General features: G+C 44.3%; 5 protein-coding genes and 2 non-coding genes across 9 annotated transcripts; 5 read left to right on the top strand and 2 right to left on the bottom strand.

Moving 5' to 3' along the window:
• The first annotated feature begins 19690 nt into the window (after nucleotides 1-19690).
• Nucleotides 19691-19828, top strand: LOC119941043. Its single transcript, XR_005455081.1, has one exon. It is a non-coding gene; the product is annotated as a small nucleolar RNA SNORA7 (small nucleolar RNA).
• An 11580-nt stretch (nucleotides 19829-31408) lies between these two features.
• On the top strand, nucleotides 31409-41966 carry GTF3C6 (general transcription factor IIIC subunit 6). Its single transcript, XM_038761120.1, has 6 exons — nucleotides 31409-31495; nucleotides 36202-36282; nucleotides 38362-38425; nucleotides 38525-38569; nucleotides 38965-39078; nucleotides 41453-41966. Exons 1-6 carry the CDS (start codon nucleotides 31436-31438, stop codon nucleotides 41722-41724), a joined length of 636 nt encoding a protein of 211 aa, XP_038617048.1. The 5' UTR covers nucleotides 31409-31435; the 3' UTR covers nucleotides 41725-41966.
• Nucleotides 41967-48436: 6470 nt separating this feature from the next.
• RPF2 (ribosome production factor 2 homolog) lies at nucleotides 48437-90494 on the top strand. Of its 2 annotated transcripts, none has more exons than XM_038761414.1 (10): nucleotides 48437-48525; nucleotides 56717-56849; nucleotides 60027-60064; nucleotides 65476-65515; nucleotides 66204-66285; nucleotides 72686-72762; nucleotides 76654-76753; nucleotides 79052-79154; nucleotides 88538-88682; nucleotides 90074-90494. In XM_038761414.1, the coding sequence occupies exons 1-10, from the start codon at nucleotides 48503-48505 to the stop codon at nucleotides 90263-90265; spliced, it is 933 nt and encodes a 310-aa protein (XP_038617342.1). In that variant the 5' UTR covers nucleotides 48437-48502; the 3' UTR covers nucleotides 90266-90494. The 2 variants fall into 2 exon arrangements, with proteins under 2 accessions (XP_038617342.1, XP_038617343.1); XM_038761415.1 differs by lacking the exon at nucleotides 48437-48525 and adding an exon at nucleotides 51851-51937 and having other exon boundaries at nucleotides 90074-90289.
• A 53864-nt stretch (nucleotides 90495-144358) lies between these two features.
• SLC16A10 (solute carrier family 16 member 10) lies at nucleotides 144359-255009 on the top strand. The gene is made up of 6 exons (XM_038761255.1): nucleotides 144359-144506; nucleotides 211893-212037; nucleotides 215328-215793; nucleotides 249502-249645; nucleotides 253832-254060; nucleotides 254792-255009. Exons 1-6 carry the CDS (start codon nucleotides 144383-144385, stop codon nucleotides 255007-255009), a joined length of 1326 nt encoding a protein of 441 aa, XP_038617183.1. The 5' UTR covers nucleotides 144359-144382.
• LOC119941069 lies at nucleotides 193774-193911 on the bottom strand. The gene has a single exon (XR_005455105.1). It is a non-coding gene; the product is annotated as a small nucleolar RNA SNORA7 (small nucleolar RNA).
• A 31754-nt stretch (nucleotides 255010-286763) lies between the features above and the next one.
• Nucleotides 286764-307379, top strand: MFSD4B (major facilitator superfamily domain containing 4B). Of its 2 annotated transcripts, none has more exons than XM_038761431.1 (4): nucleotides 286764-286832; nucleotides 298470-298638; nucleotides 299523-299639; nucleotides 304590-307379. In XM_038761431.1, the coding sequence occupies exons 2-4, from the start codon at nucleotides 298473-298475 to the stop codon at nucleotides 305825-305827; spliced, it is 1521 nt and encodes a 506-aa protein (XP_038617359.1). In that variant the 5' UTR covers nucleotides 286764-286832; nucleotides 298470-298472; the 3' UTR covers nucleotides 305828-307379. The 2 variants fall into 2 exon arrangements, with proteins under 2 accessions (XP_038617359.1, XP_038617360.1); XM_038761432.1 differs by having other exon boundaries at nucleotides 286814-286889.
• A 6128-nt stretch (nucleotides 307380-313507) lies between these two features.
• On the bottom strand, nucleotides 313508-540283 carry REV3L (REV3 like, DNA directed polymerase zeta catalytic subunit). Its single transcript, XM_038761479.1, has 32 exons — nucleotides 540145-540283; nucleotides 450136-450325; nucleotides 443325-443399; nucleotides 441072-441232; nucleotides 434406-434502; nucleotides 423718-423812; nucleotides 421213-421317; nucleotides 419753-419837; nucleotides 419514-419662; nucleotides 418628-418756; nucleotides 414112-414349; nucleotides 409281-409432; nucleotides 403610-407828; nucleotides 390495-391444; nucleotides 389840-389922; nucleotides 388375-388500; nucleotides 382310-382502; nucleotides 381987-382098; nucleotides 370588-370703; nucleotides 367426-367544; nucleotides 355004-355122; nucleotides 352239-352380; nucleotides 347154-347398; nucleotides 346325-346433; nucleotides 342810-343016; nucleotides 334168-334277; nucleotides 326448-326562; nucleotides 324588-324725; nucleotides 321941-322131; nucleotides 321041-321287; nucleotides 320718-320927; nucleotides 313508-314620 (listed from the first exon to the last, which is right to left on the bottom strand). The coding sequence occupies exons 1-32, from the start codon at nucleotides 540281-540283 to the stop codon at nucleotides 314480-314482; spliced, it is 9507 nt and encodes a 3168-aa protein (XP_038617407.1). The 3' UTR covers nucleotides 313508-314479.
• Between the last annotated feature and the right edge of the window lie 746 nt (nucleotides 540284-541029).

The following is a 541029-nucleotide window of genomic DNA, read 5'->3' as shown; positions in this document are numbered from 1 at the left end:
CGAACTTTAAAGTAATGCCTGTGGGATACTAATTAATTCAAGCTACCTAGCTGCTATAACCCTGTTTTCCCATTCAAAGGCTCCAGTTTCTCCTCCAAAGGGTACCTGAAAACTTGGCTTCGGTCGACTTATTCAACAGTGCCACTCTCTCAACACCACTGTCATTCTGATATCTGGCACCTTTCACGTGCATTCTGTACTGGTGTGGTGGAAGTCTAGCCTAATTCCAGTAAATCCCGGTTACTGGGGATCTTTTTTCTTATTGCCTGATTTTAGGACACAATGGTACTGAGAGCTTACTGGGCCGAGCACTAATCTTCCCACTCTTTCATCCCCCGACTTTCCCATTGGCGAAGACACCACCATCCTCCCATCACTGTGGTGTTACCCTCCACCCCTCATTCAACCCCCACATTCAATCTGTCACCAACTCCTGTCAGTTTAACCCTTACGGCGCCACTAAAGTCCACCCTCCCCTCTCCATACGAACTGCTATCACATTAATCCAAGCACTTATCCCACCCTTGAGTACTGCATCAGCCTCCCGGCTGACCTCACTCTTCTGTCTCTTCCCCACTCAGTCCATACTTGGCTCTCCTGCTGCGGTTCAGTCTTTTTCCCCACTGCTCAAAAACCTGTGGTTGCCCACCCACCTCCGCATCAAACTCCATACTATCAGCTTTAAAGCACTCAGTCTCCTTGCCCCCCTCCTACCTTACTGCCTTGATGTCTTTACAACTCAGCCTGCAAACTTTGCTCCTCTAACGGCACTGTACCTCAATCTCGTCTAGCGTGCCAAAGACCTCTCTCGCACACATCCTTCGTATCTGGCAAACAATCACCTTCCCACCTTGAAAGTCTTATTTAAAAGCACGTCTCCAAGAGGTCTTCCCTAAGCCATCATTTCCTAGTCTCCCACTCCCTTCTGCATCACCCTTGCACTAGGATTTGCACCCTTTATTCACTCCTTCAGCCCCACAGCACTTAAGAATGTATTGAGAACACACTGAGAAGCAGTGTGGCTCAGTGGAAAGAGCATAGGCTTTGGATTCAGAGGTCATGGGTTCAAATCCTGACTGCCAATTAATAATAATAATGATAGCATTTGTTAAGCGCTTACTATGCGCAAAGCGCTGGGGGGGGTACAGGGTGATCAAGTTGTCCCACGTTGGGCTCACAGTCAATCCCCATTTTACAGATGAGGTAACAGGCTCAGAGAAGTTAAGGGACTTGCCCAAGGTCACACAGCAGACGTGGCAGAGTGGGGATTCGAACCCATGATCTCTGACTCCAAAGCCCGTGCTCTTTCCACTGAGTCACACAGCTGACAGCTGGCGGAGCTGGGATTTGAACCCATGACCACTGACTCCAAAGCCTGGGCTCTTTCCACTGAGCCACTTCCAATTGTCAGCTGTGTGACTTTGGGCAAGTCACTTAACTTCTCTGTGCCTCAGTTACTTCATCTGTAAAATGGGGATTAAGACTGAGCCCACTGTGGGACAACCTGATCACCCTGTAACCTCCCCATCGCTTAGAGCAGTGCTTTGCGCAGAGTAAGTGCTTAATAAACACCATCATCATCATCATCTATAACATGTTCATGCCTCTCTTTCCCCTCGACTTGGTGGTTGTGGTCGGGAAACGTGTCTGCCAACTCTGTTATGCTGTACTCTCCTAAGCGCTTAGTGCAGTGCAATGCTCACAGTAAGCATGAGAAGATAAGCACTACTAAGCACAAAACAGTAGATGGACATTTATTCATTCAGTCATTTACTGAGCACTTACTGTGTACAGAGCATTGTACTAAGTGCTTGGAAAGTACAGTTCGACAACAGAGAGACAACCCCTGTCCACACTGGGCTTACAGTCTTAATCCCTGCCTCAAAGCTTACAATCTACTGGGGAAGATGGATACAAATTACAGATTGAGGAAGCAAAGGAGTACAGGGATATGTATGTATGGCGGGGTGAGGGTAGGATGAATACTAAAGGGGCTAAAGGGGTACGAACTCCCAATCCCTTAAGTGTGAGGGATAAGTGAGTATAAGTGTGAGGCAAAACAGTTGGGGGAGAGAGAGTAAATGAGATAAATCAAGGAAGGATTCCTTGGGGAGATATTAATTTTAGGATTTAGTTCCAAGGAAATTCCTTGAGATTGTGAAGGGGTCTAGAACACTAATTTAGCCCCAATTGCTCCAAAATGGCCTCAGAGGTTCAAGAACAAACTCAATGATTCCTGAGACCAACTGGTCCGGTTGTCAACCACTAGGCTCAGCCTAGGCTCCTCACTAGCATCTAATACTCTGGCTGTTTTTCTGCTCCAATCTGTCTAGTGTGGGTGGCAACTATTTTTTTGTTTCCTGTTCTTGTCAACTTATGAAAAACCAGGAGAAAAGCTGGCTCTCCCTTTCCCCTGCCAACGCTTAAGATACTCAGTTTTCATACTCAACAATGCACTACTGTAGTGGGCGGGCAAAGAGAGCAAGAGATTCTCCAGGACACTCACACTGTGGATGCAGTCTAAGCATTAGCATCATTTTTGAACTGAGGGAGAACTCTGCCATACTAACAAATGCTTAAAGGAAAGCCAGTTACCTTTTTAAGCACTTAGAGGCATAAGGATGGCTCTTTTCAAATTCATTAACTGAAGTGGGAATGTGATGGTTTCCCTTGCTTTAACGTTCTGTTGGGAAAACATCCCTAAGGAGCAGAATTGACACCATATTTGATGGTTGACAGCTATAAATGGGGCACCCAAGAGTTCATGCTAAGATACCAGCTTTTTGGAGAAGTAATTTGAAATCACCGTAGGTTTTCTGGCATACACCTGAAAGGGTGAAGGAAGAATTCAATGACACCTTCACTGGATCAATGTCAAATCTACCAAGTCAGGGCTGAAACATATTTAGCCAACTTTCACTTTATATTCTGCTGCCTCCTTTCCTGCTCTTACCACTCTTCTGGTGGACAGGCTTGGAAATAGCCAAAGAGCAGTGGACCCTTGCTTCATGAAGCAACGTGAAAGACCAGTGTGTTGGTTGGATCTAAGGGTCTGGGGCTTAAGGTAATAATAATAATAATAGTGATGGTATTTGTTAAGCGCTTACTATGTGCAAAGCAATGTTCTACACACTGGGGAGGTTACAAGGTGATCAGGTTTTCCCACGGAGGGCTCACAGTCTTAATCTCCATTTTACAGATGAGGGAACTGAGGCCCAGAGAAGTTAAGTGACTTGCCCAAAGTCACACAGCTGACAGTTGGCGGAGCCAGGATTTGAACCCATGACCTCTGACTCCAAAGCCTGTGCTCTTTCCACTGAGCCACGCTACTAGGAACGAGCAAGAGACTTTCCCTGGCTGCCCTCATTTCCCCTATCTGCCCTCTCTCTCCTCTGGGTCATCTATGCACTTGGCTGGGTACGCCTTAACAATAATAATAATAATAATTGTAGTATTTGTTAAGCACTTACTATGTGCCAAGCAGTGTTCTAAACTCTGGGGTAAAAACAAGGTAATCAGGTTGTCCCACGTGAGACTCTCAGTCTTAATCCCCATTTTACAGATGAGGTAACAGGCACAGAGAGGCAGCTTGTCCAAGGTCACACAGCAGACAAGTGGCGGAGCAGGATTAGAACCCACATCCTCTGACTCCCAACCCCGTGCTCTTTCCACTAAGCCACGCTGCTTCCCACCTTGATAGCCACCTCAGCCCCACAGGATTTATGAATATATCCTTGATATCTGCCATCTCCCACAGCAATCCTTTCTACAAGCTCTATTCTATCGTACTCTCCCAAGAGATTAGTACAGTGCTCTGCACCCAGTAAGCATTCGTGAAATGTCATTGATCATTCATTCAATCGCATTTATTGAGCGCTTACTGTGTGCAGAGCGCAAAATCCTAATGGCCAAAATATTTCATTTAGCCAACGTGTGCCATAGTTGAAGGAACTCGGCAGGTGCCGGGCAGGTCCTGTGATTGCCAGTGTGACATTCCAGAGGCCAACGGAAGACTTCCCAAACAACATCATGGCATGCCAGGGTGATTTAGGAGTTCTCAACGATACTCTGGAACTTTGGGATTCTGTCAAACTGGTTCATTGTGTATGAGCAGATGTGCTCCTAAATGGAAATACTGACTTCTAATGAGATGGGTTCATGCTTTGAGAGAATTGCTTGATGGTTGTCGGCAAAAATAATCTTTACTCAAAGGTGGGAGCAATACAGGAAAAGGGCTGCACACAATCCCGTGGGCTCCACCGGCCATTCACTCGGAATTCTTAGGAGACTTTGGTTTCTTGCAAAAGTGATTTGACACCTTCAAGGTGAAATTGAAACACTGGGCGTGAGTTCCCTTCACCTCCCTGACTTCCTCCCACTAGTGACATTCAAACATTGATTTTCATGAATCCATGTCCAGTACAGGGTGTAAATTTGCTGGAATTCTCCTGTGCAATTTCCAGTTTCCTCCAGGACATCTCCACTTAGATATCCTGCCAACACCCTAGACTCCACTGTGCTAAGCGCTGGCACAGATGCAAACTAATCAGGTTGGACACAGTCTCTCACATGGGACTCACAATATTGATCCCCTGAAACAGATGAGGGAACTGAGGCACAGAGAAGTGAAGGGATTTGCCCATGGTCACACAGCAGACAAGTGGTGGAGTCAGAATTAGCACCCAGGCCCTCCTGACTTCTAGGCCTGTGCTCTATCAACTAATAATAATTGTGGCATTTGTTAAGCATTTACTATGTGCCCAGCACTGTACTAAGTGCTGGAGTGTATGCAAGCAAATCAGGTTGGCCAGATGATTGCATGATGGATCAACTGATTTTTCCTTGCAGTCATCCTTTTTCTTCTTAGTTGTGGTATTTATTGAGCACCTAAGTTCCAAGCTCAAAAGGGACTCAAAGTCTAAGAAACAACTTTGAGGAAATAGTCTTAGTGGAAAGAGCCCGGGCCTGGGATTCAGAGGTCGTGGGCTCCAATCCCAGGCCTTCCACTTGTTTGCCGTGCGACCCTGGCAAGTCACGTCACCTCTCTGGGCCTCAGTTCCCTCATCCGCAAAATGGGGGAACGTGGGACAACCTGACCACCCTGCATCCACCCCAGCGCCCAGAACAGCACCTGGAACATGGCAAGTGCTAAACAAATACCATCACTGATATTATTATCGGGCAAACCACTTCTCTGATGATGTGTTTCCCAACTTTTTGTATCGCATGGTGTAGTTTTTTAGACAGGGAGAGGTCAGCAGCAGGATTAGTTCTGTCACTAATTTCCCTCTCCCTATATACGGTACTTTCCCAGTACTTTCCTAACCAGAATCGACAGTATTTATGGGAACAGTCCGAACTTGGATGTTGAGATGAGAAAAGCATATAAAGAATTCTTTACGAAATGCAATATAAGGACAAAGCTGGGAAATAGAAGGCCCTCCCCACACACTTCCTCTAAGAACAAAGAATTCTCAGCTGTTGGAGCAGATAAGTTAATCAGCTGATTTCCAAGAGTCAGGTCCGTATCAAGTCAGTCCCAAAGACATCTTAAAACCTAAATGAGGCAGTTTACTTCATAAACTGAAACTGTACACCAGGCGAGGAACAAGAAGTCCGGTTCTGGGAGTGGAGCGAGTTCAGGCAGCAAATTCGATAGGTCTTTTCCATAGCTGGGGTCTCAGACTCAACGTTTTGTGACTTCTCTTTTCAAAGGCATTGAAGTGACCTTATGTCCTATATTCTAACTTTTGGGCTTTGCAGTCCAATCAGATAAGAAGCACAAACACACCAAGAAGTGGTTTAAAAGCCCAAGCGATGTTTTCGCTTCAAAGAATTGGAGAGGTGCTCACGAAGGGAAGAGAAGGGTGCATAGGCAGTGGAGGCTAAGAGAAGGCAAAACAGGAATTCCTAAACTTTGGATAGGAAACTGCTAATTTGAAAAAATAGATTTACGGTACCCGTCCCCTAACTGTATAAATGGATAGCTCTGTGAGACCCTTTTTTTGTCACGCTGTTATGTTTTGAGAAAGGATTGCATAAGACTGAATTATTTCAATGAAACATGGAAAATTAATATCACTTTCAGTTTCCAAGTATCTTTTAAATAATCTTAAAGTAAAAAAAATGCAACAAAAAGCAGTTTCCAAGGACACTGGTGATAAAGAAACTACAATAATTAGGTAAATTGCCCTGATCCATTTTCATTTCGACAGTGAGATATAGGGTTTAGAACACATTCAAACCAAACTAAAGTGCTCTGCACATAGTAAGCGCTCAATAAATACGATTGATGAATTGGCCCTTTCAAAATTATAATAATAATAATAATGGCATTTATTAAGCACTTACTATGTGCAAAGCACTGTTCTAATCACTGGGGAGGTTACAACACGATCAGGTTGTCCCATGGGGGGCTCACAGTCTTAATCCCCATTTTACAGATGAGGGAACTGAGGCCCAGAGAAGTTAAGTGACTTGCCCCAAGTCACACAGCTGACAATTGGCAGAGCCGGGATTTGAACCCACGACCTCTGACTCCAAAGCCCGGGCTCTCTTCCACCGAGCCACGCTGCTTCTCCATTAATAATAATGGCATTTATTAAATTAAAATTGATTAAATGGCATTTATTAAATTAAACATGTCTTTCTCACCTGGCAGGGAAAGTAGGTCTAAACTATTTTGACTTTGGGTGCTAAAATATCAACAGTTCAAAAGTCCTGTTCAAAAGTACTGTTCTCCCTCCTATTTAGACTGACCCTCCCACGGGACAAAGATTGGGTCCAGCCTGAAACCTGTATCTACCCCAGAGCTTAGAACAGTGTTTGACACACAGCAAAGTGCTTAACAAATTTAAGAATAATCAAAATACCTGTAGATTTTATGATTTTGGGGGGCAAAGAGTGTCTTGCTACTTTGTACTCTCCCAAGCACGGACTCTCTGTTCTATTCCACAACTACTTGTGAGCTCATTGTGGGCAGGGATTTTCTCTCTTTTTTGCTGTACGGTACTTTCCCAAGTGCACAGTAAAGTGCTCTGCACACATTAAGCACTCAATAAATACGACTGAATGAATGTTTTGCTGACACCAAGATCACTGAGTGCATCAGTGATCTTCTAGACTGCAAGCCCGGTGTGGGCAGGGGTTCTCTCTCCTCACTGCCGAATTGTACTTTCCAAGTGCTTAGTACAGTGCTCTGCACACAGTAAGCACTCAATAAATATGACTGAATGAATCAGTTCCATGAAACAATAATAATAATGGCATTTATTAAGCGCTTACTATGTGCAAAGCATCAAGTGCCTCCTGATAGCCTAAAGTATCTTAATTGTTTGATTATCAATCTATCAACTTCATTTTTGTTTTGTATCATTTCATTTTTTTAAAATAATCCGGGCAGAATGAACTGAGTCAGACGGTCTCGGGACAGACATTTCTCATAAAGGGAACTTGTGCTTTCACTCCCTCTCTAGGGAGATCATCCTCTGATCGTTTTAGAAACAGAAGATATATCCTCTTTAAGAAGCAAAGGGAGATAGAATTGGGACATTTATTCCTTTTCTTGCTTTTTAAATTGGTTTGGGTTAATAACAATTTACATAATCTAATGTTTCTATCCTATATTTAAAAACCTCAAGGGCAAGGCCTGGGTTTTGGACCTTATTTTAAGCTTTCATTGTACCGTAAACGTAACTGCTGTTGCTGATGATGAAGGAATGTATTCACAGAAGATACAGGTTGAGGGAATTCAATAATTTATTTCAACCTTCTTGTTGTTGTTTCCTGCCTGAAAATAGTGCCAATGATGTGCCACTTTGTTCTGGTGCAGAAGCATGTGATAAACAACAATGTCACGCTCCCTTCGTAATTTTGCAGACCTCAATCATGTCTCCTCTTAGCTTTGGTTTCCAGATTACTAAATCCTGATTTTGCAGTCTATTGTCATGCAGAGAAGTTGCTCTTTCCCCCAGATTTTTTTTAATCTTTTTTATCTTTTTATGGTATCTACTAAGCATTTACTATGTGCCAGGCCACTGTACTAAGAGGTGGGGTCATATAGGTTGGACACAGTCCATGTCCTTATTTGTTTTTTTAAACATCAATGGTATTTATTAGTAGAGAAGCAGTGTGGCTCGGTGGAAAGAGCCCGGGCTTTGGAGTCAGGGGTCATGGGTTCAAATCCTGGCTTCGCCAATCGTCAGCTGTGTGACTTTGGGCAAGTCACTTTACTTCTCTGTGCCTCAGTGACCTCGTCTGTAAAATTGAGGATGAAGACTGTGGGACAACCTGATCACCTTGTAACCTCCCCAGTGCTTAGAACAGTGCTTTGCACATAGTAAATGCTTAATAAATGCTATCATTATTATTATTATTATTACTTATTGTGTGCAGAGCATTGTACTAAGTGCTTGAGTGAGTACAGTACAACAAAGTTGCTAGACAAGTTCCCTGTCAAACAACAAGCCTTTTTTTTAATGGTATTTGTTAAGTGCTTACTATGTACAAGGTGCTGTACTGAGTGCTACAGACGATACAAGCTAATCAGGTTAGACACAGATCTTTTCCTACATGGGGCTCACAGTCTTAATCCCCATTTTACAGATACGGTAACTGAGGCCCAGAGAAGTGAAGTGACTTTTTTTAATGGTATTTCTTAAGCGCTTACACTGTGCCAGGCTCTGTCCTAACCGCTGGGGTAAAAACAAGCTAATCGGGTTGGACATAGTTCCTGTCCCACAGGGGGCTCACAGTCTTAACCCCCAAATTACAGATGAGGTAACTGAGGCACAGAGAAGTTAAGTGACTGGCCCAAGGTCACACAGCAGGCACGTGGCAGAGCGGAATTAGAACCCAGGTCCTTCTGATTCCTAGACCCGTGCTCTATCCGCTAGGCCATGCTGATCCCCAGGTCACACGGCAATCAATCAACTGAATTTCAATCAATCATATTTATTGAGTGCTTACTGTGAGCAGAGTACAGTGTACTTTTAGACTGTGAGCCCACTGTTGGGTAGGGACTGTCTTGTACTTCCCAAGCGCTTAGTACAGTGCTCTGCACATGGTAAGCGCTCAGTAAATACGATTGATGATGTACTAAGAGCTTGGGAGAGTGCAATCTAACAGACACCTTCCCTGTCCACAAGGAGTTTACAGCAGACACGTGGTGGAGTCAGGATTAGAACCCAGATCCTTCTAACTCCCAGGCCTGTGCTCTAGCTACTAGGCCACACCACCACCACCCCCACTTCACTGTGCTTCAATGTCCTCTCTGTACTTGCTCTCCCTTAGGCTGTGATGAGCTCCAGCTATTTGTATCAAATAGAATTATCTTTTGCCCACTCCAGTGTTTGTCACATAGTAGCTGCTTAATAAATACCATTATTATCTAGTAGTTTCAAGTAATTTTGTTTTAATTTCACAGGTTGTATCTCTGGAACCACCCTGACATCAGTGAATAATAATAATAATAATGATGATGGCATTTATTAAGCGCTTACTATGTGCACAGCACTGGGGAGGTTACGAGGTGATCAGGTTGTCCCATGGGGGGGCTCACAGTCTTCATCCCCATTTTACGGATGAGGGAACTGAGGCCCAGAGAAGTTAAGTGACTTTCCCAAAGTCACACAGCTGACAATTGGCGGAGCCGGGATTTGAACCCATGACCTCTGACTCCAAAGCCCGGGCTCTTTCCACTGAGCCACGCTGCTTCTCCAGCGTCCAAGCGTCCAGCGTTCTCGAATGTCCAAGATTCCCAATATTAGTCCTTCCACAGTCAACAGCCCTTCTATGAAGGATAACGATATAGTAGTTGACTGATGCCGTGGCTGCTGACTTCAAGAGGGAAGGGTTCATGTTTGAGTTGACAGTTTAAAGGATTCCCTTATTATTCCATCCACCTACAGGGACTAAGTGAAGATGCTGAACTTTATTTGGGAGAAACTAGGCTTAAAAGCAGATACTTCTGTTTATTCAAGTTCTAAGATACGATTAGCAGAATACAGATGATGACTGCATCTTCCCTATTCTGGTTCCCTCCCACTGTCTTCAAGTATGTTCATATATCTAATTCTGAACAAAGCAGTTTGAACCTGCTCCAGCCGTTGTCTCATTTCCCTTTTCCCTGTCTTGTGCAAGCTCCTCCTACATTCTGCTCTCTCCATTTCCCCTTGGTAAACTCCAACAACCACCTGCAAGAGCGGCCAGTAATCCAGTTTTGTGCTAGACAGTCTGGTTTTCAGCTATATGGCTACGTCTGGGATTTCTTGTCTTGTCTTCCTGCACACTGGCTCCTGCTGCCCACCGAGTTCCTTGAACAAAGGGGCCTGGGGGGAAAACCAAAGCTCTGGAGCAACTGGAGAGGTCAGAGGTGCCCCCAGAGAAACACTCTATGTTCGGGGGAATTTGGAGAACCTCTGCGGTACGGCACGTGTGATATAACTGGGTTACATTGCATGCCCAGAGAAATACATGCTGTCACAAATAATCTAAATAATGCCCAGTATTTTTTCATATTTTTGAGTGTCGTCAGTGACCCCACTTCCCCGCCCCTATGATCTTGATTTACCTGAGACTCTTATGTCCAAATTTGGACCCTTCTGTCCAAATCCCAAAATCCATCAACCACCTTCCAATCGTCAAAACTCTCAATTTCAAAGTCACGGTCCACGGTTCCCTTCTTGTCTTTTGTTGGTTCCTTTTCCGCTTTACCTTTATCTACTGGAGTCGGGGTCATATTAAACTATCAAGGCTTCAGCCTAGAGTCTTGGGTCTAGAGGAGACTCAGCTGACCCACCAAATCATGCCCCTTCCACTTATCAAAACAGCTGCTGCTTAGACCATTAGGAGGATTATGTTAGTGATCTTAACCAGTCAATCAATCAATCAATCGGATTTATTAAGCGCTTACTGTGTGCAGAGCACTGTACTAAGCACCTGGGAAGTACAAGTTGGCAACATATAGAGACAGTCCCTACCCAACAGCGGGCTCACAGTCTAGAAGGGGGAGACAGAGAACAAAACCAAACACACTAACAAATAAAATTAATAGAATAGGTATGTACAAGTAAGATAAATAGAGTAATAAATATGTGCAAACATATATACATATATACAGGTGCTGTGGGGAAGGGAAGGAGGTAAGATGGGGGGATGGAGAGGGGGACGAGGGGGAGAGGAAGGAAGGGGCTCAGTCTGGGAAGGCCTCCTGGAGGAGGTGAGCTCTCAGCAGGGCCTTGAAGGGAGGAAGAGAGCTAGCTTGGCGGATGGGCAGAGGGAGGGCATTCCAGGCCAGGGGGTTGACGTGGGCCCGGGGTCGATGGCGGGACAGGCGAGAACGAGGTACGGTATTTTTTCATATTTTTGAGTGCCGTCAGTGACCCCACTTCCCCGCCCCTAACTGATTTGCCTGAGACTCTTATGTCCAAATTTGGACCCTTTTGTCCAAATCCCAAAATCCATCAACCACCTTCCAATCATCAAAACTCTCAATTTCAAGGTCACGGTCCATGGTTCCCTTCTTGTCTTTTGTTGGTTCCTTTTCCTCTTTATCTACTGGAGTTGGGGTCATATTAAGCTATCAAGGCTTCAGCCTAGAGTCTTGGGTCTAGAGGAGACTCAGCTGACCCACAAACTCATGCACCTTCCACTCATCGAAACTCTCAATTTCAAGGTCACGGTCCACGGTTCCCTTCTTGTCTTTTGTTGGTTCCTTTTCCTCTTTACCTTTATCTACTGGAGTCGGGGTCATATTAAACTATCAAGGCTTCAGCCTAGAGTCTTGGGTCTAGAGGAGACTCAGCTGACCCACAAAATCATGCCCCTTCCACTTATCAAAACAGCTGCTGCTTAGACCATTAGGAGGATTATGTTAGTGATCTTAACCAGTCAATCAATCAATCGTATTTATTGAGCGCTTACTGTGTGCAGAGCACTGTACTAAGCACCTGGGAAGTACAAGTTGGCAACATATAGAGACAGTCCCTACCCAACAGCGGGCTCACAGTCTAGAAGGGGGAGACAGAGAACAAAACCAAACACACTAACAAAATAAAATAAATAGAATAGATATGTACAAGTAAGATAAATAAATACAGTAATAAATATGTACAAACATATATACAGGTGCTGTGGGGAAGGGAAGGAGGTAAGATGGGGGGATGGAGAGGGGGACGAGGGGGAGAGGAAGGAAGGGGCTCAGTCAACTTATCAATGGTATTCATTTCAAACCTACTATACGCAGAGCACTGTTTTAAGCACTTGGGAGAAGAGCGTGATACCACAGAATCAGCAGACACATTCCCTGCCCTTAAGGAGCTTACAGTCTAGAAACTGTTAAGTGCTCATTACATGTCAAGCACTGTTCTAAGCACAAGTTAATCGGGTCAGACACAGTCCCTCCCATCCCACGTGGGGCTCACAGCCCAAGTAGGAGGGAGAGCAGATATTGAATCCCCATTTTTACAGATGAGGTGACTGAAGCCCAGAGAAGTTAAGTGACCTGCCCGCCGTCTCACAGCAGGCACGTGGCAGAGCTGGGATTAGAATCCAAGTCCCCAGACTTCCAGGCATAGTTCTTTCCACTAGGCCATGCTGCTTCTCCTAAAATAGCTGCTGCAAGGCAGCCTTTGCCGGTGATTCTGGCTTTTGCGGAGACTGGAACAGCAGGAGAAAGTAGTCTGCATGTTCCCCTCAGGGACGCCTGGGATTGATTCCTTTAAAACTCATGCTGCCTCAAAGTCTTCTTTCTTCTCCTCAAGTAGCCCACCAGTGGGCTAGAGGGTGGTAGTAGTGATTAAAAGATGTGCTGATCGCCCCCCAACCCAAACTAACTGGGTTCTAATCCCGGCTCCGCCACTTGTCTGCTCTGTGACCTTGGGTAAGTCACTTTACCTCTCTGGGCCTCAGTTATCTCATCTGCCAAATGGGGATCAAGATTGTGAGCCCCACATGGGACAACCTGATGACCCTGTAACTACCCCAGTGCTTAGAACAGTGCTTGGCACATAGTAAGCACTTAAAAAAATACCATAATAATAATATCTTAGTGCTACAGGGAACAATCAGGTTGGAAGAGGTCATTAAGCAGATAGTGAAAAGAGGGGGGAAAGTGGATTTCCCCCTTCTAGATTGTGAGCCCTTTGTTGGGTAGGGACCGTCTCTAGATGTTGCCGACTTGTACTTACCAAGCACTTAGTACAGTGCTCTGCACACAGTAAGCGCTCAGTAAATAGGATTGAATGAATGAATGAATTTGGTGTTAAGGTGCTTTGGAGATTAGGAGACTCTCTGCCTCTGATTTGGTGGAGTCTAGGGGGGAAGGCCAATGATATCACCACTTAAATGTTCATAATCTCTTATTATCCCAGTCATTATCTAATCATTTCTAATTGTATCCATTTGATCAGCATCAGGAACAATACTTATTAGAAGCTTAGTTTGTGCAGAACCAATACGGAATTACAAAAGAAGGATGAGCTAGCTTTCCTACTCTTGGAAAACTCAGTAGTAGAAAGACATCCCCTCGCCCCCTCCTACCTCACCTCCCTTCTCTCCTTCTCCAGCCCAGCCCGCACCCTCCGCTCCTCCGCCGCTAATCTCCTCACCGTACCTCGTTCTCGCCTGTCCCGCCATCGACCCCCGGCCCACGTCATCCCCCGGGCCTGGAATGCCCCCAATCACTCTGCCCATCCGCCAAGCTAGCTCTCTTCCTCTCTTCAAGGCCCTACTGAGAGCTCACCTCCTCCAGGAGGCCTTCCCAGACTGAGCCCCCTTTTTCCTCTCCTCCTCCCCATCCCCCCTGCCCTACCTCCTTTCCCTCCCCACAGCACTTGTAAATAGAATAGTAAATATGTACAAGTAAAACAGAGTAATAAATCTGTACATATATATGTACAGATTTATTACTCTATTTGTTTTACTTGTACATATTTACTATTCTATTTATTTTGTTAATGGTGTGCATACAGCTTTAATTCTATTTGTTCTGCCAATTTTGACACCTGTCTACATGTTTTGTTTTGTTGTCTGTCTCCCCCTTCTAGACTGTGAGCCCGCTGTTGGGTAGGGACCGTCTCTATATGTTGCCGACTTATACTTCCCAAGCGCTTAGTACAGTGCTCTGCAAACAGTAAGTGCTCAATAAATACGATTGAATGAATGAATGAATGGCATGCAATTAGACAAAGAATCCAAGTTATGGAGGCATGAAATTTAGGAATGTGAATACCAGAAATATAGGAATATAAATACCAGAAATAGAGACATAATGGGTACTTCCCAAGTGCTTAGTACAGTGCTCTGCACACAGTAAGTGCTCAATAAGTACGATTGAATGACTGAATGAATGAATCATCATCATAATCATCAATCGTATTTATTGAGCACTTACTGTGTGCAGAGCACTGTACTAAGAGCTTGGGAAGTACAAATTGGCAACATATAGAGACAGTCCCTACCCAACAGTGGGCTCACAGTCTAAAAGGGGGAGACAAAACCAAACATACTACAAAATAAAATAGAATAGATATGTACAAGTAAAATAAATAAATAGAGTAATAAATATGTATAAAACAAGCCACATGCAATTAAACAAAGAATCCAAGTTATGGAGGCATGAAATTTAGGAATATGAATACCAGAAATATACAAATATAAATACTAGAAAGATAGGAATAGAGACATAATGGGTGTAAAGAGAACTAATAAGAGTTTAGGTAATTGGGGTCATAAACTTCCCTAGATAATGCAGACACCAGGCAACCAGCCAGGAAAGGCCTGTGGCTTCCAATCTTGGTCTAGGAGTGGGGGAGGAGGAGATAAGGAATGAAAACTACAGTGGTTCACCTTTAATGCTTGTTTCACCACACATTTTGTAGGGAATTAAGGAACTTTTTTCAACAATTCACATGTGGGTAGAATGAGATGATTGCTCTTACATGAAGAAGGGGCAAGAAACTTGCTCCTTAAGCCACCTCTCACCAGGAGGCATTGAGGAGCAGCCTGGTCTAGTGGGGAGTAAAATGTAAAATGGGGAGTCGATGCCTGTTCTCCCTCCTACTTAGCCTGAACCCCACTTGGGACAAGGGCTGTCTGCCCTGATTATCCTGGATTCATGCATTAATTCAATCGTATTTATTGAGCGCTTACTGTGTGCAGAGCACTGTACTAAGCACTTGGAAAGTATAATTTGGCAACAGAGCTTAGAACAGTGTGTGTGATGCACAGTAAGGGCTTACTATACATAATAATAAGAAGAAAAAGAAGTCGGTAGATTTTATGCTTTTTCGTTGTACTCTCCCAAGCCCTGAGTACAGTGCTTAGCACTCAGTAGGCACTCAATAAATGTCATGGATTGATTGATTGACAAAAGTTCACTGGAAAAGGAAGAGGAGGAAGGAGGGGTCCCACCAAAAACGGTGAAACTGTGCACAGCAAAATATCTCTGCAATGACCATGTGAGTAACCAGCTAAGCAACAAGTGTCACATATAATATTTCTATTTTTTAAATGAGGAAGATGAAGCGCAGATGTTAAGTGACTCATCCACATACACACTGGCAATCTAAGAGGTGGTGGACTCGCTCATTACACAGGGTAAACATACTGGTATTTTTTAAGTGCTTCCTGTGAACCCGGGTTCTAATCCCAGCGTGGGACCTTGGGCAAGTCATTTCACTTCTCCTTGCCTCAGTTCCCTCATCTGTAAAATGGAGATTAAGACTGGGAGGCCCATGTGAGACATGGACTGTGTCCAATCTGATTAGCTTGTTTCTACCCCAGCGCTTAGTACAGTGCCTGGCACAGAGTAAGCGCTTAAGAAATACCATTAAAAAGCACTGTCCTAAGTGCTGGGGCAGGTACAAGATAATCAGGTCAGACACATAGTAATGATGACATTTGTTAAACGCTTAGTATGTACAAAGCACTGTTCTAAGCACTGGGGGGGATACAAGGTGATCAGGTCATCCTTCGCGGGGCTGACAGTTTTAATCCCCATTTTACAGATGAGGTAACTGAGGCCCAGAGAAGTTTAGTGTCTTGCCCAAAGTCACACAGCTGACAAGTGGCGGAGCCAGGATTAGAACCCACGTCTTCTGGCTCCCAAGCCCGGGCTCTTCCCACTGAGCCGTGCCGTTTCTGTCCCACATGGGGCTCAGAGTAAGTGAGGATGTGATTAGCAGGTATTTAATCCCCATGTTACAGGAAGGAAACTAAGGCACAGGGAAGCTAAAGTGACTTGCCCAGGGTCACACAGCAGGCGATTGGGGGGGCCAGGATGAGAACAGGAAGTCAGAGTGTCCTAGGCCCCACTAAATCTCACAATTTATTGAGCGTACTCCCAGATTTCAGTGCCCAACTTTGCCATTCAAGGGGTGGCCTGCAAGATCTCCACAGGTCTGTTTTCAGCTAAGAGGCAGGGCACGGGTGGGAAGCTGGGCTAATTCTGGGTTAAAAGATCTTTACACAGAACTTGCTACAAAATGGGAAAAAGGGACTTTCTGTGGAGAGGTCCCCTCTAGGCCAAAATAGGCTCATTCTCCTAATTAATTCAACTGGACTGTGGCTATTAGAATCTAGTTCGCATACTATTCAACAAACAAGGCCTATTATTTTCCAGTACTTAGTGCAAGGTACCACTCTCCGATTCCATTTTTCGCTTGGACATTTTTCCCCGCAATTTTTGTTCTTAAGCAAGGCGCATGTGCCCCACTATCACCCTTTGTCAAATTAAATTAGTTTAATAAGGCTGTCAATGCATCTTGAGTGATTTTTAATCCCAGGATCGTACCAGTTTTGTATATATTCCATAAAGAAGTCATTCTTCAAGTTCATATTTACAGTACTTAGGGGGAGAATGGATGCCAAATGATAAATGATCTGTGTAGCCAAGTGCTCATCTACCTGTATGACTGAAGGGAGACAGCAAGTCAGATGAAGCTCTTCCGAAAATGGGGACATTTCTTGAAATTTCACCCCTTCCAAGTGTTCTTTGAGCATTCTTTTCGTGCATGTCTCCAAACCAGGCTGACCTTGTTGAGGTGTACAGGTTATTACAGACCTGTGGGACAGAAGAGCCACAAATAAGACATCTTCCAAATGGCACTTTTATTAAACAGAAAAGACATCGAATGCTATTTTTTTTGATCAATAGATGATGATGGACTCTACCACTGAGAATCAATCAGTGGCATTTATTGAGTGCTTGCTGTGTTCAGAGCATGGCATACGGGATAGAGCCCAGGCTTGGGAGTCAGAAGGTCATGGGTTCTAATCCTAACTCTGCCACTTGTCTGCAGTGTGACCTTGGGCTAGTCACTTCCCTTCTCTGGGTCTCAGTTCCCTCATGAGACTGTGAGCCCCACATGGGACGAGGACTGTGTCCAACCCAATTTGCTTGTGTCTACCCCAGTGCTTAGTACAGTGCCTGGCACACAGTATGCATTTAACAACTACCACAGTCATTGTTATTATTACTATTACTAAGCAAGCACTTGAGAAAATACAACAGAGTGGGTAGGCACAATCTGTGCCCACAAGGAGCTTACAGGGGAAGAGAGACATTACAATAAATTATAGATGGGGAAATGGCAGAGTACGAGGACGAGAACAAAAGACAAACGGAGGACTTGACTCAGAACTATAACTCATTATGCCACAGCACCTCTCACAGGGACTGTGTCCAACCCCATTTGTTTGAATCCATCCCAGCGCTTAATATAATGCCTGGCACAGATTAAGCACCTAAAAATACCATAATTATAATTATTATTGATCAAGACAAGTGTAAAGAAAGCAGCAAGCTGTGTGAGGGCGGGGAGGAGCACATTGTGAAGTGCACAAAAAATGTGGGTTTTTTTCCAGGCAGGACCCATTTATGGCTGAAGTGACTATAGAAAGATGTTGATGCCCCACAACCCACAGTGTGGTCTCCTCGGTACCCCCGTTAGCTGGGCTGCCCACGTTAGCCTGCTATTTTTCAGGATTCCTGCTGGGCCTAGCCACCTCATGGAAAACCCTGGGAGATGCTTCAGTCTGAAATTTTCACCACCAAGGATCGATTTAGCTTTGGCAGGCATTCCCTTACTTGCAATGCCAGCGTGTCCTGATTTCCAGAGCCCTGCTCTTTCCACTGGACTGGCAGTAGAAGCTGTCTTTATCAGGGTCACTTGCAAGGTTTTTTTTGTTGGCTCAGAAGTGTTTCCCAGGTAGTGACTGGCTGGGAGAACTGAGTCATAGGGGAAGCAGGGGGAGGGAGAAGGGGAAGGGCAAACAGCAAAAGCAGCAGATGCATTCTTGAATGAATGAATGAATTCAATCGTATTTATTGAGTGCTTACTGTGTGCAGTGCACTGTACTAAGCCTTTGTGAGAGTACAATATAATAACAAACAGAGTCATTCCCCACCCTCGAGCTTACAGTCCAGAGAGGGAGACAGATGCATCTGACGTACAAATCCATGCCCTCAATTTCACCCTTCCTGTCAAATTTAACTCCCATTGAGCCCCTGCTAGCACTCTTCATTCCACCCAAATTAACTTTTCCCCTAGGTCTCATTTAATCAATCAATCAATGGTATTGAGTACTTACTGTGTACTCTCCTTGGGAGAGTACGACATTACAGAATGAGTAGACACATTCCCCGTCCACAAGGACCTTACAGGCTACAGCAGGAGACATTAACATAAATTATGGATATGTGCATAAATGCTGAGGAACTGAAGATGGGGTGAATATCAAGTGCTCAAAGAGAACAAATCCAAGTGCATAGGTGAAGCAGGAGGAGAGGGAGTAAGGGAAAAGAGAGTTTAATAGGGAACATGAGATTTCAATAATCAATCAATCAATCGTATTTATTGAGCGCTTACTGTGTGCAGAGCACTGTACTAAGCGCTTGGGAAGTACAAGTCGGCAACACATAGAGACAGTCCCTACCCAACAGCGGGCTCACAGTCTAGAAGGGGGAGACAGAGAACAAAACCAAACATACTAACAAAATAAAATAAATAGAATAGATGGAGAGTGGTGGTCTGTACCATATGTAGGGTAGGAATGGGGATGAAGTTCCAAGCCTTAGGGTGAGATATCTTAGATGAGAATGAGGTACAGTGATTAGTTTGGGTTGTAGTAGGAAATCAGTGAGGGAAGGCAGGCGGGGGAGAGTTGATCGAGTGCTTCCGAGCTAATCTGACTAAATAGTTTCTGTTTAATGTGGCGGTGGATAAGCAACAACTGGAGGTTCTTGAAGACCGGGGAGAAGCAATATGGACTAGTGAAAAGAGCATGAGCCTGGGAGTTAGATGGCCTGGGTTCTAATCCTAGCTCTGCCTGTATGTGACCTTGGGCAAGTCAATTCTCAGCTCTGCAGTTTCCTCATCTGTAAATAATTCTGCTATAATTATATCTATTCTGATGGCATTGACACCTATCTACCTGTTTTGTTTTTTTGTCTGCCTCCCCCCTTCTAGACCGTGAGCCCGTTGTTGGGTAGGGACCGTCTCTATATGTTGCCGATTTGTACTTCCCAAGCGCTTAGTACAGTACTCCGCACAAAGTAAGCGCTCAATAAATACAATTGAATGAATTAACGAATGTAAACGGGCGATGAGAGGGATGTTCGCCCTCCTACTTGGACTGTGAGTCCCACGCAGAGCAGGGATCTGATTAATTTGGATCTGCCTCAATGCATCACTTCTCAGGGTCGCATCTGGAGAGTTTCCAGTACTCTACCAGTCTCAACTACTGGAGGGAGAGTCAAGCAGAGGCCTATCCATTCCATTCCTAGCTTGGGCAGCGGCTAGGGACTGGAAGACAATCTGCTACAAGTTGAAACTCACCTGTTCCTATGCAGCATGGGAGAGAGCTGAGGGCAGAGACTCGGGTTTACTGCACGGAAGGAGGCAATAGTAAACCGCGTCCACATTTTTACCAAGAAAACTCTATGAATACACTACCAGAACGATTGCAGTTGGAGGAGGGGCGTTCTGGGAGAGATGTATATGTTGCCAACTTGTACTTCCCAAGCGCTTAGTACAGTGCTCTGCACACAGTAAGCGCTCAATAAATACGATTGATGATGATGATGATGTATCCATGGCATCGCTGGACTCGACAGCGTAAGAAAACAACAACCACCTCAGTGCTTAGAATAGTGCTGACGCATAGTCGGTGTTCAACAAATACCACAATTATTCTCGATCATTATTTTTACGTGGATTTATTTTTTTTATTTTATTATTTTTTATTTCCCCCATCCCTTTCTTTTCCTTCCTTTGAAGTCCATATCGTCCCTCTATTACCCACTCCAGATTCTAGTAACTGTTATCTACTGTTCCCCAGGTCCCACCTCCAATTTCTTTAACCATTTTGCCCCTGCTCTGTCCCTCCTCCTTCCAACCCCCCCTTCAACTTTCCCATCCTTCCCAGCTGTATCTCTAGAGGAGATCTCCTGCCTCCTCTCAAAATCCACCCTCTCCACCTTCATATCTGACGCAATTTCTTCACATGTTATTAAGACTCTTGCCCCCTTCTTTCTTCTCTCAACAGCCACCGTCAACTGTTCACTCTCCAATGTCTTCTTTCCCATTGCTTTTAAACATGCCCATGTCTCCCCTCTCCTACAAAAACCCTCCCTTGACCCCATGTCTCCTTCTAGTTATCACATCTCCTTCCTACCATTCCTCTCCAAACTCTTCGAGGGAGTTGTCTCCATCTGCTGCCTCAAATTATTCTCCCCCAATTCTCTCCTTGACCCCTTCCAATCTGGCTTCCGTCCCCTTCACTCCACAGAAACCGCCCTCTCAAAAGTCACCAATGATCTCCTTCTTGCCAAACCCATCAGTCCCTACTCCATCCTAATCCTCCTCGACCTCTCAGCTGCCTTCGACACTGTGGACCACCCCCTTCTCCTGGAAGCGTTACCTAACCTTGTCTTCACTGACTCTGTCCTCTCCTGGTTCTCTTCTTATCTCTCTGGCCGTTCATTCTCCGTCTCCTTTGCGGGCTCCTCCTCTGCCTCCCACCCTGTAACTGTGGGGTTTCCTCAAGGTTCAGTTCTGAATCCCCTACTATTCTCCATCTACACCCACTTTCTTGGAGAACTCATTCACTCCCATGGCTTTAACTATGAGGATGATAACCAAATCTACATCAGCCCCGATCTCTGTCCCTCTCTGCAGACTCACATTTTCTCTTGCCTTCGAGACATCTCTACCTGGATGTCCTCCTGTCACCTAAAGCTTAACATGTCCAAAACAGAGCTCCTTACCTTCCTACCCACACCCTGTCCTCCCCCTGACTTTCCCGTCCCTGTAGACGGCACCACCATCCTTCCTGTCTTAAAAGCCCATAACCTTGGCGTTATCCTTGACTCCTCTCTCTCATTTAACCCACATCATTAAATCCTGTCAGTCCCACCTTCACAATATCATTAAAACCCACCCTTTCCTCTCTGTCCAAACTGCTACCATGTTAATAGAATCACTCATCCTATCCCACCTGGATTACTGCATCAGCCTCCTTGCTGACCTCCCAGCCTCCTGTCTCTCCCCATTCCAGTCCATTCGTCACTCTATTGCCCAGATCATTTTTCTACAAAAACCAAACTTCTCACCCTTGTCAAAACCTTCTAAATAAAGCCTCCTCCCCCTCCTCCCAGGAACATTTCCCAATTAAGCTCCTCTTTCCCAGGTTACATCAATCAATCAATCATAATTGAACATTTACTGTGTGAAGAGCACTGTACTAAGCACTTGGGAGACTACAATACAATAGAATTGATAGGTGCATTCCCTGTCCACAAAGAGTTTACAGACTAGAGGATATAACAGATGCCCTTGGAACTTAAGTTCGTTCATTTTCTTCATTTATGTTAATTCACACTTATACTTTGCTTTACCTTTCTGCTATTAATAATCAAGACCATTATTTCTTTCCCCTTTTCCATCTACTGGTAACTGTCAACATCCTCTTTTTAGGGCTCAGAGAGTAGGAACCATGTTTCTTTCTCAATCACATTCTCCTACGTGCTAAGTGCAGTACTCTGCACATTCGGCAGGCCTTTAATTAAAAGCTGCTGATTGATTGATAAATAGATCCAAACACTATCAACTACTCAGCAATTCACTAGGCTCCTAAAGCACCTCCCTGATGGAATTAGAGGTTGCTTTCTATCATCTACATTGAGTAAACCTGGACTGTGTAATAAAACTAGTTTCGTTCAACCTGTTCCACAATGCCATGCTGAGGATGCAAAAATGACTTAGAAACTGGTATAGAGGTTACACTTCCAATCCTCCAGGAAAGTCTTCCAACTCAAAAGGCCATAAACATCATCTGAAGTCCTTGAAACAAGTCATCCAAAAGTTGTGTATGCTGTCAACTACGCTTCAGAGGGCCACAAAAATTGACAAGCAGATGGATGATTATGCGGCCAACAAAACAGAGTGGACCTAAAGAAGCCCGAGATTGTACATTCTTCCAAAAATGTTAATCAGGAACATAGAACTGAATTATGCTACATACTTGAGTACACAAACCCTACCTTAGCACTTTACGGGCATATCTTTATACTCTATTTCTGCCTCCTAGCTGTAATTTATTTTAGTGTCTATTTCTCCTACTACAATGTAAGTCTCTCGAGGATAGGAATCAAGTTTACTGATACTACTGTAGGCGCCCAATTGCATCATAGAGTTTTCTGCATTCAATAGGTGCTCAGTAAATACAGTCGATTAATTAGTCCTCAGTTCACTGCACCAAGATAGATAAGTATGAAAAGTGTTTTGAAGTTATAGGAAGAGTAAAATAATCTTTAATTCATTTGTCACCTCCTAGTGGCAGAATAAAATACAAAGCCTTATTCCCATGGTTTCCATTTTTCAGAACAGGGATTTTTGTAATCAGCTGTCATTAATTTTCCCCATGCTAAACGAGCGACAATTTGCATATTTAAAAATATCTAACCCCTTCAGAAAAATCTTCTTGTCACAGGCAGCTCTGGCTGCTAATTATAAGGTTTTTTAATCATTAATATCTTCAGTCTGCTATTTGGCTTTCTACACGAATTTATGCAGAATAAATATTTATTTGGCTACATGTAGCTGTCTACAGTATTTGGAAATTCCGCTGTTGAGGCTAAGACTTAATGTGTTTTGAGTACTTTCTCAGTTGACAACACCAACATTTTCCTATCCCAGGAGTCCTTAACCTTGGTGTCAACCTCGACTCTATCATTCAATTCTCACATTCAGTCTACAGCCAAATTCTATTTTTTTTTCCTACATGAAAATCTTCTAGATCTGCTCCTTCCTTTCCACCCAAAGCGCTACCACCCCGGGACAGGCCCCGATCTTGAGTCAGTTAGACTACTGTCTTGGCCTCCGAGGGGATTACCGGCTTCCAATCTCTACCCCAAACTGCCATGCCGATCATCCTACTGAATCATCACTTCGCCTCCATCTCTTCTCTCCTCCACTCTCTACTGGCTCTTTGCTTGAACACTCCTCTCCGTCGGTGTCAAAGCTCTCTACCATCTGATCTCATTTTATCTATCTGCTCTCTTCATCTGTTAGTCTCCAACATGCTGTCTTCATTCCTCCCAGGCCAACTTGCTCTCAAATCTTCTGCTTTCAACCCTCTCTTGATTCCATTCCCCCAGGCTGGAACTCCCTCCCTATATCAGAAAGATCACAGCTTTTCCCACCACAACTCTCCCCAAATTCAATTCCCCACTAAAAATTTCACCTCTTCCAATGAGCTACCAGATTGACTTTCTCACAACCAAGCCCACAACTCTTAGCATTTATCGGTATATGTCCACTCAAATTGAAAATATGGTGTAGTAGGGAAACAGCGTGGTGTAGTGGAGAAGGCCCAGGCCTGGGACTCAGAAGGACCTGCGTTTTGACCCTGGCTCTGCCACTTGTCTGCTGTGTGACCTCGAAGAAGTCACTTCACTTCCCTTGGCCTCAGTTAAGTCATCTGTAAAATGAGGATTGAGACTGCGAGCCCCACTTGAGACAGGGACTGTGTCCCACCTGACTTGCATGTATCCAAACCAGCGTTTAGTACAGTGACTGGCATATAGTAAATGCTTAACAAATACCACATTAGACTATAAGTTGCTTTGGAGTAAGGAATGTGTTATTTCATTAGTCTGTACTTCTCACGCATCTAATACAGTGTACTACAGCCAAGGGGGCACTCAGTAAATACGATGACTACTTGCGAGCATATAGAATTATGATACATGATCTCTGCTCTCAAGCAGTTTATAATTTAGATGGGGAGAGACAGACACTTAAATTACAGATAGAAGGAAGCATTTCCTAAGATAATTATATGTTTTAAGGGGTTTGTAGGTACTAGAGTGATAGGAAGTGTTGGGGGAAATGAAGTGGGAATTTTGAGATTCTGTCTGGAGATGTGATTTCAGAAGAGCTTGGGAAGACGGGGCAACTTGTGGACTGCCCAATATATTTGGAAATGGAGTTCTAGAGCAGAGGAGATGTGAAAGTAACATGAGGCTATGTGAGAGGTAAAAATGAGGCAGAGCGAGTAGGTTAGCTTGCAAGGATGAAGAGTGTGAACAGGGGTATAGTGGGAGAAGTGACTGGAGAAGTAGAAGGGAGAGAGTTGGTTGAGTTTGTTAAAGCTGATAATCATGAGTTCTGCTTGATTGGAGAGGAATGAGCAACTATTACAAGTTTTTGAGGAGTTAGGAAGATGTGTGCAGAATGACTTTTTGGAAAAATGATCCAGGAAAAGGAGCAAAATATGGACCGGAGAAGGGAGAATTTAGAAATAGAGAAATCAGAGAGGAAACTGATGCAGTAGTTGATTACTATTATTGTTGTTATGGTAATTAGTAAGCACTGACTATGTGTCAAGTCCCCTCTCAGGATCGCACCTGGAGAGTTTCCAGTACTCTACCAATCTTGGCTATGGGAGGGAGAGTCATTCCTAGTTTGGACAGTGGCTAGCAAGTGAAAGGCTACCTGCTACAAGTCAAAACTTACCTGTGCTGAGCAGCAGCAGTGACATGGGAGAGAGTCAAGGGTGGAGATTCACGTTTACTGTGCGACAACAGTAAACCACTTCCATATTTTTCCCAAGAAAACTCTATGGATCCACTACCAGAACGATTGCAGATGGAAGTGGGGCGCTCTGGGAGAGATGTGTCCATGGAGGCGCTATGGGTCGGAAATGACTCAACGGCATAAGACAAGATGTAGACGAGACGAGATTGTCGACACAATGCAATCGGGTCAGAGCCAGTCCCTGACCCACATGGGGGCTCACAATCTAAGTAGAAGGGAGGATAGGCATTCAATCCCCATTTTACAGCTTAGAAAACTGAGGGACAAAAAATTAAGGTCACACAGCAGGCAAGTGTCAGAGCCAGCATTAGAACTCAGGTGCTCCAACTCCCAGGCCTGTGCTTTTCCCACTACATCACGCTGCTCCTGATGACAAGCTCTGAGACCATGGGGTGGCCTTTTGGGTGGAGAGGAAGGCACAGATCCTGGAATTATTGTGGAAGAACCACTAACAAAATTTGGCAATACAGGAAATCCAACGTTGAAAGAGAGGGAGGGGAATCCTTAAGTTACGGGTTTAACAGATGGGGAGAATGGTGATATTGTCCACTGTGATGGGAAAATTAGACGGAGGGGAGGATCTGGGCAGAGAAGATGAGTTCAGTTTTGAATATACTGCATTCGAAGAGGTGTCCTGAAGGCAGGCAGAGATGTGAGACTGCAGAGAAGACGTGAGGTCAGTGCTAGCAAGGAAGCTTTCTTTAATAATAATAATAATAATAATAATAATAATAATAATAATAATGGCATTTATTAAGCGCTTACTATGTGCAAAGCACTGTTCTAAGCACTGGGGAGGTAACAAGGTGATCAGGTTGTCCCATGGGGGGCTCACGGTCTTATTAATCCTCATTTTCCAGGTGAGGTAACTGAGGCACAGAGAAGTCAAGTGACTTGCCCAAAGTTGCACAGCTGACAAGTGGCGAGGCGGGGATTTGAACCCATGACCTCTGACTCCAAATCCCGGGCTCTTTCCATTGAGCCACGCTGCCGTGGAGCTGAGTCATCACCCTAGAAGTGTTTTTGAAGTGAGGGGGGAAAATGAGCTCCCCACGTGTTCTAGATTGAAAGCTCGTTGTGCACAGGGAATGTATCTATTTATTGTTGTATTGCACTTTCCCAAGCGCTTAAGGTAGTGCTCTGCACACAGTAAGCGCTTAATAAGTATGATTGAATGAATGAATGAATGAATTGACAAGAGAAGGGGATTGAGAACAGAGCCACCCACATGGAGGGAGAGGAAAGGAGAGGAAGGAGCCTGAAAAAACCAGGGTTAGATCGTATTTCCAGAAGAAGGGAATAGTTCACACTGTCCAAAGCAGCTGTGGGTTTAAAGAGGGGTTAGAGGAGCAGCATGGACTAGTGGAAAGACCCTGGGCCCAGCACTCAGGGGACCTGGGTTCTAATCCTGACTCTACCGACTGCTCTGTGCCTCAGTTCTCCTGCTCTCCCTTCTATTTAGACTGTTCTTGCGGGACAGGGACTGTGTCCAATCTAATTAACTCATATCTACCCCAGTGCTTAGAACACTATTTGACAAATAGTAAGTGTTTAACAAACCCCATAAACAAAAAGCGCGTGAAGAGTTAGGGCAAAAATAGGAGAAAGGTGGGGTGACAGTTGGATGGTGCAGTAGGGTCCAGAAACCTTTAGCAAGTGTTTTTAGAGAAGAGACGGAGTACGGAGCACAGGTGGAGAGGGGTGACTTGGAAAGCAATGTGGGCTAGTGGATAGAGCACGGGCCGGAGTCAGAAGGACCTGGGTTCTAACCCCAGTTCCACCAATTCTCTGGTGCATGACCTTGGGCAAGTCACTTCACTTCTCAGTTATCTCATCTAGAAAATGGGGATTAAGATTTTTGAGTCTCATTGTGGGACTCGGACTGTATCCAACCTGATTACCTTGTATTCATTCATTCAATCGCATTTATTGAGCGCTCACTGTGTGCAGAGCACTGTACTAAGCGCTTAGGAAGTACAGGTTGGCAACATAGAGAGACGGTCCCTACCCAACAACGGGCTCACAGCGTTTAGTACAGTGCATGGCACATAGTAAGCGCTAACAGAAACCATTAAAAAAATAGGAGAGTTCTCTTCAGTGCTTAGAACAGTGCTCGGCACTTAGAACAGTGTTTTGCACATAGTAAGCGCTTAACAAGTACCATCATTATTGACAGATTCCCAAGAAGGATGAGAGGAAGGATGTGGGGGTGGGAGATCACCCTTTCTAACTCCTTGCTTATCCAGAAGGGCACTGCATGCCTAAATAGGGCAGTTTTCATAACAAAGGTGTTGTAAAACGGCACAGCTGTCTCTACATCAACAAGAGGCTAAAATGTGGCTGCCTATATTACATCATTTGGAAATCACTATCAATCAATGGCACTGAGCACTTGCTGGGTGCAGAGCACAGTACTAAGCTCTTGGAAGAGTATAATAATAATAATAATAATAATGTTGGCATTTGTTAAGCGCTTACTATGTGCAAAGCACTGTTCTAAGCACTGGGGGAATACAAGGAGATGAGGTTGTCTCATGTGGGGCTCACAGTTTTAATCCCCATTTTACAGATGAATAATAATAATAATACAAATAGTAATAATAATTACTATTACTATACAATAATAATAAGAATACAATGCAAGCAGCACGGCTTTGTGGAAAGAGTGCAGGCCTGGGAACCAGAGGACTTGGGTTCTAATCCCACTCTGCCACTTGTCCATTGTGTGACCTTGGACAAGTTACCGAACTTCTCTGTGCTTCCGTTCCCTTACCTGTAAAAAAATGGGGATTAAGATTGTGGGACAGGGACTGTGTCCAACCTGATTAGCCTGCATCTACCCCAGGGCTTATTACAGTGCCTGGATCATAGTAAATGCTTAACAAATACCATAAAAACAACAACAATAACAGGAATCCTGGCTCCGCCACTTACCTGTTGTGCGCCCTTAGGCAAGTCATTTAACTTCCCTGGGCCTCAGTCTCCTCACCTGTTAGATGGGGATTCACTATTTGTTCTCTCTTTCACTTAGACTGTGACAATCCTCTGGGGCAGGAATCGGTTTTCATTCAACCTGATTACCTTGTATCCATCCCAGCGTTGAGAACAGTGCTTAACACACAGTAAGCACTCAACAAATACTAATAAAAAACTCAAAACAAGCCCCCCAGCAAAAAAAACCAAGAGTTGGGTGACACATCCCTGCCCACAAATCAAAGTTACAATCTAAGTATAATTCTTTTCACCTTCCTATGAACTTCTTGCTAGAGAATTATTTATTCATATATTCATACAATTCATAAATTACTTATGTATTCATATGAATGTCTGTCTCCCCCTCTAGACTGTAAGATCATTAACGGCAGGGAATATGTCTACTAATTCTGTGGCACTGTACTCTCCCAAGCGCTTAATACAGTGCTCTGCACATACTTACAGCTTGATAAATACTATATTATATATACTATACTATATAGTACGTATACTATAAAACCTAATAAATAACTGGTTGAAACGTGTATGTGCCAAATTCCAGAAACTATTTTTAGTGCACCAGTGAATGAAATATCTACTCTGTCTGGCTATGACGTTCTTTTCCGTTTTTAAAACCACTTGGGCCTCTTTCCCTCGTGCTTACCAAACCCCACTGTTTCTAGTAATAACTTATTAAATCCGATTCAGAAAATGACCATCCCAAGAAATATGCTTTTCCCCCCCAAATTCCTCCCCGCACCTCCCCAATCCCGTCTTTTTTCTGCATTGCAATCAGTCTGTCAGGGGTAGTTGTGGGGCGCTTAATGTGGGCAGAACACTGTGCTAAGCGATTGGGAAAACGTCTAGTAGAGCAGAGTTAGCGGACGGTTGCTCGGGGGCTCTAGCCGAGGGCGGAGGCCACAGAAGCAGCGTGGTTTAGTGGAAATAGCCCAGGCTTCGGAGTCAGAGGTCGTGGGTTCTAATCCTGACTCCGCCACTTTCATTCATTCATTCAATCGTATTTATTGAGCGTTTACTGTATGCACAGCACTGTACTAAGCGCTTGGGAAGTACAAGTCGGCAACATCTAGAGACGGTCCCTACCCAATAACGGGCTCACAGTCTAGAAGGGGGAGACAGACAACAAAACAAAACATGTGGACAGGTGTCAAGTCATCAGAATAAATAGAAGTAAAGCTAGATGCACATCATTAACAAAACAGATAGTAATATGAACAAATTACGGATATGTACATAAGTGCTGTGGGGCTGGGCTGGGGGTGAATAAACCTGTCAGCTGCGTGAATTCGGACAAGTCGCTTAACTTCTCTGAGCCTCAGTTCCCTCATCTGTAAAATGGGGATTAAGACTGAGCCCCTCGTGGGACAAGCTGATCACCTTGTAATCTCCCCAGTGCTTAGAACAGTACTTTGCACACAGTAAGTGCTTAATAAATGACATTATTATTATTATTATTATTATTATTATTATTATTCTCCAGGCCTCAGTTCCCTCATCTGTAGAATGGGGATGAAGACTGGGACCCCCACGGGGGACAACCTGATCACCTTGTATTTCCCCTAGCGCTTAGAATAGTGCTTGGCACATAGTAAGCGCTTAACAAATACCAACATTATTATTATATATATTAGAGAAGCACCGTGGCTCAGTGGAACGAGCACGGGCTTTGGAGTCAGAGATCACGGGTTCAAACCTCGGCTCGACCAATTATCAGCTGGGTGACTGGGCAAGTCACTTGACTTCTCTGGGCCTCAGTTCCCTCATCTGGAAGATGGGGATGAAGACTGGGAGCCCCCCGTGGGTCAACCCAATCACCTTGTAACCTCCCCAGCGCTTAGAACAGTGCATTGCACATAGTAAGCACTTAATAAATGCCATTATTATTATTATTCCAACATTATTATTACATATATTAGAGAACCAGCGTGGCTCAGTGGAAAGAGCCTGGGCTTTGGAGTCAGAGGTCATGGGTTCAAACCTCGGCTCCGCCAACTGTCAGCTGGGTGACTTTGGGCAAGTCACTTCACTTCTCTGGGCTTCAGTTCCCTCATCTGGAAAATGGGGATGAAGACGGGGAGCCCCCCGTGGGACAACCCGATCACCTTGTAACCTCCCCAGCGCTTAGAACAGTGCTTTGCACATGGTAAGTGCTTAATAAATGCCATTACTATTATTATTATTCCAACATTATTATTACATATATTAGAGAAGCAGCGTGGCTCAGTGGAAAGAGCCCGGGCGTTGGAGTCAGAGGTCATGGGTTCAAACCTCGGCTCCGCCAACTGTCAGCTGGGTGACTTTGGGCAAGTCACTTCTCTGGGCCTCAGTTCCCTCATCTGGAAAATGGGGATGAAGACGGGGAGCCCCCCGTGGGACAACCCGATCACCTTGTAACCTCCCCAGCGCTTAGAACAGTGCGTTGCACATGGTAAGCACTTAATAAATGCCATTATTATTATTATTATTCCAACATTATTATTACATATATTAAAGAAGCAGCGTGGCTCAGTGGAAGGAGCCCGGGCTTTGGAGTCAGAGGTCATGGGTTCAAACCTCGGCTCCGCCAACTGTCAGTTGGGTGACTTTGGGCAAGTCACTTGACTTCTCTGGGCCTCAGTTCCCTCATCTGGAAAATGGAGATGAAGACTGGGAGCCCCCCGTGGGACAACCTGATCACCTTGTAACCTCCCCAGCGCTTAGAACAGTGCTTGGCACATGGTAAGCACTTAATAAATGTCATTATTATTATTATACCAACATTATTATGATATATATTAGAGAAGCAGAGTGGTTCAGTGGAAAGAGCCCGGGCTTTGGAGTCAGAGATCATGAGTTCAAACGTCGGCTCCAGCAATTGTCAGCTGGGTGACTTTGGGCAAGTCACTTCACTTCTCTGGGCCTCAGTTACCTCACCTGGAAAATGGGGATGAAGACTGGGAGCCCCCCGTGGGACAACCTCATCACCTTGTAACCTCCCCAGCGCTTAGAACAGTGCTTTGCACATAGTAATAGGTTAGTAAATGCCATCATTATCATTATTATTATTATTATTATCATTATTATGCGGGCGCGGCTGAGGCGAGCGTCACCAGCAGGTGACCGGAGTCCGCGCGCCCCCCCCCGCGACGTCATGACGTCAGACGCCGCTCACGTGACCCGAAAAGGGGCACCGCCCTGCCCCTCCCCAGCGACGTAACGACGCTAGACGCCGCTCACGTGATCCGAAAAGGGGAGGGGTCGCGCGCCGCTCCCGTCCCTCTAGGCGACGCCGTGACGTCAGACGCCGCTCACGTGACCCGAAAAGGGGCGGGGCCGGCGCGTGTCGGGAGGCCGTGGGGGAAATGGCGGCCATGGCCGGGGTCGACGGCAACGACGACGACGATGAGGAGAAAGAGGAGGAGGTAAGTGGGAGGCTTGGGGGACGGCCGCGGCCTCCCCCGACCGTCTGCCCGACGTCTTGGGACCAGTTCACTGATTTATTTATTTATTTATTTATTTGTACATATCTATTCTATTTATTTTATTTTGTTAGTATGTTTGGTTTTGTTCTCTGTCTCCCCCCTTTAGACTGTGAGCCCACTGTTGGGCAGGGACTGTCTCCATATGTTGCCAATTTGTAGTTCCCAAGCGCTCAGTACAGTGCTCTGCGCATAGTAAGCGCTCAATAAATACGATTGATGATGATGATGATGATTAAATTGACCATAGCATTTGCTGAGCGCTTGCCGTGGGCAAAGCACCGTCCCAAGCGCGGGGATCATCATCATCATCATCATCATCAATCGTATTTATTGAGCGCTTACTGTGTGCAGAGCACTGTACTAAGCGCTTGGGAAGTACAAGTTGGCAACATATAGAGACAGTCCCTACCCAACAGTGGGCTCACAGTCTAAAAGGGGGAGACAGAGAACAAAACCAAACATACTAACAAAATAAAATAAATAGAATAGATATGTACAAGTAAAGTAAATAAATAAACAAATAGAGTAACAAATATGTACAAACATATATACATATATACAGGTGCTGTGGGGAAGGGAAGGAGATAAGATGGGGGGGTCACAGTGCTTAGTAGAGTGCCTTTCGTATAGTATGCACTTAAATACCACAATTATTATTATCTGGAGCATTATTCTTCTGCCAGATGGAGAAAAAGCCCTGAATCCCCAGAGAAGCAGCAAGGCCTAGCGGAAAGAGCACAGGCTTGGGAGTCAGAGGATCTGGGTTCTAATCCCAGCTCTGCCGCTTGTATGCTGTGTCTTTGGTCAAGTCACTTCTCTGTGCCCCCCTTTCCTCATCTGCAAAAAGGGGATTCAGTACCTCTTCTCCATCCTGTTTAGACTGTGAGTCCCATGTGGCTCACACTTTGAACAAAAGGGATGTTCTGATTATTTTGGGTACAAGGTACAAGGTGCTCAGCTTGGCCCCATTTTACAGATGAGGGAAAGTGACGTGACTTGCCCAGAGCCGCCCAGCTGACAAGGGGCCTGGGAAAGAACGGTACAACACTAAACAGGGACGATCCCGGCCCACGGTTGGTAGTTGGGGGAGACAGACAGCAGTACAAATAAATAAAATGACAGGTCTGTACATAAGTGCTGTGGGGTTGGGGGAAGGGGAGAGAAAAAGGAGCAAGTTGGGGTGACGCAAAAGGGAGTGGGAGGTGAGGGAAAGTGGGGCTGAGTCTGGGAAGGCTTCCTGGAGGAGATGGGCCTTCAAGGAAGGCTTGGAAGAGGAGAGTCATGGTGTGGGGGATTGGAGGAGGGAGGGCTTTAGCGGCCCCAGAGGGGCCAAGTCAATCAGTCAATCAATCGTATTTATTGAGCGCTTACTATGTGCAGAGCACTGTACTAAACGCTTGGGAAGTACAAATTGGCAACACATAGAGACAGTCCCTACCCAACAGTGGGCTCACAGTCTAAAAAAGTCTGAGGGCCGGGATGGAGAAGGAGACAAGGGAGCTGAGGTAGGAGGGGGCGAGGGGATGGACAGCTTTGAAGCCAATGGTGAAGAGTTTTTGTTTGATACAGAGGTGGACAGACCACCGCTGGAGGTTTTTGAGGAGGGGGGTGACGTTTCCTGAACGTTTTTGTAGAAAGGTGATGTAGACTGAAATGGGGAGGGTCAAGAGGTGGGGAGGTCAGCAGGGAGCCTGATGCAGTCATCCAGGCGGGATAGGATGAGTGATTGGACTGACGTGGTGGCGGTTTGGAGGGAGAGGAAAGGCAGATTTCAGCGATGTTGTCAAGGTGGGGCTGACAGGAATTGGTGACAGATTGAATGTCAATCAGTCAGTCGTAGTGATTGAGCGCTTACTGTGTGCGGAGCGCTGTACCAAGCGCTTGGGAAGTCCAAGTTGGCAACATATAGAGACGGTCCCTACCCAACAGTGGGCCCACAGTCTAGAAGGGGGAAACAGAGAACAAAACGTATTAACAAAATCAAATAAATAGAATAGATATGTACAAGTAAAATAGAGTAATAAATATGTACAAACATATATATGTGGGTTGAATGACAGAGAGGAGTCAAGGGTGACACCAAGGTTACGGGCTTGTGAGACGGGAAGGATGGCGGTGCCGTCTACAGTGACGGGAAAGGCCGGGAGAGGACGGGGTTTGGGTGGGAAGAGAAGGAGCTCGGTTTTGGACATGTTAAGTTGGAGGTGACGGGAGGACATCCAAGTAGAGATGTCTAGAAGGCAGGAAGAGATGCGAACCTGGAGAGAGGGAGAGAGATCAAGGGAGGAGATGTAGAATTGGGTATCATCGGCACAGAGATGGTAGTTGAAGCGAGGTCACACAGAAGACAAGTGGCTGAGCCGAGATTAGAACCCATGACTCTCCGACTCCCAGGCCCGCTCTCTATCCATGGAAAATGAGGTACCGAGGCCCGTGGCGGTTTCTCTCTCCCCTCCGCCCCGGCCCGCAGCACCCCTTTGGTTTCTGGTGCCCCCCATTTCCATCTCCCCTTATTCACTCCCTCCAGTGAGCGGGCAGGGCAGAGCTGGGGTTCAACTTCAGAGTGGCATTATTATGGTCATGGTGGTATCCTCCAGGCTGTAAACTCACTGTGGGCAGGGAACATGTTTACCCCTCTGTTGGACTGTACTCTGTCCATAGTAAGCACTCAATAAATACTATTGTCCTCACCATTGCCCTCTCTTCTGACCATGCCTACTACATCTCCAGAATTATGTGGCTGTCACATTAATCATAACTCTGTTGTATTGCACTCTCTGAAACATTTAGTGCAGTGTTCTGCGCACAGTAAGTGCCCAATAAATACCTCTGATTAATTGGAGTTTGCTTTTCCCTTTAATAATAATAATGATGATGGTATTTGTTAAGTGATTACTATGTGCCAAGCACTGTTCTAAGCGCTGGGGTAATAATAATAATGGCATTTGTTAAGCGCTTACTGTGTGCAAAGCACTGTTCTAAGTGCTGGGAGGATACAAGGTGATCAGGTTGTCCCACGGGGTAGATTCAAGGTAATCAGGGTGTCCCACGTGGGGCTCACAGTCTTAATCCCCATTTTACAGATGAGGTAACCGAGGCACAGAGAAGTTGGGACTCGCCCAAAGTCACACAGCTGATGTGGCGGAGCGGGATTCGAACCCACAGCCTCTGACTCCCAAGCCCGTGGTCTTTCCACTAAGCCACGCTGCTTCTCCAACTTTAGAGAGGTTATCTGAAGCATCTGCTATGGTCGTCCTCCAGGGCAGCAGGCAAGAATGACCATTGGGTAGATTTGTCAAGATGCCCGTAGTGAGATTCAGATAAAAACTGAGATTCAACCAGATAAAAACCTAGGTGGTTTACTTAAGAGTTCATCATCATCATCATCAATCATATTTATTGAGCGCTTACTATGTGCAGAGCACTGTACTAAGCGCTTGGGAAGTGCAAATTGGCAACACACAGAGACAGTCCCTACCCAACAGTGGGCTCACAGTCTAAAAGGGGGGAGACAGAGAACAAAACCAAACATACTAACAAAATAAAATAAATAGAATAGATATGTACAAGTAAAATAAATAAATAAATAAGTTCATAAATTATTACCAAGAGCAGTCATTCAGTTTTTTGAATTAAAGGATAATTGACAGTTGAATGAAAATTACTGTAAGGTCCCCTTGTTTGAGGTAGGATTTGATTTGTTAAAAATGGGCCTCTTTCTCACAATCCCTTCACAGCCATCAGATCGCTGCTCTCCCCATCTTCAAAACCTACTAAAATTATATTGCCAGGTCTTTCCTGATTAATCTCTCATCAATCAGTCAATCAATCGTATTTATTGAGCGCTTACTATGTGCAGAGCACTGTACTAAGCGCTTGGGAAGTACAAATTGGCAACACACAGAGACAGTCCCTACCCAACAGTGGGCTCACAGTCTAAAAGGGGGGAGACAGAGAACAAAACCAAACATACTAACAAAATAAAATAAATAGAATAGATATGTACAAGTAAAATAAATAAATAAATAAGTTCATAAATTATTACCAAGAGCAGTCATTCAGTTTTTTGAATTAAAGGATAATTGACAGTTGAATGAAAATTACTGTAAGGTCCCCTTGTTTGAGGTAGGATTTGATTTGTTAAAAATGGGCCTCTTTCTCACAATCCCTTCACAGCCATCAGATCGCTGCTCTCCCCATCTTCAAAACCTACTAAAATTATATTGCCAGATCTTTCCTGATTAATCTCTCATCAATCAATCAATCAGTCAATCGTATTTATTGAGCACTTACTGTGTGCAGAGCACTGTACTAAGCGCTTGGGATCTCTCCCCCATTTCCCTCTCTATTGCATCATCTGTACGCTTGAGTTCTTGCCCCCTTAAAGTACTTAGTTAGCCAATCCCCTCTCTCCTCAGTCTTCATGTACATGTCTGTAGTTGGTTGTTTCCCCTAAAGGTGATTTATTTTAGCATCTGTCTCCCGCATTATATTGCAGCTCCTTGAGGGCAGGGCTAAATGCCCGCCAACTCTATTGAACTCTGCACAAAGTAAGCACTCAGTAAATACTGTTGACTGATGGTAACAATCTTTGGCACCGAAGTTGTATAAAATGATGCTCTATTTTATACTTTTTCGTTGTTCAGGAGCAGTTGGTCATGGTGGAATTGTCAGGAATTATTGATTCAGATTTTCTAACAAAATGTGAAAAAAAATGCAAGATTTTGGTGAGTATCCTGACAAAGCCTTTATGCCGTATTCGTATAATGTATCATGCTTGCTAGTCTCCCTTACTGGTTTGTTCAGTTTGTGGTCCTGTATAATCCGTAATGGTTTTTGGGTTTTTGGCCATTTTCGCCCATAACTAGGTATTACTGAGCTTAGTGGGGCAGTGCATTATCCATCCTTAGCTGTACTGCTCTTTTCATCATCATCAATCGTATTTATTGAGCACTTACTGTATGCAGAGCACTGTACTAAGCGCTTGGGAAGTACAAGTTGGCAACATAATCTTTTGAATTCTGTAGGCTTTTAATTATTCTTCCGGTTTGGCAAGATTACTTTAAATTCAAGTGTCATTTGTGAAATTGGATGTGTGTTTAATAAATATGTAGAACTTATTTGTTCTTTTCATCATCAATAATATTCAGTACCACATTTCAAATGGAATTTAATATCACACAGGTACTAACAGATAAAAATTGTACTTGCTATAAATGCTGAATAGAAAGAGAAAGCGGAAAAACCAGGGTAGAGGCTTCCAAAGGGCAACTCCTTTGTCCAGTCCTGATCATCACAATCATAAGACAGCTAATAAAATTAGAGAGAATTCTGGGGCGAGCATTGAAAATGAAAAAGGGCTGAAGAAGTGAGACCTAAAAGGAGTAGTGGGGTAAATGGGATTATCCATAAAAAGAGGAGTGTGAGGGGAAAAATCTTAAATATAAAGGGACCACTTATTCCCTTGCGTTAACATTGGAAGTGGAAAAAAGGAATTAAACTGTAGCACAAGAAATTGAAATTAGATATGAGGAACTACCAATAGGGAAAACACTGGAATGAGTTAAGTGCACTTGAAGAATCTTCTAAACTGCAAGTCTTCAAAAAGCAGGGTCTTCAGTCTTTTATGGGCTCCTCCTCTGCCTGTTATCCCCCAACTGTATGTCCCTCTCAAGGTTCAGTTCTGGAGTTCCCTTCTATTCTCCATCTACACCCTCAGAGAACTCATTCACTCCCGTAGCTTCAACTACCATGATACCCAAATCTACATCTCCAGCCCCGATCCTCTACCTCTCTGCAGTATTCACATTCCTCATACCTTGAGGACATCTCTACTTGGGGATTCTCCCATCGCCTCAAACTTAACATGTCTAAAACAGAACTCCTTATCTTCCACCCAAACCCTGTCCTCCCCTTGACTTTCCCATCACTGTAGATGGCCCCACCGTCCTTCCTGTCTCACAAACCCGTAACCTTGGCTCTCTCTCTCTCTCATTCGACCCATATATTCAATCCATCACCAAATCCTGTCAGTCCCACCTTCACACCATCACTAAAATCCGCTCTTTCAATACAAACTGCTACCATGTTAATCCAACCCCTATCCTTTTCCACCTTGAAAAACAGAACTGAACCTGCAGTGCTAACCCATCCACCTTCGCATCAAACAGAAACTCCTCACCATTGGCTTTAAAGCACTCAGTCACCTTGCCCCCTTTTAACTCACCTCCCTACTCTCCTATTACAACCCAACCTGCCCATTTCACTCTTCACCTTCTCAAAGTACCTCGATCTCGCTGCCGGCCTCTCACCCATGTCCTTTCTCTGGCTTGGAATGCCCTGTAATTTATTTATATTAATGTCTGCCTCCCCCTCTAGACTGTAAGCTCATTGTGGGCTGGGAATGTATCTGGTATATTGTACTTGCCCAAGTGCTTAGTATTGTGTTCTGCACACGGTAAGCACTCAATACAACTGACTGGTAGGGTGGATTCTCAACTATCTCGGATGATTCAGCTAGCTAACTGGAGGCAGGAATCCCTCAGGATCCCTGTGATATTATGGGTAAATATCTTCTTTTCCTTCCTAATACTAGAGGTAAATTTACTTGGCTGTTTTCCTCATCTAATAATATTAAGATCACTACATACTATTGTGAACCTTAAGTGTGGAGTGGCCACTGTATTAAGTAAAAACTCTTAATTTTCATTCACTCTTTGAATAAGTCGCTATGCTCACTGATGCACTTGTCAGTTGGTCATGTTTCTTTATATCCATATATTCTAACCAGATATGATTCTTTATAGGGAATAGACACGGAAAGACCTATTTTACAGGTGGATAGATATGTCTTTGCTGGAGAATATGAAGGTAGGAGAGGATCACGAAGATGAAATGTCTTTGCATTTTTGACCTTCGAAGAAGAGCTTCTGTAATTTCTCAACAAGTTGTCCTCAACTCTCTCTGCAGACACGCTTGGAACCTGTGTTATGTTTGAAGAAAATGCAGAACAGGGTAAGTGGTAGAGAAGTGTTGGTCTGAACTCCATTTGATCGTTAAGTGCCTCCATTAGACTGTACTTGTTTTTTTGTCTGTCTCCTCCGTTCTAGACTGTGAGCCCATTGTTGGGTAGGGATTGGCTCCATCTGTTGCCAAATTGTACTTTCCAATCGCTGAGCACAGTGCTGTGCACACAGTAAGCGCTCAATAAATGGATGAAATCTCCACCGATGCAGGGACCCTGTCTTCCGCTTTTATTGTCTGCTTTCTAGCAGACAGTGGGCTTTCAGGAAATACTAATGACGATGATTATGAACAGGATTTAGAAAGGTTTAGATAAATCTCCCAACCTTCTACCAGGGCATTTGAACACTGTACTAATTATGGGGCTGTTTTTGTTTCGTCTTTAGTTGATTCAGAAGGCAACCGTAAAACACAACTGAAGTATAAATGTCATACGACGAAGAAGCTAAGCATGACGAGAACACTTCTGACCGATAAGAAGGAAGGAGAGGAAAGCATAGGTGAGTGTACTTGGCTTTCTAAAAATAGATGTTTTGACAGTCATCTCTCAGCTTTGGCTAGATCCAAGTTCAGATATTGAATCCATCAGCAACAAGATATCATCCTTACATTTAGCGGAAAAATACAAAGTGTTGGGATTTAATCTGTGCCTTAAAGGAATCTGTTGTCTCTCAATCAAAATTACCATATTAATATGTGTAATGGGTGTTGTGTTCTTTGGTACCAACTTTTCATTTTGATCACAAGAATGGCAAGGGGGTGGGGACAAACTTCAGAGAGCCGGCAGGCTAGATAACCACACATTTGGGTGTTTCCAGGCCTGATTGGCAACTCAGAAGTCTTAGAGGTCTGAGGTGAGCAGAACTGGGAGGCCTGCTTGGAAAAATGATAGGATGATGCCCGCTCTGCCCGCCTCCCGCTAGCCCAGGGCAGTGGGCGACTACAGCAGTTTACCTTTGGGGAGGATCAGACTTTGGGGTTGAAAGTTTTAACAGAAATATAGTAGGTAGGTGCTCGTCTCCTGTTGAGGCGAGAACCTTTGGTCCCCATTAAAGGAGACTTTGAAGAGAGGAAGATAATTCCACGAAACAAATTTCAGCCTTGTTTGTATCATATCTAGAAGCCTTGCCTTGTCTTTACCATGTCTTTCTCTTACCGTAATGCACCTTAGATTTTCCAAAAGGCATGTGTGCACACATGCTGTATGAGTCCTGACAACTGTCACTTTCCCCGCATCTCTCACTTTCCCCGCATCTCCTGAAGAGCCTTTTTGGGCCCCGTTTACTTCCTCTGTCTGCCTCTGGCTCCCTGCCAGACCATCTGTTCTTCCGCACACTGAAACCTTGCCAGACCATACACTGTCAACAACAAAAAAATCATACCTTGACATGCATTTTGTTATTGGCTCATGTCTTTTTCTACCATCCAACTTTTTGCATCTTTTTTTTATGGGCTAGTAATACCTAACTGTTTTTCTGAGTGTAAAGAGAATAAGAGAGAGTAGAGAAGCAGCGTGGCTTAGTGGAAAGAGCATGGGCTTGGGAATCAGAGGTCATGGGTTCTAATCCTGGCTCTGCCACTTATCAGCTGCGTGACTTTGGGCAAGTCACTTCACTTCTCTGTGCCTCAGTTCTCTTATCTGTAAAATGGGGATCAAGACTGCGTATCTACCATTTATCTACCCCAGTGCTTAGAACAGTGCTTGGCACTTAGCAGGTGCTTAACAAGTACCGTCATTAATTAATTAAGATAGCAACTTAGAAAATCCAGAATGACATCTCAGTTGCAGCAGATTTCACCTCCATTATCTAGTTTTAGCATGGCCTGGTAGATCATGGTCCTGAAAGTCAGAAGGACCCGAGTTCTAATCCCAGCTGAGCTCTGCCACTTGTCTGCTGTGTGACCTTGGGCAAGTCACTTCACTTCCTCTGTGCCTCAGTCACCTCATCTGTAAAATGAGAATTAAGATTGTGAGCCCCATGTGGGACAGGGACTATGCCCAACCTGATTATCTCGTATCTACTCTAGCAGTTACAGTAGGGCTTGACGCATATTAAGTGCTTAACAAATACCGTCATTATTATTGTTATTCATTTTTGAAAATATTTAAAAATCATTTGACCTTCTCAGTTGTGTATGTGCAAAAATGAGTTCAGCTGTGCTGTTTCTGTTGCTAATTGATGATCTTTAAAGTACAGGTTATTTGGATTTCTCACAGTCTTTTTGAGTTTATCCTGATGATTTTATGACAGTAAAAAGCAAAAATGACCAGGTTGCTTATTAGATAAGGTAGGATGTCTAATGGTGGTACTTGTTAAGCGCTTACCATGTGTCCGGACTGCCCTAAGTGCTGAGATGGATAAAAGCAAATCGGGTTGGACGCAGTTGTCCCACATGGGCCTCAGTCTTAATCCCCATTTTACGGATGAAGTAACTGAGGCACAGAGAAGTGAAGTGACTTGCCTGTGGTCATTCAGCAGACGTGGCAAAGCTGAGGCCTGTGCTCTATCCTCTAGGCCATGCACCTCCTGTCCCAGTGACGTTCTTACTGAGCATCCAACCAAGTTAGGGGTGGTTTTGGCTCGCTAAGATCGGGGTGAAGCACAGTGAGCATTCAGGTGAGGAAAGAGAAGCCCAAAGGCCTGATTGGCAAAATCCAAAGAATATCAGGCAGCCTTAGAGGTGGCAGTGAAAGTGGTGAAATCCCTGGAGGACTTTAAACCCAGAATAGTGTCAGCTCTTGAGGATGGCTTAAATGTTGGGCTCCCGCAAAACATTTTTATGAATGAGGTGGTTTCTAAGTCCCTTATTCTTAATAACTCATTCCTCTTTTTCCTCACACTCTTGATCTTTTTTTTGTGTCCTCTGGAACAGGAGGCGTGGAATGGTTACGGATCAAGGACAACGACTTCTCATATAGACCCAAAATGATCTGTAATTTTGTTCAGCAAACGGAAGATGATGAAGTAGCAGTTCAAGCCCTAGACAAACCACTAGAACTGGGGAAGGAGGAGGATGTCCCAGACAAGAACTCAGGCTTGAATTATGAACTGGGGAAACACGGTTCCGGCTCTCTTCTTGAGAGTCCTTCCTCCGAGACTTTAGTAGGAACTCAAGATCCGACTTCAGAAGTTGTTCCTATGTGACATCCCACCGATGGAATTCAGTAGGATTTGAGTATGTAGCTTTCATGTCATGTCATGTCAAGTGGCTTTGATAACTACATACAAATCTGAGTAGTGGAGAGATTGACTGATCGATCCAGGATTGAAGAGATCCTGGATCGATCAGTCAGTGGTATTGAGTGTTTACTCTGTGCAGAACATGTATTAAGTACACCTTATGTCTTCAGATGTTTACAGGAATAAATATTGGATGTCATAAAATATTACATTTTTCATTTGTGTATTTATAAGTAAATACAGCCCCATTGCGATAACCTCACACATTTTATTTAACTTGAGAAACATGATAAAATGTATTAGTGACATCACTAAAAGACTTCTTTCTAGTGATGCTTTCTAGCCTGCTTTCTAGTGATGGACATTGTCCGCTAAATGGCCAACATCTCTTCCTTGTGCCATTTTTTTTCCCCAGCAGATACAAAAGAAGGTGATGAAAAGCATAGCCTTTTTCTACCTCCTTTTGTATTCCCCTAAGTACCACCTCACCTTCTCTGGTCATTTAGAAATCAACTTGCTTGGCGAACGTAGTATATCTGTACATCTGTAAAATGGGGATTAAAACTGTGAGCCCCACGTAGGACAACCTGATTACCTTGCATCTACCCCAGCGCTTAGAACAGTGCTTGGCACATAGTAAGCACTTAACAAATACCATCGTTATATAAAAAAAAAAAGAAAAACCTCTCAGAAATATCCTTCTCTCCAAAGAGTTTTTAAATGAGCAATAAAAAGGTGGATTGGTGGCTAAAATCTTTAAAATCGGAAATACTTGTTATCGACTATGCTTTAGGGAAAGGAGGGTTTTATAGAACAGTGATTCGTGACCTTTTTCGGACTTAACATCTGAAATAGTTACTGACTATGCTGTAGTAAAAGGAGGGTTTTATAGAAAAGTGATTCTTGACCTTTTTCGGACTCAACATGTTTGATGACAAGTGATTTTACAGTCCTAGGAATTCATTAAGTGGGAAGGAATTTACATTCTTTTCTAAAAACTCATCTGTATTAGTGAATTTTTTTTTACTTTAATAGACACCAATAAAAGGTACCAGGTGAGAGTGTAGATGACTAAGAATAATAAGCCACCACCACTACAGCCAAAGTGACTCAAATGTACGTCTTGCTAGTGATAATTTATAATTTGTTTCGCTTCTCCAAACTTGAAACGAAAAGCCTGTGAAATATAGCCCATCTTTTGACTTGCTGAGGGGGAGATAGTAGTCTCCCCCATTAGGACATTTGATAGTCTAAAGCAATGTTCCCCTTGCCCTCCTCAGGCTCGGGTCCTGTGGCAGAGGTGAGCTCTGGGTTGCTTCTCTGGTTGGAGAAGCAGTGTGGCTTAGTGGAAAGAGCACGGGCTTGGGCGTCAGAGGTCTTGGGTTCTAATTCCAGCTCCGCCTCTTGTCACCTGTGTGACTTTGGGCAAGTCACTTAACTTCTCTGTGCCTCAGTTACCTCATCTGTAAAAGGGGGAGTAATATCGTGAGCCCCATGTGGGACAATCTGATAACCTTGTATCTACCCCAGCGCTTAGAACAGTGTTTGGCACATAGCACTTAATAAATACCATCATTATTATTATTGCTTATCCCACAGAGCCCTGAAATGTCACTGCCGTTCCCCCCCGCAACTCCTTCCCCCTCCCCGGCTCCAAACCACGGCCCGAGGTGAGCCCCACAGAGAACAGAGTGGGTTCCTGCCTGCTGAAGCTGCCCCTCAATCAATCTTTTAATCAATGGTATTTAGAATTTATTGAGCGCTTACTATGTGCAGAGCACTGTACTAAGCACTTGGGGGAGGACAATACAATGGAATTAGCAGACACGTGCCCTGCCCTTAATGAGCTTACGGTCTAGAGGGGGAGACAGACATTAATATGAACAAATAATTTATAACATATAACAAGATTTGTACATAGTGCTGTGGGGTTGCAGGTGGAGCGAATATCAAATATCCAAAGGTCACAGATCTAAGAGCAAAGATGACGCAGAAGGGAAAGGGAGCCAGGGTAAAGAGGGCTTAATTGGGAAAGGCCTCTTGGAGGAGATGTGACCTTAAAAAAGCTGTAAAGGTGGAGAGAGCAATGGTCTGGTGTATATGGAGGGGGAGGGAGTTCCAGATTATGGGGAGGATGTGGGAAATGAGTTGGCAGCAAGATAGACGAGATTGGGGCACAGTGAGTAAACTGGTGCTAGAGGAGCGGAGTGCGCGGGCCGAATTTGAGGTGGACTAGGGCAAGCTGATGAGTGCTTTAAAGCCAATGGTAAGGAGTTTCTGTTTGATGTGGAGGTGAATGGGTAGCAATTGGAGGTTCTTAAGGAGTGGGGAGACACAGACTGAACGTTTCTGTTGATAAATGATCTGTGCAGCAGAGGGAAGAATGGGCTGGAGTAGGGAGGGACAGAAAATGAGATCAGCGAGGAGGCAGATACAGTAGTCAAGGTAGGATAAGTGTTTTGATCAGTATCGTAGTAGTTTGGATGGAGAGGAAAGGGTGGATTTTAGCATGTTATGAAGGTAGAACCAACAAGACTTGGTGACAGATTGAATATGTGGGTGGGAGGAGAGAGACGAATCCAGGACGATGCCAAGGTTATAGGCTTGTGAGATAGAATAGTGGTGTTGTCTACGGTGATGGGAAAGTTGGGAAAGAGAACAGGGTTTGGGTGGGAAGATAAGGAATTCAGTTTTGGACATGTGTAAATTGAGATGCCGGCGGGACTTCCAAGTAGACAGGTTTTGAAGGCAGGAGGAAATGAAAGATTACAGGAAAGGCATCATCATCATCATCATCAATCGTATTTATTGAGCGCTTACTGCGTGCAGAGCACTGTACTAAGTGCTTGGGAAGTACAAATTGGCAACATATAGAGACAGTCCCTACCCAACAGTGGGCTCACAGTCTAAAAGGGGGAGACAAAACCAAACATACTAACAAAATAAAATAAATAGGATATGTACAAGTAAAATAAATAAATAAATAAATAGAGTAATAAATATGTACAAACATATATACATATATACAAGTGCTGTGGGGAAGGGAAGGAGGTAAGATGGGGGGGATGGAGAGGGGGACGAGGGAAGAGGAAGGAAGGGGCTCAGTCTGGGAAGGCCTCCTGGAGGAGGTGAGCTCTCAGTAGGGCCTTGAAGGGAGGAAGAGAGCTAGCTTGGCGGATGGGCAGAGGGGCATTCCAGGCCCGGGGGATGACGTGGGCCAGGGGTCGATGGCGGGACAGGGGAGAACGATGTACGGTGAGGAGATTAGCGGCAGAAGAGTGGAGGGTGCAGGCTGGGCTGGAGAAGGAGAGAAGGGAGGTGAAGTAGGAGGGGGCGAGGTGATGGACAGCCTTGAAGCCCAGGGTGAGGAGTTTCTGCCTGATGCGCAGATTGATTGGTAGCCACTGGAGATTTTTGAGGAGGGGAGTGACATGCCCAGAGCGTTTCTGGACAAAGACAATCCGGGCAGCAGCATGAAGTATGGATTGAAGTGGGGAGAGACACGAGGATGGGAGATCAGAGAGAAGGCTGGTGCAGGATTCCAGACAGGATAGGATGAGAGCTTGAACGAGCAGGGTAGCGGTTTGGATGGAGAGGAAAGGGCGGATCTTGGCAATGTTGCGGAGCTGAGACCGGCAGGTTTTGGTGACGGCTTGGATGTGAGGGGTGACGAGAGAGCGGAGCCGAGGATGATACCAAGGTTGCGGGCTTGTGAGACGGGAAGGATGGTAGTGCCGTCAACAGAGATGGGAAAGTCAGGGAGAGGGCAGAGTTTGGGAGGGAAGACAAGGAGTTCATCCCACCCCAGGGATGTCACGGTGTGGCTCGGTGGAAAGAACCCAGGCTTGGGAGTCAGAGGTCATGGGTTCAAATCCCGCCTCCGCCAATTGTCAGCTGACTTTGGTCAAGTCACTTAACTTCTCTGGGCCTCAGTTCCCTCATCTGTAAAATGGGGATTAAGACTGTGAGCCCCCTATGGGACAACCTGATCACTTTGTAACCTCCCCAATGCTTAGAACAGTACTTTGCAAACAGTAAGTGCTTAATAAATGCCATCATTATTATCATCATTATTATTACCCCAGCACTTAGAACAGTCATCATCACCCTATCCTGATCGAGACTGAAGTCTCCTGAAGGAGACTCCATCAGTCTCCTTTCTGACCTCCCAACCTCTTGTCTGTCCCCATTTCAGTCCATACTTCACTCTGCTGCCCGGATTATCTTTCTCGTTGCCGAGCTGTACTCTCCCAAGCGCTTGGTACAGTGCTGTGCACACAGTAAGTGCTCAATGAATTTGATTGAATGAATGAATGAATGCTTGGCCCATAGTAACCGCTTAAGAAATACCATTATTATTATTATTAACCCAGCTCCGCCACTGCTGAGCTGTGTGACTTTAGGCAAGTCACTTAACTTCTCTGGGCCTGTTACCTCATCATCTGTAAAATGGGAATTAAGACTGCAAGCCCCATGTGGGCCAACCCAATTACCTCGCATCTCCCCCAGCTCTTAGATCAGTGCTAGGCACAATAATCAATCAATCAATTGTATTTATTGAGCGCTGTGTGCAGAGCACTGTACTTAGTGCACGGGAAGTACAAGTTGGCAACGTATAGAGACAGTCCCTACCCAACAGTGGGCTCACAGTCTAAAAGGGGATTAGATAATAATAATAATAACAATAATAATGGCATTTGTTAAGCGCTTACTATGTGCAAAGCACTGTTCTAAGCGATGGGGGGATACAAGGTGATCAGGTTGTCCTGGGTGGGGCTCACAGTCATCAACCCCATTTTACAGATGAGGGGACTGAGGCTCCAAGAAGCTAAGTGACTTGCCCAAAATCACACAGCAGACATGTGGCGGAGTCGGTATTCGAACCCACGATCCCTGCCTCCAAAGCCTGGGCTCTTTCCACCAAGCCACGCCGCTTCTCTAAGTAAGAGAAGCAGCGTGGCTCAGAGAAGCAGCGTGGCTCAGTGGAAAGAGCCCGGGCTTTGGAGTCACAGGTCAGGGGTTCAAATCCCGGCTCCGCCAACTGTCAGCTGGGTGACTTTGGGCAAGTCACTTCTGTTGTCCACAGCGGACTTGACATGACCGACTCCATTTTGTACATGCTGACAGTAACTCTCCATTTCTGCAGGCTGAGAGAACAAGTCTGTAAAAGAAGCCTTCAAGGCCATCAACAAGTAACACCCATCCGAAGAGAATTTACATCCCTATTACCTTTCTATGAGAGGCCATAGGGCACAAGAATTTACATCCCTATTACCTATCTATGCAAGGCGTGGGAACGGAGAACAAAGATAATCTGTAACATCCTGCCGGTCCCAATTCCTGAAATTCCCAAATGCCCCATTCCCATGTTGCTGTAACTCAGTAAAAGACACAGTGAGCGTGGGGTCGGGGCTGCTTGTCACTCGTCCCTCTCCCGGGAGGTGAAAGGGCAGGGAGCCACTTTCCTTCTTTACTGCTCTATCTGAACTCATGTCTCCGAGTCATTTTTCCTATCTACATCACCACCCTGGGTTCAAGAACCCTGCGGCCGATTTACACCGAGTTAACCTATTTTGCACCCTACCTGTCGATGACACTTCACTTCTCTGGGCCTCAGTTCCCTCATCTGTAAAACGGGGATGAAGACTGTGAGCCCCCCGTGCAACAACCCGATCACCTTGTACCCTAGCCAGCGCTTAGAACAGTGCTTTGCACACAGTAAGTGCTTAACAAATGCCATTATTATTACGCCCTTAACAAACAGCATAATTATGATGATGCTATGGGGCCCGTCCTGTTGCCTGAGCTCTGGCCAAGCTAGCTCTCTTCCTCCCTTCAAGGCCCTACTGAGAGCTCACCTCCTCCCGGAGGCCTTCCCAGACTGAGCCCCTTCCTTCCTCTCCCCCTCGTCCCCCTCTCCATCCCCCCATCTTGCCTCCTTCCCTTCCCCACAGCACCTGTATATATGTATATATGTTTGTACATATTTATTACTCTATTTTATTTGTACATATCTATTCTATTTATTTTGTTAGTATGTTTGGTTTTGTTCTCCGTCTCCCCCTTTTAGACTGTGAGCCCACTGTTGGGTAGGGACCGTCTCTAGATGTTGCCAATTTGTACTTCCCAAGCGCTTAGTACAGTGCTCTGCACATAGTAAGCGCTCAATAAATACGATTGATGACGATGATGATGTACATATTTATTACTCTATTTATTTATTTATTTTACTTGTACATATCTATTCTATTTATTTTATTTTGTTGGTACGTTTGGTTTTGTTCTGTCTCCCCCTTTTAGACTGTGAGCCCGCTGTTGGGTAGGGACTGTCTCTAGATGTTGCCAACTTGTACTTCCCAAGCGCTTAGTACAGTGCTCTGCACACAGTAAGTGCTCAATAAATACGATTGATGATGATGATGATGGTGTCGTTTTGAAGTCGCAGGTCCCTTTGTGAGCAGTGTGAAAGCGTCTTCCCTGGGGCCGAAGCCCCGCTAGCCTCACTCAAAATGGCGGCGAGGACGACGACGAGCGAGGAGGCGGTTGCTCGCTGAGGGAAGGGGGGAGGGGAGGGAGGGGGCGGGGCCTCGCCCCCTCCCGACCATTTCCGGTTCCGGTCGCGCGGGGCTGAGGCGGTTTGGCGGCGGCGGCGGCGGCGACCCGCGCGCGTGCGCGCTCGGCCTGAGGAGACGCGGCGGCAGAAGAAGAAGAGGACGACGACGACGACGACGACGACATCATCATGTCGGAGCTGGATCGCGTGGTGTAAGTCCGGCCGCCGGGGACGCAGGGACGGCCCTTCCCCTTCTGACCCCGGTGCTCTGGGACAAAATAACGGAGAAATGAGGAAAAAATGAGGGCCTGCCCCCAACCCGGTTTGCTGCTACCCACCCCAACGCTTACAGTCATCATAAGGGAGAAAGGAGGAAAAAATGAGGGCCTGCCCCCACCACGGTTTGCTTCTACCCCCCCCCCCCCAACGCTTACAATCATCATAAGGGAGAAATGAGGAAAACATGAGGGCCTGACCCCAACCCGGTTTGCGTCTACCCACCCTAAGGCTTACCATCATCATAAGGGAGAAATGAGGAAAAAATGAGGGCCTGCCCCCAACCCGGTTTGCTGCTACCCGCCCCAACGCTTACAATCATCATAAGGGAGAAATGAGGAAAAAACAACCCGGTTTGCTTCTACCCCCCCCCCCCAACGCTTACAATCATCATAAGGGAGAAAGGAGGAAAAAATGAGGGCCTGCCGCCACCGCGGTTTGCTTCTACCCGCCCCAACGCTTACAATCATGAAAAGGGAGGAAATGAGGAAAAAATGAGGGCCTGCCCCCAACCCGGTTTGCTTCTACCCACCCCAACGCTTACAATCATCGTAAGGGAGAAATGAGGAAAAAATGAGGGCCTGACCCCAACCCGGTTTGCTTCTACCCACCCCCCAACGCTTGCAATAATAATAAGGGAGAAATGAGGAAAAAATGAGGGCCTGCCGCCACCACGGTTTGCTCCTACCCCCCCACCCCCACCGCTTACAATAATCATAAGGGAGAAATGAGGAAAAAATGAGGGCCTGTCGCCAACCCGGTTTGCTTCTACTGCCCCACCCCCTTCCCCAAGCGCTTACAATCATCATAAGGGAGAAATGAGGAAAACATGAGGGCCTGACCCCAACCCGGTTTGCTTCCACCCGCCCCCCTCCCCCCCCCCCCCCCCGCCCAAGCGCTTACAATCATCATAAGGGAGAAATGAGGAAAAAATGAAGGCCTGCCCCCAACCCGGTTTGCTTCTACCCCCCCCCCAACGCTTACAATCATCGTAAGGGAGAAATGAGGAAAAAATGAGGGCCTGCCCCCAACCCGGTTTGCTTCTACCCCCCCCCAACGCTTACAGTCATCATAAGGGAGAAATGAGGAAAAATTGAGGGCCTGCCTCCAACCCGGTTTGCTTCTACCCACCCCAACGCTTACAATAATAATAATGGCATTTGTTAAGCGTTTACTATGTACAAAGCACTGTTCTAGGCGCTGGGGAGGTTACAAGGTGATCAGGTTGTCGCACGTGGGGCTCCCAGTCTTCATCCCCATTTTCCAGATGAGGGAACTGAGGCCCAGAGAAGTGAAATGACTTGCCCAGAGTCACCCAGCTAATTGGCGGAGCCGGCATTTGAACCCATGATTATTTTACTTGTACATATTTATTCTCTTTATTTTATTTTGTTAGTCTGTTTTGTTCTCTCTGTCTCCCCCTTCTAGACTGTGAGCCCACTGTTGGGTAGGGACTCTCTCTACATGTTGCCAACTTGTACTTCCCAAGCGCTTAGTACAGTGCTCTGCACACAGTAAGCGCTCGATAAATACGATTGAATGAATGAATGACTCCAAAGCCCGGACTCTTTCCCACTGAGCCACGCTGAGCAGCGTGAGTCCATGGAGAGAGCCCCCGGCCTTTCGAGTCAGAGATCGTGAGTTCAAATCCCAGCTTCGCCAATTGTCAGCTGGGTGACTTTGGGCTAGTCACTTCACTTCTCTGGGCCTCATCTGTAAAAATGGGGATAAAGACTGTAAGCCCGTCGTGGGGCAACCTGATGGCCTTGTAACCTTCCCAGCGCTTAGAACAGTGCTTTGCACATGGTAAGTGTTTAATAAATGCCATTATTATTATTATTATTATTATTACTATTTAGGGAATGGGGGTGGGGGTGGGAGTGTGGGAAGGAGGCTTTCCATTCTGCCCCCCTGCCCTTCCACCCCCAGTTTCCTGGCAAGTCCCTGATTTCGGGAGTTGGACGATTATGATGATGATGATGATGATGGCATTTAAGTGCTAAGTGCCAAGCACTGTTCTAAGCGCTGGAGGGGGATACAAGGTAATGAGGTTGTCCCACAAGGGACTCACAGTCTTAATCCCCGTTTTACAGATGAGGGAACTGAGGTACAGAAAAGTGAAGTGACTTGCCCAAAGTCACACAGCTAACGGCGGAACCGGGATTAGAACCCACGACCTCTGAATCCCAAGCCTGGGCTCTTGCCACTGAGCCAATGCTGCTTCTCATGAGCAGCCAAGCACTGTTCTAAATTGCTTAGGTGCCTTAAGGCCAAAGGGTAATTCAGTCTAGCCAGGGAGACGGACACAAAAATAAATTTGTATATCTAAATTACATTAAATCAATCAATCAATCAATCGCATTTATTGAGCGCTTACTATGTACAGAGCACTGTACTAAGCGCTTGGGAAGTACAAATTGGCAACACATAGAGACAGTCCCTACCCAACAGTGGGCTCACAGTCTAAAAGGGGGAGACAGAGAACAGAACCAAACATACCAACAAAATAAAATAAATAGGATAGAAATGTACAAGTAAAATAAATAAATAAATAGAGTAATAAATATGTACAACCATATATACATATATACAGGTGCTGTGGGGAAGGGAAGGAGGTAAGACGGGGGGATGGAGAGGGGGATGAGGGGGAGAGGAAAGAAGGGGCTCAGTCTGGGAAGGCCTCCTGGAGGAGGTGAGCTCTCAGCAGGGCCTTGAAGGGAGGAAGAGATATACTTTAAATGTAAAGTATACATTTTCTTATGCTACTTAATAATAGCAGTAATGGTATTTGTTAAGTGCTTACTATGTGCCAGGCACTGTTCCAAGCGCTGGGGTAGATACAAAGTAATCAGGTTGTCCCACGTGGGGATCACAGTCCTAATCCCCGTTTTACAAATGAGGTAACCGAGGCCCAGTGAAGTGACTTGCCCAAATTCACACAGCTGAGGAGTGGCAGGATGAGATTTCCCGTCCCCAAATTCCTCTGAAACTTCGATCAGTTAAGTATAACCCGGCCCTCCATCTGCTCCGGGTGCCATTTGTCTGATTCCCCATGGAAGCGACCACCCCCCGTGTAAACGCGCAGTGTGGGGATAATAATAATAATAATAACTGTGGTATTCGCTAAGTGCTTACTGTGTGCCAGGCACTGTTCTAAGCGCTGAGGTGGATTCAAGCAAATCGGTTTGGACACAGTTCCTGTCCCTTGTGGGGCTCACAGTCTCAATCCCCATTTTACAGATGAGGTCACTGAGGCCCAGAGAAGTGAAGTGACTTGCCCAAATTCACACAGCTGAGGAGTGGCAGGATGAGATTTCCCGTCCCCAAATTCCTCTGAAACTTCGATCAGTTAAGTATAACCCGGCCCTCCATCTGCTCCGGGTGCCATTTGTCTGATTCCCCATGGAAGCGACCACCCCCCGTGTAAACGCGCAGTGTGGGGATAATAATAATAATAATAACTGTGGTATTCGCTAAGTGCTTACTGTGTGCCAGGCACTGTTCTAAGCGCTGAGGTGGATTCAAGCAAATCGGTTTGGACACACTTCCTGTCCCTTGTGGGGCTCACAGTCTCAATCCCCATTTTACAGATGAGGTCACTGAGGCCCAGAGAAGTGAAGTGACTTGCCCAAGGCCACACAGCAGACAAGTGGTGGAGTCGGGATTAGAACCCACAACCTTCCGACTCCCAGGATGCATCTTCTCAGACCTTTCCTCCTCCCCTGTCCCCCAGGGCAGCCCCTGCCGGGATGTGAAAAGCTTATTTAGCCCCTACCTACCGTCGAGGTGTACCCAGTCTTAGGGTGGTCCCCAAGGTTTGTTCAATGAGGGGAGGATATCAAGCTGTCCATAATGTTGGAAACTGGTGCTGAGAGTGAGATTACATCCCCGTTTGGGTTGTGTCATCTCCCCCTCTAAACTGCAAGCTCCTTGTGGGCCGGGAACTGTTTTATACCTCTTTTATACTGTAAGAATAATAACTATAATTATGGCATTTGTTAAGCACTTACTATGTGCCAGGCACTGTAGTAAGCGCTGGGGTGGATACAAGCAAATCCAGTTGGACACAGTCCTGGGGGCTCACAGTCTCAGTCCCCATTTTACAGATGAGGTCACTGAGGCCCAGAGAAGTGAAGTGACCTGCCTAGGGCCACACAGCAGACAAGTCGCGGAGCCAGGATTAGAACTCATGACCTTCTGAGTCTCAGCCCTGTGCTCTATCCACCGTGCCATGCTGCTTCCCAAGCGCTTAGCAAAGTGGACTGCATATAGTAAGCTCCCCCACCAGGTCCCATTGATTGGGTCATCGAGGACCAAAAGCTCTTACCTAGGAAATGGTTCCGGGCACCCTTTATCCCCATTGCTGTTCAGGACAGGCTTTCACTGCTCAGACTACTAGGATGCTGTCAAGTCAGTCAGTAGTATTTACTGAACGCTTATTTAGTGCAGACCACTTGGGAGAGTACAGTATAACATGTTCCCAGCCCACAAACAGTTAACAGTCAAGCTCTGCTTCAGCAAGAGATTAAGGTCGAGAGGCGAGGAGATGCATTTGTTTGTGCAGAAATGGTGCTTTGATGAGCTGCCCATGCATCAGTGCCCAGTGGCACCCGATGTTAGGTGGCTGGCATGGGTAGCAGAATCAGTGTGAGGCAAAGGAGTAGTGTCTGTGTGAAACTGTATCAAATGCAGGAACTTCTGTCCTTAATCCACTTCATAAACCCAGGTTGGATCTGGCACTTAAGATTAGGAGAAGGGTCTTTCTGCCTTCTGGTGACACGAACCAAAAATGAAAGCCAGCAGAAAAAATCAGCCAAGTTTATTACCGATGAACCCCTCATCTTGGAAAGCCTGCAGTGTGGTGTTAGTGGATAGAGCATGGGCCTGGGAATCAGAAGGTCATGGGTTCTAATTCCAGCTCTGCCACTTTTCTGCTGTGTGGCCTTGGGTAAGTCACTTCACTTTTCTGGGCCTCAGTTCCATCATCTGTAAAATGGGGAATTGAGGTTGTGAGCCCCATATGGGACAGGGACTGTGTCCGACCCAATTTGTTTATATTCATCCCAGTGCTTAGTACAGTGTGTGACACATAGCAGTTAATACCACAGTTATTCATTCATTCATTCAGTCGTATTTATTGAGTGCTTACTGTGTGCAGATCACTGTACTAAGCGCTTGGGAAGTACAAGTTAGCAACGTATAGAGACGGTCCCTACCCAACAGCGGGCTCACAGTCTAGAAGGGGGAGACAGACAACAAAACATGTACATATTAACAAAATATATTAACAAAATAAAATAAATAGAATAAATATGTACAAAAAAATAAATAGAGTAATAAATATGTACAAACATATATACATATATACAGGTGCTGTGGGGAGGGGAAGGAGGTAAGGCGGTGGGGTGGGGGAGAGAGGAAGGAGGGGGCTCAGTCTGGGAAGGCCTCCTGGAGGAGGTGAGCTCTCAGTAGGGCTTTGAAGGGAAAATGACAGTTATCATAGACAGAGATTCTCTTTCCTTTTGACTTTCTCCCCACAGTTTTCTTTCGTCGCTTACATACTAACAACCTGTCTGACATAAGCATAATCTGTCTGACATAAGGGATAATCATTAGTAGTAGTAGTAGTATGTGTGCATTGATTGGCACTATATACCAAATAACCATTTTTCCTGACACTGTATCATTTACTATTCAGGTAGATTCTCACAGTCAGAAGACTGTTCTCTAATTTCCTTACAGAGTTCTACCCACCATGTGCACTAAAAAATGAATTCTGTGAGAACTGAGAGCAGGGACCCACATAGTTGTCCTTCATACTTTAAAAGTGATTAGTGAATGAAATGTACGGCAGAAAGAGTTGGGATAGCCCTCCAAGAGTGTTTGTACCTGAACTGTTTTTGCAGTAGTAGTATAGTTTTGTGCTGGCCCCTTCTGACCAACAACACACACGGCCCTATTGTTAATTGGCAGTGAGGAGGGGGGGATAAGGATCTCTTTAGCAAGAAGTATCACTGTCTTGTTTATATGCCTTTGTAGAGTGAAATGCTTATGTCAGATTGTCAGGATGTAAGCATTGAGGAAAGAAAACTGTGGGGAGAAAGAGTCAAAAGGAAAGAGAATCTCTGCCCATGATAATTGTCATTTTCCATACCAGTAAATAGCTGTCTCACCTATCTTCTCCCCACCCTGCCAAACACCCCTTCTTGGGTCAAGCCAGGCAAAAAGAATGTCTTAGCTATTGGGCCCCCCAAAGTTTGTCTTGGTGTCAATTTGACGCCAAAGTTGTCAATCAAAGGTATTTCTTGAGCGCTTACTGTGTGCAGTTCACTTTACTAAATACTTGGAAAAGTACAATACAGTAGAGTAGGTAGTCATGATCCCTGCCCACAAGGAGCTTACAATCTATAGGAGACAGACATTAAATTACAGGTGTAAACGTAAGTGGTGTGGGGCTGGGTGTGAATATCAAGTGCTTCAAGGGTACAGGTTCAAGCTCACAGGCGATGGAGAAGGAAGAGGGATTAGGAGAAATGAGGGCTTAGTTGGGGAAGGCCAGTTGGAAGAGATGTGGTTTTAATAAGGCTTTAAAGTGGGGAGAGTGGTGGTCTGTCATATATGTTGGGGGGTTGGGGGTCTGGGTGGAGAGGAGGGTTCCAGGCCTCGAGGGAGGATGTGGGCAAGGGGTAGGCGGTGAAATAGATGAGCTAACACTAGGCTTTATGGCAGCGTCAAAGGGACAACCATGTCCATTTCAGCGGTGACAGCATTTCCCAGTCCTTGTCACTACTTTGAGTGTGGGTGTCAGGCCGGGGCTTATCATTTGGCCCTGTGACTGAAAAGCAATGCCGCCTGAATGTGATCTGGATAATAATAATTGTGGAATTTGTTAAATGCCTCCTATGTACCAAACACTGTACTAAGCACTGGAGTAGGTCTAAATTAATCATTGTGGACCCAGTCCCTATCCCCTGTGGAATTCATAGTCTGAAGTAGGAGGGAGAACAGGTTTTGAATTCCAGTTTTACAGATGAGCTACACTGCTTCTCGTGAATAGAACTCGTTGGAAGACGGGAAGAAATGATTATCACAGTGAGGCTGAGAATTAGCCGTAACTCTGTGCTGTACGATGTTGGAATGATTTTTCAAAGTTGCTTCAGTTAGTCACAAGATTCTGTAGCAGTCATTATTATCATTACACAGGGAAACAATTGCAGTTATTTAGAGTTCTTTCCCCAGTTTATTGGAACCAGCAAACTTCATACAGTTGCAGATTGGTCCAATTTGGCAAATTGAAGCAGCATAGCCTAGTGGTAGAGCCTGAACCTGGGAGTCAGAAGGAATTGGGTTCTAATCCCGATCCCCCCACTTATCTGCTGTGTGGTCTTGGGTAAGTCACTTCACTTCTCTGTGCCTCCGTTACCTCATCTGTAAAATGGGGATTATAAAACTGTGAGCCCCATGTGGAACATCCATGGTGTCTGACCCGATTATCTTGTATCTAACCCAGTGCTTAGTACAGTGCCTGGCTTGCAATTTAAAAAAAGTGGTTAACTGGACGCTTCCAGTGAACTAGTCAGGCAAAGCAAGCTGTTTTGAAATACACGTTTCCCACAACCTTGAATTCCACCTAATGCAACAGAAACCATGTTTTTTTTTGTGGTACGGGGATTTGCAGCAGCTTATGTACTGTGACTGCTGTGCCCTCTGGGTCCCTATATAAGGTGTCCTGCTTCTCCCCTTTCTTCCCTTGGTTAGGCTGTGGAAGCAGTTCTCAGAATCGGCCCGTTGAGCTGAAGGAAACTGAGGCAAGGCCGATACAAGCTCATCTCTAGACTGTAAGCTCATCATGGGCGGGGAACATGTCTGCTAATTCTGTTGCATTGTACTCTCAAGTGATTAGTACAGTGCTCTGAACATCGTAAGTGCTCAATAAATATGATTGATTAAGGTTTTTGGTTAGTGGCTTTTTTTTTTTGAAGAATCGAATGTCACCATGGACTCATTCAATAATTATTGATTACTGTGTTTTTTAAAAAGCATGGTTTGTTTTGGACCATTCATCAAGGAAATGATCATTTTTGTACGTCATGATTAATGCTTTGAAATTGTGCATTTATATTGCAGAAAGCCCAAAACAAAAAGGGCCAAAAGATTCCTTGAGGAGAGAGAGCCCAAACTCATTGAAAACACTAAAAATGCCATGCTCATCAAAGGAGGAAATGCGAACACAACAGTGACTCAAGCACTTCGAGATGTGGTAAGTACATTTGTGGATTTAAAAAAAAGCTTGTGTTATGGGAAGCATTTAAGTTCAGAGGGCTTTAAATTCACTTAGTTAATTCACTCACTAGTAATTTAGGGCCCTGTATTGCCAACAAAGCTGGAAATTAAGTGACCAAGAACTGTATGATACTGTCCAGGGTTAGGATTAGAATTTGAGCCCCTCTTCTCATTTTTGCCAGGGTACACATGGAAACATAATATATGTTCTCAATAGTAGTAGTAAGAGTATTTTGTTAAGCTCCCACTGTGTGCAGAGCACTGTACTAAGCCCTGGGACAGAGTATACAGGTGGGAATTGGACATGGACTCTGACCCGCAATCTGTAAAAACAGATGGGATATCGGTGACTGGAGACAGACAAATCGAGAGCAGTGAAAGACTGAAACAGTACAACAACAAAAGGGACAAAGACAAGTACACAATACACAAAATAAAAATAAATTCAACAGAGAGCTGTGAGTAGAGGAGCAGAATTTCTTCTCATGATGGAATCCACAGCAGCGTTTATGCAGCCACCAGCTTTCCTGTGGTGGTGTGAGGCCTCCCGCTGCAGGTGCTATACTGGGTGGTGGAAATCAGGAGAGATGGGGTCACCTTGATGGTGCAGCCGGGAAGTGATGCCTGCCCTGGGTGGCGGCATGGGAAGGAAGTTCGCTAGTTTGCTTGGCCTTGGGGAGGCAAGCCTGCTGCAAATGTTCGATGTTTTGTTGAACTCTGGAAGTGAAGAGGGGCCAAGAAGGCGAAGCTGTGCCTTTTCTGCCCCTGCTTTCTGTGCACAGAGCATGTCAGGACAGGCAGAGAGTTCCTGAGGGTGGGGGAAAGGGGATGAATGTGTGTGTGCATTTATATTTGTATACTGAGTGCTTACAATGTTCAGGGCACTGTATTAAATGCTGGGGAGAGTGTAGCCCAACAGTAAACAGATACATTCCCTGTCCAGAACGAGCTTACAGTCTAAAGGCAGACATTACTATAAATAAATTACAGCTATTCATATAAGTTCTGTGGGGCTGGGAGGGGTGATGAATAAAGGGAGCAAGTCAGGGTGATGCAGAAAGGGAATGGGAGAAGAGGAAAGGAGGGCTTAGTCAGGGAAGGCCTTCTTGGAGGAGATGTGCCTTCAGTAAGGCTTTGAGTGTTGTTGGGGATGAGGGCATCCAGGAAGGCGAGGTTGCATATACCAGATATTTCGCCTGACTGGAGGTGGAGTGATTTTTTTTTTTTATGGTATTTTAGAGAAATGAAAACCAGCCAAGCTTTTGAAGAATAATGTCTTTCCAGTTTTATAGTGTGCATCACAGGTTTATATCCTATTCATTCAGTCAGTCAGTCATATTTATTGAGCGCTTATTGTGTGCAGAGCACTGTACTAAGCTCTTGGGAAGTAGAAGTCGGCAACATATAGAGATGGTCCCTACCCAACAACGGGCTCACAGTCTAGAAGGGGGAGACAGTCAACAAAACAAAACATGTAGGCAGGTGTCAAAACCATCAGAATAAATAGAATTATGGCTATATGCACATCATTAATAAAATAAATAGAGTAGTAAATATGTACAAGTAAAATAGAGTAAAAAATACGTACAGATTTATACAAGTGCTGTGGGTGGAAGGAAGTAGGGCTGGGGGGGCAGTAGGGCTGGGGGGGCCAATGGGGAGGAGGAGAGGAAAAAGAGGGGCTCAGTCTGGGAAGGCCTCCTGGAGGAGGTGAGCTCTCAATAGGGCTTTGAAGAGAGGAAGCGAAGGCTGTGTTATTATTTGTTATGGTGTTTTCTGAAGAAATCCCCATCAGACCTAAATGGTGCTTTAGTAAGAAAGGGGCCAGGTCTGGGTAGGTGAAAAGGAGCCGTGTCTCTTGTAAGCAATTTCATTCATTCATTCATTCAATCGTATTTACTGAGCTCTTACTGTGTGCAGAGTACTGTATTAAGCGCTTAGCACTGTAAGGAAACACAATGGACCACTTGTGGTGCCAGTATCCATGACCATGACCTGCCTCTTCCTCTGGAAGCTGAACTGTGGGCACCAGGCATGGGAGTGGTAGTGAATGTCTAACCTCAGTTCAGTCCTTGTTCGTTGTCATTCCTTGCTGCTTGTGTCCTACTTGGACCAAATTTTGGGGCCAACCTGGTTTTGGGCAATATGGCGCGCACATCCAGTTTGTTTTAGTTTGTACAGATTCAGGCCTAAAGACTCGTTCTCATCTATCCCACTGCCAAACTTTTGTCCACATCTTCCCTCTTGCCAGGAACTCCCTCCCCCCTTCCAAGTCCTACAGACCACTACTCTCCCCACCTTTAAAGCCAACCTAAAATCACACCTCCAAGAGGTCTTCCCTGATTAAGCCGTCATCGCCCCTCCCCTCCTTCCCCTCTGTTGCTTATGGACTTGGTTACGTATCCCTTAAAAGCACTTGGATACTTACCCCAATCCCATAGCACTTATGCACGTATTCTTATTCTCGGCTAGTTCCCCTATTGGTAACATTAACATTTTTTTCACCCTGTAGACTGTAAACTACTTGTGGGCAAGGATTGTCTCTACCAACTATTGTGTTCTTTTCTAAGTTCTTAGTACAGTGCCCTGCCCATAGTACCGCTCAATAAGTACCCTTGATTGATTGACATTTGAGAACAGAGGTCCACCTAAGGAAAGCTGGAGAATGCGGAAGTATTTTTGCATGGCAGGGATTGAGGAATGGAGGAGGAGGAGGAGGAGAAAGATAAAGAGACGGAAAGAGGGAAGTAGAGGATGATGGAAGTGGTAAGAATAGGAGGTGTAAGATGGTTTTAACGAATGTGAGAAGCAGCATGGCTTAGCGGATAGAGCTGAGGTCATGGGTTCTAATCCCAGCTCCACCAAATGTCTGGCGTGTGGCCTTGGGCAAGTCACCTCACTTCTCTGTGCCTCAGTTCCCTTATCGGTAAAATGGGAATCGAGACTGTGAGCCCCATGTGGGACAGGGACTGTGTCCAACCCGATGGGCTTATGTCCTCCCCAGTGCTTAGTACAGTGCATAGCACATAGTAAGCGCTTAACGGATACCACAGTTAAGCACTTAGTAAGCGCTTAAATACTATTGAATGAATGAAAGTGCATTTTTTCAGAGCTTCATGTTTCTGTTTTAATGTGTCTTAATTCTTTCTTGCAGTATGCATTGAAAAAACCTTATGGTATTCTATTTAAAAAGTAAGTATTGGCTTAAAATGAAAAGTATGTGCGTTTAAAATTAATTTTTGCAAGGTATCAGATATGATAGCCACTAACTCAACTAGGAAGCTCCAAGCATGGGTTCCGATCCTGGCTCCACCACTTGTCTGCTGTGTGACCTTAGGCAAGTCGCTTCACTTCTCTGTGCCTTTACCTCATCTGTAAAATGGGGATTAATATTGGGAGCCCCATGTGGGACATGAACTGTATCTAACCTGATTAGCTTGTATCTACTCCAGTACTTAGTGCAGGGCCTGGTATATAGTAAGCGCTTAACAAGTATTATAAAAAAGAAAGCCCCAAACTCAACCCCATCCCTTAACACGTCCCCTCCAATTCATTCCACTCAGTCCTTTCTCTGCTTCGTTCTTGCTGTTCATAAAATTCACCCTTCAGATCTCCTCAGACTTTCTTCTCTCAGCTTTTACATTAGTTGCCGCTCCCCCCCAGTTCAATATTTCTTCCCATTACCCTGATGCTTAGCTTCTATTTTATTTCAGTGATTCTCAGCAGATACAGAGTAGCAAAGAAGCACAATATAAGGAACTGATTTCTGCCACTACAAATTCAGTCTCACTTGCTGTACCATGCCGTCTCCAGCTCAGGAGCACCAGAATACACCCCTCTTGGAGGGCACCCTTATCCATACCCTGCAAGCTACCATGCTAGAGTTCCCTGCACCCTCCAACCCTCTCCCTCTTGAACCCCAATGGCTTGCTTTGTCAACTTCTATTTTGTCAAAATAGGCACCACCAAGCATGAATTTCCCCAAGCCCCTCCACCTCCTCAGTGTGCTCCTACCTCACTCCAGTTTTTACTTCCTTCCTCGCTGTCTGAAGACATCTTTTTTTTTATGGTATTTCAGTTCTTACTATGTGTCAAGCACTGTTCTAAGTGCTGGGATAGGTACAAGTTAATTCATAATAATAATAATAACAATAATGGGATTTGTTAAGTGTTTACTATGCTCCAGGCACTGTCCTAAGCGCTGGGGTAGATAGAAACAAATCAGGTTTGACACTGTCCCTGGCCCCTGTGGGACTCAGTCACAATCCCCATTTTACAGATGAGGGAACCGAGGCCCAGAGAAGTGAAGTGACTTGCCCAAGGTCACACAGCAGACAGGTGGTGGAGCCGGGATTAGAACCCATGACCTTCTGACCCTCAGGCCCGGGCTGTATACACTACATCCCTGTACAGCATGGGGCTCAGGTTCTACAAAGGAGAGCAGATATTTAATCCCCATGTTACATTTAAGGAAACTGAGGCACAGAGAAGGTAAGTGACTTGCCCAAGCTCACACAGCAAGCAATTGAAAGAGCCAGGATTAAAATCCAGGTCTCTGACTCCGTGGCCTGTGGTCTTTCCACTAGTGAACACTACCTCTCATAGGCCACACTGCATCTTATGCGTGCACTCAAAATCTTCACACTCTACCTCTCACCTTTTGAAAACATTTCCTCTCATTCTCTCCCCCCGCTTGCTGCCATTTTCCACTGGCTCCTTGCCCTGAGACTTCAAACGTGCTCAAGTCTCCTAGTGTAAAAACATTTCTCTGGATCCCATGGTACCCTCCAACTATTTCCCCATCCCTTTGTTCCCGTTCCTTTCCAAACTCATTGAATGTTGTCTTTCACTTTCTCTCCACCAGTTCTCTTGCCCCAGTGCAGTCTTGGTTTAAACCACTTTCAATCCTCTGAGACTGCTCACCAAAGTCTACAGTGACCTCCTCATAGTCAAGTCTAGTGGGCTCTACTTCACCCTAATCCTTCTTGACCGATCAACTGTTTTCAACCACTCCCTTCTGGAAATGCTAGCCAACTTGGTTCCTCTGACTTGATTCTCCACTCACTTCTCTGGTTGTGCTTTCTCAGTCTTATTTTCTGGCTCTTCTGTCTTACTCCCTAACTGTGGAAATTTGTTAGGGTTCTGTTCTGGGTTCCCAACTCTTCTCCTTATGCTGTTTCTCAGGGAATTTATTCACTTGCATGGCTTCAGCGACCACTCTTGCAGATGATTCCCAAATGAATCCCCTCTTCTCCATGATCTTACATTTTCTTTGGTCTCTTTGTACCTCAGCCTCAGTATGACTAAAATCACGCTCCTCATCATTCCTTCTCAATCCACTCTTTACTTTCTGGCACCTTTGGGCATTTGGTATTTGCCCCACCCTCAGCCCCACAGCACTTACATACGTATCTGTAATGCCTATATTGCAAATTATTTATATTAATGTTTGCTTCTGCCCTAGACGGTAAACTCACTGTGGGCAGGGAATATATCGACTCTGTTGTATTGTACTCTCCCAAGTGCCTAATTCATTCATTCAGTCGCATTTGAGCACTTACTGTGGCAGAGCACTGTACTAAGCTTTTAGGAAAGTACAGTACAACAATAAACAGACACAATTCCTTACCTACAATGAGCTTACAGTCTCTAACAGGGAAGGCAGACATTAATATAAATAAATAAATTACAGATATGTACATAAGTGCTGTAGGGCTGGGAGAGGGTGGCTTAATACAGTACTCTGCACACAGTTAGTGCTCAATGAATACCACTGATTGATTGTCTCAGTTGGAATACCATCACCATCCTTCCTGCCCCAGAAGCCCACGACCTTGGTATCATCATTGACTTGTCTTTTAAGGCTCATGTTCAAACTGCCACCAAATTTTGCTGGCTTCCTCCACAAGATTTCCTGAATCCTCCCCTTCCTTTCCATCTAAATGACCTCCACCCTGTTTTAAGTTCACAACAGCTCTGGACTAGGGGACTGCATCAGTGGAAAAGCAGCGTGGCTAAGTGGAAAGAGTGCGGGCTTGGGAGTCAGAGGTTGTGGGTTCTATTCCTGGCTCAGCCATTTATCAGCTGTGTGACTTTGGGCAAGTCACTTAACTTCTCTGTGCCGCAATTCCCTCATCTGGAAAATGGGAATTATGACTGAGAGCCCCATGTGGGACAACCTGATTACCTTGTATCTCCCTCAGCGCTTAGAACAATGCTTGGCACATAATAAGAGCTTAACAAATGCCAAAGTTATTAATTACTATTATTATCAGCCTCAGTCGCTCACTGTGTGCAGGGCACTGTGGTAGGCACTTGGGAGACTACAGCACAAGCATATAACAGGCACATTCCCTGACCACAACAGACTCCTCACTATTCTTCCTGGTTGCCACCTTTCTAGTTTGGCACAAGTCACTCCACACCTCAGAAACCTCCAGTGACTACCCATTTCCCTCTACTTCAAGCAGAAACTCGTGACCATTGAGGTTAAGGCTTCCCACCAGCTATTTTCTTCCTATAATTGACCCTCTTCACCTGCTTCTCTCTGCCTTGCACTGTTTACTCCTTTCAAGTCAACCTTTCTTCTGTACTTCATTCTCAACTCTCTAACACCTTAGCCCTCCTCATGCCCTTCCCCTGCTGAACTTCCTTCCTCCTGAAATCCACCAGACCTCATTTTTTCTTCATCCTCAGAGCCTTCCTAAAATTTCCTCTCCTCCAGGAAGTTTTCCCCAATTAATTTCCATCCCATTCATTTGTTCCCATGGCTTCAACTACCATCTTTATGCAGATGATTCCCAAATCTACACCTCCAGCCCCGATCTCCTTCCCTGTAGTCTCGCTTTTTGTCCTGCTTTCAGGACATCTCTACTTGGATGTCCCACCATCACCTCAGACTTAACATGTCCAAGGCATGTCCTCCCTCTGACTCTACCATCACCACCATCCTCGCCGTCTCCCAAGTTCATAACCTTGGTGTTATCCTTGACTCATTTCTCTGTCATTCAACCAGCCTATTCAGTCTATCACCAAATCCTGCTGGTTCAGCCTTCACAGCATCACTAAATCCACCCTCCCTCTCCATTCAAACTGATACCCCTGAATTCAAGCACTTATCCTATTCTGCCTTGATTACTGCATCAGCCTCCTTATGACCTCCTGTCTCTCCCCACTCCAGTCCATATTTCACTCTGCTGCCTGGACCATTTCTCTGTAAAACCATTCAATCCATGTTGCCCACTCCTCAAGAACCTCCATTGGTTGCCCATCCACCTCTAGGTCAAACAGAAACTCCTTTCTATAAGGTTTAAAACACTCAATCACCATGCCCCTTCCTATCATACCTCCCTGCTGTCCTACTACAACCCAGTCCGCACACTTCGCTCCTCTGTTGACAACCTATTCACTGTACCTCGATCTCATCTATCTTTCCGCTGATGTCTCCCCCACCTTCTGCCTGTGGTCTCGAGTGCCCTTCGTCTTTATAGCCAACAGATGATCAATCAGTCGTAGTTACTGAGTGCACTGTACTAAGTGCTTGGTAGAGTACAGTATAACAGTACAAGACATGCTCACAATGAGTTTAGAGGGCGAGTTTATAGTCCAGAGGATCACTCTAGGCTGCAGAGGATCAACTCTCCTTGTCTTCAAAGCCTTTTTGAAAACACATCTCCAAAAGGCCTTCCCTCCAACTAAGCCCACTCCCTCTGCATCACCGTTGCACTTGAATTTGCACCCTTTATTCACCTCTCGCTCAGCTCCACTTCACTTACATACATATCCATAATGCAATTATATGTATTGATGTCTATATGCCCCTTAGACTGTAAGCTTGCTGTGGGCAGGGAAAGCGTGTAACAACTCTATGCTTAGTACAGTGCTTAGTAAATACAGCTGATTGACCCCAAAGTTATCTCAAATCCAACAGCCATCTTTCCCACCTTGATCAACATAAAATACTTGTTTACTCATCTTTCCCAATTCTACCAGCTATTCCTTCACTTACTCACACTCTTATAAATAATTTATGTCTGTTTGTGTTTCCCATTATTTTATAAATATTTTGAGGCCAGGCACAGGGTACTTAATTTCTGTTGTGCAGTGCTCAGGTACTCTTGATTGAAACCAGTGATTGGGTAAAAAATAATTTGGGGAGATTCATTTATTAGAAAAAATTAAATGTAGGTCATGTAATTTGTAATTAAAAACCTTTCAACAAAGATTAAAATGCATTGTGTTGGTTAAGATACATCTGAGGTGAGGGAATCCATAGTGGAAGCTAGTGAAATTTATTTTGTGTGTCACTAGCTGAAGTGGAGCACATTTGCCCAGTTTGGGGGGAAAGCAATTAAGCTGCCTTTCATCCTGTGATATATTTTAATTTCTTAGCTGTCATTCACCTAATCTCTTTTAATGCTAATCATTCATTCAGTTGTATATATTGAGCACTTACTGTATGCAGAGCACTGTACTAAGCACTTGGGAAAGTACAATACAGCAATAAAAAGACACGGTCCCTGCCCACAATGAGCTCATCATCTAGGGGCGGGAGTGAAGAGAAGCATATCCAAAAATAGTAAATTGTTTTTGTGTCTCCTTAGAAAAAATATTACCAGGCCATTTGAGGATCAAACATCACTGGTGAGTGTAAAATACACTTTCTACATTTATAGAACACAAAACCATTGAGTCTTTAATAATGCCATTGTAGGTCACTGCTTGGTTATAACTTCATTCATAGCTTGGTTCTTGCTATTTTTGTCTTGGGTGGGCTTCCTCTGCTAAAGTGATTACCTCATAAGTAACATACGGGTAACCCTTTCTTCTACTATGAGCACTGCTTCTCCCTTAGGGATTTTCAAGCCCACTGCCCCCACCAACTACTCCAGACCTCCTTTCTTAAACGCTCAGTGCCCTCCCAATCCCCCCTCTTGACCTGGCCAAATACTTTGACAAAACCAACACTTATCTGGCACAAGTTCCCCCAAATCTCCCCAGCTTCGCGTGATACTGGTGTAGCTACCCTACCCTTCACAGCAAGACCAAAAAGCATCTCCATACTCGCTGCAGTTCCCGGCTTCTGGGCTGCAGTGAGTCATGAGAGCCAAGCCTTCTGTGGGCATCACCCTGCTCTTATAATCTTTTCTAATAAATAATTCCTAATGATTTAATTGCCAATTTTCTTAGAGGGGTGTATGTATGTGACTGTATGTACATTCATTAAGAATAATTTTCTTAATTGGTTATGCGAAAATTGAAGTTGAGCTCGTTTTTTGAAAGTTTCTAATTCAGATCTCCGTCACTGAATCATCCTCCTTTGGTTTTGTAGGAATTTTTTTCAAAGAAGTCAGATTGCTCCTTATTCATGTTTGGTTCACATAATAAGAAGAGGCCAAACAATCTAATAATAGGTAAGGTGGTCCCTGGGGATGGCAGGGTGACTCAGCACACTGAAGAGAAGTCACGATCAGAGTTCTGTCACTTTGTATAATTTCCTTGTTTGGAAAATTGGCTTACACTGTGAACCACCCCCTTCTCCTCAACACGCTATCCAACCTTGGCTTTACAGACTCCGTTCTTTCCCGGTTCTCCTCTTATCTCTCCGGCCGTTCATTCTCAGTCTCCTTTGCAGGCTCCTCCTCCCCCTCCCATCCCCTTACTGTAGGGGGTCAGTTCTTGGTCCCCTTCTGTTCTCGATCTACACTCACTCCCTTGGTGACCTCATTCGCTCCCACGGCTTCAACTATCATCTCTACGCTGCTGACACCCAAATCTACATCTCCGCCCCTGCTCTCTCTCCCTCCCTCCAGGCTTGCGTCTCCTCCTGCGTTCAGGACATCTCCATCTGGATGTCTGCCTGCCATCTAAAACTCAATATGTCCAAGACTGAGCTCCTTATCTTCTCTCCCAAACCCTGTCCTCTCCCTGACTTTCCCGTCACTGTAGACGGCACTACCATCCTTCCCGTCTCACAAGCCCGCAACCTCGATGTCATCCTCGACTCCGCTCTCTCGTTCACCCCACACATCTGATCCATCACTAAAGCCTGCCGGTCTCACCTCCACAGTATCGCCAAGATCTGCCCTTTCCTCTCCATCCAAACTGCTACCTTGCTGGTTCAATCTCTCATCCTTTCCTGACTGGATTATTGCATCAGCCTCCTCTCCGATCTCCCTTCCTCCTGTCTCTCCCCACTTCAGTCTGTACTTCACTCTGGTGCCCGGATTATCTCTGTACAGAAACACTCTGGGCATGTTACTCCCCTCCTCAAAAATCTCTAGTGGTTGCATGTCAACCTACGAATCAAGCAAAAATTCCTCACTCTTGGCTTCAAGGCTCTCCATCACCTCGCCCCCTCCTACCTCACCTCCCTTCTCTCCCTCTACAGCCCAGCCCGCACCCTCCGCTCCTCTGCCGCTAACCTCCTCACTGTGCCTCGTTCTCGCCTGTCCCGCCGTCGACCCCCCAGCCCACGTCCTTCCCCGGTCCTGGAATGCCCTCCCTCCACACATCTGCCAAGCTAGCTCTCTTCCTCCCTTCAAAGCCCTACTGAGAGCTCACCTCCTCCAGGAGGCCTTCCCAGACTGAGCCCCCTTTTTCCTCTCCTCCCCGCCGCCCTCCCCACAGCACTTGTAGATATTTGTACAGAATTATTCTATTTTACTTGTACATATTTACTACTCTATTTTGTTAATGATGTGCATATATCTGTAATTCTGTTTATTCTGACAGTTTTGACACTTCTCTATATGTTTTGTTTTGTTGTCTGTCTCCCCCTTCTAGACTGTGAGCCCGTTGTTGGGTAGGGACCGTCTTTATATGTTGCCGACTTGTACTTCCCAAGTGTTCTGCACACAGTAAGCGCTCAATAAATACGACTGAATGAATGAATAAGGTTGGGAAGAGCTCGTGGGCAGGGAACATGTCTACCAACTCTGTGTTATTGTACTCTCCCGAGCGGTTAGTGCAGTGCTCTGCAAGCTATAAGCGCTCAGTAAACACCATTGATAGATTTCAGAATAAATCAGTTGGGTCCGGCAGTAGGCGTACCTAGCCCACTTGGTAACTGTGGTAGCCCATAACAAGGTCTGTGTTAATAATAATAATGATGGTATTTATTAAGCTCTTACTATGTGCAAAGCACTGTTCAAAGCGCTGGGGAGGTTACAAGGTGATCAGGTTGTCCCACGGGGGGCTCACAGTTTTAATCCCCAATTTACAGATGAGGTAACTGAGGCACAGAGAAGCTAAGTGACTTGCCCAGAGTCACACAGCTGACAATCGGCAGAGCCGGGGTTGGAACCCATGACCACTGACTCCAAAGCCCAGGCTGTTTCCACTGAGCCACGCTGCTTCTCTAAGGCTCCAGGCCATTTGATTTGGGGGATTCCACAAGACGTGTGAAGTTTTCACGTCACTAAGGCATGTGTTGCAGTGAACGACTTTATTGTGCCACAGCTCTCCCCCCCCCTTTTCACCCCAAAATCACAGCCCCTCGCCCGTCACCCCCCAACTTTCCTTCCCTGCAGTTGCTCCCGTTTGTCTCTGCTACACTCCTGCCAGGAAATGGAAGGGGCCATACAGGGACTGGGATGGACATCAGCCCCCCCAGCCATTCACTGGAAAGACCCCCAGATGGTGAGGAGAATTCTCCCTGAACCCCCTAACCCAATTTGCCACCCCCTTCCCCTTCTGCCTGCTAGGTTACTGCAGGTGTCTATCACAGCTGGGACTGGGCAGCTGCGATTGAATGGCTTTTGGGCCCTGGCAGTCCCAGCTGACGTGTTGTCGCCAACAAGGATCTAAGCCCTGCTCTGTATATTCATTCATTCATTCAGTCATATTTACTGAGTGCTTACTGTGTGCAGAACACTGTACTAAGCGCTTGGAAAGTACAGTTCAGCAACAGAGACAGACAATCCCTGCCCACAGCGGGCTCACAGTCTAGAAGGGGGAGACAGACATCAAAACAAGTGAACAGGCATCTTTAGTATCAATATAGAATTATAGATATACATCAGAACAAGTAAACAGGCATTAATATAAATAAATAGAATTATAGATATGTACATATATACACAAGCGCTGTGGGGCAGGGAGGAAGGGTAGAGCAAAGCCTGCTTCAGTCGATCAGTGAATCGGGGGAGAGTAAAGTAGCATAATTCCGACCCTCAAGGAATTTACAATCTAGCAGCGGGGACTAAAGTTAAATTATAGGTATGAGAGGCAATCATGTACAATCTTTGCTTAAGTGGTGCGGGGGTGGGATGAGATACAGGCTCAAGTGCACGGGTGATTCACTAGGGAGGGAAAAATAGGATGGAAAGATGAGAGGTTACTCAGGAAAGGTTTCATGAAAGAGATGGGAATTTAGGAGGGCTTTGGAGATGGGGAGAGAGCAGTGGTCTGTCAGATCTGAAGGGGAAGGAATTCCAGGCAAGAGTAAGATTGTGAGTAAGGGGTTGACATTGAGAAATGTAATAACAGTAGTGATATTTAAGTGCTTACTATGTGCCATGCACCCTAGTAATCACCGAGGAGACACAAACTAATGAGGTATGGCACAGTTTGTGTTCCTCATGGGACTCACAGTCTGAGTGAGCCCTTCTAGACTGTGAGCCCGTTGTTGGGTAGGGATTGTCTCTATTTGTTGCCGAATTGTACTTTCCAAGTGCTTAGTGCAGTTCTCTGCACCCAATAAGTGCTCAATAGATATGATTGAATGAATGAAAGTGGCGGGTGAACGAGTATTAAATCCCCATTTTACAGATGAGAAATGTGAAGCACAGAGAACCCAGGCTCTCTGATGCCCAGGCTCTTTCCACTAGGCCATGCAGTTCTGCATGGCAGGTAAGAACGAGGCACAGTTAATGCGTTAGTTTTAGGGGAGTGAAGTGTGCAAGTTGTTTTGTAGTGGGAGAAGAATGAAGGCAGGTAAAGGGAAGAGAGCTGAATGAGTGTCTTAAAGTGCCAGTGGTGAAAAATTTCACATCGATTTAAAAATGGATGGGCAACTAACTTTTGGAGGCTTTTGAGGAGCCACCCTAGTCCCTACCCCCTCCCAAACCCCTGTCCACGCTCATCCTTCCCAGCCATCTCAAGATGAGATGTCCTACTTGCTTTGATATTTATTAAGCACTTATTACATGCCACACACTCTACTAAGCCCTGTGGTAGATACAAGGTAATCCGGTTGGACACAGTTCATGTCCCGCATGGGGCACTCAGTCATAATCTCCATTTTACAGATGAGGTAACCGAGGCACAGAGAACTTAAGTGACTTGCTCAGGTTCACATAGCAGACGGGTGGTGGAGCCGGGATTAGAACCCAGGTCCTCCTGAATCCCAGGTCCGTGCTGTTTCCGCTAGGCCACATTGCTTGTCACGTTGCTTCTCCTTTCGAACTCTTCCTCCTCCAGCTCTGCTTCTGATCCAGTCCTTTCACAGCGTATTGAAACACCCTCCCTGGCTACTGTCTTCAAGTGCTTACTCTCCAGTGGCTCTTTTCCTCTCCATCTTCAAACATGCCACTTATCTCCTATCCTTAAAAAAAACCAACAACCTTTTTTGACCCTACTGCTTCATTCAACTCTCACTCCCTCTTCCCATTCTTGTCCGTATTACTTGAGTTGTTTACATCTGCCTCCATTTCCTCTCCTCCAATTCTCTCCTCAACCCTCTGCAGTAGTGCTTTTGCCCCCTCCATTCCACTGAAGCTGCTCTCCTAGTTCACCAGTGTCTTCCTTCTTGTTCTGGTAGCTAAGTGCTAAACATGTGTTAAGCAGTGTTCCAAATCCTGGGGTAGAAATAATAATGAGTCCCTGTCTCATTTGGGGCTCACAGGAGGAGGGAGAAGAGCTGCTGAATCCCCATTTTATAGTTGAGGAAACAGGTACAGAGAAGGTAGGTGACTTGCCCATGGTCACACAGCAAGCAGTCAACAGAGCAGGGAGTAGAACCTGGTAATCTGCGTGGCTCAGTGGAAAGAGCCCGGGCTTTGGAGTCAGAGGTCATGGGTTCAAATTCTGGCTTCGACACTTGTCAGCTGTGTGACTTTGGGCAAGTCACTTAACTTCTCTGTGCCTCAGTAACCTCATCTGTAAAATGGGGATGAAGACTGTGAGCCCCCCGTGGGACAACCTGATCACCTTGTAACCTCCCCAGCGCTTAGAATAGTGCTTTGCACATAGCACTTCATAAATGCCATCATCATCATTATTATTATCTGATTCCCAGACCCATGCTCTATGTACTAGGCTATACTGCTCCTTTGTGCCAAGTCTAACTGACTCTGTTCCATCCTGATCTTCTTTATCCTCTCAGCAGCCTTTGGCACTGTGGACCATTCCCTTCTCCTGGAAACCTTATCCAACCTTGGTTCTCGACACTGTACACTCCTGGTTCTTTTCCCTCTCTGGATATGGCTTCTCAGTCTCTTTCACTATGTCTTCTTCTGCTTCCCACCCACTAACTCTGGATCCCCTCGTAGTCGTAATGAACACCCTCCTTTGGGGAGCTCATCTGCACCCTCAGCTTCAACCACCATCTCTCTGCAGATGACTCCTAAGTGTGCCATTCTCCTCTGCGATTCTCTGCCTCCGGGACATCTCTCCACAGATGCTTCACCGGCACCTCAAGCTCAACATCCTCTCAGCTGAGCTCCTTATCTTCCTTCCCAAATCACCTTCTCCACCTTACTTTCCTATCACTTTAATCAGACCTCCTTTCTTTCTACCTCACAAGCCTGCAGCCTTTGCGTTACCCTTGACTTACCTCTCTTTCAAGCTGCCTATTCAGTCAGTCACCAAATCCTGTGAGTTGGGTCCGTACACTCCTGCCAGAATTCACCCCTTCATCTCCATCTAAACTGCCACTTTGCTGGCAGTACTTTTTATCCACTGTTGACAACTAGCTCAGCCTCCTCGCAGACCTCCCTGCCTCCAGCCTCTCCCGTTCATCTTCACTCTGCTGTTCATCTGCGCATGTCTCCCTATACCCCAAAATCCTCTGCAAGAGACCGTGCCCCACCATCGGCCTTGGGAGTGGTACGAGAGTGTGAGTGAGAGTGAGAAGTGGCAGCCAGAAGGGCAAGTCACTTGGCTTCTCTGTGCCCTACTTCCCTCATCTGTAAAATGATGATTAAGACTGTGAACCCCATGTGGGACATGGGCAGTATTCAACCTGATTAGCTTGTATCTACCCCAGCGCTTAGTATAGTACCTGGCACATAGTAAGCGGTTAACAAATACCACTAATACCATGGGTTTAGGAGTCAGAGGTCATAGGTTCAGATCCCGGCTCCACCACTTGTCAGCTGTGGGACTTTGGGCAAGTCGCTTGACTTCTTTGTCCCTCAGTTACCTCATCTGCAAAATGGGGATTTAGACTGTGAGCCCCACGTGGGACAACCTGATGACCTTGTATCACCTCAGTGCTTAGAACAGTGCTTGGCACATCGTTATTATCATTATTTTCAAGCTACTTGGCCTTCCCTAGTATGAATGCTTCCAGGACAGGTAACAAATATATAAATAACATGTAAATGCTCAGCACGAGAAAATCACAAGCTTGTCAATTAGATCATCCCACTCTTCCCAAACACCAGAAGTATTTGGCAGCAATAGTGTAAGTCACTGAGAATCACGCTACCTGCCCCTAATCATTTCAGGTCTGCAGGAAAGAGGACATATAAAAAGCTGAGTTGAAAGCTACCGGCCCCTAATCATTTCAGGTCTGCAGGAAAGAGGACATATATGAAGCTGTGTTGAAAACAACTGTTCAAGGAGAAATTTTGTGTGTCACTTTTGTAGGTCGTATGTATGATTACCATATCCTGGATATGATCGAGTTGGGCATTGAGAAGTTTATGTCCCTGAAGGATATTAAGGTAAGGTGCTTCTTCAGTAATATCTCCTCCTGACACTAAGCTCGTTGTGGGCAGGGAATTTCTGTTTATTGTATTGTACTCTCCCAAGTGCTTAGTACAACGTAGCGCTCAAATGCGATTGAATGAATGTCTCTTCAGCCTTGATTCTGTAATAATAATAATAATAATGGCATTTATTAAGCACTTATTATGTGAAAAGCACTGTTCGGCTTCAAGGCTGTCCATCACCTCGCCCCCTCCTACCTCACCTCCCTTCTCTCCTTCTCCAGCCCAGCCCGCACCCTCCGCTCCTCCGCCGCTAATCTCCTCACCGTACCTCGTTCTCGCCTGTCCCGCCATCGACTCCCGGCCCACGTCATCCCCCGGGCCTGGAATGCCCTCCCTCTGCCCATCCGCCAAGCTAGCTCTCTTCCTCCCTACAAGGCCCTACTGAGAGCTCACCTCCTCCAGGAGGCCTTCCCAGACTGAGCCCCTTCCCTCCTCTCCCCCTCGTCCCCCTCTCCATCCCCCCATCTTACCTCCTTCTCTTCCCCACAGCACCTGTATATATGTATATATGTTTGTACATATTTATCACTCTATTTATTTATTTATTTATTTATTTATTTATTTGTTTTACTTGTACATATCTATTCTATTTATTTTATTTTGTTAGTATGTTTGGTTTTGTTCTCTGTCTCCCCCTTTTAGACTGTGAGCCCACTGTTGGGTAGGGACTGTCTCTATGTGTTGCCAACTTGTACTTCCCAAGCGCTTAGTACAGTGCTCTGCACACAGTAAGCGCTCAATAAATACGATTGATGATGATGTTCTAAGCACTGGGGATGTTACAAGGTGATCAGGTTGTCCCACGTGGGGCTCACAGTTTTAATCCCCATTTTACAGATGAGGTAACTGAGGCCCAGAGAAGTGAAGTGACTTGCCCAAAGTCACACAGCTGATGTGGCGGAGGCGGGATTTGAACCCATGACCTCGGACTCCAAAGCCCGGGCTCTTTCCACTGAGGCACGCTGTACCTCTAGCGACCTCTGCTGGTCAGCACATGTCAGTCTTAGAAATTTAGAAACTACCATAATGTGTTTTGGCTAGAACCTTGTTTGGGAATTAGGGAATTTTCAATTGCTCCCATATATAGCACCATTACTTAGACTCCCCCCATCCCTCCTGCCCAGTTGGATTATGCAATTATTATTAATAATAATAATAATTGGCATTTGTTAAGCGCTTACTATGTGCAAAGCACTGTTCTAAGCACTGGGGAGGATACAGAGTGATCAGGTTGTCCCACGTGAGGGACAGTCTTAATCCCCATTTTACAGATGAGGCAACTGAGGCCCAGAGAAGTTAAGTGACTTGCCCAAGATCACACAGCAGATGTGGCGGAGTCAGGATTCGAACCCATGACCTCTGACTCCAAAGCCCGTGCTCTTTCCACTGAGCCACGCTGACCCTTTCAATTTAACCACCTATATTTATAGGGTTCTTGCATCCCCCCCCGACCCCCGCATCTCTTGTATTTTGTAGTTAGGTGAAGGCAGAATGAACGTTTAACCTGTGGATTTTTATCAGTCATTCATTCATTCATTCAATCGTATTGATTGAGCGCTTACTGTGTGCAGAGCACTGTACTAAGCGCTTGGGAAGTACAAGTTGGCAACATATAGGGACGGTCCCTACCCAACAGCGGGCTCACAGTCTGAGATGAGGGGGAAAATAAAATAGAGATAGAAAAATAAGTACCTGAAATGATTATTAAAATTATGAATATAAAGGTAGATAGAAATGAACAAAACATCATTTGTGCTGTTGCAATAAATATTCTTTATTGGTTCCATGTCAGTGCAGTTAACATTAAAAAAGTAACAATAGTTTCAGTGTTAGGTATACCAAGATCTGCTCAGGCTGTAGTTTTGTCTCATGTTGTACCTTCTGGCTTCAGATGTTTCTGTTTATTATTGTTAATCATATTTATTGAGCACCTACTGTGTGAAAAGCACTGTACTGAGCGCTTGGGAGAGTACAGTAGAACATCAAACACGTTCTCTGCCCACAACGAGCTCACAGTCTAGAAGGTATTTGTAAAACTTTTCTGAGCAATGTGTTTAAAGTTTCTTCGTGAACGCTATGTTCATTTTTCCTCCCATGAAGAACATTCTCATTTAAAAGGTATAATTTGCCTTTTTTGACAAACTTCCGCAGACTGAGAACCCACAACTTAACTGTGTAGCCTGTTCCACTATTTAATAGCTCTTACAATTAGATTTTTCCGACCTAAATGTATTTTACTGAAGTTTCAGTTCATTTTCATTTTATTCTCGGAATAAAAGCTGATGTCTTCCACGTATTTCTTCCTATAGTTGCAAATAGATTATTAGATCACCTCAGTCGTCTCTTTTCTGAACAGCCCCTATTTTCTTTCCGTCCAGGCTTCTTTTCCACCCCCTTAATCATCTTCATACTTCTTCTAAACCCTCTCCAAGTTCATTTCTTAAGCAGTCAAGACAAGAATAGGGCAAAATTCTATATTAAGAGTGTCTGACCTCCGCTTATTGGAGTGATTGCTTCGCAGTTTTTCCATGCAGCATGGAAAGAGCACGGGCTTGGGAATCAGAGGTCATGGGTTCTAATCCCGGTTCCGCCACTTGTCGGCTGTGTGACTTTGGGCAAGTCACTTAATTTCTCTGTGCCTCAGTTACCTCATCTGTAAAATGGGGATTAAGATTGTGAGCCCCATGTGGGACAACCTGATCACCTCGTATCCCCTCAGCGCTTAGAACAGTGCTTTGCACCTACTAAGCACTTAGCAAATACCATTATTATTATTATTATCTCATAAGAATTGCCCAGAGGTTTTTTTCCAATGTGAATGTCAACTGGGTTGACATCAGGTTGAAATTGACTAATAAAGGCAAAACTGTGGTGCATTGGCATAGTAATAATTGTGGTATTTGTTAAAAACTGTGTGAAGCACTGTATTGGGTAGATACAATACAGTCAGATCAGGCACAGTTCCTGCCCCACATGGGCCTCACCTTCTGAGGAGGAGGGAGAAGAGGTATTTAATCATTACTTCAAATATGAGGAAACCAAGGCTCTGAGAAGTTGTGACTTGCCCATGGTCACATAGCAGACAAGGGTGGAGTTGGGAATAGAACTCAGGTTCCCTGATTCCCAGACTCTTTGCAAATACTCTTAACAAATAACAATGCTCTTGGCAAATACTATCATCATTATTATTATTCCACTAGGCCACTTCTCATGTGTTCCATAACTACAGTGGAATAAATTATGTGTTCATTATGGTATGCTTTGCATTAAAATCAATATGTACAGTGTTGAAGCAACGTGGCCTAGAGAAATGAACACGGGCTTCGGGGGGGTCAGAAGACCTGGGTTCTAATCTCAGCTCTGCCGCTTGTCTGCCGGATGAGCTTAGGCAAGTGACTTAACTTCTCTGGGCCTCAGTTTCCTCGTTTGAAAAATGGGGATATAATACCTGTTCTCCTTCCTATCTGGGCTGTGAGTCCCATGTGAAACAAGGGACTGTGTCCAAGCTGAGTATCTGGAGTCTGTCTCAGTGCTTAGTACAGTGCTTAGCACGTAGTAAGTGCTTAACAATATTATTATTGTTATTATTAATAATACAAATACAAATGTGAACTAGTGAAATACACTAGTTCAGTCTTTATTTTTTTCCTTTGTTTGGATGAATTTGTACTACACATAGTAATGTATTACTAATAATAGTGTTAGCCCAAGCATTTGTATGTCAGAGGGAAAAACTCCCTTCATACTTGCATGTATTCAGGAATATGCAGTTTGAATGTCTGGTGTGTAAAGTTGTATGAAGTGATGTCATTGTTTATTAACAAAAAATTTTATGTCTAATAGAACAGTAAGTGTTCAGAAGGAACAAAGCCCATGTTAATATTTGCCGGCGATGCTTTTGACTCTAATGAAGAATATAAAAGATTGAAAAGTCTTTTTATTGGTAAGTATTTTGACTAGTTGCGAATCAACGATAGAATAGACGTTTCCAGAAACAATGTAAATTCATTGTTAATCCAAGTCTTTTGTTACTAATAAGTAGTAAAATCAATAAATTTGATCATTGATTTGCTTTTCATAATTAAGTATAAAATCCATTTCTCATAAAGGCCCCGATTTTGCCGAGGCTAAGAACGTGGCATGATTTTTCCTTTTGTATATTATTGTGACAGGTATGTACAATTGCATACACAAACCTGACAGATTCAACCCCGAATTCACGCTTTGAATTATCCACGAGTGATCACCTATGCTTTTAGATGCCTGACCATACATCTATTCAACTTAAAAATTGGATTCTTGACTATATAACATTAGTTTATTTCCTGACCTCTTGTTTTCGTTTTGAGTTGCAAGTGAAATACACTAGTTCGGTCTTAATTTTTTTCCTTTGTTTGAATGAACTTGTACTACACATAGTAAGCGCTTAACGAATACCATCATCATTATTATTGTTATTACTACAAGATGCTCTATGGGAATTGCACAAGTAATTGAAGTTTTAAAAAAGGTGTGTGAGTCTAAGAGTTTTTTTCCTCTACTAGTTTTCAAAGTTTTTTTGAAATGCCCCCATGAATCATAATCACCATTTCCTACAAAAATAGAGAATGCCGCCTCTGTGTTGTAGGACAGGTCTAGCGGGAGGCAGGGTTGGCGGAAAAGGAGGGAACTAAGAAATCACTCTTCCTTTCAGAAGGATCATCAGTTCAGAGAGCATCTCTCTGGGAGCGTTGCATAAATCTCGTCTATCAGTTTGAGGTCGTCTTGCTCTGCTGGGGCCACTGCAAACCGTTTCATATCTGAAGTTTATCTTTACATTCTGCCCTAGTAATGACCATAGGTTCACTTCCATTGGTTCTCATTTTATTCTCCAAAAGATTTGTGAAAAGCTCTGACTTCTTGTCTGATTCAAAGCCAGTGGTATGGAACATTTGTTCTGTAAATAGCTTGTTCCCCAGCTGGGTCGACATCATAGATGCTGCTCTGGAAAGAAGCAGAGATTTTGGGTTTGTTTTTTTCATGTCTTGTGCACCTCAGTACGCTGAATTTTGGGAAAAGGCGTGTGGCCGCTTTTTTGAAATTTCAAGGAACACTGGGCAAGTCCCAAAACCTTATTTTTAGGAGAAACTTGGTCACATCCTTCTCCATTTTTATGCTGTTGGCAGTTAGGACTTTATGTTTGGTGATATATATTTTGGTTAATTTGTCTGCTTGGTTGTTAAAAAAAATCTTATCTTGAAATTTGACAGGGAGACTGTCATATTCATTGCTAAGCAGTGGCAGAGCGGGAGGAAAAGATCAGAACTGTAAAGCAGCATGGTTTGGTGAACTAAACACATGTGCATATAGCTTTAATTCTATTTTTTTCTGACGATTTTGACACCTGTCTACATGTTTGGTTTTGTGGTCTGTCTCCCCCTTCTAGACTGTGAGCCCGTTGTGGGGTAGGGACCGTCTCTGTATGTTGCCGACTTGTACTTCCCAAGCGCATAGTACAGTGCTCTGCACACAGTAAGCGCTCAATAAATACAATTGAATGAATGAGTGAATAACATCTAGAGGATGAAGGACCTAAAGAAAATCCTTCACTACATCGCTCTGCCCCAGACAACACTCTTAGTTTGTTCCATGAAAATAGTCCTGAGTGTAGGAGTACTAAACAAAAGTCTCATTTCCTGTAGCAAATAATGTAAAATACATTCATGCAGCCCCAAGAGCACAATAAATTGACCCAAAATAGTTACATAGTCGAATAGGAACTTAAATCTGTACTAATGAAAGATTTTGAATTGGATTTTTTGGTGGCCATAGGTAAAGTCAGAACTTAATTTTCCAAATGTTGTCTCTCGTCCTCTTCAACAAAGTCGCATCTTGCATTAATAGGCAAAACATCAACCATTATCCATACCAATGAGATATCATAATCTAATGTTAAATTGAAATGGGCTATGATCACTATTCATGTCAGTCAAAATAGTTTCAAGGAGTGGAGGGAGTGCTTAGGCCAAGCTAAACTTCGCTATTATCTTGGAGAGAGTAAACACTGAAAATTATGCCGATATTAATATTCAGTACTGCTGTCCACTAAAGAGGGTTTAAGCGAGGGATGGTTACAGAGTTTTCAGCTCTGTAAATAAAGCAAAACTTAGTTATCCCCAAGATGCATGCCTTTCTATACGTGTTTGCTGCAGCTGAATATAAGAAATCTGTTGTAATCTTGACTACCACAATACGTTTATAGATTTCTTCAAAGGACCTACTGTACCAAATATTCGCTTGGCTGGCTTGGAGTACGTTCTACACTTCACCGCCCTGGGTGGAAAAATTTACCTGCGTTGCTATAAGTAAGTATGTTTCAGTTTGCTTTGTCTCCCCCTAAGATATCTGTGTTGATTTGTCAACTTATATTGTAATGATTAAGCCTAGAAATGTGATCAAGCCGAAATTAGCTTGGAACACGTACCGGACAACAGCTCCCTACGGCCTCCTACTCTTTTGTATCTTCCCTGTCCGCCTCCCCATTTCCCCTGTCCTAAAGTCATATGACTTTAAACTGTGAGCCCACTGTTGGGTAGGGACTGTCTCTATATGTTGCCAATTTGTACTTCCCAAGCGCTTAGTACAGGGCTCTGCACATGGTAAGCGCTCAATAAATACGATTGATGATTGATGATGATGATGAAACGATACTGAACTGACCAAAGGCAGAACCGTTCATTGCAGCCTGCTTTGTGACTATAGCATACTTTGGTGTTGATGGGCCTATTTAAATGCCAAACAGGGTGACCTGAGGTGAGAAGTTTATTCCGAGTCAGCTTGCTCTGCTTAACAGAGGCCCGAGTGGGGATGGCAAAGATGGGGGTGCCCTGCCCTACCCATTTCCCAGAGTCAGTGGGAGGATGATGGTCAGGCCCGGTCCAGTTTTTATTCACAGTTAGGATGGAAGATGTGACAAGAGAATTAGCTGCTGGCATCAAACACGCTTCTGATCCTCCAGGAGACACTTAACAAGAAGCAGCTTTGTGTAGTGGATAGAGCACCGGCCTGGGAATCAAAAGGATGTGAGTTCTAATCCCGCCTCTGCCACCTGTCTGCTGTGTGACCTTGGGCAAGTCACTTCACTTCTCTGGGCCTCAGTTACGTCATGTGCAAAACGGGGATTGAGACTGGGAGGCCCACATGGGACAGGGACTGTGTCCAACCTGCCTGTATCCATCCTAGTGCTTAGTACTGTGCCTGGCACGTAGTAAGTGCTTAACGTATGCCATTGTTATTATTATTATTATCAAATTCGGCTATGAGCAGCCTCAGAAATCCTAGACACAGTCACTCCAGAGTTGTCCTATTTAGTCACACACCCATGAGGTCATGCAGGTCATGCAGCGGTACTTTGAATTGATAATCTGAAGAAAACAAAAGTAGTGGTATCAGCCTGCTGCAAGAAAAGCTAGCAGAAAACCAGAGGTCGTCATTATTCTCGTCCTATCTCTGTGGACTCTCCTCAGTCCCTTTTGCGGGCTCCTCTCCTGCTTCCCACCCTTTAATGGTGAGAAGCAGCGTGGCCTAGAGGAAAGAGCATGGGCCAGCTCTGCCAGTGTGCTTGCTGTGTCACCTTGAGCATGTCACTTAACATCTCTGTGCCTGTTTCATCAACTGTGAAATGGGGGTTGAGTCCTAATCCCTCCTACTTAGACTGCGAGCCCCAAGTGGGATAAGGACTGTGTCCAACCAGATTAATTTGTAACTGTTTGGCACATAGTAAGCCCCTAACAAATATCCAGCGTGGCTCAGTGGAAAGAGCCTGGGCTTGGGAGCCAGAGGTCATAGGTTCTAATCCCAGCTCTGCCACATGTCTGCTGTGTGACCCTGGGCAAGTCACGTAACTTTTCTGAGCCTCAGTTCCCTCATCTGTAAAATGGGGATTAAGACTGTGAGCCCCCCGTGGGACAACCTGATCACCTTGTATCCCGCCCAGCGCTTAGAACAGTGCTTTGCATATAGTAAGCGCTTAATAGATGCCATCATTATTATTATTATTACCATATTAAAATGGCATGGCCTGGTGGATAGAGCAGAGACTTGGGAAGGACTTGAGTTCTAATCCCAGCTCTGCCACTTGTCTGCTGTGTGACCATGGGCAAGTCACTGAACTCATCTGTGAAGTGGGGATTAAGCCTGTGAGCCCCATGTAGGATATGGCCTGTGTCCAATCTGATTAGCTTGTACCGGTCCAGCACTTTGAACAGTGTCAGGCACACAGTAATGCTCAACACATGTACCATTAAAAAAGGCCGGGGGTCGGTGGGGGTGGCTCAGTTGTGGGTCCCCATCTGTTCTCCGTCTACACCCATGTGCGGTTCTTAGAGAACTCGTGCTCCCATGGCTTCAATGACCATTTCTATGTTGATGATTCCCAAATCACACCTCGGTAGCCCTGACCTTTCCCTTTTTCTGCAGTCTTGGATTTTCTCCTGTCTTCAGGGCATCTCCACTTGTATATCCTGCCGACACCTCAAATTTATCGTATCCAAAACAGGATTCCTCAGCTTCCCACTCAAATCCTGTCCTCCCCCATCTTTCCCATCACCATAGAAAACACCACTGTCCTCCCTGTCTCAGAAGCCCATAACCTTGGTATTGTCCTCAGCTCATCTCTCTCATTCCACCCATTCATTCAGTCTGTTACCAAAGCCTGTCAGTTCTACCTTTGCAACTCTAAAACCCATCCTTTCCTCTCCATCCAAACTGCTCCCACATTAATCCAGGCACTTTATATATCTTTCCCTGATTGTTGCCTCTGCCTCCTCACTGACCCCCCTGTCTCCTGTCTCTCCCTATTCCAATTCCGTACTCTGCTATCCATCTACTTTCTAAAAAGCTGTTCAGAAACTCTCCCCACTCCTTAAGAGACTTCACATCAAATAGGAGCTCCATAACAGAATTAAGACAATCAATCAACTCTCCCTGTCTTACCATACCGTACTGATTGCTTACAACCACATACTTGCCTTCTCTAACGCCAGCCTAGTCACCGCATCTTGATCTTGTCTATCTGGCTGCTGATCTCTTGCACGAATCCTCCCTCAGGCCTGGAACACCTGCCCCCTTCATATATGACAGACCACCACTCTCCCCACCTTCAAAGCCATACTAAAATCGTCTCCAACAGGCCCTCCCCCAACTAAGCCCTAATTTCCCGTACTCTTTCTTCCTTGTGTGTCACCTATGCACAAGACCTATCCATTCCCAGCGCTTAGAACAGTGCTTTGCACATAGTAAGCACTTAATAAATGACATCACTATTATTATTATTGTTACTACCTTTTAAGAACTTGAAATTTGCCCCACAGCCCTCTGTACGTAATTATTTTCATGTCTGTCTCTACCTCTAAACTGTAAGCTCCTTGGGGGAAGGAACATGTCTGCCAACTCTATTGTATTGAAACGCTCCCAAGTGCTTAGTGCAGTGGTTAATGGGTATGTAGCACTGAATACAATTGCAGAAAGTTGTTTTCTAGGCAGCCTACAGCCAATCGGTGCAAAAATTATCCAGGGAATAGGAAACAAAATCAAGGTCAGCATTTCTTTTGGGCGAGATTGTCAAATGGCAGGGCAGCAGCATGGCATCAGACTTTAGATTGAAGTGCGATCTACAGCTCTTGTAGCAGGAGCTTCAACAAGAGCAGTGTGAGAGGGGCAGAAAATAAAACAGCTCTGGAGAGGCTGTATACCCAAGCAGCGGCACAGCCAATCTTCAGATGAACGTGACCTTGGCCATGGCCATAAACTTGGCCTTGTTTGTTCCATATTGGGCTCCTCGGCCTCACACAGAAGTATATTTCACTGTCATTGATACAGATATGACGTGTGCCAGGGTTAACTGGTTTTAGCTTGAATTAGGTCACGACAGCGAGCCCGGCATGTGTCCAAAGCTGTAATTTTGCCGACAAGATTTTGAACCAGAAAAGAGAAGAGGAGAGGAACCTAATGACCAAATGGCCAGAGCCATTCTCAGACTCCATGCCCTAAATAAAATTATAGGGGTTTTTTGGTATTTTTTTTTGTTTGTTTCTTAATCCAGGAGGCCGTGGGACTGGATGAAGCAGGAAGGTGCTCCTGCTAAAGCCAATAGTTTCGTTTTGAAGTAGAGTGGAAAGCCAATAATTTGGGTTGAAGCTAGTTCACAGAATGTCAAATAATTTATTCAGTCATATTTGAACGCCTGACAGCAGAAAGGGCTAACATGGCCCACAGGCTGAATGTGGCCCACCTGTTAGCGAAGTCTGTCCTGCCTGAGATTTTTAGCCACCTTTTTTAGCCAATTAGCTAGTGCACATAATAGTAATAATAATAATCATGGTGTTCGTTGAACACTTACTACGTGCCAAGCACTATTCCAAGCACTGGGACAGATACAAGCAAATCGGGTTGGACACAGTCCCCATCCCACATGGGGCTCATCATCTCAATCCCCATTTTACAGATGCGGTAACTAAGGCACAGAGAAGTTAAGTGACTTACTTGCTCAGGGTCACAAAGCAGACGTGGTGGGGCTGGGATTAAAACCCAAGTCCTCTGGCTCCCAAGCCCATGCTCTTTCCACTAGACCACACTGCTTCCACGAATTACTAGGTTAGTAGGGCCTAGTTAGAATGAAGATGTGTCCCGGCTGAGTACATCCCAGTTTTTGAGAGTAGTTAAGGGTGTTCCATACCAGTTTTCTCATTATCAATTAAAATTGATCAGTGACCAGCACTAGCCAATGTAACTGCCTACTTAGGCACAAAATATGCCCTTAAAGATACCACAGTTATTACCTATTTGGATAAACTATGCTGAATTACTCCCTCTTGGCCACTAAACGGTAGCCTGGGGTCCCAGAAGAGTTCTTTTAACTCACATGGATGAGTTTTTATTCCCAGAGCGTAGTTTATTCACTTCAGATCAGACCCAATAAGAGACATAAAACAGTCTTATTAAAGATAGTTATGTAATCACTTATAATTGCAACTCTGTATTCCTCTGCTGCTTCGGCATGTTGATCTTCAACTCCAGAAGCACTGTAGACTAATGGAAATAGTATGAGTCAGGGAGTCAGAGGATCTGAGTTTTAATCCTGCTCCCCCCCCCCCACCAACTTGCCTGCTGTGTGACCTTGGGCCAGTTGGTTAATTTCTCTGTGCTTCAGTTTCCTCAATTGTAAAATGGGGATTCAGTATCTGATCTCCCTCCTACTTAGACCATGAGCCCTGTGGGGACAGAGACTGTGTCTGATCTGATTAACTTGGATCTGCCCCAGCAGTTGGAACAGTGCTTGACACATAGTGCTTAATAAAAACCACTATTATTGTCATTATGAGTAGGTGAAGATTTTAATCACATGCTGAATAAAGAGCAAGGGTTCCTAGTTACCTTCAGGAGCACCAAGATGCTCAGTAACTTTCAGAAAAGTGCTTTCCCTTAGGAAAAAAATGGGGCTTGGTAGTCCAGTGAAGAGAGGAATTGAACTTTAATCACCAATGAGCCCTAACTCATTGCAGAAAAGGGAATCAGTTGGACACAGTCCATGTCACACATGGGGCTCACATTCTTAACCCCCATTTTACAGATGAGATAACCAAGGCACAGAGAAGTCAAGTTCATTCATTCATTTGAATTTAGTGCTTACTGTGTGCAGAACACCATACTAAGAGCTTGGGAATGTATAATACAACAATAAACAGACACATTCCCTGCCTACAAGCTTACATTCTAGAGAGGGGGGCTTGCCCAGGATCACACAGCAGGCAAGCGGGATTGGAACCCAGATTCTTCTTTCCACTAGGCCATGCTGCTCCTCTAACTTGTGGTGATGATTACAATAATAATAATGATGGTATGTGTTAAGTGCTTACTATGTGCTAAGCTCTGGGGTGCCTACGAGCAAATTGGGTTATGGGGTGGAAAAAATGATCAACTGTAGGAACAAAAAGACAACCTTTTAGCGTTTGAAATCCAGTATAAAGCCCCCATGTTTATTAAAAATTCCAACCTTAGCGCTCAGTTCCATACTTGAGATTCTCTTGGCTTACCCAGAAGGTCTAAAACTGTTAAAGCCAATCAGTGGTTTTTAATTGAGCATGTACTGTGTGCAGAACACTGTACTAAGAATACTTGGTAGACACTTTCCCTGCCCACAAGGAGCTTACAGTTTTAGAGGGATTGAAATCAAGCCTCATGGTGAACAGAGATTGAATTTTAACTTATTACCGTGAAAAAGTGTAACAGCATGGTGATATTCATAAAGAGGTAACTCTAGAGCTTAATTTAGAGCAATTTTGAACCTCTCTTGATGGAAATTCACCCAGTTATGTCAGAACATGTGTTTTTAGTACCCATTTTGACTGAAATGTAGTTAGGGAATTATTCAGTTGTCTCTCGTAGTCAAAGAAGACACCACAGATGGTGAAATTCACCTGTGAGCGCATCTGTGACAAAAAGGACTGTCGTAGGGCCTGTGGTTGTGAGTGTCCCGTGTTGTGTTGTCATGTGTGATGTTTGCCGTGCCAGGAGCTGTTTTCACTTTGAGCTTCTTTCATTTCTTAGGAAGCTTTTGCTCAAAAAGGGTCATTCTTTTCTTGATGGCTGTAGGCTTTGCTGGTCTGTCCTTGGTTGTTAACTCCCAGTTTTCAGCTGGGATGCAGCATTGTCCGAAGCTGTGGTTTCCCAATTTCTAGTCTCCAGAGAGCAGTTTTTTAGGTATCCTGCTGGTGCTCACTCTTCTCATATATCCCCAGATGGCTGTATTAACACAAGCGTAGCTTTGAGGCTAGAAAACTGCCTTCATTCCAGAACTTCATTGCTTGGGATCTTGGCTGACCGTTTGCTACTGTGTGGCGTGGGTGGAACTGCTCAAGGAATTGGATGTGGCACCTGTGTAGATGCCAGGACTCCCGGCCGTCGAGAAGTTTGGACCAACTCCAGCTTTAATTTAGCCGGGAGCCTGTTACCACATTGCCTCCACACTTTAACAGCTGGCCAGTGGATGTTCTGTCTTTGATTCGGCTCTCTACTTCCTTGTCTATCGTTGCATTGTTAATCAGTTTGCAGGCTAGGTAAACACATTTTATGACAGCATTTGACTTTTTGTTACCGATATAAATATTTGGTCGTTTGTATTGCTTCCCTGGTGCCAGGGATTCTCCTTAGCAGGACGTAGTGGTTAGAGCCTGGTCCTGGGAGCCAGAAGGATATGGGTTCTAATCCTGCCCCTGCTGCTGGTCTGCTGTGTGACCGTGGGCAGTTCCCCTCATCTGTAAAATGGGGATTGAGACTGTGAGCCCCACATGGGACAGGGACTGTGTCCAACTTGATTTGCTTGTATCCACCCCAGCGCTTAGTACTGTGCCCGGCACATAATAAGCGCTAAACAAATCCCATCATTATTATTTATTCATTCCCTCATTCAGTTGTACTTATTGAGCGCTTACTGTGTGCAGAGCACTGTACTAAGCGCTTGGAAAGTACAATTCAGCAACAGTCAGAGACGTTCCCTACCCAACAGTCTAGAAGAGGGGAGACAGACAACAAGACAAAATGAGTAGAGAGGCATCAAAATAGATAAGTAGAATTATAGGTATATATACATCATTAATAAAATAAATAGAATAATAAATATGTACAAATATACACAAGTACTCTGGGGCAGGGAGGGAGTAGGGATGATGGGGAGGTGGGGAGGAGCAGAGGAAAGGGGGGCTCAGTCTGGGAAGGCCTCCTGGAGGAGGTGAGCTTTCAGTAGGGCTTAGAAAGGGGGAAGAGAGTTAGTTTGGCGGATGTGAGGAGGGAGGGCATTCCAGGCCAGAGGTAGGACGTGGGTCCAAGGGTCGACGGCTGGACAGGCGAGAACAAGGCCCAGTGAGGAGGTTAGCGGCAGAGGAGCGGAGGGTGCGGGCTGGGCCGTAGAAGGAGATAGGGGAGGTGAAGTAGGAGGGGGGGCGAGGTGATGGACAGCCTTGAAGCCGAGAGTGAGGAGTTTTTGCTTCATTCGAAGGTTGATAGGCAACAACTGGAGGGTGACAGGCCCAGGGCATTCCTGTAGAAAGATAATCCGGGCAGCAACGTGAGGTATAGACTGGACTTATCATCAGCCCTTTATCCCTTCGCTGATTTGGTGAAGCAGTTTATAATTTGATAGACTGTAAGTTCTTTGAGGGTGCGGGGATCATGTCTACTAAAGTGTCTCCGTACTCTCCCAAGTCCAGTGCTCTGCAAAAAGTGCTCAGTAAATACTATTGTTCGATTTGACGATCACTTGCAAGTCTTCTTGGGCGTGGGCCTCTAGGACAGACATCTGCATCCAGAAATTCTTGAAGGAGTGTCTTTAGTTGGGACTCTGGGTGGTGCTTAAGCTGCACCGAGTTGGAAGAGTTTCCCAGAGGGGCAGGAGCAAATTCTGCCACCTGCTTCTAGGGCTGCAACAGGTCTGAGCCAGCTACACATCTGTTGGGGAATCTGTTGTCGATCTTTGACAACCAGAGCTTGTTTGGATCCTGTGAGAATGCAGCCCCACAGTATAAGAGAATTGGGTGAACTCAGTTTTTGTGCAGCTTACTTTCTGTCACCCTGTTTTAGTAATTTTTCCTTTTTTTAAAAAAAGTTACCTCATTTTTTTCAGGCTCTCACACACTCAAATATATACATGCAGGTGTGCACCTCTGTTCCCACCTTCAAATCTGACTACTGTGGCCCCTGGCATGCCTTCCTCCTTAAAGGCAGAGCTATGCACTCCACAACCCCCAGTTTCTCTGGGTTTTGTGGAATATCACCTTCCCCTTCATTGCCCCGAGCTCAGCAACGAAAAGGGATTCAGTTCTTCCTGACTTCCCTGGGACTTGAGTGACCATGTCATCCCCCCTATTTGAGCAAGGTAGCAGGGTGCTCTGTGTGTGTGTGTGTGTGTGTGTGTGTGTGTGTGTGTGTGTGTGTGTGTGTGTGTGTGTGTGTGTGTCCTTCAGCTATATTAGCCAGTCCCCAACCAACCCTGCAAACACCACTAGCATTTTATTTATTTCACTAAATTAGCAAACTTATTGGCAGAGTTGAATTCAGGTTGTCACACTGTCAACCAACCAGTTGTATTTTTTTAACTGTGTACTGTATTAAGCGCTTGGAAGAGTACAGTACAGTAGAGTTGGTCGACATGACAAGGAGCTCAGTCCCACGGCACTTAGGAACATATATTAATGTCTGACACCCCCTCTAGACTTTAAGCTTGTTGTGGGCAGGGCACGTGTTAACAACGTCTGGTATATTGTACTCTCCCAAGCGCTCAATAAATATGCTTGATTGATTGGAGCTTACAGTCTCATGGAGGGGAATTTACAGCCTACTGAAGAGCTTTTTTGAATTTTTTTGTTGGTTATAGTCTTTTTAATTGTTTACAAAAGTTATCCTTTCCTGAAATGTAAGTGACAGTGCATTTCTTGCTGAGTGTTGTTCTTTTAGTTTTGGGAAAGACTACCGTTTTCTAGCTAAAGCCATAATTGTGGAGGAAGTGTAGAGAATCAAAAGCAATCTCTTTTATTTTATCGTCTGTCTCCCCCTTCTAGACTGTGAACCTGTTGTTGGGTAGGGACCGTCTCTATATGTTGCCGACTTGTACTTCCCAAACGCGTAGTACAGTGCTCTGCACACAGTAAGTGCTCAGTAAATACGAATGAATGAATTGCATTCTCTTTCTTTGAAGGTTGTTACTAAAGAAGTCAGGTTGTCGGACACCACGGATTGAACTGGAAGAAATGGGACCGTCATTGGATTTGGTCATGAGGAGAACTCATTTGGCATCCAATGACCTTTATAAGTTATCCATGAAAGTGCCCAAGGCCGCCAAGGTATCTCATCTATTTGCCTCTTTTGTTACCGAGTTTTTAAACAGAAATACAACCGAAGAGAGCACCGTAGTTCTGCCATCTCTTTACACTCATTTCTGATGAGTCCTAATCCTTGCCATCCAAAAACTTTTAATGAAGAGCAAGATAAATATCAAGATATTGAGGAGAAAAGAGAGAGTTGTGAAGCGTCTGCGAGGAGATGGGATGGTAATGGATCATTAATCGTATTTATTTACCATAAATGCGCTTGACTTCTGCTCCTCGAAGTCATGACACCTGCTGCCTCCTTACAGTCAGGGAGATGTCTGCATTACGTGGTTTTCTCCAAAGTCCTTGAATCTTAAGAGCTGGCAAGGACACGGAGATGTTCTGGTCCATTCTGTTGCCTCTAGGATTATCTTGTTCCAGCCTGATGATCTTTCATCTACCCCAGCCCTTAGTACAGTGCCTAGCACATAGTAAGTGCTTAATGAAACCGTAAAAACCAAAGCCTAGATCTTTTAGGCTAGATGGTCCTCTTGTCTTCTATTACAAGGCTCCAAAGATGGAGTCTTAAGAATATCATATAGTAGCCTGTTTGAGTCACATACTCAATACAGGTCCCGGTAATACCTTTCTTGTTATTTTCAATCTTTTAAAATCCATTTCCTCATGTTCTGCCCTCACTGGGCTTGGGGAATAGGTTAGCATCCTCTCCTGAGTCAGTCATTATAATTGCACTGAGCATGCCCTTCTTGGAAAGAAAAGCAGCATATTAACCCCCTACAAATGGTAGGATTGAGCAAGGGGAGGATTGCTTTATTAAACAAATTGGGGCTTAATTTCTACTGAAATGAATAGGACACAGAGGGATTACTCGTTGGCTATCAGACCACTTTTGTTTGATCACTCTATCAAAAAGATTATTCAAAGAGTAGTTTGAAAATAGGGCGAATTCCAAACACAATGAAACGCACCCTATTTTTCAAGCATTTCTTCAAAGAGAAATGACATAACTGGGGTTTGAGGGAGGTAGGCCTCTTGTAGCATGGTAGATAAGGTGGCTCAGGAGCTCATTCAGCAGATAAGAGGATTGCATTAGGGTTAATTTGGGAAACTAGTGCTCCCTGGACAGGCTGGGGAGTGAGGAGATGGCGAGAGAAGATAGTTGGGTGGTCCAGGTTTTCCCATCCCAAATCTCGGGTCTCCAGCCCCAAAAGTACACAGGCCTCCCCTGGGCTGGTTCCTACGCATGAATGGCAGAGACTGGCCAATTATCCCAGTCTTTTCCTTCCCGTGTCTAAATTGGGCTGACTTCAATCCCTAAGTATTGTGAAACTCTCGGCACTTACTGTTGGTAAATAATGCTCGCCGCCAGTAGAAACTGACATGTGCGGATCGCTTTTTTCTAGCCAAAGAAGAAGAAAAATGTTTCCCGTGATACCTTCGGCACAACCTACGGAAGGATTCACATGCAAAAACAGGATCTGAGCAAACTGCAAACCAGAAAAATGAAGGGGTTAAAGAAAAGGCCTGCAGCAAAGTTAGTTGAAGGAGACGAAGAGAGTAAACCAAAAAGGACAAAACAAATCAACGAAGCTTAAACTTCAGATGGTATTATGGAATACTGTATTTTACATCCTTGGTGGAGGATAGCTCTAAACTGGTCTAAACCAAACTTGTCGCCTGGTATATAATTTCATTCAATGGTGAATGTATAGGTGACATTATGATTGTTCACTCTCTTGTGTCTTGATATTTGATGAACTTAAAACTATGCTCCAGTTGCAGCTCTGCCCTTCAGGAGAATAAAGAATATGTACTTGTCTTTTTTTCAGGGTTCTTTACTCTCTTATCAAGATCGTGATAAAGAGAACACAAAACAAGCCTGGGATTACTGGATATTGTGAATGAGTGATAATATATTTCAGATGTAGTGTTTTTTTTCTTGCTGTTGGATACGTTTTGGGAGAATTGTTAACATTGCAGTTTGGGTAAATAGACGGAAACAATGTCTTATTCAAGAGTTAGCTATCCAGTTTACCTAGACCTTTTTTTCTTCTTGTACCATGCCTTTTGACCCATTTTATTATTTGTTAATCCTTTTGTCCTGGGAAAGCAAAGTTAGGGAAGAGAGGAAAAGCAAGTCATTTTTTAGCTACTTTTATGAAGCTCTATAGACTTTATGGGGAGGAGGTTGAAAAAACAGACTGAATGAAGTTTTGGGGTTGTTTGTGGATTTCATTTATCCAGGCTTTCCCTACCAACAACTGTTATTACAGACTATGAGAACTGGTTGTAGTTAATAGTCCGAACACTGTGGGAAGTTTTATGGTCATTACAGTTTCTGTTTGGGTCGTGGGCTGGTTCCCTAATTTAAAGTTGTATTTTGAAGACCAGCTGATTACCTTTTCTTCTGAACAATGAAGCTCCTATTTCCTTCTCCAATCTTCCCTTTTCTAAACCTCATTAGAAAGGATCGCAGTACTATTATAGCAGTCAAGTCATTTATCAAGTTTCCCAGTGGGTGCAATGCAAAGTAGAAGTAGCATGAGACATGTTTTGTGCCCATAAGGAGTTGACTGTGAAAACTTTGAAATAGATATAAATATGTATGTGCTAGAGCTGCCTGTTTGGTCAAGACGATTTAGGGTATTGTGGATTAGTTGGGCAAGGCTTGGTGAAGGAGGTGGGATTTTCAGGAGGGCATCGAACCCTGGAAGAGCTGTGGTCTGTTGGATTGGGGAAGGAAGGAATAGATTGTTAAAAGCAAGGTACAGTTAAAAAGTTTGGGAGGAACAAAGCGAAGAAGCTGGGAATAGTGGGTAAAGAAAGCCAGTTTTTAAGATGAGTTGGAGAACACTGAAGCCAATTGTGAAGTGTTTCTGCTTTATGTGGAGGAAATGGGAACCCAATGGAGATTTTTGAGGAGGTTGCCCATCCACTTCTGCGTCAAACAGGAACTCCTTACCTCTGACTTTAAAGCACTCAATCACCTTGCCCCCTCCTACCTCACCTCACCGCTTTCATACTACAACCCAACATTACTCACTTTACTCCTCTAACCCCAAACTACTCAGTACCTTGATCTTGTCTACGTTGCTGCCAACACCTTACCCACAACCTGCCTCTGAATTGGGACTCCCTCCCACTTCATTTCCCCTCCTTCAAAGTCTCTTTTCACCCCACCCTCAGGCCCACAGATTTATTTTAATGTCTGTCATCCCCCTCTAGACCATGAACTGTTTGTGAGCAGGGAACATCATCATCGTCATCATCAGTGGTATTCAATTCATTCAATCGTATATATTGAGCGCTTACTGTGCGCTTGGGAAGTACAAGTTGGCAATATATAGAGATGGTCCTTAACCAACAACGGAACGCTTACTGTTAGAACCCTATACTGAGAACTTGAAGTACAGTATTCATTCAGTCGTATTTATTGAGCACTTACTGTGTGCAGAGCACTGTACTAAGCGCTTGAGAAGTACAAGTTGGTAACACATAGAGACGGTCCCTACCCAATAGCGGGCTCACAGTCTAGAAGGGGGAGACAGACAACGAAACACATGTTAACAAAATAAATAGAATAGTAAATATGTTCAAGTAAAATAGAGTAATAAATCTGTATAAACATATATACAGGTGCTGTAGGGAGGGGAAGGGGGTAGGGCTGGGGGGAGGAGGAGAGGAAAAAGGGCTCAGTCTGGGAAGGCCTCCTGGAGGAGGTGAGCTCTCAGTAGGGCTTTGAAGGGAGAAAGAGCTGGTTTTGCGGATGTGCGGAGGGAGGGCATACCAGACCAGGGGGAGGACGTGGGCCGGGGGTCGACGGCGGGACAGGCGAGAACGAGGCACGGTGAGGAGATCAGCGGCAGAGGAGCGGAGGCTGTGGGCTGGGCTGCAGAAGGAGAGAAGGGAGATGAAGTAGGAGGGGGTGAGGTGACGGAGAGTCTTGAAGCCGAGAGTGAGGAGTTTTTGCTTGATTCGTAGGGTGACATGCAACCACTGGAGAGGAAGTGAAGGTAATTGTCTAAAGGCAACCCTTTCAGGAGATCTGGACAAGAACAGAACAAAATGAGGTGCTGTGGGATCTAAAATATGTGAGACTTGCACCTATGTGAAGACAAGGAACCTCGAAGAGTGAGAGAGAGAACACAGCAGTAGTGGAGGGTAGGTGAATGGAAGCAAGAATTTTTAAAATAGGATGTGTGGATCTATAATTCGGAATGAGAAACAGTGTGGCCCAGTGGAAAGAGGATGGGCCTGGGAGTTAGAGAACCTGGGTTCTAATCCTGGCTCCGCCACTAGTCTGCTGTGTGACTTTGGGCAAGTCATGTAACTTCTCTGTGCCTCAGTTTCCTCATTCGCGAGATGGGGATTTAGACTGTGAGCCCTTTGTGGGATGGAGACCGTGTCCAACCCAATTATCTTGTATCTGCCCCAGTGCTTAGTACCGTACCTGGCACATAATAATTGTATGTAAGTACTTAGCAAATACCATAAAAAACCCACTTTTAGTCCTTTTAAATGGATCAATCAATGGTATTTATTGAATGCTTACTGTGTGCAGAGCACTATAAGGACACTTGGGAGAATGGTTGGTAGACATATTTGTTCCCTGGCCTTACAATCTAGAGGATCTTTGTGGATTTAAATGTCAGTTTGTGCAGTACCATATTTACTTGCATAATCACCCCACTTTGCCTAATTTTTGTAACATCAAAACAGTAAGGGGCTATTGTGTGGGGAATTATGTTTAGCAATAAGAGAAGATGGAAGAATAAAGTAAGTCTGTATCCCCTTCTAGACGGTAAGCTTTTTCCGGGCAGGGAACGTGTTGTATCCTTCAAAGCATTTAGTGCAGTGCTCTGCGCACAGTAAGTGCTCACCAAATACCATGATAGATTAATGGAGTACAGTAAACATTGGATCCTTTCTCTTCCTACATTTCATGGCATAAGCCTCTCTCTCCAGCATTGACTGACCTTCCCCTTCTAACTACTCCAGATTGTGCATGTTTTAAAAAAGGAACTACTCTTTGGCCCTACGTACAGCTATGTAATTCATTTATATTAATGTCTGTCTCCCAAGCACTTAGTACAGTGCTCTCCACCCAGCAAGCGCTCAATAAATACAAATGACTGACTGACTGACTGACATTACTATGTTCTGACCCTTCTCTTCTTACCCTGGCATGCTCCACTATCATTGCTTGCAATTACCAGTAATGTGGTACAAAAAAACCCTTTATTTCCTCCTCCGAACTTGGGGGATGGAGTGAATTATGCAGCAGAGGCAATTATGTAAGTAAACATGGTGCAGTACACGTATATTTCTAAGGTTCTCCTTAAACACCCTAAAATCTCAGCAGCAGAAATATCATTTAGCCTGATAAGCTTGTAACGGCCAGGAGATGTGTCTGCTAATTCTGTTGTACTCTCCCAAACGCTTAGTACAGTGCTCTACTGTAAGTGTTCAATAAATACCATTGATTGATAGGTGTTTCTAAGATTCTCCTTACACACCCTAAAATCTCAGCAGCCGAACTATCCATCATCTAGACTTAATAATGCCATTATTATTATTATCTAGACTGCGAGCTCATTATGGCCAGGAGACGTGTCTGCTAATTCTGTTGTACTCTCCCAAGCGCTTAATACGGTGTGCTGCTCACAGTAAGCGCTCAATAAGTACCACATTAATCAAGCAAACCCTTATCTCTCCCCTCCACCATATGCCGCAAGAAGGCGATGCCAGTTTCAACTGACCATTTGTGCTTGCTTCATGTTTACCTACTAGGGTCACTTGGACTTCTCCATAGATGCGCAGACCTTGTTCAAATATTATCCTTCAGCCTGCACTGAACGTACATACTCCGCTGCATTTTGAATTTACTGAAAAAATATTCTACTCCATCCATTAGGGGTTTATTCCTTAACAGCTTTTTGAGGTGATTTGTATGCAAACATGTGGGTGGTCACATCAATACCAATTGGGTGGTTAAAAGGACCTTTTATTGCTGACATAGCCTGCTTCCCGGGACGTGCAGATGGGACATGAATTGGAGCAGCCTCTTGCTGGTTGTGCTGATTTCAGTCTATATTATGGAAAGGATGTTGGTGTTTTTAAGTCTCCTGCAAAGAAATGAGCCATCTGAGCCCCTCACCACACTTAAAACAAGATGCACGAGAAGCAGCATGGCCTAGTGGATACAGCCTGGGCGTAGGATTCAGAAGGACTGGGTTCTAATTCCAACGCTCTGCCGCTTGTCTGCTGTGTGACCTTGAGCAAGTCACTTAACTTCTCTGTGCCTCAGTGACCTCATCCGTAAAATGGCGATGAAGCCTGAGAGCCTCATGAGGGACGTGAACCGTGTCCAACCCGATAAGTTTTTCTCTATCTCTGCACTTGGTACAGTGCCTGGAACATAGTAAGTGCTTAACAATTACCATAAAAACAACCAAAAAACCCCAATTTTTCCATGCATTTTGGTTGAACGGAGTTCCAGACCGAAAAAGAGACCAAAGTTGTTTATAAATCCCTAACTAGATCCAGTCTTGGAGCTGAAAAGCCAACTTTTCTTGATCTTCTTTTTGACAAGACTCGTTATTTATGCAAGTTAGGCACTGATTCTGTGGGCTGACTCAACACCGTGAGAGCAACTTTGCCCTACCAGCTTTTTGGGCGAGACACCGCTGGACCACCACCACCCAACCCGCGTTGCTCTGTCCCTTTGAACTGGAAAGGGGATGAAGGGGCCTTCAAATGGTGGCTTCCACCCTTGCCCTCTGTCAGCAAGACACCAGAGGTGCAAAAACAGCAGGAGCTTCACCACTCTGGCCCCTCCTCACCCCCAACTTCTCTCTTTCCCTTCCACTCCCCCTCCATATTCCCTCCTCCTCACCTCCCCAACCTGTACTCCGGGTTAAATGGCACGATTAGCTTTGGGCACAAACCAGCTGCTTAGAGGTTTCATTCTGTTCAGATCTGAACAAAAACGTAGCCGACCCCTGTAATAAAAATGTAAATATTTGATTTTTTACAGTTGAGTCCTCGTGTTGCCACTGCCGCTCTCCTTAGGAGGAAAAAAAAAAAAGCACCGAAAGGTTTAAACTTGCGTGAGATTCAACTCATCCCTGGCTTTAAAGATGGGCGAGGACAGAGGTATGCTGGATGTGAAGGATGTGGATGTTATGTTGCCAACTTGTGCTTCCCAAGCGCTTAGTACAGTGCTCTGCACACAGTAAGCGCTCAATAAATACGATTGATTGATTGAAGGGGGAGGGCAGAGGGTGCAGATCGGCAGTAAAATGTGTGGGCTGGGTTGTAGTGGGAGAGGACTAAGGATAAGTAAGTGGGAGAGAGTTGCTTAGGTGTCTTAAAGCCAAAGGATAATTCAGTCTGGCTGGGGAGACAGCCCCAAAGATCAATTTGTATATATAAATAAATTACATTATATATAAAGTATAAATTTTCCTAGCTATGCTACTCAGTAATAATGGTATTTGTTAAGTGTTTACTATTTGTTAAGTGTTTACCAGAAGCAGCGTGGCTCAGTGGAAAGAGCCCGGGCTTTGGAGCCAGAGGTCATGGGTTCGAATCCCGGCTCCGCCACATGTCTGCTGTGTGACCTTGGGCAAGTTGCTTCACTTCTCTGAGCCTCAGTTACCTCATCTGTAAAATGGGGATTATGACTGTGAGCCCCACGTGGGACCACATGATCACCTTGTATTTCCCCCAGTGCTTAGAACAGTGCTTTGCACATAGTAAGCGCTTAACAAATGCCATCATTATTATTATTATTATGTGCCAAGCGCTGTTCTAAGAGCTGGGGTAGATACAGGTAGTCAGGTTATCCCACGTGGGGCTCACAGGCTTAATCCCCATTTTACAGATGAGGGAACTGAGGCCCAGAGAAGTGACTGACCCAAGGTCACACAGCAGACAAGGGGCGGAGCCGGGATTAGACCCCACGACCTCTGACTCTCAAGCCTGTGTTTTTCCCACTAAGCCACGCTGCTTCTCTGTATTTAGAGATATATAGATAGATAGAGACAGACATTCCCTAGGATAAGCCACTCCACAATAACCACAAACCTGGGATATAGTTGGTATTTTTTGATAACTGCGTGGCTCAGTGGAAAGAGCCCGGGCTTTGGAGTCAGAGGTCGTGGGTTCAAATCCCGGCTCCGCCAATTGTCAGCTGTGTGACTCTGGGCAAGTCACTTCACTTCTCTGGGCCTCAGTTCCCTCATCTGTAAAATGGGGATTAAGACTGTGTGCCCCCTGTGGGACAACCTGATCACCTTGTATCCCCCCCCAGTGCTTAGAACAGTGCTTTGCACATAGTAAGCGCTTAATAAGAGCCCGGGCTTTGGAGTCAGAGGCCATGGGTTCGAATCCCGGCTCCGCCACATGTCTGCTGTGTGACCTTGGGCAAGTCACTTAACTTCTCTGAGCCTCAGTTATCTCATCTGTAAAATTGGGATTAAGACTGTGAGCCCCACGTGGGTCAACTTGATCACCTTGTATCCCCCCAGCGCTTAGAACAGTGCTCTGCACATAGTAAGCACTTAACAAATGCTATTATTATTATTATTACTATTATGCTTTAGCCTGAGATACAACCACCCTAAGGTAGTCAGTCAGTCAATCAGTAAGTCAATAGTATTTATGGAGTGCTTATTGTGTGCAGAGCACTGTACTAAGCGTTTGCGAGTGTACAGTATAGCAGACAACTAAGTTAATGCTTAGGGGATGAACACAAAATTATAATGGATAATAACAATAATGGGCTTGTAAAGCATTTATTATGTGCCAAGCACTGTTCTAATGCAAGCTAATCAGGTTGAACACTTTCTGTCCCACATGGGGCTCCTTGTCTTCCCCTGCCTACCCAAAAGCCGGACCACTCTGAAGTTTGCACTGAATTCTACGGGTAAATCAATCCCTTCCTTCCTCCTTCCTCCTCCCTCCATGGACCTTCGTGGATTATCGATAAAGCATTCGATAAACAATCCATCAGTGGAATTCACTGGACCCTTAACGTGGGCAGAGCCCTGTAAGGACCTTGGAGGAAATTCGGCCCAAAGTTTGTGTCTGGTTTTCAAGGCATTGAAAAGGCTACTGAGCACTGAGTGAAGTATGGATTGGAGAGGGAAGAGATAGAATGCAGGGAGGTCAGTGAGGAAACTGAGGCAACAGTCAAGGAGGAAATGAGTGACAGCTATTAGCGTGCTAGCAGTCTGGATCATCATCATCATCATCATCAATCGTATTTATTGAGCGCTTACTATGTGCAGAGCACTGTACTAAGCGCTTGGGAAGTACAAATTGGCAACATCTAGAGACAGTCCCTACCCAGCAGTGGGCTCACAGTCTAAAAGGGGGAGACAGAGAACAAAACCAAACATACTAACAAAATAAAATAAATAGGATAGATGTGTACAAGTAAAATAAATAAATAAATAGAGTAATAAATAAGTACAAACATATATACATATATACAGGTGCTGTGGGGAAGGGAAGGAGGTAAGATGGGGGGGATGGAGAGGGGGACGAGGGGGAGAGGAAGGAAGGGGCTCAGTCTGGATGGTGAAGAAAGGGCAGATTCTAGAGATTTTGTGTTAAACTGACACGATTTGTGCAAGTTGAATGAAAGCAATGAGTTGAGGATAATACCAAGGTTATGGGCTTTTGAGACAGGAAGGACGGTGATGCTGGCTACTGTGATAGGAGGAGCGAGGCTACGGAAAACGGAGAGAGCTGACTGAGCGCCTGAATCCAATGGGGAGGAGTTTGATGGAGAGATAGATGGGCAACTACCAGCGGGGCTCAGTGGAAAGAGCATATGCTTGGGAGTCAGAGGTCGTGGGTTCTAATCCCGGCTCCGCCACTTGTCAGCTGTGTGACTTTGGGCAAGTCACTTCACTTCTCTGGGCCTCAGTTACCTCATCTGGAAAATGGGAATTAAGACTGTGAGCCCCACATGGGACAACCTGATCACCTTGTAACAATAATAATAATAATAATGGCATTTATTAAGCACTTACTATGTGCAAAGCACTGTTCTAAGTGCTGGGGAGGTTACAAGGTGATCAGGTGGTCCCACAGGGGGCTCACAGTCTTAAACCCCATTTTTCAGATGAGGTAACTGAGGCCTAGAGAACTTGTGACTTGCCCTAAGTCACACAGCTGACAATTGGTGGAGTCGGGATTTGAACCCATGACCTCTGACTCCAAAGCCCGTGCTCTTTCCACTGAGCCACACTGCTTCTCTGCTTCCCCTGTATCCTCCCCAGCACTTAGAACAGTGCTTTGCCCAAGCACTTAGTACAGTGCTCTGCACACAGTAAGCGCTCAATAAATACTAATGAATGAATGAATGACCAAACACCAAAACTATTATTATTATTATTATTACTTGATGAATAGGGAGACTTGTACAGAATGATTTTTCAGAAAAATGATCCAGACAGCAGAGTGAAGTATGGACTGGAGAGGGGAGAGGTTAGAGTGAGGAAGGCCATCAAAGAGGCTGATGCGGTAGTCCAAATGGGATTTGACAAGTGCCATATCCTACTGTTGGAGGGACCAAGCCACATAAACCGTCTGCTGTGTGACCTTGGGTAAGTCATTTCACTTCTCTGTGCCTCAGTTACCTCAAATAGGGATTAAGACTGTGAGCCCCTTGTGGATCACGGGCTATGTCCAACCTTATTAGCTATATCAATCAACCAACCATATTTATCGAGTGCTTACTGTGTGCAGAGTACTGTACGAAGCGCTTAGGAGAGTACAACAGAACAACATAACGGACACATTCCCTACTCACGACGACATCCAATGCACCGCAGAAAATAAATGTAAAACAATGTCTTAACACCAGCTTTATCTTCTACTATTTCTATTAAGTAAGGCCTAAGGGAAGGTGATCTACAACCCAACTAGTGCTCAGCGCTTAGAACAGTGCTTTGCACAGAGTAAGCGCTTAATAAATGCCATTAAAAAAAACGAGAAACGTGTACCTGGTTTTAAATTAAAAAAACCTCGAAAACAGGCTAGGTTTTGGTATTTCTCCCCAACATTCATAGCTTACCGCCTCAAGCAAAAAGTATTTGACGAATTCACTCGACGATCGCGCCAGGGCACTCCCTTTCAGCACACCCAGTAAATTTTATACATTCTGTTATGTATCTTAATGAAAATATGTTTACTTGCTCCCTAAGGTAATTACAGCGAAGTGGAATTCATAAATTAAAATGATAAATAAAATCCAGAGATACCACAGTCTGTTCCGTTCCTGTTTTCGGCTGGGCCACTCGAACATCCACAGGCTTTTAGGAGAGATGAACAGTGACACAGGAAATGGCCTTTGAAAAGGTACCACGCACTGATAGTCACAAAACATCTGCTACGATTCTTCAATTGTCAGCGGCTTCATGATCAGTATTCAAATATTTCCATTTCCTCGTCAATTACAGCAGACGCTGGGAAACTGGAACATCGGGCTCAAGTGCATCATACATGTAACTGTCCTAACATTAGCATTTTTACCCTAACGTAAACCCCGAGATAATGGTATTCTGCCGTCAACTTTCATCCCAGTGCTTAGTACAGTGCCTGGCATAGAATAATAATAATGATGGCATTTACATAGTAAGCAATTAAGAAATGCTATTTTTAAAAAAGCTGCAAACTAAGAAGGGACTATTACCAAGAGCTGCAAGTAATCAGAACGGTGAGCAGACGTTTCTTGAGGAGGGACGGAGGGTGGGAGGTAGGGAAGGAGGGGGTGGTGATCAAGACCCTGCCGTGGTGGGGCTGAGCTAGACACCACCCCCCTTCTCTGCTGGAGGGAGCACCGGCCCTGAAAAAAACAGAGGACCTTTTTAGACCGTGAGCCCACTGTTGGGTAGGGACTGTCTCTATATGTTGCCAATTTGTACTTCCCAAGCACTTAGTACAGTGCTCTGCACACAGTAAGCGCTCAATAAATACGATTAATGATGATGATGACTCCAAAGCCCGTGCTCTTTTCCACTGAGCCACACCACTTCTCTAACTCTATCTTATTTCTGCCCTCTCCATCCCCCTCATCTTACCTCCTTCCCTTCCCCGCAGCACCTGTATATATGTATGTACATATTTATTACTCTATTTATTTATTTATTTTACTTGTCCATATCTATTCTATTTATTTTATTTTGTTAGTATGTTTGGTTTTGTTCTCCGTCACCCCCTTTTAGACTGTGAGCCCTCTGTTGGGTAGGAACTGTCTCTATATGTTGCCAGTTTGTGCTTCCCAAGCGCTTAGTACAGTGCTCTGCACACAGTAAGCGCTCGATAAATACGACTGATGATGATGATGATGATCCCACTGCTCTGGTACAAACCATATGGTGTAGTGGATAGACTACGGGCCTGGAATTCAGAAGGTCATAGGTTCTAATCCCGGCTCCGCCACGGGTCTACTGTGTGACCTCGGGCCAGTTACTTCACTTTTCTGGGCCTCAGTTTCTTCATCTGTAAAATGGGGATTTAGACTGTGAGCGTCACATGGGACGGGGACTGCGTTCAACTCCATTTCTCTGTATCCACCCCAGTGTATAGGACAGTGCATGTTACGTAGTAAAAGTGCTTAACAAATACCATCGTTATTATTATTGTTGTTATTATATGGCAAACGAAGAACTGTCACTATGGTTTGTCAGCCGTACTTTGGCCATCTAATCCCTGAAGGTCTCTTCTCTCAGACAGTTTCAGACACTTGTATCTGAAACTAGTAAACCGGAGACGAGAGCAGTGGGGCTGTGGTTTGCATTTGGGATGCCAAAACACCTCTGATAATAAAAACGATCACTGTGGTGTTTGTTACGAGCATGTTATGTGCCAAGCACTATACTAAGCATCAGGGTGGACACAAAATAATCAGTTAGACACAAGTCCCTTTTCCACATGGGCTCACAGTCTAAGTAGGAAAGAGAACAGGTATTTAATCCTCATTTTACAGACGAGGAAACCGAGGCACGGGGCAGGCAAGTGACAGAGCCAGACCTAGAATCCCAGGTTCTCTGACTCTCAGGCTGGTGTTCTTTCCACCAGCCCAGTGCAGTTTTGGGGGGGAAATGCAATTATTTAAGAAAAAAGAGAAAGAAAAAAAGAAATACCGTGTTAGCATCTATAACATTTGATCTTCCGGCTAATGGAACAGATGGTTTACCTTACCACTGAAAAGTGTGGTAAGAATGGGGATTCAATTCCTGTTCTCCCTCCTACTTAGACTGTGAGCTCCATGTGGGACCAGCGCTTAGTACAGTGCTTGACACATAGTAAGTGCTGAACGAATACCACAGTATCACAACTATTATTAATAGATGTCTTGGGCAAAATGCTGTTAAACAGAGAACGCCATTTGGGGGTCCTCCAGATCATAGTTGGGAATCTAACAGGGATAGAGGAATAGCTTTATTCAGCAGTTTGTTTTTGTGGCAGAACAGAATGCCAAGAAACACCACTGTCAGAGTTAACCATAAACAAGATATTAAGAGATGGGTCTAGGTTCAGCAACGATTGGTAGGAAAATCCCATCCAATATTGATCTAGAAGAAGAAAAAGGAGCTCAGGTATTTTTGTGCCTCTTTCCCACGCTTCAGATGTCTGGGAAGCCTGGGATGAGTCAGTCAGCAGGGTCTATGCTGAAGACTGTAAGCTCGTTGTGGGCAGGGAATGTGCATGTTTATTGTATTGTACTCTCCCAAGCGCTTAGTACAGTGCTTTGCACACGGTGAGCGCCCAATATATAGGGTACAATAAATACTACTGAGTGCCACACTGAACCGGGTTGTGGGCACAGGACTGGATTCAGTTTCCAAGGGCAGGGGGCGAGGGTTGTGCAAGGCATGTCAAGTTGGAGAAGGGGGGGAATAAGTGAAAAAGGGAGATGAAGGGGTGAGGTTATTCAAGCCTCTTCTGCTGTTTGGCCACCGCTGATGCCAGTCAATCAGCTGTGCCCTAGGTGGAGAGTCCCAGAATGACCAGGTGCTCCTTGGCCATGGCCACTCAGCCAACGGCGGAAGAGGACGCAACCCCTATTTCCCCTGCCCGTCCTCCCCTCCGCCTCGACTACGCACTTAATTGTGTACTTTGAGGAAGCAGCATGGCCTAGTGGCTAGAGCACGGGCCTGGGACCTGGGTTCCTATCCTAGCTCCGCCACTTATCCGTTGCGTGAACTTGGGTAAGTCACAATTTCTCTGGGCCTCAGTTAGCTCATCTACCAAATGGGGATTAAGAGTGTGAGCCCAATGTGTGACAGGGACAAATACTGTGAACATCATGTGGGACGTGGACTGTGTCCAACCTGATTAACTTGCATCTAGACTGTCCTCTAGACTTTAAGCTTGTTATCAGCAGGGGATGGGACCACTAATTCTGTTACATCCTAAGTGCTTAGGACTGTGCTGTGCACATAGAAAGCGCTTAGTAAATACCATTGTTTGATTGTTGGTTGATAGATCTACCTCACCACTCAGTACGGTGCCTGGCACATAGTAAGCGCTTAACAAATACCATTAAAAAGGAAAAAAAATGAAGGGACTTGCCCAAGGTCACACAGCAGGCAGGTGGCAGAAGGCAGATTAGAACCCAGGCCTCCTGACCTCCAGTCGGGTGCTCGGTCATGCCGATTCTCAGAATGCTGCTTCGTTTAGAGCTGGGTTTAGAGTGGGTCAGTCACACTGCAAGCCAAAATGAACAGTTCAACCTTTTAGAAGATGTGAATGTTGCCAATTTGTACTTCCCAAGCGCTTAGTACGGTGCTCTGCACATAGTAAGCGCTCAATAAATACGATTGATGATGATGATGATGATGTGAATCCCAGACCTATCACAGTTTCTCACCTGGCTTCTTGGCTTCCACCGGCATCATTTCTATGGCATCACTGAGGCAAAACAGCAACAAAAAGAGAAGTAGGATGGCCTAGTGGCCAGCACAGGCCTGGGGGGTGGAAGGTCATGGGTTCTAATCCCGGCTCTGCCACTCATCTGCTATGTGAATTTGGGCAAGTCACTTAACTTCTCTGCACTTCAGTTCCCTCATCTTTTTAAAATGGGGATTAAGGCTGTGAGCCCCATGTGGGACAGGGACTGTGTCCAATCCAGTCATTTTGTCTCTATATGTTGCCAATTTGTACTTCTCAAGCGCTTAGTACAGTGCTCTGCACATAGTAAGCGCTCAATAAATACGATTGATGATGATTTTATATCTACCCCAGTGCTTAGAACAGTGCCTGGCACATAGTAAGTGCTTAACAAATACCATAATTATTATTATCATTATAAATGATGAACTCCTCAGAACCAAGTCAGCACTGAAGCAATGCTCACCTCAGCAAAGCTTTGCGGGGTAGGTCACGCGATCAGAATGGAGGTTTAAAACAAATGCTGCACGGTGATTTGAAAAGACAGAACTAGGAACAGTGGGGACGGAGGGTTGAAAAATGAGGCGAAATACAGTCTCAGACAATATGGCAAAGTTGGAGACAATTAAAGCCGGCGTATTAGTTGAGTGCATCGCACCTGGAGAGTTTCTGGTACTCTACCAGTCTCAGATACAGGACTCAAGCAGAGGCCTGTCCGTTCCTTTCCTAGCTTGGGCTAGCGAGTGGCAGGCATTCTGCCACAAGACAAAACTCGTCCGTGCTGGGCAGCAGCGGCACGGGAGACAATCGAGGGCCGATATTCGGGTTTATCGCTCGGAAGGCGGCGATGGTAAACCACTTCTGGATTTTGACCAAGAAAACTCTATGGACGCATTACCGGAACGACTGCAGACGGACAGCGGGGCGTTCCGGGAGAGATGTGTCCGTGGTGTCGCTATGGGTCGGAAGCGACTCGACGGCATAAGTCAAGACAAGAATCCAGAAGGAGCGGCCATTACTACGGCGTCATTAGAGAAAGGGTCGAAGCAAAGCCAGGCGCTACAAACAACAAGCAAGTCAGTTCTATAGGCATGGTCACAGGGTGGGTGTGTGAGTGTGTGTGGCAGAGGGAGCGGGTATTTGCACTTAGATGTCTTCGGTGACACTTTAACCATAGGTAAACTTCAGCTATAGTGATGTCACCTTCGACTACGTGTGGCTGGGATGTGCTGCAATCACGGCTGATCCAGCAGCCGGGGCAGGGAAGAGAGGGGAGCAATCAATCAATCAATCAATCAATTGTATTTATTGAGCGCTTACTGTGTGCAGAGCACTGTACTAAGCGCTTGGGAAGTACAAGTTGGCAACACATAGAGACAATCCCTACCCAACAGTGGGCTCACAGTCTACATGTGTTGAGCACTTACTGTGCTCCTGACACTTCAAAGTGCTGGACAGGTACAAGCTAATCAGATTGGACACAGTCCATATCCTACATGGGGCTCACAGTCTTAATCCCCACTTTACAGATGAGTTCAGTGACTTGCCCATGGTCACACAGCAGACAAGTGGCAGAGCTGGGATTAGAACTCAAATCCTTCTAACTCCCAAATCTATGCTGTATCCACTAGGCCATGCCACATTAATATGGCAATAATAATAATAATAATGAGGGCATCTGTTCAGCGCTTACTATGTGCAAAGCACTGTTCTAAGCGCTGGGCGGGATACAAGGTGATCAGGTTGTCCCACGGGAGGCTCACAGTCTTAATCCCCATTTTACAGATGAGGGAACTGAGGCTCAGAAAAGTTACGTGACTTGCCCAGGGTCACACAGCAGACGTGGCAGAGCTGGGATTAGAACCTATGACCTCTGGCTCCCAAGCCCGGGCTCTTTCCACTGAGCCACGCTGGATATTTGTTAGGGGCTTACTATGTGCCAAATAGTTACAAGTTAATCTGGTTGGACACAGTCCCTATCCCACTTGGGGCTCGCAGTCTAAGTAGGAGGGATTAGGACTCAACCCCCATTTCACAGTTGAGGAAACAGGCACAGAGATGTTCAGTGACATGCTCAAAGTGGCACAGTAAGCACACTGGCAGAGCTGGCCCATACTCTTTCCACTAGGCCACCCTGCTTCTGAGCACTTCTGAGAATTCAATCCATCAATCAGTGGCATTTATTGAGCGCTTACTATGTGCGGAGCACTGTACTAGATGCTTGGGAGAGTACAGCCCAACAGAATTGGTAGACACGTCCCCTGCCCTGGATCGTAAACTCGTCTCCAGGTTGTTAGCTCATTGTTGGCAGGGAAGGTATCTGTTTACTGCTAGCTTGTACTCTCCCAAGTTTTTAGAACGGTGTTTTGCACACAGTAAGCGCTCAACTACAGGGATCCAAAGGCCCAAGTCCAGAAGGTTCCTCAGGTCGAACAGTATGACATGCTTACATCAGGGTTAATGGGTCCAGGTCTGTAGTATGTGTCAGCATAAAGTCCCCTTCGACGGCGCAGAGCTTTTTTAGCAGATATTTGTTTGGCGTTTGAGGTTTGGTTCAAGATAGAAACCAATATTTATATGGAAAATTCCTCAAAGTGTACTTTCTCTCTGCAGACCAGATCTTCTCTCCTTCCCTTTAGCTTCCATCTCCCCCAAAGAACAAATATGTGTCATACATGACTTGATACCTGTCCACATGTTTTGTTTAGTTGTCTGTCTCCCCCTTCTAGACTGCAAGCCCGTTGTTAGGTAGGGACCGTCTCTATATGTTGCCAACTTGTACTTCCCAAGCACTTAGTACAGTTCTCTGCACACAGTAAGCGCTCAATAAATACGATTGAACGAGTGAATGAATGAATTGCATTATGGGCAGCTCCTCAACCTAGTAGGTGCAGTTAATTCCAGAGCAAGTTCTTAGAAGAGAAGGATACAGAGGTAGCCAGCATAAGAAATACCTCCAGGAAGATTGAAAAATGAATTAAAGCGTATTCTGGCACCATCTCCTTTAACAGTGAAGAAAAGTAACATGAAAAGATACTGCTTTGTGTTAGCAATCCATTTGAAATTGATGCTGAATGGTTTAAAAAACCTGTGAGACCTTTGCATAACAGAGGGTGATAAGGCATAAGCTTTTTGGAGAAGCAGCGTGGCTCAGTGGAAAGAGCCCGGGCTTTGGAGTCAGAGATCATAGGTTCGAATCCCAGCTCTGCCACGTGTCTGCTGTGTGACCTTGGGTAAGTCACTTAACTTCTCTGAGCCTCAGTTACCTCATCTGTAAAATGGGGATTAAGACTGTGAGCCCCACATGGGACAACTTCATTACCTCGTTTCCCCTCCCCAGCGCTTAGAATGGTGCTTTGCACATAGTAAGCGCTTAACAAGTGCCATCATTATTATTATTATTATAATTAGGGAAGCAGCGTGGCTCAGTGGGAAAAGCCTGGGCTTTGGAGGCAGAGGTCATGGGTTCAAATCTCACTCCGCCAATTGCCAGCTGTGTGACTTTGGGCAAGTCACTTAACTTCCCTGTGCCTCAGTTACCTCATCTGTAAAATGGGGATTAAGACTGTGAGCCCTCCCGTGGGACAACCTAATCACCTTGTAACCTCCCCAGCACTTAGAACAGTGCTTTGCACATAGTGAGTGCTTAGTAAATGCCATTATTATTATTATTATTATTATTATTATTATTATTATTTTGGGGTGGATTCATGCTGCTTAAGAAGATTTCCCTTAACATTCAGGTCCCTATAATTGTCACATCTGCAGAGCACCTGGGATACTAGGTGCTTGATGTGTCATCTCAGAGAATGACAGTTTTCGAGATATTAATTTGAAAATTTGAGAGCCCCAATGATGTTTTTATGTTCTCTATTATTTTCAAGGCTGATAGCTAGTTTGCAACTATTTTAGAAATTCCTGGTTGTCATCCATTTTTTGTCAACTAATGTCAACTAAATTCAAGTTGAACAGGACCTTCCATTTCTACTCTAGTTCTCAGATTTCCTGGCTCCTGGTTTTTTTTTTATTTTGAATAAAAAGCTTTAGAGTTAAAGGATAATCAGAAGATCTGTAAACCTCTGCTCCGGATACTAGCTCAGGTGGGGAACAGTGAGGAAGCAGTTTTAAGCTGTACTTTGATCGGACATCCAAACTTCTCAGGATTGAATCTGCCTTTGGATCCGTGACCTTTGGACATTTGATATTTGACCCCCTCCCAACCCTGCAATATCTAGGTACATAGCTTTAAATTTTATATTATAAATTATTTATTTATATTCATGTCTGTCTCCCCCTCTAGACTGTTATGGGAAGGGAACGTGCCTGCTGATTCTGTTTTATTGTACTCTCCCAAGCGCTTAATACAGTGTCTGCACATAGTAAGCACTCAATAAATACCACTGCTTGATTGATTGATCGGCTCATAGGGTAAATCATTCTCAGAAGCAGTGTGGCCTAGTGGAAAGAGCACGGATCCGGGAGTTAGAGGACCCGAGTTCTAACTCTGGCTCCACCACTTATCTGCTGCGTGAACTTGGGCAAGTCACTCGGCTTCTCTGGACCTCAGTTACCTCATCTGTAAAATGGGGATTAAAGCTGGGAGCCCCATGTGGGACACGGACTGTGTCCAACCTGATAAGCTTGTATCTACCCCAGTGCTTAGTACAGTGCCTGGCAGATAGTAATCACTTAACAAACACGATTTAAAAAGAAAGAATAAGGAGGCATAGGACCAACTCACTGCAGGAAAACTGGTCATGGTGCTCTGTGTAGTCTAAGTCAGTGTTTTCAAACAGGAGATCAGAACTCCCATGGACCTACTGTAGTTCACGCAGAGTCGACAGAGTCAAGAGATGCTATGATGAGGAAGAAAAGTTAGGGTGAAGGGATTGGAGAGTCATTCTACGGGAAAAGGGGAAAGGACTTGGGGAGGGTTATCGCGGGGCAGGGTAGGAGAGGCATTTGGAATAGTGGGAAAATATAACAGATACTGGAGGACTTGGGATCTGGAAAATGTTAGGTGACTATAAACTTTAAAAGGCATTTTGGGAAGATTAGTCAGGCGTCGAGTGAAGCCAGACTCCGGCAGGTCATTCTGAGGAAACAATCTCTGGAGTAAGGACCTGAGTAGAAATTTGGCCTTTTCTTTACCTAGGGAACCTGGGGTGACTTACAGGCCTGGGTTCAATAACACAAAATAATCTCATCTGATACCAGTTCCCTCTATGTTGAAAAGGTTCTACTGTTGAGCTTAGAATTCCTCAACAACAACTCTCTCCTCGACCCCCTCCAGTCTGGCTTCCGTCCCCTTCATTCCACAGAAACTGCCCTCTCAAAGGTCACCAGTGACCTCCTGCTTGCCAAATCCAACGGCTCATATTCTGTCCTAATCCTCCTCGACCTCTCAGCTGCCTTTGACACTGTGGACCACCCCCTTCTCCTCAACACGCTATCTGACCTTGGCTTCACAGACTCCGTCCTCTCCTGGTTCTCCTCTTATCTCTCCGGTCGTTCTTTCTCAGTCTCTTTTGCAGGCTCCTCCTCCCCCCCCATCCTCTTACTGTGGGGGTTCCCCAAGGTTCAGTGCTCGGTCCCCTTCTGTTCTCAATCTACACTCACTCCCTTGGTGACCTCATTCGCTCCCACGGCTTCAACTATCATCTCTACGCTGATGACACCCAGATCTACATCTCTGCCCCTGCTCTCTCCCCCTCCCTCCAGGCTCGCATCTCCTCCTGCCTTCAGGACATCTCCATCTGGATGTCCGCCCGCCACCTAAAGCTCAACATGTCGAAGACTGAGCTCCTTGTCTTCCCTCCCAAACCTTGTCCTCTCCCTGACTTTCCCATCTCTGTTGACGGCACTACCATCCTTCCCGTCTCACAAGCCCGCAACCTTGGTGTCATCCTCGACTCTGCTCTCTCATTCACCCCTCACATCCAAGCCGTCACCAAAACCTGCCGGTCTCAGCTCCGCAACATTGCCAAGATCCGCCCTTTCCTCTCCATCCAAACTGCTACCCTGCTCATTCAAGCTCTCATCCTATCCCGTCTGGACTACTGCACCAGCCTTCTCTCTGATCTCCCATCCTCGTGTCTCTCTCCACTTCAATCCATACTTCATGCTGCTGCCCGGATTATCTTTGTCCAGAAACGCTCTGGGCATATTACTCCCCTCCTCAAAAATCTCCAGTGGCTACCAATCAACCTGCGCATCAGGCAGAAACTCCTCACCCTGGGCTTCAAGGCTGTCCATCCCCTCGCCCCCTCCTACCTCACCTCCCTTCTCTCCTTCTACTGCCCAGCCCGCAACCTCTGCTCCTCCACCGCTAATCTCCTCACTGTACCTCGTTCTCACCTTTCCCGCTGTCGACCCCCGGCCCACGTCATCCCCCGGGCCTGGAATGCCCTCCCTCTGCCCCTCCGCCAAGCTAGCTCTCTTCCTCCCTTCAAGGCCCTGCTGAGAGCTCACCTCCTCCAGGAGGCCTTCCCAGACTGAGCCCCTTCCCTCCTCTCCCCCTCGTCCCCCTCTCCATCCCCCCATCTTACCTCCTTCCCTTCCCCACAGCACCTGTATATATGTATATATGGTTGTACATATTTATTACTCTATTTATTTATTTATTTATTTATTTTACTTGTACATTTCTATCCTATTTATTTTATTTTGTTGGTATGTTTGGTTCTGTTCTCTGTCTCCCCCTTTTAGACTGTGAGCCCACTGTTGGGTAGGGACTGTCTCTATGTGTTGTCAATTTGTACTTCCCAAGCGCTTAGTACAGTGCTCTGCACATAGTAAGCGCTCAATAAATACGATTGATTGATTGATTGATTGATTGTTGAGCTTGAATTGCTGTGGTACAGTGTAGAGTACTGAAAATTAGAATGCAATTTGATCCTGCTGTCTGAATGGATTGTATTGTGAATTGTGCAATTAAATGTAGCCCTCAAGTTTCAGTTTTGGGTCCCCTTCTATTCTCCATCTACACCTTCTCCCTTGGAGAACTCATTTACTCCCATGGCTTCAATATTTCTCTGTGGATGATTCCCAAATCTACATCTCCAGGCTCGATCTCTCTCCTTCTCCGCAGTTTTGTATTTCCTCCTGCCTTCAGGACATCTCTACTCAGATGGCCTGATGACACCTCAAACTTAACATGACCAAAGCACAACTCCTCATCTTTCGACCCAAACCTTGGCCTCCCCTTGACTTTCCCATCACTGTAATAATAATAATAATTATGGTATTTGTTAAGCACTTACCATGTGCCAAGCTCTGTTCTAAGCCCTGGGGTTGATATGAGTTAATCAGGTTGGACACGGTCCCCCGTCCTAGGAGGGAGTAGGATTTAATCCCCATTTTACGGAGGGGGTAACTGAGGCACAGAAAAAGTTAAGTGACTTGCTCAAAGTCACTTGGGGCCTAAACAGGATTAGAACCCTTGTCCTCTGGGTCCCGGGCCTAGGCTCTTTCCGCTAGGTCACACTCCTTCTCAGTAATACCACCATCCTCCCTATTTCACGAGATCATAATCTTGGCAGCACTTCCTTGACTCATCTCTCTCATTCAACCCACATGTTCAGTCTGTCACCAAATCCTGTCAATTCACCTTTCACATCATTGCTAAAATTTTCCCTTTCCTTTCCACCCATCCATTCAATCATATTTATTGAGCCCTTAACTGTGTGCCGAGCACTGTACTAAGCACTTGGGAGAATACAATACCCCAATAAACGGATACATTCCCTGCCCACAGGGGTTTACAGTCTATCCTGCCTTTGTTACTACATCAGCCTCCTGGCTGACCTCCCTGCCTCCTGTCTCTCCCCACTTCAATCTGCTGCCCAGATTATTTTTCTGCAGAACTGTTCAATTCATGTTTCCCCACTCCTCAGGAACCTCCAGTAGCTGCCAACCCACACCTGCGTCAAAGAGAAACTCCTTATCGTTGGCTTTGAAGGACTAAACTAAAACTAAATCACCTTGATTCCTATCTTAGCTCGCTGATTTCCTACGCTCCTCTAGCCAACATACTCACTGTCTCTCGGTCTCATTTATCTCATCACCAACCCCTCACCCACGCCCTGCCTCTGGCCTGGAACTCCATTCCGCTTCATATAAATAATGATGATGATGGCATTTATTAAGCACTCACTATGTGCAATGCACTATTCTGAGTTCTAGGCAGGTTACAAGGTGATCAGGCTGTCCCACGGGGGGCTCACATTCTTAATCCCCATTTTACAGATGAGGTAACTGAGGCCCAGAGAAGTTAAGTGACTTGCCCAGAGTCACACAGCTGTTTCCGACAGACAGTCATTCTCCCCACCTTCAAAGCCTCGTTAAAATCACATCTTGCACTTGGATTTTCACCCTTTAGTCAACCCAACCTCTTAGGTGCATATCTATAATTCATTTTTTCAATATTAATATGTCTCCCCCTATAAACTGTAAGCTTGTTTTTGGCAGGTAATGTGTCTGCCAACTCTGTTGTATTGTACTCTCCCAAGTGCCTAGTAATCACTCACTGAATATGATTGTTTGATAAACTAAATCAGTTTTGATCACCCGGGAACGGAAATAAACAACTTTCCTGGGGTGGCCAGAGGAATTTTATCTTTCTTCTGAATCTCAAAAGTGAACAATAATCAGACAAGTGCGTTCAAGAGAAGGGACTTAAAAGCCCCAGAAAACAATTTGATCCCCATCCAGAATACTAACGGAGCCATTATAAATGCCCAACTGTATGTTCTAGGAGTCAGAAAAGAGATTTCAATTTAGTGCCAGTAATTCTGTCCTCCCCGCCACCCCGCCCTGCACATCATTTAAGACTGCCTAGTTTCAAAATTATTTCCCATTATTAATTACTGTAGTTATTATATATCATTTTCAAGAGGCGTTATATGGCACTTCAGGACTAAAAGTACCTTTTGACAGCATTTTCACCATTTCATTAAAAGCAGGCTCCAAAGGAGAGAGCACTTTAGTCACCAAATGAGTCAGCAGCTATCTTTAGGCATCCCCATTAGCTCCTTATTAGCCACACCAGTCATTCCATCCATCAATTAATCTCATTTATTGAACACTTGCTGTGTGCAGAGCACCGTACTAAGTTCTTGGGTTACTACAATATAATAGAGTTGATAGACCATTTCCTGCTCACTAGGAGCCTACCGGCTAGAGGAGGAGACAGATGGTAATATAAATAAATTAATTTAAATTATGGATCTGTACATAAGTGCTATGGGGCTGAGGGAGGGGTGAATAAAGGGTGACTTGTCCAAAGTCACACAGCTGACAAATGGCAGAGCCGGGATTAGAACCCACATCCTCTGATTCCCAAGCCCGTGCTCTTTCCTCTAAGCCATGCTGCTTCTCAATAATTATAATGAATGGCGTTTGTTATGCGCTTACTATGTACCAAGCACTGTTCTAAACGCTGGGGTAGATACAAGGTAATCAGGTTGCCCCACAGGCTTCATCCCCATTTTACGGATGAGGTAACTGAGACCCAGAGAAGTTAAGAGACTTGCCAAAAGTCACACAGCTGAGAAGTGGCAGAGGCGAGATTAGAACCCACGACCTCTGACTCCCAAACCCGTGCTCTTTCCAAAGAGCCACGCTGCTGCTTAAGTAGGAGGGGGTAAAGTGAGGCAGTGCTGAACAGGAGTTTCTGTTCAGAGCCTCTGGGAAGGCCAGGGGTTGGCGGAGGGTGGAGAGGGGGTGTTAAATGCCGATCTCCCTCCTCCTTAGACTGTGAGCCCCATGTGGGACAAGGACTGTGTCCGACCTGATTATCTTGTATTTATCCCAGTTTAGCGCAGTGCTTGGCCCAAAGTAAATTCTCAACGAATACCACAGTTGGTTGTATTTTCATTTTGAGTGTGAAATGAGAGCAGGGCTTTGTAGGGACTAGGGAGGGAAAGATGAAAGGGTAGGGAAGGGAGTAAAAGAAGGAGGGGATGGAAGGGCGAGGAAGAGAAGGGAAGGAAAGAGAAAGAGGGGAAGAGGGAAGGAAAGAGAAAGAGGGGAAGAGGAAAGAAAAGACACACCTTCTCCACCGCCTGCCCCGTTGGTCCACACTGAGGCTGAACCCCAACCCCTCCCTTCCCTCCCCTCCATCCCCCCATCTCCCACCTCCACCCTGGAGCCATCTTCTTGCTTGCCTCCCCCGTAACACAACTTGGGCCACAGGGGAACACACAAGTCCCCATGGCACAATGACCACAATGCTGCCAGGATTCCCAAGCTGTGCCCTCCACGGGCACCCAGCTCCCATGTGGTTCTCTATTACACTCCTCCAGCACTTTTCCCTCTGGAGACTGTGGGCAGGAATGTGTCTGTTTATTGTACTGTACTCTCCCAAGTGCTTAGTACGGTGCTCTGCACACAGTAAGTGCTCGATAAATATGATTGAATGAATGGGATTGAACTTGGGGCAGCTCAGGGCTATAACCCTGACTTTCCCATCACTGTTGACGGCACCGCCATCCTTCCCGTCTCACAATCCCGTAACCTTGGCATTATCCCTGACTCCCCTCTCTCATTCAACCCACATATTCAATCCATCACCAAATCCCGTTGGTCCCACCTTGATAACATCCATAAAATCCACTCTCTCCTCTCTACCATGTTAAAACAATCACTCATCTTATCCTGCTTGGATTACTGCATTAGCCTCCTTGCTGACCTCCCAGCCTCCACTCTCTCCTCACTCCAGTCCATACTTCACTCAGCTCCCCAGATCATCTTTCTTCAAAAACGTTCAGGACACATCATCTCCCTCCTCAAAAATTCATTCATTCATTCAATCGTATTTATTGAGCGCTTACTGTATGCAGAGCACTGTACTAAGCTCTCACTCACAGTCTTAGTCTCCATTTCACAGATGAGGTAACTGAGGCACAGAGAAGTTAAGTGACTTGCCCAAAGTCACACAGCTGACAGGTGGCGGAGCTGGGATCGATTGGACACAGTACGTATATATCTGTAATTTTAGTTATCTGTATTTATGTCTGCCTCTCCCCCTCTAGACTGAGAGTCTGTTGTGGGCAGGGAATGTCACTGTTTATTGTTGTATTGTGCTTTCCCAAGCACTTAGTACAGTGCTCTGCACAGATTTAGCGCTTAATAAATATGATTGAATGAATGAATGAATAACCCCAAACCAGGACCAATATCTGCATACTATAATCGTAATAATAGGAAATGGTACTTGCTAAGAGCTTACTCCATGCCAAGCGCTGTTCTAAGCGCTAAGGTAGATACAAGTTAATCAGGTCGGCACAGTCCCTGTCCCACATGGGGCTCACATTCTTAATCCCCATTTTACAGATGAGGTAACTGAGGCTCAGAGAAGTGAAGTGACTTGCCCAAAGTCACCCAGCAGACATGTGGAGGAGGGGGGTTTAGAACCCAGAACCTTCTGACTCCCAAGTCTGTGCGCGATTTACCAAGTCACGCTGCTTCTGTATTTAAGGCCAGCAAAGGAAGATAAGATAGGGGACTGAAGAATCAATCCTGTGTCTAATCATGAGGTCTGTGTAGGATCCAGTTACCACGGGACAAATGGGAAATGAGCACAAGAGAAAACACTTGAGTGGAGGTTTTCTGGGTAATATTTAAAGACATTAATGCTCATCAAGTTGAGGATTTGATTAACAGTAGTCAGACAACCCTGGGGTTTGGCCATTGTCTTCAATCAACCAATCCAGAGTATTTATGGAGTATTTACACTAAGTGCTTGGGAGAGGTCTAGAGTTAGTAGACAGGATTGCTGCCTTCAAGAAGCTTAAAATGCAGCATGGGTATCAGACGCTAAAATATATCACAGGTCAGGGAAGCAACTAAGTGTAAAGCAAAGTATGAAATATTTATCAAGTGCTGTGGATGGGCCATGGGGTGAGTACCAGAATGCTTAGGGTAAAAGGACTCAAGTGAGAAGCAGCATGGCATAGTGGATCGAGCCTGCCTGCTGTGTGACCTAGGGCAAGGTACTTCACTTCTCTGTGCCTCAGTTCCCTCATAAGTAAGATGGAGACACCCAGTTTCCTCATCTGTAAAATGAGCCTGGTGTGGGCAGGGACTGTCTCTCTTTATTGCTCAATTGTACTTTCCAAGCGCTTAGTACAGTGTTCTGCACACAGTAAGCTCTCAATAAATACGATTGATTGAATGAATGAATGGACTGTGAGTCCCGTGTGGGACAGGGACAGTGTTCAATCTGATTAGCTTGTATCTATTCCAGCACTTAGTACAGTGCCTGGCTGATAGTAAGCACTTAACGAATACCATTACAAAAAAAAAAAAAAGTGATCTGGCAGAGAGAAAACAATGGGGAGAGGAGAGATTTTATGCCTGAAAACTTTGCTTGAGAAAAAGTCTGGGAGAGTTTAGTCGAAAACAGCCTCCACATTGGGTCAATGACCAAATTAAGCTGCTCTAGCTTCTTTTTTATCCCAGGCACAGCTTAAGAAAAATAATAGTAATAATAATTATGGTATTTGTTAAGCACTTACTATGTGCCCAGGCACTGTACTGAGCACTGGGGTGGGAGCCCGTTGTTGGGTAGGGATTGTCTTTTTTGCCGAATAGTACTTTCCAAGCGCTTAGTACAGTGTTCTGCACACAGTAAGCGCTCAATAAATACGACTGAATGAATGAATACAAACAAATTGGGCTGGACATAGTCCCAGTCCCAAGTGGGGCTCACAGACTCAATCCCCATTTTACTGATGAGGCCCAGAGAAATGACGTGATTTGCCCACGATCACACAGCCGACAAGTAGCGGAGTTGGGATTAAAACCCACGACCTTCCAACTCCAGGGTCCATGTTCTATCCACTGTGCCATGCTGCTTCTCATAAATGAAACATAAAAATTATAAATGAACCAAAATAATGCAACTTGAAGCTGACTTCTGGCCGGACTTCAGGGACAGCAGGTAGGCAGCCACTCCACATAGCACAGCCAACGGGAAACTCCAACTGTCTGACTTCTTTTGGTCTGCTTTCAGGGGAATTGGTTCCCTTCCAGGGGCAGGAGGCTCTCTCTCACTAGGAGCAGAGAGATCCACCCAGCATATTCCAAACAATTCCCTTAAGAGCTCTGATACTGACCCCAACCCCACTCTACTTTCATAAATATTCTTACAGTCTACTATTTCCCTTTCACTAATCTATTAGTCTGTCTCCCCGTGAAGATGGTAAGCGCCTTATAAGCAGAGACCGATTCTACCAACCCTGTTGGATGGGACTCCAGCCCAAAGGGCAGTTGAGTCCTCGTGTTTGGGACCAACCCAAAGGGCAGAATTTAGGGAAGGAACAAAAGCTTCCCAAGATTGGGATACCAAGTGGCAGGCTCAAAAAGAAGGATAGGCCTAGTCTGGGACAAACCCATTAGCACAGAAGAATCTATCTTAATGTGCACACAATGGAGTAAGGAATGTTGTTTAATCACTGGCCTTTTCAGCCACAGATGGGCATGATAGGATTTTATCTTCAATTGGGCCATCTTCAAAAATGAAGGACATGATATGATGATGGCATTTATTAAGTGCTTACTATGTGCCAAGCACTGGTCTGAGCACTGGACATATATCAGTCAATCAACAAGGGTTTTTTGAGCCCTTACTGCGAGCAGGGCTCTGTACCAAGCACTTGGGAGAGTACAGTGGAATTTATTAGGCATTTACTGTGTGTAGAGTACTATACTAAGCTCTTGGGAGAGTACAACGCAAGAAAATTAGTACACAAACTCTACCCAGAATAAGCTTACAATGCAGGGAGAAGATCCTGCTGCCCTCACCCCCACCCACCACCTCAGTGCTTAATACAGTGCCTGGTATATAGTAAGTGCTTAAAAATGCCACAGTAATTATTATATTAAAACAAATTACAGATAAGAAAAATGACAGGGTATACGTGTATTGCGTGGCCTAGTGGATAAAGTACAGACCTGAGAGTCAGAAGGACCTGGGTTCTAATCCTGTCTGCTGTGTGACCTTAGGCAAGGCACTTCACTTCTCCGCACCACAGTCACCTCATCTTTAAGATGGGGATTAAGACTGTGAGCCCCATATGGGACAGGGACTGTGTCCAACGTGATCAGCTTGTATCCACCCCAGCACTTAGCACAGTGCCTGGCACATAGTAAATGTTTAGAAAATAGCACAGATATTATTATCAGGTGCTGTGGGGCTGTAGTGGGGTGAGTATCAGTGCTTAATTGTTGCAGCTGTAGCGGTCGCTGTGATCACGGTTGTGACTGCAGACTCTGAACGGCAAAGAGCCTGAAATTGTCTCTGTTGCTGAATTGTACTTCCCAAGCGCTTAGTACAGTGCTCTGCACACAGTAAGCGCTCAATAAATATGATTGAATGAATGAATGAATGAAATTCTGCTCCTCTAGCCGCAGTATCTTATCAAGTTTTGTTTTCGTCTTTCCGTTGTCCTAGTTTTTTGTTTCCATCTCTCCTTATGTATCTCCTTATGCCCTTGGTAAGGGTAGTACCTTACCAAGTTTTGTTTTCATCGTTACGTTGTCTTAGTTTTTGTTTCCATCTCTTTTTATGCATCTGTCAACAGTCCCTACTTGCCCTTTTTATTTTTAGATGGAGCCCCTTCAGAGTCAGGGACCACGTCTAATTTCCACCTGTGAATTCTTTCCCAGTGCTTAGTACAGTGTTCTGCACTGCCCTCAGGGAGTTTACAATCCAGTGGATTGTATTTAGCTTGGGGTGAGCAGTGGAATCTCAGAGCTCCTGAAATGTCCTTTGCACTTTGTTTGTGGATTGCTGCTCTGTTTAGAGTCTCAGTACCTGCCTTTGGGAGGCAAAGGTGAGGTACATCCCTTCTCCAATGCTTCCCTGAAAACAAGTCTAGATCACAACCCCAGAACTGGCCAGGACCCAGAATCGAGTGTCTCGGTTTGATCTTCTATCCCTAAATGCACATCACTACGATATACTATTCAGGACACATTTTTATGATATTTATTAAGTGCTAACTTTACCCCAGGCACTATACTAAGCAGCTGGGGTAAATGTGAAATGATCACATTGGATATTGGCCCTGTCCCACATGTGGCTCACAAAGGCCTTCTCAAGGCAAATTGTCTAGCTCAGGCTGGATACTGGAAACTATTCCGATCATCCTCCTCCTCATCAATCAATCAACTGTATTTATTGAGTGCTTGCTGTGTGCAGAGCACTGTACCAAGCCCTTGGGAGAGTACAGTATAACAGAGTCGGTAGACAAGTTCCCTGACCACACGAGCTTAAAGTCTAGGGGGGAGACAGACATTAATATAAATAAATTAATTATGGATGTATACATAAGTGCTGCGGGGGCTGAGGATGGGGTTAAAAAAGGGTGCAACTCCAAGGGCAAGGGCGACCCAGAAGGGAGCGGGAGAAGAGGAAACGTGGGCTTAGTAGGGGAAGGTCTCTCGGAGGAAACATGTTTGTAACCATCCCAGCGCTTAGAACGTTGCTTTGCAGATAATAAGCGCTTAACAAATGCCATTATTATTATTATTATTATTAATAAGGCTTTGAAGGTGGGGAAAGTGATCATCTGTCAGATATGAAGAGAGAGGGAATGCCAGGCCAGAGGCAGGATGCGGGTGGGGGGTTAGCGGCGAGATAGATGAGATCAAAGTGCAAGTGGGCTGGCATTAATTTCCAGGGAATTGAGGGAAGATTGCGGGCTGGGTTGTAGAAAAAAATCAGAGAGGTAAGGTAGGAGGGGGCAAGGTGATTAAATGCTTTTAAGTCAAGGGTATGGAGTTTCTCCTTGATGCTGGAGGTTCGTGAGGAGTGGAGAAACTCTGAGTGAACGCTTTTGTAGACGAACGATCTGGGGAGCAGAATGAAATGTGGACTGAAGTGGGGAGCGAAAGGAAGGAGGGAGGCTGAGGAAGCAGTCAAGGCGGGATAGAGAGGTGCTTGGATCAACTTGCTAGCAGTTTGGATGGAGAAGAAAGGGTGGATTTTAGCGATATTGTGAAGGTTGAACTGCCAGGATTAGTAACAGATTGAATATGTGGGTTAAATGACAGAGACAGTCAAGGATAAAGCCAAGGTTATGGGCTTGTGCGATCCATCATAAGGGACGGAGCTCTTTGCTTTCCAGTTCAGTGGCCTTCCATTTGTTAACACGCAATGTGAAAATAAACCAAAAGAGTTTAGTCCCCAGGTTCACCCTTTTCATTTTTATGCCCCTCATGACCCAGTCATTAGAGTAAATACTTCTCTCTTATCCACAATATTCAGAGGGAGGGTTCTCCACTCAAATAAGTCTACACCCTTTTCTTTGTTCCTGCAGATAACAGATATGATAACCAACCCCTTCGGCTTTGGAAATTCTGGACCTTATTTCTGTCACATTTTATCCCCCTCCCAACCAGTCTCCTGAAATAAATGTTCTGTATAATTATTTTCAATAGAGCTAAAATTGTGTCTTTTTCTTGCAGATACTGGCCAATTCGATTTTCAGTAGCTCTAACCTCATCAAAAACATCTTAACATGCAGGAACAGAAATTTTGCATCTTAGAGAAGCTGCGTGTCTCAGTGGAAAGAGCCCGGGCTTTGGAGTCAGAGGTCATGGGTTCAAATCGCGGCTTCGCCACTTGTTAGCTGTGTGACTTTGGGCAAGTCACTTAACTTCTCTGTGCCTCAGTTACCTCATCTGTAAAATGGGGATCACGACTGTGAGCCCCACCTGGGACAACCTGATCACCTTGTACCTCCCCAGCGCTTAGAACAGTGCTCTGCACATAGTAAGTGCTTAATAAATGCCATTTTAAAAAAAAACATTAAAAAGACTTGTCAATAATCTGCGTAAATAAGGATCCTAGGCTTTATTTCAGAGCCATGATCACCATGGACATAAAATATGAAGGACTGCTTCTGGATATAAGAAAATGTAAAAATACTTTGTTTTTTTATATTAGAAAAAATTCTGAAATCTGTTGAAATCATGTTTAAAATGTTCAAACATTTTTCAAATGGGAATTTTTAACAGTATATTCAGAAAGCTTCACTATTTGCCCATGTTCCTCTATCGCAAAAGTGCTGATAAAGCTGCAGAGAAATGAGGAGAGAAACATCTGTCCCATCTATCATTTCAGCTTCAAACAGAATACACTCTGGAACCGGTGGTTTCTAAGAAACAGAAAGGGGTTCAAACCATAACAAATGGAATAAATTGAAATATTTCTCCGTCTACCACTTATAATAGGGGCAAAGTATTGCGATTACTTCAATTTTATGCGTTTGGATTTGAGAGCTCTGATCGACCAGGCGTGGCTTCTTGGTAATGTGCTTCTCGGTAATCCTTTCCTACTCTTGTAGAGAGAAGGGAGGAGAGCTTTATTTATTTACCCACTCTTTGCTAAGACTGCCAGCAAAAAGACATTAAACTGATGCTTCAGTTTTCACCCAAGGGTCTTAAAATGTTTCAGAAACATTATCATATCTAGAAACAAGTACTATTATTTCTAATTGCTCATATTATATGTTTCCATATAGTTCCGTTACAACCCATGATTGGGATATAAAACACTGGATGAATTTGGGAATGAACTTCCCACCACTTGAGTCTGCCTGAGTTCAACATGATATACGCTCCTCCTCTAGATTGTAAGCTCCCTGTAGGAAGGGAACATATCTAAATATCTACCAACTCTGTTGTGTTGTGCTCTCCTAAGCGCTTAGTACAGTGCTCTGCACCTAGTAGGCATTCGATAAATACCACTGATTGATTAATTGATTGATCCGCAAGTTGGCACCCAGTATATTTTGTATAGGAAGAAACTGTTGTGGCAGATGTGTGGTGCTTTTCAAGGTGAGATGGTGCTATAAACCCAGGCTTTGTCTCTGCTCCAGTTTAGTGAATAGTACTTTGTATTTCTTTCTTTTTTTTTCACTTTACAGTATTTAATTTAGGAAAATAATAATGAGTAACATCCCAGAGGCTTTCCTTGATTCATTTTTCTTCTCCTCAGGTCGAATCCTCTCAACTACCTGCACACTTATGCATTCACAAGCACCTACGCACTTCTGACCACGTCAATCAATCCATCAATCAACGGTGTTAATTGAGAGCTTATTAATACGCAGAGCCCTCTACTAGGCACTTGGGAAAGTACAATATAGCGGAGTTAGTAGCCACGTTCCCTTCTCACAAGGAGCCAAAAGTCTAGAGGGTACTTAAATGTCAATTTATGTACTCTACTATTTATCACTTCCTCATTCACATATCCATCCTTTCATTCTCTTTCTTCTCCTATTTGTAATTAATTCTGTGCCTGTCTCCCCATTAGACTGTAAGTTCCTGAGGGCTGGGAGAGAGCCATTAGTACGTGCTCTCGGCACACAGTAGGCATGCAATAAATGCGATGCCTACTTTTCTCCCCCTTTTAGACTGTGAGCCCACTGTTGGGTAGGGACTGTCTCTGTATGTTGCCAACTTGTACTTCCCAAGCGCTTAGTACAGTGCTCTGCACACAGTAAGTGCTCAATAAATATGACATTGATTGATTGATTGATTGATGGATTGACGGAGTCTTGAGTTGGAGGGTGGAGGGGGAAGATGGAGGGGGAAGACCTTGCTGCAAGGTCTTCAAGAGGAAGCAGCTTGGCCTAGGGGAAAGAGCATGGGTCTGGGAGTAAGAGGACCTGGGTTCTAATCCCAGCTCCGCCACTTGTCTGCTGTGTGACCTTGGGCAAGTCACTTCACTTCTCTGGGCCTCAGCTACCTCATCTGTCGAATGGGGATTCAATATCTGATCTCTCTCCTACTTGAACTCTAAACTCCCCATGTGGGGCAAGGGCTGTGTCCAATTGGATTGTCTTGTATCTACCCCATTACTTAATACAATGCTTGGCACATAGTAAGTACTTAACAAAAACCATTATTGTTACTATTAATAAAAATGGCATTTATTAAGTGCTTACTATGTGCAAAGCACTGTTCTAAGCACTGGGTTACAAGGTTATCAGGTTGCTTATTGAGTTTCCCACTTCCCGAAGCCTCCCAGCTCTTGGCTGAGACCTTAGCTCACTGGGCCCGACTCAGGAGTCTGTACTATTCATTCATTCAATCGTATTTATTGAGGGATTACTGTACTACTACTACTACTAATAATAATGGTATTTGTTAAGCGCTTACTATGTGCCAAGCACCGTTCTAAGTACTGGGATAGGTGCAAGGTTATCAAGTTGTCCCATGTGGGGCTCACAGTCTTAATCCTCATTTTACAGATGAGGGAACTGAGGCCCAGAGAATAATAATAATAATAATGGCATTTATTAAGTGCTTACTATGTGCAAAGCACTGTTCTAAGTGCTGGGGAGGTTACAAGGTGATCAGGTTGTCCCAGGGGGGACTCACAGTTTTAATCCCCATTTTTACAGATGAGGTAACTGAGGCACAGAGAAGTGAAGTGACTTGCCCACAGTCACTCAGCTGGGATTGGAACCCACGACCTCTGACTCCCAAGCCCGGGCTCTTTCCACTAAGCCACACGGCTTCTCTGAGCACTTACAGGGCTTCCCAGGTGTTTTCTGGGGGTTTGTGCTCAGTTTCAAGTTTTTCACAGGATCAATAACAGTCTGTCTTCTTGTAGAACAAGGGACAGATCATCCTTCAGGCATTCCCACATGCACACACTCCATTTGCTCAGCCACATCTCCTCCAAGAGGACTTTCCTGATTAAGGCCTCCTTTCCTCTTCCCCTACTCCCTTCTGTGTCACCCCGACTTCTTCCCTTTATTCATCCCTGCTTCCAACCCCGCAGCACTCATGTACATATCACCTGTCATTTATTTATCTCAATGTCTGTCTCCCTCTCTAGACTTGTAAGCTCTTTGTGGACAGGAAATGTGTCTGTTATATTGCTCTCCCAAGCACTCAGGACAGTGCTCTGCGCATAGTAAGCGCTCAATAAATAGCATTGATTGATTGATTCCATTCTTATGAGACTATCTGGCGTCAAAGAAGCAGAAGGTGTGGACTGTAGTAGATTAGTGAGGTGAGGTAGGACGGGGCAAACTGATTGAGTGCTTTAAAGCTGAAGAAACTAGGCACAGAGATGTTAAGTGACTTGCTCAAAGTCACACAGCAGGCAGGTGGAAGACCTGGGATTAGAACCCAGTTCTTCTGACTCCTAAACCCATGAGCCTAGGAGTCCATTTAGCATCCACTAAGCCACGATGCTCCTCTTTATTCATTCGTATTTATTTAATCCTGTGTGCAGAGCACTGTACTAAGAGTTTGGGAGGGTAAAATACCACAACAAACAGACACATTCCCTGCCAACGATGAGTTTACAGTCTAGAGGGAGCTTACAGTCTCCTCTCAAGTTATCTACCCTAGGGTCTCTCTTCAGAACCTCAATCACCTGACACAAACTGTAGATAAAGTTTCCTCCAAGATCCGTTCACTGGTGACTGCTTAATCTCGGCCCAGCTGTGGGGAGGATCTGGGGGACAGGACGCAAAAACACTATGTACCAGGAAACCATCCGGAGAGAGACACAAAAATTAAGGCTGATTTAATAAACATGAGTCAGGGATTTAAAAACAGCTTGGAAACAAAACCAGAAACGCGCCAGTAACACCTTGCAGCTCCTCAAGATCAGAAACCTGCAAAAACGGGTAATGGGATATACTGGCGGAGCAAAGAAACACGAATGACCAGTGTCGGGAGGCCAAAGCCGAAGAGATACACCAAAGTAAGGACTAATTTTCATTGCAAGAAGCTCCGTGATCCATGCACTTTACTACAGCACCATTGAAATCCCATACAGCTTAAACAAAAAGGGCAGTCTAAACAGATGGAAAGAACTTTATAATGAATTCCTAAATATGCCTTCCCTTCCACAGTCAATAAAAGAGGCCTTTCTTGACAAAAAAAAGTCAGCCAGAATGTGGAGATATAACCTTAGCCCACAGATTTAAAGAAGCAACATCCTTGACTAAAGGCAGTCTCTTATAATTCCTGCAGAAATCTACATGGGGTAAAGGGTGTCAACTGGGGGGCAGAAGACGGGGAATATAATCCTTGGACTCTTGCACAAGGTCTTTCTCAACATATGGATCACTAATGAAAAACACAAGATTTCAAAGATAGTAACTGTAATGTTTGTTATAGAAGTCACAGTGACGACCATTTTCAAGAAAAAAGGAGAAAACCGTGCTAACGAGGGCTGCCGTCTTTTCGTTTGGAGTGTGGGGGGCAAGCTTGGGGGTGGGGCCTTGAGGGGACGGGGCTTCGAGGGGGCAGGGGAGGAAGAAGTGGAGGGAAGAAAAGGTGGGAATCTAAGAGGGAGAAAGAGAAGGGAAGGAGAGAGAAATAGCAGAAGGAAGAGGAAGTAAAAGGGCTAAAGGAGGGGATCCTCCTTATCCACTCGCTCACCTCTGGCCTCACCAGCCTGGGGACAGGACCCGAATGGGTCTCTCACTCCGTCCCTCTGCTCACCCCCACCCAATCTCAGGACCACACCAGTTTTGTCGCCACGGCAACCAGTGCCTCAGACCTCCAACCTAAGTTCAGCCTGGGATTGCACCCTGGAGAACTCCAGGCCCTCACTCGGCTCCCATCCCCATCAGGCCCAATTCCCTCTCACACTTCCGAAACCCTAAACTGGGTCCAGCGTGCGTTCTCGCCATGGCGATCTCCACCTGTGCCCAGCACACACTCAAATCATGGAGAGTGACCCCAGCCTGTTCACGGCATGGAGACCCCAGCCCCTGCTTTCCCTGCAGCCCTGGAGAGCCCAGCCTTCTCCCACTGGCCACTCATCCAGCAGAAACCCATCCTATACCCGGTTTCCCCTTGGGCTGTGGAGATCTTTGGCCCCCATTTGTGCCCCCACCCAGTCCGCCTTGCACCCAGCCCACCTCATCTTCCACCAACACCACAGAAACCCCAGTCTTCATTCGTGCCTTGGGGATCCCATTCTTTATGGCCCGGGTGAAAAAGGCAAAGTCACCATCTTGGCTCTTTCATGAACTCTTTTTCAAATCCAAGGGTGGCAGCAGCCTAGTTATTGCTACCCTCCCCATCAAAAAAATACAGAGGAGAAGCCAGTTTTGTTGTTTCCAGAGTAACCAGCTCATCAAGCTCACAAAGCGGGCCCCAGAAGTAAACTACAGGGGAATCTCCCTGCTTTCCACGGTAAGCAAGATTCCTGTCCAAGTTATTCTGCAGAGACTACTGAAGAATGTAGCCAACTCTGCACTCTCTGAATAACACCGTGGCTTTAGACCAAAGCACGGCACGGAAGATACGATCTTGGCAGTGGGACTGATATGGAGAGAGTGTGGAGAGCAACAGCAAGACCTTTACACTCACTGCGTTTATTGATCTTACAAAAGCATCCGAAACGGTCCACAGATCAGGACTCCTGGAGATTGCTAAGTAAATCTGGAGGCACTGAGAAACTCTTCCAAGATTCTGGAGCTACTCCACGTTGGAACGGTTGATCAGGCTAGAGTTAAAGAAACCTAGGCTGACCCTTTCCCCTTCGCTATCTAAGTCTAGCAGGGCTGTGAAACAGGTCTGGCCTATTCTCAACTGTCAGGCTGGAGGAGGCCATGAGAGATCTGACAGGAGGGAGACAGCGTGTGCCTAGATCCACTCACCTAGCTCCACGGCAGGGAAACTGGACACAGATTGAGAGACGCTCCCTGAAAAGCAAAGGCTTCATGAAGCTGAAAAATAGACAAGTCCATTGTAGGAAAAACCCATCAGGGCATCAAGAAACTATCCAGGGGATTCAATACCTAGTCTCCTTCCTACTTATTCTGTGAGCCCCATGTGGAACCTCGTTATCCTTGTATCTATCCCAGTGCTTAGTACAGTGCCAAGCATATAATAAGCACTTAATAAATACCGTAATCATTATTATTATCGTCACTTGTCAGTACTAATAGGTAAACACAGGACATCAGGCTTACAGGGACCTAGATCGATCCTCCACAATTGGGAACTTCAAGGCTTGTGTGCATGTGTGTCTGATTCTTAAAGCTCTTTAAATTGCAGGGAGTGGGGCACCCCAAGAGAGGAGCCTGCGTGTTTCCCAAAGCCTCCTTTAAAATCCTTGTCGCCTCGGCCTCCTCTCCCTTCTTCTCAGTCAGCCCACCGGCTTTGAGGTGACCACCCAGCTCTTTCCCTGCAGCTCTTCACCTCAGTGTCTCCGTCATCAATCGTGTTTATTGAGCGCTTACTATGTGCAGAGCACTGTACTAAGCTCCAGGAGGGATCGGTTGGGAGACGGAGGCACGAGTGGGCCAGAGGTGGCCGGGATGTGCGCATGTGTTTCGGGTGTGCGCGTCTACTCAGGGGGTGGTGCCCCGCTGTGGGGTGTCACGATCACTGGGGGGGATGTCTCCCCGCAAGACCTCTCCCTCCTCATCACACTGTCCCACAGCTACCTTCGCTTTCAGAAGAACAAGTCACAGGGTGAAATTGTGGAGAGGGAAGGCGGGGAGAAAGAGGCGCATCAGGAAATGCCATTCAGTCATGGCGAGGGTCCTTCTAACTTAATGATAATAATAATAACGATAATAATTGTGGTATTTGTTAAGCGCTTACTATGCGCCAGGCACTGGACTAAGCGCTGTCATCGGTTCAAATCCCGGCTCTGCCACTTGTCAGCTGTGTGACTTTGGGCAAGTCACTTCACTTCTCTGAGCCTCAGTTACCGCCTCTGTAAAATGGGGATTAAGACCGTGAGCCCCACGTGGGACAACCTGCTCACCTTGTAAATTCCCCAGCGCTTAGAACAGTGCTTTGCACATAGTAAGCACTTAATAAATGTCATCATCATTATTATCATTAATACAAGCAAATCGAGTTGGACACAGTTCCTGTCCCACATCGGGCTCACAGTTTTAATCCCCATTTTACAGATGAGGCACAGAGAAGTAAAGTGGCTTGCCTAAGGTCACACAGCAGACAAGTGGCGGAGCTGGGATTAGAACCCAGGACCTTCTCACTCTCAGGCTCGTGTTCTATCCACTAGACCACACCGTTTCTCCTCTTCTTTTGATTCCTGTTCTCCCTTCCCACCCCTTCCACCGGAAAAAAAAGCCTCCTTCCCAGCCATCCCCTCTAGACTGTCATTTCATCGTGGGCAGGGAATGCATTTGTTACAGTGTTATATTGTACTCTCCCAAGCACTTAGTACAGCGCTCTGCATTCATTCATTCATTCAATCACATTTATTGAGCATTTACTGTGTGCAGAGCACTGTACTAAGCGCTGGGGAAGTACAAGTCGGCAACATATAGAGACGGTCCCTACCCAATAATGGGCTCACAGTCTAGAAGGGGGAGACAGACAACAAAACAAAACATATAGACATATAACATATAGTCTCTACATGTTACTGACTTGTACTTCCCAAGCGCTTAGCACACAGTAAACGCTCCATAAATATGATTGAATGAATGACCTCATTAGGGTAGTGTCATCTATGAATATAAAAGGCAGTTAAATAAATGGTATAGATGGTACCTAGTAAGTGCTTACTATAACAATAATAATGATGGTATTTGTTAAGTGTTTACTATGTGCCAAGCACTGTTCTAAGCACTGGGGTAGACACAAGGTCATCAGGTCATCCCACGTGGGGCTCACAGTCTTCATCTCCATTTTGCAGATGAGGTAACTGAGGCTCAGAGAAGTTAAGTGACTTGCCCAAGGTCACACAGCAGACAAATGGCGGAGCCGGGATTAGAACCTATGTCCTCTGACTCCCAAGCCTGTGCTCTTTCCCCTAAGCCTAAGAGTCTGGAAGCCAAGTCAAGCAGATCAGACAAGCCTCTGTCCCGTTTGGGGTTCCCAATCTAAGAGGAAAGGTGAACAGGTGTACAGTTGAGGAAATGGAGAGATTTTGACATTATACTATCCATGCATGATTGATTAGAAGGGCTAGAGATAAGAAAGGAAGCCCAAAAGCAAATGAAATAAAAATAAGTGGAAACAAGCTTTTCCTAAAATGTTTAAAGCTGGAATGACAAGGGTTTTAAAGCCAGATAACAGATCCTCTACTAGTGGACTGCTCTTATAATGAGACCCATAGGGAGGCTTATGAATCTTGTATATGATAGACAATATATGATTGATCAATGTATATGTATATCTGTATACAGATATGCATATGTATACGTATATATGTATATGTATATCAATGATATGACTGATCAATCAATCAATCAGTGGTATTTACTGAGCGCTTATTATGCACAGAACATAAGCTCTTGGTAATAATAATAATGATGATGGTGTTTGTTAAGCGCTTACTATGTGCAAAACACTGTACTAAGCGCTGGGGAGGTTACAAGGTGATCAGGTTGTCCCGGGGGCGGGGGGGGGGGGGGCTCACAGTTTTAATCCCCATTTTTACAGATCAGATAACTGAGGCACAGAGAAGTGAAGTGACTTGACCAAAGTCACACAGCTGACAGTTGGCAGAGCCAGGATTTGAACCCATGACCTCTGACTCCAAAGCCCGGGCTCTTTCCACTGAGTCACGCTGGTAGAGTACAATACAACAGAATTAGCATTCCGGAACAGTGTGAGAGATCCAGTTATGTTGATTTTTTTTTATGGTATTTCTTACGCTCCTACTATGTGCCCAGCACTGAACTAAGTACTGGGGTAGATAATAACAATAATTATGGTATTTGTTAAGCGCATACTATGTGCCAGGCACTGTACTACTAAGCATTGGAGTGGATAGAAGCAAATCGGGTTCATTCATTCAATCATATTTATTGAGCGCTTACTGTGTGCAGAGCACTGTACTAAGCACTTGGGAAGTACAATCAATCAATCATATTTATTGAGCGCTTACTGTGTGGAGAGCACTGTACAAGTTGGTTGGACAAAGTCCCTGTCACATGGGGTTCACAGTCTCGATCCCCATTTTACAGAAGAGGTAACTGAGGCACAGAGAAGTTCAGTGACTTGCCCAAGGTCACCCAGCAGACAAGTGGTGGAGATACAAGATAATCAGGTTGGAAGCAGTTCTTGTCCCACATGGGGCTCACAGTCTTAATCCCCATTTTACAAATGAGGTAACTGAGGCAACAAGAAGTGAAGTGTCTTGCCCAAGGTCACACAGCAGGTAAGTAGAGAAGCCGGGATTTAAACCCAGGTCCTCTGATTCCCAGGCCCATGTTGGATCCACTGCTTTCCATCTGGTTTGATCATTAGCGTTACCCAACCAAAGACTTTTACGCACCAAGCTGTTTACCATCAAAGCACTTCTGAAGAATCCATGTACCTAGAAGCTAACTCCAAGGGGGTGGAGTCCTTCAGATTTCTTTTTTTGGACGGGGTGGGCAATCATACCTGGACCGCTCTGCCTCTTGGAGCTTGGCAGGGGCTGGAGGCGGATCAGAGATACTGACTCCACCTTCTAGTATAATGAGGAGGCAGAGAGGGAGGAGGAGGAGGAGGCGGTGGAGAATGGGTCCACTGCTTTTCTCATCTTCAGGGGCTTCGGGTCTGGGGCCAAGAGAATTCTCTCACAGTGGCCTTGACGCCTTCTTGCCTGCCTTTCATTCATTCATTCATTCCTTCATTCATCCAATCGTATTTATTGAGCGCTTACTGTGTGCACAGCACTGTACTAAGAGCTTGGGAAGTACAAGTTGGCAACATATAGAGACAGTCCCTACCCAACAGCGGGCTCACAGTCTAGAAGGAGGAGACAGACAACAAAACTCAGCATATTAACAAAATAAAATTAATAGAATAAATATGTACAAATAAAACAGAGTAATAAATACGTACAAACATATATACATATATACAGGTGCTGTGGGGAGGGGAAGGAGGTAAGGCGGGGGGGGAGGGGGAGGAGGGGGAGAGGAAGGAGGGGGCTCAGTCTGGGAAGGCCTCCTGGAGGAGGTGAGCCCTCAGTATGGCTTTGAAGGGAGGAAGAGAGCTAGCTTGGCGGATGTGCAGAGGGAGGGCATTCCAGGCCAGGGAGATGACGTGGGCCAGGGGTCGACGGCGGGTCAGTCCCTGGAAGATTCTCTAGCGACACGACCACTCAGTTCAGTGCTCTGCTCACACTAAGTGCTCAATAAATACCATTGAATTCATTCAATCGTATTTATTGAGCGCTTACTGTGTGCAGAGCACTGATTGACTCTTTCTAAAAGCTTGCGAGGCTGCAGTTCCAAGCCAGTCAATCAATCGCTTATATTTTCTGAATACACAGTGTGTGCAGAGCACTGTACTAAGCACTTGGGAGAGTAGAATAGGGTTGCTAGATACTATCCCTGCTCTCTAGGAGTTTACAATCTAGTGGAGAAGAAGGTCATTAAAATAAATCACAGAAACAGAGGATAAGGATATGTTCATACGAGCTGAGAGGGTAAGGGGTGGGAGAGTATCAAAGTGCTTAGGGGTTATGAACCCAAGTGCACAGGCCACAAGGAAGGGAAGGAAAGTACGGTGAGGAGATGAAAAGATAGTCGGGAAAGGTTTCCTGGAGGAGGTAGGATTTTAGTGGGGTTTTCAAGGGTGAGTGGTGTCTATCTGGTATGAAATGACAGGGAGTTCAAGGAAGAAGGGAAGGCGTGTGGATGGTGAGAGATATGAGATGGAGACACAGTAAGTAGGTTGGTGTAGAGGAGGGAAGTGTGCGGGTTGGGTTGCACTGGAGATCAGCGTGAGAAGCAGCGTGGCTCAGTGGAAAGAGCATGGGCTTTGGAGTCAGAGGTCACGGGTTCAAATCCTGGCTCCGCCACATGTCTCCTGTGTGACCTTGGGCAAATCACTTAACTTCTCTGAGCCTCAGTTACCTCATCTGTAAAATGGGGATTAAGACTGTGAGCCCCACGTGGGACCACATGATCACCTTGTATTTCCCCCAGCGATTAGAACAGTGCTTTGCACATAGTAAGTGCTTAACAAATGCCCTCATTATTATTATTATCAGCGAGGTAAGGTAAGAGGGGCAGAGCCAACTGCCTTAAAGGCGATGGTAAGGCGTTTCAGTTTGATGTGGAGATGGAAGGGGAACCATTGGAGGTTTTTGAGGAGTGGGGAGGTGGGAGGAACAGAATAAGTTTTTGTGAGAAATGATCCGGGCACGGAGGCGGTAGCAGGCACTGGGAAGCGCCTGGAGCTGCAGAGCCCCAGGGCTTTAAACTGGCATCATAATAATAATTAGTAATAATTCTGGTATCTGTTAAGTGCTTACTGTGTGCCAGGCACAGTACTAAGCGCTGGGGTGGATCCAAGCAAGTCGGGATGGACACGGTCCCTGTCCCGAGTGGGGTTCACAATCTCAATCCCCATTTTACAGATGAGGAAACTGAGGCCCAAAGAAGCAAAGTGACTTGCCCAAGGTCATGCAGAAGACGAGTGGCAGAGCCGGGATTGGAACCCACAACCTTTGGACTCCCAGGCCTGTGCCATCCAGAGCTCTGGACCCCATCTTGTGTCCAGAGACTGGAGCCCCCCATTGCCCTCCCTGAGCTCCACAGGAAGATGGGTGAATCATCAGGCGTTCTGTGTGCTGGAAATATGTCTGTCGCTCCGCTTATGCTTTCCCGAAGCGCTCAGTCCAGTGAGTTGCAATCGATAAATGCGATCGCTACTCCTACTTATCTCAAACACCGGGTTCCGGCCAGCAGCATAACAAAGCCGCGTGGGAGCATAATCTCTTCTGTCATTGCACAGCAGCATGATAGGTGGGATGTCAGTCTATGACAGCCACCACCTTATGATCCGGTAGACGGGAGAATTAACGGGCAACGCTATCTCAGCCACTTACAAAGAAACGCGACATCTGAAGCTTCGGAAGCTTTGGTTCTGGCTGTCGTAAACCGCAGGCCAGATAGCAGAATGGATCTACCGCTTGTCTCATTTTCCTATTTGACTGCACAGATCTTGAGACTGTAGCCTATTACAGCAGCGGGCGGGAAGCAGTGTGGTCTAATGGAAAGAGCCTGGACCTGGGAGTGAGACTAGGTTTGTTGTGTGGACTTGGGTAAGTCACTTTTACTTCTCTGTACCACAGTTTCCCCAACTGTAAAATGGGGATTCGGTACCTGTTGTCCCCCGACTTGGACTGTGAGCCCCATAATAATAATGGCATTTACTAAGTGCTTACTATGTGCAAAGCACTGTTCTAAGCGCTGGGGAGTTTACAAAGTGATCAGGTTGTCCCACGGGGGGGCTCACAGTCTTAATCCCCATTTTACAGATAAGGTCACTGAGGCCCAGAGAAGTGAAGTGACATGCCCAAAGTCACACAGCTGACAAGTGGTGGAGCCGGGATTTGAACCGATGACCTCTGACTCCAAAGCCCGGGCTCTTTCCACTGAGCCATGCTGCTTCCTCATGTGGGACAAGGACTCTGACCGACCAGATGATCGTGTATCTAGAGAAGCAGCGTGGCTCAGTGGAAAGAGCCTGGGCTTGGGAGTCAGAGGTCGTGGGTTCTAATCCCAGCTCCGCCACATGTCTGCTGTGTGACCTTGGGCAAGTCGCTTAACTTCTCTGAGCCTCAGTTCCCTCATCTGTAAAATGGGGATTAAGACTGTGAGTCCCATGTGGGACAACCTGATCAGCTTGTATCCCCTCAGCGCTTAGAACAGTGCTGGACACATAGTAAGCACTTAACAAATGCCATTATTATTATTATTATTATTATTATTATTATTATTATTACCCCAGCACTTAGAACAGTGCTTAACACATAGTAAGTGCTTAATAAATACCATTATTATTCATCCATTCATTTGTGTTTATTGAGCACTTACTGTGTGTGAAGCTCTGTACTAAGTGCTTGGGAGAGTACAATATAACAACAAACAGACACATTCCCTGCTCACAGTGAGCTAACAGTCTAGAGGGGGAGACAGGCATTAATATAAATAAATGAATAGATAGATAAACAAGTAAATAAATTAAAGATATATACAGATATATACATATGTGCTATAGGGATGGGAGGGAGGATGAATGAAGGAGAAAGTAAGAGTGGTGAAGAAGGAAGTGGGAGAAGAGGAGAGGAGGGCTTAGTCAGGGCAGGCTTCTTGGAGGAGATGGGCCTTCGTTTTGTTTTCCGTCTCCCCCTTCTAGACTTTGAGCCCTTTGTTGGGTAGGGACTGTCTCTATATGTTGCCGATTCCTACTTCCCAAGCGCTTAGTACAGTGCTCTGCACACTTCAAAGTGGGGGAGAGCAATTATCCTTCTGATATGAGGACAGATATGAGGACAGAGTGAAAAAACAGGATAGAAAGAGCATCAATTCTTTTGAAACTTGATGTTGGTGAAGGTTTTTGCAAATATCATGGACTGCCTAAGAAGCAAACAAATGGGTTTGGGAGCAAATTAATCCAATGTGGTCTTTGGAAGGCCAAATGACTCTACTTAGACATATTTTGGACACATTATCAGGAGGACTACTTCTCTGGAGAAGACACTAATGCTAGGAAAAGTCCAGGGAAAATGTGGAAGAGGCCGACCAGCAGCTAGGTGGATAGAAACCATAACAACAATAACGGTTATGGATTATGGCAGAAGACAGGACGTTCTGGAGAAAATATATCCATAGGATCGCTGTGAATTGGAAACTACTCAAGGCATTCGATGATAATAATAATGATAATGATAATAATAATAACAATGGTATTTGCTAAGCACTTCCTAGTTGCCCAGCTCTATACTAAATGCTGGGGTGGATACAAGATAATCACATCAGCCACAGACCCTGACCCTCATGGATTTCCCAGTCTGAGCATGGTACATCAAACGATTTGGCCCAATTCGATCTGCGATGACCGAGGTGGAGAGCTGGCATAAAATGGCAAGATTTCATCATCATCATCATCAATCGTATTTATTGAGCGCTTACTATGTGCAGAGCACTGTACTAAGCGCTTGGGAAGTACAAATTGGCAACATATAGAGACAGTCCCTACCCAACAGTGGGCTCACAGTCTAAAAGGGGGAGACAGAGAACAAAACCAAACATACTAACAAAATAAAAATTTCCTTCCGAACACCAAAGGCCTGCAATGTTGCAGGATCCCGGCCACCGAAGCAATGACAAATTGAGCTCAGTTGAGAGGGTGCGATCTTCTCGTATGGATGAACCACAAAAGGATGCCCAAGACGGTCTTTTTTGAAGCATAGGAAGAGGTGCAAGGAAGTACTGAAAACCAATCTCAAAATGGGCTCCACTGACTTTAATGCTGAGGAATTTGTGGCCTGCTGTCGTGTATGCCAATTGACTAATCAATCCTTTGAGGACAAGGTCATTGCTGCAGCAAAGGACAAATGTGCTGGGCAAAAGGTGGCTTTACACACTTGGATGACAACGCTCACCTTCATGTGCACATTCTGCGGGCAGTAGCGAGCCTCGATCCTTGGCTTCTCTGCTCATTTTGTAAAAAAAACAATAGGAAACGCTAGAGCGAAGGCTCCTCCTTCATTTTCAACTGGAGACGCCACCATCTTTGTGGATTTTACAGCAGATTCAGGCTCAGGCAGCTATTGGCTTCCCAGAAAAGCTCATCAATCAATCAATCGTATTTATTAAGCGCTTACTGTGTGCAGAGCACTGTACTAAGCGCTTGGGAAGTATAAGTTGGCAACATCCGAAGGGTACTCTCTGTTGGATTGGTTGGTCACGCCGGAGCTGAAGCTGTTTTACTGTCACTTTTCCCCATCACCAGAAAGGTAAAGCAGAGCTAGCTCATCACGGGCAGGGAATGTGTCTGCCAACCCTGTTGTACTGCGTTCTCCCTAACACTTGGCACACTGCTCTGCACATTGTAAGCACTCAATAAATTGAATGCCCGATATAAAGTAGGAGATAAAGTTCTATTCAGAATATTCCACCGTGACTGAATTTAAGGATGTTAGCGGGGATCTGAAAGCTTGCGTTAGAATAAGCTGCTGGAGTTCCAGGAAAACCCTACTGAGTTATCGAATAGGCTGGGTGACTTTGGGCAAATCACTTAGCTTCTGTATGCCTCAGTTTCCTCATCTGTAAAATGGGGATTCAATACCTGCTCTCCCACCTACTGGGACTGTGAGCCTCTTGTGAGACAGGAACTGTGCCTGACCTGATTGTCTGAATGTACTCTAGCACTTAATATAATGCCTGGCACATAGTAAGTCCTTAACAAATACCGTAATTATCCCCAAATTACCGCTTAGAGGTCCCCTGCTAGAGCACACTTCTTTCAGTTCTCTTTAATCAGATCATTCGTAAATTTTAATGCTAATATTTCTTACAAGGAACTCTCACTTAATATTAATGCTTTGACCTCCAACCCCAGCCTGCTGAGTGGAAGAGTTGACAGAGTGGTGATCTTGGAAAGAACACGGGCTTCCGAGTCCGAGGTCATGGGTTCAAATCCCGGCTCCACCAATTGTCAGCTGTGTGACTTTGGGCAAGTCACTTAACTTCTCTGGGCCTCAGTGACCTCATCTGCAAAATGGGGCTGAAGACTGTGAGCCCCCCGTGGGACAACCTGATCACCTTGTAACCTCCCCAGCGCTTAGAACAGTGCTTTGCACATAGTAAGTGCTTAATAAATGCCATTATAATGTAATAGTAATAATCTAGGAGTTCCAGGCGAGAGGAAGAATGTGGGAAACGGGCTGTTGTCGGTGAGATAGTCATGATCAAGGTACAGGGAATAAATTGTCATTGGAGGAGCAAAGTGCGCAGAGTGGGTTGTAGTAAAAAATCAGCAAGGTAAGATAGGAGGGGGTGAGCTGATTGAGTGTTTTAAAGGTGATGGTAAAGCGTTTCTGTTCGATGAGGAGGTGGACGGACCACCACTGGAGGTTCTTAAGGAGTGGAGAGATGTGAGAAGCGGCGTGGTACAGTGGAAAGAACCCGGGCTTTGGAGTCAGAGGTCATGGGTTCAAATCCCGGCTCCGCCACTTGTCAGCTGTGTGACTTTGGGCAAGTCACTTAACTTCTCTGGGCCTCAGTGACCTCATCTGTAAAATGGGGATGAAGACTGTGAGCCCCCCCGTGGGACAACCTGACACCTTGTAACCTCCCCAGCGCTTAGAACAGTGCTTTGCACTTAATAAATGCCATTATTATTATTATGTGAGTTGAATTTTAGACAAATGATTTGGGCAGGAGAATGAAGTACGGACTAGAGTGTGGGGGCGGAAAGAAAAGCAGGGGAGGTCAGTGAGAAGGTTCATGCAGTAGTCAAGGCAGGATAAGTTTCGCATCCTAGAGAAGCGGCATGGCTCAGTGGAAGGAGCCCGGGCTTTGGAGTCAGTGGTCATGGGTTCTAATCCTGGCTCTGCCACTTGGCTGCGTGACTTTGGGCAAGTCACTTAACTTCTCTGTCCCTCAGTTCCCTCATCTGCAAAATGGGGATTAAGACTGTGAGCCCCACGTGGGACAACCTATTTTTTTATGGCATTTGTTAAGCGCTTACTATGTGCAGAGCACTGTTTAAGCGCTGGGGGGATACATGGTGATCAAATTGTCCCACGTGGGGTTCACAGTCTTCATCCCCATTTTACAGATGAGGTAACTGAGGCTCAGAGAAGTTAAGTGACTTGCCCAAGGCCACCCAGCAGGCATGTGGCAGAGCAGGATTCGAACCCATGACCTCTGACTCCAAATCCCGTGCTCTTTCCACTGAGCCACGCTGCTTCTCTATTCACCTTGTATCCCCTCAGCACTTAGAACAGTGCTTTGCACATAGCAAGTGCTTAACAAATACCATTATTATTATTATTATTATTAAGCACTTACTATGTGCCAGGTACTGCAGTACTAAGCGTTGGGGTGGATACAAGGGTTGGACACAGTCCTTTGTCCCATGTAGGGCTCACAGTCTCAATCCCCATTTTACAGATGAGGTAACTGAGGCACAGAGCAGTGAAGTGACTTGCCCAAGGTCACACAGCAGACAAGTGTCTGAGCCGGGATTGGAACCCATGACCTTCTGATTCCCAGGCCCATGCTCTATCCGCTACGCCATGCTGCTTCTGCCGCAGTAATAATGATGGCATTTATTAAGCGCTTATTATGTGCGAAGCACTGTTCTAAGCGCTGGGGAGGTTACAAGGTGATCAGGATGTCCCATGGGGGGTTCACGGTCAATCCCCATTTTCCAGATGAGGTAACCGAGGCCCAGAGAAGTGAAGTGACTTGCTCAAAGTCACCCAGCTGACAACTGGCGGAGCCGGGATTTGAACCCATGACCACTGACTCCAAAGCCCGGGCTCTTTCCGCTGAGCCACGCTGGACTTTGTGCCTGGCATCTCCTTCAGCTGCCCCACCCCAACGAAAGCCGGCTTCTGCACCATCACCGTTCTTCCGCTTCAAAATCTGCTCATCTCCAGGGCAACAGGGGCAGTTTGGGAGGGTGGAGGTGGTGGTGGTTCGGGATACGGCGGAAGAGGCTGCTAGAACTCAGGTTAGAATTTTTTTTGTACTTTATGGGTAGGAGGGGACTCCCAGTGAAGTTTCAGAGAAGCAGCACGGCTCAATGGAAAGACCCCAGGCTTGGGAGTCAGAGGTCGTGGGTTCTAATCCCGACTCCGCCACCTGTCAGCTGTGTGACTTTGGGCCGGTCACTGCACTTCTCTGGGCCTCAGTTACCTCATCTGGAAAACGGGGATTAAGACTGCGGGCCCCATGTGGGACAACTGATCTCCCCGGCGCTTAAAACAGTGCTTTGCACCTAGTAAGCACTTAACAAATACCATCATTATTTCAGGGCCCGTACCTGCGTCCAATTCAATAATAATGCATTTACCGTCAGGATCACTTTTTGTGGATTCCGTTCTTGAAAGCACAATAGAGGCTGTAGATGAAAATTCAACTTTTTTTCTTCAACCGTGGTCTGGTCTCTGAGGAAAACAAGGGGGCGGGTGGGTCTGTAGAGCTAAAAGAGACACCAGTCCTAGGCTAACCGGCACTCAGTACACTCCTGCACTATTGTATATTGCTTGCTACACAAGGCGCTTGTCAGAACTTAGCATAGAGCAGAAAGTACCCTGGAGCAACAGATACAGCCTTGCCAAAAAGATGAAGTTACAAATGATGGACACATCATATCAGGCTTCAGTAGGTGATGGCTGTTGATATTCCTCACTACAGCTTGGGAAATAATAATGATAAAATCAACATCTTAATGATGAACCCGTGACCTCTGACTCCAAAGCCCGTGCTCTTTCCACTGAGCCACGCGGAGAAGCAACGTGGCTCAGAGGTCATGGGTTCAAATCCAGGCTCTGCCAACTGTCAGCTGCGTGTCTTTGGGCAAGTCACTTAACTTCTCTGTGCCTCAGTTACCTCGTCTGTAAAATGGGGATTCAAACTGTGAGCCCCCCGTGGGACAACCTGATCACCTTGTAACCTCCCCAGCGTTTAGAACAGTGCTTTGCATGTAGTAAGCACTTAACAAATACCATCATCATTATCAGTAGTAGTAGTACGATAACCAAAGATGAAGCATTTTTAGACATTTTTCAGTAGGGGTGGTTTATCCTATGATTTTGCACTAAACAGGATACCTTTGCCCTAAGCACATCCTACTGAAACAAACTGCAAAATGCTTTACAGTCAGAATAAACCCCATAATACAGGGAAACAGATCATTTCCATAAACGTCTAGGGAGAGCAATAATATTCCTAAATGGGTATTTGGTCGTGGAATTACTTTTCACAAGGAAACTTGAGAGGCTGTCTAAATCTCCAGGCAGGACTATCTTACCTCCTTCCCTTCCCCACAGCACCTGTATATAGGTATATATGTTTGTACATATTTATTACTCTATTTATTTATTTATCTTACTTGTACATATCTATTCTGTTTATTTTATTTTGTTAGTATGTTTGGTTTTGTTCTCTGTCACCCCCTTCTAGACTGTGAGCCCGCTGTCGGGTAGGGACTGTCTCTATGTGTTGCCGACTTGTACTTCCCAAGCGCTTAGTACAGTGCTCTGCACACAGTAAGCGCTCAATAAATACGATTGATTGACTGATTGATTGACTACAGACCAATGGATCATAGCTAGGTCACAGCTGCAAACACCTGGGAAATAGATTGGAACTGACATTATGGGGGATGAAAAGTTTACAGGTAAATATTTTAAAAATTGTGGAAATAATCTAGAAAATGATTAGTCAGAGATACTGTTTTATTGTGATCAGACCTAGCACGAACGAAACGTGAGCCAGATTTTTTGTGGGTTAGGGAACTTTCTCTGAGATTCTTTGCATAGTTCTTCTTCTTTCACTGCCTTAAAGAGATAGGGATCTCAGTATAAACCAAAATCAATTTTGTTTCTTCTGGCTTTAAGCCTTTGTTGGAAATAAAACAGCTAGTGCTTCCTACTCATCTATTATTTTTATGTAATCATTCTTTGCTGTTTCATTTTATTTTGGCTGAAATCGTCTTTAGTATATTCTAGATATATACTTAATCAGAGGGATGTTTAAAATCCTTAATCTTACAAACCAAAGCACGTAAACCCATATACAACTGATAAAGTAACACTGTACACTTAAAAACACTGCTGCGCCGTGGGTTTGTGGTGGGTGAACCCGTCCGGATAGCCATCCTTGGCTCCGGTGAAGTCCAAGTTTCCACGTATGACAGGGTTGCACGTATGACATGTATGACAGGGCCGCTGCATATGTATATATGTTTGTACATATTTATCTTGTACATATTTATTCTATTTTGTTAATATGTTTTGTTTTGTTGTCTGTCTCCCCCTTCTAGACTGTGAGCCTGCTGTTGGGTAGGGACCATCTCTATATGTTGCCAACTTGTACTTCCCAAGCGCTTAGTACGGTGCTCCGCACGCAGTAAGCGCTCAATAAATACAACTGAATGAATGAATGAATAACACCCTAAATTTTGGATATTAATTAACATCATTTGGTGAATACCAACAACGTCTGCCACGCCACGGAATAGAGAAAGAAACACTCATGTTGTGATTTTCAATCGTAAACCCCTTATAGGGCCGGGACGGTTTCCGATCTCGTTTTGTATCGCTTTGCATGATGCTTAATACTCACCGTCGTCATTACGAAGACAGTAGACGGGGCTTTCGGTGCTAACGCTGCTGCCGATGGACCCCGTGGCAACTTGTGTCTGGTCCCTGCTCCGCAGCAGTGAAAAGCCGAGAGCGCCCAGTGGCAGGCTGGACCTCTACGTAGCTGACACTTTTGGGCTACACGCACGTGTCCTGACTCCGGGGTATGAGGGAGGGAGAGGGAGCGTGTGAGTGTGTGTGTGTGTGTGTGTGTGTGTGTGTCTGTAGAGGGTGACACCATGCCATTTGTTCCAGACATTTAACTCCCTCCTCAAACCCCCACCTCCCTGCCTCCCGCAATCCCTTGCCCCCAATGACCTGGCCACCTACTTTATTAAGAAAATTGACACTATCAGGTGTGATCTCCCTAAAATCTCCCCTGTGCCCCCCCCATCCTGCCCCTTCTTCAACTCTCCCACTTTTCCCGGTAGTATGTCTAGAGGAGATCTCCTGCCTTCTCTTAAAATCCACCGCGTCCACCTGCGTATCCAACCCCATTCCTTCACACTCTATCAAAACACTTGCCCCCTCCCTTCTTCCCTCCTTAACAGCCATCTTCAACTGTTTGTGCCCCAATGGCTTCTTCCCCACTGCTTTCAAACATGCTCATGTCTCCTCTATCCTAAAAAAAACCCCTCCCTTGATCTCACAGCTCCCTCCAGTTATTGCCCCATTCCCTTCCAACCATTCCTCTCCAAACTCCTTGAGGGAGTTGTCTACACCTGCTGTCTTAAATTCCTCTCCTCCAATTCTCTCCTTGACCCTCTACAATCTGGCTTCCATTCTTTCACTCCACAGAAACCGCCCTCTTGAAGGTCACCAGTGATCAGCTTCAAGTACCACCTCTATGCAGATTACCCAAATCTACACCTCTAGCCCTAATCTCTCCCCCTCTGCAGTCTCGTCTCCTCCTGCCTTAAAGACATCTCTCCTTGGATGTTCTCCCGTCACCTCAAACTTAACATGACCAAAATTGAACTTCTCTCATCTTCCCACACAAACCCCGTCCTCCTCCCGACTTTCCTATCACTGTAGACGGCACCGCCATCCTTCCCGTCTCACAAGCCCGTAACCTTGGTGTTACCCTTGACTCCTCTCTGTCATTCAACCCACATAGTCAATCTGACACCAAATCCTGTCGGCCCCACCTTCACAACATCGCTGAAATCTGCCTTTCCTCTCCCTCCAAACCGCTACCACGTCAGTCCAATCACTCATCCTATCCCGCCTGGATGACTGCATCAGGCTCCCTGCTGACCTCCCCACCTCTTGACCCTCCCCATTTCGGTCTACACTTCACTCCGCTGCCCCGACCGCCTTTCTACAAAAACGTTCAGGACACGTCACCCCCCTCCTCAAAGATCTCCAGCGGTGGTCTGTCCACCTCTGTATCAAACAAAAATTCTTCACCATTGGCTTCAAAGTTCTCCATCCCCTCGCCCCCTCCTAGCTCACCTCCCTTGTCTCCTTCTCCACCCCAGCCCTCACACTTGGCCCCTCTGGGGCTGCTCACCTTCTCCCCGGGCCTCCATCACACCTGTCTCACCTCCGACTCCTGGCCCCCGCCCCGCCTCTGGCCCCGAAAGCCCTCCCTCCCCAAATCCCACACACCATGACCCTCCTCTTCAAAACCTCACTGAAGGCCCACGTCCTCCAGGAGGCCTTCCCAGACTCAGCCCCACTTTTCCTCATCTCCCACTCCCTCCTGCGTCCCTCCCGGCCCTTATGCACAGATCTGTCACCTGATGATTTGTAGTCACGCCCGCCTCCCGCTCTGGACTGGGAGCTCGCCCTGGGCCGGGCCTAGGTCTGCTGATTGCCTTTGGATACTCTCCCCAGTGCTTAGTGCAGTGGCCCGCATGCTGGGAGTGCGCAAACAATATGATTGAGTGAGGGCATGGAGAGAGAGAGAGAGAGAGAGGGAGCGAGAGAGGGAGAGAGGGAGAGAGAGAGAGAGAGAGAGGGAGAGAGGGAGAGAGAGGAGAGAGAGAGAGAGGAGAGAGAGAGAGGAGAGAGAGGAGAGAGAGAGAGAGGAGAGAGAGAGAGAGGGAGAGAGAGAGGGAGAGAGAGGAGAGAGAGAGAGAGGAGAGAGAGGAGAGAGAGAGAGGAGAGAGAGGAGAGAGAGAGAGGAGAGAGAGAGAGGAGAGAGAGAGAGAGGAGAGAGAGAGAGAGGAGAGAGAGGAGAGAGAGAGAGAGGGAGAGGAGAGACAGGAGAGAGAGAGGAGAGAGAGGAGAGAGAGAGAGAGGAGAGAGAGAGAGAGAGAGAGGAGAGAGGAGAGAGAGGAGAGAGAGAGAGGAGAGAGAGAGAGGAGAGAGAGAACTGGAACATGCACTTCCCAAGTGCTTAGTACAGTGCTCTGCACACAGTAAGTGCTCAATAAATACGATTGAATGAATGAAAGAGAGAGAGAGAAAGAGAGAGAGAGGGAGTGTGTGTGTGTCTGTGTGTGTGTGAGAGAGAGAGAGCCCGTCGTCGGGTAGGGCCCGTCTCTGTCCGTTGCCGACTTGTCCTTCCCAAGCGCTTAGTCCAGTGCTCCGCGCACAGTGAGCGCTCAATAAATACGATTGAAGGAATGAATGAATGAAAGAGAGAGAGAGAGAGAGAGAGAAAGAGAGAGGGAGAGAGAGAGAGAGAAAGACAGAGGGAGTGTGTGTGTGTGTCTGTGTGTGTGTGTGTGAGAGAGAGCCCGTCGTCGGGTAGGGCCCGTCTCTATCCGTTGCCGACTTGTCCTTCCGAAGCGCTTAGTGCAGCGCTCCGCACACGGTGAGCGCTCAATAAATGCGATTGAGTGAATGTGTGTGAGTGTGTGCGAGCCCGCTGTCGGGTAGGGACCGTCTCTACCCGAAGCGCTTTGTCCAGTGCTCCGCGCTCAATCAATCCTGTTGACGGACTGACTGACTGACTGACTGACTGACTGACTGACTGACGACTGACTGACTGACTGACTGACTGACTGACTGACTGGATGAATGGGGAGGGGAGGGGCGGGGGGGGGCGGCTCCGGCTCCGGCCCGCCCCCTGGCGGTGGGCGGAGGGGGGTTGCCTTGCCCGTCCCGTCCCGTCCGGTCCCGGTCCCGTCCGTGCCCGTCAGTGTCCCCGCCCCCTGGCGGTGGGCGGAGGGAGTTGTCCCGTCCCGTCCCGTCCCGTCCCGTCCCGTCCGGTCCCGGTCGGTGCCCGTTAGTGTCCCCGCCCCCAGGCCCCGCCCCCCGCCCCCCGCCCCGCCCCTTTTAAGGATCCGGCGGCGGCGCGCCGCCCCAGCGCTGCTCTTACGGCTCGGACCCCCCTCAGACCCGTCGGGAGTCCGGCCGGCCGGGAGGGAGTCCCGTCCTCCCTCCCTCCCCGCCCTGCCCGCCCGCACACACACACACACACACACACACACACACACACACACACACACACCCGCACACACACACACACACACACGCACCCCTGTCATCTCGGGGCGCCCCGGGTGCGCGCCCGGGGCGGAGCGGGGGTGGCGGCGGCGGCTCCGGGCCGGCGGCATGGGGCCCCCCCGACGCCCCGCCGGACCCCCGGACCGGGGCCGGGACCGGGGCCCGGGAACAGCCGGAGCCGGAGCGGCCGGCGGACAACGGGCCGGCGGGCAACGGGCCGGCGGACAACGGGCCGGCGGCGGTCCCGGGGGTCCCGGGTCCCCCCCCGCCGCCCCCCCCGCCCTCTCCGCCCCCGGAGGGCGGCTGGGGCTGGCTGGTCATGCTGGCCGCCATGTGGTGCAACGGGACCGTGTTCGGCGTCCAGAACGCCAACGGGGTCCTCTACGTGGCCATGCTGGAAACCTTCCGCACCCCGGACCACAGCTCCCTCACCTTCAAGGCAGGTAAGTGGGCGCCCCGCTGCCCCCTCGGGACCCTCCTCTTCCTCCTCCCCCTCCTCCTCTCCCCGGGACGGGCCGCCGTCCAGCGCTTATCACAGTGCTTGGCGCCTAGGAAGCCCTTAACGGTATACCGGCGTCCTCACCATCATCACAGTTTCCGTTATTATCACTCTTCCGTGCCTTCTCTAGACTGTGAGCCCGCTGTTGGGTAGGGACCGTCTCTGTATGTTGCCAATTTGTACTTCCCAAGCGCTTAGTACAGCGCTCTGCACATAGTAAGCGCTCAATAAATACGATTGACGATGATGATGACCGTCTCTATATGTTGCCAACTTGGACTTCCCAAGCGCTTAGTACAGCGCTCTGCACATAGTAAGCGCTCAGTAAATACAATTCATGATGATGATGACCGTCTCTGTATGTTGCCAATTTGTACTTCCCAAGCGCTTAGTACAGTGCTCTGCACATAGTGAGCGCTCAGTAAATACGATTGATGATGATGATGACCGTCTCTATATGTTGCCGACTTGGACTTCCCAAGAGCCTAGTATAGCGCTCTGCACATAGTAAGCGCTCAATAAATACAATTGATGATGATGATGACCGTCTCTATATGTTGCCGACTTGGACTTCCCAAGCGCTTAGTACGGTGCTCTGCACATAGTAAGCGCTCAGTAAATACAATTCATGATGATGATGATGATGACCGTCTCTATATGTTGCCGACTTGGACTTCCCAAGAGCCTAGTACAGCACTCTGCGCATAGTAAGCGCTCAATAAATACAATTGATGATGATGATGACCGTCTCTATATGTTGCCGACTTGGACTTCCCAAGCGCTTAGTACAGCGCTCTGCACATAGTAAGCGCTCAATAAATACGATTGATGATGATGATGATGATTGTCTCTATATGTTGCCGACTTGGACTTCCCAAGCGCTTAGTACAGTGCTCTGCACACAGTAAGCACTCAGTAAATACGATTGAATGAATGAAAGAGAAGGAACAAAAAAAGGCGGCCCAAAAGTACCGCTCCTCTGTTGTGTGACCTTAGACGTGTCATTTTACCTCTCCGGACCACGGTGACCTCCTCTCCACGTGGGACACGGACTGTGTCCGACCCGATTTGCTTGGATCCACCTTAGTATTGCGCCTGGCATGTAGTAGGCACTTAGCAAATACCACCACCATCATCATCATCATTATTATTTATCATTATAGAGCAGGAGATCAGCGTCACTTAGCCGAAAGAGCCCAGGCTTGGGAGTCAGAGGTGGTAGATTCTAGACCCGGCTCCGCCACTTGTCAGCTGTGCGACTTTGGGCGAGTCACTTCGCTTCTCTGGGCCTCAGTCACCTCATCTGGAAAATGGGGATTGAGATGTGAGCCCCACGTGTTGACCTCGTATCTACCCCGGCGCTTAGAACAGCGCTTGGCACACAGTAAGCCCTTAACAAATACCACCGTCATTATTATTATCAGGAAGCCCGAGCCAAGGGACCCCGGACGAGTCGCCTGCCGGTTCTTGCCCCCGTTATGCCCCCCCATTGCATAATGGTGCCTGGTGCCCCCAGAAGGGTTAACGGTCCAAGGAAGACTTCACTATTTGTTGTCGTGGTTGTCGGTATTGCAACAGCGATGGTGTGCTTTCTGGGCCCAGGGTGGAGAGCTGAGTAACGGAGCGGGTGTCATTTCCAAGGTCGTGGTGAGTTAAAAGTGGACACTTGCCAGGGTCCAAGTCTTACGCTTTGGCAGCGGGTGCTAAATTTAGCAAGTTGCTCTGCTACTCACTCCCACTGATCGTAGCGGGGCAGGAGTCTTTGGGCGAGTGGAGGAAATCAGGTGCTCCGTCCTGCTGCGCTGTATTCTGGCGTGTACAGGGATGTCACTATCCACCGAGTCAAGAGGACTCTCGGGTGATTATCAGAAACTAATTCCAACCAGCAATTGTGCTGCCCGTCATGGTGGGAGAAGCTGGCTCCCAGGAGGACCAGGATGGGATTTGCCTCGGTGTCGACTCCCGGCTCAACCGGGAACCGACTCGGTCGATCCTATTTATTGAGCGCTAAGCGTGTGCAGAGCACTCTACTCAGCGCTTCGGAGCGTATGATGTAGCAGACGCATTCCCTCTCCCCCTTTTGGACTGTGAGCCCACTGTTGGGTAGGGACTGTCTCTATAGGTTGCCAATTTGTGCTTAGTACAGTGCTCTGCACATAGTAAGCGCTCAGTAAATACGATTGATGAGCTTACGGTGTAGAGGAGCCTCCGCCGGACCTGGGGCAACCCTTGGTCAGCTCTCCCCCAGCCCTTCTGATGCCCCTCTCCCTCTTTCGAGCTCCCTTTGGACTCGTTGAGCCATTCACGGATCGATGGAGAGGTCACAGAAGATGTTTGAGAACCGCTGATCTGGCGGCTTACCCAGCTGGCAGAGACATCAGAAGTCTGTGCCATGCTTCGTGAGGGGACAGAGTTGCTAAAAATCACTTGCCTCCATCTTCTCATTTATCAATTTAGTTAATATTAAGCACTGCTCCCTGCCTGGCGCTCTTCTAGGTGCTGTACAGGGACCGAGAGATATCTTGCCTAGCTAATAATGGTCCTAAATGCTCGGATAAAGAAGGTTAACTCAGACACAGGCCATTGCCCACATGAGGCTTGCGGTGGAAGAGATGGGGCGAGCCGATAACCCTGTTTTCCAAGTGGGGGAAACTGAGGTACAAAGTAGATCAATAATAATCATCATCAATCGTATTGATGAACACGCACTGTTCTAAGAGCTGGGGAGGCTACAAGGTGATCAGGTTTTCCCAACGGGGGCTCCCAGTCTTCATCCCCATTTTACAGATGAGGTAACTGAGGCACAGAGAAGTGGCTTGCCCAAAGTCACACAGCTGACAGTTGGCAGAGGCGGGATTTGAACCCATGACCTCTGACTCCAAAGCCCATGCTCTTTCCACCGAGCCACACCTTCCGGGCTCTCCCATTAGATAAGATCCTTGAGGACAGGGGCCATTTCTTTTTTCATCTAATGTGCTCTCCCAGTTGCATAATACAGTGCTCAGCGCAAATAGGAAGTTAATATGTTCTCTCGATCCCAGGGTGATTGCAAGCATGGGACACGTAGCAGGATGTAATCAATCAGTGGGATTTGAGCATTTACTGCGTGCAGAGTGCTGTACTAAGCGCTTGGGACAGTACAGTACAACGGAGCTGGTAGACATGATTCCCGCTCACAAAGCGGCTCTGCCACTTGTCAGCTGTGTGACTTTGGGCAAGTCACTTAACTTCTCTGGGCCTCAGTTACCTCACCTGTAAAATGGGGATGAAGACTGTGAGCCCCACGTGGGACAGCCTGACTACCTCGTATCTACCCCAGCGCTTAGAACAGTGCCTTGCACATAGTAAGTGCCTAATAAATGCCATTATTATTATTATTATTATTATTAAGAGGCGTGGCTCAGTGAGAAACAGCGTGGCTCAGTGGAAAGAGCCCGGGCTTTGGAGTCAGAGGTCACGGGTTCAAATCCCGGCTCTGCCAATTGTCAGCTGTGTGACTACGGGCAAGTCACTCAACTTCTCTGTGCCTCAGTTACCTCATCTGTAAAATGGAGATTAAGGCTGTGAGCCCCCCGTGGGACAACCTGATCACGTTGTAACCTCCCCAGTGCTTAGAACAGTGCTTTGCACATAGTAAGCGCTTAGTAAATGCCATTATTATTATTATTATTATATTATTAAAGCAGTTACCGTCTAAAGCTGGAGACGGACATTAAAATATGAATAAGGAAGTGGAGTATGAGGGTGTGTAAGTAAGTGCTGGGGGAGTGGGGTGAGTTTCTAAGTGTTTAAAGGGTACAGATCCCGATGCAGAGGGGAGGGCGAGTAGGATGGAGGTTAATCAAAGACGGCTTCTTGGAGGGGATGTGTTTTTCCAAAAGAGCAAGAGAGGTAGTCTGGAAATGAAAGGGGAAGGAATTCCAGCCAGAGGGAGGATTCATTCATTCAATCATATTGAGCGCTTACTGTGTGCAGAGCACTGTACTAAGCGCTTGGGAAGTACAAGTTGGCAACATATAGAGACGGTCCCTACCCAGCAACGGGCGCACAGTCTAAAAATGAGGGGTTGATGGTGAGATAGATGAGACTGAAGTACAGCGAGATGGTATTAGTGGGCTCGGTTGTGGTAGGAGATTAGTGTGGTCAGAGAAGAAAGGGAGAGCAGTTAGGAACAGTTGTTGGGTGAAAATGATTTTGCCTCAGTGGTAGCGTGGTGGCCTTTTTGGCCAGCGAGGGGCAGTGCCCATGTCCCATAAACGTGGGACATCAAGCGCTTAGTACAGTGCTCTGCACACAGTAAGCGCTCAATAAATACGATCAAATGAATAAACCCAGGCTGGCTGCAGCCGCATCTCAGTTTAATTTAGAAAATATTTTACCTTCACCCGGAGTCACTCACTGGTGTTTATTGAGCGCTGACTGCGCGCAGAGTACTGTACTAAGCACTTGGGAGAGTGGAATGCAATTATTCAATCATTTATTGAGCTCTTACTGTGTCCAGAGTACTGTACTGAATGCTTGGGAAAGTACAATGCAACAAAAAGCAGTGACATTCCCTGCCCACAGCCGGTTTAACGGTTTATATGGGGGGAGACAGACATCAAGATAAATAAAATTACAGATATGTACATAAGTGCTATGGGGCAGGGAAGGGGGGGAGAGCAAAGGGAGCAAGTCAGGGCGGCACAGAAGGGAGTTGGAGATGAGGAAAAGTGTGGTTTAGTCTGGGAAGGCCTCTTGGAGGAGATGGGCCTTCAATAAGGCTTTGAAGGAGAGAGTAATCCGTCCGCCGGATTTGAGGAGGGAGGCGTTTCACGCCAAAGGCAGGACGAAGGTGAGGGGTTGGCGGCGAGACAGTTGAGATGGAGGCACAGCGAGAAGGTTAGCACCAGAGGAGCGAAGTTTGTGGGCTGGGTTGTAGAAGGAGGGAAGCGAGGTGAGGTAGGAGGGGGCAAGGTGATGGAGGGCTTTAAAACCAGCGGTGAGGAGTTTTTATTCTGATGTGGAGGTGGATTCATTCATTCAATCGTATTTATTGAGCGCTTACTGTGTGCAGAGCACTGGACTAAGCGCTTGGGAAGTACAAGTTGGCAACACCTAGAGACGGTCCCTACCCAACAACGGGCTCACAGTCTAGAAGGGGGAGAAAGACAACAAAACAAAACACACGGACAGGTGTCAAATCAACAGAATAGATAGAAATCAAGCTAGATGCACATCATTAACAAAATAAATAGAATAGTAAATATGTACAAGTGAAAAAGAGAGTAATAAATCTGGACAAACATATATACAGGTGCTGTGGGGCGGGGAAGGAGGTAAGGCGGGGGAATGGGGAGGAGGAGAGGAAAAAGGGGGCTCAGTCTGGGAAGGCCTCTTGGAGGAGGTGAGCTCTCAGTAGGAGCTCACAAGTAGGAGCTCTTTACATCACAAGTGCTGGAACAGTGCTCTATAATAATAATAATAATAATAATAATAATAATGATAATGATGGCATTTGTTAAGCGCTCACTATGTGCAAAACACTGTTCCAAGTGCTGGGCACCCACTGGAGTTCTTTGGGGAGCGGGGTGACATGTCCTGAATGTTTCTGTAGAAAAATAATCCGGGTAGCGGAGTGAAATGTGGACAGGAGTGGGGTGTTGCGATGTTGTGAAGGTGGGACCGACAGGATTCGGTGATGGATTGAATGTGTGTTGTGAAACTGGAGAGAGATGAGGGCTGGAGATGTAGATTTGGGTGTCATTCATTCATCCAGTCGTATTTATTGAGCGCTTACTGTGTGCAGAGCACTGTACTAAGCGCTTGGGAAGTACAAGTCGGCAACACATAGAGACAGTCCCTACCCAACAGCAGGCTCACAGTCTAGAAGGGGGAAACAGATAACAAAACAAAACATATTAACAAAATAAAATAAATAGAATAAATATGTACAAGTAAAATAAAAAGAGTAGTAAATATGTACAAACATATATATATATATATATATGTGTGTATCAATCAATCGTATTGAGCGCTTACTGTGTGCACAGCACTGTTCTAAGCACTTGGGAAGTACAAGTTGGCAACATATAGAGACAGTCCCTACCCAACAGTGGGCTCACAGTCTTTATACATGTGTATGTGTGTGTGTGTGTGTATATATATGTGTGTATATGTACATATATATCATCTGCATCGAGGTGGCATTTGAAGCCATGGGAGCGAATAAGTTCTCCAAGGGAGTGGATGTAGAAGGGGAATAGAAGAAGGATGGAGAATTGTGTGGTAGACACAATCCCTGCCCACAAGACGCTTCCACCCATGTCCTGTAGAGAGAACCTTAACTCCCGTGACTCCCCCCCCAGGTTTGGCTCCCCTAAGGCGGAGGGACCACCTAGCCATGGATAGAGCACAGGCCTGGGAATCAGGAGGTCATGGGTTCTAATCCTGCCTCTGTCACTTGCATTCTGCGTAACCTTGGGCAAGTCAGTAACTTCTCTGTGCCCCAGTCCCTCATCTATAAAATGGGGATTCGATACCTGTTCTCCCTTCCAGTTAGACTGTGAGCTCCATGTGGGATAAGGACTTGTATCTACCCCCGGGCTTAGTACAGTGTCTTGCATATAGTAAGTGCTCAACCAGTGCCACTGTTATTAATAATAAATGTTCATTCTGTGATTGTCGTATTTATTGAGAGCTTACTGTGTGCAGAGCACTGAACTGAGCACTTGGAAAGTACAGCTCGGCAACAGAGACAACTCCTACCCAACAACAGGCTCACAGTCTAGAAGGGGGAGACAGACAACAAAATTAAAAAAAGCAAGTAGACAGGCATCAGTAGCAATGATGTGGAAAACGGGTAACTGTCACTTCAGACCGACTTCCTGTTCACTGTTAACTCTGGCACTCGGACCTTGTTGTAACTGTTTAAGACTCGCTGGTGCTAGAAATCCTACTGTTGGAGGGAATTTTTATAGTTGCAGTTAGTTTCCTGTGGAGCGGTGCTATAACTTACGGATCCATCCGTACACAGTTCACCCCTCTTCGAAGCCTTTTGAAAACCCACCTCCTCCAAGACACCTTCCCTGATCAGTACCGGCTCCCTGGTCGTGCCCAGTAAGTCCAAAATTGAACTCTTCATCATCCCCACCCTCGGAATTAGGGAATTCTCTCTTTTCCCTAACTCTCCTTTCACAGTTAACAACGTCATCATCATCATCCCCATCTCTCAAGCCCACAGCCATGGTATCATCCGTGACTTCGTCTTCGTTTCCCACTCCCGCAGTCAGTCTATTGTTAAATCCATTGTTTTTTTTGCCTCCGCAACATTTCTGCTTCTTCCCTGTCCTCCTAATAACTACTTGGCTGTTGAAGGCATGTAATATTCTGGCTTAAGTACTGCATTAGCCATCTTGCTGATTCATATTCATTCATTCAGTCTTATTTATTGAGCGCTTTCTGTGTGCAAAGCACTGTACTAAGCACTTGAGAGCGTACATTATAACATCAGACACATTCCCTGCTCACAACGAGCCTGTATTTATTAAGTGCTTTCTGTGCGCAGGGCACTGTACTGAGCGCTTGGGAAAGTGCAGTGCAATAAACAGTGACATTCCCTCAACACAGTGAGCTCAAAGTCCCAAGCGGGGGAGAAAGACATCAATTTCATTGCCTTCAGGTTCTCCTCTCTCGAATCAGTTCTTCATTCTCCTTCCTAGATCATTTTCCTAAAACTCTGTTCTATACACATCTCATTCATTCATTCAATCGTATTTATTGAGCGCTTACTGTGTGCAGAGCACTGTACTAAGCGCTTGGGAAGTACAAGTAGGCAACATATAGAGACGGTCACTACCCTACAACGGGCTCACAGATCAAGCAGAGCCTCCTCATTACCTTTTGAAGTGCTCAGTTCATCCTATTTATCCACTCTCTTTTCCCACTATACCCCAGCTCTCACTCTTTGTTCCTCTGGAGCTAATCTGCTCACTGGGTTTTGTTCTTATCTCTCCCAACACGGACCTCTTCCTCATACTCTTTTCCCCCCTCTTTCTCCTCCCTGCCCGCCCCCCCCCCCCCACCAACCTGGAATTTCTTTCCTTTTCATATTCAAGAAACCATAGGCCTCCTCATCTGCAAAGCCTATCAAGTGCTTAGTACAGTGCTTTGAACACAGTAAGCACTCAATAAATACGATTGAAATATGATTGAATGAATGAAATCAGGAGGCCTTCCCCGATAGATTTTTTTTTTAATCTCCCCACTTTATACCCCAACTGCCATTTTAACCACCTCTCCGCTCCGCTCACTAATAATAATAATAATAATAATAATAATAATAATGGTATTTGTAAAGCACTTACTATGTGCAAAGCACTGTTCTAAGCGCTGGGGGATACAAGGTCATCAGGTCATTGCTTATGTGCATACTTTACTATGACACCCTATTACCTAAGCACTAATTTGTGCTTAGGTAACCAGGTTAGGTACCTGTGCTTAGGTTTCTGTATCTTTGAAAGTTTTCCTCCTCTTTGTAATTTATTTAAATTCCCCCCACGCTGATTGTAACCTCCTTGAAGGCAGAGATCTTGGATATGAATTTCTATTGTACTGCCTTAAGCTCTTGGCAAAGTAGGTGCACAATATGCTCAAAAATGCTTTTGATTGATAATGATGATATTTTATTTGAGTTCTCGCAAGGTTTTTCTTTTTTAAGACCTCCCAATGCTTTGTCATCTTTGAATAATCGCAGTCTTCAGTTGCCAACATGTCAACATTTGAATGTGAATCGTAGAAAAATAAGACTTAGCTATGGTGGAAAGTCTTCCACTAAGGAGACCTTTTTGAATATTCCTATTTGGGAAGTTAGAGCTTTATGTAGAGAATTGCAATTTGAAGTTTATTTCCGGGAGACAGACGCGCGTTCATGCCTGAAGGTGAAACCTATTTATAGGGTGAATGTTATAGAACTCCAGATGCACTTGGAAAGTGCCCTACCTTTGGAAGAGTTCAGTCTTAGCTTCAATTTTATCAAGTTTAGTCACTGGATTATAAATTTCTTAGTAGTATGACTCATGATGAAGTGCTAAATACTTGAATATTTACAGTAGGTGCTTTAATGAAATACTGCTGAATGGGTGAATGACTTAAAATCATCAACACTCTTTTAGTAAGGCCACGTGGCCCTGGATGGTGAAAGGTGAAGGCCCCAGTTGTGGCAGTAAATCAGTAAAAATATGGCGGGGGCTTGAGGAGGAGACTGTTGATGGACAGTTGATGCTTTGTACATTCAGGGAGATTGCAGGAACAGGCTGATCTAGTCAGTTAATCAGAGGAGAACCTGAAGGCAATTAGGAATGAGGGGACCTTGAGAGCAGAATGTTTGAGAAGATGATGGCTGAATGGATGCGGTCCCCTGCTGTAAATGATGGATGGGCTGCAGGCCAGTCATGAAGATATAAAGACCGAGAACTTGTGTGAAGTGAGTTTGTGCAGTGCCTTCGCACTCTCCTCTCTATTGGGTGCGTTCTTGCTGCGGCAGTGGGGCCAACAAATAGGTAGGCTGGTAGAGATGCAGAACTTCGCAAAATGCGCGCAATTTTATGCACCAAAGTGACTTTGGTATTTGGCCGCTGCAGCTTCTGGGACCTAGAGACAGTTCCAAAAAAACTCTGCCGAGCATTGCGGGGAGCCAATACATCACCCAGCAAGAAACGCTGTTAAACTCACTCAAGGTGCAAAGTATTGGCACATTTGTCACACTCACTTGAAGTGGTTGATGATCATAAAAGACATTACTGATGGAGAAATTCAGTATTCAGTCAGTCGTATTTATTGAGAGTTTACTATGTGCAGAGTACAAGACAACAATTAACTGGCACATTCTGTGCCCACATCGAGCTCACAGTCTAGAGGGCAAGACGGACACCAGTAAAAATAAATAAATAGTGAGGTGGCCAGGGATTTTGTCTGCTGCTCTTCTCTCCCGAACACCGAGTACAGTGATCTGCAAACATTAAGCACACAAATAATAAGAGATGTGCCAGTCTTCTTGATTTGATTTTTCTACTTCCTCCTCTTATTGTATACATTGGTCAGTACTGCCTAGTGAACAGAATGTTGCCATTGTGCACTTTCGATTTTGGGTATGGCTTTCTGGAGCAAGTTGATGTATCCCTTCTGTTTATTTTTAGATTTAACGTCAGCCCACTTTAAATCACCCCTGGCTGATTCAGGGAAACAGTCTATAATCATTAGCTCAAGATTCAATATAGGTTTAGAATAATTGGCGGTATCTCTTGCAGGGTTCTTTGATCTACTGAATAATACTGGGAGAGTTGAAGCCAAGGCTGGAGGGGAGGGAAGGGCAGGTCCATCTGTAGATCAGATAGAGCATGTGTTCATTTATTGTCATATTGAGCGCTTGTTGTGAGCAGAGCACTGTACTAGGCGCTTGGGAGAGTACAGTACAACAATAACCAGACACATTCCCTGTTGATGCAAAGAGTTTGACTGGTTTCAGTTAGACTCCGAATGTCGTTGCGAGGACTGGGAATTCTGAGCCTTTCCTTGTGATGGTCCATTAAGTGATTGGAAGACCTACACTTTGCCTTAATCCTATCCTTTTTGGTCACTAGTTGCCCAAGTGTTTACTCTCCTGATCAGATTTGGTGATGCATGCCCCCATATAATGTGTAGATTAGTCCATAGGGCTATCTTGGGGGAAGCAGCATGGCCTAGGGGTTAGAAATTGGTTCTAATCCTGGCTCCCCACTGTCTGCTAGGTGATCTTTGTCGAGCCACGTAACTTCTCTGGGTCTCAGTTCCCTCATCTGTAAAATGGGGATGAAGGCTGTGAGCCCCACGTGCGACAGGGACTGTGTCTAACCCGATTTGCTTGTATCCACCTCAGTGCTTAGAACAGTGCCTGGCACATAGTAAGCATTTAACAAATTCCACAGGTTGTTATAATTATTTTTTTCCCAACCACTTGGAGGCATTTCTTACAGAAAAAAGAAACTGAGGTTATTTGGCTCATTTATGGAACACTTCCATTTCGGCATTGATAGCCGAGGTCTCTAACCTGTTAAACTTTAAAAATTTTTCTGCCTGATTATTCTGATTAGCTTGAATTTTGAATAGTGGTTTTAATTTCATCATGACTGCATATGGGATATTAAATGTCAATATCAATTAAATGCAAAATATTGGATAATGCATCTACCTCAGTGCATCTGCCTTTTGATACTGCAGCCTTTGGCTTCAGTAGGAGTAGCTTCTGGAAAATTTTTATGTGCCAGAGCAACAAGTAATATTCAAGGTATATTGCAGTTGTAAATATAGCAACATTCACTAGTCTTTGATACATTGGTTATAGGAATTGGAGTCTTGATGGATGAGTGATAAATGCCTAAGTAAGCTTTTTTCTATCAGCTGTTTTCTATGTAGGCTTTTGTATGTGGGTGTCTTGTCACTTTTTTTTTCCTGTAACATAAAGGTAAAGTATGTTTTGTAGATGTTGGAATTGGGGCACAGAGAAGTTAAGTGAGTTTCCCAAGGCCACACAGTGAGATACGTGATAGAGCTGGGATTAAACCCTGGTCCCCTGATTCTCAAGCCGTTGCTCTCTCCACTAGGCCACGTTGTTTCCACTAACTTAGACTTGGTCTACATGGGACAGGGACTTTGTCCAACCTGATTATCTTGTATCTGCCCCAGTGCTTAGAATAATAATAATAGTAATGGCATTTATTAAGAGCTTACTATGTGCAAAGCACTGTTCTAAGTGCTGGGGAGGTTACAAGATGATCAGGTTGTCCCACAGGGGGCTCACAGTATTAATCCCCATTTTACAGTTGAGGTAACTGAGGCACAGAGAAGTTAACTGACTTGCCCAAAGTCACACAGCTGACAATTGGCAGACCCGGGATTTGAACCCATGACCTCTGACTCCAAAGCCCGGGCTCTTTCCACTGAGCCACGCTGCTTCTCGTGGAAGAGTCCTGGATACATAGTTAATGCTTACCAAATACCATTTTTAAAAAATAAAGGGAATATTGAGGAATAAAAACCTGAATATGAGAGTTCCAAGAGAGTGAGGAGTTTGGGATAACACCAAAGTTGTGAGCATAGAGACAGGAAGATGGTGGTGGTGTCAACTGTGATGGAAATATTAGGTGGAGGAGGGAAAGAGGAGTTGGAGTTTTAGACAGACATTTTCAATTGAAAGTGCCCGAAGGACATCCATGTGGAGATGTCCTGGTGACAACAGGAAATGTGAGATTGTAGAGGTCACTTGATGTGAACTCTCTGTCTCCTTCATCCATATATCACTTTACCACCTTTGTAATTTATTAGGAGTGAGGCTCTCCAGACAACAGCAAGAATTTATACCAGTTTATTTTCATTCAGCTGCAGAAACAATTAGGTTTAACCATATTATAGTGTTAATTTATAACCTAAGGTGGCAATAGTTTTGTTCAGAGACCATTTGTTATCTTTTAAATATTAATTACAACTAGCATTGAATTTTGAATGGGGAAAAAAATAAATCATTTAAATGAAAAGGCACAATGCTGTCTGTCCTGCCCAGTTGAAAAAGAGGTAAGAGAAATGCTTAATCCAATTGATTAATTTTCTTACTCTAATCAGGATAACTAAGTACCAAGTGAGAATGTAGCTGGAGGAAAAAAAGTCAAGACATTCTAATCCATATTACTTCTAATAATAATTGCAGTATTAAGCACTTGCGATGCGCCAGCACTGTACTAAGTGCTGGGATGGATACAAGCAGATTGGGTAGGACACAGTCCAATAGTCCAACAGTTGAAGCCATGGGAGCAAACATTAAAGTAGTAAAATAAAGTTCTGTTCCTGGTTTTAGAGGAGGAAAATAAATACGTCTGTAGCCATAAATTAACCTGTGAGACGGCTTATTTTGTGTTTGTTTCTTCTTAGAATTAACTGCTCCACAAAAAAGTGTGCTGGAGCACTTGATGCTGTGATAGTTGCCTGATAAGGAAAGTGTTTGTTTATTCAAAATTACTTGGGTAGTTTATGCACAGACCAGCTTCCTACCCTTGTGTCAGAAGCCGCAATAGTCCTGGAATCTGAGAATCAATAGTTGGGAAACCTCATGGACTTGAGAAAGATTTCTGACCACCTCCGAGACGAAATGTTGATTAAAGAGGAATTGGCAAACTCGGTGTGACTCGTATTTATTGTAGTTCTGTTAATAAATTGTGTGGTGTCACTGAAAGGGGATTGTGAAACCACTTATTCTCAAGCAGAATGGGAAATCTGTCTGGGTTATGCAAACAATATTTGAAATAATAGCAATCAGTCATGAGAAAACTCTCTGAAACCACCTCAAAGTATCAAAATAGTTCTCAAACGTTTTTTATTACTCACCAGGTATGTCAAACAAATTTTCATCGAAAAATAATCATAAAGCATTCAATAACCAGAAAAGAGAGTGCTGAGATCACTTCCAAAACAGTATTTGTAGGTAATGTAAATAATCCATTTTATATCTGAACTCTAAATGTCTTCAAAGGACAGAGTTGAACACTTCAGAAATGCTGCTAAAACCTGGCTAAATCAAAGTTACTATAATAAAACAATCAGCCAGATGATTTGGCATAAACCAAAGAGCATTTAAAAAATGATTTAAAAAGAGATAAATAAGCTTTTCATGCTTCTAAACTAGGACAGAGCAGGAATTTCTTTTATCTTCTAGGGTAGAGCAAGAGAAGCTGTACATGCTTAAATTCGGAATTCTCACCTTACCACATTTAAAATCTCCTTAGTTGATATTCTCATCCCAATTGTCTTCTTCACGCTTATTGGAGAGGATATTTGTCTCTAATCTCTAATCTTTCTCTGACCTAGAGAATTTTCCTTCTCTTAAATAACTAGGAGTTTGGAGCACCATCAGAAGTGGTGGTCTGGTTTTTTTTATTTTATTTTATGGTATTTGTTAAGCGCTTACTATGTGCCAGAGAGCTAGGGTAGATACAAGCTAATCAGGTAGGACGAAGTCCATGTCCCACATGGGGCTCACAGTCTTACCCCATTTTACAGATGAGATAACTGAGGAACAGAGAAGTGAAGTGACTTGCCTAAGGTTCACACAGCAAAGTGGCAGAACCGGGTTTAGGACCCAGGTGTTTCTGATTCCCAGGCTTATGCTCAATCCACTAGACCACACTGCTTCTCATTAATCTCAACTGCAAGGCTAATGATAAATGAAGTCTACAACTTCAGTTACCTTTGTAACTTGATATACCCTATAACTGGAATTTGGGCTGTACAGTTAAGATACCTATGGCAGTAAGAGTTACTTTTTAAATGTGCCTTTTAAGTAGCCCCATTCGTTTCCTCACTCTCTCCCTTAGTGATGCTTTGGGAATTAAATGGTTTCTATCTTATATGCATGTGCAATTCCCTTTAGTGCACTAATTGGTTTTAATATCATCTTGATTGCAGATGGGATATTGAGTCTTTTCTAGATTTCCAGAGTGAATTAAGGTGGAATCTTTTTAAGTTTTTAAACTGGGTACCAGGTCTTCCTGTTGGCCAGTGACATAGTACATAAAAAATAATATTAATAATTACAATGGTATTAAGCATTTACTATGTGCTACACACTGTTCTAAGCACGGGGTAGATACAATTCATTCATTCATTCAATCGTACTTATTGAGCACTTACTGTGTGCAGAGCACTATACTAAGCGCTTGGGAAGTACAAGTTGGCAACATACAGAGACGGTACCTACCCAACAGCGGGCTCACAGTCTAGAAGGGGGAGACAGACAACAAAACAAAACATATTAACAAAATAAAATAAATAGAATAAATGTGTACGAATAAAATTAAGTAATAAATACATACAAACATATATACATATATACAGGTGCTGTGGAGAGGGGAAGGAGGTAAGGCGAGGGGGATGAGGAGGGGGAGAGCAAGGAGGGGAATCAGTCTGGGAAGGCCTCCTGGAGGAGGTGAGCTCTCAGTAGGGCAAGTAGATACAAGGCAGTCAGGTTGTACATGATCCCATTCTCACATGGGCTTACAGTTTTAATCCCCATTTTACAGATGAGGTAACTGAGGCACAGAGAAGTGAAGTGACTTGCCCTAGGTTACACAGCTGACGTGGCAGAGCCGGTATTAGAACCCACATCCTCTGACTCTAGGCCCATGCTCTTCCCACTAGACCACCCTGCTTCCTTAGAAACAGTGGCTAGGCAGTGGTGGAAGAGTTGCCTCTGTTTTTGCACTCCTGCCAGCCTAGTCCTACCCTGATGGAATGAAATTGAAGGTTGCCTGGCTTTTTTCTTTTTTTTTGACATTTTATGAAAGGATAGTGCTGTTTTAAGGCTGGCTACTTACATTTCCTGAAGCATTTTAAAGGAAGAATATTATATGATATTTTCTCTACAGAGTCAACAGCCAGTGGAGAAGAATATAAGGGTCTCATTATTCCATGCCCAAACATTCGAAGGGCGGGGGAGCACCACTTGGCTTTTCTGAGCAGTAAAGACACACATGTCCTTTCCCAAAGCCTGCCCGCTTGGATTGGGATCCTTCCCAAGTCTTTGGCCCCAGCGTCCTTTTGGTTCCAAGCCTGGGCAAGTGACCAGGGAAGTATTTTTTTTTTTTTTTTTTTTTTTGAGAAGAAAACAAACTACTGGAGAAAAGGTGCTCTGGAAAAAAGTATGTATATATAATGGAATTCTAAACAGCAAGTTGAAAACAGGGGTTTTGACTGTAAGAAATGTCTATTATGACTAAGGATGAGTCAAGGTTAACTGTTCCTGCAGGAGTTTGAATGTCATAGTTCACAGATACATGGCACATGCTGGCATCTGATTCGCTACTTGTCCCATTGCAGTCTTTGAAGAGACCGACTCCCCCTTGGCTGGAAGGCTATCCAAACAAAGCGTGGGTGATCAATGGACTGTTTGCAAAGGTCTTAGGGCACGCTGTGATGGAAATTCTAATTACACACGGCAGAGCCTCACCTTTTTGACGTGTGCCCATCTGATCTTAAAGGGGAGTACACCTTCATCCACTTAGGAAAGCTATAATATTACTTCATAGGAATTGTTAATTACTTAGAAGAGAAATGGATTCTTTAAAGGCATTAACATGATTCAGTTTAGAGACAATGCCTAGAATTTATCCATCTTAAAGATGCCTTTTAAAAATACATATATATTTGTTCTTTTGAATGCAAAGAAGACACACTGAAGGTATAATTCATATATAGGGACATGTGTGACTGGAAAAACTGGGGGACCCTAATCCCGATGATATTGTGGACAGAAGAAGACCATCCCTTGTGCTGCTCTGTTTGTTGTATTCCGTGTCCGGTGGGGTTTCTGCATCCTTGTCTTGTGATGCTTACAGAGCTTTTGCTCAAAGTCACTTCTTTCTCATCCGCAGGCCACTCCGTGCCAACTGACTCCCCGTTTTCAGCTTAGAGGTAACATTGTCTGGGGCTTTGACTTACCATCTCCTTAAAATACTTCCTTTGTTCTCATTTTCAGCGTCCTTGGCTGTGGGCAGAATTGCGGTGCTAGGAGACTGACTTCGTTCTAGAGCTTCTTTGTTTTTTGATCATGTCTTACCATTTGATGTTGAGTATAGCCTGTAAGCGGCGCTTACTGCACCACTTAAGGAGTTGGGTTTGAGATCTGTAGGTCTCACAGCAGTAAAGAGGGTTGGACAGCACAACGACTCTGGAGACCTTCAGTTTTGGTCTGGAGCCCAATTCCATACTATTACCCCCCCTTTTGGCATTCTCCCAAGAGATGCGTTGGCCTTCTTGATTCAGTACTCCACTTCCTTGTTTGTCCTTGCACTGCTGATCCTTATCCTGCCTAGGTAACATTATTCTGGGACAGTCTTCACTTTTGCCTGCCAATAAAAATTTTAGGCGGTGTATGACTTCCCTGACACAAACTACTATATTGCCTCAGTTTTCTTTGTACTCACTGTCAGTCTGTAAGCCCTGGCCAGTTCAGTGAAGCGCCTTACAATGATTTGCATGGCTCCTCGGGTGTGTAACCCTACGATGCAGTCCCTGGGTGTGTAACCCTAGGATGCAGTCCCTCGAGGGTGCCGCAGAGACCCACACCCAGGAAGACATGCAAATTATTGGGGGCAGGGCTTCGTGGGGCCTGGGGATGAAGAAGCGAAAAGGGGAGCATGGCTTTTTCACCCCACCCCTCTGGGCCTCACAGAGCAGCGGGATGGGACAGAAGCCATCCATAATAATAATAATAATAATAATAATGGCATTTATTAAGCACTTCCTATGTGCAAAGCACTGTTCTAAGCACTGGGGAAACCTCTGCTTCCATTACCGGCCTCCTTGATCACACAAGCCCCGTTGCCATAGCGTCTATGCCATAGCATAGAGGAGCAGCGTGGCTCAGTGGAAAGATCCCGGGCTTGGGAGTCAAGAGGTCATGGGTTCTAATCCCGGCTCCGCCACTTATCGGCTGTGTGACTTTGGGCAAGTCACTTGACTTCTCTGTGCCTCAGTTACCTCATTCCCTGTAAAATGGGAATTAAGACTGTGAGCCCCACATGGGACAACCTGATCACCTTGTATCCTCCCAGAGCTTAGAACATAGTAAGTGCACATAGTAAGTGCTTAACAAATACCATCATCATCATTATTATTATTGTCTGTGATGCTGCCATGGCTCCAGAGTTCCGACCCCCGCTCACACCCAGCTCCCACTCGTATCGTGGAGACCTGTGCTTTCACTGTTTCCAGCTCCAAATCATGCCACGGAGACTGCCCAGCCCCCATAACGTCTACAAACACTTCCCCCTCCTTCCCACTGACAGAAGCCTCCACCTTGCTTCCTCTGGTTCTTTTTCAAATCCCTGGGTGTACGGATATGTACACAAAGTAATGACGGTGGGTTGAATAAAGGGTGCAACTCCAAGCAAGGGCAACATGGAAGGGAGTGGGAGAAGAGGAAATGAGGACTTGGTTGGGGAAAGCTTCTTGGAGGAGATGTGATTTTAATAAGGCCTTGAATGCGGGGCGAGAGATTGCCTGATGGATATGAAGGGGAAGGGAATTCCAGGTCATAGGATGTGGGCGAGGGGTCAGAGATGAGATAGATGAGATGAAGGTACAATGAGTAGGTTGGCATTAGAGGAGGCAAGAGGGGGAAGGTGATTGAATGACTGCTTCGGAGCAATTGTAAAGAGTTACTGTTTGATGTTGAAGTGGATGGGCAATCACTGGAAGTTCTAGAGGAGTGGGGAAACGTGGGCTGAATGTTTTGTAGAAAAATGATCCAGTCAGCAGAGTGAAGTGAGGGGTGAAGTGGGGAGAGACAGGAGGTAGATTCACAGGGAATTACAGTTGGAATTGCTTTCTCTTTTTGTATGGGTTTTGGCTGTTCCCACTTGAGTTACTGATACAGACGTCCTGGTGGGATAAGCAAATATTCTTCCTTAGGCTCTAATGGTCAGACTAGGGAAAATTCCCAATGGCGGCATAGGACTTAGCGGAAATGACAGGAGGGGATAGGTCACAGCAGCAATATCAGCAGCTGCTAGTCATTATCAGTCAATTGTATTTTACTGCTTACTGTATTCAGAGCACTGGGCTAAGTGCTTGGGAGAGTACAGTATAGCTGATACCTTCCCTGCCTACAATAAGCTTCAGTCTAGAGGGGGAAATGGAAGTTAATATAAATAAATAAATTACAGCTATGTACATAAGTGCCATGGGATTGGGAAGGAGGATCAATAAAGGAGCAAGTCAGGTCGACTCAAGAGAGGGAAAGAGAAGGAAAAGAGGGTTTAGGGAAGGCCTCTTGGAAGAGATGTGCCTTCAATTAGGCTTTGAAGGGTTGGAGAGTAATATCTGTCGGATATGATGAGGGAGGGCGTTGCAGGACGTGGGCGAGAGGTTGGCAGCGAGATAGACAAGATTGAGTACACTGTACCGGGTTGTACATTGATCTTCTAGTGCCAACCTACTCAAAGTGTGTGGGTAGGGTTATAGTAGTGTAGCGAGGTGAGGCATGAGGGGGAAAGGCGATTGAGTGCTTTAAAGCCAATTGTCAAGAGCTTCTGAGTGATGCGGAGGTGGATGGGCAACCCCTGGAGGTTCTTGAGGAGTGGGGAAAACATGGCCTGAACGTTTTTGTATAAAAATGATACAGGCAGCAGAGTGAAATATGGACTCGTGTGGGGAGAGGCAGAAGGCAGGGAGGTCAGCAAGGAGGCTGATACAGTAATCAAGGCGGGATAGGATAAGTGCTTGGATTAATGCGGTAGCAGTTTGAATGAAAAGGAAAGGGCGAGGTTGTAAAAGTTGATCGGACAGGATTTAGTGATGGATTGAATATATGGGTTGAATGAGAGAGAAAAGAGTCAGGGATAATGCCGACATTGTGGGCTTGTGAGACAGGAAGGTCAGTGGTGCTGCTCTCTACAACGATGGGGAAAGTCATGGGAAGGGCAGGGTTTGGGTGGGAAGATAAGGAGTTCTGTTTTAGACATGTTAAGTTTGAGGTGACAGCAGGACTTCCAAGTAGAGATGTCTTGAAGGTAGGAGATGTGAGGCTGGAGATGTAGATTTGGGAATTGTCTGCATAGAGGTAGTAGTTGAAGCCATGTGAGCAAATGAGTTTTCCAAGTGAGTGGGGACGATGGAGACTAGAAGGGGACCCAGAACTGATAATAATAGTAATAATACTATTATTATTACTTCTAACATTGAATGTATAATGTGCAAAACATACTGAGCCAGAGTAAATATAGGAAAATCAGTTAATACACAGTCTCTGTCCCACAAGGGACTCACAATCCCTTGGAGAGCAAACATATAGAACAATGAGAATATAGTAATACAGGTAATACAAGTTAAAATTCAGTCATCCAAAAATCTTAACCCTTAAAACATGTCAAACAGTATCTTACTTCATGGGCCAGATATTCAGTCTCTGATTTATTGGAAGGGGAGGAAAGCCCCAATTTTCCTAACCAACGAAACCTCCCCACCACAGTTTTCCATCTCCATCCTAGAGAAGACCTGTCTATCAGTCCTGCCCTGGACAGTAGCAGCAGGAAGTCTGGAAAATCCGTGGTAGCAACTGTGGGGCTTACTTGCTGCTATTTCTTTCTCTGTTCACATATTCCCTGTTCTCTTAAATTCTTATGCTTCACATACTCAGACCCTATGCCTCATTTTGGATTCCAAAAATATAATCTGTTTATGCAACACTTACTATATCCTTCAAAAGGGGTCAGAGAAGAAAGCAGTAAATTAAGATCAAGGAATCATCATCTTACATCAATCAGTCAATAGTATTTATCCCAAGTGCTTAGTACAGTGCTGTGCACGCAGTAAGCGCTCAATAAATACGATTGAATGCATTAAGCACCTAGACTGAACCCTGGATGAAGAGCTAGGGAAAGTACAATACTGCAGAGTTGGTGGACATAATCCCTGCCCATAAGGAATAATCATTCAGTCTGCAGTGCTCTGCACACAGTAAGCACTCAATAAATACAATTGATTGATTGATTGGACATTAAAATAGATTATGGTTAAGGGAAATAGAGTATAAGAATATTTTCATAAGTACTGTGGGGCGGGGGTGAATATCCAAAGATACACACCTAAGTGCGTAGATATCACAGAGGGAAGGGTTTAGTCTGGGAAGGCTTTTTGGAGGAGGTGTGGTTTTAGAAAGCTTTTGAATGTGGGGGGAATGGAAGACTGTCAGCTGAGAAGAGGGAGGGATTTCCTGGCCCGAGGGAGGATGTGGGATTGATGAGACTCAGGAACAGAGAGTAGGGTGGTGTTTAGAGGAGCAGAGTGTGTGGGTTGGGTTGTAGAAGGAAATCAGCAAGGTAAGGTAGGAGAGAGAGAGCTGATGGCTGATGGAGTTTCTGTTTGATGCGGAGGTAGATGGTAACCACGGGAGGTAATTCCATGGAAATATTTATCCAGGTGGTAGCTTTGGTCTGAACCGTGGCCCAAGCTGAATCTGGGTGGGGTTCAGACAACCTGCTCCTGTTGAGTGCCACTATCTAGGATGAAGGGCCTGTCAGCTGGGGCATTGCTGCGAGCAGAAGCCCATTGCAAGGGCAAGGAGCTCATGGGGCCGGGGGGATCATCTGTCCCCAGAGGAATGGGCTGGATTTCCTTCTGCCCAAACTGGGGGTCGGGCTTTGTTAGGGTAGGGCAGGGGCCAAGACGAGAGCAGGTTGGTTACATCAGAGTAGGGGGTTTCAGCCTGTGCAGGCCTCCAGCAAGCCAGGTCAATCTCAGGTGGGCTTTGTTAGTCATATATGATTGACGTAAATACTGTATCGCTGCAGGGAGTGAAAAAAGCCATCTGTGGTCATGAGACAGCTGTTGCTATTTTCCCCTTGAGCTGCTTTATCGGCCAAGTTTTCAAAGTCAAACATTTACCTTAAAAATAATCGTTGGATCCATATTAGGAGCCTATCACACCAGAGTGTCCAGTTGATCTCTAGGAAGCTCAATAGCCTTGCAATTACTGTTTTACCCCTAGGTGATTTTTTGGAACACCACACGCACGAAATTTATAAGTGCTATACAACAGCAGCGTGACCTAGTGGAAAAGAGCATGGGAGTCAGAGGACTTGAGTACTAATCCTGGCTTTGAGAGTTGCTTGCTATGACCTTGGGCAAGTCATTTAACATCTCTGTGCCTCAGTTTCCTCAAATGTAAAATGGGGATTCAAAATGTGTTCTCCCTCTTAAACTGTGAGGTCCACATGGGACAGGGACTGTCTCTGATTTTAAGTTCATTCATTCAATTGTATTTGTATCTAGCTCAGCGCTTAGAACAGTGCCTGACACATAGAATTTAGGAAATACCGAAAATAATTAACTGGGGTTCTATTTTAAGTTTGGAGATTGAAAGTTCAATTAAAATCTTTGTCACGCATTGTTAAATTTTGACGTCCACGAAGCGATAGCATTTAAACACACACTGCTTTAGCAATGCAAGAATTGATCATCACTCTTTAATACATGTTTCCATTTGGTTAGAAAGCTGTTGGGAATTAGAGAACATTCTCCAGACAGGAGGCATCTGTCTGGACATAATGCAGTGCAGTCTCAAAAGAAATAACTTAGTATGTGTGCGTGATGTTGGACATGGAGGGTACTACAACATTTTTTTTCTTTTTTTTTAATGGCAGAGATCTTCAGAAACATATCCTCCACATCATAGGAGAACTGACCATTCTTGTTAAAGCAGTGTCTGGGGGGGAAAAAGGTTTCCCGAACGCAATCATTTGGAAATCTGAAAATCCAAGGGGATTGGTGAAAGAGGTGGGAGGATCAAAAACAGCAGCTCGATTGGCTTTTACTATTGCGTTGTCAGATAAAGAGAAGTTTTGGACTGCTGTCGCTTGAAGTAAATATTTGGCTGTTTAATTTGTTTGTGGTGGGACTATTAGCATCCTCAATAGCACAAGAGAAACTAAGATTTACTATTTCCTTATACGATGTTCTTAAAGCATTATAGGGCTTATTTCCCAAAGTGTGCTTTGATAATGGCAGGCATTAGAGCTACTATGCCCCCAATGTGTGGTTTATTAAAAGTTGGAGACTGAGACTGCATGCAGTGACCTTCACTTTGGGAAAAGCAGGGGATGAAGCTGTGAATTTCTTTCCCCGCACCTGTGGCTCTGAACTCTGATCAGGGTTGCAGAGGGTCGAAGTCAGAGGCCTTGATTCTGATGGTCCCTGAAGGCCCAGTGGTAACAAACTTCTGTTCTCAACGCTCAGTTCTTACAGTGTTGTTCTGTACAGTGCTCTGCATCATCATCATCATCATCAATCGTATTTATTGAGCGCTTACTATGTTCAGAGCACTGTACTAAGCACTTGGGAAGTACAAATTGGCAACATATAGAGACAGTCCCTACCCAACAGTGGGCTCACAGTCTAAAAGGGGGAGACAGAGAACGCACATCATAAATGCTCAGTAAATACCACCGATTGCTATTTTATTCCAGATTTTTGCTTCAGTTTTGCAAGCCAAATGAGTTTGACCTATCTTGGAAAGATCACGGGCCTGGGAATCAAACCTTCATTCTAATCCCGGCTCTGCCGCCTGTCTGCTGTGTAAACTTGGGCAAATCACTTAACTTCTCTGGGCCTCAGTTTTCTCATCTGTAAAATGGGGATTCAGTGCCTATCCACCCTCCGGAGAGTGAGCCAGTTTTGGGGGTTTGTTTGATCCTCTTTTCCCATGCTGAAAGTGGGGAAAGCCTTGTCCCCCAACCTTTCTCCACCTAGGCGAGGGGGTGTTGGGCCTAGGGGAAGGGTGGTGGTGGTGATGGCTGTGCTGGCGAGAGGTCAAATTGTGGGGCTATGTAGTGGCCACTGAAGAGACCCAGACGGGCACCCAGTCCAGGGCCACAGGTCTGAGTGAAATGGGAATCAGCTGCTGCTGCTGATGGTGACCAAAGAGGCAGCCGTTAGAAAGGGCTTTGAGGTAGGGATAGAGGCATGGCTGGGACCAGAGTGGCACGGAATGGAGGTTGGAGTCTGAGTGGGGGGCTTGAGAGGGGGCCAGCCCCCCTTCCTCTGCAACATGTACGCACACACACACACAGAGTCTCCGATCGCCATCCCCTACCTATTCAGGGCCTTGTATTTCTGCCAGAGCTCAGTTCAGGCTGCTTCCTGCCTTCTCCCATCACTGCTCTTTTCCTTCCCACTCCCAGCTCTCAATTCCTTCCCCTTCTCCAAGAGCACTCCCGTGTGCTATGTGTTGGGGGAAACAACAGATTTTTAGGCCTAAGCAAAAAATGACTGGACAAGTTGTGAAAAGACAGAAAGGTGGGCATTTGAGAAATAATAATAATAATAATGATGGCATTTGTTAAGCGCTTACTGTATGCAGAGCACTGAGAAAGGGAGTCCCACCTCAAAGCACATGCATCCATCTTCCTTCCCTGGTTCTTGGAAATATCAATTGCATTTATTGAGTGCTTATTGCATGAAGAGCACTGTAACCAAGTGTTACAGCATTGGTAGACATGTTCCCTGCCCACAAGGAGCTAGCTTTTTGCTGCTTTTTGTTTTGAAGCTAGGAGAAGGACTCTAACTCAGGGGATTGACAGCTAATTAAAGTGGTTGGTGGATCACCATTTCCTTATCCCAGTCAGTACCACCAGAACCATTTATAGAATGTGGGTAGGGACCATCTCTATATGTTGCTGATTTGTACTTCCCAAGCGCGTAATACAGTGCTCTGCACACAGCAAGCACTCAATAAATACAATTTGAATGCTTTGTGCAAAGCAAGCGCTCAATAAATGTGATTGTATTAAGTGTTTGGGAGAGTTCAGCAGTAGCAAGGCACACACTCCTTGCCCACAAGGAGTTCACGATATAATGGAAGAAATGGACAACTAAGCCCCCCTTTTCCTCTGCTCCACCTCCCCTTTGCCCCGACGCAGTAACTTTGCTCTACTCCTCTGCCCCACAGCGCCTGTGTACATATGTACATATTTATAATTCTATTTGTTTTTATTAATGATGTGTATATATCTGTAATTATATTTATAATGATGCCTGTTTACTTGTTTTGATGCCTTTCTCCTCCCTTCTTGACTGTGAGCCCATTGTGGGCAGGGATTGTCTCTATTTGTTGCTGAATTGTACTTCCCAAGCGCTTAGTACAGTGCTGTGCACACAGTAAATGCTCTGTAAATAGGATTGAATGAATGACAAGGATTGATTTCCAGAAAGTGAAAACTGGAGGAAGAGCAAGTCTGAAGCAGATCAATCAGTCGTGTTTATTGAGCACTTCGTGGCTCAGTGGAAAGAGCCCGGGCTTTGGAGTCAGAGGTCATGACTCCAGCTCTGCCGCATGTCTGCTGTGTGACCTTGGGCAAGTCACTTAACTTCTCTGAGCCTCAGTTACCTCATCTGTAAAATGGGGATTAAGACTGTGAGCCTCACATGGGACAACCTGATCACTTTGTATCCCAGCGCTTAGAACAGTGCTTTGCACATAGTAAGCGCTTAACAAATACCATTATTATTATTATTATTATTATTATGTGCAAAGCACTGCACTAGAGCTTGAGAGAGTACAATATAACAGAATTGGTAGGCATGTTCCCTCACCACAGTGGTTTTATGGCCTAGAGAGGGAGACAGACGTTTAATATAAATAAATAAATTACGGCTATGTACGTAACGGTTGGGAGGGTGGAATAAAGGGAGCAAATCGAAGTGCAAGGGTAATGCAGAAGGGAGTGGGAGAAGAGGAAATGAGGGCTTAGAGAAGGCCTCTTGGAGGAGCTGGGCCTTCAATAAGACTTTGAAGATGGGAAGAGTAATTGTCCGGCAGATAAGAAGGGAGGTGTTCCAGGCCAGATGCCAAGGGCGAGAGGTCAGTGGCAAGATAGAGAAGATCGAGGTACAATGAGTAGGTTGGCATTAGAGGAGCGAAATGTGCAGGTGGGGTTGTAGTAGGAGAGCCAGCATCAGGATAAGATGGCTGGACAAATATAATTGAGTGAATAGGTAAATATATAAATATCAGAGTTAAATAAAAACTTACATTTGTCCCGTAGGTGCTGAGAACAGGATGAAAAGCCTGCATGTACGATAAGGCTAGGAAGCGTACTGAGACTTGTTCAGATGGGCAACTATGGCATGCTTTTATCTTATCGAAAATGAACAATCGTCCTTTTGTCTTTGAGAAAACAAATGTTAGCTTTTGATTTGTGCATATGATTCATCAGCAAATTCTGACAAACCGCATGCAGAAGCAGCGTGGTTCAGTGGAAAAGAGCCCAGGCTTTGGAGTCAGAGGCCATGGGTTCAAATCCTGCCTCTGCCAATTAATTAGCTGTGTGACTTTGGGCAAGTCACTTAACTTCTCTGGGCCTCAGTTACCTCATCTGTAAAATGGGAATTAAGACTGTGAGCCTCCCGTGGCACAACCTGAGCACCTTGTAACCTCCCCAGCGCTTAGAGCAGTGCTTTGCACATAGTAAGTGCTTAATAAATGTCATCATTATTATTATTATGCAGAGCGAAACAGGCAAAGCCTGAATGCTAGGAAGTATGAACTAAGACACAGCATTAATGCTGACTAAAAAGTATGCCGATGACTGTGAAATAAAGGACCCCAGATAACTAGATGAGCTAAAGGAATAAATTCCAAGCAGAGAAGCAGTAAATACTGTGAGGTGGAGGTGAACGGAGAATAATGATGGTACTTATTGTGGTATTAAGTGTTTACTCTGCGCCAAACACTGTACTAAGTGCTGGGTTAGCTACAAGATAGGTCAGACACATTCCTAGTTCCACAGGGGCTCACAGTCGGAGGGAGAGCGAGTATTTAATCCTTATTTTACAGATGAGGAAACTGAGGCACATTGAAGTGACTTGATCAAAGCTACACAGCAGGTGAGTGGAAGAGCTGGGATTAGCACTCAGGTCTCCATGCTCTTTCCACTAGGCAATGTTAGTTCAATATGTAGGGAATTTAGCAGAGGAAATTTAATACCTCTATTTCAGTTACTTGAGCAAACTTTCTTAAAAGTGATTTGTACATCCTCAGTGCTTGTTTTAAACAGCTAAATAAGCAGCATGGTGTAGTGGAAAGAGCATCGGCCTGGGAGAAAGTCATGGATTCTAATCTGGCTCTGCCACATGTCTGCTGTTTGACCTTGGGCAAGTCACCTCACTTCTCTATGCCTGTTACCTCATCTGTAAAATGGGGATAGAAACTGTGAGCCCCACATGGGACAGGAACTATGTCCAACCCAATTTGCTTGTATCCACCCCAGCCCTTACAACATAGTAAGTGCTTAACAAATAGCGCTATTATTATTATTATTAAACCCCAAAGCCATTCTGTATCTTAACAGGTGAGGAATAAATTCCAACATGAAATCTGTACATTCAGTAAAGGTACACCTTCAATATAGGTTTGACCATGATATAAGATGAGCCATTCATTTTGGTTTTTGTAAAGCAATTGCATAATACTGCAAGTAGTAGTAACAGTGTGCAGATGAAACCTTAAGCCTTAGTTTTCCCTCTGAAACAAGCACTTTGAATAGGCAATAGACTCTAGTAGCTAATTACTTGAGCAATCACTTTTTTTTTCCTATCCTCCAATCTTCCATCTAACAAAGGCTTGTCTTTTGGAATGCATCTTTAGTATATAGGTAATCTTAGGTTATGATTATATTGCACAACTCCCCAATGGTTTATAAGTGACCTATTAACAATGTTGTGTAACTCAATCCAACTAGAGTATTTTGGTCTTTCTCTTGGTGTTTTAAGTTGGGAAGTGGGTGATCAAAGAACAGGAGAAGAGCTGTGGGCACTGGCAAAAAGAGGATCTGTATGCATAAGAAATGACCATGGGGAGAGGGGAAATGGGGAAAGAGTGAAAGGAAGGAAGAACAGAATGACAACAAATAATTTAAACCCATTTTGTGTTGGAGCTTTGTTCCTGAATGAAAGAGAGCTTGAAGCCCCTACCTCAACTCACAGGATCAGTTGGAGGCGAAGATGTGATCTTGGGCCCATAAGGCCTCAAGAGGCCTAGAGGGTGACATGATGTCTCCATGTAGGGTCTACCTGTCCCTCCTAGAGCAGGACTGCAACCTTGCAACCTTTCATTCATTCATTAAATTGTGTTTATTGAGCATTACTGTGTGCAGAGCACTATACTAAGCACTTGGGAGAGTACAACAAGAAACAGACACATTCCCTGCCTACAGTGAAGTTACAGTCTAGGGGGGAGACAAGACAGTAAAACAAATTTCAGACGTGTACGTAAGTGCTGAGGGGCTGGGAGTGAATAAAGGGAGCAAGTCAGGGTGATGCAGAAGGGAGTGGGAGAAGAGGAAAGGAGGGCTTAGTCGGAGAAGGCCTCTTGGAGGAGATGTGCCCTTGATATGGCTTTGAAGAGGGGGAGAGTAATTAACTGTCAGATTTGAGGAGGGAGGGCATTCCTGGTCAGAGGCAGGATGAGGGAGAGGAGTCGGTGGCAAGATAGATGAGATCGAAGTACAATGAGAAGGATAGCATTAGAGGAGGGAAGTAGGCGGGCTGGGTCCTAGTAGGAGGATAGCGAGGTGAGGTAGGAGGGGGCAAGGTGATGGAGTGCTTTGAAGCCAATGGTGAGGAGTTTTTGTTTGGGCAACCACTGGAGTTTCTTGAGGAGTGGGGAAACATGTCCTGAATGTTTTTGTAAAAAAGTGATCTGAGAGCAGAGTGGAGTATGGACTGGAGAGGCTGGCGAGATAAGAGCCTGGGAGATCAGCAAGGAGGCTGATACACTAATCAGAGCAGGAGAGGATAAGTCAGTGTATTATGGTAACAGTTCAGATGGAGAGGTAAGTGTGGATTTTAGCAATGTTGTGAAATTGGAATTGACAAGATTTAGTGATGGATTGACTATGTGGGTTGAATGTGAGAGAGGAGTTATAGGCATCTGAGACAGGAGAGGAAGCTCCTTCTGGGCAGGGAATGTGCCTGGGGCTTGCATTGGACTTCCCCAGTGCTTAGTACAGTGCACAGCGCCCAATGGGTGCCCAACTAGTCCCTGGTGACTGCCCTATTCAATGACGTCATATCTTTTTCCCATCTCAGAGCAGCCATAAATGGGGTGGCTTGGGCGCCTGTTCTCCCAATTGGGAGGTGACTGGTTTGGGGAGGGGAAGCAATGCCAAGGGGGCAAGTTGAGTGGAAAGAGCACGGGCTTGGGAGTCAGAGGTCGTGGGTTCTAATCCCAGCTTTGCCACTGATCAGCTGTGTGACTTCGGGCAAGTCACTTGAATTCTCTGTGCCTGTTACCCCATCTGTAAAATGGGGATTAAGACTGCGAGCCCCATGTGGGACAACCTGATGACCTTGTATCATCCCCTGCCAGTCTCACCTCCACAACATTGCCAAGATCCATTTCCTCTCCATCCAAACCGCTACCTTGCTGGTTCAATCTCTCAGCCTAAACCAACTGGACTACTGCATCAGCCTCCTCTCTGATCTCCCATCCTCCTGTCTCTCCCCACTTCAGTCTATGTTTCACTCTGCTGCCCGGTGTATCTTTGTGCAGAAACGCTCTGGGCATGTCACTCCCCTCCTCAAAAATCTCCAGTGGCTGCCTGTCAACCTATGAATCAAGCAAAATCGGCTTCAAGGCTGTCCATCACCTCGCCCCCTCCTACCTCACCTCCCTTCTCTCCTTCTCCAGCCCAGCCCACACCCTCCGCTCCTCTGCCGCTAACCTCCTCACCTCCTTCTCGCCTGTCCCGCCGTCGACCCCTGGCCTGGAATGTCCTCCCTCCACACATCCGCCAAGCTAGCTCTCTTCCTCCCTTCAAAGCCCTACTGAGAACTCACCTCCTCCAGGAAGCCTTCCCAGATTGAGCCCCCTTTTTCCTCTCCTCCTTCCCATCCCCCCCACCCTACCTCCTTCCCCTCCCCACAGCACTTGTATATATTTGCACAGATCTATTACTCTATTTTACTCGTACATATTTACTGTTCTATTTTATTAATGATGGGCATATAGCTTTAATTCTTTTAGTTCTGATGATTTTGACACCTGTCTACATGTTTTGTTTTGTTGTCTGTCTCCCTCTTCTAGACTGTGAGCCGGTTGTTGGGTAAGGACCGTCTCTATATGTTGCCGACTTGTACTTCCCAAGCGCTTAGTACCGTGCTGTGCACACAGTAAGCGTTCAATAAATGCGATTGAACGAATGAGTCCGCAGCACTTAGAACAGTGCTCAGCACATAGCACTTAATAAATGTCATCATTATTATTATTATTATGGTGGTGCCGTCTACAGTGATGGGAAAGTCATGGGGAGGGCAGGGTTTGGGTGGGCTCCCAGCTCTTTGTTTTCTGGCTTCCATTTTAACTCCCCTTTTCCAGTTTGGTGTGATTTCTTAGCAGAAGAGGATGATTTTTCCACATCTGTCTTGGAATATTAAGAGTGGCCCAGAAATCTACATAAAATTATTTGGTTTTCACTGTTTTCATTATTCAGGAGAAAACTGATGATTGAAGTTCACTGGAGCTGAGGATAGATCAGATATTTGAAAGTTTGCATAATTAATAAAAAAAAATTGGTTTGGACCTTTTGAGGATCCAAGTTCCTTTCTCCCCCCCGCCTCCTTTATCTGAGCTACTGTTGGTTTGAAGAATAGATGTTTAAGCTGCATGTTGAAAATTATCTTCTGGGCTGCAACCTATTAAAACAATTTTCAAGATATAAGAATTCCTTTTAAGCATCTTAAAGTCTTAACCCAGATTATGTTCCATAAATTGATTTAAATTTCAAGCGGTATTAAGGAGGCTGTGGATTTTAGAGATTTAAGATTTTAGCAGTGGCAGTTCCCATGGGTCGTTTTTCCAAAATGTCATTCTGTGCTCTATACTTTCAACGGTTGCCCATTTCTTTCCACATAATAATAATGATGATGATGGTATTTGGGTGCTTACTGTGTCCCAGGCACTGTACTTAGTTCTGAGGTGAAAATTCACTGTCTCAATCCCCATTTTACAGATGGGGTAACTGAGGGACAGAGAGGTGAAATGACTTGCCCAAGGTCACACAGCAGACAAATAAGAGAGCCAGAATTAGAACTCATGACCTTCTGACTCCCAGGCGTATGCACTATCCATTACACCATGTTGCTTTCACACCAGCTCATTGTGGGCAAGGATTGTCTCTCTTCATTGCCTTATTGTATTTTCTAAGTGCTTAGTACAGTGCTCTGCACAGTAAGCTCTCAATAAATACAATTGAATGAATGATTGAATAAAGCAGAAAGTCCTTAACAGTGGTTTCAAGACCCTCCACAAGCTTTCTCTGTTTTGTACATCAACTTGTCACCTGCTACTCACCACCTTACATTCTTCATTTCCCCACGCTCATCTTCGTACGGCTCCTTGCTCTCAACCCTCCTGTCTCTGGCCCCTCGTTCGTGCTATTACCCCTCATTGGGACTCCCTCCCCCATTCCAATCCATCAGGCCACAGCTCTTTCCATCTTTGAAGTTCAACTAAACTTCTGCTTTCTGAGAGAAGTTTTTCTTCCCATTGAGTCCCACAACCCTAATCCAGCTCCTATGGCCATCAATCAGCCAATGGTATTTATTGAGCACATGCTGTGTGCAGAACACTGTACTAAGCACTTGGGGAAGTATAATACAGTAGAATCTGTAGAGAACTATCCCTGCACACAAGGAGCTTGCAGTCTAGATGGAGAGACAGACATTAAAATAAATTAGATAGGGGAAATAGCAGAATATAAGAAGGTGCACATAAGTGCTGCAGGCTCTGAGTGGGATGAATACTAAATGCTTAAAGGGTATAGATCCAAGCACCTAGGTGAGGAGGAAGAGAGAGTGAATAGGGGAAGTGTTAGGCTTCTTGAAAGAGAGGATTTTTAGGATAGCTTTGAAGGTGGAGAGTGGGGTGGTCTGTCTGCAAAGTGAGAAGACGTTCCAGGTCAGAGTGAGGATTTGGGCAGGGGGTCGGTGTTGAGGTATAAAATCGAGGTTCAGTGAGTACGTTGGCGTTAGAAGAGAGAATTGTGTGGGTTGAGTTGTAGGAGGAGATCAGAGAGGTAAGGTAGACCTGGGGGAGGTGACTGAGTAAAAATGATGGTAAGGAGTTTCTGTTTAGTGTGGCGGTGGATGGAAAACCACTGGAGGTGTTTGAGGAGTGGGGAGACGTGGACTGAACTTTCTTTTTCAGAAAAATGATCTGGGCAGGAGAGTGAAGTGTCAACTACAGAGGGGAGAGATGGGGGGAGGGAGGGGGCTGATGCAGTAATCAAGGTGGGAAATAAAGTGCTCGGATCAGCCGGGTAGCAGGTTGGATGGAAAGGCATATTCTAGGATGTTGTGAAGGTTGAATTGACAGGATTTGGTGACAGACTGAATGTGCAGATTGAGAGGAATGAGCACACACTTATTTATTTATATACATCCTCAGCACGTACATATTCAGTAATATATTTGTGTTTGTTTTTTCAAATGTCTTACCTTGACATCCTTGCACTACTACCTGTTTTAACCTTTTTAATTCCTGCATTTGTAAATAATGTGTCTGTCACCCTTGTTAGATCAGTCAATCAATGGTATTGATTGCACACTTACTATGTGCAGAGCACTGTACTAAGCACTGGTGGGAGATACAGTACAGCTGAGTTGATAGATGTGATCTCTGCATGGATTGGGGCAGAGATTAAGTCTTATGCTTCTGGTGTTCTCTCCCCACCACTTACCATAGTATTTTACACATAGTAGGTGCTCCATAAATACCATTGATTTATTCCTCCCCCCTCCACCCCACCCCGCCCACCCACAACTCTTGTGAGGTGCTGTGATGGCTTGTATTCGGCCTGAAAATGTCTTTAATGTTGGTCTGGTGTCTTCTGTAAGTTGTTATTTTTTTAATATAAAACCGTAAGGCTGTAGAAAATAAGGTACTTACACATGCACTGTTGATTTTTTGTAAATTTCCAAATATTCAGTAGTTAACGGACTGATTTGGATATCTCCATCCTTGTTGCCAGGGCAGGGCTGGGTTTTTACTTATTCGCTCATTCATTCAATTGTATTTATTGAGTGCTTACTTTGTGCAGAGCACTGTACTAAGCACTTGCAAAGTACAATTTGGCAACAGAGACAATTCCTACCCAACAACAGGCTCACAGTCTAGAAGGGAGGAGACAGACAACAAAACAAAACAAGTGGACAGGCATCAATAGCATCCAGGTAAATAGATAGAATTATGGATATATGCACATCATTAATAAAATAGAATAATAAATATGTACATATATACACAAGTGCTGTGGGGTGGGGAGGGGGTAGAGCAGAGGGAGGGAGTTGGCTATGGGGAGAGGAAGAGGAGCAGAAGAAAAGGAGGACTCAGTCTGAGAAGGCTTCCTGGAGGAAGTGAGCTTTCAGTAGGGCTGTGAAGGGGGGACGTGTGCTAGTTTGGCAGATGTGAGAAAGGAGGGCATTCCACGCCAGAGGTAGGACGTGCTCCAGGGATTGACAGTGGGACAGGTGAGAATATGAAATGCAATTTTCATATTATAGGAGAACTTGGTGTGTACATTTCTTTATTTATGAAAATCAATCGCTAGCTAGGACCTGCTTTGCGTATTTGCCTTCTGACTAGGTTCATTTTTGTTTTGTCCAACTCTGTTTCCAGCTCAGTTGTGTAGCTCACTCTAACTCATGCCTCAAGTCAAAAAGGAAATGGGGATTGTTTCGAACTTTAGGACGATCTTATGATGATGGGATGTCCATTGGTCAGCAATGGATGAACTGGGACTAACAGGCTGAGAACTCACGTGAAGGAATAAGGGGGGGGCATTTACACAGGGCCGATGGGGCTCAGCAATCCCTGCCGGGTCATGTTCTTGCTGGGTTATGGGTGCAGTGAGGCAGGCAAGGTTTCAGCCCATTGTGAACTGCACATGGGAATTGTACAGGTGGTTCCCATCGGGAGCCAAAGTCACTGCAGCAAAATGCCATAATTCTGTTGTTCCCTGTAAAACCAAGCCGTCACCAAAACCTGCCGGTCTCAGCTCCGCAACATTGCCAAGATCCGCCCTTTCCTCTCCATCCAAACTGCTACCCTGCTCATTCAAGCTCTCATCCTATCCCGTCTGGACTACTGCACTAGCCTTCTCTCTGATCTCCCATCCTCGTGTCTCTCTCCACTTCAATCCATACTTCATGCTGCTGCCCGGATTATCTTTGTCCAGAAACGCTCTGGACATATTACTCCCCTCCTCAAAAACCTCCAATGGCTACCGATCAATCTGCGCATCAGGCAGAAACTCCTCACCCTGGGCTTCAAGGCTGTCCATCACCTCGCCCCCTCCTACCTCACCTCCCTTCTCTCCTTCTACTGCCCAGCCCGCACCCTCCGCTCCTCCACCACTAATCTCCTCACTGTACCTCGCTGTCGCCTGTCCCGCCATCGACCCCCGACCCACGTCATCCCCCGGGCCTGGAATGCCCTCCCTCTGCCCATCCGCCAAGCTAGCTCTCTTCCTCCCTTCAAGGCCCTGCTGAGAGCTCACCTCCTCCAGGAGGCCTTCCCAGACTGAGCCCCTTCTTTCCTCTCCCCCTCGTCCCCCTCTCCATCCCCCCGTCTTACCTCCTTCCCTTCCCCACAGCACCTGTATATATGTATATATGGTTGTACATATTTCTTACTCTATTTATTTATTTATTTATTTATTTTGCTTGTACATTTCTATCCTACTTATTTTATTTTGTTGGTATGTTTGGTTCTGTTCTCTGTCTCCCCCTTTTAGACTGTGAGCCCACTGTTGGGTAGGGACTGTCTCTATGTGATGCCAATTTGTACTTCCCAAGCGCTTAGTACAGTGCTCTGCACATAGTAAGCGCTCAATAAATACGATTGATTGATTGATTGATAAAAACACATTCAGTAGTGTAGCAGCAGCATGGCCTGACAGAGCACAGGCCTAGGAGTCAGAAGGACGTGGGTTCTAATCCTGGCTCTGCCACCTGTCTGCTGTGTGATCTTGGGCAAGTCATTTAACTTCTCTGTATCTGTTACCTCGTTTGTAAAATGGGAATTAAGACCGTGAGCCCCTGTGGGACAGGGACTGTGTCCAACCCAATTTGCTTTTATCCACCCCAGTGCTCAGTACAGTACTTGGCATATAGCAAGTGCTTAACAAATACTATAACAATAATGATAATAATAATAATATCTTGGTGTTTTCCTGTGGCAGGGGCTGCGGGAGAAGCTCCAGTTGTCTGGGAGACATGTGACCTGGTGCTGCAGCCAGCCCCAGGACCAGCCTCGCTAGCCTTTCCAACCTTTACTATCTAATAATAATAATAATGGCATTTATTAAGCACTTACTATGTGCAAAACACTGTTCTAAGCGCTGGGGAGGTTACAAGGTGATCAGATTGTCCCACGGAGGGCTCACAGTCTTAATCCTCATTTTACAGATGAGGTAACTGAGGCCCAGAGAAGTTGAGACTTGCCCAAAGTCACACAGCTGACAGTTGGCAGAGTCAGGATTTGAAACCATGACCTCTGACTCCAAAGCCCATGTTCTTTCCACTGAGCCATGCTGCTTCTCCTATCTGTGTTAGTCCATTTATTTACAGGTCTCCTATTGAGCCTGTCAACATGTGAGATGCTTATTCTGTACAAACTAATGTTATACAGTAACTTTTTTTTTCTTTAATGGTATTAAGCACTTACTGTGTACCAGATGCTGTTCTAAGTGCTGGGGTAGATACAAGGTAATTGGGTTGGACACAGTCCCAGTCCCACATGGGGCTCACAGTCTTAATCCCCATTTTACAGATGAGATAACTGAGTCCCAGAGAAGTGAAGTGACTTGCCCAAGGTCACACAGCAGACAACTGGCAGAGGCTGGATTCAAACTCTGGTCCTTTTGACTCCCAGGACAGAGCTCTAGCCACTAGGCAAAGCTGGTTCTCTAACTTGAAATTCTTTCAGCGGATGGTTTACTACTTCCCCCAAATTCAGGCTTTTGATAAAAATTTTTGCTTCTCCTATAAATCAATCAATGGTATAAAGACCAGAAAGAATGGGTAAAGGAAAAGGCAGTATCAGAGATAAGTCACCGGATAGGAAGAAATGGAAAGATTGGATCGAGGCACCCTACCACTCGGAAAGGCATAAAGGGAAATGAGAAACAGATTGAACAATTCTTAAGTGGAGCTCAGCTGAAGGGGTAAAAGTTTGGATGTGTCTGACATTTTCCTTTCGGCAGTAGAGTAGAATTAGCATTTTAAATAACTTAGCAGCCTTTCATCTAGCGTTTCAGTTAAAGATTAAATCCATCTTGAAGATTTTTAACCTTTGACTTTAGTTTCATATATGAGAACTCTGTAGGGAAAGAGGAATAAAGTTTTCACAGGATTTGTTGCCAAGTCATTTTTACCAAAAAGGTAACTTCAGTTTACCCCAAACTCCTCAGAACTTGGTTTAGCACTCTTACTTGAAAAAAACCTAATATTGATGGAATTATCTGGCCTCGGTTCAGGACAACGTAGACCATAAAACTTGTTCTTTTTATCGGATCAAATAAGATATTTTTTCTTTGAAAGAATGACTGTGGGTTTGCGAGTTGACATAGTAGTATTAATTTAGAAGGGAAAATAAACCACAGTATTTCATTTCCATGTTTAAACTCAGCAAGCGCATCCTTTAAACTTGACCATTCATTCATACCAAAAACCAGACCATATGTAAATATTAGATGTTCTTTCTATTTGAAACTCGTCTGAGGAATGGAGAAAATTTTCATTTTTTTTTAACCTAAACTTTGTCAAATATTTTTGGGTATTTATAATATCCCCTTTTGTCTGCAATATAAACTGTACTACTGAACAGCTTGACTCAGTGGAAAGAGCGCGGGCTTTGGAGTCAGAGGTCATGGGTTCAAATCCCAGCTCTGCCAATTGTCAGCTGTGTGACTTTGGGCAAGTCACTTCACTTCTCTGTGCCTGTTACCTCATCTGTAAAATGGGGATGAAGACTGTGAGACCCACGTGGGACAACCTGATCACCTTGTAACCTCCCCAGCGCTTAGAACAGTGCTTTGCACATAGTAAGCGCTTAATAAATGCCATTATAAAAAAAACTTTAAATAGCCATATATCTTAGCTATTCAAAATAGTGCAGTCATTTTAAAATACGAACTTTGCAGTTTTTCATCTTGTTTCTCATTTTATCTCGTGAGTTGACAGCAAAGTGATAATAAAAAAAATGGCTGAAAAATATTTTGTAATAACTATGGAAAAGTACCTTAACTAGAAGTTGTATTTATTTTGGGGGTGGCAGGGGAGGAGTTAGATTTAATGCTTTTTCTTTTCCTTTGCCAAGAAATAAATTCAGAGTCCACTCAGATTCTATTATCAGTCAAGGTCGAGTATGGACTCTTCAACTCGTTCTTCTCATTCCGTCCCCCTCCCCTCCCCTCACAAAAAAAAAGTAAATGGAAAAAAATTATATAAATAAAAACACCTATGAAAAACATGGACGATTTTGCGTAAAATGGACATTCTTGGTTTTAGTACAAACTAAATGATGATTATGGTATTTAAGTGCCTACTATGTACCATGCAGTGTTCTAAGCACTGTAGTAGATACAAGATAATCAGGTTGCCCCATGTGGAGCACCCAATCTTAATCCTCATTTTACAGATGAGCTAACTGAGGCACAGAGAAGTTAAGTGGCTTGCCCAAGGTCACACAGCGGACAAGTGGCGGAGCCAGCATTAGAACCTACGTCCTCTGACTCGCAAGCCCATGCTTTTTCCACTAAGCTGTCCTGCTGTATTTATTTAGGCTCAGATTTGAAATGAAATGGAAGACAAGAGAAGTATCTTTTAGGATGATCTTGACTAAAATGCGTAATTTCATTTCAAAAGCAGTTGGTGGAAATATATATTTTTTGGAAGCCTTGTAGGAAAAACAGATGTTTATAAAGAATTTCTTATCAACTGTTTGTTCTTCCTTCTGGTACATTTTCTACCTTTAATAACTGGCAAAGGCAATACTCAGGTTGTCCCAATCACTAAAGGTACATTTCTTTGGATAACTAGTAATCCTTTGACATCTTCAGTTTTTTAAGGAAAGCCATAATTTATTCTATTGAGTTGCAGTAAAGTTGGAACAGAGAAAGCAAATTATGGCTGAGGAGATAATTCGTTACAGACCTTTTTACATCTGTTTTCTCCCTAAAGATTTTAGACTTTATTGTTTTCATTTGCCTCTCTCTCTGTCACCAAATAAGTAATGTATCTGCAGATTTCACGTAGCATTCAAATCCAAAGGGCTCTATTTTTCACCTTTGGGGTCATATACATAGTTGTTCTTTGAAGAGTATATCTGTAATAATGAATTCATCAGTGAGTGTTTGGGTAGCTGAAAAGCCATTCCAGGACCCACTGTACCACACTGTGTGTTTTTTTTTCCTTGTTTGTTGTTGTTTTTGTTTTTAATGGTATTCCAGCGCCTACTACGTGCTACTATTCTAAATGCTGGGGTAGATACAGGGTAATCAGGTTGGATACAGTATGTGCCCCATGTGGGGCTCACAGTCCTAATCCCCATTTTGCAGATGAGGTAACTGAGACACAGAGAAGTGAAATGTCTTGCCCAAGGTCACACGGCAAAGAAGTGGAGGAGATGGGATTAGAACTCATGCCCTTCTGATTCCTTGGCCCATCCTCTATCCACTAGGCCACACTGCTTCCCTACTAGGCCACGTTGACACAAAAAAACTATCCCTCATGTAGTGTTAGGTTTAATGTTGGCAGCATGTGGCACTGTGTTTTCTCTCTTGTTCATTATGAAAACTTTTTCCTTGATAAGGGGCAATTCTGTAATGATAGCAATGCGACATGCTGATCTGTCCTTGGAAGTTGACTCCTCGTCTTCACTTGGGTGGCAGCATTATCTGAGGTTTGGTTTATTGTGTCCTTACAATGTTTCCAGTGTCCTTCTAGCATCCAGTTTCCCAATTTTAGCTCTCCCTTCAGCAATTGTCTGGGTACCTTGCTGTCGTTCATTTTCCTCACATGTTCCACTTAGCAGAGCTGTGTTCAGGTGCTAGGAAGCTGACTACATTCCTGAACTTTTTCTGTGATCTTGGCTTGCCATTTGATATTGAGTTGGGCTCATAAACGATGCTAAAGAACTGCCCAACTTGTATTGCAGTGTTCTGCACAGTCAGTACCTCTACTTGATTGTTCAGAAAGCCAGATGTGACACCTGTGTGGGATCTACAGAAGTGCTCTGGGCATGTCACTGCCCTTCTCAAAAATTTCTAGTGGTTGCCTGTCAACCTTCGCATGAAGCAAAAACTCCTCACTCGTGGCTTCAAAGCTCTCCACCACCTTGCCCCCTCTTACCTCACCTCCCTTATCTCCTTCTCCAGCCCAGCCCGCACACTCCACTCCTCTGCCGCTAACCTCCTCACTGTGCCTCGCCTGTCTCGCCATCGACCTCCGGTCTGGAATGCCCTGCCTCCACACATCTGCCAAACTAGCTCTCTTTCTCCCTTCAAAGCCCTACTAAGAGCTCACCTCCTCCAGGAGGCCTTCCCAGACTGAGCCCCCCCTTTTCCTGTGCTCCCCCCCATTGCCCCCACTCCCTCCTTCTGCCCTATCTCCTTCCCCTCCCCACAGCACTTGTGTATATTTGCACATATTTATTACTCTATTTTATTAACGATGTGTCAATATCTATAATTCTATTTATCTATTTTGATGGTATTGACACTTGTCTACTTGTTTTGTTGCCTGTCTTTCCCTTCTAGACTGTGAGCCTGTTGTTGGGCAGGGACTGTATCTGTTGCCGAATTGTAATAATAATAATGATGGCATTTATTAAGCGCTTACTATGTGCTAAGCGCTGGGGAGGTTACAGGAAGATCAGGTTGTCCCACGGGGGGTTCACAGTCTTAATCCCCATTTTACAGATGAGGGAACTGAGGCACAGAGAAGTTAAGTGACTTGACCAAAGTCACCCAGCTGACAATTGGCGGAGCCAACCCATGACCCCTGACTCCAAAGCCCGTGCTCTTTCCACTGAGCCAAGCTGCTTCTCTACTTGTTGCTTGCACTTCCCAAGCACTTAGTACAGTGCTCTGCACACAGTAAGTGCTCAATAAATATGATTGAATGAATGAATGAATGATGCCACACTGCTGCCACTCTCCCAAAGGATGTGCTGGCCTACTTGGTTTTGGTTTTTCTACTTCCTTATTTACCATTTCATCATTGGTCAGTGGGCTGTCTAACATAACAGAATCCTTTGACAGTTTGTAGTGGGCCAGTGGAAGGACATTATAATCAAAGAAAGAGAATAGATATTGTTATCAAAAGTAGGGTGCAAAATAGGTTAACCGGTGTAAATCGGCCGCAGGGTTCGAGAACCCAAGGTGGTGACGCAGATAGGAAAAATGACTCGGAGACATGAGTTCAGATAGCGCAGTAAGGGAGGAACATTGACTACTTACCCGTTCACCTCCCGAGAGAGGTATGAGTGACAAGCAGCCCCGAGTTTCATTCCCACTGTCCGTTTTATTGAGTTACAGCAACGTGGGAGCGAGCAATGGGAACCAATGAAGACTGACAGGATGGTTGTGAATTCTCATTGGTCTTTGTTATTATGGCCTTGTACAGACAAGAGTTACTTGTTATAGGCCTTACAACCTTGCCATACAGACAGGAGTTACTTGTTATCGGCCCTATGACCTTGTGTAGATGGGTATTACTTGTTTACGGGCCTTGAAGACATTCTGTTGTTGAGCCTTGCATAAAATACAAAAAGGAGTTGTTCTCTCGGCCTGCACAAAATGGAGTCAGTCATGCCAGGTCCGCTGGCGGACAACAATATAAAGAAGAGGTTGCTTACCTAGCTTTCTGCCCTCTTGAGGGGCCTTGGTAAGAGAATAGGAAGGGAGAGGATGAGCATTAGGAGCCTAGAGTTTCTAGGTAACTGTCATAGCCCCTGAAGAAAAAGACTGCTTTAGTCACAGGTTTCCTATAGACTAACAAGACTCTGGGCTAAGGAGGCAAAACCTACAGCCATCACCCTGAACGGCTGTAGCAGTTCCTCAAGCCTGCTGTTGTTCGTACTGTAATAATAACAACTGTGGTATTTGTTAAGCGCTTACTTACTATGTGCCAGGCACTGAACTAAGCGCTGGGGTGGATACAAGCAAATCGGGTTGGACACGGTCCCTGTTCCACATGGGGCTCACAGACTCAGTCCCCATTTTACAGACGAGGTAACAGAGGCCCAGAGAACTGAAGTGACTTGCCCAAGGTCAAACAGCAGACAAGTGACTGAGTTGGCATTGGAACCCATGATCTTCTGACCCCTAGGCCCCTGCTCTAAGGATTACTCTTGATTTCTTGTCTCCACACATCATGGTTTAAAAAGAGCGCATCAGTATCTCAGCTGCAGAGGTTGTTCTACCTAATTTTGGATTCTTACAAGTTTAGGAAGAGTAAAACTTAGATGGAAAACTGTAACCAATAAAAAGAGTTGGACTGGTGAATTTGGAAGGAGGCATTCATATGAGTATGGATTGTTCAAAGTAACGGAAAGAATGGTTAGTTTGATGTCAGGAATCTGATCCAAAAAGATTAAATTCTTCATGGCCCCCACCCACTAGGGAAAGGGGTATACTTTTTAAGAGAAGGGAAATGGCTAGGTTTGTGAAAAAGAACAGTTTATATTGCTCATCTAAATTTCTTTTAGAACTAACATTGCTGGAAGACAGAATCTCTGTTCCTTGTTCAGAAAAGGGGATCGTGGTGGTGGGACTTGGTTTCCTTGAAAAACGAAGAACTAAAATAAATTCACTGGACTAGTTGATACAATTACATTATCTGTTGTGCAGGGTGGGGTTGGTGAGTTTCGGCTCCAATACTAAGTAGATATTTAGGTTAGATTTACTTTTACTTTATACTTAAAAGCTAGATTACTTAACTCCATTATCTGATCCTTGGCTGTTATCTCAGTGTTTCATATCAAGAGATGGTCACATTTCAATTGAAACACATTTCATGGTTTCTTTTGATATTAGTTTTTGTGATTTCTCTTTGAAATAACTTCCATGGCTGAGCAATCAGTGGTATTTGAGCGTTTACTGCGTACAGAGCACTGTACTAAGCACAGAGTTGGTAGACACATTCCTTGCCCACAAGGAGCTTACAGTCAAACTTCAGTGGGTACTCCTCCATCCTGAGAAGCAGCATGGCCTAGTGGATAGGGTATTTGTGGTATTTAAGCGCTTACTATGTGCAAGGCACTTTACTAAGCAGTGGGGTGGATACAAGCAAATTGGGTTGGAGATGATGTAAACGGTATTGATCCAGGAAATGGTAAGTGGGTGGTCTTTAATGAGTTACCAGGGGGGAAAATGAGGTGGGATATAGCGCTTACAGGTCTACACGTTTGAGTGGATGCCAAGAAGGGCAATCATCCCATAATCCTTCCAAGTATTCTTTTGCTTGATAGACTTTAGGCTGACCCTGCTATGGTGTTTGTTCTGTGGACGGAGCTGAGTTGCTTGAATGTCAGTAATGGAGCTGGCCTTGGAGGAAACTGCTTGCACTTAGAGAAGGTGAGATCATATCTAGAAATGGGGAAGGCCAAGGTAAAAATGGAAAAGTACACTCATTTTTACTTGATATGGAATTGGCAAGGTCGTTGGGCTCAGTGACAGAAGGGCAGGAAAAGGCTTACTATGTGCCAGGCACTCTTTTAGATCATAAATTCATCTGAAAATAGTGCATTATCTGTACTGACTCCTATATAAATGGAAGTACAGCAAATGTTTGATTCCTCTTTGGGGGAAAGTTATTGTTAAGCGAGCCCATTCCTCTTTCAAACACAAATATCCGATATTTAAGCCTTAAGAACCAAACTGTATGTTAGACCTACATGGTAAGCTCCTTGGAGCAGAGATTGTATCTACCTAGTGTGTTATATTGTATTGTACTCTTCCTAGGGTGTAGTACAGTGTTCTGTGCCCAGCAAATAACTTTGATCATAAAATTTTGTAAATTCATGGCAAAGTAAATTTAAGGTGAGTTGCTGCTTTTACAAACCAGTATGTGACTGTATACCCACCACTGTCAAGAAAACTAATTAAAATTGATTAACTTACCCATTAAAAGCAAGATTCAGGTCTAATATTTGCTTGGGCAGGCTGTTATTATAGTTTTCTCATACAGGCCACCCTTAAACTCTTTAAAATTCATTCATTCCTTCAATCTTATTTATTGAGCACTTACTGTGTGCAGAGCACTGTACTAACAGCTTGAGAAGTGCAAATCGGCAACATATAGAGGCGGTCCCTACCCAACAATGGGCTCACAGACTAGAAGGGGGAGACGGACAATAAAACAAAACAAGTAGACAGGTGTCAATACCATCAGAATAAATAAGGTTGTAGCTATATATACATCATTAATAAAATATAGTAAATATGTACAAATATATACAGGTGCTGAGGGGAGGGGAAGGGGTAGGGCAGAGGGAGGGAGGGGAGGAGGAGAGGAAAAGGGGGAGTTCAGTCTGGGAAGGCCTCCTGGAAGAGGTGAGCTCTCGGAAGGGCTTTGAAGGGAGGAAGAGAGCTAGTTTGGCCGATGTGTAGAGGGAGGGCATTCCAGGCCAGAGGAAGGATGTGGGCCGGGGATCGACGGAGGGACAGGCGAGAACGAGGCACGGTGAGGAGGTTAGCGGCAGAGAAGCGGAGGGTGCGGGCTGGGCTCCCTGCAAGAGCACTGGCCTGCCGAGCCAGGGGACCTGGGTTCTCTTCCCTGCTCCGATGCTTGTCCCTCTGTGTGACCTCGAGCTCGTCTCTTTCAGATTTATATCCTTTTTGGGACTACCAACAATTCGTGGATGAATAAGATACTCAGTATTTTTTAATAGTATTTGGAATGTTTTAGACTTTTTCTTCCATAATTTTGACATTTTTCTTACTACAGTTATTCCAATTAATTTATTGAGGGCCTACTGAGTGCAGAGCACTGCACTACCTCTCGTGTAGGTAAAAGATATGTCCCATTCACCCAAGCAGTTTATGTTCTAAATGGGGGAGACTGGCAAGCACATATAATTTGTGGCTAAGAAAGAGAGAGCTTCAACTGGTAATAACAGAGGGGAAAAGATCAATAAACAGTGTGACCTAGTGGAACAGATATGGGCCTGGAAGTGAGAGGACCTGGGTTCTAATTCCGGCCTGGCCACTTTTGCCTGCTGTGTGACCTGGGGCAAGTCTCGTAACTTCTCTAGGCCTCAGTTTCCTCATCTGTACAATATGGAATTAACACCTATTCTCCCTCTCTTAGACTGTGAGCCCCAGGTGGGACAGGGACTGTGTCTGACCGGATTAGCTTAATACAGTTCTTGACACATAGTAAGCCTAGTTTAACAGATTCCATAATAATTATAAAATAATGGCATATATGAAGGTGTACATAATTGTTCCAGGTAGTTGTGACACACAAATGCTGAGATGGCTAGAATAATAATAATAATGATGGTATTTGTCAAGTGCCTATTGTGTGCCAAGCACTGTTCTAAGCACTGGGGTAGATCAAAGATAAGCCAGTTGTCCCATGTGTGGCTCACAGTCTTAATCCCCATTTTACACATGAGGTAACTGAGGCACAGAGAAGTAAAGTGGCTTGCCTAAGGTCACACAGCACACAAGTGGCAGAGGGGAGATTAGAACCCACATCCTCTGACTCCCATGCTCTTTCCACTAAGCCACGCTGCTTCTCTGTAGGGAGAAGTACATAACTTGGAGAGAAGAAAATTAAGCCAGGAATACCTCTGGGAGGAAGTGAAATTTCAGGAGGGCTTTGGTCTGATGGAATTGAAGAGGTGACAGGAACTTTGTCAGAGAGAAGGGTGAGAGCAAGCCTGAGGTGGGAGATGGATCAATGAGAAGATTACCTTGGGAAGAGTGAAGAACATGAGCTGGGGAGTCAAGGGTGAAGAGGGCAAATATTTTAGGGGAGAGCTGGAGAAGACCCTTGAAACTGATGGTAATAACAAAGAAGTAGCAGAATTTAGTCACAGACTGATTGTAAGGGTTAAAAGGAGTCAAGTCATACTACAGTTGTGAGCCCTAGAGACGGGGTGACGGCAAGGTTGTGAAAGACTTCGTTTCTTGTTCTGGAGAAAGGCCTTGTTGTGAGTCAATACTAGGTTTTGTAATTTTACTTTTTCTAAATTCACGTTTAGTTAAATGGCAATATACAGGCTTCTTAAAAGCATATCCTTTACAAAAAGACTGGAAAACAGTGCTTTCAACAATGGAGGCCTATCAGGGGAGAACTCAGATCAGGGTGTGGCGGTCTACACCCCCCCCCCCCCCCCCGCCCCCCGCAGTTGACAAAGGCCCAAATTTATACATCTTTACATATCAACCACTCCCTGTTTTCTTCTAAACACTGACTTCTTCCCTCTCAAGTCCCCAATCACAATTCAGCCATCTCCTCAGGGTATCACCGGATTATGTAGTTATTGCTGTCTTTTTAGCTCACCTACAAGGCTTAAATTTCACTGACCCCACCATGACCCTTCAATCCTCCCCCATCTCCAGTCAGCCCATCCCAGTCTCAAAAACCAAGTGTGGCCTATGGAACCCCTGCTCCAACATGGGGAAGCTTCTCTTCATCCTTGACCTGTTCCTGACCCAATCACTGTCCTCCTCACCCTCACTGAAACCTGGCTCTCTGCTGCTCTCTCCAGAGGGGACCTCATTTTCTCCCATTCCCCCAGACTCTCTAGGAAAGGAGCGGGTGTTTGGCTTCTTTATAGCGCGCTCTGACTTCCTCCCTCTGCTCTCCCCCACCAACCCCACAGCACTTATGTACATATCTGCAATTAATTTATTTGTATTGATGTCTGCCTCCCGCACTCTAGACTCTAAGCTCGTTGTGGGTAGGGAATGTGTCTGTTTATTTTTTCTACTCTCCCAAGTGCTTAGTACAGTGCTCTGCCCACAAAAGTGCTCAATAAATATGATTGATGAATGAATGAACAGTAGGAGAAGAATGAGTGTAGACAACTTGCTCAAAGAGTTTAGAGAGGTCTAGTGAGTGGAAGATCCAGGTGAAAGAGGTTGGGAGATTACCTCTTGAGATACTGCTGGGAAAGACGGGAGAGTCAAAATTGTTCCAAGAGAATGGGGAGGACTGGAGACCTGAAGAGAAGGCTTTAGTGGGGCTTCAGTTTTGTTAATGAAATAGTTGGGAAGGTCGTTTGGGACAAGAAATCAGCAGAGGTGGGAGATACATGGCGTAAGGAAGGAGTTAAAAATTCTAAAGCAGTTGACCCAGGCAGTGGGCATGGAGAAGGTTGGGTGGAGAAGTACTGTTGCTGGGCAGAGTTATAGCAAGTGAGGATGTTTCAGCAGGACAAGTGGAGCCTGATGTCTGCATTTCTGCCCACAGTTCTCCACAGCACGACAAGCACATGAGCAGAGGGGGCATACCGGGAGGTGATCCAGGGCTGGACTTGGGTGGGCCAAGATCCGTGGTGGGGAGGAGGCTGCGGTGGAGGATGTGAATTTGTGCATCAAGAGCAGGTAGGTTGGGTATGGAAACCAAATGTGCTTAGAGCAGTGCTTTGCACATCGTAAGTGCCTAATAAATGCCATTAAAAATGTGGTATGATGACTTGAGATAATTGGAGGGGGTAGAGCTCTGGTGGGAGGGTGGGGCAGATTTGCGTGGGGGAGAAGGTGTATGGGAGAGAAGGCAGGTGAGAAGGTTGTAGTTAGAAAATGGGATTTCAGAGTTGGTGAGGTTTAGAGATTGCACAGTGACATAGTAATAAAATAATAACAATTAAGGTACTTGCTAAGCTCTTACTATGTGTGAAGCACTGTTCTAAGCACTGGGGTAGATATAAGTTAATCAGCTTGGACACAGTCCCTGTCCCATATGGGGCTCACTGTTAATCCCCATTTTACAGATGAGGTAACTGAGGCCCAGAGAAGTTAAGTGATTTGCCCAAGGTCACACAGCAGGCGTGTGGGAGAGCTGGGATTAGAACCCAAGTCCTTCTGACTCTCGGGCCCATGCTGAGCGGGTGTGTGTCCAAGACTGGAAGCTCATTGTGGACAGGGAATGTGTCTGTTAATTGTTTTCTTGGACTCTCCCAAGCACTTAGTAGGGTGCTCTGCACACAGTAAGCGCTCAATAAATACAAGTGTGTGAGTAGGTGGACTGGGGAGAAGCAGGATATAATAAAAGACATAATTCTACACACTTTTATATTTGCAACTAATTTATAGCCAGGGTTGAATTACCTGCTATGGCATCACAGCAGAACATTGGGACAGGATTAAGCGCTTGGCTAGTCAGATCATTACCACAGGACTTTAGTACCTGTTGTTACACTCTAACATTTCCCCTATCCCTAATTTCTTTTAATGGCTCTCTCCCTCTGTAGTAATCTTCTTGTGGGCAGGGATCATGTCTCCCAACTCCGTCCTTTCCCAAATCCTTGGTACAGTGCCCTGCACGCAGGAAGCGCACAAATACCATCGATTGATTTTTGTGGCAGATGGACCAACATGGAAAAATGCAGTCAAGATAGACGTGGCAGTTTTTTCAGCTGAAGTTCTGAGAGAATCGGGAGATGAAAAGGAAAAAATAGTATCAGGCAGGCAAAGCAACAGCAAGTGTGATAGCGCAACAGACGCGATCTTTGTGTATGTAGGGTGCGCTTGGGACTGTGTGTTCCAAATTGGCCTTTTCAGCGGCATACAAAGTCTCTTTCTGCCGCCTTGTCTCTTATTTCTTACAAAGTTTTTTGCTTGAAAAGAACCACTTCTTTCTTGAGTCTAAACTGCTGCTCCATCCAAAGATATTGACACCCAGTTTTCAGCTGGGATGCAGCACTGTAAGAGGCTTTATTTTACCATCTCCTTAGAGGTGGTATTAATATGTATTGAGCCCCATTTGGTGCAGACCATTGTACTGGGTCCTTGGAATGTGGAGAATTAAGAAGTAACAAGTTCCTTGCCCACAAGGAGCTTGCGCCCTAATGGAGGAGAAAAACGTAAAAATATTTACAGGAGAAGTTTGCTTGCTTGTTTGTTTTTTTTTGTTTGTTTTTTTTTTAATTCTTGGCTACTCTATCAGCCTCCTCTCTGACCTCCGTTCCCCCTCTCTCTCCCGTATCCAATCGATTCCTCTCTGTTGCCCAGCTCATTTTTCTGAAAAAAATGAAGCAAAAGAAAACAAACAAAAAAAGTTCCCAAAGAGAAGCAGTGTGGCCTAGTGGGTAGAGTACAGGCCTAGGAGTCAAAAGGACCTGAGTTCTAATCCTGACTCTACCATTTGTCTGCTGTGTGATCTTGGGCAAGTTACTTCACTTCTCTGTGCCTCATTTACTTCATCTGTAAAATGGGGATTAAGACTGTGAGCCCCACATGGGACAGGGACTGTGTCCAACCTGATTTGCTGGTATTCACCCCTATGCTTAGTACAGTGCCTAGCACACAGTAAGTGCTTAATAAATACCATCATTATTATTATTATTATTATTATTATTATTATTATGAAAAAGCTCCAATGGTTGCCCACCCATCTCCACATCTTTGAATAAGGTCATAAATGCTAGAGTTGGCTGATGGGTTTGTATTTATAGGCCGAGGGTGTTGGAAAGTTAATTGGGGAAGACTTGTTGGAGTTGGGATTCCAGGAGGGATTTGAGAGTGGGGATTGTTGCGGTTTGTTGGAGTTAGGACGGGAGAAACAGGGTGGCCTCGTGGATAGAGCGCAGGCCTCAGAGGCAGAGGACCTGCATGTTTAATCCTGGCTCTGCCTCTTGCCTGCTGTGTGACCTGGGGTAAGTCAGTTCACTTCTCTGTATTTCAGTTTCTCCACCTGTAAAATAGGGTTTCAGTTCCTGTTCTCTCTCCTACTTTGACTGTGAGCCTCCAAATGGGACTGTCTGACCTAATTACCTTGTATATCTAGTAGTGTGCTTAGCTTACTGTTATTGTTATTATTAACATAGAGAGGGAGTTCCAAGCTGGGGGATGGAGGGAGAGATCAATCGATCAATGCTATTTATTAAGCACTTGCTCTGTGCGGAGCACCGTACCAAGTGTTTAGGAAGTACATTACAACAGAGTTGGCAGATGTTCCCTGCTCACAAGGAGCTTATAGTCTAGAGGACTAGAGCATGAGGGAAGAAGGGGGATGGATGAGGGTAGAGTTGAGCTTGAAGAACAATTCTCTCTCCACCTTCAAGGCCCCTCCTAAAATCGCATCTCCTCCCTCATTTTCCTTCCCCGCCCTCCTCTCTGCATCACCTGCGCTCTCAGATCTGTTTCCCTTAAGCCGTTGGATGTTCACCCCTACGCCACGTACTTGGGTTCCTACTCTTATTCTTTCCCATTTCTCCTGTCTGTAATTTATTTTAATGTCTGTCTCCCCCTCTAGTCTCTAAGTTCTGCAATCGTTCTGGTATTGTTTCCATAGAGTTTTCTTGGTAAAAATACGGAAGGTGTTTGTTTACCATTGCCGCCTTCTGCACAGTCAACTTGAGTCTCCGCCCTTGACTCTTCCATGCCTCTGCTACCCAGCACAGGTGAGTTTTGACTTGTAGCAGATTGCCTTCTACCCGCTAGCCCCTGGACAAGTTAGGAATGGAATGGGTATGCCTCTGCTTGACTCTCCCTCCCGTAGCCGAGACTGGTAGAGTACTGGAAACTCTCCAGGTGCCATCCTGAGAGGGGGAGCCATTTGTAGCCCTCCTCAATCTCTGGTGAGGTGCAGTGGTGAAGGAGACACACACCTCTTTTGCACCTTTCACTTCCTCTTCCATTCACTTCCTCTTCCCCTGCCCCTTCAAAGCTCCATCCCAAAGTTTACCCCCTACATACACTCAAAACGAAGAATTTGCTCCTCAGGCTCAGACTCTGTCAGAGTATCTGGTGTTGGGTCTTTTTTGAGGCTCTGAATATTGAGTAGTGTTCAGGTCTCTGCCCCTGGATCTCTTCTGCAACTCTTCCCCTCCCCCATGTCTCTACTGACATGGCAGGGACCCTGTTGGGCAAGGTTGGGCAAGGAAATGGGGCCCGACAAGTACCCGAGTGGGGGAGGTTACAGCAGAACCATGCAGAAATCAAGACCCGTGGGGAAAAAAGCTGCTTTTGGGTGGATACTGAAAGTTGCAGCCCTGAAGGCAATAAGAGCTGTGCTCCCACCCTTCACTCTTCCCCTAGAAACCACCTGGTGAGAACGAAATCTTTAACTAGTCCCATGGCTAGGGCTCGGTACGGGAAAGTCAGGGCATAGAAACCCTCATTTTGGATGTGCTAGAGACCTGATTTTGACCTTCAGGAAATTTGCTTACTGAATTGAAGTTCCTCAAGCTTACCTATGGAAAATGGGGAGGATAGCAGCCACTAATGATCGCTGGAATGGGTCTTGGCATCTGGACTAAAATCTCCTTTGCAAATAATAAATTTTTGGATTGCCACAAGACTCGCAATAAAATGTGTGTTTATCCATCAGTGGTATTTAGCGAGTGCCTTCTGTGTGCAAGTGTGCCGCTGTACCAAGTGTTTGGAAAAATACAATCTCTGCCTTCCAGGAGCTTTGAATCCAATAGGTAACAGCGTTAGTGTATTTTAGAATACTTTTATTTTACAATAAGTTAAAATTGGACATTTCACTGGGCTCTTAAATTTCTTTCCTTTCTCATATTCAGTTTCACAGTCAGCTCAAGGTGGGAAACGTCTGTTTTTCGAAACCCAAAACCAGGTGCGGGTTATGAACTGTAATAAATCATGATGCAATATTGGGTTTTAGTGCTGTGTACTGGGTGGGCAATTGGCTCTTCACCCTAGGTTCTTTAAAAGTCTTTCAAGATACTCAAGACTTCTTTTTCATTTTGCCACCAGCACAAAGAGAAATACCATTAGACTCTTTCCCAAGCGCTTAGCACAGTGCTGTGCAAACAGCACCCAAGTATGATTGATTGACTCTCAGGAGGATTATGGTAGACTAGAAGTTCCTTATGAGCAGGAATTATGCATTTGACCTCTATTATACTCACTCAAGTGCATAGTACAGTGCTCTGCATGCACCCACTACTATTGATTTCTTTTTTGAGGTTCACTGAAATAAGGAGGGGATTAGTGTGACACCTTGTGATAGGTGGCAGGGAAGAGAGTGTGTGTGTGTGTGTGTGTGTGTGTGTGTGTGTGTGTGTGTTTGTAAAGCAGTTGTCCCAAGACTGTTTCTTGTAAGCATCCCTGCATTAGAAATCTTAGTCTACTCACAACTCAAAGTGAGTAGATTTCCACTGAGTGGCAGTTAAGTCCATGCTCCTATTTTTGCCTCAGAATTTTACATTCTCTTAAATGCCACAACTATTCAGTGTGACAATATTTTACGATTCTGTGAACTGAAACTAGATAAAAGCTGAAAAGGATAGAGCTGGGAGTACTCTTTGGGCGGTTGTTATTTCTGGCCCCTGCCTCTAGGCAGGTGAATCACTAAATCTCCCATGTCAGATGATTGGCTAGCCTTTTTGTAAACACTTCCAAGGTGGAGACTGTGTTGGAAATGGTAGCTCTGAAAGAAGTTCAAGCAAACTCTTTTTCATTTTAGTTCTGCTTTAATTTCAGCCCTTTTCCTCTGAATCGATCCTCCATGGACAATGCTGTATTTGACTCCTCAAAGCCCATTGTATAAAAACAGTCATAGCCTACTCTCAGGTTTAAAAATCCTTTTATATCCCTCCCTAACTGTGGGGAGCCCTCAAAACTTTATTCTGGGCCCCCCTTTGACACACTCCTTGTGAGTTCATGTGCTCCCATGTCAATTCCCTGTTCTTGGTAAGCAGCGCAGCGTAGTGGGTAGAGAAACTGAGTTGGAATCCAGGATCTGCCATGTCTGCAGTGTGAACTTGGGCAAGTCACTTTACTTCCCTGGGCCTTGGTTCCCTCCTCTAGAAAATGGGGATGAAGCTTGTGGGACAGGGATTGGGTCCAAACCTGATGACCTTGTATCTCCCCGAGTGCTTAGAACAGTGCTTGACACATAGTAAGCGCTTAACAAGGACTATTGTTATAACCTCTATGTAGATGACTCCCAAATCTACCTCACTGTTCTCAATCCCTCTCCTTCTCTGTAGGCCCACATGTCTTTCTGCCTCTAGAACATGTCTACATGAATGTCCCGAAGATCCACAGCTGAATGCTTCATCTTCCCTCCCAAATCTTCACCTCCACCGAACTTTCCCATCACAGTTGACAACACGGCCATCCTCCCTGTTGCTGAATCCCAGAACCTTGGCATTATTCCTGACTCTTCCCTCATCTTTCTATTCCCCTATTCAGTCTGTCACTAAAACCCGTCTCTTTCCTGCACAACACTTTCAGAATCTGTCCCTTTCTCTCTGCTGGCGCTTGTCATATCCTGGGTTCAGCTCATTCTCACTGATCTTCCTGTCTCCTGCTGCCCAAATTATTTTCCTTTAAAGTCATTCCTCTCGCTTCGGCCCATTCCTCAAAAACCTCCAATTCCACTCCACATGGAGCACCGTCAGCTGTCACTCCCTCCTACTTAGTCATTCTCCTACTAGAATTCAATTTGCACTCTTTTCTCTAAAGGTAACCCACTCACTATGTTTCATTTCCTCTCTCCACTCCCGATCTCTATAGTTCTCCCCACTCCCTGCCTGGAACGCCTTCCCACTTTGTGTTTAACTGATCTTCAAAGCCATCATATTGTACTCCGCTAAGTGCTTGGTATAGTGCTCTCTGCACCCAGTAAATTCTTTTTTCCAAGGTATGTAAGCGCTTATTACGTGCCAGGCACTGTACAGAGCCCTGGGGTAGATACAAGCTACTCAGGTTAGACACAGTCCCTGTCCCACATTTTATTTATTTTTATTTATAATGGTAGAGCACTGTTCTACGCGCTGGGGAGGTTACAAGGTGATCATGTTGTCCCACGGGGGGCTCACAGTCTTAATCCCCAGTTTCCAGATGAGGGAACTGAGGCACAGAGAGGTCAAGTGACTTGCCCAAAGTCACACAGCTGACAATTGGCAGAGTCAGGATTTGAACCTATGACCTCTGACTCCAAAGCCCATGCTCTTTCCTCTGAGCCACGCTGCTTCTCGCTTCTTCTTCTAGTTGTAAACTTACAAACAAAAAGTCAACCATACATTACAATCCCATAGTCCCAATCACTCCTGAAAAAATGTCGATTTAATTCTTGAACGATAAACATGACGCTATTAGGCTAAAACCGCCCGAGAACATGAAGAGTGTTTTTACAGCAACAAAGAGCAGTGCTGATTTTCTGAATCTAGAACACTCTTTCGTGTTCATGGACGTCCATTTGGAAATGACTTCCATTTCAGAGATGCCAAATGGAAAACGTGTCCTGACTTCAAATGGAGAAATGGTAGATCCCAACTAGATCGGAATTAAGTGCGAAGCCATCAGTCACAAAAATCACATGGACGCTGTTCACGGTAACTGTGTTTACCCATGTTTCTAGTCAATAGACGCTCTCTTCTAGAACAGATGATAGCGGTGAATCATTCCAGTGACGGATGGATCTGATGCTCCCTCGGGACGCTGCATCCCCCTGCATCACACTGCACGGCCCGTTCTCCGGAAGGCTCTCCCCTCTGCTCCGATTTCCTGCACTGCACAGCCTGTTCTCCTCCGAGAGCTCCCGCAGGCACTGCACTGTTCTCCTGAGGGAGACCCAGCATGCTGTAGCCCCTGCACTGCACTGTTTTCTGAAGCAGCTACTCTGTGCCCTGTTCTCCTCAAAGCACTACACGGGAGATGATGTATGTACTGAGGCCTGTTCTCCTGGAGGTAGTGCACGAGAGAGATGAGCTGAGGACAATACCGAGGTTATGGGCTTCTGAGACAGGGAGGACAGCGGTGTTGTCTATGGTGATGGGAAAGATGGGGGAGGACAGGATTTGAGTGGGAAGATGAGGAATTCTGTTTTGGACATGATAAGTTTGAGGTGTCAGCAGGATATACAAGTGGAGATGTCCTTAAGGCAGGAGAAAATCCAAGACTGCAGAAGAAGGGAAAGCCCATATGGGGCTCACAGTCTTTCAGTGTACAGATAAGGTAACTGAAGTACAGAGAAGTGAAGTGATTTGCCCAAGTTCACACAGCAGACAAGTGACAGAGCCAGACCCATGCTCTATCCACTAGGCCATGCTGTTTCTCTTAAATAACAACGAATACCAGTGATTAATTGTAAAATTACATTCCCTCCAGGCAGCCTTCCACTTTCTACTTCTCCTCAGCTTATATTCACATCCCCTACTGTCCCTTCGGCAATTCTGTGTCTTGGGTCCTGAGTGTTGTCAATGTCCTGGAGCTCATATCTTATGTGTCGTGTTACTTCAACACTAATTCATAAATACGATTGAATGAATGAATGTTCCCTTTTCCTTCTTCCTCCTATCTGTCACTTATTTTAGTTGGTTTTGCCCGCTTGGTTGTAAGCTCTCTGAGGATGCTACTAATTACACAGTATTCTCTTAAGTGCTTAGGAAGTGTTCTGCACACACTAAGTGCTCAATAAACACTAGTGATGGCTTGATTTGGAGGCTGGCTTAAATTTTAAAATTTTAGACTTCAGCTCTTCCATTCCTCATGGGGTAACGCAGAGTACACACCACAGTGATATGTGACTCTGATTTCCTCTAAAGCAAAATATCATTTAATTTACCATCGGGCAACCTGCACACCCACAGTGAATATTCATTTTCATTTTGAGCTCAGAAACGGATTTGGAGATGGGGATTTGAGGGCGAGGAAAGAGACAAGGAGAAGAAAATGAAGGGAAAAGGAGCAGAGGGGAAGTTAGAAGGCAAGAAAGAGGCTGCAGCATTGGCTGCAATAGGAAACGTGAGGATGTCTTCCTTCCTTTTTTCTTTTTTATTTAAGCACTCACTATGTTTAAGGCACTGTACTAAGTGCTTGAGTGGGTACAAGCTGATCAGGTTGCACACAATCACAATCCATTTTCCACAGTCTTAATCCTGGTGCATAAGAAGTGCTTAACAAATATAATTTTTACAAATCTCCATTTTACAAATGAGGGAACTGAGGCAACGACAAGTAAAGTGACTTGCCCAAGGTCTCCAGCAAACAAGTTGCGGAGCCGGCATTAGAACCCAGGTCTTCGGAGTCTCAGGCCCCTGGTCTTTCCAGTAGGCCCCGCTGTTTCTCTTCCTGCTTTGCCATTCTCCTCACTGTCACTGCTGCCATTTCCTCTTGCCCTCACTGGGCTCCAGGGTCAGGCCAGAGGCTTCTCTCGCCCCTGGGCCTAGAGCCTGGTAAAACTGAGTCTCTGGCCTGTCTCAGCCTTGGGCAGCCTGGGGAACTCCTCCTGGGTGAGACAAGGGGGATCATGTCACCTGAGCTGCCTTGGCTACTAGAATCCGCATCCTGGCCCAGAGCCGCTAACAGCTGCTGCCTTGTGACAGCAGTGAAACCAGACTCGCTGTTGGCAGTGAGTGGATAGCAGGGCCCGTGGCTCCGGGCCAGGAAGCCAAGCATAGGCTGTAGTTTCCCAGGAATCACACTGTTCCCGAGCCTGGCTTGGGGCTCTGTTGCAACACCCTGGATGGACCCCGGGGAAGGTGGGCAACCTCGCAGGGCTGAGGTGCCAAAGGCAACAAAGGCCTCTGGCCTGGGAAAGGTGAAAGAAAACGGCAACCAGCCTTCTGATAGGGAACAGAAGGTAAAGTTACAACTTTGACATCCACCTCCTGTCCATCTGACTCCAAGGGAGAGGGGTTCTGTTCTGGAAGTCCAGCCCTGCCCCTCCTGCTGCCCTCTGAAACAGCTGGGTGAATTCCCATCTCCCCTATCCTTTCCTCCAAGCCTGACTGTTTTTTTTTTTTAACCCCGCAGATGTTCAGTTTACTAAGGGCCACAAAATGGTAAGCTCCTTGAAGACCGTGGTCATGTCTTTCTATTTCTAGTGGTTTTCTCAAAGCTCAGTGCTCTTCCCTGATGGAGTACTCACCCTGGATCTCCTAGGTCGGAAGTTCCTTTAGGTTACAAATGGCGGCTGTGAGCTCTGGAGCTCTGTGCTCTGCACAGTGGAAGTGCTCAGTAAATACCAGCAATTGATTTGATTGGGTTGGGTTGGTTACCTGTCCTAAACGAAAAGCCACTAACATTACTCCATTGGGATAAATGGGGGAGTGGATATGTGTGTGTGTGTGTGTGTGTGTGTGTGTGTGTTTATACACACAGAATACAGAAAGGGAAGAGTTGCTTTTGTGTTTCTAGGGAACACTCTGACTCGCTGAAATCCCAGTTTATTGCGGGTGGAGAAGAATAAGGGAAGCAATTCTCTCTGTAAATTAAGGTGCCAGTTGGCACTATTTGCTGTCCGTTACAGAATATGTAGGGTAAGATAAGGTATTTTGCAAGTTCACGGTCAGTTAACTCTTTGCTCCGATTCTCCCCCCCCCCTTTTTTTTTTTTGGCCTACTTGTATCCCTCTTCAGCTCTGTCCTTTACTCATCTAAATCTGCTCTTCTGTGAAGAATCCGCCCCAGGCCCCCCTTGGAATGTGCAACAGAGAAGGTAACATTTAGTGAGATCACGTAGGGCCTGGAGCTGACCACTGTCCACCAAACCCGTTCCCCAGAGTCCCGTTTTTAACTTCCCACCGCTTCTGTCCCTGAAACTCCCTTTCCTTGGATTTCCACTCCCAGGGCTACCTGTCCTCTGGGTATGGTTGGAAGTTGAAAAATCCATAGGGCCATTTCATGGGGTACAACATCACGTACGAAAAGTTCTGTGCTTGTTCGCCATAGGTTGCATTAGACACATAATTTTAATTTTGTTTATAGAAAGTGGGAGTGGAGCTGATGCATTTGACTTCCTTCCAATAAAACAACTGTTGTTATTGAGCCGTCTCACCTGGTTGCTTAGATCTGTGACTTGTAATTAAGGGAACATGGTCCGGAGAATGGCCCGGGCAGTGTTTACCACCTACTTGGCCTCTGAAGGGAGAAGCAGTAAAATATTTCTGGGATTAAGGGAAAGATATGCAGCGTTAAGAGAGTTTAATAATTAATAATAACAATTATGGTATTTCTGTAGTGCTTACCATGTGCCAGGGATTGTACTAAGCCCTGGGGGAGGAACACAAGCAAATCAGGTTGGACAGAGTCCCTGTCGCACGTGGGGCTCACAGTCTTAATCCCCATTTTACAGAGGCAGTAACTGAGGCATAGAGAAGTGAAATGACTTGCCCAAGGTCACACAGCAGATTAGTGGCCGAACCAGGATTAGAACCCCTGACCTTCCGACTCCAAGGCCCATGCTTTTGACACTAGGATATGCTTTCCTATTTCATCCTAACTCTTCCCTTCCCATTAATTCAAAGCAAAACACAACCGCCCAACCTGTTCTGGAATTTTTTCAAATTTATGATATGGCTCAGCTCCCGTAAACACTGTGATTTCAGGGGTGGAGACAGCATTCTCACTACTTGCCCCAACCCTTCGAGCTTGTTAAATGCAGTCTTGTACGTTCAAAACTTTCAGTTCTTAGTTCCTTATCTCTCTGATTCCTACACTTCTGCAGTACTTCGTTTCCTGGCAAAATTATCTGTGGTTAGAATTTACTGAAATATCTAAGTATTCCTTGAGTTTATTCCTTTAGTACCTAGCACAAAATGTGTATGCATTCCTTATCTGTATGACTGGCTGACAGTTGTGTGTAACGAGGCAATTCATTCATCATGATGGAAACCGGCCCCAAGTTGGGAAACTTTCTATGTAAATTGATCATTTTCTCAGAACAGAAGAACTTGTTTGTGTCTGGTGGATTTAAGGAGTGGGGTGCTCTTTCTGTTTGCATTCCAAGTTGATGATGGCATTTGTTAAGCACTTACTATGTGCCAAGCATTATTCTAAGCGCTGGGGGTGATACAAGGTAATCAGGTTGTCCCACATGGGGCTCACGGTCTTCATCCCCATTTTCCAGATGAGGTCACTGAGGCCCAGAGAAGTTAAGTGACTCGACCAAGGTCACACCATCATCAATCGTATTTATTGAGCGCTTACTATGTGCAGATCACTGTACTAAGCGCTTGGGAAGTACAAATTGGCAACATATAGAGACAGTCCCTACCCAACAGTGGGCTCACAGTCTAAAAGGGCTCACACTTGGTTCATCTCTTTCCGTAGGAAAGGTTCCTGGGGAAGCACATTTACAAGCAGTGCAAGAGAATGGTTACTATCACTTTAAAAAAAAATGTAATAATAATTAAGGAAGGTATTTGTTACGCACTTGCTATGTGCCGAGCACTGTTCTAAGGTCTGGGTAGATACAACGTAATCAGGTTGTCCCACGGGGGCTCTCAGTTTTAATCCCCATTTTGCAGATAAAGTAACTGAGGCACAGAGAAGTTAAGCGGCTTGCCCAAGGTCACATAGCGGACAAGTGGCAGAGCTGGGATTAGAACCCACGTCTTCTGACCCCCATGCCCATGCGCTTTCCACTAAGCCACGCTGCTTCTGCTACTTTATCCTGGTGTGTTATTATTTGAAAGAATAAGGAGTGTAAAAATAAATGTATACAAAATCCCGGGTTGGTCTGTGTGGGAGTGATAGTTGACGTTAGCCTGCAAAATTGTACTTTGAAGCTGTGGCTAGAAGGTAACACTTTGGAGGATCTGTCCCTCTCAGAGTGATGCCTGTTTACTTGTTTTGATGTCTGTCTCCCCGCTTCTAGACTGTGAGCCTGTTGTGGGCAGGAATTGTCTATGTGTTGCTGAATTGTACTTTCCAAGCGCTTAGTACAGTGCTCTATACACAGTAAGCACTCAATAAATATAATTGGATGAATGAATTAGGATGATGATAATAATAATGATGGCATTTATTAAGCACTTACTCTGTGCAAAGCACTGTTCTAAGCGCTGGGGAGGTTACAAGGTGATCAGGTTCTCCCACGGGGAGCTCACAGTCTTAATCCCCATTTTACAGATGAGGTAACTGAGGCCCAGAGAAATTAAGTGACTTGCCCAAAGTCACACGGCTGACAATTGGCGGAGCCGGGATTTGAACCCATGACCTCTGACTCCAAAGCCCGTGCTCTCTCCACTGAACCACGCTGATGATGGATTTGGCACAGATTTGGCAAGGAGAAGTTCATTGGTGATTTTGGAGAGGATGGTTTTCAGTGGAGCGGAGGGGATGGATGGCAAACTGCAGGGGTGGAAGAGAGAAAGTGGAGCCAGCAGGTGAAAACAGCCTTATTCCAGGGTTTAGAATGGAAAGCGGGTGACATCTGACGAGTACAGTGGAGTCAAGGATAACTTCTTTTGCACAGAAGAAATGTGGGTGTGCTAGAAAACTGAGGGAAAGGAGCCATTGGAGAGTGAATGGTTGAAGATAGCAGCCAGAGTGGAAAGAAGATTGGTCATGAGTGTTTTAATGAGGTGTGAAGGGATCGGTCAGAAGCACAAGTCAAGAGGGTAGATTTTGAAAGGAGACAGGAGCTCTCTTGAAAGAAGACTTTGAAGGATGAGAGTGGATGATTATCTGAGTAGGTGAAGAGGGGAGTTAATGTCTGTTGGTTTTGATTGTCAGGCTCAGGGGAAAGAGCCTGGGCTTTGGAGTCAGAGGTCAGGGGTTGAAATCCCGGCTCCGCCACTTGTCAGCTGAGTGACTTTGGGCAAGTCACTTCACTTGTTTGGGCCTCAGTTACCTCATCTGTAAAATGGGGATTAAGACTGTGAGCCCCCCGCGGGACAACCTGATCACCTTGTAACCCCCCCAGTGCTTAGAACAATGCTTTGCACATAGCGCTTTATAAATGCCATCATTATTATTATTTATTATTATAAGGTCATTGGAAGCAAGAGATCAGGGAGATGGGGCATTAGGAATATAAGTAAGGAGTTCAAATTCAGGAATAGTTGTTGTGGGCAGTAGGCATTGGAGTCAATGAGGGCGGAGGAGAAGAATTAGCATCGCTGGGCAGAGACGTAGCCGGGGAGGATGAGCTTGAGGTGGATGGGCTGCGTTGATTTCCGCCAATAGCACGTTGCGATTTGAGTATGTGAGTGAAGGAAGCACACTCTGATGGTGCTTCAGGGCTCGGTGCAGATGGTGCCAGACCGGCGGAGGGTCAGGTTAACAAAGGAGTTGAGTGTAGTGGTGACGGCAGAATTCGAGGGCATGGATTTGTGCGTCGAGAGAGGAGGTTGGGTAGGGAGACCAAATGGGGCATTGTGGCCTGAGAGAAGTGGAGGAGGTCAAGATAATAATAATAATGGTATTTGTTAGGTGCCTACTATGTGCGAAGCACTGTTCAAAGTGCTGGGGAGACTACAAGGTGATCAGATTGTCCCGCTGGGGGCTCACAGTTTTAATCCCCATTTTACAGACGAGGTCACTGAAGCACAGAGAAATTGTGACTTGCCCAAAGTCACACAGCTGACAGTTGGCGGAGCCGGGATTTGAACCCCTGACCTCTGACTCCAAAGCCCGAGCTCTTTCCACTGAGCCACGCTGCTTCTCCAATCAGAGCTTTCTATGGGTTGAGGGGTGAGGGGATGGGGGAAGAAGGTTTGTGGGGAGGAGATGGTGAAGAAGTTCTGCTCTGAGGGTGACTTTAGAGCTGATGAGGCTAGAGACTGTACAGTAATCAGAGGGGATGTGAACAAGTGTGTGTCAAGGGTGAATGGGTGAAGTGGAGGGGAAAGGTTGATTTGCACTGTTGGCCAAGAGTAAGCCGGTGGGTGGGAGATGATCAGTAATGTCCACACGAATATTAAAGTCCCTGAAAATCAGCAGGGGGTAGAGAGAGAAGGAAATTGCTTTATTAGTCATAGGATTCTGTACTTCCTGTGATATTCATTCTTGTCCTAATCTTTTTGTATTTTTTATTACTGCTCCTCTTTCCTTTGTGTCTATTGGCATTCATCCCCAGCTGATTTTTAGATCCCGAGCCCCATGAAGAGCCAAGAACCATGTCTAATTTTATCCTCCTAGAATTTAATACAATATTTTGCACCCAACAGCTGATTAATAAATACTATTTTTAGTGCCTTAGACTGGTGCAAGAAAGGGCCCATATTGGGAAAGCTTCCTTTCATGTTGGGTTCAAATCAGGAAAAAATAGTTCCTTTGTCTAGCAATTGACAAGGTGGAACTTATAAACTCAGCAATTTAGCCAACGCAAAACAAGTTTTTTTTATTAAAGTTACATAGTCGGAGCCGTGCATGATATCTGAAAAAAGAAAAGCAATTAACGTAGTTGTTAAAGCAATATCCTCCCACTTTGCAACTGAAGCCCTGTTCAGCTTTGGCTATAAGCCTAATTGAGATCTCCCTACACTCCTTTGGGCTTATTAGTAATTTGAATAAAAGCAAAGATCCAGAGAACATAATCATATGAGTAAATCCTTCCCTTTGAATCCATAAGTTTACTTTGTCCCTCCGTTTTTGCATCTTTCAGATAAAAAAAAATCTTCTAGACTTGAAAATCCTTGGAAATCTGAATTTTATTAAAAAGAAATAACTCGGTCTGCTTACTGGAGAGGAATTCATATAGGATGTCCTCACTTGCTGGCCAGAGGATTTAAATCATTTCATGCTAAAACTTATCAGTGAGTTCTTAAGCCCTAAGATTTGATTTAACACTGCAAGTTCTGGCACGTCAGAGCCACTGTTCACCTCAGCTGCGTGACACCCTTTGTGGGGTAACTCATCAGTATGGGAAATGAATAATATACGGCTCCCCAAAGCAAATATTTGTCTTAGAAGGTAATGTACATTTCTCATTCTGCAGTAGGATAATCTTGGTAAATACACATTGGTCTCATTTTGTGTCTAAGTAGAAATGCTGTGTTTTGAAAACACTGAACTCTAGAGCGTTTCAATATGTGGAAGTAACGCAACCCCCAAGCTTGATCTCATCTTTCTCACTGTGGACCCCTTGCTTATTCTTTCATTCATTCAATCGTATTTATTGAGCGCTTACTGTGTGCAGAGCACTGCACTAAACGCTTGGGAGGTACAAGTCGGCAACATATAGAGACGATCCCTACCCAACTACGGGCTCACAGTCTAGGAGGGGGAGACAGACAACAGAACAAATCATGTAGACAGGTGTCAAAATCGTCAGAAAAAATAGAATTAAAGCTATATGCACATCATTAACAAAACAGTAAATATGTACAAGTAAAATAGAGTAATAAATCTGTACAAATATATACACAGGTGCTGTGGGGAGGGGAAGGAGGTAGGGCAGGGGGGATAGGGAGGAGGAGAGGAAAAAGGGGGCTCTTTCTGGGAGGACCTCCTGGAGGAGGTGAGCTCTCAGTAGGGCTTTGAAGGGAGGAAGAGAGCTAGCTTGCTTACACCCTCCCGACCACATCTGACAGATCACTACTCTTCCCCATCTTCAAAACCTGAATAAAATCACATCTAGCCCAAGAGATCTTCCCTGGATAACTCTTCATTTCTCCTCCCAATTTGCCCTCCCTTCTGCCTCCATCTGAATACTTGGGTTTGCATCTCTTAAGCACACTGATACTCGTCCCACCCACAGCATCTAGATATTCATGATCTTATAAGTGGCAACTTCTGCATCCTCTATCTGTAACTTATTTAACACCAGCCTCCCCACTAGATTTGTAAGCTCCTTGAGGGCAGGGATCATGCCTACCAATTCTACTGCATTGTACTCTAAGTACCTATTAGAGTGTCTTGCACTCAATAAATGGTGATTGATTGGAAATGCATATTCTGATTCTGTAGAGTTCGTTCTCCATATTTGGGCCCGGGAGTCAGAAGGACCTGGGTTCGAATCCTGGCTCTGCCACTTGTCTGTTGTGTGACCGTGGGCAAGTCACTTCACTTTTTTGTGCCTCAGTTACCTGATCTGTAAAATGGGGAGTAAGACTGTGAGCCCCATGTAGGACAGGGACTGTGTCCAACTAATTAGCTTGTATCTACCCCAGAGCTTAGAACAGTGCTTGAAACATAGTAAGTGCTTAACAAATACTACAATAACAACGATGTTATTCGTTAAATGCTTACTATGTGCCAAGCACTATTCTAAGCGCTGGGGTAGTTACGAGGCAATCAGGTTGTCCCTCGTGGGGCTCACAGTCTTCATCACTATTTTACAGATGAGTTAACAGGCACAGAGAAATTAAGTGACTTGCCCAAGGTCACGCAGCTGACAAGTGGCAGAGCTGGGATTAGACCCCACAACCTCTGACTCTGATAAGTACAAGAAAATTGAGATAATGTACCAGGCCTGCAGCCTGGAAGCCATATACACAGCTAAAAATTCATAGTGACAATACAAAGATTAAAGCATAGACAGCATTCTGCTAGGTAGATAGCACACTGACCAACGACATAATGATGACAAGGAAACAGGAGAGAGAATCAAGAAGGCCAGCGTATGTACTAGGAGTATTTTAAAAAGTTTTGCTGCAGCATGGTGCAAAGCGCCAGACCGAACTAAAGTAGGTCTATTGCGTGTAGTGTTGCCCGACCTTCTCTACAGCTGGACCAAGACCAGCCACGGATGCCACATCTGGCTCCAGCATTGTATGTGGGCCATCCTGTAACCTCCCCAGCGCTTAGAACAGTGCTTGGCACATTGTAAGCACTTAATAAATGCTATTATTATTATTATGCTCAATATCAAATGGCAAGCGAAGATCACAGACAGGGAGGTTCTGGAACGGTCAGCCTCCTGACTCAAAGTATTGAATCAATCAATCAGTGGTATTTATTGAGCGCTTACTCTGAGCAGAGCACTGTACTAAGTGCTTGCAAGTTAAGTAACTTGCCTATGTGCCTCAGGTCACATAGCAGACAAGTGGTGGAGCCAGGATTGACCAGGAGCATCCCAGACTATGGCAACTTTCCTCATTCGTGTAGTTCAATCAAATCTGGGCTGGGTGACTTCTGGCTAGTCCTACAGCATTCAGGCTAACTGCATTGGGGTGTATTTGCCACATAACTAATCATCAGTTGTTTGTTACGTTGTATTCCTGGAACAATCAGGAACGACCTTTGGGGAAGATACCTCAGTTACCTCATCTGTAAATTGGGGATTGAGACTGTGAGCCCTTGTGGGACAGGAACCCGTCCAACCTGATAAACTTGTATCTGCTCTAGCGCTCAGTACTGTTCCTTTCTTCTTTCTTTGATGGCATTTATTAAGCGCTCACTATGTGCAAAGCACTGTTCTAAGTTCCTGGCACGTAGTAAGTGCTTAACAAGGACCACGGTTGTTATATTCACAGACCACTTGCCTTGCTTCTGAGACACAAGTATTTAAACACTTATTGTGTATCAAGCACTGTTGTAAGCACTTTGCGGTAGATAAGAAGCAGCGTGGTTCAGTGGAAAGAGCACAGGCTTTGGAGTCAGAGGTCATGGGTTCAAATCCTGGCTCTGCCAATTGTCAGCTGTGTGACTTTGGGCAAGTCACTTCACTTCTCTGTGCCTCAGTTCCCTCATCTGTAAAATGGGGATTAAGACTGGGAGCCCCTCGGGGGACAACCTGATCACCTTGTAACCTCCCCAGCACTTAGAACAGTCCTTTGCACATAGTAAGCGCTTAATAAATGCCATTATTATTATTATTATTATTATAAGACTCAAGATGAATTGGGCTCATTTCTGACACACATACCAGGTACCCTGTCTGTTGAATTGCAAATGAGGCCATCAGTTTTGGGGGTCATGAAGCTCTGGGGTAGATCCAAGCTAATCAGTTGGACACAGTCCCTGTCCCACATGGGGCTCACAGTCTTAATCCCCATTTTCCAGATGAGGTAACTGAGGCACAGATAAATTAAGTGGCTTGCCCGAGGTCACATGGCAGACAAGTGGTGGAGCCGGGATTAGAACCCACATCCTCTGACTCCCAAGCCTGGGCTCTTTCCGCTAAGCTGCTAAACCACACTGCTTCAGATAGATGAGCTCTGACTTGTTTGCTAAATTTGCTGAAGAACTAACTTGCTTGTTCTGAGTAGGAACTGAAAATGAAGACATGGTTCAACAAATATTAAGGCAGATAAGAACATATTTTTCTCTCAAGGATTGAAGACTGGTATGCAAGTAACTTTTAAATATGTCAAAGCTAGGTATTTTGTCACAAAGGAGTCATTCCATTGCTAATTTAGTTTTTAGGCATGTCTGCTCTGTCCATGTGATCATTATCTTCACTTGGGGCAGTAATTTGTGGTTGGAATGGAATTAAGTTTGTTCCTGAGCTTTAGCTAATGACATAGCTAAGTTCACTCATTGCCAGTAATTACCACTGAATATAGAGCACAATTGTGCATTTTTTTTTCATTTTTTACATTAATGGAAAGCTTTTGAATGTGCAGTATGCCAAAATTTGCTTGAATGACAATTTACCTTGATTTATTTTGGGGCTGGGTTCTAGATGCTTCACAATATTTATTCTCTCACTTAAAGAAAAATGCTAAGGTATTCAGGTTCACTACTAATCATTCTCTAGCTTGCCTATTTGAATCCTGGACTGTTTGATTTAAGAATGAAATTAGATAAATTTGGTGGAATGATTTAATGACTGTTATCCAATGACTGTTATCTATTACTCTATTTATTTATTACTCTATTTATTTATTTTACTTGTACATATCTATTCTATTTATTTTATTTTGTTAGTATGTTTGGTTTTGTTCTCTGTCTTCCCCTTTTAGACTGTGAGCCCACTGTTGGGTAGGGACTCTCTCTATATGTTGCCAATTTGTACTTCCCAAGCACTTAGTACAGTGCTCTGCACATAGTAAGCGCTCAATAAATACGATTGATGATGATGATGATCCAAGTCATTGCCCCTCTCCCCACAGCACTTGTGTTAATATCTGTAATTTATGTTAATATCGTCTACCCCTCTAGACTTTAAACTCATGGTGGGGAGGGAACATGTCTACCAGTTCTGTTATACTACACAGAAAACACTAAATAAATACTGATTTTTTTTTTTTAATGTTGAGGTAAGGCTTCTTTCCTTTTCAAAAAAATCTTTCCATTAAATTACCCTTTCATAGATTGCAACTCAATAAAGAGGCCTCAGCCTTTCTAATAATAATAATAATTGTGGTATTTAAGTGCTTACTATGCCAGGCTCTGTCCTAAGCACTTGGGTGGATACAAGCAAATTGGGTTGGACAGAGTCCCAGTCCCACATGGGGATAACAGTCTTAATCCCCATTTTACCAGTGAGGTAACCTAGGCCCAGAGAAGTGATTTGCCCAAGGTCGCTTAGCGACATGTAGGAGAGCCAGTATTCCTTCTGACTCTCAGGTCTGTGGTCTATCCACTACACTCTGCGTCTAACATCTTTTCCTTCTGTCCTTCCCATTTCCTCTGCGTTCTTTTCTCTGCTCCTCTTTATAGGTGGGTGAATATAGATTCAGATTCACTCATTCATTCATTTGTATTTATTGAGCACTTACTGTGCAGAGCACTGTACTAACCGCTTGGGAGTGTTCAATATAACAATTATCAGACACATTCCCTGCCCACAGTGAACTTACATCTGCATTCCTCACCTTAAGTCATTAAATCAGGGTCATATTCACCTACAGCAATTCCTCTACCACCCTCCCCTGCCCCCTTTCCTCCTCCTGATAGGGAGATGCTATGATATGGTCTCCTCTAAGAAGGGTTAAACTATTGTTGGAAATGCTTTAGAATAATTGTTAGACATTTTAATGCTATTTTGCTAAGTGTGTTAAGCCAGATGTGTTGTAAAGAAGGTACTGTTTTCACTTGCCTAATTTCCCTACTCAGGGGCATAATTTTCATGCCATTAAAACTGGGTGGGTATCTTATAGGGTTTTAGAAGAATTAAGTTTATCAATACAGGGAGGAGGAGAAGGAAAGAGAAGGATAAAAACCATAGTAATATTTATTAAACACTTACTGCGTGCAGGGCTCTGTACTAAATGCTGGGAAAGAATATACCAGTGGGAATTAGACATGGACCCTGTCCCTCATAGGGGCTAGAAAAGGGAGAGGGAAGATCAAGGTAAGAAGGCACCTGAGTCTACATATCTTACCTAATAATAATAATGATAATAATAATTGTAGTATTTGTTAAGTGCTTACTATGTGCCAGGCACTGCACTAAGTGCTTGGGTGGATGCAAGCAATTCGGATTGGACACAGTCACTGTCACTGTGAGTCATTTTAGAGATGAGGTTACCTCTAATGCACTCTCCCAAGTACTGTTTAAAAAGCCAATTAACTAATTAATAGCTCTAGACTGAAAGCACCTTGTTGGGTGGAAGCCTGTCTACCAACTCTGTACTCTCCCAAGTGTTTAGTACAGTGCTTTGCACACAGTAAGCACTAATCAATACGACTGATTTGTTGAATTAACTCTCCCTGCCATTTCCTCCTGTTCCCCCAGAGCATATGCTTTTTATTGTGAGTTTGTCTCTAGTTTTCCCCTGGCTTGCACTGCTAAGACCGCTTACACTTGTGTGGTTCAAAAGATAAGCTTTTGTTTCCTCAAAAATTGGTGTGAGCCCATTAAGTAGAGTAGGATAGGGTATGCAAAGTGGTCAGTTTATCAGTAAAAAGAATCACAATGACAGTTTTACAAAGTATTTTCTCAGGCCTTAGCTGAAATGAATATTCTTGGAGGTAATCTACCGTTTTCTTTCCCTACAGCCTGGGTGGGCTCCCTATCCATGGGAATGATTTTCTTCTGCTGTCCTATAGTCAGTATATTCACGGACTTATTTGGGTGTCGCACAACGGCTATTGTGGGGGCCGCAGTGGGCTTCATTGGACTCTTCTGTAGTTCTTTTGTGAGGTAAGACTCTGAGGTAAGGTTGATAAGAACTTTTCGCTATCCCATGGTAAATGATACCCATCAGTTGCAAAATGTCAGTTGCTTTTAATCATACCTGTAAATCAATTTACTTGAATAATAATAATGATCGTGGTATTTGTTAAGCACTTACTATGGGCCAAGCACTTTACTAAGCCCTGAAGCCCTGGAGTGGATACAAGCAAATTGGGTTGGATATAGTCCCTGTTCTGCATGGGGTTCAAAGTCTTAATCCCCATTTTACAGATGAGGTCATTGAGGCACAGAGAAGTGAAGTGACTTTCCCAAGGCCACACAGTAGATAAGTGACGGAGTCAGGATTAGAACCTCTGACCTTCTGATTCCCGGGCCTGTGCTCTATCCACTATGCCATGCTGCTTCTTAGGTTAGAGCTATAGTTAGAAATTAAGCCATAGTAGTTCATTCATTCAATTGTATTTATTGAGCGCTTACTGTGTGCAGAGCACTGTACTAAGCGCTTGGGAAGTACAAGTCAGCAACATATAGAGACGGTCCCTACCCAACAGTGGGCTCACAGTCTAGAAGGGGGAGACAGACAACAAAACAAAACATGTAGGCAGGTGTCAAAACCGTCAGAATAAATAGAATTATAGGTATATGCACATCATTAACAAAATAAATAGAATAGTAAATATGTACAGGTAAAATAGAGTAATAACTCTGTACAAATATATACAAGTGCTGTGGGGAGGGGAAGGAGATAGGGCGGGGGGATGGGGAGGAGGAGAGTAAAAAGGGGGCTCAGTCTGGGAAGGCCTCCTGGAGGAGTGAGCTCTCAGTAGGGTTTTGAAGGGAGGAAGAGAGTAGTTGCGTTAAAGCCAACTTTTAAAGTACTGAAAATAATGTAAGGCAGTGGATTTTCTCCTTATGTTTATACATAGGCACCTACCAAATTTAGCAGAGATGGGTTAGCTTGGTAGTTACGGTATTTTATTGAGCGCTTAGATGCCAAGCACTGTGTAAGCACCAAGGTGTAGATGCAAAATAATCAGATGATATGGTATTGCCCTTGCACTTGGATTTGCACCCTTTATTTGCACCCCTCCCTCAGCCCCACAGCACTTATGTACATATCCGTAACATTTATTTATATTAATGTCTCTCTCCCCCTCTAGACTGTAAGCTCATTGTGAGCAGGGATCATGTCTACCTACTCTGTTATTAGTGTACTCTCCCAAGGGCTTAATACAGTGCTTTGCACATAGGAAGTGCTCAGTAAATATGATTAACTGATTTGATCCGGCCTCTGACCTGTATGGGGTTCATAGTTAAAGAGATAGAAGATATCCTTATTTTACAGATCAGGAAAAAAATTCCGGGGAGGATAAGAGACTTGTCCGAGGGCGCAGAGCTGACAAGGGATCCAAGTCCTCTGACTCTCCTGGAGAGGCATTTTAGCTTAGTGGAAACAGTATGACATTGGGAAAGAGGAGAAAGGGGGCAAAAAGTGGTATTTCCATTTCCCATCATCCCTTCCCATGTGCTCTATCTGTAAAAAAAATTTTGATGCCTGCCTCTCCCAGTAATTATGTATGTCTCTCTCCCTGTCTAAATTGTTATCTGAGGGCAGGGAGATGAACCAGGGTACCTTACTTATTTTGTTTTCTGCCAAGCGCTTAGCACAGTGTTTCATTCTCAGTAGATGCTCAAGAAATACCACTGACTGAAAAGCTAAATCCAGAGAACTCAAGTAATAACACTTTTTTGTTTACTTCTGATTTTCTTTATTCACGGTATGACATTGAACTTTTACTGTTGTCAGAAAGTTTTCTCTGAACTTTTCATAGGCAGTGCTTTTCACTCACATTAAATCTGTTGTTTGATTTGGCTCAGATTTAATTAATCTATTTTGGGATCCTTGCAAAGTCCTGACTTTTAACTAATTTTTTCACTTTCTAATTTAGTGCTAGGTATTATGGTACCATTTCTAGCCACATTCCCTTTTACAAGTGAAAACTTAAATTTTTGTTTAGCTTTTTATTCTCCCCAATTTTAATATACATTTAATTTTCCCCAGAACAAGTCTACTCTTTTTAACTCCCTCTGTCATTCTTGACTCCATTAGCTGTTTCAAAAATGCTAAAAATTAGAGGGATGCTGGTAGGAACTAATTTAAGTTTATTTGGCAGAATATATATTACTTTAATTGTTTCTCTACTCTATAAAGACTTCTGCCCAGGGATTGAGCAGAAAATTTATCATTCTGCACATCAGAATATTATTTCCTGTTCTCTTCAGCAACAAACAGCAGCAACCAAAAAGTAGGGCCAAGGTTGATATGCAAAGCTTAGGATTGCAAAAATAAGTACAGATGCCCTAGATCTCTAGTGCTAATATGTTTGATGTTTTTATTTACCAGTCGTGGGTTTCTTCCCATCTGACTACTTTAATCAGGTGGATATTTATGAGCAGATGGATTGTTCTTATTAGTTAAAATCTAATTTTTTTACACATAATTAAAAAAAAATCACATCTATATCTGCAGCATCTCCCTTGCTTCCCCTTCAAGTTTTAAAATTGCTCAAATCCCATGGATCTCTAGTGCAAAAAATCCTAGTGTGAGTGATATGTAGAATAAGAAGAATCCATCACTTCACTGGATTTAAAAAAAAACCTGTAGCTGTGGAAAAATTTTACAGTTACTCAAAGTGAATAATCCATGTTAGGGAAATCTTTTGAATGGAAAATGTTCTTTTTTAAAAAAAATATATATGTAAGTGTTTACTCTGTGTCAGTGTTCTAAGCACTGGGGTAGATATGAGTTCATTACAAGTTAATTTACAGTTGAGGAAACTGAGGCCCAGAGAAGTTAAGTTACTTGTCCAAGGTCACATAGCAAGCAAACTGGCAGAGATTAGATGGGAATTAGAACCCAGGTCCTTATGACTCCCAGGCTTGTGTTCTCGCCACTAGGCCACTATCAATCAATAGTATTTGTTAAGCACTTATTTATGCAGCGCACTAATAAGTTTTTGCAAGAGTACAATAGAATGAATATACATGTGCTTCCCTCAAGGATTAGTAAAATTTTACCTTGTTGAATCAGCATCCAGAACCTGTGAGGAAAAAATACTGTTGCTACTACTGTTTTGTCCAACTGTAGTTCTAAGTACTTATGCAAAAGTGTTGTCAGAGGAAACTGAGAAACTGCAGCAAGTGTTTTCAGAGAAGCCTGTAGTTTTAATTGCTTTAAATATCATACATGAACCATGCCATGCTCAATAGAAACTGCTTTCTTTTTCTCCTTACAGCTCTGTCGAACCCATGTATTTCACCTATGGAATTATCTTTGCCTGTGGCTGTTCATTTGCGTACCAGCCCTCTTTGGTCATTTTGGGACACTATTTCAAGAAGCGCCTTGGATTGGTGAACGGTATTGTCACTGCAGGCAGCAGCGTCTTCACTATCTTGCTTCCTTTCCTTTTAAAAATACTGATTGCTAAATTGAAGCTGTATAATACCTTTCGAGTCCTGAGTGTCTTCATGTTCATTCTCATCCTGGCTGGCTTTACCTACAGACCCCTTGTTTCCGATGCCAAAGACAAAGTCAAGAACAGTGGGAAGAAGGGGTCAAGATTCTCCTTTTTTTCCAGGAAGCAATCCACTCCTTCAAAACAGGTTTTCAATTTCTCCATCTTCAAGGTTCCAGCATATGTCATTTGGGCTTTGGGAATCCCAGTTGCACTTTTTGGATACTTTGTGCCTTATGTTCATTTGGTAAGTACAGTTTTTGCTCATTTTGCGGTGGTGAGATTAATACTTGAAAACCTCTTTGGAGTCAAAACTGATATATCAAGTGTGAATTTGTTCTGGAACATTTTCTTGGTTGTATTCCAGGACTTCTTGTATGTAATTAGAAATAGAGTTCAAGGCCAAGCCATCAGTCAAGTCCATTAAACAGTTCTACAGTGGGTTTTAGCTGTTATTTAAATAAAGAGTTCAAGGGAATGGCAGCTTGCAAGCTTGGAGTAAGCACTAATGATAGAAAGAAGCCTTCTGATAGTCCTCAGTTGATTTTTTTTTTTTTTTGTGTGTGTGTGTGTGAGACTTTGTTATTTTTACCATGAATAATAAAATATAAAATGACCTAAATGAAACACTTAATTGGCATGGGTTTAGAATGGAAGCTCAATGTTGTACTCACCCATTCCAGTGCTGTGTGCATTGGCATAAACCGTCTTCTTCGTAAATGGTGACCTCCTGTAACCAAGTATGTTCACGTTGCTGGATTCTCTGACAACATTCCAGCTCCAAAGCCTAGTGAAAACACATGTTAAAGGGAAAATATTTTATACTCCTTTTCAGAATTTATCCCTCTCTTCAGTTGGACACAGAACATGTGGAGGGAGGGAGAAAGCGGGGAGAAAGAGGGAGATTGTCATCTGTAAGGCTATTGTTCTTTGGAGAAAGGAATTTCTAGGGCAGGGATCTTGAGTAAAGCAGGATTTACTTGAATTGTTTTTATGTTTTAAATTGTAGGTATCAACAAAGGTAGAATGATGGTGATTATAGTAAATGTGGTATTCGCCAAGGACTGTGCTAAGCACTGTGTCAGCACAGGATAATCTGATTGGACCCAGTCCTTGCCCAACATGGGACTCACAGTCTAAGAGGGGGGGGGAGAACAGATAGTGAAAGCTTGTTGTGGGCAGGGAATGTGCTTATTGTTTTATTGTACTCTCTCATGCCATTAGTACCATACATTAAATGCTCAATAAATACAACTGAATGAATGAATGAACCCCCCAATTTACAGGTGAGGAAATGGAGGCACAGAGAAGTTGTGACTTGCCCATGGTCACACAGCAGGCAAGTGGCAGAGCAGGGATTAGAACTCAGGTCTCCTGACTATCGCCTATCTTCCATACTGAGCCCCCGTTTTCCTCTCCTCCTCCCCATCCCCCCCACCCTACCTCCTTCCCCTCCCCACAGCACTTGTATATATATTTGTACAGATTTATTACTCTATTTTACTTGTACATACTATTCTATTTATTTTGTTAATGATGTGCATGTAGCTTTAATTCTATTTGTTCTGATGATTTTGACACCTGTCTATTTGTTTTGTTGTCTGTTTCCCCCTTCTAGACTGTGAGCCCATTGTTGGGTAGGGACCGTCTCTATATGTTGCCGACTTGTACTTCCCAAGCGCTTAGTACACTGCTTTGCACACAGTAAGTGCTCAATAAATACAGATTGAATGATTGAATTAATCTTGTGCGTTATCCACTAGACCAGGCTACTTCTATAATCGAAGGTTACCTTGACCCATACCTGGGTTGTAACATTCCTGGCTGCTCCAAAATAAGTCCAGATGGTTTTTGCTGGATTGTACTCTCCCAAGCGCTTAGTACAGTGCTCTGCACAGGAAACGTTCAATAGATACAACTGAATGAACTGAAAAAAAAATACGATTGAATTTTGGGGGCTGCTGCCAGTTTCTGGCTCAATGGGTGGAATTTTAGCTCCCTGTGGGCAGGTATCATGCCTACCAACTCTTGTATTGTCTTCTCCCAAGCGCTTAGTACAGTGCCCTGCACACAGTAAGTGCTCAATGAATACCACCGATCGATTCTGCTTCTCAAACCTCCACCTCCAGTTGATGAACCAGAATTTCAATGTTAACGCAGACTTGTCTACTGCAAACAGGAAGTAGCTCTAAAAGTTCTCAGGCCTCATGGTTGGTACTTTGAGTCTGTGCCTTGGGCGTGTTGAAGCTCCCAGAGTATGTAATTTGTATTTGCAGCTAGAAGTCCAATTAGCACCTAGGCCCTGAAGGCCCCCACTTCTTTGCCACTGAATTAAATGGAGAAAGGGAATCGATGAATGCAAAATGGCATTCCCCATCGTGGGGTCCTTGAAGTAACTAGACTGTGAGCCCGTTGTTGGGTAGGGACCGTCTCTATATGTTGCTAACTTGTACTTCCAAAGCGCTTATGAATGAATGAATGAATGAATCAACGTTCTTTGCCTTAGTTATTGGGAAATACTGTTAATCTAAAATGAGCTTCAAGTAAGTACGTTCTGAATTAAGGGGGTTTTCTGAAGAACCAGGATTCCAATTAAATTTACTTCCAGAGCAGTTAAGTAGACCTCTTTCAAGGGACTGAGAATCAGAATATATAGGAATTGGGTTAAAGGGGCCTCTGGCCTATCTGTCCCGTCCAGTTTGGTTCTGCCTTTTGGCCACAGTTGTCCCCGATTGCTTCAGCCTTGGCCATAGCAGCCTCCAGTCACACCAGGTAATTCTTGCACCTAATCAGCCTCCCCCTGCAGCAATAGTAGCCCTCAGTCGCTCAAGTCACCGCTGCTGCTGTCCCTGTCCCTGGGGAAAGCGGATGACAAGAAGCAGGTGGATGGATCATTCTTGCCCTGGGCACTTCCCTCTCCCCGCGATCATGGCCAGCTTGGCATTGCCCTCCATCTCCTTCTCTTAGCCCTTTAGGCCCTTCCTAGCGTCAGCCCCGGGAATGTAGACCAGGAAAATTTGGGACATGATGGGAACAACATCTATTGCTGCGTTCATGGCAGTGCTCCCTTTCTCTTCCCCCTTCCTCGCTGGGTCAGGGATGGAGAGAAGGAAGGGGTGGCAAAGATGAAATTAAAAAACAAAACAAAAACCCCACTGGAGCTTGGGGTGTGGAGAGGCAGGGAAGAAGGCCAATTTAGGGTACAGGAGACTCCTCTAGAAACAGGAGTGGAAATTAACTGAAGGGAGGCGGTCAGCAATAGTAGTCATAGTACTACTACTTGATAATAGGATAATTTATTGGTTGCCCACTTGGTGCAGCGCATTGTACTCGGTGCTTGGAATAAAGAAGTAACACATTTCCTGCCCACGAGGATCTTACATTATATTTTTAGGTTAGTCTCCCCTGTTAACAATCAGAGGTCAAAATAAATAATTGAATAAACATATATAATTGAATTCTGGGGTTGGGTATAAATGAATAAATGATTTCAGGACAGCAGGTGAGTCTCTGGGAAAATGAACCCCATGAAATAACCATTCATGAGCCAGGTTTTTGAGGAACACATCACGGCTATATTGTTTGCATGTCTGTTCTGTAGTATATTTTTCTATTATCCATACTAGACTATCAACCGATAGAACCTGAACCCATTCCTATACTTTCCAAATTAATAATTGATCAACGTAAACTAAATCTACTTTAAGGGTCTACCCTATGGAAACGGATCCTAGCACATTTTGGTTGCTCAGCAAATACTTGTAAAAAACTTAGCAGAAATTAGTACATTGCCACATACTTGGTACAGTGCTCAGCACACGGTAAGCGCTCAAACACCAGTTGAAATTGTTTAGGTACTTTAAAAAAGAGGAGCAAGAAGCAAAACCTGGAACTTCTCATAGCCTAAAAAATGTGTCAAGTTGAAAGGAGGCCTGGCATTAAGAGTCTTCTCACCTCGCACGACCCCGTTCACATAACGGTGTTAGTATTTCCTAATTTAGCTGCCTCCAATGCTTCCCAGATGTCAATGCCTTAACTCTCTTGCTTCCTTGGATAAAGTTGGAACCTCCAAGATAACATTAGGTGGCCGTGATCCGAATGCAGTGCTCTTGTTTGTGCAGAGAAGCAGCATGGCCTAGTGGACAGACCATGGGTGTAGGAGTCTAAAGGACCCGGGTTTTTATCCCAGGTCTATTACTTGTCTGCTGAGTGACCTTGGGCAAGTCACTTCACTTTTCTGTGCCTCAGTTTCCTCATCTAGAAAATGGGGATTAATACCGTGAACCCCATGTAGGACATGGACTGAGTCCAGACTGACTAACCGATAAGCGCCCCAGCGCTTAGTACAGTGCCTGGCACATAGTAATGCTTAACAAATGCCTTAAAAAATAGAGTATCATTGTGCCTGAAGACAAGCTTTGGTTTTAACAGTGTATGAATGTAAGGGGGTCACGTCATGCCTTCACTAATGAAATTCTCTATTTTTAGATCCTTTAAATGGCTGCATTGTCTATTTTGTTGATCTGTCAGCTTTTGGGTATTAAAAATGGCTCCCAAATGGAATTTGATAGGCAAAGGCTACAGGGACTGTATTTTATATAATGCATTACACCCAGTGACATTTAATAAATATGATTGTGACTACTACTATTCCAAGGACTAAGGGTTTTTGTTGTTGGTCATTTTCCTTTATGTTCCCCATGCGTTTGATTCTTATTTTCTAAAAGTGCTCCTATCATCAGTGCCTTGTCTATAAATGTCTGTTCCTCTCCACTGAGATTGTTTATCCCTCTTGAGACAGGGACTAACTGAATTCATTTGTTTTTGTATTTTCTTCAATGCTTAGAACAGAGCTCAGTACAAAACAAGTGCTCAAAAAATATCATTACTACTATTGCCGCTTTCTTCTCCAAAACAAAATGGAAAAAGGCGTCTCTGAATTACGACAACATCCTCCGGTTATTGCCTCACTTTCCTGCTCTCCTTCCTGTGAAACTCCTTGAATGCTATCTGAACATTTTCTCCACCAACGTTTTGGTTTTTGTCTTCTTGACTGACACCAAATTCACCTATTTCTTCAAAAACTTGCTCAGAGCCAAGCTAAACAGTTGCTACCCTTTCCCTTGATGCCTGAGACTCCGGATATGCTCTCCAACCTTGTTTTTCACGTTGTCTCAGTGATTGCTCTTTGTGGTGGATGCAGAAGTCTGCCTCATCTGGACTGTAAACTTGCTATGGGCAGGGAACGTGTTCACTAATTCTGTTGTATTGTACTCTTCCAAGTGCTCTGCACATATTAAGTGATCAGTAAATACCACCGATAGGAGCCCAGAGATGTTAACTCTTCATGTTGATGGCTCACCCACAGCTCTTCCTGTCTGTCAGGGCCTTGCCCTTGACCAGGAGGCCAAGCGATGGGAGTTTCAGAAAGCCAGGGGTCAGGATGTAGCTCCGAGGAATGACGGCATCTGGACCCTGCTCAGGACAACTTGTCCTGGGATGTCATGCTGGAAAATCCTGGGGACCTCGCCTCACTGGGATTGCCAGTTCCCAAACCAGATGTGGGCTGGCAGTCAGAGGAAGGGAAAGATGCCAGGGGACTCAAGCTGCAGTGGGACCTGATCTCACAGCTGCGAGATCTGACTGGGAACCTCCGTGCCAGCGCTTAGAACAGTGCTTTACACATAGTAAGCGCTTTATAAATGCCATTATTATTATTATTATCCTCCCCGGACCAATCCAGAGCCTCTGCTCCCATCACGTCCTGCACCTGGGGGCTGTGCGTTCTTCATTTGTGGTAGCATTCAGCTCCTACAAATTCTAAAGCCCTGGGAAGATTTTGGTTGTCACGGGACTCTGGGAAGCCCTGAGTGGTGGTGGTGTATGTCCCCTACCAATTTTCACTGTTAATCAGTGGTATTTTTTTAGCTTTTTTTGCACTGTGCTAAGTACTTGGGAAAGTACAACAGCTCATTTATCCCCATGTGCCTGTCACCACCTCCAGCTCGACCACCTTATTCTTAGGTTGTAAGCCTCTTGTGGGCAGAGATCATTTCTACCAACTCTACTTGTACCGTACCCCCCCACGCACTTAAGTCAATGCTCTGCGCATAGTAAGTGCTAAATGAATATGATCGATTGGCAGGGACTCGGAGTTAGAAGGTCCTGGGTTCTAATCCCTGCTCTGCCACTTGTATGCAGTGTGACCTTGGGCAAGTCACTTCACTTCTCTGTCCCTCAGTTACCTCATCTGTAAAATGGGGATTAACAAGACTGTGAGCCCCAGGTGCGACACAGACTGCATCCAGTCTGATGAACTTGTATTCACCCCAGTACTTAGTACAGTGCCTGGCACATAATAAGTGCTTAACCTATACCTTTTTAAAAAAACAATAAGGCAGCAGGGCCTAGTGGGAAAAGCATGGGTTTGATAGCCAGAGGACCTGGATTCTAGTCCAGGCTCCATTGCTTGCCTGCTATGTGATCTAGGGCCAATTGCTTAACTTCTCTGTGCCTGTTTTCCCAACTTAGGAAAAAAAATTGAGGATTTAATCAAAAGCTGTTTTCCTTCTTGTTTAAACTGAGAGCTCCGTGTGGGAAAGGAGCAGTGTCTTACCTATATAATTTGTTTCTACCTCAGCACTTAGAACAGGGCTTGACACATAGTAAGCTCTTAACCAATACCATTGTTATTACTGTCTAATTCTCTCCCTAGCATTTTTTCCCCAGGATTTAGTACAAATGCTTTGCCCACAATAGGTGATTAACAAATACTAGTGCTACTACTCATTTATTGGTTCTTCCTCAACTCAAACCCTTTGGCTGTTTTCTGGGTTGCTAACTCTTTTCCCTTTAAATTCACATTTGGAGAGCTCATCCTTCATATTGTTTCCGCTACCACCTCTAATGGAGATTTGGATTAAAAAAATTAATCCGATCATGTTGTTTGTGATCATCAATTCAAATAATATACAGTGGGATGATGAAATCAGTAAATTGGATGAGGCTTAAACAATGAAGAAAACAGTTGAAACTGAAAGACTTGACATCCTTTGGGAAGGAGCTTAATAGAATGCCAACAAAACGTCTACAGAAATGGAAAAAGTGAGACGGGATCCTCAAAAGGCAAGATTTCTCTCATTTAATTAGAGATGGGATATTGCGAAGCAGCATGGTGCAGTGGGTAGAGCATGGGCTTGGGAGACAGAAGGTCATGGGTTCTAATTCTGGCTCTGCACTTGCCTGCTATGTGACCTTGGGAAAGGCACTTAACTTCTCTATGCCTCAGTTACCTCATCTGTAAAATGGGGATTACGATTGAGCCCCACATGGGACAACTTGATTACCTTGTATCTATCCCAGCACTAAGAACAGTGCTTGGTGCATAGTAAGTGCTTAACCAGTACTATTATTATTATTATTATTATTGTTATTATATTCTTATCTTTGTCAGGACTGAGTGAGGAGGAGCTGAAGAATTAAATAAAAAAAAGTTAACACTGTACTATCAGAATTTTTTCCCCACAGCCAAGCTAGGAAATAGAGGGAGGGAAAAGCAAGGCAAAAAACCCTTAATTGGCATAATTATGGGCCTGGGTGTCTGGGGACCTGGGTTCTAATCCTGACCCTGCCACTTCTCTGCTGTGTGGTTTTGGGTTAATCACTTAACTGCTCTCTGCCTCATTTCCTTCATCTGCAAAATGGGGATTCAATACCTATGCTCCCTTTCACTTGGATTGTGAGCCTCACATGGAAACTGATTATCTTGCAGCTATCCTAGCGTTTAGAACAGTGCTTGACACACACAAACGCTTAACAAATACCATAAAAACTCCCATCAGGTCTTTGTTTTGCTGGCATGGCATGAACATGCCTCTTCTCTAACCTTTCTGATCGCTCCTTCTCAGTTTCGTGTAATGGATCCCCCAACTGTGTGTGCCCTACAGGGAACGATTCTGGATCATTCAATCATTTGATGGTAGTTATCGAGTGTTTACTGTCCCCTACTCTTCCTTTTCTACACTCACTCTCCCAGAAAGCTGATCCGCTCCCATGACTTCAGCTGTCACCCTTATTCGGATCACTCCCAAATCTTCAATTCCAGCCTTAATGTTCGGCCTCCTAAACTGGCAACTCTTGCCTCTTGGCCGTCTCTCCCTTTGGCTGTCCTGCTGGTACCTCAAATTTAACTCAGCTAAAACAGAATAACATCATCCCTCCTAAATCCACTTTTCCTCCTAGCTTGCCTGTGTGGGTTAATAGCACCACATTCCTCCTTGTCCCGGAAGCTGTCGCATTCAATCTTCTGCCAATTCCTGTTGGTCCTTCGTACGTGTTTTCCAGATCTGACAGTTATCACCGTGGGCTGAGTTTTTTCTTGTAATCACGACTAGACTATTGCATCAGTCTCCTGGTTGGTCTCCTTGCCTCGAGCCTTTCCCCATTTCACTGCCACATGAGTCATCTTCTCGGCCCACATCTCTTCCCTTCTCAGAAACCACTGGTGGTTGACCATACGTGCAGCTACTACTACTGCTCCTAGACAGTTACATTGAATGGAAACTGATTAACTGCACAGACAGTTACCGATCTTGACAGGAAGGATTGGAGCCATTTCCGACCCTTTGAGAAAACACGTGGCCTCAGATTACAACTGAAATGAAATTATCTGGGTCATTGAATAGGTCAGAAATTACTGAAAAAAAATCAGTTCCCTGATGATTGAGGTGCAACACATCTCAGACCCTTAAAATCCAAGATTTCCAAATCCATCCAATGAAGGTGAATGAACCAGCCTAGTTGAACTTCCAACCTTTTGTGAAGAAACAGGGTTCTGGGATCAGGGTCCTTTCTTCCCAATATCTATTCCCTGATCAACCTGCACAATGGATCTCTAATCCATTGTCTCCACTTATTTATTCAAATAGATGTATTTAGCCATTGCCCACTTTATATTTGTCTGTCTGGGCTTTTAGATTGTAAGCGTCTTGAAGGCAGCAACCATGATGAATTAGTCTTTTAAATGAACTGTAGAACTATCTTGAAAGCATCTTGTGAAGCTCAGCAATGATGACATCTATGAAAATAAGTAATTGAATTAGAGTCAGCCTGAAGGTTACTGTTAACACTATAACCTAGGTTGGATGAAACTTGAAGCTCTCAGAGCAGGGACTTTTAACTGTTTTTTTTTTCTAGAAACTTCTGCTGTCCTGGGCTTCATTTAATGATGATGGTAATAATTATAATAATAATAATCATGGTATTTGTTAAACACTTACTATGTTCCAGGCACTGTACTAAGCGCCGAAGTAGATACAAGGTAATCGGGTTGGACACAGTTCCTGTCCCACACTGGGCTCACAGTCTTAATCCCCATTTTACAGATGAGGCAGCTGAGGCACAGAGAAGTTAAATGACTTGTCCAAGAGTAGATACAAGGTAATGAGGGTGTCCTATGTGGGGCTCATAGTCTTAATCTCCATTTTACAGATGAGGTAACTGAGGCACAGAGAAGTTGTGACTTGCCCCAAATCACATAGCTGAAAAGTGGCGGAACCAGGATTAGAACCCACAACCTCTGACCCCCAAGCCCCGGCTCTTTCCACTAAGCCACACTGCTTTTTCCTTTACACTCCAAGTCACAGTCTTTGTTTCCAAGCTCTGTGAGCCAGTTTGGCTAAGCTAGTGGGTTCCCACAAGGCCAAGGTGAAGAGTGCTAGCCCAAGGGAAAATTTCTGGCCTGCTGAAGAGGAGGGTAATGATAATAGTAATTGTGGCATTTTAAAAATGCTTACTATGTTCTAAGCACTGGGGTAGATACAAGATAATAAGGTCAGACATACCTTATTTTTGCCTCAGTATAGATTGCTCTCTGAGGCAATCCCTCCCATCTCAATAATCTAAGATCGGGGAATTCTTCTGTAACGTGGGGGTGGAGTTCTTGAAGACTCTTCAGTTATGGGAAAAAATCTCATTATAGCAACCATTGATTCAGTAGGGTTTAATGGGTTAGGGGCTGATTGGTTTGAGAATACTGTTTTGTCTGCCACTAACAGACTGCATTATATACTTTATGTATAATAGTGTTTCATCATATTAAATGCTGTGCAGTTATAAAACTGTTAAGAAACCCAGAGTACTGTACGGTACGATGCAGAAAGGCTGAGACCCAACGCTAGCAATACTTTGGCCAACACAAGGAGCACCCACCCAACTGGACTATTCTGAATCTTGCCAACTTCAAGGTGGTACTATATCATAACAGGATTGCATTGGGGGAAGAATGTACCTTAATTCTTCCATTGTGCTTTATCCAAATTCTTTAATGAAAACACATGTTATAGCAGAACTGGTCTATTCGGCCTGTTAGAGTACCTTTTGCAAATAAGTACCATTTTATTTAGGCTATATTTTTCTTTCCATCAGCCAGACCCTCTTGCTCCTACCTCAAATATTTTGTGGTAGATTCTGGATTTGAGGAAAATATTTTCAAAGTTAGCTTCAAGGAAAGGCCAATGGGTTTGTTTTTTCCCTTTGGATGAGAAGCAGCGTGGCTTAATGGATAGAGCACAGGCCTGAGTGTCAGGATCCGGGTTCGAGTCCCAGCTTTGCCACTTGTCTACTGTATGACTCTGGGCAAGTCACATAACTTCTCTGTGTCTCAGTTACCTGTAAAATGGGGATTAAGACTGTGAACACCATGTGTGACATGGAGTATATGCCCAACTTGATTAGCTTGTATCTACTCCAGTGCTTAGTACAGTTCCAGATACATAGTAAGTGCTTAGCAAATACCATTAAAAAATAAACCTGGCAGGCGGAGTTTTCAAGAAACAGTTGGGAAAAGTGAACAGTGGAGTGATGGAGTCTATATATTCAGTGTTGTGTGAGTAGAGGAAAATTTGATTCTCAAACAAGAGCTGTTACTGTAAGATCAGATCATACTTTCCAAAGTGTTGACTGTGAGCCAAATTTTATAAACTGGATTTGTGGGCTAATTAATTAAAAGTTGTGGGGCATTGCAGCATATATTGATTCACTCTTCAATCTAGCATGTAGTAGATATTTTGAAGCTAGTAAAATGGCATCAGATCTGTCATCATGTATCTTTTTGAACACAATGTGTTATTTATTGAGCACCTATCGAGTGGAGTGGATGATTCTAAATGTTTGGGAGAAACAGCAGAAGCCCAAGACACATTCCTTGCCCACAAGGACTTTACACTCTTCAGCCGAGGGTCTAGGTGTGGCTACGGCAAATACATATATTGTAAGGGTAGGCATCAAGCAAAGTGGAGGATTTTGGGGAAGTTGTTTACGGCTCAGGAGGCTAATATGAATCAGTACAAACCAAAACTAAAGGCCTCAGCCTGACTTTTCTCCAAAACAGGAGGAGGAAAGACCCCAAGGCCTGTCCAGATCTCCCCAGTAAAGTGCTGACATCCCCTGAGATCAGCGGGGTGAATATACTTCGGGTTTCCAAAGATGGAGGGAAGGGAGGCCCATAGATAGACTGATGGATCCTAGAGACCAGACCAATTTGGGGACTTGCCGTCCCAGGGATTGGTCACTGAGAATGACTGACTGTCTGGTCTGTACCAAAGAGGTAAAGCATTTGGGATCACCTTAATGGGTGCGGTGGAGAGGAGTACGTCTCTCCTTCATTCTTAAATAGCAGTGGATGCAAGAGCTGAGGATGGACATAAATACCTAAGTCCAATAGGGGGAATAAAGAGTTGATAAGAATCAGGACACGAGTCTATAGAGTATTTTATTTAGAGAAATTAGTTTGGACCAAGCCAACTAATTATCCAGCATAGTATTTGGCCTATTTCTATATTGCCAAATTATCCAGTTATTTTGGGACACCAAAATGTGGCATTACCCAAATAGCTAAGTCTGACTGAAATATCACACATAGCCATATTATTCAGTCCAAAGTGTGTTTCTAGGTTCCAGTTCTCTGAATTATGTGCATTGGTAGATACATATGCTGTTTGCTATTTTATTGACTTTCCATATGAAAACTGAGGGTTCTAGACTGGTGCTGGCAACAGGAGTGATTGCTGGGAGTATCACCAGACATTTTGTAACCTATATCCTGTTTTATTGCACATGTATACTTTCTGTGTAAAGCAAGCTCACTGTAGCTGTGTACCACAGAGGATAAAGTATACCTGCTGGTGTAGCTATCCCTATCACTGGCAATCTTTCAGTGAGTCTTTCATCCAGGCACTTGAGCAGATAGCTGGGAAAAGAAAGCAGGTACCTCCCTCCTTCTGGCCCTCCACCACCACTGCTAAAGCACATGGGGCCAGGACCCCAGCCCTAAAGCCCCCTGAAATAAGGACCAGAAGCGGGACAGAGAACGCCCAAAGAAATCGTGACAGGCCCACTTGGAGAGAAGAAAAAGCAGTAGGAGAAACTGAAGGGCGAGTTTGAGATCAGAAAAGGAGCGGAAACAGTGGATGACAGGAGGAAAATTGTGTGACTGGCAAAATAAAAAACCAAGAAGGGAAAATGTGCAAAGGCAGAACACGGGTATGAGAGGGACAGGGAATAGAAGAAATAAATCAGAGGCATGAGTCAAAGGAAAGAGGAAGAAATTGACTTTCTGGCAGAGTGAATAGGAGTGGCTGGTAGCTAATTGAAATGGAAGAACAGAAATAAGGGAAAGTACAACGTCTATGAGACAACTGAGTATTTTTAGATTAGGGTTTTATAAATCTGAAAAACAGCAGATTTAAGTACCAGTTTTAAATGTAGAAGGGAAAGCTATTAGCTAAGAACAGGAACTGCAAGTATTTGCTTGACTATCTTGGCTAGCTAGAAATATTTTAAGTACATAAAATATTTTGGACACTATATGAAATTGGGAAAAAACCAGTTCCTGCCTAGCAGTGATTTGCATTTTAAAGCGACAAAAGTAGTAGTAGTGGAAATATTTATTGAGCGCCTGTTGGGTGCCATGAATTGTACTAAGCACTTGGAAAGTGTAAACGTGGCAAATTCCCTCAGGAGTCATGGAAGAAATACATAGAAAAGTATGAACAAACAGAGTAGTCCATATATAATGTTTATATAATATATAATGTTTATATAATATAATATAGTTTATATAATTATAAATGAATTCAATTATAGTACAGTTGAATATATATATACATATATGTGCTGACGATGCATATAAATAAGTTATTTAGGGCTGCTGATGAATTTAAACAATTTAAACCTGGATGGAGCAATTTGATTCAGCCACCAGAAATGCAGTAGAGATTTTTTTTTTTTTTTTTACTCCCGAATTGGAAGATCATATGTCTGAGAAGCAGGGTACAAGCAGTATGAACTTGTCAAATAATGGATGCAGTATCAGTATGATGGAAACTTTTTATATTTCCTTGGTTTGGAAACCGATCTTTAGTTGCCCATGGATATTTTCCATGCATCTACGAGTGTGACCATGTCATAGAGTGAATGCCTTTTTCAGATCAGATTCCCAGGGGGAAAATGATGAGGCCATTAAAAATGAGCCAATGCTTTGCTCACGTGGCTTAAATCCAATAAGGAAAACAAGAGAGGCAAACATGAAGTCAGCCAGAATAAACACAATAATTACAAGAATGCTTTGAGGGTGAAAAGTGGATCAGCAGAATCTCCTGTCAGTGATCCGGAGACAACGTAGGAGCCCTGAGCCCTGAAAATGGGAGAGGAAGACCCAGATTAGTGGTAACAGATGTTAGGTGTGTTGCTCAAGTGCAGTGTGAAAGTGGCAGCAGCCTTATGACTGCAAAGAGCTCTCATTTCACCACGCCTGCCCTGAATATTCCTGGAATTGTGCAATTCTCAAGACACCTGGGACATAGATTCTTTGTGCTTCATTGGCTTGGCATAGAAACCAAGATTCTCTGGACGGGGCATGATGTCCCTGGAATCCCGCCATTCCCCTGTTCCTCCTATGTATGCTTTACACCCTGCTGAAATCCTAGCTCCTTTAAGAAACCTTCCCTGACAAACCTCTCACTTGCCCACCTTATTTGCTGTCCTTTTTGAGTCACCACCTCTGCACTTGCATCTATACCATCCCTACCCCCATAGCACTTATGTACATCTCCTATATGTTTTCCCTATATGTAATTTATTTTAATGTCTGTCTCCTCCCCTCAGACTGGAACCTTCTTGAGGGCAAGGATCAAGTCTACCAACTCTGTTGTACCGTACTCCTCCAAATGCATAGAACAATGCTCTCCATGTTGTAAGCGCTCATTAAATAACCTCAGAGTTTCTGTTTGAGGCAGAGTAGGATGGGGAACCACTGGATGTTTTTGAGGAGTGGGGAGATGTGCACAGAACTTTTTTTAGAAAAACTATCTGGGCAGTGAAGCGCAGTGTAAGGAGAAGCAGCATGGCCTTGTGGAAAGCGCACAAGCCTGGCAGTAAGAGAGTGTTACGTCCCAATAGAGTCAATGAGGGACGGGCTGGTTTGTGACTCAGCTTTGTAGATGGAATAAACCATGATATTCCGTATCACGGTAAAACATTAACTGGCGTACAGAAAAACATTAATAGTAAAGGATCCTGCTTCTGTAGTTGCCTTTCCTCTTATTCCTGCTCCCCGACCCCTAACTTCAAGCATCAGGGCTGTTTCAGGCCAACCAACCGATGGCATTTTTTGAGAACTTACTCTCTGCACTGCATGATACAATGGAGTTCATAGAAATGATGCCTGACCCCTCCTGCTCTTTTCCCAACTTTTGTCCATCCCACAGCGCTACATACGTATCCATCTCTAACTTTAATGTCTCTCTCCCCCTCTAGCCTGTAAGTTCCTCGTGGGAAGGAATCATTTCTATGAACTCCATAGTGAACAGAATAAGTTCTCTAAAAATGCCATCAGTTGGTTGCTTGTCTTAGACTGCAGATGCCTAGTTTAGTGCCCCTCCCATCCCCAAATCTTTGCTTAAGTGTAGAGAAGAGGTGATGGAACAAGGCTGTAAGCAGGAGAAGAAAAAGAGATGAGATCTGGTGGAGTAGTATCTTCTAAAAATAGGATATTCTAGTTAATCAAGTCACAACAAAAATGGTATTTTGTTTTAGCTTTCTTTTGAAGGAAGTCCTCCCAAGTCCTTGCACTTCCCCTCTCCAGAATGGGACCTTAAGAAGCCTAGCAACAATAGCCAATTACTGTGGTGTTTGTCTAGGAGATGCCAGCATTCACTAAGCTGCTGTCTCTAAACTATATTCACTGGCTTTCTTATGGTCAAAAAATTACTATCACTGGCTTTCTTATGATCAAAAAATTACTAACGTAGGGGATATTCTCTTTTCAGCTTTGTGAGTTCAATTTTAGATTTCCAGTTTTTTTGGCTAAATAGTTTTTGAGAAGAAATGCTTTTATAATTTGAACACCTTTTTATTTAGGTTACTTAAGGAAGGAGAATCATCTGACTAGTGGAATGGCTTAGTGGAAAGAGCACAGACCTAGGGGTCAGAGGACCTGGGTTCTAATTCTTTCTCTGCCGACTGCTTGCAAGACTTCGGGAAAGTCACATAACTTCTGTCTGTCTCAGTTACCTCATCTGTAAAATGGGAATTAAACCTCCATTCAATTTAGATTGTGAGCCCCATGTGGGACAAGGACTGTATCCAACCTGATAAACGTGTATCTACCTCAGCACTTAGAACAGTGCTTGTCACATAGTACTAAACCGATACCATAAGAAAGAAAAGAAGTTGGGTTGTAATACTGGCCCGGCCACTTGTCTGCTGTGTGATCTTGGACAAGTCACTTAACTTCTCTGTGCCTTGGGTACCTCACATGTAAAATGTGGGACATGGCCTATGTCCAACCTGATTAGCTTGTATCTGCTTAGTACAGTTCCTGGCACATAATAAGTGCTGAACAAATACCATAAAAGGGCGAGGAGGTTTGGTGGGGGGGTGTCAGTTGAACAACAGGTGAATGCATTTAACACTAATAATATTTCTAGTACAGTGCATCAAAAATCCACAGCCACTAAGAAACAAGATTTTTCTTGAAATCATGCAGATTAGTGATGACTGAAATGTTGCTGGCATAAGAAGGAAGGTTGGTAGAAACAAATTAATCTTGGGGTGGCTGCAACTTCCAACTTCCAGGAAATCCTAACTGAACAATCTTCAGGGGTCATGAAACAGAGCAGGTGAAAAATATAGTCACCACTAATTAGAGGGTAATTATCCTCAAAAAGTAATTTGGCATCCATGTGTTCTGAACCACATCAAAGGAAGGCCTGGCAATTCAGTCTTTTGCCAGGAGCAAGAATGGAAACCATGTCCATTCTTAAAGATCCAAAAGACTATTTTCTGGGCTTGTTTCCAGCACTGGATTAACTCACTGAATGGAGTCTGAATTCCAGTCCAAATGTAGAACATAGTACTTTATCTGATTTTTTTTGTTTGTTTTCTCCCCCAGGACTTAGCTGAAGTCTGTGGTCCTTTCACTGCCCCTGGCAATTAAAGCTCACCTAGGTTTTGGTTGCCTGACTCCTAGAGTGTTAACTACCTTAGTATCGTTTTTCCTTTAGTGATGGGAACTTTTCTATTTCTAAACTCAGTCAATTCATTCAATCGTATTGAGTGCTTAACTGTGTGCAGAGCACTGTACTAAGCACCTGGGAGAGTATAACAGAGTTGGTAGGTGTGTTCCCTGCCCACATTGTTTTCATGAATACCAGGAACCTGGCAAATCTATGTCTGTCCTAACTCCCCAGTGAGGAGTGGCAGGGGGATTAAAAGACGAGCTGGATCTGAACAGAGAGAAGCTGTACTTCCACCTCACCCCAACTCGTAAGTGCTTAACAAATACCATAAAAAAAGGAAAACAAGAAAAATGAAAAAAAAGACATTCCTTCTCTGTGTTAAGTGCTGGGGTAGATATAATCAGGTTGGACACAGTCCTTGTCTTAATCCCCATTTTACAGATGAGGTAACTGAGGCCCAGAGAAGTGAAGTGACTTGCCCAACAGACAAGTGGCGGAGCTGGGATTAGAACCCAGATCCTCTGACTCCCAAGTCCATTTTCTTTTCAGTAGGCCATGCTGCTTCTTCAGCTTAGTGGAAAGAGCACGGGCTCGGGAGTCAGATCTCGTGGGTTCTAATCCTGGCTCTGCCACTTGTCAGATGAGTGACTATGGGCAAGTCACTTAACTTAACTTAACTTGATTCAGTCACCTCATCTGTAAAATGGGGATTAAGACTGAGCCCCAAGAGGGACAACCTGATTACCTTGTACCTTCCCCAGTGCTTAGAACAGTGCTTGGCCCATAGTAAGCGCTTAACAAATACCATCATCATCATCACTTACTAAATGCCATGCACTGTTCTAAGTACCAGAGTAGATAGAAGATTGAACACAGTCTAAGTGGGAAGGAAAATAAGGTAGTTGCTCTTTCTTTTTTTTAATGGCATTTATTAAGCACTTACTATGTGCAAAGCACTGTTCTAAGCGCCGGGGAGGTTACAAGGTGATCAGATTGTCCCACGGGGGGCTCACAGTCTTCATCCCCATTTTCCAGATGAGGTAACTGAGGCCCAGAGAAGTTCAGTGACTTGCCCAAAGTCACACAGCTGACAATTGGCAGAGCCGCGATTTGAACCCATGACCTCTTTCCACTGAGCCACGCTGCTTTTGTATGTATTATTTTTATCCCATCGTTTCCTCCTACCTGTCACACATTTTAGTGTCTGTGTCCCCTGTTAGAGAGCAGAGAACTTAAGAGCAGGGGGAGATGAGTAGAACTGAGCTTCTAGGGTCATCTGTCTGTCACTTTACTCATTTTACTTCATCTATACTTTATACTCTGCTTCGTATACTTCTTGATTTTTCACTTGGAATGCAGGAAGCAGCATGGTCTGGATAAACAGGCTTGGCTGTCAGAAGACCTGGGTACAAATTCTGGCTCTGTGACTTGTCTGCTGTGTGACCCTGGGCAAGTCACTTCACTTCTCTGGGCCTCATCTGTACAATAGGGATTAATAAAATGGTGAGTCCCATGTGGGACAGGGACTTTGTCCCAACCTGATTACCTTGTATTTACCCCAGAACGTAGAACAGTGCCTGGCAAATAGTAAGTGCTTCATGAATTCCATTAAAAAAAAAAGTTTTTGTATATCACTAAGTATGGAATGAATATCTCGCATATGGACAGGCTCAGTGGAGTCCTGTAAATATACAGATTCTTCAAAAATGAGCAGTAAATATCTGTTCTTCCTCCTCCTTACCCTGTGGGATCAGAGACTAGGTCTGCCCAGCTTAGAGAATGGTGACTGGAACATTGTAAGTGCATACAAATACTATTAATAGTATTTTATCAAATTGTAAAATTGCAGAAACGGAATGGCATTCCTTCTATCCATCACATCACAACCAGCTTCTCTTCAATGGTGTGTTTGCTCAGCCAACACTTTGATATGTCATTTTTGGCAAAACTGTGGAGCCAGAAAGTATTATTTTCTTCCTTGTTCAACAGTAATGTTCTAATTGCACTTACACTGACCTATGCTGCATTTCTCCTCCTGTTACTGAATGTAACGGGAAACAGAGGAGCAGGATGGCCTAGTGGAAAGAGCATGGGCTTTTGAGTCAAAGGACATGGGTTCTAATCCCGACTCTGCCACTCGTCTGCTGTGTGACCTTAGGCAAGTCAACTTAAATTCTCTGTGTTTTAGTTACTTCATCTGTAAAATGGGGATTAAAGTGTGAGCCCCAGGTGGGACAACCTGATTACCCCGTGTCTATCCCAGAGCTTAGAACAGTGCTTGGCACATAGTAAGCGCTTAACAAATACCATTATTTTTATTATTATTATTATTATGTACGACTTTGACCATTTAAATGAATGGATTCTTCATATATTGTCTAATTAGTCTTTGAGAGATTTGTTCCAAGCCCAATTCTTTCTGCAGTTCTTGAATTTTACTTTATAATTTTGAAACATTGATTGCAAATAGCAAGCCCTTAACAAAGAGGTAATAATAATAATAATAATAATAATAATAATGACATTTATTAAGCGCTTACTATGTGCAAAGCACTGTTCTAAGCGCTGGGGAGGTTACAAGGTGATCAGGTTGACCCACGCGGGGCTCACATTCTTAATCCCCATTTTACAGATGAGGTAACTGAGGCACAAAGAAGTTAAGTGACTTGTCCAAAGTCACACAGCTGGCAATTGGCGGAGCCGGGATTTGAACCCATGATCTCTGACTCCAAAGCCCGGGCTCTTTCCACTGAGCCGTGCTGCTTCTCATCACAGGTACATTAACTCTTTGTGAGACAGCCCAATAGGTGAACTCCAAAAGTAGAGAAGTGGGGAAAATGGCCCAGAACATTTTGGAAACAGGAATCTCCTCACTGTTCAACCCCCTTTCCAGAGGGAAAATTATTTTGAAGAGGCTGCCAGCCATTCACCTGGTGACATCTTCTGCAGCACAGCAATTTACCAGAGAGGAATTAAGAGCAAGGAGGAAAAGCTAGGAATGTGGGGTGGGGGAACGGGGACAGATCCAGAGTAAGGAAAGAGTTAGTTCCTGCCAGGTATCCCGAGGGAAGGCCATATTGGTCAGCAGATTGAGCTACCCAGGAAGGAGAGCATATCCACAGAAGAGCTACTGAGGGAACCAGAGCAGTGCTTGCAGGGGGGTGATAACCCCTGGATTTGGCTGAATATTAAGTGATAGTAAAGTCCCCTGTCAGATCAAGGACACAACTCAGTTCTGTGTCAGGACGCCCATCGGAAGGCGTTGATTTTCGTGCTAGTGGTTTGCACGACAACCCCTGCGCTCTGTGGTCCTTGCTGCTTGTGGTTTTCTTCCCCCACCGGGCTGGCTTGTAATAAATGAGTAGGCGGGCGAGAGCGCAGCACACTAGCTGGGGGCGTTTTAGGATTTCTGCTGGGTCTGTCCATATTGGGGAGCATCTCCTCTTCCCTCAGAGGACCAGCATGGAATTGTGGATAGAACACAGGCCTGGAAGTCAGAAGGTCATGGGTTCTAATCCTGCCTCCCCCACTTGTCTGATGCGTAACCTTGGGCAAGTCACTTCACTCCTCCGGGCCTCACTTACCTCATCTGTAAAATGAGGATTAAGACTGTGAGCCCCATGTGGGACAGGGACTGTGCCAACCTGATCGCCTTATATCTACCCCGGCATTTAGAAGAGTGCCTGGCACATAGTAAGTGCTTAACAAATACTATCATCATCATCATTATTATTATTAAAAGGCTTCACCACTGTCAGAGAGCTTGGACTCTGACTCCTGCAGAGGTGCTCTTTCCAGGGGACCAACAGCATTGCATCCCTGGAAACACAGCAGGGTAGGGATGAATAACAGTTTCTCCTTAAAGCACTCAGTCAGCTCTCCCCCTCCTACCTTAACTCGCTAGTCGTCTACTACCAGCATGGCTATGTGGAAAGAGCCTGGGCTTGGGAGTCAGAGGTAATGGGTTCTAATCCAGGCTCCCCCCATATGTCTGCTGTGTGACCTTGGACAAGTCACTTAACTTCTCTGAGCCTTGGTTACCTCATCTGTAAAATGGGGATTAAGACTGTGAGCCCCACGTGGGACAATGTGATCACCTTGTATCCCCCCCACTGCTTTGTACACAGTAAGCACTTAACAAATGCCATCACTATTATTATTACCACGCAACCCACACACTTTTCTCCTCTAATGCCTGTGCCTCAATCTCATCTTTCTTGTCAATGACTCCGTGCCCATGTCCTCATTCTGGCCTGGAACTCTCCCTTCCCCACTCCCCCTTGTATATATGACAGGCTATTATTCTCTCCATCTTCAGAGCCCTCCTAAAAACACATTTCCAAGATATCCTCCCTGACTCAATCCTCATTTTCCCTTATTCACCCTCCTTTCTGCATCACATGTACATCTGCTTCTGTACCCCAAAGCACTTATATACCTGTCCTTATACTCTGCCATTTCCCCTATCTATAATTTATTTTAATGCCTGTTTCCCCAACTAGCAGCTAGATGGATAAAGACCATAACAACGATATAGGAAGAACCATTAGAAAGGTTGCGGATCATAGCAGAGGACAGGACGTTCTGGAGAAAGTATATCCATGGAGTCGCTATGAATCGCAAATGACTCGACGGGACTTAATATAATAATTCCCCGACTAGATTGTGACCTTCTTGTGGGCTGGGATTGTGTCTACCAACTCTATTGTATTGAACTTTTCCAAGCACTTAGTACAGTGCTGTGTACACAGTAAGTTCTCAATAGGTACCATTGATTGTATAGCTATTCCCAAATTTAGTTTAAGAATCCGTTTGAACCAATGTAAATTGGTAACTTTTATGCTGATTGCTAAATGCCGCTGAGATTCTATATTGACACTTTGCAGTACATAAGGGCTATTGATGAAGCCAGTATTGGTTATCTGCTCCAATCACTGGTATTTATTGAGTGCTTTACTGTGTGCAGATCACGGTACTAAGCATTTGGGAGAGTATAATATAACAGAGTTGGTAGACACAGTCCCTCCCCTCAAGGAGTTTACAGCCTGGCATATTGGATAGAGTATGGGCCTGAGAGTCAGAAGGTCATGGGTTCTAATCCCGGCTCCGCAACGTCTGCTCTGTGGCCTTGGGCAAGTCACTTAACTTCTCTGGGCCTCAGTTACCTCACCTGTAAATTGGGGATGAAGACTGTGAACCCCATGCAGTACAGGGACTACGTCTAATCCGATTTGCATGTATCCACCCCAGTGCTTAATATAGCACCTGGAAAATAGTAAGCACTTAACAAATACCATAATTATTATTACTGTAGAGAGCTTACAGTCCAATGAGAATGGCTAAGCAATCAGTTTATATGAAACTTTCATAGGTGGAGAGGTGATCATATTCATAATGATGGTATTAAGTGATGATTTATGCCAACCATCACACTAAACCTTGGGGTAGCTATAAAATGATCAGATTGGAATCAGACCTCATCCCACCCAGGTGAATAGCTATCTTATCCCTATTTTAGAGATGAGGAAAGTGAGAGGCAGAGAAGTCAAGTGACTTGCCCAAGGTCACACAGCAAGTAGCAGAGCTGGCACTTGGAAGGCAGATCTCTCTCTCTCTCTCTCTCTCTGTCACTCTCTTAAGGTATTTAAGCACATGGGGCTCACAGTCTTAATCCACATTTTACAGATGAAGTAATTGAGGCACAGAGAACTGAAGTGACTTGGCCAAGGTCACACAGCAGACGAGTGGCAAGAGCGGGGATTAGAACGCAGGTCCTTCTGATTCCCAGGCTGTTTCGAGGCCATGCCGCTTCTCCTGACTTCCAACCCCATGATCTTTCTACTAGGCTGCAGAGTCCCCATCACTCTCACAAGGAGAGCGGGTCCCTTGAACTAGTTCCAAATTCTTCTTTCGCCTTTCAAGGATTCCAAATCTGAACCAAGAGATGGGGGCAGTAAAAACTGGGGCAAGAGTCCCTACCCCAGCTGTAAATTGCCATTTAGCACTGGAACTCTGGTGTTCCAGTTCCTGGGCACCCGACTTCAAAAACAGGATGAGAAATGTCTCAGGATGCCATCAATTCTGAGTCCTTTTTGCCAGTTGAATGGTGATTGCAGCACAACTGTAAAAAGTTGAGCCAACGTGTCTCTCTGTAAGGTCTACCCAGCATGGACAGTTGAATGTGATTTCTGTTATGCAATTACAGCTCGTTTTCTGAACGTCTAAATTTATATCTCAGTTCAATTCCTGATTTGTCAAGGACATTGAAAACACTGTTGGATTCATCTGCTTCTGTGGAATATGTTCTTGTGATTGAATGTAACTTGAAATAAGATTTGATATTCTTGGCTTCTATCTGTTAGCTGGTGGAGGGGGTGAGTGAGGTTAATGGTTGAGGAGTATGGATTTTTCTCTGTTAGTATGCAGTTTGAGGTTTTTCTTGATGTGGTTTAGTTCAGTTCTGTGTTTCTTGTGAGCGGAGCATTGTTGAAAATACAGCCCTTCTCCAAAATTACCATCCGTCATCAACAGTCATACTTGGTTTTTTCCCAAATTCCTAATGGGGAGAGATTTCAAGGGAGGAAGACACCTCTCCCTTTCTCCCCACGCCCTTCTCCCCTCCAAAAAGTCAGAGGAGAAGCAGCATGGCCTAGTGGAAAGAGCACAGGCCTGGGTGTCAGAGCCCCTGGATTCAAATTCTGGCTCTGCCACTTACCTGCTGTGGGACCTTGGGCAAGTCACTTAATTTCTCAGAGCCTCAGTTTCATCTACAATATGGGGATTAAATACCTGTTCTACTAGTTAAACACATGCCCCATGTGGGCCTGATTATCTTGCATTCATTCATTCAATCGTATTTGAGGGCTTTCTGTGTGCAGAGCATTGTACTAAGCGCTTGGAAAGTACAATTCGGCAACAGATAGAGACAATCCCAACCCAACAACGGGCTCACAGTCTAGAAGCGGGGAGACAGACAACAAAACAAAACAAATAGACAGGCATCAATAGCATCAAAATAAATTAATAGAATTACAGATATATACCCATCATTAATAAAATCAATATGTACATTTATACACAAGTGCTGTGGGGCGGGGAGGGGGGTAGAGCAGAGAGAGGGAGTCGGTGCCATGGGGAGGGGAGGAGGAGCAGAGAAAAAGGGGGGCTCAGTTTGGAAGAGGAGGTGAGTATCTACCCCAGTGCTTAGTACAGTGTACACAGTAAGCGTTAGACAAATATCACTCATCTTACTAGTAATAATAATTGTGGTATTTGTTAAGCACTTATTATGTTTCAGGCACTGTACTAAGTGCTGGGGTGGACACAAGTAGATTGGGTTGGGCACAGTCCCTGTCCCACATGGGGCTCACAGTCTCAATCGCCATTTTCCAGATGAGGTAACTGAGGCCCAGAGAAGTGAAGCGACTTGCCCAAGGTCACACAGCAGACAACTGGCAGAGCCTGGATTCGAACTCTGGCCCTTTTGGCTCCCAGGTCCGTGGTCTATCCACGACGCTAGTAGTAGCAGTAGTCATATTAGGGGCCCAAGTCACCAGACAAGCCGTTATCGTGGAGGTCTAGGGCTGGGAGCCGAAAGGGCCCAGCGGCCTGGAAGCTATGCCAGCTTGGGACTCCTGAGTGCCCTGGTCTGGCCTATGCCCTCTGCAACTGCAGTGTCAGAGCTGGCCAGGGGTTGCCCTCCACCAGAGCCAGCCCTGTCCCCCAGGAGAGGCCCGAGAGGTGCCCCATTCATCCAAAGTCTTTTAGACTGTGAGCCCACTGTTGGGTAGGGACTGTCTCTATGTGATGCCAATTTGTACTTCCCAAGCGCTTAGTACAGTGCTCTGCACATAGTAAGCGCTCAATAAATACGATTGATTGATTGATTGATTGGCTAGACCGAAGGTGCCGGCCCATCCTGGGTTAGCCTTTCTCAGAGGCTGCAATCAATCAATCAATCAATCATATTTATTGAGCGCTTACTGTGTGCAGAGCACTGTACTAAGCACTTGCGCAGTACAAGTTGGCAACATATAGAGACAGTCCCTACCCAACAGTGGGCTCACAGTCTAAAAGGGGGAGACAGAGAACAAAACCAAACATACTAACAAAATAAAATAAATAGAATAGATATGTACAAGTAAAGTAAATAAATAAACAAATAGAGTAATAAATATGTACATATATACATATATACAGGTGCTGTGGGGAAGGGAAGGAGGTAAGATGGGGGGATGGAGAGGGGGACGAGGGGGAGAGGAAGGAAGGGGCTCAGTCTGGGAAGGCCTCCTGGAGGAGGTGAGCTCTCAGTAGGGCCTTGAAGGGAGGAAGAGAGCTATAATAATATAATTATATATAATAATAATAAGATAATAATAATGATGGCATTTATTAAGCGCTTACTGTGTGCCAAGCACTGTTCTAAGCGCTGGGAAGGTTACAAGGTGATCAGGTTGTCCCACGGGGGGCTCACAGTCTTCATCCCCATTTTACAGATGAGACAACTGAGGCCCAGAGAAGTGAAGTGACTTGGCCAAAGTCACACAGCTGACATGTGGCAGAGCCGGGACTTGAACCCATGACCTCTGACTCTGGCAGAAGATCTGCCAGAAGCAGCAGAGGAACCAGACCACTGGTTCCCTTTTCCCACCGCTCCTCTCGTTTGGCTCTTCTTCTGGCCCCCCAATGCCCTTTTCTCTTCCTCTTTTACCTCTTCCTCTTTGCCCATTTCCCCTTCTCCCCTAAAGTCCCTCACTTCTCAATTTTCTCCCCACCCAGCTGAAGTCACCAGGATTCTGGGTGCCTGGCTTTGGGTCGCCCTTGGCTGGATGTGATTTGCTGTAATTTTAGTGGAGTAAAAGTCATTTTAGCGTTCTACACGAGCGCCTCAGCTACTACTTTCCTGTGTTATCAGGCCCTCTCCTGCTCTCTCCACTGATGGGATCAATCAATCATTTATTGAGTGGTGTGCAGAGCACTGTACTAAGCGCTTGGGAGAGTACAGTATAACTGAGGTAGTAGACATGTTTCCGGCCCACAACAAGACAAATCTATCTGGCTAGATACCCAGAAGGTATCCTGTGGCCACCACTCCCCTTGTCAGTGGTCCCCAGTGTGGCAGGAGTTTGCGAGGAGGGTGGGGGGAAGTAGCAACAGCATCCCTTCCAAACTTGGAGAACCGGGATTGGGGTGGTGGTGGCAATAGCTGTTGTGGCTGTTTGACTTTGAACCGCCCTGCTTGGGGAATGAGGAATATGAAAATGCTCCTCTAGCCACAGATCCTGTGGTATTTATTTTTGCTTTTGCCTTATTATGTTGTTTTTCTGTCTTCATCATTCCTCGATAATAATAATAATAATAATAATAATAATAATAATAATGGTATTTGTTAAGTGCTTACTATGTGCCAAACACTGTTCTAAGTGCTGGGGGGGATACAAGGTAATCAAGGTTGTCCCATGGAGGGCTCACAGTCTTCATCCCCGTTTTACAGATGAGGGAACTGAGGCACAGAGAAGTTAAGTGACTTGGCCAAAGTCACACAGCTGACAAGTGGTGGAGCCTGGATTCGAACCCATGATCTCTGACTCCCAAGCCAGGGCTCTTTCCACTGAGCCACGCTGCTTTGATATGTCCATCACCACCTTCCCCTCCCAAATTCGAGAATTGTGAATCCCTATAAAGCCAGGGACTGGGTCTAATACTTACCGAGATAGTTTTCCTGGTGCTTAGTACAATGTGCTGCACAAGTACATGCTTAATAAATACTGCTACTACAACTGTAAGTAGACAATAAACAATAGTATTTACTTTTAATGATTGTATTTCATTCATTCAATCAACTGAGCTCCCCTTTTTCCTCTGCTCTACCCCTTTCCCCTCCCCAAAGCACTTGTGTATATTTGTACATATTCATTACTCTAGTTTATTAATGATGTGTATATAGCTATAATTCTATATATTCTCATGGTATTGACACCTGTCAAATTGTTTAGTTTTATTGTCTGTCTCCCTCTTCTAGACTGTGAGCCCGTTGTTGGGTAGGAACCGTCTCTATATGTTGCCAACTTGTACTTCCCAAGCGCTTAGTACAGTGCTCTGCACACAGTAAGTGCTCAATAAATATGATTGAATGAATGAATGACTAAATATGATTGAATGAATGAATGAATATTGAGCGCTTACTGTATGCAGAGCACTGTAGTAAGCGCTTGGGAAGTACAATTCAGCGCTTGGAAAGTACAGTTCAGAATAATGGTATTTGTTAAGCACTTACCATGTGCCGAGCACTGTTCTATGCACTGGGGTAGATAGAAGGTAATGAGGTTGTCCCACGGGGGGCTCACAGTTTTAATCTCCATTTTACAGATGAGGTGTGAAGCACTTACTATGTTCCAGGTAATTACAAGTTTGTCAAGTTGGACACAGTTCTTGTCCCACGTGGGACTCACAGTCTTAATCCCCATTTTACAGATGAGGTAACCGAGGCCCAGAGGAGTTAAGTGACTTGCTCAAGGTCACCCAGCAGAAAAGTGGCAGAGCTGGGATTATATTTATTTAGCATTGACTCTTTGCAGAACACTGCTAAGTACTTAGGAGAGTATAGGAAATGTAGGAGATATAATTTAATTGTTTTGTGGTGAAACAAGCTCTTTGGATCCTCAGCTGCCAATGATGTTTTCTTAACCGTCTTAGTTTCTGTAAAACGTACATTAATGAGTTCATCTGGTGACAGTCTTCGTATTGTGGCTTGCTGAATACAGTTAGATTGTTTTTCTGATTTTATTTATCAGGGCTTTCCGTATAAGGGGTTGCTGAGATCAGAGCAGGAGTTTGCTCTTGTTTGCCCATTCATATGTCTCAGTTTCCTTAGCTGTAAAATTGGGGTTCAGTACCTGTTTTCCTTCCTATTTAGACTGTGAGCCCCATGTGGGACAGGACTTGTCTGCCCTGATTAGCTTGGTCTGCCCCAGCACTTAAAAACAGTGCTCGACTCATATCATAGTAAGTGCTTAACAAATACTATTATTATTGTTATTATTATTAACAATGGTAATAATTTAAAAATCACTGCTGGGTTTGAAATATTTATCATAATTTAATAGTCGTCCTAAAATTTTCAGTGCCATCAAGTTGACCCCTTAGAGTGTGACAGGGACTGTGTCTGATTTGATTATCCTGTATCTACTCCAGTGGTTAACACAGTGCTTGGCACATGGTAAGCGTTTATTATTATTATTATTTATTATTATTATTCAGCCTTTCTTTCATGTTGGAGCCTACCTGAGTTCTTATTGTCCCCCTGCCTTCAGGATACCAGCTCAGCTCCTCCGAGACCTTTCTTTACGTGCTTTTATCACACATCTTCCTCTACTTACACTTCCTGGTTACCCCATTAATAATTGTGGTGCTATGGTGTCGGTTAGCCATTAATTTGTAATTGGTCCATTGTCGGGTATCTATGTCCAGCCCCTATAAGTGATCCAAAATGGTACCTCTCTCAAAATATGCTAGTCAGTATAAGACCGCAGAGGCTCCAAGAGAGCCGCCTTCTGATTTATGAGACTGGCAGAGCATTGGCATTATTATATGGTTACGGAGGCCACAAATGATTTCTGGTTAGAAGACTTGTGCATGCACTGAGAACCTATTCACTCGTCGGTCCCTGGCCCCAGCAGGAGAAATGACTGGCAGGTCTGTGCCATGCAAACCACCATCCTTAAAATCAATTCCTTCTCAACAGCATTCTCTGTCCTGAAGTCATTTATGGGACCTGGGCTCATTTTGGTTCGATGGAAGACTCCATCATCCACATCACCTGTCCTTCCTCTTGCCCTTCCTCCAAAAATAACTTTTGCCTCTCCATATTTGATTCACTAACACATAGCTGTGTGACATGTTTCAGTCGACTTTACTCACTTGTATTTGTACACCCGTTTAATCATTTCAAAGAAGCAGGTGAACATTTAATCTGTTCCCTTCATCATCATCATCATCAATCGTATTTATTGAGCGCTTACTATGTGCAGAGCACTGTACTAAGCGCTTGGGAAGTACAAATTGGCAACATATAGAGACAGTCCCTACCCAACAGTGGGCTCACAGTCTAAAAGGGGGAGACAGAGAACAAACCCAAATGGCAGCAAACCTTGTGACTCCCAGGCCCCTACCCTGTCCCCATGCAGCAGACAAATGGCAGCAAACCTTGTGACTCCCAGGCCCCTATCCTGTCATCATCAATCGTATTTGAGCGCTTACTATGTGCAGAGCACTGTACTAAGCGCTGGGCAAGTACAAATTTGCAACATATAGAGACAGGCCCTACCCAACAGTGGGCTCACAGTCTAAAAGGGGGAGACAGAGAACAAAACCAAATGGCAGCAAACCTTGTGACTCCCAGGCCCCTACCCTGTCCCCATGCAGCAGACAAATGGCAGCAAACCTTGCGACTCGCAGGCCCCTACCCTGTCATCATCAATCGTATTTATTGAGTGCTTACTATGTGCAGAGCACTGTACTAAGCGCTTGGGAAGTACAAATTGGCAACATATAGAGACAGTCCCTACCCAACAGTGGGCTCACAGTCTAAAAGGGGGAGACAGAGAACAAAACCAAATGGCAGCAAGCCTTGTGACTCCCAGGCCCCTACCCTGTCCCCATGCAGCAGACAAATGGCAGCAAACCTTGTGACTCCCAGGCCCCTACCCTGTCATCATCAATCGTATTTATTGAGCGCTTACTATGTGCAGAGCACTGTACTAAGTGCTTGGGAAGTACAAATTGGCAACATATAGAGACAGTCCCTACCCAACAGTGGGCTCACAGTCTAAAAGGGGGAGACAGAGAACAAAACCAAATGGCAGCAAACCTTGTGACTCCCAGGCCCCTACCCTGTCCCCATGCAGCAGACAAATGGCAGCAAACCTTGTGACTCCCAGGCCCCTACCCTGTCATCATCAGTCGTATTTGAGCACTTACTATGTGCAGAGCACTGTACTAAGCGCTTGGGAAGTACAAATTGGCAACATATAGAGACAGTCCCTACCCAACAGTGGGCTCACAGTCTAAAAGGGGGAGACAGAGAACAAAACCAAATGGCACCAAACCTTGTGACTCCCAGGCCCCTACCCTGTCATCATCAATCGTATTTACTGAGCGCTTACTATGTGCAGAACACTGTACTAAGCGCTTGGGAAGTACAAATTGGCCACATATAGAGACAGTCCCTACCCAACAGTGGGCTCACAGTCTAAAAGGGGGAGACAGAGAACAAACCCAAATGGCAGCAAACCTTGTGACTCCCAGGCCCCTACCCTGTCCCCATGCAGCAGACAAATGGCAGCAAACCTTGCGACTCGCAGGCCCCTACCCTGTCATCATGAATCGTATTTGAGCGCTTACTATGTGCAGAGCACTGTACTAAGCGCTTGGGAAGTACAAATTGGCAACATATAGAGACAGTCCCTACCCAACAGTGGGCTCACAGTCTAAAAGGGGGAGACAGAGAACAAACCCAAATGGCAGCAAACCTTGTGACTCCCAGGCCCCTACCCTGTCCCCATGCAGCAGACAAATGGCAGCAAACCTTGTGACTCCCAGGCCCCTACCCTGTCATCATGAATCGTATTTGAGCGCTTACTATGTGCAGAGCACTGTACTAAGCGCTTGGGAAGTACAAATTGGCAACATATAGAGACAGTCCCTACCCAACAGTGGGCTCACAGTCTAAAAGGGGGAGACAGAGAACAAAACCAAATGGCAGCAAGCCTTGTGACTCCCAGGCCCCTACCCTGTCCCCATGCAGCAGACAAATGGCAGCAAACCTTGTGACTCCCAGGCCCCTACCCTGTCATCATCAATCGTATTTGAGCGCTTACTATGTGCAGAGCACTGTACTAAGCGCTTGGGAAGTACAAATTGGCAACATATAGAGACAGTCCCTACCCGACAGTGGGCTCACAGTCTAAAAGGGGGAGACAGAGAACAAAACCAAATGGCAGCAAGCCTTGTGACTCCCAGGCCCCTACCCTGTCCCCATGCAGCAGACAAATGGCAGCAAACCTTGATGACTCCCAGGCCCCTACCCTGTCATCATCAATCGTATTTATTGAGCGCTTACTATGTGCAGAGCACTGTACTAAGCGCTTGGGAAGTACAAATTGGCAACATATAGAGACAGTCCCTACCTGACAGTGGGCTCACAGTCTAAAAGGGGGAGACAGAGAACAAAACCAAATGGCAGCAAGCCTTGTGACTCCCAGGCCCCTACCCTGTCCCCATGCAGCAGACAAATGGCAGCAAACCTTGTGACTCCCAGGCCCCTATCCTGTCATCATCAATCGTATTTATTGAGCGCTTACTATGTGCAGAGCACTGTACTAAGCGCTTGGGAAGTACAAATTGGCAACATATAGAGACAGTCCCTACCCAACAGTGGGCTCACAGTCTAAAAGGGGGAGACAGAGAACAAAACCAAATGGCAGCAAACCTTGTGACTCCCAGGCCCCTACCCTGCCCCCTTGCAGCAGACAAATGGCAGCAAACCTTGTGACTCCCAGGCCCCTACCCTGTCATCATCAATCGTATTTACTGAGCACTTACTATGTGCAGAGCACTGTACTAAGCGCTTGGGAAGTACAAATTGGCCACATATAGAGACAGTCCCTACCCAACAGTGGGCTCACAGTCTAAAAGGGGGAGACAGAGAACAAAACCAAATGGCAGCAAGCCTTGTGACTCCCAGACCCCTACCCTGTCCCCATGCAGCAGACAAACGGCAGCAGACGTTGTGACTCCCAGGCCCCTACCCTGTCATCATCAATCGTATTTATTGAGTGCTTACTATGTGCAGAGAACTGTACTAAGCGATTGGGAAGTACAAATTGGCAACATATAGAGACAGTCCCTACCCAACAGTGGGCTCACAGTCTAAAAGGGGGAGACAGAGAACAAAACCAAATGGCAGCAATTTGTGACTCCCAGACCCCTACCCTGTCCCCATGCAGCAGACAAACGGCAGCAAACCTTGTGACTCCCAGGCCCCTACCCTGTCATCATCAATCGTATTTATTGAGCACTTACTATGTGCAGAGCACTGTACTAAGCGCTTGGGAAGTACAAATTGGCAGCATATAGAGACAGTTCCCTTGAAAGCAGAAGGAATAAAAATGGGTTCTCTTGAATTGCAAGTTGGAATGGATGGCAGTGGAGTAAAAGTCACGCTTGCCAAGCATGGTTCTGAGTATCTGCCCCATATTTTCTATACAAGTACCACATTAGCAAGCAGAAGTGTGTGGCTTTGAGTAACCATGGTCCCTGAATGGAGATATCTTTCCCTGATACTTACACAAGATAACATTGTATTTCTGGAGACTTTGCCTCATTAGGAATCTTAATTGTAACTGGTTAAAACTCACTACTAGCATACATTTATTGGTAGCAGTCGCAATTAATTTCCTTTGAAATCCTAATTACTTGCTGATATAGTGAAAAAGTTCAAAGATGGATCCCAGATCTGGATCCCATTGAGAAAGACTTAGAATGTATTTTGTTTTTTTCTTTTGTGGTGGGGGGTGTGTGGGGGGCGTGGAACAAGGAGGTGTGCTTATTTTCGACAACTTCTTGAAGTTTACCCCAGTGTAAGGCTGGCAGGCAATCTCTAGTCAGATTTATTCCAAAAGCTTTGGGTCATTTTAACTGAAGTTTTGCCAACTTTGGATACCTTTGGATGCCCCCTCTTGTTACCAAGGGATTTCATATTTACTATGGTATTGGTTGAGAAAATGGGATAATATAAAATGATGCAGTTGAACAAAGAGGCCAGATTTTAATATTTATATTCAATAATATCGATACACCCCCCCCCCCAAGTACTTAAGTACACAGCCTTGTACAGAGTTCCATCCCTATCTGTAATGTACTTTCTTGTCTCCTCCATTAGATTGTAAGCTCCTTGTTGGCAGGGATTGTAGCTACCAACTTTATTGTACTCTCCTAACTGCTTAGAACACTGTTCTGCACGCTGTAAGTGTTCAGCAAATACCATTAACTGATTGATTAATGCTATATGTATCACTCTCAATAGTGCTGGGGATTCATTCATTCAATCATATTTATTGAGCGCTTACTGTGTGCAGAGCACTGTACTAAGCGCTTGGAAAGTACAAGTTGGCAACATATAGACGGTCCCTACCCAACAGTGGGCTCACAGTCTAGAAGGGGGAGATAGACAACAAAACAAAACGTATTAACAAAATAAAATAAGTAGAATAAATATGTACAAGTAAAATAAATGCATAGAGTAATAAATATGTACAAACATATATACATATATACAGGTGTTGTGGGGAAGGGAAGGAGGTAAGGCGGGGGGATGGAGAAGGGGATACCATGGACTTTCAGTGTTGGTCTTCAAAACTAAAGTGAAAACCCACATTTCTCTGTGAATGGTCAGGAAGTTAGAAAAACCTTACAGTTTTAACATTTGGCTTTGCAAAAACCTTTCACTTGGAATTGGTGAAAGTGATAAACATAAAAGCAAATCCTCCAAACCGAATACCGGATTATGTAGAATTCCACATTCAACTGGGCAAAATAGTTCATGGCAGGACCCACTTGTTGCCCAACTGCACAAATGTTATCCATCTGAGCCCTGCATGTTCTGAAAATTTCTGGTCTGCCCTACAAGGGAGCACAGGTTAAGATATGGCCTGGCCTCACTTTCTGATGAGGGGAAGAGGGGTAATGGTGCAATTGAATGTGGGAGGAAAAATGCCATCTGGGAATGGTAGGGCACCCTCTCTCCCAACAGAATTAAAGCCTGAGGGTGCTGAAGAGGTGCCCAGAGGATCATTCAAACCCCGATCATGCCTGTCTTTGCACCAGACCCATCCTGCCCGCCCTCCTGCCTCTCTCCGTCTGAGATTCAGGACCCACTGACATTAGTCCAGTCCATGCAAGATTCTGTTGCATGGACCAAGGACAAAGAACCACTTGCTTGGTGGGGTAGCTAGCATTTTGGGGTTTCACCCCCATTACACATTCAAAATAATTACCGAGCTTTATCCTGTGATAGTTGGGGAGGGGACAAAGGGATAGACGAAGTAGAAAATTGAGAGTACTTTGAGCCAAATACTTCATCTCTCTATGAAGTTCAAGTTGACAGTCTTACAAGAGTACTCATAATACCCAGAGAGCTCTATTTAGAGGGAATTTTGGGGATGGAATTACAAAAAGAGCTCTCAAGTAAGTCTATAGGTAACCTCACATTGTGGCATCCAAATGGAAATACATACCTTTAAAAAAAAAAAAAAAGAGACTCAAGAAAATAACCATTGGGTTTTGACCTGGGTGAAGGTGCATATATGAAGTCCAAACACAGTTATAGAGCATCCATTCATGTACTAACGTGAATTCTTTTTCTATTTGGATTTTGACAGATGAATTACGTAAAAGAGAAGTTTGTGGCAGAAACCAATAAAGAGGTGCTTCTCATGTGCATTGGCATCACTTCAGGAGTTGGAAGATTAATCTTTGGTAGAATCGTAGATTATGTTCCTGGTGTCAAGAAAGTTTATTTACAGGTAATGTTTTAGGGGGGAGCGGGGAGGGAACCAAGGGAAAATGGTCACAGTGGCTTTTCCCTCCTAGGTTTCTGTTCTTCCAACCACATAACCTCATCAACCACTATTTATTGGCGCCCTGGATATTTTTCTTCATATAAATCAGTTGGGAAAATGGAAAGTATTTCCCAGAAACAAAGCTGCCCCAATAATATATCAGCTCCTCCAGCACAAAATCAGTTTTGGGTCAAAACCATAAGAAATTGAAAGAGCCCCCACCTATTTTTAAGGGAAATCAGAAAATCCAGAGGTTTGTTTTGTTTTGTTTTTAAAGGTGGGGGGGGGTACTTCCTTCTCTAGAAACTCCCCCCATTGCTGCCTAGAGGCCCTGGTCAGTTTGCAATACCTTGCAAAACTCATGGCTGTCTTGAATCGAGACTGCGTGGCAAGCTCTCCTCAGTGTGGGACTGATGTTCACCTTAAAAGGGACTCACTCCAGCTGAATTCCGGATCAACATTTTTGAGATCTACCTCAAAGGAGAGCCTGGTGTTTGGGGTTTTTTCAAATGTTGACATATGAATCCTTGTGTAATGTTTTGCTGGCATTCACCACTGCCGAAGTGAAGGAACTAAAGTGTTGGAAGCATGTTTAATCCTCAAGTAACAAGGCAGACCTCTCATGGACATTTGGGAACACTGTGTCTTTTAATTACTCCATCCCTTCACCTTCCATTCATTCCCTCTCCCCCCTCCCTTTCTACTCCTTCTCTAAGCCCTTCCACATTTTAATAATGCACTTCTCAATGACGTCTTTTTGTTACATTCTGCCTGAACTGAACCTTGCATCCTTTTAGTACCTTCATAATTACTTTCAGGCCTGGGGCTTTTCAAGTTTATAGGTCCTTCTTCCCTGATCCCTTCTTCCTGGGTATTCTTCGAAAATACTCCTTCCGAAGAGATCGAAGCACTTCTGAATGCTTGAAATGTGTACTTGATATTGCAGTATTTGACAAAAGGCCACCTTTGTAAGCCACACCCAATCAGGTCTTTTGTTGGTTTTACCTTTTGTGTTTCTAGGTACCATTTCTCTTCCCCTCCCAGAAAAACGTCAAATTCCTTTTAGAAATTTACCATTCTGTGTACAGTCCTCAGGGGTTCTGGTTGTGTTAAACTCAGTTCCACCACTTACTGTGCACTAGATTCCCTAGTTGCTCTTGGGGGTAAAGTTGATTATTTTAAGCCCTCAATTTTTTAAAAAAACATAGGCCCTGCACTCAGTAAAAACATTTTTTTTCCCCTTAGAGCTTTGAAAATTGTGGGGAGTATATGAGCAAAGTGATTGGAGACTGTTTAACAAAATTATTCAGCTTTTCAATTGTTTTCCATTTTTCATCTGACATCGCTCTAATGTAATGATCTTCAAGACATTCATTATCTAATTTTATAAATGTGGACATCAGTGTGGAGAAGAAGACTGGACTAGGGGATAGAGCTGAGGAATGGGAGTCAAGCAACCTGGATTCTAATCCCAGATCCACCATTTGCTTGCTGTGTGGCCTTGGGCAAGGCATTTAGCTTCACTGGGCTTCAGTTTCCTCATCTGTAAAATGGACCTTAAATACCTGTTCTCCCTCCCCCTTAGACTGTGAGTCCCAAGAGGGATGGACAGTGTCCAATCAGATTATCCTGTATCTATGCCAGCACTTAGCGTAGTGCTTGGCACATATTATTCTTGTTGTTGCTCTCAGTTTCTGAGCCTGTGCATGCACAGGAAACACTAATGAAAATAATCATACATCACAGTCAAATTTAAATTTAGATTTAAAAAAAAAAAAGCCCTTACAGACTATAAGCTCACTGTGGGAAGGGAATGTGTCTACCAACTCTGTACTGTACTCTTTCAAGCCCTTAGTTCAGTGCTCTGCATGCAGTAAGTGCTTGGTAAATGTCATTGATGATGATGATTAGGAAGTGATTAATGAATTTCCTAGGCCAGGGAGAATATAATTAGGACCCCAAAGTAGCTGGAAACATTCAAAATGATTTCCTCCTTTTTCCTTTCCATCCTTTTTTAAATTAGTAGATTATGAAGGGACGTTTCTCATCAGGTGCCGTATGTCTATATTTTGCTTCATCCAGTTTAATGATGCATCGTGATCTCAGGATTACCAGTTGAACTGAGACCCTTTTCCTTCCCCCCGTCCCCACCCCAATTCTCATTTGGGTTTTGCCACTGACTCACTCATGAGATACTGAAAATATGGCTAAGGGGTAATAAACATATATGTTTACTTTGAAGAGGAGCTATGTGGGATAATTGGCAGTCTTCCTGAATTGGCATTATGCATTTTTTTCAGTCATTCACGTCATGGTTGTTCTGGACTGCTCATAGCAGAGTTAGTCCCAGAATCCAGTTCTTTTGGCTCACAGCTTAATTCTCTTCATAACAGGCCTTGGGGCTTTGGCCCACCTACCCTCTCAGTGGCTCAGTTTCCCCACCAGTGCAGTGTGGATAATAATTGCCATGACTCTGGGTTATTATGAGAGTAAAAATAATATAACATGGAAGTGGTTTGAGTTCTGATGCCAAAGGGAGCACTAGAAATACAAAGGATTCCCTCTTTGGTAGCTAATATGGCTTCTCAGCATGGCAGAATTCTCCCTTCCATGAGTTTTTTTTTCCCTCCATCCAGAAATTCCTCTATTAATGCCTTCCCAGAGGCTCACTAGTGCAGTCCTTTAGTGGATATAAAAATATTGGAGCTGTTTTCGATAAAAAAATGTATCCAGGCAACTTTGGAATTTAACTGGAGGCCATTCCTCCAGTGTATTTCCTTCTCCAGGATAAGTCTTTGCTCTTAGCAACATAAGACAGCTGCAAATGATTTTCTCCCCAAACTATAGTCAGGCCCCTGGGCAAGTCTCAGGCTGAGGTCTCTCCAAAAGAATGCTTCATTTTCTCTGATGAAAATTAGAAAGGCAGTAATAATAAATAACTGGCAGAATGAACAGAAATAACTCAAGGTTTTTTTTAGACTGTAATATTTCTGTCATTCCAACTGGAGCACTTTCTTTCAAAACCACTAATGGTTTTGAGAGGAAAAAAAATATACTCTCATCTATTTCCAAACCATTATACATTCCTCAAATCTTATCTCCTTGACCCTGTGCATACATTGTTTTTTAAGTGATGGATTCTTTTTTCTTTTGTATAGCCTTTCTTCCAAAGTTTGCAAAGCAGCACATAATTTAGGTCACGGTCTAAGTGGCGGTGGGAGAATAATTGTTTTTAAAAATGAAGGAAATGGTCAACAAAATGTAAGGGGAATCTCCTGAGGTCCCATGATTGGTCTCAGCAGGGTTGAAAATAGGCAAGTGTTTTCATTTTTACCATCATGCTGTATGTTCCAGTGTGACTCAGAAGTCTGACAGTGCTCTGCTCACAGTAAGCGTTTAATAAATACAGTTGAATGAATAAATGAATAACAGAAGCAGCTTGGCTCAGGGGAAAGAGCCCGGGCTTTGGAGTCAGAGGTCATGGGTTTGAATCCCAGCTCTGCCAATTGTCAGCTGTGTGACTTTGGGCAAGTCACTTCACTTCTCTGGGCCTCAGTTCCCTCATCTGTGAAATGGGGATGAGGACTGTGAGCCCCACGTGATCACCTTGTAACCTCCCCAGCACTTAGAACAGTGCTCTGCACATAGTAAGCGCTTAATAAATGCTATTATTATTATATGAAGTCCAGGAGAAACAAACTTGAAAAAACATCACGAAACAGATTTGCCTCTGTGTACCAATAGAGTAGAACTGTCAGCAGACAGGACATTTATTTATTTGGATTTACTTGATCAGATTTAAGACACTGGGTTGTGTGTGAGGGGTAGAGGACGGCATGCAGAGTGGTCTAGTGACAGTAAGTACCCTCAGTATCCTCAGCCACAATGGAGATTACTTAGAACTGTGCCATTGGGTCTCAGGTATGAAGAGTGGTTATGTAATCTTTAAACTAGTAAAAATAAGGAAAGCTCAAAAAGAAAAGAATAATGGTGGATAAGGAGGTAATCTGTGATGTTGTAAAATTGGGTACTGTATTGAGTCCCAGTATTGAGACTCCCTAAAAACTGAGCTAACTGAAATTGCCCTCTGGGCATTTTAAATATTGTGCTCATTGAAAGTGCTACCGAAATTCCTGTTTCTTATTCCCAGGTGATCTCGTTCTTCTTCATCGGTCTGATGTCCATGATGATCCCACTCTGCCAAGCATTTGAGGCTCTCATCGGTGTCTGCCTTTTCATGGGTCTCTTTGACGGCTGCTTCATTTCAATCATGGCTCCCATTGCCTTTGAGTTAGTTGGTGCGCAGGACGTCTCCCAGGCCATAGGATTTCTGCTGGGATTTATGTCCATACCCATGACCGTGGGGCCTCCAGTTGCAGGTAACAAGATGAATTCAGGAGTCTCTACACATCCAGGGTGCTTTTCCCCTCAATTCTTTTTTCCTTTAAAATGGATTATTCTTACAGTACTCCTGTAAATCAGAATTTTGCTTGCCTAAAAATAGAGCTTAGATTGTCTTGTTCCTGGCTGTTGTCTTGGGTAAATATATACAGGACTAAAAATCGGGAGTGCAGAAATTATTGAATGGCGTTCATTTTGCCTAATCAGCCAATAAGTTTCATTTCCGTGTTAAAAGATTTCAGAAAATATTTTCTTTCCCATCTAGCAAGCCTCTAAAAGAGAAACTAATGCACTGAACGCTGTGTCTTTTGCAAAGGATTCTGGATTGGAAAATTTGGCTTCACATACTATTAACAGGTTTCCAGAGATACTTTTAGACAGAAGTCCCCATTTGTGCATGCACATTAGTGATTCCCTTGTTTAGAGCCTTCAGCTAAGTTTTCAAAAACCAAAGGAACAGACCTTTGATGGGGGAAAGAAAAATGTAGGATCTACCTCAAAGTGTACTTTATAGTTCCATTTTTCATGCTTCTAGCTAAGCAAGACACCAGTTAGATCTGAGCGCCTGCCTTGACAGGCTGTGTTAGGGGGAAACAGTGCTCACCAGGAAGGGCTTAAGGCTCTCACTTTACCAGTGAGGTTTGGGCCATCTTATAAAAACTGCTTTTGTAACCTCCTGGTGATCGCCCCACTCTGCTCCTCACCTTAGGGTTTCTGCGCGAAAGAACAGGCTCCTATGATGTCGCATTCTACCTCGCTGGAGTTCCTCCCCTCATTGGAGGAATTGTGCTCTTCTTTGTTCCGTGGATCCATGAAAAGAAGAAAGCCTCCAATGCGAAGAAAACGGAGAAGATGCTGGACCACCAGAGTACTTTGCTTCCCAGCTTCTCAGAAGTCATCAAGAGAGAGTCTGACTCGGTTATTTAATACTTCATACCTCTCTGTAAGACTGGACTTGTCTTCAAGAATTAGAGCAGGCTCCCTTTCTCGTGAATTGGAAATTTCATATGATTTGTTTTTATAGCATGGTAGAAATGGCACTAGAATTGGAAAGACAAAACCACTATTACTACTACTAGAGAACTGAATTTTGCATTTACATGAAATCGAGAGAAGTGACTTTGGTGCCTTGAAACTTGGCTGAAAATCGGATTCACTTGTTGGGGAACTTGTTAATGGGGAAACAGTTGGACACAGTAAAGGTACAACTTTCAGTGTGAATTACTTCGCTCTCTGAGTTTGTTAAATCCCGAAAGCTATATATCTTGTGTAAAGTTTGTAAAATACCTCACGTTATACTGGAAAGATTTACTGCAGTCTGACTAAGGACTGGAAATTCTTGTTCTGGAACCTTATGGTACCCTCAGATCTGGTGTCTGTTTTTAACTTCTTATGCTATTTAAAATAATTTCTAAAAAAATTACATTTCTAAGCATTGATCCTAAGCTGTTCCTTCAAGTTTGGATCCACTGCTGAAGTAGCTTCATTGCGGTTTATTAAACTTATAGAATGAATTCTCATAAACGAACCTGTTGTGCAATCCTGTTCTTGAACCAAAAGAGAGGCTTTTCCTAGGATAACTCTCAAAATAAACACGCATTAAACATGAATTTAGAGGTCCATACTCACAGAGCAAAGCAGTTCAAATTTCAGAAAACCATTTCTCGTGGGCTTGCAGTGGGTTTTAACACGAAGCGGGCCATTAATACATAGGGTCGAGACACCCGACATTATTATCGTGCTTTTTGAATTGTAACACTAAGGTACGGTGGAGTGTGTGAAAACTATTTTTTGGCAATTTTCAAATTGAGTTAATTTGCTTTTAGGATTTTTAGATCCTAAAAACGAGAGGGTTTATTTTTCTCTCTTTTTTTTTTAAGTTTGTGGCATATGTGCTGAATTGCAGGGATATGCTCATAGGCCAATCTCTATTCATGCTGAATAGAGAATCTGGTCATATCAGAACTAGTTGCTTGAAATGATTTTCTTAAATGAACTCGATTGGTCTTAAATGGCTCAAACATTTTCAAAACAATTTTACTTTTTCACAGTTACCTATCAATAATCATCCATCATTTCCCCTCATCACTGACATTTCTACTTCTCATTTCTGCCTGGAGATATTGAACTCCATAGCTCACTGAGTCCAGAATTCATCTACTGAACAGCTTAAAAATGAGGGTCTAGCTCAACCATGATTTATTCCCAGTAAGAAAGCCTGTTTCCTGCTGATATATATATTTTTTTTACTTGGGGGGGGGATTGGTTCGTTTTTCTTATCAACCAAATATCTATCTATATATGTTAAATCTGAATGATACGCAAATGAGTAAATAATATTTGGACATGGAGTTAGATTCCTTCTTTAGTTAGGTTGTAGCTGCACATCTGGAAAGGATGTCTTTTTTCCCCCCTTCTCCTGCATTTCTGACAAGCACACACACCAAAAACATCTGCCAATGTGTTTTCTCTCTCACACACACACATCACACATACATACACACACACACACATAAACATATATACACACACGTTCCTCTCTTCCAAGATTAAGCTGTTTTTGGAGGAAGAAGGAATAAACTGAATTTCAAGAAACTAGTGAAACAATCCCAGGTATCAAATTAAGATTATGCATGTTCGTCATAAAACACTAATTTTAATTCTGTGTTACAGGTACTCATTTCTCTCTTCTGCATAACTGTGTGTGTTTTGGAGAAGAGAGAAGATAAGAGATTGGAGCCTGACAAACCCATTTTACAGTGTTTTTTTCCAGGAGGCTGCTATTAATTTGAAGTAATTGAAAGTTGGTATCATGAACTAAAATGCGAAACATTTGCTAGCCTTCTCAAGCAAAATGCATTTAGTAGAGTGCTGATGTTTGGAAAGAGCCACAAACAATAAATCTGAAATTTATAGATGAAGAAAGTTAAAAATCTAACCACTCTATAGAAGTTTAAAAGGCTGTCGGAGAAAATACTGTTCGATATCCGCATTAGAACAAAATAAGGCAGAGTGAAGCATCTATCCCAAGTGGGGCCGAGGTGGATTGGAAGTTGTCTGAGCCTCGCTTCCGAGGAACAGTGGCATGTATTTACCAGTCTCTCCTGGGCTTTCCTTTAACACATGGGGCCACTCTGTATTTTTGAAGCTCAGACTCACTTCTGTCTTTCAAATCTATTGTATTTCAATCATTCAATGGTATTGACTGAGCACTGTAGTAAGTGCTTGGGAGACTAAAGTACAACAGAGATGGTAGACACCATCCCCACCCTCAAGGAACTTAGTCTTTGTACTTTTCCAAATGCTTAGTCTACAGTAAATGCTCAATAAATATCATTGATTTCTGTTTATAGCCCCTGAAGTCTGAAACAAGGAGCTGTGGTGCCGACTGTGGGAGGGCATTAGTGTAATACAACCCAAATGGTTCTGGCTTTGTGCCAGTCCAATTTGGTTTATTTAAAGGCTCAGCCAGTGTGATTCATGCTAATTACCTTTTGTGTAGTCCAAAGGAACTATTAGACTATCACTTCCCAAGCACAGTATCACTGGTCTGATTAGGTTATGCTTGCAAGGCACAGACTTTGTACAAGCTGTAGATATCTTGACTACAGTTTTAGTTCTAGCTCTTCTGTCCTGGTGCAAGTAAAAGCAAAAACAAAACCGCACTTTCGAAAGTCATTGTAAGATCACCTGGGAATCATTTTTTCAGGCTCCTAAAGATGAACACAGGAGGGAAAGAACAAATGAAGCAGGTTTGCTAAGGTGTCCATTTACTGATGCCAGTGTTCATGGCATGTACACATTTTTAGGCGAATATATGAAATATTTCAGCCTGTTACATCTGATTTTATTCACTGATGAACTTGTAATCATTTCACTAGATTATACAGTTTGGAGAATGGCTTAGCTAATTGTCATAGTCTTCTGTCATATGTCTGCTGTGTGACCTTGGGCTAGTCATGTCACTTCTCTGGGCCTAGTTTTCTCATCTGTAAAATGGGAATTAAGACTGTGAGCCCCACGTGGGACAACCTGATTATCTTGTATCTACCCCAGCACTTAGAACAGTACTTGGCACATAGTGCATGCTTAAAAAGTGCCATAATAATAATAATTATCAGTATATAATTATTATTATTTCAGTCTGAGAGAAACTTTAGGCAACAGGATCTTTTTCAGAATAAAATGCGCATTATGTAATTTAACTGGGAAGCGAGTACTATAGAATTATAGTCCGCATACTTTATGCTGGTTATCTTGGCATTCTAAAATGGGCATTTAATGAAAAAGTTTTTGATCTAAATATGGCTAGGTTGGTTATCTAAATATATATTTGAATATGTAAGCAATGACCATTTTAAAAGTCACCTGTGTATAATTGTAGGGTTTCTTTAGGAAATAACTGCCCTTTTCTGCTTTGGTTTCTGCCTCTCTTCCTATGCTGCCTATATCAATGCTCCTGCCACATCCACAGTTGAACTCTTTTTCCCAGGAATCAGTTCACTGCCTTTTTACACTCTCCTGGGGGCTCCAGGTTCTTGACCCAGTCTTCTGATCTTCCCAGCTCCCTCCTCTTCTTTATTTTTAATTTTTTAACGGTATTCGTTAAGCGCCTACTATAACAATAATAATAATGGTATTTAAGTGCTTACTATGTGCCAAGTACTGTTCTAAGTGCTGGGGTAGATACAAGATAATCAGGTTGTCTCACGTGGGGCTCACAGTCTTAATCCCCATTTTACAGATGAGGTAACCGAGGCACAGAGAAGTTAATAATAATGATGGTATTTGTTAAGCGTTTACTATTTGCCAAGCACTGTTCTAAGCGCTGGAAATGACTTGCCCAAGGTCACACAGCAGACATGTGGCAGAGCCACATCTTTCCCTCTCCTTAGCCCCTGCTCCTGATTCGGCTTCTGCCTCTCCCTTGGCACTGACCCACAGATGACTCAAACAGAAACAACTTCTAATGTACCTAGAGAAATATTTACACATAGACACAGAAATACACAAGTAGGTATAGAATGGTAGTATTGGAAGACAAGTTCTTGATATCATACAAATATTTTACAATAGATCTCACATTTTAGATTTAATTTTTCAGATTTAGTTTGCTGTATCTTAAGTACCCGTTTTAAGAGCCCAACAGCTAATATAACTCCATTGGTAGTTCTCATTCTCAAAACGGTTTCAAAAATAATTAGTAATAATAACTAATAATAACTAATAATAATAATAATATAATAATAGCTAATAATAATTACTTTCAAAAATTTAAATCATTTGAAGATACAAGATAACCAGGTTGTCCCACGTGGGGCTCACAGTCTTAATCCCCATTTTACAGATGAGGTAACCGAGGCACAGAGAAGTTAACGTTTCAATATTTCTGGGGTGAATGGTGATGTAACCATATGGATCTTCTTTTTTTTTTTAAAAAAAAAGGTACCTTTTGCTTGCATATGGAGTTGGTATGAAAAAACCCCATAACTTTTCTATGTACATGCAAATTCCCTAACTCCATGTGGGCTTTTTTTAATTTGGAAGAGGCAATACGGTCTAACTAAAGCTATTGCGTTTTCACCACATGATCTGGGTAGTTGGCCGCTGGGGAGTTGGGGAATGTTCTCCCAACAACATACCTGTGTAGATACGTTGTGCAGTGTTATGGGCATTTTGTCGGTAAGAGTGTCTTTGCAATCTAAATCGTCCATAACATGAGGTTAATTATTAATGTAACTGAAAGCTTAATTGCATCAGTCCTTATTCTTGAATTTCTGCAATTTTCCTATTCTAGGATTGGTTCCATAATCTAAGAATTGAAAAACCTAACTAAAACTTTTGGCCATGATCGCTGTTTGCTAGTAGTTCTGCTTAAAGAAGAGATTTGAGGGTTGTCAAAGGCCGAGATGAAAATAAACATGTAAAATGTGTACCATGGCCCAAGAACACCTGTGAGATTAGAAGCAAATGTTTTGTGTTAGCTAGTTTGCTAACTCTGCAGTTACTTTGCATTCTTCTGACAGTGATCTAAGTGATCTAAATCATTCCTCTGTATTGTACTTATTTGTGAACGCTATTATTTTGGGGTGTTTTGCAATAATATATTCACGGCTATTCAAACCCTACGTCTTTGGTATAATAATCTGCCAAAACTATGAGATGAAGAGAAAAGCAATGCAAATTCACTTTCCAACTTGATTGTCAACCAAATCTTAAGGTGGTTATCAAAAATTAGAACTTTGCAATTTACTGAGCATTGTTTTTTGTCAGTAAGAAATTATCACTGTTGAGTATAGAACAGTGTTAAATTGTATATGTTCATTTTCAGCTCAATGAATTTTAACCAAAAGTATTTAAAAATCTTATCTGCCACCCTTTAGGGTGCCATCCTTCTTTCAGCAAGAGTGATCTATATAGTACCATTCCTTAAAAGATTTTTACAAAACAAACTAGGCTACTACCTCACTTCTGAAAATTGCAAGAAATAATAATAAGCCATTGGGAAGAAGATATAGCCATTTTTTTCAACTTTCCCATTGACAATCAGAATAGACTACCTCAACTTTCAGCGTAGTGCTGAAAGTACTGTTGACTCCTGTTGAGGCTTCAAAAGTGTGTGTGTGGGCTCAGTTTCTATGGGTCAGAGTAATTCCCTCAGAATTGCCCTGAAAATGGCAATTCACTGTTCTTATTGCACATACTCGTTTTGAGATAGGGATTGAGGCAGTGGGGAAAAATCAGGCCCTTTGGAAGATTGTTTCTCAGGTCCCTAGGATGCCATGGAGGGAACTCCATGCAAGGTTCTACCAGCCGTAGCTCGACTGGGACTTCTACAGCCAAACGGAAAATCTGACCCGATCTGAGCCGAGGCCCAGGAATGCTTGAAACAGGGAGATGGGGACAGGCCTACATTTTTCTGCAGCTGGAATAAGGCCTGCAGGCCAATGCTACATCACAGGGCACTCTCGCTAAATGCCCAATGTAGGGGCAGGGATTTAGGTACAGGGGAGAATGGACCCTTTGGAATTAATGAGATTGAAACTGCCTGGTGGACACATCTTGGGAATGTCTCTTGCATCCTTCTCTCCAAATATTTTAATTGTAAGCACTTGATTACTAAATGAAATTAATCCTGTAAATAGAATGTGACCTAATTCTCTATCAAATTTCTTCCAGTTAAAAATGATCAGTTACTGGTGCATCTAATTCATTGTGTGTGTGTCTGTGTGCGCGTTGGATAGGTATAAAAGAAGCAAGCCTTATGTTATCTCTTTGAATTAACCTGAGGCAGCTAAACTGCAAAAGAGTTATAACATTTAATATTCTTTATGGTGTCCAGTAATTCGACTCTTTGCGATTCAAATAACGAAATCAATGGGCGGCAATTAACTGGGTAATACAGTGGTAGTCTGTCAGCTAACCTCAAATTTTACTCATTAAAAAGCATAGTCTTCCTAAATGGATCAATAACGCTCATTTAGAAGTGAAATAGGCTATTTAAAAAACATTTCTCTAAAAGTAGAATTTTTGAATTCTCATTTTTTTTATTTGGTGATTTAAGTGGGATTCCAAGATTCAGCCTGAGATTGAGGGATTTGTGAGTACAGTACCTTATTTTGGTGTGAATAACTAGATTTTTGTGTGTGAGTGTGTTACAGCAATCCCCATGGTTCTATGAAACAACTACCATTTTGCATATAATCTTAGCCACTTCTCTGCCTTGAAAAGTAAGTTGTCTAACAAGGAGCTCTCAAGAGTACTGTTAATGTCTTAGAGATGATTGTATGGATGAATGAATGAGAGAATTAATCAAGTAGTCCGTTTTGCTCGGTGTGACACTCTCCATTGTCATATTCTCAATAACTGGAAAGCCTTTTGGATTGTAATGGAGGACAAAGTCAGAAGCAATGGTTTATTGAGGTGTCTTCCCTCACCTTGCTCCTTAGTTTATCTCCTTCAAGTAGAACCAGGGAAGACCAATTGCTGACACTCAATAAGTGGGGAAAATGTGTTGACTGTTTAAAAGTTGTAGTAAGGCTTCATCAGTGAACTGTACTAATGATTTACTCTTCCCTCTATTCTAGTGGGAATGCCACCTGAAAGCCATTTTTATTAGCATTGGATGTTAGATTGTTTGTGAGAAGAACTGATAAAAAAAATTAAACTGAAATAGATGTACTAGCAATAATCGTTATTCTTGTCAAAAATTCTACAACAAATGCTGTTGAGTAATAGTACTCAATATTTTCATCTATGTGAGCAACCTTCCTTTTCTTATGGTATGTGTGTTTAACATGCTAGTAATGGATTAAAAATGACTCTTCAAGATGAAATCTGGGATGGCATATTTCAAGGAAAAAATGTTTATGCTCAATTTTTTGACTGACAGCTTGCTCTGCGGAAGAAAAATAGCTGCAGGACAACCATGTGCAATTTGCTTCACCAAAGAAAGAAAGAGTAGGTCAAGTTTGGCATGAACCTGAGAGTTATTTACTTGCTGTTTATCATTACACTTTATGAAATGTGAATCCAATTATATTTTCTAACTTGTTAGTTTTCATTTGTAAACATTACCAATTTTCAGACATCTGAGAGAGGCTCCATATGTTAAATGTTCTCTGTTCATAAATATTGTAAATGTTGGTTTTTTTTTTTCATTTTTCAGATTAAGGCTTTGACATTATGGCTTCTTCCCTCACTGCCCCCCTGCCAAATTACTAAATTAAAGCTTTTTTGTTTTTAGTGGGGTGGGGGGTATCTAAGCAGTGATAATATTTAATGGTATTTATTAAGCATTGTGCTAAGTGCTGGGGTAGAAACAATGAAATGGAGTACATTTCCTGGCCCATAGATATCAATCAATGGAATTTATTGAGTGCTTTCTGTGTAAAGAGCACTGAACTAATGGGCTGTCAGTCCAAGAGGGAAGAAGAGTAGGTATTTATCCCCATTTGGGGTGAAGACTTCTTCCAATTAGGCCAATTTATTGGTTGTCAAGAAAGGACAAAGCTAGCTAACAAACGGCATTGGATGTCTCAACAGAAGAACAGAAAATCGAATAGCTGATTTTTTAACGTGTTTTCCAGCAATCCCCCTTGTTCTATGAAACAACTATCATTGTGTATTATGATCTTGATACAATTCTGTCAATTCTTTGCCCTAATTTTTTTAGAAATGTTTGATGTCACCCTCTTGAAATCTCATGCTCTAAGCTTTTATTAGTAGAGATTGAATTTTTAAGCATTCCTCTGAGAGCAGAGCTGGGGTTGGGGAGGAGGGTGAGCCAGATGACCCCCGAGATCCATCGGTTCTAGGGGTGAACCCCCCTGCCACGGAACCAACACATTGCAGATTTATTCTTGGGTTAGATGGTGGGAGTGGGTTATACTCCCTAAACTGTCCCATTCCAGTTGACCTTGAAGGTGGCTTGCCCAGGACTATCAGATTTTTAGAATCCTCCAAGATTGAAGGCTCAGAAGGAAGACTAGCCATCCATTAGTCTGACCCTTAAAATATAAAATCCAGATTTGAGGGTTCCCAAAAGTGTATTTAATGATTAGTGGTCAAGCTTCAAAGCCAGTAAGAATGTAATGTTGTCATGATTATTGTTACTTCCAACTTCCTGGAGCTCGGGAGTGAACTGTAGCGATCTCGGGGTGCTATTCACATAAAATCTCCCTATGTACCAATTGCCTTTTTAAATAGGAAGATTATGGATTCCGAATGTGCACTCTACCGAAGTTTTTAGAAATAGGTATGTTTTTCTCACTGATATAGATCAATTCTGTTGCTAATAGGAGTTAGAGGTCAGGTGACAAATATGCTGGTTATACAGAACCCTGACCGTTGATTGATATTCAGTGTTGAAGATTAGATTACAAATTATTAATCAGTAAAATTAAAAATTCTTACATCTTCAGAGTACTTACCAGAGTACTTACATCTTCAGCGTATCTTACCAATTCTGAAAAGTGTCATATAATCCAGTGGCTATAGCTAGACCGAAAGCTTCAGTGTTATTAAAAAGGAGACAGCTTTTGTTTTGTTTTTTTTTTTGAAACTTTATTTTAAGCACCTCCTGATATACGGGGTCTTAATGTGAGTTATCTTATATTTTATTTTATCTGGTAATTTTTTAGTTCTGTATATCAATAAGTTTGGAAACATTTTAAGTGCATGCTGAATACTGCAGGGCAAGTATGCTTCTCTCATTGCCTACAAAAGATACCATTTTTTGAATAGTATAGATGGGGTGCTGAATGATAATACTGGATTTGATCCTCCAGTCCTCAGTATTTTAGTGTGTGCACCTTTTTATATTTGTAATGTATTTTATTATATTTTTCAAGATGTGATTTGCAATTAATTTTTGTAATTTGTGATTGTCGAAAAATGGAAGACTTTTTAATGAAATAAGCTTTTTAATCATTTTGGGATAACCTACTTCAACAGTAGAAAATGTGAAACACTTTTCTGTCGATGCAATAAATTTTTTAAAGCAAATTTGCCAATTATCTGTGACTGCATGTGTTAGTTTCCTGAAAAGGGGGTGGGGGTATAAAAGAAGAAATGCTTTCTTTACTTTCTTTGAAGGAAACATCAACTGTCAAGGTTTAGAGCTGCACATAAATCTCCGCTGGTATTTCAGTGTTCTAAAGAAGAAAAAAGTTTCCCCGGCAATTTCAAGTTGAATTATCCTCACTCCCTAATCTACTTGTTTCTCCCTGCGTCACCCTCGCCCCCTGAAATTCAGTACACAAAATTTGGTCTTTTTTTCGGCAGGGATGAAATGGGGAGAGGATTCTCCAGTATCCCAAGGCACTTGGCATGTGTCCCGACCCCATCCTCCAGATCCCCTCCTCCGGAACAGTAGACCGAGACCTGACCTAAGCCATCTAGAATGAAGGATTGCCTATTCTTTGATCTGTGTGGCTAAACATGGGCATAATCAACCTTGAATTCAGCTGTTGATTTGTTACTTTATTATGCCCCCAATAACAAGTTAAGAAAGGATGTGGAGAGGTAGATTTTCAGCATTATACAAAATTTCAGTTGCAATGTGAAGATGGCAGGGTCAGCCAGTTTTCACTTCTTGACGCTACACTCATTTCTGCCCACAGGCAACAATGTTGTCTGTTCCACCGCAGAGATCAAAATATGGGATATGTGAAGGTGCCCTGGGATCTGATGAAGGGTTAATTGACCTAGACCAAAAATAGGTATCAATCAATTGTGGTATTCCAGTGCTTACTGTGGTGTTTTTTTTGTTTGTATATTTTGGGGTTTTAGGGTATTTGTTTATCGGTTACTATGTGCCAGGCACTGTATTAAAATGCTGGGGTAGATCCAAGCTAAGCAGGTTGGACACAGTTCATGTCCCACATGGGGCTAACAGTCTTAATTCCCATTTTACTGATGAGGTAACTGAGGTACAGAGAAGTTAGGTGACTTGCCCAAGGTCACATAGCAGACAAGTGGCAGAGCTACAGCACTGTACTAAGCACTTGTGAGAGAACAGTGGATTTGTTTTCCTTCTTACAATGAGAGTACTATGTGTACTTCTAGACTGTGAGCCCACTGTTGGGTAGGGACCGTTTCTATATGTTGCCAACTTGTACTTCCCAAGTGCTTAGTACAGTGCTCTGCACACAGTAAGCGCTCAATAAATACGACTGAATGAATGAATGTGGGACAGGGACTTTATCCAACTTGATCGTTTTGTATCTTACAATAATCTAATCCCTGTCCTCAAGGAGTTTATAATTTGGCAATGCAGAGTGGCCATAGAAGATAATCATCATGTTTAGAGGGTGGTCAACTTGTTAAGAATATCATCAGTGGTATTTATTGAGCACTTACTATGTGCAGAGCACTCTACTAAGCACTCGGGAGAGTATAATACAACAGAGTTGGTAGAGACGTTCTCTGCCTACAGTGACCTTACAGTCTAGAGGGGGAGACAGAAATTAATATAATTTATACTATATGATTTATACATATGTACACAAGTGCTGTGGGGCCAAGTTCATAGATCCAAGTGCATAGATGATGAAGAAAGAGAGCCTAATCAGGGAAGTTGACGAGGAGATGTGAACTCAATAAGGCTTTGAAGGTGGGGAGAGGGGTGGTTTGGCATAAATGGAGAAGAAGGAAGTTCCAGGCTAGAGGAAGGATGTGGGAAAGGAGTCATTGGTGAGGTAGACGAGATTGGGGAACATCATCATCTAAGAATAAAAGTGGGAAGGGGACTGATGACATATATAAGGAGAGCTGAAACCCTAAAAAAAAGGACAAGGACAAATAGACAAAGTAAAACCAAAGAAGGAATGGGGCTACCGTGGCTAGACGAGTAGGGGTCTGGGCTCCATTTCCTTGAAGTATAGAGCCCAACCGCCACAACCAGAGCCAGAGATGTTATGGTGGCCTCCTGCTGCCACTGCTTCTGACCTTCCTGCCTCGGTGTTGCAAGGCAAGGTGGAATTGAAACCCCCGGTCCAGGGAGTCATCAGAGAAGCAGCGTGGCTTAGTGGAAAGAGCACAGGCTTGGGAGTTGAAGGACGTGGGTTCTAATCCCGGCACTGACACTTGTCTGCTGTGTGATCTTGGGCAAGCCACTTCTCTGTGCCTTAGTTACCTCATCTGTAAAATGGGGATTAAGACTGAGCCCCCCCCATGGGACAAGCTGATTACCTTGTATCCACCCCAGCGCTTAGAACAGTGCTTGGCACATAGGAAGCGCTTAATACCATAACTATTATCAGTGAGGTAGCACAGCTTCTGGAGCCCGCAACGGTGCTGCTGCTGTTAATGTGTTTTTTCCCAATACAAATTTTTCTACAAATGATTACTTGCTAACAAGAAAAGCATTTTGGTATAGAGTAAAGATGATCATATAATTCTAAAAGAAAGCTGGGTTAGTGAAATCCATCACTTTCTATTTTGACCTGTTAGTCGAGCACTTGGAGAGTCCGATACAATAGGGAAGACAGATGTGATCCTTGCCTTCAGGTGCTTTCAGTGTAGTTGGGGAGACTGACATTAAAATATACTCCAGCTAGGGGAAGCGGCAGAGTACACTGAGCTGTACATAAGAGCTTACGGGATAGAAGAACCACGCGCATAAGTGACAGATGCCGAAAGGAGGGCAAATAGGGTGAGGAAATGAGGTTCATCAGGGAAACCTCAAGTCAACCAGGCCCTTTAAGAAGGAGTGAATGCCAGTCCAAGCTCCAAGTATTTAAATCTCGAAGGCCATGCTCCTTGAAGTCAGGGCCTGCCTATCTTATTTCTGTTTTGTGTTTCATTTAAAGTAAGCACTGCTGCTGATGATAAAGTCTCTACAGCAAGAGAGTTTTGAGTCTGGGACTTTGGATTCCATTTTAGTTTTTCCTCCACTCCCCTAACTCACTGGGCAACTGCAAGGACAAAACAAGAGCCCAGCAGAGCTGGGACTTGTCATGGCGACTCTCCAAATGGACCTGCCCGGCACCTGAAGCTGGGGTTAGGTAATAATAAACAATAATGACAATGTTGGTATTTGTTAAGCGCTTACTATGTGCCAAGCACTGTTCTAAGCACTGGGGTAGACAGAAAAGGTAATCAGGTTGTTCCACGTGCCCAGCTGGGCATCTGGCATTGCCGCCTGTCACTCCCCTGCTGGAGTGTGGGAAACAGATTGTGTAAGAGCAACCTCTTAGATGTCAGGTCATTATTTTCATTTTCTTTTTAAAGCAACTGCCCAGGGCTGAATTAATGTGCTCTAGGGTAGGTTGAATCTAGGACTTTTTTTTCCAGGACCAGCGCCATAGGGAATCCTGTTCTTAGTTGGAGAATGTCAGGCTGAGTTATTTTTCAAAATGGCCAATCGAACCTCTTGTTGGAGGGAGGGCAAAGGAAATGCAGGAAAAAGGAGTTTGAAGTTCAGGACTGGTTTAATATTGTTTCTTTGGAGGAGTTTGTCTCTAATTCCTGGCTGGAGACAATCTAGCAGAAGCTTTGAAGATTCCAAATGAATAGACTGGCTTCACCTTTGTGCTTCTCCCTTCTCTGCTCGATTTTTTTTTTATGGTATTTGTTAAGAGTTTGTCAAGAGTTTACTATATGCCAAGCACCGTACGATCAGGTTGGACACAATCCACAAAGGGCTCACAGTCTTAATCCCCATTTTAAAGACGAAGGAACTGAGGCTCAGAGAGGTTAAGTGACTTACCCAAGGTCACACAGCAGATAAGTGGCAGAGCCGGGATTAGAACCCAGGATTAGGCCCTTCTGATTCCCAAATCCATGCTCTATCGGCTAGGCCACGCTGCTTCTCTATTGGCTGAGTCCTGTTGGAGGCTAACACAATCCTGCCCTGGGAACACATGGTAAGTTTACTCTTTTCTCTTCCTGTTAAGGTACTGGGGAAAAACTAAGCCAAGGAAATAAAGGATCTGGATTTCCAGTTTGTAAGCTGAAATTTTTAGATTTCCCTCTGCATCTCAATCCTTCTCTAAGTAAATTATTGTTCTCAAGTATTGTTTTTGCAAATTTCCTCTCAGCATGCTCACCAGAGGTTTTATGGCCGCTCAGAAGGTGGGCCCACAATTAAAAGCAGAATCCTGGTTGGCTACTTTAGCTCTTCTGGACAGTTTTGCGGGGGTGGAGGGATGTTAAACTTGTCTGAGATATTTTTACCAGCTTCTCTGAATTTGACAGAGAATGGCAGAGATGCTCATTTTACGAGAAAGTGGCCACTGCAAGATCAAACCAGCCCCCGGAGCCAATGGCTCGGGAGCTCAGCGGTGGAGGACTACGGTTTCAGGAGCAGAGCTATAGCAAAGGTAAGTAAATAATAATAATAATAATAATAATAATAATGGCATTTGTTAAGCGCTTATTATGTGCAAAGCACTGTTCTAAGCGCTGGGGAGGATACAAGGTGATCAGGTTGTCCCAATTGGGGCTCACAGTCGTAATCCCCATTTTACATATGAGGTAGCTGAGGCCCAGAGAAGTGAAGTGACTTGCCCAAAGTCACACAGCTGACAATTGGCGGAGCTGGGATTTGAACCCATGACCTCTGACTCCAAAGCCCGGGCTCTTTCCAATGAGCCAGGCTACTCTCCCTTTATCAGCTGAACCAATGGCCCCAGCATTGGCCAACTTTCCCAGGACCTGGTGCAGGCTCGAGATGACCCCCGATAATATAACAACAATAACTGTGGTATTTGTTACAGTGCCAAGCCCTGGGGTAGATATAGGATAATGCAGTTGGACACAGTCCCTTTCCCACATGGGGCTCACAATCCTCACCCTCTTAAAACAGGATTTTGGAGCGTTACCCAAGAATGCCAAATAAGCCTCTGTGGCAATCATCAATGTTCTTTATAATGTACTTTGCATTGTGTGGTTGCGTGACTAGTCCAAGTTGTACAGGTGCATACCCTAAGGTTTTCAGGGGGCTGCATTCATTGACCCCACTGTTGGGTAGGGACTGTCTCTATATGTTGCCAATTTGTACTTCCCAAGCACTTAGTACAGTGCTCTGCACACAGTAAGCGCTCAATAAATACGATTGATGATGATGATGATTCATTCGGTCATATTTATTGAACGCTTATTGTGTGCATAGCACTGTACTAAGCACTTGGGAGAGTACAATACAACAATAAACAGACACATTCCCTGCATCTTTCTGCGTCCTGTTTAGTACTGCAAGCTTGAGGAGACCATGGCTTGTCCCTCTCTCTCTGACAATCTCTGGTCCCAACGGGACCAGACCTTCTGAGCGGCCATAAAACCTCTGGTGAGCATGCTGAGAGGAAATTTGCAAAAACAATACCTGAGAACAATAATTTACTTAGAGAAGGATTGAGATGCAGAGGGAAACGGGACTGAACGCAGAAGCCAAGGAGCAAATGAACTATGAAAATGCAGCTAGTCTCAGTACCACACAAAATGTTCCTCAGGATCTCTCTAAAGTACACTAAAAGAACAACTTTCGCCTGAGGTGAAATAAAAAAGAATTAGGGATTGGAAATGGGGGAAATATTCTTTTAGTAAGTAACCAGCCAGTGGTGGGATTTTTTTACTAATACAAGGATGAAAATTATTATTTATTGCTGAATTCCTTCAGGAAAACTGAAATAGGGATCATCAGTTAGAAATCCAATGTGACAAGGTCGGAACAAGACAACATTGTTTTTTAAGCAATCTAGAAGACTAAGAAATTAATCCTAGTTACTAGCTGATTCAGCTGCATAATATGTTACACTGCAGTCCTTTTATCTGGGTTCCACTTAATCAAACATAATCCAAATCAATTTGTAGAACATTTTTTACTACATCAAAAGGAAAATTACAGAGCAAGGCCTGGTAGAGAAATATTTTAAATTAATCCCCAAGGCAACAAATTTATTTCTTACAAACCTTCCATGTCAGAGTGGTAAAATTGCTTTTACTATCAAATTCTGAGGAAAAAGGGGGGATGCTCATCCATTTTCATAATGCATTTTTAGGACTTTCTTTGGGTGGATTGTGAATTCAAGTAATCATTTGCCTTGTACATTGAAATAAAATCTTCTTCAGCAGGGGCTACGTTTCCTCCAAATAGATCATTTTAGGATTTTATCAGCTCCCCATATTAAGAAACTAGTAATCATGGCATTGAATTAGATGCAGATTTAAGAGTGTCACTTCAGGCTCAGTGTACACTATCAATACACTATCAGTGTACACTGTACAGGTTTTCACTTTGTGGTTCACCGCCGGCCTCGGAGGAACATTGGGGTGATGGTGAGGAAGGAGGCTCAAGGAGGCTCCTTGTTGGACAATCCTTGACCTTACTTTGAAAATGTGTGGCTAGAGTGAAGTGCTGTAAAAAAATGCCTTGAAGTGGATGTCTTGTAAACCAGTTATTCTTGGGACAACCTGATCACCTTGTATACCCCTCAGCACTTAGAACAGTGCTTTGCACGTAGTAAGTGCTTAACAAATGCCATTAAAAAAACCAACAAAATAAAACAAAAAAACCAGAACCTTTAAAATCGTTTGCAAATGCCTTCAGAAAATGTTGGTGGATTCTAGAGTCAATTTATCGTGAAATCGAAAGCTACCTGGATAAAACCTGATCTGAACGGAAGTAGGCCAGGGTCACCTTAGGTGGGACGGGGTTGCCCACGGATGGGGAAGGGAAAGTGGGGGGAGGGAGAGAATAAAGGGAAGAGAAGAGGAAAGGGAAGAAAGCAAAAGGATAGAAGGGGAAGAGAGAGAAAGGAGAGCCTCCTCGCCGACTCCCTGCATCCTGTCTCTCCCCGTTCGGTCCATACTCCATTCTGCTGCCCCGATCATTGTTCTAAAAAAAAGTTCAGTCCATGTCTCCCCAGTGGTTGCCCGTCCATCTCCACATCAAACAGTAACTCCTTACCACTGGTTTTAAAGCACTCAATCAGCTCTCCCCTCCCACTCTACCTTACCTCACTCATCTCCTACTACAACCCGACACACTCGGCTCCTCTAACACCAATCGATTCATGGTGCCTCAAGTTCATCAGTCTCGCCACCAACCCCTGGCCCACGATCTCCAATAGACCACTTTCCCTACCTTCAAAGCCCTCCTAAAATCACATGTCCTCCAAGAGACCTTCCCCGATTAAACCCTCATTTCCACTTCTGGGTCTTTCCCTTCTGCATCACCTATGCGCTTGGATCTGTACCCCTGAAGCACTTTGATATCCACCCCACCCTCAGCCCCACAGCACTTATGTATATATCCTTACTCTCTGCCACTTCCCTTATCTGTAATTTGTTTCAATATCTATCTCCCCTTTAGACTGTGTAAAACTCTTTGTGGGCAGGGATTGTTTATCAATTCTATTGCACTCTACTTTCCCAAGCACAGTTATCAGCCAGTCAATTATTCACTGGTATTTATTGAGTAATGATAGCATTTAATGATAACATTTATTAAGTGCTTACTATGTGCAAAGCACTGTTTTAAGCACCGGGGAGGTTACAAGGTGATCAGGTTGCCCCACGGGGGGCTCACAGTCTTAATCCCCATTTTACAGATGAGGTAACTGAGGCACAGAGAAGTTAAGTGACTTGCCCAGAGTCACACAGCTGGCAATTGGCGGAGATGGGATTTGAACCCATAACCTCTGACTCCAAAGCCCGGCTCTTTCCACTGAGCCATGCTGCTTCTCTGAGTACCTACTATGGGCAGAGCACTGCACTAAGCACTGGGGAGAATACAATACAATAGAGTTGGTGGACACGATCCCTGCCCACAAAGAGCTTACAGTTTAGAAAGGGAGACAGACATTGAAATATATCACAGATAGAAGAAATGGCAGGATGAAAGAAGAGGCAAAAAAGTGCGTGGGGGTGGGTTGAATATCAAGTGCTTATAGGGTACAGATCCAAGTGCACAGACAACACAGAAGGGAGAGGGAATTCGGGGAAATGAGGGTGTGGCGGGAATAGGCCTCTTGGAGAAGGTATGATTTTAGGATGGCTTTGAAAAGAGGGAGAATGATAGCCTGTTGGATATGAAGTGGGAGGGAGTTCCAGGCCAGAGAGGGGACATAGACAAAGGCGAGATGGATGAGATTGAGGTAGAGTGAGTAGATGGGCATTAGAGGAGTGACGTTTGTGGGTTGGATTGCAGTAGGAGATCAGCAAGGTAAGGTAGATTGGGAGGGGAGGGGAGAGTCGACTGAGCGCCTTAAAGTCAATGGTAAGGAGTTTCTGTTGGCTGCTTAGGTGGATGGGTAGTGCTTTGCACAAAGAGCTCAATAAATTTTATTGATAGAGGAAACAAAGAGGGAAAGAGGAGAAAGAGAAAAAGGTGAAAATGGAGAGAAGGGGATAGGGCACGCGGATGCTGATGGTCTCCCACTATCGCCCCGTCTTACCCAAGCAATAGTGATGATGGTCTCCTGGCCCCTCACTAAAGTTAACATATGATGATACTGATGGTATTTATTAAGAAATCTCTCTGTGCCAAGCACTGTGCTAAGTGCTGGCATAGCTACAAGATAATCAGGCCTGACACAGTCCTTGTCCCAGTTGGGGTTCACTAAGCGGGAGAAAGAGTTGTATCTTAACCCCATTTTACAGATGGAGAAACTAAGGCCCAGAGAGTTTGAGTGGCCCAGGGTGTCACAGCAGGTCCCTGTGTGGGCTGAGACAAGAACTTGGATCTTCTGATTCTCTTCCCTGGACTCTTTCCACTACACGACTCAACCAGAAACTTCAATTTATGAATAATGGTCTCAGGGCTGGCCCACACAGTAATGGAGATGATTCAGCAGCTGCAGCTACTGTTTCTGCTGAAGAAGAGGATACTCTTTCCTCCTGCTATGCCACTATCATCACCATTGTGGCTGAGGAATTCCTGCTGACTTGTACTTCCCAAGTGCTTAGTACAGTGCTCTGCACACAGTAAGCGCTCAATAAATACGATTGAATGAATGAACCAGGACTCTCTCATCTATCAGGGGATGTCCAGTCATGTATCACCTGAACCACCACCAAATGAAGGCAGTGTCAGCTACAACACCATTTTTTTCCATTTGTTAAGCGTTTACTATCTGTCCAGCACTGTTCTAAGTGTTGGAATAGGTAGAAGTTAATTATGTTGGACAAAGTCCCAGCCCGGCATGGGGCTCGCAATCTAAATAGGAGGGAGAACAGCTATCCTCGTTTTACAGTTGAGGTAACTGAGGCGCAGAGAAATTAAGTGATTTACCCAAGGTCACCCAGCAAGATGGGCAGAGCCAGGATTAGAACCCAGGTCCTTCTTACTCCCAGGCTCATGCTCTCCCCAGGAGTCAATCAATCAATCGTATTTATTGAGCGCTTACTGTGTGCAGAGCACTGTACTAAGCGTTCGGGAAGTACAAGTCAGCAGGGATTCCTCACTGCTTCCTCTCAACGGTTTGGCTCTTGTCATTCTCAGTATCCCAGTTAGGGAATCTTTTTCCCGAAGGACCCTCCCAATTAGCTTACTAATGCCTGAGCTGGCATTCAGTTCCTATTTTCCTCACTCGGGGTAGGTCCCTTCTCTTGAGCCCCTGGTACAGTGCATTTCACCCAGAAAGTGATTAAGAAATATTTTCCCTACTTGGGTAGTCCATCTTTTCTGTTGTTATTTGGAGAGAGGTCAGCAGTGAAGAAGAGGGAAGTAGAAGCCGGGAAAAACAGTGTGGGTGAAAAGAAAACAAAAGATATGGAGGAAGTAAGAAAAGTTAGGAAGCAGAGGAAAGGGGAAATAGAGCAAGGGCATTAGAAAATGGGTGAGGAAGATATAGGCTTGATTAAACAGGGGACAGTGTGTAAAAAGAAAATATCGAGAGAGTCAAAAAGGATAAATTCATGGATAGTTCCGCAGTGGGTTTTTAGAGGGAAAAGTTAGGTTGTTGGAAAGCTCATCCAAAATCCTGCAATTGGCAGTCAAGGACGCCCACTGTACTTCCACAACCCTTGCTGCCAGGGTCGGCTGGGTGGATCTCTGATCTGACCCAATGTCTCATTTTTCATGTTATTATGTAGGAAAATAACAATATTTGTTAAGCGCTTAGTATGTGCCAAGCATGGTACTAAGCGCTGAGATAGATATACGAATAATCAGGTTGGACACAGTCCCTATTCCACATGGGGCTCACAGTCTAAGTGGGAGGGAGAACTGGTACTGAATCCCCCTTTTTTTTTTTTTTACAGATGAGGAAACTGAGGTACCAACAAATGAAGTGACACAAGGTCCTACAGCAGGCAAGTGGCAGAGTGGGAAGTAGAGCCCAGATCCTCTGAGTCCCAGGCCTGTGCTCTCTCTGCAAAGTGTTCCCCGGAACCCCCCCCACCCCCCAGCCTCAAACAAGGAGACATCGATACTAGGGAATTCTTAATAGAAGGGAAAAGAAACCAGGATAGAGAAGGACTATGTCCATATAACCTGTGTGAGGAATGGGCAGGTCTGCTGATGAAATTATAAAACAGGAGCTCTGGCTTCCGGTGAGAAGGGAGGGAAAAGGCTGGCCAGCCCAATTCAGGCCAGGGGCAGAGCGCTGGAAACTGGAGGTAAAGTGAGCAGTATGTGGTTTGCAAATCTGGTCTGTTTACTTCCCCAGGAAGCAGATAGCTGCAGAACACTGTGGGTTAGAAGCCTTCCCTTGTTTTTTGATTGTTTAACAAGTGGGAAGTGTGGGTTACCTGGAGTGTTTAGTATTGCAGTGCTGACAAAGGTCTCATGGCAGCTGCTGCTTCATAAAAGTTGGCTTAGTTGAGTGGTGTTGTGTGTGTTTGTCCATGAAGTGCCCTGGTAAAAGAAATATGTTCCAGAATTACCCTATTGCTTTACTGCAAAAGCTTCAGCTGCTGTGCTATTAGGTTTGATTGCTTTTCTTTTTTTCCCTATGCAGCCCAACTCAACCTAGCTATAAATAATGAACCACAGCAGAAACACGATTTCATCTGGTAAGTTTAATTTAAGAACAGGAATACTTTTGGTTCTTTTCTAATAGAGCTAACAGCGACCAACTGGGGATCCATCCGGACCACGCAACCCAGCATGCGGGCTAAGAAGTAATAAAAATTGATACGGGTCCCAAATGGGTGAGGGCTGGTCAAGGACACCCACATCACCCTGTAACAATCAATAGTATTTACTGGCCGCTTATACTGTACTAAATGCTTGGGAGAGCAGGACAGAGATGGAAGACCTAATCCCTGCCTTCAAGGAACTTATTATCTAGTGGGCGAGACCTACACTAGAATAAATTACAAGTAGGGGAAAGCAATAGAGTTTAAAGATATGCATGTAAGTGATACCAGGGGGAGTATCAGGGAATGAGTGCTTCAGTTGTGTGGAAGTATCCAAGTGGCAGTAGTGGGTGGGGAAATGAGACCTAATAATCAGGGAAGAATTTTGGAAGAGATGCAATTTTCCAAGGACTTTGAAAATAAGGAGGAGTGGTAACCTACCAGATGCGAAAAAGGAAATGGTTGGCGGTGAGAGAGACAAGAAAGAGGCACAGCAAGTAGATGGGCTTGACAGGAACGAAGCGTGTGAACTGGATTGTAGTGGGGAATTAGCTGATTGAAACAACAAAGCCTAATCATCAGGAGTTTCAGCTTAATATAGAGAGGAATGGGTAATCATTGGAGGGTTTGAGGAGGTGTTAAGGTGCTATTCCCTCTAGACTGTAAGTTCACTGTGGGCAGGGAATGTGTCTGTTATAGTGTAGTGTTGCACTGTCCCAAATGCATAATACAGTCCTCTGCACACAGTAAGTGCTCAATAAATATAATGATTATGGTTAATATAATAGTAATAATGGTATTTGCTAAATGCTTACTTACTAAACACTGGACTAGATTTCAATATAATCAGGAGAAACACAGTCCCTGTCCCATATGGGGCTACAGTCTAAATGGGATGAGTGGAGAGATACGTATAAAATGATGCATTGCTCTGCCTAAAGTTAACAATACTATGATTGACTGAAGATTTATTCATCTCCCCCTCCCAGCCCCACAGCACTTACATATGTATCTGTAATTTATTTATTTATATTAATGTCTGCCTACTCCTCTAGACCTTAAGCTCACTGTGGGCAGGGAATGTGTCAAATCATTGTTATATTGTACTCTTCTAAGCGCTTACTAGTGCTCTGAATACAATAAGCACTCAATAAATACAGCTGAATGAGTCTGTTTATCATTGTATTGTAGTCTCCCAAGCACTTAGTACAGTGCTCTGCACACAGTAAGTGCTCAATAACTATGACTGATTGAATGTTTTAGAAAAATGAGCCGGACAGCAGATGCAGTAGTTAAAACTAGGATATGACAAGCGCTTCTACCAGTGTGGTGGCAGTTCGGATAGGAAAAGGGGGCAAATTCTGGAGATGTTAAAAAAAACTGATGGTATTGGTTGAGAGATTGGAGTCAAGGAGAATGTCAAGGTTGAGGGCTTGAGAGATACGGAGGATTGTACTTTCCAAGCGCTTAGTACAGTGCTTGGCACACAGTAAGCGCTCAACAAATATGACTAACTGAATGACTGACTGACTGAATGAATGGTATTGTCAAAAGGAATGGCTACAGGCTAAGAACAGGAAGAGACCACAGTCTCCGCAAGCACTATAGCTTCCTCCTGCTTCTGGTGGCCAGGCCATTCTCCGAGGTCAGTGACTTCTCTGGGATTTGGGCAGGGAGGGAGTAAGGAAGCCAAATTCAGCAATGGCCAAAAAAGAAAGCAGGTGTAAGGCCTGGGCATGTGCACTGCATTTTGAAACACTCATTTGGCTGTCAATTGCTGGGCTGGACTGAACAGGGCTCTTTAACTTCAGCTCTGTGTAGATGCTTTTTCCTATAGAGTTTACTCTCTGCACAAGAGTACAGTCCATAAAAGACAAACACATAGAAAAATCACCTTCTTGAAGCTGAGTATGATCGCATTTTCATTCAAGGATGGTATGCCAATCGTGTTCCTTGTAAATGTTTTATGTAGCAGTTTGCCCTTCTCCATCCCCCTTCCCTTCAACTTCCCCACAGTAATTCCCTCCCTAGCCAAGAAACCCAGAATGACTCTGGGCTAAGATTGTCCATGTTTCCAGAAGCTCCCAATGGGCAAGGGGCAGGGCTTCCCTGGGGACAGGACCGGTGATCCAAAATAGAGGGAGATAAAGCCAGGAAAAGGAGACTGAATAGAGACAGAGAAAAGCACTGCCTGCGATACAAAACAAGGGGTAGTGTGACCTGTCATCTGCTTTTCATCTGATCTATTAAGGACAGATATGGCAGCAGGCGCCTTCCAGACTGTGTTTTTTTCAATTTTATTGCCCCGCCTTGGCTCCTTCTGCTGAGCTCCGTGACTTGGAAGCAGCTCTCATTTGTGAAAGCTAATCTTCAATAGATTAGCAGTTTTTAGCTGGCTCTTGCAGGGGAGGAGGCGAGCATTGGCCAAGTTATATTTATTCTAATGACTACTAGTAGTAATAGCTTGGGAAACACTCAGATGCCCCAAATGACTAGGCCCAAATATTTTTGGATTGTGATTATTCTGGCTACCTGCATGGCAGAGGGGACACCTGGCTCTCATTTCTGATCCAGCATGTAGACCTTCCACACTTCCTGCAGCCCTGGATCCCACTGAGACTGTCTCCACTGAGACCTCGGAGTCCTGGGGAGCAGTAAGCACTCAAATAGCTTTAAAAAAAAAAGTGGGTATCTGAAATGTCAGCTATCTGATATTCAGATGTGCACAAATGTACCGTAATAATATTTATTTAGCCCCTACTTATACCTTGTTAAGTTCTGAGATGTATTACAAGAGACACACAAAACTTTGGCCACTGAAATCAGTGAGCTGGTCCTTCTCACTCACTACACCTCAGTTCACACTCTTGGCTCTTCGTGAAACAACCTCTTAATTGCACGCTGTACTCCCTCACTTACGCTATGCCCTTGGCCTTGAACTCGTTTCCCCACAAATCCACCAGACCTCAGCACTCACCCCCTCGAGAGCCCTCCTAAATTCTCACCTTCCCCAACAAGCCTTCCACACCCAACTGCCACTTCTTGCCCTTAGGCATTCATCCCCTTGCTCAGCACCGGGATATATCCGTATTTTGTATTTGTTCTGATTTCACTGTTGCCAGATATTTTGATATCTGTCTTCCTCATTGGAATGAAGTTCCTTAGAGGCAGGGAACATGACTCATTCTTCCCAATAACAATAATATAAGGCATTGCATTCGGTAGATAGTCAATAAATTTCATTTCAATCAATTGTATTTATTGGCCACTTAATGTGTGAGGAGCACTGAACTGAGCACTTGGGAGAGCAGGGTGTTTCAGAGTTAGTAAACCCAATCCTGGCCCATAATTTTCATTGATACTACTAAAAGACAAGGGCCCGCTAGACTGTGAGCTCCTTGCGGGCAGGGAATGGGTCTACCAACTCTGAATTACATTCTCCCAAGTCATTAGTTCAGTGCTCTGCACTTAGTAAGCACTCAATAAATCACTGATAATTGCCTGACCCTAATTTGTGCATCACTGTTTTCCTGGCCACGTATGTGGAAGATCAGAGTGCCACAAAACGAGTTACTATGATTTGCACTCACATACTGTCATTGGGCAGAACTGGCCGCCGGATAACCCGTGAGCTCAAAGATTGGGGGGTTTGAAGTGGATTCACAGACTCGAGGGAAGCAGGTTAGTAAGATACAATAGTACCTTACGTACTACATACAAGTACTTACAGGTACAATAGTACAAGGAATTGGGAGATGTAATCTACGGAAGGCAAAGCTGTTGGTAGACTTGATTAGCAATAAGTACACAGGTCAGGATGGTACCCCATGTTGGTAAAAACTGGGAAGGTGACCCCTTTTGAAGTCACTGCAACACGGGCTTACCTTCAAATAACCCCAAAAGGGCTACCTCTCAAACTCCAAAACCTGGGCTACCTTTCAAAATCACCCGGGGTTACCCTCAAACCACCCCCAAAACAGACTACCTTTCAAAATCATCCACGGGGTTCAAGTTCCTAGAATACTCCCTCCTCCTAGCTCCAGTGAGGAGGTCCATTCGATCTCTTGGTGCCACACAAGGTCTGACAGAGTGGGTGTCCCCGACTCTGTGTAGAGGTGACTTGCCACGTCGGTGTGATAAGAGTTCCAACCTACCTACCTAGAGTTCGTGGAGACCCCTCCCCAGGTATACCTTGCTACTTCCTACTTGCTACTTTCCTTCCATTGGCTCTATTTGGGGTGAAAAAGACCCATTGCAATTTTCTCACTGGGGAAAGGGTGGGTGATGGTCTGGAAATGGGAAAATTGAATGTGGGGGGCTGGTGAAGAGAGTTGCTTGGGCATAGTGAGGGGCATAAACTGAGTGGGTAGGAGGAAAGGGCAGCTAGGCATGCCATAAGAAGTCAGTGGGAAGACGCCCTAGGGGTCAGGAGCTCACGTGGATGTGGGGAGCAATTGGGAGCTTTAGAAGAGGAAGTGATGTGATCCAATCATTATTCTAGAAAAATGGTTCATGCTGCTCTGTGGGGATGGACTGGAAGTGGAGACGCCATGAAGAAGCTTGTTGCAGTAACTGAGGGAGGAATGAAGGCTTGCAAATGTATTTATTTACATATCTGTACATATGTGCTTAAGTACATATCTATGAGTGATTTATTTATATTGACACCTGTCTTCCCTTCTAGACTGTAAGCTTGTTGTGGGCAGCTCTACTAACTCTTTTGAACTGTAATCTCCCAAGTGCTTAGTACAGTGCTCTGCATACAGTAAGTTTTCAGTGAATACCATTGATGATGACAACGATGATGGTAAAGTGTAGTGGTTATGACAACAGCACACAGTATCATCTAATTCAAGTAGGGTTTGACTAAATTCATGGATGAGTATTCCACAATGGCTACCTGAAGAAAGTTAAAAATGTCAGCTGGAACATCTCTCAGGACGAACATCAAAGGAGGACAATCTCGCCCAGGTCCTCCAACATTCCTGTTGCCACTGTCGGAGACAGAATATTAGACAGAATGGACCATTGATGAACCCAGTAATGGCATTTCTTATACTCTTCTGCTCTTCTCTGCACGATATGGCAGAGGGAAAATGAGCAATATTTAGTAACAGATGGGTGGTAAGGAAGGAATGAGAAAGGAGTAAAGAGAAAGATGAGTCTAGCTTAAGCTAGAGAAGAGAGTGATATTGTTGATAGTGAAAGAATAGGAAGAGGGCCGGGATTAGGAAAAAAGATGAGCAGTTCAGAGTTGGGTACGTTAAAGTGAGATGGCAGTGGGATGTGTAAATTGAGGTGGCCTGGAAATAGAAGAAAATGCAAGACAGCAGAGTGGATCAGTGGTCAGGACTGAAAAAAATTAATTTCAAAATCATCCTCCTAGAAACAGCAGTTGAAGCCATGCCTGGCTGAGTTCCTTTAGAGAGCAAATATCTAGGAATAAAAGGGACAGACACAATTAACTGGCAATGAGAAGGAATGGAATCAGCACCAAAGAGGTAGGAGGATAGTACTGTGTTTTTGAAACCAGGGCCAGAAAGAGATTTAAATTATTATTTTTGTATTCGTTAAATGCTTACTAGGTGCCAAGCACTGTTCTTACCACTGGGATAGATATGAGGTAATCAAGTCGGACAAGATCCCTGTTGCGGGTGGGGCTCATAATGATTGACAGTATTGAAGGTAAGGAAAGAGAGAAAAGAAGAGGTCTCTGGAGACCTCAGTTACAGTAGTCACACAGAGTGAAGAAGGAAAATTGCAGGCTGGAGAATTCAAGGAGAGAGTTGTCAGGGGAAGTCAAGGTAACAGAAAAAGGTAAGTTTGAGGCATTCATAATTAGAAATTTGTTTTTTGGCAACACCCCTAGACCTGTTGGATTCCAAGCTTTGTCTCTGATTTTGTTTCAGCGTGCCTAATGTTTTCATCTTTCCATGTGTTTGTTGCCAAACACCTCTCCTGCTTATTATTACATTGTGAGCCCCAGAGGGTGAGGGAATTCTCTCCCATGTACTTTTCTTAATGCTTGGTTTAGTGCTTTGCACGCAGGCACTTAACAAATACTATTTCCTCAACTTAATCATTACACTCTGCAACCCAGTGGGAGGTTGATATTACTACTGTTACAATTGTGGAATCATTCCAAATTGTGTTAAATGATGGGATTGAGCACTTACTGTGTGAAGATCACTGTACTAAGTGCTTGAAAGAGCATAACGCAATAGAACAGTGCTTGGCAAACAGTAAGCATTTAACACATACCATAACTATCATCAACAGAGTTGGCAGACATATTCCTTGCCCACAGCCAGCCTCCAACTAGAGGAAAATGACTTGTAGTTGACCATGAATATAGCAGCTCAGAAGTGAATGTATTATTGAGTCTAGATGAGAAAATGCTACCCTTTCCACCTGAACTTTCTAGTAGAAATGTCCATTTACTACACCTCTATATAGGACAAACCTGATGTCTATTGCCAACAGCAAGCTCGTGGTCGTAGCGGGGGTATAAGCCTACCTTTCTGTTCAAAGGAAGGATGAAAAGGGGCAAAGAGAGGGCAGGAAGGACAACTACATTAGCTTCCTCACTGACCTCCCAGCCTCTGCTCACTCTGCTGCCTGGATCACTTTTCTAAAAACCGTTCGGTCTCTACATCAAATAGAAACTCCTTACTATTGGCTTTAAAGCAGCTTGCCCCTATCTCATCTTGCTGATTTCCTACTATAAGCTGACACGCTGGCTTTGCTCCTCTAATGCCAATCTGATGACTGTATCTCAATTTTGTCTATCACACAACTGATCCCTTGTCCATGTCATGCCTCTGGCCAGGATTCCCTTTCCTTTTATTTAGAACAGACTTCAGTCACTCAATTGTATTTACTGAGCACTCACTGTATGCAGAGCACTGTAGTAAATGCTCTGGAGAGTACACTGTAACAATAAACAGACACATTCCCTGCCCACAATGAGCCTGCAGTCTAAAGGAGACCATCACTTTCCCTACCTTCAAAGCCTTAACAATAATAATAATTATTATGGCATTTGTTTAGTGCTTACTATGTGCCAAGTACTGTAACAATAATAATGACATTTATTTAGCTCTTACTATGTGCAAAGCACTGTTCTAAGCGCTGTGGAGGTTACAAGGTGATCAGGTTGTCACACGGGGGGCTCACAGTCTTAATCTCCATTTTACAGATGAGGTAACTGAGGCCCAGAGATGTTAAGTGACTTGCCCAAAGTCACACAGCTGACAATTTCTAGACTGTGAGCCTGCTGTTGGGTAGGGTCCATCTCCATATGTTGCCAACTTGTACTTCCCAAGCGCTTAGTACAGTGCTCTGCACACAGTAAGCGCTCAATAAATACGATTGAATGAATTGGCGGAACCGGGATTCAAACCCATGACCTCTGACTCCAAAGCCCGGGCTCTTTCCACTGAGCCACGCTGCTTCTCTAAGTGCTGAGACAGATACAAGATAATCAGGTCCCGTATGGGGCTCACAGTCTAAGTAGGAGGGAGAACATTTTGCAGATGCAGGAACTGAGGCATTGAGTAGTTAAGTGACCTGTACTAGACCTCACAGCAGGCTAAGTGGTGGAGTCAGGATTAGAACCCATGTCCTCTGATTCCCACTAGACCACACTGCTGCTTATTAAAATCACATCTCCTCCAAGACGCCCTCCTTGGCTAAGCCCCCATTTCCTCAATTCCCACTCCCTTCTGTGTCACCCTTGCACTTTGATTAGTAGCCTTTAAGCACTTGATATCACCCCACCCTCAGCCCCACAGCACTTTATGTATGTATCTGAAATGCAACTATTTATAATCAATGGTTTTAGAGAGCGCTTACTATGTACAGAGCACTGTACTAAGTGCTTGGGAGAGTACGGTACAACAGAGTTGGCAGACACGTTTCCTGCCCAGAACAAGTACATTAATGTCTGTCTCCCCTTCTATGCTATAAGTTCCTTGTGGGCAGGGATCAAGTTATGACTGAATTCACCCAAGTGCTGAATACTCTGCAAATAATAAGAGCTCAATAAATATGATTGATGGATCTTCCCTAATTAAGGAATTCATTAATAATAATAATAATTTTGGTATTTGTTAAGCGCTTACTATGTGCCAAACACTGTTCTAAGCGCTGGGTAGATACAACGTAATGAGGTTGTCCCACACGGGGCTCCCAGTCTTAATCCCCATTTTCCAGATGAGGTAACTGAGGCACAGAGAATTTAAGTGACTTGCCCAAAGTCACACAGCTGACAGTGGTGGAGCCGGAATTGAACCCACGACCTCTGACTCCCAAGCCCGGGCTCTTTCCACTGAACCACGCTGATCACTTACTGTGTGTGAAGCACTGTACTAAGCACTGGGTAGATAGAAGATAATCGGATTTGATCCAGTCGGTGTCCCACGTGGGGCTCACAGTTTCAGCAGGAGGGAGAACAGGTATTGAATTCTCATTTTGCAGAGAAGTTGTGACTTGCCCAAAGTCACATAGCGTGCAAGTGGCAGAGCTAGGATTAGAACCCAGGTCCTCTTTTCCCTGGGCCATGCAGATCCGTGCTTAATACAGTGTGTGGTACATAGTAAGTGCTTAATTATTATTACAGTACAATAAACTTAGTAAACACGATCCTTGCCCTGAAAGAGCTTTCAAAGTAGAAGGGGATGCAAAGTTAAATTATTCAGGGCTATATATCTATATCTATCTCTCTATATAAATATATATACTATTCATTCATTCAATCATTTATTGAGTGCTTAGTGTGTGCAGAGCACTGTACTAAGCGTTTGGGAGAGTACAGAACAATAAACAGACACATTCCCTGCCAACAATAAGCTTACAGTCGAGAGTAGGGGGAGACACATTAATATAAATAATAAATTAGAGATACGTAGATAAGTGCTGTGGGGCTGGGGGGGGGATGAACATACATACTGAGGGGTCGAGGGTGAGGTCAATCAATAATTGGCATTTATCCAGTGTTTAGAACAGTGCTTTGCACAAAGAAAGCACTTAACAAATACCATTATAATAATTGAGCGCTATGTGCAGGACACTGTACTAAACACTTGGGAGAGGACAATACAACAGAATTAGCAGACACATTCCCTGACCATATGGAGTTTACAATCTACAGGGGATATCAAAGGCAGCCTTGGAGGGATGGGAAAGAGGGTAAGTACGGGTTTAGGGAAGGCTTCTTGAGGAGATGTGATTTTAGTACGACTTTGATGATGGGGAGAGTGATATGAAGGACTTCCAGAGAGAGAGGGCAAGGGTTCGGCAGGAGGAAAAACCATTCCTACTGACTCGGTCAAGTCATTCAGTCCGTTTCTTCAGCTGTAAAGTGAGGATACTACCTATCCCAATTTAAGGTGGGATCTGAGTGGCCTAGTGGAAAGAACCTGAGTCTGGGAGTCGGAGGTCATGGGTTCTAATCCCTGCTCCGCCACTTGTTTGCTGCGTGACCTTGGGCAAGCCCTTTACCTTTTCTGTGCCTCAGTTCCCTCATCCGTCAAATGGAGATGAGGCCCGTGAGCCCCACGTGGGACAAAGTGATCACCCCAGCGCTTAGAACAGTGCTTGGTACATAGTAAGCGCTTAACAAATACCGTCAATCTTATTATCTTTTAGATAATTACTATTATTATTAATAATAAAATTATTGTTTTATTAAAGATATTATCTTTTATTTACCTTTTAGACTGTGAGCCCACGGTTGGGTAGGGACTGTCTCTATGTGTTGCCAACTTGTACTTCCCAAGCGCTTAGTACAGTGCTCTGCACACAGTAAGTGCTCAATAAATACGATTGATTGATTATCATTTCAGTAAGCACTTAACAAATACCATTATTATTATTATTGTTTGATGACTATTGTTCGTCCCCCTCTCCATCCCCCCCATCTTACCTCCTTCCCTTCCCCACAGCACCTGTATATATGTATATATGTTTGTACATACTTATTACTCTATTTATTTTACTTGTACCTATCTATTCTATTTATTTTATTTTGTTAGTATGTTTGGTTTTGTTCTCTGTCTCCCCCTTTTAGACTGTGAGCCCGCTGTTGGGTAGGGCCCGTCTCTCTATGTTGCCAACTTGTGCTTCCCAAGCGCTTAGTCCAGTGCTCTGCACACAGTAAGCGCTCAATAAATACGATTGATTGATTGATTGATTTTAGACTGTGAGCCCACTGTTGGGTAGGGCCCGTCTATGTTGCCAACTTGTGCTTCCCAAGTGCTTGGTACAGTGCTCTGCACACAGTAAGCGCTCAATAAATACGATTGATTGATTGATTTTAGAGTGTGAGCCCACTGTTGGGTAGGGACTGTCTCTATATGTTGCCAACTTGGACTTCCCAAGCGCTTAGTCCAGTGCTCTGCACACAGTAAGCGCTCAATAAATACGATTGATTGATTTTAGACTGTGATTGATTGATTTTAGACTGTGAGCCCACTGTTGGGTCGGGACCGTCTCTACATGTTGCCAACCTGTACTTCCCAAGCGCTTAGTCCAGTGCTCTGCACACAGTAAGCGCTCAATAAATACGACTGATTGGTTGAATGTGAAAATGCCTTGTACTCAGAGAAAGAGGCCTACACGAATTCATCATCATCATCATCATCATCATCAATCGTATTTATTGAGCTTCCTTGAAATTCAAGGTATTACTTTTGTTTCTTAGACTTGCCCACGGGCCGTGCTCATTTCCCCAAATCCCTGGGAGCCTGGAAAGGGATCGACATCCCCGACTGCCTCCTTCCGCCATCTTGCCCCTGCCCGAGGCTTCCTCGGCCGTCACTTCCGGTTTGGCGGCGCGCTTTCCGGCCCGGTTGCCCGGGCGACCGGCGTGGACTTCCGGTTTCCCGGCGCGCGAGGGGGAGGTCGCCGCCCCGTCTTCCGGCTCGGTTTCCCGGGCAACCGCTCGGTTTCCGGGCGCGCAGGCGCGGTGAGGCGGGCGCGCCGGCAGGTGGGCCCGTTAGGGGCTGAGGGGACGAAGCCGCGTCGTCGAGCTGGAGGCGGAGGATGGCGGGGGCCGGGCCCCCTCAGGGCCCGGGGAGGACGACGAAGAGGAGGAGGAGGAGGAGGAGGAGGAGGAGAAGGAAGAGGAGGAGCCGGAGGCGATCGGCGTTGGGCGGAGAGTCCGTCCCGGGGATCGGCTGAGGTGGTTCAGCACCCTGGTGCTCAGCGCCGCCTTCCTGGGCCTGGTGAGAGCCGCGGGGCACCCTCCCCCTCATGGCATTTAAGCACTTACTAAGCGCCAGGTACTCTACTAAGCACCGGCATAGATACAAGCGAATCAGGTTGGACGCAGCCCGCGGCCCTACAATCATCGTGAGGAAAAAATGAGGGCCTGCCCCCAACCCGGTTTGCTCCTACCCACCCCCAATGCTTACAATCATCATAAGGGAGAAATGAGGAAAAAATGAGGGCCTGCCCACAACCCGGTTTGCTTCTACCCACCCCAACGCTTACAATCGTAATAAGGGAGAAATGAGGAAAAAATGAGGGCCTGCCTCCAATCCGGTTTGCTTCTGCCCACCCCAACGCTTATAATCATCATGAGGGAGAAATGAGGAAAAAATGAGGGCCTGCCCCCAACCCGGTTTGCTTCTACCCACCCCAACGCTTACAGTCATCATAAGGGAGAAATGAGGAAAAAATGAGGGCCTGCCCACAACCCGGTTTGCTTCTACCCACCCCAACGCTTACAGTCATCTTAAGGGAGGAATGAGGAAAAAATGAGGGCCTGCCCCCAACCCGGTTTGCTTATACCCCCCCCAACGCTTACAGTCATCATAAGGGAGAAGTGAGGAAAACATGAGGGCCTGCCCACAACCCGGTTTGCTTCTACCCACCCCGACGCTTACAATCATCATAAGGAAGAAATGAGGAAAACATGAGGGCCTGACCCCAACCCGGTTTGCTTCTACCCACCCCAACGCTTACAGCCATCGTAATGGAGAAATGAGGAAAAAATGAGGGCCTGACCCCAACCCGGTTTGCTTCTACCCCCGCCCCCCACAACGCTTACAATCATAAAAAGGGAGATATGAGGAGAAAATGAGGGCCTTCCCCCAACCCGGTTTGCTTCTACCCACCCCAACGCTTACAATAGTAATAAGGGAGAAATGAGGAAAAAACGAGGGCCTGCCCCCAACCTGGTTTGCTTCTACCCACCCCCCCAACGCTTACAACAATAATAATAATAATAATAATAATGGCATTTATTAAGCTCTTACTATATGCAAAGCACTGTTCTAGGCGCTGGGGAGGTTACAAGGTGATCAGGTCGTCCCACGTGGGGCTCCCAGTCTTCATCCCCATTTTACAGATGAGGGAACTGAGGCCCAGAGAAGTGAAATGACTTGCCCAGAGTCACCCGGCTAATTGGCGGAGCTGGCATTTGAACCCATGATTATTTTATTTGTACATATTTACTCTATTTTATTTTGTTAATATGTTTTGTTTTGTTCTCTCTGTCTCCGCTGTCTAGACTGAGCCCACTGGTGAGTAGGGACTGTCTCTATATGTTGCCAACTTGTACTTCCCAAGCGCTTAGTACAGGTCTCTGCACACAGTAAGCGCTCAATAAATACGATTGAATGAATGAATGGGGCTCACAGTCTTAATCCTCATTCCACGGGGAAGCAGCGTGGCTCAGTGGAAGGAGCCCGGGCTTTGGAGTCAGAGGGTGTGGGTTCAAATCCCGGCCCCGCCGCTTGTCGGCTGTGTGACTTTGGGCAAGTCACTTCACTTCTCTGGGCCTCAGTTCCCTCATCTGTAAACTGGGGATGAAGACTGTGAGCCCCACGTGGGACAACCTGATTGCCTTGTATCTGCCCCAGTCCTTAGAACAGTGCTTGGCACATAGTAAGCGCTTAACAAATACCAACATTATTATTATTAGTACAGTGCTCTGCACACAGTAAGCGCTCAATAAATACAATTGAATGAATGAATGAATAATGTCGGTCTGTGTTAAGCGCTTCCTATGTGCTAAGCGCCGGGGGAGAGACGGGGTCATCAGGCTGCCCCCCTTGGGGCTCACAGACTTAATCCCCATTTGACAGATGAGGGTACTGAGGCCCAGAGAAGTGAAGTGGCTTGCCCAAGGTCACCCAGCTGATAAGGGGAGGAGTCAGGATTCGAACCCATGACCTCCCACTCCCCAGCCCGGGCTCTTTCCCCTGAGCCCCGCTGCTTCCTGCCTCTTGAGTTCAGGGCCTTGTCAAGCGCCTACTATGCGCCAGCCAGTCCACCAGCGGAGCTCAGGGGAAAGAGGTCGTGGGTTTGAATCCCGGCTCCGCCACTTGTCTGCTGTGGAACTTAGGGCATGCCACTTCACATCTCTGGGCCTCAGTTCCCTCATCTGTCAAGTGGGGATGAAGACTGTGAGCCCCTCGTGGGACAACCTGATCACCTTGTATCTACCCCAGCGCTTAGGACAGTGCTTGGCACATAGGAAATGCTTAACAAATACCATCATTATTATTATTACCTAATCAGGTTGGACCCATGGGGGGAATCCCAGGCTTCACCTCCATTCTGCAGCCGGAATTGGGGATAATTTGGGGTCCAGTGCTGGTGGTGAGGGCCCATCCTTGCCGCCTGGGCGGGAGAATAATAATAATAATAGTTATGGCATTGGTTAAGCGCTTACTGTGTGCCAAGCAGTGTCCTAAGTGCTGTTCTAAGCGCTGGGGTAGATACAAGGTAATCAGGTTGGCCCACGTGGGGCTCACAGTCTCAATCCCCATTTTACAGAGGAGGGAACTGAGGCCCAGAGAGACAAAGTGACTTGCCCAAGGTGACACAGCAGATGAGTGGTGGAGCCAGGACTAGAAGCCCTGACCTCTCGCCCCCGAGGTCAGGCAGCCTTAGAGGAAGAAAAATGGAGGGATTCCCCTCGCCTCCTCCATCCCCAGGGCCAAAGCCCTGTTGGTTCCCTCATCCCCAAATAACCCCCTCGTCATACTGAATCCGGTTAACAGCCGCTCTTTATTACTCTGCCATCCATATATACTCTTAGAGGCACTTGATAATAACAATAATAGTAATAATCATGGGGTTTTTTAAGATCTTACCATATGCCAGGCACTATACCAAGCACTGGGGTGGAGGCAAGCAAACTGGGTTGGACGCAGTCCCTGCCCCACCTGGGGCTCACAGTTTCGCTCCCCATTTTACAGGTGAGGGAATTTAGGCACAGAGAAGTGAAGTGACTTATCCAAGGTCACACAGCAGACAAGTCACGGGGCAGGGTTTAGGATTCATGACCTTCTGGCCCCCAGGCCTGGGCTCTAGCCTTCAGCTTGACAGCACTTAATTTGTGTATATTATGCGTTGTACGCTCCCGTGTGTTTAGTACAGTGCTCTGCCCGTAAGGGAAGGTGGTATTGTATGCCAGAGTTCATTCATTCAGTTATATGTATTGAGCGCTTATTGTGCAGAGCACTGTACCAACCACTTGGGAGAATACCATACAGCAATAAGCACACATTTCCTGCCCTCAGTGACCTTACAGTCTAGTCACTCATGCTGCCCTGCCTCGAAGTTTCTCCTTCTTTCCTAAAGCCAGGGGGTGATGGCCAACATCCCTTCCCCCTAGCGCGAGAGTAGGAGGGTGACCTTGAAGGAGAGCTTTGGGGGGAGACCGAGCCAGAGGATCCAGCAGAGCCTGCAGGGTGGTCAGTGGGACAGTGGACAGGGACGGTCACCTGGGCTCTTGGCAACCGTTTTTATATGTTGCCAGCTTGTACTTCCCAAGTGCTTAGTACAGTGCTCTGCACACAGTAAGCGCTCAATAAATACGATTGAAAGTAAAAGAAAAAAAAGCCTGGCGGTTTTAGCAGTGTCACCTAGGAGCAACGTGTCCTGGTTGTCCAGAAGAACACTTGTGTCTTCTGGGATTATGCATTTCATCAGTGCACAGGGACAGCTGTGTAAACCCAAGCGGGCTTCTCATTTTACATTCCCTTCTGGAGCTTTCATGTGACCAAATGACAAACAGGGGATGAGGCAAATACTGTTTTCACAGTGGTTAAACTCGTCTTGGGCCAGGTAGGTGGGCCTCAGTTGCATTGGTTCTTTCCTGAAACTGGCCCATTGAGGACGCCTGGCTATTTCCCTGTATGCTTTTCCTGAGAAGACCAGAGTTGTCAGTTGGTTTTATCGAGCAACTACTGAACTCTGTACTCGACACTTGGAAGATTAGCCCTGAAACAAAAGACCAGTCTCTGCCTCTCTCCCCCATTTGATTTAAATTATTTACAGTTGGCATAGGAGGAGGACAAGGATGTACCAGATAATAGGGCAGAAATGCCCAGGTGGGATAACTGAATAGACAATTGAACATAAATTGTAGTAGTGTAAATATTTGAGTTTGGTACACAGAACTAAATGTTTGGGAAAGTACAATAAAACACAAGGCAAGTTTTCTGGCTTCAAGAATCTTACACTCTGTTGGGAAGACATATAGTAAGAAGCAGCATGGCTCAATGGAAAGAGCATAGGCTTGGGAGTCAGAGGTCATGGGTTCTAATCCCAGTTACGCCACTTATCGGCTGTGTGACTTTGGGCAAGTCACTTCACTTCTCTGGGCCTCAGTTACCTCATCTGTAAAATGGGGATTAAGATTGTGAGCCCCACATGGGACAACCTGATCACCTTGTATCCCCCCAGCGCTTAGAACAGTGCTTTGCACATAGTAAGCACTTAACAAATAGCATCATTATTATTATTATTATTATTAACCCTATTTTACAGATGAGGGAACTGAAGCACAGAGAAATGGAGTGACTTGCCCAAGGTCATGCAGACAAGTGGTGGAGCTGGGATTAGTGCATTGCCTGGCACAAAGTAAGCGCTTAACAAATACCACCATTATTATTATTAGAACCCAGGTCCTTCCGACTCCCAGGCCTGTGCTCTATTCACTAGGCCACCCTGCTTTTACATATGTAAAAGTTTGTATAAGCAGTCAGATGGGAGATAGTGGAGAGGACACAGCAGGGAGCCTTAAGGCCAGTGGTAATCGGTCAGTCAGTGGTATTTGAACACTTGTGTGCAGAGCACTGTAATAAGCATTTGGGAGAATACAGTTAAACAGAGTTGGTGACTCATTCCCTGCCCACAAGTCTAGAGGTGAAGGCAAGTATTAATATAAACGAATGATTTATAGGTATGAACATGAGTGTTGGGGGCTGAAGGTGAGATGAATATGAAGAGCTTAAAGGGCGATTTAAGAGCATAGGCGATGACGCAGAAGGGGGAGTGAAGAGGAGAAACGAGGGCTTAATCAGGGAGGGCCCCTTGGGGGAGATGTGGTTTTAATAAAACTTTGAAGGCAAGGGGAGTGGTGGTCTGTTGTATGTGGAAGGTAAGACCAGAAGGAGGACATGTGTAAGGGATGGGCGGCAAGGTAGACGGGATCAAGGTTGGTATTAGAAGAGTGAAGTATTCTGGCTGAGCTGTTATAGGAAATCAGTGCAGGGAGGTAGGAGGGGGCAAGGCGACCGAGTGCTTTCAGTCAGTCAGTTGTATTTATTGAGCGCTTACCAGATGCAGAGCACTCTACTAAGTTCTCGGGAGAGTACAATACAACAGAATTAGGAGACACGTTCCCCTAACGAGCTTACAGTCTAAAGGGGGGAGAAGCCCACAAAGTGGGACAACCTGATTAGCTTGTATCTACTCCTGCGCTTAGAACAGTGCTTGGCACACAGTAAGTGCTTAACAAATACCATTATTATTATTATTATTATTATTATTATTATTGTTAAGGTGGCAGGACAACCACGAAATTCTTGAGCTGGGAGATGTGGATTGAATCATTTTATAAAAAAATGATCTGAGCAGCAGTGTGGAGTACGGACTGTGGAGTGGGGAGAGAGAGAAGGCAGGGTAGCCAGCGAGAGATTCATGCAGTAGTCAAGGAGCGATGTAATATGTCCTCAGTTCAATGTGGTAGCAGTTTGGATGGAAGGGCAGAGTTTGAGATGTTTTGAAGGTAGAACCGAAAGGATTTGGAGACACTGAATATGTGGATGAATGAGAGAGAGATAATTCGAGGATAATGCCAAGGTTACGGGCTTGTGAGATAGGATAGTGATGTTTTCTACAGTGTTGGGAAAGCTGGGTATTTTGGGTGGGAAGATGAAGAATTCTGTTTTGGTTATGTTAAATTTGAGGTTTTGACAGGACATCAAGGTGGAGATGTCCTGTGGGAGCGAATGAGTTCTCCAAAGGAGTGGGTGTAGACAAAGAATAGAAGGGGATCCAGACCTGAATATTGAGGGATTCCCACAGATAGGCAGTGTGGCTCTGTGGAAAGAGCCTGGGCTTTGGAGTCAGAGGTCATGGGTTTGAATTCTGGCTCCGCCAATTGTCGGCTACGTGACTTTGGGCAAGTCACTTAACTTCTCTGTGCCTCAGTTACCTCATCTGTAAAATGGGGATTAAGACTGTGAGCCGCCCGTGGGACAACCTGATCACCTTGTAACCTCCCCAGCACTTAGAACAGTGCTTTGTACATAGTAAGCGCTTAACAAATGCCATTATTATTATGGAGGGTGGGAGGCAAAGGAGAAGCCTGCAATAGAAACTGAGGAGTGGCCAGAGAGATAGGAGGAGAACTAGGGGAGGGCAGAATCAATGAAACCAAGATAAGATAATGTTTCAAGGAGAAAGGAGTGTCCACAGTGCCAAAGGCTGCTGAAAGATGAAGGAGGATTAAGTTGGAGTAGAGGCCTTTGGATTTGACAAGAAGATCCCCGGTAACCTTATAGATGGCAGTTTCTGTGGAGTGAAAGGGGTGGAAACCAGATTGGAGGAAGTTGAGGAGAGAAGGTGTAGGAACAGAGTGTAGGGATCGCACTCAAGGAGTTTGGCAAGGAATGGTAGAAGGGAGATGGGGTGATAACTGAAGGGAGCCGTGGGGGTCAAGGAAGCGTTTTTTTTAGGGCCTGTTGGAAAGCCGTCAGGAAGAAGCCATTGGCAAGTGAACCATTGAAGATGGCAGTCAGGAAGGGGCAAAGAGAGGGGGCAAGTGGTTTCATAAGGTGTGAAGGGATGGGGTTGGGGGTGCAGATGGCGGGGGCAGATTTTGAGAGGAGGTGGGAAATCTCCTGTTATCCTGCTGGGAAAGATGGGAGAGTCGAAGATGGGGCAGGAGGAGAGAGGAGAGGAGCAAGGGAGATTTTAGGGAGGTCCCTCCTGATGGTTTCAATTTTATTCATTCATTCTATCGTATTTATTGAGCGCTTACTGTGTGCGGAGCACTGTACTAAGCGCTTGGGAACTACAAGTTGGCAACATATATAGACGGTCCCTACCCAACAACGGGCTCACAGTCTAGAAGGGGGAGACAGACAACAAAACAAAACATGTGGACAGGTGTCAAGTCATCAGAATAAATAGAAGTAAAGCTAGATGCACATCATTAACAAAATAAATAGAACAGTAAATATGTACTAGTAAAATAGAGTAATAAATCTATACAAACATATATACAGGTTGCTGTGGGGAAGGGAAGGAGGAGAGAAAAAAGGGGGCTCAGTCTGGGAAGGCCTCCATCAATTTTATCAATAAGGTATGTGGCCAGGTCATTAGGGGCAAGAAATGGAGGGGGCTGGGGCACCGGGGGGGGGGGGGGGGGGGGGGGTTGAGGAAGGAGCTAACAGGAGCTAACAACTGGCAAGGACAGTGAGTGTTGGGAGTCAAGAAGGATGAAGAAATAATGTTGCTGGGTGGAGGAGAGAGCAGAGTGAAAGTAAGTGAAAGTGTATTTGAGATGGATGAGGGTCAGCCTGATGTCCGGCTTTCCTCCAGCATCTTGTATGCTATAGTACTCTACACGCAGTAAATGCTTAATAAATACTGTGACTGCTACTACTACTGCAGGTTGAAGTGGGGGGAGGTTGTAGTTTAGGAGGGCACTGACCAGGCTGAAGAAATCATGTGATTGGGTTATGACAGGTGTATGAGCCGGGGTGGAAGTGGAGGATCTGAGAAAGCTGGTCAAAAAAGCTCAAACTTCCCCCAGAAACAGACTGTATTGTTTAAATCGGGACCAGCTACTATCATCAATCAGTGGTATTTGTTGAGTATCTGCTGTGTATAGAGTATTGTATTAAGCACTTGGAAGAGCACAGTAGAATATTTTATTTCTAAAATGAAATCTGCACGGCTTAGTGGATAGAGCACTGGTTTGGGAATCAGGAGGACATGGGTTCTAAACCTAGATCCGCCACTTGTCTGCTGTGTGACCTTGAGCAAGTCACTTAGCTTCTCTGTGCTTCAGTTATCTCATCTTTAAAATGGGGTTTAAGACTAGTATTAGAGGAGGCATCTGCCTCCTCACTGACCTCCCTGCCTCCCATCTCTCCCCTCTCCAGTTCACACTTCACTCTGCTTACATGGATCATTTCACTAAAACAAACAAAAAACATTCAGGCCACATCTCCCCACTCCTCAAGAACCACCTGGTTGCCCACCCATCTCTGCGGCAAGCAGAAACTCCTTACCGTCGGCTTTAAAGCACTCAGTCAGTTCGCCCCATCTTACCTCACCTCGCTCATCTCCTCCTGTGCCCAGATCACCCACTCCGCTCCTCCATCGCCAGCTTGTTCACTGTTACACCAGTCTCATTTATCCTTGCCACTTACCTTTTCCCATGTCCTCCCTCTGGCCTAGAACTCCCCCCTCCCCATTTATGCCAGACCACCACTATCCCCACGTTCAAAGCCTTAGAATAATAATAATTATGGTATTTGTTAAGTTTACTATGTGCCAGGTGCTGTACTAAGCACTGGGGTGGGTACAAACAAATCATGTTGGACACAGTCCCCGTCTCGCGTGGGGCTCACAGTCTCAATCCCCAATTTGCAGATGAGGCAACTGAGGCCCAGAGAAGTGAAGCGACTTGCCCAAGGTCACACAGGCAAGTGGCAGAGTCAGGATTAGAACCCATGACCTTCGGACTCCCAGGTCTGTGCTCTATCCTCTGTGCCATGCTGCTGCTTATTAGAAACCCATCCTCTTTTTCCCCCAGCTCCTTCTCTCTTCTGTATCATTTGTGCCCTTGGATCTGTACCTTTTGGGTATTTGGTATTCTCACTACCCTCAGCCCCACTGCATTTATGTACATATCTATAAATAATTTATATTGATGTCTTTTCTCCCCCCTCTAGACTATAAACTCGTGGGCAGGGAATTCATTCAATCATATTGAGCAGTTTCTGTGTGCAGAGCACTGTACTAAGTACCTGGGAAGGTGCAGTACAACAATAAACAGTGACATTACCTGCCCACAACAAGCTTACAGTTTAGACATTGGGAGACAGACATCAATACAAGTAAATAAAATTACAGATATGTACAGAAGTGCTGTGGGGCTGTGAGGGGAGAAGAGCAAAGAGAGCGAATCAGGGTGACAGAGAAGAGAGTGGGAGATGATGAAAAGTGGGACTTTGGAAATAGACGTGCCTTCAATGAGGCCTTGAAGGGAAGAATGAGTGTACCAACTCCATATACTCTCACAAGTGCTTAATGCAGTGCTCTGCATGTGGTAAGCATTCAGTAAATACCATTGATCGATTGACCGACCACAGGTCTTCCCATATTCAGGGATATTTATATTCAAGGTTTAAGCATGTCCGTCCTCAGTACTTGTTTATATACGCTTATTCAGTTATTTTTATTGATTACTGGAGTTAGAAATAATCATTTATTGAGTGCATATTGTGTGCAGAGAACTGAACTAAAGTCTTGGGAGAGTACAGTATAGCAGAATTGGTAGACACATTCCCTGCCCACAGGAGTTTACAACTTAGAGGGTGAGACAGACATTAATATAAATTATTGACAAGTACAGAAGTACTGTGGGGCTGGAGGTGGGGTGAATTAAAGGTACAAAGCCAAGTGAAAGGGCAATGCAGAAGGGAGAGAAAGTAGGGGAAATATTTTATCTCTGTCTCCGTTAACGATGTAAGCTCCTTTGGGGCAGGGAATATGTCACTTTGTTTTGAATTTTCCCAAGTGTTTATTATAAATGTTTATCACTGCATCCAGAGGGCACTCAATAAATACTATTACTACTACTAGTATTGATGAGATAGAACTTTGGAAATACAAAAGCGCTCTACAGATACAAGGTATTATAGTTATTTGAACACTTATAGCTCCGTAGGTGCTCAATACATAGTATCAATCCATGACCATATAACCTTGAGGAAGCTTGTGGCTGCAGGTCTACTATGGACCCTGAATTACAAGGAGCAGGAAATTCTCCTCTAATCACAGCTCCTTTTTGACTTATTTTTATTTTGTGTGTTGTATATTTGTCCTTGCCCCATGCTGTTTTAATGTTTTATTTCATTGCTGCCAATATGGCTATACTGAAAGTCCCTTATAGGAAGGGAACATGTTTACCAAATCTGTTATTGTACCCTCCCACGTGCTTAGTACAATGCTCTGCACACAGTAAGTGCTCAATAAGTGCCATGGATTGATAGATTGTCTCAGGTGCCCTCCCCAATGTCTATTCATAAATTGTGAGTCTCTCGAGGGGTTTAATTCCCACTTGAACTCTTTCTCAGAGCTTAGTACAGTGCTCTACATATAGGAAGTGCTTAACACTTATAGCACATACTAACAGCAGTAATACTAAAAATGATCAAAAATGAGCACTTCTTGAGTGCAGAGCACTAAACTAAGTGCCTGGGAGAATGCAGTACAGTAGATTGGGTAGATCTGATTCCCACCCTCAAGGAGCTTACAGTCAGGATGGAGAGTCAGACATTCAACAAATTACTGTTAGGGAAAAGGTGACAGGATAAAGTTATGTTCATAAGTGTTGTGGAGCTGGAGGTGGGGTGAATATCAAGTGCTTAAAGGGTTTAGATCCAAGTACAGGCTGGGCTGTAGTAGCAGATTAGTGAGGAAAGGTAGGAATGGGTGAGCTGATTGAGTGCTTTAAAGCCAATGGTTAGGAATTTCTGATTGATATGGAAGTGAATGGGGGCTCATGAGAAGTGTGGAGCTGTGGACTGAACTTTTAAGAAAAATGATCAGGCAAGCAGAGTGAAGTGTGCACTGGAGTGAGGAGAAACAGGAGGCAGGGAGATCAGAGAGGAAGCTGATGCAGTAGTCATGATGGGATATGAGTGCTTGGATCAGCATGGTAGCAATTTGGATGAGGAGGAGAGGGTGGATTTTAGAGATGTAAAGGTAGAACAGACAAGATTTGCTGACCTTGTATGAGTGGGTTGAATGAGAGATGGGTTGAGGATAATGCCAAGGTTGCAGACTTGTGAGACAGGAAGAATGGTGGTGCTGTCTACAGTTATGGGAAAGTCAACAGGAGGACAGGATTGGGGTAGGAAGATGAGTTATGCTATAGACATGTTAAGCTTGAGGCGCTGGCGGTACATCCAAGTAGAGATATCCCGAATCAGTGAATCAGTCAGTGGTATTTATTGAGCGCTGACTATGTGCAAAATACTGTACTAAGTACTTGGGAGAGTAGAGTACAATGGAATTAGTAGACATTACAGATGGGGAGAGGTCTGGGCTGGAGAGGTAGATTTGGGAACCATCTACGTAAAGATGACATTTGAAATCATTGGAGTGAATGAGTTCTCCAAAGGAATGGGTGTAGATAGAGAATAGAAGAGGACCCAGAACTGAGTCTTGAGGGATTCCCGCAGTTAATGGGTGGGAGGAAGAGGAGGAACCCACAAAAGATACTGAGTGGCCAGAGGTAGAAGAAGAACCAGGAGAAGAGTGTTGGTGAAGCCAGGTTTAGATAATGTAGTGAACTTTTTTTTTTTTTAATACCCTAGGGCATGAGTATTGCGATTCTCGGACCCACGTTTCAAGATTTGGCTTCAAATGTGAACAGCAACATTAGTAGTATTTCTTTTATTTTTGTGGGCCGCTCATTTGGATATCTGGGTGGTTCTGTGATTGGTGGAATTCTCTTTGACTGCATGAATCATTTTCTTCTTTTGGGTAAGTATAAACAACCACCTTTAAAAAAACTTGTACTGTTTTTCATGTTACCACATTTGCCATGTGTGTAATAAAACCTGAAAGGTGATGTATTGAAATGTTTTAATTTAGTAGAGAAATGAGATTTCTCTCCTCTATTCTCCCTTCCTTCAAGCCAGTTTGATATTGGGGAGTCTGCATCTGTAAGGTTGCCAATTTAGAGACCTGAGTATTCGATAGATTTCTGTTTTTTGGATCTCCACCACACAGATGCTGGGAGGGTGGGTTCATTAGTATTGGGAGAGGGGATTGGGCCAGGCGTAATAAGTAAGGTTTGCCCAGTAACCAGTTTGAGACCTTATAGACTAGAGGTCAGGGAACAGAATTAGGGAGAATTGAACTTAGTTGAGGTCAGTTTCCCTCCACTTATCTCTCGGGGACTTTAGGCAGTCAGCTGAGTGACTTTTGGAGATGTATGGCGCATCCTTTTAGCTGTCTTTTTTCAAAAGGGAAATTTCCAAAGGGCGACTTAATATGCGAAAGCAGTGAACCCTTTGTTATTTGCACCAAACCAGTTGAAAACTAGAAACCAGCAACTCTGAGGTTGAATTTCTCAGGTATGCTGTCTAACGAAGCTATGACTGATTGTAGTTTTGTGTCAGTCTTATTTATTGAGCGCTTACCATGTGCAGAGCACTGTACTAAGTGCTTGGGAGAGCACAGTGTAACAATATAACAGACACATTATTCCCTGCCCACAACGAGCTTGTAATCTAGACGTGTATTTGGTGACTTGCGTTTCGTGTCGACCATGAAGATTGCTAAGTGTGCTATTTTAAAGAAACAGGCCTGTTAACTTTTGCATGACTGAAAGACAGCTACCTAATTTTTATCTTTCCCCTCAGGAATTTCGATGTTGGCCACAGCCATTGGTCTCTTTCTTGTCCCTTTTTGCAAGAGAGCAGTCTTACTCGCCATTATGATGTCAGTCTTTGGTGTTTCTATGGGAGTTCTCGACACAGGTTAGTGAATATTCCATCAACATTTCTAGGTAACGGGTGGGGAGGTGGTTTCCATCAGAGTATTTCAAATTGGGTACTAGTTTCTTCCTCCAAATGAAGGTGCTGCCGTACCAAACAGTGGTTTAGGCATCCAGCAAAATCTGATTGGCCTGGTTACCTTAATATTTGCTCACCCAAAACAGAAGAAAGGCAAATGTTGAGTGTGCACTGTTCTGAACACTTGGAAGAGTACAGTAAAGTAGACATAGACCCTTCCCTCAAGGAGCTTAGACTCTAGGAGGGAAGACATTGTAACTATTTAGTTTTCAGTGGACTGCTCTGCGTCTTAAGTGTGGCATCTGGCAAATCAGTCAGGAACTCTTTGGGCAGGAGGAGTGTATGCAGTGGAAGAAAAGACAAATAAAGGAGAACGGAGCTTCCCTTTAGGCCTCCTCCTTCTCCTCCTCCTCCTCTACCCTTGGCTCTGGAGAATGAGTCTCCTCCCACCCCTGTCCTCGGGCTCCTTCCTTGGGCCACTGTGGAAGTGGAGTGGCTTGGGAAGGGGTGGACTCTGGGCTCACATCTGCCATGTGCCATGTCGAAGCAAGCACTTGGGTTAGGCCCTAGGCTGATGGTGGTCCAGGGGTGCTGCAGCTGGCCCTGCATAAGTTCAGTATATTTACTGAACATTTACTATATGCAGAGCGCTGTACCGAGTGTTCGGGAGAATACAGCAGAGTTGGTAGACATGTTCCCTGCCCACAAGGAGCTTATGGTCTACAGGGGAGGCAGAAATTAAAATAAATTATAGATACAGTGGGGCTGAGGGCAGGGTGAATATCAAGTGCTTAAAGGGTACAGATCTCATCGCTTTCGCTGCCAACATTTGTCCACAAGAAACTTATAATCTAAAGGGGGAGGCAGACGTTAAAATACATTATGGATATGTTCATCATCATAATAATAATGATGGTATTTGTTAAGTGCTTACTATGTGCCAAGCATGATTCTAAGCGCTCTAGGGCTGAGGGTGGGGTGAATAAAGGGTAAAAATCCAAGTGCAAGGGCAACACAAAGGGAGAGAGAGTTGAGGAAATGAGGGCTTAGTTGGAAGAGGCCTCTTGGAAGATATGTGATTTTAATCGGGCTTTGAAGATGGGAAGAATCTTCCCATTCCCAGATTCATTCATTCATTCATTCAATCGTATTTATTGAGCGCTTACTGTGTGCAGAGCACTGGACTAAGTGCTTGGGAAGTACAAGTTGGCAACATATAGAGATGGTCCCTACCCAACAATGGGCTTACAGTCTAGAAGAGGGAGACAAAGTCAGATATGAAGAGGGTGGGCATTTTGGGGCAGGCAGAACATGGGCAAGGGGGCCGTGGCGAGACGGACGAGATCAAGGTACAGTGAATAGGTTGTTGGCGTTAGAGGAGGAATTGAGCGTGCTGGGATGTAGTAGGAAAGCAGCATGCAGCAGCTCCTTCTATTCTCTGTGTACACCCACACCCTTGGAAAACTCATTCTGTCCCATGGCTTCAACTAATATCTTTTTGTGGAAGTTTCCCAAATCTACCTCTCTATCCCTGACCACTCTACTTTGCAGTCTTGCATTTCCTCTGGGCATCTGAGAAGCAGCGTGGCTTAGTGGAAAGAACACGGGCTTGGGAGTCAGAGGTCATGGGTTCTAATCCCAGCTCCACCACTTATCAGCTCTGTGACTTTGGGCAAGTCACTTCACTTCTTTGTGCCTCAGTTACCTCATCTGCCCGACGTGGGACAACCTGATAACCTTGTATTTACCCCAGTGCTTAGAACAGTAATTGGCACGTAGTAAGCGCTTAACAAATACCATTATTATCATTACCTCTACTTGGATGCCTTGTCGACACCTCAAACTTAACATATCCAAAATGGAACTCCTCTTCTTCCCACTCAAATCTTCTTGTCACCGTCTTTCTTGTCACTGTAGAAAACACCTCCATCCCCATGTCTCATCAGCCTGTATCCTGTGCATTGTTCTTGACTCGTCTCTCTCACTCAACCCACGTGTTCAATCTGTCACCAAAGCATTCACTTCATCGCTAAAATCCCCCTTCCTCTCCATCCAACTGCTTACTGATTTCCTAGTATTATCCAATCCACAGACATAGCTCCTCTAACACCAGCCTACTCACTGCAGCTGAAGCTCATGTATCCCTTGCCTACAACCCACCTCTGGCCTAGAATGCCTTCTCCCTACATATAATAATAATAATGCCAAGCACTGTTCTAAATGCTGGGGCGGGGGATACAAGGTAATCAGGTTGTCCCACGTGGGGCTCACAGCCTTAATCCCCATTTTACAGATGAGGTCACTGAGGCCCAGAGAAGTTAAGTGACTTGCCCAGAGTCTCATAACTGCCAGTGCCAAGCACTGTTCTAAATGCTGGGGCGGGGGATACAAGGTAATCAGGTTGTCCCACGTGGGGCTCACAGCCTTAATCCCCATTTTACAGATGAGGTCACTGAGGCCCAGAGAAGTTAAGTGACTTGCCCAGAGTCTCATAACTGACAAGTGGCAGAGCCAGGATTAGAACCTATGACATCTGACTCCCAAGCTCGTGCTCTTTCCATTGGGCCAGGCTGCTTCTCTATATGACAGACCATCAGTCTCCCCACCTTCAAACCCTTATTAAAACCACATCACCTCCAAGACATCTTCCCCAACTAAGTCTTCTTTTCCCCTACTCCTTTTCCCTGCTGGGTCGCCTGTCCCACATGGGGCCCACAGTCTAAGGGGAAGGAAGAACAGGTATCTAATCCCTGTTTTACACCCTCTAGACTGTAAGGTCCTCATGAGCAGGGAACACGTTTACCAGCTCTGTTGTACTCTCCCAAACACTTAGTACAGTGCTTTGCATACAGAAAGTGCTCAGTCAGTACATTAATTGATTGATGAGGAAACTGGGGTGTAGAAAGCGCCCAAGATCACAGAGCAGTAATATGGTGGAGCTGGGATTCGAATCCAGGTCTCTTGATTCCCAATCCTGTGTTCTTTGCACTGGTCCGCACTGCTTCAACAGTTCAAAACTTTTTGTCTTCACTATTGGGGAAAACTCATTCTGAATTGCTGCTCCATGGTGGAATTTACCAGTTTAACAGTAAGAGGTTGTGTTCATCGATGGGTTCATGTAACTGGCTGAACTGAGCAGGGAACCTAATTGGAACAGCTGTTTTGACTGTAACTTCTGGGCTGCCATGATCCATGCTTTTTGGTTTTGAGGGGTGAGTTACGGCGCAGAATTCCCAGCTGGACTGTTGCATCAGCCCCCCAGCTTCCAGCCTCTTCCTTCCTCCTATAAGCTAGACTGCCTCCTCCAGCTCGGCACAGGTCTCCCCTCCCCTAAGCCCTCCACTGGCTACCTATATCCCTTCACATCAAGTAAAAACTCTGTACACTCAGCCTCATTCCTTTTTTTACTGGTATTTGTTAATCCCTCACCGTGGGCCAGCTGTTGTGCTAAGCACTGGGGTAGATACAAGATAACCAGATTGGACTCAGTCCCTGTCCTACAACATAGGGCTCAGAGTCTTAATCCCCATTTTACAGATGAGTTAACTGAGGCCCAGAGTTCAGTGGCTTGCCCCAGGTCACACAGTAGGGATTAGAACCCTGCTCTCCTGACTCCTAGGCCTGTGCTGTTTTCATTAGGCCTCGCTGTTTCTCACCAACATGGCTTTTTACCAATTTAGCCCAACTTTACCCACCACACTCCAGCTGGGGCTCTTCATTCCTCCCAGCCCAACTAAGCGACCCTTACTGACACAGTTCCCCCAGCTTGGAACTCCCCTCGTTTCTAACTCCAACAGACCGCAGCTCTTCCCATATTTCCCAAAATCCCGCCTCCTCCCAGAGGCCTTCCCTGATTAGCCCCCATCTTCTCAAATTGTATCAGCTCACCAACTGTCTCAGCATTTATTTGTACCCATCTTCAGTACCCTCAGTTGCCCACTCAGTTATTTGCTTTGATTATTCTACTTGTAAATATCTTTATATCCGTCTCGGCCATTAAAGTATCAGCAGCACTTATAATGGTGTGAAGCAGCTTGCCTTAGTGGAAAGAGCTTGGGCCTGGGTGGCAGAGGCCTTGAGTTCGAATTTGGGCTGGGCCACTTGTCTGCTGTGAGACGACGGGCAAGTCACTTAGCTCCTCTACGCTTCAGTTTCCTCAAGTGTAAAATGGGGATTCAATCAATCAATCAAACAATCGTATTTATTGAGCGCTTACTGTGTGCAGAGCACTGTACTAAGCGCTTGGGAAGTACAAGCTGGATTCTTTCTCCTACTTTGATGGTGAGCCCTGTTGTGGGACAGGGACTGTGTCTGACCTGAATATCTACCCCAGCTCGTAGTACAGTGCAAATAAATAATTTGTATTTATTACTCTATTTTATGTGTACATATCTATTCTATTTATTTTATTTTGTTACTGTGTTTTGTTCTCTGTCTCCCCCTTCTAGACTGTGAGCCCACTATTGGGTAGGGACCGTCTCTATATGTTGCCAACTTGTACTTCCCAAGCGCTTAGTACAGTGCTCTGCACACAGTAAGCGCTCAATAAATACAATTGATTGATTGGCCCAAAGTGCTTAACGGATACCATTATTATTAACAATAAACTCCTTTTGGGGAAGGGTGGTGCGTCACTTCTCTGCTTCTCACCTCCGAGGCGCTCAGTTCAGTGGATTGCAACCAGTGGCTGTTCAGATACTATTATTATTTTGAGTTTTGCAATCATAATATTTGGCCAAGGATATTTAATATTTGATGATAACCTAGTCAGCAAAAAACAATTGTTTGAATGTCACCATATTGACCACTATGAAACCCAATCCTCGGTGGAGAGTTTTTAAGGCTAATTTAGTGGCTAGTTGGGCTCACGTTGGAATTTGAGTTGGAAATGGATTCTGCCGTTTCTTATTGCAGGTGGTAATGTCCTCATCCTAGACACTTGGGAGCAGCGGGCAGCACCTCACCTGCAGGCCTTGCACTTCAGCTTTGCCCTGGGGGCCTTTGTGGCTCCGATCCTGGCCAAATTGGCACTGGGTGGCATCGCCCCGGCTGGGAGTCCGACGGGGACTGACCAGGCGAACCTTTCTGCCCCCGACCCTCTGGCTGCAGCCGATCTGGAAGCCGTGTTCGGACTCCCCGCCGATATGAATCTGCTTTGGGCCTACACTGTTATAGGAATGTACATTTTTGTGGTTTTTGTCTGTATTTTGGTTTTATTTCTCAAAAGGAGTCCAGGTCAGGAGAGAACAAAAGCATCTGCTCAGAAGTCCCAAACTGCCAAATATCACAAGACCCTCCTGGGCCTCATTTTCTTCTTCTTCTTCTTCTACGTCGGCGCCGAGGTGACATACGGCTCTTACGTCTTTTCTTTTGCGACGCAACACGTCCACATGAAAGAGAGCGAAGCAGCGGGGGTGAACTCGGTATTCTGGGGGGCGTTTGCAGCGTGCAGGGGCATGGCCATCTGCTTCGCTACGTGTCTCTACCCCGGGACCATGATTGTGATGAGCAACATTGGCAGCTTGCTTTCTTCTCTGCTCCTGGTCCTTTTCCATAAAAGTCCAGTTTGCCTCTGGTCAGCCACGGCTGTGTATGGGGCCTCAATGGCCACCACGTTTCCCAGCGGCATATCCTGGATTGAACAGTACACGACCATTAAGGGCAAGTCTGCTTCTTTGTTCGTGGTCGGCGCCGCCTTGGGAGAGATGGTTATTCCTGCCGTGGTTGGCACTCTTCAGGGAGAATATTCCCATCTCCCTGTGGTCCTCTATACCTCTCTGGGGTCAGCACTAGTCACTGCTCTGTTGTTCCCTGTGATGTACAAATTTGCAACCTCACCTCTTGAGAGAACACTGAGGAAAAACAGAAAGAGCGAAGATCAGAAAGCGCTGCTGCCTGGCTTTGGGCTTAATGATGATGAAGAGGAGGATGGGGAGGCAGAGAGTTGGAATGATGCTGCCTTTGAAGTGATTGAGATGAGTGAGGGGCTGCAGAGCTCTCTGCTGGAGCCGTCTCGAGCAATCCCTGGGGGAGATCCGGCTCCGGTTTCTAATAAGCATTGTTCATTCGATGTATTCGTTGATTCCTCCCCACGTATTCTGGGCAACTCCCCAAAGAAGCAAGTCATTACTGACCGGGAAAAGAATGATTAGCATCCAGATGATTAATTTTCCTTATCAACCCGTTCCCTAAAGAGGCAGAAAGTCGGCAGGTTTTCAAACACGACTCAAAACCCAGTACTGCTTATTGTGTACTCAACAAGTACTAAAAAGTTCTGGACTGGGGTTTTCAGTTGTGACTATGGAATTGATCAGGTCAGTTGTTGTTGCTTGAAGGTGAGGAAGAAAAGTTGAGGTTTTTGAGAACCCCGAATGTCTCAGAAGTAGAGGTAATCAAAAGGAGGGTGTTTGAGGGGTAGAGCAAATAACATTCATGAAACCCAGGCTTCCATAGTTCATCAGTGGTATTAATTACTGAGTGCTTGCTGTGTGCAGGGCACTACTGTACTAAGCGCTTAATTCATCGGGGGAGTTGGTCAGAGGGTGCCTTCACAGAGGACAGATAATGTGTTAGGGGTTTCTGCTAGTAATAATATTTCTGTTCGTGTTGATCCACTCAGCATCTTTCTTGGTGCCTCTCTCACTAGGAAACTATTCGAAGCAGAATCGGTTATAATAACGGGGTCTGAAGGAAGTCTTTTTGCCCCTGTCTTTACAGTTTTAGGGGAGACTGCTGAAAAGTGAGAAACAAGATAAACATCTCTAGTTAATGGAGGTACTGTTGACTCAATTTCATGGCTTGTCAGCTTCCTTGCTTTAGTGGTTGAGTCCCATTTTAAAGGGCAGGCCTTTGTTTAGCAAGCCACTGAGCTGCAGTAAGATGATACTATAAATACTGATATCTATATTTCTATGAATACCCTAGGTTGGTAATTTATTTTTTTATTAAGGTAGCGACTATTTTAAAAGGGGGAAAACTTGAAAACAAACTGTGATTGAAAATAGTTTAGAGATTATTATACTGGGTGGCACCTTCAAGAGCCATTACCAGTACAGTGCTCTGCACACAGTAAACACAATGACTAACTCTATTACAACTACTGAGAGGGACAGGTGGGTAAGGTGAGCAGAAGAATTCAAAGGAAAGAAGGCCTTACCTCTTCTCTTTTCCCTGCTGAAATCCCACTACTTCCTTAAGCAAATCTTGGTACTTACCTTGTGGGCACCAGTTTAACTTCCCCTTCTCCCCTTCCTGTATCCAGGCCCCATCTCAGATGACCTAGGATCGAGGCAGAAGCAGCTGAACCAACAACTGGGGGAAATGAATGTGCAAGTAGAGATGAAGCAGGAACTTCCAAGTTGCAGCTCTCTCTCTGTCTCTCCCTCCACCCCTTTCCCCCCAACAAAAATATTACAAGTAACGAGACTACAAACGAGATGGTGCAGCGATTTAAAAATTTGTACTCTTGTGGAAGGAGTTCAGGGCTCTCCAAACTAAGGTGGAGAGCAACTGCCTCCCAAAACGCACTCTGTAATTACCAAATGTGGTTGAAATCAGGTGACTCTCAAACTCATACAGCAGTCAGATCAGCAGAGGCAGAGGATTGGCAACATATGGCAGGAATTAGCTATATGGAAGAGCAGCCTTTCCTGGTGGAAAGAGGTTGGGCCTGGGAGTCGGAGGACTTGGATTCTAATCCAGACTCCTCCACTGTCTGCTGGGTGACCTTGGGTAAGTCACTTCACTTCTGTGCCTCAGCTCCCTTATCTGTAAAATGGGGTCTGACTGTTGAGCCCAGTGTGGGGCAAGGATTGTGCTTGTATCTACCCCAGCACTTAGTACAATGCCTGGCAGATAGTAAATGCTTAACAAATACCATTTAAAAAAATGTGTCCTTGAGGAATTCAGTGCTAGGGGGAAAATCACATACTTGTAATGGAAACTATTTGGTTAAGGGGTAGATGACTCAGAGCCTTTTTGACAGAGGCTCTGATGGAGCCTTTTTGATTCAAGCTCCTATATCATCATTCCCACTGCCAGCAGAGCTCTGGCCACTTACTACTATTTCACTGCCCTCAGTGCAGTAAAGTTGCCAAACTACAAAAGGGTTCAGGATATGCAGGGTAGAAGCTGGAAGGCGTAACAGCATCAAGCCCCAACTATCTCCACATATACGTGCACGATCATTCTTCTCGCACCAGTGTTCTCCCCAGAACAGACTTGTGTTGTGGGAAGAACCTTTCCTCATTTTCCCATCGGGTTATATCCAAATTGTGTAATGATAACACATGCTACAGCAGAAATGGCAGAATCTTGAATGTGTATCTTAAAGAACTCATCTCATTTTCTTTTACAGTATCAACACTGTCAATGGTATTTTTTGAGCGCTTACCGTGAGCAGAGCACTGTACTAAGAGACCGGGAAAGGACAAAACCACAGTTGGTAGACACATTCCCTGCCCACCATGAGTATACCGGGTAGGTTCCCTCACCTGAATAATGGGACTGAGTCTTAAAGAAGTTTGGCTTTAAGTTAGTGGTGGAGTAGTACTCTTAGGAGTAGGGACCCTGTACAGTATAGATTTCCTGCGTTCCTGCTCTCTCATACCTCATTGGATTGTGCCAAGCTCTGTATCCACAATGTGCCCAGATAACTGCATTACCCTCTCATCTCCCCCTACCCATTCTTGATTTATGCCCAGCAGTTTGAACCCCTTTTCTCAGGTGTTTTGAGCAGGAGGGGAAAGGAGAGGAGGAAAGGGAAAGATTGGAGGTCCGGTGGGGGAAGATGGTACTTACTGTCTGATGCTACAACATTTTTTTCTTCCTTTTTTCTACCACTGCTGCTGCCTCAGCTGCAGTGAACAGCCAAAGGACAGTGGCTGCGGGGCCAGCGGCCCCCCTGGGCCCAGCTGAGATGCAGCTGCCCCTCATCGAGAGGCACTGGAGAAGGGGAAATTCATCCACAATCTGGTGAATGTGATCCGAATTCCCTGCCAAGCTAGGTCATTTTTGATGCAGTCTTTCTGGAGACCTGAATTATTTTGCTCCGGTTACTGGCACAAAAATCAAACCAGTCAGTCAGTCATATTTATTGAGCAGTTTTATATGCAGAGCACTGTACGAAGAGCTTGGGAGAGTACACTGCAGCAGAATTGTCAGACATGTTCCCTGCCCATAATGAGAGTAATGGGCAAATACACTCTGCCTTGTTCTGGGCAGACAGGCCAAACGTTTCCCTAGAATTCACATTCAAGAAGTAGAGCAAGTGTTTGTCTGGCCTTCTGGAAGGAGGCTTCATATGCTCTGATGGAAAAGACTTCTGAGAAAATGTTTTTTTCAGGCTTTTTCTAGCACTTGTCCTGCTACTGATGAGAATTAGTGAGCAGATGAAGTCTCCGAATGGCTTACTACAGTACCATTATTTATGGTGTAAGCGCTCAATAAATTTGAGTGAGTGAGTGTGGTAGGCCCTGAGTGGAACAGTGGGGCATGGTTATGTCTGGGTGAAGGTCACTTCTATGTCCCTGGCAGCAAATCATCCATTAAGGTCTCTCCCCTGTTTCTTTTTTTGTATTCTCACTGTTGAGTGCTGGTTGTAGGCAAGTCTCTGGAGGTGGCTTGTACATAAAAGGAATTCAAGATGCAAAAATGGGAAAATTCAGTGTTTCTTCATTTTTCTAATGCAGGGAAAGTGCTAGAATGATTCAAAAGAGAAGTACCCTTTTCTTTTAAAAATGTTTCTTAGGCAGTTATCAAAATCTCATTTACTGCTTTCAATCAGGATATTGAAATAGAGTAAAACATTAAATATTTCATTTTTAAGAACATGTAAAAATGTTCAGGTGTTTGGCAGCTAAGCTGAGCCAGTTTCAGTGTAACATTTTTAGACAAGCAGGTGGAAACTGAGGGTCCTGCGTGTGGTCCATTAAAATGAGTTTATTTTGGGAAGTATGTAGTCACTACCCTTAGGGCTGTGTTGCTTAAATCCCTCCAGGAAGGAGGCTGGTTAAATACATTTGTCTGCTGGTCTGCCTAATCTGTGCTAATGCTTCTTGTGTGGAGAGTTGTAAGTGTAGTGTAGGACTCTGACAAGGGAATTCTTGGAAAGCACACTTTTAGCTAATGCTTTTTAGACTGTGAGCCCACTGTTGGGTAGGGACTGTCTCTATATGTTACCAACTTGTACTTCCCAAGCGCTTAGTACAGTGCTCTGCACACAGTAAGTGCTCAATAAATACGATTGCTTGATTGATTGCCTAGGACAATGAACAAGATTAGTTATTTCCTTGCAGTAATTTATTTGTCCAAATAAATTTGGGTATAGGGGAAAAAAATATGTGGTGACCAGGCATTGTGAAATATGTTTTTTGTTTTTTTTAAAGTTGTTATATGTGAATACATTCGCACAATGAGTGATTTGGCACTTTCCCTTTTTAAGGGCATTTATGAGCTTGCTTTAACACATCATCTCAGGACATTTTGTGCAAATTTGCACCTGTAAGAACTATGTATTTTTCCTGTGTCACCAGCAAGACTGGAAAAGAGCCGAACGGGAATAAGAGAAAGTCCTGGAATGGGTGTGGAGGGGCTACTGTGCCATGAGATCATGGACTGTGGCTAACATCGCCTTCAGCAGTGGGCCTCTCCCTTCTCCCCCCAGGGAGCCCGCTGCTGCTCACATCCAGGGTTGGGAGGGATGGGGCTAGTTAGAAGGCTTTTGGACTTCCAGCACGGGTCAGGAACACTAACGGCCGACTGTTGTATTCTTGTGGACACCTTTACAAAGTTCAAGTCTGTTCCAGGAAATTTCCCAATCCTGGTGGGGCAGAGACTCCCAGCTATTTCAGCAGGAACACATCCCCCAGCTGAGAGTGGAAGGCAGTGTGAATACTGGATTTGATGCGACGAGCTTTCTCTTATGGACAATTTTAGAAATTTAGTTGTTCCATACAATCAAAGCGGTCTAATTTGAATCATCTGAAGACTTCTCGAGTCTACCAGTGCTTGATATGTAGTAAGTGCTTAACGATTATCATAACAGATGCATAATATTTTTAGTTCTTTAATCGATTAATCAAATTCCTGAATCCAATTCAAGATTTAATCTTAATGTGGTATAGACCTTTTTTTAAAAGTAAGAAACACTGAAGATGACATTTGAAGATGAAAATCCAAATGTCTGTGTGTCTTATTTCATGGCATCGGGATTATTTGAACACTTCAAGAAATAAAGGTCACAGCAAGATACCAACTGTTTACTGTGTAACCTTGGGCAAGTCATTTCTCTGTGCCTCAGTTATCATCTATAGAATGAAGATTGACAGTCCCAGATGGGACATGGAGTGTGTCCAGCCTGATTAGCTTGTATAATAATAATAATAATGATGGCACTTAAGCGCTTACTAAGTGCAAAGCACTGTTTTAAGCGCTGGGGAGGGTACAGGGTGATCAGGTTGTCCCATGGGGGGCTCACAGTCAATCCCCATTTTACAGATGAGGTAATTGAGGCACAGAGAAACAAAACGTTTCTCTCTCTTCCCCCCCTCTCCCTTGTGATAGCCCAAGCTTTTTTGTTTTTTAATCTGAATAATCTGAGATCCCAGTGATTCCTTTTGGTCAGTTTTCTGGATCTGTTAACAAAAAATATCCCTTCATTATTCTTACATTTGAGATCTCATCATGACAAATTCTATTTTTCAGACTTGAAATTATTAATTGTTTATTCCTCAGAGACTCTAATTATTGCCTTCACTGATTCAGTACAGATAAGGTACGAGTAAGTAAAATAAATAAATTGCGCCTAACCATCACTGTTTGAAACACCAGTAGATTTTAAGTCCTTGAGGGATGGCTCCTTAATACTATTATGGAAGATGCTTGGAATATGGAAACAGGAGAACTGAAAGGATAACTGGGGACTTGAAATTTAGTCTCTTACAGAGATATGCTTTCTCTCCTGTTATTGACTTAAAGATCATTAAACTTTTAGGTCATGTGAAACAACTTTCCTCTGCTTCAAATGATATAAAATACTAGTTCTTATTATTTAAAAGCGTGAACATTCTACCCTCATATATGGGATATAATTAGAATTCCTCTCGTGGATCAGAATTAGCAAAATGACTAAACTGCAGAAGTCGCAAAAAAGTATTTTCATTTAAACCGTATTAGAGATAAAGTCCTTAGGAATGCATTCATTCTTATCAAACTTATATTCATTCCTATAAAGAAAAATCTGGCATTTATTGAGCACATACTGTGGGCAGAACTCTAAGCACTTCAAAAAAGTACAATACAACTTTGCACATAGTAAGCGCTTAACAAATGCCATTATTATTAGTATTATTATACAATAGTCGGTAAAAGTAATCCTTGCCCACAAGGAGCTTTCAGTCTTCAAGAAAAACAAAAAAACTGTCCAAACAAGGTGCCATTTTGTTTGACAGTTGCACTTAACCTCTACATAACTAGCAGTGTACCTAAGAAACAACTGTTTGGTGCCTTTTGTACTGTTTTATTTATATGTGATCATGTTCCTGCTTTTAATTGCACATACTATTTGTGTGGCTCACCCACATAGTCCACTGTATATAAATGCTCTTTTATTTTGCACAGAGGTGTTGATGTCAATACAGAAATAATGTTTTGTTTTGGGAGGGCGGAAATGGCCTAATGGGTTTACTCTGTTTAAATTGAAGATTGCTCTATGTTTACAAAGATGAACTTTTATTAAATAACTTGGATTAAATCGAATGATAGTTTTCCTTATGTACCCTTTGAGTGTCTATAGCTTTTCAAAAGGAAAGCAGCATGGCTCAGTGGATAGAGCAGAGGCTTCAGGATCAAAAGGATCTGGGTTAGAATCTCAGCTCCACCACTTGTTTACTGTGTGATCTTGGGTAAGTCATTTCTCTGTGCCTCAGTTATCATCTATAGAATGAAGATTGACAGTCCCAGATGGGACATGGAGTGTGTCCAGCCTGATTAGCTTGTATAATAATAATAATAATAATAATAATGGCATTTATTAAGCGCTTACTAAGTGCAAAGCACTGTTTTAAGCGCTGGGGAGGTTACAAGGTGATCAGGTTCTCCCATGGGGGGCTCACAGTCAATCTCCATTTTACAGATGAGGTAACTGAGGCACAGAGAAGTTGTGACTTGCCCAAAGTTACACAGCTGAAAATCAGCAGAGCCAACATTTGAACCCATGACCTCCGACTCCAAAGCCCGTGCTCTTTCCACCGAGCCACACTGCTTCTCTAAGTCTCTCTGAAGTCCCTTGCAGGTAAGAAACGGTTATTACTTTAATAAACTAGTGTCCAGTCGTCTGACCCTCAGGGATTTGTAAACATTCACGTTGGAAGAGTCATTGCACCACCTTGACAGTATAACCAGCTTTCCCTTTCTGTTCCTGGGAAGTGGTAGACAAGAAGATCTTCCTTTTCTGGTCCTCCAAGTCCCTGAAATCATTAACAGTCTAAAGAATTGACTTTGTATTGGCAAGGGGTTTAGCATTCCTCGCACCAACATCAACATTGCTGGTTCAAAACATAGCCTAGTAGCCTAATAAGAACTTTGCTGTTACTGACAAAATACGCAATGGATGACTTTTTCCAGGGAGCAGTTTTTGCTGCCTCTTTCTTCAACCGCACCTGGAAATGTGAGCAAAGTCAAGACAATACTGACCAATGTGAAGTGTAAGTCGGATACCCAACTATTCTTCCTTCACATGACCCCCCTGCCAGGATCAGAGTCTCCTCGCTTGCTTTCAGAATGCCGAGAAATGGGATTCGTTTCAAGTTAAAATGATGCAAGCCGGGACAATGTTTCCTATTTTATTCAATTTTAATATGGTTTCCATTATCAATTTTTAAAACAAAATGATTTCCAGTTTAGAAAACAATGCACTGACCACATAATTCCTTTTTTCATTTTATACAGTTATACAAATATTCTAAATACACGTTTTGTGTTCAGGATGATGGCAAATAAACTGTACAGTAAGGAAAGAAAATATTTTAAGCATATTTAGAAGCAATAGAAGTGTCTATACAAAACAAGCAAAAATGGAATAAAATTTATCGTATTTAAAGTATTGCAACAGGCCCACAGGTTTGTAACAAAAATGTCTTTGCACAGTTCCTCACAATGCCCCATTAATAGCTAAAGCAAGACAGCGGTTTTTCGAAAATAACGTTTTGAAATGCAACACGTGATACTACTGTTTACACAGTCTGATCAAAATAACCAAACTACTTTGAGTCAAGCAAAACCTAGAAGAAATATACCAAACAACTTTAAAATTATCTGTATAAAATTCATTGCACATTATTTTACTCAGTTGTTTGAAAAGTAAAAAAGTGTATTTACAAAATATTTCGCAGTCAAAATTATAAAGTGAATGGATAATATATCTCTAAGTAACACATGTTTTGATACTGACAGTCCAAGGAAAACACACTAATGGTATTTCTTTAAGAGGTTTTTCAGTGCTTCTTCCATAGGGAACTAAACAAGGACATACTCAAATGGATTTACAAGATGGTACACGGATCAGAGCTAATTCAACATCTGCATTATAAAACAGGATGTTAAAAAGGTGAATGAGGAATTTATACATCTTCAGCGAACCAGTCGTAGTTCAAGTGTCTCTTTAATTTAGCATGAATGTTCTAGTATTCTTCAGACAACAGAGATCCATGAATCCATGAAAATCGAAAAAGCACCATGCACAACAGTTTCAGTGTGTGGTAAACACAAAAAAGAAATAGCACCTGGAATCCTGGAACGTCGATCGCTTAAAACTGGTCTAGGAGCTGACGGAGATAGGGTGCCTTGGATAACTCTCGACTTACTCTAGACAGTTTGAAAAGTACCGGGCAGTTCAGAGACACACACTGGATATGCCGATCAAAACAGCCGGTACAGTTCTTGCATATCTGAAAGAACACAGGAGAACATTCTAGTGCCTTTAATTAACCACACCTTTAGGAACACCAAACCTCTGCTATTCCTTTCCTTTCACATTTTGAGGGTGACTGCCTACTATTAAGGAATTGCTTCTTAACCAAGGTCTATCTCTGAAATCCATTTTCAACTCAACTCACGTGTGTTTCTGAGTAGATCGAGGGGACATTACCCTTGTTCAAGTGTGGTTGGGCATTCCACCCTCTGTTAATTCAGCGATGCTGAATGGTGGCATAAGGAGGTTAAAGAGAAGAAGGAAATGGGGAGAGAAGGGGCTGAACTGAAACGGCAGACGATAAAGCAAGGGTCTCACGCACTGACCTAAATTTCCCTGTCATTTCCAGGTTGCCAAGGATCCACTCACCCAGGCTTCTGACACACACACAGAGTGGGTATTCGTCAAAGAAAACCCAAAACCTGCATGCCTGGATTTCTGTCAAGCCTGTTTACCCTGTTCTTTATCCCTGGAGGAGATTCTACATCTGAACGCAGTAATTTGTCCCGAGTCTCAGAGCCCACACGGGAATTTTTTTTCCTATGGTCTCCCCTGCCATGCAGACGCATAACCTCCTTTTCCTTCTGTCCTATCCCTGTAGCCCTGCCGAATAGCTGTCCCCAAACTGCACCCGAAATACCTTTGTACTTTGAAGGCTAATTAAGATACCTTTCTCCCCTCCGTCTCTTTTGGGTGGCAACAGACCTGCTTTTCAATCATTCCATTGTTTATGTTCCTACCTTCTACAGTCCCCAGTTTCCCAGGTTTTGAAGAGCTGAAAACCACGCACAATAATGAAAGTGTCTTCCGTGAAAGCAAGAGTCCACACAAATCGACAATTCAGTTAAAATGGATACACTGGGTATCCATATGATACAGTAATATAATTCATTCAATTGTATTTATTGAGCACTGACTGTGTGCAGAGCACTGCACTAAGCGCTTGGGAGGTACAAGTTGGCAACATATAGAGACGGTCCCTACCCAACAGTAGGCTCTCTTCTAGGCTCTCAGTCTAGAAGAACAGGTGTGATCTGGCCAGGGCCACTTTATGCTCTGCAAAATGAGTTCCATCCCTCTATTTATTTCCTCCAGCCCTCTCTGGAATTCCCAAGACAGTTTCTCCCTTTGTTCCTGTCAACATCTGCTCCCTCCACCAGAGTGGGAGGAAGGGGCCGAAAGGGCAGCCCAAGGCCTTCTGAAACTGTCGCCCTGCCTAGGGGGTAAAGAGCGAGCAACTCTAATTCCTAGGGTATTTAATCTTGTCTTGGTAGTTTTATGCAATTGGTTAAGCGCTTACTATGTGCCAGGCACTGTATTAAGCACCAGAGTAGATACAAGCTAATCAGGTTGGACTCTGTCCCTGTCCCACACCGGGCTCACAATCTTAATCCCTATTTTAGAGATGAAGTAACTGAGGTACTGAGAAGTGAAGTGGCTTGCACAAGGTCACACAGCAGACAAGACTGTAAGCTCGCTGTGGGCAGGGAATGTATCTGTTTATTATAATAATAATGATGGCATTTATTAAGTGCTTACTATCTGCAAAGCACTGTTCTAAGCGCTGGGGAGGTTACAGATTGCCCACGGGGGGCTCACAGTCTTCATCCCCATTTTCCAGATGAGGTAACTGAGGCACAGAGAAGTTAAGTGACTTGCCTAAAGTCACACAGCTGACAGCGGAGCCAGGATTTGAACCCATGACCTCTGACTCCAAAACCACTTTTAACCTCTTTCCACTGAGCCACGCTGCTTCTCTATCGTACCCTCCCAAGTGCTTAGTATAGTGCTCTGCACACAGTAAGGGCTCAATAAATACCACTGAATGAATGAATGGGTGGAGGCAGGATTCGAACCCAGGTCCTTCTGACTCCCAGGCCTGTGATCTATCTATCCACTAGGCCACACTTCATGTTGTTTCACCTCTCCTTACAGGCCTGTGGCCAACCTCCGCCCCTCACCCCCTTCTTATTCTGAGCTTGTGAGCACCTAGAGGTCAGAAACTGAGGCCAACATTCAACTGGGTACCTCTTCCCAGTACTTAGTACGGTGCTCTGCATACAGTAGGTGCTCAATAAATACTACGACTACTATTAAATCCAATTGACATCCTATTTGCCTAGTTGCTCCTCCGAAGGGACACAGTTGCTGCAATTTAAACAGACCTAAGACAAAAACTTACATTCCTAAAGCTGCACCATGGAGCTTCTGGCATGCAACGATGAACTGACACGTTGTCTAGCAGTGCTATTTCCTTTCCATAACATCTGGGGGCTTGCTTAGAAAGAACTACCATTTTTCTTTTCCTCTGTTCTTTGGGTATTCTATGGTGCTTATTATTCTGCACACAGAATACTCTGAAAGCCAACAGTAAGTCCTCAGTAAAATAGATTCTCATCCCACAGTGCAATGGAGTCAGGAACTTGAAGTGACCCCGGGGTATCACTGAACTCATATCTTGCCACCGGGGCTGTGGGAGGCATGTGGAAGCAATCAATTATACTTATTAAGTGCTTACTGTGTGCAGAGCACTATACTGAGTGCTTGGGACAGTACCATACAAACACAAGCAGTAAGTACCCCTCCTTATAGAGCAACAGTATTTCGGAGTGTCCTTGTAGAGAGCCCTGAACAGCAGAAGTAGATGGTTGACTTTAAGGCATTCGCTGTCTAAAAGTCGGATTTAACATGGGGATTTAGCCCAAAGACTGATGTTGATGGCTAAAGAGGAGGGATTCAAATTCCCAGATATTCTAGTGTCCACTAGCTGCTTCATCAAGTCTCTAATCAAAACTTTTAGCTCAAGAGTGGCCAAATATCGGTCGTTGATAGAGCGAGCTAGAGTCCTCTGCTTTCATTCCTGTCCCAATTCCTCCAGTACATCGTATAATACAGCCACTATCGCCACTTCCTTTCCTTCTTGACTTTCTATACTCCAGATTATGTCCCCTTCATGAGACCACACTCTCCAAGTTCGCCAACAACCTCTTCCTGGCCAAATCTAACAGGCTGTAACTCAACCCTACTTGTCGTAAACATCTTGGCTGCCTCTGACGTTCTGGATCATTCCTGTCTCCTGGAAAACTCCTGGAAAAACGATCTAATCCTGGTTTTACTGATATAGTCTTTGCTGTTCTCTTACCTTCCTGGATACTTCCCTGTTTCTTTCACTGGCTTTTCCACGCTGGCATTATCCTGGACTTCTCCCTCTCACTTTCAGAGTCTATCACTAAGTTTTCTTGATTCTTCTTTTTTTATTAATTATATTTGTTAAGCACTTACAATGTGTCCAGCATTGTGCCAAACACTGGGGTAGATACAAAGATAATCAGGCAGGACACAGTCCCTGCCCCACCTGCAGCTCATAGTCTAAGGGGGAGGGAGGACGATTTAATCCCCATTTTTCAGATAACTGAGGCACAGAGATGTGCAGAGACTTGCCCAAGGTCACACAGGAGGCTGACGGCAGAGATGGGATTAGAACCCAGGTCCTCCAATTCCCAGGCCCGGGATCTTTCCATTAGGTCACTCTGCTTTTCTCCACAATATTTCCTTAATTTCCCCTTGCATCACCACCATTTTGGTTCACGTCCTTGTCATATCCCAGTTTGACTACTGTAGCATGCCTTCTCGCCTCTAGTCTTTCCCTCTCCAGGTTACATTCCACTCTCCTGCCCGGATCATTTTTCTTGGATGTTTTGCACAAATATTCCCCATTCCTCTCCGCCCCAAGCAGAAACTCCTGATCGCTGGCTTGAAGCACTTCATCAGCTCTCTCTCTTTTACCCACTCTCTTCTCAATCAATTATATTTACTGAGCACTTACTGGGTGCAAAGTACTGTACTATCATCAATCGTATTTATTGAGCACTTACTGTGTGCAGAGCACTGTACTAAGCGCTTAACAAAACAAGTGTTTGTTACTGTACTAAGTGCTGTACTACACCCATTACACCCCAGCTCACACTCTTTGTTTCCCCGAAAGGCAACCTATTCACTGTTCTTAGTTCTCCTCTTTCTGGATTTACTCATGATTTATTCCTGTTTTCCTTTCCCTTTCAAACCTGCTTTCAAACCAAAAGCATCATGGCCTAGTGGAACGAACACGGGCCTGGGAATCAGAAGGACCGGGGTTCGCATCCCAGCTCTGCCGTTTCTCTGCCAGGTGACCTCGGGCAAGTCACTTCTCTGTGCCTCAGTTACCTCGCCGGTAAAATGGGGATTAAGATTGTGAGCTCCATGTAGGACATGGACTGGGTATCTACCCCCGTGCTTAGTATAGTGCCTGGCACATAGTAAGCACTTGGCAAATGCCATTTCTCTTAAAAGGCCCATTTGAAATTGTACCTCCTCCAGGAGGCCTTCCCTGGTCAATTTTTCTTCTCCTGCGGTCACAGTGCTCCAACTACCAACACAACAATTGTGTGACAATGTGGATTTAAGCACTCACAGCAACCTACTGACTTTTCCTCTCTTCCTCCTCATCCCCCCACCTCTGCCCTTCCCTCTTCCCCTCCCCACAGCACTTGTGTATATTTGTACAGATTTATTACTCTATTTTACTTGTACATATTTACTACTCTATTTATTTTGTTAATGATGTGCATATAGCTGTAATTCTATTTATTCTGACGGTTTTGACACCTGTCTACATGTTTTGTTTTGCTGTCTGTCTCCCCCTTCTAGACTGTAAGCCCGTTGTTGGGTAGGTACCATCTCTATATGTTGCTGACGTGTACTTCCCAAGCACTTAGTACAGTGCTCTGCACACAGTAAGTGCTCAATAAATACGATTGAATGAATGAATCTGAACATAGCAACACATACACCCTATTAGTTACGTTCTTACTCTTCTACATACTGTAGTTACCCACATAATTGCCTCCACCACATCATCCCCCATCCTCTTGGACTGATTTTTGAGGAAGAAATAAAAGGTCATATTTTTAAGCAGGGGATATTAGGGCAGATGGATGCAGGCTTGTGGAGACTGTGAACTCTAGGAAAGGAAGGGTTCAGAGAGTCCGACTGCTAAGCATGTTGTATCTACTCCAGTGCTTAGTATAGTGCCTGGCACATAGCAAGTGCTTAATGAATGTCACTATTATTAGAGACATTATTATTATATTATTATAATAGAGATATTATTATTATTAGAGCAGCACTGTGGTCTAGTGGAAATAATAATAATAATAATAATAATAATAATGATGGCATTTATTAAGCGCTTACTATGTGCAAAGCACTGTTCTAAGCAATGGGGAGGTTACAAGGTGATCAGGTTGTCCCATGGGGGGCTCACAGTCTTAATCCCCATTTTACAGATGAGGTAACTGAGGCACAGAGAAGTGCAGTGACTTCCCCAAAGTCACACAGCTGACAATTGACGGAGGCGGGATTTGAACCCATGACCTCTGACTCCAAAGCCCGTGCTCTTTCCACTGAGCCACGCTGCTTCTCAGTTACTTCAGAGAGACTCAGTCTCAAGTGCCCTCTTACCTTTCTCTTCCTTCTCCCTTTCTTTAATTTCTGCTCCTCTTTTTCCTCCTGCTCTCCTTATTGCTAGACTCAATTCCAGCAAAAATTATGCAAAAAAGTGGGGCAATTATATGAGTACCGTGATGCATTCCAATAAAGGATCACCATTCATAAATAGCTGTCCCTTTTCAAACCAATTTCATGAGGTAGCAGCATGGCCTAGTGGAAAGAGCACCGGCCTAGAGTCAGAGAACCTGGGTTCTAATCCCGGGCTCCACCAGGTGCCTGCTGTGTGACCTTGGGCAAGACTTAACCTCTCTGTGCCTCAATTTCCTCATCTGTAAAATGGAAATTCAATCCCGGTTCTCCCTCCTACTTAAGACTGTGAGCCCTGTGTGGGCCAGGGACTGTGTCCAACATGATTATCCTGCAGCTACCCCAGCACTTTGGGCAGTTCTTGACACATACTAAGCGCTAAATAAATACCACAATAATTATTACTCTGATTATTATCTCTCGTCTGCTGCCTTGGAGTTTATGCAGCCGCCCCGGAAGAATCCAATTCAGGGTTTGGGCTTCGTTATTTGAATTCTTACCTTCACCAGTTGTTCCTGTTTGCGTTCCCACTCTCGGATCTCCTGGTTGAGGACTACCGCCACGTGCTGCGGCTGGCTCCGGCATTTACTACAGATCCCGTGCTGGGTCAGTTCATCACACACAGGACAGTGTAAGGTAGTGAAATATTGAGAGATAGTCCCTTTCCGGCCCTCGTGATCATTGTGAGCGGATGTGCTGGCTTTTTGGATCTGAAACAAGGAAAAGTCCAGAGTAAGGGGGCATCTCAGGCAGTGGTCAGTTTTACGGGAGCTTTTACGGGAACTGCATCTAACTCAGCCCGAAGTCCACGTGATATGCTTACCCTTGGTAATTCATGATACCAGTTGAAGACATCAATGCCAATAAGGGAGAAGATTCTTGCTAAAGGTGGAAGGATCTGCTTGGTAATGTAGTACGTCGCATTCAGTCTCAGACTGGGATCTTGTAGAACCTCAACTGGCCGCCTTACCAGCTGGATAAGAGGCACTCCCGCCAGGCCATACACAATCACGTATGGCACTCTCTCCCCGACACGGGGTTCAGAGCGCCGGTCGTAGGCAAGCATCTTCCTGTGGGGAAACAAATACGCAGCACCTTCCGTGAAGAGCGCCTTGGAATGAATCTCTAAGGAAAGAAATTAGGACTTAAGCCGCGGGCAGCCCAACTTAAACACAAAAGTTCAGGGGTCAAGGTGACGCTGGGAGCTCAACTATATACAGAGGTGGAGAGGAGGTGAGGGGGGAAGCCAAAGGGAAGTGAGGAGGAAGGAAATGAGGGGAAGGGGAGAGAAGAAGGGGGTGAGGGAGGAGGAGAAAACCAGAGCGTTTTACTTGCCTTAGAAGTTTGCCAACATTTGTCCCGATACGAGGCAGATAATTGAAGCAAACCATAGCCCTATTTGCCCATGGGAACCAGGGACAAGGAAGCAGAGGGAGATAATAAAAGTTCTTCCCACAGCTCACAGGAAGTAGACAAAGTGAAAGCTCCTTTGCCATGGCGTCCCCGCCCACCCACCCAGGGGACAGTGACACCCTGGTACCCGAAGACTTCCCCTACTTGCCCTGCACCCACCAAGCCCTCGATACGGTTCCACCGTGCGTTTCAGCTTTTCAACCGTGCCGCTTTGCTAGCTGCCAACTGGCAAGACATTGGGGTGCCAGATAACCTCCTGGGGCGACAGCTCAATGGCTCGGATGCTAAAAGGAGTCGCGCCTCTCGTTACCTTGTGAGCTCAAGGGCTGGCACGCAGGCTCCCGGTTTGTAGCTGGAACTCCCTCTGTACTCTTTCGCGAAGATGACATCTTGGAGGCTCGCTTTTCCCTCAAGTAACTTCATGCACTGTCGTTGGACGTATTGTTTAATTTGACTTATATCTCTCGTCTCAAACAGCAGCTTGATAGACCGCTCAAGTATCTTTAGGAAAAGAGTTAGGGCAAAAAAAAAATAATCTCGTTTGAATTAGGGCTAGGATGCAGAATATTCCACACATTTCTAATATGTTCCAAATGGAACTGTATAAATGGGCCAGTAAATCTCCAAACTACAGGAAAAATTACAGTTACCCAGAAAGTACGTGAACGAGGCTAGTTCCGACGTAGCTGAGAGTCTGGATAACCAAATTTTTTTTTTTACTTTCCTCCTGACTCCCTATTAATGGACTGTATCCTGAGGGCCATGACCAAACTGCCACTATGGGGACTTTGGGAATCAATCGATCGACGGGATTTACTGAATGCTTACCACGTGCACAGCACTTTACTAAGTGCTTGGGAGAGTTCAATACAGTGCTCCGAACTCCCGAGTTATTCTAGTTATTCTCCCTGGGGCCGGGAGAGTGACCCCGAAGTATCTGCAGCCTGGTTACTGAAGCCCATTATGCCACGGTAAGCACTGAGACCCAAATCACTCCAACCCAGAGTCTGGTTGGGAACACGCTTGCTGCTTTTTCACTTTAATCTATCGTTTCTACAATTCGTGTACAACAGTCATGGCAACATAAATTCCACTCAGGTACGCTCCAACACATCCTTTCAGTATGCATTTTGGCTAGACCTTAGCTACAGAATCAGGGACTGTGTGTCGGACAACGCGAGCCTGTTTGGGTACCACGGGCCACGAAGACTGGAAAAATGGCTTGTGCTTATACACCTTGCAGGGGAACTGAAGAGGACTACAGCTTGAACACTCCAATTTGGGATTTTGAAGGAAATGCAACTGCCGCACTATAGGAGAACTGGGTGCATTTCCACGCTTGAACCTTCCCATATAGTCAACTTTTTTTTTTAAAAAAAAGAAAATAATACCACTAACAGAAAGTTCCTGGTCTTTCCCTCTTTTGTAGTTTTTCTGTTTAAGGCTATGGGCTAAACAGGAAGCTGACTCTGAATAATTGCTCGATTGATGAGACGCTTTTACGGTTGTCTAAAGTACCAAAATGTGGCCTAGTGGAAAGAGCTTGGGCCAAGGGAGTCAGAGGGCTTGCCCCCTGGAGCCCACCAGCTTGTGGGGGTGGAGAAGGGGAGGCTAGGTGTCCGCCCACCCCCACCCTGCTCTGTCCTAACTGAGAGAAGGGGCCCATCAATCTATCGATCATATTTTTTGAGTGCTTACAGTTTGCAGAACACTGTACTGAACGCTTGGGATAGTACAACATCATCATCATCATAATAATGGTATTTGTTTAGCACTATGTGCCAGACACTGTACTAAGCATTGGGGTGAATACAAGCACATCGGGTTGGACACAATCCCTGTCCCATGTGGAGCCCACAGTCTCACTCCCCATTTTACAGATGAGGTAACTGAGGCCCAGAGAACAATAATAATAATAATGATAATGGCATTTATTAAGCGATTACTATGTGCAAAGCACTGCTCTAAGCACTGGGGAGGTTACAAAGTGACCAGGTTGTTCCACGGGGGACTCACAATCTTAATCCCCATTTTACAGATGAGGTAACTGAGGCCCAGAGAAGTGAAGTGACTTGCCCAAGGTCACACAGCAGATAAGTGGCAGAGCTGGGATTAGAACCCATCATCATCATCATCATCATCAATCGTATTTATTGAGCGCTTACTGTGGGCAGAGCACTGTACTAAGTGCTTGGGAAGTACAAGTTGGTAACATATAGAGACAGTCCCTACCCAGCAGTGGGCTCACAGTCTAAAAGGGGGGAGACAGAGAACAAAACCAAACATACTAACAAAATAAAATAAATAGAATAGATATGTACAAGCAAAATAAATAAATAAAGTAATAAATAAACCCATGACCTTCTGACGCCCAGGCACGTGCTCTATCCACTGTGCCATGCTGCTTCAACAGATAATAATAATAATAATACTGGCATTTGGTAAGTGCTTATTATGTGCAAAGCACTGTTCTAAGCGCTGGGGGGGATACAAGGTGATCAGGTTGTCCCACGGGGGGCTCACAGTCTTAATCCCCATTTTACAGATGAGGTAACTGAGGCTCAGAGAAGTTAAGTGACTTGCACAAGGTCATGGCAGAGCCAGAATTAGAACCCATGACCTCTGACTCCCAAGCCCGGGCTCTTTCCACTGAGCCACGGAATAGATACAGTCCCTGCCCACAATGAGCTTACAGTCTAGAGGGGAAGACATACTTTAATCCAAAACAAATGTGATTATTTATTGTGGAGCAAGGAGTCCGAGTCTCTTTCCTAACCCCGAACTCCCCTCCCCACTGCAGACTGTAAGCTCTTTATGGGCAGGGATCATATCTCCCTATTCTACTGTAGTACACTCTCCTAAGCACTTAGTTCAGTGATCTGCCTGTGGCGAGTGCCCAAACAATAATAATAATAATAATAATAATAATAATAAATGACCGAAAAGTTCATTTTTACCTTGGAAACAGCAGGGCAGGAATCTCTTCGAACGGTCTCTATTCCTTTTGCATCAAATACTGGGTCCTTTTGATCCAGCGTTTCATACATATAACCTACATACCTCTTCTTGGTTTGCAAGACGCATGGCAAATATACCTGGAGTTAGAGAAAAAAAGAGACCGCCTTAAACTCTTCTTATACGAAGAAAAATATCATATATTCTTTCCAGAGACCATTATAATGGTGAATTTATTCCTTCAGTCACATGTCAATGCCAAACAGGTAAAAAAATGAGAACAAATTAAACCAACAAATTAAACAGTTTAATTGAACTGTTTAATTTGTTTAATTAAACAGATTGAAAAATTACAGCTTGGTAACTCACAGTAGGGTATCGGCATCCTAGCATATTAACCATACAAGGCCACTCCTGTTCTGACACTTTGTGGAGAACTGAGGTTAATATAATAACATGGCTGAAACAATAATAATACTAATCCCTTTTAGACTGTGAGCCCACTGTTGGGTAGGGACTGTCTCTATGTGTTGCCAATTTGTACTTCCCAAGCGCTTAGTACAGTGCTCTGCACATAGTAAACGCTCAATAAATATGATTGATTGATTGATTAATACAGTCTTCTAGACTGTGAGCCCACTGTTGGGTAGGGAATGTCTCTATATGTTCCCAACTTGTACTTCCCAAGCGCTTAGTACAGTGCTCTGCACACAGTAAGCGCTCAATAAATACGATTGATTGATTAATAATAATTGTGATATCTGTTATGCTCTTACCGTGTGCCAAGCACAGTTCTAAGTCCTGGGGTACACACAAGGTAATCAGGTTGTCCCATGGGGGGCTCACAGTCTTAATCCCCATTTTACAGATGAGGTAAATGAAGAACGGAGAGGTTAAGTGACTTGCCCGAGGTCACAGAGCAGATGTGTGTCAGAACAGGGTGCTATTTCCAATAGGCTATGCTACTTCTAACTTGAATCCAAAAGACCAGAATAAAGTCAGATTATATTTCACGAAGAGGCGCATATGCGGTGAGGGGCCTCAACCGGACCTGTTCCCCCAGGACTGGAGGCCTGCAGCTGGGGAAAGAAGCTGCTCAAACTCCATGTCTTTGGAGTTTTCCATCAATGCCTGCTCCAGTCTGGAAAAGCTGAGGTACAGAAGCAACCCGAGGCCGTCTCAACCTGTAGCGTTTTGGGAAGGCCCCGGCTCAGCCGCCGGGACCCTGAAATTCTGCTCCTCTAGCCACGATACCTGATTGATCTCACTGTGTTTTTACCATCATCCTTGTCTTTTATGTGGCTTCTGAGTTTCAGCTGTATCATCTTCCCTTAGGTATCTGTTACCAACGTCAGCTCCCCAGCTTAGGATATGGAACTGTATACTAAGAGCTTGGGAGGGACTCAGTAGAATTAGTAGACAAGATCCCCGCCCTCATGGAGCTTACGGTCCAGTGGGGCATGCAATCACTAAAAAAGAAAGTAGGGGATCGGAGAAAGTAATAGAGAAGGGACACAATAATAATGATAATAATTTCGACTGTGAGCCCACTGTTGGGTAGGGACTGTCTCTATATGTTGCCAATTTGTACTTCCCAAGCGCTTAGTACAGTGCTCTGCACACAGTAAGCGCTCAATAAATACGATTGATGATGATAATAATTATAATAATAATAATATTAGAGATAGGGGCATAAGTGCTACATGGATGAGTACACAAGTCCCTAGGTTTTGCACAGTTTTAATGTGTAAACTTACTGATTCTGAAAAACACACCAACGAACAAAGAAATCTCTAGGATCCTGGAAGATACCTAAACGGAGTGTATTTTCTAGGAGTCAGCAGAATGGATTTTCCCCTTACCTTTTCAAACTTCAACTTCACTGGTTTAGGGTTGGTGGCAGTCACAGCTTCGGCAATTTCTTGACCAATCTTAAAAGATTGCTCCTTAGTAGCTCCTTTCAGCAGTACAAACATACTAAAGAGATTAACAATAGAACAAAGCAGTGAGGTGACAGCTACTGAAAAGGCTTCTGGGGAAGCAACTGCTGTACTTTGCCAACTAGGGAAACCATCCTACCCTCCCTTATTTATGTCTTCCCCACCTCAGTTTTCATATCTCACTTTTTCTGAAGACATTTTATGTTTCTACTTGCAGACCAGTTCCAGAACACCATATCAGGAGGCTTACTTGGTAACTGAAGACTTGGGGCGTTAAATGATCAGAAAAGAATTAGGTAGGCATGCTATAGGAAAGAGATAGAGAAAGGTGTGGGGACCAAATACAGAGGTTGCCAATAAGGATTATTAAAAGAAAAACAGAATGGTTATAGAAACCATGGTTTTGCCATCTCTCTCTCATGTCCATTTGTTGTGATCAGTCTACCTATGGTATCTTGACTGTCTATATACATTATTTGACTGTGAATACTGAGCCAGATTCTCACTTTCCAAGGCTCCTGAGAGCAGAGCAATGCATCTTTGGAAGACACAAAGAGAAAAGCGCCCTTTTGAAGACCAGATGAGAGCACATTACTGGAGAAACAAATCAAGCAAGTGTGCTGCTGATCTAGGATATCCTTTCCCACTCCTCATATTCTTTAACTGCTGGCCTAGGAAATAAACATCCCAATGCTGGGTTCTTCGGTACTAAAGATATAGCAACACCCTTCATGACTTAACAGCCCTTCTCAGGAATGTCCTTCTATAGGGAATGTAGCTATTGTATTGTACTCTCCCAATGCTTAGTTCAGTCCTCTGCACACTGTAAGTGCTCCATAAATACGACTAACTGACAAAGGGCCAGAAAAGGCAGGGGGCTTTGGAGAGGTGAGGTTCACTGCCCTCAGCTTCCCAGATAACATGGGGATGAAGGAGCATTCTTCTCTTTTCCATGACACTCCTTTACAATATACAACTGGCCCTCCACATCCTATCCCTTTGGTCTCCAAAACTTTGTTTAGACTGGTTGGGGGTCCCGCAGGGACCGCTGCTGCTCCTAGCCTGGAACGCCCTCCCTCCTCATATCAGCCAGACAATTGCTCTCCTCCTTCAAAACTTTATTGAAGGCACATCTCCTCCTCTTGGATTTCCCTGACTAAGCCCTGCCCTCCTCTCCTCCCACTCCCTTCTGTGCCGCTCTCACTTGCTTCTTCAATCATCCTCACTCCCGTCCATACAGCACATTCATTCAATTGTATTTATTGAGTGCTTACTGTGTGCAGAGCACTGTACTAAGCACATATGTATATATCATCATCAATCACATTTATTGAGCGCTTACTGTGTGCAGAGCACTGTACTAAGCGCTTGGGAAGTACAAATTGGCAACATATAGAGACAGTCCCTACCCAACAGTGGGCTCACAGTCTAAAAGGGGGAGACAAAACCAAACATATTAACAAAATAAAATAAATAGAATAGATATGTACAAGCAAAATAAATAAATAAATAGAGTAATAAATATGTACAAACATATATGCATATATACAGGTGCTGTGGGGAAGGGAAGGAGGTAAGATGGGGGATGGAGAGGGGGACGAGGGGGAGATGAAAATAATAATAATAATAATAATGATGGTATTTAAGCGCTTCCTATGTGCAAAGCACTGTTCTAAGTGTTTGGGAGATACAAGGTAATCAGGTTGTCCCACATGGGGCTCACAGTCTTAATCCCCATTTTGCAGATGAGGGACTGAGGCTCAGAGAAGTTAAGTGGCTTGCCCAAGGTCACACAGCTGACAAGTGGCGGAGCTGGGATTTGAACCCATAACCTCTGACTCCCAAACCCGTGCTCCTTCCCCTGAGCCAGGCTGCTTCTGTAGCCAGGCTGCTTCTGTAGGTAGGCATCTGTTTAAATCTGTAATTTATTTATGTATCTATTTCTATTAATATCTGTCCCACCCTCTAGACTATGAGCTCGTTGTGGGCAGGAATGTGTCTGTTGTTGTACTGTATTCTCCCAAGCGCTTAATGCAGTGCTTTATACATGGTAGGCACTCAATAACACGATTGAATGAATGAAAAGGCAAATATAGGCAAAGACTGCACTGGGGAAGACACCAACTACTAGTAGAACTCAACACAGTGTCGCACTCAACAGTGCCGTAACACCCAGATGGGATGGGATAGGTTGGGATGGGAAGGACTGGAAGCAGTGTGGCCTGATAGAAAGAGCACAGGCCTGGGGGTTAGGCGGATCCGGGTTCTAGTCCCGGGCCTGCCATTTGCCTGCTAATTGGGCAAATTAGGCAAATCGCTTCACTTGTTTTCAACTCCACCATAGCACCGCTCTTCCCATTTTCAAAAACCTTCCAAGTGCCTCTGTGTACCACTGGGATTTGTAATCTGCGCTTAGTACAGCGCTTAATAAGTGCTCAAAACGCTTAGTACAGTGCTCAATAAGTGCTCAAAAAGTATGATTGATTGAATGGATGAATGAATAATTCCCAAATCCACAGATTCCTGTGGATGCTTGGCTGAGAAATGGTACAGTGGTTGGGTGTATTGGATGGGCCCAGGCCTCACCCTGGTCCTTCAGAAGGTCACTCCACAATGACTATTCCCAGGCCAATGTGAACTTCTGTGAGTGGGCTGTGGTTTATGATCACAGGGAAAGGGAGTGGGGAGGATATAGGAGGAAGGAGGAGTAAAAAATGCCCAGCTAGACGATCAATTCCCGCCTAAGAGCTACCTGGGTGAGAAGCGTAAGGGTGTTGCATTTTGCTCCCTTAAAAACTATTCAACCGTCTTTGCAAGTTTTCTTTTCCGCAACCTACAGAAGCTATCCAATTTGCTGTAGAATGAAACCAACAGGAACTCACAAGCACTTTATATTTAAAACTGACAAGTGGGAGAGCAAGCATGAATTAACTGGTGGTGGTGGTGGAGGTGGAAGGGATTTTAGCAATAAAAGCTAAATATCTTCAGCCTAATCATAAGAGGACAGATATCAGGGCCCAGGTCTGCCCTTTTTTCAAGGTTAATGTCGTTAAGCTGAATGTAAGGAGGCCAAAGACCAAGAGAAGATTAAACGCCTGTTCAAAGGCTTGCTGATAGCTCCCTTTACTGACTAGCAATGCTATCTCCCAGGGTTCAGTTTCATTGTAGCAATAAAGTCCCTGATGCATCACCACACTTGGGCTCTAAGCCCTCTAAGCCATAAAATAAGTCCTCCTGGAACAAACTCCAAGAGACTGCCATCATCTCTAGCTCGATGAAAGACAAACCAAGCAAATGAGTTCTTCTTCCACATTATTTGCCTAATGCATTCCTGCCTCTCCGTCCAGGCCCCGATATCCCAGCTCAACTTCGGTGAAGAGGCTGATATAGGCTATCTCCAACTCCTGCTTCATTCCGCTGCCCAGATTATTTTTCTGAAACACCATACTGCTATTCCCTAACCTCCTGCCCACCCCCACTGCCTATTTCTCTAACCGACAAGCAGAAACTCCTAACCACTGACTTTAAAAGCACACAATCAGCTCTCTTCTTCATCCACTCTCTTCCGTTGTTACACCCCAGCTCGTGATCAGCTTGCCTCATTCTCCTGTCACTAGTCTTGCTCAAGTCCTCCCCACTGTCTGGAATTCCCTTCCCCTATAAATCCTCCAAACCACAGCTCTCATCATCTCCAAAGCCATTCTAAGATCTTACCTCTGGGAGGTCTTCCCAAAACTGCCGCTTCAGCCTCTGCAACTCCTAAGCATTTACATTACCATAAACCCCCAGCTCTTCTTTTATACTCTATTACTCCTCCAATCTGTAGTTTATTTAAATGCTCACCTCCCCTGCTACACTGTAAGCTCTTAGAAGACAGTGATCGTGTCTTCAAACCATTTCGTATTCCTCCCACAGCTCAGAACAGTGCTCTGCACCCCTTAATCAATTTATTTATTTATTCATTTATTGAGCACTTACTCTATGCCAAGCACTGTTCTATGAGTACAATAGAGTTGGTAGCATGATCTTTGCCCACAGGGAGCTTATAGACCAGAGCAGGGAGACACACATTAAAATGAATCACTGATGGATTTATACACGTGCTGTGGGCCTGGGGTGAACAATAATTGCTTAAAGGGTACAAATCCAAGTGCAGTGGTGACACCTAAAAGAGAGGGAGTAGCAAAATGAGGGCTTAGTTGGGGAAGGCCTTCTGGAGATGTGATTTTTATGAGGCTCTGAAGGGAGGGAGAGCGGTGGTCTGTCGTAAATGAAGCGGGAGGGAGTTCTAAGACAGAAAGTGGACGTGGGCAAATCAATCAATCAATCAATCGTATTTATTCAGCGCTTACTGTGTGCAGAGCACTGTACTAAGCGCTTGGGAAGTGCAAGTTGGCAACATATAGAGACGGTCCCTACCCAACAGTGGGCTCACAGCCTAAAAAGGGGCAAAGGGGTCAGCGCTGAGGTAAAGTGAGTAGGTTGGAGCTAGAGGAGTGGAATGTGTGGGCTGGGTTGTATAGTAGAAAATCAGTGAGATAAGGGAGGAGAGGATGAGCTTCAAAGCCAACGGTACGGAGTTCCTGTTTGATGTGGTGGTGGATGAACAACCACTGGAGGTTCTTGAACAGAGGGGAGATGTGGAGTGAATGCTTTTTTAGAAAAATGATCTGGGCAGCAGAAGTAAGACCTGGAGTCGGGACAGACAGGAGGCCAGGAGCTCAGCGAGGAGGCTGATGCAGTAGTCGAGATGCATGGCTTAATGGATAGAGCAGGACAGGGCCTAAGAGTCAAAGGACCTGGGTTCTAATCAGATTCCGCCACTTGTCTGCTGTGTGAACTTGGACAAGTGAGTTCACTTCTCTGTGCCTTAGTTACCCCATCTGTAAAATGGGGATTAAGACTATGAGCCCACTGTGGGACATGAACTGCGCCTGAAGAACGGGGACTGGCACACAGTGAGCGCTTAACAGATATTATTAACAAAAAAGGCGAGAGATATAAAATAGAAGTGCTTGGATCAGCGTGGTAGCATTTTGGATAGAGAGGAAAGGGTGGATTTTAGAGATGTTGCGAAAGTAGAACAAAAAAGATTTGGTGACATTCAATCTGTGGGTTGAATGAGAGAGATGAGTCAAGGACAGCTAAGGAGCCAGGCTTCTGAAACAAGGAGGACAGTGGTGTTGTCTACAGTGATGGGAAAGACAAGGGGAGGACAGAGGTTTGCCAGGGAAGATGAGGAGTTCTGTTTTGGACATAGTAAGTTGGAGGTGTTGGTGGGACAGCCAAGTAGAGGTGCCCTGAAGCAGGAAGAAATGCATGATTGCAGAGAAAGTGGGAGATCAGGGCTGGAGATGTAGATTTGGGAATCATCCACACAGAGATGGAAGTTGAAGCCGTGGGAGTGAATGAGTTCTCCAAAGCACTGGGTGGAGTGGACAATAGAAAGGGACTCAGAATTGAGCCCTGAGGGACTCCCACAGTTAAGGGATGGGAGGCAAACGAGGAGCCTTTGAAAGAGACTCAGAGATACAGGAAAACCAGGAGAAGGCAGTGCCATTCACTCATTCAATCGTATTTACTGAGCGCTTACTGTGCGCAGAGCACTGTACTAAGCACTTGGGAAGTACAAGTTGGCAACATATAGAGACGGTCCCTACCCAACAGTGGGCTTGCCAGGGTCACATATGAGAAGCAGCGTGGCTCAGTGGAAAGAGCACAGGCTTGGGAGTCAGCGGACGTGGATTCTAATCCCAGCTCTGCCACTTCTCTGCTGTGTGACCCTGGGAAAGCCACTTACCTTCTCTGTGCCTCAGTTACCTTATCTGTAAAATGGGGATTGAGACTGTGAGCCTCACGTGGGACGACCTGGTTACCTTGTATCTATCCAAGTGCTTAGAACAATGCTTGGCTCATAGTAAGCACTTAAATACCATAATTATTAATTATTATTATTATTATATTGTTTCCAGGGGTAGGGAATGGTCCACAGTGTCCTGTCAATCAATAAATCAATCATATTCAGTGAGGATTTTACTGTGTGCAGAGTACTGTACTAAATGCTTGGGACGGTACAATATTACAGAGGTGGGAGACATGCCCCCTGCCCACAATGGGTTTACAGTCTAAAGGGGGACGCAGACAGTAATATAAATACATTACGGATATGTACGTAAGTGCTATGGGGCTGAGGAGGGGCGAATAAAGGGTATAAATGAAAGTGAAAGGGTCTCACAGAAGGGAATGGAAGAAGAGGAAATGAGGGCTTAGTCAGGGAAGGCCTCCTGGAAGCGATGTGCTTTTAATAACGCTTTGAAGACGGGGAATAAAAACTGCAAGCATTTTCTTCCATGTGAGACCATATCATTTGGAGATAAGAATTAATTTGTTGCAGTCAGATTTGTGTGTAGGAGATATGTGTGTACTCTTACAGGCTGAGAAGAGGAAGAGGAGAGTTATATTAAGTGGAAATTTAGCAATCTATAAAATTCAGTTGCAAGATGAAGAGAGCCATCTCAGTGCAATGAAGCAAGCAGAAACCATGATGTACACGGTCAAGAAGGGAATTATCCTCTGGAGACATTTTTTAATGGCTGGTACTTCCATTGATAGTTCGATCCATCAATAGTATTTTAGGGGCACCTACTGCATGCGGAGCACTGTTCTAAATGCTTGGGAGAGTACAGTGGAATTAATCATTGTGATATTTGGCAAGCGATTACTGTCTGCCAAGCACTGTTCCAAGGGCTGAGGTAGCTGCCAGGTAATCAGGTTGGGCACAGTTCCTGTCCCACACAGAACTCACAATCTAAGTAAGAGGGAGAACAGGCACTGAAATCCCATTTTGCAGAAGAGGAAACTGAGGCACAGAGAAGTGAAATGACTTGCCCAAAGTCACATAGCAGGAATGGTGTGAAGCCAGAATTTGAATCCAGGTCATCTGAGTTGCAGGCCTGTGCTCCTTTCACTAGGCCACACTACTTCTCTAATTAATCAAAATGATCCATACCCTCAGGGAGCTTCTAATCTGTCCTGATTTTATTAGCTAAGTTCCCTTCCACCTTTTATCCCTCTTTTCTCATGGGGAAAACCAGATGTGGTAAACTAATATAGGGATGCTGAGGGAGAGGCTACAAATGCCACATGGACGTTTTGGACCCATTTTCTCTTCTCTTTACGTGCTAATGACCAGAGTTTTTCAGTTACAGGAACAAAATGGGATATATTCTTGGCACTAGAAGAACCAGGTATCCACCCACTTAAGAAGTGAGGTGACTGAATTTCTAGAAGACTAAAGATATTCTTAAAGCAGCCTTCATGTTGTAATTTAAGCACATTTACTTATCAATGTTATTAATTATCAAATACTTTGAAATACAAGACCTCGCTATTCTAAATAAATTTCCTAAGGGAGACGACCCAAGTCAATCTCCCACCTTGCTGTACATTCAGGCCTCCACTGATTATTCCCTCTACTGGAATTGGTTCTGGAAATATTACTCTCCTAGAAAGGACTTGTATAAGTCATTTAATCCATTCTTTCACTTTTAGGGAAGTTAGCACCTAAACTATTCCAGATTCCAGGCAGTTGACTGCTGTAAAACAGATTTAACCCAAGATTAGAGAAGCAGAAATCCATTACCTGTCCGTGTCACCGTACACAACACGAGCTCCCCATTTCTTTGTATCATTCACCAGTTTTATGGCTCGTTCCAAGGTCTCTCTAGCTTTGTGCACAATGCTGTCGCCAACCTGCAATCACAACAAAATTGGAAACCTATCTTAAGTCACGGCATTCGGAATATAATTTTCCAAGTCAAAATTTCACTGAACCTAATGAAACAAAGAAAACGAACAAGAAGAAAAGTGAGAAAATAGAAAAGATCACGAACAAACACAAATTATTTGGGAATCATTTGGAGAAATGCAGCAAACTGTTAACGGGGGCCAAGGAATCTGGCTTTGTAAGAGAAGAAAACAAAATGCAACACTTGTGTTTAAGTCTGTGCCTGACATTTGAGATCTCCAAGAACAGTGAAGACATCCCTCTGTCACACTGTTTTTTCTTTGATAATATCTTCTTTATCGATTAAGATACTAGAGCTTCATTCAGAGAATGTTAAGAACAGGTCCTCACAACCTCCATTAAAAGACTGAAAGCTACTTGAGGGCAAGACAGTGCATTGCTTCATTCATTCATTCAATCATATTTATTGAGCGCTGTGTGCAGAGCACTGTACTAAGTGCTTGAAAAGTATAATTCAGCAACAGAGACAATCCCTGCCAAACAACGGGTTCACAGTGTAGAAGGGCTTCTCTACATTGCACCTTCCAAAGCGCTTAGCCCCTAGTGAGTGCTCAAGAGATAGCTTTGTATAACAGAACCAGTACAAATGATCAGTTTTCAAGGACTGTAATGTGGACAAGACTTCAAACATAAGATACTCTAGTTCACTGATTTCCATGAGCATCACCCTAAACACCTGGCATCTTTTTGAAATAAAAAAGTTTGGATAGCTCTATTTTTTACAGCTGATTTCATTCATTCATTCATTCGTATTTATTGAGCGCTTACTGTGTGCAGAGCACTGTACTAAGCGCTTGGGAAGTACAAGTCGGCAACATATAGAGATGGTCCCTACCCAACAACGGGCTCACAGTCTAGAAGGGGGAGACGGACAACAAAACAAAACATATAGACAGGTGTCAAAACCGTCAGAATAAATAGAAGTATAGCTACACGCACATCATTAACGAAATAAATAAGTCTAATCAGTATAGAATGAAAGTTGCATTCCCTTCCCACAAGGAATTTCTAGTCTAGGCAGAATTACAGATAAGTGCTTAGCAAACAATATGCTCTTGAGCAATTAACGTCCCTTTCCCTTTCCACATGTTGCCAACTTGTACTTCCCAAGCGTTTAGTACAGTGCTCTGCACACAGTAAGCGCTCAATAAATACGATTGATTGATTGCTGCACTGGTGCCTTCTCTCCCTCTTCTTCTCTCCCCTCGCCCCACCTCAGCACTGCTGCCATTTAACTTGTCCAAGGTCACAGAGTAGACAAGTGGCGGAGCCGGGATTCGAACCCACATCCTCTTACTCCCAAAACCCGTGCTCTTTCCACTAAGCCATGTTGCTTCTCTAATAAACCCACCTTCTCCTTCATCTGTATTGGGCCCTTAGAGAAATGGCAGCAAGGGGAATTGAGATTAGATCTGATAATAATAATAATAATGGCATTTACTAAGCGCTTACTATGTGCAAAGCACTGTTCTAAGTGCTGGGGAGGTTACAAGGTGATCAGGTTTGTCCCACGGGGGGCTCACAGTCTTAATCCCCATTTTACAGATGAGGGAACTGAGGCCCAGAGAAGTGAAGTGACTTGCCCAAAGTCACCCAGCTGACAAGTGGCAGAGCTGGGATTTGAACCCCTGACCTCTGACTCCAAAGCCCAGGCTCTTTCCACTGAGCCACGCTGCTTCCCCAATCTACTACATTGTCAGAGAACAGATGTCGGCTGATTACCAGAAACTCCTCTGCACACTTCTAACTAGTGCTGAGGGATTAACCGGTGAAGGCCTCTTGGAGGAGAGAGTTTCTGGTTGTAGCAAATTATTCCAAAAGGCTTGTCTTTGTTTAGGATAATCTCTCCATTGCAGAGTCTTCCTGATGTCTTTGTTGAAAATAAAACACACCATTTAGGTTTGTTGATTCCAAGTTGTCCTGTATGCTGCTTCAATTTCCCAGTATTCCTCTCCTATGCAACGCTCCAGTATGTCCTTAAAAGTGTTTCCTTGGATGCCTGTACTTAGTTACCTTTCAAGGTGTGCATTTTGCAATAGCTCGCCGGCTAACTGTCACGATGCTTGAAAACTGGTTGAAGGTTGCATAACAGAATGCAACTGTTGGAGCGTCAACTTCACGATTTTTATGGCTCATAGATGAAACTGATGGAACCGTTCTAACCGGATAGCTGTGTCAGGCCTACCTCTCCCATCCAGAAAGCAGATTAAGCCCATAGCAATCTTCGGTTTGATTTGGAGTTTTCCGCCAAGCTGGCGCAACCCCGTGCTAGCCTCCCAAAGGACTCATGACCCTCTTGATTTGGCACTGAACCGTGTGCTGCCTTGGAAGCAGAAGTCAAGAGAAACTTTCACCTCTTTTGTGCTGATTAAAAGTTTGGGTTGTGTGAGGGACGAGGGTGGCCATGGAGCTACTAGAGATGGCTATGGAGGCCTTCCCAGACTGAGCCCCTTCCTTCCTCTCCCCCTCGTCCCCCTCTCCATCCCCCGCATCTTACCTCCTTCCCTTCCCCACAGCACCTGTATATATGGTTGTACATATTTATTACTCTGTTTATTTATTTATTTTACTTGTACATATCTATCCTATTTATTTTATTTTGTTAGTATGTTTGGTTTTGTTCTCTGTCTCCCCCTTTTAGACTGTGAGCCCACTGTTGGGTAGGGACTGTCTCTATATGTTGCCAACTTGGACTTCCCAAGCACTTAGTACAGTGCTCTGCACATAGTAAGCGCTCAATAAATACGATTGATGATGATGATGATGATTAGGCCATCAAAATACCTTATTAGCGGTCGCTACGCCTCACAAAATTCAAAAGAACCTGGAAACCTTTTTCTGATCCTGAAAGACTTTTATATTGGAGAAGCAGCATGGCTCAGTGGAAGGAGCCCAGGCTTTGGAGTCAGAGGTCATGGGTTCAAATCCTGGCTCCACCACTGGTCAGCTGTGTGACTGTGGGCAAGTCACTTCACTTCTCTGTGCCTCAGTTACCTCATCTGTAAAATGGGGATTAAGACTGTGAGCCCCACGTGGGACAACCTGATCACCTTGCATCCCCCAGCGCTTAGAACACTGCTTTGCACATAGTAAGCACTTAATAAATGCTATTATTATTATTAATCAGCCAACAGTATTTTTTGAGGGCCTAAGCACAGCACTGATGAAAGGCTTAGCAGGGAACAAAACTAGTAAAAAACAAAACAAAACCCCGACCCCTGCCCTGGAGAAGCTTATGCTCTAATGGGGGGAAACAGGGATCATATGCAGATAGTGGGAGTAGAAGGGAAAAACAGATGGAGAAATACACAGATGATCGCTCTCTCTCGTAGAGACATCAATATAAATGCTAGTAATAATAATAATTATGGTAATTGTTCAGCGCTCACTATGTGCCGAGCACTGTTCTAAGCCAGATACAAGGTAATCAGGTTGCCCCACGTGGGGCTCACAGTCTTAATCCTCATTTCACAGATGAGGTAACTGAGGCACAGAGAAGTTAAGTGGATTGCCCAAGGTCACAGACACGTGGCAGAGCCGGGATTAGAATCTACATCCTCTGACTCCCAAGCCTGTGCTCTTCCCACTGAGCCAAGATGGTTGTTGAGGTCACCAGACTGGGGTGGTAAAACTGAATGGGGGAATTTCTCCTAGAGATGGTGAGTTTTCAGGGGGGCTGGGAGATTCAAAGGAGAAGGGAGCTCCAGACCAGGGGAGGAGCCCAGCAAGGGATTTTGGGGGTCTGGGGGTGGGGGGAGTTGAGAAAGAGTAAGAAAGGTAGCTTGCGGGGAGTGAGGAGCGGGAGCTGGTGAGTACCGGGTAAAGCGACCAGGGAGGGAACAAGCTGGAGGCAAGCAAGAGAAGGAGCCTGGTCTAGTGGATAGAGCACGGGCATGGAAGTCATAAGGATCTCAAAAATCTCCAGTGGCTACCAATCAATCTGCGCATCAGGCAGAAACTCCTCACCCTGGGCTTCAAGGCTGTCCATCCCCTCGCCCCCTCCTACCTCACCTCCCTTCTCTCCTTCTCCAGCCCAGCCCGCACCCTCCGCTCCTCCGCTGCTTATCTCCTCACTGTACCTCGTTCTCGCCTGTCCCGCCATCGACCCCCGGCCCACGTCATCCCCCGGGCCTGGAATGCCCTCCCTCTGCCCATCCGCCAAGCTAGCTCTCTTCCTCCCTTCAAGGCCCTGCTGAGAGCTCACCTCCTCCAGGAGGCCTTCCCAGACTGAGCCCCTTCCTTCCTCTCCCCCTCATCCCCCTCTCCATCCCCCCATCTTACCTCCTTCCCTTCCCCACAGCACCTGTATATATGTACATATGTTTGTACATATTTATTACTCTATTTATTTTACTTGTACATATCTATTCTATTTATTTTATTTTGTTAGTATGCTTGGTTTTGTCTCCCCCTTTTAGACTGTGAGCCCACTGTTGGGTAGGGACTGTCTCTATATGTTGCCAATTTGTACTTCCCAAGCGCTTAGTACAGTGCTCTGCACACAGTAAGCGCTCAATAAATACGATTGATGATGATGATGATCTGAGTTCTAATTCTGGCTCTGCCACTTGTCTGCTGTGTGACCTTGAGCAAGTCACATAAGTTCTCTATGCCTCAGTTCCCATATCTGTAAAATGGGGATTAAGACTGTGAGCCCTAGGTGGCCTTCCCCATAAAACTAATCATCTAAATCTGGTGCTCATCATTAGTGTACTTTCCAACAGGATAGCTTTACAGTATTGAATTCTATGAAATAAAAAATTTGAGTCTCTGAAGTTTTAGATGTCACCAATCCTTACAAATTCTTTAAAAGGAACATTAACCTTAACAAGCTACACATTACCTTGTATAATAATAATAATTACGGTACTTGTTAAGCCCTTACTATGTGCCAAGCACTGTTCTGAGCACTGGGGGAAATACAAGGTAGTCAGGTGGACACAGTCCTTGCCCCACATAGGGCTCACAGTCTTAGTCTCCATTTTACATATAAGGTAACTGAGGCTCAGAGAAGTTCAGTGACTGGGCCAAGGTCACACAGCAGACGTATCGCGGAGCCGAGATTAGAACCCATGACCTCCTGACTTCTAGGCCTGTGCACTATCCACTAAGCCATGCTGTTTCTGCTTCTTGTACCTACCCCAGCGCTTAGTACAGAAGTAGAGAAGCAGCGTGGCTCAGTGGAAAGAGCCTGGGCTTTGGAGTCAGAGGTCCTGGGTTCAAATCTCGGCTCCGCCACTTGTCAGCTGGGTGACTTTGGGCAAGTCATTTCACTTCTCTGGGCCTCAGTTCCCTCATCTGTAAAATGGGGATTAAGACTGTGAGCCCCATGTGGGACGACCTGATCACCTTGTACCCTCCCCAGCGCTTAGAACAGTGCTTTGCACATAGTAAGCGCTTAATAAATGCCATCATTATCATTATTATTATTACAGCACCTGGCACATAGTAAGCACTTAACAAATACCATACAGAAGCCTTTCATGAGGGAAACAGATGAATTAGTTTCTCTGTGCCTTAGTTTCCTCATCTGTAAAATAGCGATAAAATCATTCTTTTCCCTCAGACTGCGAGTCCTGTGTGGGACTGGGACTGTGTTTGACCTGATCTTCCTGCTATCTCTCCCCGTGCTTAGCACAGCGTTTGGCATTTGAGTAAGTGCTTAATACTACTGTTATTAGTGTGAGCTCCAGTGATGCCCTGCCTTCTCTACCGTTGAGTATGCAAGGCAGCCTTTCGGTAGTATCTAGTACGGACTCTTTAAGATGCCCCAACAACGGCTACCTTGGTAGGCTCAAAAGGCATGAGATTAGCTCCTGAAGCACTTGACTATTTGTGTAGCATTTCTGGGGCCCAAAGCTGCAGCCCCCTGACACCCTGTATAATAAGACTGCATAAGAGTCACTTAAAGTACTACTATAAATACGCAGGAGGTCTTGTACTCGATTACTAAAATTCATATTTGTCTACTGCCCGATTTCCAACTCAGCTTCTTTCACGCCTTACACCCGTGGCCCACACTAATTTACCAAATTTACCATGATCACTGACGCTTTCAGCTCTCTGTTCAAGATTCCAAAAGTCTTTCAACATTAATGCAGACAGTGGGACTTAAGAGGGGCAGGGTGATATCCCAAGCGCTTAGTACAGTGCTCTGCAAACAGTAAGCGCTCAATACGATTGATGATATATACAAAGTCCTTTCCTATCTCCATCCTCAGTTCACTAAAACATCTCCATGTACATTCAAAGCAGCCCATTCTTCTCCTTTTTCAGAGGGCAGTAATGGATTCACTGAATTCAAGACGATTACAATCGACCCCTTGGAAGAATGAACCTTAAGTACAGTATTTTAGACCTTTCCCACTGCATTTTGTGACTATCAAAGAAAATTATATATTTATATTTTTATGTTTTAAAAATCAATATATTTGCTCTCAGAACTTAAATTATAGTTTAAGGCCGCTAATATTTCCAAATTCTTGAAAAGACTGTGCAAAAACCACAACCAACAAAATTCCTGAAAGTAAAGAGCACAATCTATAGTTCAGATCACTCTAAATTCTGATGAGGAATTTTTCATAAGAACCTTTTAGTTGGCATTTACGTGGTCATTTTACCTAGTATCTGGTAAGGTTAATGTTAAGGTTAGTGTTCCTTTTAAAGAATTTGTAAGGATTGGTGACATCTAGAACTTCAGAGACTCAAATTTTTTATTTCATAGAATTAAATACTGTAAAGTCATTCTTTTGGAAAGTACACTAATGATGAGCACCAGATTTAGATGATTAGTTTTATGGGGAAGGTCAGTGACAGATTCTAAATTTTAGGTAGTGCAAAGGAGAGTCAGAACTCAGCCAACACTTAAGTAGTGCAGGTGATAGTGGTTTGACTTAATTACAGTGATTATGACTGGGCTGAACTCCAAAAGCAGATAGTTGGGAAAACATGTTAATGAACAAACATTGTAATGAGGTTTCCCAGTTATGTAAATTAAGGTGAATACAGAGTCTGTTTTACATAAACTAATTAAAGTTGAAAGGTGGATAAATAATGTTAGATATAAATATTCAGTGTAAATGAAGTAATCCCATTCAGTTTCAGCAGAATGATTTTTACGAAAGGATTAAAATGTAAATAAGTGAATGAAACTAGTTACATTTTTCCAAGTCACCACTACGTCATACCCTGAGTTACAAAATCATATATAAATCTCACATCAAATTTATTAGAAAATGGGAATTAAAATGGCAACTTTTAAAAAGTATTAGAAATGACTGGTTATATATTACTGAGAAGGCTATTTATGTTTCCAATAACTGCTTCCATTTCCTTAATTCTTTTCTCAATTTCAGAGAACTCTGAACCAAACTTGCATTTAAATATGATTTTTTTTTCAATTTGCAAGGTCAGTTTCTCAAAACCTGCAAAGATGGGAATTCGAATAGCCAGTCAAATGGCTGTGCGTGTAGTCAACTGAATTTCAGAGCTGAAGATGCAGGCACACTTTGATTTTCATTATTTAATAAACTGTCCACACTGTGCCCCATTCATGCAATATCTGGAACACCCTGAAATGCAAAGAATGGCCTCATAGGATTGTCCTGTGAAAGATTCAGGAGTGAATAATAATTGTGGACTAGGTTAAGCGCTTACTCTGTACCAAGCACTGTACTAAGCACTGGGGAAGACACAATACCTGTAGATTGGACAGAGTCCCTTTCCCACATGGGGCTCTCCGTCTAGGAATTGCATTGAGATTAGGTGGTGGGTGATATTCTCCAGGTTCTCCATTAATTGCCTTGTTTCCCAGGATGGGGACCCTTTCCAAGATACTAAAGAGCTCATCTATACTGGAAGAAGAGGGAAATCCTGAAACACAAAGCTTCGGGAACTCCTGTTTTCATGGATCCTTTCAACAGGGAAAGGGTTATTAGGTTAAAATAGGTGCTGCCCCAAAAGAGCCATGTGAACTCACCTCCTCCAAGAGGCCTTCCCAGACTGAGCCCCCTTTTTTCCTCTCCTCCTCTCCACCCCTCACCGCTGCCCTACCTCCTTCCCCTCCCCACAGCACTTGTATATATATTTGTACAAATGTATTACTCTATTTTACTTGTACATATTTACTATTCTATTTATTTTATTAATGATGCGCATATAGCTATAATTCTATTTATTCTGATGGTCTTGACACCTGTCTACATGTTCTGTTTTGTTGTCTGTCTCCTCCTTCTAGACTGTGAGCCCGTTGTTGGGTAGGGACCGTCTCTATATGTTGCCGACTTGTACTTCCCAAGCGCTTAGTACAGTGCTCTGCACACAGTAAGCATTCAATCAATATGATGGAATGAATGAATGAATGAATTCAGCAGGGGACTAATGTGGACTTCCAGTAGACAGGCAAAAATAGGCGCTTTGGGGATGAAAGTAGGTTTTGAGGCTCTGCTGAAGAATTCCTGCGCATTTTCGCCACTCACCTCAATGCAGGGCATCCTCCCAGAAAAGTTAGCAGACGTATAGCCATAGGTGACGTTAGCTATAAGCTTGAGTCCCATCTGACGTGCTTCGAGCATCCGTGACAGAGCTCTGTCGTGCTTGTAAGCCTTCATCGACTGCTTTACCATGATCCTTGTCTTTAAAATTTCTTCTAGCATTTTTGGCAGCACACCTTTTCTGACGGAAGGCTTCAATTAAAAAGAAAAAGACAAGGTTAAAATTTCACATACACTAAGGATTTTAAAATGAAAGGGAAACAAAAAACATGAAAAGCAATCGACACAAGTTGAAATATGCTAAAGGCAGCCTTCAGTTTTAATGGAAAAAAACCCTGACAAAAATTATTTTAAAGAGGCCATTTTTTACCAAAAGGAAGGGCTTACCAAAACTGAATGCAAACTACTACAAAAGGGCAGTTGGTATATAACAAGGGGGAAGATTTCATCTGAGAACTTTGTGTGAAACCCAACTCTTTCATTCAATCGTATTTATTGAGCGTTTACTGTGTGCAGTAAGCATGAAGCTTACTTCATGAAGCAAACTGCAATCTATAACTCTCCAAGATGTTCCTTCCTAATCAATCAGTAGCATGCTTGGCACATAGTAAGTGCTTAACAAATACCATTATTATTATTATTTACTAAATGTCTCCTATGGGCACAGAATATTACTAAATGCTAGGTAAAGAACAACAGAAGTAAAAGACAGATTCCCTGTTCCCAAGAAGGCAATGGAGACAGCTACAAAATTAGCCCTGGGAGGCAACTGAATGGAAAGATGGGTCAGTAAATAACTGCTTCACTTGTAGAGGAAGTGAACGGATTCATTCATTCAATCGTATTTATTGAGCGCTTACTGTGTGCAGAGCACTGTACTAGGCGCTTGGGAAGTACAAGTTGGCAACATATAGAGACAGTCCCTGCCCAACAGTGGGCTCACAGTCTAGAAGGGGGAGACAGAGAACAAAACAAAACATATTAACAAAATAAAATACATAGAATAAATACGTACAAATAAAATAAGTAGAGTAATAAATCCATACAAACATATATACAGGTGCTGTGGGGAGGGGAAGGAGGTAAGGAGGGGGGATGGAGAGGGGCAGGAGGGGGAGAGGAAGGAGGGGACATGTCACTTCTAACATGTCATGTTAGAATCAATCAATCAATCAATCGTATTTATTGATAAAATAAACATGTACAAATAAAATAAATAAATAAATAGATGTGCTACAAATGGTGGTGAGTTTGTAAGTGTGAGCTGCTATTTGGGAGAGAATACCTCCTGGAGGAGATGGATTTCAGGAGGGCTCTGAGGGAGGGGAGAGCTGTGCTGTAGCATATTTGGAGGGGGGAGGATAGGGAGACCACGAGGAAGGGGATGGAAGTGGGAGACAGTGAAAAGTTTTGCTTGGGTGAAGCACTGAAAATGGGCTAGAAGGTAAGTACGAATGAGAGAGAGAGTAGAGAGCCTTCAAGCCAATGGTTAGGAGACTGTTTCAGGGACAGAAAACTGAGTTGTCATTGGATAACTGTCTCTTTGCTCATCCCAGTAATAATAATAATAACAATTACGGTACTTGTTAAGTGCTTACTATGTGCCGCACGCCGCTCTAAGTGCTACGGTAGATACGAGGTAACACGTTGGACACATTCCCTGTCCCATATGGGGCTCACACTCTTATCCCCCTTTTTCAGATGAGGTAACTGAGGTACAGAGAAGCAGAGTGACTTGCCGAAGGTAACATTAGCAGACACGTGGTGGAGCCGGGATTAGAACCCAGGTCCTTCTGACTCCCAGGCTCGAGCTCTTATCTACTAGGCCACGCTACCCTGGCAACACTGAAGAACGATGGGGCTCCACCATCATCACAGACAAGGATGGCACCCTACAGAGGATGCAACAACCAAACAACCATCACTTAACCACAGTGCTTCCTGAAAATGAGGCCCTACAAAGCATCGGGAATCTGGCACACTGAGAAGACATCAATCCCACAGTCTGAAATGGAAAATGGGAAAGCACTTGGATTCATACATTCAATCGTATTTATTGAGCACTTACTGTGTGCAGAGCACTGTACTAAGCGCGTGGGAAGTACAGGTTGGCAACATATAGAGATGGTCCCTACCCAACAACGGGCTCACAGTCTAGAAGGGGGAGACAGACAACAAAACAAAACATGTGGACCTAATAATATACCTATCTACAAGCGCAAAGGTGGGCTCTGCTTATTATTAGTATTAGCGTGGCTCAGTGGAAAGAGCACGAGCTTTGGAGTCAGAGGTCATGTGTTCAAATCCTGACTCCGCCAATTGTCAGCTGTGTGACTTTGGGCAAGTCACTTAACTTCTCTATGCCTCAGTTCCCTCATCTGTAAAATGGGGATTAAGACTGTGAGCCCCAAATGGGACAACCTGATCACCTTGTAACCTCCCCAGCGCTTAGAACAGTGCTTTGCACATAGTAAGCGCTTAACAAATACCATTATTATTATTATTATTAGAATAATAGAGTAATCATTATTAGGCTAATAATAACAAGGGTATTTGTTAAGCATTTACTATATGCCAAGCACTGTACTAAATGCTGGGGTAGGCACAAGATAATCAGGTCTCAAATAATAATAATAATAATAATAATAATAATGGTATTTGTTAAGCGCTTACTATGTGCAAAGCACTGTTCTAAGCGCTGGGGAAATACAAGGTAATCAGGTTGCCCCATGTGGAGATCACAGTCTTAATCCCCGTTTGACAGATGAGGTAACTGAGGCACAGAGAAGTTAAGTGACTTCCCCCAAGTCACACAGCTAAGTGGCATCATCTCAGGAATTTCTCCACCTTGCAACAGTTGCCGTAAATAATCATGACGGCATTGTTAAGCGCTTACTATGTGCAGAACACTGTTTTACGGAGCGCTGTAAATATGAGCTTTCTCCTCCTACCACACAAAGTTGACCGCCCTTCGAGGTTATAGAGCGGCAGAAATGTGACATTGAACAACATAAGCTCGTTACTATTTCCAGTTCATTTGATTTCATTTTGAATTAGCATCTTATGCACAGTATTCCAAAAGCTCCTGCCTCCTCTTACGTGACATTCCAAGAGGAGTTGGATCCACGCATCCATAATGAAATTGACTGAACGTAATCATTGCTCACTCAGAGGAGGTTTATGAAGGCAAGTCTGTGAGATTCCAGAAGAGGGCAATATCACTATAAAGATGTCAAAAATTTCTTAAAAATTCAGTTAGAACCTGCTCTTCAAGCAGTATTTTTAAATACTTTAATTGTACTTAAAAAAAAAAAAAAGAACTGCCTCTTTAGGTAACTGTTCCAGTTGCTAGCAAGGTTATTTCTACCTTTGATTTTTTTTCTAGCTCATTCTTAAAGACAATGGGCAGGGAAAGGACGGTACTTACCGCATGTAAGGAAAATCTACATTATTTGCTCCAATAGTTTTACACTGGAAGAGACCACTTATTTACACATTACCTTAACAAAAGCGACTCCATTGGGTGAAACGGTGATATCGTGTCGAATTTGGTAAAGTAAATCTGGAGGCACCCTCAGTGATGTACAGCCAAATTTAAATTCATCAAATCTAGTAGAAACAAGATAAATATTGGAATTAACAGTTCTGAAGATCAGTTTTTCCAGACCCTTCCATTCCAACAACTCCAAAATGCTCTTTTGTGCATAAACCCACTTAATGTGGGAATTGCATCTTCGGAAAAAGTAGTGTCATATGAAATTACATCTTCAGAATTTCTCAGTCAATGGCAAATAGGCTATTAGGTTTCTCAAGTTAGGATATAATATGACCCCGTGCTTAAAGGTGAACACTCTGGGGAATGAGCATCTTTGGACAACAGACTCGAGCCAATAAGGAAGTCTGAAAAGCACTGTGGCAATCTGTCCAACCGCAACTGATCATTTATCAGTTCTTACTGTGTTGAATTACCCCCCAAAAGGAAGGAAATAACAGCAAATTCACCAATCATTAACTGGCTAAAGAAACAGCTACGGTTGGTCCCATGGAGAGATTTCAAGTTCGTTTTTCAACTTGCCTTTATAATTGCCCTGTGTTCACAGTCACTGCGTGCTACAAAATTCCATTTAAGTGGGCTAAAATGAATCGACACGTCTCATCTGACTTTACTCACAGGATGCTCTGATCACAATCAAATTTAAGGTAGGGCTGAGTGCACCCTAACTTTTTAATAAGATTATGGGTAATACAATATTCAGAAGCCTACCACAGTCTTAACCAATTGCAGGAATACAACAAAACAACTTGGCATAAGCAAGAGAAATGGCTTACTTTCCCAGATTCTCCACATGACCGAGGCAGGTGGAAAAGCAGTAGTTGTATGCTATGACAATGGAGGGATACAGGGACTGGAAATCCAATACCAGAACAGAGTTGCTGTAAAACCGGGATTCGGGCTCCATTATTAGAGGAACACACTGTGGGGCTCTCATCCGAGATCTCTGCTGAACACTTGGAGTCACGGCGATATAATTCATGGGCTTGGCAACGCGCAGCATCATGGATTCCACACGATACTACGGAGGGGGATAAAAACACCTTTAAGTTTAACTGTCATCTTTAGAACATAACCATACAATGCCACTGCTATGCTGAATCAAAGATCGCTGGTAACAACAAAAGGCTTAATGTTGACGGGGCGCACCGTGGAACTGCCTTAACCCGTCCCTTGAAGAACCTTTGCCTTCTCTTTGCACCATTTTGTGATGAATTCATCCAAACCCCTATTTAACATGCGGATATTTCCCAAATACATAGCTTCCAATGGCCACAGATTTCATGCTTACTTCCCGCTGAATGATGAAGGGTTACCTTCGGTTTGTTCGGAATCTACCATTTTCAAGCTTCAGTGGAGGCACCCTTTTCCGATATTGTAGAATTTAGTGAATAACGGTTATACGTTCTCCTGTCCACTTAATTCTTTTTATTAAAGATTTTACTTATGACTCCCTCAGTCCTCATATCCCCACACTAAACAGCCCTGGTCTTTTCTGTCTGTTTTCTTAATGGAGCTTCCCTCCATTTCCCTGATCATCCTGGCTCTTTTTTCTCTTGATCCTCTCCGGCTCTATTATATATTGATCCAAAGATGTGGCAAAGATGTATGCATTATTTTAAACAATGACAAAACCAGGCCTTCTGTTGGTTCTTTACCCTCCTCCTGAAGATGTCAAACATTTGCCAAGCATTAGAAGCAGCCTGGCCTAGTGGAAAGGGCACAGGCCTGGGACTCAGAAGGACCTGTCTTCTGTGTGACCTTAGGAAAGTCACTTAACTTCTCTATGCAATGACCTCATCTGTAAAATGGGGATTAAGACTGGTGAGTCCTCTGTGGGGCAGTGACTGTGTCCAACCTGATTAACTTGTATCTACCCCAGTGCTTAGAACAGGGGCTGGCACATAGTAAGCGCTTAAATACCACAGTTATTTATATCATTATTATTATTTGGCTGGTCCTTTTGGCTGCTGCGGCTCAATGGACAGATGATTTCTAAGAACAGTCAACCAAGATGTTGCTATTTCTTTCCTGAGTTGTGACGGGTCAATGCCCATTATCTCATAGTTGATATTTAGATTATTTTTTTCCAAGGTGAACTACTTTGCACTTGTTTATTCCAGCCCTTTCCTTGGCCCATTTACTCAGCTTTAAGAACTCTTTCTGTGGTTTATGCCTGAGATTCGATGTGGCATTTCAATACCGCGAAGAGCTATGCTCTCTGCAAATGTAGAGGTTTTCCTGTGCCTGCTCTTTTAGATCACTTATTAGTATGTAAACAAAACAAACTTCTAGCACTGAGACCCCCCCACCTGCAAGAACCCTACAGACAACGAAGTCTATTATATCACCATAGTGTACTCTCCCAAGCACTTAGTACAGTACTCTGCACACAGTAAGTGCTCAATAATAGTAATAATAATAATTATGGAATTTGTTAAGCACTTACTACGTGCCAGGCATTGTACTAAGCACTGGGGTAGATACAAGCAAATCGGGTTGGACATAGTCCCTGTCCCACGTGGGGCTCCAAGTCTCAAACCCCATTTTATAGATGAGGAAACTGAGGGACAGAGAAGTGAAGTGACTTAGCCAAGGTCACACAGCAGACAAGTGGCAGGGCTGGGATTAGAACCCAGGTCCTTCTGATTCCAAGGCCTGTGCTCTATCCACTAGGCCATGCTGCTTCTCAATAAACACCACCGACCCTTGTGAATCCCCAGGGTTCCCCCTTTGTTATCAATCATATTTATTGAGTGCTTACTGTGTGCAGAGCACTGTACTAAGCGCTTGGGAAGTACAGGTTGGCAACACATAGAGACAGTCCCTACCCAACAGTGGGCTCACAGTCTAAAACAATCCTGAACAATGGTTGTTTACCCCTCACCTTTCATTCACTTTCTGTCATCACAGAATCGTCCTTTCATACCTTTTACTCAAGTGTTTCTACAATCATGTGGCATGGAATTCTATCAAAGGCTTTGGAAAATCTGAATATATCGTATCCATCAGTCTCCCTCTCTCTGCTTGTTTACTGACACTATCAAAGATTTGTAACAGAGTAGCAAGGATATCCTTTTGCAGAAGCAATGTAATTTTTCCTCAGTACTCAGTGATCCTAGGTTAAATTATGGATCAATCAATCAATCAATCGTATTTATTGAGCGCTTACTGTGTGCAGAGCACTGTACTAAGCGCTAATTTATCAGGTAGAGAAGACTCACTGGTCTGTAATTCCCAGGACCGTCTCTGGAATATGTTTCATAAACAAGAATTACACTGGAGAGTATTTCTGCTACACATCTGAAACAACAGGCTTACGCTATTGTAACGATAGGTTACATGCTCCTTCCACAAGTTCTGCCACTTGCTTTTTGAGTTCTTTTGGAAATCTTGGATGGGTGCCGTTCAATCCCAGTGGCTGGTTTAGGTTTGGATTCAGTGCATCAGTTTGGTCCAAAATATCCCGTATGGTCACCACAATTTAACCATTACTTCCGCAAAAATTGATCTGGATGTGGCAACCTATCTAACCCCTTCTTCAGTGGAAGTAAATAATTAACTGAGCCCCTTGGATACTTTTCATTACTGAGTGTACGTTTTGTCCCAAAGCTATCAAACGGCCCAACCAATTCCCACTCTTGATATGTTGGAAGAATCTTTTGTAATTAGCTAAGCAAAGGACATCTAACACATTGTTATGTTGTTTTCAGTTGGGTGAAATTTCACTGTTGATGACCTCTAGAGAAGCAGCATGGCTTAGCGGAAAGAGTAAGGGCTTGGGAGTCAGAGGACATGGGTTCTAATCCTAGCTTTGTCACTTATCTGCTGTGTGACCTTGGGCAAGCCACTTAACTTCTCTGGGCTTCAGTTACATCATCTGTAAAATGGGGATGGAGACTGTGAGCCCCACATGGGACAACATGATTACCTTGTATCTACCCCAGAGCTCAGAACAGTGCCTGACACATAAGTAAATGCTTAACAAATACCATCATCATTATTATTTTATTCTTCTTGTAATACACAATGCAACTGGGCTGCTTTGCTCTCAAATCTAGATTGAGTAGCTTTCTAATATACTGTATGTCCCTTCCTCCATTTCCATTTTAGACATATATTACCAATTCAACTGGAATAGGCCCTGAAGGAGCAAACTGAAAAAACACTTTTCCAGAAAATGCTAATTTATGAAATGGAAAATAAGTATGCAAATTAATTCCAGGAATATTAGCAGTGACATTCTCAATGGCTAGGCTATGAATGTCGGTTTCTGGTTAACTTGAAAATTGCTGTGCAAAACTGATTAGATACACAAAAGAGAACACTGGAGATTCCACTTCTAATGGAAAATCATGCAGGCATCTTCAACAGATTTAACATTTATGTTAATAAGCTAATAAGCCATGCTCATAAAATATTCACACACATGCTTCAATATCCTCCCCATTTTCTCCTGAGGGACTTGAGGTAACTGCAAATGAGCTCAAATTCAGTCAATCGTTGCTATTTATTGAGCGCTTACTATGTCAGAGCACTGTACTAAGCACTCGGGAGAATTAGCAGCCATGTTCCCTACCCATAATGAGCTTAGAGTCTAGAGGGAGGGACAGACATTGATATGAATAAATAATTTATAATAAATCATTTAAAGATATATACATAAGGGCTGGGGGGTTTGGGGTGGGTGAATATCTGTCAAATTGCAACAACTATTTACAATCACTTATAATACGCTGGGCCGTAAACTCCTGAGAGCAGGAATCATGTCTACTTACTGCACCGCACTCTCCCAGGTGCTTAGAATGCTTAGAGAAGCAGCGTGGCTCAGTGGAAAGAGCCCGGGGTTTGGAGTCAGAGGTCATGGGTTCAAATCCCAGCTCCGCCACTTGTCAGCTGTGTGACTTCGGGCAAGACACTTAACTCCTCTGAGCCTCAGTGACCTCATCTGTAAAATGGGGATTAAGACTGTGAGCCCCCCGTGGGACAACCTGATCACCTTGTAACCTCCCCAGCGCTTAGAACAGTGCTTTGCATGTAGTAAGTGCTTAACAAACGCCATCATTATTATTATTATTAAGTGGTGGAGCTGGAATTAGAACCCAGATCGCAGACCCATGCTCTTTTCACTAGGCCGTGCTGCTTCACTAGGCCACGATGCTGCTTTTCCTGACACTGCTCTTCGCTGAACTATGATAACTTTGGATCTAATGAAAATTTCCCTGGCTATTAGCGCACACTCTAATCATGAGATGACATTAGTCAAATGCCACCAAAGACCCAAAAGGAAACAAGGGAGATGCCCTTGATATCCTACAGCATATATGACAGGGAGAACAGAGTGTAACCTTTGCTCCTGCGCTTCAGGATCCCCAAAGCCCGTTGAGCTGGGGGAAAGTGAACCCATGACTGCATTTGGAGGGTTGGCGGTCTATTCCTAGACCTCTAGGAGATCTGCTGGGGAAGCAGAGGGTGATTGTATCACGGTTTTCCTGATCCAGAGGCAAAACAATGCTGTTTGGAAGACCACAATATGAAAAATCACCACAAAGAGCGATGAGGACAAATCATTTATAGAAGCCCTGCAAAGAGTCAGTGCGGGAGCCAACCGGTGTACATTTTAGACTATAAAGAAAGGGTCTAGTATTTTTTTTTGAAATTTTTACATGGAAGATCCAAGGAACGGAAAATGATCAGGGTACTAGATTTTTCAAAACTAGGGAATCAAAAATCAGATGCAAATTCGCAGTATGCCAAATATTTAAAATATAAAATTAATTTTGATCTTTAGTAGAGCACACTCAATATTTCAATGAGTTATTTACGACCTAAAAAGTTTGAAGAAAATTAGGTAATCTTACCTGTGAACCCCTTGTCAGTACATGTAGGAATTGGATCCCAAAAAGCCTTGCCATTTCACTGGTTTTCCCAATTATATCCAGCTGTTCTAACATTTGCAGATTCCCACGGACACGGCTAATATAATGATCCACCATTTTCCATCTGTAAAAGAAAACAATCTAGCTTACAAACAGCAGGAATCGAGGAAGAGTTTGGTTATTTTTCTTAAAGCTCTGTTTTCATTTTTGAGACAAGGTATATTTTTTAGAACAAGACACCGACCAGAAAAGCTGGTAGCTGATATTCCATTAAACAGGATTCTCGTTTCTCTCATAGCTACTCACAGGTATGGCCTAGTGGATACAGTATGAGCAGTACATAGTAAACGCTGAATAAATTCCATATATACTATTTTTTAAAACGTTCCTTGCCCTTAACTAGGTAACAAGAAGCCTACAAATTAAGGCCTGAATTTGAAAAATCCAACAACTAAATGACTTGGGGGCTAGAAGTGAATTAAATGGTCATGTTAAGCTTCAATTTACTCGTTAATAAGATGTTTTCATCATATATTCTTAAGGACAGAGAGAGATATTGGGGATTTTTAAAATGTTTGCATTTTAAAGAAATAAGACCTAATGCTTTCTTCAGAATGGGTTGGAAATGTGTTTTTCAATTCTCTTTTAATTTTGTTTTCTGTCCTGAAGACAGAAGAGAGGAAAAAAAGGAATGGAAAAGACCCTGCTGCAGGTAAGAAAACAAATGACTGGAAAAATTATCTAAATGAAAGTACAATCACTGAAGGGGAAAAAAAGAGGATACATGGAATACATTGACATCACTTCTCTATCAAATTTCTGTTTCTATGTCCTATGCATAGAAAGCAGCGTGGCTCAGTGGAAAAGAGCACGGGCTTTGGAGTCAGAGGTCATGGGTTCGAATCCCGGCTCTGCCACGTCTGCTGTGTGAACTTGGGCAAGTCACTTAACTTCTCTGAGCCTCAGTTACCTCATCTGTAAAATGGGGATTAAGACTGTGGGCCCCACGTGGGACAACCTGATCACTTTGTACCCCCCCCAGCGCTTAGAACAGTGCTTTGCAATAGTAAGTACTTAACAAATGCCAACATTATTATTATGCCTCTATCTTCCTGTCTTTCTTCTTCCACTCCAATTTAAGGCCAGCCAGATATGGACAATGGCATTATGAAGGCCACCTAGATTTGTTTCAGCTGAAAACAAATATCGACAAACTGATCTTAAATGGGACCTGACTTCTCAAGTTGTCAAAAAGCAATTGCTTTCTGACACTCCCTTTCCTCTCCAGGAAACTGCTACCACATTAACCTAAGCCTTTATCCTCTCTGCCATGACTACTACTGCATCAGCCTCTTCATTGTCTTCCCGGCCTCCGGTCTCTTCCCACTCCAATATATACTTCATTCTGCTGCACGGGTCATTTCTCTATAGGAACACTCAGTCCTATCCAGCTCATCCACTGCCGTATTAAACAGAAACTCCTTACTGTCAGCTTTAAAGCACTCAATCTCCTTGCCCCCCTTACCTCACTGCTCTTTCACTACAACCCAGTCCGGACACTGCGCTCCTCTAATGCCAACCTACTTACTGTACCTCCATCTCATCTATCTGGGCGCTGCCTCTTGCCCACGTCCTGCCTTAGGCCCGGAATGCCCTCTCTCTTCATATACGACAGACAATTGCTCTCCCCACTTTCAAAGCTTTTTTTTTTTTACTTCATACCTCCACAGGAATGTATTTCAATGTCAGCATAAAGAAGTTCTTCCTAAAACCTAATTGAAATCCTTCCTGCTGCATGATAAACCCATTCCCTTTTATCCTACCCTTAATGAAAACTGCTCCCTAATGTACTTTGGGGCATTTTGTCAGCATTAAAAGACTTTCTTTTTGGGAAAAGAGCTGAGAGTTCACCTCCTCCAGGATGCCTTCCCAGACTGAGCCCCTTCCTTCCTCTCCCCCTCGTCCCCCACTCCATCCCCCCCATCTTACCTCCTTCCCTTCCCCACAGCACCTGTATATATGTATATATGTTTGTACATATTTTTTACTCTATTTATTTATTTATTTTATTTGTACATATCTATTCTATTTATTTTATTTTGTTAGTATGTTTGGTTTTGTTCTCTGTCTCCCCCTTTTAGACTGTGGGCCCACTGTTGGGTAGGGACTGTCTCTATATGTTCCCAATTTGTACTTCCCAAGCGCTTAGTACAGTGCTCTGCACATAGTAAGCGCTCAATAAATACGATTGATGATGATGATGATTTTTTTCCATTTGTATAGAAGTTTATACTTAACTTCTATTTAATAAATTCTCCTACATATAAAGACACACCAGTAACCCCACTTGTCGAATGTCACATTTTCCATATTAATAAAATTCACATAGAATTCCTATTTTAATCATTTCCTCAAGCTTGGGATTTCTCAACATTAAAACGCCCATAATGACTTTATGCAAGGACTCAGTATTTTCCTGTTATTTTACTTCACTTCCTGGTTTTGCCTTGGAGAGGATGTGCTATTTCCTGCTCATATCAAATTCTCATTAAAACTGCATCTCTTCCACCCTCACACCCAGGGGGCTCATTAAATACAATTCTAACAAGTTTCATTCATCTCAATATTCTATTCCACCATTTTGACATTTTGTACTCTCTGAGGCTGCTTTCACAGCAAACATTAACATTTCAAAATCTGTACATTTAAACTATAAAATGTAATTCCCTTCACTGAAAAGAAGTTACCTGTAAAGATCGGTCTTGTTATCAAACCAATCAGATAAGATTCGAAAGGTGAAGAGGGGAAAACGCTGATGAAGAACATGGAAGCCCACATTTTCAAAGGTATAATTAGTGAGAGCCACCTAGAAAAAGACAAGGAACTGTTACAATACCTTAGTACATGTACCTGATTTCATTCCAAAAGTTCCAGACCTTCAGATTAACAAATTATAAAATTTTATATACCACTGAAATGAAATCAATCAAAATCTGGCAAACACCAGAACGCTGCTAAACAAAGTAGTTAACATATTCTTATCTGCCTTAAAGTTTGTCCTTTGAAGGCACATTTATGCTATGGATTTTTGAGGTGGGCTAGTTGAAGTACACCTCATTTGCGAATCAAGGGTAGATCTTCTGGTTTTCCGTGAAGAATAATGGCTGTCCAAACCCACAAATACCTCCTCCCTTCTTTGAAAAACGTAAATGTTATCTCAAAATCACCATGCAACATAAAATTGGACGAAGCCCTGTTAAACCCCTTTGGGAATGACCCACACTCTGAGGAGCAGCACTAGTCCAAATAAAAACCCCAGAGAAATTTCGTTTTTCAGGAACACCTTGGGCTCTCAAAATATTTACAACCCTGTACAGTCTGACTTGAATATTTCCATATAAAACGGTATTTTTGAAAAATGGTGATGGTATTTTTCACTATATACTTTTTAGGTTTATTAAGGAGGGTCTCTTGAACTTTCCGTGATTTCTGTAGCCTGTTGTTAAAAGTGTTTTCAGTGGTTTCAAAAGTGTAGTGCCATGTTATATTGTAAACTCTCACGGGTTCAGTACAGTGCTTTGCACACGCTAAGCACTCAAATACGAATGAACGAGCCCTACACTTGTTTTTAATTTCATGGTTAGACCAATTGCTGAAGGGCCCAGGGTGGATTAGTGGGGAACGGGATTGCCAAAATCCATGTTTCTATGGGATTTTGAACACCTCAGTCTAATCCTGCTTCAGCCTCGACTGTGCTGGAGTTCTGGGAAGTTGAACAGTTACACATAATCAATATACTTAATAATTGAGCAGTGTGGCTCAGTGGAAAGAGCACGGGCTTGGGAGTCAGATGAAGACTGTGAGCCCTTTGCTGGGTAGGGACCGTCTCTATATGTTGGCAACTTGTACTTCCCAAGCGCTTAGTACAGTGCTCTGCACACAGTAAGCACTCAATAAATACAATTGAATGAATGAATGAATGTGGTTTCTAATCTTGGTTCACCACTTATCAGCTGTGTGACTTTGGGCAAGTCTCTTAACTTCTCTGTGCCTCAATTACCTCATCTGTAAAATGGGGATTAAGACTGTGAGCCCCATGTGGGACAACCTGATTACCCCCGAGCTTAGAACAGTACTTGGCACATAGTAAGCACTTAACAAATACCATCATTATTATTAATATTATTACTACTAAATGGTATGTTAGATTCCATAATAGGGCCCCAGGCAAAGAAACTTTGGGGCAGGGATCATATCTACCAACTCTATCGTATTGTACTTTCCCAAGCGCTTAATACAGTACTATGCACATAGTTAGCACTCAATAAATACCACTGATCTCATTTTCCATACTATATACTCACATAGATACTCATCACAGAACTATCAGCTTGTGAATCCAGGCTGTGAAAAGGGGGAATGCTTAAGATTCCTCAGCTGAGGGAACTCTGAACAGTTTCTTTGTAGGTTGGTAGGGATATATACTCTCTTATCAAAAACCCTAATCTCTTTCTTTATCTCTTCCTTATTCATTCATTCATTCAATCATATTTACTGAGCGCTTACTGTGTGCAGAGCACTGTACTTAGCACTTGGGAAGTACAAGTTGGCAACATATAGAGATGGTCCCTACCCAACAACGGGCTCACAGTCTATGAGGGGGAGACAGACAACAAAACAAAACAAAACATGTGGTCAGGTGTCAAGTCATCAGAATAAACAGAAGTAAAGCTAGATGCACATCACTGACAAAATAAATAGTAAATATGTACAAGTAAAATAGAGTAATAAATCTGTACAAACATACATACAGGTGCTGTGGGGAGGGGAAGGAGGTAGGGCGGCAGGGGAGGGGGAGAGAAAAGAGGGGGCTCAGTCAGGGAAGGCCTCCTGGAGGAGGTGAGCTCTCAGTAGGGCTTTGAAGGGAGGAAGAAAGCTAGCTTGGCGGATGTGCGTAGGGAGGGCATTCCAGGACAAGGGGAGGACGTGGGCCGGGGGTCGACAGCGGGACGGGCAAGATTGAGGCCCAGTGAGGAGGTTAGTGACAGAGAAGCGGAGGGTGCGGGCTGGGCTGCAGAAGGAAAGGAGGGAGGTGAGGTAGGAGGGGGTGAGGTGATGGAGAGCCTTGAAGCCGTGGGTGAGGAGTTTCTGCCTGATGTGTAGGTTGACTGGTAGCCACTGGAGATTTTTGAGGAGGGGAGTAACATGCCCAGACCGTTTCTGCACAAAGATGATCCGGGAAGCAGAGTGAAGTATAGACTGAAGTGGGGAGAGACAGGAGGATGGGAGATCAGAGAGGAGGCTGATGCAGTAATCCAGTCGGGATAGGATGAGAGATTGAACCAGCAAGGTAGTGGTTTGGATGGAGAGGAAAGGGCAGATCTTGGCGAGGTTGCGGAGGTGAGACCGGCAGGTTTTGGTGACAGATTGGATGTGAGGGGTGAACGAGAGAGCAGAGTCGAGGATGACACCGAGGTTGCGGGCTTGTGAGACAGGAAGGATGGTAGTGCCGTCTACAGTGATGGGAAAGTCAGGGAGAGGGCAGGGTTGGGGAGGGAGGATAAGGAGTTCAGTCTTGGACATACTGAGTTTTAGATGGCAGGCAGACATCCAGATGGAGATGTCCTGAAGGCAGGAGGAGACCCGAGCCTGAAGGGACATTATATTCATTCACTCAATAGTCTTTACTGTAAACTGCAGCCTGTAAGCTCCTTGCGGACAGGGTTTGGGTCTACCAACTCTACCGCACTGTACTCTCCCAAGCACTAAGCACTCAACAAATACCACTGGTTGACTGATTTACAGTGGGTCTACCTACTGCGTGCAGAGCACAGGAGAAAGGCACAAGGATAATCACTCAGACACTGTGCTTGGCTCTGCGAGGGGGTTGTGACCCAAGAATAAGGGGAAAGGTGGGGAGGATGGGAAATGGGCAAACTACGAAAAAAGGAACAGCAAAAAGAACGTACGAAAACAAGGACAACAGTGAAAACAGTAAGAGCTACAGCACACTGCAGAACACCTTCAGGCTCCTCAATGCTCTAGCAGGTGATCCAGATATACAACGGCCACGATTTTCTGAATGTTCCAAACTTGTGGAAGGGATGCCTGCTGCTCCTCATTTCGCCTTCTCCATTTTAGCAGTATATGGCAGGATCACTCGATTCCCCAATGGTATTAAGCACTTACTGTACTAAGTGCTTGGGAACAATGGAATAACTAGACATGCTCTCTGTCCTTAAGGAAGCTTACCAAATAGCAGCGAAGACAGACATAAAAATAAATTATTTATTTTCAATCTAAGGATATGGACATGACTACTTTCCTGGTTCTCCTCCCATCCCTCTGGCCACTCAGTCTCTTTCTTCATGGGCTCCTCCTCTGCCTCCTGCCCTCTAACTGTGGGAGTCCCTCAAGGCTGAGTTCTGGATCCCTTCCTATTCTCCACCTACACCCACTCCTTTAGAAAATCCATTCACTCCTATGGCTTCAACCACCATCTCTATATGGACGATTCCCAAATCTACATCTCCAGCTCCGATCTATCTCCTTCTCTGCAGTGTCACATTTCCTCCTGCCGTCACAGAACAATCCTGCCCCCATCACCTCAAACTTAACATGTCCAAAACAGAACTCCTTATCTTCCCACCCAAACCCTGTCCTACCCATGACTTTCCCATTACTGTAGGGAGCACCACTATCCTTCCTGTTTCACAAGCCCATAATTTTGGCATTTTCTTATCCTTAACTCATCTCTCTCATTCAACCCCCACATTCAATCCGTCACCAATTCCTGTCAGTTTAACCTTCACAACATTACTGAAATTTGGCCTTTCCTCTCCATCTAAACTGCTGCCACATTAATACAAGCATTTATCCTAGCCCACCTAGATTACTGCATCAGCCTCCTTGCTGATTTCCCTGCCTTCTCTCTCTCCCTATTCCAATCCATACCTCACTCTGCTGCCTGGATCGTTTTTTTGCAAAACCATTAGGTCCATGCTTTCCCATTCCTCAAGAACTTCCAGTGGCATCAAACAGAAACTCCTCATCAGCTGCTTCAACATACTCAATCACCTCGCCCCCCTCCTACCTTACCTCCCTGATTTCCTACTACAACCCAGCCCGCACAATTCCCTCCTCTTGCCGCCGTCCTCTCGCCCAGGTCCTGCCTCTGGCCTGGAACACCCTCCCACCTTCAAAGCACAGCTCCTCCTAGAAGCCTTCCGTGAAAATCCCCATTTCCCCTTTTCATCATCCTAGCACTGGGATTTGCCCTCTATTCACCCTACCCTAAGCCCCACAGCACTATGTACAGATCCATAGTTTACTTATTTATTTATATTGATGTAGTTTTGGGCAAGGAACATGTCTATCAACGCTGCTACATTGTACTTTCCCAAGCACTCAGTACAGTGCTATGCACACAATAAGCACTCAATTACAGCCATGGATTAATTGGTACTGCAGGGGTTAAGTGAAGGTGGCACAGAGTCTCCCTTGCCTTCCCACAAACTGAAGTTGAAGAACTGTGTTGTTTTTCAGAGGAACCTCCATCTGAAGGCCCTTTCACAAGGAGGAAAGATATGTGGATAATGTCTATGCGGATGTTGTTAAATATCAGAACAACCCATCTTAAATTAAATACCAGTACCAGACTAGGGTCAATTTGTGGAAAATCTGGGATTTTCAAAAATTCTGTTGCAGATTTGTCTACCCACTGTCTGCTAAGGGAGACTTAAGATTCAGCCTCAGATAATTCTGAATATGTAGTGTATATTTTTATTGCTCTTTTCTATAACGAGGGGAGATGACAGCACTACTTTGGGGAAAAAGTTGAGGCAATTAGTTTATTTCCCCAAATGCCCACTGAGCCCTTGAGATTCCAGTTGGCAGTAAAACCTCCCAAAGGCTTCCAGTGCCTTTGGGTGAACCACCTCTATCCGGTCCCAAGACAGTGGCAGCTAATTATCTGAACATCATCAGGGTATGTTCTAGAGTTCCTTTGGGACTGAAAAGCAAAGGTGAAGCAATCCAAGGCTCCTCCTTTTCTTTAGGATGGTTCTGATCGGAGGAAGGTTACCCCTTATAGGTATTTCTGGTCTAGCACCGACTGCTGATTTTGGATCGTAGCCCCCTCCCCTTTCCAGTAGTGTTCTGATTAGTTCCACGAAATCTTTCGGTGGAGAATAGTTTTAACACTGACTCTTCTCTGCAGTGGTTGTGAGATGCCACCTAAATAAACCCTGGAGTCAAATCCAGGGCAAATGCCTTTTAAAATGACGGGGAAAATCACAGATATGCCGACTAAGCCCTCCCGCCTGTTGTGCTTGGATTTGCTCCAAATTCACTCCATCCCAGCCCGCAAGACTCATGTTCCTATCCCTAATTTATTTATTCATATTAATGCCTAGCTCCCCCCTTCTAGACTATGAGCCATTGTTGGTAGGGATTGTCTCTTTTTGTTGCTGAACTGTACTTTCCAAGCACTTAGTACAGCACTCCATACACAGTAAGCGCTCAATACGACTGAATGAATGAATGCACAGTAAGCACTCAATCAATAAGATTGATTCATTGATTCTCAAGCTTCTTACAAGTCATTCCCGCTCCCCCGCCACCCCCAACAGATTAGGCTAATGCAGAACACCCACTTCACTCAATTTCACCCACTTCAACCTACACACTGTGTTTCCCTCTGGTCTCTCTTGTCATAGATCCTTTCCTCCCGCCCTCCTTCTTGCCAGGAACTCTCCCATCCTTCACTTCTGACAGAACTCTGTTTTTCCCCACCTTCAAAGCCCTACTAAAGTGACATCTCCTCCTGGAAGCCTTTCCGGACTAATCTTCTCATTTCCGCATGCTACTTTCCCTCACCACCCATGCATTTGAGTTCATCCCCAATAAAATCTTAGATCCTCATCCCAACCCCACCTCCTGGACACATCCGTTCATATCTACATACTAAGTTACACGAGAAACAGCATGCTTGGGGGGGAAGAGCATGGGATAGGGAGTCAGAGGTTGTGGGTTTTAATCCCGGTTCCGCTGTGTGACTTTGGGCAAATCACCTCACTTCTCTGTGTCTCAGTTACCTCATCTGTAAAATGGGGATTAAGACTGGGAGCTCCATGTGGGACAACCTGATTACCTTGTATCTACCCCAGCACTTAGAACCATGTATGGCACATAGTAAGCACTCAACAAATACATTATTATTATTATTACTCCACCAACCTGTTATTTATTTTAATGTCTGCCTTTCCCATTAGACTGTAAGCTGCTTGAGGACAGGATCAAGACTACTTATCTACTGGACTCTCCCAAGTACTTATTATGGAATTCTGCACACAATAAGAGCTCAACAGATACCACTGAGAGAAGTAGGAGCTCAATGAACACAAAGACTACTAACACTATTACTAACAGTGTTCCAATAAATTAATAAAAATAATAATTAAAAAAAAATTAGTGGGAATTAAAGGGATCAGAAGTGAATTTTTTGATGGTATTTGTTAAGCGCTCACAATGTACCAGGCACTGTAGTAAACACCGGGACAGATACAAGTTGATCAGGTTGGGCACAGTCCCTATCCCACGTGTGACTCACCGTCTCATTCCCCAGTGTAGAGTTGAGGTAAATGACTTGTTCAAGGTCATGCAGCAGATAAGTGGGAGAGCCGGGATTAGAACCCAGTTCCTTCTGACGCCCAGGACTGTGGCCTGTCCAATAAACACTGCCTTCCTGCTTTTCAAATAACTAAAATCCACCCTTTCCTCTCCAACCAGACTGCTACCATGCAAATCCAAGCATCTTGATTTATTTCATCAGCTTCCTTGCTGACCTCCCTGCCTCCTATCTCTCCCCACCAGTCCATACATCACTCTGCTGCCTGGATCCCTGTTCTATAAAACGGTTCAGTCCACGCCTCCCCACTCTTCAAGAACCTCCAGTGGTTGCCCACCCACCTCCACATCAAACAGAAACTTCTTACCATAGCATTCAAACAAACACGGTCAAACACTTTGCCCCTTCCTTCCTTAGAAGCAGCGTGGCTCAGTGGCAAGAGACCGGGTTTGGGAGTCAGAGGTCATGGGTTCTAATCCCGCCTCTGCCACATGTCTGCTGTGTGACTGCGGGCAAGTCACTTAACCTCTCTGAGCCTCAGTTTCCTCACCTGTAAAATGGGGATGAAGACTGTGAGCCCCCCATGGGACAACCTCATCATCTTGTAACCTCCCCAGCGCTTAGAACAGTGCTTTGCACATAGTAAGCGCTTAATAAATGCCATCATCATTATTATTATTATTATTACAAGCCAGCCCTCATGCTTCACTCCTCTAACACCAACCTACTCACTGTACCTCAATCTCATGAGAAGCGGCGCAGCTTAGTGGAACGAGCACGGGCTTGGGAGTCAGATTTTGTGTGATTTTGGGCAAGTCACTTAACTTCTCTGTGCCTCAGTTACCTCATCTGTAAAATGGGGATTAAGACTATGAGCCCCACGTGGGACAACCTGATTAACAGTGCTTGGCACACAGTAAGCGTTTAACAAATACCATCATTATCATTATTATTATTATCTTGCCACCGATCCCTCACACATGTCCTGCCTCTGGCCTGGAAGGCCCTCCCTCTTCATATCTGACAGAAAAACACTCTCCCCAACTTATTAAAAGCACATGTAGTCCAAGAGGCCTTTCCCGCCTAGTCCCTTATTTCCTCTTCTCCTACTCCTTTCTGCATCCTCCCTCAGCTCTGCAGCACTTATGTCCACATCCGTGATCCAATGTATTTATTCATATCAATATTTATCTCACCCTCTAAACTGTCAGCTTGCTGTGGACAGGGAACATGTCTACCTTCTCTATTAAACTGCTCTCTCCCACGTACAATTAGTATAGTGCTCGGTAAACAGTAAGTACTCAATAAATGTGATTAATTGATGGGCCAGGCACTGTACTAAGATCTGGGGTAGATACAAGATAAGCAGGATGGACACAGCCCATGTTCCACAGTGGGCTGGCTCACAGTCTTAATCCTCTTTTCATAGATGAGATAACTGCGGCACAGAGAAGTTAAGTGACTTGCCCAAAGTCACACATCAGATGAGTGTCAGAGGTGGGATTAGAACCCAGGCCCGTGCTCTTTCCCCTGTTTCCAGGCTGCTTCCCCAGCAATAAAGATGAAGGAATGAAATGGAATAAGAGCCAGAAATATGTTAAGTTTTCAACTGCAGCAATCAATCAGTAATATGTTGAAGAGCCTTAGGTGAAATAGAGAATTAATATCTATTCTTAATAGGTTTAAATGTAAACTGATGACACAGAGTAAGTCCGATTTGAAAAATCCCTCACTATTTTTTCAGGAGAGTCCATTCAGGAAGATGTTCATCCTGAAGTGCTTTTCTTTTGAAAAGTTAAATTTTACAAATAAAAACATTATTAGTATCTCCATCAGGTGTTTGCTGAGTGTATACTACGAGCACAACATTATGAAGATTAATTATTCTGACACCAATATCAGTTATGTCGGACCCATTGAAGGCTCTACTGATCAATCTAATGTCAACTGTATTCAAAATTGCTCTGCTGGCCCATGTTACTGAGATGAAAAATGCCACAAAGTCTAGAATGAAGAAATACATACAGCTGGGATTAGCATGTTCTGTAATATTTTAGCTCCCAAAAGGCGATGCAGGAAAACACTGATGTACACCCAAGTTGTGTTTTTGTAGACCTGATGAATAACTGCAGGACCAGAGATTTGGTCCAGACCCAGGGCTTGCTCTGAAAATCCTTTGGGGTGCCAAATCATGCCAGTTTTGGATCAGGCCAGGGAGGGTAAGCCTGTTCTGGAATCTTCTGTTCTGAGAAAGCTTGAATGACCTCAACCATACAGCATCCCTAACTTATTTAAAGAGGCTAGAAATCTTTGGGGGCTCTGGAACAGACCTGTCCTCTTCAAGACAAAGACTCCATAAATGACCCAATGAACTGAAAGAAAAAGATGCAGGCCGTCTGATTAGGTCAAATACAGTCCCTTTCCTGCCAACGAGAATTAAAAAGTGAACACAGTGCTGAAGAATCAGCAAGCACCCCTATACAGGAGGTAAGAAAAATGTGAGGTCTTCAGTGTCTAACTGCAAGATTAAAATACGTCCCATTCAGATACAACGCTAGAGTTCTCTTACACAGACGATGGTAAAATTGTCAAGACCTTTAGATGCTTGAAAGCAGCACAAATCAATCCACTAATCAATTAATGGTGTTTATTAAGCACTTGCTGTGTGCAGAGCACTGTACTGACAGCTTTGGAGAGTACAATACAAATTGGTTGAAATGTTTCCTGCATACCAGCACCTGTATATATGTTTGCACATATTTATTACTCTATTTATTTATTTTAATTGTACATATCCATTCTATTTATTTTATTTTGTTAGTATGTTTGATTTTGTTCTCTGTCTCCCCCTTTTAGACTGTGAGTCCACTGTTGGGTAGGGACTGTCTCTATATGTTGCCAACTTGTACTTCCCAAGCGCTTAGTACAGTGCTCTGCACACAGTAAGCGCTCAATAAATATGATTGATTGATTGATACCAGGGGCTTACAGTCTATCAATTAATCAATCATATTTATTGAGCACTCACTGTGTGCGGAGCACTATACTAAGTAATAATAATAATTATGGGATTTGTTAAGCACTTACTATGTGCCAGGCACTGTCCTGAGTGCTGGGGTAGATACAAGATAATTGGGTTGGACACAGTCCCTGTCCCACATGGGGCTCACAGTTTTAATCCCTATTTTACAGATGAGGAAACTGAGCCACAGAGAAGTTAAGTGACTTGCCCAAGATCACACAGCAGACAAGTGACGGAGCCGGAATTAGAACCCATGACTTTCTGACTCCCAGGACCGTGCTCTATCTACTAGGCCATGCTGCTCCTCATGCTTGGAAGAGTACAACACAACAGTGTAACAGACACTTTCTCTGCCTACAGTGAGCTTATGGTCTAGAGGAGACAGCCATTAATATAAAAAAATAAATTACAGATGTATACCCCTGTTGGTGGCAGGGGTGGTGAATAAAGGGATCAAGTCAAGGAGAAGCAGAAGGGGGTGGGAAAAGAGGAAATGAGAGCTTAGTGAGGGAAGGCCTCGGAGAAGACGTGCCTTCAATAAGGCTTTGAGAGTGGGGAGGGTAATTGTCTGTTGGATATGAAAAGGGAGGGCATTCCAGGCCAGAGGCAGGATATGGGCAGGAGGTCGATGGCGAGATAGACGGGATTGAAGAACAGTGAGTAGGAGGGCATTAGAGAAGAGTTTGAGGGTTGGGTTGTAGCAGGAGAGTAGGAGGAGGCAAGGTGATTGAGCGCTTTAAAGTTGTTGGGAGGGAGTTTCTTTCTGATGCATAGGTGGATGGGCAACCACTGGAGGTTCTTGAGGAGTGGGAAAACAAAGCCTGAACATTTTTGGAGAAAAATGGTCCAGGTAGCAGAGTGAAGTATGGAGTGGGGAGAGACAAGAGGCTGGGAGGTAAGCAGGAGGCCGATACAGTAATCAAGGCAGGAAAGGATAAGTGATTGGATTAACATTGGCAGCAGTATGGATGGAGAGGAAAGGGCAGATTTTAGTGATATTGTGGAGGTTGAACTGACTAATGATGGATTTAGTGATGGATTAATGTTTGGGTTGAAAGAGGGAGAGGAGTCAACAACGACATGGTTACAGGCTTGTGTGACAGGTGGTGTTGTATACAGTGATGGGAAAGTCACGGGGGAGGGCAGGGTTTGGGTTGGAAGATAAGGAGTTCTGTTTTGGACATGTTAAGTCTGAGGTGATGGCAGGACATCCAAGTAGAGATGTCTTGAAAGCAGGAGGAAATGTGAGACTCAGAGAGGGAGACAGATCAGGGCTGGAGATGTTGATTTGGGAATCATCTTCTTAGAGGTGATAGCTGAAGCCATGGGAGTGAATGAGTTTTCCAAGGGTGTGGAGGTAGATGGAGAATATAAGGGGGACTCAGAACTGAAACTTGAGGGCCACCCACAGTTAGGGGGTGAGAGGCAGAGGAGGAGCCCGAAAAAGAGACTGAGAATGAGCATCCAGAGAGACTAGGAGGAGAACCTGGAGAAAACAGTGTCAGTGAAGCTGAGGTTGGATAATGTTTCTAAGAGAAGGGGGTGGTCAGCAGAGTCAAGACTCTTACAGTCTATAAACGAAGTCAACCAAATCAGGGAGTTTGTTTACATATTAAAATAACAGCTTTAGGGTGGTCCAGAAGACATCCATCTTAGTTTTCCAGTCCAAGGAGAAGTTCCCCTAAATCACCCAGAGGGTTTAGATTTATACTCTATTCTATGCTAGCTTTAAAAATCTTCAGGAAACAGATCCCAGTTTCTTTCTATAGCTTGCTTAAGTTTCTTCTGTTTCAAGATTGGCTTCAATATGTTCAGCCAAAAGATGTAGAATTGTATTAGGGGAAAGGTATGTGATTTATGATGGAAAGAAAAATATTCCCGGGCTAAGTTAAGCAAAACCGTTGCACTGACTTTTCTAGGAATTCTAGGAGTGTTTTAGGGCCGAAATTTATTATGACAAAAATCATCATCATCCTCATCAATCGTATTTATTGAGCGCTTACTGTGTGCAGAGCACTGTACTAAGTGCTTGGGAAGTACAAGTTGGTAACATATAGAGACAGTCCCTACCCAGCAGTGGGCTCACAGTCTAAAAGGGGGAGCAAAACCACACATACCAGCAAGATAAAATAAATAGAATAGATACGTACAAGTAAAATAAATAAATAGAGTAATAAATATGTACAAACATATATACATATATACAGGTGCTGTGGGGAAGGGAAGGAGGTAAGATGGAGGGGATGGAGAGGGGGACGAGGGGGAGAGGAAGGAAGGGGCTCAGTCTGGGAAGGCCTCCTGGAGGAGGTGAGCTCTCAGTAGGGCCAGTAGGAAAATCAGTAGGAAAACAGACAGCTGATCATTCTGCATCACAGAAAAGTAATATTCCTTAAACATTTTAAAAGGATAATACAGATTTACCTGTTACGATGGAAAAAATGAATCAAATTTTGCTTTAAAAAGAATGACTCATCCAACCTCACTCACTTTCAGGTACAGTTTTAAACAAGGTACCTTACCTCATTTCTCATAATTCTCCAAAGATTTAGGGTAATGCGGCCAACGATATTTATTTCACTCATTGTGTCTGATCCATATTCATCTCTTTCAGCAGCAAATCTGTTCTCCTTTTTATCATCTACAGAAATGCAAACAGAATGCATTAGAATGTGGACAGGCTTATAAAAATCATTCACCTTGGGGCTCCCCCAAAGAGATCCATTCCCATCAAGAGTGGGTACTGTGGCCTAGGCGTCCAAGACGCTCCAATCTCTTTGTGGGTGTGCTCAGACCTGGGAATCAGAAGGATCTGGGTTCTAACCCCAGCTCCGCCATTTGTCTGCTGTGTGACCCTAGGCCAGTCACTTAACCTCTCGGGGCCTCCGTTACTTCATCTATAAAATGGGGATTAAGATTGTGAGCTCCAAGTGGGAAACTGCCTAAGTGCAACCTGAGTAACTTGTATCTATCCCAGTGCTTAGTACAATGCCTGGCACACAGTAAATGCTTAACAAATACCATTACAACCAACAAATAAAAAAAAAACCCAACAATAGTGGCCCTACGGTGGATTCCTGCTCAAGGGAATCAGGTGACTGATCCATGGCCTACTTTGATCCCAGAGTCCAGCATGCCCTTGGCTCTGATTAATACCACCGGAAATCATCATCATCATCATCAATCGTATTTATTGAGTGCTTACTATGTGCAGAGCACTGTACTAAGCGCTTGGGAAGTACAAATTGGCAACATATAGAGACAGTCCCTACCCAACAGTGGGCTCACAGTCTAAAATCCTTGCAAGGACCCTGGGTCTTAAAGGAACTTGGGATTCTTGAGACCTGGATGCCCTGCACAGACCTGGCGTGGACGAAGCCCAGTTGCAAGAACTTACTACATTTGGCTCAGGGTCCCTTTCGAGGTTGGTGGGGTGGGTCAAGTGTTAGGGGGCCCATATGTATAATGCTTCAGAGCTATAACTCATTTCCCGTTTTTGCTTTGATTGGTACTGAGGTAATCAGGCATCACTCCCAGGGTGTCTCAAAACCCCCAAATTCTCAGGCAACTGGTGGCATCTTCACGGTACACCCCTATCACCCTACAACCTCTACACCCCCACAAGCCAAAATTCATGGTGTAGGCTATGGAACACACTGCATAAGCACTGCATAACTGTGGCTCTTATAGCACGGGGCAATAGCGACTACTGTGATAACCTACTGCTTTGATCAAGATGATAGAGGAATTCAAAAGTAAAAATTTAGCACTTTTGCCAGGAGTCATTTTTTTTCTTTTTTCATGATAAGTAACTGTTTTATTTATTTTTATCATTATCATTATTATTAAGTTTAAGCACTTGCAAAACACTGTACTAAGCACTAGGGCAGATACAAGATAATCAGGTCGACCACAGTCTCTGTCCCACACGGGGCTCACGGCTAAGGAACAGAGAGAAAAGGTACTAAATCCCCGTTTTACAGGTGAGTAAACTGAGGCACAGAGAAGTTAAGTGACTTGTCCAAGGTCGTATAGCAGGCAATTGGCATAGTCAGAATTAGAACCCAGGTCCTCGGACTTCCACGCCTTTGCTTTTTCCACCAGGCAGTGTACCTATAGTGATCCCTGAAAGCAGCAATAAAGTGATAAACTCAAATCCCATTTCTTCTTTACATGACCACTTTTAAGGTTAAGGTTACCAAGAAAAAAACATTCTCTGTGAAATCTAGGTGATGTAAAAACAAACAAAGCATAGTCTATTGATGTCTTCCTTCCAGAGTTTGAAAAGTACCTATGTTTGATTTTTCTAGCTTCAAACTCCTTTTTTAACAGACAACACAGCTCCCATATTTTATTCTATTACCTCCCAGCTATCAGCCTTATCAAATAGCATAATTTTCTAAGTCTCTAGTTTTTATCATCTCGAATTATGGAGTGGTCTTCTACTATTATTATTATTACTTTTCTAAGGAGTTTCTTCTTTTGTCCAGGCTGCCTTGAGCAATGCCTTTTTAACAATTTAGGTACGCACTGGATTAAGGTGTCATCACAGTGACAACAGTAGCAGAAGGCTATGTCACAGGAAAGGTACTTTTTGCTGGATTCTTAATAATAATAATAATAATAATAATAATAATAATAATAATAATGGCATTTATTAAGTGCTTACTATGTGCAAAGCAGTATTCTAAGTGCTGGGGAGCTTACAAGGTGATCAGTTTGTCCCACAGGGGGTTCACAGTCTAAATTCCCACTTTATTGATGAGGTAACTGAGGCACAGAGAAGTTAAATAACTTGCCCAAAGTCACACAGCTAACAACTGGCGTAGGCAGGATTTGAACCCATGACCTCCGACTCCAAAGCCCGTGCTCTTTCCACTGAGCCACGCTAGTTCTCATGATGCAAGATGATGCATCTTTATGATGAAAGAATTCTGGGAAGCCTAGCAAAGAGTGGAGCAGCAGCCGATGGAATAAGTAAAAAGAGAAACTGTTCCTACCGATGCTACTACCACAAACACTAACACCCCTGAATCTGAGCCTCTCACAGGACAAAGCAAGAAAAGGGCCACAAAACCCAAGGAGAAGTTGTTGGCAGTAATTTATAATTGTAATCGTATTATTACTATTGTTATTACACTTTTTAAGGGCTTACTGTGTGCCACACACTGTACTAAGTGCTGGGGTAGATATGTGACAATCAGTCCTTGTCCCACCTGGGGCTCCCAGACTAAGTAGGAGGGAGTAGAATTTAATTCCCATTTTACAGAGGAGGAAACTAAGTTAAGTGACTTGTCCAAGGTCACCGAGCAAGCAAGTGGCAGAGCTTGGGGGTGGTGGGGGGAGAGAGAGAGACAGAATGTGTATGTAAGACTGGGGTACTTCAGGTGAAACCTTGAGAATGCTGGGGTATAATGCCTAAGAAAGGTTGAAAACCTTAATCCTTTACTTTAGGTGATGAACTTTCTAATCTGTAGACACAAACTGATTCCCCAAGAAACTTCACTGGTGTCTTATTTGAGAGAGTGATAAAATTAATGCCAAACATCACAAAATCAAACCAAAACACAGTGCGCCTTGCGCAAAACTGAATGAGCCTCAAACACAATAGTTATTTGGTTAGCCGTGTTTACCTTTTCACTTGTTCTATATTTAAAATATAATACACTCACAGTGATACATACCGGGCACACGAGAGATCATCTGACACAAATCAACGCTTAATGCTGCAGCTCTCTGTAAGAGGTAGCCCCAGGAATGCATTTGAATCTCATAACCCAATAAAATATCTGGATCATACCTAAAGAAGAAGCAAAAGGATTAAATAAGCACCATCATTTAAACAAGTTTAGAACACAACCAATCTATCAGTTGCATTTATTGAGTGCTTACTGTGTGCAGAGCACTGAAATAAGCACTTGGGAGAGTACAGTATAGCAGAGTTGGTAGACATGTCCCTTGCCCACAGTGAGCTAACAGTCTAGAGGGGGACAAAGACATTTATTCAAATAAATTAATTACAGATAGGTACATAGGTGCTGTGGGGCTGATGGAGGGCTGAATAAAGGGCGCAAATCCAAGTTCACAGGTGATGAGAAGGGGAAATGAGGGCTTAGTTGGGGAAGGCCTCTTGGATGAGATGTGACTTTAATAAGGCTTTGAAGGCGTGGAGAGGAATTGTCTGTCATTCCAGGCCAGAGGCAGAAGGTGGGCGAGGGACTGGTGGCAAGATAGAAGAGGCTGAGGTACAATGAGTAGGCTGGCATTAAAGGACAAAGCGGGCGGGCTGGATTGTAGTAGGAAATCAGAGAGGTAAACTTGGAGGGGGCAAGCTGATTGAGTGCTTTAAAGCCAACCGTAAGGACTTTTGGTTTGATGTGAGGTGGATGGGCAACCACTGAACGTTCTTGAGGAGCACGGAAACATGGACTGAACGTTTTGTAGAAAAATGATCCGGGCAGCAGAGTGAAGTATGGACTGAACTGGGCAAGAGATAGGAGGAGGGGAGGTCGGCAAGGAGGCTGATGCAATTGTTCATGTAGGATAGGATATAAGCTTGGATTAATGTGGTAGTAGTTTGGATAGAGAGGAAAGGGCAGATTTTAGCAATGTTGTGAAGATTATATGGACAGGGTTTGGTGACAGACCAATATCTGGGTTGAACAAGAGGGATGAGTTGAGGATAATGCCAAGGTTACATGCTTGTGAGACAGAGAGGATGGTGGTGCTGCCTACAGTGATGGGAAAGTTGGGGGAGGGCAGGGTTTGGGTGGTAAGATAAAGAGTGCTATTTTGGACATGTTAAGCTTGAGGTGTCAGGGGGACATACAAGCAGAATTGTCCTGAGGGCAGGAGGAAATGTGACACTGCAGAGAGAGACATTATGGTTAGAGATGTAGATTTGGGAAATATTTTTTTGCCTAATACAAAAACCAGAAAAATGTTTCGTCTAATTACAAAAAGGCTCAAACCTAAAAGCTGTAGGGGGAGTAATTGAATTTATATATTTATATTACTTTAAACAAGATTTTCTGGATGACACTGACTGACAGAAATGGTGGAATTCTGTAGCCTACTTGTAATATTTGATTAAATTTGGATATGTTATTAATTATTTGAGGACTAAGAGGCTAAGGTAACATCCTTATGAACTTCAATGGCTCTGAACACTGACCTTTCCACATAATCTCACCTTTTTTTCCTCAAAAACACATTAGTTGGGTAGAGATTCCTTTTGAAGGAAAAGTAAAAATAAATGACATGTGCCTATTGATAAGGATTGGTTTTTAGCAATGTTCTTTTTAGTTCAAGATCTATCAAGGTTAAAGAACAAAGGACACCTTGAACAAACTGTACACGAAGTGCTGAGGCAGAGAGCACAAGGAAAGAAGGAGTGATGGGTTTTTGACGGCAAAACAAGATATGGAAGCAAGCCTAGGATGGGAAACTGAAGAAGTATTTGTGGAGGGGGCTGGGATATGATAAAATAGAAGCACAGCACTAGCACATGTGGATAAGGGATAGTTATGAGTTCTAGTGCCACCTCAGTAGAGAAATTAGGACAAAAGTTGCCCATAGTTCTCCCTGCAAGAGGTGACCCAGAGTGGACAAAGAACATGGCCTAACATTTGAACTATAAAAGAGATGCCCGGAGGAAGGAAGGAAAAGAAAGAGCTGGGACACTGGCCAATGGACCTCCTTGAAGAGATGAGGCAGGGCCAAGATGGGCACAGCATGGGAAGAAGGGGACTGAAATGTTGGCACGGACTGTCTGTATCACATGCCCTTCGGGACAGCCACCTGAGTAATAAGGCTTTGCTGCTGAGGGTTGTGTGCTTGGCTGTGGGCCGACAATAGCTCCAGACATGAGAGATGACCCAGCCTTGAGATTCAGGGACAAATTCATTTTCTTTGCCTTGGGGTTTCCTTGGGTAAGTCAGTCGCAGAGTGGTTTTTGGGCTACTCAGGATGATAAGAAATGACACTACAGGGTGAGGCCAGTGGTCCCTTCAGTCTGGGCTACAGAATGCATGAAGGAACCAATTGAAGTTTACCCTTTGGGACATTCTGAGGTTCGAGTTGTATCATTTAATACCTCTTACTTCCCTGCTAATCCCCTAATTTTCTCTCTAATAGCCACGATGGTGAAGTTGTCAATAGACCGTTTGGCACAGGCTAAAACATGATCATCATAAAGAATTTTACACTGTAGACCTGAAAACACAACAAAGGACAGTCTTTCCCAAGTAAGATTCAGGAGCCTTAAGCCAACTGCCTCACTGTGCCTTGCTCTCACTTCACCCCTCACCCTCATATCAAATGCTCTCCCCATCTTCAAAGCCCTTCTAAAATCATATCAATCATAAGTACTGAGTGCTTACTAATTGCAGAGTACTATACTAAATGATTGGGAGAGTAATAATAATAATAATGATAATTGTGGCATTTGATAAGCGCTTATTATGTGCCAAGTACTGTTCTAAACACTGGAGCAGATACCAGGTGATTCGGTTGGACACAGTCCCTGTCCCATAAAGGGCTCACAGCCTCAATCCCCATTTTACAGGAGAAGGAACAGAGGCTCAGAGAAGTGACTTGTCCAATGTCACACAGCAGACAAGCAGCACAGCAGGGATTAGAACCCAAGACCTCCTGACTCGCAGGCCTGTGATCTAAAAAAGAATTAGCTGAGATGTTCCCTGCACATAATGAGCTTACAGTCTAGAGGGGGAGTCAGACTTTAATAGGAATAAATAATTTATAATACATAACAAAGATATGTACATAAGTGCTGTGGGATTGGGGGTAAGGCGAATATCAAATAGATAATGAAAAATTTCTGATAATGAAAAATGAAGCACACTAAACAGTGAACTGAGAATCCAAAGACCTTGAGATGTGCTGAGGTCAGGTACCAGCAACCTTTCTGGAAATCAAATTAGAAATCAAATTAGAGAAGCAGCGTGGCTCAGTGGAAAGAGCACGGGTTTGGGAGCCAGAGGTCATGGGTTCTAATCCTGGCTCCACCACTTGTCAGCTGTGTGACTTTGGGTAAGTCACTTAACTTCTCTGGGCCTCAGTTACCTCATCTGTTAAATGGGGATTAAGACTGTGATCCCCAGGTGGAACAACCTGATCATCTTGTATCCTCCCCAGCGCTTAGAACAGTGCTTTGCACATAATAAGCACTTAACAAATGCCATTATTATTATTATTATTATGATCAAATAAGGGAGGCCCCCTGTAGGAGATGTGATTTCTGAAAGACTGTGAAAATTGGAAGAGCTGGTGGTCTGATGGATATTTATGGGGAGGGAGTTCCAGGCAGGAGGGAAGTAGCAAGAAAGACAAGAACAAGGCATTGTTGACTGAGAGGAGTGAAGTATGTTTGGATGCAGTGGGAGAGGAGTGAAGTTAAATAGTGGAGAGAGAGAGCTGAAAAGAATGCCTAAAAGTCAATGATCAAAAGTCTCTGCTTGATGGTGAGAGGAATGGGCAAGGGTTGGAGGCTTTTGAGCCCACTGTTGGGTAGGGACCGTCTCTATATGCTGCCAACTTGGACTTCCCAAGCGCTTAGTACAGTGCTCTGCACACGGTAAGCGCTCAATAAATACGACTGATTGACTGATTGATTTTGAGGTGTGCAAAATGTATTTTGAAGAAATGATCTGGAAAGCAGAGTGAAGTAAGAAAGGAGAGAGTAGAGCTGAGGAAACCAGAGGTGAAGTGGTTGCAGTGGTCAAGCCAGGGAATGACAAATGCTTGGATGCGCATGATGATCATATGAATTGAGAGGAAAGAGTGGATCCAGAAAATACTGTGGAGGAAAAACCAACAGGATTTAGTAACAGAATGAATGTGAGCTGAAAGATAGAGGGAAGTCAAGGATAATGCCAAAGTTGTGGGCAGAGAGAGAATGGTGTTGGAGTTAACAGTGATGGGAAAGTTAGGTGGAGGAGTAGATTTGGGAAGGAAGATGAGCTCTTCAGTTTCCGACATATTGATCTTGAGGTGCCGGCAGGACATTCACGTAGAGGTGTCCTGGAGGCAGAAGGAGATGCAACTTGCAGAGAAGGAGACAAGTCAGGCAGAGTGAAGTAGATCTGTTAGATACCTGCACAGAGGTGCTAGTTGAAGCCATAAGCTCCCCTAGGAAATGGGAATACACTAAGAATAGAGTGCTTTAACAGTGCTTAATTCAGTGCTCTGCACACAGTAAGTTCTTAATACCATTACTACTACCCACAGTTAGGGATTGGGAGGGAGAGGAAGAGCCAGTGAATGGGACAAAGAAAGAGAGTTCAGAGAAGTAAAAGGGGAACCAGGAGAGGATTGTATCAGAGAAACCGAGATTAGATAGTGATTCCAGGAAGAGGGGATGGGCCACAGGTCAGAGGATTAGGGCAGAATCCTTTAGATTTGAAGAGGAAGAGGCCATGGATGACTTTAGAGAGAATGGTTTCAGTAGTGTGGAGAGGGCAGAACCTGGATTATAGAGGGTAAAGGAGGCAGTTGAGGAAGGGAAGGTTGCTGGCACACACCAACTATTTGAAGGGTTAAAAAAGTGATAAAAATAAAGCAGTTTCACGGTCCAAAACCATGTAACTCTAAACCAAAAATAAAAGATTCTGCATTAGATTTTTGTATTTGTACATATGTAAGCACACTCAGCTCAGCCATAATACATTTTTGCTATATTTTTTGGCCAGGATACTGTTACGGAACATTCACCTGACAACACAAACCTGTTTGGATACAGTGTACTGCAGTGACAGGAGAAACAGTTTCTGAAGCTGTGCGTGGGTGAATGTGCGCATTCCTGTGGTATGGTGCAGTGTGTACAAGTGTGTACAACAGTTTTATGGGATGCTGCAAAAATTCATTCTTGAAAGTGTTACATTTCATATCCTACTCATCAAAAAAAAGCAACTTTAGGTAATACACTAGGATCGGTTACTGTCAAATCTAAAAATGCTAAAGATTAAAGGTTATCTTGTTATGTCATGGAAAATTGAAATGGCCTATTCAAAACGGTCACTGTACTAATTCTGCTACTTCTAACTGCTTATGATAAGGATGGTATTTGTTAAGCGCTTGCTATGTGCAAAGCACTGTTCTAAGCGCTGGAGGGGATACAAGGTGATCAAGTTGTCCCACGTGGGGCTCACAGTCTTCACCCCCATTTTACAGATGAGGGAACTGAGGTTCTGAGAAGTGAAGTGACTTGCCCAAGGTCACACAGCAGACATGTGGCGGAGTTGGGATTCAAACCCATAACCTCTGACTCCAAAGCCCGGGCTCTTGCCACTGAGCCATGCTGCTTGGATAAGGCTTTCCTGCTTCTGGCCTGACATGCCTTCACTCCTCAATTCCAACAGACAATTACTCTCCTCCCATCAAAGCCTTATTGAAGACACATCTCCTCCAGGAGGCCTTCCCTGACTAAGCCTCCAACCCCCCTTTCCTCTTCTCCTACTCCCTTCTGCTCACCCTGACTCGCTCCCTTTATTCTTCCCCCTCCAGCCCCACAGCACTTATTCATTCATTCATTCAATCGCATTTAATGAGCACTTACTGTATGCAAATCACTGTACTAAGCACTTGGGAAGTACAAATCAGCAACATATAGAGATGGTCCCTACCCAACAATGGGCTCACAGTTAAGAAGGGGGAGACAGACAACAAAACAAAACATGTAGACAGGTGTCAAAATCATCATAACAAATAGAATTAAAGATATATGCACATCATTAACAAAATAAATAGAATAGTAAATATGTACAAGTAAAATAAAGTAATAAAGAGTAATAAATCTATACAAATACTGTACAAGTGCTGTGGGGAGGGGAAGGAGGTAGGGCGGAGAGGATGGGGAGGAGGAGAGGAAAAGGAGGGCTCTGTTTGGGAAGGCCTCCTGGAGGAGGTGAGCTCTCAGTAGGGCTTTGAAGGGAGGAAGAGAGCTAGCTGGGCAGATGTGTGGTGGGAGGGCATTCCAGGCCAGGGGGAGGACATGGGCCAGGGGTCGACGGCGGGACAGGCGAGGACGAGTTACAGAGAGGAGGTTAGCAGCAGAGGAGCAGACGGTGCAGGCTGGGCTGTAGAAGGAGAGAAGAGAGGTGAGGTAGGAGGGTGTGAGGTGATGGACAGCCTTGAAGCCAAGAGTGAGGAGTTTTTCCTTGATTCGTAGGTTGACGGGCAGCCACTGGAGATTTCTGAGGAGGGGAGTAACATGCCCAGAGTGTTTCTGCACAAAGATGATCCGGGAAGCAGAGTGAAGTTTAGACTGAAGAGGGGAGAGACAGGAGGATGGGAGATCAGAGAGGAGGCTGATGCAGTAATCCAGTCAGAATAGGATGAGGGATTGAACCAGCAAGGTAACAGTTTAGATGGAAAGGAAAGGGCAGATCTTGGCGATGTTGCGGAGGTGAGACCGGCAGGCTTTGGTGACGGATTGGATGTGAGGGGCGAACGAGAGAGCGGAGTCGAGGATGACACCAAGGTTGTGGGCTTGTGAGACAGGAAGAATGGTAGTGCCGTCTACAGTGATGGGAAAGTCAGGGAGAGGGCAGGGTTTGGGAGGGAAGATAAGGAGTTCGTTCTTGGACATACTGAGTTTTAGATGGCGGGAAGACATCCAGGTGGAAATGTTCTGAAGGCAGGAGGTGACGTGAGCCTGAAGGGAGGGAGACAGAGCAGGAGCAGAGATGTAGATTTGAGTGTCATCAGCGTAGAGATGATAGTTGAAGCCGTGGGAGCAAATGAGTGCACCACGGGAGTGAGTGTAGATAGAGAACAGAAGCGGACCAAGAACTGACCCTTGAGGAACCCCTACAGTAAGGGGATGGGAGGGGGAGGAGCAGCCTGCAAAGGAGACTGAGAATGAACAGCCGGGGAGATCAGAGGAGAACCAGGAGAGGACGGAGTCTGTGAAGCCAAAGTTGGATAGCATGTTGAGGAGAAGAGGGTGGTCCACAGTGTCGAAGGCAGCTGAGAGGACGAGGAGGATTAGGATAGAGTAGGAGCTGTTGGATTTGGCAAGAAGGAGGTCATTGGTGACCTTTGAGAGGGCAGTTTCGGTGAAGTGTAGGGGATGGAAGCCAGATGTACATATCTGGAATTTATTTATATTAATATCTGTCTCCACCTACACTAGACTGTAAGTTCATGGTAGGCAGGGAATGTGTCTGTTTATTGCTGTATCATACTTTCCCAAGTACTTGGTACAGTGCTCTGCACATGGTAAGTGCTCAATACGATCCAATGAATGAATAGATAAAAGATAATCAGGTTGGACACAGCCTTATTATAATGTTGAAGAGAGGAAGGGTGGTGTTTTAGCCAGAGTAAACAGTTCAGCATTATTTCTAAGTGAGACCACTGTAAGAGATACTGGGGTTAAAATTCAATTCCATTATTGTGAAAGAGCACTAAAAGAAGAACATATGAAGGTAGGGGTGGTTGTATAATTGTTTATTTAGCCACTGGCATATGCATTTATGATTTAACTTTAAAAATGGCTACTACTGATTTCATCCATTTAGTTTTATAAATTATTAGACACTGAATGATGAATGTCTGAATTCATTTGCCTTGATGAATCCTCAATCTGATAATGAAATACTCCATTTGGGCCAATGGAGCCTAGATAAATATGATTACTACGATCATCAACCAAGAGGGTAAAAATCAGGGGATTAAAAAAATCCTCTGGGGTCTAAAAATTTATCTTACTGGGTAGGTGAAACTGCAATTCTTAAGTTGAATTATGACTGCACAGAAAATAGAGAGAGCCTTATGCTCCTCGCTCAAATTGCTACTAATCACCCAAATCTGAAAAATCATATTGGGATAGGGAGAGTTAGGCCAGGAATGGACTGCTGGAGCAGGGTTAAAGGAACTAGTTCATTTCATTTGGATTAAAAGGCAAAGAGATGCCCTCACCCACATTGGGCCTGCTCATGGATCTTCAGAACTGGTCCTGTCTGTCTGTCTGTCTCTCTCTACATTAGCTCCAGAAGTCTCAGCAAATTTGACTGGAGGCAAGGAAGAGGATAATACTAGGGTCATGATGATCTGGTTTCAGAGGCCCTGAGCTACAATTAACCCCAGGGGGGCTGGAAACAGACTGCTCAGCTCCAGATGTCAGGTAGCAGGAGGAGCTAACAATAAACTACATTTGTAGGCAGGCCCCTAGTTGATCTTTCAAGTTTTTGATACCGGGGAAATTTAGTGAGATGCTATCTTCCAATTCTCTCAGGAAAAACTTCCTGCTGCTGAAATATTTTATGGCTGAATTGCAGACTGAGGTTCTCGTCATGACCTCAAAGAACCCAGCTGAAACTGGCTTCACAATTACTGCTGTTTTCCCTCCCTATGTTTTGTGTGTGTGTGTGTGTGTGTGTGTGTGTGTGTGTCTGTGTGTGTGTTGGGGGAGGGGGGGATGGGAGAGAAGGAGAGAAAGCAAGAAGGTATGGATGGGTAGGGGGAAGAGAAAGGTAGTATGCTTGGAGGAAGTTGCTTTTGCAGACCAAATGAGAGAGAATTGAAATTCTGATATTTTAAATTTTTCTATCATCATTTTTAACTAATATATGGTGTGAGTTTTGACAGTAAGCACTCGAAGTGACTTTCCTTTGCACAGTTTTTCCTCTGCCACATTTTCTTTATCACCAGGATAATTACTGCCTGGAAAACATATGGAAAAATGATTGCACCTGCAAAAAAATGACATAATTCTTAATGCTGGCAGCTCACTGCTGGGTGAATGCCCAAACTGGCAATGAACCACACCAAGCCTAGCAAAATGATTGGAAAAATTCTGGCACCTACAGCAGTACTGATTTAAGTTCTTCGATGCGTCTCTCACTAATGTTGTTGGGTGAAACAAAAGTGTGAACACTGTCAGCATTTTCCCGCTATTGAAAATCGCTGTAAAAAATGAAACATACTAGTACCAAACCAATCCACAGTACTCTAGAGAGCAGAAGCAGGCTCCTCTTTCTTTACAGCAACAGTGGGTAGTGTAATATTATTTCTGATGCAGTGTAATCATTCCCTGAAAAGTCAGGTTAGAAGAGGCTAGTCTTTTCTTGATTTGCTGCTGCCTTCCTCAATCACCCAGTTACGAGTTCCGCATGCATGGCCTCATCTTAGTTTTTAGAGGGAAGAGTTACTTTACAAAGAGAAACATAATTGCTTAGGACAACAAAATGCTATTGCTTGAGTAGCTTCAGATCCTGAGGGACATTTTCCAGTGGTCTATGGTACCTGGAAACCTAAACCTAGAGATAAATGAAAAGTGAATTCCTAGAGGTCAGAAGCTTTGACAGGCTATGCCCCAGAAGAATTACTGAAGTGGGGAAGGGAAAATTTTCTTTTTAATGTTCCTGTACTCTGCAGCAACACATTTTCAAAAATATTTTAAACAAACATTGATGGAACCATGAGATATGATCAAATCATTAAACCAAGTTTTTAAGAAATCATTTGTGATATACTAGGGTTAATACTACCCAGTTCTAATACTGCCTGTTGATTTTTTTTTTTGAAAAAAGGAAGGGCCAGTCAGAGCAAAAATGAGAGTATCATTCCAAGGAGACAATTTTAAAAACCTCTCTTACTGAAGAAACAAATGTTACTATAATAAAATCACCTACAGAAACAACTATTACTTTAACAGTGATTTGTTCAATCACCAAATGTTCCCTCAGACATGTGTTCAAGTAATCATAAAATCCTAATATTCATTTATAGCATCAACCCCTAACCCTAGCCCAAATCCTAATGCTAGCTGAAATCATAACAATTAAGTGTGGTATTTGTTAAATGCTTACTCTGTGTCAAGCACTGTATTAAGTGCTGGGATAGGTACAAGATAATCGGGTTGACACAGTCCCTATCGCACATGGGGCTCTGCATCTTTATCCCCACTTTACAGCTCCGGTGACTGAGGCACAGGAAAGTTAAGTGACTTGTCTGAGGTCACATAGAAGACAAGTGACAGAGCTGGGATTAGAACCCAGGTCCTCTGATTCCCAGGCCCTCGATTTTTCCACTATAATACTAATAATATTGATGGTACTTGTTAAGTTCTTACTATGTGCCAAGCACTGTTCTAAGCACTAGGGTAGATACAAAGCAATCAGGTTGTCCCACACAGGGCTCACCATCTTAATCCCCATTTTACAGATGAGGTAACAGGCACAGAGAAGATAAGTGCCTTGCCCAAAGTTATGCAGCTGACAAGTGGCGGAACCAGGATTAGAACCCACAACCTCTGATTCCCAAGCCCTTCATCTTTCCACTAGTCCATGCTGCTTTAACATTAACTCTAATTCTTGTTCTAACCTAAAACAATTTTGGGGGATTAATTCATCCTAGTGGTTGGACTGGATTTTTGACACTGGCAAAGAAACATCGCTGACAATCCATAACCATTAATTGTTTGATTTCAACAATTTACAGTTGGTTAGGCAGGTTGAAAACAGTCCAATTTAGGAGTTTCACTGTTCACAATCCTGACATCTAGCCTCTCAAACACACAATAACTACTTTTGCTCTTTGAATAAATCTAACATTAGCAATTTGCATTTAGTTAATCAGAAGTCAAAGGTTTGTCCATCTGTCATTAGCTTTTTCAGCTGACTTGCTTATTATTGTGTTTGCTTCCTCACCATGAACCTAGTTCACTGGTATGCTCCCTGAGTATTCAATAGCTATTTGCTGCTGGTTGACTCCTGTTGGCCTCTGCATGGCCTCTTTCCAGGAAGTTCAGGGAGCTCAAGGAAACCTCCCCATCTTTTTGGTTCTCATACTTGAGAAGGGTAGTTGAGGTTTTTATGGAAGGATCACACCACAAGAATTTGAGAAGAGAGGCAACAGAAACTGACTCAGATTTTCTGTATGGCAAAACAAGTGGAAAGCAGAACAGCATTTATATTCCAAGGCAAATGTAATGCTGATTACTGAAAAGTGCTTTGGAAAATGAACAAAACACAAGCAAAGGACATTTGGGGGACTGGTGTAGAGGAAGGAAGAACAAGCCAAACAAGCAAAGGAAAGACCGGAATATGGAGAACAATACCTTTTAATTATATTGACTACTTCTTGGAAAAGTGCTCTCTCATCAGCAGCATAGGTTACCTCTAAGCCTGTAATTCCAGACCTTGTAAGCAATGGACTCTGGTTTCTTTTATCTACGAAACAAACACAATAATTATGATACATAATTCTCAGTGCTTTTTAAGTGTCTTCCTATCAAAGGAGCTAAGTTCTTTAACATTCCTTTCCTAATTTCCTAATTTTGCTAAAAAGCAAGACAGCATATATATATTGAGAACTGGCCCTTAAAGAACTATCATTTAAGTGGGTAGCAAAAGGATCATCTACAAGTAATATTAAAAATACCTTGGTTGGAGATTGTCCTGTCTTTATCAATTACTATCACCCCTGTGAGCTCGTTTTTTTCTGTATCTGGTAGGGCTGTGTCTGATGAGACGCAATAGAACAATGCACATATAGGATCAAATTCAGGATCAGGTTCCAAGTCTCGCCTCGTCCGAGCATGCAACTCCACACTGATGAGAGTAAGGTTTTGGACCTATATCACAAGAGAAAAATACAGATATTTCTGAGATCCTTGAGGTTTTAATTCAGAGAAAGTTTCACCCAAAATTAACGGAATCAGTTTTGCAAATTCTAAAAACATGATGCACACCAAAACTCATGGAAAATGAAACTGCAATATGCATAAACATCACTCGATTAATGGTACTTACTGAGTACTCATTATGTAGAAAGCACTGTAATAAGGGCTTGGGAAAGTACACTGCGGTAGAGTTGGCAGACATGATCCCTGCTCACAAGGACCTTACAGCCTACAGGATAGATTACAGATATGGGGAAGAGTAGAGTTTAAGAATATTCACATAAGTACTATGGGGTTGGGCTAAATATTAAAGTCCTTAAAGGGTACACACCCAAGTGCATACTCAACGCAGATGGGAAGGTAGAACAAGAAAAAAATGGGCTGAATCTGGGAAGGCCTCTTGGAGATGATTTTAGGAAAATGTTACGAATGGGGAGAATAGGGGACTGTTATATATAAAGTGGAAGGGAATTCCAGGCCTGAGGGAGCCTGTGGGCAAAGTGCCAGTGGCACGATAGATGAACGTGAGGTAGAGGTAGTAGCTTGGTATTTGAGGAGTCGAATGTGTGTGTCTGTTGGGTGGTAGTTGACCAACTTTGCAGGTTATCATAAGGAGAGCTGGTTGACTGTCTTAAAGCCAATGTCAAGGAGTTTCGGTTGACGTGGAGGTGGACGGACAACCACTGGAGGGTTGTGAATGGTTTTTCAGGAAAATGATCTGGGCAGTTGAGAGAAGTATGCACTAGAGAGGGGAGAGACTGGCTGCAGAATGGTTGATGAGGGTGCTGATGCAGTCAGTAGTCAAGGCAGGAAATAAAAAGTGCTTGGATCAACATGTTGGCAGTTTGGATGGAGAGGAAAATGCAGATTCTAGAGATACTGTGAAGGTAGAACTCACAAGATTTCTTGACAGACTGAATGTGCAGGGTGAATGAGAGAGATGAGTTGAGGATTTTTAAACGTTTGATTTCAAAATTCCATAAGTTAAAGATAGCATATGCATTTTTTACTTCAGGATTGCTATAGAAAGCAAGTGTGAAAAAGTCTGGAAAAAACAAATTTTTTTTTGCAACATCAGGAAGCTCTAAGTGGATTTCTGAATGAAAAATCTTCAATGAAACCTATGTACCCAAGAATATAGGCTCATTTAAATGGACTAAACCTGTGAAAAGGAAATGCTTATTTCAAGAAGTTGGGTGCTGGCCCAGAAGTTACACCAGCACCAGCTTGCTGAGGTGGATAATACTTTCAAGTAATTTAACATGAAACAGGGGAGTGGGGGGACAAGGTTTGGGGGCAGAGGGAGAAGGGGAGACAGAGACAGAGACAGACACTTTTAGGACCAAACACTTTCTGATTTACCATTTTCACAGAAAATCCCTATATCTGATATAATTTATGCTCCCTTCAGCAGTAGTCAACAACTATCTTATCCCAGTTTTAAACTAGTGAAAATCAGAGGGAAAGTTTTCTTTAGTTCAGGGTGTCTGTATAGGGAACTCTCTACCACTAGAGATCTTGCCAAACTCAATGAATAAATGTTCAGAAAGAAGCACTTAGTACAGTGCCTGGCACATAATAAGTACTTGAAAGAGTGCTGGACTTGTTCTTTATATTTGCCTTTCTCAGTAAAGCATATGGATTTCCACACTGTCAAATCATACAGTTGCCTGTAGTATTATATATCTGTTATGCTACATTAGGAATCAGAATACCAAAAGCCGGGCACAAAGGGAAGAAATAAATTCATTATGTTTGGTGATTGATTCCTCCATTATTGAACAATGCTTTGTGCACTTGCCCAACATTTTTCATATTAACCTGCATGATTGTCCCAAATTTTACAATAATTTTTCCAACATTAAATCTGAGGTGAGGTTATTATGTGGCTTGGTATATAAGAATTGAGTCTAGCCATAAGGGGAGCAGGAGAAAAGAAGAAAAAAGGAAGAAAGGAGGGGAGAAGTACTTCAATTTCTCTCTCCTTAGTGCCACATACAATATTCACTCCCTTCTCTACTTCCTTCTCCAGAGAACATCGGTTTCAAATTAGGAACTTCCATCCCCTGGCACAAGCCTGCCTCTGCTGTGTCACTGCACCAGGACCTCTCTTCTTTCTATTCCACGGCATGCTTTCTCAAAACAGAAATTCCCCCATACCCTGGAGTGAGAAGTTATAGTCATAACATTTATTAAACACTTAGGGTACACAGACTACTACTAAGCACTGGGAGAGAAATCACAGGTGTCATTACATTCTGCCATTTCTCTTCTTTCTCCCCCAGTGGGTATCGCGCTACCACAGCTCACAAAAAAATAATATTTTATTTCCTCCTCAAAAGTTGAGATGGGGTAATTAAAAGGTGGGAGAAATTATGCGAGTAAATATGGCATATTTTCCTGACTTTTAATATTCCTACAAGAATAGAGAAGTTAGAGAGATAAAAATGTACAACTGACAAAATGAAGTGAAAATGCAACTTCAGATTTAGACATGTTTTTGTAGCAAATCAGAATGTCTGTTCAATTATTTTTAGGGAAAATGTTCTTCAAAACTGTAGCAATCAACTCCCCCATCTCTCCCTGCCTTTACAAAATTGGTCTCTCTCTTTCTCTACATGCTTTTTATAGCACCTTAAATCTATAGCACTGAGACTAATATGAATGCTACAAAATATCAAAGGCCCAAAATCTCAACAGCATCCAACATCTGTGGATATAGCACCGTAATAAGTGCTTGGGAGAGTTAGAAGAAATAATAATCACTACCCTCAAGGAAAAGCCAAGTGGAGAGATGCATACATAATTTACAGCTAGATAAGAAAAAACGGAATAAGCAGTTAAAAGTGGACAAACAGTACAGTATGTGTCTATATTTATTGAGTGCTTATTATTATTAAGTGCTGTCGAGTCATTTCCAATTCATAGTGACTCCATTGATATACTTGCTCCAAAATGTCCCGTCCTCTGCCATAATCTGCAACCTTTCTAATGGTTCTTCTGTTATCGTGTTATGGTCTCTACCCATCTGGTTGCTGGTCTGTCTCTTACATATTTTCCCTGGACCCTTTCTAGAATTAGTGTCTTCTCCAGAGAATTAGTCCTCCTGATTATGCGTCCGAAATATGCTAATCTAAGTTGAGTTATTAGGCCTTCCAAAGACCACTTTGTTTTAATTTGTTCCAAAATCCATTTGTTTGTTTTTTGGACAGTCCATGGTATTCGCAGAAGCTACTGGGTGCTAACTTTGTGCAAAATTCTGTAGACACGATTCCTGCTCTCCTAAGTTTAAAGGAGAGAGGCATTAACATAAATTACAGGTAAGGAAAACAACCAAGAACAAGGATACTACTACTACTAATAATGGTATTTGCTAGGCTCTTACTATGTGCCAGGTACTGTACTAAGCGCTGGGGTGGATACAAACAAATCAGGTTGGACACAGTCTCCGTCCCATGTGGGGCTTACAATCTCAATCCCCATTTTACAGATGAGGTTACTGAGGCCCAGAGAAGTGAAGTGACTTACCCAAGGTCACACAGACCAGTGGTGGAGCGGGATTAGAACCAATGACCTTCTGACTCCCAGGCTGTGCTTTATCCACTAAGCCATGCTGCTGTGCTGTGCAGTAGGAGGGATTACCTAAGTGCTTGGGTATAGGTTTAAGTGCATGGGAGAGGCAGCAGGGAGGGAAAATAGGGAAAGGGGATGAGAGCTTGGTGCAGGAAGGCTTTCTGGAAGAGATATGATTTCAGTAGGGGTTTGACGATAGGGAGAATGTCGGATACGTTCCCGGAGGAAGAGTTCCAGGCAGAAGGTAGCACTTGAGCAAGGGGTGAGGTGAAAGCAAGGGACAGTGGGTTGGTTCATATTAGAGGAATGGTAGTGAGAGAGGAGCCAGGATATGACTGAGTGTCTCCAATCCAATGGTGAGGATTTCTGCTTGATATGGAGATGAAGGGCAAACATTGGCAGTGTTTGAGTGGTGAGACGTGTGATTTTTTTTTTTAGAAAAATGATCTGGGCAACAGTATGAAGTAGGGACCGAGAGGGGATGGAAGCAGAGAGGTAAGCGAGAAAGAGGCTGCTGCGGTAGTCAAGACGGGAACCAGGGAGGTAGCAGTTTGAATGGAGAAGAAGGCGCAAATTCTGGTAGCGCTATAGAGATAGACATGATAAGACTCAGGGACTGACTGAATGTGCAGGTTGGAGAAGAGAGTAGATCAGGGATAATGCCTAGTTTGCGGGCTTGGGAAACAGGAAGGATGGTGGTGTTATCTACAGGGATGGGAAAATTGGGGGAGGAGATAACTTGGTAGGGAAGATGAGAAGTTCAGTTTTGGATCTGTTGAGTTTGAGACTCCGTACCTGAGTGATTAGAGAACCAACTAGCTCCACCCAGCAGCTTCTGGTGACAAGGTCAAAGCACCTCGCGCTATGCAAACAGCAGGACAGTATGCCCCAGAGAATTTCATGGGACTATGCTCTCTGGTCTTACCCCCAAGCACCTCCATTCATGTCTAAGGTGGCGGCTGATGGCCCTCAGAAACACCAGGCAAGATGGAGCACCATGACATCACGTGCACTTCTCCGGGCCCAGATAACCTAAGTGCCACTGCAGAGGTGTACAGAGATTACATCTGATTTTAGGGTCTTCCACAAAAGGGAACCCAGAGGCACTGCTTTCCCTTCTCGGGTCTGTGGGAGCTCAGATGTTGCACCTCAGCTTTGGAACTTGGCAACAGGGACAGCAGTGGAAGGAAGTTGGGTTGTAAATGACTAGCAACTCAACTGCTTGTCTGTAGGGTGAGAAAACTTTTACAGAAGTAAGCTTCCTTTCTCCAAATGATGAGGCAATTAGAATTTCTAAAAGTTGCAAAAGATTTTATTGCCTTAGTTACACTTATTTTGCTTCTGTAACACCTCAAGCTTTTTTATTTTTTGGCAGACTTCCCTCTGCAGGAGCTCTTCTGCCTTTTTTTTAGCCTAAAAATGAACTCCTAATTAATGATGGCATTTACTAAGCGCATACTATGTGCAAAGCACTGTTCTAAGCACTGGGGGGACACAAGGTGATCAGGTTGTCCCACGTGGGGCTCACAGTCTTAATCCCCATTTTACAGATAAGGTAACTGAGGCCCAGAGAAGTTAAGTGACTTGCCCAAAGTCACACAGCTGACAAGTGGCGGAGCCGGGATTTGAACCCATGACCTCTGACTCCAAAGCCCGTGCTCTTTCCACTGAGCCACGCTGCTTCTGCTGCTCCTAATTCAGTTTCAAACTTGAATTTGCTTTCAATTCAGCTCCAAAGGTTCTCGTTCTTTTTTTCTTCTGCATATATTGTAAACCAAGGCAAAGTAAAGGCAAACGGAAAGCTTAATTCTCTTCTTGGCATCTCTGGGAGTGGGCTTCCTATAAATTCCCTGGGTGTGTAAGAGACAAATGCCTTCCTCCCCTTCTTCCCTCTATTCTCCATCCATCATTTACAACATGCTGGAGGAGGTGAGTTGACAGAGATTTTTATGCTCTTTCAGAAATAGTGCAAAAAACTCTCCTGGGAACCAAGCTGTAAGGGCTATGTGAGTGTCAGGATGATTGCTGAACACGGCTACCTGTGTCCCTTCCATGTCTGCCATTGTTCTGCCATGGTTATACATGGGGAGAGCTGACTGTTTCCAGGTTATGACAACCAACCCTCCTAGTCTCCCTTCTAAAGGGGAAGGAAGGGGTGAGACATTCATTTACATACAGTGAAAAGAGAGAGACAAGAATAAAAACTGAAAAACAGATAATGAATACATCCTTTACTATTGTAGTGAATTACCTCGTGTAAGGTCTTTGCGTCCTGTAGGTTTTGCATGCTGACTTTAAAACCATAAGTGTTGTTTAAAGAAGGTCCTTCAATCTGAGAAGTTTCTTTCTTTGGAACACGTAGAGCAGCAAATTGATTCTATTGAAAAAAAAATGCATACAGCCAAAAAAAGAGAAAATGTTTTGGTACATTATCTTTTTTCCATAATCAATATCTTAAAAAGGTTAATAATAAAAAATGATCAGATACTATGACTAAAATATCCTCCTAAAGTTATTTCTCAGGAAGAAAATGGGTGATGTCTTTTTATATTGGCATTACCAGATTCAATATTGAACAATGCAGAAGGTGTCTGATATAATCTATAAGCAAAAGATGTTCTAACTACCACCCATAATTACTGAAATGATACATTCTTAACTGCAAAGTGGAATCTATAGTTCATGGATAGTCATCTTGACGTTTGTGGAACCACATGAAAATAAAGGACTCATTCAACCTGCAACCATTTTTGTCAAAAGCGGGAAATTATGGATGGGATCTTGCTCTACAGCAATGTGTTCCTTAAAAGAAAAATCAGCAGATACATTTCATGGGATTCTTGGAATCCTGAAAACAATAGGATTCTGGGGTTTCTTTACAAATGACTATGTAGTAATTATTCATAACACCCTGGAACTTGGTTTTAGTATGTATAATATACATTTAATTCTGAAAATTATCTTTACTAGTATAAATATGTCATTGATTTGCCTGTTCAAAGGATCAGAAGCACTTTCAAAACCCAAACACTTCAAATGTATACTGAACAATATGTGGCATTTATGAAGAGTGGGCAATTGACAAATCCTTCCTAGACACTGGTTCTTTTCCAGACAATATAATTCATTCTTTTGTCACATAGCTAACCACAGCTAACTCTACGATTCTAAAATAACAATCGAAATAGCAAAATGTGCTTAGCATTTCTGTAAACACATATGAATTTTACAGAAACAGCAACAACTTGTTGCTTTATTTTGATATGAAATACAGTCAACTGAAAAAACTGGAAATATATATTTTAAGAAATCAATTAACAAAACTGAGTTAAAGGATATATTTTGGGGAGATCAAAAAGCACTTACTTGAGCTCAGCTGTCATGGATTATTCTGATTTTGCCAGAAACCAGTTAATGTATTTGTATCCTCATAATCCACATTTGGCTATCATATTCACTTTCTCTGTAACATTTGTATTTACATATAAGAATCTTTTAGATCCCAACAACAAAAGAAAAACTATGAAAATAATAGGCAATTTCTTGCTGTCTCAAAAAAGGGTATGTAAATGAAATGACACAAAATGTAAATAGAAAAGAAAAATTTCTATTTGAGACTTCGGGCTATTTTGTTACACAGACTACCTAACTGGAGTCTAAAATAGTAATAAGAATGGAGCTGCCACGGCTCTTGGAAAATATTTTGGTATAGTTACCTTCATTTGTGTTGTTAAGAGTACTCTTCGCAGAGTGTCAGCATTACTTCCTCTCCTATGACTCAATTTCTGGGATTTTGGTTCTGTAGAAAGAAATGTAATACTCAGTGCATACACCAAAATTAGCTCTCCTGTACTTTTTAATAAAAACACCTAGGACTATGGGTTGCCCAATAGAGAATTATCTATTCTAAATATTGTCCTGGGCCAAGAATTCAAAGCCAGCTCACATATAAAGGCCTGAATTTTGTTAATTTTCAGGATGGTGCTGAATAATAGTAAAAGGTGCCATTACCATGAACCTTTGAAAAACTTTAAATCAAAACCAAAAAAAAGCTAGACACAAATGGTGTTCTGAATAGACAGCAGTGACTCAAAGACAGGTGTTCTTAAATAGCCCCCCAATTTGTTCTCAAATGAGTGAGGGTGTTCAAGTTTAAAATTAAACGTAAAACGTGTTCATTTAGATTGTTATTAGAACCTTAACTCAAAATTAAATGAATATGCCTTCATTTAAGTCAGCCAAACATGGGAAGAATATTTTTGTTGGTGCTGTCTAGAAAGGTTTCCAACATGACCAATTCTTCTAGCATTTGAAAAAAGTTAACATAGTGCCTTTCTTTAGCTTTAGTCAGCAGCTATTCAATGGATTTACCTGTTGTTAAAGGACTAAAGCCAGCTGCATCAGGAAGTGTTTCCTGGCGTCTTCTTCGAATGATCGGGGTACTGTGAAGGCAAAGAGGGTCATAATTTCCAGTCGCTGCTCTGACTTGAAAGGGAGATGTTTCTGGAGTTTCTGATTTGTTCCCTGGTGGGGTCTCTGATTTGTTCCTTGGTGGGGTCTCCTGAACGCCACCATTAGCAGATTTCGGTAAGTTCTCCGCAACTGGTGAACCAAACTCTTCAATAGGCGGTGATGCTCGGTTACGGGTTCTCCCAGGTGGATCATTTGCTTTCAGTGGCTTGGAATCTGGAGAAACTGCTCGTTGCCAAGGAGGAAGCACTGGAGAATCAGGAGAGCTGTAACTAATGTAATAGTCATCTTCTTCATCATCATTTTCAGCTTCTCTTACTGAAGCACAAAGTGGCACTGTCTGATTTTCAATTGCAGTTTTATTGCTCTCCGGTGCCTTCACGGTTGAGACTTGTACTGCGATCCTCGAATTGCCAACATCGTCCTTGGTTGGTGTTACAATAAGGGTTTCGTGTGAAATAATATCATTTCCTAGAGGCACTACAGGTCTGTCACCTTGGTGGTTGGGAAAGCTAGTCTTTATTTCAATTGGCTCATGTTTAGGCAGTTTCTTACAAAGTTCATATTCTTCTTTGGCTTGAAGCCATGTCTGAACCAGTTGTCTCCCTGGGGCACATTTACAAGGCATGATCACTATTTTTTTATCATCACGAGTTTTACGGCTATGATTGGAAACTTTATCGAGAATCGGTTGGCCGTTACGAAGTGGGGATCCCGGCCTCGGATTCTGAGTCATGGCCGAGAAGGCTGTCTTCCACAGGCATAGTCCTTCTAGGGAGAAGTCTCCTTCAAATTCGGCCAGATCATTTGGAAGTCGGGTTTCTACCGTGAGAAGCCGTCCTCCAATCTCTCTGAAAAGAAAGTATTTCAGCATCACTATTGTGCCTTGAAAAGAAGTTATTGAGATTTTCAGCAACCTGTACCCTCTTCCAGTCAATGGGTATTGTGGGAAATCTGAAAATCTAGCAACAAAGAACTCCCTAGAAGTTGACTGGATATCCTTCTTTTCAGCTATCTGCTTGAAGTGGATGATCTCTTACCCCCTACTGCCTCCAGAACATCTGGATGACCAACTAACCTCATTGTGTGAAAAACTGAAGCCATCTCTTCCCCTAATCTTTAGCTTCTTAACTGTCTCTAATTCCTGAATATTTTCCCTCAGAAGCTCTCAATTTTGGTTCAACCTTCCCCTCTGCCATTTATCTCCCACCCACCATCCACCTCTGAATCCTCTACGATATTTTAAAGATGTGTTCTTTCCTCTCCACCTTCATTGCTACCACCATAATCTAGTCAAGAGTCTCCTTATTTACTTACTCCTCACTGGTCTCTCTCTCTCACCCCGCCCCCCACCACCCCTTTTCTTTCCCCCAAAATAATTCCTACATGTGGCTGCAAGGAGCATCTTACTCTACAGAACAGAACACTCTCACTTAAAACCTTTCAATGACTTTGCATAGGTAGGCACTTTACAGAAGCCGATGATGCAAGTCAACAACAGTTTCAGGGGAGGCTATTTTAGTGTCTTATCTCTTTTTCCTTAGGGGAGTGGGGCCAAGCCACAGACTCAACCATAAATTCCAATACAATTATCATATATAACAGTTAACTACAGCAGGGTTCATGGCACTATCGTCACCTTATTTTGTGTAATACTTTAATTTTCCACAGCACTTTCACATCAGTTATTTCACTGTATTCTCACAACGTCTCACAGCGTGAGTTAGGAAAGGGAATCTTCATTTTACAGGTAAGGAAACTGCAGCACAGAGATATTAAGTGACTTGCCCAAAGTCATACCCAAGTCTTCTGAGTCCAGGCCCACACTCTTTCCCAATAAACCATGCTGCTTCCAACATGATAAGATGTCCAAACCACTGTGGCTGCTTTTCCAAGTTAGTACAGACCTGAATGGGAGTTTATCTTGGCTTAGAGAAGCAGCAGGACCCAGTGGACAGAGCATGCGTCTGAGAGTCAAAGAACCTGGGTTCTACTCCCAGCTCCACCACCTGTCTGCTGTGAGACCTTGGACAAGTCCTTAGCTTTTCTGTGCCTGTTATCTCATCTACAGAATGGGGGTTAAGACTGTGACAGGGACAGAGACTGTATCCAACCAGATTATCTTGTTTCTACCCCAGTGCTTACTACAATGCCTAACACATAGTAAGTGCTCAACAGATACCATAAAAAAAAAAGAAGAGGGAATCTCTAGATGTGTGGAAAACCCTGGCCTCCAAGGAAGGGAGATTTCAGTCATTTCCTACTTCCTCAATCCCAGGAGCTTTATTCTGGAGTCATAGTGGAACAATCCAGGACATCTCAACTCACACTTCTGATGACAAAGATTTAATGGGCTCTTCTACATTAGAGCAAGGGCTCCTGGTCATTGTAGCAGTATGTTCAGCTTGAGTTTCCACAACAGCAAGAAGTCCCTGTTTCACCCAATACCATGGAAAACTCCTTGTTCTCTTTTTAATACAGATACAGAGTAGCTGCACTCTATTTTTCTTCATACAGTCTTCCATACGACTCAAACCTATTTGGTTGATCCACAAGTTTCCACATCATCATCATCATCAATCGTATTTATTGAGCGCTTACTGTGTGCAGAGCACTGTACTAAGCACTTGGGAAGTACAAGTTGGCAAAATATAGAGACAGTCCCTACCCAACAGTGGGCTCACAGTCTAAAAGGGGGAGACAGAGAACAAAACCAAACATACAAGTGAAGTAACCCAACACCTAAAACCTTTCCTCAAAGGTGCCATTTTTCAACTTAGGGACTCTCCTCTTAGAATCACTCAATCAATAAGTGGAACTTAGTGAATCCTTACTGTGCACAGAGTACTGTACTAAGCACTTGGGAGAGTTGGTAGACATTTCCCCTGCCCACAACAGGCTTACAGTCTACAGGGAATGCCTAATTGGTTCCATGAAGATGCTACACCGAAAAATGTAAAATGGGAGTTTAGGTTCCCATAACAAATGATGCAAAGCACACTAACGTGCTCCCGAGATCCCCAACTCTCCTATACTGAAGGTCATCTAAATGGGGCTACTCTTTATCTGAAAAAGGGAAGGCAGAAGCCCCAGAAGTTGAAGATGTTACAGTGGTGAATCTGTAGCAGACACAGATCTTGGTATAACTTAGAAACAGAAATAATTGAAGTTTCATTTACTTTTTGGCCTTATTAATAGGCAATAAGCCTTGACAATTGCAGCTTACGCTCTAGTCCACAGATTGGAGAATAGAAGTGTTACGTGAAGAATGGAAGACAACTTCTAAAGTAAGCAGTGGTGACTGGATGACTTGGTACATTATCTTAGCAGTACAACTTGTAGGAATAGGTTATTTTTTACACAGTCCTCCTGGTTAGTAGGACAAAAATCACCAGTTACCTATTTTTCAAACATTATATCCATCCTCGTTAGCTTTCCCAGGATCAGGTACAAGACTTTGTGAAAACCTTTTGAGAAGCCAAGTGTTCTGAAAATAGTAAAGGAGGAGGGTTTCAGCTTAAAATAGCTAGCTGTATTGCTTCCCACCAACAATGACAAATGACCCATCCGGCTGAGAGCCCATCCGACCACTCCCCGTTTGAGCTGAGCTCAAGCGTACAACAATGAATGGATTTCGGAGAAAGCTCTGCCTGCAGTAATGCTGGATTTTCAAGGCAATGAAGCGGTCACTGAGCAAATAACCAAATAAGTTACTGAACTGGAGAAGCAATTTAATTTAGAAATGAATAATGCAGCTGATAGGTTAACTGCAGCTCAGTCAGAGGAATTATTTTTTAATGGCATTTGTTAAGTGCTTAGCATGTCAGACACTGGAATAGATACAAGATATGCGGGTTGGACGCAGTCTCTGTCCCAAATAGGGCTCACAGTCTTAATCTCCAATTTACAGATGAGGTAACTGAGGCACAAAGAAATGTTGTCCAACAAGGTCCTAATCATGCTTCAACAATCTAATTCATTGCAAGACTGTGAACTCCATGAAGGATAGGGACTCTGTACATCCTGATTATCTTCCACCTGCCCCAACACTAAGTACAGTGCTCAGCACACAGTAAGCACTTTACAAGCATCATACATTATTATTATTATTATTATCATCATTGTTGCAAGATGATGAAACAGATGAGGGAGTTACGGTTTCTCTTCAACCAGCTAAAACCTTTGGATTAAAAAATGTCTTAGTGGGTGGCTTTATAAATATAACTAAAGACGACCCTGAAGGACAGAGAAGTTGAAAAGGAGCGCAGAGGTGCTCAGAAGAAGGGAGCCTGCTACGAGGTGCTAAAAGGAAAAGAAGGCCTCCGTTCAATCAATGTTGCATACTCTTCACAAAAGTTGAAGTCAACAGAATAAGCTCATACTTCTGCTGTTTCCTTCGAACAGTCAGAATCATAGCACTTCTCTTTGTTTAAAAATGGTGTTTTGAATTTCATTCGTTGAATTCATTCAATCGTGTTTATTGAGCACTTACTGTGTGCAGAGCACTGTACTAAGCGCTTGGGAAGTACAAGCTGGCAACATATATGAATTTCTTTCATAAAGAACAGTTAGTGTGGTTTACCAATCAATCAATAGTATTACTGAGCACTTACTGCATGCAGAATACTCTACTAAGTGCTTGGGAGAGTGTAACACAATACAATTGGAAGACACGATCCCTGCCCATAAGGAGCTTACAGTCTAGATGGGAAGACAGACATTGAAATAAATTACAAATCGAGGAAATTGCAGAGTATATGTATACAAAAGTGCTGTGGAGCTGCGGGGGGCGGGGGGAAGAGGGTGTAATATTGTAATATATAGTATTCCATCAGTACTCCCAGTGGATTGACTAGAGAAACTCTCCTGAGGATGTGTGAAACTGAGAATGTAGGCTCATTATGGATAGGGAATGTGTCTGCTAATTTTGCTGCATTTTTCTCTCCCAAGCGTATAGTACAGTGCTCTGCACATAGCAAGGGCTCAACAAATACCATTGTTTGATTCATTGATACCAGATGCACCCAAAGGCCTGGTGCTAAAAGCCCTAGGAAACGTATTATACACTCATGGTCATCAAGGCTTCCCAGGAGGGGAAGGGGGAAGTGAGGGAACTGGACAATCAATCACTGAAAAGGAGTGGTTGTGGCTGCTGGAAATCCAAGAGCCGGCAGAAAGTATGGGCAAGGAGTTGGGCTGGGGCCAATGGCCTTGGATGTGATTATGGGTACAGCTAATTGAGGACAAGCAAAATTGCGAACAAAAAACCCCCACGGAAGCCGAGAGACTACTGTAATTATATAGCACTGCTTTGGGAATAAAATGAAAGCACAAGCAGGAATCATGAAAAAGAGCTGGCACACATGGGCAGGAAAGACCCCCGTGGCTGTCAAGGAAAAGCATCACAGCTAAGCCACGTTACTCTATTGCAGCTACCTGGGCCGTAAATGGGACCTGCATGTAAAAAGTCTTCATGTGCACTTGAAAATGAGTTGTATCCTGCCTTTTTGCTTGCTGCTCTCCATGCCCCAGCAAGAACATGACTGGCAGGGGGGAGAGGAGAGGGAGAGAGGGAGAGAGGGCGAGAGGGCGAGAGGGCGAGAGGGAGAGAGGGAGAGAGGGAGAGAGAGAGAAAGAGAAATTGGACAGTTTTCTCCTAGTGACTAGCATGGAACGCGGGTAGGTAAAACCTTGGTGAATCTACGCTCATTATTACTGCTAATGTATTTCAGAGTCCTGCTGAGAAAAAACACACAAAGAAAATCCCCAATAAAACATCATAGGCATCAATACATTGCTGACAATAGGGTTTGGAGACTTCCATGGCTCCACTACATCCCTTTCATTCCTCTAGACTGTAAGCTCGTTACGGGCAGGGGGCATGTCTGCTAATTCTGCTGTACTGTACTCTCCCAAGTGCTTAGTACAGTGCTCCAGACATAGTAAGTACTCAAAGAATACCACTGACTGATTGATTGATTCCTATTTGGGTTTGTCCATCATGATCACTAATAACCATATTTTTTGACCACACACTCTACAGCACTCGTGGTCATGTCCAGAACAGAACTCCTCATCTTCCCACCCAAACTCTGTTCTCCCCTCTTTCCCATTACTGTAGACAACACTGCTAATCTCTCTGTTTCACAAGACCATAACACTAGCATGATTCTTGACTCATTTCTCATTCAACCCTCTTAATCTATCATCAAATCATCTTGGTTCTAGCTTCACAACCCCCTTCAGGATCCCACCTGGAGAGTTCCCCGTACTCGACCAGTCTCAACTAAGGGAGGGAGAGTCAAGCAGAGGCATATCCATTACATTCCTAGCATGGGCAGTGGCTAGCAAGTGGACGGCAATCTGCTACAAGTCAAACTCACCTGTGCTGGGCAGCAGCGGCATGGGAGAGATTTGAGGGTGGAGGCTCAAGTTTACTGCGCGGAAGGAGGCAATGGTAAACCACTTCCGTGTTTTTACCAAGAAAACTCTATGGATATACCTACAAGAACGATTGCAGATGGAGGTGGGGCGTTCTGGGAGAGATGCGTCCATGGAGTCGCTATGGGTAAGAGACGACTTGACGCATTAAGACAAGACCTTCACAACATCACTAATATCTGCCCTTTCCTCCCCAAACTACTATGCTGATAATAATAATAATGATAATGATGGCATTTATTAAGCGCTTACTATGTGCAAAGCACTGTTCTAAGCGCTGGGGAGGTTACAACGTGATCATGTTGTCCCACGGGGGGCTCCCAGTCTTAATCCCCATTTTACAGATGAGGTAACTGAGGCACAGAGAAGTTAGGTGACTTGCCCAAAGTCACACAGCTGACAATCGGAGGAGCCGGGATTTGAACCCCTGACCTCTGACTCCAAAGCCTGTGCTCTTTCCACTGAGCCATGGACTTATCTTAATCACTGCATTAGCTTCCTTGCTGACCTCCATTACTCCTGCCTCTCCCTACTCCATGCCTTACTTCACTCTGCTGCCTGAATTTAAACCTTCTAAAAAAAAAAGGTTCAGTCTAAGTTTCCCCACTCAAGAACCTCCAGTGGTTGTCCATTCACCTCCGCACCAAACAGAAACTCTTCACCATTGACTTTAAAGCACTCAATCAATCAATTGTATTTATTGAGCGCTTACTGTGTGCAGAGCACTGTACTAAGCGCTTATCACCTTGACGCTTCCTGACTTACTTCTCTGATCTCCTACTACGACCCAGCCCACACTAATGCCAACCTACTTATGGTGCCTCGATTCCATCTATCTCTCCACCAACCCCTTTCCTGTTTCCTCATCATCATCATCATCGATCGTATTTATTGAGCGCTTACTGTGTGCAGAGCACTGTACTAAGCGCTTGGGAAGTACAAGTTGGCAACATATAGAGACAGTCCCTACACAACAGTGGGCTCACAGTCTAAAAGGGGGAGACAGAAAACAAAACCAAACATACTAACAAAATAAAATAAATAGAATAGATATGTACAAGTAGAATAAATAAATAGAGTAACAAATATGTACAAACATATATACATATATACATATGAATAGGGCAGCGGGTGTAGACAACTAGGAGTTTGGAAAGGAAGGGTAGGAGGGACATAGGGCGATAATTAGACAGGGAGGTGGGGTCAAGAGAGGGTTTTTTCCCTCTGGGCTGCAACTCTGTCCCCTTCCTATCTGATAGATGACCACTCTCCCCACCTTCAATGCCTTATTAAAATTATATCTTCTCCTAGAGGCTTTCCCTGTCTCAGCCCTCATTTCCCCTACTCCCTCTTCCATCTGCGCTGTTTTTGAACTTGGATCCGTAACCATAAAGCATTTGCTAGTCATTTCACATTCAGTCCCTCATCACTTAAGTTTACAACCATAATTTTATTTAATGTTCATCTTCCCCTCTAGACTGTAAGCTTCTTTTAGGCAGGGAATGTGTCTACCAACTCGGTTGTATTACACTCTCCCAAGAGCTTAGAACAGCACTCTGAACACAGTAAACACTCAGTAAATACCACTGATTGACTAATTGCAATGTTCTGTCTTTCCCGCTAAATCTAGGGCTTGAACAATGGCAATTCTTTCTATGACTTTAGGTGGCTGAATAGTATATGCTGAAAGAAGTGTTTGTTACCAGTAGGTTTGCACTGCAATATAAATGAAAAAACTACATGAGTGGCTAGGTTCACAGTGCTACACGTTAATGCAATTTTTAAGGGGCAGTCTACAGAGAGGCATCGTGAACACTGCGGGATTTCAGGAAATTTTATCAGGGGCCTCTTCTTTCAAGACTCTGTGACCTGATGTCACTGCTGTCCGTCTCCATGGAAACCAAAGCAAAACTCCCTGGGTGGCAGAAAACCGTTAGATCCTGTATATGTGTATATATGTTTGTACATATTTATTACTCTATTTATTTATTTACTTTACTTGTACATATCTATTCTATTTATTTTATTTTGTTAATATGTTTGGTTTTGTTCTCTGTCTTCCCCTTCTAGACTGTGAGCCCACTGTTGGGTAGGGACTGTCTCTATATGTTGCCAACTTGTACTTCCCAAGCGCTTAGTACAGTGCTCTGCACACAGTAAGCACTCGATAAATATAATTGATTGATTGATTGATTGATTGAGATTAGGCCTTAGAATCTATAGGGAATAGAGAGATGACTCCTGCTTCTTTCCTGAACCTCACTAGGGAAAAATGAAGAAAAGGAATACCTTGGTAGAAGGCAACTCTTAAAACTGTTTCTACTAGCTTCAGAGTATCATTATCAACAGCGCCTAATATCGGGAACATTTATTTAAGGAGAATTCCTTCTCGAAGAAACAGAGTACCTTTCTCCCATTTTGGTGGGGACCTGCCAGGAGGTAGGAGAGGAGAGTCACTAAGAAGTGGAAATGGATAATGTTCCCACAGAGGGGAAGATTAGGGTCTCCCACCAGTCTGTATTGTGAATGGACTACGGATGTAACCCTTAATGAAACTGGGTTCTGTTTCTCGAGAATGTGGTTGAGTTATGAGTGGTAGTACCGCAGAGAGTGTTTTCCATGGACTGGAGTGTGGCAGAAAAGCTGCAGGGAACAAGGGAAAACCTGCTGAGCAACTATGCTCCATCAGAGCAGAGTTTATGTGTCCTGAGAATTCAGAAAACACTGAGGGACGTATCCGTATGTCTTGAGGGTTGTCATAACCTGGGGTGCACCTATAATCATACTGAAGGAGGGGCAAATTTGAGATGCAGAACAGGCTATACAGACTCTGCGACCACTCTCTCCAGAAAATAAAGGGACCATGGTTACTTCCCCTGACATCCAGCATGGAAGAAGCATGAAATCTACTCAATCAGTGGTATTTACTGAATCCTTACTATGTGCAGAATACCTGTACTACTTGCATAGAAGAGTTACATTGCACTGGAAGACACAATAATAATGATAATTACGGTATTTGTTAAGAGCTTACTATGTGTCAGGCACTGAACTGAGTGCTGGGGTGGATACAGGCAAGTCGGGTTGGGCTTAGTCCCGGTCCAATGTGGAACTCACAGCCTCAACTCCCATTGAAGCAGCGTGGCTCAGTGGAAAGAGCACGGGTTTGGGAGTCAGAGGTCATGGGTTTGAATCTCGGCTCAGCCACTTGTCAGCTGTGTGACCTTGGGCAGGCCACTTAACTTCCTGTGCCTCAGTTACCTCATCTGTAAAATGGGGATTAAGACTGTGAGCCCCCCGAGGGATAACCTGATCACCTTGTATCCCCCCCCAGCAGTTAGAACAGTGCTTTGCACATAGTAAGCACTTAACAAATACCATCATTATTATTATATTATTTGACAGATGAGGTAACTGAGGCATAGAGAAGTAAAGTGACTTGCTCAAGGTCATACAGCAGACAAGTGGTGGAGCAGGGATTAGAACCCATGACCTTCAGACTCCAAGGACCAAGCTCTATCCACTACGCCATGCTGCTTCTCAATCCCTGCCCCAAAGGAGTTTGTCATCTAGTAGGGGAGACAGAAGCAGCGTGGCTCAGTGGAAAGAGCCCAGGTTTTGGAGTCAGAGGTCATGGGTTCGAATCCTGGCTCTGCCACCTGTCTGCTGTGTGACCTTGGGCAAGTCACTTAACTTCTCTGAGCCTCAGTTACCTCATCTGTAAAATGGGGATTATGACTGTGAGCCTCACGTGGGGCAACCTGATCACCTTGTATCCCCCCGGCGCTTAGAACAGTGCTTTGCACATAGTGAGCGCTTAACAAATGCCATCTTTATTATTACTATTATATTAAAATAAATGACAGACAAGAGAAGAGGCAGAGAATACGGATATTTACATAAATGCTAAGGGAGTGGGGATACAGTGAGAACCCAAGTGTTCAGGGATTACAGAATTCAGACCCAAGGGCACAGGTAATGCAGAAGGGAGGGAGAGGTTCATCAGTGACATTTTCCCAGAAGAGATATGAGATATGATTTGGGGAGAAGCCACCTTTGTCCCCAAGATTAAATCATGGTGAAGGTATAATGAATTCACTCAAATCTCACAATTCTAACAATTTTATATAGGTAGCGGTGAAGGGAGGAAGAGAGAGAAAAGAATTTACAGGACGTGACAGGATAATAAGCAATGGCAAAATAAGTAATGCTGAGAGGTGACGAATGACCCACCATAATAATAATAATGACATTTGTTAAGCACTTACTATGTGCAAAGCACTGTTGTAAGCACTGGGGGGGAAACAAGGTGATCAGGTTGTCCCTCGTGGGGCTCACAGTCTTTATCCCTATTTTAAAGATGAGGTAACTGAGGCTCAGAGAAGTGAAGTGACTTGCCCAGGGTCACACAGCCGACGTGTGGCGGAGCCGGGATTAGAACCCATTACCACTGACTCCCAAGCCCGGGCTCTTTTCCACTGAGCCACGCTGCTTCTCATCTAAGTTCGAAGTTGGCAAAACAGGAAAGGACTGGGGAAAAACTGAGGTTGAGGATGACAATAAGGTCACTTTAAACAGCAAAGTAAATCAGAGTTCCTGCACTGACGGAGACAGAGCGAGAGGGGAGATACAGACGGAAAGAGGAAAGGGAAGAAAGGAAGGGAGGAAGGAAGGAAAGGGCAGGGAAAGGAATTTCTAAACAAGCAATAGTGTTTCTTGAGTGCCTACTATGTGCTGAGCACTGAACTAAGGGCCTGGGAGAGTTCAGTACAATTTAGTTGGCAGACACAAGGAGTTTAGAGTCTAAAGAGAGAGACAAGCATAGACACAGGAAGGAAAAAAGGCAGAGCATAAGTACGTGCACATATGTGCTGCGGGACTGAGGGTGGGGTGAAGATCAAATACTTAAAGCATGCAGATACGAGTTCATGATTCTCCATTACTGATTACTGGGGCCTGATTACTTTCTACCCATCCCAGTGTTTGGCCTTCTTGAAATCAATCAATCGTATTTATTGAGCGCTTACTGTGTGCAGAGCACTGTACTAAGCGCTTGGGAAGTACAAGTCGGCAACACATAGGGACAGTCCCTACCCAACAGCGGGCTCACAGTCTAGAAGAAGTGCCTCTAGAGGCCCCGTGCAATCCCATGTCTATCTCGGAGCTCCAGTTTTGTGTTTGTATAAGGAAGCGAAGGAGTGAGTCCTTTTTCCTCCGCTCCTTCTCCCCTTCTGCCCCCCCATTCCCTCCCTCTGCCCTTCCTCTCCCCACAGCACTTGTGTATATTTGTACATATTTATTACTCTATTTTAGCAATGATGTGTATATATCTACAATTCTATTAACCTATTTTGATGGTATTGACACCTGTCTACTTGTTTTGTTTAGTTGTCTGTCTTCCCCTTCCAGACTGTGAGCCCGTTGTTGTGACCGCCTCTATCTGTTGCCAAAGTGCACTTTCCAAGCACTTAGTACAGCGCTCTGCACACGGTAAGCACTCAATAAATATGAATGAATGAGTCCTGTGGAATCATGTAATCCAGCTCCACCTCCATTGGACATGGCAATATTAGGCTGGTGAGAGGATGACAGACTTGTATGACAATCTGTTAATAATGATGGCATTTATTAAGCGCTTACTGAGTGCAAAGCACTGTTCTAAGCTCTGGGGAGGTTACAAGGTGATCAGGTTGTCCCATGGGGGGCTCACAGTCTTCATCCCTATTTTACAGATGAGGTAACTGAGGCGCAGAGAAGTTAAGTGACTTGCCCAAAGTCACACAGCTGACAATTGGCGGAGTCGGGAGTTAATGAGAGGCAGTGTGGCTTAGTTGAAAGAGCACAGGCTTGGGAGTCAGAGGTCATGGGTTCTAATCCCGGCTCCGCCACATGTCTGCTGTGTGTCCTTGGGCAATTCACTTAACTTCTCTGAGCCTCAGTTACCTCATCTGTAAAAAGGGGATTAAGACTGTGAGCCCCACGTGGGACAACCTGATCACCTTGTATCCCCCTCAGCGCTTAGACCAGTGCTTCGCACATAGTAAGCACTTAACAAATGCCAATTTTATTATTATGAATAACCTAACTGTGAAGGGAGAAGCTGAGTGCCGTAATGCAGAATTAACTCTTTCAATTTCAGGTAGGGACATACCCTGAGATCAACGGCGGAACCACCTAGACCCAAAGAGACAGGGTTTGGGGCAGCCTGGTCCAAAGGTGAGGAGAGGGCAGGAAGAGTGAGAATTAGTTCTATAAAGGGGACCGGCCATTTACAAACAGGTATCAGTACTAGAAGCGTTCACTCTAATGTGCTCAATGAGCTTTCACCATACAGAGCTCTGGATCGACAACTGTCAACTTGCCCGCCGTGAACACCAATGGACACTGAACCACCAACAGCCTCTTTCTCCTTAATTTTTGCCCAAGCTCATAACAGCAACAAGCCATGAACAACTTTTCCCAGTGACAGATACCAGAGACACATTACCTGATAACCTAAAATTAAGAGGAATAAACCCCGAGTTGCAAAACGGGATGAGAAAAATGGAGTGAGTCATAAAAAATATTCAGATTACCTGGGTTTTTCTGGGGCATCCGCGGGATTACTGCAAAAAGGTTCTTGATATATGGTTTCCGCAAGATCATGGTCCAGCAGAGTTGCCACGATTTCTTCCCGACTTGGGGGCGACATGAGTGGCTTCAGAATATGAGCGGTCCGAGGTATGAGACTGCCATTTTTGGATTGTGACGGGGAGCTGGTGGATCTCGGTGAGCTGTCTGGAGTCGGTGTTAACACGTCATTGTTCCTTGACACATACAAATCTAAATCTTCAGAGGCTACATCTACAAGCTCGCCATCTGGAGAAGACAGTATTGCAGTGAAGGAGGTATTGATTGAGTCAAGCGACTGTCCGGTTTGAAAAGACACTTCTTTCCTCGTGTGGCTTTGAATCCAATCTGAATTGCTTGCCTGTGGAAGGCTAAAGAACGCCTCTTTGCTGGTGACACTCCTATTCAGCCGGGACTTTTCATTCAGACAATCCTCTGGCTGCTGAACACAGAAAGAATCCATTAATGAGTTAGGCCGGGACGCTAGGGGATGAAGGCTATTTTTCCACTGGCTGTGGAGATGAGTCTCATTGTTCTCCATGGGTGACTTGTCAAAAAGTTCAGGACTTAACGCACCAGACCTAATCCATGAGGTTGGGTCGGCTGGGCAATGCTTGTCTTCATCACCCTTTTGGCCATCGTGACCTAGAAATTCACCGCTTTCTGTGGTTTGCCCAGGAAAGAGATCTTGAACCGCATCACTCAGAAACTTTTGAGGCAAATTCTGATCGGCCGGGACAAACTGACTCCCTGAATACAAACTGCAAAATCCAGTCTGACCTATGGTATTGATATCAAAATTATAATTATGCTCTGGTGATAGGCTATCTTCAAGGGAGTAACAGCTTTCAAAACCTGGATCTGAAACGAAAACAGGGCTATCGTCTGATACAGTGTGCTCCAGCTGACCAGTATTCTGCAAATTCAGAGAGTCCCCTTTCAGCAATGTGGACATTTTTTCTTTAGGCTTCGAGTTCCTGGGAGCCCGGGGTCTTCTCGGCGATGTGACCGGTCTCGATCTTTTAATTGCTTTATTCGGTTCGATGGAACAAGACCCACTTCTGTTCACTTGAGGCTTACTTGACAGTGGTTCTTGCATAAAATTTGCGCTTTGTGCTTTCTGCTGTCTTTTTTGAAGCAATTCTTTCAAAACAGCTAATCCAGACTGCCCCTCACTAAATGCCGATGGGGCAACGACACTTCGATTTTTACACTGTGACAGGGCTTTTGTTTGAGAAATCGTTTCCGACAATGACTGCTGCTTTACTCTTTCTGGTTTAAAATTTGACATATCCAAGATAAATCCTCTCGGTTTGGGCTCCCATCCTATCTGCTTTACTGGGCTCCTTAAGGAAGTCACAAAGCAATTGTTAGTCAGCTGTAACGATCCATGACTGTCTTCTGTGGTTACAAGGATAGGAGCATAAGGATCGCTGTGTTTTGCAGGTTCTGGGAAAACCACACTCTGCTGGTGAATTTCTTTACAATGCAAAAAACTGGGGGCATGCAATGGATCTTGTTTTATCTTATCAAAGGAGCTGTGAGGTTCGGTGAATTTTCCAATAGATGACAAGAAGGTTTTCTGGGAATTTTTATTCTCTTCTGTCTTTGCAGACACGATGCCCATGGATAACTGTGCTTTCTGTGTTACCTGAGTTGTAAGATTGGACAGGTCAAATATGCTACTCTGAATTAAGTTGGATTCCTTCACTCCAAACACAGCACTTGGAGGATGGGGCCTCTGAGAGTGGATTTTGGACATGTCTCTTCCAGACGGGCCCAGAGACGAAGCTACCGAAGAATGAAAATCATCTTTTGGAGCGGTGAGTGCTTGCAGATCTACTGGATTGCCGGTTTCAAGGGAATGAGGAAAGCAGCCCGAGGGCTGGCGCTGGGCACTCACCACGGTGGGAAGATGAGGAGAAAGGAGATGAACGGCTCCAGGAGATGAACGGCTACCTGGAGGGCCATCTTTTTGCTTAAGGAGGGGCTGCGGCCTCCCACAGTTGTTGGAGACCTCGGATGGAGCTTGGTGTTTCAATGGAAACTTCACTTCAGCGCCAGGGTGAGCGCTCGCCCTTTCATCTTTAAACGCAATGTGCTTTCTCGGTTTCCCCTTCTCACTGGGTTTCAGCCTTGGCTTCGTTCTAGGTTTTCTCTTTCCGTCATCTCCTGGCTTATTCGTCTGACTGCGCTTGTTCCGTTTCTTAGGGACGGCAGAGGGATTAACAAGATTAGCTTTAGATTTCCTCACCTGAGTTTTTGCTCGACAGTTTTGCCCCAGAGTGGAATGGACAATCTTGCTGTGGCACAGAGCGGGCCCCTGAAAGAGCAGCGTTTCTTTGTCCGCGGCGGCCATCATTTCTTCAGCTCGTGGATCAGTCGGAGACCAGCAGCGAGGTGGAGAAGTATTTACTGGACTCGCGCTTCTCTCGGACAGAAAGCCCAGCTTGGACATAACATCACTGTAGTTCAAGTCACAGTCTTCAGCCTCGGCATTGTAGGACGGTGAAGGAGGAGCAAGAACAGCATGGGACCTTTTTTTCCTAAAAGATAAAGTTCTTTTAAAATTTTGACCATTTGTCTTTTGCTGTTTCCCAGTTTTTTTCTTTGCTGACTTATGTTTTGCTTTCCTCCTGTGACTTTTCTTTGGTGTTATGGGATAAATAGGGTATTTGGTTGCAGGGGAATCGGGAACTTTGGGCCAGAAATCCTTCAGAGGTGCAAGCTTTTTATATAGGTCCATTTTCTCCTCTGTAAGTATTACTTGTTCCTCTTTAGAGTCTATTTTCCCCAGTTTAACAAGCATATTTTTTCTCCCTCGAAATCGATTAATAATAATGTACTTGATGATAACAGGTGGTAGCTTTTTAGATATTTTTCGACGCTTTCGAGCCTTTAGAGATCCATCCAAACTTTCGCCAATCTCCATGGGCTGAGGTAGGCTAATTTTTGAGTTAGGGGTGACGAAGCTTGATTCGCTATCTTCAGTCTCATAATTCACCTTACGTTTGGCTCGAAGCGTATACTTGTTTCCATACAATCCAAAGGACTGTTCGGTTTCCAAAGTTCCATCTCCGAAGTGACAGTCGATGCAGTTCTCATTCGCTGTCTTGTTTTCAAAAGCTCCAGGAGCCACTTGAATTACATCGCCAGGCAATGTACAATCCTTTTCCGGATCGTTGCTGCAAGCAACACTTGGCACGTAACAGTTGTCCTGCGTGGGCCCGCTCTCGCCAACGTCGCCAATGATCTCCTGATGATTTAAAAGCCCCGGTTTTTTTTTATTCAATTTTAACCTGGACTGCTTGTGACCCGGCTGCAATTTATACGTGACAGGGGACAGTTTCTGAGGTCGACTGAGACAGTTAGAAAGAACGACGCTGGGGAAAAACATGTAATGTGCTGCTTGCTGGCTGAGGCTGGGTTTTTCTGTCTTATGTTCTTGAAACTCCTCATACCTAATTTTGAGTTTACTGAGTCCACCATCTTCAACGGTGCTCCCAACAGAATGCACCACAGCTCTATCCTCCCCTGAACAAGACACCACTTCACAGTTTTCTGTTAATGATGGAGGGAAAAAGCTATTTAGAGAGGGGCCGCTGCCCTGTGCGTTTCCTTCAGAGGCCAACTTGCTTTTCGAGCGACTCAGATCTGAAAAGTTGAAGGCGTTTTTTCCCAGTGCGCTCTCACTAAGGTGGTGGCTTATATGCATAAAAGAGGCATCTTTTTCAACCTTCCGGATGCTGGTGTACTTCCTACTGGGCACCTGTCTAGTTACTGAAGAAATCTCTTCTTCATAGTCAAATAGGCTCTTTTCACAAGGCGGAACGGGTAGGAGCTCTTTCTTACGACTTTCCTTGTGAGAGTTTTCAGAATGGATGGTGCTGTTCAATGACCCCGGATATTTTATGGTATAAGTGCTTTCATTTGGAAGAGAACGGATGGGCCGCTCAGGTCCTGGCTCTGTGTTGTTCGACTGGGAAAGGTCATCTATTAAATCCTCCTTATTCAAAACATGGGAAGAAAGGGCACTTGTGTGTTTACACTGAAAAGTAATCTTAGCAGAAGATGGAGGTTCTAATGTAGCAGCATCTTTGTGAAAGATAGAAGTCTTTACTGACATTTTGCTGGTTGCAATTACAGATGAGTGAGCTCTGGAACTCTCATTGTTCAGGGGACTGTCTGGAATAAAAGACAAGCAATTATTGAAAGTTTTCCCTCTTCAAAAGCCATACCTTTTTATGTTTACTTACTCTAAAAGGGTCTTTACAAGTCTTACATTTTGAAAGAAATTTCACAGGCCAGAGAATTTGACTAGTTGAGTCCTGTCCATACTCCAGAAATTACAAACCAAAAAAGATCAAGTTGAACATTATACGGAGCATAAAGTCCAATTTCTACCTTCTGGGAAGATAGGCACATGCGGAATATGTGCTATACGTAGATCTGAATTAGCACCAAAGAGAGTAATGTTTCCTGAGTGTGGTGGAGTTGTTCATAACCACAATGAAAAGAGTTATTGATCTCTAGAGAGTGTTTCCTGTCTACCTCCACTACGGGACAAAAGAGAAAAGGATGCAAAACAGGATTTTGGTAAGGGGTCCTTAAAACAAGTTGAGATTAAGAGAATCGTGTATCTCAGAAAGACCTAGAAAAACTTGCATTATTTACGTAAACCAGTGAGGCAAACTCCTGGTTAGGCAGCTCCTAGAAACTGTCTTCTGATCTGGGCTGGCTCTTTGGCACAGCCCTAGCCCTATGTCGTGGTCACTTATGTCATAGATGGCAGTCACCAAAACATTCTTGTGTGCAGTCTGCAGTGTGCTGCACCTCTACCCGCTGACTTGCTTGCTGCATTCTTTGCCTGGATACGAACACAGTGAGCAGGAATGTGAGTGTGCGAGTGGAGCAGTGGAAGCTCTGGGCCCCAGAGTCTTGTTGACTGGTCCAAGGTTCATCCTTCATTTATGACAGAAGACTCCATCACCGCAGAGTTAAACAGTGAGAGTTCTTTGTAACTTAATTGAGGTTTGCTAGTGGTTAGCATTACACAGATACTCTATATTCCGCAACAGGTGGTAGGTAAAGACAAATAATTTTTAAAATAACAAGAGTCTTTGATTAAGTGTGATTATATTCTTAGGCATAATTTGGTCCCACGTAGGAGATCAAACTTAAATCTTCTAAATATGCAACTTAATTCCACATAAAGAATTCCCATTCATATAACATTATTCTTCTTTAATCTATGGACTTTTGAGTTCTCTAGTTAATGTGACCCTGAGAATGCAAGATTTCAAACAATACCTTAGAGCTGGGAATTCCTACTATGTTGTAACCTTTGAACTTCCCTCAATCTATTGTTTTAATTTAATTTCTAGGTATGTTTTTTCATTATGTGGTCATTCGTCATTCTTAAGTGTAGTAAGTTTCTAAGAAGAAGATATTCCCAAAGGAATACAGAAAGCTTTATTACCACAATCTTAAAGTTCTTTAAGAATCTGAAAAACATTTAAGTCTGAAATTTGACTCCTGTTTTTCCATTAATCAAAATTTCTCTACTCATTGCTTTCTAAAACTGTGGCCACTCAGGCCAAAACCATGCAGTGTTAAATGGGATACTTGGTGACTTACCACTATTTTCATCTGCAGTTCCATCTAATTGAGGTATAGAAAGATTAGCTAGAAGCAAATTATTACCACTCCATTCCATTTCTTCTTCTTCTGAAGAATCTTCTTCCTCCTCCTCTTCAGTTGAGCTTCGATGGATATTTCTGCCAAGTGACCTAGAGAATAATAGTAATCACTGATAAGCACAGTTTGACATGAGCAGCAAAAATACTCTCCAAATGTAGCCTCTCACGTGGGGAAATGAGTGTATCTGTCTAGATGATGTTAAATGACATTTGTGATGCACGGAGGAGTCATTACTAAGATACTGAATTTAATGTGGCTGTCACGTAGCAACTTTTATATTCAAAATGACATTTAAGAAGAGTTCTTAGATTGCCTAAAAATACAATCATCAGTTAGCAGTTGTCCCAGCTGTAAAGACTCCATGTTGATAGGATCTGGACAGTATCGCTCACATGCCCCTGAGGGTCAGAGTTACAATAAAGTCTGCTAAAGGTCATCATACTTCTTTCTGCCCCTGGGATATATAGCAGACTCAGCATGCAGATTTATTTTTCTTACCCTCATATTTAGTGACTAACTGTAGAGGTAGTTTCCTTTTGCTTACTTTGAACTAAGGAATTTAAGCAACTTAGTCTTCTTTGGTGGGTCGAGCTATTTGGCAACCTCAAACGGATGATGGGAAGTCTCCCGAGAATTTGAAAACATTTTTCCTATGAATATTTTCCATTAAAAAAAATGTCTTAATAAGAGATCTGAAGATGATCCTAGGGGGAGCCTGACTTTTTTTTATCTTGTGCAAACAATCATCAGTAAAATGTGCATAGAAACCTCCAGATTGCTTATATTTGTTCACAAAAGTATATAAGCATTGGAAAGCAGCATAACTGTAGTTTGTTGATTCTACTCAACGTCACAGCACCTAGTTCTGGAGAGCCACTTCCACGTACAACGGCTCCTGTCTGGCAGTTGCAGAATCATTCAGCAACTTTTCAGCCTGTTTTGGGGAAGTTCCATGTGGACAATCAAATGTGCCAGTTCTTGGTTTTTGTACTTTGAGCACTCAGTTCAATGCATTCTAATCCTAATATTATTACTAACGGCGTCGTCTTCTTCCTTGCACTTGCAAGTGTCCTTCTTTCTTTCTTCTTCCTTGCACTTGTAAGTGTCCTCGACACTTACAGAAAGGACTAAAGGGGCCTGCAGGCCGAAATAATGGGTTCAAACTCAAGTCCATTAAGTATTTCATTTTGCAAGAAAGGGATCCCCCAGTCAAATAACGGATGGCACCTTATCACTTTTCACTTTTTTAACTGTAGTCAGACTCATGGATGATCAAAGGGTGCGATTTCTCCTTTGTTCGTCAACATCATTCCTAAACTAGCCGGTAGGAACTTGGGGTGAAAATTCATCCTTTTCCCTCTGGACTGTAAGTTCCTTGTGGCCTGGGATTGTGGCCTACCAACTCACTATCGTACTGTACTCTCCCAAGTAGAGTGCTCTGCACACATTAAGAGCTCAGTAAGTACCACTGAGTAACTGACTGCATCATCCTCACTCCCTTCAGTGTGTGTGTGCTGCTCTCAGTACGGACAGATATCCTGATTTAGTGGGGCAATCCACAATTTCAGGCCCTATCCCACCTCCTGCTTTAGGTTTTGCGGGGGGATATGAACATGTCCAAAAAAACCTAAAGGGAAAAAAGAAATCATCTGAATACAAGTCGAGTTCAGCTGCCGGGAAGGAGAAGGGTGAGAAGAGAAGTCAAGATAGAGAATACAGGAGGGGAGCTGTGGGCTGCCTGAATTCTGGCCAGGTGGGGTCAGGGGCTTGGCTCGCTTCCTTGAGATTCTTGGTTGGGGTTGGAAGTTTGAGTTCCGCTGTGGTGCCTGTCTCCTCTGATCCTGTGAGGTCTGGAAGTTTCCGACTGCATAGACCATACCCTGGTCTCACACTGCCTTCCAGGCGGCAGTGGCTTCCCTGCCACCGCAGTTCCGGTAGCCCCCAGTGACATCCCTCCAAATGTAGCTGAGTTGGCTCTTCTGCTTTCCACTCCAAGGCTGCAGCTGCAGCAACTCTGCCACCTGACTTGTGGCCTTGTGGACTTTAAGAGAAGAACCTCTGTTATCCACATACGCAACCTGTGCCACATTCACTGCAACAATACAGTTGGTGGCAAGCTCCTTCTTAGTAGTGAGATGAGGGGGCTGGGGGAGAAAGAGGTGGAGGGAGAGGAGGAGGAAGCTCATTTTGTTATATTTTACTGCCCCACGTGCTTAGTTCTTTGTGAGGTTTGCTGGGGGGAAAGGGGGGAGCTTTTTTCCCCTGGTTTTGCAACCAGTCGGTAAAGACCCCCACTTTACGAAGTCAATGTGGGTATTGGGCTCAATGTTTGGTTTACCAGATGGTGATGCCTGGGCTGGTAGTACAGTGCTTTGCCCACAGTAAGGGCTCAACTGAATGAATGAAAAGAGGAGTAACAGTATATTAACTGCCTCCCATGGACAAGGCACTGAACCAAACACTGGGTAAAAATCCGCTGTTGAGAATTAGGCACGGTCCCTGGGCCCCCAAGGGGTTCACGGTCTAAGAAGAAAAGGGAGGGGGATGGGAAAGATAGAACACAGAATAATAAACAGCCCAAAACACCAAAAAAGACAAAGGTAAAGACAAATAGAATAAGCGCAACTGGCTACTATGATTAGAAGAGCTGAGGTTTGATCACAACATTCAGAACCGCAGCCATGACCTTACCAGCCCCATTTATCTCTCCTTACCCAACCTTCCTTCTCTTGACACATGTCCACCCCTCAACTCCACTCTCTCCACTGAACTCAACCTCAACTTATTAATGATGTGTATATAGCTATAGTTTTATTTATTTATTTTGATGCTATTGATGGCTGTCTACTTGTTTTGTTTTGTTGGCTGTCTCCCCCCTTCTAGAATGTGAGCCCGTTGTTGGGTAGGGATTGTCTCTGTTGCCGAACTGTACTTTCCAAGTGCTTGGCACAGTGCTCTGCACACAGTAAGCGCTCAATAAATATGGTTGAATGAATGAATGAACCTCCTTCCCCGTCCCTGTGTCAAACTTGTACCACCAACCCACAGCCCCCCACATTACACTTCTTTTGCTCATGTGCTTAGCTGTGGAGTATGCTGCCAGAAATCTAGACATCAGGCCAACCTCGTCCAACTCACGCCCCAGCTCATCACCAAAACTAGAAGCTTCCTGCCAAGGACGGATGGACGGGCACACACACACACACACACACACACACACACACACACACACACACACACGTCATCAAAACAAGGAATTTCTCAAAGACATTACTTGAATATCATCATCAAAGGTAACAGATCTGGTGACACCACTGATTTCTTCTAAATAATAATAATAATTATGGTATTTGTTAAGTGCTTACTATGTGCCAAACACAATTCTAAGCACAGGAGTAGATGTAAGGTAATGAGGCTCACAGTCTTATTTCCCATTTTATAGATGAGGTAACCGGCACAGAGAAGTTAAGTGACTTGCCCAAAGTCACACAGCTGATAAGTGGTGGATCCGGGATTAGAACTCACAACCTCTGACGTCCACGCTGTTTCCACTAAGCCACTCTGCCCTCTAAAAAAGGTTCAACCCCACCATCGTCAAAAGAAGGGAGATACATGCTCTTTGAACAGGGCTCTTGGATTAACTGGGAACTAAGGGGAGGAGTTCGGGAAGCATCACAGATTTCTTGGAAAACAAAAGGAAAAAGCCTCCATTGGATGGGTGGGCACCTACTAGATTATACTGGGATAGTGTAACCTGGTAAATGGGGCCAGAAGGATGTTTTGACAAAAAGGACCTATCGTAAACGAGGATCCCGGCTTGAGGTTCCTTTGGCAAAGGCTACGGAGGGAGACAGCTCCCTGGTTCCCAAGTGGGTTCACGGCAGCAGTTCCTTGTGGGGTTTTGCTGGGGGAAACAGCGAGGAGCTTTTTTCCCCTGGTTTTGCAACCACTTGGTAATGACCCCAACTTTACTAAGTCAGTGTGAATATTGGGCTTAATGTTTGGTTTACCAAATGGTGGTGGCTAGGCCGGTAAGGTCTCTTCCAGTCTCTTACCGCGGGCCGCACCTGTTCTCATCACCTGCTCTGTAATGGGTGGCACTCGATAAAGGGAAAGACAGGAGAAAGAACATGGACAGTTCAACCTTCACCACTCCTGCTTAAAAATTCCACAAGAGTCTGTCCTGCTGGTGGTAGGGCCTACCTTGTCCCTCTTAATCAGGGACGTCCGATTAAGACACAAGTGTACAAGTGAGCAAGAAACTCTTTCTCAAAAAACAACTCGCAAATGCAGTTTCACTTTTGGCTATGTTGTTTTTGAACTGAAGGACGACTATCAACTTTTGGCAAATGTAAAAATCTACGTAGGTAAAACTCAAAGCAAAATGAAAACAAACAGGAAAATGAAATCTAGTTGTAAGAAGTGATGAATATCTGTGCAGAATGTATCAACCTGATGTATGGTAGTATGGTAGTACATCAGGTTGATACATTCTGCACAGATATTCATCACTTCTTATAACTAGATTTCATTTTCCTGTTTGTTTGCATTTTGCTTTGGGTTTTTAAATTTCAACAGACTTGAAGAAGATATTCTAGGGAAAAATACTTGCTCGAAAGAGGTATGGAGGAAAGTGAAAGTCAATCAGTTGCAGTCACAACTATTCTAAGGCAAAAAATAAAACAATGAATTTATGAAAGTTTAGAACCCTGAAAAGGAAGAAAATGAAAGGTGGGAGAAAAGCAACTCTAGAGGTATCAAGAATAACCTTTTCTCGGGACTGTGTTCTTCAATGTTGGTGTCCCATCTCTGGGACATCAGCAAACTGAGCTCCATATCTTCTTTTTCTAATTGTGGTTCATTTTCTTCATCATCACTGTTCTGAGGATTTTTAGAATTTCTTAAGGAAAGATGGGGAGATGACATTCTGTGTCCTTCCACTTGATATCCATCACCCTCCAAACCGGCCAGCAGATGGACCAACGCTTCATCGGGACTGCTGCTCACTGTAAGATGAGATTCAAAAAAATTACCACCTTATTAACTTCCATTTCCCAAATGACTGCACAATTCAGACAGAAATTTCAAAGGAAAATTACTGCTTGAAAAAGCTTAGCTATTTTCAAAACTCAAATTTGTAATTAGTCCCCTGGTGAGTGGATATGGAAAGATACCTGGACTAGTTAGTTATCCCTTGAACACGGCTCATTTTGAACTACACAACTGGGAGGGCTGTTGCTGTGGAACAATGGATGGCCCTTGCAGATCGGGAAGACACTGAAAACTGCTCCTTTCAGTGATTTATTACTGCAGGTTTTATTATTTTTTTGGTTCTATTTACCCGGCTATTTATTTCCCTGTGCGTCTGCCATCAGTTTTCCCCACCCTGTAGACAGTAAAACTCCTGTAGCAGCACACACGATGACATGGCAGGTGATTGCTCCTGGAGGCTCGGGAGAGGAGGGAATTCGTTGGCTGCACTAGGGGATAGGAGCTCCTGGGGCCTTTGGGATGAGGAAGGCAGTTACGGAGTCCCCACTGAATAAATTCCTTCTCCTTCTTCCCAATCCGTCGATCATATCACCAACCCCCGTCCTATAAAAACCTGCAACCTCCATATTTTCCTCAACTCTGAGCTGTCCTTCCTCAATTATATCAACCCGATCCACCTCTTCTCCGCCACTCAAACTGGTCCAAGCTCTTGTTATATCACAAGTAGACTATAGTATCAGCCTCCTCACAGGAGTCCCTGCTTCCACTCTCTCTTCTCATCAAGCAGTCATATTTACTGCATGAAAACCTTATTGGTTGTGAGGCCCAGAACTAAGCAGTTGGAAGAGTACAGTAGAGTTAGTAGACATGAACTCTGCCCATAATGAGCTTACTATCTAGTAGGGGACGCAGATAATAAAATAAACTGCACGGGGCAGGGGGGAAGCAAAGGGGTATAAGGATGTGTATGTAAGTGATCTGGGGGTGGGGGTTAGGTGGGAATCAAAGTGCATAGGTGATGCAGAAGGGAGAATAGGCTGCTTCATGGATTATCTTCTTGAAGTGACACTTGGCACACATCTCCCCATTTCTCAAAACCCTCCATTTGCTTCCTGTTTCCCGCTTCATCGAACAAACACTTCTCTCAATCTATTTCAAGGCTCTCCATGGGCTCTTCACCCACAACTCCTCAGATACCCTCTGGTCCTTTCAAGCTAACCTTCAAACTATACCTTGTTCTCGATCCTCCTCATTTCGTTCTCTCGGCCATCGAGCAACTGGTATCTTTTGAGCACTTACTGTGTGCAGAGCGCTATATTAAGCCTTTGGGAGAATACAATATAACAGAGTTGACAGAAAGTTCCCTGCTCACAAGGAGCTTATAGTCTAAAGGGAGCTCAACCACGATGTTCCATTATTGTTATTATTATTATTGTTATATTTGTTAAGCATCTACTATGTCACCAACACTGTTCTAAGTGCTGGGTAGATACAAGTTTGGACACAGTCCCTGTCCCACATGGGGCTCACAGTCTAAGTTCACTGGCATAAAACCATCTCCCTCAATCAGTCATATTTATTGAAGGCTTACTGTGTGCAGAGCACTGTACTAAGCACATGGGAGAGTACAATATAACAGAGTTTCCTGTCCACAACCAGTTTACAATCTAGAAAAGATAAACATGACATTAACAATAATGATAATAATAACAGTATTTGTTAAGCGCTTACTATGTGTCAAGCACTGTTCTAAGCTGAGAGCAGTAAGGTAAAGAAAGAAATTACAGATATGTACATACGTGCCGTGGGGATGAAAGAGGGTGAAAAATGGGAGCAAATCAGGGCAGTGCAGAAGGGAGTGGGAGAAGAAGTGAGGGCTTAACTGGGGACGGCTGCTTGGAAGAAATGTGCCTTCAATAACGCTTTGAAATCGGGAAGAGTCATTGTTTGTGGGTTTTGAGGAGGGAGGGCACTCCAGGCCAGACATAGGATGTGGGTGAGAGGTCGGTGGCGAGATGGATGAGATTGAGGCACAGTGAGAAGGTTAGCATTAGAGGAATGAAGTGTTTGGCTGGGTTGTAGTAGGAGAGCAGTGAGGTGAGTTAGGAAGGGGCAAGGTGATTAAGTGTTTTAAAGTCGACGGTAAGGAATTTCTGTTTGATTCAGAGGCAGATGGGCAAACACTGGAGTTTCTTGAGGAAAGGGGGGACATAGACTGAACGTTTCTGTAGAAAAATGATCCAGGCAGGAGAGAGAAATATGGACTGGAGTGGCGACAAGCCACTGTTTCGCCACATTCAATACCCTCCTCAAATCCCAATGTCTCATCCTGCCTCTCATTCCCTATGGATGGATGTTCCTGTAGGACTCTATGCCGGGTTGCTCACTCTCCTCCCTCTTCTCCCTCTACACTCTCACACATGGGAAACATCCTCTCTAGTGACTTTAACTCTCAGTTCTCTATGGATGAATCATAAATCACAAATCTAGTCTCCTCTTCCTCCCATGTCAACTCTCCCCCCAGGACATATCCATTTGGATAGCCCACAGATACTCCAAATCCAATGTGCCCAAAACTGAACTTATCTTCCCTCCTGCATCCTCTTCTCAGCCTAACTTTCCCTTCAATGTTGACAACACTCATATCCTCCTTGCGACTTGGGTTCCCTCCACATCAAAGATTCCTTATCACTGGCTTCTAGATCTTCCACCAGCTCTTTCCACTTCATTTTTTGGGCTCCCTTCGCCCTTTATTACCTAGTTAACACTTTTTGTTCATCCCAAATTCAACTCCCGATTATACCCTAATCTATTTTTCTGGTATTTTTTTAAGTACTTAACTATGTGCTAAGTGCTGGGGTAGATATGAGCTAATCATGTTGGACACAGTCCATTCGCATGTGGGACTCACAATCTTAACCCCTGTTTTACAGGAGAGGAAACTGAGGCAAAGAGAAGTGAAGTGACTTGTCCAAGGTCACACAGAAGACAAGTGGTGGAATGGGGATTAAAACCCAGGTCATCTGACTCCCAAGCCCGTGCGTCTCTATTCTTGTTCCCGCGTTGCCTCTCTCTTCAAACTTGTGTCATCCCCAGAGCTTGCCTTTCCCTCCAAATCCACCATACCTAAGCCCTTCACACCTTTCAAACTCTCTTAAAAATCATACCTCTTTCACTAAGCTAACTGACATTACCACGATACGTACTACCTTTCGGCTACCTCTTTTCTTCATGCATTTATTTACATCCGTACTCAGCACTTGTGTATATATTTCTACAAATGTTTCATATTTCTATGTTTATTTCCCCCATCAGAGTGTGAGCTCCTCGTGGGCAGGGAACAGGTCTTATTCTTCTTTTGTACTTCCCAAGCACTTAATTCAGTGCATTCCACTGAGTAGGTGCTCAAGAAATACCTCCTGCTTCTATTACAAAACCTTTAAAAAAGGATTTCATCCAAAATAAGATGCCACAGAGTCAGCAGGGCACCAGGACGGGTTAAAGTATTGGAAACAAATCTGTTGAAGGGTATGTATGTGCTGATGGAAAGGCAGCTAGGTTGATGATTAAAAAAAAAAAAAAAGGCCACTGCAAAGAAACTATTAGAACAGCATAAAGGGACTCTGTCAGAGTAAAACAGTAGTGAAGGATTTTCCAGGTGAAAGGCAAGCACATTCCAATGGGGCTGGAACACACTCTCTCTAGCCCGGGGCTAATGTTCCTAGAAGAAGATTTCCTTTCAGTTACACTGTGGAGACTGACTCCTAAGGTTGGGGTTCTATTATAGTAACTTACCTTTAGAGAATTATAGTGATTACATCTGGCAATGTCATAAGTTCTAACGAAAACGAAAAAGTCCTCAATTTAATTGAAGATCTCCTTTTCATGGCAATTAAGGATTTCATTAACTGTTCTATTTGATAAACAGGTGAAAGACCGTTCGAAAAAGACCAAAAAATGGCTGGTCATTCATTCATTCATTCAATCTTATTTAATGAGCGCTTCCTGTATGTAGAGCACTGTACTAAGAGCTTGGGAAGTACAAGTCAGCAACATATAGAGACGGTCCCTACCCAACAACGGGCTCACAGTCTAGAAGGGGGAGACAGATAACAAAACAAAACATGTAGACAGGTGTCAAAACCGTTAGAATAAATAGAATTATAGCTATATGCACATCATTAATAACATAGAGTACCAAATATGTACAAGTAGTAAATAAGTACACTGATCACATGAAACCTAAAAGCTCCCAGTTGCAATAATATTTATGATGATATAAAATTACTTACTGAAAACCGGTGATCGACTCAGTCTTTGGGTCAATGGCTGGAAAGTCTGACTATTTTCCATGAGGTTCAATATAGCCTCTTCATTAATAAGTGCTTCCTCCTCCTTATTAACATTTCTCCTTATGTTTTCTTAATAAAAACACCAAATGAAGAAAATACACTTAGCAATGAAAACTTTAACTTTTTAGATAATTCTGTATATTCTTGTCCAAAGCAAGGTGAATCTTGTGCCGGGTAAATCCTGTGTTTGGCAAATGTATTGCCTGAAATATTAGAGGCTATGCGCATACAATTCGAAAAACATATGCAGGGGTAGACTCTTTAAGGGCTTACTGAATTAATCCCCGATACACCCAGATTCTAATTTATAAACTATTTTAAAGAATATGATTCCAACCAATGTTCAAGGTTATGTCAACGATTCTTTCGCAAATGATGAAGAACATATTTATCCCCATAACTATTTAAATATTTATTTACAAGTTTCCCAGTGCTCTAGTGGGTTTTCATTTAAATTCAGTTTAATCTGTCATCAGATCTATTTATTATAGAGGGGTAGGCTAGCGTACAAAGAATTAAGTGACATATCGGGTAGCCATGTTTGAGGATTCCAATCAAATCAGTTGGAGACTGAAGACTGCAAGCTAATGCTGAGTAGCTCACGGTAGCAGCAGCCATTTCTGACATATTGGAAAAAGACTGGAGATCTCTAACAACTCAACTCTTCTTTAATGAATTGTGTACGCTCAGCATTCAAATCCACACCAAGTATTACCCAGAAAGTCAAATGAAAAGAGAGGAACAAGTTTTGAAAAAAATTATCCACAGTCTGTTTCAGTATATATCCTGAAAAGGGTGCTTTAAAACTTGCTTAAAATTAACTCACCTTTGCTCAATTCTTTGTTTGTATGGACTTCTAGCATATTGGCTGGTGAACAGGGAATGGTTTCAGGAGTTAGAACCTCAGAATGTAACGTTAACTCGGCAGAGAACTCTTCTGATCCATTACTGTAGTCCACTGATCCTGATACTGTTCTGCTCAATTAAAACACATTCTTAGTAACAAATCAGATAGGCAAATGGTTAAAAAAGGTTCCTTAGAGAACTCTGATAACAGTCACTTACACAGAGAAGTCATTCTGTTTGAGAACTTCTTGAATTCTCTTCTGAAAGACTTTTTCACTCTCTGTTGCTGGTATAAACCCACGATCTTTAGATTTAAAAAAGTGCATTAAAAACAGCAACTGGTATTTTTCATATAAATAGGTACGTAAATGAAATATTTAAGTGATGATGACTTTCTCCCCATGTGTTTATTTTTGAAGAACAACTTTTTACCTGCTTGGAAAAGCACAGTTCCCTAAAAGCTGCTCTCTATAAAGTCGAACATGAAATCAAACGTTGGTTACCAAATATTTGAGGGTGAGCCCTTAAAGTCAGTTCTAGATTAAGTCGCAGAATAACGACCGGTGAGCCCTTAAAGTCAGTTCTAGATAAAGTCGCATAATAACGACCTGCATACAGAGTATGCAGAGTTCCCCTTATCTACAAACACACTACATATTTAAAGTAACGGGAAATCCAAGGAACTTTAAACTAACTCTTCAACCTAACTCTTTTATACAAGACCAATCCAAACATAGAAAAATCATTTCACTCTCTGAAATATGACATTACACTGAACTTCATCCTAAATTTACTAACTAACATCGTAGTCTCTCGGAGGTGCGAATGATGAAATGAATCCAATAGAGGCAATTTCAGTTCTGGGCAGCTTCTGATGCCTTAATGAATTAAGGCGAGTGTTTCCCAAGGTATGACTCAAGGAGTCCCTAAGATTTGCCATAAAGTACTTAGAAGAGCTTCTACAAATTACTAGTTTGGTGGCTTAAGGAATCAAGACCAGTGTTGCCTACAGTATGTTTCAGCGACCCCCTAGGGCTGTCCATAATGTTCTCACATGAGGGTGAGCTCAGCAGAAAAGGCTGCAGGGAGAAGAATTCAAGGACGAAGGAGGGACAAAGGAAGGAATTTTATAGGGCCTGAAGTAGAAATGTAGGGTTAAATATGGGGGTTGGCAGTTATTTGGAGAAAAAGAATGGCCCAGTGGAAAGAGCAAAATCAATCATATTTATTGAGGGTACTGTACTAAGCACTTGAGAGAACACAACAGGGTAATTTAACTGACACAGTCCCTACCCACAATGAGCTGATAGGGATTCAATACCTGTTCTCCCTCCTTAGGCTGTGAGCCCCATGTGGGGCCTGATTATCTTGTATCTATTCCAACACTTAGTAAAGTGCTTGGCGTGTAGTAAGCACTTAGCAAATGCCACGATTATTACTGTTATTATTACTATTATTTGTTGGGGGGGGGCGGGGAGGAGAAGGTGAAATAACACCACTTACTGGATACAAGGAGAAAGAAAGTAAAAAATTGAAAAGGGATCCAGATAATTAAACATGTTCTTAAAGGATCCTAGACAAAAATTATTTGGGAGATCATTAGTTTAGTGTGTGTTTCTTTGGAAGCTTTGCTTTAAAGTATTCTGTAAAAATGAATAGCCCTCTATTGTCAGTGTTACCTTGTGATTCCGGTGGACTGATCTGAGAAGATTCATTTTTACGTCTGCGGCGTTGCTTCTCGTCTTCCCATATGGCTTGCAAACCAGGATTTCCACCAATTTGAGCTGGAAGTTACAAGAATACTTCATGGGGCAACGATCAAAGTAAAGGTGCAGGTCATTTTCTTCATAAAATGCAGGATATTTTGCTTTTTCAATAAGTTCATTCTAAATTCCTCAATTTGTGGGCAACAAATTTTGCAAATAGTTTTAAAAGCCCAATAGGCCCATTAAATGCACATTTTCCCTTACCAATGGCTGATTTAATTTTACTTCCCGTTTCTAGTCATTAGTGCTCTCACCCCATTCCTTGCTTTCCCCATTTCTATTTTCTGCCAACATTAACAATCAATCAGTAGTACACATTGAGTTCTTACTGTGTGTAGAGCACTGTACTAAGCACTTGGGAGACTACAGAGCAAAAGAGTTGTTTAATTTGCTCTCTATCCAGAAGGAGCTTACAGTCTAGATGGGAAGACAGACAATAAAATAAATAAATTTTATTTTATATAACATGCATATAAGTGTGGTGGGTCGCGTGGCTCAATGGAAAGAGCCCAGGTTTGGGAGTCAGAGGTCGTGGGTTCTAATCCCGGCTCTGCCGCTTATCAGCTGTGTGACTTTGGGCAAGTCACTTAACTTCTCTGGGCTTCAGTTACCTCATCTGTAAAATGGGCATTAAGACTGTGAGCCCCTCATGGGACAACCTAATTATCCTGTATCTACCCCAGCGCTTAGAACAGTGCTTGGCACATAGTAAATGCTTAACAATTACCATCATTATTATTATTATTACTATAATTATTAATTTCTATCCAGCTGGACTAGGAGTTCAAGGTGGCTAAACCCAAGAAGATGGAATACAAAGAGATGCAGCATGGTGTAGTGGACACAGCATGGCCCTGGGAGTCAGAAGGTCATGGGTTCTAATCCTGGCTCTGCCACACGTCCGCTGTGTGACCTTGGGCAAGTCACTTCACTTCTCTGTGCTCCTGTTACCTCATCCGTAAAATGGAAATTGAGACTGTGAACCCCACGGGGGACATGGACTGCATCCGACCCAATTTGCTTTTATCCACCCCAGTGCTTGGCACTAAGCGCATAACAAATACCACAATTATTATTATTATTTTCCCAGTGAAAATACCAATAAACTACTGGGAATAGACATGAATTTCTTGTTACACTGCCCCAGAATATCATGGTTAGAAGTGTTAGCTATTGAAATGGGCACATGTGCACATGTGGATTGAGGATAACCCTATAAAAATCAGACTTTCTACAGTTTTTAGGTTGCCCTACCAAACATGTCTTCTCTAGATGTAAAGTAGTAGTGTGGCCTAAGGGAAAGAGAATAGGACTGGGGGTCAGGAGACCTGGGTTCTAATCACAGTTTTGCCACTGGTCTGCTGTGTACCCTTGAGCACGTTACTTACCTAATTTTCTCATCTGCAAAAAAAAAAAAAAAAATCCTGTTTCCTCACCCCCTAAACACTGTGAGCCCCAGGTGGGAATAGGGCTATATCTGATCTGATTATATTGTATTTACCCCAGAATGTAGTACGATGCTTGGTACTCAGTAAGCACTTGAATAACTACCAATTATTATTATTATTTTATTGGTATCAACCTACCATAGAGGCTGAATCATCTCAATTTTTTTTTAGTACAGGGTGTATGAGGACATATTTTGTCTCATTCAAATGACTGCAATTTTATTAATATATTTCCTTTGAGAGTATGTATATGCTATGCCCATTTTTTTATTTCAGAAATACAGATACATTAAATCCATAGTATCAATTGTAGATAAAGCTTCTACACATGGTATAATTCTGATACACTGTTTATGTACTTTTCATTGGTAAGAATTAACCAACAACCAACAGGTTTAACCAACAAGTGGGAAGAGCAAAGGGTAGCTACTGTTGATGCTCACTGAAAGTTTATTCCAAGGAGAAGCCACAAAAGAAAGCAGAAGGAAAAAGAAATGTCACAGCCCACCCTGCCTCGTCTTTTATTAAGTACATTTACTGAGTTGTCTCCTGTTTTGGCTGTGGGTTTTCGTAGTCTTCCCAGAGTGGAGACTGCAGCACTTTTTATTACTCCCTTTCTCAATCACCTGCCCTTTGAAGAGTCAGTCTTAACCTTTTATATGAGAGGTAGTGTGGCCTAGTGGAAAGAGCACGGGCATGGGAGTCAGAGGACCTGGGTTCTAATCCCAGCTCTGCCACTTGTCTGCTGTGTGACTTTAGGCAAGTCACTTAACTTCTCTGTGCTTTCATCTGCATTACATATAAGGTCATTACAACTATGATCTCCATGTCAGACAGGGACAGTGTCCAGCCTTATTATCTTGAATCAACTCCAGCACTTAATAGAGTGTTCTGCACACAGTAAGCGTTTAACAAATACCACTAAAAATATGAACACAAATATACTATATATATATATGTCTACATATACCTTCGATATCCAACCGATTTAAAATGTCAGCAGCTACGGCATCCACTTCCAACTCACAGGTACTCTGTGGTTCGACACCTTCCAGAATTAAAGAGCTGTAATCAATGAGATCATGATCTAGTCAGGAGTAATCAAGATTTCCAGCAATCTTACATCATGTTCTGTCATAGTTGGGTAGCTACCAGAATACATACTGCAAGGAAAACGGCTACCTTAGTTGAATTCACATTAGTGACTGGCATGTGAGTATCTTGGGTGGGTACTTTTCAGAAATTTGAGACATTGTTAAGAACTAGTCAAAAGTTACTACAGACAGGCACACTTACTGGTTTTAAATCTATCTACTGAAGAAATGACCTTATCTAACCCAGGCACTAAAAATTTTTTCAAATGCAAGCTACAAAGCATAAGGGAGAGGTGGAGGCTACAGTAAAAATCAGGGTTTTTACACAAATGAAACCCAGGAGTGTAGGAACACGCTCTCCACAATAAACAAGTAATGTGAGACACGAAGAGGAAGAGATGAGGATGTAACGAGGGGCAGGGAACACTCACCTTCTTTTCCTGCCACCACCACAGATTCCAATGGAAAGCTGGTGGAAAATTCTCGGATATGGTAGCGGGGAGAAATCTTGCAGACGCCAGGGAGGGGTTTGGGGTTTAAGAGAGGTAGTGGCAAGGCGGGATCGGCATTCCCAGGGGAGAGACACTGAGGGCCCAGCCGTCTGCTATTTGATACTGATGGCCCGAACCCGGGCAGGCGTGGAGAGGGACAGATATCTAGCTTGGAAGGCCAAGCAAATCGATCCTAGTGGCACCAAGGTCAATTGCTCAAATCTAGACTTTAACCTATGCATCATGAAAACTGGTAACCTTCAAATAGTATAGTCATCATTCCCTAGATATCCCATCAAGCTTTCTCCACAGCGTTCATTAGTCATACCGTAACACTTCACTGTGTCAATAAACACTCTTCAAACCCAGGCCCTGTTATATGAAAAAAAGCATTTGCAAAACTTCACTTATGAACAATTCCCCCGTTACGTCAGCCGGGGGGAACAAGGGGGAAAAGATTTTAAGTTTTTGGCTTATGGGGCTGAATTTAAATAGCTTTGCTTCTTCTACCTACACGAGAGCTCTTTTCCACTCTTGGAAAGAATGTGCCATGAGAGCTGTTGCCTCACAGTCGCCAGAGAAAAGCAGAAAGGAGCTCAGTTCAATAGCTCATCTGAAATATAATAATAATAATGATGGTATTTGTTAAGCACTTACTATGTGCAAAGCACTGTTCTAAGTGCTGGGGGGATACAAGGTGATCAGGTTGTCCCACATGGGGCTCACAATCTTAATCCCCATTTTACAGATGAGGTAGCTGAGGCAGAGAGAAGTGAAGTGACTTGCCCAAAGTCACACAGCTCACAATTGGCGGAGCCAAGATTTGAACCCATGACCTCTGACTCCAAAGCCCGTGCTCCTTCCACTGAGCCACGCTGCTTCTCTTAATATGGTACCTTTGATAATACAGCATCCCTTTAGTAACGTGCTGCAGTGTCAACATTGTAACTTATAAACTTGTAACCTCCCCAGCGCTTAGAACAGTGCTTTGCACATAGTAAGGGCTTAATAAATGCCATAAAACAAACAAACAAACAAACAAAAAACCATTGGGTCTGTCAAAGTCCTGGTGTGGCCTTGAAGCCAAAACCTTGTGGCCTAATGGTGAGTGGTATCCCTGGAGCCACACCAACCCAGACTCTGTTGACCATGTGTTTTTACGACATCATGATCTAAGCTGGTTCAAGTGCAGAACTGACACTGAATAATGGAAAAGGAGAAACATCATACAGGTTGAACTATTTATTTTAAATTGGAGGTGTTCTGGTGGAAAACCTACTTTCAGTTTTGAAAGGAATTCGATGACAAAGAGAACTAAATCATGGCACCTACCTGACGAGGACCTTTCTAAACAGCACTGCAATTTTAATTACATGGATCTTAAAGAGTTCAATTAGTGCTGAAAAATGCCACACTTAAGCTAATTATTCATTCAGCCTTTTTACCATGAAAAGTAAAACAGAAATAGATGGCCTGAAACATCTATCTTCCTTCCAAAAAGCAAATTCTAAATAGTTGCAGTCAAAACCCGTACATATATATATATATTTTTTTTGTGGGGGGGGGGTGTTGTGTATATACATATATATGCAATCGTATTTATTTAGCACTTTGTGTGTGCAGAGCACTGAACTAAGCGCTTGAAAAGTACAATTTGGCAATAGAGACAATCTCTGCCCACAGTGGGTTTACAGTCTGCATATTAGTAGCCAGGGTTTAGATTTTAGTCCTGGCAAATAAGTTATTTGTCATATTTATGTGATACACTAAAATCTAAGACCTGGCAGATACACAAAATAATACACCAATAACTTATTTGCCAGGACTAAAATCTAAGCTCTGGCTACTAATTTTCTTTCTTCACTTCGCTACCCTTCATTACCATATTTCCTACTCCTGCAGACCAAAAAGCCCATGGATGAGCCAACTTATCAAAGGGTACATTCCTACACAATCAGTCGATAAATCAACAGTATTTACTGAGAGTTCACTGTGAGCAAAGCCCTGTACTAAGCGCTTGGGAGAGGACAATGCAATAGAGTCGGTTTACTCTATCCCTGCCTTCAAACTGCTTACAATCTATCTATCCCCTTCATACCTAAACTCTGGGGGAAAAAAAGAGTTGCCGATGGCAAGAGGTAACTTCATTTTTCAGGTTGCAGTCAATGCAGAATAGGGAGTTGTCTTCCTTGATACAACTCATTGCTGGATCAGTCATCGAGTATGTGATTACATACTATCATATTATAGAAACCCAGAAGAATGAGGATAACCATGTATTCTATCTATTAAAAGGCAGGCAGTGAAGCCACAGCCTTGCACTGTAAAGTTTTTCATACTTATGAGAATAACTGCAATTCACTGTTTTCCTTTCGTGTACACCTGAGATACGACAAACTAGTGGGCGAGATGGAGATCTGTCCATTAAAATTTTCATTCATTCAATCGCATTTATTGAGCACTTACTGTGTGCAGAGCACTGTACTAGGCGCTTGGAAAGTACAATTCAGCAACAAATAGACACAATCCCTGACCACAATGGGCTCACAGTCTAGATGTTCCCCAAACCTAGAAAGCAAGTCAATCAATGCTATTTGTTGCGCACATACTGTGTGCACAGCACTGTGCTAAGTCCTTGGGAGAGTACAATACAGCAGTTGGTAGACATGATCCTTGTCCCTAAGGAACTTATAGGGGAGACAGACATTGAAATAAACTACAGAGGGGGAAAATGGCATGGTATAATGGCTTTGGGATGAATTTCAAGTGTTTTAAGAGAATAGCTCCAAGGCCATAGGTGACACAGGAGGAAGCGCAAATGGAGTTAAGAGAAATCAACACACTGGGATACAAAGTGAACGATTTCACTCTTCCATCATCTGTGACAAACGTACTGAAAGAACCCACTTTCGGAAGACTTGAAGGCAGATTGCATATAGTAGGAAGAGGGGAAATCTCCAGATGGTATCTATTCAGAGGACACTTTTTGGTTTTTATAAAAAAAAGTCCACTCTAGCCCTGAGTGGGGTCTTTCTGGTCATTAATTTGATTGTGAAACCCAAAGACTAACAAGGTCAGCAGCCCGCAAGCTGAATAGGTCAGTTGATACTCCCTGTGTCATGATGGGATGCTATGCATGTCTTTGTGGGAGTTTTTCTTGGGGGTCCAGGAGAGTTTGAGGTTTCAGTTGTTGGAGGGGAGTCTTGTACAGGAGTGCTGATTACGGAAAAAGGGTGAAGGGGAAAAGCATATGGGAAACACCTTTACAGAAGGATATTTCGGTCTTTTTGAAACAATTCCGCATCAATATAAACTCCTTACCATTGGCCCTAAAGCACTTATTCACCTTAGCCCCTCCTATCTTACCTTTTTGATTTCCTACTACAATCCAGTTTGCACAATTTGTTCCTTTAACATGGCACAGCCTAGTGGCAAGAGCACGGGCTTGGGAGTCAGAGGTCATGGGTTCCAATCCTAGCTCTGCCACTTGTCTGCTGTGTGACCTTGGGCAAGTTACTTAACTTTTCTGTGCCTCAGATACCTCATCTGTAAAATGGAGATTGAGACTGTGAGCCCCATGTGGGCACACCTGATCACCTTGAATCTACCCCAGCGCTTAGAACAGTGCTTGGCAAATACCATAATTATTATGATTATTATTAACTTACTGAACAGCGATCTCGTCTACTGCAGCTCCCCGTCCTGTTTCCGGCCTGTAATTCCCTCCCCCTTCATATTTTGTTTTATGGTACTTGTTAAGCACTTTGCTATGTTCCAGGCACTCAACTAAGTGCTTGAATAGATACAAATTAATCAGAATGGACAAAATCCCTGTCCTACGTGGGGCTCACAGTTTTAATCCCTGTTTAACAGATGAGGGAACTGAGGCCCAGAGAAATGAAGTGACTTTCCCAAGGTCACACAGCAGATATGTGGAGGAGTCAGACGTAGAACCCAGGTCCTTCTGACTTCACTAGGCCAAGCTGCTTGCTTCATATCCGACAGATCATCACTCTCCCCACCTTCAAAGCCTTGTTGAAAGCACATCTCCTCCAAGAGGCCTTCCCTGACTAAGCCTTCACTTCCTCTTCTCCCACTCCCTTCTGTGTCGCCCTTGCACTTGGATTGCACCATTTATTCACCCCTGCCTCAGCCCCACAGTACTTATGTACATAGCCACAATTTATTTATATTACTGTTTCCCTCTCTAGACTGTAAGCTCATTGTGGGCAAGGAACAGGTCTACCAACTGTGTTATATTGTATTCTCCCAAGTGCTTAGTATGGTGCTCTGCACACAGTACACGCTCAATAAATACAACTGATTTATTGATTAGATACCATCCAATGGGCAGCAGAGAGCTGTACCAAAAGTGAGGTGCATTTTTTGACAGTGGAGGCAATAACGCTTTCTCATATTAGGGAGTTACGACATTCCTGTGGACGCCTTCTGAAATCTGTTTTCCTTCCTTCTTCAACCTTTTTTTTTTTTAGGCGAGTCTTGAGGCCATTTGCCATTGCTGTAGTGGAATCGAGAAGAACTGAATTTTTCTTTCAACCTTACTTCTGAAAAGATTTCTATTAAACAAAATAAGCAACAAATATATAGGTTTAAAGCAGCGGCTCTATAGATGGGACCTGAGATTAGCTGAATTAATCCTGGCTTCATTTTAGCGAATGTCAAATCTCCTGGGTGATATCAAAAATTCCAAGCTAAAGATAAGAGTCTCCCCAAGTCACTACGCATTTATGGATACACGCTAGAAATTCACTCCACAACTGAAGACCGCAGGATTGCATTCATATCCTTTTCACATTAAAATGACACCATCGACTACCTAAATCATACTCATATCTTCCCCCAAGATAGGCAATGAGGGCTAGAGATTAGAGAAAACAGAATGGAATTTGGATTCTGGCTCTTATTAACTTGCTATCAGGTATCTGTAAGTCAACTACCCTGTAGAGCAGTGGCTTCTAGACTTGAGGATTTCAGGCAGCGTCGAACGAATAGGTATTTTCTTGCTGGAATGGCCAGGCACGTGTAGCTGCGATGAGGAGCAACACTGGTGTACGGGGCGGATGGCTGGAGAAGGACAACAAGAACGACTCCAGCTCTGCAGGGAGGAAATGGGGGTAGAAGGCCGTCCAGGGCTGGACTACAGTGCTCTGCACACGGTAAGCGCTCAATAAATACGATTGATGATGATTCCACCGGTTGAAGGAGCCGGCCTGGTGGGACTGCTGGCTGGCTGGCTGGTCCCCTGGCTCTATTTCAGTACAATCCCCCACCCCCGACTCCCTCATGATGCCCTGCCTGAAGCCATGCCTCAGTGGTGCCCTTGGGACCTATCTTGTACCTAACCCCGGCTCTTACTACAGTGCTCGGCACAGAGTAAATGCTTAACAAATACCACAATTATTTAAGATCCAAAATTGATCTGGATCAACCCTCTTAGCCAAATGAACTTATGAATCAGAGAGGCAAAGGGATGTAGTATTTAAGGTCAGTTAACACAACAGCTACAAGTAACACACTTCTCCTAGCTACCCTTGTATTTTTTCCCTGAAGGGAACATAAATAGTTACCAACTCATGACAATATCACCAGACCTTCTCTAGGTTGATGAATTCTTTACCCCACGTCCTCTTCAGTACCAAAACCTCTTCAGTGGTTTTAGTCTTATGGAGAGTATTTTCAATTCTAATAACAATTCCGTCATCACCAATTCATTTCATTTCTGGATAGACCCAACATGTTAATTGCACAGAGGTGCTAACCATGCTGCAATGTAAGGGTTTTTCACTTGGATTTAGAGTAGCAGCACAGCAGAGTGGATAGCTTGGGCCTGGGAATCAGAAGTTCACTGGGGTCTATTCCCAACTTCGCCACTTTTCTGCTGTGTGACCTTGGGTAAGTCACTTCACTTTTCTGTGCTTCAGTTACCTCATCCGTACAATGGGGACTGAGATTGTGAGCTCACCGTGGGACAGGGACTGTGTCCAACCCAATTTGCTTGTATCCACCCCTGCCTGGCACAGAGTAAGCACATAACAAATACCACAATTATTAAATCTGCTCTGCTAACTCAACATGCTGATTCCACCCCTTCTGGCTAGAGAGGTTTAATATATAAATTAGCCTGCAAAGTAGTGCAAAAAAGTAAAGGAGCAAAGTAGAAGAGGAACTTAGGTTTTGCCCCTCATTGAGTTCATTCTCTCTGTTTTTTCTCCCACTCGCTCCACTACTAAAAATTAGAGAACTGAAATGGGATGCAACCCCAAGTATTAGTTAGAGTACGTGAAATAGATCAATGACAGAGAAACCGGGAAAGTCATTTGAGCAATACAGTGAAATGTCACTAGCAAAATTAAAAGTCATTTTACTCTCACCCACGTCCTGCTTCTGGACAGAAATGCTCTCCTTCTTAACTGAAAGACGATAATTTTCCCCACCTTCCAAGGTTTATTAAAACTGCATCTCTTCCAAGAACGTTTCCATGACCAAGCCCTCATTTCCTCTTCTCCCACTCCCTTCTGCCTCGCCCTTGCACTTGAATTTTCACCCTTCCCTAAAGCCCACAGCACTTATGTACATGTACTTACGTACAGTAAGAGCTCGGTACATATAGTTGACTGATGGATTAACTGATTAATCTGAATCTGGCTTCCCATCCCTTAACTCCACAGAAACTGCCCTTTCTAAGGTCACCACTGTCCTCCGCAGTGTGGCTCAGTGGAAGGAGCCCAAGCTTGGGAGTCAGAGGTTGTAGGTTCTAATCCCAGCTCTGCCAATTATCAGCTGTGTGACTTTGGGCAAGTAACTTAACTTCTCCGTGCCTCAGTTACCTCATCTGTAAAATGGGGATTAATACTGTGAGCCCCATGTGAGATAACCTAATTACCTTGAATCTACTCTAGTGCTTAGAACAGTGCTTGACATATAGTAAGTGCTTAAGAAATACCATCATCAAATCCAATGGCCTGTACTCCAACCTAATCCTCTTTGATCTCTCAGATTCCTTCGACACCGTGAATCACAGCCTTCTCCTGGAACCATTATGTAACCTTGGCTTCAACGACACTGTCCTCTCCTGGTTCTTCTCATGTCTCTGTCCACTCATTCTCAGTCGCTTTCAGAGGCTCCTTCTCTGCCTCCCACCTCCTACCTGTAGGAATCCCTCAGGGCTCAGTTCCGCATCCTCTTCTATTGCCCATCTACACCCATTTCCTTGGAGAATTCATTTGCTCCAATGGCTTCGACTACCACCTCTAGGTGGATTATTCCCAAATCTCCATCTCAAACCCAGCCTTTCTCCTTCTCTGCAGTCTCATATTTCCTCTTGCCTTCAGAACATCTCTACTTAGATGTCCCGCCAACAGCTCAGACTTAACATGTCCAAAACAAACCTTGGCATTATTCTCAGCTCATTTCTTATATTCACCCTACCTACCAACCAACCTATCTATCTGATATCAAATTCTGACAGTTCAACCTTCATAAAAACACTAAACCCTGCCCTTCCTTCACCATCCAAACTGCTACAATGTTGGTCCAAGCACTTATCCTAACCTGCCTAGACTATTACATCAACATCCTTGCTGACCTCCCTGCCTCCTGTCTCTCCCCACTTCAGACCATTCTTCACTCTGCTGCACTGATCATTTTGCTAAAAAACTGTTCAGCCCTTATCTCCTTACTCCTCAAGAATTTCCAGTGGTTGCCCATCTACCTCTGCATCCAACAGAAATTTCTTTCCATTGGTTTTATAGAAATTAGTCACCTTGTCCCCTCTTCTCTTACCTCACCGATTTTCTACAGCAACCCAGCACACACACTTCATTCCTTTATTACCAACCTACTCACTTTTCCTCGATATCATCTACCTCACCGCCAGCTCTTCGCCCACATCCTGTCTCTGGCCTGAAATACCCTCCCTCTTCATATCCAACAGACAATTACTCTTCCCTCGTTCCAAGCCTTACTGCAATCACATCTCCTCCAAGCAGCCTTCCCCAACTAAGCACTCATTTCCCCTACTCCCTTTCACTTCCGTGTCACCCTTTCACTTGGAATCATATCCTTATCACTCCACCCTAAGCACTTACGCATGTATTTAAAAAATAATTTATTTATATTGACATCCGTCTCCCTATTTAGACAGTGAGCTCCCTGTGGGCAGGGAACACGTTTACTGTGTATTTTGTATTTTTCCAAACACTTAGTACAATGCACTTCACACAGTAAGCATGCAGTAAACAGGACTGATTGACTGATACTCATAGTCAAAAAAAAAACAAACTTATGCAACTTTCCGGAGAAGGGGCAAAATTTGGTCCCATTAAAAGTTTTGGCTTGCTTCATTCTGCTTGCCTAAACGGCTCACTGTGAAACAGCCTGAAAGAATATGATTAAATTACAAGGCCCTTGTTGGCAGGTATCATGTCTTTTGTTTGCTTTTATAATGTATTCCAAATAGCTGGTAAAGATCTTTTTTATCAAGCAGGCCTTTAATCAATGCCATTAATATGAAAGAGCAGATTCCATGGGTGGGCTCCTCTTATGCCTCAATTGATTAGTATGGGTACAGACTTGTTCCAGCGTTATGTTTCATCCTGAGAGTTAAGCTAGCAACAATGTTTTTAACCGGCTGCAGAGAAATCACCTGTCTACATGTTTTGTTTTGTTGTCAGTCTCCCCCTTCTAGACTGTGAGCCCATTGTTGGGTAGGGACCGTTTCTGTATGCTGCGAACTTGTACTTTCCAAGTGCTTTTAGTACAGTGCTCTGCACACAGTAAGCGCTCAATAAATACAATTGAATGAATGAAGGAATGAAATCAGGTCCCCACTAGATGAATTCCTCGCAGTTTAATGACTGATATAGTCCTAGTAACCAAGTCCTGGCGTCTCTCCCCTTCCGACCTGGCAACGAACTAGGAGTAGAGGGCTCCAAATTGAACATGGTTCACATCCTTTGGTTTCAGACAGCCGCTCGGTGCTTCCAAGCTGCCCACACTAAGTCACCTTACTCATCGTTAACCAGCCAGCGGACAGTGTCAGACTGGGAAACTTACAAGCATAGGCGCCTATGCTGACAGTCCATCGTGACTTCCTTGACTAGAAACTAAATGAATATTATGGTTGGGAATGCTACCGCATGGCAGGTGAAGTCGATTTAAACCAAACATTTTAATGAAATGTTTCATTGGCTTGATTTTGTTCTACTGTTAGAAACTCTTTACTTCCCATACATATTCATTTCCAAAATTCTTAGTTTTTGGCTATAATATGGACCACCAATTCACATATCTGAGGTAAATTTCCTCTTCCAGAGAGCCACTTGAACTGTGTGAAATAATCTGCCCAAATGGAACAATCTCCTTGCTTCTAGCAGCAACTGCCCTCAGGAAATATTTAACTCATTTGGAGGAAGAAGAAAAAGAAGCGAGGTCGAATCAGCTGATACCCTGTCATTTTCTACTACTTTTTTCACCTTTGTAGTCTCTTCAAAAATATTTTTGATCAGAAGAAATCAAATGAAATATCTACAGAGTGGAATACTTAAGACTTAGACTTTTTGTGGATAAAGAGAAAGAAGGGAGAGGTTTTCACAACAATGGAATGCTGCCAAGGCATAAAATCTTTGCTGCTCTGAACAGGCAGTGTTTGTGGATCATTTATCATGACAGATAACCATCAGTTTTAGACTATGGAAAGCTGAGAACAGACTACACTAACAATTATCTTATAAAAATTATCAATGGGATAGCTGAAAAAGAAATCCCCCTAGGAAAAACACTTGAATCAACATTTCTTTCTATATCATTTTGTTTCAATGGGCCATTTTGATTTTAAGTGACTGTCAACAAGTTAACAAAAATGTAAAAACTGGAAATAAAATGAACATAACAACATGTTGCTGTTAAGACAAAATGATCACCTTGATGCAGTGAGCATGTTTACTTTCACCTTTGGTGTCCGCACACAGAATAAAATTTGGTGATTACTAGCTTGTGACTAGAATTAGGAGGATTCACACTCATGTATTTTTCTTTTAAAAAAATATGCTAACCTTGGAATTTCATCCTCTTCCCATCGAAAGTGAGCACCTGGAATGGAATTTCCTGGTGACTGAACTTTATAATATCCAGATCCGTGTATCGTGTCACCTAGTAATAGAAAGATAAGAAAAGTTTCAATTCTTAATTCATACGTTTAATTACCCTGTAAGATAAGTCAATTAATATTAGGAGTTGAAATTATCAACCAGTATAGCAATTCCAAAAACAGTTTACCACTACAAGATGTTTATACAAAATAAGTTTCTAAAAATGGCCATAAGCCAGAAGTAAAAAGAAATACCCACAAAACATGATACAAATACAATTAGATATTCTCCATGGGAGGTACACATAAAATGATAATAATAATAGTATTTGTTAAGTGATTACTATGTGCCAAGCACTGTTCTAAGCACTGGGGTAGATACAAGGTAAGCAGGCTGTCCCACGTGGGGCTCACAGTCCTAACCCCCATTTTACAGATGAGGTTACTGAGGCACAGGGAAGTTACGTGACTTGCCCAGGGTCACACAGCTGAAAGGTGGCGGAGCCAAGATTAGAACTCACAACCTCTGACTCCCAACCCCGTGCTCTTTCCACTAAACCACGCGGCTCCATACCTCATGGACTCTTCTCAAATCTAATTCTACTCTGTCACTCTCTCTGTCACCTTCGACACTGTTGCCCATCTTTTTCTCCTGGAAACATTCTTATTTATTTATTTTTTTTGACACAGTACTCTCCTGACTGTCCTAACTCTCTGAGGATTTTTTCTTGGACTCTTCTGGTGTCTCTTCCTTTAATTTCCACTAACTGGGGGTGTCCCTTAGGGCTCAGTTCTGGGTCTCCTCCTATTCACTTTCTCTAGGGTACTGAAAATTCCCACTACTACTTCCATGCAGAGGACTCCCAAATCTACCTCATTAGCCCTTACCTAATAATAATAATAATAATAATAATAATAATAATAATAATTGTGGTATTTGTTAAGTGCTTACTATGTGCCAGGCATTGTGCTAAGCGCTGGGGTGGATACAAGCAAATCAGGTTGGACACAGTCCAACATAACTGAGACCCAGAGATGACATAACTGAGGCCCAGAGAAGTAAAGTGACTTGCCCAAAGTCATGCGGCAGACGAGTGGCAGAGCTGGGATGACCTTTTTACTCCCAGGCCCTTGCTCTATCCACTAGGCCAGACCTCTCTCTCCTTCTCTGAAACCTCACACTTCCTCCAGTGTCCAAGACATCTCTACATGGATATCCCAGCAATACCTCAGTTCAACACGCCGATCAATCAATCAGTGGTACTTACTGAGCTCCTACTGAGTGCAGAGTGCTGATCTGAGAGCTTGAGAGGGTACAGTACAACAGAGAAGCAGTGCTGCCAGGTGGACAGAGCACGGGGCTGGAAATCAGAAGGAACTGCAGTCTAATCCTGGCTCTGCCACTTCTCTGTCGTGTGACCCTGGGCAAGTGATTTAACTTCTCGGTGCCTCAATTACCTCTTCTGTAAAATGGGGATTAAGACTGTGAACTCCATGAGTGACATGGACTGCGTCCAACCCTATTAACTTGTATCTAGCCCAAGGCTTGGTACAATGTCTGGCAGATACAATCAAGAAACAAACAAACAAACAAACCAGAGTTGGTAGGCACGTTCCCTGTCCAAGATGACCTTATAATCACTTTCCTCCTTCCTACCTTGCTTTCCTATTCTCCTATTACAACCCAGCCCCCATACTTCGCTCCTCTACTGCCAACCTCGATCTCACGTATCTCACCACTGACCTCTCACCCACATCCTGCCTGACCTGGATTACTCTCCCTCTTCATATCCAACAGTCAATGACTTTCCCCACCTTCAAATCCTTATTGAAGGCACATCTCCTCCAAGAGGGCTTCCCTGACTAAGCCCTCACTTTCTCTTCCCCAGCTCCTTTCTGTGTCACCCTCGCACTTGGATTTATTCCCTTTTTTCACCCCTCCCTCAGTCCCACAGCACTTACGTACATATCCATAATTGATATTAATGTCTGTCTCCCTCTCTAGACTTTAAGCTTTTTGTGGGTAGGGAAAGTACCTACCAACTCTTTTACATTGAACTCTCCAAAGCACTTAGTATAGTGCTCTGCCCACAGTAAGCACTTAAATACAATTGCTTGACTGATACTATTACTAATAATAATGATAAAGATGACGATGGTATTTGTTAAGCACTTAATATGTGCCAAGCACTGTTCTAAACTCTAGGGTAGATACAAGGTAATCAGGTTGTCCCATTTGGGGCTCACAATCTTAATCCCCATTTTACAGATGAGGTAACGAAGCACAGAAAAGTTATGTGATTTGCCCAGAATCACACAGCTGACAAGTGGCAGAGCTGGGATTAAAACCCATGAACTCTGACTCCCAAACCCGTGCTCTTTAGGTAATGGGTTCTAATCCCACCTCTGCCACTTGTCTGCTGTGTGACCTTTGGCAACTCACTTAGCTTCTCTGTGCCTCAGTGACCTCATCTGTAAAACGGGGATTGAAACTGTGAGCCCCAAGGCAGGTACTGTGGCCAACTCGATTTGCTTGAACCCACCCCAGCACTTACTACAGTGCCTGGCACATAGTAAGCACCGTTGTTGGGTAGGGACCGTCTCTATATGTTGCCAACTTGTACTTCCCTAGCGCTTAGTACAGTGCTCTGTACAGAGTAAGGGCTCAATAAATACGAATGAATGAATGAATGAATGAACTTAACAAATACCATTATTACTATTATTTCCACTGTCACACTGATAAAGGGGATGATGGACATTAACATAATGCCCAAAACTGAACTCCTCTCTTCCCCTCCCAAATCCTGCCCTCCTCCTAAATTTCCCAGCACCGTCGACACCGCAACAAAGCCCGCAACTCCGGGGTTATCCTTGCCACCCCTCTCTCTATTGACAAATCCTGATGGTTCTTTCTTCACAACATCTCCTGAATCCCCCATTCTCTCAGAATCCCAACTGCCAGCATGTTGATCTAATCATTTGTAATATCCTGTCTCAACTACTGCGATGGCCTCCTCACAGACCTTCTTGGATCCAGTTTCTCGCCTCTTCGGTCTCTACTGCACACTGCTGCCCAGATCGTTTTTCTAAAACATCAATCTGCACATGTGTCTCCAATCCTCCTATGGTTGCTCATGCCTCTCTGCAACAAAGCACGAGCTCCTGACTACTGACCGTAAAGACACTCAATCAGTTTTCTCGCCGCTACCTCGCAGCTCACACACTTTGCTCCTCTTAAAGCCAACATATTCACTGTGCCAAAATCTTGTCGCTCTCGCCACCGACCACTTCCCTGCCCCTTCACATCCAGCTCCCCGCCCCTTCACATCCAGCAAACCACAAGTCACCAGTCTTCAAGGCCCTTCTGAAATCTCATCTCCTCCAATTGACCTTTCCTGATTAATTTCTCATCTCCCCACCCTGTATTGCTACTGCTATGTCAGCCCTCTGCTCACCTAAGAGCTTAGGTCGCTCCCCTACTGCAGTTATTGTACATATCTTACCTGTTGCTTCCCTCTACCTGTAATTCATTTTCACTTGCTTTCTCTTCTAAATTGTAAGACCCTTGAAAGCAGGGATAGTAGCAGAGTTATAACTCCACTGCATAAAGTTCTCTGCACAAAATATTCCGAATTATGCACATATTTATCTTGTCTCCCCTTCTAGACTGTAAGCACCTGAGAATGGGTCTACCAACTCTGTTTTGTTGTACTCTTCCAAGCGCTTAGTACAGTGCTCTACGCACAGTAAGCGCTCAAAAAAATACCAGCGACTGATTGATTTGATTGATTATTGATTGAGGTCTCAATTTCCTAGAGACTTGTTTTTGGAACCTCAGCTAAAATACAAATTAAATTAGATAGTAGATTAAACTCAAAACATAATTTAACATTGCTTTTTTCTTGCCACCTGAACTAAAAGAGAATGCACAATGAATTCCAGATGCAGTGGTAATAACAGAAAGCGGAAACCGTGGTGAACTGAGACGCAACCTGACCTACTGATATAGAGGGAGGGAAAGCCGATCTATGTTTACTCAGAGGTCCCAGTCTAAGAAACTATGCTCTAGTGTCAGGGAGGAAGTAACCTCTAAAGATTTAGAGGCTCTTTTGCGGTCTCCTTCTCAAGATAACTCTTCAGATAAAGGAATATTTGAGCCGACAGACAAAGCATCATCTTGCTGACCCAATCAATGGGTACAACACACAATTCTTTTTATCAATTTGGATAATTTTGATCAATTTGGCCTCAAATTTTGTTGCCTTTATTATTATTATTAAGTGTTGGTGAGTCGTTTATCTTCCCACTCAAACCCTGTCCTCCGTCTCACTTTCCCAACACTGTTGACAGCACCACCATCCTTCCTGTCTCACAAGCCTGTAACCCAGGAATTACCATTGAATCCACTCTCTCATTCCACCCACACATTCATGCCTCACTAAATCCTGCCAATTCTACCTTCACAAAATTGCCAATATCCATCCCTTCTTCTCCAAACTGCTACCATATTAATGCAAACACTTATCCTTGATTATTGTAACAGCCTCCTTGCTAACCTCCTTGCCTCCCGTCTCTTCCCACTCCATTCCATGCTCTGTTCTGCTGCCCAAATCATTTTCCTTCAAAAATGTTCGGATCATGTTTCCCCTTCCTCAAGAAACTCCAGTGGTTGCCCATCCACCTTTGCAAACAAAAACTCCTCACCATTGGCTTTAAAAATCTAAAACGGCTATTCTGTGCACTTCTTTCTGAAGTTACCTATTCTTTTTGTATTTAAGCCAACACCATATTTCAAAAGAATTGATGCTCTTTCTATCCTGGTTTTTCACTCTCCAGCTTTTGGTCCATACATTGTCACTAGAAACACCAAAGAATTGACAATTTGTATTATTGTGGCAATTGTTACATCAGAACATTTCATGACTTCTTCCAGGCTCTTCACAGCATATCTTCCTAATATTAATCTTGGGTGTATTTCTTGACTACTAGTTCTATATTATTATCAATCCCAGGAGAGAAAAATTGTCATCTATTTCTCTCCATTTGGTATAAATGTTAAAACTTTCAGTTGTCATGATCTTTTTTTTCTGTGCATTCAAATGCAGGCCCATCGTTTTGCTCTGCTGCTTAACTTTTAATAATAAGCCCTTCAAATCTTCTTCACTTTCTCCTAGTAGGATAGCATCATCAGCATAACAAAGGTTGTTTATATTCCTTTCTCCAACCTTTATTCCCACCCAATGGATCTACAAGTGCAAATATTTGTATTAACCCATGCTTTTTCAAAATTTCATCCAAAGGCTATCATGTATCAGTGTATTTACTGAATGCTGACTATATGCAGAGCATTATACTAAGCAGCTGGGAGAATACAACACAACAGAGTTGGTAGACATGTTCTCTGTCCACAATAAGTTTACAGTCTAGAGGCGGTTATGATTTTTCTCTTTAAAACTACCCAACACAAAAGATGAAAATCTCTTAACTACTTGCCCATTAATCAGATAAGTTACATTTTGTGTGTGCTTACCAATAATCCATGGTCACTATGTGAATTATGATGGGTTTTATATGTTCATTTTAGAAAACCGGGGATTATGACACCTAACTCTAAAAAAGTTTAAGGAGATCTTCTAATTTGTGCACTCCTTTCTAAAGTTATCTAAATAGTCTTTTTGTATTTAAACCACATAAACTGGTTTTTAGAAAAGTCTGAAATTTATTCTTCTACTTTAGCTTATTTAGAGCAAATTTCCATGTAAGATAGTTACCAAAGCTTTACAAAATTTTGGAACAAATTTCGATAAAATCATGTTTCTCAAAATGAAAAATACCTGAACCAAATGAATGGATCTGTGTCTTTAAATCAGTAAAAAGAACTACCTATTCTCGGCCAAGCATCTTCAGTTAGTCAATTGTATTTATTGAACCCTTACTGCGTGCAGAGCACTGTACTAAATTAGGAGAGGACAATATAACAGACCCATTCCCTGCCCACAGCTAGCTTACAGTCTAGAGGGGAAGACCTACATTAATATAAATAAATAAAAGGCCAGCTATGTACATAAGTGCTGTGGGGTGAGGAAGGGGTGAAGAAAGGAAGCAAGTCAAGGTGATGCAGAAGGGATAAATGACTCAAATAACTGTTAGGACTGATCAATGAATGGTATTTACTGAGTATTTACACTGTGCAGACCACTGTTCTAAACACTTGGGACAGTATAATAGAATAAGCAGACACAATCCAAGCTCTCTAGGAGCTTACATTCTAGGAATAAAATGGTTACTGGCTTATGGTTTCAGCTGCAGAAGAGATCGTGGCTATTTTAATAGTTGAACGCAAATATTCTCATCTGTCATGACTGCACCTTTTAAATCACTGGTTCTCCCAACATTTTATCCATAGAGCTTAGCTTTACCTTTCCACTCACATTCCAGGAGTTGAAAAATAAAAACAGAAGACAATGCCATCCGAGTAATACACAGCAACAAAAATTATGGAAAAAACATTTTCCGAAAAATGACTCCTCAAATCTTTCATATCTTGTTCCATTTGTTCCAGCCATTTAAATATACCAGTCTAATAACTTCACAACTAACAAATTTCATTTTAAGAAATTATGCTTACTTTTCCGTCTTGCTTTTCGGAACTTGATGGCGGCTAGGTTTATTAAATTCATTCCATACAGATTGTAGTCAATGAAGAGTTGGAGGAGGTAGGGAATATGTGCTTCATGAGGCTGGTAAAATTTATTCATTATGGCTCCACTTTGCAAAAGCTCACATATTCTAAAATAAAGATTCAAATACAAAATTACATTAAAAGATGATTAGGTGGTTAGTGAAAGGAAATTTGAGTTACAAAATTTTAAAAAAACACACCTAAACAATCCCCCCTCCTCCATGATGCCCTCGCTGATTAACCCCCTGCTAGCCCAGATTCACCCACCTTCCAGTACCTTAGTGCTTGTGTAAATATTTAAGGCTGTATATACAGGCAGTCCTCAATTTAAGCTGATCTGAGTGACAACGGATGGCAATTACACACCAATTTTGGCTACACTGGGAGCTGGGGGTGGCGTGGGGCAGAGTTTAAAGATGGTATAGGAAAAAAGCAGAGAGAAGGAGAAGCAGTCATGCAGGCAAAAGGGGAATTATTCCATCACCACGTGCGGTCGCCAAGGAGGACCCACCCTTCTGAGGAAGTCAAAGTCACCTACTCCATCATGGAAGCTTTCCAACTAAGTACATACGTAGCTACATCACTTGTTGATACTGAGTCTAGGATTCAGCATAGTGTTGGGAAAAATATCAATCTCCTATTTATAACATTGTTTTTCGGGGAAAATTGTTTCCGACATTCAGTTTAAGAAGTAATTTACAGGAACTAATAGATTAATAATAACTGTGGTGGTACTTAAGTACTTTATATACTGCCAAGCACTCTTCGGAGTACTGGAATAGATACAAATTGGATATAGTTGGATATGTGTTGAAAGTCCAAGTGTTCTCTGTTATTTATATTCATTTTTATATAAATGTGATTATGCTTATAGTAACATTTTAGGCAAGGAAAGGAACCTTGCCCTTTTCTGAAAATTTTTCTTAGTGCCTGTTACTGCATTTTGCCTAAAACAGGCACTAAATAAACACTGAAGATGCGGACAGAAACGACTACTTAGATTCTTGACGGGCCTTTAACTTGAAATAACAGTTCTTATCCCTACTTCGCATTTAAGGAAAACTGAAGCGAATAATTCTTCCGGGCCTGTCCCATAATGTTGTCATCAATCCCGACAACTCCTACAAAGCCAGGAGAGAAGAATCATTAACCTCCTCGGCTCAGTTTCCTTACCTGTGATGTGGGGATAAGGAATGCTTCATTAAGTCAGGGGCTGAGCCAGACATGGGGATCTTGAATCTTTAGATCAAGGATGATCAATAAAAATACTTTTCAAGGGAACCAGGATGCTCAGGATAATAGAACAGCAAGGAGGGCAAGTGATGGAGAATTCTTGGGGTATAAAAGAGCAGTTTGGGTTTTACTGCTCTGGCAGCTCCTAGGAACAAGGGAAGGTGTACTTTCATGGGGACCTAAGCCTCTACTCTAGGGCTTGGCTTGATATCTTGCAGATGAGGGTTGGAGCTGTATTTAGGTGACTGATACTTGACTTTTCAGATTCTTTTTGAATTGTGAAGATATACATGACAGCTACCCCGGTAACAAATCTCTGCAACCAAAGAAAAAAACCTTTCCTTATCCCAGGAAGGCGGTCCGAGGAGACTCTATTGTATCACCATGGAATATTATCGTTGGGTAATTAGCAGTGCAAATATTTCACAACTTATTTTACAACTTCTGTGTGCCTACCAGAATTTCCCTAACAGGCACTGGGATTTTTAAAAATGATTCCATTGGCCTTGTCTGAAAGATTTCCATATTTCAATCTGCAGAGATGTCTGCTGCATTTGATTTCAAGTCTTTTGTTTTAAATACTGGGGCTGTTTTGAATTTCTTGTTAATTGCCACCTCCCTGGGGGGACAGTGGAGTTCTCTTGAGGGTTGCCTGGCTCTGTTGTGATCTTTCCATTTATGTTATTAATTAAATCCTGATTTGGATCCAGTCCAATTTGGACCTGAGGCCTTCAAAGAAATTGTACCTGGAACCTGCATACAATTCCTAATTCCATACCTTCCTTTGATGGCTTTAAATACAGAATAGCTGTTATTGGTCCTGGGTTATGGTTAGACAACCTAGTGACCCCAAAACTGATCCAATGATTCTCACATTTATATCTGTGCTCCCCTAAAGCTTTTCCTTTGAGGGTTTTAAAATGATTATACTTTAACTACTAGACTATAATCTCATTATTTCTGTACCTTTTCACCATTGCAGGATTGTAAAGATAGATCTTCATAAAGTGTCTTTCTTTTTCATGATAACCATAAAAAGGCCTGAAATATAAAAACACAGAAAAATCACAAGTATTTTAATTGCTCACAGTTTGTATTATTTAGGCCCCACTCCTCTAAGAGAATCTTCCCAAATCCCATTCCCCACCATCCACTCCTGTCACAAGATAATACTAATCAACCTTCACCCTGCCTACAAAGCTTGTATTTATAAATAAAACAGTGTGGTTGAGCTGTTATTTTCCTCTCTTTGGATAGTCCATTAATGAAGACTCCACTAAATGTTGCCTTACTTACAGATTCCACACTTGCTTTCTGAATAAATCAGCAAATTACCTTAGAAAAGTAGGGCCTTATCTATATCCCTTCTTTAATTCCTTGTTGTTTTCATTTCTCCCACATTCAGCCTTCCCGTGGGTCCAACAGAAAGTCGTAGTATTTATCTGCACGCCCCTTGTGTGCCAGGTGCTGAACTAAGTGATAAAAATGAAGAAGTGACATGTTCCCTACTCACAAGGAGCTTATATAATACAGGAGAGGCGGGCATAAAAATATTTTCATGTAGGAGATGGGTCTGTATGACTTGGAGTACTGGGAAGTCACTAGGGAAGGATTGCCGGAGGAGGCAGGAATGCAGAAAAGCTTTGAAATGGGGAGGGATTTTCAAGCAAGAAGAAACAGCAGAGCAAGTAGTTGGATGTGGGAGAGTCCTTTAAGCACTTGACATTAACCCCACTCTCAGCCCCACAGCACTGATGTGCGTATCATTACTCTGCCATCTCCTCTAGCTATAATTTATTTTAACGTGTCTGTTCCTCCCCTCTAAACTGCTAGCTTTTTGTGGTCTGGGGTCAGAGCGCTACTAACTCTGTACTGTGCTTTCCCAAGTGCTTATTACAGTGCCCTGGACAGAGTGATCGCTCAATAAAGACCACAGATTGGTTGATTGAGTCGAGAATGAGGGAGGAACAAAGCTTGGGAAGAACAAAGAGAATGAGGTGGGGAGTAGCCAGAAAAGACAGCAGACACACCAAGTGGGATGAGTTGGTGGAAAGCACGGCTCTGGGAATCAGGAAACTTGGCGGGGGGGTCTAGTCCTGGTCCTGCCCAGAGCTGGCTACCACAGGTGAAGACTGGGCATCCAACTCACAATGTGCTGCACCCCTACTTGCTTGTTGCACTCTGTGCCCTATTGGAAACCTGACTGTCATGACAGTGAGAGTTGCACTGTGTAAACCACTTGCGCTATACTCAATTTCTCTGCACAGGATTTCAATCTTGAAGTCTCAGGACCAAGGCGCTCACCTGTCATTCCTGATGGGAGACTCAATCATTAACGCCCATAATTCAGTGCTCAGCACACAACTTCAGCACTAAAGAAACGTACATTTTGCTTTAATGAGAATGCACATAAAGCATCAGGTATTTACCATGTTCCTTGCATACTGTCCAAAGGATTAAGGGAGAAATTAAGAAATGAAAAAGAACGTACAGCTGGAGATAGGATTCTGGGTAAGTGAAAAATGGAAATGGTTGGTGGCAAAATTCACCTGAAGTTCATCATTTCCACGATCATCATCATCATCAATCGTATTTATTGAGCACTTACTGTGTGCAGAGTACTGTACTAAGCGCTTGGGAAGTACAAGTTGGCAACACACAGAGACAGTCCCTACCCAACAGTGGGCTCACAGTCTAAAAGGGGGAGACAGAGAACAAAACCAAACATACTAACAAAATAAAATAGAATAGATATGTACAAGTAAAATAAATATATAGAGTAACAAATATGTACAAATATATACATATATATATAGGTGCTGTGGGGAAGGGAAGGAGGTAAGATGGGGGGGAAGGAGAGGGGGACGAGGGGGAGAGGAAGGAAGGGGCTCAGTCTGGGAAGGCCTCCTGGAGGAGGTGAGATCTCAGTAGGGCCTTGAAGGGAGGAAGAGAGCTAGCTTGGCGGATGGGCAGAGGGAGGGCATTCCAGGCCCGGGGGATGACGTGGGCCGGGGGCCGATGGCGGGACAGACGAGAACGAGGTACAGTGAGGAGAATAGCGGCAGAGGAGCGGAGGGTGAGGGGTGGGCTGTAGAAGGAGAGAAGGGAGGTGAGGTAGGAGGGGGTGAGGTGATGGAGAGCCTTGAAGCCCAGGGTGAGGAGTTTCTGCCTGATGCACAGATTGATTGGTAGCCTCTGGAGATTTTTGAGGAGGGGAGTAACATGCCCAGAGCGTTTCTGGACAAAGACAATCCGGGCAGCAGCATGAAGTATGGACTGAAGTGGGGAGAGACACGACGATGGGAGATCAGAGAGAAGCCTGATGCAGTAGTCCAGACGGGATAGGATGAGAGCTTGAACGAGCACGATCTCAACAGCAAGAGAGGAGACAGAAATAGAGATAGTTTGAGCTCTGTGTCATGTGCTGATATGATAGGGTAAACTTTCTTGTCATCTTAGGCCTAAAGGAAGCCTTTATACATTGTCTATCTTTTCTCAATTTTTCTCAAAGTGGGCAAAGCTGTCAAAATTTTTTTTTTTTTGGACGAGCACTAGTTTTACTGTGTGGAGCAACAGGATGTCCTCCATTCAAAACTACTGCTTTAACTGGATTTCCTTCACTTTTTGATTATTCTTCTGTGACAATGTTACGTCCTCTCCAGTAATACCCTGAAAAATGGAGCCTAGTAAACTGTTTAATATGCCTTGAAGCACATAGGCAGTGAATACAGATAAAGGTATAAATTCTGTTGTATTGATGCAATCGCTGCCACCGTTTTATAAAACCCAGTAACTGAGCTAGTGGCAGAAAAAAAAGACACCGTTCCCTCCACCGCCACTGCAATGTCCTAGACATTACTAACATACACACTAACCATACAACTGATTAGCTTGGGATGAGAATCCACGCCTTCTGATGTAGTTGGGCAAGCTAAACTGGCTTAACACTGAAGCTCTCGGGACTGAAGCTCAGGGCCTCAGGCTAGAGGAGGTCCTGCAAAAAAACACGGATAACTGGATACATAAAGAAATCTGTTTACGCATAATTTAAGATCTGTGATCTGAATGATAATCAACAGCTTTTCTAAGGTTATTTTTATTTCAAACTATATTCTCCATGCTGTACGACAAATATCCATCAATCAAATTCATAAACAGAGTGCTTACTTTGGTACAGAGTAACGGTACTAAGAGCTGGGGAGAGTAAAACAGAGTTGGTAGATACGTTCCCTGCCCGGAAGGCGTGGAAAGAGTATGGGTCTGGGTGTCAGAGGACCCAGGTTCTAATCCTGGCTCCACCACTTGTCTGCTATGTGACCTAGGGCAGTCACTCAGCTTCTCTGTGCCTCATTTACCGCATCTGTAAAATGGGGATTGACACTGTGAGCCCTATGTAGGACAGGGACTGTGCCTGGCACATAATAAGCGCTTAACAAACGCCATTAAAAAACCCCCAAAAAACAAACAGACTGTGGGATAGGGACTGTGAGCCCACTGTTGGGTAGGGACTTTCTCTGTATGTTGCCAATTTGTACTTCCCAAGCGCTTAGTACAGTGCTCTGCACATAGTAAGTGCTCAATAAATACGATTGATGATGATGACTGTGTCCAACCTGATTATTTTATATCTACCCCAGTGTTTAGTACGGGGACTGGTACATTAGTAAGCGCATAACAAATATTTTGAAATCAATCATATGTACTGTGTATAGAGCACTGTACTAAGTGCTTGGGAAACTACAATATAACAAAAAAAAGGAGGTTGCACTCTAAAGGGAGAGAAGGATGAAAATAAATTACAGACAGGAACATAAGTGCTATAGAGCTGAGGGTGGGGTGAATATAAAGTGCTTAAAGGGTACAGATCAAAATGCTCAGGCGACACAAAAGGGAGAGGGAGGGGAAATGAAAGCTTAACCAGGGAAGGCCTCCTGGAGGAGATATGATTTTAATAAGATTTTGAAGGTGGGGACAATAGGGGTCTGTCAGTTATGAAGGGGGAGTTCCAGGTCAGAGGGAGGACACGGGCAAGGGATCATGGTGAGATAGATGAGATTGAGGTGCAGTCAGTAATCTGGCGATCAAGGACCGAAATATGCGGTCTAGGTTGTATTTCAAAATCAGCGAGGCTATGTAGGATGGGGAGAGCTCGTTGAGTGGTTTAAAGCCAATGGTAAGGAGTTTTGGTTTGATGCAGTGATGGATGGACAACTGCCACAGTTCTTACAGAGTGGGGAGACACGGACTTAACAGTTTCACCGAAAAGTGATCCAGGCAGCAGAGTGAAGTAAGGACTGGCGTGGAGAGCGACAGGAGGCAGGGAGGTCAGTGAGGAGGCTGATGCAGTAGATGAGGGATACAGTAAGTGCTCGGATTAGTGTGGCAGCAGTATGAATGGACAGAACACTTTTGGGTTAATTAAAAGGCAGGCTTAGTACAGCATTAGAAACCACAACGCTAGAATTGTGATCATTTCTTTTAAATTACCAAGAATGCTTGTATACTGGGGCCCAATTTATTCATTCATTCAATCGTATTTACTAAGCGCTTACTGTCTGCGGAGCACTGTACTAAGTGCTGGGGAAGTACAAGTTGGCAACATATAGAGACGGTCCCTACCCAACAGCGGGATCACAGTCTTACTGCCTGCGGAGCACTGTACTAAGCGCTGGGGAAGTACAAGTTGGCAACATATAGAGACGGTCCCTACCCAACAACGGAAAAATCTAACATCCCTGAGCCCCTTGGAATAAGAGGTTTCTCCAATAGGGTCTGTTCAAGAGAAGCAGTGTGGTTCAGTGGAAAGAGTGTAGCTTGGGAGCCAGAGGTCATGGGTTCTAATCCCGGCTCCACCACTTGTCAGCTGTGTGACTTTGGGCAAGTCACTTAACTTCTCTAGACCTCAGTTACCTAATCTGTAAAATGGGGATTAAGACTGTGAGCCCCACATGGGGCAACCTGATCACCCTGTATTCCCCCCAGCGCTTAGAACTGTGATTCACACACTATTATTACACAGGATGAAAGGTCAGAGAACCTTGCATAGGTGGGTTTGTTCTGATGCCGCTCCCAAGTTCCAATGGATTTAGTTCTTTCAATCCAGGCCTTCTCCGAACAGACCTGAGCCTACGGGACAGAGCTCAGAACCAACTGCTTACGCATCTTCATATTCTCAAGGCCTGGAAATTTCCAGCATTAGTTCTTGGGGTTCCCAAGCCCACTCGGGCCTAAATGTGCATGCTTAATAGTAATGATGACATTTGTTAAGCACTTGCTATGTGCCAAGCACTGTTCCAAATGCTAGGGTAGATAAAACGTAATCAGGTTATCCCACATGGAGTTCACTGTCTTACTCCCCATTTTACAGATGAGGCAACTGAGGAACAGAGAAGTTAAGTGACTTGCCCAAAGTCACACAGCTGACAAGTGGCGGAGGTGGGATTAGAACCCGTGACCTCTGACTCCCAAGATCGTGCTCTTTCCACTAAGCCTCGCTGCTTCTCAAGCAATTCTTAAGCAATTATTTAACTCTTAAACAATTCTAGGAGCCTCGGAACCAGCCTGGAGTGCAGAGATGCAAGAATGAGGCTCTTACAGTATAGTGGCATGCACGGCAGCCTGAGATCAATAATAGGAAATAGCTCACTGCTTCTCCCTTGGGATCATTGACTGCCTAGTTCAGTCAGTCAGTCCGTTGTATTTCCTGAGTGCTTACTGTGTGCAGAGCACTGTCCTAAGCACTTGGGAAAGTACAGTATAACATACAAATTCCCTGCCCACAATGAGCGTGCGGTCTAGAGGGACAAGCTTACAGTCTAGGCCTGAGTTACTCTCTAGTGGAGATCTGGCCTACAGTTACTGCAGGATAGGAGGGACTGCTTCAGAAAATTCCCAAACTCTGGCTGCTCAGTGTTGATATTCCAAGACAGCTGACAGCAGTGAAGGAAGGAATCTTTAAAACAAATGGTGTGAGGAGAAGGGAAAAGAGGAAACAAGGGAAATAGTGATTGAGGGAGGAGAGGGGAGGAAAAAGGAAAACATTTCAAATCTCTAACATGACTACGCTTCTAATAACTCCAAATGAAGTACTGTACAGTCCAAAGCCTCGACCCGACCTGATCTGTGGTCAAATCACGACAAACTCACTTTTTATGCCATGCAGACCGACTCCCAAGGGTCTGGCAGAGGCTTTGTAATGTATAAAGCAAGACAGTAGTTCTGCCCTATTCTACCACAAATATCGATGTCACAGGACTGGGTAGAACTCCTTCATTCAACTGTATTAATTGAGCACTTACTGCGTGTAGAGCTTTGTATTGAGTGCTGGGAGAGTACAGTATAACGATAAGTGGACACATTCCCTGCCCATGATGTAAATATGAAAGCTTTTGCCGTGCCCTCAGGAAGCAGACAGGCGATGCAGATAGGAGCGGAAACTATTATCATCATCCATCCACTTTCAGGGGCAGCGGCAACTACGCTGGCAATTCAAAACAAAAGTGGCAATTGTTTCCACTTTCGTCACCTGGGTGGCTTACTGCAAGGCTGACATAAATTGCCTTTCTCTCTCTTCCATATTCTAAGGGACTCACATGACCACACAGAGAGAGTACGCTTACACAGTAATAGTAATGGTGGTAGAACGTGGCATGATGGAAAATAGAAAATAACCAAGTAACACCTACGCAAGTGAAAACTTGGGCTCTCTCTTCTGGCGATGCAATAGCACAAACAAAGATGAAAGGCGATTAAAAAGAGAACTGAGTCATATACTTACATTCCAGATACTAAGGATACTTTGAACACATGCTGGACAGTAGAAGATGGGTTGCCTAAAGCCACATTAAGTGCTCTGTCAATACTGAAGGCCACCTGTCGAAGATAGCTGTCTGGCTGCTGTCCATAGCCATCGTACGGCACGTAGAGGTACGGGAAGATGCCGTGTAAATGAAGACACGTCTTTTGACCTAAAATGGACAGTGGTGAAGAAAAATAAAAGTTTTAACCCTGGAAGCCTTCTTTTCACAATATTTCCAACACTAATAGTTACGAGACCTATTCAGGCCCCGGGACTAACGTTTTGGTGACGTGGGCCCTTGACTGAGCTAAAACCATAAAATCAAGCCACCTTCACAAGTTCTACATTTCATAAAGTGAATATCACTATGAAAATGCCAAAATATGTATTTTTCCCCAATATAAGTTCAGAATATTTCTGAATAGCTCAATGGAAAATCCGGCTGCCAGCATTTTAGATCTGCGTTAAAAGAGTCTTTTTACAGTTCAATTTCTCAGTGATAGAAGCCCCTGGTAGCATGGTCACTTTAATCCCTGGGCAGAAGGGCTTCAAGCCTCAGTGGTTTCCCTTTTCTGGGCCACAGGTAGCTCCTCCACCTTTCCCCGTGCTTTAACAAACAGGTCTGAGAGTAGCAGATAGGGGAACAGGCTCCTGAAACCAAGGATACATATGTTCTGGGATGGAGGAGCAAGAGAAACTTCCGTCTGGATTGGGGCAAACAGGTTTTTTCTATTCTGGCCCCACTGGGATGTTATCTGGTCCTGTCTGGGGAGGGGTGAGAAGCAGGAGGAGGAGAAAGCAGAAGGACAGAGGGAAAAGGTAGAAAAAGATTGGCATAAGGAGCATTTTTGCTCTTTAGAGCCGATTTTTGCTCTTAAAAGTTTATCTGCATTTTTCAAACACAATAATTGGCTTTGTTAGCCAAAGAAAGCTATTTCTGCTTACACTCTCTGTTATTCACCTGGTTTTCTTTTTACACAGATGACACCTCCATGCCTACATGATATTTCTAGCAATAAATCCAAATAGGCTTGCATAAGCAGCGAGTTCATAAAGTGAATCAAAATTTGGGAAAACATGCCCAACAGAATAAGATTTTGTATACTCTGCACTGCAGCATCCTGATCCGAATTAACAACTTCCACCCTTCTGTAAAATTCCAGTTCACGCTGCTGCTGTACTAGTTCCAGCTTCTAATTTTAGTAGCAAATTTACTTCCACATAATTCTTATGGAATAGAAGAAATTCTTATTTTGTTAGTAATAGCAAATCCTGAAGGATTTGCATATCTGAAGCATATCTGAAGGATATGTTACTTTATCTTTAAAGAATGTTACAGCTTCCTACAAATTGAATCCATTTCTGTGTTCTTCAAAGAAAAAATCCAATCTGCAATATGCTAATCACTTCAAGAAAATGCACTCAATGTTAGTGTGACAACACTCTTTAGTGAACAGGCAGAGTACCACCATTTGACCCTCCTAGCCAGTATTAGCAGTTCAGGATTCCATCGAATACCTGATCTAACAGCTGACAAGAATTACACTGGAGCATTTCTGGGGTTGAAGAATGAATCTACATTAAAATGTTAATACTGGTTTTATTAAATTATTTTCTCAATGAAAAAAATTAACCACGTTATCGGTTCTATAGTCAATTTTTCTTGGAAACTGAAAACTGCAGGAGCATATACACCAGAAGTGGCCAAAGAATAGCTTCTCAATTGCTTTCCATTCTTCATTTTGTTACCCGGTGTTTGCACAACATATTTCTATTCTTCATTAGCTAGATAGCAAAACCAGGAACTGACATCCCTGCCCACAAGAAGTTAAGATTCCAGTGGAGGACCAGTGATTTACCCTCAGAAGACATTCATTCAATAAAGACTTCGAATGATTGATTTATCTCGGAATTTGCACCTTGCCCAAATATTTGTCCAAGTTGTGAGACCAAGAAGAACGGGAAGTAAGATTCCTCAGAACGGATCTAAATCTGGACAGTTGTCTAGCGGAGTCAGTATTGGTTCCTTTTAAGAATTTCCTCCCTCCTCTTATTTTTTCTTAGACTGTCTTTCTATATGTGTCATCATTATTGAGTACCTGCTGTTTTCCATCTTCTACATTAATAAAGGAATCAAAATTATTTTTCATGTGACAGGCCTCAAATCTGCTCAGCTCTTTAGTGAAAGAAGAAAAGAATCAAGAACGAGAAACGGGTAAATGGGCATCCTATGTAAAATCGGTGCCATCTGTGGGATGTGAAACACTTCCAGGTTACAGCAGCCTTGCGAGGAAAAGTGTTCAGATGTGTCAACCTTGAGTTATCACTACAACCAAAACATCAAAAGGTAGTAACAAGAGTAGTAATCATAGTATTTATCAAGCGCTTGCTGTGTGCAGAGTGCTGTGAAAGAGCATATGGATGAAAATTAACCCTGCCCCTCGACGGGCTCCCAACCTATAAGGTAGCATCCTAAATATCACATTCTGGGAAACGAAAGGAATCGGTGAAGCACCTGGGGACAGTAACCACTTCAGGGCAGCCATATTAGAACAAGAAATTCCAGCTAAGACTAACAGCAAATGGGCATTTCTTAAAGACACTGTCTAACTGGCAGTTATCAAGATTTTGAGTATGGCAAAGAGTGATCTGACATTTGCCAAGGCTGGTTTGGTAAAAATGACTCCGTTTTTTAAAAAATGAATGACTTGCATCTAAACAGGAAATGGATTTAAGACCAACTCACAACTCCTCATAACTGTGACACAACAAGCAGGCAAAAATAATCGCCGGTGGTATATGGAGTTCAAGCTAGGAAACACGCAAGACCAATCCTATGGCATCAAAGATGGAGATCCAAGGATTTTTTTTTATATGGTATTTGTTAAGCTTTTACTTTGTCCCAAGGACTGTATTAAGCACTGGAATAGATACAAGGTAATCAGATAGGTGCAGTCTATCTGGGTTCCACATAACAGTCTTAATCCCCATTTTTCAAATGAGATAACTGAGGCACAGAGAAGTTAAGTGACTTGCTCCAGGTCATAGCAGAGCCAGGATTGGAACGCAGTTCCTCTGATTCCCAGACCATACTCTATCCATAGGCCATGCTGCTTCTCAAATGTACTCTCACAAACTCTTTCATTCATTCATTCAATCATTCAATCGTATTTATTGAGTGCTTACTGTGTGCAGAGCACTGTACCAAGCACTTTCCTCTAGGCCATGCTGCTCCTGATGGGTAGCAGTTGTAGAATAATAATAATAACAACAATAATGATAATAATGATGGTATTTTGTTAAGCACTTACTACGTGCCAGGCACTGTACTAAGCACTGGGGTAGATACAATCAAGTCAGGTTGGACAGAGTCCCTATCCTACGTGGGGCTCACAGTCTCAATCCCATTTTACAGATGAGGAAACTGAGGCCCAGGGAGTGAAGTGACTTGTCCAAGATCACGCAGCAAAAAGTGGTGGAGCTGGGATTAGAACCCATGACCTTCTGATTCCCAGGCCCGTGCTCTATCCACTAAGCCGTGCTGCCTCTACTGAGCAACCAAATTTCTTGCAGTGCATTGTACTAGGCACTTGGAAAATACAGAATAAAAAATGGCATTCCCTGCCCACAAAGAGCTTACACTCCAACTACTGGAGTGGTCTAAATGAGTAACTGAATAAATACGTTTACTTGAGAAAATCTGATACTGAAGCTCATTGTGGACAGAGACCATTTCTACCAACTCTGTTGTACGGTACTCTCCTGAGCCTTACTGCAGTGCTCTGCATATGGTAAGTGCTCAATAAATACCACTGATTTATTGACTGATGTCAAGAACACTATAATGAACTCCTGAGCACGTTTTCCACCCATCCTTCTCTGGACATAGACAACTGGCTAAAATGTGGAGAGGTGACCTTAATCCTGATACATGAAGGGGTAACCTCTGCAGTTGAAGCCATAAAAAACGGAAATCACCCAAACTTGATAATAATCCTGAAGAATATTATCTTTATGAGCTCAACGTATGAACACTGAGAAAAAGTCAGGACACTTAAAAGATGCCACCATGATTACCATTTTCAAGAAGCAGTTTGGGCTTGGGAGTCAAAAGGTGCTGGTTTCTAATCCCAGCTCCATCACTTGACTGCTGTGTGACCTTGGGCAAGACACTTCATTTCTCTGTGCCTCAATTACCTCATCTGTAAAACGGGGATTAAGGCCGTGAGCCCCGTGTGGAACATGGATTGGGTCCAACCTGACTGGCCTGTATCTACACCAAAACTTACTACAGTGCCTGTCACATAGTAAGTGCCTAGAAACCATTAAAAGGGGAAAAATGTTTTTTCCCCTTTTAGACTATTAGCCCACTGTTGGGTAGGGACTGTCTCTATATGTTGCCAACTTGTACTTCCCAAGAGCTTAGTACAGTGCTCTGCACACAGTAAGCGCTCAATAAATACGATTGATTGATTGATTAAAAGGAAACGAAGAGAGAGATAAATCAATGGGGATACAACAGGGGAATCTTTTTTTTTAATTAATGGCACTTCTTAAGTGCTTACTATGTGCCAGGCACCGTACTAAGTGCTGAGATAGATACAAGGCTGGACACAGTCCAGCCCAACACGGGGCTCACAGTCTTAAATACCCATTTTACAAGTGAGGTAACTGAGGCAAAGAGAAGTTGACTAGCCCAAAAATAATAATAATAATAATAATAGCATTTATTAAGCGCTATGTGCCAAGCACTGTTCTAAGCACTGGGGTAGTTACACGGCAGTCAGATTGTCCCACGGGGGGGCTCACAGTCTTCAACCCCATTTTACAGATGAGGGAACTGAGGCACAGAGAAGTGAAGTGACTTGCCCAAAGTCACACAGCTGACAATTGGCGGAGCTGGGATTTGAACTCATGATCTCTGACTCCAAAGCCCGGGCTCTGTCATCATCATCATCATCATCAATTGTATTTATTGAGTGCTTACTATGTGCAGAGCACTGTACTAAGCGCTTGGGAAGTACAAATTGGCAACATATAGAGACAGTCCCTACCCAACACTGGGCTCACAGTCTAAAAGGGGAGACAGAGAACAAAACCAAACATACTAACAAAATAAAATAAATAGAATAGATATGTACAAGTAAAATAAATAAATAAATAAATAAATAGAGTAATAAATATGTACAAACATATATACATATATACAGGTGCTGTGGGGAAGGGAAGGAGGTAAGATGGGGGGGATGAAGAGGGGGCCCCAGCGCCATGCTGCTTCAGGCAAGTGGAAGCGTCAGGATTAGAACTCTGGTCCTTTTGACTACCAGGCCGCACTGTTTCTCTGCTTTCCACTGCCCACAAGATTCTGGAAGTACACATTCCACTGTGCATTTCCCAAACCACCACACGGCTTCAGCTGATCAGCAGTTATGATCCTTGCGGCACAAGAAAAATGGGTAAAGTGCAGAGAACCACACCACGACTTCCAGACTGTCTTCAGTGACTTTACAAAATCATCTGACACCATCCACAGGTTAGGGATCTGGAAACTGCTTAACAGTTCAGCTGTCCTGAGAAATTCACCAACGCTCCTGCATGGCTGCATGCCGAATGGGTGGATGATTCAGAGTTGACCCTTTCCCCATCCGTGGAACAAAGCAGGAGTGCGTGGTAGGCTAGGAACTGTTCAACCTACTCTCCGCTGCTATACAAACAGTGATGGACGAGCTAGAGGTAAAATACGCTTCTGATCCCCGGGAAAGGCTTCCGACTCACGGGCTACTGGAATCTTCCAAAGGCTTTGAGAAAGAGAGTCAGGGACTGCCGATTTTATGCAGGAGGCCTTGCTCTAAAGCACTCACACAAAAAGATGGGCACATTAAAGCAATCACTTTGCTCCCTCCTATCTCACCTCACAACTCTCCTACTACAACCGCACACACTTCACTCTAATGCCAACCTTCTCACTGTACCTTGATTTCATCTACCTCACTGCTGACCTTTTAGACTGTGAGCCCACTGTTGGGTAGGGACTGTCTCTATCTGTTGCCAACTTGTACTTCCCAAGCACTTAGTACAGTGCTCTGCACACAGTAAGCGCTCAATAAATACTATTGATTGATTGATTGATTGACCTCTCGCCCATGTCCTGCCTTGCCTGGAATGCCCACCCTCTTCATATTTGACAAACAATGACTTTCACCCTGTTCAAAACCTCCTTGAAGGCACACCTGCTTCAACAGGCCTTCCTTCCCTAAGCCCTCCTTTCTTCTTCTCCCAATCCCTTCTGTGTCACCCTGACTTGCTCCCTTTATCCATCCCCCCTCTCAGCACCACAAGTTTATGTACAGAGCTGTCATTTTATTTATATACATTTATGTCTGCCTTCCTCTCTAGACTGTAAGGTCATTGTGGGCCCCGGAATGTGCCTGTTGTACTGCCTGTCAGCTAACTTGCTGACACGGTGGATCATAAATCACTAGACGGATTCAGCAGAGCTTGTGGGAGTGCGTGGGTCCGCAGCTGTGGCCGCCCCCAGATCCGCAGGACATCGTGGACTGGAATCCCCATTCCCTGCGTGGCAGACGATGGGCAGGGATGGAGTCAAACCTGACTCACAGCTCCCTTGAGGACAAGGCTCCTGAGTCTTCCACCTTCCCCACAGCCCCCAAGATGCTGGATGCCGGAAGGCTACCTTTGCAACCTTGGCTCTAATGGCTTCTAACTAAGGACTGTTCACCACCTCTTCAAAACTCAGGGAGGAGCAATTACGTGAGTAAATGAGATCGTCTCACACTAGTTTCATCTTTGAAAATGATGCTCAGCTTTTATATCTATCTATATCTGTACACAGATATCAATATCGATATATGTCTATAGATATATCTCCAACTAAGCTCCCCTTTTCCTCTGCTCCCCCTCCCATCACCCCAACTTGCTCCCTTTGCTCTACCCTCCCACACAAAACTTGTGTATATATGTACATATTTATAATTCTACTGATTTATATTAATGATGTGTATATATACATATATCAATAATTCAATTTATTTATATTGATGCTATCGATGCCTGCTTACTTGTTTTGATGCCTGTCTCCCCGCTTCTAGACTGTGAGCCCACTGTGGGCAGAGATTGTCTCTGTTGCTGAATTGTACTTTCCAAGTGCTTAGTACAGTGCTCTGCACACAGTAAGCTCCCAGTAAATATGACTGAATGAATGCACACACACATACACATATATGTATAAGATTGTCTCTATTTGTTGCTGAATTGTACTTTCCAAGTGCTTAGTACAGTGCTCTGCACACAGTAAGCTCCCAATAAATATGATTGAATGAATGTATACACACATATACATATATGTATATATACACACATATAGATAAATGCTATATATAAATATACACTTATAAGTATATAAATATATAAATACTATATATATGTATGTATATATACATACATATATATTTATAGTATACATGACTTACAATTTGGAAACAAAGAAGCAGCTAGAGAGGTATGGATATAAGATCCTGAACAAATAAGAGATGAACAAATACGATTACGAAAGACACGCCACAGAGCCATATCAGTAGAGAGATAAAGAAGAGAGTGGGACAGAAATATTTTTCTAGATTTTTTTTTCTTTGGTGAAATAAGCCAACATTTGTTGAACTTGGTACACACACACACACAAATTCAAAGTGTGAGTTGAGGAGAAAGAGTATGTGACACATTGGGCTTTAGTATACTGAAGTGGAAGGGGTTGGCTGGACAGTTTTCTGGAAGAATTGAGGAGCGATTTCAAGGAGGGAATGTCAGCCAATTGTCAGTCAATCATAGTTATTGACTGCTTACTGTGTGCAGAGGGCTTATTCAGGAAAGGCTTCTTGGAGGAGGTGTTTCTTCTATACGGCTTTGAAGGTGGGGAGAGTATCTGCTGGATACAAAAAGGGAGGGCATTTCAGGCAAGCGACAGGACGAGGGCGAGAGGTCTGTGGTGAGACAGATGAGATGGAGCTACAGTGACATTAGAGGAGCGAAGTGTGTGGGCTGGGTTGCAGTAGGAGAGTAGTGAGGTGAGAAAGGAGACAGCAAGTTGATTGAGTGCTTTAGAGTCGATGGTAAGGAATTCAAGGAGGGAATGGTGACTAATAATACTGATGGTATTTGTTAAGCGCTTACTATGTGCCAAGCGCTGTTCTAAACACTGGGATAGATACAAGGTAATCAGGTTATTCCACTTGGGGCTCACAGTCTCAGTCCCCATTTTACAGAAGGGGGAACCGAGGCACAGAGAAGTTAAGTGATTTGACCAAGGTCACCCTGCAGATAAGTGGCGGGGTCAGGATTGGAACCCATGACCTCTGACTCCCAAGCCCGTGCTCTTTCCACTAAGCCACGCTGCCAGTTGAGAGACCGAGCCATGGGAATGGGGAGAAAATAGGGAATCAATCAGTCATATTTACTGAGTGCTTACTGCTTGCAGAGCACTGTACTAAGCTCTTGGGAGAGTACAACATAACACTGATGGTAGACACGTTCCCTGCCCACAATCAATCAATCAATCGTATTTATTGAGCACTTACTGTGTGCAGAGCACTGTACTAAGTACTTGGGAAGTACAAGTTGGCAACATATAGAGACAGTCCCTACCCAACAGTGGGCTCACAGTCTAAAAGGAACTTACAGACTAGAGACCGAGCCGTGGGAATGGGGAGAGAAGAGGGAATCAATCAATCATATTTACTGAGCACTTACTGCTTGCAGAGCACTGTACTAAGCTCCTAGGAGAGTACAACCTAACAGAGATGGTGGGCACGTTCCCTGCCCACAGGACACTTACAGACTAGAGTGGGAGACAGACATGAAATAAATTACAGATAAGTGCATAAGTGCTACAGGGCTGAGGGTGGGGTGAATAAAGGGGGCAAATCCAAGTGCAAGGGCAGTGCAGAGGAGAGAGAGGATAGGTCAGGGAAGCCCTCTTGGAGAAGATGTGATTTTAATAAGGTTTTAAAGGTGGAGAGTATGGTGGTCTTTCAGATAAGAAAGGGGACAGAATTCCAGGCCAGAGCCAGGACGTGGGCAAGGGGGTAGCACTGAGATACACGAGATCAAGGTACAGCGAGTATGGTTGTGTTAGAGGAGCGAAATGAGCTTGATGGGAGTATAGTAGGAAATTCGTGAGGTAAGATAGGAGGGGGCGGGGTGATTAAGTGCTTTAAGTTCTGGAAGGAAGTAACCAGGAACTAAGAGTTAGCACTGGGAAAGAGTAAGAGGAGAGCCTTAGACCCCACGGCTCCCTCCAGTTATGGCTCCATCTCCCTCCCACCATTCCTCTCCAAACCCTTTGAGCAAGTTGCCTGCACTGCCTTTCCTCCAATTCTCTCTTTGACCCCCTACAACCTGGCTTCCGTCCCCTTTACTGCACAGAAACCGCCCTCTCAAAGATCACATATGATCTCCTTACCAAATCTAATGGCCTCTACTCCATCCTAACCCTCCTTGACATCCCAGCTGCCTTCGACACTGTTGACCACTCCTTCTCCTATGCAATTTGACATTATCCTCTCCTGGTTCTCCTCCTCTCTCTCTGGCTGCTCATTCTCAGTCTCTTTCGTGGGCTTCTCTTCTGCCTCCCACCCTCTAACTACAGGGAGCCCCTCAAGGTTCAGTTCTGAGTCCACTTCTGGTTTCCATCTACACCCACTCCCTTGATGAACTCGTTCACTCCGATGGCTTCAACTACCATCCCTATATGGACGATTCCCAAATCTACATATCCAGCCCTGATCTCTCTCCTTCTCCACAGTCTCGCATTGCCTCCTGCCTTCAAGACATCTCTACTTTGATGACCTGGAGGCACTTCAAAATTAACACGTCCAAAACAGATCTCCTTTATCATCCCACCCAAACCCTGTCCATCCCGATTCTCCCGTCACTTTACTCATCACCCTTCCTGTCTCACAAGTCCATAACCTTGGTGTTAACCTTGACTCCTTTCTCTCATTCAACCCACATATTTGCTTCATCACTACATCCTGTCATTTCAACCTTCACAGCACTTTTAAAACTACTACCATGTTAATCTTAGCACTTATCCTATCCTGTTTTGATTACTCTACCAGCCTCCTGGCTGATCTCCCTGCCTCCAGCCTCTCCCCACTCCAGTCATTTATTCATTCAATCATATTTATTGAGTGCTTACTGTGTACTGTGGTAAGTGCCTGGGAGAGTACAATACAACAGTAAACAGACACGTTTCCTGCCCACAATGAGCATAAAGTCTAGAGGGTGGGGGAGACAGACATTAATACAAATAAATAAATTACACATTTGTACGTAAATGCTGCGGGGCTGGGAGGGCAGAAAGAACAAAGGGAGAAAGTCAGGGAGATGCAAAAGGGAGTGGGAGAAAAGGAAATGGGGGCTTAGTCAGGGAGGGCCTCCTGGAGGAGATGTGCCTTCAATAAAGGCTTTGAAAGTGGGGGGAGAGTAATTGTCTGTCAGATGTGGGGAGGGAGGATGCTCCGGGTCAGATCTGTAGAGCACTGTAAGTGCTTGGGAGAATACAGTATAATAATATAACCGACACATTCCCTGCTCACAACAAACTTACAGTCTTGAGGTTCATAAGTCATATCAAATTCATTACTTCTATCTATCCACGTGCAAATAGCATAGTGGATAGAGCACAGGCCTAGGCCTTCCAAGACTGAGCCCCCTCCTTCCTCTCCCCCTCACCCTACCTCCGTCCCCTCCCCACAGCACCTGTTTGTACAGATTTATTATTTATTTTACTTGTACATATTTACTATTCTATTTATTTTATTTTGTTAATATGTTTTGTTTTGTTGTCTGTCTCCCCCTTCTAGACTGTGAGCCCATTGTTGGGTAGGGACCGTCTCTATATGTTGCCAACTTGTACTTCCCAAGCGCTTAGTACAGTGCTCTGCACACAGTAAGTGCTCAATAAATATGATTGAATGAATGAAGGACATGGGTTCTAATTCCAGCTCTGCCGCTTGTCTGTGTGCCTGTAGGCAAGTCACTTCACTTTTCTGTGCCTCAGTTACCACATCTGTAAAATGGCAAATAAGATTGGGAGCCCTTTGCGGGACAGGGTCTGTTTCCAATCCGAATTGCTTGTATCTACTCCAGCGCTTAGTACAATGCCTGGCACACAGTAGACGCTTAACAGATACCATAACTATTACTATTATCAGTATGTGGTCCTTAAGCTGCTTATTGATTGAAAACAGTAACTGACAGGGGCCAAGAGCAAAAGCCAGGATAGGCCCCCATTGAATGAGAATATAGAAATAAATATGATATGAGAAAAAGGGTACATGCTCAGGTGCGAACGACAGTAAGATGCTCAGAGAGTTAATGAAGAAAATGAAAGCATGCAATACATGTGGATTGTATCCAATTTTTTCAGTGGCGTTAGAAGGCTTTTATGCCTGTGAAATATACGGCTCTGCAGCAACAGAGCTTTACGGTGACAAGCTGGAGGCCAGATATATATCTTACTACTCTTGGAGAGCCCTGCCTTTAAGCACAAATGGGTGACTGCAGAGCTGATGTTCTGTTCTCTTACCAGTTAAGCAGAAAGGCGATGGAGAAACAAAAGGGGGTGGGGAGAGGAGTATGAAGAAATCAAAATGATTCCCACATTTTCCCGTTCTTTCTTTCTTTACACTGTTTTGTGATTTTTCCACATGTTTCTGGTCACGGATTTTTTAGAGTAGTACAGGATCATGAAAGGGTTTCATTTAATGTAATAATCATCTGCACTCTATTCTGCACATGCTACTAATCGGCCAAATATTTTCTTCTCTTTTAAACAGTGAAAGTTTTTTTAAGTTTACATTATTCTTGCATACTTCAAATTGACCAGAACTCGCTCTCCCTACCTCCTCAGATTGTAAGGCCTGTTGGGACCCAGACTGTCTGATCTAATTATCATGGATCTAGCCCAGTGCTTAGTACATAGTAAGCACTTGAAAAATGCCATTATTATGTTTTATTATACCTAGGGATTATAAAACAGAAAAAACAACATAAAGCTCTCTTTTGTGGAAAGAAAAGAATAGAATCCAAGTGGGTTGAAAAATCTCAAATCCCCGGGGTTGAGTTGACTGTAAAATCTTGAATTTAAGACTTGCTGGCAGTCTTATGTGTTGAATCAAACTGAAGATTTATTTCCCTCTTTCTGGGCAAACTTTTTTAAACGGTCTATTTTGTTCCACGCATGCACATTTTTTTTTTTTAAAGAAGCTAGGTGAATTAAAGTTCACCATACAATGCAGACACCAAAGAGTATAGCAAAACACAATTCTCATATCCTTCTATGGTAATGTGCCCAGAAACCAGTGCTGCGTGAGGCTATCCAAAGTTCAAAGGAAACTAACTTGGATGAAAGGTCTTTGTTATTAGGATTACTGAAAAGAAATCAATAATTCTCAAAACTTTTGTGGGACTTTTGGTTGGATTCTGCCACAAGGTCCACACAGTGTAGCATGTCAGCACACAGCGTTCCGTTGATCTCAAACCTCACGCTGGAGATTCAAAAAAAGAAAACGAAAACTACTAAGAGTGAGTCCAAGCAAGTAACTTCAAAAAAGTGTGTGCTTTTCAGATTCAATGTAATAAATCTAATTAGTGTTTATTAACCCAGGCCAAAAAGAAAGTCCTAGTCTGTAAACTGGAATTGTTTTGGTTTCCAATCTTTGTCAGAACGGCCACCCACAAATAATTTTTGAAACATTTCTGCCAATTAAAAACCAAGGAATTGGATGTATAAAAATAAAATGAATGCACATCCACTCAATTTGAAAAAAGAAAATTACCCTATAATAAAGTTGAACAGACTGCTCACTTCTAGTAAAAAAAAACTAATAATAAAATAAGACAAGAATACTTTATAAAAGCAAAAGGCACTGTGGCTTGGTGGAAAGAGTACCAGGCAGGGGTTGGTCGCAATTCAGAAACTACTCTGCCGTTATAGTTTGGGCAAGTAGCTTGAGAAGCAGGGTGGCTTAGTGGATAGAGTACGAGCCTGGGAGCCAGAGGACCTGTGTTCTAATCCTGACTCCACCACTTGTCCACTGTGTGACCCCGGGCAAGTCATTTTACTTCTCTGTGCCTCAGTCCCCTCATCTGTAAAATAGAGATTAAGACTGTGAACACACATGGGATATGGACTGCATCCAACCTTATTACTTTGTATCTACCCCAGGGCTTAGAACAGTGCCTGGCACGTAGTAAGCATAAAATGAAAAAAAGTAGCTTAAATTATCTGTATTAATCAAACAATCAATTTGAGTGCTTACTGTGTGCAGAGCACTGTACTAAGTGCTTGTGAAGTACAAGTCGTTAACATATAGAGACGGTCCCTACCCAACAGTGGGCTCACAGTTAGTTTCCTCAACTCTAAAATGAGGATAAAATACGGGTTCTCCCTCAGACTGTGAACTTTGTGAGGGAAGGGGACAGGGTCCAATCTGATTTTCAGCCCAATCAATGTTAATTATTGAACACTTACTGTGTGAAGAGCACTTAGTGCTTGGGGGAGGACAATATAAGTTAAGTTGGTAAATACCACAGATAGCCACTTTCCCTGACCACAAGGAGCTTGCAGTCTAGAGGGGAAGACAGATATTCATATAAATAATTTATGATATGATAAAATAGTCCACTATCAAAGAAGGAGCTGTTTGGGTGGAGACAAAAGGGGTCAATTTGGAAGTAGGGTATCGACAGTAAAAATCTGGCCGATTCTTATAAAAATGAAAAGACAGTGAGGAGTTTATTATGTGCACAGCACTGTACTAAGCATTTGGGAGAGCACAATACAACAGAATTAGCAGACACGTTCCCTGCCCGTAGCAAGTTTACAGTCTGAATGATGGGTTTCTGGGACAGGAAGGATGGTTGTGTTGTTGACTGAAAAAATTAAGAGGCATAAATTTAGGAAGAAAGATGAGTAGTACAGCTTTTAACATTGTTTGAGGCGCCAGTGTGACAGCCAAGCGGAAACGTCCGGAAGGCAAGAAGAGATGCACTGCTGCAGGTCAGAGGCTAGAGAGCTAGATTTGGGGGTTGTCTCTATTGAGGTGGGGAGCTGATGTAAAATGGGTGTAGGATGACGAGAACCAGAGGGTCAGACCAGTGGGCCACTGCTGGGGCACCTAGAGTTAAAGAATGAGAGGAAAAAGAGATAATAATAATAATAACAATGATGGCATTTTAGACTCCCCCTTTTAGACTGTGAGCCCACTGTTGGGTAGGGACTGTCTCTATATGTTGCCAATTTGTGCTTCCCAAGCGCTTAGTACAGTGCTCTGCACATAGTAAGTGCTCAATAAATACGATTGATGATGATGATGATGATTTGTTAAGCACTTACTTCCAAGCACTGTGGTAACCAGGTTGTCCCACATAGGGCTCAGAGTCTTTAATCCCCATTTTACAGATGAAGAGATGCCAGCGACCAAACTGAAGATGGGTCAGAGAGATGGGAGGAGAAACACACTTGTACTGTCAGCAAAACTGAGGTCTGAAAGTCACTCAAGGAGCACAGAGGGCTCCTCGGGGTTCCAGCCAGCGGACAGATCGAGGAGGATTAGTACACTGGATGTGGCTAAACGGAGATCACTGGTGACTTTAAAGCATTCAATCAGTCTTACTTATTGAGCGCTTACTGTGCGCAGGGCAATGTACGAGTAGCTTGGGAGAGAACAATATACATTGGGAGACATGTTCCCTGTCCACAATGAGCTTACAGGTAGTAAACTATGATGGAGGAGACTATGTCATGCTTGAAGGTAGAAGAGAGGTGACAACAAAAGCAGAGTATGAAGATAGCAATGAGAAAGGGGAGACTATAGGGGCAAATGCTCTTAGAGAAGCAGTGTGGCCTTGTGGAAAGAAGCAACGGGTTTGGGAGTCGGAGGACTTGGGCTCTAATCCCGGCTCTTCCACTTGTCTGCTGTGTGATCTTGGACAAGCCGCTTAGCTTCTCTGGGCCCCAGTTAACTCATCTGTAAAATGAGGATTAAGACTGTGAGCCCCAGGTGGGACAATCTGAATAGCTTGTATCTGACTTAGTGGAAAGAGCTAAAGGGCTTGGGAGTCAGAGGTCATTGGTTCTAATCCCAGCTCCGCCACTGATTAGCTGGGTGACTTTGGGTAAGTCACTTGACTTCTCTGTGACTCAGTTACCTCATCTGTAAAATGGGGATTAAGACTGTGAGCCCCACGTGGGGCAACCTGACTGATTACCTTGTATCTACCCCAGCACTGAGAACAGTGCTCGGCACATAGGAAACGCTTAACAAATGCCATTATTATTATTATTGTTATTATTATTACCCCAGTACTTAGAACAGCGCTTGGCATATGGTAAGTGCTTAACAAATAAATAGAATAGAATAGCACAGGCTGAGAGTTCGAGGACCTGGGCACTAATCCTGGCTCTGCCACTTGGCTGTAGTATGACCTTGAGCAAATCACTTCACTGGGCCTCTGTTACCTCATCTGTTAAATGGGGATTAAGACCGTAAACTCCATGTGAGATATGGATTGTGTCCAACCTGATTAGCCTGCATCTACCCCAGTGCTTAAAACAGAGCATGGCACATAGTAAGCACGTAAATACCATGAAAAAAAAATAGCAAAAAAGGAGGTGAGAAGCAATAGGTCAATGGTGCAGGTGAATGGCAAAGACTTGGCGAGTGGTGAGGAAATGATGGAGAAACTTTGTTTTTGCGGGGAAGGTATTACGTAAATGCTAAGCACTGGGATAAATAAGGATTGTGATTAGCTTGTAACCACCCCAATGCTTTGCACAGTGCCTGGCACAGAATAAGCACAAATACCATAAAAAATGTATTTATTAAGCACTTACTCTGCATCAAGCACTGACACAGTCCCTGTCCCACATGGGGCTCACAGTGTTACCCTTCATTTTACATACGAGGTAACAGCCAGAGAGAAGTTAACTAACTCGCCCAAGGTCACACAGCAGGGAAGTGGAGGAAGCAGAATTAGAACCCAGGTCCTCTGACTCGCAGGCCCATGCTGCCTCTTGTTTGGTAAGTTCTCTCTTGGTGGTATCAACTTCACTAACAAAATACTTGGAAAGATTGTCAAGGGTTGATAGAGCCGGGGAAGGGCTCTGAGAGCTTCGGGAGGGAGTTAAATACCTGGAGAAACTGGGAAAGGGATTTGATAAGTGAGGAAAAAACCAAAAACCATAGGGGTGGAGTAAGGCATTGAACAACAAAGGCTTGTACCTCAAGGGTGGCCGAATGGTGGGGTGGAATTAATCTACTGCACATTCCACTAAGGTGAAATACATTGTTTTAGACTACTGAGAAGCTGAAAGATTCCCACTGCTTAGGGGAAGAGAATTAACTGCTTTCAAAATCTACTGCCCAACTGCTCACCATTACATAATGACCACAAGGAAAGCAATCGAGATTAGCAGAGGAAATCAAAACAGGTCAAATTAAATACTGCTGGTCTAAATGTGCCAAATGGGTTGGGTAACTGCTTTTTATTCACCCACAGCTTGGTTTCAGTACCTAAACAGCTGCAGATTCCTGTGCCGAACCGTACTACCCCTTTCATTCATTCAATCAATCGTATTTATTGAGCGCTTACTGTACACAGGACAACAAGAATAATAATAATAATAATAATGGCATTTATTAAGCACTATTCTAAGTGCTGGGGAGGTTACAAGGTGATCAGGTTGTCCCACAGGGGGCTCACAGTCTTAATCCTCATTTCACAGATGAGGTAACTGAGGCACAGAGAAGTTAAGTGACTTGCCCAAAGTCACACAGCTGACAATTGGCAGAGCCGAGATCTGAACCCTTGACCTCCGACTCCAAAGCCTGTGCTCTTTCCACTGAGCCACGCTGCTTCTCATGTACTAAGCACTTGGGAGAGTACGATACAACAATGAACAGACACAGTCCCAGCCCACAACGAGTTTACAGTCCAGAGTGGGGGAGACAGACATTAATATAAATAAATTACAGATGTGTACATATGTATTGTGAGGCTGGGAGGGGAGAAGAACAAAGGGAGCAAGTCAGGGTGAAGTCAAGGGGAGTGGGAGAAGAGGAAAGGGGGGCTTAAGACAGAAAAGGCCTCTTGGAGGAGATGCCTTCAACAAGGCTTTGAAGGTGGGGAGAGTCATTGCCAGTTGGATTTGAGGAGGGAAGGTGTTCCAGGCCAGAGAAAGGAAGTTGGCAAGGGGTTGGCGGTGAGATAGATGAGAACAAGGCACAGTGATAAGGTTAGCTTTAGAGGAGCTAAGTGTGCAGGCTGGTTTGCAGAGTTGGAGAGTAGTGAGGTAAGAGGGGACAAGGTGATGGATTGTGCTAAAGCAGTACTCTTAAAACAACCATGCAAAGCTGAATGCTGGCAGCCTAAATTCTTTTATATAAGGGGGAAGAACACAAAATGTATATATTCAGTAATCCATTTAATTATAAGGGCTGTGTCATAAAATGGAACTTCTTTACAAGAGAACAAATGCGGGTAAAAAAATACTTTTCATATAGTGCATTTCCTTTCTCCTCCCGACGAATTTCCATTTTCCTCCTTGTGACTTTTCAATCTATTGGGACCAAAAAGACTAGCAAATTATGATTCTGTGGGTAAGTGGTACCGTGATGGGAAATCTCTAAATTTTGACCTCATCTTTCACTTATATTTCTAATGTTTCAATAACATCTTATGTATTGTTTTCATAAGATATTTAAAGGCTGCAGAATTAAAGTCACTGTACTTGGTAAATTTGGAGTAGATATAATTGGCTGTTCTCAAAAACCACCACTGACAGTGAAATTGACCTTTGGGTTTATGTGTTTCTGAAAAAAATCCGGACGGAACCCGGAATCACAGCCGGGTTATGTACACACACTTAAAGACAGTTGCTTGTTGTGCAGTCATGTTTTGTGTTTCCAGTGCCTGGAGCTGTTTTCACTTTTGACATATTTGTCATCAGGGAGTGAAAGAAGGGCACGGGAGAAAGGAAATGAGGGCTTAGTCAGGGAAGGCCTCTTGAAGGAGATGAGCCTTCAGTAAGGCTTTGAAGCGGGGGAGAGTCTGTCAGATATAATGAGTGAGGGCATTCCTGGACAGAGGCAATTCAGTTCAATCGTATTAAGCACTTACTGTGTGCAGAGCACTGTATTAAGCGCTGGGGAAAGTCTAATACAACAATAAAGAGTGCCAATCCCAGCCCACAACAAGCTCACAGTTTAGAGACAGTACTTGGGTGAGAGGCTGGTGGTAAAACAGATAATAATAATAATGATAATGATATCTGCTAAGCGCTTACTATGTGCCAAGCACTGTTCTAAGAGCTGGGAGAGCTACAAGGTCATCAGGTTGTCCCACATGGGGCTCACAGTCTTAATCCCCATTTTTCAGATGAGGGAACTGAGGCCCAGAGAAGTGAAGTGACTTGCCCAAAGTCACACAGCTGACAAGTGACAGAGCCGGGATTAGAACCCACATCCTCTGGCTCCCAGGCCCATGCTCTTTCCACTAAGCCACGCTGCTTCTCAATTAACATGATTAACGTGATTCTAATTAATGTAATGTAATTCTGCCCCCTAGACTGTTAGCACATTTCTAGATGGTAAGCATCTCCTCTAGACTGACTGATGGATAAAATGGGATATTTTAAATGCACATTGGGACCCCTCACCTGCTTCCCCGGGGAAGGAGGGAGCCTATTCACAGTGATCAGCTTGCCTTTTGTGGGTGTTTTAAATGGTACTTGCTACGGGCTTACTTTGTGCCCGGCACTGTACAAAATTCTGGGGTAGATATAAACCAATCCAGTTGGACACCACCCATGGCCCACATGGGCTCACAGTCTTAATCTCCATTTTACAGATGAGGTAACAGGCACAGAGAAGCAACGTAACTTGTCCAAGATCCCACAGCAGACAAGAGGCAGAGCCGGGATTAGGACCCAGATGTTTTTGATTCCCAGGCCCATGTTCTCTCCACTCAGCCACTCTGCTTCTCAAGAGTTCCGCAACTCCTCCTGAGGGTAAGAAACTCAGTTGAAGCTAAAAAAATGGAAGGCTTTTGTCATTAAAAAAACGAAGCTCAACCAAAGAATATATCATGCTAAATGAAACTGCCAATCTGTTTCCTGATTTTTTAATCCACCAGGCAGGTACTACTCCCCAATAAAGCCAAAATCAGCTCCTACATACATTTTAAGAAATGTTTCCCAGGTTGCTTTACCAGTATAATTCTTTTGGCACTAATCAAGCTCACATGTTCCTCAGCATCAGTCAATCAGTTTTCTGAAGGATTTACCTTCACTCTGGAAAATGTAAATCAATACTAGATGTTGGAAAAGCACACTTTGCTGCCAGAAGATATTGAATGCTTATCTGGAATATAACAACAGTGCCATTTACTGGCCATGCCCCAAAAGCCAGCTGTTTTTACTCTGTTTGACTGCATCCTCAGGCTTGGCTTCTGCTTAGCTGATACTGCTTTCCAGATACCCAGGACACTCCCATGTTTTTCTTCTTTAAATAATTACTTCTCCCTTAAAAAAAAAAAGTCTGGGAAACAAAATTTTCCCTTTTTTAACAATCAGGTCTTCTTCCCTTCTTAAGGGGACCACTTAAAAGCTGAAAGCAGAAAGAGACTGGGGTCTCAAATGGGTCAGAGACAGAAGGGGGGCAAAGAAAAGGGGAGAGGTGGAATGGAGGAGTACATTCATTCATTCATTCAACTGTATTTATTGAGTGCTTACTGTGTTACTAAGTGCTTGGAAAGTACAATTCGGCAACAATTACAAGTACAGGAAAGAATGAAGGAAAGAACACTGAAAGCTCCTGGAGGGCAGAGATGGTGTCTGCATGGCTGAGTGAAAAAGACCATAGGCTTGGGAGTCAGAGCACATGAGTTCTAATCCCAGCTCCACCACTTGTCTGCTGTGTGACCTTGGGCAAGTCACTTAACTTCTCTGTACCTCAGTTACCACACCTGTAAAATGGGGATTAAAAGTGTGAGCCCCATGTGGGACAACCTGATTACCCTGTATCTACCCCAGTGCTTAGAACAGTGCTTGGCACATAGTAAGCGCTTAACAAATACTATAATTATTATCAGTACTCTCCCAAGTGCTTTCTAGATAATAGGCACTTAATAAATTCCACTGGTTGACTGATTAAGGCAGAGTAGAGTGGGGGGAGACGGAGAAGAGTAGAAGGAAGGGGATGCACGAGCCGTCTCCTCTGTTGTCGCTAGTCACTAAAATCCCTGCACTTTTTTTGCTGCTTCTTGGCAAACGCTCCCTTCCTCTGCCAGCCAGGACAGCTCTGGGAGATCAGCAAGAGGTAGGGACCACAAGTGGAGGCCTGTGGCAACATCCCAACCATTCAGCGGGGCCCAAATCAGCCCAGGAAGGTGATGGGATTAAGAGCTTCCTGGAGGCTGGGAGCAGTTTCAGATGTCACCTCCCCAAAAAGACAGAGGAGGCCTCGTCCTCCACTCCTGAAGGGTGGCAAGATCATCCACCACCACCGCCACTAACCACCACCATGGCAAAGGACGTAGTGGATATTCATTCATTTATTCATTCATTCAATCGTATTTATTGAGTGCTTACTGTGTGCAGAGCACTGTACTAAGCGCTTGGAAAGTACAAGTTGGCAACATATAGAGATGGTCCCTACCCAACGGCGGGCTCACAGTCTAGAAGGGGGAGACAGACAACAAAACATCATCATCATCATCAATCGTATTTATTGAGCGCTTACTGTGTGCAGAGCACTGTACTAAGCGCTTGGGAAGTACAAATTGGCAACATATAGAGACAGTCCCTACCCAACAGTGGGCTCACAAAATAAAATAAACAGAATAAATATGTACAAATAAAATAGAGTAATAAATCATCATCATCATCATCAATCGTATTTATTGAGCGCTTACTATGTGCAGAGCACTGTACTAAGCGCTTGGGAAGTACAAATTGGCAACATATAGAGACAGTCCCTACCCAACAGTGGGCTCACAAAATAAAATAAACAGAATAAATATGTACAAATAAAATAAAGAGAGTAATAAATACGAACAAACACATATACATACATTCAGGTGCTGTGGGGAGGGGAAGGAGGTAACGCGGGGGGATGGGGAGAGGGAGGAGGGGGAGAGGAAGGAGGGGGCTCAGTCTGGGAAGGCCTCCTGGAGGAGGTGAGCTCTCAGGATAGAGCCCAGGAGTGGGAGTCAGGGGGTCTTGGGTTCTAATCCCACCTCCTCCATGTGTATGCTCTGTGACCTTGGGCAAGTCACTTCACTTCTCTGGGCCTCAGTCACCTCATCTGTAAAACAGGGATTGAGACTGTGAGCCCCACGTGGGACAGGCACTGTGTCCAACCCCATTTGCTTGTATCCACCCCAGCATTTAGTACAGTGCCTGACACATTGTAAGCTCTTAATGAGTGCCACAATTATTATTATTAAATGATGTTCAGGGCTAAAAGAGGATTCATAACGGCCGTACCACATGGAGGCTTCCCTCCACTATCCCAATCAATCAGTGGTATTTACTGAGCACTTACTACGTGCAGAGCACTGTATTAAGCACTTGGGAGATGACAATACAAGAGAATGGGCAGACAAGTTCCCTGCCCACAACAAGCTCACAGCCTAGTAATGACACTGTGAGCCCTTTTAGACTGTGAGCCCACTGTTGGGTAGGGACTGTCTCTATATGTTGCCAATTTGTACTTCCCAAGTGCTTAGTACAGTGCTCTGCACATAGTAAGCGCTCAATAAATACGATTGATGATGATGATAATGACACTGCCAGTGCCCTAAAGGTTGAACAATATTGAATAGTGCCCTTTTCAAAGAGCTATCCAGGGGGTGAGGGAGGGAGGGAGGGGCAACAGAGCCTCAACATCATCATCTAAGCACTGAACAGTGATAATGAGAAGCAGCATTGCTTAGTGGAAAGAGCCCGGGCTTGGGAATCAGAGGCCTCGAGTTCTAATCCTGGCTTGGCCACTTATCCGCTGTGTGACTTTGGGCAAGTCACTTAACTTCTCTGTGCCTGTTACCTCATCTGTAAAATGGGGATGAAGACTGTGAGCTCCATGTGGGACAACCTGTTTACTGTGTACCTACCCCAGTGCTTAGAACAGTGCTTGGCACACAGTAAGCACTTATCAAATACCATATCATTATTATTCTTATAATGATGATGATTATTATCTATCAGGCACCTTCCTTCCAGAGCACTGTGCTGGGGGCTGAGTACATACACGTAAAACTTGTGATCACTGCCCTTACAGTTTAACGGGACTGAAATGCAGATCTCGAAATGCAGACGATTGCTAACATCAGGGTTCTCCAGTGCCTCTTTGAGGTGATACAAGGCTCCAGATGCGTTACTTTTGTTGCCATGAGGTTTGATGGATGCTGCAGATTGGTTGTGCCCTTTGCAGATTTTGGTCAAAAATACTTATTTCCGTTGGAGAGATAATCTCGTAAAAGAAACCGTAACCCAGCAGGCTGCTATTATTCGAGTAAACAAAACGAATAACAAAAGCTATTGGGAAATAGTGTATCCGACTGGTGGCCAGAACATGTACACGGGCAATTTGCTGTGCTATTTTTAAAGTCTCAAAAGATTTATATTGTAATTGTCAGACACTGGCTTTTTTCCCCCAGAACATTCATTCGGAAAAATACCACTGGGGAAAAATACGGCAGCTGCAGTGTAGTGCTCTGAGAAGAGAGAACTGTCAATAACTAGGTTACCTCGGTTGAACTCTAAAAACTAGCTGCCAAGCTGGGCCTAGGCACTCTGAAACGAAGAGGCCCACCAGTCGAAATGGTCACCTGGGCAGGTGGAGGAATATACGAAAGATATTTAACGACAAAGTCAAACTGGAGTGAGGCCAACCTTCCATTCAGCAGCCATCGAGGGAATGTTTCCTTTAGGAATGGCTAACACCAACTTCCCATCAGAAGGCAGGCGTAAACAGATGCCTGTCCTTGGAGAGTCTTGGGGACCCCTCTGTGCTTTCCAGGGTATCCCCTCCAGACTACCGGCAGCCTTGGCAGATGGCAGCAATCGGATGCAGCCTCTTCCAGTCCCTGCAGAGCAAGATCTGCTTATTAAGCAAATTGGGAAAATCGTGATTCTGCAGACATTCACCTCTGGCTTTTCTTTTAACAGGAAAGGAGATGGCTTTTTGCTTCCGATACAAATCCATGTTCCATTGTTTAAAGCTGTGAGCACGAGGCAGTGGGAAATTCCCAGCGAGCCCATGGAGAAGCCTCTGAAAAATGCACTATCATATATACCTGCCTTCAGGTGCTGCTGGAATCAGCAGATGGGGAAAGAGAAGAACAAACAAGAAACAAGGCTTGATTTCACTGCTAAATTGCTAACTGTGTTTTAAAAAACACAAGATCCAGAGTGTTCTTTCTAACCACAAGAAACTGATTGGGAAGAGGGAGGAAAAGACTTTGGGGGTTCCAAAAGGACAGTTAACGAGATCATTAATAAAAACAAGGCTCTGAGTTCCCAGTTGTAGAAACAAGCATACACGACGGTAGACATTCCTTAAGGGATTGAATCCAAATCGTTTTTATCACTACTAGTTTTGTGAAGCCTAAAATTTTAATGCTAAACATTTGTACCAAGGAGCAGTACCATATTCCCCTCTTGCTAAAAATCACTCAATTGAAACTTCTGATCTTTGAAATGCAAAACATGGGAAACACAGATAGACTCGTTCTACCTAGGATATACTAAACCTGTGACCCACCCGCCAAACCGCAGCGTGGCATGGTGGAAAAAGCTCGGGCTTGGGAGTCAGAGGTCGTGGGTTCTAATCCCAGCTATGCCACTTGTCATCTGTGTGACTTTGGGCAAGTCACTTCACTTCCTCTGTGCCTCAGTTACCTCATCTGTAAAATGGGGATTAAGACTGTGAGTCCCAACTGGGACAATCTGATTTCCTTGTATCTCCCCCAGTGCTTAGAACAGTGCTTGGCACATAGTAAGTGCTTAACAAATACCATCATTATTATTATTCTTATTATTACGAGACTAATCACAGTAAGGAATTTTACTGGAGCCAGAATTGGAAGCATCTCCTTTATGTACTGAATCAACAATTTTGTTTTGTGCAATTATAGAGCAGTCGCAAGGCCTAGTGGAAAGGGCACATACCTGGGAGTGAGAGGACCTGGGTCTAACCCTGACTCTGCCACCTGTCTGCTGGGTAACCTTGGGCAAATCACTTAACCTCTCTGGGCCTCAGTTACCTTATCTGGAAAATGGGGATTAAGACTAGGAGCCCTACCTGGGACATGGACTGTGTCCAACCTGACTAGCTTGCATCTAACTCAGTGCTTGTTACAGTGCTTGGCACATGGTAAGTACTTAAATTCCATTAAAATAAACCTCTCGGTGTCCGTCCATCCGTTTTTTCTATTGACCACCAACGTACTGGTTACAGGATCGACACGCTGATTCCAGGGTCAACGTATCTAGTTATGCAGCTTGCTCCTCATGCTCTCTTGTCTGCTCAGCAACATTCCTTCTCCTACCCTAACGATTCCCATGTCCATGGTGTCCACCTCTTTTCCAGACCTTTGAATCCCTCCTGAAACCTTCAGGGCTCCTCACCTACCCCTCTCCTGCCACAGTAACCCTGCCATCCTTTGCTGACAAAATCAAAACCACTGGGAGTGGTTTTGAACCACTCCTACCTCACCTCCCTTCTCTCCTTCCACAGCCCACCCCGCACCCTCCGCTCCTCCGCCGCTAATCTCCTCACCGTACCTCGTTCTCGCCTGTCCCGCCATCGACCCCGACCCACGTCATCCCCCGGGCCTGGAATGCCCTCCCTCTGCCCATCCGCCAAACTAGCTCTCTTCCTCCCTTCAAGGCCCTGCTGAGAGCTCACCTCCTCCAGGAGGCCTTCCCAGACTGAGCCCCTTCCTTTCTCTCCCCCTCGCCCCCTCTCCATCCCCCCATCTTACCTCCTTCCCTTCCCCACAGCACCTGTATATATGTATATATGTTTGTACATATTTATTACTCTATTTATTTATTTATTTTACTTGTACATATCCATTCAATTTATTTTATTTTGTTAGTATGTGTGGTTTTGTTCTCTGTCTCCCCCTTTTAGACTGTGAGCCCACTGTTGGGTAGGGACTGTCTCTATATGTTGCCGACTTGTACTTCCCAAGCGCTTAGTACAGTGCTCTGCACACAGTAAGCGCTCAATAAATACGATTGATTGATTGATTGATTGGGAGTAAGATCACCAAAGTCTCCTCCTCAACTCTCAGATTCCTTCCCACCTCCACAAATAATCTCTCGCTCTTTGTGGCCATCCCCCAAGAGGAGAACTCCCACTTGCTTTCGAAATCTATCCCCTGCACCTGTGATTCCAACCCTATCATGGCTTATTTTCTAATAACACCTGTGCCCGCTTTTCTTCCTGCCCTTGCTGTCATCTCCAATTGGTCACTCTCTGATGGTTTCTTTCTTTCTGCCTTCAAACATGCTCATGTCTACCCTATTCTCAAGAAAAACAACCAAAACAATCACCTCTGGATTCCAATGAACCTCCCCACAATCACCTCTGGATTCCAGTGAACCTCCCCAATATTGTCCCATCACTAGCTTTCCATTTCTGACCAAACCAAAATGGGTCTACACTTGCTGCCTCCATTTCCTTCTGCCCTAACTCCCTTCTTCGTTCTCTACAGTCCTGTTTCTACCCACCTCACTCCCCTGAGACAGCTCTTTTCCAATTCCCCAGTGTCCACTTCCCTGCCAAATCTAGCAGGGTCTATCCTAATAGGCCTTCATTTCTCGGCTGCTTTCTCTACCATGGACCACTCCCTTCTCCGAGAACTGCCATCTAATCTTGATTTTACAGGTATGGTTCTCTCCTGGTTCTCCTCGTACTTCTGAGGTTAATCTTTCATGGGTTCTTCCATCTCCTCCCGCCCCTTAAGGTTCTGATCTAATAATTATGGTATTTGTTAAGCACTTACTATTGGCCAAGTGCTGTATTAAACACTAGGGTAGATACAAGATAATAATAATGGTATCTGTTAAGCGCTTACTTTGTGCCAGGCACTGCACTAAGCGCTGGGATGGATATGGGCAAATTGGGTTGGATACAGTCTCTGTCCTGCATAAGGCTCACAGTCTTAATCCCCATTTTACAGATGAGGTAAGTGAGGCATAGAGAAGTGAAGTGACTTGCCCAAGGCCACGCAGCAGACAAGTGGCAGAGACGGGATTAGAACCCATGACCCTCTGATTCCCAGGCCTGTGCTCTAACCACTGTGCCATGCTGCTTCCCTATCTATTCAGATTGGATGCAGTCCCTGTCCCACATGGGGTTCGCTAACAATTCCCCATTTTACAGATAATGTAACTGCGGCACAGGGAAGTGAAGTGAAATACAGCAAACAAGTGGTGAAGTGAGGCTTAAGACCCAGGCCCTTGCTTTTTCCATGAGGCCGAACTGCTTCCCACTAGACCAAGTCCCCTTCTCTTTTCTCTTTACACTCAGTTCCTTGGTGCTCATCCAATCCCATCTCCAGGAGGATGACTACCAAGTCTACCTCACTAGTCCTGTCCTCTCCCCTTCTCGGCTACCTGGCATCTCCTCCTGCCTGCCGAAAAGCGCTACCTGGATATCCCCTGACAGCACCTAAGGGTCAATATATCCAAAGCTGAACTCTTCATCTTCCCTCCCAAATTTTTACCTCCACCTAGCTTTCCCAACAGACTTGAGAGAGCATTTGAAGTCCGCGACCTCCACCTTATCCATGACTCTTCCCCCCTCTTTCATCTCCCACATTCAGTTTTTTGCCAAAACCTGTCAGTCTTTCCTGGGAAACCTTTCCTAGATCGGCCTCTTCCTCTGCACCCAAAAGGCCACCACATTGGTCCAGATACTTGTTTGTCACATCTGGACTACTTCGCTCAGGTCAACCCTGCCTTGATTCCTCCCCATCTCCGGTCAAGTTCATTCTATTGCTGACATCGTTTTTCTAAAACACCCTTCTCCCATTGCCACAAAACCCACTAATGGTTACCAATTCTTTCCCACATCAAGCAGAAACTCTGAACTATTGGCTTCATCAGCTCCTGTTCTTGTCCACTGCCCTTTCCCATTCCACCCCCTTCGCACTCTTCTCTCCCCCTGCACCACTGTACCTCATTCTCATCCCTCCTGCCACTTTTCAAGAAATAGGTGATGGAAAATCTGTACATATATTATAAGCATTCAAGTGTTCAAGTGGTGCAGAGGGGCTGAAAAAGCAGTTGGGGAATATAAAGTGGGGAGGTGAGAGATTAATCGGGAAGATCTTCTGCACAAAATGTGATTTCAGGAAGGCTTTGAAGACAAGGAGAGTTGTCTGCCAAATTGAAGGGGGAAGGGGCTCTGGGTAAGAGGAAGGATGCAGAGGTTCGCATTCTTATTTAATGTGGTTTCCGTGTGGGAGAGAGAAGTTTAGAGAAAAGGCTTGAGGGAGTTTTGGAACTAATACTATTATTAATATTTGTGTAATCCCTACTCTGTGATAAAACTGCACGGTACTGAGTTTTGGGGTTTCTTAAAAAAGGGAAAATTGAAGAAATTCCCTGCAGGCTTCTAAGGGGCTAAGAATCAGCCATCATTTTAGATGGAAAACTACATCACCGTGTTCTTTAAAGGGCCCCACTTCACCTGCCATCTGCTCCCCTAGTATTTAACAGTATTTATTAAGTATTTACTATGTACCAGGCACTGTGCTTAGCACTGTGGTAGGTACAAGATAATCAGGTGGAACGCAGTCCCTGTCACACTTGGGTCTCAGTCTTCATCCCCATTTTCCAGATGAGGTAACGCAGGCACAGAGACATGAAGTGGCTTGCCCAAGATCACACAGCAGACAGAACTCAAATCCTCTCTCAGGCCCGTGCTCTTTCCACTAGGCAACATTTCTTCTCGTGGCCTCCATATGTACACGTGTGTATATATGTATATTACGTGTATATACACATATATGTGTGTGTATATAAGATATATGTGCATATATATATCTGTATAAATCTATACATCTCCATATATACACATATCTTCAACTATATGTCCCACTGCTTTACTCTGATATTATTGGCATCAAAACCAATAACATTCTTCTTTTCCAAAAAAGCTTATGTACTCTTATTACCGTTCATAATGGTCAACCACACCCTCTTGCTTTAAGTTTCAACAGAACAACCGAACAACTCTGTGGCCGAGGCAGAGAAGCACATTTATCTACTTCAAAAGATTTTCCATGAAACACCGGAAAACTTAGCCACTCCATTTATTCTGAAGCACAAATGATGAGGGCTCTACAAGAATGGTGGTTAACAAATCCAGAACCCCCATTTCTGCTCTCTTAATCGTCCTCAGTTTTCAAAGTGAGAACGTAATTCTTCTAAAAGCTTTCTAATGGTAATCTAATGGAGACTTTAATTTGAAATGTAAAACAAATAAGAATCACATGCTTCACTGCTGAGATCTTCTTGCCTCAAAATCCATTGACCAGATAACCAAGACCGAAAATTCCTGGAGCCCGGACTAAGCTTTCATACAGTAGTATTTGGCGTGCAAATAAAAATGCCCCAAATCACGCATTTTATATACTCTGCAACAAAATGGAGACTCTGGATTGTAAGCATACCTGTACACGTCCATCTGTGTGCGCACACGCACAGACACATACACACGTACACAGGGGGTGACCATTTATCTGGTTTTATTCCATATGTTTGGGTTTTCAGCAGGCCTGCACCCTGCTGAACCCAGTGTTTTAATTTTGCACACCAGCCACTGTGGCTCCATCCCCCATCGAGTCCTCGGGCTTGGAAGCGGCCACCTGATGTCAGGCACTGGGGAGGAGGATGCAGTGGCTCTGGAGGGATTCCCCGGGGGACAGAGATCCTTCAGAGCCACATTACATTGTCTGCAGGTTTCTGTATTGGCCTCTGAACGACATGGCCATAGGGAACCCACTAATTCTTCCTGGGGCGGCGAAGCCCCGGTCACTCTCTGGGACACATCTTAAGGTTTCTTAAGGAACCTTCCGTTGAAAAGAAGACATGGTACACCAAAGCCACACACAGGTAAACAAAATAGTAGCATTTCTTAAGCGCTTACGCTGGGACAAGCACCGTGCTAGGCAGTGCAAGAAGATCAGACACAGTCCATGTCCCAAACGGGGCTTGGAGTCTAAGGGAGGAGGAGAATTTGCATTTTAACCCCAGATGAGGAAACTGAGGCACCAAGAGGTTAAGTGACTTCCTCAAGGCAAGTGGTAGAGCTGGGATTAGAACACAGGAGTCCTGGCTCCCCATCCTGTGCTTCTCAGGTGCACAACCATTTCTTCCGGGGCGTGCTGTGGAATCAATGCTCTGCGAGTCCTTCACCAGCAATCTCTCCAAAGGGCGTGATGAAATAATAATAAAAAAAATAATGGTACTTGTTAAGTGCTTACTATATCCCAAGCACTGTTGCAAATGCTAGGGTACATACAAGGTAATCAGGTTGTCCCACATTGGGCTCACAATCTAAATCCCCATTTTCCAGGTAACACAGGCACAGAGACATGAAGTGGCTTGCCCAAGATCACACAGCAGACAGACCTCAAATCCTCTAATTCCCAGGCTCATGCTCTTTCCACTATTCTGCTAGTCTTAATCCCAATTTCCAGATGAGGTAACTGAGGCAAAGAGAAGTTAAGTGACTTGCCCAAAGTCACCCAGCAGACAGTGGCGGAGCCAGGATTAGAACCCACGACCTCTGGCTTCCAAGCCCGTGCTCTTGCCACTAAGCCACGCTGCTTCACACAGTTCGACAGAACGCACACTAGTCTACACCGTTGCCCACCGGATCTGAGGGTAAATGGCAAAACAATCCAAACAGCTCGACACTTGAAACATTCTTTGCCCCCAAAACTTTTCATTTTTCCTCCAAGCTAAAACACAACTGCACTGCTTTACTAGCTGTGGTAGGTGTTCAGACGATGCAGTTGTATAAGCAGTTAATGCCTCTCTGAAGAGCAAGCCCAAGAGGCCTGCACGACACGGTGCGGCATTCTTTCGGGAGGGAGCAGGAGAGGGAAGGAAAATGGGCAAAAAGCCAGGAAGCCCTTCGCCCCGCCAAGACACACCAGACTTTACAGAAGATGAAAGGAGTGGGTGATGCCTGATTCAAGATGAGGAAGTCAGGCAGAGCATTCAATAAGAGAATCCAAGAGATATGAAGTTAGAAACGCGGTAGTATCTCAGATAAAGGGGGGGGGGGGGGGAACCTTGAGATGACCGACAATTTTGGCTGCCCTGCTCCAATTCCGAATGCAAACACATGCTTTCCTGCAGCTTAATCCCACAAAGGAAGGAAAGGCCACGAAGGCCAATAGGCATACAAGTAGAAAGAAAAATATCTTAGAAATGGAAAGTGATCTGCACCGATAAGTAACTTCAGTTAGAAAGGAGTAGGCTCCAGAGGTTGATATCCTTTTATACTAAAATCCTTTCAGAGATTGATACCAAAAGGATTATTCTGACTCATCGCGGAAATTTTCCTTTTGTTTTCTTGGTTCTTTGGCACTTCTGCAGGACTGACTAGAACACTTATATGTTCATTTACTCCTCCTTAGCACTAATGCACATCAGCTTTGTTTTTGACCTCTCTAAATTGTACAGATTTTTTATTTCTCTATCCTATATGGGGATGGGCAGGAAACATTTCATTTGGCTACTCATTCATTCATTCATTCAATCGTATTTATTGAGTGCTTACTGTGTGCAGAGCAATATACTAAGTGCTTGGGAAGTACAAGTTGGCAACATTCTGCATTGGCACTTCTGAAGGACTGACTAGAACACTTACATGTTCATTTACTCCTCCTTAGCACTAATGCACATCAGCTTTGTTTTTGACCTCTCTAAATTGTACAGATTTTTTATTTCTCTATCCTATATGGGGATGGGTAGGAAACATTTCATTTGGCTACTCATTCATTCATTCAATCGTATTTATTGAGTGCTTACTGTGTGCAGAGCAATGTACTAAGCGCTAGGGAAGTACAAGTTGGCAACATTCTGCATTTCCCAAGCTTGTAGTAATAATAATAATGATGGTATTTGTTAAGCGTTTACTATGTGCAAAGCACTGTTCTAGTACAGCGTACCGCACAAAGTGGAGGCTCAATAAATGCTATTTCTACTAGTTCAGCACAGTGCTAAAAACCTTCCCTTACAAAAGAGGGATTTTCCTCCATCCCTACAACATATACTCCCTTTTTTGACTATGTGGTTGCAGATATGCAGGGCCTAGCTTACAACGGTTGTGATTAATTTGAAAATTCTGAATAGCATTTATTTTTTTTTTCAAAAAATCAAACACTCTTACATAGATTTTTAAACCTAAGAGATTTCCCAGGGGGCCTCAATTTTGCTTCCTCTCCCTCTGCATTTGTCTACTGCTCCCGGCTATATCAGGCGGTCATTCATCGGTCCGCTTTTCAGCTGGCCTGGCCCCTGCCCAGGACTGATTTTTATTTTAAGCCCCCGGCTTCCCTCCGCCTCGGCTCCTACCGACGATATCTGCGGCTTGCAGACGGCGCCCGCTTTTGCAAAGGTCTGGCGGGGGTGCGTGGAGTGGAGAGCGATGGCTCGGGAATCGGGGAGAAGGTTTTGGCCCCCAGGTTCACGGATGCAGCTTGGCAAAGGAAGGTCCAGTCTCCGCGAAAGGGAGGCCTCAGCTGGGCCTCACAAAAATCCGACCCAGAGAATCAAGGGCCCATCACCTGCGTTTTGCTGGGCTCGCAATGTACACACATCACGAAATCCAACGGCCCCTTTCTAATAATAATAATAATGATGGTATTTGTTAAGCGCTTACTATGTGCAAAGCACTGTTCCAAGCGCTGGGGGGGATACAAGGTGATCACATTGTCCCACGTGGGGCTCACAGTCTTAATCCCCATTTTACAGATGAGGGAACTGAGGCTCAAAGAAGGTAAGTGACTTGCCCAAGGTCACACAGCAGACATGTGGGGGAGCCCATGACCTCTGACTCCCAAGCCCGTGCTCTTTCCATGCTGCTTTCTGGGGAAGTCCCCCCGACTGCAGGCCACTCTGGACCCCCGAACTGCTCCGGAGCTGCTGCGTTTCCTGCTAGCGCCCCGCTACGCTGGGGAACTCGGGTGGAGGGAGGCCTGGCCCTGAAAACAGCATGGCACAGCTCTATCCACTATAGACCGAGCCCGGGAGTCGAGAGGACCTGGCTTCTAATCCTGGCTCCTCCACTTGTCTACTGTGTGACCTCGGACAAGTCACTTAACTTCTCTGTGCCTCAGTTCTCTCATCTGTACAATGGGGATTAAGAATGTGAGCCCCATGTAGGACAGGGATGGCATCCAACCCGATTTGCTGGTAACCATCACCCCAGCGCTTAGTGTGGTTCGTGGCACACAATAAGCACTTCACAAATGCAACTATTATTATTTTTCAATTCAATTCAATCATATTTATTAGGCGCTCAAAGTGTGCAGAGCACTGTGCAGTGTGGCTTAGAGGAAAGAACACGGGCTTGGGAGTCAGAAGTCATGGATTCAAATCCCAACTCCGCCGCGTGTCTGCTGTGTGACTTTGGGCAAGTCACTTAACTTCTCTAAGCCTCAGTTACCTCATCTGCAAAGTGGGGATGAAGACTGTGAGCCCCATGTGGGACAACCTGATCACCTTGTATCCTCCCCAGCACTTAGAACAGTGCTTTGCACATAGTAAGCGCTTAACAAATGCCATCATCATTATTATTGTTATTAGTACTAAGTGCTCGGAAAATACAATACAGCAATAAAGACTATCCCTGCCCACAACAGGGTCAGAGTCTAGGGAGGAACATTATTACTCTAATATTATTATTATATTATTATTAATATTATTAGGGTTTGGGGGTTTAGATGTATATTTATATTTATATGTATGTATGATATGTATGTATGATTTATATGTATATATGTTTGTACATATTTATTACTCTATTTTACTTGTACATATCTATTCTATTTTATTTTGTTAATATGTTTAGTTTTGTTCTCTGTCTCCCCCTTCTAGACTGTGAGCCCACTGTTGGGTAGGGACTGTTTCTATATGTTGCCAACTTGTACTTCCCAAGCGCTTAGTACAGTGCTCTTCACACAGTAAGTGCTCAATAAATACGATTGATTGATATTATTAAGTACAAAACAGACTCAGAATCATCCAGTTCCACACCTGTACTGACCAGGGGACATGCTGGCTGGAAACAGGACTCCCCAGTAGAAAGCCGGATGTATGGCAGCCCTAATCCTCAAATCCCTTCAGGGACCACTATGGGAAAGCTATAGGAAATATCCTTGCCCAGCAACTCATGTACATTATTGTTATCTAGAGTGGAGTTAAACTTTAAAGAGCCTTCCTCTGTTCAAGACAAATCCAGTTAAGCACAGTTAATTCAGAGAATTATCTGGATCATCTCGGCCGAAGCCAAGCCAGCCAATATTTCCTTAATGGTACCAACAAAGGTTTTGAACTCAACCTGCCGCTCAACGCAACGATGGGAGCGGGGGAAGAAGAGAAACGTTAGAGACGCACAACAAAGAACACTTCAGCTAAAGACTGGAGACCAGCGACATTTCAATAAAGTGATAAAATATTTCACGGTCTAATGGGTACTTCCTTTGAACCGGCACACACTTCTAAAAGCCGGAGATCTATCGCGTTAATGGCAATATACCGAGTCATTTTGGTAATACATCCAAAATCATTTTAACAGTGTAATAGAAGTAGTATGTGACTACTTTTACAGAAGAGGAAAACACACAGAGAGAAATCAGGTGACTGATTTGGGTTTCTGGCAGGGAGGGTTCTTGAATCCTAATTTGGGGAGCAGGAAAGCAGGGGGGAGGGGGAGAGAGAGAGAGAGAGTGCACACATCTTCACAATTGTCTCTTGAAGAGGTTTTGGGGAACCTATTCTCTCATTCTAAATGCTTGACAGTAGGACACGATAAAATCGCTTTAAAATGTGAACCCTGCTTACTGCGGCAGCTAAGCAGCATTTACAGATTATCTCCCCCACCCCCCGTCTCTTTCTGAAAGGCTGCTGTGGATCACGCTCGTAATGGCTGCTGCTGCAGCAGGGCTGGTAGAGCACTGCAGTCATCATCTGACAAAACCAAAATAGATGACTTTGCATTGAAACATACAAGACGCCGGGAGTTTTACACACAGCTAATATATGTGTACTGGGAGATAACTCATCAGCTCATTGACTGGCTTCAGAGTCTCACTGAATCTTGTATTTGCAATAAGGTGGATGCTTCTTCCTAAAGACCAAATTGTGTTTTCCAAGGGAAGGAAACCGAAGCAAGTACGGCTGAGCGCCGTGGCAGGAAGATGTACTGGTATGAGGGAAAGGACAAACAAGGAGGATGGAAAGGTTTGGCTTCTCCTTTCCATTTTTTTAAAACAAATTTTAATGGAATATGTTATGTGCTTTCTATATGCCAAGCACTGTACTACGTACTGGGGTACATACAAGCAAAACAGGTTGGACACAATCCATGCCCCACATGGGACTCACAGTCTCAATCACCATTTTACAAATGAGGTAACTGAGGTACAGAGAAGTTACGTGACTTGCCCAAGGTCACATGCAGAAAAGCGGCGGAGCTGGGATTAGAACCCGGGTCCTTTTGATGCCCAGGCCCGTGCTCTATCCACTAGGCCACACTGCTTCTCTCCTGTGGCACCATTCAGCACCCCATCCCTCTGCTATGAAATGGCTTGACTGGAAACATGGCAGGCATAAGGTGTCTCCATCTCTGCTACTCTTCTGCCAGATCACTTCCGGGCACTGACCTGGAAGCTTTCCGGAATTTTGAGCAGGGTCGGGCCATGGCAAGAGAGGCGGAATAAGTGAGGGAAAAGGTGGGAAGGGGAAAGGTCAAACACATTTGCGAATGAGAAAGTAAATATCAAAGTTATTTCCCTTACATTTAAATTACGGTAAGGGGATCAGAGATGTCAGCGGAAGGTCAAACACGAGCAGAAACTAGTTAGCAACTCATTTCTGAGGCCAGATGGCTTGGACGTTAAGAAAACAGACAGTTGTTTATTTCCTGTCTGTCTCTTTCCAATAAGATTTTCCATACACTGACCAACCAGAACTGCTCACCTAGGAATCGGGGTCAACTTCCATAAATAACTTTACCATTGCTTAATGACTTGAGTCCACTAACATTTCTTTTTTTTTGCCCCTTGGGGATTGTAAAATGTATTTGACAATATATTAATACCTTTTAATTCACTTTAATGCAGTCTTGAATCCAAACAAAATTCACAAAGGCATAATGATCTGCCTTCCCGAGAATAACAAAGAAAAGAAGTTTACAGTACTTTTCCTGAGCAGACCAAAAAAGATTCATGGGAAATGCTCTAAGATTTTACATTCCTCATTTATTTTTCCCCCTCAGGAGAAAAAGAGTCAAAATTTAGGCTTTTAAGGTTGCTTTTTCTCCCAATTTATTCTTTCTCCTTTCCCAAATGACAACAGCTAAATTACCCCCAGCTAAGAACTCCTAGAAGAAGGGCTATTTTCATCATTACATCGCAATCAGAGAATTGATGACTTCAAATTCAGTCCCCCAGATAATATCCCACTGATAAAACTACTGGTCTTTTTTCATCAGACTTCAAATAAATCAGAGTAGATTGTTCAAGTATGGACGGGGTGGAAATTTGATGTAAGATCCCTTTTTATAGTAGTTTATTAAGTTCCCTAACTAGTTCCTTATGACCCAAAATATCTGTTTTGTTCTCATTATATTTTACCTAGGTTTCCTTGCAAATGAAACCCACCCTACCTATTGCTCCCCATGGGAAACGTAAGTCAGCATTCTGTTAAGCAAGAGACAATTCACCTTTAAATACCCTTATTACCGTAAAAAGAGTGGCTGCATTTAATTTCTTTTAGGTCCACCGCCTAAATTCTTTAAGACTCTGGACATTCGATAGTCTACACGGTGACTTTAACTCCCACTTGATTCAAATATCAATGCTCAGGACCAATTCTCACCATGGAAGCAGCAGATTGTTTTTGTGTTCTCTACTATAATAATAATAATAATAATAATAACAACATTTGTTAAGCACTTATGTGTGAAGCACTGTTCTAAGCGCTGGGGGATACAAGGTGATCAGGTTGTCCCACGTGGGGCTCACAGTCTTCATCCCCATTGTACAGATGAGGGGACTGAGGCTCAGAGAAGTTAAGTGACTTGCCCAAAGTCACACAGCTGACAAGTGGCGGACTTCCGATTTATAGTATTAAATGTTTTTTTTTGGTGTGGGTTTTAATGCTTGTTCATTTATTGCAAAATAAAATAAAATGTACTGGAATAGGTCAATTTGGGAGTCAGCCTCCTAGGACACGCTGCTTTTGGAAGAGGTTTACCCAGTGCCACCTTAGAGCCTCCACTCCCCTCTCTAAAAAGATCCCAGTATCTTCCCACACAACAAAAAAGATATACTCACATTGTTTCTCTTCGCAACAATCAGTTCCTCTCAAATGGAAGGAATCCCACCCTGAACAGGATACATGAGATTTCTTTCCCCCAATCAGACAACCCCTCCTCCCCCCACCAAACTACCATTTCAATCGAATTAATCAACGCTTCTATAGCTGGCAAAAATTCAGGGAGACTTCCTACACAAGATCAGTAAATCGACAGTAATGAGAAGTGGACAGGGAGCCATGACCAAGGAAGTAACTGCTCATCACAGGATCGAAATATCCAGACACAAAAGAAGTCGCTCTTGTGCCAAAACTTAGATGTCATCTTTCAAAATATATATTGATCGCTCTCAATAAAAAAATATTCAGGCTTTTCTGTACGAATGAGAAGACCATTGCTATAATTAGGGAGTACGGTTTCACCAACATTAGACTATGAGGGATTCAGTGACCCTTTAAGGACTCGATTAAATCAGTTACTTAGATATTCATTGAGTATTTATCTGTTACTGCCATATTAAGGAAAAAAAGATTGTCAGCAGCTTCATGTAGGAGATGGCTTTCTTGGTTTCACAGTGTGCTTGGGGTCAGTTTCTCTAATTTCACATTAAGATCTTAAATATCACTCTACAGACTTTTCCCCCTATAAGGCTCACACTGGGGAGAAATGGGGCTTGCCAATCTTTTTCCTGGATGATTGCTTATGGTTCTTTCCTGTTCGTTCCAACAATATGAAAGGTTTTATTCACTGAATTTTCTCTTCAACCAGAAAAACTCAATCAAATCTTACGAGTTAAAGATTAAGTTTAGTAGAACCAGTCAGTTTAATATAATTGTTGTCATTTTATCACTGACCTGGACACATGCTCCACTCAACTCCTACTCGCTGTACAATCTCCAATGCCACCGACTCCTGAAATTCCACTCTCCCACTTCAACCTCCCGACATGCCTTCACTCCCACACGTCCTTCCCTACAAATCTTCCCTGCTGCCCCACAGAGGCCTCCGATCTTTTAAGCTTCTCCAATTTTCTGAAGTCATCATGCCCGTTTGGTCTCCACACCCACACTAACACCTCTTGACACACAAATCAATGCCCTCCACGCCGCCCTCTCCACTGAACTCAACTCCCTCCGCCGATCTCTTCACCCCGGATCTGCCGATCCGCGATCTCGCAACCCCGGATCGCCTCCACAGTCCGTTTCCTCTGCTCCCATGCATGAGCCACAGAGCGCTGCTGGCAGAAACCTCTTCCATCTCGATTCTTCCTCACCTGCTTTAATTCTGCCCCTCTCCTCTGCCCTACAAGAATATTTCTCCATCTTTGATTCCCATACCCACTGCTCATCCCAGCTGGTCCAGACATTTAACTCCCTCTTTAAACTCCCTGACCCCCCTGCCCCTCCCCTTCCCTATCTCTTTCCCCAAATCACTTGGCCACATACTTTAATTGACAAAACTGAAAGCAGCAGGTGTGACTCCCGTAAAATCTCCCCTGCTCCTCTTCGACAGTCCCACCTTTCCCAGGAGTATCTCCAGAGAACTCTTGCTTCCTCTCAAAATCTAGCCCCTCCACCTGCAGCTCTGATCCCATCCCCCTGCACCTTATCGAAACACTTGCCCCTCTCCTTTTCCCCATTCCTGCAACCACTCACTTTTCAACGGCTTCTTCCCCACTGCTGCCATGTTGCCAACTTGTACTTCCCAAGCGCTTAGTACAGTGCTCTGCACACAGTAAGCGCTCAATAAATATGATTGAATGAATGAATGCTGCCAACCGTACACGGGAAGCGGCATGGCCTAATGGAAAGAGCCCAGGCTTGGGAGTCAGAGGACCTGGGTTCTATTTCCAGCTCTGCCACTTGCCTGCTGTGTGACCTTGGGCAAGTCACTTCCCTTCTCTGTGTCTCAGTTTCCTCAACTGTAAAAGGGAGATACAATACCTGTCCTCTCTCCTACTTAGACTGTGAGCCTCACGTGGGACAGAGACTGGGTCCTGTCTGATTAACCTGTATCTACCCAAGTGCTGAGAACAGTGCTTGGCATATAGTGCTTAACAAATACCATTGAAAAAATGTTCATCTATCTCCTATACTAAAAAAAACCCTCCATCGATCCCACAGCTCCCTCCAGTTATCGCCCCATCTTCCTCCTACTAATTTCTCTCCCAACTCCATGAGCAAGTTGTCTTCATGAACTGCCTCTACTTCCTTTCCTCCAATTCTCTCCTGGACCCCCCTCCAATCCAACTCCGGCCCCCTTCGCTCAATGGAAAATGTCCTAAGGTCACCAATGGCCGCCTTCTTGCCAAATCCGATGGCCTTTACTCTATCCTAATCCTCTTAGACCACTAGGCTGCCTTCAACACTATGGACCACCCCCTTCTCCTGGAAACATTATCCAACTTGGCCTCACTGACGTTGCCCTGTTCTGGTTCTTCTCCTATCGTCCTGACCAATCTCTTTCCCGGCTACTCCTCTGCCTCCCACTCTCTATCAGAGTCCCTCAAGGCTCAGTTTTGGAGTCCCCTTCTATTGTCCATCAACACCTACTCCCTAGGAGAAGCCATTCGCTCCCACAACTTCAATTACCATCTCTACATGGATGATTCCCAAATCTACCTCCTCAATCCTGATCTCTCTCCTTCTCTGCAGTCTTGCATTTCCTCCTGCATGCAAATGAACTCTACCTGGATGGGCCGCTGACATCTCATACTGAACATGTCCAAAACAATGCTGCTCATCTTTCTACACAAGTCCTGACCTTCCTGCGTCTCTTCCATCACTGTAGACGATACTATTCTCTCGATCTCACAAGCCTACTAAGCATCATCCTCAACTCATCTCTCTGTCAACCCACATATTACATCTGTTGCCAAACCCCATCAGTCTAATCACAACACTGCTAAATTTCCCCTTTCCTCACCATCCAAACTGCTACTACTCTGATCCAAGCAGTTATCCTATCCCGCCTTGACTACTGGATCAGCCTCCATGCTGATCTCCCTGTCTCCTAACTCTCCCCATTCCAGTCACACTGCTGCCCAGATCAGTTTTTCTAGAAACAAATAAGCAAACAAAAAAATTCAGTCCACTTCTGCCCCACTTCTAAAAAACCACCAGTGGTTGCCCATATCCACCTCCGCAACAAACAGAAACTCTTACCATAGGCTTTAAAGCACTCAATCACCGTGCCCTCTCATATCTTACCTCCTTGATTTCCTACTACAAACAAGCCCGCACACTTCATTTCTTCAATGCCAACGTACTCACTGAACCTCAAATGTCATCTCACCACAAACGCCTTGTCCACATTCACCTTCTCTGTCACCTGGAACTCCCTCCCTCTCTGTATACACCAGACCACCACTCTCCCCTCCTTCCAAACTTATTATGGTCACATCTCTTCCAAGAGGCCTTTCCCCCATCAAACCTTCTTTTCCCTTCTGTGTCACCTATGCATTTGGATCTGTGCCCCTTAAGCACTTTATGTTCACCATACCCTCAACCCCACAGCACTTACAGACATATCTGTAATTCATTTGTTTATAGTAATGTCTGACTCTCCTAGACTATATGTTCCTTGTGGGGAGAGAATGAATCTACCAACTCTGTTGTATTGTACTCTCCCAAGTACTTAGTACAGTGCTCTGCACCCAGTAAATGCTCGGTAAATAATACTGATTGATTTTACTGAACAGTCTGGAAGTTGAAACCTTTTTTCCTAGCTTCTAAAGCATTGCTCTTACCTGAGTTACCGTTGATACCAGCCCCTACCAGGTGATGGACTGGCACATTACTAAATTTGCCAGATTCTTCCTAAATATCTTTCCCTTCAGGTGAACCCTAGCCTTCCTTGGCAGGCTCTACTCCTAAAATAGCTCCTTATGGTCAATGATGTCTTTCGCTAGAACATCTGACACTTACATTTTGGTCCCTTTCTCACCTGGAAGCATGGAGGTAAAGTCTGAATTTGCTTTCTCCTGCTTTTATTCTCCTGACAAGAGTTCTATAGTCAGTCCCCTTCAATCAATTCTTTATTCATTCATTCATTCAATCGTTTTTATTGAGCGCTTACTGTGTGCAGAGCACTGTACTAAGTGCTTGGGAAGTACAAGTTGGCAACATACAGAGACGGTCCCTACCCAACAATGGGCTCACAGTCCAGAAGGGGGAGACAGACAACAAAACAAAGCATGTGGAGAGGTGTCAAGTCATCAGAATAAACAGAAATAAAGTTAAATGCACATCATTAACAAAATAAATAGAATAGTAAATATGTACAAGTAAAATAGAGTAATAAATCTATACAAATATATATACAGGTGCCGTGGGGAGGGGAAGGAGGTAGGACGGGGGATGGGGAGGAGGAGAGGAAAAGGAGGGCTCAGTCTGGGAAGGCCTCCTGCAGGAGGTGAGCTCTCTGCATATTGATTGTATCTAACAAGTGATTTATTATTAATCAAATATGGAGAAAAGACATTTTTTATTTGAAGTTTCTTTTGACCCACTGTACCTTTTAGCTGTCAATCCAAAAAAGCCATTGTATAGTTATTGATCAGCAATGTTCATTATTCTTACATTCTTGGGATTGAAAGATTCCAGACTTGATGAAAAGATGTGTCATTCTATTTAATCTTCTCTCAGGAGCTAAGAGATTATTTTAGGAGCAAACTACTCATTTAATCTGGTTCTCTGCATATCACCTCAATTCTGTTGGCCTGATTTTTTTAAACCAGTAGAAAAGTATGTGTGTAGATCTCTCTCTATATATATCTATATACTATCCTCTCTCTATATATTCATTCATTCAATCATATTTATTGAGCGCTTACTGTGTGCAGAGTACTGTACTAAGTGCTTGGAAAGTACAACTCAGCAACAGAGACAATCCCTACCCAACAATGGGCTATATTATACACATACAGACACGTACACCCACGCACGCACATACACTGTAAGACTGTTGTTGTCAGGGAATTTGACTACCAACTCTGTTCTACTGTACTCTCCCAAGGCCTTAGTACAGTGCTCTGCACACAGAAGGTGCTCAATATATACGACAAAATGTCATATGCACAGGCAATATATACATATGCGTAGATCTCTGCCCTTCGTATCCGAAGAAGATACTACCGTCAGTGAAATTCACCTTGTGAGTGCGTGTACAGCATGAGCTGGGCTCTGGTGGAGCATCCTCTTGGATGCTGGAGAATAATGCCAGGGAAGAAATGATCAGAGCCAAGAGTGGCAATCAGCAAAAAACGGTGAGTTTACACCAGGCCGGCTCCCAAATGTCTGGGGCAAGGAAGCCGCGTCAGAGCTCAGGCATCTGGCCATCGGCATGGCCTACGGCTCGACCGCGGACTGTGCCAGTCCGTGGTTTCCAAAACACATTAAAAAACTGGGTTGGATGGAGGATGGAGAGACAGAGGTGGAGAGGGCCACGCTTGGGGTGAATGGGGGTGAAAGAAGTCCCTAGAAATAGCAAAGAAGAAAGGGAAAGGGAGAAAGGGGAGGAGGGGGGTAAGCAGTTACCTAGGGAATAAGGTTTACTTAGTTGTAGGGCTCAGTCATTTATTCATTCATTCATATTTATTGAGTGCTTACTCTGTACAAAGCACTGTACCAAGCACTTGGGAGAGTACAGTATAACAACAGAGACATTCCCACAACGAACTTACGTCGGGGCTGGTTCTGAAACAGAATCTAATTCTAAGGAAATCAGTGGGAAAGCACATTCCACATTACAGCCACCTTTTTGAGGAATATATTAAGGACATGCATTGGGACATGCCTGTGTGTTCACTGTTGGTTCTCTAATGTAGTTCTCTAATTTTGGTCCTTTTTTGGCTCTTTGGGTGTAAATATGCTTTATGATATTTCCAATGGGAAAGAGCTCGTTACTCTTTATTTCCGTGATTGATAACGAACACTAATCCAGATGTATCGATATGGGTTGAGTGGGGCGGGGGGGGGGGAGAGAGAGAGGGGGAAGGGAGAGGGACAGGGAGAACCAACCCATATGTCTACCACACCTCACGATGGTGAAGGGTGAAACCCCAGAAGTGGGGAAGGTTTCTAACCAAAGACCCGGCCGAGGGCATCTTGAATGGCGACAAGCTCAGACAGAATCCTGAAAGTAAATAGCTGTCTAAAGTGGGCGGTGAAGACGCATTAGCTGGGGAAGCAGCATGGTCCAGTGGATAGAGCACAGGCCTGAGAGTCAGGGAGTGACCTTGGGGAAGTCATTTCACTTCTCTGGGCCTCAGTTCCCTCATCTATAAAATGGAGATTAAGACTTTGAACCCTCCTTGGGACAGGGACTGCGTCCAACCTGATTCATTTCTATCTACCCTAGCGTTCAGAAAAGTGCTTGGCACAGAGTAAGCTCTTAACAAGTACCATAAAAAAGAAATCCTACTGCCTCAGTCCATTTGCCCATCACAATGGGGAAGACTCCCCCACAGGGTCCTGCCCGTCAGCTCAAGTGTCATCCTTCATGACTTTGTGATATCATGGCTGATTTAGGTCAGAGTCAAGGGTGCCCTGTCTGTGACATTCGTCACTACCGGGAGTGAAGTTGTGTTGAAGAATAGAACAGATACTGTTCCATTTATTCAATGCAGCCATACAGGACAGGGCCACAAGAGACCTGAGTGCAGGTATTAGAATTTGCTTCCACTACTCTGTGAAATCCTTCCACCTTAAACTTATCACCCAAAGTCCTAGAAAACAGTCATTCAAGAATGTCTTTAGGCAGATGACTGTGCCCTAGAGGCCCACACCCAAGAACATGAGGAAAGAAGAAATCCGGCTACTGATAAATCTAGACAACAGAGGTGTTGAATATGCCTGCGACGGAGAAGTCAGGCACACATCCAAAGCTTTAGATTGGTGAAGCAGAACTAAACGTCATACCAGCATTCTGTTAGCTAGGTGGACAGACGATGGAATGATAATAATAATAATAATAGTGTTTGTTAAGTGCTTACTATGTGCCAAGCACTGTTCTAAGCGATGGAAGGGATACAAAGTCAACAGGTTGTCCCACATGGGGCTCACAGTCTTAATCCCCATTTTCCAGATGAGGTAACTGAAGCATAGAGAAGTTAAGCGACTTGCCCAGAGTCACACAGCTGACAAGTGGAAGAGCCAGGATTAGAACCCATGAGCTCTGACTCACAAGCCCGGGCTCTTTCCATTGAGCCACGCTGGAAAGTCAGCACATCCTGCGGGAGACTGTCAAACTGAATGTGGCAGGACCAAGGTGTCACTGAAGAGTGGTTTGGCCTTCTCTCCAGCTACGAGACCTGGGCCTCACGCACAGGTGGCACTTTTGGCTCCTTGAGCAGTTCCTTCTGCTTCTTTTAAGGGTCAGGCTCAATATCAAATCGAAAGACAAGATTATGGACAGTGCCGTCAGTCTCCTGGCATCGAAACTATGCTCATGTCGACCAGCTATCCCGGATGGGACGGATGGAGGACAGCAGATACCCACACAGCTCCTGGATGGATAGCGGAAGTTGGGAAATGAGAAGCCAGGAGGGCAGAGAAAAGTGTTTCGTGGAGACGGTAAAACAAAGCCTGGGAGTCAACTGTCAAAAGCAGACTAGCCGGAGGTATTACTCTAAAGGAAAGAGGGATTCTTTTCAAGCCAAAGTTTTGTAAGAAACATGGAACAAGAAGACAAGAGAGAAAACAATGGCAGGCCCAGCAAACATTAAGCCAGACGGTGAAAATAAGACAGTCTTTTGGGGGGCTTTCGATGAGGCTAGAAGTATGAGTACCACAGTAAACTTTTCAGCCATACAGGTAATCGCTGATGGTGAAATTCACCTGTGAGATATTTTTCAAATACAAAGGGCAACTATTTCACATCCTACCACAGAAATCGCCAAATGTAGGGCGGATGATCAGGAAATTACAGGCCACTGGGGCATTAAAGATCCAGTTGTGGCTGTTTCAAGCCCCTTTCAGGAACAGCAGAACAGGAGCTATAAGCCGAGAGGCACTTACCTGCTGTTTGACCTTGGGCAAGCCACCTAAATTACCCAAGCCTTCGTTTCCTCCTCTGTAAAATGGGGATAAAATCTGTATTTTCCCTCTTGGGCTGTGAACCCAGTGTGGACGGGGATTGTGTCCCATCTGATCATCTTGTAATCAATCAATGGTATGAACTGAGCACTTACCATATACAGGGCACTATCCTAAGGAGCTGGGGAAAACGTTACAGTAGTTCCATGTGATCCCTAATGTAAAGGAGCTTACGATCTACCAAGGGAGACAGACATTAAAAAAACTGGCAGACTAAAAAAAACAGGTACCTAAGTTCTGAGGAGTTGGGGAGAGTATCAAGTGCATAAGGGGTACAGACTTAAGTGCATAGGTGGTACAAAGGGGAGGAAGACACCACAAGATGCGATCAAGGCACAGCAGTAGGTTGGTGAGAGAGGAGGGAAGTGTGTGGCTTGGTTGTAGTGGAAGAGGAGAGGTGGGACGTAGAGAACCAGTTGAGTGCCTTAAGGCTGGTTGGGAGGAGTTTATCAAGGCTGCCTTGATAAACGGGTAATCATTAGAAGAATGGAGCGATATGCACAGAACACATTTTTAGAAAAAAGTTATATGGGCAGCAGAATGAAGTATGGTCTGGAAAGGCTGGAGGGAGGGAGGTCAGTGAGGACGGTGCTGTATCTACTTTAATGCTTAGAGGCTAGAGAACAGGCAACCACAACAGAGACCCCGGCCTAACATTTCAAATAGGCAACACCCTTCCTCACAGAACCAGGCTAACAACTGTCAGGTTTTGCACCTGAGAGACTTACTCTGGGACCCTATAAACTCAAAATGCCAAAGAAAGTTCTATGCGAATGGTTTGGGAGAGATAAACAGTCAAAAGAATGGAAAGATTTGACAAAGTGGCCAGACTCATAATGTACATCAGCTGCCAAGTCAGCAGGAGTGTAGGTGAAATGTGAGCACAGCGGTAAACTGTGAGCTCATTACGGGCAGGGAACATGTCTACCCGTGTCTAGGTGTCTACTCTCCCAAGCTCTTAGTACAGTGCTCTTCACATGGTAAGCACTCAGGAAATACCATTGATTTTAAACATTTGGTATTAGACTCATGTGTGGATGTGTGCGTGTGTAGTTTTCCATCATGTCGGCACTCTGTTCTTCTAAAAGCAGTTCTAATTCCACACTGGCCAACAGAAAATAATAAAATTCAACATATGGGGACAATAGGGAATTTGACAGAGAGGACTGGCATTCACCCTTTTATTTCTCACTGAAACAATAGTTTGCAAACGCTAATTCCATACTAATGGGCTCTTAGATTAAAACTGTTGGTATTAGAGAGGCCTCCATAAAGCTAATGCTTCGACTGTGCGCCTGGTAAATGCTCCGAAACCACCATGAAGCACAGTTAGGCCCAGGTGCTGGTGAACAACAGTTGGGCATAGACATACCTACCCTAGTCAACTCAGGGACCCATCATTAAAACTAATTATCAACGTTAGTGATGGTCTTTACTAAGCACCATGAATCGTACTTACCGTTGGTAAAGGGTAAATTCACAGAGGTGTTTCCAAATGCTCTTTAGGGTTTTACCAACAGCATGCCCCACATAGTCAAGGCTTTAATTTAGCACTAAGAAAATATTTACCATGCTGGGGGGAGGGGGGGCGAAAAAGACATTTTTAATCCATGTTGAAATACTCCTCATTTTAAATTCCTCATCGGTCACTGGATTCCCAAAACAACAAATGGGAAATTTATTACAGCCATTTTGGCATCTTAAACAAATTGCTAAATGCTGATGATCAAATATAACATAATCTGAACTAAGCAAATGCTATTAAGTGTTGAGTGCTCCTCTTTGTTCTATGGTTAAAGATTTAATCTAGTACTGGCTTAATAGCGTGTCTCCTGTCAAACTGAAAAACTACCCTTCTAAAGACTGAGTGGAACAGCTGTTATATGTCACAGGCAAGCACAGCCCAGATCTACTCTAACAGTCTCTCATTTCACCTCCTGCCCATAAATTCAAATACTCCAATCTGACTTATTCATTAGAGGAAACACAATTATGAATTGCTCATAGAGGTCCATGCAACTCCATAGATAATGATTTTGCCAAGCCTTTTAATTAACTAACCACGTAGAAAAATGTATATACAAAGTTTCTAATAGTCTAAATGGAACATAAACAAAATTCATACATATGGAGAACCAATGTGTTCAGAGGCAAGTGAACTTCTAGAGCACTGTATAAGGCCTGTATAGGTCATGGGTTCTAATTCCAGCTCCGCCACTTGTCGGCTGTGTGACCTTGGGCAAGTCACTTAACTTCTCTGGGCCTCAGTTCCCTCATTTGTAAAATGGGGATGAAGACTGTGACCCCATGTGGAAGAACCTGATTACCTTGTATCTTCCCCAGCGCTGAGAACAGTGCTTGGCACATAGTAAGTGCTTAAAAAATACCAATATTATTATTATTATTATTATTATTATTATTATTATTAAAGAGGGAGCTTAAATAAAGAGAATTTGTATTCCATTACTTCTTACTCATTTAACTCCAATTCTAAAACAAACATATGTTTTGGATGTAATCAGTTAATTATTGCGCTTTTTAATATTTAAATCATCTTTTCTATAGTGACTATCTCTTCCCTTACAGATCTTATTACACCTCAAAATCACTTAACAAGATAACTTTTATACAGATCAAAAGCACTCAGTGAAGTGTTTACATCATAGAAGCCACATCTGCAAAGGGCAAAGCTAACTGCAGGCTGAAAAAACAAAAAACAGCATTTCAAAGAATTCATGTGAGTCTTATTAATGCTGATTTGATCTACCTGCTAATTCTAGCTAACTCTAGGGAGAGATGATACTGTTACTTTTCTTTCCCCCTTTCAACAGAAAAGAGCTGAAAATAAGTGTCCAGGAGACTTCCCCTTCACTGGTCCAGGGCCCCCACCCAATCAACAACTGCTGTACTGGCGTTTCTACAATCTCCCTCACTTTAAAAAAAAATGGTATTTAAGTGCCAGACACTGTACTAAGCATTGGGGTAGATATATCTCCCCCTCTAGGCTGTAAGCTTGTTGTGGGCACATAGTAAGTGCTCCATAAATACCACTGATTGATTTATACAAGATAATAGGGTTATACACAGTCCCTGTCCCACACGGGGCTTCAAGTGTAAATTGGAGGGAGGAGGATTTAATCCCCATTTTGCAAATGAGGTAACAGGCCCAGAGAAGTTAAATGACGTGCCCAAAGTCACACACTGGCAAGTGATGCACCTTTGGAGCCTGCTTCAAGGCCTAAATAACAGGAGCAAAGGGTATAGAATTTGGTATAGAAGCAGGAAAATCCTGAAGAGAGTGAGATATTTCTCCTCTAGGAAAGAGTCGTCAAGCCAGAAGCCTTTCAAGGCAGGAAAGGGAAGATTACGGACTAGGGTCCATTCTGGATTATTACCGTTGATTTCATTTTCAATGTTACGGGTTCACTTCTGAATTAAAGGTTCAACTTCATATGCACAATTGCAAACTGAGCCTAATCCTTTTCCCTAGGCCAGTTTGCAAAGCCCTGCTATAAATCCCCTTATGGATTTCTACAGGGAATTGAGACTGTCTTCCTCAAACCCAACAGTAGTAGTACTGGTATCTATTGAGCACTTTCTATATGCACTGTACTAAGTGCTGGGAAAGAGTACCCAAGTGGGAATTGGAAGTTATTAGACTATTCCAGGGGGTAGATGCCTTCCTTTGCCAATAGTGGGAGAGCCTCCTGGCCAAGGGTAAGGCCAAGCTCTCCTGAGGCAGAAGCTGAGGAAGCAGCGTGGCTTAGTGGAAAGATCAAGGGCTTGGGAGTCAGAGGTCATGGGTTCCAATCCCAGCCCCGCCACCTGCCTGCTGTGTGACCTTGGGCAAGCCACCCAACCTCTCTGGGCCTCAGTTAACTAGTCTGCAAAATGGGTATTAAGACTATGAGTCCCATATGGGACAACCTGATTACCCTTTAACTACCCCAGTGCTTAGAACAGTGCTGGACACATACTAAGTGCTTAAAAAATACCATAATTATTATTAGGAGAATCCAATACGTTAGAGGTTCCTGAAGCGTGTTGGTCACCTCGCAGGCTTCCCAAAGACCCTTGCTAGAAGAAATTCCATGCTGTCGAGTATTTGTTTCAGCTGCTTAAGACAGCCCTGAGATGAGAAGAAAGCTGTAAAATTGGGATTCAATACCCATTCTCTCTCTTCCTTTGGCTGTGTGCCCCAAGAGGGACAGGGACTGTGTACAATCGACTTACATTGCCCTGGCGGTAAGTACAAGTCTCGGGATAAGAGTAAGCACTAGACAAACATCACAGTCATCATTAGTGTGAAGAAAAACAGGAGGAAGGGAAGGGGAAAGTAAAGCGTAAAGGATCTGCCTTTCCCTTTCCCCTCTCAGGGCAGGAGAACAATCATAAGGGGCACTGCTTGATGCCAGAACACTGCAAGAGAAATGACGTGGCGCAGTGGCAAGAGCTCAGGCTTTGGAGTCAGAGGTCATGGGTTCAAATCCCAGCTCCACCAATTGTCAGCTGTGTGACTTTGGGCAAGTCACTTCACTTCTCTGGACCTCAGTTACCGCATCTGTAAAATGGGGATTAAGACTGTGAGCACCCCCCTCCATGGGACAACCTGATCACCTTGTAACCTCCCCAGCGCTTAGTACACTGCTTTGCACATAGTAAGCGCTTAATAAATGCCATCGTATTCTTCTAGACTGTGAGCCCACTGTTGGGTAGGGACCGTCTCTATATGTTGCCAACTTGTACTTCCCAAGCACTTAGTACAGTGCTCTGCACACAGTAAGCGCTCAATAAATATGATTGATTGATTGATTGCAAGGAGGGAAGGAGAAGTCACCCCACCTGAGTGGGGAAGCCCGGTGGTATTGGCGGGGGAGGGAACGGGATTTACAGTCCGGCCAGGGAAAGGTCGGGTCGCTATGGATGCTGCCGCCACACTGACTGACCAGAGAGAGCAGGGCTTTGGCAGCCTGCACGTTTCTTCCCTAGCCCTTCTGGGAAATGGAGTTGCTATTCCTCTCGCAGGGGTTTGTCTGTGAGGGGAAGCTGCAGTGCAAGAGTGGACAGAATCCCTTCTACTCCTACCCAATGTGGCAGTAGGCCACGTTTAAGTTTACAGATGGTGAAATATTTTGTAAGGGGTTTATGGACATGACTAATTTCAGGTCATTTATATGGCAGTTCAAGCTGAATTGTCTTTTCCTGACAACTTCAGACTTTTATTTTTACATTTAAGTAGCGATACCACAGAGGTATAAGAATCAATACTTTTTAAAAAAAAAAATGCTCATCTTGACTTGTTTGAAACTCCATGGCAACAAAAGCTTTCACAGAAAATGATCCCTAGTGTGAGAAGGTTATTTCTGAACTGGTTCCAATATTTGGCACTTAGCCTCTTGTCACATAGTACACCCAGAACCAGATTTAGGCCCCTGTGGGCTTCAGGATTATTTCATTTTGGGAGGCTCCCACGTGACACATGATGTCATGATTCCACACTGCGCCCCTCCTTCCCCTCCACTCACCTAACCACGGCCTCTGATTCCCCTCCGCCATTCCCTTTTGTCTCTGCCAGATTCCCATTTCCTCTGGGGTCCAGGTCTCAGTGCCAGGAAACAGGCTGGGCATCAGAAGACTTCCGCAAATCTAACCTGCCAGGCACGTCCCAAGCAACTCACCGAAGAGATCTTTCCTCCCCAAGCCCATGGAACAAACTGAATCTGGTTCCTTCCCCCACATTACAATAGAACTGGATGTTAAGGTTCAATGAGAAGGCACCTTTATAGTCTCCAACAATGATGGCTCTCACTGATAAATTACCCCACAAAAAATTCATGAGACACAGCCAGAGGAATTGGTTCCAATCCGGTGTGTGAGGAAATGGAGGTCCCAAAGGTCAACAATGATGTGGCAGTTAGCCAGCAAAAGAATTTGCAAAGAAAACCGAGCCAAGAAGCTAAAACAGAGAGACCTCAGCCAAACGATAGTTTCTTTCCAATTTAGGGTCCACAAACAGAAGTCCAAAATAAAAATGCCTATATATACACTAGATTCAGAGGAGCGTGACCGTTTCTACTTGCTTTTTTGTGTTCGAGAATTCACTTAACTATTACAAAATGAGAGATGCAGGAAACGTGCCAAGGCTACTTGCAAATCTTGTAGACAGGATAGGATGTTCCTTTGGTTAGTTAGTGGCAACTCGACTAAACGAGCCCAGATGTGTTTCGAAACATGTCAGCTAGAAAGAAGACAGTGGCCTGTTCCCTTTGGTACCAAAGAAACAAAGTTCGAAGGTGCATTTGCAGCTTCTTTCACAAGCCGGTCAAATAAAGATTAGAAACTTGTCCATACACTGAACTGGTTACTTCTTCAACCTTACCCAAGTACCCAGGAAAAAGGACTTCATGAAATGAGGCAAATGACAGCTCGCTTCCCTGTATCCACTATCTGGTACACTTCGGGACAAAGGGCCAAGCGCGGCTAACCGTAGCCCAATCTTAGGTATGAACTTTCGTCTGAGACATGTTTTGGTCCATCCCAATGGGTTATCCAGTATGGGAAACGCTTTGGAATTCCCAATGGGTTCCAGGATTGAATGGGGGAAACAGCTGGGCACCAGTGCATTCCTGGGACAATCCCAGGGGCCTGGACAGTCCAAACGGCACCACATGGCTCTTTCCAATGACCACCTAACCTAGGGCTGGGGAAATTTTTTCTTGGCTTTAAATTGTGTCACCACGACTAAACTGGAGTGAGGCATCATTCACTCAGTGGTGGGATGTGGATTAACTGCTGAAAACAGAGCAAAATGAATGAATGGGGTGGGTGGGTGTGTACTTGTGTCGGGGGGAGGGTTTGGTTGGTGGTGTGTGTGACATGCTCCAACAAGCTACTGGTGAAATTTTGAAAAAATGAAAAGCTGTGGAGAAAGTATAAGCGGAACGGGTCGAGGGCACATCCTACAGCCGCTTCTTTTCTGGCCGTGGGCCTGCCCAGAGCTGATACCTTGCATCAGACTCTGTAGTTGATTTAATTGCCTTACTGCATGCATGCTTGACTCTGGGCCCAAGATTCTTCATGTCGGTCACACCATTCTAAGTAGGCATTCTCGTCAGAAGTTACATATTACAAATCGCTGACTTTCACTTTGAACATAGGATTACAAATTGGATGTCGTCGGCACCTAAAGATCAATATGATAAAGAACGCTCATGCTGTGTCCTTATTCCGCTTTCTCATTTCTAACTCACATACTGATCCCTACACTTGGATCACCTGTTGAATCTCCCCCGCCAGTTTTTTTCTTCCAAAGATCCATATTTAAACCCCACCCGCTTCTTAAAGCCACCCTTGATGCTATTCACCCCAGCAGAACACCAAAATAACCAATTTGGTATGTAACATACCTAATGTGAAGGAAGGAGTTTCAGCTGAAAGCCTCATTTTCTCTCCCAAATCCTCTCCTCCACCTAACTTTCCCATCACAGTTGATACTATCACTACCATCCTAACCAACTTTGAAGTTTGCAGCCTTGGCATTATTCTTGACTTTATCCCTAAGTTTGGCTATTTCCAGCTTAATTAGCTTGATTATGAGCTCTTGGGAGGTAAGAATTATATACTAATTATTAGTTACATTTTAATTGATGTAGAATGTAGTCAGCATGGGACTGGTTGGGAGTCAGGAGTTTGAGTCCTGGCTCTGCTGCTGAGCCAGTATGACCTTGGGCAAGTCACTGCACCTCTCCGAGCCTCAATTTCCTCATCTGTAAAATGGGGATGGGCTAGACTGTGAGACATTTATGGGACAGAGATTATATAAGAGCTCATAACTTTGTATCTACCCCAAATTTTAGCACATAATAAGTGCTTAATAAATGCTGTAATTGACATCCTTTATAAAGCAATTCACAAATGGACTCTTCACCCCAGGAGAATGACTTATCCGTCACTCAGGTGAGATGGATCCTATATATTTCCTCCTCTTTTCTCCTTAGGGTGATCACTAATGGCACCACGTATTCTGGACACCCCTCTTGTCAATCAGTGGTACTTACTGTGCACTTACTGTATGCACAGCAGTGAACTAAACATTTGGGAAAGTGCAATATCACAATGCCTGCCCATAGGGAGCTTGCAGTCTATAGATCACAGGTAGGGAAAACACTTGCACCTGCCACTTGCCTGCTGTGTGACCTTGGGCAAGTTGTTTCACTTCTCTGGACCTCAGTTCCCTCATCTGTAAAATGGGGATTGAGACTGTGAGCCCCATGTGGGACAGGGACTGTGTCCTACCTCATTAGCTTATATCTGCCCCAGCCCTTAGTAAGGTACCTGGCACACAGTAAGTGCTTAACAAATACCACAATTATTATTATTATTATTAGAAAGTAAAGATAGCTATATAAGTGCCGTGGAGATGGGGTGAGTTTCAAAGTGCTTAAGGGGTACACAGCCCAATGCACAGTCATCGCAGAGGGGAGGGTGGATAGGGAAAATGAGGACTTAGGGAAGGCTTCTTGGAGGGAATGTGATTTTTAGGAGCGTTTTGAAGATGGAGAAAGTGGTACTATCAAATGCCAGGCCACCATAATCCCAACACAGGACGGGGACAGACCAGCTGAAAACCGGACAAATGACGACTCTCAATCTCACGCAGTCCCTTTTTCGTTCTTCCTTTCCTGAAAATTTCCCTGTCAAGCTCCTCTTCTCTCTTACAGCCTCTTCTCTCATGTTGCTCGTTCTCTCCATTCTCTCAGACAAGCGCTGGGCCGGGGCCTTCCCAAATGTCCCAGAGGTGAGAGTGCCTGTCTAGTGGTGCTGCGCTGCCCCCTGAAAGTACTGTCCTTCCTTGAGTATGCTCTGCTCTGATGCTCTTGCTCGTCTCCAGCTCTTGTCTAACTGTGTACAGAACGACTGGGAATTTATTTGTTGCTATGAGCCTTTATGTTTATTTCCCGTTTTTCCTCTGGAAAAAGACCCCATCAGTCCTTACTAAAGCCATACTGAATACCATACCAATGATGGTTTAGCAAATAATAAAATTGTATTTGTTAAGTGCTTACTATGTGCCAGGCACTGTACTAAGTGCTGAGGTGGATACGAGCTAATCAGGTTGGACTTATTCCCTGTCTCACGTGGGGCTCAAAAGTCTCAATCCCCATTTTACAGATGAGGGAACTGAGGCCCAGAGAAGTGAAGTGACTTGCACAAGGTCACGCAGCAGACAGGTGGCACAGCTGGGATTAGAACCTATGATCTTCCGACAGAGTAGTGGTGACCGCTGCTATGGAGCTATTCTGATCAGAAACTACAGACTGCACCCTCTCTGACTACCAGCAGTTTTGTTGTGTGTGTCCCTGGATGTGGGAGGATTAGGCGAGAGGGCGTGGACGGATCACTGCAAACCATCACTCCATACTCTCAAATCACTCCAGCTCCTGTCCCCCTGAGAGTAGGACTCGGCTCTTTGCCTAGGCCTCCTGGCTGACTGAACAAACCCAAAGATTGATGGGTCAGAACAGGTGCACTGCTCTATTTTCATAGACAAAGTATACAACTGTGCAAAAGACACTCAAAGATACTCTCGCTCATGGAAGCAATTTCACTGGACAGCAGCATCTTCAAACCAATGAACAACTTGCCTGCTGGGTGATCTCGGAAACTTGCCTCAGTTTCCTCATCTGTAAAATGGGGATTAAATACCTTTTCTCCCTCCCTACTTGGACTGTGTCTGCCTGATTATTTTTTACAGTGCTTGACACTCAAAAGCACTCAAACACCAAGGCTATTGTTACATTAATGAACCCTATTGCTCTTTTTGTTTTCGTAGTTTGTATTTATCGTTGACCTTGTCTTCTATCTCGCTTGTGCTTACTGTCTCTTCTGTCATCATAATTCTCTCACTAGTCCCCTTTCCCCCAACACACACAGAGTTTGAATCAACTGCAGGGTCGGGGATCTTGCCTATTCTCATCTTATTCTTTTTTTCCCCAGTGCAATGTATAACATAGAGTAGGTACTTAATAGTCACTACCACAAATTTCAGCCTGTGAAAAAAGCAACGAAGCAGCCACAAAAAAGCTGGTCCTTCTGATTTTATATGACGATCATGTGCATCATTAAGTGACACTGGAGAGGTCCCTCATTGCCGAAATCTCCTGCCTGACACATGCTTTCGGATTCGCAGAAGACCACCTGATAGCCAGAAGGGCGCTTCCCCACTGGACAAGGCCACCGAGAAGACCGCGGCAGTTTGTAGCCAAGGACTGCTGCCTGCATCAGGATAGAGATTGAGTACTATCTCTGCCAATTAAAGCTTTGGCTACTTAGTTTAATGGTGCCATTTTTGATTGTCAAATGTGCTTCTGTTTGTAATTTTTTATTGCTTGTTGCTGATTCCCGTTTCCTCTACGTCTGCCCTCTCCCATTTGAAGTGAGAAGCCCTTATGGGAAAGGAATTGTGTCTAATTTGTTTCATCTCATAACTACTCTAGTGTTTAGTGCAGCCCCTGGAACACAGGAAGGGAATCAATAGGAACTCCCTCCCCATCACCTCCAAATGATCACCACTCTTCCCACCTTCAAAGCCTTTCTAAAAATGCTACCTCCTCCAGGAAGCTTTCCCTGATTAAGTTTTTATTTCCCCAACCCCTCCTCATTGCCTGTGCTCTTGGGAATGTGTACCTTAAACACTTTGATACTCACCTCACCCCTACCCCCACAGCATTTACCCACCTATCTTTATATTCTGTCACTCCCCGTAGCTGTAATTTATTTCAATGGCTGTCTCCCCCACCAGAATATTAGCTCCTGGGGGGGCAGGGATCTGTGTCTATCAACTCTATCATATTGTATTCATTCACTCATTCATTCAATCATATTGATTGAGCACTAACTGTGTGCAAAGCACTGTACTAAGCGCTTTGGAGAGTACAACAGACACATTCCCTCCCCACAATAAGCTCTCCCAAGTGCTTAGTACAGTGCTCTGCAAACAGGAAGGGCTCAATAAATACCACTGATTGAAAAACAAAAACATTCATTCACTCAATCAATCATATTTATTGGGTGCTTACTGTGTGCAGAGCACTGTACTAAGAGTTTGGAAAGTACAATACAGCAATAAAGAGAGTCAATCCCTGCCCACAATGAGTTTACAGTCTAGAGGAGAGAGAGAAATGATAGTTATATTTTATAGAAAGGAATCAATTGGTGCCAACCAAATCCTGACAAGGCACTCAGAATCAAAGTAGAGGAAGACAGACCTGTACAATGTGCACACAATAAAACTCGATTAAACTTTGACAATAAAAATCACAACCAAGTAGTCAGTAGTTACCACTGGTTATCACTGGGAAAAACAATGGCACTTTGATGTTATTTTCATATAGACTTTTGTTGTTTGGTTGCAATTCTAAAAATATCAACAGATCAAGTTTTCCCAGAGTATCCATCGATTACCACAAAGGCAGCAAAATGAGGTGTTTGTTGCGGGGCGGAGAAGGGGAGCCACGCCTAATCAGCAACATCCCCTCATTTCTGGGGCTGGATGGTATCAACTCAAGGACAACTTATCACCAGGGCCAGGTGCTGGCAGGGGTTTTCGGGACTGCGGCCCTTAGTACAGCCCTACCCTGGCGCTTACTACAGTGCTCAACACATAGTAAGTACTTAAATACCTCTGTATTCTTCTTCTTCTTCTTCTTCTTATTATTATTATTATTAAAAGGGCTGTCACCACAGACCAAAGCTGGGGCAGAACCAGAACCTTGATTTTCACCAGCAAGGAACAATGCCCAAATCCAGCTATCTGTAAATCCTGCTGGATCATTCTCATGCTCCCTCTCTCTCTCTCTCTCTGCCTCTCGCCTTGACCACGGCTGTTTCCTGGCATCAGACCTCACTCTGACTCCACTAAGGAACATGGCCTGGCCAGAGGGACGAGCTGAGACAAAAGGAGAGAGAAAGAAACAGAGAGAGACAGAGACAGAGAAAGAGCATCCACGGGCAAGAAAGCTCTTCAGATAGGGATGGGCAACCTCCAACTGAAGAATACTGCAGAGGACAATAATGATAGCATTTATTAAGCGCTATGTGCAAAGCACTGTTCTAAGCACTGGGGAGGTTACAAGGTGATCAGGTTGTCCCACGTGGGGCTCACAGTCTTAATCCCCATTTTACAGATGAGGTTAACTGAGGCACAGAGAAGTTAGGTGACTTGCCCAAAGTCACACAGCTGACAAGTGGCAGAGCTGGGATACGAACCCATGACCTCTGACTCCAAAGCCTGTGCTCTTTCCACTGAGCCAATGCGGCTCAGCCTGAGGACCTCATGTGTCAGTTGATTCAACAGTATTACAAGTCACTTGGGAACCTTCCCCCCAAAAAACATACTGATTGTCCCAAGGCCCCAAGTAGAGCAGCAGTGTGGCTTAATAGATAGAGCACTGGCCTGGGGGGGGCAGAAGGGCCTGGGTTCTAATCCCACCTCGACCACATGTCTGCTCTGTGAGCTTGGGCAAGTCACTTCTCTGGGCTTCAGTTACCTCATCTGTAAAGTGGGATTAAGAGTGTGAGCCCCATGTGGGACAGCGATCATGTCCAACTACCCCAGTGTTTAGAATAGTGGTTGGCACATAGTGAGCACTTAACAAGTACTATTATTATTATTATTATTATTATTAGCAGTAGTAGTATTCCAGGCTTGCCTATGGCAAGCCCACATAACTCTCCCTAAAACTTGGAACCCCCTCTGAGTGTAACTAGATGTAACCATGATGACAGCATGGCCTAGTGAAAAGAGTGAGCACGAGCCTGAGAGTTAGAAGGACCTGGATTTCAATCCTGCTTCTGCCACTCACCTGCTGTGTGACCTTGGACAGGTCAATTAACTTCTCTGCACCTCAGTTTCCTCATCTACAAAATGGGGATTCAATCCCTGTTCTCGCTCCTATTTAGACTTTGGGGCAGGAACTGTGTCCAACCTAACTTCTATCTACCTCCACGCTTAGTTGAGTGCTTAGCACAAAGTAAACACTTAAATACCATAATTACCATTATTATTTTTAGAGGCTTACAACAACATATAGAATTTTTTAAGGCAAAGTCCATTAACACTACCACATGGTTCACTAAGCGCAAATCAAAACGAATACTTTTATGCAAAAACTTCCGCCCAAAAAACTTGGAACCTTTCATAGAAGTCTTTAACCAATATGATTATTTTCTGCAATAACAAAAGAAAAAGAAAGCCCTGGGTATCATTTACCACTGGGAAAACAATGCCACTTTAATGTTGTCTTAATGTAGATTTTTGTTGTTTGGTTGTGATTTTTTAATTATCAAGAGATATGGGCTCCCTAGAGTACCCATCAATTATAGCAAAAGTAAAAAAAAAAAAAATTATCCCTGTGGAAAAAGAAACAAAATAAATTCCAAACAAATAGTCTCAATCTGCATTTCTTTCTACCTCAAACTCATTTTAATGAAGTGAGTTGTTTTTTCCTTTGATGCCTTAACATTTACAGCCAGTTATCTTACACGCTCCTGTCTTTTAGTCACATGTTTGGACATTTTGTAAACGTGGACATTGGGAATGATTTTGAATTTAATTCACAGAATTTTCAATAGAATTCAAATCAGTGTAGGCCCCATGCTACCTTATAACAAACTACAAGATCATTCTTCCAAGTAGCAGCATATATTATTCATCTCTCATCATTTTGCTTTCCAAACCTGTAATTGCTTGAGCAAGTTCATAAACAATTACAGGACAAAAGGAACTACAAATCTCCTGGGGAATACAGTTTTCTTAGCCCATTACTTGGAAGAGCCCTAAAACACAAAATAATGATGCAAATACACCAGAAGAATTCTAAAAAAACTGATCTCCCTCAAATAAAGCCAAGAATGGTATCCATCTGCATTCGAGTAATTTACAAAGTGCCTGCCATTCTCTCACAGAAAATGACCGCCTTACCCGTATCATACAATCGTAAAAACAGAGCCAGAAATGGACATAGAATACCACCCGCAATGTCAAATCTGTTCTCCAGGGTGTGTTTGGGTTGTAGCTGAGGATTCAGCACACTAAACAAGGAACTGCCCAGCTCAGCTTTACTTCTAAATTTAACAAGACTGTGCTATGTATCCTGGGGCTTTTTGCCAGAAAAGCAACTGCCTCATGTAAGTTAGTTGGCTTCTTATCCTTTTATCTGGCTATTCTCCAGTAACAACTTGGAAATTTCCCTGTTCCAAATGCAGGCAGCTACTGAAACATGGGTCGCTGAACAAAACACTTTCCTCCCTGTGAAAAAATGTAATGCACTATGACAAGAGATCTGGGTGAGTAATAATACGTATATTATCTGGACTAGCTCCCCAGTAACTTCTCTTCTCTGAGTTTTAACTTTGAACTTCTGAATTCAGATGTATGACCTTCACTGAGGAGAATGTTTGACACTCAAAATGGGTGAGCTTTGAGTACCCTAACTTGGTTGGGGGGGGAGGCGGTACATTGTTTCAGTATTTTAAAACAGACCGTTCACCATACCTTAAAACTTGCTTTTCATTATTTCTCCTGCCATGAATACCATGAATTTGGATAATTTAAGGCCTACATTCCCTCACTGTGGATTACAAAATCACTCCTCAGGGTCCAGGAAGTTATATCATTGCTAAATCTACTTGAGAAAATAATGTTACAAATGCAATGGCATTCGAAAGTGCAACAAGAGACCAGGCTGCCCGTACTAGAATATTCTTCCCTACGTCGGAGGTGGCTTTACATCTATAAATATTATAAATTACTCATTTATATTAATGTCTGTCTCCCCCTTTAGATAGTAAGCTCGTTACGAGCAGAGAACATGTCTACCAAATCTGTTGTACTGTGCTCTGCGGATGATTCCCAAATCTACATCTTCCAGCCCCGATCTCTCTCCTTCTCTGCAGTCTCATATTTCCTTCTACATTCAAGAAATCTCTACTTGGATATCCTGCCATCACCTCAAACTTAACATGTCCAGAACAGATCTCCTCGTATTCCCACCCACAGTCTGTTCTTCCCCTGATTTTCCCATCACTGTAGACAACACCATCATCCATTCTAACAAGCCTGCAACAATGGCGCTATCCTTGGCTCCTCTCTCTCATTCAAACTACATATTCAATGTATCACTAAATCCTGTTGGTTCAACCTTCACAACAGTGCTAAAAGCCGCCCTTTCCTCTCTGTTCAAACTATCACATTAATCCAAACACTTATCCCATCCCGCCTTGATTACTCTACCAGCCATGAGAAGCAGCATGGCTCAGTGGAAAGAGCCCGGGCTTTGGAGTCAGAGGTCATGGGTTCAAATCCCAGCTCCACCACTTGTCAGCTGTGTAACTTTGGGAAAGCACTTAACTTCTCTGTGCCTCAGTTACCTCATCTGTAAAATGGGGATTAAGACTATGAGCCCCCGTGGGACAACCTGATCACCTTGTAACCTCCCCAGCACTTAGAACAGTGCTTTGCACATAGTAAGGGCTTAATAAATGCCATTTTAAAAAAATGCTTTAGTGACCACCCTGCCTCCTCTCTCTCCCCAATTCAGTCCATACTTCACTATGCTGCCTGGATCATTTCTCTACAAAAGCTTTCAGCCCATGTTTCCCCATTCCTCAGGAGCCTCCAGTGGTTGCCCATCCACCTCCTCATAAAACAGAAACTCCTCACCGTTGGCTTTAAACCACTCAATCACCTTGTCCCCTCCTGCCTCATCTCGCTACTCTCCTACTACAACCCAGCCCGCACATATAGCTCCTCCAATGCCAACCTACCCACTGAACCTCAGTCTCGTCTATCTCGCCGCCAACCTCTCACCCATATCCTGCCTCTGGCCTGGAATGGCCTTTCTTTATATCCAACAGATGATTACTCTCCCCACCTTCAATGTCTTGTTGAAGGCACATCTCCTCCAAGAGACTTTCCCTAAACGCTCATTCCCTTTTCTCCTTCTGCGTCAACCTGACTTGCTCCCTTTTCCACCCCCGACACCAAGCCCCACAGCACTTATGTACATATCCATAATTTATTTATATTAATGTCTGCCTCCCCTTCTAGACCGTAAGCTCGTTGTGGGCAGGGATTGTGGCTGTTATATGCTGTGTTGAACTTTCCCAAGCACTTAGTACAGTGCTCTGCAAACAGTAAGCACTCAATAAATATAAGTGCTTAACCACCACTGACTGACCCGAGAAACTTTCAGTTCAACAGGCTTCCAGCATCATCTAAAGTCCTACAGACAGTCATTCAAAAAATGCCATGTGCAGATAACTGTGCAGTAAAGGCATAAACCTAAGGACCCAGGCAAATGGCTGGAATGTAAATGTTTCCGCAAATCAGGAAGGAATTTCAGATTCTCAGTAAGGTTAATCAATAAATCAACAGCATTTACTGAGTGCTTACCGTGGGTGGAACACTATACTAAGTGCTTGAGAGACTTCAATAGAATTAGTAGACAATATCTGCCCTCAAGGACCTAATAATAAAAATAATAGTAATAATTGTGGCATTTGTTTAGCGCTCTGTGCCAGGCACTGTACTAAGACCTGGGGTAGATACGAGCAAATAAGGTAGGACACAGTCCCTATCCCACACTGGGCTCCCAGGCTTAATCCCCATTTTACAGATGAGGTAACTGAGGCCCAGAGAAGTGATTTGCCCAAGGTCACACAGCAGACAAGTGGCAGAGCTGGGACAGGTAATGTATCTGTTTACTGTTGTTTTGTACTCTCCCAGGCACTCAGTACAGTACACACAGTAGGCGCTCAATAAGTACAAGTGACTTAATGAATCTGCCTGGGTCGCCTGCATCCCCCTCCTTTATCAACTTCCCTTCCCTTTTCTGACCTTAGTATGGCTGCTGCCTTTTCTTCTTTTTTAAATCTGTAAAAGATATTGAACTCAACAGCCATCCCTTTCCGGCCAAAGCCATAAGGACAGAAAGGCTACGTACAAGGAAAAAGGAAAAGGGGCTGGGGGGGGGGGAGGTAGTGGCAGCCACAGCTTCTTCTAAATTAAAAACTTTTTTTGGTTGAGAGAGAAAAGCTGGAATACTTGTGGGGGCTGAGCTGGCAGTTTCGCTAAGTCCTATTCAAAATCATTTTTGAAAAAAAGAAAGAAAAGCTTCAAGAAGAAGGAGTGGAAGTGAAAAGCCTGGGGGAACTGAGAGGTTGCATCTGACCTGATTGTCTTAGACCTACTCCAGTGCTTACTACTACTGCTAATAATAATGATGGCATTTATTAAGCGCTTACTATGTGCAAAGCACTGTTCTAAGTGCTGGGGAGGTTACAAGGTGATCAGGTTGCCCCACGTGGGGTTCACAGCCCATTTTACAGATGAGGTAACTGAGGCACAAAGAAGTTAAGTGACTTGCCTAAAGTCGCACAGCTGACAAGTGGCGGAGCAGGGATTCGAACCCATGACCTCTGACTACAAATCAATCAATCAATCAATTGTATTTATTGAGTGCTTACTGTGTGCAGAGCACTGTACTAAGCGCTTGGGAAGTACAAGTTGGCAACATATAGAGACAGTCCCTACCCAACAGTGGACTCACAGTCTAGATGGGGGAGACAGAGAACAAAACCAAACATATTAACAAAATGAAATGAATAGAATAGAATATATACAAGTAAAATAAATAAATAAATAGAGTAATAAATATGTACAAACATATATACATATATACAGGATATACAAAGCCCGTGCTCTTTCCACTGAGCCACGCTACAGCACCTGGCACATAGTAAGTGCTTAACAAATGCACAAACAAGGGCTGGAGGGGCAAGTTTGGGGTATGAGGAAAGGGGGCGGGGAAGCCTCGCTTAACTGGCAAATTCACAGATGCAGTCATTAGTGAGAAGCAGCGTGACTTATGGATCGAGCCTCGGCCTGGGAGTCAGAAGGACCTGGGTTCTAATCCCAGCTCCGCCACATCTCTGCTGCGTGACCTTGGGCAAGTCACTTCATTTCGCTGGGCCTCGTTTACCTCATCTGTCAAAAGGGGGTTAAGAGGACGAGCCCCGTGTGGGACAGGGACCGTGTCCAACCTGACTAACTTTTATCTCCCCTAGTGCTTAGAACAGTGTTGGGCAAAGAGTAGGCACTTAATAAGTACTATAATTATTATTATTATTCTAGAGGAAGTGGTATCGGCTAGAGACCCAAGGAACCACTGTTGCTACCAGTTGACAGCAGTAGAGTGCCAGTGATGTAGCTCAGAGCTGTGAGCTCTGTGAGCTTTATGTACACATAAATATGTGTACATATTTATTACTCTATTTATTTATTTCACTTGTACGTTTCTATCCTATTTATTTTATTATGTTTTTTTATTTTATTTTATTTTGTTGGTATGTTTGGTTCTGTTCTCTGTCTCCCCCTTTTAGACTGTGAGCCCACTGTTGGGTAGGGACTGTCTCTATGTGTTGCCAATTTGTACTTCCCAAGCGCTTAGTACAGTGCTCTGCACATAGTAAGCGCTCAATAAATACGATTGATTTGATTGATTGATTGATTGATTGATCCTCGATGTGATGATGGCATTTGTTAGAACTTACTATGTGTCAAGCACTAGGGTAGACACAAGGTAATCACGTTAGACACAGTCCCGTCCCTCACAGGACTCTCTACTGTCCCCATTAACCAGTTATTTTCCAGGATTCCCATTGGGTCTTAGCATGTCCCGGATGCTCTGAATAGCTAAATAGCTCCTTTGTGTGTGCAACACAATGTGCTGCGCCCCTGCCCACCTTACCTGCTGCACTCTGTGCCCTGGTGAGAACACGAGTGGCGGGGAAGAGAAAAGCTGGTGGCATGGCACTGGGCAAACCAGGAGCACAGTAATCAATTCTTTCCCACCCTCAGCACCACAGAACCTACTTACATATATATCTTTATACCCCGTCAATTCCCCTATTTGTAATGTATTTCAATGTCTGCCTTCCCCTTTTGACAGTTAACTCCTTATGGGCAGGAAACATGTCTACCAACTCTATTGCACTGTACTCTCTCAAGGACTCAGTAAAATGCTCTGGGCACAGCAGGCACTCAATAATACCATTTATTGATTGTCGAAGGCAGCTGAGATGCATTGGAGGATTAGGGTGGAGTAGAATCCGTTGGATTCAGCAGGAAGGTCACCACTGACCTTGGAGAGAGTTGTTTCTGAAGAGTGGCGGGGGTGGAACCAGATTTCAGGGGGATGAGAAGAGAAAGATGTAAAATCCATCTCTAGACTGCAAGCTCATTATGGGCAGTTCTGTTGTACTGCACACTCCCAAGTGCTTAGTACAGTGCTCTGCACAGAATAAGCGCTCAATAAATACCACTGACTAGTTCTCAGTCCTGAAGGCTCAGGCCGAAGGCTCATTCCACTACCCTCTGACACAAAGATCCCTCGGGAAGCCTGGATGAGTTTGGTCTGGGAGTTCCAAGGACAGTTTGGTTCAGCTCTGGAGCACAGTGCTCTGCACACAGTAAGCGCTCAATAAATACAACTGAATGAATGACAGCTTCGGGGAACCCGGTGATGACTTTAGGACCACCGAATGAGACAGAACCCTGTCCCTTGCTACAGGAAATCTCCTTTCTGGATACCTCAAAACGGAGAAAGACCCCCAAAGCAGTAATCCTCTGCTGTAAAGGTGGCACCCGAAAGGAAAGACATTGATAGACATTTTGTTCAGAAACAGAATTCCAGGTTATTAGACAAATTTTACTTGCTCCCTGCCTGAACTACTAAAATTAGATCATTTGCTTCATTTCCTTGCTTCTCTATTTTGTTGATGTAAAGAACCTGGAATTGAATTTATTCCACCACTCTCAATCAAGGCACTAGTTAATGCCTTTAATTAATAAACGACCCAGTCCCTGACAATGGTTTCCCTTCCTGTTCATTCAGCCAAGTTATACAAAACTCCCTGCTGAGGAGGCATAAAAGTTGATTTAATTGTTGCTTTTTACATTACCAAACCCTCTCCTTCCTTAAAAGGAAATGTGTCAGCCTCAACTAGTCTCCTTCGGTTAGGAAAATGCTGTTCTGTAGACAAGTACAGGAAGAATTATTATGAGAACCTACTTATTTTAGGGCAACCGTGCAATTTGGAGGTGGTGAAAGGTGATTGGTAGGCAAGTGTTCAAAATCAAAGTTAGGATGCTCAAAGTTTTTCCAAGATGCAGTGGTAGCAATCCAGGAAAGAAGGTGGGAAGAGGATCCAAGGAGAGAAAGGCAGAAATCCTCCCCACACAACAGTTCGGAGAAAAGAGGGGCAAATATGGGTTAGGGAAGCGGTGTGTCCTAGTGGAAAGGGCATGGGCCTGGGAGCGAGAGGACCTGGATTCTAATCCTGGCTCTTTCACTTGTCTGCTGTGTGACCTTGGGCAAGATACACACACACACCCCTCTCTCCCCCGCGCCCTCCTGCCCCCTTGATATGTCTGAGCCTCACAGTTGTCCACAGTAATGTTGAGGCACCTCCTCCCCAAGTCACCGTTCCAGGTCTCCGAACGCTGGGACGGCCAAGCCGATAGGCCTCTCGATGGCCTAAATCAGGGCGATTCCCGAGAGCAGGCCACCCAGGTGGAATTCTGAGATGGCTTTAATTAGCCCGCATTTGGCAGATAAAAATGGCATCCTGAGGAAGGTGCTCCCAGGCCCAGCCAGGGGCTTCGTTCTCCTGCCGGGGCCGCCCCTCTGAAGGGCAGCACCTGGACTAGTGGATAGAACATGAGCCTGGGCGTCAGAAGGTCACGTGTTCTAATCCTAGCTCCGCTTCTTGTCTGCTGTGTGACCCTGGACAAGTCACTTCACTTCTCTGAGCCTCAGTTGCTTCATCTGTAAAATGGGGATTGAGGCTGTGAGCCCCACGTGAGACAGGGACTGAGTCCAACCGATTTGCTGGCAATAATAACAGTAATTATTATTACTATTGTTGTGGCATTTGTTAAAGCGCTTATTGTGTGCCAGGCACTGTACTAAGCGCTGGGATGGATACAAGCAATTAGTGTTGGACACAGTCCCTGACCCACATGGGACTCACGGTTTCACTCCCTATTTTCCAGATGAGGTAACTGAGGCACAGAGAAGTTAAGTGACTTGCCCAAGGTCACACCGCAGACAGGTGGCAGAGCCGGGCTTAATACCCATGAACCTCTCGCTTCCCCCAGAGCTTAGAACAGTGTCTGGCATATAGTAAAGCACTTAAATATCATTATTATTATAGTTGTTTGCTTTGGCTGCAGGCTGACTTCATATCATTTTCTGATTCGTTTCTTAGATTGTGAAGCCTGTGGGGGGGGAAAAAATGGTCTCTGCATCAGGAGACGCCTCGAAGCTCTTCAAAAAATGTATTGCTATCCTTGTGGTCTTCTGCAATAGCAATAGGATAGCAATACATTTTTTGAAGAGCTTCCTTCTCCTTTAACTCACATTCACATGCTTGAACAAGCTGCTTGGATTCTGGAAGGCCCCCGCTTTTTTTCCCAGCAGTATTTCTGTCACTGGTCCATGCTAAAATATTGATTAAACACGGTCTCCAGGGGCTGAGTGACCACACTGTTCTTTCCTTTTCCCCTGAAGACTGTAAGCTCCTGGTGGTCAGGGATCACTTCTACCAACCCTACTGTACTGTACTTTCCCAATAATAATAATAATTACGGTATTTGTTAAGCACTTAGAACAGTGCCTGGCATGTAGTAAGTGCTCCCAAGAGAAGCAGCGTGGCCTAGTGGGCAGAGCAAGGGACTTGGAGTCAGAAGGTCATGGGTTCTAATCCCAGCTCTGCCACGTGTCTGCTGTGTGACCTTTGCAAGTCACTTCACTTCTCTGGGCCTCAGTTACCTCATCTGTATAATGGGGATTAAGACTGTGAGCCCCGCATGGGACAGGGACTGTGTCCAACCAACCTGATTAGCTTGGCTCTACTCCAGCACTTAGTATAGTATCTGAAATGTAGTAAGTGCTTAATAAGTACCATTAAACAAATGCAAACACTCAATAAATACCACTGATTGATTTGAACCCATGTCAGTGTTTTCTCCTGGTGAAGCCAGAACTATCTTTTGCATGTCTAATAAACACGACATCCTTGAGTACTCCTGACCTGGCAGACTGGAGATGTGTTGTCACAATATGAGAATGAATCAAGAACCCATTCCAATATTGTTGGCTAATTCGTGGTATGATAGCCAAAGCCAAAGCTCACACACTGAGCTTCTTTGGCTTCTGACGAGAGCGCCAAGACAGGGCCAGCACAAATCTCAGTCTGCTAGCCATAAGATGATGGTCAGACAGCATGGACGATTCTCTCAAAATGTGTTACCACGACATCCTGTCTATCATATTGCCTTATGACCAACTATTAGATGCCAATGATGGGAGTGAGAATGGATCCAGATGGTTTTGTATTCTGTGCCAGTTGGAACAGAGTATCTGAGAGAACTGATTGCTCTCTCAAACACACACACGCACACACACACACGTTAAAACAGTGCCATCATGGGCAGGGAATCTGTATACCAACTCTGCGATTTTGCACTCTTCCAAGCACTTAGTACAGTGCTCTGCATACAGTATGAGCTCAATAAATATGATTGTTTGGGGTCTGTTATGCACACCTAATCTGTTAGGTCAGACTCAAGATCACAACCAACTCTGGCAAGCAAGTATCCTAGAAGGATACACTTATTTTTATGTAAGATCACAAAGTGACATTAAGTTCTTCGAAAAGTGCTCCTTTTTATCATCAGAGTGGGATAGAGGGGGAGCACATACCCTAATGATTATCAGGCAGAGCACAAGCATCAAACAATTGTCAATTCCTCTTGGAATTCAACTGAATGTTTTGACAAAAGGCATCTTGATCCCAAAGTCAGCCCCAGCCAGCTGCTGCTCGTGAAGAAGCTTGCCCAGCCAAATAAAAAATAAAAAGCATCCACTACCAACTTCCCCCAATCAAGATTCATCAGACAGTCGTGTCCCTCTCTGTCACTAAATCGACACCACGTCTGTTCAGGAGCACTCAAGCGATGCTTACTATTCACTGCTCGGAACAATTATCGTTGCCTGGCAGTACACAGCATTTCAAGGAGTGGCAATGGGAAATCTATATTGCATTGGTTTCTTACTGCAGAGGTGGATGAACTGTTGCCTGGCCCTGCTGATGTGTGAGTGAAAGCAAGTGATTTTTAGGGATCGTTTCCCCCCCACACCCTCACCAACTCTATAAAATGAACTACTCTGCCACGGAAGAAGTAAAAGGGCCTCACCATCTCCTCCGATGGACAATGAAAGACCGTTACTCTCACATCTTCTGAAAGCAAGTTCATGATCACGGGCCTCAAGCCGATCTGCTGCCTATTCCCATCACCACAGGGCTCTTGATAAGCAGGTTTCAGTTCTGAGCATCAGTGGGAAGGAAATGATTGGTCTGCTAGTGGTTCTCATTCCCGCTACTCGCTGGGACACTAAATACAACAAGAGAGTAGTCAGAACAGCCGGTAGAAAGCTCAAAAAGGCACAGAAAAGATTTCCACACAGGTCCCCTATTAGGTTGAAGTGACCCCAGCATGATGAAAAGGATGTGCCATTACTGCGGACGCCGCGGTCATCACTATGGTCTTCACTGTCTATGTTTGCCAGGTGTTTTCTGGATTTCTGTGGAGATCTCGCACCTTGTAAAATGTACTTGGTAGTTCTCTGGAAAACTCACACCACTGATGACATAGGCTGAGCAGTCGGTCCTCCTTGCCCCGTAATAATAATAATAATAATAATGGCATTTGTTAAGCGCTTACTATGTGCCAAGCCCTGTACTAAGTGCTGGGGTAGATACAAGGTAATCAGGTTGTCCCACATGGGGCTCACAGTCTTAATCCCCATTTTACAGATGATGTAACAGGTACTGAGAAGTCAAGTGGCTTGCCCAAGGTCACACAGCAGACAAGTGGTGGAGCCAGGATTAGAACCCACGTCCATTGACACTCAAGCCCATGCTCTTTCCACTAAGCCATGCTGCTTCTCAAATCAATGGTATTTATTGAGCGCTCACTGCACACATTGTACTAAGCACTTGGGAGACAACAAAACAATGGAGTTAGTAGACAGGTTCCCTGTCCACAAGGAGCTTAAAGTTTAGAGGGGGGAGACAGACATTTATATAAATCAATTACTGCTACATACCTAAGTGCTGTGTATGCGGTGAGTGTTCTGTACCTTGTCAAGCAAGCTGTAAAATCTAGCATGAGGCAATTTTATTAAAATGTTTTTTTCTGAGGAGCGTGGCTGCACTTTTCACTATTACTACAGCAGTTTTTAATCATCAAGAAAAAGCATTCCAAAGGGGGCCCTGCTTTGCCTGAAACAGAAAACTGCAACATTTGGTGAGGAAAAAAAAAACTGAATGGGCTCCTATTTGAAGTACTTTCTAAAATGCATTAAAAAGTGTGCCCTTCCAAAACAACATGTTGATTAGAAAGTCAGATACCCCTTCTGCTCCATGACTCATGCCTAACCCTGAAATCTCATTCCCAACAAAACATGCCCAAGGAGATACTGTTACAGTATTTTGCAATGATCACAGCACCTTCAGATTCTTAAAAGGCCTCACACATGCTGAGTTCATCAATCAACCCTGCAAGGCTAATGTAGTTGGTTAGTAATTAAATCTTGGATAATCCCCAAATTTGTACCCTGGAATCTTTTGCTTCTAGATGGGGTTAAACAAAAAAAAAATGATTTTGTTTGATAACATTGTTTCTGCCAAACGGTCTGACTTAGGTGGATCTGCAAATCCATCTTAATTCTGACAGCTAGCTTGAGTTAATTTAATGCATATGTGAATTGCCAATATTTCCCGGGTCATCAATACGATAAGATGCATTTTGGAGTGTGATATCTGGTAGGTGTGATCCTCTTTTAACTGTGTCTGGTTGTTGTTTAAGGTTTTTTGGTGGGGGTTTTTTGTGGGGCAGGGGGGAGAAGGGTGCAGAGGATGGCCCACTCTGTAAACAGTCTGGAATTTCCTGGGGTCCTGAAATCTGTGATTGACTTTTACTAATCTCTTTTACAAGGATCATCATTCTCCTCATTCCAACAGTAGAGCCCAAAGTTGCAATATGATTGCATTTTAGATTGATGCAGGAATCCAATTCCCCAAACTAAGCATGGCTACCTCAACACTAAGTATGCCAACCAAAAATTGGGATGTAGAGCACTTTAGTCATCTGTGCCATTGGCAGCCACTGGAAAAAGAGAAATAATCCTGAAGTGCTGTACTAAGTGCTTGGGAGAGTACAATACAACACAGTTGGTAGACAGAGTTCCTGCTCAGAACAAAATTTAAAGTCTAGAGGGGGAGACAGACATTAAGATAAATAAATTACAGATAAGTACATAAGTGCTTTGGGGCTGAGGGAGGGATGAGCAAAGCTTATAAATCCATGTGCAAGGGGATGCAGAAGCGGGTGGGAAAAGATGAAATGAGGGCTTAGTCAGGGAAGGCCTTTTGGAGGAGATGTGCCCTCAATAAGGCTTTGGAGGTGGGGGGGACAGATCATCTGTCGGGTATGATGAGGGAGGACATTCCAGGCCAGAGGCAGGATGTGGGCAAGGTCGGCAGCAAGATATGAGAAGATATGATATATGATATGATATATGAGAAGTAGCATTGCCTAGTGGATAGAGCACAGGCCTGGGACTCGGAAGGCCCTGAGTTCTTAGCCCACAGTCACACAGCGGACAGTTGTCAGAGCCGGGATTTGAACCCCTGACATCTGACTCCAAAGCCTGGGCTCTTTCCATCTGAGCCACACTGCTTCTCATCTATATGTCAAATCTATATGTTTCCAACTTGTACTTCCCAAGCGCTTAGTACAGTGCTCCGCACACAGTAAGCGCTCAATACGATTGAATGAATGACTCCCCACAGCACATATGTATCTATCTGTATATATCTGTAATTTATTGTTTTATCTGTTTGTATTAATGTCTGTCTCCCCCTCTAGACCGTGAGCTCATCGTTGGGTAGGGACTGTCTCTATATGTTTCCAACTTGTACTTCCCAAGTGCTTATTACAGTGCTCCGCACACAGTAAGTGCTCAATAAATACGACTGAATGAATGACTCCCCATAGCACATATGTATCTATCTGTATATATCTGTAATTTATTGTTTTATCTATTTGTATTAATGTCTGTCTCCCCCTCTAGAGCGTGAGCTCGTTGTTGGGTAGGAACCATCTCTATGTTTCCAACTTATACTTCCCAAGCACTTAGTACAGTGCTCCGCACACAGTAAGCGCTCAATAAATACGACTGAATGAATGACTCCCCACAGCACATATGTATCTATCTGTATCTATCTGTAATTTATTGTTGTCTCTATTTGTATTAATGTCTGCCTCCCCGTCTAGACCATGAGCTCATTGTCGGGTAGGGACCGTCTCTATATGTTTCCATCTTGTACTTCCCAAGCGCTTAGTACAGTGCTCCGCACACAGTAAGCGCTCGATAAATACAACTGAATGAATGAATGAATCCCAGCTCTGCCACTTGTCGTTTGTAATGACCTTGGGCAAATCACTTCACTTCTCTGGGTCTCAGTTACCTCATTTGTAAAATGGGGAGTGAGACTGAGAGCCCCGCATGGGACAGGGACTGTGTCCAACCCAATTTGCCTGTATCCACCCCAGCGCTTAGAAGAGTGCCTGGCACGTAGAAAGTGCTTAAGAAATACCACCATTATTATAAAGGGTGTTAGAGGGTATGGACATTTAGCACTAAGGGAGGGATGGTTCTGGTAGGTGAACCGGGTGAGGAATGATAGTTTGGGGCAGGCAGAGAGAATTTAGAGTGGAGAGGTATCTATGGAAGACACTGGGCAGAAAAAGGGAGTGAAAAAATTGTGGACAGTAAGAGTTACAAAGTTATGGTTGGACAGTGGAAAAGATCCATGTTGGAAGGAGATGGTGAGGGGAGAAAGGACCATATCCTTTCCATAAATGTCATATAATTAAACAAAGACTTTGATTTATGGCTTATTTTAGACTCAGGTTACCAAGTTTTGCTCAAAAAGGTAGATCCTATTTCTGCTACCTGGTAAATAGGTCTTCTGCCATCATTTCCAAACTGCGTCATTTGACGTATTTTCACGTCCTCATCCTACTTGCTATTATTTCATTTCACCACACCATTCAGCAGTTTTTCAGCCTCTCTGTCATCCAGGAGGGGATCTCCACACTTTTAGGCAGGGAACTCGAGGCCAAGTCACACTTGATGATGGGATACCAAGCAAGCGCTTAGTACAGTGCTCAAGCGCTTAGTACAGTGCTCTGCACATAGTAAGCGCTCAATAAATACGATTGATGATGACACGGTGCCACAGAGTTCCCCGAAGAATTCCAGGGGAGGCTGAATCCACTGGAAGGTCCAAGGACTTGGGCCCCACAATCTCACCCAACCGAACATTTCCAATTGGTTCTACCACTATAGAGAAGAGACGCAAACCAAAAACCTGATACAGCCAAGACCGGCAGGTCAAAAATAATTCCTATACCTGCAATCGTGAGCCGGGAGACATTCCTCGGGAGGGGAGAACCGCAGCAGCAAGCGAGGGTCCAGGAAGACGATGTCTCCGAAAAGAGGGCTAGAGCAGCGTTTCCCACCTCCCCAAGGAAAGAAGAACCACGAGCCAAATCTCTTTGGCCACACCTCTAAAAGAGCTTGGGACTGGATTCATTGAAGTCCCCCGCTCCTCTTTGAACAGTGCTTGGCACATAGTAAACACTTAACAAATACCATCATCATCATCAAACCAGTTCCAGATCTGGGCCGAGGGAAGGCAGCTTTGGGGTGGCAATTTCTTGGGGTCAAGAGAGGCTTCCAGGTCAGAGATGTTTTGAGAAATTAATAAAGCTAAGTGAGGTGTTCCATGCCTGCCTTTGAGCGTTCCACTTTCCTCACACATCACTCTTTCCCATTCAACCACCTTTCGCGGTACAAGTAGCACTCCCACATTCCCTTTTGGTCTCCAATTGGAGGTACAGCAGTTGGGGGCCCAGTTCAGAGAGGGCACACGGAGCTACTCTGTTCCACGGCCACAAACCACCCTGGCCTCCCAATAATAATAATAATGTTGGCATTTGCTTAACGCTTACTATATGCCCTGGGGTGGACACAAGCAAACTGGGTTGGGCATAATCCCTGTCCCACATGGGGCTCACATTTTCAAATCCCATTTTATAGATAAGGTACCTGAGGCACAGAGACATAATGTGACTTGACCGCGGTCACGCAGCCGAACCGGGATTAGAACCCATGACCTTCTGACTCCCGGGCCTGTGTTCTATTCCACTGGGCCATGCTGCTTCTCAGTGAATACCCCAAAGTCTAGTAGTGGGGAAGGTGATTGTTCCACTCAGTCAATCCATGGTATTTGTTGAGAGCCCACTAGGTGTACTAAGCGCTTGGGAGAGTACTGTACAATGGAGTAGGCATTCCCTGCCCACAACAAGCTTACAGTCCAGTCTAGAGGGCACAGTAGGATCTGCTGCTGAGTAGGGCCATCAGAGACACACTGTTCTATCTGTAGTTGGACTGCAGGCATACCCCAACCGACCGTCTGGCAAGAGTTGCTGTTGGCTTCAGGGGGACTGGCAAGACAGCGCAGGTGACTCGGCCCAAACTGAAAAACAGTTCACACAACGGTTCTGATTGAGCGCTTGCTGGGTGTGCAGCACTGTGCAGGAAGTACAGGCTGCGACTGGTGAGCTATATCCGTGCGGTACAAAAAACAAATCCAAGAGACTTGTACAAAAAAGCACCTAACCGTTGTGTCACGGAACATCAGAACCCTGTATGAAGATGAAGAGTTCCCGACCTACAAGACGAACAGCTCTAAGGGCAGATGAACTGACCAGGCAGAGAGTCAATATCACAGCACAAGCAAGCCAAGACTGCTGGTTAAAGGGAAAACTGCCGGAGGTGGGTGCTGAATACTTTCCTCTTCAGAAAGACACCTAGCAGGGGTTGGAGGAAATCCTGAAGAGAGAGCCGGAGTATTTCAACGTTCTCCTCAAGACACCTTCTACTGCTGAAAATAAGGCCCGAAACGCCATTCCAAAACTTCCAAAGACACGGCATATGTCCCAACTACTGGAGAAGTCGCCGCAGCGGTTAGAGCCTTGGAAAAACCGTCAATCACCTCGCCCCTATCCTGGGGCCTGCTCAGACTCTTACCCAAGATCTTCCTCAACATACAGCCCACTGAGCAGATGACTCAGGATCTCAAAGAAGTCACCCTCATTACCATCACCAAGGAGATAAAAGATCAGATCGTGGCCATTGCTGGAACTTCTCATTACTGTCTTCTGTCGGCAAGAATTTGAGGCAGAAGGCTCCTGGCTCTTGCTACCTACCATCAATGCCCAAGCACCCCCAGAATCACAACGTGGTTTCAGACCACAGCGGGCAGGATGTTTGCTGAGCGCTAGATTCAGGAAAATACAGGAAACAGCACTGAGACTGGGCCCATTGTCATAGGCCATAGGAAAGCACTGGATATTAATTACCAGGAGATCTGGACTCTGGAAATCATGATGAATTTCACCGTAAGTGGGTGGCTTCTTTGAGTACTACAGACAACTAAATATATGGCGCCTCCTCTAAGCCCTAGAGCGGCACTGTTACCATTTCTGGGGTGACTCCATCTCAGTAAACCTCTCCACCCTGGATCTGCGTTTCCCTACAACGCAACTGGTGGTGTTCCAAGGCCAGAGGAAAGGGGCCTGCAAGGCCAGGGACCTCTGCAACACGTCGTGTATTGCAGGAGCCCCACAAACTGGAGTTGATAAGGGACATGAAGCACTCCACGAAAACTCAAGAAATTCGAACTGAGAAAATTTGACTCTACCAACACCACCACCACCACCTCTCTAGCCAGGTTTTCCGCACTGCTACTTGCTTTGCCATCCCATTTGGGAGGCGATCACCCCAAGTCATCACCCATCCTTTGCGAGGGTCCCATCTAGCAATTGTTCAGCAGCAAGCAACACTTCAATGATGACAGGCTGGCTACGTGTTAGGACTGAACACATGGTAGTAATCTTCTCTTGCCATTAAGTGTTAAGATTGGCTCTTAGGTGCTTTCAGGGAAGCAGCGAGGCAAAGTGGAAAGAGCGTGGACGTGAGAGTCAGGGGACCTGGGTTCTAATCCTGGCTCCATCACTCGTCTGCTGCTGTGTTACCCTGGGCAAGTCACTTCACTTCTTGATGCCTCAGTTTCCTCATCTGCCAAATGGGGGGAGTCAATACCTGGTCTTCCTCCTACTTCGACCGTGAGCCCCTTGTGGGAAGGGGACTGTGTCCAGTCTGATTAACTTAACAATAACTGTGGTATTTGTTCAATCGTTCAATCGTATTTATTGAGCGCTTACTCTGTGCAGAGCACTTTACTAAGCACTGGGGAAAATACAAGATATCTGGGCCCCACATGGGGCTCACAGGATAAGTAGGAGGGAGACCAGGCACTGAATTTCCATTTTGCAGCTGAACAAAGGAAACTGAGGCACCAAGAAGTTAAGCGACTTGCCCAAGGTCGCACAGCAGACATAGCTGGGATTAGAACCCAGGTCCTCTGATTCCCAGGTCTGTGGCTTTCCCACTAAGACACACTGCTTCTACCTAACCTGTATCTACCCCAGTGCTTAGAACAGTGTTTGACACATAGCACTGAACAAGTATCGTTATCATTATTATGTCATAAAAATGTTCAAGAAACAAATCCAGGTCTGTCAGCCACATAGAAAATTGGGCACCTCCTATGGAACTCTGTAGACTAGCAGGCCGCAACCTGCTTGTGTAGATGAGCCGAACCAAATGAAACTTTTGAGCAGTGTGCAATGAGCCAATTGTACAGTTGAAATGGACATTAACACAGCTTACGTCGTTGTGAATCTAACCATTTAAAATACTGCACCACCCCCTTCTGCTTTAAATGCCGATTATTTTTTGAATTTAAAAAAAGAAAAACAAGGTGGAGGCTCGCTCTCCACCGATACGCATAGAATCGAGCTGGTTTTGGGCAGGGAACATGTCCGCTAATTCTGTTGTATTGTTTTCTCCCAAGCGCTCTGCACACAGTGCTCAATAAAGAAGATTAATTGAATCAATCTCACTCAAATCGAATATCAACTACTCCTAATAGCTTTTCAAACTATCTGCCCATTGCAAAAGTGTACTTAACCTTTTGAAAGTTATCAGATGGATAGGTCTGGAAAAGGAAATCTTATGTACCAGTGCACACAGCATGAGTGGTAGCATCGACTTCTTCCATACTATCCTATCGATGAATTTCAGTGGACCAAATCCAAACACAGTAAATATAACGCTACTCCCATCTGATCCTACCCTCAAGCTGACAGCCGCATTTCTCCCTGTAATAGTTTCAAGTATGCATTTGCTTGGAAGCAAGTGTAGAAACTCAATTTACTTTACCCAGGTCATAAAACTTGTACAGATTTACTATTCTATGTATTTTGTTAATGATGTGCATCTAGCTTTATTTCTGTTTATTCTGATGACTTGACACCTCTCCACATGTTTTGTTTTGTTGTCTGTCTCCCCCTTCTAGACTGTGAGCCCATTGTTGGGTAGGGACCGTCTCTATATGTTGCCAACTTGTACTTCCCAAGCGCTTAGTACAGTGCTCTGCACACCGTAAGCGCTCAATAAATACGATTGAATGAATGAATGAGTGAACACTAATGGACGGCAACAACTTTACTACCAAACAAAAACAGGTAGGACTCCAAGTCAGTGACCTAGAGGGGAAAGGTCTTCTATACCAATCCCAAATTTCAGGGACATATTTTGGCTATTCTAGGGGGAAGGCATATATCAGTCTCCTGCCCAGGTTCAATCAGCTCAGGGTTAGCTGATAATAATAATAATAATAATAATAATAATAATAATAATAATAACGGTATTTGTTATGCACTTACTGTGTGCCAAGCACTGTTCTAAGTGTTGAGGCAGATACAAGCTAATCAGGTTGCACACAGTCCCTGTCCCTCACAGGGCTCACAGTTTTACTCCCTATTTTACAAATATGGCAACTGAAGCACAGAAAAGTGAAGTGACTTGTCCAAGGTCACACAGCAGACACGTGACAGAGCTGGGATTAGAATCCCACCTCCTCTGACCCCCAGGCCTGTGTTCTGTCCAATTGGCCATGCTGCTTCTGCGAAAAGTGGATCTCAATGTCAAGTTGAACTTTAAAAATTACGCTGTCAATAGAAATGAATGCACTTATTTTCGGTTTTAAAGAAATTATGGTTATAGAAAATAGCCTTGGAGGTATTTTTTCAAATGAATTTTATTAAACTTCAATGTTCAACTGCTAAGCTATGTACTGATTTTGGTTTTTCCACTTTGGATTAAAAAATTACACAACTCCTGGGTAACAGACTGTGATACCACCAAGCATGAATATAGAATATTGGGCTGGTGATTTTCTCATTCTGAGAAACTGGGAATATGCTAGTGGCTTGATTTCATGAAAGCTTATTTACATTTAAAAACACACTCTAGTCACATAAAGCTGCTTTTCTCCTTTAAAATGGGTTTGTACTGGAAAAGATCATATTAGAACATGAGATAGTAATTTGAAATATTGCATTTTGATTTTTTTTTTTTACATGTCCAATTTTGTGCTTTGGGTTGCTGATAGGCTTTGAAGTAACTGGGTTTATTTGGAGATCAATTTTCTTAAGAGTGTTGATATAATTTTTGATTGAGGCAGGTAGTTAAAATGCTCACTAGATAAATGATTTATAAATCCTTATGACTATGGAAAAGCTAGTTGCCTCGACTAAAATACTTTATTTTTTCTGTCACAATTTGTTTACCTGTACCCCTGTTTATAAGTGAAGTAAAGACTAGGCTTCTTGAAGTACATTAAATAACTCAATAAATTTGAATATTAAAAACAGTTTCTGGTCCCTTAAAGATGCTTATAGGAGGGATGAGTTTCTCGGAAGCGAAGCCGAAAATCGTTGAAATATGGAACTGGGCAACCCCATGTAGACAATAATTTACAACTATTTTATAAAAAGAACAAAACAAACGTACTTGCAATATCTGAAGTCCACATCAAACACAACTGGAGGGGAATCAGTCAGATAGCAGGCCCCTTGTGGGACAAGGACTTCATCCATTAAAAAGGCATGTTTTTATAAACACTGGTTGAGTAGTCAAAAGACTGAATTTTCTTTTACACTGTAATTGGTCCAACCTTTAAAAAAACCTGAACAAATGACACATACCCCTATCAATCAATTAGTCAATGGTACTGAGCACTTACTATGTGCAGAGCACTGTACTAAGTAAGCACTTGGGAGAGTACAACAGAATTAGTAGACACGCTCCCCGCCTACAAAGAGTTTACAGTCTAGAAAACTGCTTTCCTTCTATTTAGCACCCCTGCTTTTCTTCCATTTAGCACAGCTGAGTTATCAGGCAAAAACTCCTCACCCTGGGCTTCAAGGCTGTCCATCACCTCGCCCCCTCCTACCTCACCTCCCTTCTCTCCTTCTACAGCCCACCCCGCACCCTCCGCTCCTCTGCCGCTAATCTCCTCAACGTACCTCGTTCTCGCCTGTCCCGTCATCGACCCCCAGCCCACATCATCCCCCAGGCCTGGAATGCCCTCCCTCTGCCCATCCGCCAAGCTAGCTCTCTTCCTCCCTTCAAGGCCCTACTGAGAGCTCACTTCCTCCAGGAGGCCTTCCCAGACTGAGCCCCCTCCTTCCTCTCTCCCTCCTCCCCCTCCCCCACGCCTTACCTCCTTCCCCTCCCCACAGCACCTGTATATATGTTTGTACGTATTTATTACTCTATTTATTTTATTTGTACATATTTATTCTATTTATTTCATTTTGTTAATATGTTTTGTTTTGTTCTCTGTCTCCCCCTTCTAGACTGTGAGCCCACTGTTGGGTAGGGGCCATCTCTATGTTGCTAACTTGTACTTCCCAAGCGCTTAGTACAGTGCTCTGCACACAGTAAGCGCTCAATAAATACGATTGAATGAATGAATACCTTCCCCTCCCCGTTCAATACTATAATAATAATAATAGTGTGTGTTAAATGCTTATTACATGCCAGACACTGTACTAAGCAATGAGGTGGACCAAGCAAATCAGGTTGGACACAGTCCCTGCCCCGCATGGAGTTCAGTCTTAATCCCCATTTTACCGATGAGCTAACAGAGACACAGGGAAGTGAAATGACTTGCCCAAGGCCACACAGCAGACAGGTGGCGGAGCCGGGATTAGAACCCGTGACCTTCTGACCCCCAGGCCCGTGCTCTTTCCACTAGGCCACGCTGCTTCTCATTCCTCCCACTTGGTATCACTCTGTGCTCAAGTGGAATATTTGGCAAAGCACTTACAGATCCAAAATAGCCCACTATTCTACCTAGGGAGATAGACTGTAATCAAGCAAAGCTCTACCTTAATCAATCAATCAATCAATCGTATTTATTGAGCGCTTACTGTGTGCAGAGCACTGTACTAAGTGCTTGGGAAGTACAAGTTGGCAACATATAGAGACAGTCCCTACCCAACAGTGGGCTCACAGTCTAGAAGGGGGAGACAGAGAACAAAACCAAACTTATTAACAAAATAAAATAAATAGAAAATACCTGGGGATTCATAGCATGGGGAAAGCGTCTGAAGCCTACTTAAAATACATATAAACCTTCATAATTTTGTTTTTTAAAAAATCCAGCCCAACAAAATGTCAAATGGAAATGTTAATCATAAAGTGGATGAGGCTTGAAAACTTGTAATATGAAGTAGCTATTCCGTTTTAAAAGAATTTTAAGGAGGATAGCTCGTATCTTTCTCCAGTAATGCATTCCGATGTCAAAACTTTTTTTCTTTCAGATAACTTAAACCCCCCTGCTGTACCTTAAAGCCATTTTCTCCTGTCTTGTCCTCACACATCTGGTATCCAACCATTATATATGGTAATGGTCTTCAACTTTATCAACTTCATCGCTATCCCCTAAAACCACTACTTTTCTCTCTGTCTTTCAAATTGTGAAACCCACAAACGAACACAATGGCATGCTCCGGTAAAAATCTAACAGTGCAGCAGATAATGGAAACCGTACGTAGGATGGAAATACTGCCTGGACGTCGGTTGGAAATACTGCCTGGCAATTCTAACATGCGGACTGCATACCAGTTTCCTTCCCACCGTATCGCGCCTGCTTTTGGAAGGGCAGTGCTACCTACGCTGACATGTTCGGTTTGTGGCCCATTAAGATCCCTTGGCACCATTTCTCCATTTTGCATTTTTACAGTTTGGCTTTCCACCCATGTGAGTTACCTCAAATTTGTCCTCCACATGTAGAGTGACCAGAGGTTAAAGAAGAGTAACAGAGACTCATCTCTCAAGGAATCATCATATCGTGCTAGAATTCTGCTCAGGTCAGGTTTTCCAGAACCTGATTCAATGTTCACCCAGCCAACAGGTGCAGAACAGCTTGGCGGGGGGGGGGGGGGGGGGGGGGGGGGGGAAGAGATCAATTTTATTCCAGAAGCCTAGTGGGAAAAGCATGGGCCTGAGAGTAAAGGATCAGTCTCGACTCCACCAATTGCCCGCTGTGTGATCTTGGGCAAGTCACTTAACTTCTCTTAATTTCCCCACCTGTGAAATGGGGACTAAATATTCACTCATTCATTCAATTGTATTTATTGAGGGCTTACTGTGTGCACAGCACTGTACTAAGCGCTTGGGAAGTACAAGTTGGCAACATATGGAGACGGTTCCTACCCAACAACGGGCTCACAATCTAGAAGGAGGAGACAGATAAACAAAACAAAACATGTGGTCAGGTGTCACGTCATCAGAATAAATAGAAGTACAGCTAGATGCTCATCATTGACAAAATAAATAGAATATCTGTTCTTCTTCCCCCTTAGACTGTGAGTCCTGGGTGGGTCAGACCTCATTATCTGGCAGGTAGCACTGAAATATCACAATTAATATTATCATTATTATTTTGCTTGAGCAGCAAGGCCGACGTTTCTACAGGACCACTGTTCTTTATGTCTGCTCAGTAGCGAGCAACCTAATCTGTTAACCGCTCCCGAACGATCTTGGCTCAGGCAGCATGGCAAACACGAATATGTACTTCCTTTAAGTGAGATAACGTCAAAACAAAGAAATAACATGTAAATCCCCATTTAATCTTCTTCCTTCCCCTTACGCTTACATGCAGCCAGGAGGACAGGAGAGGGGAGTCCGGCCAAGCCAGCCCAGAGCCATCTGGGTTTGGCCATATGCCAACCTGACCTGGCTCCACTGGCTTGAGGCCTGTGAAAAGCTTTTTGTCACACCGCTGTCTCCCACCATGGGACACAGTTCCTCTACCCCGCTAGCAATGATAAGTCAATCGATCAACTGCACTTATCGAGCGCTTCCTGTGTGTCGAGCACTGTATTAAGCACTTACGCGGGGTTGGCAAATACGTCCCCTATCCATAACGATACTACTGACTAGAGGGCAAGACAGACACTAAAATAAGATACAGATACTGGCTTAAGTGGTGTGTGGCTAAGGGAAGGGGTGAATCTCAAGTGCTTAAAGGGTACAGATCCAAATGCACAGGCGACACAGAAGGGAGAGAGAGTAGGAGAAATGCAGGCTTAGTCTGGGAAGGCCTGCTGGAGGAAATAAGCCTTTAATAAGGCTTCGAAGGTGGGGAGAGTGATGGTCTGTCAGACATGAAGCGGTGAAGGAGTTCCAGGAGGGAGGGAAGATGTGGGCAAGGGATCTGCGGCGAGTTAGACAAGATCGGGGTTCGGCGAATACGTTGGCGTTAGAGGAGCAAAGTGCGTGGGCTGGGTTCTAGTACGAAATCAGCGAAGTGCGGTAGAAGCGGGAGAGCTGAGTGCTTAAAAGCCGAGGGCAAGCCGCAGTGGAAGCGGATGGACGGCCGACAGAGGTTCTCGAGGAACAGGGAGACTTGGACTGCGTTTTCTTTGAAAAAGAATCCAGGCAGCAGTGAAGTAAGGACCAGCGGGAAGAGACAGGAGGCAGGGAGGCCAGCGAGAAGGCTCTTCCTGGGCTCAACCTGAGGCTACTGTGGAACATGACACCTACTTGTTTTTTTCCACATAGTGTTATTAAACATAGAAGGAACAATCTGGCACCAAACCAGAGACACGGCTCTTCTTTACAGGCAGGCAGTAACATCTCTTTCACATAAGTGCAATCTGGTAATTATTACACTGAGACACTGAGCAGTCAAAAGCAGAACTCATCCCAATTAGGACTAATTTTCTTCCGAAGAAAGATTCACCCACAGTTTTTTTGGCACCTTTGCTTGTCTCTAACTCACATTAATTTCAAGGGGAATTTTGCATATCCAGGATAGGCAAGTCCAAGTCCTGAAAGGTGGGGGCTACGAGTGAATGCTAATCACCCATCAGTGAACAAGAATTTGAATCCCACAATACACCATTAATACCCCCATCAAAGAACATTCCTGGAGTTAGGAAAACAATAAGACTGTGGGAAAATTTACCAGTACATCAATTTGATAATCCTATAATTCTAAATTTCCAGAAAATAATCAAATGATCACTTTCCATAGTTTCCTCAACTATACATCCGTAAACACTTCAAGGAGTCCTTATAAGTTCAAGGACGCACCTAGTCACAATTAAGTCTTCCCCAATTCTGTCTCCCCTTTCCCAACCCCCCTGATTCCACTCTGGTTTCCCCTTTTTGCTCTAATCTGATCTCTTCCTTCCAGGTTTTTTCCAAACATCTCCAAGAACTTTGGTACTCTCTCACTCTGAGATAATGCTGCAAAGTTTGGCCTGGGCTGACTAAGCACTTGCCCTTGAAGCATCTTGACCAACACTAACAGCGATTAAAGCCGCTTCTATTCAATCTAAGTAAGATCTAGATTAGCATTGTTAGTGGAAGCTTCTCACCTGTTAGGAACAAGGAGTTGTTTCCATACTAGGATGTAAAAAGTGACAATGAAGAGTACTGTATTTTTCATATGCACACAGAATTTGAAACATTGAATTGGTTGTTCATGTAACTACATTGCAATTAAGTGACTGTTCAATCTATTGCTATTCTTCAGGTCCATTTTGCTGCATTTTGTAAATGCATGAATGAATTTCACATTATCATCTTTGGGAAGCCTCCTGCCTCCATCTCCTCACACTCTCTGGACTGGAATCTCATTGTGGGAAGGGAATGTGTCTGTTATACTGTACTCTCCCAACCACTTAGAACAGTGCTCTGCACAAAGCGCTCAAGAAATACGACTGACCGACTCTCCCCCCTTGAAACTCCCTCCTCACATCAGACAGACCACAACTCTCCCCTCTAAAAATCCCGCCTTCCCCCGCAAGCTCTCCCTGATTTATTCCCCAACACCCTTAGCTACGTCGCCCATTCCGCCACTTACAAACGTATTACCGATCACATATATATATATAGATGTTTACTCAAAATAAATATTTTTATGTTCGGCTCCCTCACTGGAGTTTCAACCCCTTGGGGGCAGGGAACGCGTCACTTCATTATTCTGTACTTCCCAAGCACCTACTACAGTGCACCACACCACAAGGATGCTCAATAAATGCTAGTATTCAGTCATTCACATTTACTGAGCACTTACTGTTTACTAAGCACTTGGTAAAGTACAATAACAATAAACAGTGACTTTCCCTGCCCACAATGAGCTCACAGTCTAGAGTGGGGGAGACAGACATTAATAAGTTACAGATATACAGATAGAACAGTGCTTCACACACAGTAAGCACTTAACAAATACCATTATTATCATATATATTTATCTATATGCATATACTAGTACTACCAGGGCTTAGATTTTTCACATTTTGAGGGCAAGAATCATGCCTACTAATTCTCTTGTACTCTGCCAAGCTCTTAGTACAGACGCTCAGCATAGAGTAAGCACTCGATAAACACTATCAACAGTTTCAATCAATTTTCATGAAACCGATAAAAAAATGCATTCATTCATTGAACCGTATGGAGCTCTTAGTGCGTGCAAGGCACTGTACTAAGTGCTTAGGAGAGTACAACAATAAACAGACACACTCCATGCCCACAATGAGCTTACAGTCTAGAGGGGGCGAAAGACGTTAACAGAAATAAATTACAGGCTACAAGTTATGTGCTGCGCTCTTGCTCACCTACTTTCTTGTTGTCTCCACTCTCCGGCTGAAATAAGACTGATTGGGACGTGAGTGAGTGAGTGACACTGGGCCAGCCATTAGCACTAGAATCAATTCCTCTGCAGAGGAGGCTGATCTGTTGTTCCTGACGGGAGCCTCTATCATCGTTGTCGTCAAGGTCACGTAGATGTCAAGGCCGTACAAATCCACTCTATCGTTAATTTACTTTCACGTCTGTCTCCTCAACTAGACTGTAAACTCCTTGAGGGTGTTGGCTCCTCCATAAATACAATACACACAGAGATGTATCAGTGATATGTACTGAGCACGTACTGAATGCTGGGAACTGTATCAAGTGGAACAAAAGGAGTCACACACAAATTCCTTGCCTTCAAGGATGTGCCAGTTTAATGGGAGCAGACAAAAAATGATTCACCCATAGTGAGTGAATGCCAGAGGAAGAAGTAGTATTAATTACCTACAGATGAACCAGTAGAATGGACAGAACAATATATAGTATATATGTATCTACAGCTAGATAGGCATGCATGTATATCTAGACTGCAAACTCCTTGTGGGCAGGAAACGGGTCTAACAACTCTGTTCTGTAGCGCTCTCCCAAGTGCTTAGGTTCATTGCTCTGCACACAGAAAGTGGTCACTAAATATAACTGACAGAGTCAGCACTCAATCGGTTCACCCCCTCTTACCTTACCTAACTAATCTCTTACTACAGCCCCGCCTGCACGCTTTGCTTCTCTAGGGCCATCTTACTCACTGTGCCCCAATCTCACTTACTTCACTGGCAACCACTTTCCCACATCCTCCCTCTACCCTGGAGCTCCCTACCCGTCCATATACGCCAGACCACCACTCTCCCCACCTTCAGAGCATTATGAAGGTCTCATATCCTCCAAGAGGCCTTCACCAATTAAGCCCTCTTTTCCCCCGGCCCCTTCTCCCTCTATCATCGACGCACTTGGGCCTGTGTCCTTTGGGCATTTGAACCCAACCCCACAGCGCTTACGTATGTATCTTTAAATTATACATTATTATTTATTTATATTAATGTCTGCTCCCCCCTCTAGGGAACGGGTCTGCCAACTGTATTGCACTGTACTCTCCCAAGCAGTATAGTGCTCTGCACATAGAGCTTAACACTGATAATAACAATAATGAAGGTACTTGTTAAGCACTTTCTATGTGCCAAGCACTGTTCTAAGTGCTGGGGTGGATACAAGGTAATCGGGTTGGACACATTCCCTGTCCCACAGGGGGCTCACAGTCTTAATCCCCATTTACAGATGAGGTAACCGATGTACTGAGGAGTTCGGCAACTTACCCAAAGCCATGCAAAAGGCATGTGGCGGAGCCAGGATTAGAACCCAGGACCTCTAAGTCCCAGGCCCGGGCTCTTTCCACTAGGCCACGCCGCTTCTAACGATGACGCTGCTGAAATAACACATATCCATAAGTGCTGTGGGGTGACTATCAAGTGCTTAAGGGGGTCAGATCCAAGCGCACTGGTAACACCTAAGGGGCAGGGAGAAGGGGAAATGAGGGCTTAGTCAGGGAAGGCCTCTCGAAGGAGTGCCATTTTAAGTAGTTTGCCGTTTTAAATGATGACAGGATGGCAGTAATGATGATGGGGCTCTGGAGAAGGGGATTCAACTGCAACGATGCAGTCGGTCACTTACTAGTATAAGAAATGGAACTGACCGATTCCTGACCGTGAGCGGCTTACTAACTGATGAGGAGCTTATAACCCAAGTCCATAAACGTGTACCTACCCCCGTCCTGCCCCGATCCGAATAGGCCGATACCCCCACACGCCCCCGGCGTTCCTACTGCAGGTGTGGGATGCAAAGTATTCATGCCCCCGGTAGAAGTGACTGGTTGTAAACCAGTTCGAGTCTTGTCCGTGGGCCCCATGAAGTGTCCCTTGGCAACCCCAATTCGGCCCCTGGGGTGGATTTTGCCACTCCCTCAGCAAATCTCTGAAGATCCTCTCCCCGAGAATCCTGGAGCCCATCAGTGGAGAGGGGGAAGGCAGCTGCGAGCGTGGCGCTTTTCTTGGTGGCAACAGGAGGGTCTGAGTGCGGGAGTGGCTTCTAGCGCCGGTCCGATGGACACGGAGCGTGCCGGGAGGAAACCCAGAGTCGCCCTTTGGACCAGGAGGTGGCTGGGCACGCAGCACTCCCTCGGCCTCTCTCCCCGGTCCGGTGGACACGGAGCGTGCCGGGAGGTAAACAAACAGAGTCGCCCTTTGGGCCAGGAGGTCGCTTGGCGAGCAGCATACGCTCGCTCCCTCCCATCCGGCGCCTTTCCTGCTTGGCCTTCCGGCACCTAGTGTGACGGAGAAGAGGAGTCCTTGCCGTGTCCCAGCTCCACCCCAGGCCCACCCACCCCCCGGGGCCCAGCTCCAGCCCTCCCCGTCCTCAGTCCAGGTTATTCCAGGGCAGCCTGAGGCTCGCTCCAAGGACCGGGCCATGGCTCTCCATCACCTCGCCCCCACCTTCCTCACCTCCCTTCTCTCCTTTTACAGCCCACCCCGCACCCTCCGCTCCTCTGCCGCTAATCTCCTCACCGTTAGGCCTCGTTCTCGCCTGTCCCGCCGTCGACCCCCGGCCCACGTCATCTCCCGGGCCTGGAATGCCCTCCCTCTGCCCATCTGCCAAACTAGCTCTCTTCCTCCCTTCAAGGCCCTACTGAGAGCTCACCTCCTCCAGGAGGCCTTCCCAGACTAAGCCCCTTCCTTCCTCTCCCCCTCGTCCCCCTCTCCACCCCCCATCTTACCTCCTTCCCTTTCCCACGGCACCTGTACATATGTATATATGTTTGTACATATTTATTACTCTATTCATTTTACTTGTACATATCTATTCTATTTATTTTATTTTGTTAGTATGTTTGGTTTTGTTCTCTGTCTCCCCCTTTTAGACTGTGAGCCCACTGTTGGGTAGGGACTGTCTCTATGTGTTGCCAACTTGTACTTCCCAAGCGCTTAGTACAGTGCTCTGCACGCAGTAAGCGCTCAATAAATACGATTGATTGATTGATTGAGACTCGTGTCGGCCACGTGGATGCTTTGCACCGACCACTCTTTGCCACCCAAGAATCTACACTAGAAGCAGTGGGGGTGGACACGGATAAGCTGGGATAAGCCGGGGGTCCTTCCACAGCTCAGGGAGACACGGTGGCCCCCCTCCCCGGGAGGGGGTGGCAGCCAGGTCCACTGTAGTAACCGCCCTCCTGGCTCCGTCCAGAACCTGCCCCAAACCCACAGACACGCTCCACACTGAACCCATGGGTTGTCCCATGGATTTCTGGCCGCTTCCACCTCAGCCCTCCCCCACCTGAAACAGAAACGGCTTTCCCAAACCTACTCCTCCAGGGAATGACTACAGCCATTCGTTCATTCAACCGTATTGAGCGCTTGGGAAGTGCAAATCGGCAACGTACGGGAGACGGTCCCTACCCAACAATGGGCCATGCCTTTGGAGCTGCAGCAAGAGAAGAGTTCATTTATTTTCTCCCATTGGGACTTGAATTTAGCCAGGAGGGTCTTTCTTCGAGAAGCCGTGTGGCTTAGCGGAAAGAGCCCGGGGGCTCGGGAGGCAGAGGTCGTGGGTTCTAATCCTGGCTCCGCCACTTGACAGCTGTGTGACTTTGGGCACGTCCCTTCACTTCGCCGTGGCTCACTCACCTCATCCGTAAAAGGGGGACTAAAGACTGGGAGCCCCACGTGGGACAACGTGATTACCTTGTATTTACCCCAGCGCTTGGCACTTAGTAAGCGCTTAACAAATACCATCATCACTATCATTATTATTATTGTTTATTAAACTGCAATCAGTTAAAAAAAAATAGTTCCAAAGAGAGCCATACCCCTTTACGGTCAAGTAGGCAAAGATTAGATTGATCAGGATGCTTTATGAAGAACACATTACATTCTTTCCACAAAACAAATTGCAACCAATATTCCAGTTGACTGTCAGAGGGGCTCGGCCTTACACACACTTTGGAAACCTTTCTCCTGTTGAAAGAACTACATTTTATTTTTATTTTTTCCTGAACGAAGCCTTCTGCCTTACGCGGCTCGAAAGATAACCGAGGGCACGTTTAACGAGTTCTGTAGGAAGAGATGATTTGTGGAGAACTTCCTCAAAATACCCTATACAAATCCTAACGGGAGGAAATGTCAAGTGAACCATATTAGCGTGTCTACTTTACAATTTAGAGTCTGGACGGCGGCATAAGGCTTTTATTAACTGCGGGTCCCTCACCCTTCCACCGCACTTGAAGAGAAGGGCCACAGGTAAGACCGGGCTGAAATTCCAATCACGAACAAAGACGGCCCCATCACATCACGGCAAAAAGCGGAAAAACCCAGATCCTTCCCACCGTCGACACTTTTCCAACGCGTTAAATGGCAGGTTTTCCTCTCCGAGCAGACGGTCGCACCCCGGCTCCCCTTTTCCCCAGCTCCTATCTCTCTGGGCCAGGGCTCCAAAATGCTCACCGGCTGCAACCTGGGCAGGGGGGACCTTAGTCCTTTTATTCTGTTTTTACGGAAAGAGAAGGATGTTGCTGTTTGGATCGTCTGTCTCCTCCTGGCCGCCTTTGGGAGCCGTACGGGGAAAGGGGGAGCATCCCTGGAGGGGGGGAGAGCATACCGGGGGGGGGAAAAGGGGAGCATCCCGTGGGGGGGAAAAAGGGGAGCATCCCGGGGGGGGGGAAGGGGGACATCCTTTTGTTGCTAATTTGTACTTCCCAAGCGCTTAGTACAGTGCTCTGCACATAGTAAGCGCTCAATAAATACGATTGATGATGATGATCCCGGGGGGGAAGGGGAGCATCCCAGGGGGGGGGGGAAAAGGGGGCATCCCGGGGTGGGGGGGGGGGAAGGGGAGCATCCCGGGGGAGAAAAGGGGAGCATCCCGGGGGAGAAAAGGGGAGCATCCCGGGGGGGGGGGGGCGGAAAGGGGACCATCCCGGGGGAGAAAAGGGGACCATCCCGGGGGAGAAAAGGGGAGCATCCCGGGGGAGAAAAGGGGAGCATCCCGGGGGGGGGGGGGGAAGGGGACCATCCCGGGGGGGGGGGAGAAGGGGAGCAACCCGGGGGGGGGGAGAAGGGGAGCATCCCGGGGGGGGGAAGGGGAACATCCCGGGGGGGGGGGGGGGAAGGGGAACATCCCGGGGGGGGGGGGAGAAGGGGAGCATCCCGGGGGGGGGGGAGAAGGGGAGCATCCCGGGGGGGGGGGAGAAGGGGACCATCCCGGGGGGGGGGGAGAAGGGGAGCATCCCGGGGGGGTGGGAGAAGGGGAGCATCCCGGGGGGGGGAAAAGGGGAACATCCCGGGGGGGAAAAAGGGGAACATCCCGGGGGGGAAAAAGGGGAACATCCCGGGGGGGGGGGGAAGGGGAGCATCCCGGGGGGGAAAGGGGGAGCATCCCGGGGGGGGGAAAAGGGGAGCATCCCGGGGAGGGAAAGGGGGAGCATCCCGGGGAGGGAAAGGGGGAGCATCCCGGGGGGGAAAGGGGGAGCATCCCGGGGGTGGGGGGGACCCGCCCCCTCGGAGACCCCGGGGGGACAATAGGATGGAGGTAGAGGACAAGAAGGCCGCCGGTGTCCATCCTGTAGGAACAACCGCCAACCGCCTCAACAAGCCGTTTTCCGCTGGGCCGGCCGGCCGGCCTCCCCGCTAACCGAGAATCATTCATCTTACGAGCCGAGGACGGCCCCAGCGCGCCTATTCCACCCCCCTTTTTTTTTATATTTTTCCCCCCCGCTGCCCGTTTGCGGTTCGCAGGGGGGCACAGACGGTTTCTTTTCCTGGATGGGGGGGGAAAAAAAGCCGAAAACGGGTCTGCGTTGCGGAGGCGGGCTGGGGGGCCCTCCCGCCCTCCCGCGCCCGGTCCGCCGGCCGGCCGGCCGGCCCTTTGGCTCACCTGCGGGGGTGGCCCCGAAGACTCGCACGACGGGCACCTTGGCGACGGGCGCCCGGCTGAGGGGCGACAGGCGGCTATCGAGCCCCCGCAGCGGGCTGCCCATGTAGTAGTCGGCCGTCACGATCCGCAGCGAAAACATGTTCGCCGCTCCCGGCCCCCCGCCCCCCCCGGCCCGGTCCCGCTCACGGCCGGAGGGGGGCCCGGAGGGGGGGGGGGTCCCGGGGACACCACCCCGCGGGGGGCGGGGGGGGGGCGGCCGGGCCTACGGGGGCTGCGGGGGCCGGGGCAGCCGCGGGGGGGACCGGGGGAGGAGCGGGGACCGCTGCGGGCGGCGGGGACGGCGGGCTCCTGGCTCCCCGGCAGCGGCTCTTGTTGCCATGATGATGATGTCACGGACGCAACCACTTGGGGGAGGGGCGGCGGCGGGGGCGGGGGGGGGGAGGGAGAGGGGGAGGGAGGACCGTCTCGGCCGTCGGGCGGGGTCCCCGGGGGCGGGGGCTGCGGAGCGCCGATGTCACGGATGGGGCCGCCCGCGCCGCTCGCACGGGATTGGCGGAGGAGGCCGCGGCGCTGCTTCGGCTCCGTCCGCCATTTCGGCCCCTGCTCGGCGGCGGCGCCCCCTGTCGGTCGTCCCTTGACTGCTGGTCCCCGGAGGGAGTCCGAGCGGCCCCGCCTCCTCCGCTGGGGCGTCCACCACACAGCCCGCTGCGTCGGCGCGCCCCCGGCGCCCAGCACACTGCCCCGGCCGCACTCCCTCCCTCATCATCATCATCATCAATCGTATTTACTGAGCGCTTACTAAGGAGGAGCAGCGTGGAACAGTGGAAAGAGCCCGGGCTTTGGAGTCAGAGGTCATGGGTTCGAATCCCGACTCCACCACGTCTG

The sequence above is a fragment of the Tachyglossus aculeatus genome, chromosome 19 (assembly GCF_015852505.1).
Source record: "Tachyglossus aculeatus isolate mTacAcu1 chromosome 19, mTacAcu1.pri, whole genome shotgun sequence".
Classification (NCBI taxonomy): Eukaryota; Metazoa; Chordata; class Mammalia; order Monotremata; family Tachyglossidae; genus Tachyglossus; species Tachyglossus aculeatus.
The sequence above is the reverse complement of the archived record's forward strand: the minus strand, read 5'-3'. Positions and strand labels throughout refer to the sequence as shown.

Bases quoted from the DNA above. Each gene is read 5' to 3' on its own strand.
- MFSD4B (XM_038761431.1), top strand. From the start codon at position 298,473: ATGAGTATTGCGATTCTCGGACCCACGTTTCAAGATTTGGCTTCAAAT. The intron at 298,639-299,522 runs GTAAGTATAAAC...CTTTCCCCTCAG, and splicing joins GAATCATTTTCTTCTTTTGG to GAATTTCGATGTTGGCCACA. The intron at 299,640-304,589 runs GTTAGTGAATAT...TTCTTATTGCAG, and splicing joins TATGGGAGTTCTCGACACAG to GTGGTAATGTCCTCATCCTA.
- RPF2 (XM_038761414.1), top strand. From the start codon at position 48,503: ATGTCGGAGCTGGATCGCGTGGT. The intron at 60,065-65,475 runs GTAAGTATTGGC...GTGTCTCCTTAG, and splicing joins TATGGTATTCTATTTAAAAA to AAAAAATATTACCAGGCCAT. The intron at 65,516-66,203 runs GTGAGTGTAAAA...TTGGTTTTGTAG, and splicing joins TTGAGGATCAAACATCACTG to GAATTTTTTTCAAAGAAGTC.
- SLC16A10 (XM_038761255.1), top strand. From the start codon at position 144,383: ATGCTGGCCGCCATGTGGTGCAACGGGACCGTGTTCGGCGTCCAGAAC. The intron at 215,794-249,501 runs GTAAGTACAGTT...GGATTTTGACAG, and splicing joins TTGTGCCTTATGTTCATTTG to ATGAATTACGTAAAAGAGAA. The intron at 249,646-253,831 runs GTAATGTTTTAG...TCTTATTCCCAG, and splicing joins TCAAGAAAGTTTATTTACAG to GTGATCTCGTTCTTCTTCAT.
- GTF3C6 (XM_038761120.1), top strand. From the start codon at position 31,436: ATGGCGGCCATGGCCGGGGTCGACGGCAACGACGACGACGATGAGGAG. The intron at 36,283-38,361 runs GTGAGTATCCTG...GATTCTTTATAG, and splicing joins AAAAAAAATGCAAGATTTTG to GGAATAGACACGGAAAGACC. The intron at 39,079-41,452 runs GTGAGTGTACTT...CCTCTGGAACAG, and splicing joins GGAAGGAGAGGAAAGCATAG to GAGGCGTGGAATGGTTACGG.
- REV3L (XM_038761479.1), bottom strand. From the start codon at position 540,283: ATGTTTTCGCTGCGGATCGTGACGGCCGACTACTACATGGGCAGCCCG. The intron at 407,829-409,280 runs GTAAGTCACCAA...CTTTTATTCCAG, and splicing joins AACTGCAGATGAAAATAGTG to ACAGTCCCCTGAACAATGAG. The intron at 382,099-382,309 runs GTATTTTTAATA...TTTGTTTCGTAG, and splicing joins CAGGACAATCTCCAACCAAG to ATAAAAGAAACCAGAGTCCA.